This window comes from Saccopteryx leptura, chromosome 6 (assembly GCF_036850995.1).
Source record: "Saccopteryx leptura isolate mSacLep1 chromosome 6, mSacLep1_pri_phased_curated, whole genome shotgun sequence".
Lineage (NCBI taxonomy): Eukaryota > Metazoa > Chordata > Mammalia > Chiroptera > Emballonuridae > Saccopteryx > Saccopteryx leptura.
Window position 1 is genome coordinate 78,574,482 of NC_089508.1, and position 511,212 is coordinate 79,085,693.

At 44.6% G+C, this 511,212-nt stretch overlaps 9 protein-coding genes, 3 non-coding genes and 1 pseudogene across 38 annotated transcripts; 4 read left to right on the forward strand and 9 right to left on the reverse strand.

Moving 5' to 3' along the window:
- Window positions 1–810: 810 nt before the first annotated feature.
- On the reverse strand, window positions 811–12,645 carry PLA2G4B (phospholipase A2 group IVB). Its single transcript, XM_066341980.1, has 20 exons — window positions 12,589–12,645; window positions 11,074–11,146; window positions 10,688–10,824; window positions 10,418–10,549; window positions 9,838–9,878; window positions 9,606–9,648; window positions 9,018–9,072; window positions 8,598–8,725; window positions 8,243–8,326; window positions 7,936–7,970; window positions 6,942–7,077; window positions 5,167–5,303; window positions 4,691–4,913; window positions 4,416–4,533; window positions 3,979–4,116; window positions 3,692–3,796; window positions 3,356–3,535; window positions 2,905–3,071; window positions 2,208–2,394; window positions 811–2,050 (listed from the first exon to the last, which is right to left on the reverse strand). Exons 1-20 carry the CDS (start codon window positions 12,595–12,597, stop codon window positions 1,830–1,832), a joined length of 2,349 nt encoding a protein of 782 aa, XP_066198077.1. The 5' UTR covers window positions 12,598–12,645; the 3' UTR covers window positions 811–1,829.
- A 947-nt stretch (window positions 12,646–13,592) lies between these two features.
- Window positions 13,593–21,330, reverse strand: JMJD7 (jumonji domain containing 7). Of its 2 annotated transcripts, none has more exons than XM_066341982.1 (8): window positions 21,264–21,330; window positions 16,260–16,413; window positions 15,933–16,186; window positions 15,581–15,637; window positions 15,001–15,096; window positions 14,658–14,772; window positions 14,310–14,469; window positions 13,593–14,187 (listed from the first exon to the last, which is right to left on the reverse strand). In XM_066341982.1, the coding sequence occupies exons 1-8, from the start codon at window positions 21,325–21,327 to the stop codon at window positions 14,185–14,187; spliced, it is 903 nt and encodes a 300-aa protein (XP_066198079.1). In that variant the 5' UTR covers window positions 21,328–21,330; the 3' UTR covers window positions 13,593–14,184. The 2 variants fall into 2 exon arrangements, with proteins under 2 accessions (XP_066198079.1, XP_066198078.1); XM_066341981.1 differs by having other exon boundaries at window positions 13,597–14,187; window positions 14,696–14,772.
- Window positions 21,331–21,473: 143 nt separating this feature from the next.
- On the reverse strand, window positions 21,474–89,388 carry MAPKBP1 (mitogen-activated protein kinase binding protein 1). 5 transcript variants are annotated; one of them, XM_066387952.1, is made up of 32 exons: window positions 89,296–89,388; window positions 88,567–88,787; window positions 53,732–53,823; window positions 39,550–39,612; window positions 39,044–39,101; window positions 38,136–38,306; window positions 37,402–37,539; window positions 36,993–37,175; window positions 36,740–36,757; window positions 36,250–36,410; window positions 35,309–35,498; window positions 34,598–34,744; window positions 34,196–34,371; window positions 33,340–33,431; window positions 32,969–33,094; window positions 32,532–32,602; window positions 32,248–32,369; window positions 31,893–31,968; window positions 31,674–31,785; window positions 31,434–31,497; window positions 31,048–31,182; window positions 30,707–30,843; window positions 30,447–30,502; window positions 28,698–28,934; window positions 27,799–27,965; window positions 27,399–27,583; window positions 27,119–27,316; window positions 26,875–26,959; window positions 26,298–26,581; window positions 25,487–26,083; window positions 24,976–25,061; window positions 21,474–24,009 (listed from the first exon to the last, which is right to left on the reverse strand). In XM_066387952.1, the coding sequence occupies exons 2-32, from the start codon at window positions 88,678–88,680 to the stop codon at window positions 23,782–23,784; spliced, it is 4,569 nt and encodes a 1,522-aa protein (XP_066244049.1). In that variant the 5' UTR covers window positions 88,681–88,787; window positions 89,296–89,388; the 3' UTR covers window positions 21,474–23,781. The 5 variants fall into 5 exon arrangements, with proteins under 5 accessions (XP_066244049.1, XP_066244050.1, XP_066244052.1 ...); XM_066387955.1 differs by having other exon boundaries at window positions 21,475–24,009; window positions 27,438–27,583; XM_066387953.1 differs by having other exon boundaries at window positions 88,567–89,381.
- A 2,890-nt stretch (window positions 89,389–92,278) lies between these two features.
- On the reverse strand, window positions 92,279–287,792 carry MGA (MAX dimerization protein MGA). Of its 19 annotated transcripts, XM_066343735.1 has the most exons (25): window positions 287,720–287,792; window positions 225,175–225,222; window positions 202,855–203,982; window positions 175,679–176,627; window positions 174,205–174,283; window positions 173,991–174,086; window positions 166,836–166,967; window positions 166,511–166,615; window positions 163,330–163,988; window positions 161,816–162,164; window positions 134,834–135,057; window positions 133,279–133,455; window positions 132,175–132,247; window positions 124,272–124,786; window positions 121,684–121,981; window positions 119,254–119,880; window positions 114,944–115,234; window positions 112,907–114,402; window positions 109,035–109,165; window positions 105,868–105,919; window positions 102,248–102,454; window positions 101,113–101,224; window positions 100,598–100,831; window positions 99,347–99,520; window positions 92,279–97,538 (listed from the first exon to the last, which is right to left on the reverse strand). In XM_066343735.1, the coding sequence occupies exons 3-25, from the start codon at window positions 203,913–203,915 to the stop codon at window positions 96,262–96,264; spliced, it is 9,318 nt and encodes a 3,105-aa protein (XP_066199832.1). In that variant the 5' UTR covers window positions 203,916–203,982; window positions 225,175–225,222; window positions 287,720–287,792; the 3' UTR covers window positions 92,279–96,261. The 19 variants fall into 19 exon arrangements, with proteins under 19 accessions (XP_066199832.1, XP_066199838.1, XP_066199837.1 ...); XM_066343741.1 differs by lacking the exons at window positions 225,175–225,222; window positions 287,720–287,792 and adding an exon at window positions 218,377–218,462 and having other exon boundaries at window positions 121,684–121,834; window positions 124,602–124,786; XM_066343740.1 differs by lacking the exons at window positions 225,175–225,222; window positions 287,720–287,792 and adding an exon at window positions 218,377–218,462 and having other exon boundaries at window positions 124,602–124,786.
- On the forward strand, window positions 189,500–193,720 carry LOC136375921 (anaphase-promoting complex subunit 15 pseudogene; annotated as a pseudogene).
- On the forward strand, window positions 200,188–200,263 carry TRNAT-CGU (transfer RNA threonine (anticodon CGU)). The gene has a single exon. It is a non-coding gene; the product is annotated as a tRNA-Thr (tRNA).
- Window positions 287,793–343,588: 55,796 nt separating the features above from the next.
- On the reverse strand, window positions 343,589–361,716 carry TYRO3 (TYRO3 protein tyrosine kinase). The gene is made up of 19 exons (XM_066342147.1): window positions 361,466–361,716; window positions 359,552–359,735; window positions 359,246–359,346; window positions 358,341–358,511; window positions 356,794–356,880; window positions 355,900–356,015; window positions 353,440–353,617; window positions 352,295–352,440; window positions 351,666–351,810; window positions 351,186–351,315; window positions 351,002–351,102; window positions 350,612–350,707; window positions 350,206–350,286; window positions 349,656–349,748; window positions 349,147–349,268; window positions 348,664–348,773; window positions 348,325–348,484; window positions 347,971–348,107; window positions 343,589–345,061 (listed from the first exon to the last, which is right to left on the reverse strand). Exons 1-19 carry the CDS (start codon window positions 361,584–361,586, stop codon window positions 344,674–344,676), a joined length of 2,667 nt encoding a protein of 888 aa, XP_066198244.1. The 5' UTR covers window positions 361,587–361,716; the 3' UTR covers window positions 343,589–344,673.
- A 12,122-nt stretch (window positions 361,717–373,838) lies between these two features.
- Window positions 373,839–393,141, forward strand: RPAP1 (RNA polymerase II associated protein 1). Of its 4 annotated transcripts, none has more exons than XM_066341608.1 (25): window positions 373,839–373,909; window positions 375,054–375,309; window positions 375,603–375,751; window positions 376,764–376,853; window positions 377,262–377,376; window positions 377,905–378,126; window positions 379,966–380,184; window positions 381,161–381,276; window positions 381,560–381,658; window positions 382,862–382,963; window positions 383,190–383,357; window positions 383,598–383,780; window positions 385,623–385,757; window positions 385,851–386,018; window positions 386,470–386,627; window positions 387,033–387,191; window positions 387,343–387,544; window positions 387,976–388,085; window positions 388,326–388,521; window positions 388,727–388,879; window positions 389,100–389,242; window positions 389,872–390,628; window positions 392,134–392,310; window positions 392,457–392,516; window positions 392,607–393,141. In XM_066341608.1, exons 2-25 carry the CDS (start codon window positions 375,129–375,131, stop codon window positions 392,754–392,756), a joined length of 4,212 nt encoding a protein of 1,403 aa, XP_066197705.1. In that variant the 5' UTR covers window positions 373,839–373,909; window positions 375,054–375,128; the 3' UTR covers window positions 392,757–393,141. The 4 variants fall into 4 exon arrangements, with proteins under 4 accessions (XP_066197705.1, XP_066197701.1, XP_066197702.1 ...); XM_066341604.1 differs by having other exon boundaries at window positions 373,847–374,236; XM_066341605.1 differs by having other exon boundaries at window positions 373,847–374,178.
- A 5,621-nt stretch (window positions 393,142–398,762) lies between these two features.
- LTK (leukocyte receptor tyrosine kinase) lies at window positions 398,763–405,652 on the forward strand. The gene is given in 14 exon segments (XM_066343630.1): window positions 398,763–398,843; window positions 399,605–399,810; window positions 400,357–400,500; window positions 400,645–401,221; window positions 401,263–401,373; window positions 402,258–402,337; window positions 402,339–402,365; window positions 402,461–402,544; window positions 403,440–403,534; window positions 404,812–404,862; window positions 404,865–404,910; window positions 405,015–405,053; window positions 405,055–405,135; window positions 405,211–405,652. Coding segments are annotated over 14 exon segments (2,064 nt in total).
- A 446-nt stretch (window positions 405,653–406,098) lies between these two features.
- ITPKA (inositol-trisphosphate 3-kinase A) lies at window positions 406,099–415,642 on the reverse strand. Its single transcript, XM_066341497.1, has 7 exons — window positions 415,076–415,642; window positions 408,256–408,352; window positions 407,959–408,175; window positions 407,668–407,872; window positions 407,157–407,258; window positions 406,796–406,867; window positions 406,099–406,696 (listed from the first exon to the last, which is right to left on the reverse strand). The coding sequence occupies exons 1-7, from the start codon at window positions 415,568–415,570 to the stop codon at window positions 406,493–406,495; spliced, it is 1,392 nt and encodes a 463-aa protein (XP_066197594.1). The 5' UTR covers window positions 415,571–415,642; the 3' UTR covers window positions 406,099–406,492.
- An 8,914-nt stretch (window positions 415,643–424,556) lies between these two features.
- Window positions 424,557–486,815, reverse strand: RTF1 (RTF1 homolog, Paf1/RNA polymerase II complex component). Its single transcript, XM_066344253.1, has 18 exons — window positions 486,631–486,815; window positions 470,778–470,888; window positions 457,839–457,986; window positions 454,569–454,773; window positions 446,843–446,957; window positions 445,663–445,774; window positions 444,200–444,335; window positions 443,543–443,720; window positions 437,418–437,500; window positions 435,531–435,618; window positions 435,328–435,435; window positions 434,667–434,744; window positions 433,380–433,501; window positions 433,128–433,185; window positions 430,017–430,094; window positions 428,954–429,049; window positions 427,334–427,445; window positions 424,557–427,095 (listed from the first exon to the last, which is right to left on the reverse strand). The coding sequence occupies exons 1-18, from the start codon at window positions 486,706–486,708 to the stop codon at window positions 426,989–426,991; spliced, it is 2,013 nt and encodes a 670-aa protein (XP_066200350.1). The 5' UTR covers window positions 486,709–486,815; the 3' UTR covers window positions 424,557–426,988.
- On the reverse strand, window positions 469,995–470,101 carry LOC136377764 (U6 spliceosomal RNA). Its single transcript, XR_010746396.1, has one exon. It is a non-coding gene; the product is annotated as a U6 spliceosomal RNA (small nuclear RNA).
- An 18,954-nt stretch (window positions 486,816–505,769) lies between the features above and the next one.
- On the reverse strand, window positions 505,770–505,845 carry TRNAT-GGU (transfer RNA threonine (anticodon GGU)). Its single transcript has one exon. It is a non-coding gene; the product is annotated as a tRNA-Thr (tRNA).
- Window positions 505,846–511,212: the final 5,367 nt, after the last annotated feature.

Genomic DNA, 511,212 nt, shown 5'->3' on the forward strand with positions numbered 1-511,212 from the left:
GCCACAGCCCGGGGAGGCTACCCGCTAGTCCCTCCCCCAGGCCACAGCCCGGGGAGGCTACCCGCTAGTCCCTCCCCCAGGCCACAGCCCGGGGAGGCTACCCGCTAGTCCCTCCCCCAGGCCACAGCTCGGGGAGGTTATGCCACTAGTCTCTCTCCCAGGCCACAGCCCGGGGAGGCTATGCCACTAGTCTCTCTCCCAGAACACAGCCCGGGGAGGCTACCCGCTAGTCTCTCTCCCAGGCCACGGCCCGGGGAGGCTACCCGCTAGTCTCTCTCCCAGGCCACGGCCCGGGGAGGCTATCCGCTAGTCTCTCTCCCAGGCCACGGCCCGGGGAGGCTACCCGCTAGTCTCTCTCCCAGGCCACGGCCCGGGGAGGCTACCCGCTAGTCTCTCTCCCAGGCCACGGCCCGGGGAGGCTATGCCACTAGTCCCTCCCCCAGGCCACGGCCCGGGGAGGCTACCCGCTAGTCCCTCGCCCAGGCCACAGCCCGGGGAGGCTATGCCACTAGTCTCTCTCCCAGACCACAGCCCGGGGAGGCTACCCGCTACCCGCTAGTCCCTCCCCCAGGCCACAGCCCGGGGAGGCTACCCGCTAGTCCCTCTCCCAGGCCACAGCCCGGGGAGGCTACCCGCTAGTCTCTCTCCCAGGCCACGGCCCGGGGAGGCTACCCGCTAGTCTCTCTCCCAGGCCACGGCCCGGGGAGGCTATGCCACTAGTCTCTCTCCCAGGCCACGGCCCGGGGAGGCTATCCGCTAGTCTCTCTCCCAGGCCACGGCCCGGGGAGGCTATGCCACTAGTCTCTCTCCCAGGCCACAGCCCGGGGAGGCTACCCGCTAGTCTCTCTCCCAGGCCACGGCCCGGGGAGGCTACCCGCTAGTCTCTCCCCCAGGCCACGGCCCGGGGAGGCTACCCGCTAGTCTCTCTCCCAGGCCACGGCCCGGGGAGGCTACCCGCTAGTCTCTTTCTTCGGCTCATCTGGTCCCAGGTCTGGCCACCCCTGTTGTGGGAGAGGAAGCAGCCCTGACTGACTCCCTGGCCACACCCCAAGGTCCCTGACCAAGTAAGGACAGGTGCTGGCGGTCACTGCCTGCAAGTCTGCTCATCTGGGCAGAGCCAGGGCTGCAGCCTCCGTCCCTCTCTGTCCCTCCCTCCTGCCTAGAGAAGAGCTGGGAGCAGATGACCCACATTTCAGGGGAGGCCCCTGCTGACTCGCCAGTTCCATGGGGTGGCAGGGGAGACATTTTGTTTCTTACACCAGTCCTCGCCCTGGGTATCCAAGAGCCTGAACTAACATGTCCCTTCTTGGCAGCGATGACAGAATCTCAGACAATGCCCCACATTTGTACGAGCCTCTGTAAGATATAAAGCATTCTATTTTACGCCGTACAACTACTCCAGGTAGCAAAGAAGAACAGACACAGGTCACGGGGCTCTTAGCCCGTACACAGATATAGTCAGTGCTGCTCCTGGTACCCCATCTTTACCCCTGGCTTATACCCAATCTCTGAATCTTCTCTGTGCTCAAAAGGAAGCCATCTCCTGCCCACATCACGGGGACCAGGCTCCAGCCCATTTAGAAGGCTCGACCTACCCAGAGTTGTCTGTGGCAGGCTTACTGGTGGCTTCAGTGCCACATCTGGGGGGTGCTGGGTGCACACTGTGGTGGAGCCCCCAGTGGGGCCATCTGCACCCCCAGAGGTCCTGGAACCCCTGGTAATGACGGTTTCTGCCCCAACCCAACCAGAGCTGCCAGAGAGACAGGGAGTGAGCCTGAAAGAAAGTCAGGGGCAGCAGGCCAGATGGGAGCGCCCGGCGTGTGCCGCCATCACTGGGGCCGGTGCTGCCTGCGCCGTCTCCGCCGCCGCATGGCCTCACGCAGGGCCTCCAGCAGCTGCTGCCGGTTGTTGCAGATGTTGTAATGTGTCAGGTGCAGCAGCTTGTCCACGTCCTCCTGGCTGTAGGTCACCTTCGAGTAGTGGTAGGGGGAGCTGGATGAAGACAGGTTCACCTCTCCAGCCTCCTGCTCCTCAGCTGTCCGGCGGACCCCTAGTGGAGAGAGAGTGCAGCCCGGGCACCGGGGTGGGGGGTGGGGACACTGGAAGTGGAGGGAGCTGGGGGTCACCTTCAGAGACATAAAGGATAGAGAAGTGGGACGAGGGACAGGGGGCCTGGGGCGCCAGCAGGGTGAGGGGCGGCGGCTCACCAGGGGCCGAGTGCTCCCGGAAGGAGTCGTTGACCAGGGGGAAGTGCAGCACGGCAGGGGCTTCGGGGCAGTCGGCGTCCAGGAACAGGCGGCACTCCCGAGGCTGGCACTGCTCCTCGGGGCTGGGCGAGATGGGGGGGAACGGGATCCCTTGCTCCTGGCAGAACCGGCCGAGGAGCTGCAGCTGCTGCAGGGTGGGCAGGAGTGGCGTCAGAGGGACGGCCCACGGGCTCCCCAGGGTCCCCAACAGCAGGCTGCCTGAACGTGGAGGTCCACAACACACGTGGGAATTAGTGCCCAGAGGCCAACTCAGACTCGAGTGGGCCCAGCAGAGTGGGCCAGACTTGGGGAAGTGCTCAAACCTGAGAGCCCCCGCCGCAGCTCCACCGGGCTCAGCAGAGCGGGCTGCTCACAAGGCCCCAGTTCCACAACTGTGAGGTAAACCCTTCCCTGGACCAGCAGAGGCTCAAATCAGGGGGCCAGGACCAAAGGGGACCCAAGCATAAAATACATTTTGACACACGGTTCCCTGGTTGTGGCTTCTATGACTTCAGTTTCCCGTTCACACGGTGTCACTGTGACAGCCCTTAAGGAAAGGTGAGCCAGACACTGGACTCCAAAGCTGATCACCCTGGAGACATCAGCCAGGACGCCAGACCTGGGGCTGCCCGCTGCCTCCAGGCCTGCTGCAGCCCACCTGAAAGGCGCCATGGAGGTTGTAATCGAGTGACAGGATGAGGTCCACGTCCCGTGTGGGCTGCAGGAGGGGCGGGCAGCTGGTGTTGATGAGGTAGCCAACATCCAGCAGACACAGGTGGGGCTCTGAAGGTGTCAGCTGGTTGGGGAGCCCGTCCAGTTTGGTGGCTGGAAAGGTTGGGAGGATGGGGTGGAAAAGCAGCTGTCACAGGTGCTCAGTGCACCAGCCCTTGGGCCTAATGCCAGCTCCCTGCTGCTGTGGAAGGGACTCTGACCCTGCTCTCCAACACAGGAGAGAAAAAGGGCTCTCGCTCCAAGCAGCCCAAGGAACTGAACTCACAGGGCTTGGGGATGAGGGGTGACAGAGTGTGGGTGTCTAGACCAAGGATCCCAGGCTCAGGCGGTCATGGGAAGACTGGAGAGCTGAGATGAGGAGAAAAGCAGATAGATACCTTTCCAGGTGGAGAAGTGAGGATGTTGGAAATAGTCCTTGTGGAAATGGAGGCCATGAAGGAAATTGTGGGAGGCTTGGGCAAGTGGGCGCCGTGTCAGAAGGTCAGTGAAAAATTCAGCTATCCTGCCGGCCACTGTGGGAGGCTCTTCTGTCTTCAGAAGGGGGGCCTGCTCCTTGTCTGCAGTCAAGAGGGAAGTAGGATGTCTTCAGGAAATGGGTACCCCTGGGCCTTTATCCCAGCCTCTGTGGACTCTCAAAGGCCTGAGAGTCCACCTTCTCCCAAACACAGCCCCACTGGCCACCCTACATCCTTATAAGGAGTTGAGGCACCTACCCAGGCTGGCCTGATGCTGTGCCCAGCGGTCCCAGAACTGGCTGGGTTCTGAGGCCCAGTATAAGCTGTCCTGGAGGTTGGCTGCATACAGATTGCTCCAGATACCTGAGATAGGGGACACGCAGGGAAGAGCGCCCCTCACCCCATCACAACCTGACCCTTCCCCAAGGCCCATCCTAAACCAGGAGACAGCTCAGTGACTGAATGAGGAAGGTCAAGGCCCGCCATCTCTCCCAGGGCCGTTCTCCCTAATACCTCAGCTTCTCCAGCCTTCCCACCCCCCTCACCTTCCAGGAAGCAGATGCGAGACTCAGGAAGCCGCTTCGTCAGGCGCCCCATGAAGAACTCAGAGCCAAAGAGCTCGGAGGGGATGAAGGCCCCATACTTGGGAAAGCCGACCTCGTAGGGGGAGAATTCACACCACTCTGTAAGGAGGCCACACAGCCTTACCACGGAGCCCAGAACCTGAGGACCTTCGGCACCAATGCACCCACCACAGACTTTATGTCAGGGCAGCCTGGTGACCTAGAGGCTCAGCCTTATTGCTGGCCCTGTGGGCATAAGACCTAAGGCTCTTGCCCCTATCCCAAAGCCTGAATGGCAGTCTCTGGAAAGCCTGGGGCCTGGCCCAGAAGTGGGTATAACACCCGCCTCCTACACACAGGCCCACTGACCCCTTGCCCTGCTAGCCAGGAAGCATGGGTCTCAGCTCCAGGCTACTCACCTCCAAACTCAAAGGTGGTCAGGTTCTTCCCCTTGGTGTTGAGGGCACAGTAGATGGGCAGAGGATTCTGGCCACGACTCAGGGCCTCCCGCTGGTCTGAGAGTTTGTGGTCATGGGGCTGGGGCAGGGGGTAGAGATAATTTGAACCTAAAGCCATGGCTTCCTGGTACCTGGGGTCTTTCACACCCATTGCTACCCAGGGTTGCTCCCATCTCCGGACCATCCTGTGGCCTTGCCACCCACCTCCACTACCCAGGCTGCACCCCCCCACACACCTCACCATGCAGCAGCGCCTCGTTGATGAGGGCCCACAGGTTGGTGAAGCAGGTCGGGTGGCCCAGGTGGGCACGCTCGGCCAACTCCTGCCGATACCGCTGCAGCTGGCGGGGGGCCAGCGCACCCAGCTTGCTCTTGGTCACTTGGGTCTTCAGCAACTCGGTGGGCCCTGCCAGATCCTTCTGAGACCACTCTGGGTCCTCATAGAGGTTGGCCAATGCCCTGGAAAAAGCCAAAGCCAGGGGGACCACCACTCAAAGACCCTACCGCACGCCTTGGGCTCTGTTCTAGGACAGCAGCCTGGCAGGCACCTTCCAAGGGTCCCCTGAGCATATTTCTCTCTGGCACATGCATTCTCTCGGCCCATCCAATTTGGGTGGAGAGCCTTATGCCCAAAAGCCTTACCCACCCCAACCCCTGCCACAACCCAACCAGCCACCCCCAGGCGCCTACACACAACCTGTCACCAGCTCACCAGGTGGACCCTGAGGCCCCTGTTATATAGGAAATGCAATCCAAGAGGCCCAGCTCCCTCAGGCCAGCCAGCTGCCCATACAGTGAAGTCATCGCCCGGATCCCACCACCGGTGGCCATAACAGCTACCACTGGGATCTGAAAGAGAGCACAGCCAGGGTCAGAGAGGCCTCAGGACAGGGCGGACGAGCCACAGGAAGAGGAGATAGTAAGCCAAGCGGTCGCTCAGCTCACCCACAGCTAAGGCTGCTCAAAATCTACTTGGGGCTCTTGGGACCAGTTCTAGTCAGGCCTGCTGATTAGTCAGAAGTAGCCTCTTGGCTCTGGCTGGTTGGGGCACACAAGGAAGCAACCATTGGTTTCTCTCCCACAGCCAGTGGCTCAACTGGTTCGAGCATACACCCAGGGAGCTAAGGATAGTTTGGGTTGTCCAAGCACATCAGCCTCAGGTGCTAAAAACAGCTCAAGCACCGGCCAGAGACAGGGGTGCTTGATGGATCCAAGTCAGGGCACACGTGGAAGTCTGTCTATTTCCTCTCCTCTGACTTAAAAAAAAAGAAGATAGAAGGAGAAGAAAGAAGAAAGAAGAAAAAAGAAGGAAGAAGAAGAGGAAGAAGGAGAAGGAGGAGAAGAAGGAGAAAGAGAAGGAGGAAGAGGAGAAGAAGAAGGAAAAGGAGAAGGAGGAAGAGGATGAGAAGAAGGAGGAGGAGGAGGAGGAGGAGGAGGAAGAGGAGAAGAAGAAGGAGAAGGAGAAGAAGGAGAAGGAGAAGGAGGAGAAGAAGGAGAAGAAGGAGAAGAGAAGGAGGAAGAGGAGGAGGAGGAGGAGGAGGAGAAGAAGGAGGAGAAGGAGGAGAAGGAGGAGAAGGAAGAGAAGGAGAAGGAGAAGAAGAAGAAGAAGAGAAGGAGAAGGAGGAGAAGAAGAAGAGAAGGAGAAGCCTCTTGACGATCAGGCTTGTCTGGTTTTAAGAACTCCAAGGAAAATGGACCAGGCCAGTTCCAGGACTCGTCTCCTCACCTCTAACCTGAGTAGTCTGGTGATTGCTTTTTGAAAGCCACAGGGTCATCTCAAAAATCTCCCAGGTTGCCTGACCAGGCAGTGGTGCAGTGGATAGAGCATTGGCCTGGGACACAGAGGACCCAGGTTTGAAACCCTGAGGTCGCTGGCTTGAACAAGGGGTCACTGGCTCAGCTATAGACCCCTCATCCCCAGTCTAGGCACATATGAGAAAGCAATCAATGAACAACAAAGGTGCTGCAATGAAGAATTGATGCTTCTCATCTCTATCTGTCTGTCTTTCTCTCTCACTCGCTAAAAAAAACAACACAAACAAAATTCCCATAGTGCCACCCCTCTGCCTCTTGCAAAGACAGGTCATCTCCTGAGGAGATTCCCAGGCTAATCTGAACCTCCAGGGACTGCCCCAGGCCAGCAGGCAGCCCTCAGGCTGTATGTCTTACTGATTGGTCAGACTAGGTCTGGTCTCATAACCTGGACCAGGCCAAGGATCAAAAACCAACAAGAAGGAAAGCTAGTCCAGTGGGGCAGCTCGCAAGCTTCAAGTGTCTCATGCAGTGTTCTGAATTTAATGTGATCAAGCTCCTGATAACATCAGAGAAAGGGCAGTGAGCAGAGGCAGGAAGAGAGGAGGCAGGTCCAAGCCCAGCTTGGCACTAGCCCTGGTTTGGTTAGTGAACAAGCAGTTCCAGCATTCAGTAGCGGGCTCTGGACCCAAGCAGGGCTAAGGGCGCCTGTCCCCTGCAGCCCAGTCCCCAGACCTCATCGTCCTGCAGGTCTCCATCCAGCTGCAGGGCCTGCTTCAAGGCCTGGGCCACCACCTGCTTCCTCCTGCTCAGGAAGGCTTGTTCCTCAGCACAGGGCCCGCAGCCCAGCCGCACCGCCAGCTCCTTGGGTCTGGTGGGAAGGTAGGGCCCATCAGGCAGCTCCCAGGCCTCTTCAGAGAAGGGAAGCTGAGTCTGCCTCCCTGAAAAGCCCACTGCCATCTCTCCTCTCCTCTCCCCTCCCCAACCCTCAGCCCTCCTCCTGTGTCCTGGCAGAAGTGACACATGTGGCTGGGGCGGGGGGTGGGGGATGAATCTAGACCCATGAGGGAACACACTTGGGAAACGCCACAAAGCAAGTCATAGACCCAGGAACACTGGTGACTAAAGAGCCCCCTCTGGGGTCCCAGGTCCAGACATGCCTGGGTGGGACCCAACACCACAGATCTACTCCTACCCTCACCCACCCGACAGTGATGACAGGGACGGAACCAGCGCTCCTGCCCTCCCCAGAGAGCAGCCAGTCCTCCGGGCATGGGGCAGGCCGGGGCCAGCTACTGTTCATTTTGTGACGACCAGCTAAGTTCCCCCACAATAGACGCCACCCAAAGATGCACCATTCCTCTCCTCTCCTGGTTTCCTTGCCCTCGCTGGGCCTCAAACCACTCTCCTCACCTTCCACCTGTTTTTTTCCAGCCAAATGTTTATCAAGTGCCTTCCAAGAGCCAGGCACTGGGCTAGGCTAACACCCCTCCGAGTAAAGCAGAAATGCAAGTAAAATGTTAAAACGAGCCTCCATCTGCTAAGGCTCCCCATATACCATGCGCCACCCTGGGAGCAAAGCCCTGAGCAACTAAGAATAGATTCCAGGTGTCGTGCTGGGAGCCACGCAGCCCTGCCCTTCGCTCCTCCAGGCCGAGGGCCTGACCACCGGGCCCCGCCCCTGGCCGCTCTCCCCATGGCCTCCCCCAGGGCCCAGCCCAGCCCTTACCCTTCCTTTTTCAGCTCCACTTTCATCAGGGGCTCCTGAAAACCATGAATGCTCCAGTCACAAAGGTGGGCCACACAGCCCACACCATACCCCATGATGTCCCCATGCTCCCTTGGGCCCTTGGCCATCTCCACAGGGGCCAGGCCTGACACCTGAAGGCAGGGGTGCTCAGAGGACCCCTCCGCCGAGCCTGGTCCAGCACTTATCTGGCCCAAAGACAGAAGTTGCAACTGAAGCAGGCCCCCCCTTCAGGGCCTGGGGCCCAGCCTGACCTTGCGTCTGGCTTTCTTCCTCTGGAGACCAGTACCTGGGACGTAGGGAAGACGAGTCTCACCACTTGGCCAGGAGGCAGGGCCCTCAAGGGCACCTTCAGTTGCTCCTGTGGGGCGTCCTGCAGGAGGGATGAAAGAGCTAAGAATCTACCTTTCCTTTCCAGCAAGGACTTCCCCAACTGCCCAGGGAGTGACAGAGAAGCAGCAGGAAGGGGGTCATGAGGCCAGCGTCAGCCCCGCCCCACACTCTCCCCAGGGTGCTGACTCTGCCAGGGCGTGAGGGGGGTGCTGGGGGGCTCCAGGTGAGCAGAGGGACAGGCTGGGAGGAGGTGCTGAGGGAAGGAAGGGAAAGGCTCTGTAGGCCCCTCGTGGGAGCAAATGGTGCACTACCTGCAGACGGATACTCAGCTCTTGCTCCCAGCAGGCCAGGCAATGGAAGCAGGAGGCAGTCCCCACTAAGGCCTCCCGTGGGCCCTCACAGGACCCAGGAACCACAAGCTGAATTTTGCCCTCTGACCCTGAACACAGGAACCAGAGCAGAGAGCCTGAGAATAGGATCTTGGCCCACAGAGGCCCTCATCTTGCCTGAAGGGCCTGGGGGGCACGTCCCTCCCCGCACTGAGATGGCTGGCTGGCCCGGGACGAGGCTGGGGGATGGAGTGCCTCCTCCACAGCCCCTCTGAGGATGGAGAAGAGCCCCAGCATGAACTTGCCCCCCCCCACCACTGCTCCTGCCTGAGTGCTGAGGGTCCGCACACAAAGGGGAAGACAAGGGCTGAGGGCTCTCCCGGGGGTCAGTGAGGGACTCACCCTTCTGGCCCTCAGCCTCCTCCAGTCGAACATGCAAGCAGGAGAGCTCCCGGGCCTAGTCATTCAGAGAACCCCTCAGACACAGACCTTCCCCTGTAAGAGGCCCCACCCTCCCAGCACCCTGGTTCTTGCTCCTCAGCACTTTATTACCTTGGCCTGAGTCAGCAAACATTTGCTTGAGGTGGCATCCCTCCCCCCTTTTTAGCATGCACGCGCACGAGAGGGGGAGGGCAGGGACAGAGAGGGACAGAAGGATAGAAGGGACAGATGAGAAGCATCAATTCTTCGTTGCGACACCTTAGTTGTTCATTGATTGCTTTCTCATATGTGCCTTGACCCAGGGACTACAGCAGATCGAGTGACCCCATGCTCAAGCCAGCGACCACGGGGTTTCAAACCTGGGTCCTCTGAGTCCCAGGCTGGTGCTCTACGCACTGCGCCACCACTGGTCAGGCAAGGTTGCATCCCCTTGAGGAACTGAAAACCCAGGGTCCGCCAACTCACTGCTACTCCCCCAACCCCCATGGTGGACCTGAAGCTTGGGAAGGAGGACAAGCAGATGGCTTGAGGGAGGGGTCCTAGACTCACCACCAGGATGCCATTGCTGACGAGCTGCTCAGCACAGTCTGTCCTGAAAGAACCCCCAGTGACCCTAAGTGGGAGTCCAGGTTCTGAGGTGCTCATCCCCCAACAAAGCCTGGGCATTCCTCCTTTATCCCTGGCTGTCTCCCAGGGAAGGGTGTCGGCTCTGGGTGCGCTGGGCCCTGTCCTTCCCAGAAAGCACCTCCACCTGGGAACTGTCCCATGGCCCCTGACTCACACACTCTGCAGCCGAAATTCAACTTCCAGCTGCTTCTCACCCTGGAGAGAGAAAGAAGCAAGTTAGAAAGGGAGAGGGGACGGAGGGGAAAGGATGGTTTAAAAAAAGTGGAGAGGGTAGGGTAGGGGAGAGTAGGGAAGGGGAGGGGAGGGGAGGGGAGGAAAGGGGAGGGGAGGGGAGGAAAGGGGAGGGGAGGGGAGGGGAGGGGAGGGGAGGGGAGGGGAAGTGACCAGGACAGGGACGGGGCAGGAAAGAGAGAGATAGAGAAGGCATGCGCAGATTCCAACCCAGGTGCCAGCTGGGGCCCCAGTGGGGGGAGAGCCAGTGCCCATCAACAGGTTACCCCGTCCACCTTCTCTGAACTGCTTCGAGAAAGCTGCCCTTAGCTTAGGGGTCAAAAAGGAGGGTTGGGGACGGGATGGCTCCTCTGAGGACTGTCGCTACCGGCTGACAGAGGCCCCTGGGATGCCAGGAAAGCCTGGACCACTCACTGGAGAGAGGGCCCCATGTACTCAGCCGCCCACCCACGCGTCCCCCCTCCCCGGGAACAGGCCCCCCCCTGCCGGGGAAGCAGCCTTGCCTGAGGGCTCTGGGGGAAGCGCTCATGGCGGAACTCCCCCACCCGCAAAGTCCCCACGTCAAACAGCACCGACAGCACGGGGTCATCGCTGGTCAGAAGGTCCTGGTCAAAGACTTGCAGTTGTAGGACGTTCTGGAAGGGGAACAGAGTGAGAGGGCTGCAGGAAGGAGGGGTAGAAAGGGGAGGTGAGTGGGGCAGGACAGAAGGACTGGGAGCGGACAGCGGCAGGAACAGGGACAGTCAGCGCGGCTGGGCCGACTCCTGGCCCACCTTGAGCTGGCTGTGGATTCGGAAGCGGAAGCTCTGATTCCAGGTGGGGTTTCTGCTGTTCTTCACTGTGCGTGTCCGGAGCCTGTGGCTGGAGGCCGTAGGCAGCCACAGAGTCACGTAGCAATCAGAGGGGGTCACTGTGGGAAGGAGGAACAAGCACTTGGTGATTGTCAAGAGCCCTTCCCAGCCCGGTCACCCACGGAAGACCTAGAGACCCAGGGATGGGGATGGGTCAGGAGGCAGAAGAGCAGGGGCAGAGCGCTGACTGAGACTTTCCACCCAAGAGCCCCCTGCACACCCAGCCCTATTCATATCTCTTCCCACTGCCCCGGCCCCAATCTGAATGCAGCTGCAGAACTGTTGCCCACCCTGGACCCAGCACTTACCTAGGTCCTTGGAGGGCAGGCCACGGGCCTGCAGGACACGAATGGTGAGCAGGCAGGTCCCATGTACCTTTGCCTGCAGAGGAGAAAGGGACAGGTTTGTTCTTGGCAGAGAGACCCAAAGGAGTCAAAGGCCTAAAGGGAGGCTGCAGTGACCCATGGAGGCCTAATTCTGAACCAAAAGGTCCAGCCCTGCCTAGCCACAGGCCTGAATGGAAAGGAGGCTACAGCCTAACCAGGCGGTGGCACAGTGGATAGAGCTTCAGACTAGGTTGCAGAGGACCCAGGTTCAACCCCCAAGGTCACCGGCTTGAGCGTGAAATCATAGACATGACCCCATGGTCACTGGCTTGAAGCCTAAGGTCGCTGGCTTGAGCAAGGGGTCACTTCTCGGCTGGAGCCCCACAGTCAAGGCACATATGAGAAAGCAATCAATGAACAACTAAGGTGCCATAACGAAGAATTGATGCTTCTCATCTCTTTTCCTTTCTGTCTGTCCCTATCTGTACCTCTCTCTGTCTCTATCTCTCTTGCTAAAAAAGAAAAGAAAGGAGGCTACAATACCTGCTGATGATGCCTGCCAACACTCATACAATGCCCTGGGCCAGCTCTGGGTTGTCTTTTTGTACATTAACTAATTTAATCACACAACCACCCTATGCATGGACACCACTTATGACCAACTCCATCAGGAAACTGAGGCAGAAAGACGTCATTTGCCCATGGTCAGGGCCAGGATTGGGCCAGGCTAGCTCCAGACTTGGGCTCTCAGTCCCACATGAGCCTGCTTCCACTTCCTGGCAGTCTCCCTTCTCCCACATCCCCAGCTCACCCTTGATGAGTAGCCTTGAGGCTGGTCCGGGCAGCAGGGGCCCAGGGAAGAAGCCTGTCAGGGCTCCGCCTGGCTGTGGGCCCCTGGTTGAGCTGCTCCTGGCCCCTACACTCTCCACCCTTGGCTAGGGGACAATTCTGGAAATGGGCTCTCTACTAAGGTAGTGACAGCAATTACCAGGTCAGACCACTCACAGGTTGTCAAGTCCTTCAGGTTCTACAAGGTCAGGCTAACAATGGTCCTCCGGCAGCTCCAACCAAACCCAGAACCCTGGTCTGGGGATGTGGGCCCTGGCAGGTTGCCAAGGCAGGGAAGCTGTGCCAACCAGTTCTTTCTTTTGGCCTTCTGGCCCTGACTGATGGGATCCAGAGAACTGGGGAAGCTCCTCTCTCAGTGTCAGCCCTGGCTGCCCTTCCCCCAAACAACCGAGTCAGAAGGAGCAGGGGAGCAGCCACTTCCTTCTGGGGGCCCAGGGCAGCAGCTGGGAGCCTGAGTTATCTGGTCCACGGCTCTAGGGAGCTCTACCTGGGCCTATCCCTAGAGCAGGAGGAACTCAGGATGGTCCCTCATCCCAAGCTTCTGCTCAGCATCCTGGTCTAAGAAGCCCACAGTTCCTTTAAGAAACAGCATTAACCAGGCCCCGGGCGAACCAGGGGTCAGAGTGGAGGCCTAGTTCCCTGTCTTACCAGAGCCATGAGGCTGAGTCCTCAGGAACCAGGAATGACAGGCAGTGGCTGGAGAACCAAGGACTGTCAGCTTTTTAATCCAGAGCCAGGGATGTCCCAGCTGGCTCCAAGCTCCTCCCTGGCCCCTCCCAACTGCTTCCACTCCACCCAAGCCACTCATTCCTAGATCAGCTACTTATCCAGGAAATGAGGTACCTTAAACTTGTACAAAACCACTGACCATCCCTGTGGTGGGGGACCAACACCCCCAAAGACCCATTCTCTCCAGCCATCACCATCTGTGCCCACCCACCCAGACCTGCTCTCCCAGCTCTTAGGTCTCACCTAGAGGAGGGGGCCCCCAGGAGAGCTCGCTGTCAGAGGCTGAGCAGAGACTGGAAGGTGAGGCTTGGAGGAGCCACCTTCAGGAAGCAGGTGGTGGGCCCAGAACAGCAGCAACAGAAGAGCCATTTCCCCCATGGCAGGGCTTCCATAACTTCCCAATGCTAGTACGACAGGAATACCCAGTCTTGCTTGTGCTTGGCCAATGTGTGAGTGCCCCAGGCCACCACGACCCGCCAAGGGCGTGGCTGTTCTATGAAACAGCCCTTCAAAGCCGGCTGGGTGGAGCTGGGTGCTGGATGACAGGGGATGAGGCCTCTGGGTCGGCATGCGGGAAAGGGGGCTCTTCCATCCTCAGGGCCGGGCTGGTGGAGCAGGGAGGGTCTCAGTGCGGAGACCCACTCCTTCCACTGGGGAACAGTCTCTGGAGGGACAGGGGCTTCTGTACCCTCCTACTTGTGCTTGTAGGAGAAGCAGCAAGGGTGACCCTCAAGGAACCAGACTCACCAACTACCCTGGAGCCGAAGAACAAAGCTAGAAATTGCTTTGCAGGCCCCAAATCAATGGGATCTGTGCCAAAGGGCCATGGCGAGAACGAGGTCAGCCTGCTTGCCGATAGGGGCCGCCATGGCTGTCATGAGCAGAGGGGCAGCAGAGTGCTCCTCGAGCCCAGGCCTGGACCCAGAGGTCACCCCCAATCACAGTCACCCTGAAATTTTTAGCTGAACCTCCCAGCCCTCACCAGACCACAGAAGGCAATTTCGAGAGGAAATCTCAGCACACATGATTCACAGCCATCTTTTATTGAACAATCCCTCTGGCCAGCCCCATGCTGTCCTTATAGATATCATCTCCAAGCCTCACAACACCCTGTGAGGTAGGAACCATCATTATCTATTTTGCAGACAGGAAAATATCAATGCTCCAAGGCATTAACTCACCCAAGGTCATGGAGGTAAGAGGTGGTGCCACACCTGGAGACCCACTCCCCCTCCAGTACAGGCTGCTGCCTCACCTGTGTGAGCCCACACCCACACCTGCCTGGTCCCTCCTGGTCCTCCAGACAGCCTCCAGAGATCCTACAAAGCAGACTGCAAGCTGAGCTGTACCAGGAGCCAGCACATTCTGACTCCAAGTTGCCTCTTGAATTGACTGCGAGTTGTCCACGGCAATGTTCACCAGGGCTCCATCAGTCAAGGCCTGAGGCCTTAGTGAGGGAGTCGAGCAGCTGGAAGTAACTGTACTTGAGGTCATACTCCATGTCGTACCAGAAATTCACTGCAGGCAAAATGAGACCTAAGCATGAGGGTTCCCCTGCTAACCTACAGCTTCCCTGACCCATCCCCTCCCTGACCCATTCCCTGCTGGGCCTGCCTCTGGGTGACTGGGCAGCTCCTCACCAGCAATGCAGGCATGGGACTGCTGGACATGGTGGAACCACAGGGCTGGCAGGTAGAGCATCTCACCAGCCCGCACCGTACAACCAAGAGCCTGGGCCTGACTGTAACTGGGGTACCGAGCCAGATCTGGAGCCAGTGGGTCCAGCGGGATCCAGGGCACCTGGGGACACAGTGGCTGCCAGGGAACAGGCACGAAGCCTTAGGCCCTCCAACTCCATCTCCTCCAAAGGTAAACACCATGGGTCCTGCCCTGCTCAGCACTGGAAGGCGCAGGCTTAGGGATTTTTCAGAGCAAGGTGCCACTGCCCCAGCTCCTTTGTGCCTGCTGCTCAGAGCCCAAGTTCCTACCCTTTCCTCTCCCTGGGGCCCTGGAACCAGACAGACACCTTCTCCATGGCCTCCTCATCCACCATTGTAAAGGAGCCCTCTTCAGTTAGCTGGTAGGTTGCCGGTGTGTATATCTCTGAAACCAGAGGGAGAAAGGTGTGGGGACCCTCAAGAGGTCTGCCGCTTGCCAGCCACCCCGTTTATTCGTTCCCTGGGCACCAGGGCAAGGTCGGGAGCCCTGGGGCAGTGGAAACCCTGCGTCCACACCCCAGGCCGGGGGCACTAGCTTGCCCAGGGCCCTTGCTGCCCTCCCTCCACCTCGAGCTGCCTGCTCTCCAGAGTCCCTGCAGGCCAAGCCCCCTACCATAGGGGATGAAGGGCCGGTCACTGGGGGGATGGAGCAGGAAGTACTTCTCTCCCGAGACCACACAGTAGAGGTTCTCATAGTGGTCCTTATGCACTGCCAACACAAAGAAGGCCCGGTGGGCAGGGTGGTAAAGGGCAGGGCACAGGAGGAGGCAAACAATCATGTTGGGGCCCCTGCACCCCAAGACAGTTTATGGTATAAGAGCATGCAATGTCAGAGCAGATTTAAGGGAATACCAAGGTGTCTGGTGGGCTTCAGGCATTTCCAATCTTTGCCCTCCAGAGAACTGACAGTTGCCAGGCCCTGTGCTCATTTCCACAACAGGGGAATTCTAGCTGAGGGCTCTCCTGAGCTTACCCCCTGACCTAGCTTGCCTTTGGAAAGCTTTCTAAGGACTTAGAAGAAACAGTGCCCTCCACCCCCAATGCCATGGGCACTTTCCCCCACCTGAGCTGTCAGGGGAGGTCCTCTCTTATGTCCGAGCCCAGAATCCCAGAGAAATCTTAGAGAAGAGACAGTCTAACTTCTGTCCAGGCCCAGCCTTCCACTCTTGGTCTCCTCCCCACCTGACACCTACACGATGTCACTGCAGCCGCCTCCCCCAGCCAGAAGTTCACAGCATCAGGCATTTTTCCTGCAGGTCAGAGGAAAGAGGGTAAATTAGGAGAGGGCGTCCTGAAAGCCAGGCAGGGATTAAACACCTTACAGTGACGCTGGGCCAGAACATGGGTGGAAGCAGAGGGGTCACAGGGAGAAAGGCAGAGGTGGGTCATGGGTGAAGGGCAGCCAGTCTTCAGTAGTTCACTTCAGTCAAGGCCTGGGGACTTGAGCGATTAGTGCACAGCACCTGACCCTGTGGGGCCAAGAGCGTGGGCCAAGTCATCATGGAAGGGAGAGAAGAAGCAAGCAGGGCCCCCACCTCCACTCACCCAGCGCCTCCGAGGCCCAGGGCACATGGGGCTCCAGATCGGGCAGCAGCTGGGGCAGCTCAGTGGGCAGGTTGGAGCACTGCTTCTGCACATAGAGGACTCCTGGGTGTTGGGCTCGGCCCTCCAGCACGTCCAGCACGTGGCTCAGGGGCAGGCGGTGCTCAGCAGGCATCACAAAGCGGTCCCCTCTTACAACGTCCGCATAGCCATCTGGGGTTATGGCCACACTCACCTCCGTGGAGCCCACTGTGGTTCTGGAGGAATGGACATTCAGTCCACGCCCAGATGCCACCCGCACCGCCCACATCCTGCTGGGGCAGCCACCACCTGAGGTAGGGGAGAGACCACTTCTGGAGGGCTGGCCAGTGCTTCAGGGCGTTGCGGATGATGCAGGGCCTGTTGGGGCAGACCCAGTCCCGGTAGAAGTGCAGTGGAGTTGGGGGCTCGTCCAGGTAGGGCACAGAAAGAGGCACACTGAGCTCTGGAAAAGGGGTGTGGGGAGGTTGAAGCCAACAGCTCCCAGTGGCTGCCACACTGTCTGCATAAGAGATGCCCTCCCTGGGCAGGCCACACTGTGTCCCTAGACAACGCCCATTGGTGACTAAGAGATCATGGACAATCAGGAATTGAATGAGAAAGGAATTTAAAGGAGTAAGCTTGAGGTACACACAAACACACCACTATGGGCCTCAAGAGTCGACAGAGCTACGGGCTGCTTGCTCAGCCCATTATCCAAACCCTCCATGGGACCATGTCCAGCTGCACCATGGACCCCCAGCTTTCTCCCTTGAGAATGGCCAACCTCCTGGTATCCATCAGGAAAGGCAGCCACTGAGGCAGTGCTGGGAGCTCCAGAATGAGTACAGCTGAGGCCCCAAGGTTACAAGCGGGTGTGGGAGGATTGAGGTTATGGACAGCACCCTCTAACAGTGATATTTACTGAGCACCCAGCATGTGCTCAGTACTTGTTTGGCTAATGTGAAGTTATCAGGGGGTGATCCAATCATCACCTTAGGAAGCTTACAACCTAACTTGAGAGACAGACATGAGGAACAGTGAGGGCTGAACTGTGGGTTTGCTCTTACTGAACAGAATCACATCCTCAGACACCCAAGGCTGCCACATGCGCTTGGGCAGGTTGTGCAGTCGCTCGCTGCCTATGCAGGAGTCTATAGTGGCCCTGTGTCACCTGAATAAAAATCTCTCCTTTTTGACTCTTCTCTCACTTCTGTCATCCCATTAATTGTCTCTAGGTCCTATTGATTCAATCTCCTGTGACTGTCAAACCACCCTCCTTCTTTCCTCGGCTGGTACCCACATTCACCCACCTCCTTTGGGTTCTCAAATGTCATTTCAATAAGGCTTCCCCCCCAGGCCACCCTTTTAAAAACTGTAACCTTCTCCCAATAATCCTTATATCCCTTCCTTTATATTTCTGTTTTCCTATCATTTATTACCATCTAACACACTATATACAAACTGTTTATTGGTCTGTCTCTTGGTAGAATGTAAGCCTAATGGTAGGGATGCTTGTCTTGTTCACTGATACATCCCTGGGGTCTAGAATAATACTGAAGAAACAGTAGGCACTCAGTAAATATTTGCTTAATGATTGAATGAAAGTCTCCAACATCTCCTGGCTGGATGGTTGCTGCAGTGAACTAATTGGTTTCCTTGGCTTAATTCCCCACCCTCTCAAATCATCCCTCATCCTCACCCTCACCCTTGCCCCAGTCATCTTCCTAAATACAATTGCATCTTGTCACACCCCCAGTAAAAAAAGTCCTTTGATGACTTATTACTACTCCTTACAAAATACTGTCTGCTTGGTGTGCATTCAGGCCCAACCTACTTTTCCAGTCTGGTTTCCTCCTGTCTGGTACCTGCCCCTTCCCACACACTACTCAGGTAGTTCCACACTTTGTTCCTACTGCTCACTCCGACTGGAATGCCTTTCTCCTGGCTTTTATAAAGGATACAAGGCTTTACTTTGTTATGGTCATCCTTGAGTTCTAGCCTGAATGTCTTAACCCCCAATGGGTGGTGATTGCCTCCTACCCCAAATGGCCACTGCATTCATTTGCACCTCTGAGGACAAGCTTTCTCTCTCACTACTGTGTCTCACCGGGCATCTCTGCCTTGCAATCAGTCAGAAAGTAAATGTCATTAGATAAAGAATTGGAACTGAGTGGGAAGACAGACCCTGATGGGCCCAGAAAAACTGAAAAGTGCTGGTATGCATGCTTACTTCACAGGCAAGAGAATAAGATGGGACCTGCCAAGTAGATAAGGGAGCAACAGGAAGAAACTGGCAAAGGGCCTTCCAAGTCATACCAACCCATCAAAGCAGTCCCCTAGTGGTGGTGAGGGGTGTTGATGAATCTCAGTGAATCTCCCCATTAATAATTCTCACTAGGATTTTAAAGTACACTGAAACTGTCATTTTTTTTTACCCTTTGTACTTTCTGCAGCTACTTCAGTTTTACTTTCTCACCATTTAATCGTTTTCTTTTAGAAAAAAGATCCACTGTCTTCTCCTGTAGCTTCAAAGTGAGGAAGTTTCAAAAGGGATCCAACAAATTCCTCAGGCCCAACAATTTTTCTGCTAGAAATTTAGCCAACAAAAATACGCAGGCATGTGCACAGACTCTGCTCCAGGCACACTGGCCTCTTCACTGTTCCTTGAACACACCAGGCACACTCCCGTCCTTTACCCTAATGCTCTTCTCTCAGATGTCGGAACATCTCCCCCTCTCCTTACTTTGAGCCTGTGCTCAAATGTCGCCTTATCAAGGAAGCCTACCCTGACCACCTTATTTAAACTTATAACATGCACTCCACCCCAGCATCCTGAGGTCCATCATTCTGCTTTGTTTTTCTTTTCCCTCAGAGCACTTACCTTGTAACTCATTTCTTCTACTATATAATTTACTCACTTAGTGGGCCTATGGTTCATTGTCTGTCTCCTCAGAATTGTAAACTCTACCAGGGCAGAGATCTGTTTTGTTCAGTGATGTATCCCAAACAAAAGTATAGTCATAGGCCACATAAAATTGTTTTGGCCAACAGGTCACAAATACAACAGTGGTCCCATCAGGTTTGTGGTGATACTGGCAGTCACAAAAAGTATGTATAGCATATACAATTATAATAGTAGGCTATATTATCTAGGTTTGTGTAAATATACTGTGATGTTTGCATAAGGAAATTACCCAGCTTGACGTGCAGCACATGACAGTACTATTTGTTAAACAGATATTTTCGTTGCAGCATTACAGATTGGGAATAGATTGGGAATGATCTAAATGCCTAACAGTGGGCTGATTACAGCACTACTACCTGTTAAGCCAAATTCGGAGGGACCCAAAACATGGAAGACAGGAACAAGATCCGTTGGTTACACATCAAAGCTTTATTGTCTAGCTTGGCCAAGCGGCGGCTACTCCAACAGAATTCTGAAGGAAAAAGCGTGCCCCGGCCCTTTGTTCTACTTAGTTTTTATAGTTTTGTAAGTGGGAAGTACAGAAGCAAAAATTGCAATTAGGAGCCCCTTACCACTATTGGTTATAGTCATATGTCCTTTAACATGATAGGACCATGTTCAATTTGCAAGCCATACATCCTTTTGGGGAAAACAAAGTTTACAAGCCAACGCAATGGTAGAAAGATGTCTCTTTACATATTAAAAGGTATTCCTATATTATCTAGTGTTCATCTGCTATCTCTCTGTCCAGAGTCACACGTGTTAACCACACGCATTTACATAGGAGAGGTAGTTTCGATGGGGACAAATTCCCGCAAATGGCTCACTGCTATGAGAAAAGGTTTATTTTGGCTTTTCTCTCCCTGTACCTGGCTAGCCATTAACCCTTTTCCCCACAGGTGTGGTGCAATGTCTGGGGATCCATGTTTTCATCCCCTCTGCATTTGCAACACAATGCCAAGGGCCATCCTGACTATGCCAATCACACAGTACAGAGACTATTCTCACAATTTCTCTGCACACCTTAGCCCAAATTAATAAAATGTTCTCCAAGCCTCTTAAAGTATTAATATTAATTCTGTAGCCTTTGGTACTTTACAACACCTGCGGGTGAAATGGCTCAGTGGCTCCTCAGTACCCAAGTGGGAAAAAGACTGCAGCACAGATAGGAAATGGCCTGACCAGGCAGTGGCATAGTGGATAGAGCGTCACACTAGAATACAGAGGACCCAGGTTCAAAACCCTGAGGTCACCAGCTTAAGTGCAGGTCCCCTAGACTTGAGTCTAGGGGATCATAGACATGACTCCATGGTCACTGGCTTGAGCCCAAGGTCATTGGCTTGAGTAAGGGGTCACTTGCTCTGCTGTAGCCCCCACTCCCAGTCAAGGCACATATGAGAAAGCATCAATGAACAACTAAGGAGATGCAAAAAGAATTGATGCTTCTCATCTCTCTCCCTTCCTGTCTGTCTGTCCCTATCTGTCCCTCTCTCTGTCACCAAAAAAAAAAAAAAAAAAGATAGGAAATGATCTCCAAGATACATAAGGCAAAATAGTGTATTTAGCAGTTCTATCATTTTTATAAAAAAGGAGGTATATAATCTTGTGTGTGGCTACAAAGTGTTTCTGGAAGGATGCAAATTGGGCCTGGCAAGAGAGGAAAGCTTATTTTACATTATAAATCCTCTGTTATCAAAACCATATGCTCATGTTCTATTCACTTAAAATCATGATAAATCACTTAAAAATAAAAAGATAAAAGGAAGGAAGAGAAGAAGGAAAGGGAAGAGGAAGAAAAATAAAAACCAAGCAGCGGGGAACCTGCGATCATTTGTGCAGCTGCCCCTAACTCTCCCCAAGCTCTTGCAAGGCCCCCAGCTTGGAGGAGTCGGTTCTTGAATAAAGAGATCCAGCAGAGAGGGGTTCAGAGAGGGAGAATCCGACCACCTTAAAGACTTCAGGGCAGGAAAGGATGGGAAGGGCAACAACAGACCCCCGATTATTCAGTGCAGGGCTGGCTGTGGGAAACGCAGGACAGCACCGGAACAATCAGCCCAGGAAGCCACGAGGGCCTGCAAACACGGGAAGAGGGAAGCTGAAGAACCGACCCGCGGGACTGGAGGAGGGGGATCGACAGAAGTGTCAGAAAGGAGGCATCAACCAGTCCCGTGCACGAGGTTCTGCACTCGAGTTTAAGAACTATTGTGCTCCGTGGAAGCAGCGGCCCAGGAAGCACCAGGGCCACACAACTCCGGGACTGGGTCCCGGGTATGCCCACGGCACTCCCGCGTCCCAAGACTGAACTGCAATCAAAACCAGGACGTCACAGCCTGAGCGAACCCACTCACCCCTTACAGCCGCGGGGAATTCTCGTAACTCCCTCCGCACCGCGTCCAAAGCCACCTCCGCCATGACGCCGCCGCCCGTGGCCCACCCTCCCCTTTTAGCCCCGCCCTCCCCTTAGAACCCCGCCCAAGTGCCCCTCCCTCCCCTTAGGACGCGGTCCCGCGATCTTCTCCCGCCGCTTCGATGTCCCCTCCGCTCACGTTCGCAGCCTGGAGACAACTCTCCTCTCCCCGCCCCCAGCGGATTCCGCTACCCATGCGGCGAGCGAGAAGAGCCTTTTGATGCCTGCCCCATTTGCTGGCGTCCCAGAATTAACAAATGACTGTTTATTAACCAGTTCATACATCAATACAAACAGACGTTAAAAACAGCCCCTGCCCCGTGAGACCTGGGGGGTAGGAAAGCGCCAGGCCCTGGACAAAGTATAAAATTTATAAATAAGGGGGCTTTCAAAACTGGGTCAGGGAATATCTGGGCAGGGACGGCAGTTGAGTGGCCTCAGACATGCAGAAAGGAATGGGCACCAGCCCGGCCACAGGACCCCTTCCCCGACGCTGGGTTGAGGGTAGGGAAAGGGCGGCCACCTTCTCACAAACATCAGCCAGAGTATTGCTTCCTCCTTGTGAGGATCAAACTGGCTAAGGATTACGAGGAACCCAGCCCAGAGGGCCGGGCCGGAGCCCTGTTCGGGTGTGCTGTGGCTGGTGTTCGGATTGTGGATGAGGGGGGTCGAGTTGCAAGTATATTTTTAAACCGGACTAGGTTAGCTGCAGCCCTGCCAGGGAATCCACCCTCAGTTATGAGTTCTTGGGCCCCGGATTCTCTGTAGATCGGCCATACAGGTGGTGGTAGTAGAGAACAGTGGGGGTGAAATAGGCTCCATCTTTTCAGGTGCACTCGGGCTGATTCAAACAATACCATTTCTTTCTAAACCTGCCTGTACAGCCAGTAGAGCCCAAAGGTCTGTTGATGGAAGAATGGGCTTTTGTGGCCTGAAGCCATGGTCAAGTGCCTCACCTGAAACAGAGGGAAGCAGCTGGGCCCAGAGACACGTTCTTCACCCCAATTCTTCAGTAACTGCTTCGCTACTTGGTCCTACTCTACCTGCCCACTGTGCCCTATCTCCTTCTCCTCACCCTGAACTGTCCTTCTAATTCTAATCTGTCCCCCCACCTCTACCACTTACCTGTCCCTCCTACCACCTTTCCAGTGTCTCTTGGCCACTGCTGCAGTCCCATGTGCCTCCCTCCCCTCAACCTTCAGTATCCAGAGCACCCTAGGTGCCTAGCACTGCCTTTGATAGGGTACCGTATGGGCCATCTCATACCACCTAGACTGGAAACACCAAGAACCCAGAATTTGGGTTTAGTGTGTCCCCCCCCCCCCCCCCCCCCCCCCGTTTCATGCTTCTTAATAGGCATTCTACATGAGCCAGGGTGGTAAAGGTGGTGCAGCTGCGGCAGGACATGAGGAAACCAGGCACACACAACCAAGTACTTGGGTAATTGGCCAAGTACTCTAGCAATGTACCCTTACCCAACTGGCAAGTATGAGAGGGAGAGAGAGAGCATGAGAGAGACAGTGTGTGTGTGTGTGTGTGTGTGTGTGTGTCTGTGTCCAAGGTCTTCAGAAGGTGGGCCAGCGCCCTGTAAACCATGAGGAAAACTCCAACACAGGCTTCTCACTGAGAATCACTCAGGATGCAGGGAGATGGCCTCTGGGCTCCAGTAGCCTGCTGGGGACAAGGGTTGGAGGACTGGGAAGGCCAAGGTCCTAAGAAAAGGAGGTCAGGGCTTCATGTCTGCCTAGCAGAGGGCTTTACTGTCCTGCAGTAACATCCCACAGCTGGATCCACAAGTTCTGGCCAAGACAGAAAGGGAGATGGGAGTGGAATGTAGGAGCTCAGGCCTTGATACCAACTTGTTTCCTGATGGCTGGGAATGCCCTGGAGGGCCAGAGGGTCTGCCTTTCTGAACTGCCAGGAATTGGAGAAAAGCCATAACCCCTGCTCTGGCAGCCAGGGGAGTGCAGCTGGTATGCGAGGGGAAGTGGAGGTAGAGGAGAGGCTATACTGTTGGCTGAAGGGCACTGAATACCACATTACCTCTCAGCTCTACCCAGTGAATACCCTGTGTATGTGCTCCACCCCAGGGAGCTAATCCCTGCAGTAATTTCAAATGGCTTCTAAGAAGAGAGAGGGCCAGCACTTCCTGATCTCCCCCAGATGGGGCAGGGTTGCCCTCATACTCCTTACAGCACCAAGATGACAAAGACCCAAGACCTAACTCCTGCATGAGCCACTGGAGTGGCTGTGGAGGCAGAAGTTCCAAGAAAGTGAGGCAACAGTCAAGGAAATAAATTAATAAATACAGGGACCCCATGAGAAGCAGCTGAGAAAGCTGCTTCCCCTCCGAGCACGATTACTGCTGTCCACTCCAAGCACCCCCACAGGTTTGAGTGAGTGGAGGAGGGGCTAGTTTGGAATAGGGGGAGCATTCACTTGGGACAGGTTTCTGGAATTCAGAGTCTGCGTTCCATGCGCCGCTCCACAGCTCGAAGCAGCAGCTCTGAGTATTGCTCTAGCAGGGCCTGTGTTTGCTCAGCTCCTACAGCCCCAGGGCTCCCGCCAGGGCTGGACAGCACTGTCCCGGCCAGGGCCTCTAGCTCCTGCTGCACTGAAGAGAAGGTGTTTCTGAGGAGCTGGATGATGCTACTTTGCTCCGCTGAGGGCGTCTTGCAGCTAGCCACCTGCAACAGGACCCGGGAAGTGGGTTGGAGGAATAGTAAAGCGACCTGTCAATGCATGTCTAAAAAAAGAAGGGGCCCCACCTGGGTAGCCTGCCCCCAAAGAAAGGACTGCATGCCTGGCTGGGTGTGGCTGGGAGTTCCACACTCCAAGATCAGCAAGTATGACCAAAGGCTATGGATGGAGGCAGACGGTGGGGAAACCTCAAAGGAGGAGTCCCTCTACATTTTGGTAGTAACTCCTCTTTCAAGGCATGGCCCTGCTGGACTACCCCCATGTCCGGGCAGACAAATAACTTTTGAATATGAAAAGGGACACTATTAATAATCATACCAGGACAACAGGCATAAACTGGGATGGTCCTAAGCAAACTAGGACATGTGGGCTCTCTATCCCGCCCTCTTGTCTAAGAAAGTCTCCAGCTCTTAGAAATAACCAACAGCTGTTTGGTTCAAGTGGCCCAGCTTGGCCTCTCACCCCCTTGCTCAGTATGTTCTTTTTTTTTTTTTTTTGTATTTTTCTGAAGCTGGAAACGGGGAGAGACAGTCAGACAGACTCCCACATGCGCCTGACCGGGATCCACCCGGCATGCCCACCAGGGGCGATGCTCTGCCCACCAGGGGGCGATGCTCTGCCCCTCCGGGGCGTTGCTCTGCCGTGACCAGAGCCACTCTAGCGCCTGGGGCAGAGGCCAAGGAGCCATCCCCAGCGCCCGGGCCATCTTTGCTCCAATGGAGCCTTGGCTGCGGGAGGGGAAGAGAGAGACAGAGAGGAAGGAGGGGTGGGGGTGGAGAAGCAAATGGGCGCTTCTCCTGTGTGCCCTGGCCGGGAATCGAACCCGGGTCCCCCCGCAGTATGTTCTTGATTGCTCTACCCACCCATCAGTGGGAGAGCCTTTCATTGTTCTGGAGATTCAGCCAGCACTCCCGCCCTGCTGACTCCCCCACTGGTGAGTGCCCCACACGTACCAAGTGGTAGAGCTGCACAGCCCGGCGCACACCACCCCGGAGCTCTGCCACAAGCTGTTCGCACTGCTCCAGGCTTACTGTGGGTTCTAGAAGAGACAGGCATCGCTCAGGCCCAGCAAAGCTGCCCTTTCAGGCCTCCCACCCATGGCCCAGACAGCAGGACAGGTCTACCCACTAGCATTATACCCCCTCCAATTGCCCTCAGTCCCTTCCTCTTGCCTCTTCTTTCCCAACCCCTTCTTGGCACCATTCAGAAAATAAGGTCTAGAGGAAATGGCCGGCCCCAGCCCCAGGGACAGAGGGCACGGAGGGGCAAGTGGGTCACAGGGAGATAAGGACGGTTGCCAGGAGTGTCTCACCATCAGGGGTGTGACTTACAGACTGAGACAGGAACAGACAGGACAAAACCACCAGAAACTGGATGCAGAGAAATGGGATGGAGCCAGAGTGACCAACAAAAGTGGGAGAAAGAGGATGGGACAGGAGATGAAAGCTGGGGAGCCGTGCACACCTGAGGCCTGGCTTAGGGCTATTCCTCGCCTGGTGCACTCCATGGGGCTGGGAGTCTTCTCAGGGGGTGGGAGCTGCAAGTTCTCAGGGTCTTGGAGGAGGCTGCCAACCGGCAGGTGCTGGGCACAAAGGCTGTTGGGCCCAGGTTGAACCTGGCACTCTGTCCTAGGCCTGGGAGGGATACCCTCCCCTAAACAGGCCCGCCTCTCAGTTGTACTTTGAGCCTTTCCTACGCCCATTGAGGAACCAGGATGTTCTGCCTCACCAGGGGCCCGGCCCCTGGTAACAGGTGAGAATGTGGCCAGGGTAGGACGATCAGGCAGTGGCTTTGGAATGTCCAGGACCAGGTGAGCTCTGCTGGGCAGGGCCAGCTGCCTGAGTGGTGAGACCCGGATGGGGGCAGAAACTTGAGGTTCAGTTGGCAGGCCCAGGTTCTCCCCAACAGAAATGCTGCGAGATATCTTGGCCATGAAGCTGGTGGTGGGGTTCTGGTAGGAGTGGGGTTGAGACAGACAGCCATCAGCCTGGGACAGGGAACTTAGGCCCTCCTGGGCTTCCATCTCCCGTAAGAGTAATGGGCCTGGTGGAAGAGCCTCACCTACAGAGGAGACAGATATATGCAGGTTAGGTAGTGAGGAAGGCGTCCCAGGTGCTAAGGCTGAATTCCTGAGGAGCTCCTGTGCCCTGCACATACCACTAAAGGACACCCAAGGGCAGTAACACATAGGGCTACCTCAGGCCCTCCTTCCTCCAGCATGCTCACGTGCTCCACACTCCCCACACCCTGCAGCTGAGCCCACCAGACTCCTCACCCTGTGGCACCAGACTCTGCACGGAATGGGCTTTCTGGAGTCCACCTAAGGGACTGGCTGTGGCCACTCTCTTGGGGGTCCAGCTGCTGTCCCTGTTGAGACGGCATCGTGGCAAGAGCACAGGAGCTGCCTGCTGGGCGCCAGGGTTTCCAGGGGAGGACTCCACCTCTGGGGGTGCTCCTGGAGGGTTAGCACCATTGCCTCTCAGCTGCTCCCCAGAAGCTTGCGGCACCTGCACTGGCCTCAATGTCAGTGCCAGGCTTGAGGAAGATGGGGGCGGTTCCCTACAGGGAGGAAATGTGAAAGAAGGCCCAGAGGAGGCTCAGGTTCTTTCCTGCCAAGATGGGGAGAAGTTCCCACAGCTCTAGGGAGGCGCTAGGAGAGAAGGGCGGCATAAAGCCAGACAGGCTGGTTGTCCCAAAACTCGGAGAGTGCGAAATACCGTTGTGCATGGAAAGCCTTGGAGAGAGGAGGCTCCATGCTGCGTCAGGGGCAGGACTGGCCCCATCGGCAGCAGAGGGCGGTCAGGAAAGCCAGAGCTCCTCATGGCAAAGTGAGAGCTGCTTGGGGAGAGTACCTGAGTGGGGGCGTTAGCACTTGCAGAAGGAATCGTGAAGAGATGCTCTGAGATTCGGTCCTTTCTGGTACCCGAACTGGGCCCCCTGCCAGGGTGACAGAAATCAGGAAATGAACGAAACTCCCGCCCCAGATTCTACCCCCTAGAGAAGGCAAGTGCCAGGACATGGCCTCCCTTTGAACCTCCCTCTGAACCTCTGAGCCAGGCAGACTGCAGTGACCACATGCTGGCCTTCTGACCACACCTGGAGCAGCCCCACTGGCCAGAGTCTCAAAGTGCTGTTTTAGAAACTGCTCCTGGTCCGGGGTATGGGGGCTGCCTTCCTGCAGCTCGTAAGGGCCAGGGCCTCCATCCTCTTCCTCCTCTTCCTCATCACACTCAGCTGGCTCTTCAAGGTCTGAGGAAATGCCATCCACACTCAAGGGCTCTGTGCTCTCAGAGTCTGGATGTGGAGGAGGGGGAGAGAAGCATCATGCTGGGCCCATCTGTCACCAGGGCCTCCACTCCCACCTCTGTCCTCTGACCTGCGTGGTTCTGGCCCTCCCTCAGGGCTGCAGCCTCACCTTCATTGGGGTGCTCAGGGCTGGAAAGGCGGCTGCTGCTATAATCCACAGAGCAGGCACTGTCAGGGCTGTGCTTCTCTGAGCCCCTGCTGCCTGTGTACACTCTTCCCTGGGTCCCTCGAGCTGGTGCCTGCACCTGGAACTCACTGCCAGGAAGGCCAGCAGGGGCAAAAAGAGGCAGTGAGCAGGGATAAGCAGCAGCCCCACTAGACCCCTGACTTCCTCTCCTCCTGCTCTGAGCAGGACGGGAGATGAGGCAGTGCTGACATGAAGGGCAAGCCTGAGTACCCTGGGACCAGCCTTCTGCTCATGAAAGAACACTCAGAGGGAAGGGTAGACTGGAGGCTGCATGGACCCTTGCCTGGTATCCAAGATGGGGCTGTCACTCGGCTCTGGGTAGACAATACCATCTTCCATGGATGTTGGCTCCAGATCTTGGGGAAAGACCCCTTCCTCTTGGGACAACAATCGGATAACATGGGGGCAGGAACAGGGTTGGGAAGCCTGAGGCGGAGGGGGCTTTTCATTCTAGAAACACACAAAAGTATGATACTGGGGTAGCTGATGTCATAGTGAGTCTGGGAAAAGAGGAAGGGGTGTGCATCAATTCTGAGAAATACTGAATACTCCAACTCTGAGGACAGACACCAAGAACCAGGCTGGGCCCCAACCAGTGTTCTTGAGCCTCTAGAACAGGGGTCCCCAAACTATGGCCCCCTGAGGCCATTTATCCGGCCCCCGCCGCACTTCTGGAAGGGGCACCTCTTTCATTGGTGGTCAGTGAGAGGAGCATAGTTCCCATTGAAATACTGGTCAGTTTGTTGATTTAAATTTACTTGTTCTTTATTTTAAATATTGTATTTGTTCCCATTTTGTTTTTTTACTTTAAAATAAGATATGTGCAGTGTGCATAGGGATTTGTTCATAGTTTTTTTTTTATAGTCTGGCCCTCCAACAGTCTGAGGGACAGTGAACTGGGCCCCTGTGTAAAAAGTTTGGGGACCCCTGCTCTAGAAGAACTATATTAGCACTGTGGCTGCTAGCCTCCAGCCACTACATATTATCATCAGCCCTCCAAGGAACCCAGACCAAGACCATCACGACAGCATGCAGCCTGACTAGCCCCACCCTGAATTTGCAGTTCAGGTTACCCAGGTGCCATAGGGGCAGAGTGAGCACAGCTGGACCAGCGCTCAGGCTCTAGGTGTTGGCACAAGGCTGCTTGGAGATCTCTATGGAACTGGGAGAAAGCTGGCTCACCTGGATAGCCTGTAAGTTCTCAGGGGCCTGCTGACCATGCTTCCCAGAACCAGATGGGGTCACGGCCGGAGAGTCCCTGCTAGCGCCCCTAGGGCTTGGAGTCAGTGTCTCCAGCTGCCGCAGGTCCAGCATGGAACGAACACTCAGCTCCACGCCTGACTGAGACCAGCGCCCCCTTCTTCTGGGTCCTTGGCTGGCTGTAGGAGCTGGGTCTAGGAACTCCACTGTCTCTTTTGCCTGGTGTGGGGCAGGGGTGGGAGACATGTAACAGTTAACAATCACACAAAATTTTTAGCAAAAATTTATATATCACTTACTGTAGCCAGGCACTTCACACGTATTAGCTCACTGAAACCTTACAACCAGCTTATGAAGTAGGTACTAATATCCCCATATTTACAGATTGGGAAACTGAAGCAGAGCAGGCTTAAGTAACCTGTCCAAGTCCCAAAGACAGTAAGTGGCCTGCCTATAGGTTATTACTCAGGTAGTTTGGCTCCGGAGTTCATGCTCTTAGCTTCACTCTACATACTGTCTTAGACGACCTTCTGGTCTCAATGTTTACCTGGTGTCATGTACACCTTAGAGCTAGGAGTCTCCAGAAGTTCCCTACCCTGAAAACAGTCTCAGCAAGGACCCCAAGTCCATTCATAGCATCAAGAACAAACCAATAGCCCAGGCTTGAGACACCGGCCTCGTCAGAACACAGGAGAGGCACCACACCATTATCCCATGTAACTGCTGCTGACAATGAAAGGTGCTGGCACTTGATATCTTGACACAGGACAAGTGGGGACTGCACCGGGCCTTTGTGATTACTGTATAACTTGTGCTGAAGTCTCTGTTTGTTTATGTAATGTACTTTACTCCTTGCACAGGGACCATCACAGAAGATACCTGTTGCACAGATTGTGGGCGAGCAACCCTAAAGGGGTGGAATGTTGGGAAAACAGCTGTGTTAGGCTTGCTCGCTTGTACTTTGCATGACTAGTCGTAAGCACGCCACATGTGCATAGTCTATGTAAGGGTGGTCTGACTCGGGGCGGATGGAGGACTGCCTGCCCGGCACTGTGTTTTGCTGTTTGTTTGCCTGCTGCAATGGGAAAAGGTTTCTCCTGCCAGTTTGCTCATCTGCCATTGCAAGACTATTAAACAGGAATGGCCCAACCCTTTCCGGTTCCATAGTTCCTCTACCGTCTGTCCGAACCCAATGTGAACCTGCCTGGCCTTGGCCACTGGCATTACACTCTCCTTCTACTACTCTGAGTAGTCATTCAGTTACTGGCCCTCTTATGGCTTTTTCTCTCTAACCTAACTATTTGGGAGTTCTGAGCTTACCTCCTAACCTGGGGTCTTTAAAACTAGAGTTTCTCCATAGTTCTGCTCTGTGGACCTTTGATTTTCTTGAACTTTACTTCTAAACACCCCCTTACTACGCCCCACCTCAACCTGTTCTTTGTTCATATTTACTCCCAGGCCTACAGACAGCTGAACAAGTGCAGTACTTCCCCTAGCAGTGACTAATCCTTGCAGCCCCTCACCTGGCCCACAGGAAGGAAACATCTGGGCTTCATCATCTCTAACCTGGGACTGGCCCAGCTGCCTGAACTCCCCCATGGGGCCCTTCTTTGGATACAAAGGATGTGGGAAGAACCCATGCCCAAATGCCCCGCCAAGCCCAGAGAGCTCTCCTTTCACCTTCTTTCATTCCTGTAACCTTAGGAGGGCATTTTAATGATGGTGACTCACCCGACTCATCTCCCAGTGGGACTGGCTTCGGGGCAGCGCTGAGCTGGGCACCAAGGCTAGACAGACACAGGCAGTCAGAGAGTGTCTCCTGCCCACCCACCCCAGAGCCCTGGCCCCACACCAGCCCATACCCTATGTGGCCACAGTGATGCTCTGGCCTCCTCAGCTCACATACTCTTACCCCCACAGTCCCAGAAAGGACTTATCTAGCCACTAGACCAACTAGTGCCTGCCTAGCCCCATGACAGACTTCCACAGACCTGGCTCTTTCTTGGTACCCTTGGCAAGGGTAGGCAGAGCTGGAAGTTCTTCTTCTTCAGTGCCCTCATCTTCTCCCTCCTTGTCACTGTCTGATGAGAGAGCTGGTCCAGAAGACAGCATTGACGGGGCCTCGGGCCTGAGTCCAAGACAAGGAAGGTCACAGGGAGAAGAGACTCAATGGGGGAAGAGGACAACATGAGTCTTCGTGTGAGAAACAGGTGTTGGAGGATACAGAGTTGCTGAAAGGGAGGTTCAGAACAAGGAGCGGGAGCAGTAAGACGACAGTGAGCAATGTGGACACCCACCCACTGCCTGCCCATACCCCATTCTCTGTCCTCACCGAGTGGGTCCAGCAGCCCTTTGGGGAGAGGATGGTCCTGGCGGCTTGCCCCCACGCTGACGCTGGCGCAGCTCGGCCAGGCGCTGCCTCATGCTGATGGTCATCTCAGAGCTCAGGCGCCACACAAATATACAGCTGGGTAGAGCCACAGAGTAGGGTGAGGGAGGGGTAGCCCCTGGGGTTGGCAACACCATTAGTTCATCTCCTCCACAGGCTGGCAAGGAGACGAGAGCCACCCTCTAATGCCAGGGTAGGTCCAGCCAAGAAATATCCCTATTCAGCCCTACTTCCCAGAGACAGCACTGAGGTGAAGAGGGAGGATGGAGCAGGGTATGTCTGGGTTCAGAGGAAGAATCTGTGTCTCAGTGAAGATGGATTCTGCTCACCTGTCCCCTGACACAGAGATGAGATGTTTGCAGTCATTACTAAATTTCATGCCAGTGACAATCTCTGTGAAGAACAAAGAATATTGTCTATGAACCATCCTGAAGTTCTGCCAAGCTTCTGTTCCAACAGTGGAGGTCAGGCGTTGGTTGGAAGGAGGGACAGGCAGCTCTGATGGGTCCCAAAAAACTGAAGGGAGAAAGAGTCAAGTTCCAGGGGTAAAGTACTGGGGCTACACTCACCTGAGTGGCCAAACATGGTGGCCACACATTCGCCTGAGAAGAAGTCAAATATGGAGAGGTTCTTGTCAGAACAGCTGGTAGCAATGTAGATCCCTGAGGGGTCTGTCTGCACCTGAGGAGTGGGACACACAGCTGGAAGAAGGGAAGCACCAGTCTCTCTCCACCTACTACCCTCATCCTCCTGTCTCGGGCCCAGAGGCCATCCTACTGGCCCCTTACCTTAATCAGAGTGCCATCCTCACCCTGTGACCCTTTAAATAGTTTCTTTTGCTTCCCACTGCTGATGTTAAAGATCCTACAAAGAAACACACGCTCATTCACATGAAGAAGAGTTCACGATCAAGTACACCTAGGTGATAGAAATGCCAGAACTCGCTCCCAGCCCCGCTCTCTATGGGAGCCACTACCCAACACCAAAGGGACTACCACCTCTTGGGTGAGGCAAAGTACTCATTCCATAGGTTCAAGGGGGCATAAAGTTCTTGACAAAAAGACAGAGGGACTGAGGTACCTAGAGCTGAGCCCCTTGGGCATGAAGGAATGTAGTTAGATGGACAGAAAAAGGGATGCTCACCGAATATTTCGATCCTGGCAGCCAATAGCCGTGTACTTCCAGCTGGGCTCTACATCCATGTCATAGAGGGTTGTCTTCCGTACCACATGGTGTGTCCGTGTAAACTGTACTCCATCTCCAGACTGCGAGAGTGGAGCATGTGGAAAGACCCTGAGCTCAAATGTCTCACCAGGCCCAGAGAGCCTTGCTTGCTCCTCTCTTTATGTCCCATAACCTCAGGTACAAGAGTGGTAGGGACCCCCACCGCCACCTACTGCCCCATTCAGGAAAACCTCACCACTCACCTTCTGTGCAGTGCGGAAGTAGATGCTCTTGTCTGCTCCACAACTGATCATGCGGACTTGCCCATCGCTGGCTATGGAGGAGAGGGGCCTAGCTACTCCCACTGCTCTCAACGCACAAGGCCAGCCTTTCCTCTGCCTTCCCGCCATATACCCCGCCTGTTGAGCTACTACTCTACATGACTGGGACAACCAATTAAATCAGGATGCTTACCTCCACGCCAAGGCTTTCCTTTATCCCTATCCTCAGCCAACCTGGTTTGCTCAGGGTCCCCTGGACTGAGAATCTACATTCCACCTGTCTTCCCATCCAGCCTGAGGCCTCCCAGCAGCTGTCTAACACTCCCTCAAGACAGAGGCAGGAGGCAGATGGCAGTGCGAGAGGTAAGGGTGATGTTGGTGGTAAGTGGCAGAATGTGTTTCAATTGCCCTGCACCCACCTGCAAATTTGACAGCAGTGATGGAGGACGAGTGCTCATCCAGTGTCTGCTGTAGGCTATACTCCCGTCCAGCATCCAGCACGTGGATCAACCTGTCCCGGCTTGCTGACGCTAGCAGCTTCAGACCTGGGGTTGGAAGAATTCATCATCCCACAAGTGCCCAGAGCAGGCCCCTATCAACCTTGCAAAGAAGCCTACAGTAACTGAGCCCCATGGAGCAGGAATGGAGCTGTCCTCTAAACCTGCAGACACAATAAATGTTTCAAAACCTTTCAGTCCCACATACAAAAGCCAGGACAGAGGTAAGTGGCATGGGCAGGACTGGAGAAGCACTGTGCCATTCTGGGCTAGGGACCAGGTCTCCTTCTTACCTGTGTCTGGCTTCGAGTACTCCAGGCACAGAATTTCCGAGTCATGGGCTTCCACCTTCAGCATCTCACTTAAGGACTGTAGCTCGTGCACCCTGTAAAATTGAGACGATGAGTGTAGAGGTCATTGCTATGCTGCAGGAGGAGAGACTCACCTGCTTCCTCTGCTCTCCCCCAAACTTTATTCTTATTTATTTTTAAACTTTTAGGCTTAGAGAAAAGTTGCAATGATTATAGAAGTTTCCACATTTCCTTTACCCAGCTTTCCCTAATATTAACATCTTACATAACAATTGAATTACCAGAACCAGGAAAGTTACATTCATACAATACTATTAATGGGAGGCTTTATCTGAATTTCACCAGTTTTTCCACAATGTTCTTTTTCTGGATCCAGGCTCCTATCCAATTTGCATGTAGTTGTCATTTCTCTTTGGTCTCCTGCAGTCTTGAATAGTTCTTCAGTCTTTCCATATCTTTCAAGACCTTGACATTTTTTAAGAGTATTAATCCATATAGGTACTCCATCACATGTGCCTCAATTTGAGTTTGTCTGATGCTTTCCCATGATTGGACTGAGCTTATACATTTTTGGCAAGAATACCATAGAAACAATGCTATATCCTTATTTGTATATCATATTATGGGCTTCATGATGTTGATATGGAGATACAAAGCTTGATCACTTGGTTAAGATGGTTTCTGCTGTGTTTCTTCATTTAAATTATCTTTCCTTGTATATAAATATCTTCTCCAATCTTTTTGAGCCAAATTTTTCTAAAGCTCTGTCCTTGAGGACCTAATTCCCCCAGCTGGCACCATGGAGGGCAGCCAGTACCCACTCCAGGCCAGGTATTACCTGAGTGTGCCAATACGGTCCCCCGAAGCTAGATGCTGTCCATTGGGGCTGATACACACAGAACGGATGCCCACGCGGGGATCCATCAGGGACCCATCAGCTTTGTCTCCTCCGGGCAGCTCGCTGTCCAGCAGGGCCTGAGTATTCCCATCCACATAGATGATCTTAATGAGATCCTATAGTGGAACAGGTGTGGAGAAGTGGATAAGGCAGGCCTGACCCAGTACAGCTGCAAGGGGAGATGTTTGTTTTGCTGGACAAGATAAACCCTTGGCTTACAGAGCCCAGTCAGATAAGAGCTGGAAGATCAAGGTCTGGGGACCTAGTTCCTGAGAAGGTGTGAAGGCTGAGGGGATGGGGATACTAAGTATGGAGTAAGGGCCCTAAGGCCTGACGGCTCACATTGCTGAGGATATTCCGGTGCAGGGTAGAGCCATGCACCCCGGAGCTCTCTGTGTTCCACAGGCGGATGGTGTTGTCTGAGGAACAAGTGATGAAGGAACTGGGGGGAAGGCAGGCTTGGTTACTGTCCTTCACTTCTGGGTAAACCTGAAGGGGCAGAGGGAACAAAGTCAGATCTCCAGAGGGAGCAGTCCTTTGCCCAGAGAGAAAGGAATGAGATGAAAGAGATAATGCTGGCCAAGATTTAGCCCAATGTCTGTGACATAGTAAACAAGCCATAACTATTAGACATTCTTCATAATCCCTAAGGGAAAGCATATTAACCAAGCACCTACTATGTACCAACTCTTCTATGTTTCCCACTTAACATTATTTCATTTAATTCTTAGAAAAATTAGGTGAATCAGGTATATTACTTTATAGTTGAAAAAACTGAGGCTTGATCAAATTCATTAACTTGTACAATATCACTCAGCCTAGGACAAGGCAAAGAATGGACAAGAGTACATTGGAAAAAGCCCAAGATATATAAGCACTAAAATTCAAGCTCAATGCTTAGGACCTATCTGAGGATCGGCAATACACAGGGATGATGCTAGGGAAACAAGGAGGCAGCAGGAACATAACATCATACTTGGGGATCCCTACTTTCTGTCTTCACAATGGTATCCCAGCAAACCTGGTCAGTCTCAAGCCAACCCAGCCACATACCTCAACACTCCAGACGCAGGAGGAATGATACAGAGCCGAGTACACCTTGCCTACTTTCTTGGGGTCCCTCACATCCCAAACATAAATGCTGTGGTCGTTGTATACACAAGACAGCCACTGATTAGTGGGATCAAAGGTCAAGGCAATGGTGTCTGGATACTTGGCATTGGCCACTCCAGAGAAGAGGCGACTGTGGGAAAGAGGACAGGCAAACTGGTGAGTGAAGTAACTGATAAAATGGAAGACTGAAGGGAATGAAAACGGAAGCCAAACCATGAAGGAAGGAGCAGAGCCTGGGAACCCCCTCCAGACCCACAGGTTTGAAAACAGTTGCTTAAGAAAGACAAAAGCAGCCCCTGACAGCTGTCAGCTGTCAGCTGACCTGGCACTAGCTGCTGGGCCATGGTGTTCTACTGATAAACACCTACAATGTCACAGAACACCAACATCAGATAAGGTTACTCTATGGCCATGACAGAGCAAACCTAAAACAAGACAACTCTGTCATGGTGTTGGAGCAGAGATAAAAACAAGATCACTGTGCAAACCACAAAAATGACCAAACATCACCCTTCCCCATCTATCAGGATTAATTGTTGCTTCTTTATCAATTATAGCTTTGCCCAACCTTTTCGATAGAAATTATTAAGATGTCTAACTACAGAATTGTCCCCACTTCCTGACAGCATCCAATCAGAGCAAACTTTCAATCTCTTGAACCATTTCTAAAATCACAATATCCCAAATCTTACAATACCCCTCCCACACTTAAAATAGCCCCTGGTTCTCCTTGGTTGCAACGAGTACCAACAAACCCAAATTGTTTGTCTATAGAGGTATTCCTGGTTATCTCTGACGCACTGATCCACTCTTTACCTTGTTCCCTGAAGGCTGGGCATAGCAGAGTCTATGAATGAAGGCAGGGGGCTCACATAGCTCACCTGGCCTCTGTAATGCTGGCAATGTCTGTCCCCAAGGCATGAGGTCGGGGCAGGGTGCTGAGAAAGTGCAGGTTAGAGGGGTTGAAGAGGCGCACGGTGCCATCAGCACAGCCACAGAAGATGTAGTCTTGGCTCACAGAGATGCAATAGGCCACAGTGGTCTGCAGGCAGAGGGGCTCAGGTCAGCACAGGCCACCTGCCCAATCCCTCAATAGTCACCTGCCAAGAGGAGAGGCCAGCCAAGGCAGGGCCAAGGGAAAAGCAGCACAGCTGCTCTGGCCTGAGTCCATCAGCTCTCATCTAGAGATGCCTTTCTCTCTAGCAGCAGGTGGACAGAGGGCCCACAGTCATGTGCAGTTTGGGGGATGGGAGTCCCCTAGGGACCCTTCTAAGGTACGAGAGATTTTGGCAAAGAAAACAAAGTAGGAAAAAGCCCAGGGAAGAGAAAGAAACAGCATGAGGAAGTCAGGAGAGTCTAGGCATCACTTACTGTGAAGCTGTCTGTGTTCTGAGCAGAAGAGGAAAGCAAGGGAAAGAAAAACAGGAAGACAGCAAAGAGGAAGCAGTTATACAGATCTCCATGGGCTGGAACTAGGCCGAGCTCTGGCTCCCTCACAGTTCTTTCTCCTGGGGTCCCCTCCTGCATGCACGAGGGCCCAGCCCCTAGTATGGAGCCATAGGTATCAGTTTTCCCCTGAGCCAAGACACGCACAGCCCCAACCAAAGGGACCAGAGGTACTTACTCTCAGCTCCACCCACTTATCCAAAAGCCTCCGATCACTGAACTCGCACAGTAGCCCAGAGGATGTGATGCAGAAGGTGCTGTCTGCCTTTTTCCCTCGGCCACAGGCCACATCCGTGAACAAGTTGTTCCGCAGCTCCCCCAGCAGCCCTGAGCGGCCCAGCAGGGGCACAGTGGCATTCACCTGTGAAGACACACCACTGCTGCCCACCTGTCCCCCCAGAGCCTGCCCCTGGAAACTAGGACCTCCTTGTTCTTTGAGACTACTCTTCGGTTCGGAGAGCACCTGGCTCCTCCAGGACTTCTATATGGCTGCTGAGCAAGCAGAGCGAGGTCCGAGTGGAGCAGGTCCCTGGGGTGGGCTGAGCGGGGCCTGGCCCTGGTGGTTACTTCCTGCCTCAGCGTCTCACCTTTGAGGTCTTGCTATCATCAAGGTACCAGAATTTGATGTGTCGGTTGCCTGCAGTGACAAAGTAGCTGCAATCTTCAGAGAAGGACACTGCTGTCACACGACTAGACACCTTATTGGAGGCCACCACAATGTTTTTCTGGAGGGAAAGCCAAAGGGAGAATCAAGATTTTGCCTCTTGGAGCTAAGAAGTAAGAGGCACAGAGGATGGAGGAGGGTTAGACAGTATTTACACTTGAAAAAAAAAGTTTCTTTCCAGGATTTACTGCTCAAAAAAGGTGGGGAGGCTGGAATGCTGAGGTCACCAATTCAAAACCCTAGACTTGCCCGGTCAAGGCACATATGGGAGTTGATGCTTCCTGCTCCTCCCCCCCTTCTCTCTCTCTCTCTCTCTCTCTCTCTCTCTTTTCTCTAAAATGAATAAATAAAAATAATTTAAAAAAAAAAGAAAAAAAAAATTTTTTAAAGTGGGGAGGGCAGGGGAGAGAGGAGAATCCCTTTCCAGGGGAATTGATGAGATTCATGTCCTCTGGAGGTCCTCAAAGGCACAAAGCTAGCCCCTTTCCACCACCACACTTGGCTATACAGTTGCTCTTTCCTGCTCCAGAACATTTTCTAGAATGAGACTGAGATCAGCAGAACAGAGTGAAGGGGTTCAAGTCAGTATTTTCCTGGCTCCCAAACTGGCCCTCAGACGCTCATGAGGCTGCCAGGCCAGCCCAGCAGCCCACTCACCTTCCAGGCCCAGACGTTGACGATCATGTCATGCTGGTAGCCCACGGAGACAATGTACTTGGCGCTAGGGGAGAAGGCCACGCAAGCCACACCATACTTATGCTCCTGCAGCTCTGCCACCTGGCTACGCTCAGCCACATCCCAGACTCGCACTGCTGGCATATGCCCACTCTACAGGGAGGCAAGAACTGGAAGTGAGATCCAGAAGCATACAGACCCCACTAGCCTTTCAGAGTTGGGGCCCTAGCCTCCCAGCTACTGCATACAATCTCTCTAAGACCTGGCCACGAGTCAAGAGCAGAGTGCTATACAGGGCAAAGGTAGAGGGAAAATAATAAATATCTCAGGACAACAATGATTATCACTGATAAAATGGCCCCAGGTTTTGTTCAATATCTCTGGGTGAGGGCCTACACCTCTGTATTTGTTTAAAGCTTCTTGAGTGATTCTGATGGACAGCTAGGGCTGAGAACTATTACCACTCAGACCTATTTCTGCCCCCACTGCCTCCCTTTAAGACTGAGAAGAGGTATTCTTCATGTGCCCAGCAGGGGACCTCCGGGGATAAGGAATATTTTAAGGCAATGGTTTTCAAAGTGTGCTTCCTAAACCATCAGAATCAGCACAATGTGGGAACTTGTTAGATATGCAAATTTTGGAGCCCTATTCCAGACCTACAGAACCCAAAACTCTAGGGTTAGGCCCAGCACTGTGTACTTTACAATACTTTCAGATGATTCTGATGCACACTAAAGTTTAGGAGCCATAAGGTGTAGCAAACATCAGGATTTGGCTTCTGTTTAGAAAGCCAATGGGGCAGCAGCCCTAAACAGGCCTAGGATTGTAGCTCTCTGCTGAGGGCAGACCACACACTCTCTCCAGAGACCTACAGCCCCCTTTTCACTCACCTCTCCAGTGACCAAGTACTTGCCATCAGGGGAGAAGGCAAGGGCAGTGATGGTTTTTCTGCAAGAGAGGAGGCAGGTTCAGAGGGGCCCTGGCAGCCTGACCTAAGCCTGGCTCCCTCATAGTTCCCTCAAAAGGCAAGCCAGGGAGGGGCAGTGGAGGGTATGGAGGGATAAATGGTGATGGACAAAGACTTGACTTCAGGGGGGCAGTGAACACACAATAGTGTAAAGATGTGTTGTAGAATTGGGTACCTGAAACCTGTATAATTATGTTAACCAGTGTCACCTCAATAAAATTAATTTAATAAAATAAAATGACCTAAAAAAAAAAAAAAGAAAAGAAATGGCAAGACCAGCAGACACCAATGGCAAATGTGGCATTTTCCTCTCTGGCCCTGAGGCCCAACCAGGTCCCAGTCCCAAAAGCCACAAACACCCAGACAGACTGTGCCCTTGCCATAGTTCCCAGGAGAAGGAAATATTTCCTAAGGGCCCAGACCATTTACCTGGAACTGTTAAGGATATGGTGCTGTTTGTGCTTCCGGGGATTGAACAGCACGACCACACACCTGGGGAGATAAGTTAAACAATTCACTTAGCACCAAACCACAGCTTCCCCAGGGGCTCCCAGGCCACCTGGAATTCCAGTCACCCACTAGAGAGGCTCCACTTGCCACTGAGGGCAAATGACTACTTTCTCCTGCAATCAGTTCTTCCTTTCTTTGCTCACAAGGGCCTATCTGTACAGCCCCATGACAGTGAAAGGAAGCCTTCATTTTTTTAAGCGAGAGAGAGAGAGAGAGAGAGAGAGAAGCAGAGGGACAGACAGACAGGAAGGGAGAGAGATAAGAAGCATCAATTTTTCTTTGCAGCACCTTAATTGTCTATTGATTGCTTTCTCATATGTGAATTGACTGAGGGCACCAGCTGAGCCAGTGACCCCTTGCTCAAGCCAGCGACCTTGGGCTTCAAGGCAGCAATCATGGGGTCATGTTAATGATTCCATGCTCAAGCCAAATGAACCCGCGCTCACACTGGAGACCTCGGGGTTTCAAACCTGAGATCTCTGAGTCCCAGGCCAACGCTTTATCCATTGCGCCACCACCTGGTAAGGCAAGGAATCCTATTCCAACCAGATCCCTAAACACCAGCACCATCTCTGGTCATACCCACAAAGGGCAGCAACACAGGCCTTCCACAGTCCTCACACATAGCCCTGGAAGGGGTACAGGAGGGAAGAGTACGCATGATTTGGGCAATGCAGGACATGGGCATACAGCCAGTTCACAGGCTTAGACTCATACGTGTGTCAAGCATTTGTGCTCCAAGGTAAGGTGAGGCCTTTCACATGTGCACTCACGTGTGCACTTGGCAGGAGCGGGCCCTCCACAACCTCTACACATCAGATGAGGAAGGGGGTGGGAGGTAGGTGGTCAAAATTGCAAAAAAATCTCAGGAAGACTAAGGGGAGGGGCAGAGAAAGCCCGTCCAGTGTCTCCGAGCTCCCAGGCCCAGCCCTGAGAATTCCTGGCCCCGAGGAGCCTGAGAAGGAGCCTCTGGGTTGCCAGAAGGCAATCAGGGACTCCACCCACCTTGCAGAGAGAAGGACAGCAGTACCCTCTCTGTCAGGTGGCAAGGCTAGATGGGATCAGGTTCAGAGTGACTTTCCAGTTAACTCGGGAGAGGAGGCTAGATGGTAGGAGTCAGGGGCAAGAAGCCAGAAGCCATAGCTAGGCAGTTTTCTCCCTTAGGCTCCTCGGCTGTCAGCAGGCCTGACCCTGTTGTACCTTCTGCCTCTACTTTGTCAGCCCTATAACTAGCTGACAGGAGCAAGCATGGGGCCCAGACCTAGACTTGTTTAGTAGGAAAACCCCTATTGACCCCACACCTGAAATTCATACTTGTTAGAATCTTGAAGCAAAGGCAGGTACAACCTGCTAGTGAGTGTTTAGCACCTTAGATTCGATGACAATATATGCAATTTCCACAGGCAATCTCTGGGGACGCTGGGATCTCTGAGGTGTACCAGGTATGTCCAGAACTGCCAGACTGATTCAACAGCCTTTGAATTCCTGAGTCATCTAACCCCCTTCTTCTCCTCTAACACCCTCCTCCCTCAAATCCTTTCCCACTGCTTTCTTTCTCCCCATCTCCTAATCTTTGTTTTCCGTTCTCCTTTTTCTTTTTATACCAACTTGCAGTCTCCTGCTTCCTTTACAGAATGCTATGTAAGGAGAGTTTTTAAACATATAACAAAAATCAGATGGCTTTGGAAGCTCTGGGTCCTATCACTCTCCATCTCCTCTCCCAAAACACACACACACACACACACACACACACACACACACACACACACACACACACACACTTTCCCAGCTTCTAATTAGGGGCAATCCAAGATACAGGGAGCCTAATTCCTCCAAAACAGACTCATAGTAACTGTGGGGCAGCTGTGTTAGGCTTGCTTGCTGGTGTACCAGCTGCAAGCACTTTGCTTGATTAGTGCATAAGCACCTGGCAGAGGAGGCATGTGTGCATAGCCTATATAAGGCTATGGATGTTTGCGTTCAAGAGAGATGGGGGGGGCGGATTGTGGATGGTGAGTTGCCTGCCTGTCACTGTGAGGGGCCATTTTGCTGTTTGTGTGCTGGAGAAGAGTTTACCCCCCACCTGCGTGCTTGTCTGCCATTGTGAGACTTTATTAAACGGAATGGCCCTAATGCTTTCTGGCTGCACGGTTTCTTTACCGTCTGCCCGAATCCAATGTGAACCTGCCTGGCCTCAGCCACTGGCATTACAGTAACTTAGAGCTGAAGAAAGGATGAAAGAAATTAAATGTACTGTGTTAGGTGACTTTAAAGATCACCTGGTCCAGCCTTCCAAAACTGTGAGACAAGAAAACTTAGGCTCAGAAACATAGGTTCCTACAGAGCAGAACCAGGACTTGCCAGCACTCTTTACACCAAACAAGCACATACCTCTGAGCTTAAGATGTCACCCTTTGCTGATAACCCCTGGGACGTTTCTAAGACCAGACTCCTGAAAGTGCTCATGAAGGCCCCGGGAGGTGTGACCCCTGCCCATCCACCAGCCTCACCGGGGAACATGCTCCAACTACATTCTTTCACTCCCTTTAACTTGCTATGCTCCTTCCACTACAGGGCCTTTGAAGGAGCCACTTCCCTTGTCTACAACATTCTTCTCTCTCTTTTCCAACAAGTTTATCCTTAGTCCTCTTTCGGATCTCAGGTTATATAGCCTCATATATGATGCCATGGAACAGTGTATCAACCTTTTATGACATTTATCACAGCTGCAATTTTACATTTAGCCTCGATCATCTCTCCCATTAGAGTATGCATTCCCTGAGGGTGGAAACTGGGCCTGGTTTTGCTCACTGCTTTGTGTCCGGAGCCTACCCGAGTCTGGCCCATTGCAGTTGTTCAAGAAACATTTATTGAAAGGATGAGTGTCTCCCACAGTCCACTAGCTTGGTGCTGTGAGGCTCCCCTACTCCACACACCTATCATCTATGGAAGAAGGGACCAAGGACCCCTGGATCCTCAGACGCAGAGTGGGGCAAAAGGGACATTGTGGGTTCAGAGTCAGACACCAAGCTGAGTCCTTATTCTGCCATGTGCAACTTGTGACCCTGGGTAAGTCACAAGCCTGTTTCCTTATCTATATAAAAGGAGACACCTGGATCTAGCTCATAGGACTTCTGTGAAGATGAAAAGGCTTTCTGACACATAGTAGGAGCCATGAGACTACCCCTGGAACATGGAAATGACACTGCAGGGGCCCCTGGAAACCAGATGCCCCAGGACTGTCCGGTGAACTCTGTTAAGGTCTAAGTGATGATACAAACCTTAAAGAGACTTTATCTTTTGTTCTGGGAAGACAGCTAAAAAAGAAGACTTAGGTTAAGATTGGGTTAAGAAAATATCTGCATCGGCTTAGGAGATGATAAGCTTGCAAGGTAGCAAGGAAGGGATGGGGAAATACTGAAGGAGAAACTACCTTCATCTGGGAGAGCAGCACCGAAATGGAAAGATAACAGAAGTAACATATCCTGGCTAAGTTCAGAAGCATCACGCAATAGTTTCAATGAACTCTAAATATGAAGGCATCCACTTCCTTAAGTAACTCATCTTGTGCCCTTCACCCTGCCCAATAAGAATTCCCGTTTATCAAGCACTTTCTATGTAGCAGGGACACTGCTAAGCAACTCTGATGTCTTGTCTTAGCTAATCCTTACAACAACCTTAGAGTGCTGGTACAGTTAGCCCCACTTTATAGAGAAATGAGTTCAGAGCAGTGAGATAATCTGCTCAGGGCCACTCAGCTCAAGTGAAACAGAGTCAGAATCCCAGAAGCAGTGCTCAAAGAGAAGCAGGGAGAGTGAGTGGGGCAAAGAAGAGAACACTGCAGTTGAAACACAGGAAGCACAGTGACCTGAGGCAGGGTGCCGAGGGCAAGAGCCTCTGAGAAGGACAGAAGACTAGGGCACTCTGAGGAAGAGGGTTTTTTGTCTTTTGGGGGGAAAAGAGTATTTAACTGATAGAATTTTTGGAAATCAGACCAGGGCACAGTGAATATCACAGCAGTTACAATTCAAAGTTCATAGATTTAAATATTTAGATTTTAATACTTTATTCAGTCTGTGAAAAATGATGATACACCCCCAGGCTTGCCACCATCAGTAAGAGCCTAGCAAGCTTTTGGGCTCATCTTCCCAATGTTTGCTGAACCTTCTTGCTGTCTGTGCTCACCTGTTGAGGAGGTCCTCTGCAGGCTCCTCTCTCTCTCTAGCAATAGCTTCTAGTCTAAGTGGTTACAGGTTACTTCGCTTTCTGATTAGCTACAGATAAACTATGGCAGAAGGCTTCAGTTGAGAAGTGATCTAACTTCAACTGACTTGATGCATATTTCAGCCAGTAGCATTCCAAATCTAGAACAAGTAGGTGAGGAGGGTTCTATGATTAGCTTTTGAGTTTTCCTTTAAAGCCATCATCCCAAAGCAGCATCATGACCTTCAAGGGCAATGCATCACACTGCAGCAAAATATAGTAATAAGCTAGATAAATTTCCTTACAAGTAGAATGGGGAAACTGAGACAGATAGCTGAACAAACTGGCCAAGCAATTTATAGCCAGATACTGAAGTTCACTTCCTTAGAGGTAACATCTAGGCCTCAGTTGTATTTTAGCACCAAGCCCAGAAAAGCAGCAAAATCAGGTGGGCGATGCAAGGACCAGGGGCAGTGACTAAGGACCTCCTAGTGCTGACCAAACCAGCAGAGAAGACAACCCTGCAAAAGCACACCTGAAAAGCTGAATATTCTACTGAGATATCTCCTCAATTATCAGTCTTTAAAACCCCTCAAAATGAAGACCCCCCCCCCCCCCATGCACTCTCTCCCTCCCAGGAATACACCTGTCCCTTTCCCTTCCTCCTCCTCCTCTTCCCCCACAGGCCTTCATCTCCTAAACTCTAAGGGTCTCTGAGAAATCTGCAACTAGGGGAGTGTGGGGCAGCTGGGTTAGGCTTGTTCATGGGGTTACTAGTTGCAAGCACTTTGCCTGATTAGTGCGTGAGCACGTGGCAGAGGCACGTGTGCATAGCCTATGTAAGGCCATGGGTGCTTGCATTTGAGAGAGATGAAAGATGGGGATTGTGGATGGTAGGTTGCCTGCTCTCCACTGTGGCCACTTTGCTGTTTGTTTGCCTGAGTGGTGGTTTCCCCTGCCTGTGTGCTTGTCCACCATTGTGAGACTTTATTAAATGGAATGGCCCAACCCTTTCTGGCTCCGCAGTTTTTCTACCATCTGCCCAAATCCAATGTGAATCCGCCTGGCTATGACGGCGGCCACCAGCATTACATCTGTCTTAGTGGGCAGGATTTGGAGCAGATGGGTATGGAGCCGCAACCATCCTTGAGGGGTGGGTAGAGGGCTGGTTGTTGTTAAGGCTCCCCATGGCTGTCCTTTTGGGGACCGTGGGCTGGCCGATTTTTACAATCCTATGAGAAGAAACCAAGAGCTCTGTGCAAGCAGCTGAGCAAGGTCGAAAGCTCCAGAATGAGCTGCATACTGAGCGGCAGCAATGGCTTGAACTGGAGCGAGCGTTGGAGGAGGCCGAACAGGTTTGTGAGTTGCAGTCTACCTTAGAAGCTGAACGTTGGCAGCAGCAGTTGTTAGAGGAACAACTGTGGGTTCAGCTTCAGGCTGAGAGCCGGCAGCGGCAGGAGCCAAAGATGGAGCCGTGCTGTCGGAGTGGCTCTGAGTCGGTGGGAGCAAGCGTTTCCAGCTCCTCTTCCCAGGATGAGGAGGGTTGGGCTGAAGCTGCTGTCAGCACACTTGGAGCCTGGCCAGTGGTCATCCAGAAGGTAAAAACCCAGCATCAAAGAGTACCTCCCCTGGTAGGGTTGCTGTGATTGTGGGGCATAGAGGTGGATGGCATCATGCTCTCTGGAGCAGAGGTGGAGAAGATGACCACTGTTCCCACGTGCTCCTCCTTGGGGCAGTGTCTTCAGAGCTGCCATGATGGCAGGAATAAGGAGGGAGGCCTGAGGCCCTTTGTGAACCTAGTTGCCTGTAACGGACCTTTACCTTGGTGATTTGCACAGATAGCCGGGCTATCATGGACTGCAGCCAGAGGTGGGCACCGGCTCCCTTGTTGGATGAGCACGCCACCTTTGGACAGTATGAGAGACCCTGATGGGCGGGGGGCAGCTCTGGTGGATACCCTCCTGCACCGGGAAGCTGCTCTCACCCAGTTGGGCAGACGCACCAAAGACACTTTTTGCTCTCAATGGACATGGCCCAGGACTGTACAGGTCCCACCAACCTACAAGGGGTGGCCTTGTTGGCACCGTGGGGTGGGGAGTTGGGTCTCCAGTTTGCACCTTGGGCAAAGTGCTCAGGGAGACATTGTGAAGAACACCTTTGTAATTATTGTGTAACTTTTGCTGTTGCTGTCATCTCTATTTGATGCCATGTAGATTATGAAGCAAGCAACCCTTAAAGGAAAGGGTGGAATGTGGGGCAGTTGTGTTAGGCTTGCTCATGGGGTTACTATATGCAAGCACTTTGCCTGATTAGTGTGAGCACGTGGCAAAGGCAAGTGTGCATGGCCTATATAAGGCTATAGGTGCTTGTGCTCAGGGGGATTGCAGATGTGAGGATTTCCTGCCCGCCACTGTGAGGGGCTATTTTGCTGTTTGTTTGCCTGAGAGGCAGTTTCCCCTGCCTGTGTGCTTGTCCGCCACTGTGAGACTTTATTAAATGGAATGGCCCAACCCTTTCTGGCAACAGGCAGTGGCAGCAGCTTGTCCAGGGCTAACCTCTTGAACCGGTCTCCAAGGTCCCCTTTTCTCTGACTTCCTAGTGTAGACTCATTTCTTTCCCATAAGGTTTCTAGAGAGCTAAAGGAGCCCAGCCAAGACTCTTTCCTGTTGCTGCTGCTTTTCTAGGCCATTACTCGTTTAACTGTCCCCAGCTTTAATAAACTTACTCTCAAAATCACCTGGACTCATGTTGTGAAATCCTGCCTGCCTGAGTCAAGAACCCACACACTACCAGCCAGCCCTAGGCAGACCTGAAGGGCCAGGTCTTCTTTCCAGTAATAATACTGCTTAAAACACTTTCCAAGCAAGTACACACAAATTCTGAATCTTGCTGGACCCCAACATCTTCTGTTTCTTCCTTCCCCTAAGTGCAACTCAATAGTGGAAAGAGGAGGGCGAGCAACATGTGTGTGCGTGTGTGTAAAAATATATAGGTAGAAAGCTAACTGGCTATGAGACCACTCTTCCTTTTTCTAACATCTCCCCCCCCCCCCAACACACTACAACCTGAAAACATTCTCAGGTGTGGCATTGAAGAGTTAAGCAAAGGAGGGAAAAACAAAGTAGGCCCTTAAGCTGAAATTTTTACTCCTAATTATTCAAATTTGGAATGCTTCCAATACAGAAAAAGAAGAAAAAGACCAACCCATGGTCACATTTGCAGGGACAATAATGCAGATGTTGAAATGAGGGCAGAACTTGGCAAAGACATCCAAAGTTCCCTCTGGGCCCAGTTTGTTGAGGTCCTCTCAAGAGAACAGACCTCAAAAACACTGATGTGAGAGCCGCCTCAGTCAGCTGGAAAAGAGGGTGGGGCTCAGTTTGCATAATCAGTCTTTGACCCTTGGCCTCCAAGTCCCTGACCTAGCCCAGCACAGCAAGCAGTTATCTTCACGTGACCCTTGCAGTGCTGGCCAAAATCCTTAACACAGGGGTCCCCAAGCTTTTTATACAGGGGGCCAGTTCACTGTCCCTCAGACCGTTGGAGGGCCGGACTATTAAAAAAACTATGAACAAATCCCTATGCACACTGCACATATCTTATTTTAAAGTAAAAAAAACCCGGGAACAAATAAAATATTTAAAATAACAAGTAAATTTAAACCAACAAACTGACCAGTATTTCAATGGGAACTATGGGCCAGCTTTTGGCTAATGAGATGGTCAATGTTCGGTTCCATATTTGTCACTGCTAGCAGTAACAAGTGATATGACACACTTCCGGAGCCGTGACGCGTGCATCCCACATCACCGGAAGTAGTACTGTACGTGAGCGACGCTGCGCTTTGCGGTGCCGCCACATACAGTACTCTAGGAGCACAGGATGCATTCCACCGACCACCTCTCAGTGACCACCAACGAAAGAGGTGCCTCTTCTGGAAGTGTGGCAGGGGCTGCATAAATGGCCTCTGGGGGCCGCCTGCAGGCTGTAGTGTGGGGACCCCTGCCTTAACAAGGCTGGGCTGGCCCAACCAGCTGAGTCCTGTAATTCAGAACCCCATGGTGCAGGTGCAGGTGCAGGTGCAGGTGCAGGTGCAGGGAGACTGCTCACTCTCACAGGAAGACAGTGAGGCCTCAGTACCTTGGGCTTCAGACTGAAAGTCACGGAGCACCAGTACCAGGTGCTGGGCCCATGGACCAGGAACTTCTCGGAATCAGGAAACCCAGCCCCCGACAACTCCCTCCCCTGGACAGGTCCAAGCCTGCTGCCACCACCAAGAACCCAGTTTTCCCACATGAACGGCCTCCTATCACTCTCCATCTCTCAGAACACAGAAACAAACTGTGGGATGAGCAATGAATGCACCAGCACATAAAGATAGCAAAACACAGAAGGTTTGAGCAGAGACATTGTGTTTTAGAATTTCAGACCAGGTAAAATCAAGTGACTCACAGAAGAACACCAAAGGATTCTAAAACCCTGCTCAAATGTCACGCTCTAGTCCTATTTTACATTACAACTCCATATCCCGCGGTTTCCTATTCTTTCACTACTCTTGCTTATATATACTTTTTTCAAAGCACACATCAACTTATAACAGTATACTTTACTTTCTTGGATGGAGGGGATCTATCTTCATCAGTAGATTGCCTGCTCTGTGAAGGTGGTATTTTTGTCTGTTTTGTTTACTGTTACATCCCTAGGGCCTTGAGGATAGGTGCTCAATAAATATTTCTAAGTGAATAAATCTTTAAGTCTGTAGCTGTGAGAGCTCAAAGCCCAGCTGTCGAACCTTCTGAGCAGCAGGCCTGTGAACTAGGGACCTCGGGCAGGCCCGTGATCCCCCATCTCAGGCTGTTAGGACACACTGATACTCAAGGGCAGAGTGATGATGGAAACAAGAAAACTGTGGTCAGAAAGACTTGTCTGGTAACATACTGTGTGATCTTGGGCATATTCCTTAACTTCTCTAAACCTCAATTTCCTCAATGGTAAAATAGAAATATAGCATCTACCTCAAAGAATTGTTGTGAGACTGAAGATCATGGTCAAAGTAACCAGCATGGTGCTCCTAGCCATACTGGGGGTTTTTTTGGGTTTTTTTTTTTTACAGAGACAGACAGAGAGAGGGATAGATAGGGATAGATAGGAATGGAGAGAGATGAGAAGCATTAATCATCAGTTTTTCGTTGTGACACCTTAGTTGTTCATTGACTGCTTTCTCATATGTTCCTTGACCATGGGCCTTCAGCGACCTTGGGTCCAAGCTGGTGAGCTTTGTTCAAACCAGATGAACCCGTGCTCAAGCTGGTGACCTCGGGGTCTCAAACCTGGGTCCGTCCTCCGCATCCCAGTCTGATGCTCTATCCCAGCGGTTCTCAACCTGTGGGTCACGACCCCGGCGGGGGTCGAACGACCAAAACACGGGAAATTTCCGATGGCTTTAGGCGACCCCTGTGTTTTGGTCGTTCGACCCCCGCTGGGGTCGCGACCCACAGGTTGAGAACCTATCCACTGCACCACCGCCTGGTCAGGCCCTAGCCATATTCTTGAAGGGCACTCTGGTGTACCAAGAATAAGGATGACAGCAGGGGTATCCAGGGAGTCGGCTGTTGCAGCAGGCACCCAACTATGGCATCCCATCTAGGACTTGCTGGATACCAGTGACTCATTAGGGTCCTCATCCAGGTGTGCAGTTATAGACCGTCTATCCAGATTTACCCCAAAAGGGGAAATCTTACAACTTTAACTATTCTATGAAATAATAAGCCTAGGATGTTTCCTAGGGCATCCTTGGTTGTGGTCCTCTTTAGACACCTGGAACTCCAAAGCCTTCCAAATAAGTAACCCTCTTAAGCCAGGCCATGAGACCCACTGGGACATTTTATGAACCCCTATTCCTGCCGCCCCCCAGCACTAAGGCATGAGAAAAGACTTGGTAATAATCCAGTGAATAACATGGCCACCAGTGTAGAGCTACCAGTATGCTTCTTTTTTCTTGAGCCCGTGGTCAAGCTGGCGACCTTGGAGTCTCGAACCTGGGTCCTCCGCATCTCAGTCCGACACTCTGTCCACTGCGCCACCGCCTGGTCAGGCGACCTTGGGGTTTTGAACATGGGTTCTCTGTATCCCAGGCTGACATTCTATCCACTGCGCCACCGCCTGATCAGGTTAGACATATTTTCTTCCAGGACAAGAGTTGAATCTCTGTAAGGTATAAGACTTACAATCCAGGTCAAAGTGGCAGGTCTGAGTCTCCTTACTCTCAGTCATTATGGTCTAGCCACCATGGCTACTGTTTCATTCCTCAGGAAAGTGAGGGGATGGATGCCTTCTCTCCTTGGGACCTTTACACTTGAGGTTTTTTCTACCTATAACACTTCAGTGTCAAACTTCACATGTTGTTTCTTCCATCACCTAGTTTTATTTTCTTGAACATTTATCACTCTCTGATATTGCTCATTTTTTTGTTTACATGCATATTGTAAACCCCACAAAAGTAGTGTCCCTGCCTGTCTTATTCACAGATTCACATCCCTCAGGGCATCAAGTCAAGCATCCTCATTTCTCAAGTTCACACAGTCTCTCCACAACGCCCACAGAAGGCTTGCCACAGACAATAAGAAAGCAGCTCTGTGCACCTTCAGTTCAGATGTCACTAGAACACAGTTCAGGAGAAGATTCTGTGGCTTCACGCCTGGTCCAGTGCTTTGAAGCTGGGATTTCAGCATAAATTCCAACACGGGCTGAGTAAATGAAGGGCCTTCTCAGGAGAAATGAGTTTCCCCTCCTCCTCCCTAGTTAAAGCAACCAAAATGTCTCCTCTTGGCTGCCAGATAGGTACAGTCATCTTTCCAGGACACCTCCCACTCCAGTAGCTCTTCTGCCTATGGCATTCACCCAAGCCAGGCCCTGGCACTGGGGGCCAAGAGAAGTCCTTTCTCAGCACTGACTGGCTCCACAGTAGCAATAGGGGCTGCGCTGGACTCTAAAGCCCCTGAACCCTCTACCAAGCCAGTCAGGAAAGGGGCCCAAGTCAATTCTGAGTGTTAACTAAACTGAGTCCTTCAAAGAGGCTACCTGGGGAACAGCCTGGTCTCCTAGGGCAGGGGCTGAAAGGTGACAGGTGAGGGGTAGGCTTCCTGTGGGGAGAACCACAGCAAAGGGAGAACTCTGGTGAAGAGATGTCGGAGCCACTAAAACTGAAGGTTCTCTGCCCAGAGACTTCTGCCTGAGTCCAACCCTGCCCTCCCTGAGCTGTTTCATTTCCTTTCAGAAAACTTTGTTTTGGTTTGATATTTGCCTCTAGGCCTCTGAGAGAATGTTCTGAGCTTTGTTTCTTTTCTTGTTTCTAGGATACCTGAGCTGCTCCCAGACCAACATGCTCAGTAGGAACAGGAGAGTGGGGGTGGGGTGGGGGTGTGAGGATCACCAGATAGGAAGAAAAGGAAAAGAAGGAGGGAAGGAATGAGCTGCCTGGCTCACACAGACTCTGGTGGCCCCCAGGTACCCCAGAGGCACATCAGGCAGCTCTAGCACAGAGCAAAACTGAACAGCCAGAAAGGGGCCAGTTGCAAAAAGAGAACTTAAAGTTCTAGGAAATCAAAAGGTCAGGGAGTAGATCTGGGCACTATCCAGGGCCAGCCCAAGACAAGCACACTGAGGAAATCTACCTGAGGTCACAGCAGGGAATCTCCCACTTAACACCTGGAAGGATAATGACCGAAAGGCACATGAAGCAGATAGGACCTGTCCTTAAACACTCGCCCTTAAAGGAGCCAGGCCTGAGGTTCAGGGGTGTGTGGGGAAGAAACGGGCAGGGCTCCATGATTCAAAGGCAGGACACAGGGCTCAGCATGCACTGAGCAGAAGCCCAGGCTGTTCCTACCCAGCCCCATCCCCACCTCCAACAAGGAACCTAGCTTTCCCAGGCAGTGGCAGGCATGAAAGGAATTCCCCTGAGGCAGGCTGCACAGGGTATCCAGCAACAGAAGTCATTCGTGGACTTGCTTCTGCAGGGCAAAGCCAGTGCAGCTCCCACAGCATCTCTACCAGGTATCAAATGCCAGAAGGCCACTCAGAAGACACTGACCCCAGAACCCAAGGACAGAAGTCTCCCTAACATAGACTGAGATGCCCATAAATTGGGCTCTTCTCATTCAAATGTAAGTAGACATCTTAGGGAGAAAGTCACCTTTATTTATTTATTTATTTATTTGTTTGTTTGTTTGTTTGTTTTTAGAGAGAGGGACAGACAGGAAGAGAAAGAGATGAGAAGCATCAACTCATAGTTGTGGCACTTTAGTTGTTCATTGATTGCTTTCTTATATGTGCCTTGACGGGGGTGGGGGGCTCCAGCCAAGCCAGTGACCCCTTGCTCAAGCCAGCGACCTTTCGGTTCAAGCCAGTGACCAGCCTCAAGCTGATGAGCCTGAGCCCAAGCCGAAAGAGCCTGCACTCAAGCCGGCAACCTCAGGGTACCGAACCTGGGTTCTCAGCATCCCAGATCGACACTCTATCCACTGTGCCACTGCCTGGTCAGGCAAAAGTCACTTTTAAAAATGAGCAGAAAGTCTGATCTTCCCTCATTTTAAAATTAAGAGCTCTGCACTCAGACTACTTGAGTTGGAATCCCACTACAGACACTAGCTGTGTGACCTTGCACCAACAGCTTAAGCTCTTTGAATTTTAGTTTCTAAAATATAGAACAAGAACAGTACCAACCTCACATGGCTGCTTTGAGTATTAAATAATTCCTGTAAAATGCTTCACAGACTGCACAGCAGAGTTAAGTTCTTGATAAGGTAGCTTTTGTGATGGGATGATAAAACTAAGAAAATCATGTATCTGGCACAAAACCTACACAAACTCACGAACTCAGGTGGGGAAACTCGGCATTCCCAGGCTGAGAGGCAAGAGAGGGAGAGCAGTAGCTTTCTCATTTTTGTGTCTCTGTGCCCAGGAGCACGGAACAGAGGCTGACAGACAAGAAACAGGCATGGCCCTGAGCCTCCAAAAGAAACACTTCTGCAAAAGCCTTAACAAAACGATGGCTGAGATTTCTATCTGCAAGAGCAGAGGAGTGAGACAGCAGCAAGGGAGAGCAGAACACCAGCCCAGAGCCTGCTTTCCTTCCAGGGCACTGACATTTCTCAAGGTGATCAGAGCAGATAAATGTTCACAGCAGCTTTTCATAACAGCCAAAAAGTGGGAACAATACTCAAGTGCGATCAACTGATGACGCAAGAAAATGCTTATCTCGGATGTAAGGTTACTTGGCTATAAAAAGGAATTAAGTACTAATACCTGCTACAACATGTATGAATCATGAAAACATTACACTAAATGATAAAAGCAAGTCATAAAAAGACAAACAGTATATGACTCCATCTATATAAAATATCCAGAACAGGCAAGTCTACATAGAATATAAATTAGTTGTTACCCAAGGCTGGAGATCTTAGGGGGAAATGGAGAGTGATTACTAATGAGTACAGGATTTCTTTTAGGGTGATGAAAATGTTCTATAACTGACTGTAGTGATGGCTACACAATTCTGTGGATATACTAGAAACCACTGAATTGTGAATTTTAAATGGCCAAATTATGCATTATATGAATTCCATGTCAATAAACATGTTTTTTTAAATGATAAAGTAGATATTAAAGATGGTATTGGGAGCTGTGTGTAATATAAAATGCCAATCTGTATGTGTGGGTGGGGATGGTGGCCAAAAGCCAGCGCTTTTGTCTGGCCCTGCATCTCCTTTACAAAAATGACACCAAAACATTAACCTGGATATATCTCCCAGAAGATACCAGAAAACCCCTGGCCACTTCAACCGGTTTATCATAGCTATAAACTCACATGCAATGAGACCTCTTCCAAGGTACTTACCCAGCTGGGTAGGCAACTAAACCAGTTCGGGGGTCACAAGCAAGTCCTCTACCTCCAGACACTGTTATTCCAAGCACCTTCTCCAAGGTCACCTATTAGAGCAAGACAGAGAAGTGACATGTTATGGACAGAGTGGTTGGAAAAGAGGTACTGAAGGTACTTGGGATCATCCTGTAGTGCTGACTACTTTCCTGATGGCCCTGCTTCGGGAGAATGGGCTATTGACTTTTCCAGGTTCTTTTCTGGCCACAGGTCCCTTATTCACCTGGGGAAAAGCCAGTGTGCATCACTGGCTTTTAACAGGGCTCAATCCTCTGGTACCATGGGAATGAAAATGAAGAGGTTAAAACTCTGCTCCTGGCCAGAAAAGAAAAAGCACTCTCCCAATCCAGAAAGGCTCTATTACAAGAAGATAAAGCCCTTGATCCCCAGACTGACTCTTGGGTGGATGATATTCAAGGGAGGTCACTGATCTTTGTGCCTTGGCAGGCATGAAAGAAAGGCCACTCTGATTTACCAAGAACCAGAAAAATGTTAGGTATCATTTAAGTGACGAACAGTGTCCTTGATCTTTGCATTCTATCATGTTCTTCTCCATCAGAGGACCCCACCCCTACCCACATGTCTGCCAGTTCATATAGACTTTGAGCCTAGGAGGCAGAAACATAGCTTAATGGTGTGTTTTGCAAAGCACAAATGCTCAGAATATTCTAATTATTATTATTAAGCCACAATTCCCATAGAGATGAAAGGGAAACGTGGAAAGTGCTCAGATATTCTAAGAGGACATGACTACACAGGATATTCACCATCACTCCCATCATCACTATTGTTACCCCACACATCTGCAGTCTCCAGGGTGCACAGTGGACTAACCTCAAATTAGTTTACTGGTCTTTCAGTCACATGATGTCAAGTGAGAGTCAGACTGCCCATAACCTCTTGCTTGTCACTAAATCTTACCCCTGCTACAAAATATCTTGCTGTCACTCCAGGTCCAGTTTTCTCTAGTACTGTCTGGATTCCCTACACTGGGTCTCCTCAGAGATATCCTTGGTTTTCGTTGGCTCAAAGAAAGGGCCTTCTGAATTTGAATGGCCAAGTAAACACGCTAGACTGTACTCTGATAAGAGAGTCTCGGAGGCCCTAGGAGGGAGATGAGAACCAGAAACACTTCAGGGGTGTTCATATCTGTGGCAGAGTGATCTACTACTAGTCCAGGCCAGTTTCTAGGGAGGGGAAGCCCAGAATCAATTACAGTAGCTTTAGGGTCATTCTTTCTCTTACTGTCCCAGCTGGAGCATTCAAAGTACTCCTAGAGGGCCTGTTTAAATTCCCATCTCCAAGGACCATTTTAGTTTAAATTAGTTTGTAAAGAAATGCCCTGTGGCTGCCAAGGACCAAAATAAAGACATTATAATTAAAACCTATTTTCCAGAAGGGTCCCAAGAGTCTTCTGTGCTTCTTGGGGATATGGACCAAATTCTTAGTCTATTTACAGAGAGGCAGATTAGTTCTAGGGTACCAAGCCGACCCATAACCACCTGGCAAGCATCAAACTTACCAGTTACCCTTGGGCCTGTCTGAGGCACTAACACTAGTATGGGATAAACTAACTTTAGCCTATTCAATACATGTTTTTGTTAGTTGTTTATCAGGAAAAACTATTCCTTAGCTCAAATATTCATGTTTCATAGTTCAGAAACACAGGTCAATGACAAACTTCCAGGGACTCAACCCAAAGAATTCTTTACATTTGGAAATAACTTTGCATTCTGAAAGATACTAACTTCGCTCATCTCCTCAAAATCTTTCATGGACCTAACTGGTGGTGATGCAGTTGACAGAGCATCAACCTGGGATGCTAGAGTCCCAGGTTCAAAACCCCAAGATTGCTGACTTGAAGCCCAAGGTAGCTGGCTTGAACAAGGGGTCATTGGCTCAGGTGGAGCCCCCCCCCCCCCCCAGTCAAGGCACAAATGAGATGCAATCAATGAACATCTAATGTGATGTAACTACAAGTTGATGATTCTCATCTCTCTCCTGTCCAGAGTCTCTTTCACTAAAAAAATAAAAAATCTTTCATGGAATCATAATTTCTGTAGAAATCTCCATATACCTTCTTTCTTGGTTTAGCCACAGCAAACTTACACATTGATCACTCCAACAACATAATCGCTGACACTTGGCCAGGCCACACATCTGAGGTTTCATCCAAGCACTGGAAGGCATAGTAGTTATAGTCTCCTTAATACCAAAGTCCTTCCTGATGGAAAAATGGACCCTCAATACATTATTTTTAAGGGTGATACATTCTTGATAGTGTGTTCTAACATAGTCTCAGTTTAATGAGCCCCTGGCACCCAGTCACCTTTCTGACAGGCCGGGCACTGGCAGGAAAGCACAAAATAATCCTGGGGAAATGTGGAGGACACTCAGCTCAGGGCACCACTCCCTATGCTGGCATTGTGCCTCTGGCTATCCCAAAGGAGAATCCTCCCAGGATTCTCAGCAGAGCACAGACATCTGGGCTAGGAAACCCCACAGTCAGCAGTTTGCCAGGGCTCAAAACTTGGCTTATTTGCAAAGGTTTTGTGGTTTTTGGCTTTTTCTGGCTTTCTGAGAAACTATCTATCCAAGGGGGGAAAGGCAGTTTCCTTTGGCTCTGTGGAGGGGGAAGAGGAGGGGAAAAACAGTCAGGGGCATCAGCTGGCTTTTATTTTATGTTCTAACTCAAACCAGCTTCCTGTTTGCAGGGAGGTTTTGGGCTGAACTCTACTTTCAAAGTATCTGAGAGGTCAGAGAGCCTGCAAGGCCTCCAAGATCTAGGCTTATTTTACAAAGCTCCAGCACGATGGGCTTTATAAACTGACTCTTCTTCTCATAACTTTTTGCATATCTTTTCTTTCCAAAAACACGATATTGTTTCCATGTACCCTAGAAAATGGAGACAAACCTGGATCCTCCCTGCAAACACGCTAAAAACTAAAAGGGACCCAAGTTCCAGCAGTGCTGTGCTGCAGCCAGCCTGCACTGGCTGTGAGAGCTGGTCGTGCACTCTTTTCCCACCTCCACATTCAGCGACAGTGGGAGCACGGACACCATGGAAATCAGCAAACACTACATATCAGGGTCCCTTTTTCCTCTCAGAGAGCCTGCAAACATTTACCAACACAACAGTGAGTTTAAGCAACTATTATCTCTCACTTGGTCTGCAGCTGTAACTCCTACATGTTCTCTCCACTTCAGGCCTTGCCCCTGACAGTCTTTTTCCAACATGACAGGCCACAGTGATTATTTTAACATACACATGTCATTACTCTGCTCAAAACCTTCCTATCCTTAAGTTCAAATCCAATACTTTATCCTTGTTCACAAGGCCCTAAATCATCTGGCCACTGGCTACCTCCCTGACCTCATTTCTTACACTATCCCTCTCACTTGCCACCCCCACCATCCTGGCTGCAGTAAGCACCTCAAGCAGATTCTAGCCTAAGGTTCTTCGCATAGGCTATTCCATGGACTAAAATGCCCCTTCCAGTTATTCACAAAGCTAATTCTCTCAGGTCTTTGTTCAAAGGTCTCTGCCTCAGAAAAGGCTCTCCATACTAGCTTTTTCTGCCATCATTGTATAATTAACTTACCCTGTTTTATTTTTCTTCATTATACTTAGAGTCAGGCAGTGACCTGACATTAATTATATCTCTGTCAACCTAATTATTGTCTGTCTTCTCCACCAGAATATGAACTCCTTGAGGGCAAGGAGCTATCCCTTACTGATGAATCCATGGCACATAATTTATATCATGCTGGTACACAAGGGCACTTGATAAATATTTGATGAATAAATGAATGCATGGCAGAGGCTTCAGAAACAGCGAAAGACAAGACATGAAAACCCCAGGAACACTGGTATTTCAGGCCATGAGAGTTGCTCTCCACACAGTATCTAAAACTGTTGTGACAGAAAGACAACGTCCATATGAGGACAAGCTGACAGTGGGCACACAATTGTTCACTCTAATATTCCATATGTCTTTATCATATGTCTTACATATTGCATAGTAAATGTTAAAAATAGAAAAGATATGGTCCAGGATGGGGTATAGAGCTTAGTATCTCATGAGCAACATCCTTCGATAATATACATCCCTGAATTCTCTCCTTATCCTCAAGCCCTATCACTGATACTCACCCAGCAATTCACGAGGAAAGGGCACAAAATGCTCAAGAACATGTGTTTTTATTTAAGTCTCTCGCTTAGGTACTTAAAAGGCTGCACATTTTCATGATGCTCTGACATGACACTCCCAGTGGAAGCTTTCAAGAACCACAGTGTATACCCCTTCTTCTGACTTTTTAGTATGGCAGCAGTTTGGGTCCATGAGTAACTTTGACAAACATAAGCCCTGTGATGACCCACACTAAATATAAGCATGAACAAGAAATAACTACTTGTTAAGTGAGAGAGATTGTGAGGTGATGTGTTACCATAGTGTGACCTAGCCCAGCAATTTTCATGTTTTGGTCTCTTACATGCTTTAGTTTCTTCTTTTGGTACACGCTTAGAAATTATCAAGGACCCCAAAAAGCTTGTTTACACATTATTTTTTATCAATATTTACTACAGAAATGATAAGCCCTGGCCAGTGGCTCAGTGGATAGAGTGTTGACCTGGCATATAGATGTCCTGGGTTCGATTCTCCTCCCTTCCTCTCCCCCATCTCTCTCTCTTCCCCTCCTGCAGCCAGTGGCTCAATTGGTTCGAACGTGGCCTTGGGCACTAAGGACAGCTTGGTTGGTCTGAGTATATCAGCCTCAGGTGCTAAAAATAGCTCGGTACTCGAGCATCAGCCCCAGATGGGTTTGCCAGGCGGATCCCAGTTAGGGCATGTGCAGGACGCTGCCTCACTATCTCTCCTCTCACCTAATAACAACAAAAATTTATAATGTAAATATTTAAATATATTTGTTAATTCATTAAAAATATACCCATTATATGCTAACATAACACTTTTAATAAAAATAACCTTCCAAATAAAAAAAATTAATGAGTGGCACTGTTTTTTTTTTTGATATTTTTGCAAATCTCTTTAATATCTGGTTCAACAGAAAACAGCTGGATTTTCATATCTGCATCTGCATTCAATCTGTTGTAATGTTATTCCAGTTGAATATAAAGAAAATATGGCCTGATCTGGAAATGTAAATGCAAAAGGGGGATCTCATGGATCCCATAAAAGGGTTTTTGGGACACCAGGGGTCCTCAAACCCCACTTTGAGAATCAATCACCTAGCCTAGTGGTCCCCAACCTTTTTTGGGCCACGGACCGGTTTAATGTCAGAAAATATTTTCACGAGCCAGCCTTTAGGGTGGGATGGATAAATGTATCACGTGACCGAGACAGCGTCAAGAGTGAGTCTTAGATGGATGTAAAAGAAGGAACCTGGTCATTTTTAAAAAATAAAACATCGTTCAGACTTAAATATAAATAAAATGGAAATAATGTAAGCTATTTATTCTTTCTCTGCGGACCGGTACCAAATGGCCCATGGGCCGGTACCGGTCTGTGGCCCAGGGGATGGGGACCACTGACCTAGCCCCTCTTGAATACTATATCATCAAGCTCACAACTGTGAGATTCTGGCCTCAAGCATCATTTGAGGAAACTGGCACAGGGAAGAGACCCTAAGGGAAAATAGCTGAATTCACTGACTTCCAGTTAAGATGATGGTGTAGGTAAATGCAATACTCACATCCTCCCACAACCACATCAAAAATACACCTAAACTACAAAACAACCATAATTCAGAACTGCCTGAAATCTAGCTGAACATAGTCTGATAACTTAGCATATAAAGAAGCCACATAGAGACTGATATGAGGGACAGAGATGTGGAAAAAGGTGAATAAAATCACGATATCTGGGCTGCGGAGGTCCCCCCAAGGAGCAAGGGATCCCAGCCCCCACCAGGGTTCCCAGCTTAGTGTTCCGGTGCCAAGAAGAGAAGTCTCCATAACTTCTGGCTGTAACAACCAGAGGGAATTGTGGCTGAGTGAGATGGAGGTCTGCAGGAGTCCCAGGCAGTTCCTCTTAAAGGGCCCATACACAGACTTACTCAGACCCACTGCCTCTGAGTTCCAGTGCTGCAGCAGCAGATTGAAAGGTACCAAGGACACATGGGGAGGAAACGGATTGTCTGGCGTAAGAGCAAGGGCTGGAGAAGCAGCTTTCTTACAGACAGAAGGGCAGGCAGAGACCACTGTTCCTTTTGAGCCCTTCCTCCACGGAACTAGCAGGCGGGCACCATATCTGAGTCTCAGTCAACCTGGCTATCAGTGTTCACCCCGCCCTGGTGATTCCCTGAGACACCCTCACCATCTTGTGGACCCACATAAGCTGTTTCCAGTGGCTTTTCCATACAAATGATTTGTCTTGGCTCATGCTTCAGATTTCCTAAAAATCTCTCAAACAAGCAGTTTCTGGCCTCAGTGGGACCCGTATCTCTCATTAAGCGGCAGCTGGCTCTCAGTGGGCTCTCCTGGGCAACTCTAAGCTCAGTACAAGGAGCAACCATCTGCAGATTGCTCTGTAGCTCATGCTGAGTTGCCCCGAGCAGAACGAAGGTGGGAGCTGACCTTGTGCACCTCATGGGAGGCCCCAGAGCCAGCCCACCCAGTGGACAGCTTTAGACCACGTCAAAGCACCACCCAACCACCTCCATGAGCAACACACTCAAGGGGCAGACTTAGTGGGCACTAGAGCCCTGCTGAAGTAAGTCCTGCTCTGTGGGGTGAACGCAAGCAATCTATTAGATGCAGAGCTCAAAACACTGGTTACAGGATGCTCAGTGAGCTTAGGGGAAGAGTAGATGAACTCAAAACTTCAACAGCATAAAAAAAGACATGGAAACCATAAAAAAGAACCAGTCAGAAATGAAGGAGACACTAGCTGAAATGGAGAATAACTTACAGGAAATCAAGAGTAGCATAGATAAGGCTGAGAATCAAAACAGCAATTTGGAATATAAAGAAGCAAAAAAGCTTGACTGGTGGTAGCACAGTGGATATAGTGTCGATCTGGAACACTGAGGACCCAAGTTCAAAACCCCAAGTTCATCGGCTTGAGTGCAGGCTTGCCAGCTTGAGCGCGGGGTCATCAGATTGAGTGTGGGATCACCGACATGATCCCATGGTCGGTGGCTTGAACCCAAGGTCACTGGCTTGAACCCAGGGTCCCTGGCTTGAACAAGGGGTCACTGGCTCTGTTGGAGCCCCTACCCCAGTCAAGGCATGTATGAGAAGCACTCAATGAACAACAAAAGTGACGCAACTTCAGGTTGATGTTTTTCATCTCTCTCTCCCTCTCTCTCTCTCTCTCTCTCTCTCTCTCAAAAAAAAAAAAAAAAAAGCCTGACCTGTGGTGGTGCAGTGGATAAAGCATCAACCTGGAAATGCTGAGGTTGCTGGTTCAAAACCCTGGGCTTGCCTGGTCAAGGCACATATGGGAGTTGATGCTTCCTGCTCCTCCCCCCCTTTCTATAATGAATAAATAAAATCTTAAAAAAAAAAAAAAGAAAGAAAGCAAAAACACCCCTTCAGCCTTGGCCAGATAGCTCGGTTGGTTGGAACATCCTCCCAAAGCACAGAGATTGCTGGTTTGATCACTGGTCAGGGCACATACAGGAACAGATCTATGTTCCTGTCCTTGTCTCTCCCTCTTTCTCCCTCCCCACCCTGCCTCTCACCAAAATAAATAAAAAGACACACACACAGAGAAAACACCCAATCAGAACAGCAAAAAGAAAAAGAAATTTTAAAAAATGAGGCTACAGTAAGAAACCTCTGGAACTAGTTCAAGCATACCAACATTCAGATCATGGAGGTGCTGGAAGGAGAAGAGAGAGATCGAGAAACTGAAAACCTATTCAAAAAAATAATGATGGAAAACTTTCCTAACCTGGTGAAGGAAATAGAAATACAAGTCCAGGAATGCAGAGAGTCCAAAGCAGATGAACCCAAAAATGCCTGCACCAAGACACATCATAATTAAAATGTAAAATGTTAAAAACAATAAAAGAAGCTTAAAAACTTCAACAGAAAGGCAGTTACCTACAAGGGAGCTCCCATAAGACAGACTGTCAGCTGACTTCTCAGCAGAAACTGTGCAGGCTGGAAGGGAGTGGCAAGAAATATTCAAAGTAACGAAAAGTAAGGACCTACAACCAAAATTACTCTACCCAGCAAAGCTATCATTTAGAACCCAACGATATATAATGAGCTTCCCAGACAAGAAAAAGCTAAAGCTAAAGGAGTTCATCACCACCAAACCAGTATTACATGAAATGTTAAAGGGTCTTTAAGAAGAAGGAGAAAAATAAAGATTAAAATAGAAACAATAAAATAGCAGTAAATACATATCAACAATTGAATCTAAAAGACAAAATAAAAAGCAGAAGAGAAACAGACTCACAGATACAACATTTTGATAATTGCCAAATGGGAGGGGGCTGGAGGGATGGGTGGAAAAGGTGAAGGGATTAAGAAGTACAAACTGGTAGTTACAGAACAGTCCTGGGGATGTAAAGTACCACATAGGGACTATAGTTAGTAATAATCTAATAATTCTGTACGGTGTCAGATGGGTATGAGATTTATTGGGATGGTCAGTAAGTTATATAATCTGATCACTAGAATATACACCTGAAACTAACATAACATTGTATGTCAACTGTAATTAAAAAATAAAAAATGGCCCTTGCCGGTTGGCTCAGTGGTAGAGCATTGGCCTGGCATGCAGGAGTCCTGGGTTTGATTCCCGGCCAGGGCACACAGGAGAAGCGCCCATCTGCTTCTCCACCCCCTCCCCCTCTCCTTCCTCTTTGTCTCTCTCTTCCCCTCCCGCAGTCAAGGCTCCATTGGAGCAAAGTTGGCCCGGGTTCTGGGGATGGCTCCATGGAGTGGCTCTGGTTGCAACAGAGCAACGCCCCAGATGGGCAGAGCATCGCCCCCCGGTGGGCATGCCGGGTAAATCCCGGTCGGGCGCATGAAGGAGTCTGACTGCCTCCCTGTTTCCAACTTCAGAAAAATACAATAAATAAATAAATAAATAAAGGTTTAAAAATAAATAAAATAATATTCTATTGTCACTGAAAAGAAAACAGCTTCATTCAAAGTCTAGCATGAGGCCCAAAGTTCTGACGGGGACTTCAATTCTGAACCAACATTATCCAAATGCCAATGAAACATAGCCCAAAGACACATACGAATTTAGGTAACAGATTATGACCAGTGACTTGGGAGACAACTGCGACAGGCAGCTAGCACCCCACTATATATCCAATAGATCTAGGAACATCGCTTCATGTACAAGTAAAAACTCAGACCTAAGAAAAGAGCACTCACTTTGTACTCTATACCGATCTCCTCACATCCAAAACACGGCCTAAAAACAGGAAGAATAATTAAGTTGTGACCCAGCCTTTGCTTTGGCAGGTGGGGTGCTGAGATAAGAGGAAAGCCTATACCAGCCTGAAAAAGGGTGTCATCTTTCCCTGGAAACAAGGCTGCAGAAGGACAGAATTACTACAGGTATACTGTGAAGGAGGGCTTGAATATCCATCACTCCCAGCATGTACTAGACAGGGCAGTATTGTATCCTCTTGAGAGAAAAAAGGAAAGTAAAATCATCCCTCGCTATAATGAGATTAAAGGATAACTTCATAATAGCCTATTCCCAAAAGAGAAAATAGGAATAAAGCCAACTGTTTAAGTGCTATTCTGGCTCTAATTAAAGAAGACAGAAAAAACAGGTGACTTAGAGGCGACAGACTACTCATTCATACTAGAAAAACAGTATTTTCCAACATGCCTATTAATGGGACTTAAAATCAATTTAGTGGGTAATGAACAAATAGAATAAAATAAATCTCGCCTGACCAGGTGGTGGTACAGTGAATACAGTGTTAGACTGGAACACAGAGGACCCAGGTTCGAAACACTAAAGTCACCGGCTTGAGCGCGGGCTCACCAGCTTGAGCGCAGGGTCGCTGGCTTGAGCGTGGGATCATAGACATGACCCCATGGTTGCTGGCTTGAGCCCAAGGTCGCTGGATTGAGCAAGGGGTCACTCACTCTGCTGTAGGCCCCCAGTCAACACACATATGGGAAAGAAATCAATGAACAATTAAGGAGCCGCAACGAAGAACTGATGCTTCTCATCTCTCCCTATCTCTGTCTCTGTCACTATATATATCTATCTCATGGCATGTTCTAAGGGTATTTATCATGAAGCTTTTGTTTCAGGGTGTGTGTGCACATGTGTGTGTATGTGTACTGGGTCACAATGTATAATGTATTTCTTAATGCAGGCTGTTCTACAAAATGTTTGAGAGCCACTGGGAGGCTATGGGGAAATCCTAAGATAAAAAAATACACATACTCTACCCTCTACACTCAAAATCCATCAAGGAAGATGAATGATATACTACAAAGCAAGCCACTATGTGACAAGAGTCATGAGAAAGATACAGAGTGCTCAAAGAAGAGGAAGAGAAATGATTTCTGAACAGGATCAGGAAAGAAAAACAACAAAGCTTTCTTGGAGGGTAAGATGGTATTTGGATGTGGCCGTCAAGTGGGGATATGATTTTGATAGGTGGACACAGAGACAGCAGAAATTCTCAGTAGAAGAAACTGCATGACCAAAAGTTTGGCAGAAGGAAATAACTGAGCAGTTGAGCAATGAGGAAAGCAAAGATTGTATAGGATAGTAAGTCAGGAGAGGCAAACTGCAACCAGACCAGGAAGGGCTGGAACGCCAAACGGAGTGGGCTATGAGTAGGCATGGGAAGCCATTGAAGGGTTTCAAGCCAGGGACATAATCAAAGCTCTATTTTGGCGATAATGTATATTAAGACACACAACCCGGGCAGGAAGCTGTTAAAATAGTTCAGGTGAGAATGAGAATCTAAATCAGCATGAAGATAGTGGGAGTAGAAAAGAAATGATGGATTCAAAAGTGACAAAGCAAACAGAATTGCCAAGACTGGGCAGTGGAGAAGTCAGAGGAAAAAGAAAACTCAAATCTTGAACCTCAGAGATAGGGAATAGGGTGGTACCATGAAAAGAAATGGTACCATAATCAAAAAGAGGACCTGGGTCTGGATACAAAAGGAAGAATGGGAGCCAATGATGTCTATTTTAGATGTGTTGAATCTAAGGTGTTTCAGAGATATTTAGTAGGAAACATAGAATGTTCAACTTAGCAACTTGAACAAGGAATTAATGCTCGGAGAGAGGTCATGACTAGAAATCGATATCTGAGAATTATTCACATGGAGGTGAAAACCACCATTGAAAAGTACAATGAGACAGGAGAAGAAAAAAGGAAAGGGGAGAGAAAGGCTAGAACCATGAAAAATACCTATCTTTAGAGTATGAAGAAGATGAGGTGCCAGCCATTAGAAAGGGAGGAGAACCAGGAAGCCAGTGAAGGGGAGAATTCCCAGAAGAGACAGTTGGTTGATGTGCTAAAGAGAAGTAAAGGAGGCAAGAAAAGGACTCTCCAGAATCCAGTCATCTGTAACAGATGGCAACAGAGTCCCAAGCAGTCCCAGACCTCTAACACAAGATCAAAGAACAGGGCCTTCTAAGTTTTTCTGTTCTCTTTCTCTCCATCTCTCTCACCCCCCCCCCCCAACCTCCCAGAACTGTGCAGCTCACAAACTAGAAGAGAAACACCAGTCAATAAAAGATCCAGTTTGTGGAGCCAAGATAATGACGCTATTAGAGTAGGGCTTCTGGTTGAACCAGGGGTATTCCTTTCTTAGAATGATGGGCCACTACAAGGAGTCTGCAATAGTGGAACTAAGAGGCCAGAGTCACCAAAGGCCAGGGTCATCTAAGATTTAGCTGACCTCAAACTGGTAAAGGAAACCCCAGCAACTTGGAGAAAGCCTATCTCTGATGGTGTTGCCATATTTTATTGCCACCAGTTTCTTCCTTCTCCCTTTCTCCACTTCTCAATCCCACTGAATATAAGTTATAAATACCTGAGTTATATAAGTCATCCTAGCCAAACCACAGACTTGCTATTTCTATAAACAAACATGTCACAGACTTGTCCAGAGCACTCTCCGTCTTCCCCTCCCTTCCTGCAGGTTAAGAATAACTATGCTTTTCTCTGGCCCACACACAACACTCTAATCTCACAAAGCAGAATCTCCACCAGATTCTGAGAATTGCCACTTATGCAAGCCACAGAGGAAGCCCGAGGCCAGGCTTTGTGCAGAGATTTAGCCAGCTGGGCAGAGACCTAGTGACTGGCCCGAGGAGGGAAAGGGGGAGGCAGGTGTTATGCCAAAGCTCGTTCACTCCTGCTCCTTCAGAGTCCAAGGTGCCATCTGGTCAGAAGCAGGAAGGGTCATGATGGCCACTCCAAGACTGTAGAACAGACCTTGCCTCTCTACTCCGCTCTGGTCTCTACCCCATCTGGCTGATTTACAAGTTCTAAACCATAAAGGCTCCTAGAAACAAGTAACTTCCAATATGACAGAAAAACCACACACCCTTGCTTGAGTTCAGAATCAGCTGGAGTTGAGCCAATTCTCTGGGCTGAGATTAAAATAGCCTCAGCTTCTAAGGAAGGTAAATCTGCCACTGCCTGGGAGGAGGTAAGCTTAGAGATTCTCTAGTCCAATGGTGGGATTCAGCCGGTTTGCACTGGTTCGGCAGAACCAATACCTAAATTTTTTGTTGAGTTCAGAGAACTGGCTATTAAAATGGCACTTGTCATCAGGATTCTCTCTAAGCTGTGAGCCTGGGCAGCTGCCCAATGTGGAAATTACAAATTTACATTCCTTACTCTTTTTAAATGTTTATCTGTGCAACAGTGTATTCTAAGCGCCTGTTCATTCCATCCACAGGTGAAAAAAATTTGACAGAACTATGCTTGTAATATTTATTCATTTCATAAAACTCATTATATTTTTGATGAAACACTACATTTTTAATTCCCTTGCATTTGTTACTTCAGTAAACAAACATATAATGTAAAGAGAAAAAGCAGGGGCTGACAAGCTGTCACTTGTTTCAGCTTTGTGTTATGCCCAAAATTCCCGAAATACTATGAGTGTGCTGGTGTTCTCAGAACAGTGAAACCAACGGAAAGCTAGGACACAATGAACCAATAGAAATATAGATTTCAAGAGTTACTGCCCATTTCAGAAGCTGTGGAAGAATGCTCACAACCTACCCGTGACAAACAGGTTTGTCGTACACATTATTTGGTCATATTTAATCAGCATAACCTATGCCATTTATTAACTCAGCCTAGAAATTTTCGTTTAGTAGCAATAAAATGAAGAAAATGTATATTATATTTTCATTAGTATTTTAAAACTTTTTTTGTGACAAAGACAGAGAGAAGGACAGATAGGAACAGACAGGAAGGGAGAGAGATGAAAAGCATCAATTCTTTGTTGCAGCTCCTTATTTGTTCATTAATTGCTTTCTCATATGTGCCTTGACCAGGGGCTACAGCAGAGTGAGTGACCCCTTTCTCAAGCCAGCGACCCCACACTCAAACCAGATGAGCCCATGCTCAAGCCAGCAACCTCTGGGTTTCGAACGGGGATCCTCTGTGTACCAGTCCGATGCTCTATCCACTGCGCCACCGCCTGGTCAGGCTAAAACTCTTTCTTATAATATAGTTCCGTGTACTTTTATTGTTCTTATTTAAGTATTAAACGCATGAAATAATAAACTACCTTTCGGTATATTGTTTTTTTTATACTTAAAATGGTCATTAGGGCAGAGAACTAGTTGTTAAATTATTTGAATCCCACCACTGCTCTAGTCCTAAATCCCAGAAGACTAGAGAACAAAGGTTCCCAGTCCTGCCCTATCAACAGAATTACTCAGGAGGTTTAACAGATTTTTTTCAGATAGCAGTCCCATCTTATTATTCCCATCTCCTTTCTTGAAAGATTCTCAATCTACAGACAAGGAGTGGGGTTCAATAATCTGCATAATAAAGCTCTCCAGGTGGTTCTAATGATTAATTAGGTAGGGAACTATTAAATTAGTGCATTTTCCTTTTTGTTTCCAAATTACAGCCACTCCTAGGGCTAAAGAGAAAACAATGTTTCCAGTATTCTTACAAGAATACCCAGGCGCTCTCCCTCCCCTGAGCATGCCCCCACCTTTCCGGTCCTCCTCTTCTTCCCCCAGATGCATTACCTTTGCGCTTCTCGCTTCTAAGCTCCAAGGGCCCTTCTTTTGTTTCTGTAACTTGTTTCCTGAGTCTGCATAGCCCAGATGGCTCATTCTTACTACCTCTGTAACTTTCTAAATAAACTTTCTCTTATAATTTGAAAAAAATCGATATCCAGACCCATGGGGTACAAAGTATCTTGTATAGAGAGGACCTACAACTGTAACAGCTACCATTCACTACATGTGTGTGTACTCTGTGCCAAGAATTGTGCTAAGCACTTTACAGGATAATCTCATTTAACACTTGACAGCTTTATGAAGGAGAAGCATTATCTTCATTTACAGATGAAGGAGGCAGGTAAGCAGTGGGTGGAACAATCAGGATTTAGACCCAGGTCTGTCTAGTTACAGAAACCATGGTGACCTGAGGAGGGAGGTCAGGTTCTCCAAAACCACTAGAACGTTGCAGTTTCTGAAAGAGTGCATGGGGAAGTCACTGTGCCTTTGGGGAACCAACAGGGACAAGTCTGGGAACTAAGGTAGTAGGCAGAGGGCACGGGATAAAGTAGAGAGCCAATAGGGTCCTCCCCTGCTAGCTTTAATGTTTAAAAAATAAATTGCAGGCCTTACCAGTAGCTGAAATTGTCTTTAAAAAATGGGTTCTGGCCCTGGCCGGTTACCTCAGTGGTAGAGCATTGGCCTGGCGTACTGAAGTCCCGGGTTTGATTCCTGGCCAGGGCATACAGGAGAAGCGTCCATCTGCTTCTCCACCCCTCCCCCTCTCCTTCCTCTCTGTCTCTCTCTTCCCCTCCCGCAGCCGAGGCTCCATTGGAGCAAAGATGGCTCGGGCTCTGGGGATGGCTCCTTGGCCTCTGCCCCAGGTGCTAGAGTGGCTCTGGTCGTGGCAGAGCGACGCCCCGGAGGGGCAGAGCATCGCCCCCTGGTGGGCAGAGCGTTGCCCCCTGGTGGCGTGCCGGGTGGATCCTGGTCGGGCGCATGCGGGAGTCTGTCTGACTGTCTCTCCCCGTTTCTAGCTTCAGAAAAATACAAAAAATACAAAAAAAAAATGGGTTCTGACCTCTCCTCACTGAGATGATTACAGAGAAAGGCGAATGGAGGTTCTTCCAATGCCAGAGGACCCCACGTAGTCAGATCTTGCCCATGTCCAGCCGGTACTTGATCTACAGTCAACATGGACAGCTGACACCTATTTCCAAGGCAACTGACATTACAGTTTCAGAAGCAGAGAATCTCATTTCATGTGCAGAAAGAGAAAGAGGTTAAAAGAGCATAAGACCTCAGATAAGAGGGGAGGGAATAAGGGGCCTCTAGCTGAAGGACTCAATTATAATATAAACATCGGCATGCACTCAAGTCCAAAGACTAGTTTTAACAACACAGTGCCTGGTACAGACCAGGCACTTCTACCCTCCCTTTCTCATCCAGCTATCAGAAGGCAAGCACAAGAGATATCTTAATTTAAGCAACCAGAATAAGGTAAAAGCAAGACCAGAACCACAAAGCTTTAAGAGCTAAAGGTCTGATCATCAAGAAAAATCTAACTCCCCTTCACTCACCAACTCTACATGCCTGAGGTTTTTTTTTCTTTTTTAAAAACTCATAGATACAGAGAACTTTTTTTTTTTTTAAGAGACAGAGAGAGTCAGAGAGAGGGATAGATAGAGACAGACAGGAACGAAGAGAGACGAGAAGCATCAATTAATATTATAGTTTTTCGTTGAGACACCTTAGGTGTTCATTCATTGCTTTCTCATATGTGCCTTGACTGTGGGCCTTCAGCAGACCGAGTAACCCCTTGCTTGAGCCAGCGACCTTGGGTCCAAGCTGGTGAGCTTTTTCTCAAACCAGATGAGCCCGCGCTCAAGCTGGCGACCTCAGGGTCTCGAACCTGGGTCCTATGCATCCCAGTCCGACACGCTATCTACTGCACCACCGCCTGGTCAGGTCCCTGAGTTTTCCTAATCTCTTGGTTTCCCAACTTTGTACCAAGGAAAACACACTGACTGTTCCTTATCTGGATAAAATATGCAAAGAGAACATGTGTTGTGAGACAATGAGGGAGGTGGGGAGGACTCTTGGTGTCCTGCAATCATGCCAGCTTGTGCCATAGGACTCTCCTAGGAAAAGAAAGGTTTCTTCAACATATTATTCTCTGTAAAATGCTTGCATCTTTTCCATTCCTAATATCAACACTCTGGTTTAGGCCTTCAGCACCACATTCCTGGATGTAGTAACGGCTTTCTAACCAATCTCCTTACCGGATATAGTAATGGCTTTCTAATCAATATGCTTACCGTAGACCCTGTCCTCACATCCTGCAACCCATGAGAATAACCTTTCCAGGACATAGCTTTATGTGCCTCCTCGCTCAAAAATTTTCAATGGCTCCTTACTGCCAACTAAATAAATTATTGTCTTAGCATAGTATACAGAGTTCTCTTTCAATGGGCCCTATTTTATTATTCTATTTCCTACTACTCACCTGTATGAATAGTATGTTTGCAAATCTGGAATATTCATTATTCTAGAAAGGAGCTTTGGGGCTTTAGTTTACATTCTTCTTCTACCTGGAATACCCCTCCCTTCAACCACCCCATACTAAAATCCTACTCTTCATTCAAGGACCAGCTCAAATGTCACATCCCTAGGATTCTTTCTGTGATCACTCTGGACAGAAATGATTTCTCCCTCCTTGGTATTCCTACAGTAGCACTTAATTTGCATCATTCACATGGCATGTGCTACTTAGTACCTTGTAGAGAAGTTCTTTGTGGATCTGTCTTCTCTCTCCTATTAGTCTATAATCTCCTGGAAGGCCAAGGCCATGTCTCATCCAACTCTGTGCTTTTAGCACAGTAGTCCCCAACCTTTTTTGGGCCATGGACCGGTTTAATGTCAGAAAATATTTTCATGGACTGGCGTGGGACAGATAAATGTATCAGGTGACCAAGACAAGCGTCAAGAGTGAGTCTTAGATGGATGTAAAAGAGGGAATCTGGTCATTTTTTAAAAATAAAACATCGTTCAGACTTAAATATAAATAAAACGGAAATAATGTAAGTTATTTATTCTTTCTCTGTAGACTGGTACCAAATGGCCCACGGACCGGTACCGGTCTGCGGCCCGGGAGTTGGGGACCACTGCTTTAGCACAGGGCACAGTGTTTACCATATATTTATTGAATCTATTTTTAATACATTAAAGATATTTGTGAATATGCTTTGGTTCATCTTAATGAGAAAGTTATTTAACCTCCTAGAGAATTCTCCACTTTCACAACCAGACCTAGAAGATGGAACAGGAAACCAGTTTTTGATGTCTTTCCAGAAGAAGGGAAGGCCTGAATGGAATAATCCATGTGCCTTAAATGATTACAAACAAAACAGTTGTATCTGTTTTGTTTACTTTAGTAAACACATGCATGGCATGGCTCAATACACATCTTACTTAAATTATAATTAAACAATAAGTCCAAAAAGATAATACTTTTTTATAAAAGTAACAATTCTATTGTTTAAAAAGAGCCTTACCTGTCCTTTATAAGAAGAAATAAATATAGCTATGAGTAGTTATTCTGAATGGTGGAATTATGAGTGACTTGTTTTCTTCTTTATGTTTCTCTGTATTCGTTACATAAAACATCTTTTTAGAAAGCACATGTATTTCAGAAAGTATCAAAAAAAATTTTATTTACCAAAGCTAACCAAGGAAATGTTTTTGAAGATAGTAGAAATAAATTATCTTAAATTCAACAAGTTAATGATTAATTTGTGAGAAAGTATTTTGTTCTCTTATTACCAGAAAAGTTTATTGTACCAGATATATTTTTTCAGTAACAATTTTACATAACTGCTTTAATAAAATAATGATATAGATCCCCAAATTTAAATATTTTATATTAAAATATAAAATACACAATTTCAAATTGGAGAGACTTTTACCTTTATTATTTTTCTACTTAGAAAAATAATACAGACTAATTGTAAAATTCCCAACATTACAGAAATAGAGAAATGTAGATAGTGAATATCCAGTCATAATCTACTATCCTTCCCTGAGGTAACCAATATTAACAACAGTTTGGTATTTATAGCCTTACTTTTTTTCTATGCATATAATAACAGGTATGTTTTAACAAAAATATGCATAATCATTAACATAAAAACTATTATACAGTTTGCTTTTTGTTACTTAATATATCTTGTACATGTTTTAATATCGGTACCTATAGATTGACCTCACTCTATTTTAGCAAACACAAGATATTTCATTTTATAGATGCACACCCCAACCCCTTCTGATGGCTACTTGGATTACTTCAAAGATCTCATGACCGTGAATAACACCAAAAAATATAAAATCAGTTATATACACTTTTGTGTGGTGTGAATGTTTGCAGAGAGTAAGATCTCAGAATTATAACTGGTACATCAAAAGATATAAATATACAAATTTTTCTCCTAATGGATATTATCCAATGGTCCCTTAAGCAGGCTGCATCAGTGTGTATGTTTTCTTGCAGAGTAAGGTATGAGGGTGCTGTTTCCCCAAATCTTCACATATATTTTCTTGCAGCAAAAATTATTTAAATAGAATATTACACTCATTACAACATTAAAACTGAAAACAACGGGTGATAAAGTTAATGTGTTTTTACTCTGCCTTTAAATTCTTGGTCTGAAAGGAAGCTCTAGGACTAATTCACATTCCAAATTATTTCTCAATAGAAATAAATTAGCTTCTGAAGAAGTAAAAAGTTATATCTATTTCTAGAGAAGTGATCGTTATTCAAAAGCATGCTCATCATTCCAGTGATTTCAATAGTATCAAAAAGAATATTTGTTAAGCCTTCCTTCTGGTTAGCAGTTGGGAAGAAAATGGTACTGAAGATATACCGTATAACAATAAAACGTTGCACACGTTACATTGAGTGGGACACTTGAAACCATGTTAACACCATAAATTTAAGAAATTTTAAATAAAAAATTTTAAAACATTGCACAGGGAAAACAATTAAATGTTGGAATTGGGCCCTGACCAGTTGGCTTAGTGGTAGAGCGTCGGTCCAGCGTGTGGAAGTCCCAGGTTTGATTCCTGGCCAGGGCACACAGGAGAAGCGCCCATCTGCTTCTCCACCCCTCCCCCTCTCCTTTCTCTTTATTTCTCTCTTCACCTCCTGCAGCCAAGGCTCCATTGGAGCAAAGTTGGCCCAGGCGCTGAGGATGGTTCTGTGGCCTCCACCTCAGGCGCTAGAATGGCTCTGGTTGCAACGGAGCAACGGCCCAGACGGGCAGAGCATTGTCCCCTAGTGGGCATGTCAGGTAGATCCCTGTCGGGCGCATGCGGGAGTCTGTCTGCCACCCTTTGCTTCTTACTTCAGAAAAAAAAAATGTTAGAGTTGGAAGAGGGCAAACATACAGAAGAGGACTTCTCACTAATTGAAACTTGAAGGAATAAAACCTCACCAGCAAATCAGAAGAAAATTACTGGTTATTCTAGAAATCTATGGACCCTGATAATATTTAGCAGTTCCTTAACACCTGCAAACTTATTTATTTATTTTTAAAGACTATTTTTTTTATTACTGATTGATATTTAGAGAGATGGGGGGTATGGGGGGAGAACATGCACTTCTTGTTCCACTTTAGCTGTGCATTCATTGGTTGCTTCCCGCATGTGCTCTGACTAGCACTCAAATCTGCAACCTTGGCTGCTGTAAACTTATTTAGATGTTACAAAGTGCTTTCATGTTCATCTTATGTAATCCTCCCAACAGCTCTGGGAAAAGCCATCAGTATTCCAAGTTTACAAATGAGAGAGAAACCAGCTCCCCAGAAGTGAGGAATTTGTTTCATTATCCCCCACTACACACACACACACACACACACACACACACACACACACACCCCTAGCTACACAAAGTATGGCCCAGGAAAGAGCAGCACAGGCATCTTTTGAGAAATTGGTAGAGATGCAGAGTCCTGGGGTGGACCAGAATCTGAATCTGATCTGCAAGACCACTGCCTCTCACCTCCACCAACTGATCTGTATGTGCATTAACTCTTAGAAGCCCGGTTAACTAGCCAGTTCTGGGTTTGCTACAAGGGAAAGTACGACAGCTGCTATAGGGGCCTCACAAGAGAGACCATAGCAGCCTGAGGAATGAAGGGCATCATAAGAAGATAGGACATGTTTAGAAAAGTCAGCAGTAGGTTATAATGTCCTATGAAAACAATCATGGTCTACAAAGATACTGGGTTTCCCAAACAGAAGCTGACCAATGAGCATCAGGGTAATAGAGGTAGACTGTAGGCTGCCTGTTGCACATTTAGTCCTGATAAGCAGCTCTTACTTTTCTCCCAGGCAGAAGCTGAGAGGTAGCAAGGGTCAGGGTTCCTGAGCATGCTCTGAGCTCCTCCTCCCCCATGATAACAAACTGGGCTGCCCTCTACCCAATCCACCTGGCTTGGGGCTACCTCTCCGTAGGACTAACTGGGACACCTGTAGGAAAGTATACATTAAGATCCCATAATGAGTTCTTTTTTTTTTTTTTTTTTTTTTTTTTATGGCAGAGACAGACTGAGTCAGAGAGAGGGACAGATGACAGGAAGGGGGAGAGATGAGAAACATCAATTCTTCGTTGTGGCTCCTTAGTTGTTCAATGGTTGATTTTTCTTATGTGCCTTGACCGGCGTGGGGGGGGGGGGCTACAGCAGACCAAGTGACCCCTTGCTCGAGCCAGCGACCTTGGGCTCAAGCTGGTGAGCTTTGCTCAAACCAGATGAGCCCACGCTCAAGTTGGCGACCTCGGCATCTCAAACTTGGGTCCTCCGCATCCCAGTCCGACACTACCCACTTATGCCCAAGGTCACTGGCTCGAGCAAGGGATCACTCAGTCTAATGTAGCCCCCCGGTCAAGGCACATATGAGAAAGCAATCAATAAACAACTAAGGTTCTGCAACGAAAAATTGATGCTTCGCATCTCTCTCCCTTCCTGTCTGTCCCTATCTGTCCCAGAGTCTCTGACTCTGTCTCTGTCACACACACACACACAATTTTTCCATGTAAATTAATGGTAATTGCTTCTTTGCTTTATTCCATTTCAGCTTACAAAAGGTTTCATAGGAACACTCTACTTTCAGATAGTGTGGGGAACCCATAATACAAATTTGAGATCAAATGAGGAGGCAAATCACTTGTTCAAGGAACTTGGCAACCCCAGAGGCCACCCAGTCAAACAGTCAGTGAAATGACTTCATTTTGCTCATTTTCATGTCCACTGAACTTCAACTGCCACAATCCAGGACAGCCATGGCAAAGGACATTTTAAATCCAGTTTTTTCCACAGAAAATAGGTATTTTAACTCAGCAACTCTCTGTTGCTTCAAAAACAAGGTCTGTTGTGGGTGGGGACAGCTATAGAGATAAAATAATAAAGCACAGAAATGCTTTATCTTTTAAAAGGGAGAGATTTGGAATAGGCAGCACTAGCAAGCAGTCAGGAATGTGAGTACACAATCAATTGCCAATTGAAAGCAAAACAGCTGAAAGTCTCACGATACCTATATACAAAAACAACCAAGGCATCTGTTGGTCCCCACTCCCTCACATCACTCCAGACAGGAGCACCAACTGCTTGTGGCTTATGGACATCTGGAACCATGGAGCTGCACCCTATCAACTTGACATTCTTGTATCCACAGAACCACAGGGAGACAAGTGAAGATACCTGTTCAGAAAATCTGGAGTTGGGGTGAGAAAAGGAGCAAGTATGTAGCAAGACAAAGGTTACTGAATGATGGCTCTAAAATAATAATGAAATTTATTAAATTAACTCTTATAGGAATGTTGGGAGAAAAGTGTATTTTTTAAGGTACCACCATTTTCCAAGCTGAATGCAGATGTGACTCTTGGCTATAGCAATACTGGACATACTTCTATGCTTGGTGTCATGTTTTGAACATGAAGAGTCCCTGGGAGAAGAGAATAAAGTGTAGGCTTTAGAGTTCAGGTAGTCGAGGTTTGAATCCCACTTCAGCCACCTACAAGTTATGTAACCACCAGCTACTAATCTAACCTGTCTTAATATCAGTTTCCTGATATACAGAATGGGAATAGAAATACTTATAGTAGGGTGATGTAAAACTTGAGTGAGATAATATATATGAAATGCTTAGTACAGCATATGGCAAAAGCTCGATAAATGTTAGCCATTATTAACACTATAAATTTTATTATTTCTAGTATCAGTAGGCATACTGCCTGAAAATGCAGAATGGCACAAATCTAATAGGAAAAGAGGAAACTTGGAAAGTACAAGAACATAGAGCAAAGGAAACTATCAATAAAACAAAAAAACAACCTACTGAATGGAAGGTATTCGTAAATGATACATCAATAAGGAGTTAACATCCAAAATATATAAAGAACTCATATAACTAAACCCCCCAAAACCCCAAATGATCCAATTTAAAAAGGGCAGAGCCTGACCTGTGGCGGTGCAGTGGATAAAGCGTCGACCTTGAATGCTGAGGTTGCTGGTTCAAAACCCTGGGCTTGCCCGGTCAAGGCACAGATGGGAAGCAACTACTATGAGTTGATGCTTCCTGCTTCTCCCCACCCCCTTCTCTCTCTCTCTGCCCTCTATCTAAAAATCAATAAAAAATTTTAAAAAGGCAGAGTACCTGAATAGATACTTCTCCAAAGAAGACAAATGGCCAACAGGTATATGAAAAGATGTTCAACATCACTAATCATCTGAGAAATGCAAATTAAAGCCACAGTGTAATGTCATCTCATATCTGTCAAAAAACCATTACTAATAAATCAACAGTGTGGCCAGGATATGGAGAAAAGGGAACCTATTGTGCACTGTTGGTGGGAATGCAGATTGGTTCAGCCACTGTGGAAAGCAATGTGGAGTTACAACAAAAAACGATAAAAAATAAGACTGCCTTATGACCCAGAGATTCCACTTCTAGGTATATTTCTGAAGAATACCAAAACATTAATTCAAAAGATATATGCATCCCTATGTTCACTGCAGTGAACTGGCTATTTACAATAGCCAAGATATAAAAGCAACCCAACTGCACATCCATAGACAAGCTGTGGTACATATATACAATGGAATATTACTCAGCCATAAAAAAAATGAAATCTTATCATTTGCAACAGCATGGATGGACCTAGAGGAACGTTTTATAAAGTATATAATTATCTAACCACTATGCTGTACACCTGAAACTAATACAAAATAATATCGAATGTAAACTGTAATTGAAAAATAAAATTTAAATAAAAATAAAAATATAAGAATAGGATCGAGTCCTTGGGTAATCTTTAAAAATAAAATCACCTTAATTACACAGGAGAAAAACCTTATCTCCATCCTCACCCACCTTGATGACAGTATTAGCGTCACATCCTTCAGAAACTACCAAAGCTGTGGCAGTTTTCTATTTCTTTTCTTTTTTTTAAATTTTCCATTGATTTGAGAGAGAGAGAGAGAGAGAGAGAGAAGAAAGGGGGAAGGGAGGGAGAGATGGCAGAGAGATAAAGAGAAGCATCAACTCGTTTCACTTAATTGTTCCATTTTAGTTGTGTACTCACTGATTGCTTCTCGTATGGCGGCCAGGTCAACGCTTTATCCACTGAGTCACCTGGCCAGGGTGCAGTGTTCTATTTTTTGATTTGGGTGGTAGTAATATGGGCAATCATTTTATAATTATTCACAATACAATAATATATATTTCATAAACTTCTCTGTTTGTTTTTAAGCATCAACACCTTTAATGGGGTCAGCTACACTTATGGGACACAGAGTTCGGAGACTGATAAGATTTATGAAGGGAAGTTAGAAATTGAGCTCAGCAGAAATGAGAAGTAATGTTCAAATCCAGACGAACCTAAGAAACTCCGTTCTCAGTATTCCTCCACTAAAGAGAATTTGACAAAGTGATAGAAAATCAGCCACATAGTTTCACAAAGCATTGTTCCACGATCTTCAAAGAAAACTAAATCTCAACTATGAATGAAAGGGCAGGGAAGAGAAAACATCTTTAAAGTATATATATAAACTTAGAAATCTAGTCGTTTTTGCTTAATAGTTTTTTATTTTTCAATTACAGTGGACATACAATATTATCTTAGTTTCAGGTATACAACCCGGTGATTAGACATTTACATAGCTTACGGAGTGATCAACCCAATAAGTCTAGTACCCATCAAGCACCATACACAGTTATTATAATATTATTAACTATATTCCCTATGCTGTACTTTATTTCCCTGTGACTATTTTGTAACTACCAATTTATGCTTCTTAACCCCTTCGCCTTTTTCACCCAGCGTCCCCTCTGGCAACCACCAAAATGTTCTTTGTATCTATGAGTCTGTTTCTGTTTTGTTTGTTCATTTATTTTGTTTTTTAGATTCCACATGTAAATGAAATCATATTTGTCTTTCTCTAACTTACTTCATTCAACACAAGACCCTCTAGGTCCAACCATGTTGTCAAAAATGGTAAGATTTCATTCTTTTTTTCTTTCATTTTTTATGGAATTCATTTATTTATTACTATTATTGATTTTAGAGAGGAGAGAGAGGGGAGGGAAGGAGGGAAACAACAGGGAGCATCAACTCATAGTAGTTGCTTCTCGCATGTGCTTTGACTGGCAAGCCCAGAGTTCTGAACTGGAGACTTCAGCATTCCAGGTTGATGCTTTATCCACTACACCACCACAGGTCAGACCATTTTTCTTTTTAAGGTTCAGAAATATTCCATGGTATATACGTACCACATCTTCTTTATCCAATCACCTATTGATGGGTACTTAGGTTGCTTCCATATCTTGGCTATTGCAAATGATGTTGTAATGAGCATATGGATGAATATGTCTTTTGAACTAGTGTTTTGGGTTTCCCCAAATAAACAGCCATGGGGTAAATAAAAGACTGTTTTATATAAAAATAAAAACAATATTGTTTTATAGACTAGGGTAGCAAGAAAAAAGCATTACAAATATTTTCTGTGATAAAATAAAAGGTGTGGCATTTACTCCTAAAAGTCTAAGAGGAATTATCCATACTGTGAACTCATTCTTTTATTAAGCATCCTTCAAAACAAGAGGAAAAGGCTGTGGCCATTTAAGAAGCACTGCAGACTTGTTAGTACAATTGTTGGGAGGAAGGAAGCCAAGAATTGGAAAATCTGAACTCTCTAAAATACCAACCCTAAAGATCCACACTGCCCAATCTGTCTGTCATTCTTTATTTCTTGCCCTCCTCCCAATCTCTCTCTCTCTCTCTCTCTCTTTTTAATTTTAAGAGGTAACAGAAGTTAAAACCCACAATGTGGATTTAATTCAGTAAACTTCCAAGCAGGCGGTCAGCTCTCATTACATATCTCTACTGAGAATTGCTGCAAAAGGAAGCTGGCAGAACATCTGGCCTTGTTCTGCATTAAACAATGGAGCCCAGCCCTGAGTGGATAGTTCGGTTGGTTAGAGCCTTGTCTGAAAGCACAGAGGTTGCCAGTTCAATCCCTGGTCAGGGCACATACAGGAACAGATGGATGTTCCTGTTTCTCTCTGCTCTTTCACTTCCTCTCTCTAAAATCAATAAAATAAATATTAAATATTAATAAAAATAAATTAACTAAAATGGACTCCAGACAAGAGGGAATGTGATGTATAATATGATACAACAAATACTACTGAAAACACTGTAGTTTTTTTCTTTACCAACATTGCAGTCTGGACATAAAGTAAAACCAACAGATACTCTGGGAACTACAGTAGGACAGAGTGTGTTCTCAGAGAAGCTTAGTTTGAATAAACATAGTCCTAAATTTCAAGCCCTAAACTGTTTTCCAAACAAAAGGCCAAGTGATAAAAGCCCCAAGCTCCAACTTTAGACTCGGGATTGATGGAGAATTACAGTGGTCAAGCTCTCTTCTACCAGTTTTTTCATCAGCCAAGAAATGAAAACACACAAGTGATAAATGGAGGAGAGAAAGGAAATTAGAGAAATACCAATGGCCCCTAATAAGACAGTCACTCAAACGGATTCAACAGGGGAAACTTTCCTTAAACTACAAGCTGAAAGAAGGAAAAAGAAACTTGGAAAGCAGCAGTGCTATTTGATTCTGAAAATGAGTAAGGCCAAATAGATGAGGGAAAGCTTTGCAAGACAACTCAGAGCCTAAAGAGGATGGGATATTTTAGACAGCAAAGGAAGATATATGCAGCCCTGTATTCACTGCAGCATTATTTACAATAGCCAAGCTTGGGAAGCAACCTAAGTGTCTATTAAGAGATGACTGGATAAAGAAGATGACATACATACATAGAATAGAATATTACTCAGCCATAAAAAATAAATAAATAAAACCTCCCATCTGTAACAGCATGGATGGGCCTAAAGGATATTGTGCTAATTGAAATAAGATAGAGAAAGACAAATACAATGATTTCTCTTATATGTGTAATCTAAAAAACAAAATAAATGAAAAACAAAACAAAACAACCCCCCCACCCCCAGAACAAACTCATAGATAAAGAGAACAAACTGATGGCTGCCAGACGGGAGAAGTTTAGGGAAACAGATGAAAAAGGGGAAGGACTAAGATGTACAAATTACAAATTGCTAGTTATAAAAAGTCATGAGGATGTAAGGTACAGCACAGGGAATGTAACCAATAATATGGTAATAACTATGATGTCAGATGGGTACTACATTTTATCAAGATAATCATTTCATAAGTGATATAAACATCTAATCACCTGAAACTAAAATATGTATATTATATGTCAACGGCAATTTAAAAATTAAAAAGAATTTTTTTTTGAGAGACAGACAAACAGGGAGAAAAATGAGAAGCAGCAACTTGTAGTTGTGGCACTTTCGTTGTTCATTGATTGTTTTCTCATATGTGCCTTGATCCGGGGGCTCCAGCCTAGTCATTACCCCTTGTTCAAGCCAGCGACCTTGGGCTCAAGCTAGTGACCATGGGATCATGTTGATGGGATCAAGCTACATCCCATGCTCAAGCCAGCAACCTCAGAGTTTCAAACGTAGGACCTCAGTACCCCAGGTCGACTCTCAATCCACTGTACTACCACTGGTCAAGCAAAAAAAATTTTTTTTAACTACTCAAGAAGAGAACAGTTACTGGGCTAGCTTTACATAGTCTCAAGAAGCCTCAATGTGGGCTTGGGTATAAAGCCAACAGATATCAGGGTACTAGCACTATCACAACAAGTTTTGACACGTAAGCACATGTTTATTTGGCGCAAGTGTGCCTCTCTATTTTTATCACTTAATGTATACATACTGACATAGCAAATTAACTAAAACAAAGTTGATTCACGTTAGTCTTATGTGTGAAGCAATAGTGTACCCATGGCTACTGATAAAGTTCATTTACGCCACTGTAATTTTTACGAATTTCAACAAGGAAAAAATGCTACAGAAGCATGTCTGTTGCATCCACCATATTCCCCGGACTTAGCACCTTCTGACTATCACTTGTTTTTGTCCTTACAAAATTTTTTGAAGGGCAAAAAAATTCAAAAATGAAGAAGATATCAAACAAGCACTGGTTCAATTTTTTGCATCAAAAGATAAAACATTTTTCAAAAATGGGATATACAATTGCCCTCACACTAGCAAGAAATCATTAATAATAATGGTAATTATATTATTTAATAAAGTTTATTGACGGTAAGAAAAATTTGTATTTTGTTTTATTCCAAAAACGGACAGAACTTTCCGGTAGACCTTATAACTTAAGGCACGTATAACTACCATGAGAGCAGGTGGTAGCACAGGAGCATCGACCTGAGATGCTGAGAACCCAGGTTTGAAATCCCAAAGTTGCCGGCTTGAGCATGGGCTCATCTGGCTTGAGCATAGGCCCATCAACTTGAGCGCAGGGTCACCAGCTTGAGCGTGGGATCATCGACATGACCCCATGGTTGCTGGCTTGAGCAACGTGTTACTGGCTTGTCTGGAGCCCACCATGATCAAAGCACAAGTGAGAAAGCAATCAATAAACAACTAAGGTGCCACAATTATGAATTAATGCTTCTCATCTCTCTCCCTTCCCATCTGTCTGTCCTCTCTCTCTCTCTCTCACACACACACACAAAAAAAAAAAAAAAAAAAAAAGGATATATACAACTACCAAATGCCCCGGGAATGTGTATTTTTAAATGTTGCACAGGTATTCTGATGTCCCACTGCCCTCCTGACCCTTTTCCTAAGTAAAAGCCATTGAGCTAGAGCCAATGATCCATAAATGTTTTAAAAATAAATGTCTCCCCAGTAACAAATAGGTAGATTAAAGAGTTTCAATATTGGCCCTCACTGCATAACTCAGTTAGTTAAAATGTGTCCTGACATGCCAAGATTATGGGTTTGCTCCCCGGTCAGGGCACATATAAGAATCAAAGAAAAGAATCAAAGAATGATAGCATGGCCTGACCTGTGGTGGCGCAGTGGATAAAGTGTCAACCTGGAATCGCTGAGGTTGCCGGTTCAAAACCCTGGGCTTGCCTGGTCAAGGCACATATGGGAGTTGATGCTTTCTGCTCTTCCCCCCTTCTCTCTCTTTCTCTCTCTCCCCTCTCTATAATGAATAAATTAAATCTTTATAAAAAAAAAATTTAAAAAAAAGAATGACAGCATGAATAAGTGGAACAAGTCTGTTGTTTTTCTCTGTCTCTCTCTCTTCCTTTCTCTCTGAAAAGCAATTTAAAAAAAAAGAGTTTCAATACTAATACTTGGACACAAAAACACTGAGCAAAAATTGAAGTTAGATTTATTGCCAGTTTTTTTCTCCTCCACGAAGCTCATCTATACAAACTTCCTAGAGCCACATGTTAAAAGGCTCAAAGTACCACCATACAATCAAGAGAAATTTTTGGGGAAAAAAATGAGAGAAAGGAAATTGGGGAGAATATGAGAATTAATTAGACTTTTCTTCATAAAACTGAGAACTAGAAGCAAGCTGCAAGTCGCCTTGTCCATTGTTTCGAGAAGGGATAATATATAACCCAGACTGGATTAATGGGTATTAAGAAAGAAGAAGATCTGAAAACCTCCTTCACTTCCTTTTTCACAATTAACAGCACTCCAGCACAGGTGATGCTTTTGTGTCCCTAACTTAAATCTTGTTTGTTCAGCTTCAGTCCATTTCTGTCCTTTGTTAAAAGAGAAGAACAACCCCACTCCCTTCACATAAAAATCTTTCAGAAACTTTAATAGGGGGAGGGTTAGCTACCAAGAGCACACATTTGCCTAAAGATAACATAGCCTCAACTGAGATGAGAGATAGAGCTGACAATTAACTGTACAGGATTTCAGAGTTGAAGGGTATTTACAACTGATAACTGTAAGTTACACTTCATCATCTAGACTCAGCAGATATGGCATAAAACTGCAAATTACTTCCAGTACTATTATACTGCAGAGGCTTCCCTACCTTAGAGAATGTTTTTAAAAATCTCAGCTCTCATCAACTCTCTAATAATTTAAATTCCCATCTCTACCAACTCTCCAGCATTTAACCATACATTAACTGTATTCTTTTTTTTCTACATTTTTTTAAATTTTATTTATTCATTTTAGAGAGGCGAGAGAAAGGGAGAGAGAGAGACAGAGAGGGAGAGAGAGAGGAGAGAGAGACAGAGAGAGAAGATGGGGAGGAGCTGGAAGCATCAACTCCCATATGTGCCTTGACCAGGCAAGCCCAGGGTTTCCAACCAGCGACCTCAGCATTTCCAGGTCGATGCTTTATCCACTGCGCCACCACAGGTCAGGCATTAACCATATTCTTTTTTTTTTTTTCCTTTTGTATTTTTCTGAAGCTGGAAACGGGGAGACAGTCAGACAGACTCCCGCATGCGCCCGACCGGGATCCACCCGGCACGCCCACCAGGGGGCGATGTTCTGCCCATCCGGGGCATCGCTCTGCCTTGACCAGAGCCACTCTAGCGCCTGGGGCAGAGGCCAAGGAGCCATCCCCAGTGTCCGGGCTATCTTTTGCTCCAATGGAGCCTTGGCTGTGGGAGGGGAAGAGAGAGACAGAGAGGAAGGATCGGGGGAGGGGTGGAGAAGCAGATGGGCGCCTCTCCTGTGTGCCCTGGCCGGGAATCGAACCTGGGACTTCCGCAATTAACCATATTCTTAACTAGATCTCTCCTTAATTAAAAAGCCTTTAATGCCCTGGCCGGTTGGCTCAGTGGTAGAGCGTCGGCCTGGCGTGCAGGAGTCGCTCTACCTAAAGGCGTAAAGTAGTGCCTTTAATGAGCACTACTTTCTGCATATATGTACTTCCCTGTCCTTCTCATGTCCTTCACTCCTAACCAGGCTGCCTCACTACCTTTCTTTTTCCTTCTTCTTTTTCTGAAGTGAGAAGTGAGGAGGCAAAGAGACAAGACTCCCACATGTGCCCAACCCAGATCCACCTGGCAAGCCCACCAGGGGGCGATGCTGTGCCCATCTAGGGCATTGCTCCATTGCAACTGGAGTCATTCTAGAACCTGAGGCAGAGGCCATGGAACCATCCTCAGCACCCGGGCCAACTTTGCTCCAATGGAGCCTTGGCTGCAGAGGGGAAGAGAGAGACAGAGAGGAAGGCTGGGAATCGAACCCAGGACTTCCACACGCCAGGCCAATGCTCTACCACTGAGCTAGCTGGTCAGGGCCACTACTTCTTTTTCAATATTATACTATTCTTTTTAAATTGAATTTATTGGGGTGACATTAATTATACAGGTTTCAGGTGTACAATTCTGTAATATGTCATCTATATATTGTATTGTGTGTTCACCACCCCAAGTCAAGTCTCCTAACATTTTATTATTCTTAATTTTTTAAAATTATTTTTTATATTTTATTTATTCATTTTTAGAGAGAGAGGAGAGAGAAGGGGGAGGAGCAGGAAGCATCAACTCCCATATGTGCCTTGCAAGCCTAGGGTTTCGAATTGGCGACCTCAGCTTTCCAGGTCAACGCTTTACCTACTGTACCACCACAGGTCAGGCTATTATTCTTAATCTTGATTTGTCTTCTAAAGAGGCCACAGACTCCTCCTGATCATTTCCTGTTCTTCCAGAATTCCAAACTGATTCCTACTCTACTTCACATCTTTATATTGTTCTCATTAATTTACTAGTCACTTAGTATTTACTGTATACCTTACACTGTACTAAACAGTGCAATATAAAGAAAATAAAGAATGTGACTCCTGACCTTTGGAAATGAAGACATACATAAAATAACAATTGGTTCCAAGGTAGTGGGGCTAGTCAGAGAAGGCCCTGTGGTTCCAAAAAATACAGATTTGGGTCCAAAAATAAGTGAAGACGTTAGTGAAAAGGCTACTTTAGAAAGAAGGAACAATATGATTCAAAGCAGCAGGCCATCTGAGGTAAGAGTTGCATGAAAGGCCCTCTGTCACTTCCTTCTTTGTCCCTTGACCCTCAAAGGGCATATGTCTTTGGCCTTCAAATTTTATTTCAGAGTTTGCTGTCCATGAATCACAAGCTCTCTGTAACCATGATTACCCACTGCCATCACATATTAGAACAGCTGACAAAGCTTTATGTTTTACACAGCAAGTCCTATGTGGGTTACCACAAGGCAGGCTTTAAGAATTATGTTAGATAGACAGTTTTCAACAAGGGAATGTTGGGAGCCATGTACCTGTAGGACCCTAGGCACACAAAGACTACTACTTTTCAGTGCTAAAGATATGCACCAATACTCTTGCTCTGTCAGACCACTGAATGGTCTTTCAACTTCAGCTAAGTATTTTCTTCATTCACAGCTCTAGAACAAACAAAGCCATCTATGCCTGACAAGGTGCCGGTACAGTTGAGAGAGGGTCGGCCTGGAATGATGAGGACCTAGGTTCAAAACTCCAAAGTCGCTGGCTTGAGCGCAGGCTCTTCCAGCTTGAGCACAGTCACTCAATGGCTTGTGTGTGCGATTATAGACATCACCCCATGGTCGCTGTCTTGAGCCCATGGTTGCTGGCTTGAGCAAAGGGTTACTGGCTTGGCTGGAGCCCTCCTGTCAAGGCACATATGAGAAAGCAATCAATGAACTAAGGTGCTGCAACTATGAGTTTATGATCCTCATCTCTCCTCCTTCCTGACTGTCCCTCTCCCTCTCACTTAAAAAAAGAATAAAAAACGAGTCTGAAGCTGCCCTGGCCGATGGCTCAGCAGATAGAGTGACAGCCCAGTGTATAGATGTTCCGAGTTTAATTCTCAGGGCACACAGGAGAAGCGACCATATGTTTCTCCTCCTCTTCCTCTCCCTCTTCTCTCCTTCTTCCTCTCCTGCAGCTCAACTGGTTAGAGCAACTGTTCTCAACCTGTGGGTCGCGACCCCGGTGGGGGTCAAACAACCAAAACACAGGGGTCGCCTAAAGCCATCAGAAAATACATATTTATTATACAATACATTTTTAAATAAAATATGTATTTTCCGATGGCTTTAGGAGACCCCTGTGTTTTGGTCGTTTGACACCCACCGGGGTTGTGACCCACAGCTTGAGAACCACTGGGTTAGAGCATGGCCCCAGGCACTGAGGATAGCTCAGCTGGTCAAAGCACATCAACCTCAAGCACTAAAAATAGCTCTGGACTCGAGCATCTGCCCCAGACAGGGTTGCCTGGTGGATCCCTGTCAGGGCACATGCAGGATTCTGCCTCATATCTCCCCTCCTCTCACATAAATAAATAAATAAATAAATAAATAAATAAATAAATAAATAAATTATCTAAAGCACTGAATTCCTATTTGAAACTGGGTATTTAATGGTTATGCGAGGGATACTCTTTTTCGCTGTTTTCCTGGAGAGCTTCTTCTCTTCTCTTGCCTCAGGACTCACAGTTCAAGCACCCCTTCCTCTGTGAAGTCTTTCCTAATTCCCCTAAACTGATTTAGGTTCCTTCCCCTGTGCTGTCATTAACCTTTTGCATATTTATACTACTTAACACACCATGTTATAATTATCCTTCTACAAGTCTGACGAGCCACAAGTTCTTTGAATGGCAAAGATAATGTTTTATTCATCCCTGATTCCACACATAATAGGCATACAATAAACATGTTTAATGCATGAATGATGAATGACATGGGAAGTTTTAAAGAATGGTGACCATACCTCTGGATCCCGACCAAAATTACAATAAGTATTAACACTGACGACTACATTCCCATCATACATTTATACTACTTATATACCATTCTTGGTGAGAAAAAGAGGATAAAGATATGAGAAGACTGCTCTAATAGTGCTGGTCATTGCCAAGTTACTAGTCAAGAATATGAGTGTTTGCAGCAACAAATGACCCAACACAAAAAAATGACTGAATAGTCAAATCTAAGAAAGTTTAGAAGTTTCATCCTCATTCTACTGCATCTAGAGAAAATGAACAATGATTAATTAATAAGAGGACTTGGAAAAGTCACTATCTACACTGCCAGGAAACCTTGTGGCCAATTTTGATTTAATATGACCTCTGAGAAATATATAGAAAGGCCATTCACCTTCTGACCAAATTCAAGTAAAGTTCTGCTTAAGGGATAGGGATCTGAACTAAGTCCTCCCAGAATCCTGCCATGTTCTTCATTAATACTCTATCTAAATCATTCCTCAATAACTTTACTCATCTCTAAAAAGATACATGCAGGGCAATAAAACTATGCTGTCTCAAATGCCTCTCCCTATAACAACCCTGTACCACACAAGGCTACTACTGTGTTTACAGGCTGCTAATAAAATACAAAAGTCTAGTATGACCCTGTGGGAAAAAGCCCTAGCTAAATTCCCTCAGGAATTAAGTAAATTTAGTCGACTTTTGTATTCCTAAAGTTGTGGGGCTCAGCAAAGCTAAAGAAGAAAACATAAACACCAATACCCAGACAACTGAAGGGATGAAAAGGGACTTGGTCTCTGAGGAACCTGTGCAGCAGGGTGGGATGTGGCTCTTGGCATTTAGTGAATGAAATAAGCAATGTTCAAGGGCAAACCAGAACTGTTTTGATGTTATCATTCCTAAGAAGCCAAGAAGTTCCAGTTAAATTAATTTAGATCTCTTGAAGAGACAAATAAATGTTTTGACCCGAGGCAAGAGTATCTGCCAAGCTAATTCCTCAGACTAGCTGTTCTAGCACATTTCTTTACGCTACTACAGTCTTACATAACCCAGCTGTGACACTAACACTTGCAGCTACATTAGTCACAACTTAACCCTTCACAGAATATGTGATCCAAGAAGGGAAACCGAGTCATAGCACATCAACTGGCTTCCCCAAGCACAGACTTAGTTTGTACTGAACTGAATCCAGGTTGCCTTCTTCCTAATTATCTTTCCATGAATGAATCTCAGCATGCCACCCAGCCCTGCTGCTCTTTTTCCTTTAACCTAAAACTAAATCACTGCTTTCCTGAGGGGTAGAGATGGACACATTTGATCTTTCAGAGCCAACAGGAGCTTCTAGGTCTCCCCTTTACCAAGAAAGAGTAGGTGAAAGAGAAACAGAGCAGAGGAGGGGAGAGTTGCTAGGACTCACCTTGGAACTGAGGTCCTCTCGCCGGTTTCCTGCCTTACTCCTCCGTAATTTGATGGAAGGGGATCGCAGCAGGTTCTTGAGCCGGCTGGTAATGGTTGACCCTTCCACAGCCATCAGGATGAGGTGCTCCGGAACAGTTCCTGGCCCAATCTTGGTATCTGTCTCAACAGTAGCACTGCCTTTCCACTCCACAGGGTCTCCCAGTATGTCCTCTCACAGGCCTGAGATAGCAAAAGCGACCATACCTAGTCTGCCACCTTTCTGTCTGCCGCTCTTATCTCTAGATATAGCCCTTTCCCCTCTCCTCACCCCTGGCTTCAAGTCCTGCGCAGCCCCTTACAGTATCAGGACAGGCCCGTGCCTGCCAGAGGCGTTTAAACTGTAGGGATGGACAGGCCCTAATACGACTAGTAGCTAGTAGCTGGTCTAGTCCCCGTTAATTCCCAACAGTTTCCATTGCAAATGCAGGGTCCAAAGGAGGACGCCGCAGAGGCCACTGAGGACTCCCTTATGGGGCCTGAGCAGCTAGCTGCGCTGGCGGCGCGGGGACACTCGGCACAGCGGGGCTCGCTGTGGCCCGGCAACCCGTTCTGCCGCAGGAGCCTCCCACCGCAACCCCGACCCTCGGGAGCTCGCTCTAGGCCGTTCACGGGGCCCTGGACCTTTATCTTTCACCTCCCTTAGAAGCCCCTGCTACTCGCCAGCGCCCCCGCTCGGACCCAGCCTCACCAGCCCCGTGGCCCGGGGACTGCAACGTTCATAACGCCCTCAAGCATCGCGCTCGGCGATTTCAGCTCCGCTGCCGCGGCAGCAAGAGCAGCTATGGTGGCACCAGTGGCTCAAAACGCGAAGTATCGCCAAGCTACGAGCTGGGCAGGCGGAGCAGAAGCGAGAGGGTGCGGTCTGTATCCAGGAGGGCGTTCCGAAAGTGAACGAATGAGACTTGTGGGGGCGGAGCCAATGGGAAAGCCTAGGAAGCAGAGGACCTCGGACCTCAGAACCACCGATTCCGCACAGTGTGGTCGCGGATATCGCTTCTAGAAGGTCAACAGAATATGACTTCAGAATTGAAAGAACCAAGCCTTTTATGGTATCATGAGGTCTGGTCCCTCAGAGAAGCGCACTCCTCAGAGATCCAGCAAGACGGCAACTACGCCTCCAGGAAGCCAGGGTTGGCATTTGATAGGCCCGAGGGACCAGAGCTGAAACTAACTCCTAGCTCAAAATTACAAGATTGAGACACAGCCATAAGGTTCTGCTCCACATTGAACACCAGCGCTGAAACCCAAAGCGGTTAGAATAGCAGCTCACAGCCTGCCCAGCGCGTTGACATACGTGGAAGGACTCTCCGGAGTATAACTCTTTAGATTGCTAGGAAGTGTTACTATTAGGCAATTAGCTGGAAAACAGGGGTGAGAGCTTTAGGCGTGTGGGGGAGAGAAGAGACAAATGTATTTATGAAATGTACTTGTTTCATCTTTTGTTTAACCTCCCAGGTCCCACCGCACTCTCACGCTGAGCTTCGTTGATCTTTTTCTTGTTCCCATCAAAATTCACTCATGAGACCTTTTCCCTAGTACTACTCCATTGGCGAGGTCACTGTCAACCTTGCTTACACCAGTTTTAATAGTATTGTTTTAGCTTTAACACAAGGGGCTTGTGTGTGTGTGTGTGTGGGGGGGTACACAGAAATACCTTTACAGTATTTCACAAGTGTCTCAGCATAAAAGTTTATTTGTGCCTCCTTGGTACTTCAAGAAAGTGACTTATAAAGAGGTTATCCTAAGCCAGAGAAATAGTACCATGTATGTGTCTTAACCTATCCAGATCCTTGAAACACCTGGTGGATATGTTAACAAGGGGGGGGGGGGGGAAGAACCTCTAAACCCACTGCTGTGGGTGCGTCTTGTACAACCAAATGGCAAAACACGAATGTCCTCGTGTGTCTTTTTAATGGGAGTGGGGCACTGACAGGGACAAACAAGGGAGAGATGAAAAGCATCAACTCATAGTTGCAGCACTTTAGTTGTTCATTGACTTTCTCTTATGTGCCAGCCAGCTCAAGGTGGCAACCTTGCAGTTTGAAACCTGGGTCCTCAGCATCCCAGGTCCACATTCTATCCACTGCGCCACTGCCTGGTCAAGCACGTGTATTCTACATTATGAAAACAAGGCTGCTAGGTATGTGCTTGTATGTATTCTAACCAAGTATTAAAAACAAGATCTGTAAAACTCACAGCTCAAGAAATGGCCTCCTAGACCAACTAGCAATAGCTACCAGAGGCATGAGGCTTCCCTTTCCCTTCAACTATGCACTGCAGATGTAATGAAATTATAAAATGGAATTTTCACATTTATACTCCAAATCTGGAAGGAGGCAAAGTTGTTAACCACAATATGAAATGGGAGATTGGTTCCTTTTAATTCCTCATCTATCATTTTCTCTCTATGGTGGTTGAAAACAATATAACACTAATAAATGGTGCCACCTGGTGTCCATGTGCTGCATTCCCAGCAACTGCCACTTCCATCCTCAAGAGTTGTTCCTAATTCTCTCCTGACACTTTTGGGTCCAGTAATGATTTCCTCACTCACGGCCAGGTAAAATGGGTTTCTAGAGTGTCTTCGGTCATTTTCTGTCCTATATTGGTTTATTGCCTTAGAGAAAATGGCCCCCAAATTATTCTCATCTGAAGCTTAAGTTGCAGAGGCAAATTCAAGTTACAATTTTCAATGCCTAAGATGATCTAGGTCAGGGGTCGGGAACCTATGGCTTGCGAGCCAGATGTGGCTCTTTTGATGGCTGCATCTGGCTCACAGACAAATCTTTAATAAGAAAATAATAATGTTAAAGATATAAAACATTCTCATGTATTACAAGCCATTCATCTCCTACCACTCATGTTCATGGTTGCGGGTGACTGGGGCCAATCAGAACTGTCCTCCGGGACACCACCAAATTTTTATTGGATAATGCGTAAGGTACGTGGGTCGTTGTATGGCTCTCACAGAATTACATTTTAAAATATGTGGCGTTCATGGCTCTCTCAGTCAAAAAGGTTCCCGACCCCTGTGCTAGGCTGTCCCCAACCTTTATTAATTATTCCTCAAAAAATAATAGTCCTGGGTCCAGTGTCAATAGAAGCCTTGTTCCCTTTTCTCCAAATTATATATTCACCACTCCACCCTCCAAAATGCAATTGATCATCCATATTCTTTCGCTTTTTATTCTGCTTGTGTATGTCCTACACAGTATACATGGTTGTCACTCTAAAAGAGATATCTAGGAAAAGATGTATACACTTGTCTGATTTGCCCTGGCCTGGCCAGGTAGCTCACAAGTTGGTTAGAATCTTGTTCCCACATGCCAAAGTTGTGTGTTCAATCCCCCACAGGGTGCATACAAGAACCAACCAATGAATGCATGAATGAGTGGAGCAACAAACTGATGTCTCTTTCTCTCTAAAAATTCATAAATAGCCCTGGCCAGGTAGCTCACTAAGATTCTAGGTTCAATCCCAGTGAGGGCACACCAATGAGTGCATAAATAAGTGAAACAACAAAATCAATGTTTCTCTCTCCCTTTTCTCTAAAATTAAAAAAAAAATTTTTAATTATTTTTAAAAAGTACAAATAAATTCACCCTAGACTGAACATGCCAATAGGTGCAATTATAAGATCCTGGAAAACTAACAGGCTAAACATTTGCTCATCAATTCAAATATTTATTGAGCACCTTTACATGCAAGGCACTATAGGACAGCTGAGACCAATGCTTGCAGTTGGAAACAGGGTGGATCTCAAAACAATGCTTCCAAGACTGTATTCCTATTTAACAAAATCTCTTCTGACAGCAGAGTTTATCATAGAAATTCAGTAGAGCTTAGACTTGTCTCAAAATTCCCAACTCATCCCATGGTTTAGCCATCTCACATTCCACACACACCTTCATCACTGTTACTCAACACATATCTTTGTAGAGAAGTTCAAATTTAATGTACTACCTCAATTCAAAAGTTATATATATCAAATTTCTTATTTCAAAAATGCATTTTGGACTGATCTTTTTTTCTCCAAATGGCAATGAGTCTATAACCTCATCTTTTAATTTTCTCTGCATCTAGCCATTAATGTTCATGTAAAATTTCTGTAGATACATGAAGTATTGATGCTCTTACAAGTACTTTCTTCAAAGCCAACAATTTTGTGCAAGAAATGTATTGATTCTTGTTTATCAACTATTCTCTATAAAGAGTACCTGAAAATGTGCCTACTCTGTGCATTTTTTAAAAAATAATCTTCTGAGTGTGAGGGATAAGGGTTATTACCATTTTTTTAGACCCGTCTTCAAAGTGCATTTACCTCTCAATTCACCTGATACCATTCCACTAGAATATCTCAACCAATATAATTTAGCAGGAGAAATAAGTATACTTCTAAACTCTGACCAAATAATAGATGGCTTGTCTGACTTTTTTCTGTATTCAAAACATTTTCAAACTTGTTATTGAAAGACCTACAGTCAGGCATCAATTTTGGGGGGAAAGACCTGCATTTACTATGAAACTAAACAAAGCTATTTGTATGAATTTATATAATTGGACTTGATCTGTGACCTAGAGTAGTTCAATCTGAAAGACTTCAATATGTATATATATATATATATATTTTTTTTTTTTTGTAAGTCATGGTACTAGGTAACATATATCTTGATTTAAGATCATCTATCGTCCTTACCTGCTATGACTATGTTCATGTTCTTTTATTCCCCAGGGTAAGAGGCTCACTTGCCCTTTCCTTGCACACATTGGTACTATGAAGCTAGCCTTTCTTCACTGTAGAATGACTTCTTGAGACATATACTTGACATCAAGTTGTATAAAATCCTAAAGTCTTCATTTAAAACATACTTCAAGGATTAAAACACCAAAAACCTCCCCCAAATCGTATGTCAGAAAATTTGAAAACAGTAAGGAATTCTTATGATAAAACAACTTCAGTGGTACCTGTCTCAAACATGACTCGGTGCATTAAGACTCTACTCCAACTAAGCACAAACCTCCCAACACAAAGTCCTGCTTTAATTATTATAACTGATTTATTTACTTCAAGTTCACACATTCTGCCTTCCGCTCACCAAACTTCTTCTGTTCTTGGGTTTCTAAAAAAATAGTCATTTTTCAACAGCAAAAAAGGAAAGATATATATTTAATATATAAAAGAAAAAGCTAAATCTGACATAATTATATTCTTAAAAACATTCCATTTATTTACAGATGTATAAAAAAGGCGAATTATTGGTCTACTCATATCATGCTTCTTAGAGTTAGGATGAGAGCTCACTATTCTTCAGATTCCTCAACTTCTCTCGCTCAATTACATCTTTCACAATTACACATGTAATTTTCATAAATCAGTTTCTCCTGGGGTAAGGTGAAAGGTTAGGACTTTCTGGATATTCTGGATTTCTGTCAAACTGCAGGATTGTTCTGAAGACTGAGCCCTCCTCAGAATAGCCAATAACTTCCTAGTTCTAAGAGCTCTTAAAAACACACCGTATCTTGGGGGTTTGTAATGACATCTGCAGCCTTCCTTGATCACCAGGAACCATCTCTTATTTCCACCTTTGTACATCTCTCAGACAAATTATCTTTCCATCAAAAACTGATTTCTACCTGTTTGTCTATAAAAAAGTGAACAGTGTTCAGAAGCAGAATGGTCCTTCTTTTCCTGAGGAGTATTCGCTCACTTGCCTGTTCCTTTGCTAACTCTCAAAAGCCATAACAAGGGCTTTGGGAAGTCAGGAGGAAATGTGAGGACAAGCAAGGAAAGAATGGGAAACTGCTATACCTGGATTAAAGTACTAGCAACTCTCCAAGGACAATTATTAGCAGGGAAGACAGGTGCTGGACTCCTTGGCTAAGGCATGAATGAAATTTGCTGGGTATAGAGTGGAAAGGATAATGAGAAGCTAAGAGGCACTCATTACCTACTTCAAGCTTCTTCAATAATCTTAGAGGAGGGAAGGCTGAATGCTAGATGAGCAAGGTCTAGAAAGGCAAGTAGCACAAAACAAAGAATCTGCTCCCCCTGTGACTGGCAGAGGAAAATTTTCCACCCTTTTCAATCTGTTACTAGAAAGGGAACCAACCATGGAAGTAATAATTCACTGGCTAGAACCATTCCAAAGTTGGTCTCACAACCTAGGTCTGAAGATATGCTGATGGGAATTGGGATAAAGAAGGCAGGGGATGTAAAAGAAATAGCATCACCTAGGCACAGCCCAGGCACTGGAAGCTCTTGTGTTAGTGTTTAACAACACAAGCAACTCCTGTCAATGAAGACAGAACATGGGTTACATTCCAAAATATAATTATTTAAGAAAGGCAAATGCAGCAGCTAAATCCGTCTATACATTTTCAGAATAGTGATTCTTGCCCCCAAGAGTTTCCAAGAGACCCCTCAAGTGCACCATGATTATTTACAAACTAGATAGGAAACATCATTTCTATACTCAATACAAATCTCATCTTCTAGGTTGAAAACTTCAGCCTTTGAGAAATCTATGAAAACAACTATACAAAAATATAAATATATCTTTATCTTTACAGGCTGCCAGTCCTTCATACCCTGACAGCTAATGAGTGAAAAAGCTCTACAGATCATTGAATCCATGGTAGCAGATAATAAAAAATATATCTTGTGATTCAAATACTGCCGTATTTCCCTGGTAAAGAGTGCCTACTGTGACTTTTCTTTACTTAACATCCTGTGCAAGTAATAGTGAATGAAACCTTCAAGCACCAGGAGGCTGTTTGATTTGGGAAATATCCAGCCTCACAATTTTTCATTTTGGCCACTTTCTCTGTCTGGGAAGGGAATGCTTTTCATTTTAGCTGTCTCTCAAGTGACATGATTTGTGAAAGTGGGAGGGATCCCTCTATGCCTACCTGCAAAATATATATAAAATATATCCCTGGTACTATGAAATGCTCTTCTCAATGCCCAAAGACAGTAAGGGAGAACTAGTATTTTTTTTAACATCTCAAAAAATTATCTTAGTAATAAAAGTTAAAAGCATTCTTAATTTACCAGAAAGCTTGGACTGATAATTCTGATTGAAAAGATGAGGGAATGGAAGCTACTTGGGATATGAAAGAGAATTTTGCTGAATGACACAAAGTACTTCACTTTGGTATTCCACGGTACCCATCCCTCTCTCTATTCTTGAAACACCAACTAAAAACTATCTCTTCTGGATCCCTCTGCACAAGTACATCACATTCCTTGAATTTCGCACTTAAACAACAGCTATCAACTACAGTTCAGTCCACCGCAAGTCCAAAGTCTCAAGCAGCTTCTTCTCTGGGAGGGAAGAATTAGGAAACATCTATGGATCTACATAATCTTGTTACGAATTCCTTGGGTAAGAGGGGCACCTCATGTTCAGTAATGGATCACATCTTCTTAGAGAGGATGAGGAGACCCAGCACCACAAGTGAGGTAACACATTTTAACATGATCAGAATTTCAAAGCAGTAACTTCTTATACCGAGGTCAGCAACCTACCCCTTTCCCTACCATTATCCACTGCATCAAAGTCAAGGATGACAGTTCATGACACAAATAAACAGATGCCAGCAGAGAAAGGAGGTTTCTCCTCACAGCCTGGCTTCTGCCTGAAAATAAGTAAGTTCATTTCCCTGCAGAACTTGGTGAGGCCCCAGAGTTGCCCAATTTGGCCATAACAGGTGCCAATGTAGGCATCACCTTGCTCTCCCGGCATTCCTGGTCATTCCCTGTTAAATTTATTTTGTGTCCAACTGCCCCAACTTTGGCAGCTACAGGTGCCAAACAAGGCATCACCTTGAGACTCTGACCATCTGCATCACTGGAAGGATTAGCTACTTTTAATCCTAGAGGTGCCAATTTTGGCATAGGCCTCCACAAAGTATCTGTACTGCTGTTCTCTAGGCCAGCCTTCATGTGTAGAACGGGGGGTGAGGAAACATTTTCAGGTTCTGCAGGGACTCCAGAAGTACTCTTCCCTACATCACTGACTTTCCTGTGAAAAAGAAGGGAATCTTTTATCTCAGAGTCAATAACAATCTTAAGGACATCTGGCTCAGAAGCTGGTTCTGAAATTTGTTTTTCATTCTCAGAAAAATCATCATCCTCCAAGTGCAAGAGGAGGGGACTGGCAGAGTCACTCTCCCCTTGTACATCAGGCAATTCTTTCAAACCAGTTCCCAAATGGCCAACCTGAAAACTTTCTCGGTTCCCAGGAGGAAGCTTACTGATGAAAGCCTGTCGAGCATCCCTTGGGAACTCTGTATCCATAGAGCTGGGCAGTTCCGTCAGGCTAACAGAGTCATCATTTAGTTGCTGATTAAGAAAGGCAATCTCATTGAGCAGAGATGTCAGTGTCTCATCAGTATCATCCTCATCTTCCACATTAGTTAGCAGTTCGCTGGGATCCAGTGCTGCTTCCTCTATAGCTGATGCTGCCTTTCTTAGTTCCATCTCTATGCTTGAGTCTTTGAGATCTTTCATTTTTAATTTATGAAATGGAGACTCCTTTGGCTTCAGTCTCTCTCGTCTTGATTCATTCTCTTTCCATTTATACTGAATCCCTCTCATATCACCAGAAATCATTTTGGGTAAGAAGTCTTGTGCTTCTTGCATACTGGAAACATCAACTATTTGTGAAAAACCAGAATCTTTATTTGCCAGAAAAACCTGTGTTGGACCCAATGCCATTCTGCCATTTCTATGGTTGCCTCTAGAAGAGATTCTACCTGAATCTTCAAAGGAGTTATCTTCATTCCTGACAGTGTTTTTCAGGTGGTCGGGTAGCTTGCCATCAGGAACTTCGTGAGAATATTTGCTGCCACTCATATCTACCAAACCTCCTTCTGTGGCCAGTGATGTCACATTAACAATTCTTGGCATCATAAATAAGTCGTCATTTTCTGGGGGGGGAGAAAATTGCATTTAGATCCACAGTAGTAAGCATCTCTCATTCGTACCAATGACTATTTGGGGAACTGTACTTAAAATTCCAGTCTACTTTTATGAAAAAGATAGAAATATTAGTCCTTCAAATTATGGACCTAGCCTAAAAAGATAAATTCCAATCAAAAGACTATTTTAAAAAAAGTATTTGATATTCCATCATTAATAAAAGTTCTATTTAATTATTTTACAAAAATGCTCCCCAAGGTAATTTTTTTTTTTAGATGGAGGCCTTAAAGGTTCTCCAAATCCATTTTTTAAATGTTTATTTTATTGATTTTAGAGAGAGAGGAAGGGAGAGAGAGACAAGAGACAGAAACACTGATCTGTTCCTGTATGTGCCCTGACTAAGGATCAAACCAGCAACCCTGTGCTTTTGCATGATGCTTTAGCCAACTGAGCTATCCAGCCAGAGCCCCAAGGTAATTCTTTATCCTGATGCAGACACAGATCTTCATTCTGTTCACTCAATTAACTACTCTGAGGGGAAAGAGGAGCACTATAGGAAGAACTGTAAGAGAAAAAAATGATACCTCCAGACTGGGTTTAGCAGTATTAGTAAGGATACCCTTGTATGTTAATAGAAACTCAGGTGCCTAAAATCTATATCATGAAAAAAGGAACAGACTTCCTTCTCAACTCTACTCCTTATTCCCAAAAACAAGTGGCACTCAAACTGAATCAGGCTCATAATGTAGGAATACATCATCTCTGACTAAAATACAAAATTTACAAATATTAACAGTACCAAAAACTAAAACAATGACTTCTCGTCTTCCTTCTCTTACATCTTTTCAATTTTTTTCTTAGTTAGAAATAACTAGAGATCACAAAATAGTACCCAATCCCAGGTAAAAACAAACAAACAAACAAACAAAAAAACAAAAAACAATCAAGCCTGACCAGGTGGTGGCCTAGTGGATAGAGCATCGGCCTGGGACACTGAGGACCGAGGTTAGAAACCTGAGGTCGCCGGCCTGAGCACTGGCTCATCTGGCTTGAGCATGGGCTCACCAGCTTTAGCACAGGGTCATAGACATGACCCCAAGATCACTCACTGGCTTGAGCAAGGGGTGACTGGCTTATCTGGAGCCCCCCCGGTCAAGGCACATATAATAAAGTAATCAATGAACAATTAAGGTGCCGCAACAAAGAATTGATGCTTCTCATCTCTCTCCCCCCTTCCCATTTGTCCCTCTCTGTATCTCTCTCTCAAAAAAAAAAAAAAAAAAAAAAAAGGCCCTGGCCAGTTAGCTCAGTGGTAGAGCATTGGCCTGGCGTGCAGGAGTCCCAGGTTCGATTCCAGGCCAGGGCACACAGGAGAAGCGCCCACCTGCTTCTCCACCCCTCCCCCTTTCCTTCCTCTTTGTCTCTCTCTTCCCCTCCCGCAGCCAAGGCTCCACTGGAGCAAAGTTGGCCGGGGCGCTGAGGATGGCTCCATGGCCTCTGCCTCAGGTGCTAGAATGGCTCTGGTTGCAACAGAGCGATGCCCCGGATGGGCAGAGCATTGCCCCTGGTGGGCGTGCCAGGTGGATCCCGGTCGGGCACCTGCGGGAGTCTGTCTGACTGCTTCCCCGTTTCCAACTTCGGAAAAATACCAAAAAAAAAAAAAAAAAAATCAATACCAAATGTGTTCCAAAAGGGCACATGTGGATATAAGAGTTCTTCATCATTACAGAACACATTCAAAGGCTTTCTCTGTCACTATGATACATTAGGGGTAACTCCTTTTCACTATCCATATAGGACAACACCTATAACATACCTGATTGAGCCACAGAAACGCTGGCTTGAGGCTTCAAATCTGCTTCTAACAGAGCAGGAGAAACAGTTACCACTGGTCCTGAGTATAGGGGACCTTTTAAGGTGAGCAATTGTCCTTGTGGAGTCATCACGATGTTGGCAGAGGTGTGTGGAGTGTTAGAGGGTGAGGTATTTTCTGTAAGAAAGATCAGAGATTAGTTAAGGATAAAAAATCCTCAGCTAATGCAAGTGTAGCCTATGAGTCAAGGAGACATTTTTAAAACCACATACTGACTTAAAAGGCAAGAATTACTTTCTGAACTACTTTTCACTGAATAATGGTTACCTAAATATCAGAATTTGTTCCTGTTGAGGAATGAGCTATGGAACCACTTTTTCAATGGAATGCTTCTGATCACCTTGATGGTGAATCTGGATGAAAACATACCCAATTCTACCCTTAGGCTTGCTTTCCTATATATACCTCTAACAAATTATTTCAAGTTTCTAGACCTCAGTTTTTCCATCTGTAAAATAAGGTGACTGGACTAAATGGCAAATCCTTTCTCAGCAATAACGTCATTTGATTCTGCGATGTTAAAACTAACTCATATTTCAGTTTCCATCACTACTATCTTAATCTTAAAAACCGGACTTCCTGGTTTATACACTAGGCTACTGAAAGAGTTAAAGAGGATATACCATTCTCCAAGGCTATAAACAAATAATGTAAAATAAGTTTTGCCTCACTTCCAAAAATAAAGATAGGAGAGGGCAGTAAGTTAAAATCAATTTACTTTGTTCCTTAATATCAATTCACTGATAGGCAATCTGATGGAAAAAAAGAGCCTGGTTCAACAAAATTAAATTTAAAAATTCTCCAATTTATTTGTCTCAGCTAGACCCAAACTTCCTTACAACTGATGAGCAGAACCGCAAGGAAATCAAAAGTTCATATATAAAGTCTGAAAAGATGGCAGCCTAAAAAAATACTCAGTGAAACAGTAGAGGGAAATACATATGACTATAGGCTATATCATAAGTAGGTCTTATATGTTACCATGACTGGTAACTTCTTAGGATTTGCTTCAGCATGAAAGCTAGAAACTGAAATCTAATATAGTTAATGTTTTACTTTTTATACAACCCATATTTAATTCATTCAATTACAACTAAAATTATGGCCACAAGATGTTCAGTCCACTAAACTAAACTAAACTAATCTAAACTAATGCTTGTCTACATTGAGGAAAGCAAAGAATGTCCCTCCTACCTGTGGCCTGGTCTCTTTTCCTGGAAAGAATCAAAGGTTTCCCCTTCCTGTTATTAATAAACATCTGTCCGAGATCTACAGATGATGAAGAAGATCCTTCCTGCTGTTTGCTAGTTCTGGGAGACACATCAAACTCATCTGATCCCATCTTCTTTTTTCTTTTTTGTGCCTCTAGTGCTTGTTGTTTTGCATAAATATACTCTAGCTTCTTCAGGACCACTTCTTCTGTCTTACCTATAAGTTGACAGGGAATAAAGTGTCACTCTCTATGTGACCCCACATAATAATGAGAAATAGAGTCAACTGAAATCCAGTTGATTTAACTATATTCCCCAAAACTATGGAAGGCAAGAGTGATTATAATCCAAAAAAAAAGTCCCACCTAGTCAAAAGATAACTGTGCCATTCTCTATGGGAACCAAACCTTAAACTAAGTACTATCTGAAAGATCTACTAAGAATTTCTCCTTACTAAAGCTGTTATACTCTTTACCAGAGACCATTCACATGTCTCACCTGAAAGAGATGATACTTTCCGTATCAAAATATTCCGTTTTCGAGTCAGGAGATTTTTCTGTCCTATTAACTTGTCAGCCTGATCTGTTAGTCCCTGAATTTCGCTGAATGCCTAGAATAGAAATAATAGTATCATGTCAATCAATTGTCTCTATTGAAAAATTTAACCCACTATTTTAGAGAACTTTATAATGCCATTTAAAATAATTCATGTCTTAGAAATTATTTTTTTTGTTAAACTGCAGGTTTTCTGGCTTATAATTCTAGAGAACATAATTATTTCCAAAAAGCATCATTTTACTCTGCTTACTTAGATTTTAATAATCAACTTTAAAATCATCTCCTAGTCTAAGTGAAATCTGGTTGAAATAACACTGTTTAGAGGGATATGAAGGCTTGCCTTGTATTTCCCTCCATGCAAACTTAAAACTTATGCTCACCTGAATATTTCAGCTGTTCTTTTAAAAGGAATGTCAATTATTAAGTATGTTAAAATACCACTTATGTTGTGCTTTTCACTGAGATAAACTGTTCTAAGTGCAATGAAGAACACCAATGTAAAGCGATTGTGCTAAAGAGAGCTTACCAGGTTTTCTGACAATAGCTCTGCTGATTAAGAACCTGACTTTTAATGAAAAGCTTCTCTGACTCAACATTAAGACTTTTCCCTCTAAAGCAGGGGTCCCCAAACTGCGGCCCCGAGGCCATTTATCCGGCCCCCGTCGCACTTCCGGAAGGGGCACCTCTTTCATTGGTGGTCAGTGAGAGCATAGTTCCCATTGAAATACTGGTCAGTTTGTTGATTTAAACTTACTTGTTCTTTATTTTAAATATTGTATTGTTCTCGTTTTTTTTTTACTTTAAAATAAGGTATGTGCAGTGTGCATAGGGATTTGTACATAGTTTTTTTTATAGTCCAGCCCTCTAACAGTCTGAGGGACAGTGAACTGGCCCCTTGTGTAAAAAGTTTGGGGACCCCTGCTCTAAAGGATGTATTGGGCCTCATTAGTCCATATTCAGATGTTAAATACAACTATTATTTCAATTTCCCTCAAATGGCAATATTTTCTCTTCCAATATCCCTAGAAGATTCTCTTTGTCAAGCTCTTATTTGTCATTTACATAGAACACTTACCCTAGTCAGAATGAGACTTTTGGAAACCTTGGAAGAATGAAGTAAACCCAGTGTGATTTTCAATTTTTCAAAGAGATCCCTCATTTCACCACGCCGCCGCCGCTCATTGGCAGTGTGTGTCCGGCGATAGTAAGCAAAAGCTTCTGCTTCTTTCTGTAATTTTTCACTCCAGTAATCAGGCTTTAGTTTTACAGGCATTGGTGAAGCCTATACAAACAAAAGATTGCCACCTAAGTATCTTCCACATGTACTTTCCTTCTTCCTCTATCCCAAATAGAACTGCTCTATATCGGACACCCACAATCTTCTGTCTGGACTATCGAAACAGACTCTCAATTCGTCATCTTACTACCATTCTGTCCTTCTCCAAACCTGACTTTAACAGTGTAAATTCTTTTTTTAATTTTGAAAGTGCATTTATTAAAGCTGGGGACAGTGAAACAAGGAAGGGCTTAAAATAGAAGAAGCAATACGAGAAGAGCTTAGGTGGGCTGCTTTGGCTCACTGGCAAATCAGAAAAAAGGAGGAATTGGAGAGGTTCAGGGGTTAGGCCAGAACGAGCTGCTATTGCCTATTGCTCCCCTGGTTCCAAGTCTCATGGGGGTCCCCTAGAGTTTAGGATATGAATACCTGTGGGGAAAAAAGAGGAAGAAGGAAAGGGAAAGGAATAGGCATACTTCCAAGAGGGAGAGTAAGCAACAGTGTAAATTCTTAACATATAAAACTCAAACTGCACATTTTTTCAGAAAACTCTTTCTTAGCCCTCAGGATGTCTTAGGCTTCCTTTTTCTCTTATTCCATATTTCAGTTTTTAAACTTATTTATTATAAAGAAGTAATAAATGCACATAAGGTTTTAAGTATAACTATTTAAAAGGCTTAAATAAAAATCAACTGTGCCTGCACCTGTAAAGGGATCCACAGAAACATCCACTTGATGCTTTTAGGTGATTTTTCTGGTTCTTAAATCTATACCTAAATAATAAACAGTAACATAAACTTATGCTTTTCAATTTTCTTTGAGAAGGAGAAAGAGAAAGAGGAAGAGGAAGAGAAAGAGAAAGACAGAAAGGGAGAGAGATAAGAAACATCAACTCATAGTTGTAGCACCTTAGTTGTTCATCGATTGCTTTCTCATATGTAGCCTGACCATGGAGCTCCAGCCAAGCCAAGGACCTTGGTCTTCAAGCCAGCAACCTTTGGGCTCAAGCCAGCGACCCCACGCTCAAGCCGGCAACCTTGGTGTTTCGGACCTGGGTCCTCAGTGTCCTAGGCTGATGCTCAATCCATTGTACCGTCTGGTCAAGCTGCTTTTCAATTTTCAATGCTGTCTACTTACTTCCTGCTACACAGATGAGGATTTTGCTCATGACTGTCTTACTTCATTTCATCATTGCACCTTCCTAATATAGATATATCATTTATTTTAGGTCTTCTATTGATCCCTTTGCATCTTGAGTGTAATACTAATTTCAATCTCTCAATTCATCAACAACAGATAGTACCTCTTTGCAAAATGAGAATATTAGCACTCGTTATCCATCCCCTCCCCTTATTTTTTCTTTTAATCTCCCAATGTGTCATTTGTACTTAAACATTTTTCAAGACTAAAATTAAGTCTTCTATACTTTATTCACAGATTATACAAGTTTCAAAAAATCACTAACAGCAGCTAACCTATTATGACAACATGAATACTATTCATACAAATAATTACATTTCCTGTCTTCTACAGTTTAATTTTGTGTTTTTCCCTCTGATGTTTCTAGTTGTCTTCCATTGTCTGTCTTTATCATAACCCTGCTAGTACACTAAAACTCTATATAAAATCACTGTCTAGATTTCTGAAGGTAAACTCATTGAGCATTAGTATAGCATGAGAGAATAAAAGATACAAGATAGGAAGAAAATTAATATCAGGTATAAATATGGCAAAACACTACAAATTTGCATGTAAAAACCCATGGATTATACAAATAAGCTATCATGAAATTCTTATATCTGAAAAAAGTTTTAAAATAAATAAAAAATATAGTAATATATACAAAATAATTACAAGTAAATAAGAATCATGTGATCTCAAAAACCAGATCAAACTCAAACCAATCATACCAAGTGGTTTTTGAAAGGATCTGAATACCACCCTCCAACTCAACCCAATTCTCCATCACTGTCTCTCTTTTTTTGTTTTTTTTTTTTTAGGTGAGAGGAGGGGAGATAGTGAGGGAGATTCCCACATGCCCCCAACTGAGATCTATGTGGCAACCCCATCTGGGGTCAATGCTGGAGTACAGAGCTATTTTTTTAACGCCTGCAGCTGATGTGCTCCAACGAAGCTTCCTCAGTGCCCAGGGCCACACTCAAACCAATCAAACCAATGGCTACACAGAAAAAGAGAAAGAGAAGAAGCAGAGGGAGGGGTAGAAGCAGATGGTTGTTTTTCCTGTGTGCCCTGACCAGAAATTGAACCCAGGACGTCCATATGCTGGGCAGACACTCTATCCACTGAGCCACCAGCCAGGGCCTCTCCAGCACTGTCTCTGTCTCTTACATCCCTGGTCGGCAAACTGCAGCTCATGAGCCGCATGCAGCTGGTTCTTTGGCCCCTTGAGTGTGGCTCTTCTATAAAATACCATGTGCAGGCGCTACCTCGATAAGAAATGTACCTATCTATATAGTTTAAATTTAAAAATTTTGGCTCTCAAAAAAAATTTTAATCGTTGTACTATTGGTATTTGGCTCTGTTGACTAATGAGTTTGCTGACCACTGTCTTAAATTAGGAAGACAGAATAAATAGCCTGACCGCGTGGTGCACAGTGGGTAGAGTGTTGGACTGGGACATGGAGGACCCAAGTTCAAAACCCCGAGGTCGCCAGCTTGAGCACAGGCTCATCTGGTTTGAACAAGGCTCACCAGCTTAAACCCAAGGTCAATGGCTTGAGCAAGGATGTCACTCGGTCTGTTGTAGCCCCCTGGTCAAGGCACATATGAGAAAGCAATCAATGAGCAACTAAGGTGCCACAATGAAGAATTGATGCTTCTCATCTCCCTCTCTCTTTCTGTCTCTGTCTCTGTCACTCTCTCTCTCTCTCACACACACACACACAGAATAGCAACTGCAACTGGAAAATGATTTAAACAACCAAACTCTCTTCTATTCTTAGTGTTAGTAAGGAGAAAGAGAAAATCTTGCTTAAATATGGTATTATGATACATAGTAAATGCATTGATAAAATCAAAGACTTAGAGTTTCGTAGCTCCTTGACTTGCCAGCCATCATTATAGATAACAATTAATTTTTTAGGTCACTGAAAATCACTGAAGAATGCCAGCTTGTTTTATATTATATCATTACATTATAGGATTAAAATGGATATGGAATTTAAGAAAACTAGTGTGTTATATAAACTTCATATCCACTTTAATTCTTCTAAATTATTTTATCATCTGGGTATAATAAAGAATTAAGCAAATAAAAAGCATTAACAAACCTTATTATATTAACTCACTGGTAAGACTAACTAAATATCTCTAGCACAGGTTAACGTTGTTTTAACCCTAAGGACAAATCTTATCAATTTTATTAAATGAGTACCTATCGTTAAATATATTATAAATACCTTTCGACTCCTTTCAGCAGTTTTTTCATCTGCAGAGATATGGGTACGGCACCTAGATAAAGACAGTATTTTTCAATATCTTACTGAAATTCAATAATCTAAGACCTATTTTCACAGCTGTATTAAATTAAACCACCCCAAACTGTCTAAATTGTAACAGCTTTTCTTCAGGGTCAGTACGTGGCAACAGAATTTACTCTTTCCCTAAGAAAGTGTCCAGATAGCCCCTAAACCTAATTACTTATTTCAATCATGACATATTTCAGACATAATAACCAGCATAAACAAACATAATGAAAAGCCAGGTATTTACCCTCTAGCTTGAGAAATAAAACCTCTAAAAATGAAGAGATCCTATGTGCAACCTACTCAATCACATTCCCTTCCTTCCAAATCATAGGTAAACACTCCCAAACTGAGTTTACCATATACATACTTAGTTTTACTAGGTATGTAGGATATACCCCTAAATAGAAAATATTACACAATACTTTAAACATTATATATTCAGTACAGTGTATGTCTCAACTGATCTGTTTCACTCAACATCTCATCTGAGACAGGTGATATACATAGTTCTAATTAAATCATTATAACTGCTACATAGTATCCTAAAGTATAAATTTTCCAAGATTTATTTTTTCAGAATGTTAGTAGTTATTTAGGTTGTTTCCAATTTTCATGTTGCTACAATGGAAAATCCCATACATGATCCCTTGTACATGTGTGAGCTTTTTTAGGGCATACACTGAGGAGTAGAATAGATGGTTGGAGAAAGGCATGCACATCTTTAACTTTAGTAATTTCATACCTCTCTCCAAAGTGATTATAACAGGTCCTGGCCGGTTGGCTCAGTGGTAGAGCGTCGGCCTGGCGTGCAGGAGTCCCGGGTTCAATTCCCGGCCAGGGCACACAGGAGAAGTGCCCATCTGCTTCTCCACCTCTCCCCGTCTCCCACCTCTCTGTCTCTCTCTTCCCCTCCCGCAGCCAAAGCTCCATTGGAGCAAAGTTGGCCGGGGCGCTGAGGATGGCTCCATGGCCTCTGCCTCAGGTGCTAGAATGGCTCTGGTTGCGACAGAGCAATGCCCCAGATGGGCAGAGCATCGCCCCCTGGTGGGCATGCCGGGTGGATCCCAGTCGGGCACATGCGGGAGTCTGACTGCCTCCCCGTTTCCAACTTCAGAAAAATATTAAAAAAAAGAAAAAAAAGAACAAAGTGATTATAACAATTTATACTCCCCACCTGTATTATGTTCCCATTACTCTACAACTACATAGATAACAACAGTACTATTAGAAATTTCTATTTTGCCAATGTTATGGGTATGAATTAATAAAATCATTGTGTTTTAATTTGCATTTCCCTAATTACTTGTGAGGTTTAACTAATTTTCATTGTTTACTGGCCATTCAAGTTTCCTCTTGTGTGAATTGCCTGAAATATACATTACTTCCTTTTCTAACTGAATCACTTGTAACAGTTATTTTATATCATTGATAACAATACTTTGTCAAACACTACTGCAAATATTTTCCTTATAGTCTGAGTTTATCTTCTTACTGTTTAGTGGTATTGATTGACAAAATGTTTTAAATTCTTAACAATCTTTTCCTTTACAACAGTTTCTGCTCTGTGTTATTCTTGGTCCTGGTCCTTTATTATTTCAGTTCATTAACATGATATGCCTCCATTTAGTGAATTCTTTTTCAATGTGTTTGAATAACAATTTATACAAGTCTTGCACAACTTTTGTTGATACCAGTTTTTTTATTACTATTGTAAATGGTAGTTTTTAGATTACATTTTTTTTGTTGTTGTTGTTTATGAACTCAATTTTAGTATGCTGAACTTATATCCAGCCAATACTGCTGACTTTAAGTCGAATTAAGTTTTCAAGAGATTTACACTCTTTCACCCTTAAGCAGAAGGCAACTGAAGTAGCCTCCAAATGGCTCTGGAATGAAGCAAGCTACTAGGACTACTTACTTCCCCCCTCCTTAGACTTTCCCAACATCACTAGCGATAAAGAATTACTTTCTCTTTGCAACAGCATGGATGGACCTGAAGAGCATTATATTAAGTGAAATAAGTCTGTGAAAGACATGTAACATGATTTCACTCATATGTGGAATCTAATGAACAAAATGAACAAGCAAAACAGAGACAGACTCAGATAGAGAGAAGGCTGACAGCTGTCCGGAGTAGGAAGGATTAGGGGGCTGGGGGGCAGTGAAGGTACTGAGCAAAAATTCATGAACACGGACAACAATGTGGTGATTACTGGGGTGGGGAAGATGGGGGCAAGTAGAGGAGTGTATAGAGCGGATAAATGGTGAAAGAAGGAGATTTGACTTGGGGGGGTGAACAAAAAATACAATGTACAAATGTAGAATTGTGCACCTGAAACTTGTATAATTCTGTTAACCAATATCACCTCAATAAATTCAATTTTTTAAAAAGCATTCCTTTCTCAACTCATTGCTACTTTATATGGTGGTTAATGAGGTAATAACAGAAATAGCACAATGTCTGGCACAAAAATAAGAACTCATTATCATCTTGCCCTTTCTCCTATACCCTAATTCCTAATAAACACAAGGTTCACTAAAACAGAAAATGAAATAAATTTTCCTGAGCAAGTCATCACATCCTCTGTATTTTCATCTCATCTGTAGAACAAGTAGGAAAATTTTCCCAACTATATCTCATCTGTTTAGTAAAGTAACCACATTTAGAATTTAATGTCTTTTTCTTAACAGATAAAGGAACTAACCTTCACTGGAAAATCCACTGTATCAGTTATGCTAGTTGCATAAATTATCTCATTTAACACTTCAAATGGGGAAATTTTCCTCATTTCAATGTAAGGAATCGAAGATTCAGAGGGATTAAAGACTTCTCAAGCTTCAGTAACTACAAACTAGCAAAACCAGTATTTCAATATCAATGTGTAGATTCCAAAAGCATATGTTATTTATTCACATTTACACAATGTCTCCTAGCAATAACAAAGGCAAGTTAATTACCACTGAATTCCAGCTAATCTCTTCATCCTCTACTCAGAAAAAAGACAAATAAAGGAACCAGGTCAGTTACCCAGAGCTCCTAAACAGAATATTTTGTTTATGGTCAAAAACAAATAATTCAAAAAGAAATAAAAACTTACGTCTGTTTAAAAGTCTGTGTGTGGGCAGTTGGGGTCTTCATGTGGTCAACATTGACTTCCTCGGAGAGCTCTTCTACAGTCTCAATATCCACCTGCTCCTCATCCTCCTCAATGAATTCTACACAGTTATTCTGAAATACAGCATTCAAACAGTTAATAAAGTATTGGGAAGAAGCACACCTCAACTATTCAACCAAATGCTCCCCTTATAAAAACCAAATAGTACCAAGCACTGATCTTATACCATGAGTACTGATAATCCTAAATGTGTTAATTAATCATAAAAAGAAATTAACTCATAAAGCAACATATGGATGGAGCTAACAACCAAGAACTACAGTATAACTCAGATATATATTAAACAGACATCATTAGACTGAGCAGAGTCCCCCAAAAGGCTGTACTGATGCGAACAAAATTCTGGTACAGATATATTAAATCTGCATAAACCTTAAGATGAAATGGCAGTAAAATAAAATTTGGCAAGGAGAAAAATAGAAAAAAAATTCAGGTTCTATTTTAAGAGTGCTTCATAACAGACTCATAGATACAGAGAAAAAAGTAATGGTTGCAGGGGGGTTAATGATTTGAGGGGACTGGGTAAAAACGGTGACACAATTAAGAAGTACAAATTGGTAGGTACAAAAGTCACAGGGATGTAAAGTACAGCCTACGGAACATATCCAATAACATTGTGATGAATATGGATGGTGCCAGGTGAGAGCTGGAGGGACATTTTGTAAAATACATGATTGACTAACTCTATGCTATGTACCTAAAACTAATACAAAATAATATTGACTATAAACTGTAATTGAAAAACAATTTTTTTAAAGTGCTTCATAGCTAACCCCATACCAGACATCCACAAAAACAGACTTAAGGCAGATATGGAAATGAAAATATAGCTCAATCTTTTAAATCTTTCAAACCCACAGAACAAGAGCTTTTGAAGAATTTCTGGTATCAAATGCAGCCCAAGCTTGCACTACTTGCTAATTATACCAAAAAATGAGTCAATCTGTAAGCATTTATTGAGCACTGGTCACAGAAACTCCTATGCTATTATTTATTTATATATAGTATATATAATACATATTATATGCACTTTATATACTATACAGATTGAGAAATGCAGATTATTTTAGTCTACCTTTAAAAGTAGTGTTTACTATGCCAAAAACTAAACAGAGAAAATGCTATCTATAGTGTTCACAAAAATTAAGGGATATTTCAAAATGAATATAAAGCGATAAAATATCCCCTAGTATCTGTGAGCAGTGTATAATCATACTGTACCAGAGAGGCACAACTCAAAATAAAGCATCCCAATCTATATTTAAACTTGCTATAAAAATTACCCCCCCAAAAAAATTACCTCAAAATTATAGGCTTCATAAGGCTGACAGACACTAAATGCAAGCCATCATTTATGTCCCCCAATTTAAGCACAATTTAAATGAAGTATACTTAATTTAAACAATGTAAACAACATATATTAAAATTAACTCCAGGAAGCTAAATCAATGGAGACCCAACAGAATCTACAGTCTGGATAATAATGTAGGTAGATGCTTTATAATATTTAAATTGAAGAATGTCTGCCTACACTGCATGACTTTAACTTCAGGCTCTATAAATATCCAATAAACTTCATAATGGAAGGTTTAAATTAAAGAGGCTACTCACAACTTTCCTTACACTATCCAATATAATGCTAATCACAAGCATAAAGATACAGTGGGTGGACCCTGGCCAGTGGCTTAGTGGATAGTGTGGGCCCAGCATATAGATGTCCCAGGTTCGATTCCCAGTCAGGGAAAACAGAAGTGAACATCTGCTTCTCTCCCTCTCCCTCTTCTCTCCTGATTCCCTTCCCTCAGTCAGTGGTTCAACTGGTTCGAGCATAGCCTCAAGTCCTGAGGATAGCTCAGCTGGTCCGAGCGCATCAGACTCAGGCACTAAAAATAGCTCGGTACTCAAGCATTGGCCACAAAGGGGTTGCTGGGTGGATCCCGATCAGGGCACATGCAGGGAGTTTGCCTCACTATCTCTCCTCCTCTCACCAAAAAAAAAAAAAAAAAAAGAAAAAGATATCGTGGGTGTATACATGTGTATAAATACAATGTAGAACTCAGATTTTAGAGATCTTTTAATATAATGGCCCTTACTTCTAAAAAGGTCAGTGTATCTTATATGTCAGATTTCCTATTAGAAAATGCAAGCAATGCCACCCTGTATAATTAAGACATTCTAGCCTGTTCAGATAGCTTGGTTGGTTAGAGTATCGTCCCAATATGCCAAGATTGCGGGTTCCATCTCTGGGCTGGGCACATGCAAGAATTAACCAATGAATGCATAAATAAGTGGAATAACCAAACAATGTTGCCCTCTCTAACATCAATAAATTAAAAAAAAAATTTAAAGACACTCGAAATAGTCTATTAAATCAGTTTTACAACAGTAATAATTTTCACTGATTTTAAAGTTGGACTGTTTTTGGTCTGATGCTCACCCAGGCTAACAATGGGAGACTGCAAAAAGCTCAAGATCTGCAATCTCCCAAACGCAGTGAATTCAGATTCTTCAGTTACCTATATATATCTGCCCTCAGAAGGTATTAGGTTAGAGATAAATAAGGCAAATGCTATAGAATCATCCCACTGTAGAGCTAGATCCTTGTTTTATTAACAAGACAACTGAGGTTACAAAATTAACCAACATTAAATTATTTAAACATTTTAGAGTTTTAAAATACTAATCACTTTGTTGTTTTATCTGCATACGGCAATTAGTTATTAACATAGAAGGATCAAGTAACATAAAGACTGAGTGAACATCAAGGAAGTGAGATTCTAAAACAACCCATTACATGATAATCTGCAAAGGCCCATATTATCTACTACTGAAGAGAGGGACTCCATTTAGATTTCAAGGCATCCCACAGGCAGCTAGGTATAATCTCCTTATGATTTATAGCAGATACCATGTCAGGGGTCAGAAAACCACAGCCAACCCTGTTTTGGTAAATCAAGTTTTACTGGAACACAGCTATTACACTTATTTATTACTGTTCATGGCTGCTTTCATGCTACAACAGCAATTGAACAGTTGCAACAGCAAGCCATCAAACCTGGAAAGTTTGAAACATTTATAATTTGGCCCTTTACAGAAAAAGTTTGCCCCACTTCTGCCCTATATCATACCTAACACTCAGTTACTTAGTTCAGCAAATACAACCCTAAATAGAAACCCTACAAAAATGGCCCCAGAAAAATAAATTATAAAGGTCATATTAGGAATGACGACAACCAAAGTTCAGAATATAAATTCTAAAAACTATTTAATTTCAGGAGATAGTGACTGAAGGCACGGTCATATTAAAATATTAAATGGTATTTTCCATTTTTCTCCAAAAAGAATATCTCTCTAAATGCAGGGCAATAAGTTCTCCCCAAGTTCTAGTCACCTATTCCCTGTTTCTTATATATCCACCAGATAAGCTTCAATTGCTTTATATAGAAAATGTAAAAAACAAAACAAAACAAAAAAACAAAAAAAACCCACACCCTAATTTGGGTCAAATGAGAGTAGTGGTTTCAGGATTTTTTTTTTAAACCTAACTTGGTAGGAATTCTCAAGCATCTATCCAGCAAAGGCCAGCCTTTCCATATCAAACAAGTCTCAAAGAACAATGTAAGCTCAATAAATGTTATCTGACACAACCTAAAAACGACAGTCATTTAATCATGATCTAAATCTAAGCATCCAACTAAATGTATCAAGGTCTTAGTGATCTTCTGAAAAACTACCGTCTCAAACAATCATTTAAATTCTTGAGGTTTCAGTCACAACAAAAATAGGCTCACCACCTTTTCTACATCATCAACCTCCTCACTCTGGTAGTCTGAAACAACATCCACAATTTCATCAATAGAATCATCGGTTTTCTCATTCTCATCTTCCTCCAAATCCAAAACACTGAAGTCAGCACTGCTTCTCCCACACTTCTTCTCTTGCTTTGGTTGTATCTGTTCTCTTGATAGCAGTAAGTGACCTTGAAAACGTCCTTCCCTTCTGCTCCCTTTTGTAGCTCTCCTAGGAACAACGGAGAAGGCTGCAGGACTAGAAATCCTACTCCAAGAATCACATTCAGTTTTTAAAACTCTAATATTCTCAGTTCCACTTTTTCCAAGTAAGTTGGAGATGCATTGTTCTTGTTGAAACATATCTGAACTTTCCTGACAAGTCTTTATTTCTTTAATTAACTGCTCATCTGCCTCTTTCTTGCATTCTTGTGAAGTTCCAACACATTTCTGGGTCAAAGGGCCCCTTAGGTGTTTTCTCCATCTCTCCCTAAAACTGTCCATTAGAGAGTCTCCAAGGCCCTTCTTTTTGGCCTCCGGTTGTGAATTAGATCGATGTTGCTCCACAACTATGCTCTCTGGTAGGTCAAGTTTACAGTCTTCCTTAGAGATGATTGAAAACTTATTTGATTTTTCCTCTGAACCGTCTAATCCTTTCTGCTGTTCCACTTTCACATTACCAAGTTTTTTAAGCTGCACATTACTTATACTTTGGGCTGTCATATTACTGGCTCTTTCAGAAATGGTCTTAACTTCTAGAAGAGTAAGTCTTTCTTTGGAACTGTTATGATTCCTAATCCCATCTTCATCAACATTTTTATCCTCTTCAGGTGTGCGTGACCCAGTGATATAGGAGTGCTCAGAAGGTTTAACAGTTGAAAGACCTTCCTCTGTAAGGGATTCTTCATCCAAATGATCACCCCCATCTTCCAAGGAATCATTCAGGGTTTCTTCTGAGGCAGCAGCTCCTAAGTTTTTTTGCTTTATTACCTTAGCTTCAGAGTCTACAGCTTCTTCTGACTGCAGGGTCTTCTTAGTTTCCTGCTCTCTTTTTAAAAAGCTTGTTCCATCTTTCTGGTCTGCATTCTGGGATTCTCTCTTCATCTGAAGAGAAGCAACATGCTGAAGAATGGAGCTGGGAACAGGCTTTTGTCCTGGGAGTTGCAATAAGGCAAAATTACCAGACTGGAGAGGAATGAGGCTGGCTGTACCAACAGGTTGCCCTCCTGAGCTGTAGGTTATTTTGGTTTCAGAGCCTATTTTACTTGCAAAGTTTTGTGGTTCAGGAGGGGAAATCCTCAGGGTCAATGTACCAGACTGAGACACAAAACTAGGTCCAGAAGAAAGCACTGATGGTGCCTGAGTGATAACATTCACTGCTGGAGAAGACCCAACAGCCTGTATTACAGGACTCATAACAGAAAAAGTAGAGGATGAAGCAGTAGATGGTGGAGTCTCTAAAGGCTTGGAAGGAGTTGGTAACCGGATTCCCATCACAGACCCTGGTAAGAAAAAAAAGAACCTTTAAATCACCACTGCCCATATCAAGGCTTTCAAGATCCATTCTCCCCTCCCCTCCCCTCCCCTTTCTTTTTTGAGAGAGACCGAGAGAGGGACAGATAGGGATAGACAGACAGGAAGGGAGAGAGATGAGAAGCATCAATTCTTCATTGTAGCTCCTTAGTTGTTCACTGATTGCTTTCTCCTATGTGCCTTGACCAGGAGGCTACAGCAGAGTGAGTGACCCCTTGCTCAAGCCAGCGACCATGGGGTCATATCTATGATCTCATGCTTAAGCCAGCAACCCTGTGCTCAAGACCAATGAGTCTGCACTCAAGCCAGCAACCTCGGGGTTTCGAACCTGGGTCCTCTGTGCCACAGTCTGACATTCTAGCTAGCCATTGCGCCACCACCTGGTCAATTCAAGATATATTTTTCTTAATTGTACAGGTGATTCTAAGAGACCAATTCTGGTGTATTAACATACCACATGACCAAATAATTCAACAAAAGAAAAACTCATCAAAAAATCTCGTTTTATACCTGGGTTCCGGAACATGACAGGCTGCAAATTGGGCTGGGTATTAGAGCTTCGAAGCTGATGCAAAGGGAGGAGCTGTACAATCTGCCCATTAGGGTGCCTGAATAGGTTCATTCCACTTGGGCTCCTAATAGGCTGCAAGACCATCCGATGTCCAGGAAGTTGTGTGTTTGAGACAGGTCTAACAGTAGGAGAACCCTGCTGCACTGGAATCAACAACAATCGAGGTCCAGCACGTTTCACTGTGTTGGGAGAAACCTGTGGAGTAGCCACTGGAACATGAGAAGCGTTTTCTGAAAAACAGGAAATGAAAACATAATATCAGAATTTCCCTTTAACACAGGTAGGAAAACATATTATGACACAGGATCTGACCATGCTACAAATAACTTCTAATTTGAATTATAAAGTTGGTGAAATCCTGTACCTCTATGATACACTACTTAATAGTTCTATGGCTGAGAACAATTTATCTTAAACCTAAGCATTAACCAGACATCGCAGGGCCTTACATAGACTGGTAAAAAAAAAGAAGGCATCAATTGTTAAGAGGTGCATTTAAAGAGATAATACTGCTTAATAAAAAACATGGGCAGGCCTCTAAATCTGAATTATCATTAAAGCTCACGAGATTATTTATGACAAAATTATCTTCAACTTTAAAATTTAAGCTGTTAACACATATGGAAATGTGGAAGGGGAGAAAAAGAAGGTAAGTCAAGTGAAAAAGCACAGACATCTAAGTGACTGAGTTGGGACTCTCCATAAACCTAGAACAAAATTATATACACTTCCTTAGACTTATGACTTAGTTTCACAGATCATATTCAACTATGTAAGATTAAGTCAAAGAGTATACATAAAGTATAAATAAACTTCTTGGCTTTTAAAATTCACTGAGAAATAAGAAAAGTGTATATACTTGTGAAAATTATTTTTCAAAAAGAAAATAATACATACCCCTCCCCCTCAAAATGGAAGGAAATTAAGAAACATCAAAGAAACAGGGAAATAAAGCCTGGTTAGGAAGAGGCAAAAGACAGTTTTAAAACAAACAGAAAAAGCAAAAAGTTAATGCAGAAGATGTGAATTAAGAGATTTAAAACCACTGATAGTACCTAAAGATACACTTTAATGTTTGCAAAAGCATTTAGAAATACAAAAGACAGAAAAAATGAGTAATCTACAGACAGATTTCTGGCCTTGGGAATAAAGAGGCAGGAATAATGATAGTAAGCTAATGAAACTGGTCTAACATTGCCATTCAAATTAATAAAATTATCTAACATTAATAAATCTTTTCATTACTTTGTCACTAAATAGAAAAATCAATAAATAACAACACAAAGATTTAGTTTAACATATATCTTATCAGATAGGCACTCTGCACAAGAAACCTATCAAATTTCTAAAAGAAAGTCATATGCCTAACATTTAAATGATAAATTATACATGGAAGATGCAGTACTTCCCTTGAAAATGTGCAATTTAAACAGAAAGCATTCATCTGTTGTATATGAATTAAAAAACATGCTAAAGCTTTAATTTCCTGAACATTTCTTTATTATTTTTTTTAAAGTGAGAGGAGGGGAGACAGAGAGACAGATTAACGTGCACACTCTGACTGGAACCCACCCAGCAACCCGTCTGGGGCCGATGTTAGAATCAACCAAGCTATCCTCCACAACCAGAGCCAACGCTCAAACCAATCAAGCCAGGCTGAAAGAGGGGAAGAAAGAGAAAAGGGAGAGGGAGGAAAAGAGAAGCAGATGGTCATTCCTCCTGTGTGCCCTAACTGAGGATTGAACCGGGAATATCCACACACCGGACCGATGCTCTATCCACTGAGCCAACCGGCCAGGGCCTGAACAGTTCTATTAAATTGAATTTTAGAGTGATTAAAACTTAAATTACTCCAGTTGAGAGAATAAAAACAGCCTTTAATACACATGCTAACTATGGCAGTAGTTACGGAAATGTGGAAGGGGCAAGAGAAAAAGAAGGTAAGTCAAATGAAAAAGCACAGACATCTAAGTGACTGAGTTGGGACTCTCCATAAACCCAGAACAAAATTATATACACTTCCTTAGATGAAGCAAGTTATATGATTCAGCCCCATTTGTAAAACAGCAAATAAAAAAAAATCTGTTAACATTAGTATTTCCTCAAGTGGTATTAGGATAGGTAATAGGTTTTAGGGGTATATGAATATAGACTAACTTATATCACATTATCAGAAAGTAATTTCCTTTTCAATTTTAATCTTTTGATTTTTTATACAGAATAAAATCCCAGGTCTTTGATATTTTGTCTTTATATGCCAACACTTTCTAGCTTTCATCATTAACAGAGAGAGCAAGCTACATGCTAGGAATACATTATAGTAGTTAGCTAGAATATATACTTCATTATTGTTGCCAGTGCATTTACTTATAGGGTTAACCTCTATTCAGGCAAGTAATGTTGGCTTCTAATTACAGTAAGATTGCTCCTTTTAAAAATAAACTTAAGTAAACAAATCACTTGATTTAAATAAAAATATTAAGTCAATATAGTACAAATGGGAATGAGCGCAAAATACATTAATGTATAGTCTGAGTGACTAAAATCTAAAAAAATAAAGTGCAAAAACCTAAACAACTTTTAGTTTCATGACAGAACTAAGAAGATAAAGAGAGGTTAGAACCCATATGGTTTAGAAAGCATGATCAGTTAAAATATGACAAGGTATGAGCCTTGAGATTCAATAAGAAATCAAAGCAGCTTTATCAACAATGATCTCACTTCCAAAATAATATGTTAAACTAACCATTTTTATATGCTTATTAGGGGGAGAAGCAGAAGACTAACACATTTAATACTGTGATTCACTTTTCCTTTCAACAGAACTTCAAATTATAAACTAAATTCCAAGTCACTCCTTTCCTGAAATATCAACAGGGTTTTGGACCATGTCATTAAAGGCAAAAATATTTAGTAGTAAAAATATTCATAGCCTGACCAGGTGGTGGTGCATTGGATAGAGCATCGTACTGGGACGCAGAGGACCCAGGTTCAAAACCCCAAGGTCACCAGCTTTGAGCACAGGCTCATCTGGTTTGAGCAAGGCTCACCAGCTTGAGCAAGGGGTCACTGGCTCTGCTGTACCCCCCCCACCCCCCCACCCCCGTCAAGGCACATATGGGAAAGCAATCAATGAACAACTGTGCTGCAATGAAGAACTGATGCTTCTCATCTCTCTCCCTTTCTGTCGCTCTGCCCGTCCCTCTCTCTGACATAAAAAAATATGTATATTCATAACCGTAAGAGAATTGCTGTTGACTATATCCCCTTAGAGCCTGCAAAGTCTCTCACACTTTTCCACAGTAATTCTTCTCTGAGTATAATCAGAAAACTACTTATTTTAGTTGGGTGAATTAGGATAGGAAAATTAGGATAGGAAATTATCCCAAAGTGTGAAAATACTATTTCAAATTCACTTATCCTAAGGCAACAAGAATTTTTAATTTTAGCTTAAAAAGCTGATAAACAAAATATTTGAGTCCCAACCAAAGAAATATGCCTCCTTATTTTTATTTCAATCAATTCATGTATAATAACTAAGTAGGAGAATAATGTCAGCAGCATATGGGAGCCGGACTAATTCGCAAATGATTTTTACTAGGCAAGGGGACTCAGAATTTTAACCTTCAGCAAGGACAAATAAAAAGCTCTCAGCTTTGTTGCAGCATTGGCAGAATTCTGCCAATAATCTCTCTCTCTTTTTTTTTAATTAGAAAGATGGACTAACCCACCCCAGCCAAAAAAAGGAGCCCCTCCATTTGGGTGCTCTCATCAGAGATGTACACCCCTAGCTCTCAGTACACAACAGATTCAACTTTCTCCTGTGCCCACCTTAATGACCGCTCTACTGCCTCAGAGCTCCATTCCCATGTGCATTATTTCACTACCCTTGAGCCACCATTTCCATTCTAATGTTTTTGAGTAATTTTAATACTTTGAGGAAATCACCAGCCCCACTAAACCATCTGTCAAAGCTGTTCAATTTATCTCCACAGTACCATTTATGATTTTTATTAGTACTCTGGTAACAAGGTTGCATAGATTTTCAGTGATTTGTCCTAAACCTATATTAACCACAAGCTCTACTATTTTTAGTGTTCAGTCTTGCAGAATGCAAAGGTTCAAGAATACATGTATCATGTTATACAGAAACACCTACACTGTTACCCTGATATAGTTATAATCTTATCACAACCATACTTATATAAACAGCTGTAGAGTAAACCAGCTAGTAACATCTAGGCCTTACCTGGTCTCTGGCTCACTGGTGGACTCCCATCAATTCCTGAGAGTATAATAGGTACAGAGCCAAGAGATGAAGTTGGTGTGGTCACCATGGAGGAAGATGCAGCTGTGGTCACCACGACTATGGAGGTGGAGGCAGTGGAAGCAACAGGAAGAGTTATGGTTGGAGGAGATGCTACCAAAGACTTAGGAAAAGCAACTGAAGCCACAGGGGTAGTTATCCCAGTTGTTTTGATAAGGTTCACAGTGGCTGTAGACTGGGTAGATGTTACAGGGGTGCTGGCATTAGTTTCAGAGACCTCAACAACCCCTGCAGTGGTGACACCAGAAGGATAAGTAGTTTCTTTAGTTCCCACGTCAGAAATAGCAGTCATAGGTGTCACAGCAGTAACATTCTCTAATAACACTTGAGGGGTGGTAGGAGTGACAGCAGCAGTCACAGGGCTGCACACCTGAACTGCCTCGGAAGAAACCACAGGTGTGACGACCATTACTGGAGAAGGTCTGATACTGAACTTCTGTGGCCCTGTTAGGGGTTGGGGTGTGCTAACTCCAGGTATCTTCTGCTGCAGGGCTCCAACTTTACTCATCACAAACTGTGTGAACACACCACCAGGAGAGGGTCGAGCCGCTGCAAATAAAAATTTGCAGGTCAAAAATCTTCAGTTCTCATATCTTTTCCTCTTAGTGACTGTGTTTATCAACATTTATTGTGTGAACCACTGGGTCAACTTCTTACAGGTACTACCTACCTGCATTATATGTGTCAATTTCCATAAACTTCCTCAACCCATGCCAAACCTTTATATTCTAACAAGAAAAGGATTAAAATTGGGTGTTCCTACAAAAAATCTTTGTCTATACAATACAGCCAATTTGCCAGGACCCTAACAAGACCATACAGCAGCACACAACTTCAAACCGATAAAGTAAGTAAGAAGATCTTTTCCCCTAACTCTAATTTTAAAACTTATTTCCACCACTTCCTCCTGTACCAGCACCTCCACCTCTTTATTGAAGACTCATGAGACAGTTAAGTGTTACATAATTCTAAATTGTGTGATGACATTTTTCATGAGCAGGCAGAATATAACAATTTTTTTAATCACCACTATTTTTTAAAAAGAAAAAAAAAGGTTATTTGTAAGATATTCAATGATTATCCCTCTCTCTTCACACAACTCCAGCATTCAGCCAGAGATTTCAATTTCCTACTAGAGGAAAAATACAGTAACTGACAATTTTACTTAAGATTCTTAAATAGACTTGAAACAACAAAAAGAGAAATTCAATAAACCAACAGTATCATGACTAGTGGTGGTGCAGTGAATAGAGCATTGGGACAGAAGTCCCAGGTTCAAAACTCCCAGGTTCAAGCCTAGGTCGCTGGCTTGAGTGTGGGTTCATCCAGCTTGAGCACAGGCTCACCGGCTTGAATGTGGGATCACAGACATGATTCCAAGGTCACTGGCTTGAAGCCCAATGTTGCTGGCTTGAATAAGGGGTCACTGGCTCAGCTGGACTCCCTGGTCAAAACACATCTAAGAAGCAATCAATGAACAACTAAATGGTCGCAACTACGAGTTGATGCTTCTCACGTCTCTCCCTTTCTGTCTCTCAAAAAAAATTGAGTAAATAAATAAACCAGTTGTATACTCTCAATGCTAAAAAACAAATGCTTCAAAAAAGATTATTACAGATTCTAGCACTAGAATGTTAAGCAAAAAAGGTTTTCATTCACGAACAGGAATGAGTAAAATATTCCCAAAATTATGCTTTACAAGAGCCTTCCACACTTTTAAGCCTATACTAAACCCACTTTGATTTTGCTAGCTCTATGGTTTCTTAAGTTCAAGGAACATACATAATGACTGATATCAAAAAAATCAGTCTTCAGCCCTGGACAGTGGCTCAGTAGATAGGGTCGACCCAGCATATGGACATCCTAGGTTCAATTCCCAATCAGAGCACACAAGATGAGCGACAATCTGCTTCTCTTCCCCTCTCCTTACCCTCCTGCAGCCAGTGGCTCAACTGGTTGTAGAGCATCAGCCTCAGGCACTAAAATTAGCTCAGTTGATTTGAGTATCAGCCCCAGACGGGGTTTGCTGGGTAGATCCCAGTTGGGGTGCATGTGGGAGTCTGTCTCACCATCTCCCCTCTCCTCTCATTTAAAAAAAAATCAGTCTTCATAGGAGAAATATTAAATTAGGGAAAGTAAGAATGGTAATAACTGTAAAACTAACTCAAGTTAAATTCATTTAGTATTACAGGTCATCAGAAGAGTTCCCCCAAAATAAAAAAATTTAAGCAAAACAGACATTAAGAATAATGCCAAATTCTTTACTTCTCTAATTTTATAGCCTCCATACTGTATCCACTGGCCCACAACAAAGTCAAGGCCTTTCCAAAATACATATACAACCCAACTTACCAATTGGTCTTTTTGCTGGAACAAATGCCTTCAGATTCTTCCCAGGGCGATTTGTGGTAGTGCCGGAGGAGGATGCCATTTTGGAATTGGATGTTGAAGGCAACAGGGTACGTGGTTTCCTGGATGCAGCCACCTTGGCATTGGATGCTACCTTGGAGATGACAGTACTGAGGGTTGAGAGGTCCAGGACTGAGGGTCGCAACCTGCCTGTGATATAAGCAGCTAGCCTATTGGCTGGATGCAATGCCCCCATCTGTCCCAATAGCAACTTAGCCTGCGGGTAACTCTTACCATTAACCTGAAACAAGTGGCAAAGAGAAATTCTGTAAAGATAAAATTCTCTTGCTAACTCATCTCCCTTGACAGGGGTTTTATTTTTACAATGTTTTAAAAGTCTATTTTTCAGATTTAAAGGGAAAAGTAATGAACTCTTCCCATTTGGTATAATCTGAGTAATCTTTAGGAGGTGAAAAAAATGCTATCAATTGATATTCTGAACTTATTTCATCCTTCATTTTGGTAACTGGGAAATAGAGGGTCTTAGAAACTCATTGTATCTGCATCTTAGGAATGTGAAAGATACAATTATAGCTAAGGAATAATCCATTTGTTTTATCTGTCAAACAATTCTGCTTAAGTTATTAACAATCATCAGCAAAAATATGTTTTCCGGAATCTCTCTGACAAACACAGAGATGCATAATGAAACCCTCTCACAAGGGTCCTTTCATGTTATCCTTCACATTTGGGAAATATACAGTGAGTCTACTTTAACCTAAGTAACAAAGTTACCTCAGTTTTCTAAAAACTCAACTTTGAAGATACTGCCTTCATCTCTTGGACAAAAGTTGAGCTCAATATAAATGCTAGTAGAAACTCACTTTTAAAATTGTCACTAAATTGTCAGAAGAAAATAAATCAACGAATCAAGTAAAGACTTTTATCTACTGTCTGAGTTGACAGGTTCCCTATTTTGTGCAGCAGGGTAGTTTTTTTAAGTAAGAGAGAAAACAAAACCTCCCAAGTTTCTTACCCATGTTCTCTAAGTCATCGTGCTGGATGACTAAAGAAGACATCCTTCTTTCACCTCCTTTACAACAGTATTAAAAAGAGGAGGGGGTAGAGTGAGGTGGAGAAACTCAAACTCTCTAAATTAAAAGGGAATTGGTACAGATTGCTAAAGCAAGCCACTCTCTCTTCAAAGGCACAAAACATAATTACTCTTTGCTACTTAAGTAAAATTATGATTCCTCTGAGAGATCAGGAATATCTTTGCCTCAGTTTGGTACATGGAATGTGATCTTTCCATCCTGAAGCAAACTTCACCATACAGTTTTTCAGGCTCTGTGGAGTCTAGACCAATACCCCTAATCTGCTCCTTTGGGACTTGCTCTGAAGACTATCCAGCAGCTTCCTCAAAAGCCTACAGTGGCCACACTGCTTATACAAAGTCACATTTTATGGTGGCTTTCTGAGTTCTAGACAGGAGAAATATAAAACTTCCATGCCTGTATTTCAAAGAGACTAGTCTCAGATAAGTCTCTGTTCTCAAAGTATCAACCAATAAATTACATAAAAATAAAAATACTGTTCTTCTCATCATTCAAGAGATTAAGAAATTCCAATAAAAGCACTCATATAGGACCACCAAGAATAAACTGCAGCCAGTTTGAAACCCTAGACTTGCCAGGTCAAGGCACATATGAGAAGCAACTACTATGAACTGATGCTTCCCAATCCTCCCCCCTTCTCTCTCCTCTCCTCTCTCTAAAATCAATTTAAAAAATAAATAAACTGCAATAAAAAGTTTTTAACTAAGTAGATCATCTATGTTATTACTGGAATAGTCCTAACCCCCGAGAAGCAGTCAAGCTAATAAAGTCAGACACTTCCACACATTTGCTACACTGATATAAAAAGTGCATTTAATGTTTCTGAGCAAGAGGAGAAAAACCTTTTGACTATGATTATGTTTTAATTCAGAACTTCTCTTTGCAAAGGATTTTCCACATGCCCGGGTAATTTTACTAATATAACCTGCCTAAATTACTGAAGAATAGATATTTGTCCTACGATATGATTTATACTTTCAAAAATGCTATGATTCACATAAGGAAAAAATAAATTAAGCAAATTGTGCTTAAATTTTTAAAAAATTTATGTATTTGAATAATACCTTACTAAATCAAAAATTTCTCCTATGTTTCCAAACATATACTGCCTATTTTAAATTCAATTTCACCTTGTTTTATTTTTAAAGCTTTCTGGTAATAATAATCCTAAGAACTAGACTGAATTCCTTACTATCCCTGCTTGGTTGCCAAAGTATCATCAGAGCCCAGACAATGAAGTTTAAGAGGAGCAACTTTCTGAGAAGACTAGGCTCTACATTTGTTTATAAATGTGCTAAAAATTTGCTCTAGGTATATATCTAACCTAGGCCTATTACAAAAAGAGATAATGATTTTGTTACCCAATTTCCAGGAAATGTGAAGATAAATAATATAAGGTTTACAAAGGGCTCTGAAAAACAAAGATGTTACCTAAATACAAAAGAGTGCTGCACCCAGATTAAAGATAATTCTCACCTGGATAAGCCCAGATGTGCTTGAACTGAGTTTACGTTTATAGGCCACAAGCTTCCCTGCAGGAGAAAGCCCTGCATAAAAAGGCAGACCTTTGCCTCCATGTAATCTCTCCCTCACTGAATCCAGGTCATCTGTCTGCACAGGAGAGAGATCATCCATTTTCCCAGGGGATAATGGACCATCAGGAGTCTCTGATCCAGATTTCTCAGCCATATCATCTTGGTCTTGACATGATGGCATAGAGATTTTCACACGAGAAGAATAAACAGGGGGGTTCTTCTCACCCCGGCTCTTTCGCTGAGAAGCCAACTCAATGATGAAGCTGCCCACCTTAAGTGATTGTGGCATGTTGCTATTGATGTGCTGTGATAAGATGCTCAAAATCTTGTTCCGATCCTCCTCCCAGTTGCAGTCTGAGATGATTTCTATCAGTTTGGTGGGACCACCAGGTGACCTCTGATGCACATAGGAGGTAGAAGATTCCCCTTCATTACAGGAAGACTTCCAGCTCTTTTCTGATAAGAAATCAAAAGATATTTCTGCATCACAGTATTTTATATTCAACTCTGAAAGATTGTTACTTTTCCTAAGTTCTCAGAGAGATACCAAGGGTATAGAAAATCAACAGTTGCCTAGTGTCCCATTCCCATGTACTTTCAGTGGTAATTTAATACTCCTAATTTAGAAGTTTTCCAGGAAAAAGAAAGATTCCAGAGAATCAGACAATAATAGTCCTCGCTGCCCTGCTAACTAGGCTTGGTAATAAAGGGAGTCTCACTTAAGACTGCTCTTAAAAGCCATAACTATTTTATTACATGAGAAAGTATTATCTTGCTAACAAAGCATAATCTATAAATCAGATTACAGCTTATTCAGTATAGTTTGGTGTTCTGCTCTCCATATAGGTAAACCAAAGAACTTTTGCCAGATTCTTTCTAACACATGATAAGAAGTCAATCCTAAAAAACAAGACAGATAGTGTTAGGTTTAAAAAAAAGAAATGCACTCTACCTCTAGTTTCTACTGAAAATATTTATGAATCACTTTTTGGTTTTTACTTCTGAATTACTTTTACATCTAGTTATGATTGCTCTGCTTCTATATTGTATGCTGATCACTACTAAACTCTGCATGTTTTATATTCATGGCAACATGTTAACTAGAAGAGTATTTCACAAGACATGTAGATTTCTATAGCAGAGCCTCTCAACCAAAGTTCTCCAGTTCTCCAGTTACGGATATGTCAGGATACAGATCCTGTCTAAGGGTGGTCGTACTCCCAAGCAGGTGCTCTCTCCACTCCAGCAGAACCCTCCCTTTACCTAAGTGTGCTATAAAAACATTTTCACATTTTTTGTGTATCATGCCATTAGAAGAAAAAAAAAGCAGTTGAAAAGCACTAGTGCTTAAGTGTCTAAAGTCTTAGGAAGCAAAATTAAAACAAACTCCCTAGATATTACTTGCCATCAAATCTGGCAGTAGCCTCTGCTAGATAAATCAGTGATATTCCTTCCTTTCCTTCCTCTGCATTTCTCTAACAACAGCTATTAAGAACCTGAGGGAAAATTATTTTTCTTTTCTTTTTTTTTTTTTGACAGAGATAGAGAGAGTCAGAGAAAGGGACTGATAGGAACAAACAGACAGGAAGGGAAAGAGATGAGAAGCATCAATTTTTTGTTGTGGCACCTTACTTTTCATCGACTGCTTTCTCATATGTGCCTTGACCAGGGGTCGACAGCAAAGCAAGTGACCTTGGACTCAAGCGAGTGACCATGGGGTCATATCTAGGATCTCACGCTCAAGCCAGTGATCCCGTGGCTCAAGCCAGCAACCTCAGGGTTTCAAACCTGGGTCCTCCGCATCCCAGTCCAACGCTCTATCCAACTGCTCCACTGCCTTTTTAGGCATGAGGGAAAATTTCAATAACTAAGTATGCCAATGTGACTGAGGTTCAAAAAAAAGTTTAAGAAAAAAATATCACTAACAAGACAGGGATGTTCACTTTTACCAGTCTCTTCAACATAGTACTAGAAGTCCTAGCCACAGCAAACACACAAGAAGAAATAAATACATTCAAATTGGAAAGGAAGAAGTAAAACTATCATTATTTGCAATGAAATGACATTCTATATAGAGAACCCAAAAGATTTCACCAAAGAACTACTAGAACTAATAAATTCAGTAAAATGGCAGGTTACAAAAAAAAATTTCAGAAATCAGTTGTATTTTTATACACCAATAACAAACTATCAGTAAGGGAAACTAAGAAAACAACTCCATTTACATCTGTCTCAAAAATAAAATACCTGTACTCAGCAAATTATAACATAGTGAAAAAAGAAACTTAAGATACTTTTATTGGTTTTTGTTTTGTTTTTTTTTTTTTTTTTTTAGAGAGAGACAGAAAGGAGGAAGGTAGGAGAAGGAAGCATCAACTCATAGTGGTTGCTTCTCGTATGTGCCTTGATGGGGCCAAGACCAGGGATTTGAACTGGCGACCTCAGCATTCCAGGTTGACGCTTTATCTAAACAAAAGCATATACCATGCTTATGGATAGGATAAAAAAAATTATCATCATAAAGGCCCACACTACCCCATGCAATCTACAGATTCAAAACAATTCTTATCAAAATACCAATGGCGGCCCTGGCTGGTTGGCTCAGTGGATAAGAGCGCTGGCCCAATGTGTGGAGTCCCAGGTTCGATCCCTGGTCAGGGCACACATGAGAAGTGATCATCTGCTTCTCTTCCCCATCCTCTCCCCCTTTTCTCTCTCTTCCTCTATGGCAGCCAGGGCGTGACTGGTTTGAATATCAGCCTCAGGAGCTGAAAATAGCTCTGCTGGTCCGAGCATCAGCCTCAGAAGCCCCACACAGGGGCTGCTGCCAGGTGGATCCCAGATGAAGCACATGCGGGAGTCTATCTCCCTTCTTCTCACTTAAAAAAATATATATACATACACCAATGGCATTTTTCAAAGACCTAAAACAAATTATCCAAAAATTTATATAAAACCGTAGAAGATGACAAATAGCCACAGCAGTCTTGAGAAAAAAAGAACAAAGATGGCAGCATCATGTTACCTGATATCAAACTATAATACAAAAGCTACAGTAATCAAAACAGCATGATATTAGCATTAAAAAAAAAAAAGGCACATAGATCAGTGGAACACAACAGAAAGCCCAGAAATAAACCTATATCTATATGGACAATTAGTATTAGACAAAGAGGCAAGAACGTACAATAGGATCAAGACAGTCTATTCAATAAGTGATGTTGGGCCCTGGCCAGGTAGGCTCAGTTGGTTAGAGCCAAGGTTGTGAGTTCAATCCCTAGTCAGGTCAAATACAAAAAAAAATCAATAAATGCATAAATTAAGTGGAACAACAAAACTGATGTTTTTCTCTGTCTCTCCCCCTTCCTCTCTCTCTAAAATGAATGAATGAATGTTGGGAAAATTAGCAGATAAATGCAAAAATATGAAACTAGATTACCTTCTTACACACTATATGCAAAAATAAACTCAAAATGGATTAAAGACTTAAATGTAAGACTTGAAATAAAATGCCAGGAAGAAAACATTGGCAGTAAAATCTCTGGCATTTCTCGTTGCAACATTTTTCTGATATACCTCCTCCGGCAAGGGAAACAAAACAAAAATAAGACTACACCAAACTAAAATGTTTTTGCACAGCAAAGGAAACCATCAACAAAATGCAAAGACAGCCTACTGAATGAAAGAAGATCTTCAACAATGAATATCTGATAAAGGGTTAATGTCCAAAATACAGGACAAGCAGAAATATGTTTCCAGTTCTTTGTATGGAATACAATAATAAATAAATAATAATACAAGAATAAACTGTTTCACATACTCACACTGTAAACCTACTTTTGCCCCACCCTGTATATAAGGAAGTCATACAATCCAACACCAAAAAGAAAAAACAAACAAAAAAACCCCACAAAATATGAAAAGCCTGACCAAGCGGTGGCGCAGTGGATAGAGCGTCGGACTGGGATGCAGAAGACCCAGGTTCGAGACCACAAGGTCGCCAGCTTGAGCACAGGCTCATCTGGTTTGAGCAAAAGCTCACCAGCTTGGACCCAAGGTCGCTGGCTCGAGCAAGGGGTTACTCGGTCTGCTGAAGGCCGGCGGTCAAAACACATATGAGAAAGCAATCAATGAACAACTAAGGTCTCGCAACAAAAAACTGATGATTGATGCTCTCATCTCTCTCCGTTCCTGTCTGTCTGTCCCTATCTATCCCTCTCTCTGACTCTCTCTCTGTTCCTGTAAAAAAAAAAAAAAATGAGAAGACCTAACTAGAAACTTCTCCAAAGAGAATGTAGACTGGTGCGGCTCCGATGAAAAATAAAATAAAGATTCCTCAAAAAGTTAAAATTGGAACTACCTTATGACCCAGCACTTCCATTCTGAGTATATATTTTAAAAAAAACCCAAAACACAAATTTGAAAGAATACACGCACCCATATATTCACTGCAGTGTTATCTACAATAGCCAAGATATGAAAGTAGCCCAAGCGCCCATCCATAGACAAGTGGATAACAAAACTGTGGTATACACATAGCTAACAGTAGAATTATTATTAAGTCTTTTTTTGTTTTTGTTTTTTACAGAGACAGAGAGAGTGTCATAGAGAGGGACAGATAGGGATAGACAGACAGGAATGGAGAGAGATGAGAAGCATCAATCATCAGTTTTTGGCCCTGGCCATTTGGCTCAGTGGTAGAGCATTGGCCTGGCATGCAGGAGTCCCGGGTTCGATTCCCGACCAGGGCACACAGGAGAAGTGCCCATCTGCTTCTCCACCCCTCCCCCTCTCCTTCCTCTCTGTCTCTCTCTTTCCCTTCCAGTGCAGCCAGGGCTCCACTGGAGCAAAGTTGGCCCTGGCACTGGGGGTGGCTCTATGGCCTCTGCCTCAGGCGCTAGAATGGCTCTGGTTACAACAGAGTAACGCCCCAGATGGGCAGAGCATCGCCCCCTGGTGGGCATGCCGGGTGGATCCCGGTCGGGCGCATGCGGAAGTCTGACTGCCTAAAAAAAAAAAAAAATCAGTTTTTTGTTGCGAGACCTTAGTTGTTCATTGATTGCTTTCTCATATGTGCCTTGACCGTGGGCCTTCAACAGACTGAGTAACCCCTTGCTCAAGCCAATGACATTGGGTCCAAGCTGGTGAGCTTTGCTCAAACCAGATGAGCCTGCGCTCAAGCTGGCGACCTTGGGGTCTCGAATCTGGGTCCTCCGCATCCCAATCCGACACTCTATCCTCTGCGCCACCGCCTGGTCAGGTGGAATATTATTAAGTCTTAAAAAAATAAAATTTTACCATTTGCAGCTGCACGGAAGGACTGAGAAGGTAGTATGTTAAGTGAAATAAGTCAGATAGAGAAAGACCAATATATGATTTCACTTATATGTGGAATCTAAAGAACAAAATATATGAACAAAAAGACACTGAAACAGACTCATAGATACAGAGACCAAACTGATGGCAAAGAAGAAAAGGATTGAGGGACTGAGTTAAAAATGTGAAGGGATTAAAAGGTACAAATTAGTAGTTACAAAACAGTCACAGGAATGTCAGGTATTGCATAGGAAATATAGTTAATAATAAAGTAATAATTATGTATGATGCCAGATGGGTACTGGAAATACCAAAGAAAACACTCTATAAAGATTATGAGCCCTGGCTGGTTGGCTCAGCAGTACAGCATCAGCCCGGCATGTGGAAGTCCCAGGTTTGATTCCTGGTCAGGGCACACAGGAGAAGTGCCCATCTGCTTCTCCACCTTTCCCCCTCTCCTTCCTCTCTCTCTCTCTTCCCCTCCCACAGCCAAGGCTCCATTGGAGCAGAGTTGGCCCAGGTGCTGAGGACAGCTCCATGGCCTCCACCCTCAGGCGCTAGAATGGCTCCGGCCATAGCAGAGCAACACCCCTTGGTGGGCATGCCAGGTGGATCCCAGTCGGGCACATGAGGAGTCTGACTGACTCCTTGCTTCTAACTTTGGAAAAAATACAAAAAAAAAAAAAGATTATGATGGTGTAACTGACCAGGCAGTGACGCAATGGAGAGAGCATGGGACTGGGACACAGAGGAACCAGGTTCAAAACCCCGAAATCACCAGCTTGAGCACATGCTCACCAGTGTGAGCACAGGGTCACTGGCTTGAGCATGGGATCATAGACATGACCCCATGGTCGCTGCCTTGAGCCCAAAGGTCACTGGCTTGAGCAAGGGGTCACTCACTCTGCTGTAGCCCCCATCAAGGCACATATGAGAAAGCAATCAATGAACAACTACAGATTCTAAGGAGCCACAATGAAGAACTGATGCTTCTCATCTCTCTCCCTTTCTGTCTGTCTCTATCCCTTTCTGTCTCTGTCACACATATACAAAAAGATTATGACGGTCTAACCCAGGCATGGCCAACATATGGCCTGTGTAATGAGTTTATGCAGCCTGTGATTAAATTTTTAATATTCACCGCTACTTTAAAATCTCAGCTACTCAGAAGCAGAAGCATCTTTATTGGAAATCGAGATATTTAAGAAGATAGTGATACACGGAATCCGCATGTGACTAATCTCAGGTTAATTTCCAATAATTGGTCAAATGGATTCGCGATACTTTTTTATTTTTTAAAAAAATTCCATTATAAAAATTTACAACTTTTGTACTCATCTGTACTCAATACGAACTATTTGACGTTTAGCGGTGATGTGAAACCCACATTCTTTTAGGCGGAGTTTGCCAGTGCGCACCCAACGTCAAACAATTTGTTATTTTTGTGGTCAAGTGTGCTGAATCAAGTGGCATTGTAGCACAGACAATAGCTGCAGTTGATAACTGAAAACGTGTCCAGGCTGTCTGTAAAACGAAATAATTATTTTATTTGCGATATAACCCCTTCAAGCTCACTCTATTAATTATTGTTTCAATTGACTGCGATACAGTTTGGATATTTATACGGTATGTAATTATATTTTTATTAAAATATATTTTTATTAAAATATATTTTTATTAAAATATTGTATATTAAAAATTTTTTCACTCACATTCATAAGTTACATAATAAAATTGTTTACTTAAATGAATCATTTTTGTATTTAACATTTTTTAATTTTAATATTTCATCCAGCTCGTGAAAAAAGTTTTCTTTCTAATCTTGCCCAGGGATAAAAACTGTTGCCCACGCCTGGTCTAACCACTATGCAACACACCTGAAACATACAAAATAATAATAAATGTAAACTGTAAAGAAAAAAGAAAAAAAACAGTCATTGACCTCATCCTAAATGTCTCTTGTAACACCACAGCAATTAATGGAATTTATTTCTTAGAAGAGGAGTGATAAAGGGACCAAATAAAAAGAAAAAACTTGCCTGACCAGGCAGTGGCACAGTGGATAGAGCGTTGGACTGGGATGCAGAGGACCCAGGTTCGAGACCCTGAGGTCACCAGCTTGAGCGCGGGCTCATCTGGTTTGAGAAAAAAAAAAGCCCACCAGCTTGAACCCAAGGTTGCTGCCTCTAGCAAGGGGTTACTCAGTCTGCTGAAGGTCCACGGTCAAGGCACATATGAGAAAGCAATCAATGAACAACTAAGATGTTGCAACGCGCAATGAAAAACTAATGATTGATGCTTCTCATCTCTCTCCATTCCTGTCTGTCCCTGTCTATCCCTCTCTCTGACTCACTCTCTGTAAAAAAAAAAAAAAGAAGAAAAAAAGAAAGAAAAAACTTACCTATCATCTATTTTTAGCAGAAGCTAGAAACAGGATAGGTTGACATATTATGAATTGTTAGTTTTGGTCTCCCCTCATTCTTACTATAATCACTACCAAAATAATAAGATCTGGTTTTCATGCTGACCTTGTGATTTATCAGAATCATCCTCCAGGTCACAGGTAATTGTTTTCAAGGGCTGTTGTTCAGCATCAGGCTCCTGAGAAATGGAATAAGAAGAAATAGTTCAATTCAACAACATATATACTATCAATGATGACTAAGACATAAGAATTAAGTCTCTCAAAAAAGCCTGAAACAGTAGAAAGATTAAAATGGAAAAGCATCATATCAATATACATAGCTATATTACTATCATATTACATAGCTCTTTGCTAAAACAAGCAGACTTGTTCTGCAATATCCTTGATAGTGACTAAGTTACCAAGAAAAGAATTTGCATTGTTTTTTATAATGTATTAAAGTAAAGAAGAAAAAATATTTGCTGTTTAATGGGCCAAGATTTGGGTATTTAGAAATTTCATCAATGTGTAAAGATGTAAATTCTAATAATTACAGATAAATTATTTAAACTAGAAATGTTTAACCTTTTAAAAATTACTCTAACATTAAAAAAATACAGAACTTTTTTTAAACAATAAAAAAGTTGTATTTATTTATTTATTTATTTTAAATTTAAGTGAGAGGAGGGGAGATAGACAGACTTCCACATGCACCCAGACGGCAATCCACCCAGTGACCCCCATCTAGGCCGATGCTCTACCCATATGGGGCTGATGCTCACAACTGAGCTATTTTTAACACCTGAGGCAGAGGTTCCATAGAGACATCTTCAGCACCTGAGGCCTATGCACTCGAACCAATCAAGCCATGGCTATGGGACAGAAAAAGAGAGAAAGAGAAAGGGAGGGGGAGGGGTGAAGAAGCATAAGGTCACTTCTCCTGTGTGTCCTGACTAGGAATTGAACCCAGGACATCCACACACTGGGCTGATACTCTATCACTGAGCCAACTGGCCAGGACCAAAAAAAAGTAATACTTTTAATAACCCTGAGAAACTGTTCTCTAGAATAGGTATGGAGAGAAACAGATAAATTGATAGACGTATCAATTAAGCCTTCTCGGCCCCACAAGAATGACTACAAATTATTCAGAGAGTAATGCAAATTCTAATACCAGCAACAGAAAACTAGAAGTTAAAAAAGAGAAATTGTGCAATAAGTAATTCACCTTTGCACTACAGGTCTCTGGACTAGAAAGACATGAGCTGGGGTGCTGAAATGATGAGGATGGTGATGGTGATGGCTGTCTCTGTTCCTTTTTCTTTCGTTCGTATACTCGAACTCGGGCACAAGTCATCATACTTTCAAAGTACAAGTAGACTGGATCCTTGTCCTCTTCCCGAATCTGTAAGTTTCACACAACAAAACATTCCAAATGTTGGGAGAAAACAGTGTCCTAGACTTGAAAATGCAAAGGATGTTTAATTTTTCTATTACATGTGAAACTTTTAAAATGCAAACTTTAAAAAGTTAAATTAAAATTCAGTTTGTATGTGCAGAATCTTGGGGTAATCAGAAAAAATTGGATTCTCTATCAAGAAATTTCAGATCACACCAAAACAATGCTTCTCCAATGATCTGTGGTGAGAAACACATTTTTAAATTACCAGTCTAATACTGACTAATTACTTTTGTATTAGTAATGCAATACAAAATAGATTACTAAAAAAAACAAAAGACAAAATATAAGCCCAAGATATTTGGATTAGATTTAGTATATATAAAATGACTATCAATTTGCTATTAAAATTTCTAAATATTTACTCTTATTTTCTATACATACTTATTTCATCACAGACTGGTAACAGTTTTAAATCAGCACTTGTACAAAGACCTAGTGAACAGCATTGAACTCAAGAGGATCTTTTTTCAATTTAATGGACTAAGAAGATGGAAATGGATTTAATAATTATAATTGCTTACCATTCTTTTACCTATCAGTCTTCACATAGTCATTTCAACTGTTATTTTAAATCTTTAACTTTACTGTTACTACTGCATATAAGCAAGATGTTACTTTTTAAAGCTTTTTCTTAATGGTTTTTTCTACTAATCACATGTACTACATCTCAACTACTCAATATACTACACTACAGTAATGAATACTTTAAAAAGACTTTTGCAGGTCAGGTTTTTTAAAAGTCCATCTAATATGATCCTCCTGAAGAAAGATTTGGCTATATTTAAGAATTACTAGCCTGACCAGGCAGTGCTGCAGTGGACTGAGCATCAGCCTGGGATACTGGGGACCCAGACTGCAAAACCCCAAGGTCACCAGCTTAAGTGCGGCTCAACCGGCTTGAGTGAGGGATCATAGACATGACCCCATGGTTGCTGGCTTGAGCCCAAAGGTTGATGGCTTGAGCAAGTGGTCACTGGCTCAGCTGAAGTCTCCCGGTTAAGGCACGTATGAGAAAGCAATCAATAAACAGTTAAGATGCCACAACTATGAGCTGATACTTCTCATCTCTCTCCCTTCCTATCTTTTTCCATTTGTCCCCCTCTCTCACTTAAAAAAACAATTATTACTACTATCTTCTCCTTTTTTGACATTTTTTTAACTGCCAGCAACTAAACCGATCAAATAAAAAAGGAAATAGCTTACATACATATTACCCGAAAGCAAAATGATTCACAGAATATAAACCAAAATTTGGCTGAAACCCATAATCTTTACAAATGATTTTTGCAACTTGCAATAAAAGATGAAATTCCAGGCTTACCACAGGATTGGGTTTGGGAGTATAAGCTCGTACAGGTTTAATTCCAGTGAGTAGTTTGCCCTTCACAGTAGATGAAACTTCTGGCTGAGGCAACAACAATGGTTTCGTAGGCTCAATGACAGAAGGTGTTGGGATATAAACTGGCTCTGGATCTACTTCACCTTCTACTTTCACCCATAATGGATAATGTCGAACAGGCTGTTCAGGCTCTGTTTCGCATATAGCTTAACAAAAGGAAGTATAAGATTTTAGGTGCTTTTGGCAAGAGAAGCTCACTGACACATCACCAATACAAAAATATGCTTCCTCATAAACAGCAGTTAACTCATTAAAAAATCAATCAATCAGATATCCGCAAAAAACCTTTAGTTGCCCACATACACCTTAATTTAGTCATTAAGCAAGTATTTGTTGAATACTGTAAATCCGATACTGTGTTAAGCACTAAAGTGAACACAGCTATGAATAAAACAAAGTTTCTGCCCTCATATTTATAATTCACTAAGAGAAAACTAGTAAACATACAATATCAAATAATATGTGCAAGGTAGAAAAACTGTAGCATGGTGAGGAATGAAAAGTTAACAGGAGATGCTATTATATTTAGCAGAGTCAGAAAAGGCCTTCTTTATAATCTTAATAAGATAACCATTCTATACTATACTTTTTAATTTTACAAGTAACAACAAATATTTATTGAACCTTACTATATACCTACACTAAGCACTTAATATGTTTTACCTCATTTGACTGTCACAGCAGTCCCTGAGATATTATCATTTTGCAGAAGCAGAAACTAAGGATCAAACCCAGTTAATCTGTCTTCAAAGACTGAGCTGTTACTGTTGCCCTCTGATGACAAATTGTATTCAAAAAATAGCCTGAACTCAGCACTAGAGCGAAAATATGTCAAAAGAAAAGCAATGAAACCCAAATGAGATTAAATCATACCATCAAGAAGTTCTACACAAAAGAAAACAAATGGAAGATCTAGGTTAAGAGGATTTATTCTTGAAGCAAAATGCCCATCCCAGAAAGAAGACAGTTACAGAGAAGCAAACATTATATATTGCATTTTAATAGTTAATCTTCAAGATTTAGCTGGTTCTAAGCCAAAGATCCAAACTCTTTGCCTAAAATAACATGAAATATGACTGAGCAGCATTCACACTTAATTCAAATACTCTTTTACATCAAAGGAGAATTCAAACTGCTACTTAATATTTGCTCTGAATAGTAAGACCGCAACTATGTCTAAAGGGTTCCTACAGCTAACATTCAGAGAAGAACCACAAAATGTTGAATAAAGTCTTAAAAATTAAAATAGGAAGAAAAAAACTTTGAGTTAATTACTTCACTAGTTAGCAGTTCCTGCTATCCAACTTTTATAACCTAGCTCATTTGCCACATAATTCACAAAGGCTTCTTCTCTAAGACCCCAGTGTTCATTCATGTATAAATATTTGAATTTATTATATATCAGACTTTGAAGATATAGTAATGAACAAAATTAACAAAAATCCCCATCTTCGTGGAGCTTACATTTAAGTTAGGAGGAAGAGAGCAAAACAGACAATAAAAAAGACAATTTTTTAAAAAGTGTTAAAAAAAAGTTGGATTGTGGTGAGTGCATATGAGAAAAGGTAAAGCAGAAGAGAAGGGAAATAAGCAGTATGTAGGATGTGTATGCACAGATATGTATTTTGAGGGCAAGTGTTACAATTTTTAAAGACTGTATTTATTGATTTTAGAGAGGATATGGAAAGAAAGGTGGGGGAGAAGCAGGAAGCATCAACTCCTAGTATTCTCATGCCTTGACCAGGCAAGCCAGGGGTTTTGAACCCACAACCTCAGTGTTCCAGAGGTCAACGCTTTATCTACTGTGCCACCACAGGTCAGGCTAAGTGTTACGATTTTTAAATAGGTAACCAGGGATGCCTTCACAATAAAGATGGTATTTACTGAGGCTCTACCACTCATTTGGTAAAAGCTGTCTAATGTTGCTAATGATTTCATACTCATTAATTTTAATGCAAAAATAAAAGTGCCTCAGGGCAAGCACTATTGTTTTTTACCTCTTTCAATTATCTTTCAAGGATTTTTAAGTCTCTAAAAGCTACTGTACTAATTAAAGGTCCTTGTTTGTCTTTTTCTTTGGAAAATAGCTACAGAGTACACATTATAGTACTTCAGAAGAAAACCTCTTAAAATGTCTTAAAAAAGATTCTTCAAGTTTCAACTGTGGATCAATGGTGGTTCCAGTAAGTAGGAAAATTCAGAAAAGAAGCTGAAGTTAAGTTCTGTTAGGACTTACTTAGAACTTTTAAGACTGAAGTGACAGCAACATCATCAAATTGGGGAAGCAATAAAAATCAGACAGTCATTGGCAGAGACTACATATGAAACCATAAAAATGGACAGACTCCCCACCAGGGCAGAACCAATTCCTCACATTCCATTAGCCCCCTCCCTATCCACTTGATTCTTCATCACAGCCTGGGATCCAAGAGCACTTTTGGGCTCTCCTTCCCAATTTACTAAAGATCCTCCGACCACTTCACCTGAAATCCAGAAAAATGGAGCTAACCAAGGTAAGATTAAGGGGAGAACCTGAGTAGCATACAGTCACAGAAACCAAGAATAGAAAAACCTGTTTCAAGAAAGTGGTTTCCCCTTATTTCTATTCAAATGCCTCCCAATATATATTATCTTCCCAAGGTCTCCTGACATTATCACTGTCTCCCGAATTCCCAATAAACCTTTTGCTCATGACACTTAAAGCATTAAGACACCTATGTTATTGTAGCACTTAAAATTACAATAAACACACATCTATGTTTACCACATACCTGTTTCATCAAATTGGCAGTAACCTCTTAGAAATGGCCTTCATTTTAATTGTCTATATCTAAGCCTTTCACTTCTAGCAGTGTCAACAGTAGTTGTTCCATAAATGAATAGTGGTAGAAATAGAAGTCCCAGAAAACTGTCATGCTAATAATCAACATACCATATTCTCCCCTCCCATTTTTGTAGGTGTTTTGAATTTATTTATTTTCAAATATAATACACACAGGTATAGAAACAACATATATATGGCTTAATACATATTAACAAGTATACACTATACACGTCAAGCAATGCATTACCAACAACCCTAGAAGCTTTTGTATGCCCTTTCTCAATCACAATCCCTTCCCACACAAGAAAACAGCTAAAATGATAAACAAACTTCTTGCCTTCCCTTTTTAACACCAAAATACACAACTCTAAATTCTGCCTGCTTTTTCAATTCATTTAAATGTACTCGCAGAGCTATACTTTTTCCTACCTTTTTTCCACTTAATACTATATTTGTAAAATGCATCTCTGCTGTTTACCTATAATTCATTCATTTTAACTGTGATAGATTATTCCACTAATTTTTCATACTACTGTCTATTCATTCTTTTGTTTTAGATTTCTGGAGCTGTTTTCATGGTTTAGCTACTGTGAATCACGGTGCCATAAAACATTCCTGTACAATGCAGATCTGCTGGTTATTTTGAAGTCAAACTACTAGATCAAGGGCATGTAAATCATCAGCTTTAGTAGATAACGCCAATGATTTTTTTTCACTGAATATTGGGGTGACATTGCTTAATAAAATTATACAGGTTTCAGATGTACAATTCTAGAATACATCAACTGTATATTGTACTGTGTATTCACCACCCCAAGTCAGTCTCCTTCCATTACCATTTATTCCCGCTATACCCTCTCCTACCTGCCCCCATCCCTTTCCCTCTGGAATCATCACACTGTTCTTTGTTTCTGTGAAGTTTTTTTTCTCTTAATTCTTTCACTTTTTCACCCAACCCCAAAACCCATTTCCCCTCTAAGAGCTGTCGGTCTATTTTTAATGAGCCTGTTTCTATTTTGTTAGTTTAGTTTGTTCCCCAGATTCCACATATGAATGAAATCATGTGGCACTTGTCTTTCTGACTGGCTTATTTCACTTAACACAATGCTTTCCAGGTCCATCCATGCTGCCACAAAAGGTAAGATTTCCCTTTTTTACAGCACAGTAGTATTCCATTGTGTAAATGTACCACAGTTTTTTTTAAGTGAGAGGAGGGGAGACAGACACAGACTCCCGCATGCGCCCTGCCCAGGATCCAACAGGCAATGGAAGCGATGCTCTGTCCATCTAGGGCTGTTGCTCCGTTGCAACTGGAGCCATTTTAGAGCCTGAGGTGGAGGCCATGGAGCCATCCTCATCACCCAGGGCCAACTCACTCTAATCAAGCCTTGGCTGCAGGAAGGGAAGAGAAGAGAGAGAGAAAAGCGAGAAGGGAAAGGGTGAAGAAGCAGGCGCTTTTACTGTGTGCCCTGACCAGGAATTGAACCTGGGACATCCACACGCCAGGCCATCACTCTACCACTGAGCCAAACGGCCAGGGCCAACATACCACAGCTTTTTAATCCACTCATCTACTGGTGAGCACTTGGGCTGCTTCCAAATCTATTACAGATAACACTGGAGTGAACATAGGGGTGCATATATTCTTTTGAATCAGTGTTTCAGATTTCTTCAGATATATGCCCAGAGTGATATTGCTGGGTCATAAGGCTGTTTCATTTTTAAATTTTTGAGGTAACTTCATTCTACTTTCCCCAGTGGGTGCACCAATATGCATTTCCATCAACAGTGCACAAGGGTACCCTGCACCTTTTCTCCACATCCTCGCCAACAACTTGTTCTTAGTTGATTTGCTGATGATACATGATATCTCATTGTGACTTTAATTTGCATTTCCCTGGTGATTAGTGACAATTACAAACTATTTTCAAAAGTAGTTATACCAATTTACATTTCCATTAGCAGTATATGAGTTTCCATTTATCAATAATTGATATTATCCAGGATTTTAATTATACCCATTCTGGCAGGCATGTAATTGAATCCTTGCTATGAACTAGTTTGCATTTGCCTGATTATGAATGAGCTGTTCAACATCATCTTTACAAAGTGCCTCCAAAATTTTGCCCACTTTTTATGAAACCTTTTAAATTGTGATTAATTTGCAGACATCTCAACAACATTCTGGATATAAGTCCTTAGGTATTGCAAATATCTGTTCTCTCACTGTAGCTTATATTTTCACTCATTTAATGTCTTAAAAACTTGAATTTCTCATTTTTAACTAGTCAAAAGTATTACCTTTAAGAATTGAGGTTTTCTTCAGTAATGCTTATTTAATAAACCGTCCCTTTATTCTATATTATCTTTTTAAAGTTATATTGTTTATCTTTTCATAATTAGGTCTATAATCTGCCTAGAAATTATATTTTCATGCATGGTGTAAGGAATAGTTTAGCTCTTTACCATATGAATATTTAATGACTCCACCACCATTTATTTAAAAAGATCACTCTTATCTTTAATTCCTCTGTCATTTTTGTCAAATCAAGTGTCAACATACATTTGAATCTACTGTAGCCCCTCTATTCTGTTCTACTGATCTGTTCGCTTTATACTCAAGCCAGTCTCACCCTGTCTTAAAAAGTAATAGTTTTATAAGTTTTGACATTCAACAGAACAAGTCCTCCCTTCTTGTCACTGTCCAAGATTGTCCTCGCAATTTCTAGGTCCTCTGCATTTCCATATAAGTTTTAGAATCAACTTTTCGGGTTTCACATAAAAGGCTGTCAACATTTTGATTAGAAGTGCAATGAAATTACAGATGAAAATGAAAAGTGACACCAAAACAATATTCAGTTCTGATGGTAACAATTTTTTCTTTAAATCAAGAATGAACATTGCCCTGGCCGGTTAGCTCAGTTAGTTAAGAACATCTTCCCGAAACAGCAAGGTTGTAGATTTAATCCCTGGTCAGGGCACACACAGGAAGCAGCCAATCAGTACATGACTGAGTGGAACAACACATAACTACTTCCCTCCCCATCCCTTCCATCTCCCTTCCTCTGTCTCTCTGAAAATAAAAAAGAAATTTAGCCCTGGCCAGACAGCTCAGTTAGTAAGAGCATTATTCTGGAGCAGAGGTTGTTGGTTCAATTCCCTGGTCAGGGCACATGTTTCTGCCTCTCTCTCAATCTCTCAAAAACAAAAAAAAAAAAAAAAAAAAGAATGTAAACTGAGAAGGTCCTGGGAAGACAGAAGAGTAGGCAGCATCGGGAAATCCATCTACCCTTCCCAACAACAACTGCACTGGCAGAATCTTCCTATTATAACTATTTTGGAACTCTAGAGTCTGTTGAAAGCTTGCAACTTCCAGGGGAAGACTTGGACAATCAACTGTCATTAACTGTGATCAATATAAACTCTTAGCACAGTAGCCAACTGTTGTTTCCTCACACCCCAGCCACAAGCTTTGCATATGTTCCTGAGCAGCTTATACAAAGGTTATGAGAGCTAGGGTGGGCAAAATGGACCCTGTCCTCCAAACAGGAGGGATCCCTGCTATGAATGCTGCTTCTTATCACAGACGTACAAAGAGGCAGGCAGCATGTTGTACCTTTCTCCTACCCCCACTGTTGAAAGCCTTTCTCTTCTATCTTAAGTGACTTCCAAGGGACTAAAAGGCCAACATTCTCTCCCCTTTCATTTTCTACTTTTCCACTTTCAGGAGCCAAACATTAAAGACCAAAACATTCATAAAGAACCGTATACAGCCCGACCAGGCGGTAGCACAGTGGATAAGTGTTGGACTGGGATGCAGAGGACCCAGGTTTGAAACCCTGAGGTCAATGGCTTGAACACGGGCTCACCAGCTTGAGCATAGGGTTGCTGGTTTGAGCATGGGATCATAGACGGACCACATGGTCATTGGGTTGAGCCCAAAGGTCACTGGCTTGAAGACCAAGGTCACTAGTTTGAGCCCAAAGTCACCAGGTTGAGCAAGGGGTCACTGGCTCAGCTTAAGCTCCTGTCAAGGCACGTATGAGAAGCAATCATTGAACAACTATAGTGCCACAACTATGAGGTGATGCTTCCCATCTCTCTCCCTGTCTGTCTCTCACAAAAAACGAATGAATAAATAAAAATTTTAAAAATCTAAAAAAGATACTAACAACAGACAGAAAAGACAACCCACAGAATGAAAAAAAAATTACAAAACATATATCTGATAAGGGATTAACATTCAGAATACAAGAACAACAAATAACGCATTTCAAGGGACTCTGTCATTGTGAGCAATGCCCAAACATAGAGAGTATGTATGAGTTTATTTGAGCCAAACTGCTAACATATGCTGGGGAGCAAGATCACAAATACTCTAGAGAATGGCAGTTTGCAGCTTATTTTACACATTAGAATCTAAGGAGAATACATAAGGAAGGTATATGAAATCCATTCTGATAGATTAAGTAGGTGGGAGAAAGTCCAGTACAGAAATCTCCAGGACTGGATCAGAGGCAAAACATAGAAACACATACTTCTTTTGCATTGGTGGATAGTAACATTTACAGCACATAGAGACGGTAGGCAGAGAACAAAGTAACAATGAGGGATTCTGTGGTCCCATATCTGGTGGTTTGTACTCTGGTGCTGATGGTTGAGCCTTCTAGGGGGTAGGAAAATTACTCTGACATTTCAAAGACATGATATCCTAGGTGCATGAGAAAAATGGACAGAGCTCACTTAAAAACTGAATTTTGCTAAAGAAGTTATAGGCCTGGAACATGAGTACACAGTATAACCTACCCACTTAGAAATTTATGATCAGACCATCCTGTGTGGTTACTTTTGGTCACTGAGCTTGTCAGGCCTGCCATGTGGCCTCTCTGAACTTTTCAGGTATTTTGCATAGCCCCTTTGTTCACAACTTGAACAGACATTTCTCCAAAAAACTAAACAGCCATAGAACTTGAAAAGATACTAAACATCACTAATCATTAGAATACAAATCAGGCCCTGGCCGGTTGGCTCAGTGGTAGAGTGTCGGCCTGGAGTGCAGGAGTCCCGGGTGCGATTCCCGACCAGGGCACACAGGAGAAGCGCCCATCTGCTTCTCCACACCTCCCCCTCTCCTTTCTCTCTGTCTCTCTTCCCCTCCCGCAGCCAAGGCTCCACTGGAGCAGTTTGCCCGGGCGCTGAGGATGGCTCTGTGGCCTCTGCCTCAGGCGCTAGAATGGCTCTGATTGCGGCAGAGTGATGCCCCAAGATGGGCAGAGCATCACCCCCTGGTGGGCATGCCGGGTGGATCCCGGTCGGGCGCATGCGGGAGTCTGACTGCCTCCCCGTTTCCAGCTTCGGAAAAATACAAAAAAAAAAAAAAAAAAAAAAGAATACAAATCAGAACCACAATGAGATATCACCTCATACCCATTAGGATGGCTACTTTCAAAGTAGTGGTGAGGATTTGGAAAAATTAAAACCTTTGTGCACTGTTGGTAGAACAATAAAATGGTACAGATGCTCTATAAAACAGTATGGCAGGTCCTTAAGAAATTAAAAACAGAATTAGCATATGATCCAGAAATTCCACTTTGGGTATATACCCCAAAAAATTAAAAGCAGGGTCTCAAAGAGATATTGAACACCTATGTTCAATAACACAAAGAAGCAGCCCAAGGGTCCATCAACAGATGAATGGATAAGCAATATACGGTATATACATAAAGTGGAATATTATTCAGCCTTAAAAAAAAAAAGAAATTCTGCAATATGCTACAACATGGATAAATCCTGAGGAAATTCTATTAAGCAAAATAAACTAGTCACCAAATACTAATACTGTATGGTTCCACTTATATGAAAAATTTATAGTATAGTCAAAATCATAAAGACAGAAAGTAAAATGGTGGTTGCTAGGGGTGGGTTAGGATAGGGAATGGGGAATTATTGTTTAACAGGTACAGAGTTTCAGCTTTATAACATGAAGGAAAGTTATAGAGGCAGGTGGTGGTGGTGGTTATTGTAATACTATGTCAATGTATTTAATACCACTAAACTGTGCACTTAAAAATGGTTAAAATGGTAAACCTTATATTGTTGTTTTGTGTTTTTTTTCACAGGGACAGAGAGAGAGTCAGAGAGAGGGATAGACAGGGACAGACAGAAACGGAGAGAGATGAGAAGCATCAATCATCAGTTTTTCATTGCGAGACCTTAGTTGTTCATTGATTGCTTTCTCATATGTGCCTTGACCATCAGCCTTCAGCAGACTGAGTAACCCCTTGCTCGAGCCAGTGACCTTGGGTCCAAGCTGGTGAGCTTTGCTCAAACCAGATGAGCTTGCGCTCAAGCTGGCGACCTCGGGGTCTCAAACCTGGGTCCTCCGCATCCCAGTCTAACGCTCTATCCACTGCGCCACCACTGGTCAGGCTGGTAAACCTTATGTTAAGTGTATTTTATTTTACAATGAAAAAACTTTAAAAAATATTGAATTTTCTTCAACTTTACAGCATTTGCTGATATCAATTTTCTCTTCTTCAATCTGTTGGTGTGGAAAATTACATATTCATATCTAAACCAAACTTACAGCCCTACCACATATTATCCTTTATATGACACCTTTACTAATTATCAGTATAACATATATTATAGATGACTTAGAACATGAATTTTAGAAGTCATCCAAATCCTCAACATGCAGAGCTAATCACTATAAAAACTTAGCATTATTTCCTTTTTAAAAAATGTATATATGGTCTCACCAGGCGGTGGTGCAATGGATAAAGTGTTGGACTAGATGCAGAGGACCCAGGTTTGAAACCCCGAGGTCACCGCTTAAGCGCGGGGTTGCTGGCTTGAGCATCCGATCATAGACATGACCCCATAGTCACTGTCTTGAGCCCAAACGTCTCTGGCTTGAAGCCCAAAGTCGCTGGCTTGAGCAAGGGGTCAGTTGCTCTGCTGGAGCCGCCCACCCCCGTCAAAGCACATATGAGAAAGCAATCAATGAACAACGAAGAAGTCACAACCATGAGTTGATACTTCTCGTCTCTCTCCCTTCCTGTCTGTCCCTCTCTGTCTCTTGGCACATATACACACACGAATGTATATATGCACAAATATATTGTGATAATATGGTATTTTATGATCAACTACTATGGTGCAATGTTTCTCAGTATCTTTAAATATTTTACATCATTTTTAATGACCACATTGTATTCTTTTGTAGAAATATATAAAACTTTAACCTGGATTATACAGTATATTTTCTCCCACCTTTTCAGTATTAAACAATTTGCAATAAACAGTCCTATAAGTACACTTGTTTTTCCCTTTTTTAAAATAGTTTTATTGAGCTATAACTGTAATAGAATATCACATATATACAATTTGATGAGTTCTAACATACACATACCTGGTGAAACCATCACTACAATTAAGATAGTGAAGGTAGCCTGACCAGGCGGTGGCACAGTGGACAGAGTGTTGGACTGGGATGCCGAGGACCCAGGTTCGAGACCCCGAAGTCGCCAGCTTGAGCGCGGGCTCATCTGGCTTGAGCAAAAAGCTCACCAGCTTGGATCCAAGGTCCCTGGCTCAAGCGAGGGGTTACTGGGGCTGCTGAAGGCCCACGGTCAAGGTGCATATGAGAAAGCAATCAATGAACAACTAAGGTGTCACAATGTGCAATGAAAAACTACTGATTGATGCTTCTCATCTCTCCGTTCCTGTCTGTCTGTCCCTGTCTATCCCTCTCTCTGACTCTCTCTGTCTCTGTAAAAAAAAAAAAAAAAAAAAAAAAAAATATATATATATATATATATATATATAGTGAAGGTAACCATCACCTCCAAGATTTCTTATAATTTTAACTGGGTTACTTCTCCTCCCCCTGCCTACAGATTCTACCTCAACCCTTACTCAAATAACCATATATATATTTGCATTTGATTTCTTTACTGTAATTTTGCCTTTGATTTCTTTACTGTAATAGAATAAAAATGTTAACTTTGGGGGCAGGACCTGGGAGATCTGGCTGTTTTCATTCAGTATTATTGTCCTGAGATTACTGCTGAGTGTAGTTTGTTTTGTTGTATTGCTGAGTGGTATTCTTGTTTGTATTTATCCCAAATTTCTTAATCAATTCACCTGTTGATGGACACCTGGGTTGTTTCCAATTTTCTTGCTATTACAAATAAAGCTGTTATGAACACCAATGAACAAGGATTTATGATGATACAGACTTTCATTTCTGTTGAGTAAATACATAGAAATGAAATAACTAACTAGGTTGTATGGTAGATATATCTTTAACATTTTAAAAAGCTATCACACTGTTTTCCAAAGTGACTTACCCTTTTACATTCCTACCAGCTATGAGAGTTCAAGTTGTTCTATCTTCTCACCAGCATTTTGTAAAAGGCAAAAGATTTATATGATCTGAAGAGAAACTAGAGTATATTCACCAGCATTTGGTATGGTCAATCTTCTTAATTTTAGCCACCTGGTGGTAATACAGTATTTCTCTGTGGTATCCAAAAGCATTTCCCTCAGTGAGACTACTAATGCTAAGCATCTTTTCATGTATTTATCTGTTGTCTATCTATACAGTAGAGCAAAAGTAGGTTTATAGTTGTAAGCAGGCAAAACAGTTTATTCTTGTATTATTTTGTTTTCCATACAAACAACTGTCAACCTACTTTTGCCCCATGCTTTATCTAATGTGGTGTAGTGTTGTTTCACTTTTCTGTCTGTTTTTAAAAATGTTGACTGTCTTCATACTGAGTTTTAAGTATTCTTCCTAATGAGTATTAAGAATTCATTTCTTAGCCTGACCTGTGGTGGAACAGTTGGTAAAGCATTCAACCTGGAATGATGAGGTCACTGGTTCAAAACCCTGGGCATGCCGGGTCAAGGTACATATGGAAAGCAACTAGTCTGAGTTGATGCTTCCCACTCCTCTCCAACCTCTTTCCTCTCCCTAAAAATCAATAGTCTTTTAAAATTTTTCATTTTTTAAATTTAAATACAAGTCCTATGTTGGATGTATGTTATGTTTTATATTTTTCCTACTCTGTGGCTTGTCTTTTCATTCTATTTTAAAATATTTTTAACCACTGATTTTAGGAGGAGAGAGATGGAGTGGGGGAGGGGAGTGGGAAGCATCAACCAGTACTTGTTTCATTTATGTGCCCTGACCAGGCAAGCTTGAGGCCTGGAACCAGCGTCCTCAACGCCCAGGTCAACGCCCCATCTACTGTGCCACCAGCGGTCAGGCTATCTTTTCATTTTCTTAACAGGTCTTTTGAAGAGTAAGTTTTTAATTTTGAAAAACTCAATTTTCTTTCTTTGTTGCATTTATGAATACTGCTTTTGATGTCCTATTTTAAAAAATCTTATGAGCCACAAGTTCAGAAAAAACTATCTTATTATTTTGTCCTAGAAAATTTATACTTTAAGCACTTATGTTTAATCTATGATATCAACTCTTAGATACTGAGTTAATTTTTATAAACTGGTATGAAGTAATAGTCAAGGTTCACTTTTTGCTGGAGAAGGAAGTGTCTATGGCTATCCAATTGCTCCATAATCATTTGCTGAAAAGATGACTGTTCCCTCACTGAACTACCTTGGAACTGTATCAAAAATTAATTGGCCTTGCCTGACCAGGCGGTGGCGCAGTGGATAGAGCATCGGACTGGGATGCGGAGGACCCGGGTTCGAGACCCTGAGCTCGCTGGCTTGAGAGCGGGCTCATCTGGTTTGAGCAAAAAAGCCCGCCAGCTTGAACCCAAGGTCGCTGGCTCCAGGAAGGGGTCACTCGGTCTGCTGAAGGCCCACAGTCAAGGCGCATATGAGAAAGCAATCAATGAACAACTAAGGTGTTGCAATGCGCAATGAAAAACTAGTGATTAATGCTTCTCATCTCTCTCCATTCCTGTCTGTCTGTCCCTCTCTCTGACTCACTCTCTGTCTCTGTAAAAAAATAAATAAATCTTTAAAAAAAAAAAATTAATTGGCCTTGTATAAGTATTAACTTCTGAACTCCCTATTCTGTTCCATTGGCCTACATTGTCTTTATTTATCCCAATTATTTCAGCTTTATAGTAAATCTTAAAATTAGGTAGTATAAATCTACCAACCATGTTCTTTTTCTGTTTATTATTGATTTTAGAGAGACAGGAAGTAAGAGAGGAAGGAAGAAAGAGAGAGACATATCAACTTGTTGTTCTACCAATCTCTTACGCATCCACTGGTTGATGCTTGTATGTGCTCTGACCAGGGATCAAAACCTCAACCTTGGCATATTGGGACAACATTCTAACTATTTAAGCCATCCAGCCGGGGCCCACCTATGTTCTTCTTTGTAAAAGATACTTATCAAAGGACTATTCTAAGCCTTTGATTACCATATAAATTTTACAAACAACTGTCAATTTCTACCCAAAAAAAACCTGCTGGGATTTTTAATAAAATCAGAATCCACTTGTGGAAAATTATATCTTACCAAGAGAATCTTCTACTAAATGAGAAAAGTAGTACTGGCAGGCTGGCTCAGTGACAGTGTTGGTTTTGTGTGTGGATGTCCCAGGTTCGATTCCCAGTCAGGGCACACAGAAGAAGCACCCATCTGCTTCTTTACCCTTTCCCCTTCCCCTTCTCTCTTTTTCCCACTCTCTCTTTCTCCCCCTCCTGCAGCCAGGCTCAACTGGAGTGAGTTGGCCCCAGGTGCTGAGGATGGCTCCATGGCCTCTGCCTCAGGCACTAAGAAGGACTCGGTTGCTGAGCAACATGCCCCAGACGGGCAGAGCATGCCCCCTAGTGAGCTTGCCAGGTGGATCCCTGTCAGGGTAAATATGGGAGTCTGTCTCTCTGCCTCCCCTCCTCTCACTAAATTAAAAAAAAAAGTATATCCACTTAGATCTTATGCAACTTTTGTCAAGTTTATCTGTAACTGTCTCCTTTCTTTGAATGCTATTTGAAATGGTATTTTTTATTTCAATTTCCAATTGTTCAATAGCATACAAACATACTGTATACTGATATTGTATTCTATAACCTCACTCTAGTGCTAGCTGCTTTTCTGTAGATGTCTTAGAATTTGCCTATGAAAAAGCCAATTTTACTTCTTCCTTTCTATAATGAATGCATTTTCTTTTTCATGCTTTAGTGCATTGGCTAAGACCTCTATGATGATGTGAAACAGACATGGTGATAGAAGACATTCTTCCTCATTCCTAATCTTAGAAGGAAAGCACTCACGAGTCTCACCATTAACATGTTGGTTGTAGAGTTTTCCACAAATGCTCTTTATCAGGCTGAAAGATTCCTTCTATTCCTATTGTGCTAAACTTTTTACCAGAAATAAATTTTGTCAATTTTTTAAATTATGCTTTTTTTTTTTTTTTTTTTAAGAGAGAAGCAGATATTGAGATACAGATTCCCACATGTGCCCCGACTGGAATCCACCTGGCAACCTCCATCTGGGACTGATGCTTGAATCAACTAAACTATCCTCAGCACCAGAGGTGGACGCTCAGAAAAACTGAGCTATCCTCAGCACTGGAAGCTGACATCTGAACCAATCAAGCTACTGACTGTGAGATGAAAAGAGAGAAAAAAGGGGGAGCCGGAGGGGAAGAAAAGCAGATGGTCACTTTTCATGAGTGTCCTGAATAGGATTGAACCTGGGACATTTGCACACTGGGTTGTCCCCGAGCCAACTGGCCGGGGCCTAAAAAATGTCTTGAAATGATCATATGGCCTGACCTGTGGTGGCACAGTGGATACAGAGTTGACCTGCAGCATTGAGGTTGCCAGTCTGAAATCCTGGGCTTGCTTGGTCAAGGCACATATGGGAGTTGATGCTTCCTGCTCCCCCCCCCCCTTCTCTCTCAAAAATAAATAAAATCTAAAAAAACAAACATATCATCATATGGTATTTTCTTTTTAACCAAGAGAGAGACAGACAGAGATGAACAGACAGGAAGGGAGAGAGATGAGAAGCATCAACTCATAGTTGGGGCACCTTAGTTGTTCATTGATTGCTTTCTCCTATGTGCCTTGACCGGGGGGGGGGGGGGGGGGGGGGGTTCCAGCCAAGCCAGTAAGTACAGTAAGTAACACCTTGCTCAAGCCAGTGACCTTGGGCTCAAGCCAGCAACCTTTGGGCTCAAATCAGCAACCATGGGATATGGATATGATCCCGTGCTCAAGCCAGCAACCTCAGGGTTTCAAACCTGGGACCTCAGTGTCCCCGGCCGACACTCTATTCACTGCACCGCCGCCTGGTCAGGTATACAGTATTTCTTAAAATCTGTTATGATAATGGTGATCTAGACTATTTTCAAATGTGAATCAACCTTGCATTCCTGGGACAAACCCTACTTGTTCATATAAATATATTCTTGAATTTGATAAAATTTTATTTATAAATTTTACGTATGTTCATGAGGGATACTGCACTCCTGTTTTCTAGTATATTTTTTCCTGGTCTGAGTATCAGCGTAATGCTAGTCACACAGAATAAGACCATTTTATGGAAGAATTTCTGTGAACTGAGCCCTTATGTGTAATGTAGAATTCACTAGTGAAGCCATTTGAACTCGGAGTCATTACTGTGGGTTTTTCACTACAAGTTCAGAGCTAAGCAGCTATTTATTTCTTCTTGAGTTTGGTAGCTTTGTGGTTTTCAAAGAATTTGCTCACTTCATCTAAGTTGTTCAAGATATTGGCATAAAGCTGTATATGACATTCCCTTATTATCATTTGAATGTCTGCAATAATGTCACTTCTTATTCCTGATACGAGTAATTGTGTGTTTTCCTTTAATCCTAATTGGTTTGACTATACATATCAATTTTACTGATCTTCTCTTTACATAGTTAACTTGTAGGTATACATCTCTAAAAAAACTCTAACTAGCCTAAAAAAATAAAAGGAATGCTAGATTTTATCCTTTCTCTTGGTACCAGCAACAACAGCTAAGTACATCATCAGCAGTTTTTTTGTTTTTAAGTGAGAGAGAGACAGGGAGAGAGAGACGAGAAGTACCAACTTGTAGTTGCAGCACCTGAGTTGTTCATTGTTTCTTGTACATGCCTTGACGGGGGGTGGGGGACCCCCAGCCTAACCAGTGACCCCTTGCTCAAGCCAGCAACTTTAGGCTCAAGCGGCAACCTTGGGCTTCAAGCCAGAGACCTCTGGGTTCATGTCTGTGATCCCACACCCAAGCCAAAGACACCATGCTCAAGCTAGCAACCTTGGGGTTTGAAACCTGGGTCCTTCCCATCCTAGGTCAATGCTTCCACTGTGCAACCACCTAGTCAGGCAGCAGTCATTTCTAACAAACAAAAGGGTAAAATATAGGTGAGAAGAGTGAAGGCCAAATTTTAGAAGCCATATATTACACAGTAGAAAAGAACATGAACAACTGAAGTCAGAAAAGCTTGGGTTCAAATCCCTACCACTCAAACCAAGGTGACCTTGAGGAAAAAGTTACTTAAACTCTCCAAACACTCAATTAGTGCATATGTAAGATGAAGAAGCCTCCTTATAGGGTTGCAAAATTTAAATGCTATAACCCTCATACAGTGTTTAGCATAAAGAATGTCTAATAAAGTTAAGTTTCCTGTGCTCCCTTTGGCAGCATGTGTAATAATGTTACATATCCTCTGTTCACACAAATGGGCTATTAATGGCAGGAAAATGTTTAAGTCTATTGCATTGACAAAAAAAAGTGCATTATTAAATGCCTAGAGAAGATTAATTTTTAATTTATATATAGGTAATTATAGACTAAACTACACTAGCATGTAAAATTCAAACTGTACAAAAAGACATAAAATTTTTTTTAAAAAGTCTTAAGTCTTACACCATACCCAGTGTCACCGTTCCCACAAGTAATTATTTTTAACCATTTGTGTTTATTTAGTTTTAGTGGTTACCTCAATAATTCATAGTCAAACACTTCTCAGTTCCAAGATTCAGCAGTAGCTAAGGACTCGGGGTGATGAAAGGCAAGGAAATTAGCATCCTAAACTTGATCCACCTCTCAAATACCGTTTGCTATAGCACTACTTTCATATTTTCATGGTTTCTATTACTGATTTCTCTTCTAAAATTATATAGATCTTTAGCACTTTGTACACAAACCAATTCTAAAAACAAAAACCAATTTGTTTACAAAATTATGTTTATGTGATTAATCCTTGTAAAATCAGTTAGAAGGAAACTAAATCAGTATCATTAAATTTGTTCAAATTATCTTGATGAAACAGCTTCTCCCTTACATGCTCTAATTCATCAAAATTTTACCAAAAATTTTACCGATTCACAGTTGGACCATAATTTTCCTATATATATTTTTTCCCAACCAGTGCTAATTGCTTTTTTCCTTATTGATGAGGTGACATGTACCTTCACCTACATCATAAATCATCTAAGTTCTTAACCATGTTATTTCTTTTCTTTTCTTTTCTTTTTTTTTACAGAGACAGAGAGTCAGAGAGAGGGATAGACAGGGACGGAGAGAAATGAGAAGCATCAATCATCAGTTTTTCGTTGCAACACCTTAGTTGTTCATTGATTGCTTTCTCATATGTGCCTTGACCGTGGGCCTTTAGCAGACCGAATAACCCGTTGCTGAAGCCAGCAACCTTGGGTCTAAGCTGGTGAGCTTTGCTCAAACCAGATGAGTCCATGCTCAAGCTGGTGACCTCAGGGTCATGAACCTGGGTCCTCCACATCCCAGTCCTACACTCTATCCCCTGCGCCACCGCCTGGTCAGGCACCATGTTATTTCTTAAAATAAATATATATATTGTCTTCTTGAGGACAGTCTTCTCAGCATATTCTAATTTTCCACTTTAAATTAAACTGGTCAGGTTTTTTTTTTTTTTTTTTTTAATTCAGTGAGAGGAGGGGAGGCAGAGACAAAGAGACTCCCACATGCACCCCCACTGAGATCTACCTGGCAAGTCCACTAGGGGGTGATGTTCTACCCATCTGGGACATTACTCTGCTGCTCAGCAACCCAGCTTTTCTCAGCGCCTCAGGCAGAGGCCATGGAGCCATGCTCAGCACCCAAGGTCAACTCACTCCTATCAGCCATAACTGCAGGAGGGGAAGAGAAAGAAGCAAGAGGGGGAAAGGTGGAGAAGCAGATGGGCACTTTTCCTGTGTGCCCTGACAGGGAATCAAACCCAGGACATTCACATGCCAGGCTGACGCTCTATCACTAAGCCAACCAGCCAGGGCCTACTTCCTTTATGTTTTAAGTATATCTTTATTTTTGAACATATTTGATTTATAATGATTGGCTAAGAGTTTTAGGTTGAAAATTCATCCCATCCCCATCCAACTCTGATTTTAGAAACAAAGATTCTAAAACCCAATATTACTGATGATATCTTTGACAGAAAACTGATTCTAAAACCCTTCCTAGGCAAAGGGTTTCTCCTGAAGAGTTCAGGATATCTTTGTTTATTTATTTGGGGGGAGGGTGACAGAGAGAGACAGACAAACAGGCAGAAAGGGAGAGAGATGAGAAGCATCAATTCTTCATTGCGGCTCCTTAGTCGCCCTAGTTGTTCACTGCTTTCTCGTATAAGCTATGGGGGGGGGGGGCTAGAGCAGAGCAGAGTGACCCCTTGCTCAACCCAGCGACCTGAGCTCAAGCCAGCAACCATGGGGTAATGTCTATGATCCCACACTCAAGCCAGATGAATCTGCGCTCAGGCTGGTAACCTCGGGGTTTTGAACCTGGGTCCTCTGCTTCCCAGTTGGATAGCTCTATACACTGTGCCACCACCTGGTCAGGCTTCTTTATTCTTAATGATCTCAAATATTACAAGGATATGTGTCTAAATAGTGTAATCTTAAAATTATTACCAACTGATATTCAGTAGGCCCTTTTAATCTGAAATTTCTTATCAGTCAGCTCTGAGATCCTTTTTCTATCATTTGACTTTATTTTCTCCTTACTTTCTTTAATATTCTAAATCATCAATAATTTTTTTTCTCATTTGCCATCTATTCTTTTGCAAAACATACTAGAAGATTTCTTTAAGTTCTTCCAGTTTTTACATTTTTGTTTGTTTTTTTGGTCTCAGCAACATTTCTACCTCCCACTCTTACACAGCAATCATAACAAAAATCTTTCCTTTCCTCATCGTTCCCTAACAACATAAGAAAACTTATGGCTCCAACAGCATAGTAGGCAAGGGTTCTTTTTTATAATGGACTACACCAGTGAGAAAACTGAAAAGTAAAGCTGATTTCTGGGGCTTAACACTAGTCAAGGGTATGTGGTTTTTGCAACTTACTGTTGCTTTGAAATTGAAAAGAGTTGCTACAAAAAGCTCAACATGGCAGTAAACTCAGTAAAAGAAGGTTATGTACAAACCTAAATTAATGATTCTGTTATTTCATTTAAACCTTTTAAAAGTACAGTGGTCCCTAGTCTATCACCAAGGATAGGTTCTAGAACCCCCAGTGATAGGCGAAAATCTGTGAAGTAGCAACCTTATATTTATTTTATTATTTATATATATTTTAAGGCTTTATAAACCCTGCCCACACTCTTATAAAACCTTCCCACATTTATTTTGTTTTAAATTTTACTGCAAAAATAAAATAATAAATATATAAAAATACCAATATACTACAAAATCCCACAATATAGCGAAAAATCCGCAATACAAAATTAGATATGTACAATTTAAAAATCCATGATAGAGTGAGAATGCGAAAGTGAGCCATGATATAGCGAGGGATGACTGTAGCCATTTCAAGCCAGTAGGGAAAGTATCTGTTCTCAATAAATGATACAACTGGCTAGCCATTTGGGAAAAAAAATAATACTCCACAACAAATCAAATAAATTCCAATCATATTAACAAACTAATTTTTGAAGCCTACTTATTAATCCAATCAAAATTTATTTCTACCCTTGAGGCTAGAGAAAGACTTTTCAATCAGTACTCCAAAAACAGAAACCATAAATTTAATCAGACAAACTTAACCAGACCACCAAACTTAACCAGCTTGTCTTTTTCCAGTTTCAGGGGAAGGAGTGATAGGAGAGGGGGGAACTTTGAACTAAATTAAAATATAAATTACAAAATTAAACCTAAAAAATATAGTTACTGGAAATGTTGCAAAAAAAACCAAAACAAACAAACAAGAAACACCCAACCACTTCAATAAAATTAACAAAGAATTCAAAAAGGCAATTTATAGAACAACCTGGAAGAAATGGATCAATTCCTAGAAATATACACTCTTCCAAGAGTATATAGAGTTTTTTTTTAAAGTTAAAAAAAAATATCTGAACAGACCAATAACTACTAATGAAATAAAAGCAGTAATAATAAAAAAAACCCCTCCTAACAAACATAAGGCCTGGACCAGATGGCTTCACAGGTGAATTTTAAAAAAATTGTAAGACGAATTAATACCTAGCCTTCTCAAGCTATAAAAAATAACTAAGCCTGACCAGGTGGTGGCGCAGTGGATTGAGCATCAGACTGGAACGCAGAGGACCCAGGTTCGAGACCTCGAGGTCGCCAGCTTGAGCGCAGGCTCATCTGGTTTGGGCAAAGCTCACCAGCTTGGACCCAAGGTCGCTGGCTCAAGCAAGGGGTTACTCGGTCTGCTGAAGGCCAACGGTCAAGGCACATATGAGAAAGCAATCAATGAACAACTAAGGTGTTGCAACGCACCACGAAAAACTAATGATTGATGCTTCTCATCTCTTCGTTCCTGTCTGTCTGTCCCTTTCTCTGACTCTCTCTCTGTCTCTGTAAAAAAACAAACAAAAAAAAAACCCACAAAAAAACCCCTGAAAGGATGAAAGGCTCCTAAAGTCATTTACAAGGCTTACATCAACCTAATACCAAAAGCAAAGACAACTTTACAAAAAAAAATATTTAAGTCAATATCCCTGATGAACATAGAATGCAAAAATCATCAACAAAATACTAGCAAACCAAATTCAGCAATATATTAAAAAGATCATACACCATGATCAAGTGGGATTTTTTCCTGGAATACAAGATTGGTTCAATATGCACAAATCAATTAACATTGAAAACAAAATAAATAAAAATAACATGATCATATCAATAGATGCAGAAAAAGCATTTGACAAAACTCAAGAAATATTTATGATAAAAAATCTCAGCATAATTAGAAGAGATTAATAATAAATTACCTCAACATAGTAAATGCCATGTACGACAAACCCATAACTAACATCATACTCAACAGTAAAAGGCTGAAAGCTTCTTTTAAGAGTAAGGAATAAGACCAAGATCTCTGGTTTTAGCATTTTCATTCAACATAGTATTGAAAGACCTAAACATAGCAATCAGACAAGAAATACAAAGCATACATAATGGGAAGGAAGAAATAAAACTGTCAACTATTTGCAGATGACATGACATTACACAGGGTGGGGCAAAAGTAGGTTTATAGTTGTTCATATGGAAAATAATATAAGGTCTACCAGAAAGTTCTGTCCGTTTTTGGAATAAAACAAAATACAAATTTTTCTTACCGTCAATAAACTTTATTAAATAATATAATTGCCATTATTATTAATGATTTCTTGCCAGTGTGAGAGCAATTTGTATATCCAATTTTTGAAAAATGTTTTATCTTTTGATGCAAAAAATTGAAACAGTGCTTGATATCTTCTTCATTTTTGAATTTTTTTGCCCTTCAAAAAATTTTGTAAGGACAAAAACAAGTGATAGTCAGAGGGTGCTAAGTCCGGGGAATATGATGGATGTGACAGACATGCTTCTGTAGCATTTCTTCCTTGTTGAAATTCATAAAAATACAGTGGCGTAAATGAACTTTATCAGTAGCCAAGGGTACACTATCACTTCACACATATGACTAACATGAATCAACTTTGTTTTAGTTCATTTGCTACGTCAGTATGTATACATTAAGTGATAAAAATAGAGAGGCACACATGCGCCAAATAAACATGTGCTTACATGTCAAAACTTGTGATAGAAACGGACAGAACTTTCTGGTAGACCTTATACAATTAATAAATAATAATATAAGAATAAACTCTGTGTTTCATGTACTCACACAGTAAGCCTACCTTTGCCTCACCCTGTATATAGAGAATCCTAAGTGTTCATCAAAAAAACTACTAAGGCCCTGGCTGGTGGACTCAGCGGTAGAGCAACAGACAGCCCAGAGGTAGAGCATCAGCCCCAGCGTGTGGAAGCCCCGGGTTCGATTCCCACTTAGGGCACACAGGAGAAGAGTCCATCTGCTTCTCCACCCTTCCCCTTCTTCTTCCTCTCTCTCTCTTCCCCTCCCGCAGCCAAGGCTCCATTGGAGCAAGGTTGGCCAGGGCCCTAAGGACAGCTCCATGGCCTCCGCCTCAGGCGCTAGAATGGCTCCAGCCACAATGGAGCAACACCCCAGATGGGCAGAGCATCACCCCTGGTGGGCATGCTGGCTGGATCCCGGTCGGACACATGTGGAAATCTGTCTTGACTTCCTCCCCGCTTCTAACTTCAGAAAAATACAAAAACAAAAACAAACCAAAAAAAGAACTACTAAAACTAATAAGTGAATTCAGTAAAGTAGCAAATACAAAATTAATATTCAAAAGTCAGTTGTGTTTGTATATACCAATAATGATCTATCAGAAAGAGAAATAAAAAATACAACTGCCTCAAAAAGAAATACCAAGAAATGAATTTAACCAAGGATGTAAAAGACCTGTACTATAAGACAATGAAGAAAGAAACTGAAGAAGATACAAATAAGTGGAAGCATATACCATGTTCATGGATAGGAAAAATTAACATCATTAAAATGTCCATACTACCCAAAGTAATCTATTGACTCAATGCAATCCCTATAAAAATACCATTATTTTCACAGAATTAGGGCAAATAATCCTAAAATTTAGACAGAACCACTAAAGACTCTGAATAGCCAAAGCAATCTTAAGAAAGAACTACAAAGTTGAAGGTATCCCACTACCTGATATCAAACTATACCACAAGGCTATAGTAATCAAAACAGCATTGTACTGGCATAAAAACAGACACTTAGATCAGTGGACCAGAATAGTGTGTCCAGAAATAAACCAACACCTATATGGTGGTCAACTAGTCTGTGACAAAGGAAGCAAGACTATATAATGGGCTGAAGACCATCTCGTAAATGGTGGTAAGAAAACCAGATACAAACAAACAACTGAAATTAGATCCATGTTCTTACACCATATGCAAGATGAAAATCAAAATGGATTAAAGACTTAAATGTAAGGCCCAAAGCCATGAAACTTTTAGAAGAAAATTTAGGCAATAAATTCTTTGATATCACTTTAGAACTTTGTTTTTAGATATGTCTCCTCAGGTAAGAAAAGCAAAACAAAACAAAGGACATCAAACTTAAAGATTTTGCACAGTGAAGGAAACTATCAACAAAACAAAAAGACAACTTACTGAATGGAAGAAGCATTTGCAAATGATACATCTCATAAAGGATTAATATCCAAAATACATAAGAACCTCATACAAGTAAAAACAAAAAATACAAACAATGCAATGAAAAATGAACAGATGATCCAAATATACTGCTCACAAAAATTAGCAGATATTTTATAGCTTCACATGAAATGATAAAATAGCCTCTAATTATTTTAAGCAATAGAGTTCTCCAAAGAGAACATACAAATGGCCAACAGGCATGAAAAGATGTTCAACATCACTAATTACCAGGAAAATGCAAACTGAAACTACAATAAGACACCACCTCACACTGGTCAGAATGGATATCAACAAATGGGGAATACACAATATGGTGTACATAGAAGTGTTGCAGAATTGGTCACCTGAAACCTGTATAATTATATAACCAGTGTCACCCCAATAAAATCCATTTAAATCAATCAATCAGTATACCAACAAATTAGTGTTGGTGAGGATGTGAAGAAAAGGCAACCCTCATGCACTGCTGGTAGGACTGCAAACTGATGCAACCACTATGGAAAACAGTAGGTAAAAAATTTTAAATAGAACTTCCATATGACCCAGCAATCCCACTTCTGGGTATTTATCCAACAAAATCCAAAACTCCAATTTGAAAAGATGTATATATCCCTATGTTCACTGAAGCGTTATATACAATAGCCAAGCTATGGAAACAACTGTCCGTCATTTGATGACTTCATAAAGAGAAACTGGTACATAAATACAATGGCATATTACTGAGTCATAAAACAAAATAAAACCTCCCATTTGTAACAACATAGATGGACCTAGTTGCTAATTGAAATAAGTCATACAGATAAAGACAAATACTAGATTATGTCACTTATGTATGAATCTAAAAAGCAACCCAACAAAACAGAAACAAGCCTCATAAGTACAGAGGACAAACTGATGGTTGCCAGATGGGATGAGGTGCAGGGATGAATAAAAATGGGGCGGTATTAAGAAGTACAAATTGGCAGTTATAAAACAGGAATACAGTGAATAATACTGTAATAACTATACAGGGCATCAGGTGGGTACTAGACTTAACAGGGTAATCACTTTTTAGTTACATAAATAGCTAATCACTATGTTGCACACCTGAAATATGATATTGTATATCAACTGTAATTGAAAAATTAAAATAAGTGATTTTTAAAGGGCAATTTATAGAATATAAAATCAAAATATATCAATTTCTGCCTATCAATTTGAATACCCTGTGTTAAGAATACAGAATAAATGGCACCATCTAATTATTGGTAATTATGTGACTGGTACAACTCTAGCAACATCCACAAATGTTTAAAGAGCACTCATTGTCACAGAAATTCCACTTTTAATACCCTATCCTAAACATGGATGTTCATCACTGTACTATAATTTTTTAAAAGTCTAAAAAGGTTAGATGTCTAACCAAAAGGAGTTAAGTAACAAAGTTATTAAAACTAAAATTATAATATAGATTTGCACTTGTTAATATGCAAAGTAGAGTATTTTGATACTAAATTTCTAAAGGTTATGATAGCACATACCCAGTAGCACCTTTTCTATAAAAATATCATGGATAGATGCACACAAGTGAATTAACAGAAAATCTAGGGAAGAACATACACTGAAACATTCATCACCCACTCTGACTAAAATAAGTACAGGGTAAGATAGAGTGAATGTGACTATACACTGCCAAAAAGGAATATTAATTCTCTAATAAACTAACACACAAGGAACTCTTCTCAATTATATGATAAAATTCCTTTTTTATATTTAAACAAACTAAAATGACATATAGTAAAGAAAAATCAAGAATGAAGTAATATGTAAATTTGTTTACACAACATTTTATCAAAAAGGAATAATAAGTTTTTCAAGAAAGTCTAGTAACAGCCTGACCGGTGGTGCTGTAGTGGACAGAGCACCAACCTTGGATGCTGAGGACCCAGGTTTGAAACCCCAAGGTCACACACCAGCTCGAGCACAGGGTTGCTGGTTTGAAGGTGGGATCACTGACATGATCCCATGGTGGCTCGGCTGGAGCCCCCAGTCAAGGCCTGTATGAGAAGTAGTCAATGAACAATGAAAATGCCACAACTACAAGTTGATGCATCTCATCTCCCTCCCCACACTTCCTCTCTTGCAGGGAAAACAAAAAAGAGTATAATAATAATGCTCAACTCAGTTATGCCCCTAATCTGTCCCCAAATCGCTAACCCCCTGGTTAATGGCCCAAACCACAACCAGAAGGTCCTGTTTCAAGTTTCTTGTCTTAGAAATAAAATGTATTAGTTAACTTCAGGGGTACCCAAACTTTTTACACAGGGGGCCAGTTAACTGTCCCTCGGACCATTGGAGGGCCGGACTAAAAAAAAAACTATGAACAAATCACTATGCACACTGCATATATCTTATTTTAAAGTAAAAAAACAAAATGGGAATGAATACAATATTTAAAATAAAGAACAAGTAAATTTAAATCAACAAACTGACCAGTATTTCAATGGGAACTATGCTCCTCTCACTGACCACCAATGAAAGAGGTGCCCTTTCCGGAAGTGTGGCGGGGGCGGGATAAATGGCCTCAGGGGGCCGCATGTGGCCCGCGGGCCGTAGTTTGGGGACCCCTGGTTAACTTGATTGTGGTTATTTTACGTGTGTGTGTATGCCAAATTATCATGCTGTATATTTTAATTAATTACGTACAATCTTGTCAATTATACCTCAATACAGCTGATGGGAGAGAAGAAAATAATGAATTATATTGATCATCTGTATATTCAAAGAACATTGAGGGAGGAGAGAAATAAAGTTTCCACATGAAAGAAAGATTCAAATTCCAAATTTGGCGGGGAAGGGGGCAAAAAAAGACATCTTCGAAAGAAAATCTCCATTGAAAAAAGGTGTGTGTGTGTGTGTAGAAGATACGTCCTACAGAAAGAACATTTAAGGATAGTAGAAATTTCTCAAAATTCTTATTAGATCATAGGTTAGGATTAAAGAAAGAAATAGTAATACTATTTTGTTTGAAATAGGTATTTGTTTGTTTGTTTTTAGTGAGAGGAGGGGAGGCAAAGACAGACTCCCTCATCTGCCCCATTGGGATCCACCCAGCAAACCCACTAGTGAGCAATGCTCTACCCATCTGGGGCCCTTGCTCTGTTGCAACTAGAGCCAGTTTTTAGCACCTGAAGTGGAGGCCATGGTGCTATCCTCAGTACCCAGGGCCAACCTGCTCCAATAGAGCCATGGCTGCAGGAAAGGAGAAGAAAGAGAGAGAGAGAGAGAGAGAGAGAGAGAGAGAGAAGTGAGTTGGGAGGGGTGAAGAAGCAAATGGGCACCTCTCCTGCATGCCCTGGCCAGGAATCAAACCCAGGATTGCTTCTCATCTCTCTCCCCCACTCCTCCACCTCTCTCTTGCAGAAAAAATAAAAACAAAACAAAACAAAAAACACCACACCAATGTTCTACCACTGAGACAACTGGCCAGGGCCAAAACAGGTTTTCAAATAACTATACTTTTCTAAAAAATAAAACTGTACTCTGTTTTAAGTCTCAACTGATACTCACTGTATTCCAACTTTTTCCTCTTCTTTTTCTCTTTCAATTGTTCTTCTTCCTCCCTCACTCCCTCTTCTTCTTCTTCTCTTTGCCCATCTCCCAAAGAATCATAACACACTGCATCACGATGAGCAGCCTTCCTCTGGAAATGCTTAGTTTTGGATCCCCCTTTAACAAGTACAACTTTTCTTTTCAAACAAGTACAGCCAAACATGCAATCTGGTCGACGGCAGTGAGCAGGCTGGCGCTTCTCCAAAGCTAGACTGGAACATATGCAACCCAACCGACAGAAGTCATTGTTGCATGGAGGGGCTCGTTTCCTTATGATAGTGTGGATGGGTTTAGTTTTGAGAGATGCCTAAAGTGAAAGAAGAAAATTGTAAATTTACTAAATCATCCCCCAATACCACCAACAATCTACAGTCATTTTTTTTAACAACCTACAGTCAGTCATATGTTAGTCTGCCTCCTTCTCTGAGCACTCAGCACTAACAGCACAAGATTATGGCAGATTCAAATGACAGAATATGAATACAGCAAGGACTCTGAACAATCTCCCATTCTAATACATAGCATAGAGAAGCAAGAGAATATTTTAATTAATTATGAGCCAAAATATCAAGAAAGATGAACTTACTCTCAATGGAAATCACACATAATATTCTAGGGCCAAGATTGGCAATTTAAGTCACAAGGACCAAACCCAGTCAGTTTCATAAATAAAGTTTCATTAAAATACAAACAGGTTCATTCATTTAAATATTGTTTATGGCATTATAACAGCAGGGTTACGAAACTGCAACTGAGTGCATGGCCTACAAAACCTAAAATATTTACTATCTGTTTTATAGAAAGTTTGCCAACCCCTGCTCTACGATAATAAAAAGGGAGTAACAATATCCATGTGTAAATCATCTTTAGGAAAGATTAATCATAAAGCACACTTTTCTATTTAGTCCCAACATCTGATTATCTTTAGCTCTACAATTTAGACACAGAATTAAAAGTTGAAAGTACAGAAATTTCATGACAAAAAAATTATCCTCATTTTGTTGTATAACATCACTAGAGGCTACTAAGTTAGTTGAAGCAATAATACACAAAAATTTTTAATATAAAAATTTGAAAGACAAAAGCTTTATCTCTACACGCTTATAATTTTTTGGATTTGGGGGTCTTTAGTATCGTATAAGCAGAATTTTCAAAGCTGTTTTAACAAGATCAGCAGAAGTACTTGTCCACATACTGGAGAATAAAATTAGAGACTTTCAGAATGGCCAGATGCCTTTATATAGATGAGGAATATTATTCAAAAACACAAATGTACTGTTTCCCTCTACAGCAGGAGGGATCTATACTTGGGTATCTAGCTGATAAAGAACAAATGTAGAAGACCTCTTCTAAATTGTAACTAAGATAACTAAATGCTCAATCCTCCTTCCAATAAATCGCATTCCCATTTCCCCTAACCTAATTCTTTCTAGCCAAGAAAATATATGCTCTGGAAAACAACAGATACTTACTTGAGCTGTAAGTAGGGTTGTTAAAGATACATCTGCTCGCTCTTCAGTAATATAGGTCCTTGGTTTTCCTTCCCAAAGTGCACAGTCTTCGAGGTCCATTAGCTTCACTTGAGATTTAGACAAGCCTGGAGGGCGAGTGCCCTGTTGCTGCTGCTGCTGCTGGTGGTGTGCCTGCCGCAAACTAATTTGCTTTGGGAATGTATTCTCATCTAAAGTTGGTACAACAAAGTTAGTCACCTGATTTTCTGAGATGGTGTTTGAAGAATTCTTGGTACCCTTATCTCCTGCAACATGAGCGTGCTTCTGCTTTGGTGAAACAGGGTACGGTAAAATGGATTTATAAGATGATTTAGTTCGGCCACTGAAAGTTGCCTGTTTGTTTAGAGACTTTGCCTTTCGAGAGGCAGGGGATACAGAATGAGGCTTCAAAGAGTAAGAGGTAGAAGGGGAAATGGTAGATTGCTTCTTTAGTACACTATCAAGTGTACGCACATAGCTGGTACTCTTAGTGGGAAGCTGGTATACCACAGGAGATGTGGGAGCATTAGAAGAGAAACCCATACTTGTTTCCATCAGCTTGCCTTCATTTTCCAAGTACTCATCAAGCTTATCACTGCAGAAAGCAGAACGGTTTTTCAATGGACCTTCTGAATTTCCACCTAGAAATAAGAAGACACATACTTAAAAGAAGTTTAGGACAGATCTTTTGATCTCTAAAAAAATACACGGAAAAGGCCAGCATTCCCTCCTCAGAAGAAAAATATAAAATATAAAATAAACTAAATAGATTAAATGTCACCTGACTAGGCAGGGGAGCAGTAGATGAGCATCAGCCTGGGATGCTGAGGACCCGGGTTCAAAATCCCAAGGTCACCGGGCTTGAGCATGGAATCATTAGACATCAACCCCATGGTTGCTGGATTGAGCCCAAAAGGTTGCTGACTTCAGTAAGGGGTCACTGGCTTGGCTGGAGCCCCCTTGGTCAAAGCACATATGAGAAAGCAATCAATAAACAACTAAGATGCCTCAACTATGAGCTGATGTAATCTCTCTCCCTCCTTTCTGTCTGTCCCTTTCTCTCTCTCTCTCCTTAAAAAAAAAAAAAAAGATTAGGGCCTGACCAGTTGGCTCAGTGGTAGAGCGTCAGCCCAGCGTGTGGAAGTCCTGGGTTCAACTCCCGCCAGGGCACACAGGAGAAGTGCCCATCTGCTTTTCCACCTTTCCCTCTCTCCTTTCTCTCTATCTCTCTCTTCCCCTCCTGCAGCCAATGCTCCATTGGAGCAAAGTTGGCCCTGGCACTGAGGATGGCTTCATGGCCTCCGCCTCAGGCGCTAGAATGGCTCCGGTTGCAATGGAGCAATGCCCCAGATGGGCAGAGCATCGCCCCCTGGTGGGCATGCCAGATGGATCCCAGTCAGGGTGCATGTAGGAGTCTCTCTACCTCCCCACTTCTCATTTCAGAAAAATTAAAAAAAAAAAAGATTAAATGTCATACACTAATTATATTTAAGTGCATTCTCTAAAATTACCTCATTATATATATTTAGCATAAATTATTTAAAAGTACTAACATTAGTAATAATTAACACTGATAAGAGTCTATAAATTTTGACAATTTATGACTTCAGTATAGAGACCATACTTAAGTAAAAACTTAAGAGCAAAAAATATATACTTAAATCAGACACCAACAGAATGCCAAGAGATTAAAGAGACTGCAGTACCTGGACTATAATAGAAAATGTGGAGAGGTTAAGATTCAAAAAGAGAAGTATAAAATTTAGTTTTTAAAGAATAAAAAAGTTTAGTAGCAAGACACTATTATAATCCTGTACAAAGGTTTAAAGATGAGAAGAACTATTTTGAACAAACAACAAATTTATCTGGTTAGAGTACAAACTGCCAACAAATGCAACAGGAAAAGAAACACACTAAGAAAGTAAGACCAATAGGATACAGTAAATGTGCTTGCACTACAAGTTAACTTTAGGCGCTGGCAGGATGGCTCAGCAATAGAGCATCAGCCTGGCATGTGGAAGTCCCAGGTTCTATTTCTGGTCAGGGCACACAAGAGCAGAGACCATCCGCTTCTCCCCTGGCCCCCACACTTCCCCTCCCTAAGCCATGGCTCAAACTGTTCAAGCAAGTTGGCCCTGGGCGCTGAGGATGGCTCCATGGCCTCCACCTCAAGGTCCTAAAATAGCTCAGTTGCCGAGCAACAGAGCAGTGGCCCCAGATGGGCAGAGCATCGCCCTGTAGGGAGCTTAACAAGTGGATCCAGATCGGGGCACATGTGGGAGTCTGTCTGCTTCCCTGCCTCTCACTTAATTTAAAAAAATAAAGTTAACTCTGAAGTACTGTATAGTGCTCACTATGGCAGCACATATAAAACTTTGGAAGTATAATGCTGTCAGAAATCACTATACACTCTGAAGTATACAGTCCTGAAATAATGTTTGAGAATGATGCCTTTTATAACCATAGGAATAACAGAAAGAAAGAGCTGTTAAAAATTATGGCAGGGATTATTTAAGTTTGACACACATAGGGACTGAACCCCAGAATCAGAGCTATAGGAACACAGAGGATAAACAAGTATCAGCAATACAACTATTTTCAGTTTATTTTATTTACTTATTTTTATATATTTTTAAATTGATTTGAGAGAGAGAGAGAAACAATGGTTTGCTGTTCCACCTATTCATGTACTCATTGATTGGAAAGCGAGACAGACAAGAAGGGAAAGAAATGAGAAGCATCAAATTATAGTTGCAGCACTTTCGTTGTTCACTGATTACTTCTCATATGTGCCTTGATGGGGGCGGGGGTGCCTCCAGCAGAGCCAGTAACCCTTTGCTCAAGCCAGTGACCTTGGTCTCAAGTCAGCAACCATGGGATCACATTTATGATCCCATACTCAAGCCAGTGACGTTGGGGTTTTGAACCTGTGACCTCAGCATCCCAGGCTGATGCTCTATCAACTGCGCCACCGTCTGGTCAGGCCATTGGTTGATTCTTGTATGCACCTTTATGAGGGATCAAACCTGCAACCTGGACTTATCAGGACGATGCTATAAACAACTCACCTACTAGGATAGGACTCCAACACTTACTTTTAACAAAGGCTGTGGTCACATGTTACAAAACATATTTATAATTTTTTCAAAAGCTAATTGATTACCTTCATTCTTAGATGCAGAAGCACCATGAAATTTTCCCCTCCATCCCTTGATCTTAGTAAAGTCATTGGTCTTTCCTGTTCTAGAAACAAAAGGAAATCCAGCATCTGTAAAAGAAAAAGTAAAAGATATGACCAAAATCCCAGCAAGCCAATATTTAATATCCAATTAATTACTAAGCCTTTATCTGAAATATGTAAGTCATTAAGACTATACCACTAGATAAAAATCTACCCTAAACTATCCTAAATGTACTTTGTCTCTAACAAAGGTATATTTTTATTTATATCACAAATTCATTTGACTTCATAAATGCTATACACTCACCAGGAGAGGCAGGATTGGTTCCTGTAAGGTTCCAGAAAGGAAAGCTAGTGGCTGGAGCCAAAGGTAGTTGTACTCCCAAGTATTTAAGATCAATGCTCATTGTTGGATCCACTGAATTTAGTTTTAAGCCCACTACAAAAAAAAAAGGACCACAAATCATATTGGGGTTTTTTTAACCTTCAGTTGCAGGGAGGAAGGGGCAGGGGAGATAATAGAGCTAAAGGAGATAGTGGAGAGCAAAATGATGAAATAAAAAATTTATATGGCAAAAGTAACCCCCAGTATTACATATTTGTGTTATCCTCTTCCTTCCTTGAAAGTAGGAGAGGCCTATGATTTGTTTCTAAGCAACACAGTATGGCAAAAGGGGTGGAATATACACGATTATATGTATATAATAACAAAGAATAAATGCATCACCCATCTTGCTAGAGTTTCAAGGATACAAGTTCTGCCAACAACCTCAGGGAAACTAGAAACATACCTCCCCAGTCAAACCTCAAAATTAGAGAAACCAAGCCTAACATTTTGATTATTAATTTTGTGAGACCCTGTTAAGCCATGCCCAGACTTCTGACCCACTGAAACTGTGAGACAATAAATGTATTGTTTTAAGGTGCAAAGTTTGCAGTAAAGTGCTAAACAGCAACAGGTAACTACAGAATCCATAAACATAGCAGAATTCAGATCTTTTGTGCTTTTAACCTTTTGTGTTCCAGAGACTTTCTAGGACCTGAAATATAAACTTACCATAGACTGAGCTTATGCTCTGCTTATGGCTACTAATTCTCTAGTTATTATTAATGACATTTATAGTTAATTGAGCCTATAAATATTGACTTATTTATGTTAATAGACAATCTTTTGGGAAAGTATTTTACCCTTACTGTTTTTGCTTAACAATTTACATCTGAGATTTGTCTATGTTGACAGATGTATCTCTCAAGCATTTCTTTTCATTGCTATAGACTATTCCAGATTATAAATATACTCCATATTATTCACCGTTCTATTGATGAGAATTGTTTCCTATTTTTAACTATTATGAACAATGCTGCAGTACCATTGTACACCTTTTACCAGGATGTACATCACACATGTGACCATGTATGAGAACTTGCTATACTGTATTTAGCTTTTTCTTATGGTATTTACCCAGAAAAAGAATTACTACATAATAGCATTTATATTCATCTTTTTAACTGTATTGAATGTTGTTTGGCATATTTGTGGCTGCCCAAAATATTTTAAACACCCTTCCTATATAAGCTGTTATTTTTCCCCACTATAATGCCTACCTCTTTAAGGCAGGCGTTAGAAAACCTCACTTTCCAATTTCTCTTGCAGTTTATGTGCAGACACGAGACATAGGTTTTGCTAATCAGATGCATCCATGAAAAATTACAACTTAGGCCTGACCTGTGGTGGCGCAGTGGATAAAGCGTCAACCTGGAAATGCTGAGGTTGCCGGTTCAAAACCCTGGGCTTGCCTGGTCAAGGCACATATGGGAGTTGATGCTTTCTGCTCCTCCCCCTTCTCTCTCTCTCTCTCTCTCTCTCTCTCTCTCCCCTCCCCTATAATGAATAAATAAAATCTTAAAAAAAAAACTTAGAAAAAAATTTCAACTTAGAAGAGAGCACCATGAGAAAAGGAATACTTTGTAGAATTATGTGAATAAAGGTGACAGTTTTAGGCCAAAGTAAAAACTTTTATCATTTTTATTTTATCTAATGTCATGATGTGGTTAAAACTAACATCAATAAAATGAAACATTCTTTCCTTGTGTTTCTAATCAACTGGGGAGAAAATAAGATAATGAATCAAAACAACCGGTTTCTTATCTTGTCTTTGGGCTAACCTTCTATTAGCTTTAGCTTCCTCCTCAGTAAAATAAATATATTAATCCACCACAATGGGTTTTGTGTTTTAAGAATTTTACTACTTTTCTGTGAAATAAAAGTAGTAAATGAAAAATGATGAGAGAGATAAGACTTTTCCCAGACCTCAATGAGCATTTTTGTTTTCCCAACTGACTCATTAGTAGTTACAATAGGGGAAATAAGTCTTATGAGATGTCAACAAAAAGAAATGACACTTGAAAAGCCCAAGGGAATCTGGCAAAACATTTCAGAAGGTCTAATTCTTAAGTTAGAACAAGTAGAAATTAACTAGGAAAGTTGGGGATGGAGAGCAGAGGGGAATTAGAAAGCAAGGTCTACACAAATTCAAGTGAGAACTGAACGCTAAACAAAGAATAAAATGAAATACTGTAGTGCTTTCAGAAGAAAAAGTATCTATTGTTGTTGACAAAAACTATACCAGAACAGCTGACTACAGAAAAGGTAAAAAAAAAATAGGAATTAACTATTTGAGTAGTGAGATTTTTGTTAACCCTTTCAGTGAGGACGTACATAAACGTTTGTACTACTGAAATGGTTAAGTTGTTAAAAATGTACCAAATTGATAACCAAGTTGATAAACATGCAAAATCTAGACCCATATAATAAATTTAGAGACTGTTTTTATGTATTTTGTTTTCTGCATTTACTTGTATTTTGAACTGCCACCTTCCCCCAAAAGTGATACTAAGTCCTAAAAACAAGAGCACCAATTTTATTTTAAATATACATATTTTTTAAAAGCCTTAAATGGCACACAAACACTGTTCAAAGTAATTCCCAATTTAGCCTATCCTGAAGCTACCCTGAAATATGTGCCTGCATAATATTCCTTCCCAAAGTAACAGATACATGAAAAATCAAGACTTAGTTGGTTTCATATGAGTAACTTTAGCTTACAGAAAATGAAATAAAATAATTCATAGAAAGCATATTCCAGCCCCCCAAAATAAAATCCTTTCCACATATTAAACAAAATTATATTCCCAAATGCCTTTTGCCTTTTTGCCTATTAGGAGATCATTCTAAATGTTTTTTTTTTAATTGATTTTAAAGAGAAGAACAGAGTAAGAGAGAAACATCAATTTGTTTAATTTACTTAGGCATTCATTGGCTGATTCTTGTATATGCCCTGACCAGAGATCAAACCCACAACCATGGCATATCACGAGAGTGTTCTAACCAACAGAGCTACCTGACCAGGGCTGAGATACTTAAATACATATTACACCATTGCAAAAAAAAAGACCCATATAGCTAGAACTGGACCCTGACCTGTGGTGGTGCAATGGATGGAGTGTGGACCTGGAACGCTGAGATAACTGGTTCAAGACCCTGGGCTTGCCCAGTCAAAGCACATACATGTAAGAAGGAACTACTATGAGCTGATGCTTCCTGTTCCTCCTTCCGCCCCACTTTTCTCTCTCTCTCTGCTTTCTCTAAATTGTCAAGGTCACTAAAAACAATGTAAGTCTGAGAAACCATCTCAGCCAAGGATCCTAAGGAGACATGACTACTAAATATAATGTAATTTCCTACATGGGATCATGGAACAGAGAAAAATAACCAAAGAAATCTGAATAAAGTATGAACTTTAGATAATATTATATCAATACTGGTTCACTAACTGTAGCAAACACTACTATACTAGTGCTAGTTGTTAATAACAGGAAATTGTGCAGAGTACATGAAAACTCTCTGTAGCATGTTCCCAATTTTGCTGCAAATCTAAAATTTACCTAAAGTAAAAAGTTTATTTGAAAACTGACATAAAATTGACTTGGTAGCAATGAAGTAGGAATGTTTTTACAGAAATAGGACCAGTGGACTCAGTGGTAGAGTGTCAGCCCAGTGTGTGGAAGTCCTTGGTTCAATTCCCAGTCAGGGCACACAAGAGAAGTGACCATCTGCTTCTCCAACCCCACCTCCCTTCCCCTTCCACAGCTATGGCTCAAATGATTCAAGCAAGTTGGCCCCAGGCACTGAGGATGGATGGCTCCATGGCCTTGCCTCAGGCACTAAAATAGGCCAGTTGCTGAGCAACAGAGCAGTGGCCCCATATGGGCAAAGCTCTGCCCTGGTAGAGGGTTTGCCAGGTGGATTCTGGTCGGGGTACATGCGGGAGTCTGTCTGTCTTCCCTCCTGTCACTTTAATATTTAAAATAAAAAAAGAAAAGAAAAAAGAGCAAAAAAGAAAGGCAAAGAAATATGACATAGAATTGAAATTTAAAAAATTACTTCAAGTGTCAATTTTCAGAGAGATCTGGAAGAATACTTTGATTACCTTCATAGACCAGGGGGTGGGATCACTCAGTACAAATATTTAAAGTTATTCTTTTAAATTGTATGTCTTAAGAAAAAGGGGCCCTGGACGGCTGGCTCAGTGGATAGAGCATCAGTCTGGCGTGCGAAGTCCTGGGTTCCCCAATCAGGGCACATATGAGAAGCAACCATCTGCTTCTCTTCTCCTCCTTCTCCCCCTTCTCTCTCTCTTCCCATCTTGCAGCCAGTAGCTCAGTTGATTCGAGCATTGGCCCCAGATGGCGGTTGCTGGGTGGATTCCAGTCAGGGCACATATAGGAGTCTATCTCCCTTCCTCTCACTTAAAACAAACAAACAAACAAACAAAAAACAGAAGTAAAAGGGGGGGGGGGTTAGGAGGGAGAACATCTGCCTAAATAAGAGAAAAATAATCTAAAACAAAAAACTCTACCTCACACCTTATGAAAAGTTAAGTACCACATGGATTACAGATGTATTAAAAAAAAAAAAAGAAAATGCATAAAAGAATGCAGTTGAATTCATTTTAACTACTGAGGATTAAGCAAAAACTTGACATTGACACCAAATGCAGAATGTGTACAACAGGTGAAAACTGATGGCTCATACACATTTTGTTTGGCTCAGTGTTTTTAAAGCTTTGCCCAAAAAGCTAGTTATCAGCTGCTATCACTTAAAAATTGAGACATTACATAAAAATATTGATTTCAGCTTCTACTGAACATGAGAATTTCTGAACGTACTGAATCTACATTCCCATATGACAACTATCCAGGAATGGACGTAGCTGCCCCTTTAAAAGAGGTAGCTGTGCTCCAGCCCACCAAAGTCCAACCCCACCCACAAATTCAGGCTTTATTTCACTTTATTTATGTTTAATGCTTAGTTCCCATAGGCACCTGACTTTGAAGCTCCATTACACCAAGGAAAAATTACAGATTTGACTAAAACATCTATAAAGAAAGGAAAAAACTCAAACCTTACCCAACAGGAAATAATAGGAAAACCAGAGCAACAACTAGCAGGGATTACTGATATATTTAACTCTAAAACTAACACTAACTCATATGTGGGATTAGGTTGAAATAACACAATATAAATGTTGTATTTATACATTATCAGCATACATAAGGAAAAAATGGAAGTTGGAAGGAAAATAAAGAGTAAATTAACTGATGGGGGAAAAGAATATTATTTAAATAAAATAGCAAAAGTGAAAGCCGACAATAAACAATAGCAAATGTTAACACAGCAAGACAAATATGGTATGACTGTGATTGTCCATTATAATCCACAGTATCCAGTCCTTATTACTTGGATTGAGATTTGCACACTTCAAGATCATATGTGATTTCACATAAAATCAAAAGTTCTTTAATTACCATTTAATTTAGAATTATAAATGATCATTTTATAAATCAATCATTAGTACACCTAATGCTTAGACTATCATATAAATGATCTATATAATATAAATCAGCTAGACAGTCCCTTTGAAAAGAAAACTGACAACAGTCAAAAACTCAATAAACTACCCCAAGAACCACACTTGAAATCAAAGATATAAGAAGCTAAAAATTGGGACATGGCTTACAATCTTTTATATACAGTACAAATGAAAAAAGTCACTGGCTCTGGCTGGTTGGCTTAGTGGATAAGGTGTCGGCCTGGCATGCAAATATCCTGGGTTCGATCCCTGGTCAGGGCACGCATGAGAAGCAACCATCTGCTTCTCTTCCCCTCCCTCTTCTCCTTTTCTCTTTTCCCCGCTTGCAACCAGTGGCTCCACTGGTTTGAGCATTGGCCCCAGGCACTGAGGATAGCTCCGTTGATTCAAGCATCAGCCCCATATGGGGTTGTCAAGTTGATCCCTGTTGGAGTGCATGTGGGAGTCTACCTCCCCTCACCTCACTTAAAAAAAAATCAGGCCCTGGCCAGTTAGCTCAGTGGTACAGTGTTGGCCCAGCATGTGGATGTCCTGGGTTCAATTCCCAATCAAGGCACACAGGAGAAGCACCCATCTGCTTCTTCACCCCTCCCCCAGTCTTGCTTCTCTCCCCCCCACCCTCTCTCTCTTCCCCTCCTGTATCCATGGCTCAAATGGTTTGAGCAAGTTGACCCAGGTCACTGAGGATGGCTCCATGGCCTCTGCCTCAGGCACTAAAAGCTCAGTTGCTGAACCACAGAGCAACACCCCAGATGGGCAGAGCATCACTACTTACAGTGGGCTTGCCAGGTGGATCCCAATGGGGGTGCATGCAGGAGTCTGTCTCTCTGCTTCCCCTCCTCTCACAGAATAAAAAATAAAATAATATAAAATAAACCTAAAATATTTCAGTAGTTACTACAATAGCAGTTAAGTGTAACAGACTTCATCACTATTTTTTTAAAAAAATTAAGCAACGTAATCAGAGATAGTGAAAATTTTCAGCTCAGTCACAAGCCAATACATAAAATATATAAAATGTTTAGTCACAAAAGGAGAAAAATATTCTTCCATTTACACAACTAAATATATTACTAAGTACGTAAGAATAAATAGGACCCTCTCATCCTCCCAAAAAGCTACAGAAACAAAAGCAAACAAAATTTAAAAGGTAAGAAATAGGGAAGAAAATACTGTGTTTTAAGAAAGAGAAAACACCACTTCCTGATGATACATTTTTTTTAATGCATAAGATATTATGTTTCACAAGGATAAGATAATTATCTTCAGAATAGGGTTTCTCTTAGGGTAAAAAAACAAAACAAAACCTAGATATGTTTTTAAACTAAGGGGAGAAGAAGCATGGAGGGAGAAAAGAGAAAAATGTAAGCTTAGAGAGGCCCTCAAAGAAATGCAATCAAAGATAGGGGGAAAGGAGATAGAAAAGGAAAGAAAAACAGGAAGGGATATGAAAGAAAACAGTGGAAGGAGAGGAGAAAGAGAACAAAATTTAAACCTAAGTTTTATATATATTATTAAGAGAATATTACCTTCTTGAAGACCAGGATGTATCACTTGCTTGTGCCGTAAGGTCTTCAAATCTTCTATCAATTCCTTTTCCAACTGGAAAATTCTTGCTCTGCAACCTACTCACAAAACAAATAATGGAAGTAGACTAGTAATACACTCAGAAAAATAAACACCCCATCTTTCATTTCTAGAGCCAAATCCCAAAACGTCTCTCTTTATATCATTATATAATACCTGGGTCATTTGTGGCTGATGCCTGAAGACTAGAGGGTTCTTCTGTTGTCCCATCAACTGCATGAATATCTAGAGCTTCCTATATTTAAAACAAAAACATAACTCGTATCATTTCTAAAAGTTTCAACATAAACCAGAAGCATTCTTTCTTTTTGAAACTTTTTGATATTTTCTAAATTTTCCACATTAACATCACTTTAATAAGGAAAAAAAATCTGACTATATTCAGCTAATGATCGAAAACAATATTTATGCCAATCTGTATAAAGATTTTTTTAAGGGAGAGAGGGACAGGCTGACCAAAAGGGAGCGAGATGAGAAGCATCAACTTGTAGTTGTGGCACCTTAGTGATTCCTTGGCTCAAGAAATTGAACTTGGGCTCAAGCCAGGTACTTTGGGCATCAAGCCAGCAACCATGGGGTCATGACTATGATCCCATGCTCAAGCCAACAATCCTATGTTCAAGCCAGCAACCTTGCAGTTTTGAACCTGGGTCCTCAGCAACCCAGGTGGACACTCTCTCCACTGTGCCACAGCCTAGTCAGGCTGCATATAGATTTCTTAAAGCCTATGTAAAGAGAGCTTACTTAGCAATTAGCAAGGAAAGTGGATAAGACCCAGTAGGAAAAAATCAACTTCTATTTACAAATAGATTGGATTCTATAAAATAGAATTCTATAGATTGGATTCTATAAAAATCTAAATGAAAAATAATCTAGTTAAAGAGCTGGCACAGGCCCTGGCTGGGTGGTTCAATGGATAAAGCTTTGTCTTTGCGTGCCAAGGTGACGGGTCAACGCCTGGTCACGTATGAGATGCAATCAATGAATATACAACTGTATGGAACAAGTAGTTTATGTTCCTCTCTTTCACTCTCTAAAATCAATGGAAAAAATTTTTGAAAGAGAGGAGGGTAGGGGAAAAGGGGGAGAGGGAGGGAGGGAGGCATTAACTCATTCTACTTAGTTGTGCATCCACTGACTGTTTCTCATACATGTCCTAACTGCAGCTCAAAACAGCAAGCTAGGTGTTAAGCCGGTACCCTCAGGATAGAGCCCTAAGAGGGGCTTGAGCTGGCAATCCCAGAATCAAACCAGTGACTTCAGCACTCTGGGACAACGCTCTATCCATTAGGCAACCGACCAGGGCTACTTAAGCCTTTTTGAAGTCCATAATGGTGAAAATTTCAGTAAGATCTGAAGATTTGAAAAATTCCAGCTGTACAGTAGGAAAATCATAACCTGAGATCAAAGCAGATATAAATTTTTAACTTCATTCAAACAAAATATCTTAAGTGATGCCTATTATACTAAACCAAATATTTTGGAGACACTTGGTTCCCCATGCACACACTTTCACATAATGGATACATAAAAAAAAAAAAAAAACACCTAAATTTTAAGCTGGTTATCCAGCAGGTATACAATTCAGAATTACTTAGCCTTAGAAAGAATCCTGAAATGATAATCTTACCTTTGATTCAAAGGAAACAAAGAGAACACCATCCACGTCTTCCAGATCAGGCTTCACATCTGGAAAGGTATTCCCAGGGCCCATAGGAATGTTCTTTGCAGAAGTCAAAGATTTTCCTGTGTTTTTAGGTGGTCGCCCAGCCTTAGAAAGTTTCATTTTTCGTGGCCTTCCTCTTTTTCCAGTGATATTTGGAGGGACATTCTGATTAGCATTCATGGTCTTAGAAACTGATGAAATCTTAAACATGGCTGTTTTCTTTCTACCCAAGTCCTCTTTTCCTAGAAATGAATCCCCAGCTGTACTCTTTGAATTGTCAAGTGTTCTTTCTGCATTCATGCTGTCAGAAATATCAGGATATTTCCACTGAGGTTCTTTAAGTGAGGGATATTTCTGTACCACTTTGAGATCTGGTGAATGTTTTCTAAGACCATTTTCTGATTCTTGGCCTAAGCAAAAGCTAGTCTCACTGGAATTTTCAATGTACATAGGCAAATAGTCTAATTCTGTCAACACGGAAGACTTATCCTTCCGAGATGTAGAAAGCATGTTATCAGGGAGCTCAGAAATCTTCACTGTGGTTTTGGTGACAGCACAAGGCTCCAGATAGACTACTGGCATCTTTCCGGCATCTAATTTGAACATTTTAGCTTTAGCAACACCTGATGGGTTATTTGGTAGCCATTTAGAAGATGGATGGTTAGCTTCTAGATTATCAACTTTATTGTGCTTCTTTAGCTGTTTCTCTAGTATAGGATCATCATCACTGTTTGAGTATACATCTGTTTCTTCATCTGTCTCTTCCTGTTTCACAGTGACCCCTTCTGGAAACTCACCAAGTTCATAGTCATAATCTTCTAGAGGCTCCTCTTTAATGACAACATTGAAGTTTCCATTCGGGTCTAATGGTGATGCTACATGGGAATCGTCTTCAAAATTGTTGGCAACAAGTCTGGAGAGACAGGGAGGGAGGGTTGAAAAGAAGATACTTTTCCATAAATAAAGACTCAGGAGGAAAAAATAGGATTTTGGAAACCAAATGACATATTTTATGAGCCATTCCTCAAGAAACATTCTGCATAACATAACAAGGATCTCAAAAGCAGTCTACCAACATCACACTTTTAGGTTTTCTGTCAATTTCTCACACATATATATACATAAAATAAAGAGTAACATTTAAACAAGTAACCCTCTTATCACTAAATCAAAAAGATATGTATAACACTTATTTTCCTAACACTATTTTTCAAATAAACTCAATTTTGAAGTCAACTGGTACTGAACCAAAATCAAACTTAAGAAATATACAGTGATTATAAATTGCCACTAAAAGCAAACAAAGGGCCTGACCAGGTGGTGGCACAGTGGATAGAGCATAGGACTGGGATGCGGAAGGACCCAGGTTCAAGACCCTGAGGTTGCCAGCTTGAGCGCGGGCTCATCTGGTGTGAGCAAAGCTCACCAGCTAGGACCCAAAGTCACTGGTTACTCGGTCTGCTGAAGGCCCACGGTCAAGGCACATATGAGAAAGCAATCAATTAACAACTAAGGTGTCGCAACGAAAAAACAGATGATTGATGCTTCTCATCTCTCTCTGTTCCTGTCTGTCTATCCCTATCTATCCCTCTCTCTCACTCTCTCTCTGTAAAAAAACAAACAAAAAAAGCAAACAAAGGTCAATTATAATTAAAAATTGCAATAAGGGCCTTTCAAACTGCCTGCTTGATCTTTCCCTTTTTTAAAATTAAGAAAAAATTCATATAACACTTAACCATTTAAAAATGGTAGTTTTTTAGTTTATTTACAATGTTGTTGCCAGGTGATTTTTCAAATTTAAAACTGAGGCCCTGGTTAGTTGGCTCAGTGGTAGAGTGTCAGCCCAGTATGCAGATGTTCTGAGTTTGATTCCTGGTCAGGACACACAGGAGAAGTGATCATCTGCTTCTCCATCCCACTCCTCCTATCCCTTCTCATCCCTTTCTCTCCTCTCCTCTCCTCCTGCAACCATGGCAGACTGGTTGGAGCACATTGGCCCTGGGCACTAAGGATGACTCCATGGAGCCTCTGCCTCTGGCACTAAAATTAGCTCGGTTGCAAGCATGGCCCCAGATGGGCAGAGCATTGGCCCGAGATGGAGGTTGCTGAGTGTATCCCAGTCAGATACATGTGGAAATCTATCTCCCCTCTTTTCATTTGGAAAAGAAGAAGAAAAAAATTTAAAAACTCACTTTCAGTATAAAGACTCTAATATTAATTCTTCCAAGATAAAAAGGTAGGGTAGTTGAAGGCAAGTATATATGACTGGGGTAGATTCAGTGTTTTTGATTCTTCAAAAATCAATCTTTTTTTTTTTTTTGGTTTTTCCTCCTCCCAATTAACTATTAAAACCATATAAACTATACCAATGTAGCTTAAGGATGTGTTAGAACTATCTATCCACCAACCCAGTTAAAGTCTGTCTTTATAAAGTTTTCATTTACCTCAAATATGCACAAGCAACCATTACTCCACTATGCAGTTACTTGGTCCTGTACAACTTACTTGAAGATCTTGACCTTACTTGAAAATACTTAAATGCAGGGTTTTTACTCCCAGTTAAAATGTTGCAGATCACAAAGACCATCACTTCTGAGATAACAAAGAGAAAACACTAGATAAATTAAAAACCCAATTTTTCTTTAAAGCTATTGAAGACCTCTGGACACAGGTAAGTCTAAATGAACTGAATTTCAGAGAGGAATCAGCCAGCCTTCTCTAGATAACAGACTGCTACTGCTTTCAACCCTTAGTAGCATTTACATTGCTTGAAGCACAAGTGAACAGAGAAAAAAGCAGCTACAGGCAAAAGATGTTTGCTAGGACAGAGAGAAACTAGTTAAACTTTTTTTTTTAATTGAGTGAGAGGCAGGGAAGCATGGAGGCATGGAGGCAGGGAGACAGTATCCCACATGCGCCCAGTCCGGGATCCACCTGGCAAGCCCACTAGGGGGCAATGATCTGCCCATCTAGGGCCGCTGCTCCATTGCTCTGAACAGAGCTATTTCAGCACCCGAGGCAAGGCCATGGAGCCACCTTCAAAGCCCAGGGCCAAACTGCTCTAACCATTTGAGCCATGGCTGCAGGAGGGAGAGAGGAGGGGGAGGAGAAGAGACAGAAGGAGGAGTGGAGAATCAGATGGTTGCTTCTCTTGTGTGCTCTGATCAGGATTTGAACTCGGGACTTCCACACACCAGGCTGACGCTCTACAGCTGAGCCAAATGGCCAGCACCAAAACCAGTCAAACTTGTAATGACTGAGTATAAGCAGACTAGAGTCTGGTAGAACCAGAGGCAGATTAAGGTCGGTTGAGGCTCTGAGCACAGACGAAAATATTGGGCCCTTTAAAAAAAAGAGACAGGGAAAATAAAAATACGTAAAAATACATGTTAACCATATTTTTAAATAAATAAAAAATATTATGTACTATTCATGTTAAAACTGCACATATGAAACCAAACTTGGTGTCATTAGAAAAAACTGTAAAGTTGGGGTTTTGCAGGGCCCTTCAGAAGTCGGGGCCCAGGGTACATGTCTGGTGCTCCTGCCGTTAAATCCGACTCTGGATAGACCCCAAAGACAACTAGTCCTTACTTCCACCGAGTATCCTTCAGGGGACTTCTGCAAAATAAGCAGGAATGATACAGCAAGGCTAGCCTGAAAACAGAGAACTTGCACTTAAGATACCAAGTCCAATCACAACCTTAACATCTGAAATGTGGGGGAGCTGAAAGTAAATCCCCTAAACTGAAAAATAGAGGAAAACAAAGAAAGTGTGACAGAGACCTGTGGGACAACAACAAATGATCTAAGATACTAGTAACTACCCTTCCAAAACGGCAGGAGAAAGAAGAAACATTTAAGACAAAAATGAACCAAAATATTCCAAAAGTGGAAGGACTTTAACCTAACATACTAGTATCTACCCTACCAAAAAGGCAGGAGAAAGAAGAAACATTTGAAGACAAAAATGAACCAAAATATTCCAAAAGTGGAAAGACATTAACCTCTAGATTCAAAAAGTTTAACAAACACCAAGGAGAACAAATATATATAGAAAGGCATGCCTAGACACATCAAGGTCAGGCTGCTGAAAATTGAAGATCCAAAGAAAAAACCTTATAAACAGCAGAGGAAAAGAACACATTACACTAGAGGAACAACCAAGAGAACAACAGACTGACTACTCATTGGAAATAATAAAGACAGAAGACCGTTGAATGACACCTATCATAAAGTACTGAAAGAGTCAACTTAATGTTCTAAATCTAGCAAAAGAAACCTTTAAAGTTGAAGACATTTTTCGCCTGACCAAGGCGGTGACGCAGTGGAAAGAGCATTGGACTGGGATGCAGAGGACCCAAGTTTGAGACCCGGAGGTCGCCAGCTTGAGCGCGGGCTCATCTGGTTTGAGCAAAAGCTCACCAGCTTGGGGCCCTGGCCGGTTGGCTCAGTGGTAGAGCATCGGCCTGGCGTGCAGAAGTCCCGGGTTCGATTTCCGGCCAGGGCACACAGAAGAAGCGACCACCTGCTTCTCCACCCCTCCTCCTTCCCCTTCCCTCTCTCTCTTCTCCTCCCACAGCCATGGCTCAATTGTTTAGAGCACATCAGCCCTGAGCACTGAGGGTGGCTCCAAGGCGCCTCGGCCTCAGGTGCTAAAAATAGCTCAGTTGCAAGTATTGGCTCCAAACCGGTTACCAGGTGGATCCTGCTTGGGGCATATACACAGGAGTCTATCTCCCCTCCTCTCACTTTGAAAAGAAGAAAAATTAATAAAAATTAAAATTAAAATTAAAAAAAGAAATACTACCTCCTAAGATCAGAAACAAGACAAAGATGTTAGATCTCACCACTTCTACTCAATTGTACAAGAAGTTTATGAAGGTGATCAGCAAAGAAAAATAAATAAAAGACCTATAGATGAAAAAGGAAGAAAAATTCTCCACTCATAGACCACACAGTCTTGTATATAGAAAATTCTTAAAAATCCACTAAAAAACTATTGGTATAAATGAGTAGCAAGATTGCAGGATCCAGGATCAATACACACACAAAAAAACTGTATTTCTACACACTAGGAATATACGTCAAAAATGAAATCAAATAAACAATTCCATTTGCAACAGCATCAATAAGAATAAAATACTTAGGAACAAACTGAACCAAAGAAGTGTAAGACTTTTATACACACACACAGAGTCTACAAAACACTGTTGAAAGATATTAAAGACAATTTTAAAAAGGACAAATATCCCATATTTACATACTAGAAGACTTAGTATTGTTAAGACAGCCATACTCCCTGAAAGTCATCTGCAGACTCAACACAATCTCTCTCAAAACTCACCTGAAATTTTTGTGGAAAATGACAAACTGATCTTACAATTAATATGGAAATGCACGAGACCCAAAAACAGACCCCCAATTTTTTGAAAAAGTTCTGAGAACTCATACTTCCTAATTTCAAAACTTAATACAAAGCTACAGTAATCAAAACAGTGTTTTATTGGCATAAGGCTAAAAATACAGAGCAAATGAACAGAATTCTGAGTCCATTAATCAGTGCCCACATTTATATCAATTGATTTTCAATTGCCAAGAGTGCCAAGACAATTCAGTGTGGTAGAATGAGTTTAGCACCACCCAGAACTGTTCTCACATGAAAACTGGTACACAAATGTTCATGGCAACATTATTCACAAGTCCAAATGTAGAAACAACTTCAATGTCTACCAACTGATGAATGGATAAATAAAATGCAGTATTATCCACAAAGTAATATTATTCAGCAATAAAAAGAATTGAGGCACTGATACATGCTACAACATGTATAAACCTTAAAAACATTAAACTAAGTAAAAGAAACCAAGCACAAACACAAAAATATTCACATACAATTCCATTTGTACAAAATGTCTCGAGCAGACAAATCTAGACAAACAAAAAGGAGACTCATAGTTGTGTATGATTTGATGTAGGGTTGAGGAGTGGCTGAGAAGAATGGGAAATGACTAGGAGAGAGCACAAGATTTGGGGGGGGGGGGGGAATGTCCTGAAAATGACTGTAGTTATACCTGTATAATTCTGTAAATATACTAAAAAATCACTGAAATATACACTGCAAAGGATAAATTTTATGGCAGTAAACTATACCTCAATTTTTTAAAAGTTAAAAAAATACTAAAGGAAGTCTTTATAAATCGAGAAAGAAATGAAAAGACACAGGAGAAAATCAATATATGAGTAAATATAAAAGACTGTTTTTCTTATACTTCATTAAATGACTACTGACTATTGAAAATAAAATGTTTTGGGGGTTAATAACAAAGACATGAACTATTAAGGATATTAGCTGTTCATGAACTATTATAATATTAATTCAATTCTACTTGAGAAATTAAGGATACATATTATCTTTATAACTATTGCTATGGATTGAAATTGTGTCCCTCTCAAATTCATACATTGAAGCCCTACCCATTAATGTGACTATACAGTGAGATATGGTCTTGACAAAATTATGGTTAAATAAAGTCATAAAGGTGGGGAAATCTCTCCCCACTATGTGGTAGCTGTAAGAGCTCTCAACAAAAAAAAAAAAACACTGCCAAAATCATGATCTTGGACTTTCCAGCCTCCAGAACTGTGAGAAAAAGAAATTTTTGTGTTTGAGCCACTTAGCCTTAGAGTATTTTGTTATGTCAACCTGAACAAACTAATACTACAATTACAAAGAAGAAGAAAAAATAGAGGTATAGCTAAAAAACCAACAGGTAATGAAAACAAAATTTTAAAAACTCGATACAAATTCAAACAGAAGTATAATCAAAGAACAGATGAGAGAAAAAGAAAATATCATGATAAAATGCTTTAAACCCAGCAATATCAGTAATAATTTTAAATGAACAAACAGTCCAATTAAAAGTCAAGAAATCTGAACAGTGGACAAAGAACAAAGTCCTAACTATCAATATAAGCTGTTTAAAACACACACACACATACTTTAATTCCAAGACACAGAAAGTTAAAGGAAGGAAAAAGATAAAATCATACAAATAGAAAATCAGAAGATGGCCAATATGGCTCAATAATATCAAACAAAGTAGACTTTAAAAGAGTACCATCAGCCCAACCAGTGGTAGCACAGTAGATAGAGTGTCGACCTGGGATACTGGTGTCCCAGATTGGAAATCCCAAGGTAGCCAGCTTGAGCATGCGACCAATATGATCCATGGTTGCTGGTTTGAGCCCAAATGTCACTTGGCTTGAAGCGCAAGGTCACTGGCTCAGCTAAAGCCCTCCCCCCTTTTCCATCAAGGTACATATGAGAAGCAATCCATGAACAAGTAAAATGCTGCAACATCCAGTTGATGTTTCTCTTTTCTCTCCCTTCATCTCTCTCTCACAAAAAAAAATTTATTGAAAGTACCATTAGAAGTTTTTTTTTAAAAGGCCAGCCCTGGCCAGTTGGCTCAGTAGTAGAGCACTGGCCTGGCATGTGGAAATCCCAGATTAGATTCTGGCCAGGGCACACAGGAGAAGTGCCCATCTGCTTCTCCACCCTTCCCCCTCTCCTTTCTCTCTATCTCTCTTCCCCCTCCACAGCCAAGGCTCCATTGGAGCAAAGTTGGCCCAAGCGCTGAGGATGGCTCCATGGCCTCCACCTCAGGCGCTAGAATGGCTCTGGTTGCAACGGAGCAACAGCCCAGACAGGCAGAACATTGCCCCCTAGTGGGCATGCTGGGTGGATCCTGGTCAAGCCCATGTGGGAGTCTGTCTCTCTGCCTCCCTGCTTCTCACTTCAGAAAAATACATACATACACAATGTACATACATACATAAATAAAAAAGGGCATTATAAATATTTTCTGGCCTCAATACATGAAGAAGACATAACGGGCCCTGGCTGGCTGGCTCACTGGATAGAGCATCAGTTGTGTGTGTGCATGTCCTAGGTTCAATTTCCGGTAAGGGCACACAGGAGAAGCAACCATCAGCTTCACTTTCCCTCCCTCTCCCTTTTCTCTTCTCCTCTTGCAGCCAGTGGCTCAAATGGTCCGAGCATTGGCCTCAGGTGCTGAGGATAGCTCAGCTGATTTAAGCATCAACCCCAGACAGGAGTTGCCAGGTGGATCCTGCTTGCCTCTATTTTCCCTCCTCTCAAAAAAAAAAAAAAAAAAAGACATAACAATTCTAGCCTGACCCGTGGTGGCACAGTGGATAGAGCATCCACCTGTGATACTGAGAACCCAAGTTTGAAACCCTGAGATCAACTTGAGCACAGGTTCACCAGCTTGAGCACAGGGTTAACAGCTTGAGCATGGGATCATAGACATGATCCCATGGTCACTGGCTTGAGCAATGGGTCACTGGCTTGTCTGTAACCCCTAGTCAAGGCAAAAATGAGAACCAATCAGTAAACAACTAAAGTGCAGCAACTGTAAGTTGATGCTTCTTGTCTCTCTCTCTCTCTCTCCCTAAAAAAAAAAAAAAAAAAGTTCCTAAATGTATGCATACCTTTATCATATAGCTTCAAATTACTTAAATAAAAAACTTACAATACTAAAAAGAGAAACAAATCCATAATTATAGTGAGACTTTATAAAATACCTTTCTCAGTAACTGATAAAACATGCAAAAAAACACAAAAAAACCCTCAAGAAACAGAAGAATTGAACATCAATACTGCCAAACGTATCTGTAAGACTTTATATAATAATAACCACCATATTCAACAACTGTTCAATACATACATCATTTTTGATTGTGCATGAAGTATTCGTCAAAGCAGATCATATGCTAGGCAATAAAGTCACAATGAATTTCTATCTCAAAGGTTTTTAGTCACGTTTTTAACAATAGAATCAAACTATAAATCACTAACAAATATCAACACAATACATTAAAATTTATACAATGCACCTAAAGCAGTGCTCAAAGAAAAGTTTTTAACTTTAAAATAAAGGCCTAAAATCAATAATTCAGTCAGGGGCTAAGTTTTTTGTAAAAAGCTAGGTAGCAAATATTTTGGGCTTTGAGTTCCATAGTCTCTACTGCAACTACTCAGCTACTGTAACATAAAAGAAAGCACAGATAAGTGAGCATAACTATGTTCCAACAAATGGACACTGCAATTTGAATTTTATATCATTTTCACACATGAAAAAATATTCTTTTCTGTTCCACAACTATTTAAAAATATAAAAACCGTTCTTAGTGCGCAGGCAATATAAAAACAAACAGTGGTATAGTTATGGTCCATAGGTCTTAGTCTACCAACCCCTGATCTAAAATAGGCAAATTAAACCCAAAGGAAATAGAAAAAAATGCAGATGGGAATGTGGAGGAAATCAATGAAATAGAAAACAACAGAGAAATTGAATTTGTGATTTGAAACCTGCCAACAAATGGTTTCCCTGAAAGTCTATCAAACACATAATGAAAAATACCAATCTTACACAAATTCAGAAAATACACAAGAATAAAACAAATTATAACTTGTTTTATGAAGAAAGCATAACCCTGAAAACAATTTATCAGAAATAAAATTACCATCTGATCAGCCCAGTAAATAGTCTATGACACTGAGGACCCAGGTTTAAATTCCTGAGGTCACCAGCTTGAGCGTGGAATCATAGACATGACACCAAGGTTGCTGGCTTGAAGCCCAAGGTCACTGGCTTGAGCAAAGGGTCACTGGCACACTGGAGCCCCCTGGTCAAGGCACAATCTGAAGCAATCAATGAACAACTAAGGTGCTGCAACTACAAGTGAATGCTTCTCCTCTCTCTCCCTGTCTGTCTATTCCTGTCTCTCTGTCTCTGCCTCTCTCTCAAATAAATTAATTAAATAAAATTACCAATAAATATCCTTTACAAATTTAGATGCAAAAATCCTCAATAAAATACTGGCAAATTAAATCTAGCAATCTTAAAAAGAACATTATTATGACCAGGTTATACTTATCCAGGAATGCAAGACTGGTTGGTATAGCATTTCAAGTCCTTGCCCCATACTCCCTCAAAAGCAATGTAACCACATTAACAAAATAAAGAAAGTAAAATATATGACAGCTTAATGTAAACAACAAAATCATTTGATAAAATTCAACACTCATTTTTAACACTCAGGAAATCAGGACAAGAAAGGTTCTCAATGTGATACAAGGAATTACAAAAAACTTACACATCCAACTAGTTATAGTAAACATAAAAACAACGTAATATAAAATGTAAAAAGGAAACTAAGAGTGATTTAAGTGTAACCAGTTTACGTCCTTTTGAAATAACTCCATATGTTTTAACTGCATACCATGTGTGAAACAATGTGATTAACTATTTCTTATGTAAAAGCCCACTATGTAAAAGGCCCGATTACCAAGTCTTAATGGATTTACTCCCTTTTCTGACAACTTTATCTGTTAATCTTATCAAGACCATGTGTGGCTTATGGTTTTCTTTCTCTCTCTTTTTTTTTTTTTTTTTTTTTTGTATTTTTCTGAAGTTGGAAACGGGGAGGCAGACTCCCACATGCACCCGATGGGGATCCACCTGGCATGCCCACCAGGGAGGGGGCGATGCTCCACCCATCTGGGGCGTTCCTCCGTTGGGACCAGAGCCATTCTAGCGCCTGAGGCGGAGGCCATGGAGCCATCCTCAACGCCCAGGTCAACTTTGCTCCAATGGAGCCTCGGCTGCGGGAGGGGAAGAGAGAGACAGGAAAGAGAGGAAGAGGGGTGGAGAAGCAAATGGGCGCTTCTCCTCTGTGCCCTGGCCGGGAATCGAACCCGGGACTCCTGCACGCCAGGCCGACGCTCTACCACTGAGCCAACTAGCCAGGCCTTGACTTATGTTTTAAGTGAAATAATGTTACCTGATGACGTGATGAGTGGCCAAACCAGATATAAGTAGCTGGGTGAAGATCAAATCATTCGCCTGAGACTCCAACGCAGACTCCAGATCGCCCACCATGACCATTTGGCAACTGCTGCGAACCTCGTTGCCTCTCCAAGCAAGTTCGTTCAGGGCCCCACCAAAGCAAGGACCTAGACTTAACCGGCCACTCATCTTAACCAAGAGTGAATTAAAGTCTATGTTAGTTAGCTTGCTATGAGTGTCTTTGCCTATTCAATTGACTCCTAATTACGTTCATTTTACGCTATTAACTACCTAACCAACCCAGCTATAACTTAAGTATAACCGATTAAACAGTTTACCACAACAAACTAGAAATACTGATTTTCTATAAGATCAAGAGACATGAATGACCACTCACAAAATTTAATTTTAAGTTATTACTGAAAGTCCAATCAATACAATAAAGCAAGAGAGAGAATAGGCATAAAGAATGGAAAGGAAAAACCTAACTTTTGTCATAGGCAACACAATTGTATATGTAGAAAATCCAAAGGAATTAAAATTATTAAGTTAATTTAGCAAGGCCATCAAAGATGAACATACAAAACTCAACTGGATTTCTATTTACTATCAGAAGTTGAAGGCTTACAGTACCAGACTCCAAGACTTATACCTACTATCACCAAGACCTTATGGACTGGCAAAAGAATACACAAATGGAACTAAATTGAATCCAAAAAAAAAAAATAAACCCACCAATATATACAGTCACCTGATTTTCCAACCCACCAGGGCAATTTAATGGGGAAAGTAAGTCTTCCCAATAAATAATGCTAGATGGACAAATGATGTTTGACATAGGAGGTAAGAGCATACATTGGAGTAAAGACAGCCTCTTCAACAAATGGTGTTGGGAAAATTGGACAACTACCTGCAAAAAAATGAAACTAGACTACCAACTTATACCATTTACCAAAAATAAATTCAAAATGGATAAAAGACTTAAATGTAAGCCGTAAAACCATAAGCATCTCAGAAGAAAACATAGGCAGTAAGTTCTCTGACATCTCTCGCAGCAATATATTTGCTGATTTATCTCCGTGGACAAGTGAAATAAAAGACAGGATAAACAAATAGGACTATATCAAACTAAAAAGCTTTTGCACAGCTAAAGACAATAAGAACAGAATAAAAAGACAAACTACACAATGGGAGAATATATATATTTGACAATACATCTGATAAGAGGTTAATAACCAAAATTTATAAAGAACTTGTAAAACTCAATACCAGGAAGACAAACAATCCAATCAAAAAATGAGTGAAAGAAATGAATAGATACTTCTCCAAAGAGGACATACAAATGGCCAATAGGCATATGAAAAAATGCTCAACATCACTAATCATTAGAGAAATGCAAATTAAAACCACAATGAGATATCACCTCACACCAGTCAGAATGGCGCTCATCAACAAAACAACACAGAATAAGTGCTGGCAAGGATGTGGAGAAAGGGGAACCCTCCTGCACTGCTGGTGGGAATGCAGACTGGTGCAGCCTCTGTGGAAAACAGTATGGAGATTCCTCAAAATATTAAAAATTGAACTGCCTTTTGACCCAGCTATACCACTGTTAGGAATATACCCCAAGAACACCATAGCACTGTTTGAAAAGAAGAAATGCACCCCCATGTTTATGGCAGCATTGTTCACAATAGCGAAGATCTGGAAACAGCCCAAGTGTCCGTCAGTGGACGAGTGGATTAAAAAGCTTTGGTACAGCCCTGGCTGGTTGGCTCAGTGGTAGAGCGTCAGCCTGGCGTGCAGGAGTCCCGGGTTTGATTCCCGGCCAGGGCACACAGGAGAAGCGCCCATCTGCTTCTCCACCCCTCCCCCTCTCCTTCCTCTCTGTCTCTCTCTCTCTTCCCCTCCTGCAGCCGAGGCTCCATTGGAGCAAAGATGGCCCAGGCGCTGGGGATGGCTCCTTGGCCTCTGCCCCAGGCGCTAGAGTGGCTCTGGTCGCGGCAGAGCGATGCCCCGGAGGGGCAGAGCATCGCCCCTGGTGGGTGTGCCGGGTGGATCCCGGTCGGGCGCATGCGGGAGTCTGTCTGACTGTCTCTCCCCGTTTCCAGCTTCAGAAAATTAAAAAAAAAAAAAAAAAAAAAAAAAAGCTTTGGTACATATACACTATGGACTACTACTCAGCCATAAGAAATGATGACATTGGATCATTTACAACAATATGGATGGATCCTGATAACATTATACTGAGCGAAGTAAGTAAATCAGAAAAAACTAAGAACTGTATGATTTCACATATAGGTGCGACATGGACAAGAGTGTGGGGGTTACGGGGTGGGGGGGAGAAGAGGGAGGGGAGGGGCACAAAGAAAACCAGTTAGAAGGTGACGGAAGCCAGTTGGACTTTGGGTGATGGAAATGCAGCATAATCAAATGTCAAAATAACCTAGAGATGTTTTCTCTGAACATATGTACCCTGATTTATCAATGTCATCCCATTAAAATTAATTTAAATAAATAAATAAATAAATAATGCTAGAGCGTCAAGATATTTGCATGGAAAAATGGGAACTTCCAACTCCTCCCCTCACACCATACACAAAAACTAAGCCAAAATGGATCACAGCAGGGGTCGGGAACCTATGGCTTGCGAGCCAGATGTGGCTCTTTTGATAGCTGCACCTGGCTCACAGACAAATCTTTAATTAAAAAAATAACAACATTAAAAATATAAAACATTCTCATGTATTACAATCCATTTCCTACCATTCATGTTCATGGTTGCAGGTGGCTGGAGCCAATCACAGCTGTCCTCCGGGACAACACCAAATTTTTATTGGATAATGCATAATGTACACGGGTCGTTGTATGGCTCTCATGGAATTACATTTTAAAATATGTGGCGTTCATGGCTCTCTCAGCCAAAAAGGTTCCCAACCCCTGGATTACAGACTTAAATGTAAAAGCAAAAACTTCCCCCTTTCAAAAATCTGAATTTGTGAAAACAGCTATTTATTTTTTAAACAGCTTTATACTAAGTTACATAACATAAAATTCACCCATTTTAAAAATAGCAACTCAATGGTTTTTAATAAATTTATCATTTTACAATCATCACAGTCCAGTTTTCCTTTCTGTTTTTAAGGTTAAGCAAAACAAGTTCTTTCTTTTCCCTTTTCCTATTATGTTTTTATATGTATATTTTTATACATAAATGCCATTCTACATCAAGTAATCTAGAATTCACACTTAATACTTCTCATCTTTGTAACTTCCAAAATGTAGGGGAAAGCCTGTATCTTCTTTTCATTTAGCCTCACAACCTGAATTTTGTTTGCAGTAACTGAGAATCCCACTGAAATCACTGACTTCACATCTTTCTGAGAAATTAAACCGGTTCTAAGTTAGAAACATTCTCAGAAAAGATCTCTCCTTATCTTTCAATAAAAACTTTATGCATAATGCATGAAGTTTTGTCTTGGCAGGAGGATTTTGTGAACCCTGAAGTTTTGTACTTCTAAAAAGTCTCTATCCAAATAAACTAGATGAAAGATTATCTAAGCAAGAATATGGGAAAACCAATTACTGGTACACATCAATTAATTTAAAGCAAAAAGCTGCTTTTTTATTGGCTGTACATAATCAATGCAACAAATCAATATGACATATTGAGTCTACTCTGAAACCCCATTTAAAAGCTTAGAGTACTATGGATAAGCTCCTTCAGTCAATACTTACAGTCAGTCCTCTGTATCTGAGGGTTCGGCATCCAAGGATTTTACCAACCACAGATGGCAAATATTCAGGGAAAAAAGTTAGTTGTTGCTGATGTGTATGTACTACTATATAATTAGGCCTACTGATGCTTGTGTCTACACTAACAATACCATAGTAACTACTTACATAGCATTGACATTGCATTAGATACTAAAAAGCAATCTCTAAAGATGATGTAAAGAATACAGGAGAGCCTGATCATATGGCAGCACAGTGGATCAACCTGGGACGCTAAGGACCCCGGCTCAAAACCCAGGAGGTCGCTGGCTTGACAAAGGCTTACCAGCTTGAGTGTGGGGTCACCGGCTTGAGCACAGAATAGATATGATCCCATGGTCGCTGGCTTGAGCAAGGGGTCACTGGCTCAGCCAGAGCCCCCCCCAATCAAGATAAGTATAAGAAAGCAACTATGAACGACTAAAGTACCTCGCCTATGAATTGAGCTTCTCATCTCTCTCCCTTTCTGCATGTCTGTTCATCTGTCCCTCTCTCTCTCCCCCAGCCCCCTCACTAAAAAAAAAATAAACAAAATATAAAGTATACAGGAGAATTTTTGTACGTTATGCAAATACTGTGTTATTTTATATAAGAGGCTTGAGCATCTGTCAATTATGGTTTGGGGTGGGGGGGGGGTTCCTGGTGCCAATCCTCCTCAGATACTGAGAGAACTATTATGAGGGTCTGTAATGTACCAGACGAATTTTGTTGGGCCCAGGGATTACCAAAAAATCAGTCCCTACACACAAAGAATTTACAGACCAGTGCAGGAAACAAACAAGTTGACAGTAGAATGTTATTTAATAGAGACTAGGATAAAAGATATATATGTACAGGCCTGACCAGGTGGTGACGCAGTGGATAGAGCATCGGACTGGGATGCGGAGGACCCAGGTTTGAGACCCTGAGGTCGCCAGCTTGAGCGCAGGCTCATCTGGCTTGAGCAAAGCTCACCAGCTTGGACCCAAGGTCGCTGGCTTGAGCAAGGGGTTACTTGGTCTGCTGAAGACCCACAATCAAGGCACATATGAGAAAGCAATCAATGAACAACTAAGGTGTCGCAATGAAAAACTGATGATTGAGGCTTCTCATCTCTCTCCGTTCCTCCGTTCCTGTCTGTCCCTGTCTGTCCCTCTCTCTGACACTGTCTCTGTGGAAAAAAAAAAAAAAAGAAGATATGCACAGGTACTAAGGGTGTACATTAGAAGAACCTATAACATATCTTCCACCAAACTGGTGCTTATTAAATTAATAGGAAAAAAGAAATCTACTGGGAAAAGGGAATGTGGAGTGCAAAAGAAAACAGAAGAGTTCTTGAACATTGAAACTGATAGCTGCAATAAGATTTAGTTAAGTTAGAAGTAAATCAATGAAATCTCAACATAAAGTTGAGCAAACAGATAACAAAATAAAATGAAACATCCAACCATAAGAAGTTTCAAAAAAGAGATACAAAGAGAAAGAAAATGAAAGGAAAAAAAAAATTAGACAAATACTAAAAATGTTCTAAAACCAAAGAACACAAATTTCTTTTTTTTTTCTTTTTTGGTATTTTTCTGAAGCTGGAAACTGGGATAGACAGTCAGACTCCCGCATGCGCCCCACCGGGATCCACCCGGCACGCCCACCAGGGGGCGACGCTCTGCCCACCAGGGGGCGATGCTCTGCCCCTCTGGGGCATCGCTCTGCCGCGACCAGAGCCACTCCAGCGCCTGGGGCAGAGGCCAAGGAGCCATCCCCAGCGCCCGGGCCATCTTTGCTCCAATGGAGCCTCGCTGCGGGAGGGGAAGAGAGAGACAGAGAGGAAGGAGAGGGGAAGGGGTAGAGAAGCAGATGGGCGCCTCTCCTGTGTGCCCTGGCCGGGAATCGAACCCGGGACTTCTGCACACCAGGCCGATGCTCTATCACTGAGCCAACCGGCCAGGGCCTAAATTTCTTGATTGAAAAAACACATAGCATAATGATGAGAAAAACCAAACCACACCAAGACCCATCACTGTAAAATACTACAATAAGAGACTTCAAATGACTAGGAATCAAAATGCCATCAGATTCACTTGACCTGTACTGGCGCAGTGGATAAGTCAATGACCTAGAATGCCAAGGTCACTGGTTCGGAGGCCTGGGCCTGCCTGATCAAGGCACATACGAGAAGCAACTGTGAGCTGATGCTTCCCACTACTTCTCCCCGACCTCACCCCCACCCTTTGTCTCTCTCTCCTTTCTCTAAAATCAGTCAATAAAATTTTTTAAATAATAAAAAGTAAATTAAAATGGCATCAAATCTCCCTCCACAGAAAACTGGAACTCACAACACATTTTTAGCACAGAACCAAATAATTTATAAAAGTATGAGGGCATAATAAAGCTATTTTTCAACACATAAGAAAATTAGGGGCTGAGAGGGGTGAAGCAAAGGACTATTATTTTCATCAGAAGTTATTTTATTTAAACATACTAAAATTTTAGGTCCCATTCAAATATCTTTCTGTGGAAATTACTGAAAGATATTCTTGACCAAAAGAATGTACAGGGGAGACAGACACACACAAAGAAAGGCAGCTTAAGATACAGGAAATGAGAGCCTACTACATAAGAGAAAGGTAAATGTAGAAAAGAATGATACAAAGCTCAGTTGGTAAGAGCATCATCCCAAAGCACAGAGGTTGCCAGTTCAAGCCCCATCAGGACACATACAGGAACAGATCAATGTCCCTGTCTTTCTTGCTCTTTCCCTTCCTCTCTCTAAAATCAACAAACATCTTTTTAAAAAATGTAATAGAATGATAGCAAAGTGAAATCTGAAAAAGGCAGCTAGCTTTCTAAGGTCTTAAGAGAACGACCAGTTCAGATTGGCAAAGGAGAATAAAGAGCAATTATCCAGGAGACAAAAAAAATTTACTTTCCCTGGGTGCATCACAGATTCTGGTGGGTCCTTCCACCCAGGCGGAAAGAGGTGCTTCCAGCTGACCACTGGCTGCCACTTCCTGGTATGCCTAGGAGCTGTGTCCACCTATTTCCCTCTTCCCCCGTGTGACTGAGACTGTGGTTTAATCTAAATTGACCTTGTCTGAAAGAGCTGCAGCCGGAAGAACAGCAGCATCAAGCCTGGCTCCAGAGCATCACAGAGAAAGACAACAACCTGGTACCTATTGGCAAGCCAGCCTCAGAACAATATGATGAGGAGGAAAAGGAGGATGAAGACAACCAGAAGATAGTGAAGAGGACTCAGAGACATGTAGGGCATGGATCAGATGAGGCTATGATGGCTATGATGAGTCACCTGATGGAGAGGTCAATGAAGTGGACATGGAAGACAACGAACAGAAAGGATCAGGACCAGTGGATGATCTAGGTAGAAAAGGAAGGATGGCTTCAGAGACATTCCAGGTCAGCCCAATCTACCCTGTAACCTCTGCAGAACCAGTTCATCCCCCCAGTTACAAAAAACTCACCCTTAGGCACCTCCTCAGCTGCTGCCAGGACCTGTCTCCTGGGCCACGTCCATACCATCAGCCTAGCCTGCCCCTGCAAGTCCAGGTCTGGAGCCCACCTCACCTTTCAGGCCAGTACCTCACCCCTTGGTTGCCAGGTGTAGTCTCTTTCTAACTCTCTTTAATAAAAATACAAGGCTGATATTTTTTTTCAAAATTTAAAAAAAGAAAAACAATTTTACTTTCTTAAATTAGTGTGTGTTATCTGAGTGAATGAACCCAGGGATTTCAGGTTTAATTTAAGAATTTGAGAATTAGCACCAGGTACTTAGAAAAAAAAAGAAAAAGAAAAAAATGACAGTAATTAAGACAGTAATTAACTACTGAAAAGACAGTTATACAAGAAAACATGTTTATGATACACTACTTGTGTACCATAGCTCAGCAGTATTGAACATTTATACATTTTAACATTAAAAAAACTTGTTTTTGTGATAACTATACTGACAAAATGAGAGAGAATACAACAGCTAAAAGACTTGAATAACATGTCATACTGATAATTAGTTCACATTAAGTACATGATTTAGACAGAGGCAAATATCACAAGAAACAATTAGGTCCTGGCCGGTTGGCTCAGTGGTAGAGCATTAGCCTGGCATGTGGAAGTCAGAGATTTGATTCCCAGTCAGAGAACACGGGAGAGACACCATCTGCTTCTCCACCCCTTCACCTCCCACTTCTGTGTATCTCTGTCTCACCTCTCTTCCTCTCCTGCAGCCATGGCTCAACTAGAGCAAATTGGCCCCAGGCGCTGAGGATGTCTCCATGGCCTCCACCAAAGGCACTAAAAAATGGCTCCGGTTGCAATGGAGGCAGGGCTCCAAATGGGTAGGTTATCGCCCCCTAGTGGGCTTGATGGGTGGGTAATGGTCAGGGTGCATGCGGGAGTCTGTCTCTGCCTCCCCTACTCTCACTGAAGAGATGTGAAACAAAGAAGTACTACTTTTTCATCATGTGGTTTTAAACTTTTTGTACAATAAAGATTTTTCCTGGTCTATCTCTAAGGTTCCTGGCAGAGCTTCCAAAACCCTTGAAAATTCCTGAGTGATAGAAGTGTCTCTGTCATTCAGGAGCCCACTGGATCACACTTAAGATTATGCTATTGAGATGATTCATAGTCAGTCAGGAGACAGCTTCAAGATGGTTACCAGAAGAGCTATTTTTTTTAATGTAAGAGAAGCAGAGATAGAGAGACAGACTCCCGCATGCGTCCACTGGCAATGCCTGTCTGGGGCCAGGCTCAGAACCAAACTATTCTTAGCGCCTAAGGCGGAAGCTCCATGGAGACATCCTCAGCACCCAGGCCAACATTCTCAAATCAATCAGGACATGGCTACAGGAGGGGAAGAGAGAGAAAGAGAAGGCAGGGGGTGGGAGGGAGAAGCAGATAGTTGTTTCTCCTGTGTGTCCTGACTGGGAATCGAACCTGTGACTTCCATATGCCAGGCCAACACTCTACCACTAAGCCAACTGGCCAAGGCCTAGAAGACCAATTTGGACTTAAAACAGCATGACCACCAGAGAAGAGAGGGAGGCTGGAGATTGAGTTCAATAACCTGGCCAATGACTTGATTAACTGAACCTACTCAACAGAACCTCAACTAAAACTCTGGACACCAAAACTCACTGTAGTTTCCTGGTTGGTGACTACCTCAATATGCCAGGAAGGCAACATGCTTTGTGTTTCTCTTGGGGAGAGGGCATGAAAACTTCATAGTTCAGACCCTCCTGACCTTGCCCTATATGTCTCTTAATTTGGCTGGTCCTAATCTGTATTCTTTATAATAAAACTGTTCAATATAAGGTGCTTTCCTGAGTTCTGTGATTTTAGTGAATTAGCAAACCTGAGGGAATTCACAGGCACCCCTATATTTGTAGCCAATTAGTCAGAAGTCTAGGTAGCTTAGGGACCCCACTTGTGACTGGCTTCTGAATTAGGGGCAGTATTCTTATGGATTTTGCCTTCAAATCTATGGAGTCTGACACTAATTAAGTTGGGGCAAAAATATACTATTTTTACTTAAAATGTTATTTACATTTAAGGCAATAGGTAGACCTGAAAGAATTAAACAGTAGTAACAGTAACCAATTTCTGTTTAAAAAGTTAAAAGCTTAACAAGGGCAAAATAGAAGGAAAGGACATGTAATAAACCAGACGCAACCAAGAAACATTTATTAAATACGTCAAAGTAGGTAAGAACCAACAATTAATTTTAGAAAAAGGTGGAGTGAATGACCACGTAAGTAGAATCTGCAAGTGAGGTAGTTATATTACAAAGCTATACTAATTAAAATAATGTGGTTTTGGCCATTGGGTAAACGAACTGATCTGGTGGAAAAAACAGTGTCCAAAAACAGATCCTCACATATATGATCACCTGAGCAGTTCCAATGGTCAACAAGTACGTAAATTTAAAAGTGCTCAACTGCCTGACCAGTGGTAGAGCAGTGGATAGAGCCCAAGACCTGGGACACTGAGGTCCAGGTTTGAAATGATCCCATGGTCGCTGGCTCGAGCCCAAAAGTTACTGGCTTGAACAAGAGGTCACTGGCTTGACTAGAGGGCCCCCCTACCCAGGTCAAGGCACGTATGAAAAGCAATAAATGAACAACTAAAGTGCCATAACTACGAACTGATGCTTCTCATCTCTCTCCATTCCTGTCTCTCTCTCACACAAATAAAAATAAAATATTTTTAAAATAAAAGTAGTACTTAACTTTGGCACTGGCTGGCTGGCTCAGTGGTACAGTGTCGGCCTGACGTGTGGAAGTCCCAGGTTTGATTCCCAGTCAGGGCACACAGGAGAAGCGTCCATCTGCTTCTCAACCCTTCCTCCTCTCCTTTCTCTCTCTCTCTCTCTTCCCCTCCCGCACCCAAGGCTCCACTGGAGCAAAGTTGGCCTGGGCACTGCAGGTGGCTCCACGGCCTCCACCTCAGGTGCTAGAATGGCTCCAGTTGTAACAGAGCAACACTTCAGATGGGCAGAGCATTGCCCCCTAGTGGGCTTGCCAGGTGGATCCCGGTTGGGCATATGCAAGAGTCTTGTCTCTCTGCCTTCCTGCTTCTCACCTCAGAAAAATACAAAAAAAAAAAAAAAAAAAAAAAAGAATCAGGAATTTGGGCCAGACCAGGAGGTAGCACAGTGGCTAGGGCTTCGGACTGGGATGCAGAGGACCCAGCTTGGAAACCCCAATGTTACCAGCTTGAACATGGGGTTACTGGCTTGAGCCCAAAGGTCACTAGCTTGAAGTTAAAGTTGCTGGCTTAAGCCCAAGGTCACTGGCTTGAGCAATGGGTCACTCGTTCTGCTGTAGCCCCCCAACACCCATCAAGGCAACTATGAGAAAGCAATCAACGAACAACTAATGTGCCGCAACAAAGAACTGATGCTTCTCATCTCCCTTCCTATCTGTTCCTATCAGTCTCTGTCTCTCTCTCTCTCTCTCTCTCTCACACACACACACACACACACACACACACAAAAGAATCAGCTATTTGCGTTACGGGCCCACAATGCAACATATAGTCCCAAGTGCTACAGAGAAGTTTACCTGAAACCTATGTGGACCATTGTCACCCCATTAAATTTAATTTCTAAATGAAAAATAAGGTGGTTTTTTTTTAAAGATCAGCTATATTTTATACATTCAGTAATAAGCAGTATAAAACAGCAATTCCCTTTTCAAAATGGAATTTAAGAATACCATTCAACTTACAAGAGCATCAAAATGAATACTGCCTGGCCCTGGCCAGTTGGCTCAGTGGTAGAGTGTCAGCCTGGCGTGCAGGAGTCCCGGGTTCAATTCACGGCCAGGGCACACAGGAGAAGCACCCATCTGCTTCTCCACCCCTCCCCCTCTCCTTCCTCTCTGTCTCTCTCTTCCCCTCCTGCAGCCAAGGCTCCACTGGAGCAGGATTTGCCCGGGCACTGAGGATGGCTCTGTGGCCTCTGCCTCAGGCGCTAGAATGGCTCTGATTGCAGCAGAGCGACGCCCCAAGATGGGCAGAGCATCGCCCTCTGGTGGGCATGCCAGGTGGATCCCGGTCGGGCGTATGCGAGAGTCTGTCTGACTGCCTCCGTTTCCAGCTTTGGAAAAATACAAAAAAAAAAAAAAAAAAAAATACTGCCTGACTGGTGGTGGTGCTGTAGACTGAGTGTCCTCTCGGGACAATGAGGGCCTCAGTTCCAAACCATGAGGTCACCAGCTAAGGTGAGGGGTCACTGACATGATCCCAAGGTCACTGACTTGAGTGCAAAGATTGCTGGCTTGAGCAAGGGGTCACTGGCTCCATTTGAGGCACTCCCAACAATTGAGGCACATATGAAAAGCAATCAATAAACAACTAAAGTGAAGCATCAATGAGTCGGTGTTTCTCATCTCTCACCTCTTCAAATCTCTCTCCCTTCCTCTCTCTCTGGAAAAAATAAATAAAATAAAATAATAGGCCCTTGCCAGGTGGCTCACTAGAAGAGGCATTGTCCCGGTGTACAAAGGTCGCCCCCAGTCAGGCTATATATAAGAAGCTATCAATGAGTACACAACTAAATGGAACCGAGTGGAATGGCAAGTTGATGCTTCTCTCTCTCTTTCTCTCCCCCCTTTCCTCCTCCATTCCTTCCTAACTCTCTTTCTCTCAAATCAAAGAAAATTTTTAAAAAATAAGAATAAAAGACATAGAAATCAATTTTGCCAAGGAATCAAAACAAAACTTTTAGATTAAAAACTATACAGCCTGACCTGTAGTGGCGCAATGGACAAAGAATCAACATGGAACACTGAGGTCGCTGGTTCAAAACCCTGGGCTTGCCTAGTCAAGGCACATATAAGACTTGATGCTTCCTGCTCCTCCTACCCTTCTCTCTTTCTCTCTCCTCTCTAACAATGAATAAATAAAATCTAAAATTAAATAAAATTTAAAAAACTGTACAGTATTACTGAAAAAAATTAAAAGATCTAAATAAATGGAAAGATATCCCATGTTCATGGATTGGAAAAATAATGTTGTGAAGGTAACACTAGCCAAAGCAATATACAGATTCAGTGTAATCCTTATAAAAATCTCAACTGTGCTTTTTGTAGAAGAAAAAAACACAGATACTAAAATTCATATGGAATTTCAAGGGATCCCAGGTAACCAAAACAAACTTGAAAAATCAGGAGAGATTGGCAGACTCACATCACAATTTCAAAACTTACTATAAACCTACAGTAATCAAAACACTGTGTACCAGATTAAGAGCAGACAGACAGACCAAATAGAATCGAGAGCCCAGAAATAAACTTTCCAATATATGGGCATCTGATTTTTGACAAGAATACCAAGACCATTTAATCAGAAAAGGACAGTCTTTTTGACAAATGGTGCTAGGAAAACATCTTGATATACACATGAAATAGAATAAAACTGAACCCTTACAACATAATTAAAAATATACAAAATGGATCAAAAGCCTAAACTTAAAGAGTGAATATAAAAGCCTTAGTAAAAAACATAGGGAGAAATCTTTATAACCTTGGTTTGACAATGGTTCCTTAAGTAGGACACCAAAAACACAAGCAGAAGAAAAAATATTTTTACATTATACTTCATCAAAATTTAAAACTTTTGTTTTTATGCAACAAAGGACACTATCACAGTCAACTCACAAAATGGGAGAAAGTAAGGTCCTGGCTAGTTGTCTCAGTAGTAAAGTGTCGGCCTGGTGTGTGGATGTCCCAGGTTCAATTCCCGGTCAAGGCACAAAGGAGAAGCGCCCATCTGCTTCTCCACCCCTTCCCCCTCTCCCTTCTATATTTCTCTCTCTCTTCTCCTCCTGCAGCCATGGCTCCACTGGAGTAAGTTGGCCCCAGTGCTGAGAATGGCACTATGGCCTCACCTCATGCTAAAATGGCTCCAGTTGCAACAGAGCATCACCCCCTAGTGGGCTTGCTAGGTAGATCCCAGTTGGGTACATGCAGGAGTCTGTCTCTCTGCCTCCCAGCTTCTCATTTAAAAAAGATTTTTTTTAAAGTCTGACCAGGCGGTGGTGCAGTGGATAGAGCATTGGACTGGGATGTGGAGGACCCAGGTTCAAGACCCCGAGGTTGCCAGCTTGAGCATGGGCTCATTTGGTTTGAGCAGGGCTCACCAGCTTGAGCCCAGGGTCGCTGGCTTGAACAACGAGTCACTTGGTCTGCTGTGCTCCCCCAGTCAGGGCACATGTGAGAGAGCAATCAATGAACAACTAGGGTGCCGCAACAAAGAATTGATGCTTCTCATCTGTCTCCCCCTTCCTATCTGTCTGTCCCTCTGTCTCTGTCTCATAAAAAAGAAATAAAAGGGGCCCTGGCCGATTGGCTCAGTGGTAAAGCGTCAGCCTCGTGTGCAGGAGTCCCGGGTTCGATTCCCGGCCAGGGCACAGAGAGAAGCGCCCATCTGCTTCTCCACCCCTCCCCCTCTCCTTCCTCTCTGTCTCTCTCTTCCCCTCCCACAGCCAAGGCTCCATTGGAGCAAAGTTGGCCCGGGCACTGAGGATGGCTCTGTGGCCTCTGCCTCAGGCGCTAGAATGGCTCTTGTCGCAACAGAGCGAAGCCCTAGATGGGCAGAGCATCGCCCCCTGGTGGGCGTGCCAGGTGGATCCCGGTCGGGTGCATGCGGGAGTCTGCCTGCCTCCCCATTTCCAACTTCAGAAAAAAAGGGGGGGGGAGGGGAGGAAGTATTTTCAAATCATGTTTAACAATGCATTAATATAGAGAACATATGAAGAACTCCCTTAGTTCAGCAACAAAAAAAGAATTTTTAAGTGGCAAAGAATGAGTGAACATATTTTTAAAGAAAATATACACATGACCAATACACACATGAAAGATGCTCAACATCACTATCATTAGGGAAATAGAAATCAAAACCAGTGATACCACTTTTTACATACTAGATGGCTATTATAGACCCAAATGAACTAAAGAAAACTTGGACAAGGATATTTATAAAAACTTTATTCATACTTGCCAAAACCTGAAAGTAACTAAAATGTCCTTGAGTAGATAAACAGATAAATAAGCTGGTACACTGAGACAATGCAATATCATTACATTAAAAAGAAATGTACTATCAAGCCACAAAAAGACATGAAAGAACCTTAAATATATATTACTAAGTGAAAGAAACCAATCTGAAAAACCTACACATTGTACGATTTCAAGTGTATGACAACTGGACAAGGAAAGCTATGGAAACAATAAAAAGGTGAGAGGTTGCCAGAGGTTGGGGTAGGGAGGAGGAAAGAATTACCGTATCTCCCCATGTATAAGACGTTCCCATGTGTAAGATGCACCTTAATTTTGGGACCTAAAATTTGAAAAAAGACAAGCGCAAAAAAGCAGGAAATGCAAGTAAAAAAAGCTACAACCACTGTATAAGAGGCACCCAGTTTTTAGACCACAAATTTTTCGGGAAAGGGTGCATCTTATACATGAGGAAATACAGTCACAGGCGAAGCACAGAGGATTTTTAGGGCAATGGAAATACTCTGTATAGTATGTACATATGTACATATGTTGGATACGTGTCATTATACATTTGTCCAAACCAAAAGAATATGTAACACAAACAGTAAAACCCTAATGTAATCTATAGACTTTGGGTGATTATGATATGTAAATGTTGATTCATCAATTATAACAAATGTATCAATCACTCTGATGGGAGTTTTTAAGAATGGAAGAGGCTATGCATGGGTTGGGGTAGGTCGTCTATGAAAAAACTCTACACTTTTCAATTTTACAAATGTTGTTGTGAACCTAAAACTGCTCTGAGAAAAGTCCTTGATTAAAAAAAATAATAATTCAAGTTCAAATAAAAAAGACAACAGTATATCATCCTTTGAGTAGCAAGTGTTTTTCATGCTCGCTACCCCGGGAGTGAATTTTTTTTCAAAAAATGAGATTAGTTCTAGTTACAGTTTTATTAACTTAAAATCAGGTTTGTTTACCAATTTACGGAAACAAGAACATACATTTGCCTTTTGTTAATGTTGCCTTACACATGTTTAGAATAAAAATTTTTATCTCATGCAATTCTCATGTACTTCCCATCTGTAAAGAAAGATGTACATGTACGATCTACTCTAGTAAGGAGGCATAAGGACGTACATGAACCTTTGTACTACTAAAAGGGTTAATATGTAATTACCTTCAGCTTGTTTTTTAGTCAGGCAATTTATAAATTAGGATGTCCATAAGGCAATAAATTCTTAACTATTAGATATAAGTAAGTTTACTTTGAATCCTTTCTGTGCTTCATCTAGATAAGTTTTGTGTCAGTTATGGACATTTCTGGTGGTCATTTCTTTTCCCTTCCTCAATTAATAGAGTTTTCTATATATAACCAAGGAACTCCTATGCATGACTAACAAAATTCTAAACAAATGAAAAAACACCCTTCTGATAAATCATCTAATTTGCCTACACCACTTTGAATCCTGAACCCAACTCTTTTTTTTTTTTTTTTTTTTTTTTTTTTTTACAGAGGCAGAGATAGACAGGGACAGACAGACAGGAACAGAGAGAGATGAGAAGCATCAATCATCAGTTTCTCGTTGCGCGTTGCGACTTCTTAGTTGTTCATGGATTGCTTTCTCACATGTGCCTTGACCGCGGGCCTTCAGCAGACCGAGTAACCCCCTGCTGGAGCCAGCGACCTTGGGTCTAAGCTGGTGAGCTCTTTGCTCAAGCCAGATGAGCCCGCGTTCAAGCTGGCGACCTCGGGGGTCTCGAACCTGGGTCCTTCCGCATCCCAGTCCGACGCTCTATCCACTGCGCCACCACCTGGTCAGGCCTGAACCCAACTCTTATTGCAGAAAAATGAAGTCAATGCACAAAATGTGAAAGTAGTTGTGGTGTATTTTTAGTAGCTTAAATTTATGAATGTCTATAATCAGCAGTCTACATAACCAACAAGTTAAATCCAAAATAAATCTTTTATCTCTAAAAATAAAAAATTGTTACCTACCTTTCAGAAACCTCTTGCTTAAACTGAGTGGCTTCACCAAGTGATGAATCAATATCCATGAAACCAAGAAACTCTCGATTTATATTACGGAAAGTCTTTTCCACACCCTTGCCTGATGTTTCATAAATGCTAGATAAAGGATCCGAATCCTTTATCTGTATCTCTGACCCTTCACCTTCTGTGAGACGGGCCCGCTGACCAGAACTGGGAACACCAGTCCCTTCTTGGTCAGAGCTGTTCTTTTGCTTTCCATCTCTCTGGGGCTTACTATTCAGCCCATCATCCCGGAAGCCTTTAGCAAATGGATTGTAATCTATTTTCAGCTGGGTAATCTGTATGTTCTGATAAGCTGTTACTGCAAAGAATTCAGTCTGTGGGAAGGTAAACGTGTGGACACCGGGACCATTTAATTGTATCACTTCAGTAGCCTTTTCTGCAGGTACCAAATGAAGCCTTGGCAGGTACCGATGCATAGAATGCAAGATGATATGCCCTTCTTGGTCCAGTGTATTGTTGGTAAGTTTGAGTTTATAGAAAGATACTGGTTGATGCATCCAATAATGACCTGTGGAAGGAGATTCTGGATGAATAAAAACCCTCCCCAAAACATGAGGCTCTGCCTTCCCACTGGGTTCCCACCAGCGACCATTCCACTTGTAACGATGGTTATCCACAGGAGATATATCCATGACGAGGATATACTTCATATTTGAATCTAAACCTGTTATCCAATAACGACAGTAAGGGAACATACGTCTTCCCTGCTTGGTCAGAACCATCTCTGTGCTTCGATGATAGAACTCATTCCACATACTATTGTTATCCAAGGTGACAGTGATTCCGCCCACAGTACAATCAGCTGGAAGGCAAATCTTCCCCTTAGATTTTCCTGGTGATGACACACTGGTAGCCAAAGCACAGGCATCCCGATTAGTAACCAATATTCCTTGATCTGTTTTGCCATTTCCTGCCTGTTTTAGGATGACAAAGAAGGTAGGTGCTGTTCCTGCCACTGTCCCACCATCTTGATTAGCCAATATAATCTGCTGTTTCTCCTCCATGATTCCAGTGGAAAACTCAGTAGTAAGATACCTGTAGTCACAACATAGTCACAATGGCCTTCCCAGCCTAAAGAATAAGCAGAAAAACAGAAGCCCTTTAATTAAGCAAATATTTTGTTAACCAAAGTACAAAAATGATTATTACCCCCAAATATATTCCTAAATTCTTCTAAGATGTTGCTTCTGCCTTTCTCTCAATCACTTTAAAGGAAATTCATCCTGGATTATTTAATCATCTTTTTTAAAGTTCATTATAGTCTAATTAAATGACTATATCCAAGCCCTCCTATAACTCATTACAGATACTATAACCTCACATAAAAATAAATAAAAGTATATATTCACTTTATAAAAAACTATACAGAAATATATCAACTCAATGAGACTAAATTGGAAGGTTGTACATTTTAAAAGTATTTCAACACTTTATGGATTAATCTGCCACAAGATTCTGTTACATAGCAAGTTCTTCTGGGATGAGTAAAAATAAATTTCCACAGTACCATTATACAGAATTCACTCTTTATTATGGTACTAGCATGGGTCATTAAAAATAAAATGTTACCTTAATACACATTTAAAGAAACCATGACAAATCATTGGAACTTAATGGAGAAGAAACATTTACTCCATATTTCACACTTTACACTGAACAAAATTCCAGAAGGATCAAACATTTAAATTACTCCTCTATTCCTGAGTGCATTTTTTTTTTAATTCTTAATTAACCCTCTGATTAGTGAGTTTTTTTCATGCTTGCTGACCACCAAGAGTAAGTTTTTGTTTTGTTTTGTTTTTCAAAAAATGAAATTTAAAAAAAATATTAGTTCGTTACAGCTTTATTAACTTAAAATCATGTTTGTTTGATAACCAATTTATGAAAACAAGAGGAATATACATTTGCCTTTTTTTGTTTTATTTTGTTTGTTTTTTTACAGAGACAGAGAGTCAGTCAGAGAGAGGGATAGACAGGGACAGACAGACAGGAATAGAGAGAGATGAGAAGCACCAATCGTTTTTCATTGTGCGATGCAACACCTTAGCTGTTCATTGATTGCTTTCTCATATGTGACTTGACCGCAGGCCTTCAGCAGACCGAGTAACCCCTTGCTGGAGCCAGCAACCTTGGGTTCAAGCTGGTGGGCTTTTTGCTCAAACCAGATGAGCCCGCGCTCAAACTGGTAACCTCGGGGTCTCGAACCTGGGTCCTCTGCATCCCAGTCCGACGCTCTATCCACTGCATCACCGCCTGGTCAGGCCATTTGCCTTTTTTTAATGTTGCCTTACATATTTTTAAAATAAAAATTTTTGTATAATCGTACTCTGGATGGTCAGGAGGCACAAGGACATACATGAACGTTCTTACTACTCAAAGGATTAAGTCTTCAGAAAAGCTTTTTGGTAATAAATAGGATACGAGACCTTTGATAAATTCAACATCATGCACATTTTCTTCTTTTTTTTTTTTTTAAGAGAGTAGAGGAGATACAGAGACAAGCTTCCACATGCGCCCCAACTGGGATCCACCCCCTGGCAACTGAGCTATTTTTAGCACTTCAGGTAGAGACTCCATGGAGCCATCCTCAGCACCCTATGCACTGGAATCAATCTAGCCATGGCTGCAGGAGATAAATAAGGGAGTAGAAGGGGGAGGAAGCAGATGGTCACTTCTGTGTGCCCTGACTGAGAATCGAACCTGGGACTTCTACATGCTAGGTTGACACTCTACCACACTGTGCCAACCAGCCAGGGTGTAAATTTTTATATCTAGTAATATAATCCAAGCAAAATCAAAAAACAGATGACTAAATGGAAAGAGGTATTTATAACTTAAAGCATAAATAACTCATTTACCTATATAAAAAGGATTCCTACAAATCAACACCAAAAACCTAATAGAAATATGGGCGAAGAATAGAAAGAGCAAATGGCTATAAAAATGCACATAGTCTCAGTATAGGAGAAATGCTAATGGAAATCATCCTGAGATACTGTTTTGAACCTTATCCAACTGGTAAAAATCAAAGTTTGATAGAGGTATTGAAAAGAATGGGCAACATAAAAATATCAAGAGTACATCTTGACCAGGCAGTGGCACAGTGGATATAGCATCAGGCTGGGATGCATAGGACCCAGGTTCAAAACCCCATGGTCACTGGCTCAAAGCCCAAGGTCGCTGGCTTGAGCAAGGGGTCACTCAATGTGTCGGAGCCTCTGGTCAAGGGACGTACGAAAAAGCAATCAATGAACAACTAAGAAGCCGCAACAAAAAAGTGATGCTTCTCATCTCTCTCCCTTCCTGTTTGTCCCTATTTGTCCCTCTCAGTGTGTGTGTGTGTGTGTGTGTGTGTGTCTCTCTTTCTCTCTCTCACACACACACAAAAAATATATATATCAAGAGTACAGATGTACATATCCCATGGAACAGCAGTTCTTCTAGAACTTTATCTTAAATCCATGTGCATGCACAAACATCTGTGATAAATGTGTATAGATTATTCCCTGCATTTCCATTTAGAACAGTAAAAGCCTGGAGAAAACTCAGTAGTAAGATAACTGTAGTCACCACATAGTTACAATGGCCGCCTCAGACATTGTGGCCTCTATCAATAGAGGCTGGTTAAATAAATGGTGGCGTATCCACAGAGTGGAATATTCTGCAGTTACAGAAGAAAATTTATAAACTTCACAGACTCATACAAAATTATCTATAAGGGTAAGATGTTCAAAAGACTTGTTATAGCCTGACTAGGTGATGGCACAGTGGACAAAGTATCAACCTGGAATGCTGAGGCCCCAGTTTCAAAACCCCAAATCACTGGCTTAAGTGCAGGCTCATCCGACTTGACTGTGGGATCAAAGCCATGACCCCCATGGTCACTAGTTTGAAACTCAAGGTCACTGGCTTGAGCCCTAGGTCACTGGCTTGATCAAGGGGTCACTGGCTCAGCTGGAGCCCCCAGTCAAGGAACATATGAGAAAGCAATCAATGAACAAATGAAGTGCCGCAACTACGAGCTCATACTTCTCATCTCTTTATCTGTTCCTGACACTCCCTCTCTCTTCTCTTCTCTCTCTCTCAAAAAAAAATAAAGGCTTATTATAGATTATGTTATTCTTTCTAAAGTAAAAAAAAAAAAAAAAAAGCCAAAGAAAGAAGAGAGTATGTATCTATTTGCTTGACATAGATAGACTATAAAGACAGAAAATGAATTGGTTGTATTGGCTGTACTGAGGGAAAACTGGGTGGCTGGGAAAAAACATTCTGACACTTCTTAAATTTTATATCTTTTTTTTTTTTTTTTGTATTTTTCTGAAGCTGGAAACGGGGAGAGACAGTCAGACAGACTCCCACATGTGCCCGACCGGGATCCACCTGGCATGCCCACCAGGGGGCGACGCTCTGCCCACCAGGGGGTGATGCTCTGCCCCTCGGGGCGTCGCTCTGCCGAGACTAGAGCCACTCTAGCGCCTGGGGCAGAGGCCAAGGAGCCATCCCCAGCGCCCAGGCCATCTCTGCTCCAATGGAGCCTCGGCTGCGGGAGGGGACGAGAGAGACAGAGAGGAAGGAGGGGGGAGGGGGGAGAAGCAAATGGGCGCCTCTCCTATGTGCCCTGGCCGGGAATCGAACCCGGGTGCCCCACACGCCAGGCCGACGCTCTACCGCTGAGCCAACCGGCCAGGGCCAAATTTTATATCTTTTGAACACATAGCATTCAAAAAATAGTGGTACCTTGAGATACGAGCAGACCAACATACGAATTTTTAAGATATGAGCTGCAACTTGGTCCGTATTTTTGTTCAAGATCCGAGCAAAATTACAAGATATGAGTTGTGATTCGGGAAGCTGCAGCTAGTTGACACATTGGTGCACGGGTCCAGTATTGGCAGCACAACACCAGCATCTCGTTCTTTCTCATGTGTTACCCGCAGAATCAAGTCAAATCTCGTGCACTGTACTCGTTCTCGCATCATTTTTGCACTTTTTACTAACTGTGTGTGTGCTATCATGGGGCCGAAGAAAGTGAAAGTAAAGGACAGTGGTGAGAAGAGAATGATGTTGATAGAAGTAAAGCAAGAAATAACAGAAAAACATGAGCATGGTGTACGAGTGATTGAACTGGCAAGGCTGTACGACTGCAATACATCTACAATTTGTACCATCCTTAAACAAAAAGATGCCATCAAAAGCGCAAATCCAGTAAAAGGAACTACAATACTTTCCCAGTTAAGGACAAATATCCATGAAGAAATGGAGAAGCGTCTGCTGGTGTGGGTGAAAGAGCTGGCAGGAGATATAGTGACAGAGACTGTAATATGCGAAAAGGCGCGTATTATTTACAGCGACTTGAAGAAGAAAGAACCATCAACCTCAAAAGAGTCAGCAGAAGACACGTTTAAGGCAAGTCACGGCTGATTTGAAAATTTCAAGAAGAGATCTGGCATCCACTTGATGATGAGGCATGAAGCTGCGAGTGCTGACGTTAAGGCAACTGAGGAGTACATCACACATTTTGCTACGCTTATCGCAAAGGAAGACTACATCCCCCAACAAGTGTTCAACTGTGATGAAACAGGACTGATTTGGAAAAAATGCCCCAGAGGACTTCCATCACCGTAGAAGAGAAGCTGCCAGACCATAAACCCATGAAGGACCATCTGACCCTTGCATTGTGTGCAAATGCTAGCGGTGACTGTAAAGTAAAGCCACTGCTAGTGTATCATTCCAAAAATCCTCGAGCCTTTAAGACTCAGAAGATTCTTAAAGAAAAACTGCAGGTTATGTGGCGCGCCAATGCTAGGGCATGGGTCACATGGCAGTTTTTTATTGAATGGGTAAATCTCATCTTTGGTCCTGCAGTGAAAAAATATCTTCAAGAAAATAAACTCCCAATGAAAGCGTTACTAATCCTTGAAAATGCTCCAGCCCACCTACCTGGTCTTGAAGATGACATTCTCGATGAGTTCAAATTTGTGAGTCCTCTACCTCCCACCCAACACGACTTCAATCTTGCAACCTATGGATCAGCAGGTCATTTCCAACTTTAAAAAACTTTACACAAAGCACTTGTTCTGCCGCTGCTTGGAGGTGACTGAGAATACAAATCTAACCCTTCGAGAGTTTTGGAAAGATCACTACAACATCGTGATATGTTTATGCATTATTGACTGGCATGGCAAGATGTTACAAGAAGTACTTGAACTCGGCATGGAAAAAGTTATGGCCTGATGTTGTTGCAGACAGGGACTTTGAAGGATTCGAACCAGAGACCGAGACTGAGGTAGAAGCGTTGGAGGAGATTGTGTCCCTCGGAAAGTCAATGGGTCTGGAGGTAGATGAGGGTGACATAAACGAGCTTGTCAAGGAACATGAGATGGAACTCTCAATTGAGGAGTTGAAGGAGCTACAGGTGATGCAACGTACTAAGCTTCTGCAAAAGATTAGTAGTGAAGAGGAGGTAAAGGTGGAGGAAGTGATTTCTGCAAGTGAAATTAAAGACATGCTGGCAATGTGGGAGAAGCTTTCAAGTTTCATTGAAAAGAAACACCCAGATAAAGTTTCAACTGGTCATGCTTCAGCACTTTTTAATGACACTTGTTTGTCACATTTCTGTAACATTTTAAAAGGCAGGCAAAAGCAAACCTCTTTGGATAGATTTTTATTCAAAAGTCCTACAAGTGAAAGTGCCAAGAGTGCAGTCATAAAAGGCAAAAACAGGTGATGATTAAATGAAAAATATGTTATGTTAAGTTTAAAGTTAATTTAAGAAAGTGCATTTTTTTACAATTAAGTTTTTGTGGTTTCATTTTAAGTAAAGAAAGTACAGCCTGACCAGGTGGTGGCGCAGTGGATACAGTGTCAGACTGGGATGCAGAGGACCCAGGTTCAAGACCCCGACCGAGGTCGCCAGCTTGAGCGCGGACTCATCTGGTTTGAGCAAAGCTCACCAGCTTGGACCCAAGGTTGCTGCTTGAGCAAGGGGTTACTCGGTCTGCTGAAGGCCCACAGTCAAGGCACATATGAGAAAGCAATCAATGAACAACTAAGGTGTCACAACGAAAAACTAATGATTGATGCTTCTCATCTCTCTCCGTTCCTGTCTGTCCCTATCTATCCCTCTCTCTGACTCTCTGTCTCTGAAAAAAAAATAGTGCAGTTTTAGTTTTGTTTAAAGAAAATGCAGTTTTAGTTTACATTTAGTGTTAAGAAAGTGCACTTTTAGTTTGTGTCTACAGTGCCTGCGTCCCTTCCTCCCTTCCTCCCTTCCTCCTGGCCATTCACCTCCATTAGCCGCACTTGTCTGTCTCCAAGGCAAGAATACAGTACTAAATAACACTTTTTTCTTTTATTTCATATATTTTGTTATGCATTGATAAAGTATACATGTGTGTTTCTTAATTAAAAACATGTCTTTTTTCATAATTTAGGATGGTTTGGGGATGTTTCACAGGGCTGTAATGGATTAAATCTATTTCAGTTATTTTAAATGGGAGAAATTTGTTTGATATACGAGTTGGCTAACTTACGGCCTCTGTTACAGAACAAATTAAACTCGTATCTCAAGGTACCAGTGTATTTAAAAAGTAATTCAGGCCTGACCAGGTGGTGGCACAGTGGACAAAGCATCAGACTGGGACACAAGAGGACCCAGGTTAGAAACCTCGAGGTCACCAGCTTGAGCCCGGGCTCATCTGGTTTGAGTAGGGCTCACCGGCTTGAGCCCAGGGTAGTGGCTCAAGCAAGGGTTCTTTGGCTTAGCTGGAGTCCCCCCAATCAAGGCATGTATGAGACACAATCATGAACTACTAAAGTGGCACAACTATTAGTTAATGCTTCTAATCTCTCTCCCTCCCTGTGTATGTGTATATGTTTGTGTGTGTGTGTCTCTGAAAATAAAAAAAGAGAGTTCTAAATAAAAAAAGGTAAATCAGTTAATTCTTAAGTTATAACCAAAAACACAACATGTATTGTATTATTCCACTTACATAAAATGTCCAGAATAAGCAACTCCATAGACAGAAAGTAAACTCGTGATTGCCAGTGAGAAAGAGGGATAATTGGAATCATTGCTAATAGAAGAGGGCAGGTAATAATGTTCAGGAAATAAAAACCACTCAAGTGTCTCTGTTAAAATGGTGTATTTTATGCTATGTAAACTATATCTCAATAAAAAGTTAAGAAATCTGAGATTGTTAAATCCAAATTAACTGATGTGCTAAATTACCTAGATTATCACTTCCAATTAGCCTTTACACAAAAAAAGGAAGATGCTACATTATTACTACCAATGTAAATGGGTAATTCTGAATAATCAAATTCAGCACTTATCAGAGCTCCTCATTTTAATTAAAAAGTCTAATTTTACCTTTCATCAGAGCTACTGGACAGCATCTGAATTTTATCTCTTCTTACAGGTCTGGCCACATCAACACAAACAGCCACAGACAAGGAAGGAAAGAAAGGAGGGGGGGAAGAACTCCAAAACTTAAAATATTCTCTAGCCTAAGGATAACAGATACAAGTATTTTAAAAATCAAGACCTCACTAAGGCTAGCTATTGCTTCCTATTATGACTAAATATAGAAGTAGAAAACCACTTCCTAACACTAAAAGCACTAATACCCAAGAAAAGTGAAAAAAGAAGCACTCCTCTGATATGAAGTCTATTTTTAAGAAATAAGGGAGATGGCCTTGGTTGGTTAGCTCAGTAGGTTAAGAGCATCATCCTGAAACAATAAGGTTTCACGTTCGATGCCAGGTCAGGGCACACACAGGAAGCAATAATGAATGTATGACTGAAAGGAACAATAAACGAATGCTTCCTTTCCCCTCCCCTCTCTCTCCCTTCCTCTCTCTGTCTCTTAAAAAAAAAAAAAAAAAAAAAAAATTAAGCCATAGCCAGATAGCTCAGCTGCTTGAAGCATTGTCCCGAGCGCAAAGGTTACTACTAGCTTGATGCCCCAGTCAGGGCACATACAGGAGGAGCTTAATGTTCCCGTCTCTCTCAAAAAATAAAAATAATAAAAATAAATAAATAAGGGAGATGATGTTCACAAACAGCTCTAATAAGGGGTTAATATCCAAAATATATAAAGAACTCACTAAGTTCTGCAACAAACGAGCACAAAAATTCAATTATAAAATGGGGAGGAGGCCTAACCTGTGGTGGCGCAATGGATAAAGCATCAACCTGGAAACGCTGAGGTCGCAGGTTCAAAACCCTGGGCTTGCCTGATCAAGGCACATATGGGAGTTGATGCTTCCTGCTCCTCCCTCCCCCTTCTCTCTCTCTCTCACTCTCTCTCCTTTCTAAAAAAAATTTTAAAAAAAATTTTTTTTAAATGGGGAGGAGACCTGAACAGACACTTCTCCTAAGAAGATAAATGACCAACAGATATATTAAAAGATGCTCATCTTCACTAACTATTAGAGTAGGGGTCCCCAAACTTTTTACACAGGGGGCCAGTTCACTGTCCCTCAGACCGTTGGAGGGCCGGACTATAAAAAAAACTATGAACAAATCCCTATGCACACTGCACATATCTTATTTTAAAGTAAAAAAAACAAAACGGGAACAAATACAATATTTAAAATAAAGAACAAGTAAATTTAAATCAACAAACTGACCAGTATTCCAATGGGAACTATGCTCCTCTCACTGACCACCAATGAAAGAGATGCCCTTCCAGAAGTGTGGCGGGGGCTGGATAAATGGCCTCAGGGGGCCGCATGTGGCCCGCAGGCCGTAGTTTGGAGACCCTTGTATTAGAGAAATGCAAATCAAATCTACAGTGAGATACCACCTCACACCTGTTATACTGGCTGTTATCAACAAGACAGGTGATAACAAGTGTTGGAAATACTGTGGAGGGAAAGGAACCCTCAATTCACTGCTGGAGGACATATACTGGTATAGTCATTATGGAAGAAAGTATGGTGGTACCTCAAAAAATTAAGAATAGAATTACCATATGACCCAGCAATCCCTTTACTAGGTATCTACCCCAAAACTTGAAAACACTGGTACACAAAGGCACATGCAGCCCATGTTCATCAAAGCATTGTTCATGGTGGCCAAGACATAGAAACATCATGGCCAAGATATGTTGTTCCTCCACAGAGGACTAAATAAAGATGTGGTACATAGATACAATATAATACTACTCAGCAATAAGAAATGATAGACTGCCGTTTACAACAACATGGATGGACCTTGAAAACATTATACTAAGTAAAATAAGTAAATCAGAAAAAGCTAAGAACTATATGATTTCACACATAAGTGGGATATAAAACTGAGACTCATGGACACAGATAAAGCTGAAGAGTTAACAGAACAGGCCAACAATATATGGTGACAATGAGTTGACAAAAAAAGAAAGTTTAGGGTGATTCTTTACAAAAGCTGCCTCAGGTTTAAAACAATTTGGTTCTTTAGATTACTAAAACAAGTTTTAGCAACACCTATGAGATATTCATAAAACAAAATTTAAACACTTAGAAGTCACAGGTAAGGTGACTTTGTCAAAAGAGGAGAGCTTAGAGAACTCACAAAAACTAATATCTCTACCATGGTATAGAACTCAAAACAATTCAAAGTCCTAATGCTGTATTGAGTCCATACTGTTCAAAGTTTTGTTACATATCACCAATTATTTTTGTGAGCAATTATGCAAAACACTTTTATGTACACGTAAATGATTAACAAAGACCTACTCCCCCCAAAATTTTAGCTATTCCAAACCTATCAGTACATTAAAAGGTTCAGAATTTCTTAAAAATTATCTTCTACAATACAAAAGCTTGGTTTTCAGACCATAACAGGTAGAACCAGGGCAAAAAGTTTTACTCAATGCTTTAAAAATCACTATCTTTTAAAATTTAACCTATAAAATGTCAAAATTCAACTGACAGAAATCAAGTTTAGTGTTACAGACTATACTGAAGTAAATTTTATGCTAACTTTGCAAAAACACATTTCAAATTTTCTTTTCACCTAAAAAAATTAAGTGCAGAAAGTCAACCTGCCTTATTTGAACTCTGTAAACAAGAATCTAATTCAACATAAAAATATATACTAAACAGTAAAATTAGAACTTTCAGATTATGATGTGTACAGACCTTTTAAGAATCCTCTCTCAAGTTATTCCATGAGTTGATCAAAACATATAAAACTAAAGATCTAATATATGACCAAAACAATCTCTACCTTAAGCCATACCTCCCCTACTGGTTTAGGAACAAGAAATCAAATTCTTATTTCACATCAATCTTGAGGTACAGATTTTATTTCACTGTAAGAATATGGCTATGCTTTTGAGACACAACACTGGATTATCTAATCAAGTAATAGTCAACTGGCCTGACCAGGCGGTGGCGCAGTGAATAGAGCGTCGAACTGGGATGCCGAGGACCCAGGTTCGAGACCCCGAGGTGCCAGCTTGAACGTGGGCTCATCTGGTTTGAGCAAAAGCTCACCAACTTGGACCCAAGGTTACTGGCTCGAGCAAGGGGTTACTGGATCTGCTGAAGGCCCACGGTCAAGGCACATATGAGAAAGCAAACAATGAACAACTATGTGTCGCAATGTGCAACGAAAAACTAATGATTGATGCTTCTCATCTCTCCATTCCTGTCTGTCCCTGTCTATCCCTCTCTCTGACTCTCTGTTAAAAAAAAAAAAAAAGTCAACTGACCATATTCAGGTGTTTCAGACACACAATAAATACCACTCTAAAAGCTAAGACCACTCTAATTGGAAAAACCCATTGTACTTTAGGAAGAGGTAAAGAAATATTCCTAATAAGTGTCTAAAAATACTCTGTATTTGACTCTCTAAAAGCTTTAAAAGACCAGTCTTGGTACATATATAATTCAACATTTAAAAAATCCTGCCTGACTTGTGGGGTGGCACAGTGGATCAAGTGTTGACCTGGAACTGGTTGACCTGAGGTAGCCAGTTCAAAAACCTGGCTTCCCTCCTTCCTCTGTCTCTCCCCCGCAACCTAAAATGAATAAATAAAATCTTTAAAAAAAAACAACTCAGTTCAGCTTTTCAAGAGCAACCTTTTATCTGCATAAAATAACTATAATAATGAGCTAAGGAAATGTTTAGTTGCAAGGCTTTCACAAAGACTGTTTTGAGGTAAGTAATGTGGCCAGTTTCATAAATAAACTGTTACAATTTCAGAGTTCCTATTCTAAATGTATTTTCACCAATGACCTCTTTGGTAAGTGTTTATTTACTAAAGTGGGTGACCCTCATCCAACTTACAAAACACACTATTTAGTTTACTCAGAAGTTACCTAATTGAATGACTCAGATACTGTACCAAAAAATAATAATAAAAGCAAAATTCGAAACCAGTATCACTGCTTTGAAAACACAAAATATGCCTGACCAGGCAGTGGCGCAGATAGAGCGTCGGACTGGGATGCGGAGGACCCAGGTTCGAGACCCCGAGGTTGCCAGCCTGAGCATGGGCTCATCTGGTTTGAGCAAAAGATCACCAGCTTGGACCCAAGGTCGCTGGCTCGAGCAAGGGGTTACTCGGTCTGCTGAAGGCCTGCGGTCAGGACACATATGAGAAAGCAATCAATGAACAACAAACATTTCATAATGAAAAACTGGCCCTGGCTGGTTGGCTCAGTGGTAGAGCGTCAGCCTGGCGAGCGGGAGTCCCGGGTTCGATTCCCGGCCAGGGCACACAGGAGAAGCGCCCATCTGCTTCTCCAACCCTACCCCTCTCCTTCCTCTCTGTCTCTCTCTTCCCTTCCCGCAGCCAAGGCTCCATTGGAGCAGAGATAGACCGGACACTGAGGATGGCTCTGTGGCCTCTGCCTCAGGCGCTAGAATGGCTCTGGTTGCAACAGAGCGACATCCCAGATGGGCAGAGCATCGCCCCCTGGTGGGCATGCCGGGTGGATCCCGGTGAGGCGCATGCAGGAGTCTGTCTGACTGACTCCTGGTTTCCAGCTTCAGAAAAATAAATAAATAAATAAAAAGAAAAACTGATGATTGATGCTTCTCATCTCTCTCCATTCCTGTCTGTCTATCCCTCTCTGACTCACTCTCTGTCCCTGTTAAAAAAAAAACAAAACCAAAAAACAGGAATTTGCAAAAAATAATAAAAAAGCATTAAAAAACCCACAAATACCCATTTTGAATATTTTCAAAGTTGCTAAAAATAACCATAACTTTTCATAACAACAAATTCATTATTGCATTGTAGGTACCAAGATGTTAGTTCCTTACTAAGATCATTCACTTCAAGAGTACAGTTAAGTTAAATTATATTTCTCAAACTGTAAGAGAATAGGTTCACTCGAATTTCAGCACTCAACAATATACACTAGAACCAGAAATTTTAAGTCTTAATACAGATTGAGAATAAACAATCAGAAAAATGTGATAGCAAATGGTGGAAAAATCAGTGAAATAGTCCATTACCAGTTCTTGTCATTAAGTTAATATTAATAATTAAATAAAAGGTACTTATCTATTAGTAAGCACTTAATTCAGACCAGACAATATTCTGGGCATTTTATCAACACATTCCTAATAATGTGAATTCCAAAAGACTACCTCTAGCACTTTAGATTTTACGGTCCAAAGTCACATTTGTTTAAGATCTCTCTCACCATATACCATTCGTTAATGCTGGCTTCAAGGACATTTCTTTAATCCTAGAAATGGTCCCTAACTACAAGTCGGGGTTAGCCTATTCTCAGGTCCCTAGCCATTGCATAAGAATTTGGAGAACTTTTATGGCAGAAATGGACAGTAATCAAACAGCCACCCTGCCTTGGAGCAAGTATAGCAAGGTACCCAGGGCACTGAACTTCCTCAACTTCTAAGCATGTGTTTTCTGTTAAGCGAACCTAACCCAATTAACCGCTGGAAAACAACTCGATGGCGTCTAGAAACACTAACGCCGATCCCATACCCGTGGAAACGGAACAGCCTCCTGCCAGCCCCAGGGAAGAACAGTCGCCGTCGATTATAAAGGGCCCACAATCACCGCTTTTCGACTGCCGAGGCCCGCTGGCCAAAAACCACGTGAGAAGATGCCGCAAAGAAAGCTCTTCCGGGGAACAGCAGTTCCGACAGATCACGTGCAGCCGGCCGGAACCCGCGGATCAATCCGAGGAACTCAGTCGCATTCAGTTACCGTGGAGACTAGAGAACAAGCACCCGTCCCTCCCACGCCAGCCCCCTTCCCACCAGCCGTTATGCCGCCTCTAACCACTTTCCCTGCAGCCTAGCCGCGGCGTCGTGCCCAAAAGGTAAAGGCAGGGCAGGCTGCGTTTGCCAGGAACTTCGCCGCAGACGCCTGTGGAGCTTTACAACACGCACGGGCAGCGCGCAGGTGGGCTGGAGAGTTCCCTCCATCCACGTGTCTGCTCCCGCGACGTGAACCCTGGGGGAGTGGTCTTCCCTTACAAGATTACTTTGGTTACTCACTGTGTTCTGCCATCAATAATCCCTCCTTTCAGACCTTCAGTCCTCCCTGCTTCCACCCTAGCTAGATGGAGGCATCCCCGAGGTTCCAAAAGGAAAGCAAAAATCTTCAAAGAAGGACGTTATTCTCCGCTCGTTTTGAAAGATCCCTAACTTCTCCATAATCTTAGCACACAGATTCCTCAACTTTGATTACTGGTGCTCAGAGAGGTTTACTCACGCCCCTGAAGCACCTACCACTGGGAACAAAGACCTATTTGACAATTTAATAGAAATGGTCCAAGGCTGCCCCACCGAGAGAAAAAGAAAATAGCACCTGCTCTTCCCACCTGTTTCCCCCGACCTCATTTCCGCACTTGCGAACCACTGGTCCTTTGTTTACCAAGTTCCCACTCCTACACAGCTCACTTCCTCACCCCTGTTTATTAAACTCGCGGTCTTTCCTCAATTCACTCGAAAGTTACATGCTAGAAGAGATACACTGCAGATAGCTCCCTAGAAAAGCGACGTCAGCACCGTTTACCTCGGAGTTTTGGAACCCTGAAACGTGGGCTCTTATCTGCAAAGCGCACAAGCAAGTATATCAAGTTAAGGCCCCGCTCCGGAGGGAAATTATCAGGCGGATCGTACCATGCGGTGCGACACCCCACGCACGCGAGCGCAGGACCGCGCCAAGGGCGCTTCTCACCCCGCCCGCCTCGTGGCCGCTCTCTCTGGCGTCGATGTTCCCAGTTAATTCGCTGCGTGACGCGGAAGTAAGGCCGGGGACGCGCGCGAGGTGACATGCGCAGCCTCGCTCGGGGAAGAGGGGGGAGACCGAAGGCGCGCGCCAAAGACGGCCCCGCGCAAGGCCGGGCCGGGCCTGGCCCCAGCGTGCGAAGATCGCTCAGCCGAACGCTCCTCACGCCGTTCAAAAACACAAGAGCGTCAAACTCTCAAAATAACTCCAATAGGGCTAGTACTAATGCAACACCTCCCAATCCGGGCCCGAGAGTTACCGTGCGGGGCGTGGCCGGCCTCACCCGGAGTCCTTCACATCCCGCTGGGGGCGGGTTATTCTGTTCGGTTCACACACCGTGTGTCCGCTCCAGCTGAAGAGCCTGCGCGCGCACGGAACGTCCACGTCACCGCGCACGCGCTCCTGCCCGCTCGGACCCCGCCGCGCATGCGCAAACTGGGGCACGAGCAGCACCTCCCTCACCCCTCCCCCAACAACAGGAGGCCAAACGGCCCCATAGCAGCGACAAGACCCTTGGGACCCGCCCCTGGAGCTGAAACCGCTGCCTTTCCGGGTCCCAGCAACGGAAGTAAGATTCCTGAAACTTCCAGAATCAAGAAAGACGAGGAAGGAGAGAGGTTCCCCAACTCCCTCAGCCTCGCACACGAAGCCTTCGAGAAAACCGTGAAACCTTCGCCCGCGGGCTTCCTCAACTGTGCCTTCACCGGCTCCCTAAGGCTCCTGCCGGCCCCGCCCCTACCGCGCCCAGCCCCACCCACGGGGGATCCGCAGCCCCCAGGGATTCTCAAGCCCTTCAAATGATTTCGAGGTCTTCCTCTCAATGCGCTGTGGGCTTGGATCAGCCAGAACGTCGGGAAACTTTGAAGAAAAAATCTTGAAAAAAACGAATGGTCCAGCATGCAATAACCATGAACCAAAAACACTAGGACAGTAGGAGAACGAAAACCTCACTGCCGAATGGGAAGGGATGAAGACTTGTTAATAACTTGCCTGATTAAGAGAAAGATGTCCTGGTAAAAGTTAATACTTGGAGAATGAGATTTTTGCACTGTATTGAGTTTTAATACCTTGATTCTATGTTTTCAATTGTTTGTTCAAGCTATTTAAGCTATTAGGTGCAAAGAAAAATTACCGAATATCTGTGTCAGGCAGTTGCTGAACTAAATGAACACAGTATTTCTCCCAAACATCAGAAATTATCTTTCTCTTCTTCCCTATTCCGAACCAGCTGATTTTCCTCTGTGCTAACATAACACTCCAGTAAAAAGGGAGAGCTATCTAAAGTGAGAAAAGAGGCAAAATAGAACTAGTAAGAGAGCAGATGTTGTGGTCAATGTTAAACTTTTCTTTCACTCTCTTAATTAAACGAATTAGTAGGTACAGTACTGAGAAACTACGTGCTAGATGACTAAATATAAAGTTCTATGAAGGAGAATGAGGGAGGTTGAAAGAAAGGAGCCAAGAGGAGGAAGCTTATCCAACAGAACTGATCTGAGTTAAGACTCCAGGCATATTAGGAAGGGTCTTCTCTTTCTTCATTCTGCTTTCCTCAGAAGATATGCCATGGGAAGAAATTGCTGGAATCAGTATACTAGAAAATGTGCAAGCTAAAGTTTGCAGACTTCTGAGGCTGACCTGAACACCCCCATTCAGGCGCTGTCAACAAGAACACTAGGAGGCCCTGGCCGGTTGACTCAGCGGTAGAGCGTCGGCCTAGCGTGTGGAGGACCCGGGTTCGATTCCCGGCCAGGGCACACAGGAGAAGCGCCCATTTGCTTCTCCACCCCTCCGCCGCGCTTTCCTCTCTGTCTCTCTCTTCCCCTCCCGCAGCCAAGGCTCCATTGGAGCAAAAATGGCCCGGGCGCTGGGGATGGCTCTGTGGCCTCTGCCTCAGGCGCTAGAGTGGCTCTGGTGGCAACATGGCGACGCCCAGGATGAGCAGAGCATCGCCCCCCGGTGGGCAGAGCATCGCCCCTGGTGGGCGTGCCGGGTGGATCCCGGTCGGGCGCATGCGGGAGTCTGTCTGACTGTCTCTCCCTGTTTCCAGCTTCAGATAAATACAAAAAAAAAAAAAAAAAAAAAAGAACACTAGGAGTGCAACAAATCCTAGGCAAAATTGAAAAGTGACTTGACACCTTCCTCCTCTTCCCTGACCCCAAAATCCTCTTTCCTACAAGCTGCCCAGTCAGAATTTCCCACCTCACCTCATCCAAGAATGTGTTCCTTTCAAGAGTCTAAGGTTTTGTCATACGAAATTTCCACTTTGAGTCAAAAATGAAATTTGTGTTGACTTAGCATAAAACACCTGATGCTAAAGTATAAATGACTGATGAATGCTTAACAATCATGCCTAGTGGTAGCTGGATCCTGAAAGACAAGTTAACACAAATAATATCCCTAATTGAAGAATCTATGAGGACAGCTTAGTGGGGAGGGAGAGGGGAGTTTGTCTTTTGCTACACTTTCCCTATACCACGCAAACATAGTATGAAATACCAGATACTTTAAAAAAACAAATTTTCAAGATTAGGCACTGGATCTCTTGGTGGGAGAGGTAAACTTTATTTCAAATTGGGGTCTGCCTAATTTCTAAATATCTAGAGATGTACTATCAGGACTCTTGAGAGTTGATAACTGTTTTTATGTAGCTGATCTAAAAATAATTATATGCCACACCACATCAGTGGCCCAGTTTTGGTTTAACATCCAGCTAGTACCAAGTAACCCCTTCTTGTTTGCTTTCTTTTTTTTTTTTTTTTTTTAGTTGATTTTAGAGAAACATAGGGGAGGAACAGGAAGCATCAATTCATAGTAGTTGCTTCTCCCATGTGCCTTGACCAGGCAAGCTTGCGGTCTCAAACCAGCAACCTCAGTACTCCAGGTTGAGGCTCCATTCACTGCCCCACCACAGGTCAGGCTTGTTTGCTTTTTCAAGTAACCTCTTAAATGGTTACATTTAACTTTTATTGCAGCATTTCTCAAACTGGGGTCCTTGGTTGTATTTTCTTTTTAATTTGGCTATATCAAAATGTCTTCCTTTAAAATACATCCTTATATACAAGTTTTAAAAATACTAAGCTGCTACAATTGACACTTCTCAGGTTTACCTTGCTACCAGAATTCCCTTAAATTATCACAGCTTACCTTGTTCATCCAGCTTAAGACAAAAATCATTCCTTTGGTTTTTCTTGAATTTTCAAAGAGATTTAACTTTAGTTAAATTAGGTGGATAGAAACAGAGAATGCCTGGAATATAAACAGTCTGGCCTAGAAAGTACACAGTTTTGATTCAAGATTGTTCAATTGTTCTATAAATATATATGCCCCATCCTATTTACATGTACATTTTTACTATTTAACAAATATTTAAGTGCCTTGTATATGCTGAGGATAGAGGAAAGGCTGGCACCTCATGCACTGTTCAGATGTCTACACTATAACTCAAAAGAACTGGCACACCTTAACATAATCCACTAACAAGACAAACTATATTCCTTATCCAATCTTTTCATATCCCACCTTCTCAGTTCAGATTTCTACTAAAACATACCTCTTTCAAATAACTAAAAGAGAAATGACCTCACTCTTCAGATGAAACCATTACCACCCCTCAAAATCCCTAGGTTGTGGTCTTGTTTACAATATCTTAATTCAAACAATAAGACCACTCTTAGAATAAGAGCTACAAATATAGACTGGGTTACAAAAAAAGCTTGTTTTTTACACAAAGTCCTTCATTGGCCATAAAAACTTGTGTGCTAGGCAGAGGGCAAAAAAGAGGGAGTCATACTCCATTCTTGCCTACCATTTAGTCCTTGCTCCTAAAACCAACTCATGTTGAGGAACAAAGTATCATTAACTCCAATATCCAAAAAATTGGACTAAGGAATTTAAAATTACAAGAGTCCTGACCTCAAAGAACTAATCCACCCAATGAAGAGCGTCAAAGTTTCTAAATCAGATAGTAGGCTATTAAAAACATGTTTTTGAAAATGTCTGCTAAGAAGGATGAAAAAGAGGATAGATGTGATGGAATGTTATCAATATCCATTAAGAAATATCATTCCCTCTTGCTGCCCCATAGCTCAAGCCTGAACAATCATGTTCCTTACATTTTGCCTAAGATCTTCCTAGATGCCTCAAACTTAACTCTTCATGCCTAAGCTTACATGTAACTACAAGAAACTTTCCTTAAGCCCCAACATCAGTTAAGGTCTCCCTGTTATATGCTCTCATAGTACCCTGTATTTCTTTACAGCACCTACCACAACTGTAATTATTTTTTTGTTTTTTTGTTTGTTTTTTTGTGACAGGGACAGAAACAGAGAGAGGGACAGACAGGAAGGGAGAGAGATGAGAAGCATCAATTCTTTGTTGCAGCACATTAGTTGTTCATTGATTGCTTTCTCATATGTTCCTTGACCGGGGGCTACAGCAGACTGAGTAACCCCTTGCTCAAGCCAGCAACCTTGGGCTCAAGCTGGTAAGCTTGCTCAAACCAGATGAGCCCGTGCTCAAAATGGCAACCTCGGGGTCTCGAACCTGGGTCCTCCACGTCTCAGTCCAACACTATCCATTGCACCACCACCTGATCAGGCCACAACAGTAATTATTTTTAAACCTATGTATTAATGAACATTTTGCCCACTAGACTGTTAGTTCCACTCTATTTCAGTGCCTAGAAGAAAGCAGACACATAATATTTGTTAAATGACTATGAAACCACAAGTTCCAGTTTTCCAGGCAAATCCAAATGTCAACAATGATTTAATGTCCAACAATATGGGATTTGGAAAACAGGATCATAATACATTTAACTATCCTCATATTATATAAGCAAGTAAGTATCTAGCTTTGGCCAACATTCCCCACAGGGGTGCAGTCATAATTAGGAAAAACTAGTACCACTGACTCTTATCCCACATTATTTCTCCTTGGAGAAATGGATAAATATTACTGACAGGGCAGATGCTTTCAAAGATAAGAATTTTAATTTTCTAGGAAAATCTAATTACTTATTGACAGCTGTCATTTACCTAGAAAAATCAAAAAAGGGAAATAGATTCTCAATGTTGAAAGAAATGTTATGATTCTATAATTTACCATCTGGTAATAAAAGCAACAAGTTTATAATGGAGACTGCTACTTGCATATACTCATCTATAATAAAAAAATTAGTAAATACTATCTTCAAAGACATTTTAGTTAACAGTGAGTTTGTTTTACTAAGATCTACAGGGAAAACGTCGAATCAGTAAGATAAATGAAGTTCAGAAAGTTAAGTTTCAGCAGGATTACAAAATAAAAAATAATAAGTCTCGGCTCTGGCTGGTTGGCTCAGCGGTAGAGCACAGGTCTGGAGTGTGGAAGTCCTGGGTTCGATTCCTGGCCAGGGCACACAGGAGAAGCGCCCATCTGCTTCTCCACCCCTCCCCCTCTCCTTCCTCTCTGTCTCTCTCTTCCCCTCCTGCAGCCGAGGCTCCATTGGAGCAAAGTTGGCCCAGGCACTGAGGACGGCTCCATGGCCTCTGCTCAGGCACTTGAATGGCTCCAGCTGCAACGCTGCAACGCCCCAGATGGGCAGAGCATCGCACTGCCAGGTAGATCCCGGTTGGGCGCATGCGGAAGTCTGACTGCCTCCTTGCTTCTAACTTCAGAAAAATACCAAAAAAATAAAATAAAAATATAAAAAAATAATAGGTCTAAAATATAAATAAATAAAAGTTTTCAATGTACTACTAAGCCCTTAGGAGAAATGTCTCATCTAAGAAAGCATACAAGGAAGAACAGGAATGTTTCCCTAACTAAGCTTAGAGATGCAGAGAAATTTAAAACACACATGAGAACATATAAAAACAGAAACTAGACATTGGCCAAAGAAGACGACTAGGAGACAGTAAGTAAAGTGCAAGACTGGAATCAGGCAAAGAAAAAAAAAATCAAGAAGCCTATGACAGAAAAATACACTGAAAATGTATCTGCTAATACATATTAAAGAAGCCATGCTTGCTTTACATGAAGGGCATCACTGTACCATGGAAATGAACTACGATGGTCAACACAGCAGTTCCTAGATAACTGGGACATCACAGACCAATAAAACTTCCCCCCAAAAAAATTCAGATGAACATCATAAATAGACCAAATTTTTATCTTGCACAGTATATACCACACCTACTATTACCATTCTTTCTTAAAATAATGGGTATTTTGAGACCAGAAATCTAGAGAAAACATATCTCATAATAACATTCTTTTATTTTGAATACATTTAGATAAATAAAAAATTTATGACATTGTTCTTATTTTGTGCTATACCATGAAATTTTAGCAGCCGGTATTTAGAAATGACTGCTAGCCATATTGCAGGCTCCTGCATAGCTAAGATTTGGTCTTCTGAGAAAAAATAACATACAACAAGCCTGGGATGGGGTTAAGTCACCTTGCCAAAAAGTCAAGAGTCAGCCTCTTCTCATCAGTGGAGAAGAGGATGTTAGTCAAGAGACAATTCAATCCAGACTAAAGGACAGCAACATGACTAGCAAGCTACTTTGAATGTCCATGCTTAGGGGGCAGGGGGACGTACTGAGAGCAAGATGATAGCTTTTGCACTGTGGCAAGATCCTAGAACCTTGGAAAAGCTACATGAGAATATAGTGAAACCAAGAACTAAGGTCAGACTCAGCGAACCACCTAACCAATCACAGCAGGCTTAAAAACACTGTGGAATACATAGTGGCTCAAGGCAACAAAGGAAGAGGCAGATCAAGCTACATTTAGTTTAAGCTAGGCTTTCAGCACATCAGACAAGGAGAAACTTGAGGAGTGGGGTACTTGTTTTATCTGAAAAGTAGACCTAATGGTATTTTTCCCCCAAAAAAAACCTTTATTGATTTTTAGAGCAAACGGGGGGGGGGGGGAGAGTGAAAGAGTGAAACATCAATTTGTTATTTCATTTATTTATGCATTCATTGGTTGACTCTTGCATGTTCCCTGACCAGGGCTTGGATTTTAAATATAACTGAAAAACACTGTAAAAGGATCTTATAACTTTTACCTTTAGAAAATGTTAGCTGTGATCTAACCACTGGAGGGCAGGGAACACCTGTTAAAGAAATAAAGAATGTAAAGATTATTCAAGCAACATGAATGTTGTGCCTTATTCAATTTATTTATATAGAGATTATAAATTGTAAAGAGTATAAGACAGGGCCAATATTTTTTGTCCCAGGATTAATTCCATCCAACATATTCTGGGTTATCTAAGCACAAGTAAAATAAATAAGGATATGATTAGTTTAATATTTAAGCATCAACTATGTGTTAGGCACTGAACCAGGGATAAAAGAATGACTTTTTTAAGTCCCCTCATGAATCTTAAGTTCTAGATTAAGAGAAAGGATAATCATGTTGCACAACTATTACTGGAAGTTTGGAAAAAGCCTCCTAGGAACACTTAGGAATGCACTACAAAGAAGAGGGGACTTTCAAGTTGGGTCTGGTCTGGAAGGAGAAATAAAATTGAGAGAAAAGGAGGGCACTGCAAGCAGCAGTTATATAGTCAGTAAACAACTAAAATAAATTACCCAGAATTTGGAAATACGGCTGCCTTTAGAAGAGTAAAACAGGTAAAGATCAATGCAAAAGGTAAGCTTAGTACCATGTAGAAGTAGAAGTAACCTACCCTTTGAAATGCGGTTGGACACTTGGGAAATATTTACTCATCTACAATTCCATGGTGTTCATGATATATACACATTCACTCATTCAAACATTTAGATGCCTACTCAATTTAAAACATTTTTTATTGAGTTGAGAGAAACATCAACCTGTTGTTCCACCTATCTATGCATTCATTGGTTGATTCTTTTATGTGCCCTGACCGAGGAACATACCCACAACCTTGGTGTATTAGTACAACACTCTAACCAAGAGAGCTACCCAGCCAGTCCCTCAACTTAAAACATGTTAAACCCATATACATTTAATTCTACCTCCACTGCTTCCAACCAACCTAGACCTAAACACAACAAACAGTTCTTACCTGGACTATTACAAGAGACCTCTTCCCCCCTTTTTTTGCAAATGATTCTTTATTATTATTATTTCACAACTACCTTTATTTAACAATGTGTTTTTAATTTAAATTTTATTTTTTAATTAGTTTACATTCAATATTATTATGTATTAGTTTCAGGTGTACAATATAGTAGTTAGATAATCATATACTTTACAAAGTGATCCCCCTGATATTTCCACTCCCCACCCAGCAACATACATACTTACTACAATACTACTGACTACACTCATTAGTTTGTACTTTACATCACCATGCTTATTTTGTAACTACCAATTTGTACTTCTTAATCCCTTCACTTTTTTAATCCAGTCCTCTAACCCTCCTCCCCTCTATAAACCATCAGTCTATTCTCTGTATCTATGAGTCTGCTTTAGATTCCACATTTAAGTGAAATCATACAGTATTTGTTTTTCTTTGACTGATTTATTTCACCTAGCCTAATATCCTCTAGGTCCATCCATGCTGTTGCAAATACTAAGATTCCATTCTTTCTTATGGCCAACTAATATTCCATTGTATATATGTACCACAGCATTTTTATCCACGCATCTGTTGATGGGCACTTGGGTTGCTTCTATATCTTGACTATTGTAAATAACACTGCAATGAACATAGGGATGCATATATTCTTTTTAATTAGTGTTTTAGCTATCGTTGAATATACACGAGAAGTGAATTACTGAACCATAAAGCAGTTATATTTTTAATTTTTTGAGGAATCTCCATACAGTTTTCCATAGTGGCTGCACCAATCTGCACTCCCACCAACAATGCATAAGAGTTGCAATAGAGTTTAATTTTTCCATTGATTTGAGGGAGAGAGGGAGGGAGGGAGGGAGGGAGGGAGGGAGGGAGGGAGGGAGGGAGGGAGGGGAGAGAGAAGGGAGAAAAAGAGAGGGAGATTGAGGGGGAGAGGGAGATTGAGGGGAAGAGAGAGAGAAAGACATTAACTCACTATTCTATTTAGTTGTTCCATTTAGTTGTATACTCACTGATTGCTTCTCATACGTGCTCTGACCAGGGATCGAACCCACAACCTCACAACCTCGGCACACTGAGATGATGCTTTACTCACTGAACCACCCAGCCAGGGCTGCAATAGATTTTTATTTTTATTTATTATTTTTTTGGTAACAGACAGAGAGAAGGACAGATAGGGACAGACAGAAAGGAAGAGAGATGAAAAGCATCAATTCTTCACTGGGGCATATTAGTTGTTCGTTGATTGCTTTCTCATATGTGCCTTGACTGGGGGGTTAGAGCAGAGTGAGTGACCCCTTGCTCAAACCAGTGACCTTGGGCTCAAGCCAGAGACATTGGGCTTCAAGCCAGCAATTTTGGGGCTCAAGTCAGAGACCTTGGGGTTTCAAACCTGGGTCCTCTGTGTCCCAGTCTGATACTCTATCCACTGCGCCACTGCCTGGTCAAGCTGCAATAGATTCTTAACTTGATCTCTAGGCATTCATTCTAGCTCCTCTCTAATCCATTCCCTACATAGCATCAAATAAACCTTTCTAAACAAATCAGTCCATACCATCTCTGCCATTTATAATCTTCCATTAGCTTCTCGTTTAATACAGAATAAAATCCAAACTCAGTATGGCCTAAGATCTCTGCATTTACATCATTCTCCACATAACCTACCATACTCCAGGTACAATAACCTTTTAGTCAAATTCTCCAAACCGTTTCCTACCTCAGGGTCCTTTTACCAGCTTTTCTTTTTGCCTGAACTGCTTCCAGTCCTCATAAATATTTACCTAGTTAGCATCTATTTTTTTAATCCACTTCCTCAGCAATGCTATCCCTACCTGCTAATCTAAACTCTCTGATAGTACCCTGTTCTGTTATTTCATAACACTTGTCAATATGTATAATTATTTATTCACAACCATTTCATATCTATTCATCACAAATAATAAAAGCTAACACTTAACTGAGCATTTTACACATATTAATTCATTTCATCCTAATAACCAGAGAAGCAGGCACAATTTATTTCACCGATGAAACTGAGTTAGAGAGAAGTAATTTGCTCTAAGTCATAAAGCAGTAAGAATCAAAATTTGAATCCAAAGTTCACATTTTTAATCACTATGCTTTAGGGTAAACTTTGAGAGGGCAGAGTATGTCTATTCTGTATATCACTATATATGTAAGCCTGCTACTAGAAAGAAATAAAGCAGGCATTCACATATTTGCAAAGTGAATAAATTAATAAATAATTAATATGAAAATGAATAGATTTATAGGCATGAGAAGGATAAGAATAAAAAGAGATTAGAAACAATGATAGCGATGCTGCTTTTGGACATGCTGAATTAGAGGCATTCAAGAATGTCTTAGTTGCCTGACCAGGCGGTGGCACAGTGGATAGAGCGTCGGACTGGGATACGGAGGACCCAGGTTCGAGACTCCGAGGTCACCAGCTTGAGCCCAAGGTTGCTGGCTCGAGCAAGGGATTACTCAGTCTGCTGAAGGCCCACGGTCAAGGCACATATGAGAAAGCAATCAATGAACAACTAAGGTGTCGCAACGAAAAACTGATGATTGATGCTTTTCATCTCTCTCCGTTCCTGTCTGTCTGTACCTATCTATCCCTCTCCCTGACTCTCTCTGTCTCTGTAAAAAAAAAAAGAATGTCTTAGGTCACAACTTCTTAGAAGATCACATACTTCAAAGGAGTCCATGGAGAGGCCTCTAGAACAGTGTTTTTCAACCAGTGTGCCGTGAGACATGGTCAGGTGTGCCGTGGGGAAATTAAACATGGGTCCCCAAACTACGGCCTACGTGCCGGATACGGCCCGCGGAGGCTATTTATGGCTATTTATCCGGCCCACCGCCAGCCGCCTCCATCTGAACATAAACATTCCCCTCACAATCCCTCCAGCTATCAGCGACAGGAAGAGTGGAGGCACAGAGAATGCTCACTGACCAATCACTTTCTAGGATTCATCCCGAACAAGAAGGTCCCGGCTCGGGTTGCCGCACACTTGTCATTGTGTGGCCACGGGGAGTAGTTGAAGCTGCTACTCCTCCCCATGGTCCCAATTTCTAATCCTGGTCAGGACTGGAGGTAAATGTTGCCACCACTAGATGACGCCTCAGCCTCAGCTGGTTATGTCTATCCTGATGGTGTATATAGTATTTGACCTTTTTCTTTTTTTTCTTTTTTTCTTTTTTTTAGGAAAAAACACATAACTTTATTTTTTGATTTTTTGTTGTTGTCTTTTTTTATATTTCTCTGAAGTTAGAAGCAGGTAGGCAGAGAGACAGACTACCACACGCGTCCAACAGGAATCCACCCAGCATGCCCACCAGGGGGCGACGCTCTGCCCATCCGGGGCACCGCTCCGCCGCGGCCGGAGCCACTCCAGCACCCGAGGCAGAGGCCATGGAGCCGTCCCCAGCACTCAGGCCAACCCTGCTCCAATGGAGCCCTAGCTGCGGGAGGGGAAGAGAGAGACAGAGAGGAAGGAGAGGGGGAAGGGTGGAGAAGCAGATGGGCACCTCCCCCGTGTGCTCTGGCCGGGAATCGAACCCGGGAATTCCACATGCTGGGCTGACGCTCTACCACTGAGCCAACCGGCCAGGGCTCGTAACTTTATTTTTTAAAAATGATCTATACTTAAAATTGCTTTGAAAAGTCTAACGACACCATTGAAAACACCTGAAAGACAGATTCTAATCCCTCAGCAGCTCCTGCCCTACAACCTGCAAAGGCACACGACGGCAGGGAAGAGCAGCAGGTTTACATACCCCGCCCAGCTGCTGGATGATCCTGTTAAAAACTGGAGATTCTTGCCAGCAGGCAGATCCAAGTAAAAGGACTTTCCAGGAAAGGGCTGTCTCCTCCCAGCATCTGGTGAGCTCTTCCGGCATTTTCTCAGATAACTGGAAACTCCTAGTTGAGCTCCTAGTTGAGCCCCTACGTCCGAAACCCGGAGCCTGCTCTCAGCCATTGAACTCTCCAGCTCAAGGCAATCGTCGCCCTTTCCTAGCTCCCCCAAACTCTCAGCTTTTTCTCGGCCTCTGTACTCCTTCAAGGCCTCCGTATTACATTCACGGACTCCATGAGCTCTTTCAGTCTCCCAAGTACGGACTGTTGCTCTGCAACTACAGCATCATTCTCCTTGACCTTTTTCTTTTTAAAAGAGGCCTCCACAGAGGGTGATATACAATGCATCACAATGTTATCTATATTGTATATGGCCTCCTGAAGGGTCATCTTCTTAAAGAGCTCAAATCTCTATATACACCATGTAAAGCCAGTATACAAGGCCAGGGCCACTATCACAGCAGCCTTCTGGCCCATGCAGGTTCGTCTTGGATTCAGACAGTCGGTAAAGAAACAATGGAGCCACAAACTGGTGGGCCATAGTCTTTCATTCTAGCTTGCACCCGGCGGGCAAGTAAAAACACACACTGGGCTTCAAAACCCACTCACATTCTGTGCTCACAAAGCCACTGACTTATCCGAGTTTCCTAGAATCAAAGGTTTCTAGCTCACCAGCCTTATTCCCTTCAGTTCCCCATCTCCTTCCTTCTCCAGCGTCAAACACTACACAAACTGGCATCTCACTCAGCACTCCACCATCTTGGCTGCTTCTCCTGGCCACATGGCCTCTTTCTGCTCTCTGCTCTGCTCCCTCTGCTCTCTCATGCTAATCATCCCAGGAACCAAGAGCCAAGTCCCATTCTGCCCTCATTTTATAGTGTAGCTTCACAACCTTTAATCCAATATACAAAATAGGGAAGTCTCTAATACAAAGTCACTTCTCTGAGGCATGATTGGATTGTACTGCCCCACATCAAAAAGGGTGGGAAAGGCTTAATCCCAAAACCAAGCCCCAGGCTACAACAATCCTGCCTGCCCCCAACACACATTAATATCACCTGGGCAACGGCCTCCACGTGGGCAGCGGCGCCATCTTTAACAAAGTGAGCATAATACATTTTATCTGCCCAACACACCACCATAACAGACAGAACCAAGGCCCCTGCACCCAGCTGACCATAGGATTTGAACCCACAACCTCAGGGAGAACTCTAGTATTTATCAGAATCCTTACCTAGAAAGCAAACTTCTCAATCTGACAGTAGAGATGCTCTGAGGACTTACGATGTTACACAAGTACCCAACATTTTCTAAAATTGATTTTGTCCAGTCTCTATATATAGAGTATTTGCCAAATTGATTTGAACCTACAACCTTGATGAAAGCTCCAGTATCTATTAGCGGGACTGTATATATGAAGGATGTTACATGGGGATAACTTCAATGAGGGGGTTATCCTTTTTTATTTAACTTTTTTTAATAAATGTAATTTATTTAAACTTTAAATAAATTCTAACAGTTAGAGTGTCATTTTGTGTCATTTTGGTAGGTGGTGTGCCCCAGGATTTTGTAAATGTAAAAAATGTGCCTCGGCTCAAAAAAGGTTGAAAATCACTGCTCTAGAAGACCCAGAAACACCTTAAAACAAAGATGCAGAGTTTCATGTACGTATGTACTTTCCTGGGGAGAGAGGTATACCTTTTTCCAGATTCTTAATGGAGTATATAATCCACCAAGTATTTAGGCATCAATAGTCTAAATGGAAATGTCTAACAGGCAGTTGGAGATCAAAGTGTGAACTTTAGCTAAATACAAAGATTTGAGAAGTAACTAAAGCCAGGAATTTGAAAAAGATTGCCCCAAATGGTGTAGAGAATAAAAGATCTCAGAGAGTTATGGTCAGAATTCTGGGGAAGCAAACATTTAAAGGACAAGTGGTAAAAGAAGAATCTAGGAAGGAGGAAGAGAAGTGTCACAAAGGTAAGAGAAAAATAGGTGAGAGTAACATTACACAGGCTAAAGAGGGAGAATATCTCAAAGAATAAGGAATTAGTCAGCAGGACCTAATTACCAAGGAATTAGGATTGAAGAACAGATAAATGTGTTCCAGGAACTACACACAGTTTTATAAATTTGAAATACAAAGTATAGCAGTGCAATAGGACATCCAGATGGCCAGGAAGTAACTGGATATAAAGGTCTAGATCAGCGGTTCTCAACCTGTGGGTCGTGACCCCGGCGGGGGTCACGACCCACAGGTTGAGAACCGCTGGTCTAGATCCTCTCAGGAGAGAGAATCACATTGAACATGTAGACTGGGCAATCACCAATGTATTTGGAAGAATTAAAATGAATGAAATTGGCCCTGGCCGGTTGGCTCAGCGGTGGAGCGTCGGCCTGGCGTGTGGGGGACCCGGGTTCGGTTCCCGGCCAGGGCACATAGGAGAGGCGCCCATTTGCTTCTCCACCCCCCCTCCTTCCTTTCTGTCTCTCTCTTCCCCTCCCGCAGGCCAGGGCTCCATTGGAGCGGAGATGGCCCGGGCACTGGGGATGGCTCCTTGGCCTCTGCCCCAGGCGCTGGAGTGGCTCTGGTCGCGTTGGAGCGACACCCCGGAGGGGCAGAGCATCACCCCCTGGTGGGCAGAGCGTTGCCCCTGGTGGGTGTGCCGGGTGGATCCCTGTCGGGCGCATGCAGGAGTCTGTCTGGCTGTCTCTCCCAGTTTCCAGCTTCGGAAAGATACAAAAAAGAAAGGAAAAAAGAAAAAAAAAAAAGAAAAAAAAATGAATGAAATTGTTTGGGGAGGGACACGTAGAGGGTGAAGCTCTAATCTGGAATCAACCTGGGGGAGAATGTCCTACGAAACACCTAAAATTGTAAGCAGAAGTTTTTGCAATGTACAGTTTTTTAGGGAGAGTCCATAGTTATATCAGATTTTCAAAGGAGTCTATGACCCAAAAAAGAGGGTTAAGAACCACAGAAGCTGAATAAGAAAAGAAGAGGGTCAGACTAGAAAGTAACTCTGGAGAATACCAAAATATAAAAGAAATTTATCAAGTGGGATTAACAAATCTAAAGAACTGATGTGTACACAGGAGAAAAGCAGTCTTCATGAAACTCAGAAAATAAAAATAAAATATATTTGGTATCATATATGCTGTATTAAATAGTTCTCAAACTTTTCTGAGTCACAGTGAGAAAAATACATTGCTAACCAATATCCACATACAAGCACCTGAAGTAATTTTCCAATAACCTAGAATCAAACAACATGGTCCTGATTCTCTAAAATGTTCATCTCTAAATACAGGGGTAAGGGAGGAAACTAGAGTTTATACATAGTAGGTTATTTAAGGTCTTGAGATTTTGTTTCTGCTTTTTAATTGTTTTGCAATGTCTTTAATATTGTGATATTACTCTTTAACTTACTTTTTTCAGTCTATACACAAAAAATTTTAACTAAGTTTTTTTCTTTCAAGAACCAAAATTAAAACATCACCCGGTGGCCCTGGCCAGCTGGCTCAGTGATAAGAGTGTCGGCCCAGCGTGTGGAAGTCCTGGGTTTGATTCCCATTCAGGGCACACAGGAGAAGTGACCATCTGCTTCTCCACTCCTCTCCCTCCCTTTTCTTTTCTCCCTCTTCTCCCGCAGCCATGGCTCAATTGGTTGGAGCACATTGGCCCCGGACACCAAGGATACCTCCATGGAGCCTTCGCCTCATGTGCTAAAAGGAGCTCAGTTGTGAGCATGGCCCCAGATGAGCAGAGCATCGCCCAAGATGGGCAGAGCAGCCCCAGATGGGGGTTGCCAGGTGGATCTGGGTCAGGGCACATGCAGGAAGTCTGTCTATCTCCGCTCCTCCCACTTGGAAAAGAAAAAAAAAAATCACCTAGCTTCCCTATTTTACCAGTTTTATTAACCTTTGATCTATATGTCTCACTATAAGACAAGTGGGAAAAGAGATGGGATGGTAGGCAGATAAGGTTCAACAAGAATAGAAGAAACACCAAGGCCCCAAAGAGAAATGGTTCCTCTAAGAGTAGCATTTCTGAAGTGCAGGCACTAAAAATGCATGATTTAAGGGATTCACACTTGAGAAAGATGGATGACAGCATACAGTTTCAGAAAGTGGTTAAGAACAAAGATTGTGGAGTCACAATGAATCTAAACTCTACCATTTCCTGACTGTGACTGGGCAAATTACTTAATTTCTTGGTGTCTTCATTTCCTCATCTATGAAACAGTAATATTATAACAGTTTCTACTTCAAAGATCTATTAAGAACACTAAATTAGATATAAAGAACAGAGAATGGTACATGTGCCACAGAGAATAACACACATATAATTACTCAGTAATTGGTAGCCATTATTAAATTCTTAATAAATTGCTTATAACTTTAAAAATAAAATATTAGGCCTAAAAAAATAAAAAATAAATAAAATAAAAAATAAAAATAAAAATATTAGGCCTAACCAGGCAGTGGCGCAGTAAATAGAGCATCGAACTGGGATGCAAAGGACCCAGGTTCAAAACCTCGAGATTGCTGGCTTGAGTGTGGGCTCATCAGAATTGAGTGCAAGCCTGACCTGTGGTGGCGCAGTGTATAAAGCGTCGACCTGGAAATGCTGAGGTTGCCAGTTTGAAACCCTGGGCTTGCCTGGTTAAGGCACATATGGGAGTTGATGCTTCCAGCTCCTCCCCACCTTCTCACTCTGTCTCTCTCTCCTCTCTCTCTCCCTCCCTTTCTCTCTCCTCTCTAAAATGAATAAATAAAATTTAAAAAAAAAAAAAAAGAATTGAGTGCAAGCCTGACCAGGCGGTGGCACAGTGGATAGAGCGTTGGACTGGGATGCCAAGGACCCAGGTTTGAGACCTCGAGGTTGCCAGCTTGAGCGCGGGCTCATCTGGCTTGAGCAAAATAAAAAATGCTCACCAGCTTAGACCCAAGGTCGCTGGCTCAAGCAAGGGGTTACTCGGTCTGCTAAAGGCTCGCGGTCAAGGCACATATGAGAAACCAATCAATGAACTAAGGTGTCGCAATGAAAAACTGATGATTGATGCTTCTCATCTCTCTCCGTTCCTGTCTGTCTGTCCCTATCTATCCCTCTCTCTGTCCCTGTAAAGAAAAAAATAAAAATAATAAACTTACTTTAAAAAAAAAATTTTTTTTTTTTAAAGAATTGAGTGCGAGCTCACCAGCTTGAGCACAGGATCATAAACATAACCCCATGGTTGCTGGCTTGAGCCCAAGGTCCCTGGCTTGAGCAAGGGGTCACTTGCTCTGCTGCAGCCCCCCCTCTTCCCCAGTCAAGGCACATGTGAGAAAGCAATCAATGAACAACTAAGGAGCCGCAATGAAGAACTGATGCTTCTCATCTCTCTCCCTTCCTGTCTGCCTGTCCCTCTCCCTCTCTCTCTTTCTCTCTTAGAAACAAACAAAAAAACAATAAAGGATGAACAATCACAACACACAAAAAACAAGAAGGAACAAAGGATTATGTGCTTTTCACTCAATCCTAATAAAGGATTTTGTACCACTGCTATAGTAAGAGCACACCTAGCTTCCCTGAGTTATCTCTGGGGATAAACTACACCTATTTACAATTTCATAGAATTCTGTCAAAGCTTCCTACAACTTCATAATTGCTGAGAATTGTGAAACAGAAAGTTAGAAAAATAAAAACTTTCTGGGTATTTCCTATCCTATGCAAAATCTGCCACAATTAAAATTTCAAACTATGGCCCTGGCCGGTTGGCTCAGCGGTAGAGCGTCGGCCTGGTGTGCGGGTGACTCGGGTTTGATTCCCGGCCGGGGCACATGGGAGAGGTGCCCATTTGCTTCTCCACACCCCCTCCTTCCTCTCTGTCTCTCTCTTCCCCTCCCGCAGCTGAGGCTCCATTGGAGCAAGGATGGCCCGGGCGCTGGGGATGGCTCCTTGGCCTCTGCCCCAGGCGCTGGAGTGGCTCTGGTCGCGGCGGAGCGTCGCCCCCTGGTGGGCAGAGCGTTGCCCCTGGTGGGCGTGCCGGGTGGATCCCTGTCGGGCGCATGCGGGAGTCTGTCTGGCTGTCTCTCCCCATTTCCAGCTTCAGAAAAATGCAAAAAAAAAAAAAAAATTTTTCAAACTAAACTAAGAGCAGTATATTTCATGTTTTTTAAATTATTTTATTTATTTTTTTGTATTTTTATTTATTTTTTTTCTGGTTTTTTTTTTTTGTATTTTTCTGAAGCTGGAAACAGGGAGGCAGTCAGACAGACTCCCGCATGTGCCCGACCAGGATCCACCCGGCACGCCCACCAGGGGCGATGCTCTGCCCCTCCGGGGCGTCGCTCTGCCGCGACCAAAGCCACTCTAGCGCCTGGGACAGAGGCCAAGGAGCCATCCCCAGCACCCGGGCCATCTTTGCTCCAATGGAGCCTCGCTGCGGGAGGGGAAGAGAGAGACAGAGAGGAAGGAGGGCGGGGTGGAGAAGCAAATGGGCACTTCTCCTATGTGCCCTGGCCGGGAGTCGAACCCAGGTCCCCCGCACGCCAAGCCGACGCTCTACCGCTGAGCCAACCGGCCAGGGCCTTAAATTATTTTAAATTTACTAATTACTAGGTCAAAAATATTAATAAACACACTCTTCTTATGGGGACAGAAAATTCATATTCTTTTTTTTTTTTTTTCACATAAAAGACCTAAGATTAGGTCCTGGCCAGAGGTTCAGTAGACAAAGTGTCAGCCCAGTGTATGGACATCCCAGGTTCAATTCCCAGTCGGCACACAGGAGAAGCAACCATCTGTTTCTCTCCTCCCCCCCTGGCCCTCCTCCTTCTCTCTTTCTTCCCCTCTCACAGCCAGTGGCTCAACTGGTTTGAGCTTCAGCCTTGAACTCTGAGGACTGTTTGGTTGATTCAAAAAAAATACCTAAGATTAGAAACTCAGAAGGCTAAGAGCTCTTCAGACAGTACACAAAACCCACAAATTATACAAGTCTTTTTTTTAAAAGAGAGAGAGAATGAGAAAGACAAGAAGGGAGAGAGAAGGTGCAAAGCATGAACTTGTACTTGCTTTCACTTTAGTTGTACATTGAGCTTCTCATACGTGCCTTGACCAAAGCATGCACTGTCTCATTGCTCAAGCCAGTAACCTTACACTTTTCATGCAAGCGACCTTTGGGCTCAAGCTGGTGAGCTTTTGGGATCCTGAAGATGATTTCCCTGCTCAAGCCAGCGACCGCACACTGATGAGCCCATGCTCAAAGCCAGCGACCTCAGGGTTCTGATTGGATGTTTTATCCACTGCAACATCACTGGTTAGGTTATACAAGTTTTTTTCTTAAATAAGTAACTAAAAAACAAACCACATAAACTCTTAATCTCTGTCTCAACCTTTTTCTTCTTCTACGATGGTATCAATCCTGACATAAACCAGTCTAAATAGTATGAGTTAAGGGATGTTAAAAATGTTATCCAGAATGATTTTTCTCACAGACTTGCTTCCATCAAGAAATATTTTCCTCCCAGTAGACTTATTCTTCAGGGTTAAGGGAGAAGTTGGCAAATTATTACAGCATACAAACAAACTAGGACCGTCTGCCTGTTTTTGTACACCCCACTTTATACATTTTTAAATGCTTTAAAAAGAGAGAACTATTTCATGTTTTTACAATGGCAGAATTTAGTATTTACAAGAGACCAAAACACTCTGGGGGTTTTACATTGCCACTCAGAGCACTTCAAAATACAGTGATATAGTTATAACCTGACAGCTTTTCAAGCTTTTCAAGAATATAATATACATCAACCAGACTAAGCACTCATTTCCAACTCACAGAAAAACAATTAGAAAAATTAGAAAGTTTAAGCCCTGGCCAGTTGGCTCAGTAGACAGGGCATCAGCCTAACATATGGACATCCTGGATTCAATTCCTGGTTAAGGCACACAAGAGAAGTGACCATCTGCTTCTATCTCCCTTCCTCTCCCCCATCTCCCTCTCTTCTCCTCCCACAGCCAGTGGCACAGTTGGTTCAGCAATAGCAATAGCACTGTTGGTCCCAGCATCAGTCTCAGGTGCTAAAAATAGCTCGGCTGATTTGAGCATCAGCCCATGACAAGGGTTGCCAGGTGGATTCCAATCTGGACAAATGCAGGAATCTCACTATCTCCCCTCCTCTCACTTACAAAAAAATCAGAATATTTAAATAGATCTCATCAAACCTGAATTTCTTCACAAAAATAAAAATAAGGATGCAACTAAAGTAAGCTTCTGAATTGCTCTTTTGTTAGCCAAGCAACAAAGGCCCTTAAAATGGTGAGTTACTTAAATCACTGGTTTCCAACCTTTTTGCACTTGGGGACCAGTGAAAATAGGAGAATTATTTTGGGGACCGCTAAGGCAGAAATCACCCTGAGCATAAACAAATTCAATTAAGGTTACTGGGTCTATAATCTTCATACAACATCAGAGTAGTTAAATCTTTCATGAACCAGCATGAAATTTCTAGTATACCAGTCTGCAGACGAGATTGAAAAATACTGAATTAGGCCCTGGCCAGTTTGCTCAGTGGTAGAGCGTCGGCCCAGTATATGGAAGTCCCGGATTCAACTCCCAATTCAGGGCACACAGGAGAAGCGACCATCTGCTTCTCCTCCTCTCCCCACCCCATCTCTCTCTTGCTTCTCCTCCCGCAGCCATGGCTCAAACGGTTAGAGCAAAGTTGGCCCCGAATGATGAGGATGGCTCCATGGCCTTGCCTCAGGCACTAAAATAACTCAGTTGGTGAGCAACAGGAGCAGAGGCCCAGAAGGGCAGAGCATCACCTAGTAGGGGTCTTGCTGATGGATCCCAGTCAGGGTGCATGCCTAGAGTCTGTCTCTAACTCCCCGCCTCTCAATTAAAAAAAAATACTGAATTAAATCATGTTTGACTGTAGCAGATAGATAAAGAAATGTGTCTAGCCTGACCAGGCAGTAGTACAGTGGATAAAGTGTCAATCTGGGATGCTGAGGACCCAGGTTCAAAATCCTGAGGTCTCCACCTTGACATGGGATCACAGACATGACCCCAAGGTTGCTGGCTTGAGCAAAAGGTCACTGGCTCAGCTGGAACGCACCCCCCCCTCCCACCAACTTGTCAAACCCAAGTCTCTGTTGCGATACCTTAGTGGTTCGTTGATTGCTTTCTCATATGTGCCTTGATGGGGTGGGAGAGGGGTGCCTACAGCAGAGCAAGTGACCCCTTGCTCAAGCCAGCATCCTTGGGCTCAAGCCAGAGACCCTGGGCTTCAAGCCAGTGGCCTTTGGACTCAATCCAGCAACCATGGGGTCATGTCTATGATCCAACGCTCAAGCCAGCAACCATGGGGTCATGTCTATGATCCAACACTCAAGCCAGCGACCCTGCACTCAAGCTGGTGAGTGAACACTCAAGCCAGTGACCTCGGGGTTTCAAACCTGGGTCCTCTGCATCCCAGTCCAACGCTCTATCCACTGTCGAGAGCCACTGCATTTGAATGCTTCTGGCCTATGTGCAGCTGAGAGCAGAGGAAGGGCCCTCTGCTCAGCCTTGAGTGACCTGGCAAGGTAAGGTCACTAAAACAACTTGAAGGCTGTTAATGGTATTGATGCCAGAAGCAGGGCAACAAGCACAGTGCCACCACAGGTTCAGGATGTCCTGATATGCTTGTAGGATAGAGCATTACATAGTTATCACCTCCATCCTCCAGCACAGTACCCTCTTGTTTAAGCATATAAAATAAATGGGTTTTCCAGGCTCAGAGTCATTGTGTCTCCATCAGAGCACAATGTCCCACCTGGCCCAAACTCTATATCTTTGTGTTTTCTCTAGTCTTCCATCACCCCTACTCAGGTCTCCACTTCCCTGCACTAGTGGCAATCCACTGCACCACCACCTAGTCAGGCATGGTAAGAATATTTCCAAAGAAGCAGAGAAAAAACTAATTTAGTGGAATCTGCTAAGATGCATTACAATTGAGTGGTTAAAATACCTGTTGGCAGAAAAAAGCTTAACTGAACAAATTTACAAAGCTTGTGAAAATGAAGGGTGTTTAAAGCCTGTTCTTCATTGTATTATTCATCAGAAAATACTTTGTAGAAAATACCTGAATCTATCATACGTTATTCAACCAGTAGTGCCAATGGTTGACTTCACTCTTATGAACTTCACCATCTGTTGGGCAGATAAAATGTATTATGCTCACTTTGTTAAAGTTGGTGCTGCCCACGAGGAGGCCGTTGCCCAGGTGATATTAATGTGTGTTGAGAATCCTTGTAGCCTGGGGCTTGGTTTTGAGATTGAGCCTTTCCCACCCTTTTTGATGTGGGGTGGTACAATCCAATCATGCCTCAAAGAAGTGACTTTGTATTGGAGACTTCCCTGTTGTATAGATTGGAATACAGGTTTTGAATCTACACTATAAAATGGGGGCAGAACGAGAGCTTGCTCTCTTGGTTCCTGGGATGATTAGCATGAGAGAGCAGAGGGAGCAGAGCAGAGAGCAGAAAGAGGCCATGTGGCCAGGAGAAGCAGCCAAGATGGCGGAGTGCTGAGTGAGATGCCAGTTTGTACAGAGTTTGTATCTGGGATAAGGAAGGAGATGGGGAACTGAGGAGAATAAGGCTGGTGAGCTAGAAACCTTTGATTCTAGGAAACTCGGATAAGTCAGTGGCTTTGTGAGCACTGAATGTGAGTGGGTTTTGGAGCCCAGTGTATGTTTTTACTTGCCCGCCGGGTGCAAGCTAGGATTAAAGACTATGGCCCACCAGTTTGTGGCTCCATTGTTTCTTTACCGACTGTCCGAATCCAATGCGAACCTGCATGGGCCAGGCTGCTTTGATGGTGGCCCTGGCCACAGCTACAGCCTTTACACCATCTTTGATTGCATTAATTGAATATCCTGATTTACCTGACCATTAAAAAGTTTGCAGGCCTAGCAGTGGTAAAGACTGCAATTTTTTTCAAGTTGAAATTTTTTCCAGATGAGAACCACCCTAACCACTATTATTGAACTTGAAAAACTTTGAGAATTAGATTTTTCTACAGACTTGATTGATAATATTTCTCAATGAATTTAACACAAAATCAAAAGGCAAAATAGTAACTATATGTAAAACTTATATTGCAACAAAGTAATTTCTGTGAAAACACAGTTTAAATTACAAGTAACATCAAACTGCATACACATCCAATACCACCAAGACTTAAAATAAGAAAAGATGTCCATTCCCAGAGATAAGAGAGATAACAAATGCTGGCAAGGATATGGAGAAAAGGGAACCTTTGTGCACTACTGGTGAGACTGTAAATTGGTGCAGCCACAATGGAAAAAGTATGGAGGTTCCTCAAAAAAACTGAAAATAGAACTACCATATGATCCAACAATTCTACTTCTGAGTACAGTGGGGCCACAAATAACATGGTTTCTTTCAACACCATTTCACTATAATGTTGATGAGATGCCATAAAAACTTAACTCCTGGCCTGACCTGTGGTGGCGCAGTGGATAAAGCCTCGACCTGGAAACGCTGAGGTCGCTGGTTCAAAACCCTGGGCTTGCCTGGTCAAGGCACATATGGGAGTTGATGCTTCCTGCTCCTCCCTCCCCCTTCTCTCTCTCTCTCTCTCTCACTCTCTCTCCTCTCTAAAAATTAATAAAAAAAAAAAATTAAATTAAAAAAAAATAATAATAATTAAAAACTTAACTCCTGTTTATGTCAATTAGCCTATAGTAAAATTGGTGGGGTTTTTTGTTTGTTTTGTTTTTTGAGAGAGGTATAAAAGAGAAAGGAACACTGAGCTGCTCCTGTATGTGCCCTGACCAGGGAATCCAGCCGGCAATCTTCATGCTCCAAGGATGACGCTCCAACCAACCAAACTATCTAGCCAGGGCTTAATTTTTATTGACTTTTTAGAAAGAGAGAGGAAGGGAGAGAGAGGGGAGGGAGAAGGAAAGCATTTGTGTTCCACTAAGTCGTGAATTTTTTGGTTGTCTGTGTGTGCCCTGACCAGGGATCAAACCTGAAACCTTGTTGTTTCAGGACAAACACTCAACTGACTGAGCTAACCCACCAGGGCCTAAAATTGGTTTCTTTAAACATCAGTTTGCTTTAAGTCACAGAAACTATTGATGGCATTAAGTGAGGACTTACTGTACCTACATAATACCCTATTTTCCCTCTTGGCCCACAAAACCTAAAATATGATCTGGCCCTCTATAGAAACGTTTGCCAACCCCTAGGTTAAAGCATTATCTCTAAGATTAGCTATACAACCTTGGACATTAATTAACTTCTCTAGGACTTGGTTTCTATGTTTATAAAATGAATGAGACTAAAGAAAATTTCTACAGTACCTTCCAACTCTAATATTCCAATAATAATAGTACCTTTTATATTTACTTCATATGATGGGTTTCATTTATTGATTTTTAGAGAGAGGAGAGAGAGAGAAGGGGGGGGTGTAGAGTAGGAAGCGTAGTCATTGCTTCTCATATGTGCCTTGACGAAGCAAGCCCGGGATTTTGAATCAATGATCTCAGCATTCCAGGTCGACGCCTTATCCACTGCACCACCATAGGTCAGGCAATATATGATAAAGTTTTGAATGGAACTTTAGGCTAGGCCAGTTTATAAAATATGTAATGTCCTATTATTCAAAATATGAGGAAATACTTTATATTAAAAGATCAACAAATGACACTGGCACAAGTGGACATACACAGGCAAAAGAATAATGTTGGACCCTTATAACATATGCAAAAATTAACTCAAAAGAGATCGATGATCTAAATGTAAGCATTAAAATTATAAAACTTTTAGAAGAAAACATTAGAAAAAAATCTTCACAATTTTGAATTTGGTCAATGTAGGCAACAAAAGAAAAATTCTGTATTTCATCAAAATTAAAAACTTTTTGTACAGCAAAAGACCCTATTAATACAGTGAAAAACAACCCACAGAATGGGAGACAAATCTTCAAATTACAGACCTTATAGTAGACTAATATCCAGAATCTATAAAGAAATCTTACAGCTGAACAACAACAAAAGTCAATTCAAAAATGGGCAAAGAACTTAAACAGACATTTCACCAAAGTAAATACACAAAAAGCCCATAAAAACACATGGAAAGATGCTCAAAGTCAATGTCTTGGAGAAAGCAAATCAAAATCACAATAGATGTCATTTCACTCACACTAAGATGGCTATATTCAAAAAGACAGATAATAACAACTGCTATATCAAGGATGTGGGGGAAAAAAAGGATGTGGAAAAACTGAAACTCTCATACTCTGTTGGCAGGAATAAACCATGGTATAGGTGCTTTGGAAAACAGTTTGGCAGTTTCTCATAAAGTTAAATAGAGTTGCCATATAACCCAGTAATTCCACTACTAGGTATATACTCCCCCAAAATGAAAAGATATGTTCACCAAAAAAATGTACATAATGTTTATACCAGCATTATTCATAGTAGTCAACAAGAGAAAACAACCCAAATATATCCATCAACTAAAGAAGAATACAAAAAAGATAGTATATATCCATACAAAGGAATATTATTCAGCCATAAAAGGGAATGAAGTACTGCCTGACCAGGCAGTGGCACAGTGAATAGAGTGTCAGACTGGGATGCAGAGGACTCAGGTTCGAAACCATGAGGTCACCAGCTTGAGCACAGGCTCATCTGGTTTGAGCAAGGCTCACCAGCTTGAGCCCAAGGTCGCTGGCTTGAGCAAGGGGTCACTCTGTCTACTGTAGCCCCTGGTCAAGGCACATATAGAAAGCAATCAATGAACAACTAACATGCCACAACAAAGAATTGATGCTTCTCATCTTTCTCCCTTCTTGTCTGTCTGTCCCTATATGTCTCTCTGTCTTTCTCTGTCCCTGTCACACACACACACACACACACACATACACACACACACACACACACACAAAAGAGATGAAGTACTAATACATACTACAATATGGATGAACCTTAAAAACATTGTAAGTGACCCTGACCAGGCAGTGGCGCAGTGGATAGAGCGTCGAACTGGGACGCGGAAGACCCAGGTTCGAGACCCTGAGGTCGCCAGCTTGAGCGCGGGCTCATCTGGTTTGAGCAAGGCTCACCAGTTTGAGCCCAAGGTCGCTGGCTCGAGCAAGGAGACACTCCGTCAGCTGTAGCCCCCTGGTCAAGGCACATATGAGAAAGCAATCAATGAACAACTAAGGTGCAATGAAGAATTGATGCTTCTCATCTCTCCCTTCCTGGCTGTCTGTCCCTACTGTCTCTCTGTCTATATCATAAATAAATAAATAAATAAATAAATAAATAAATAAATAAATAAATGTATGAAAAAAACATTGTAAGTGAAAGAAGTCAGTAACAAAAGACCTCATATTCTATGAATCCATAAAGATACAAAGTAGACTGATAGTTGCCTAACACTGGAAGAGATTGGGCTAAATGAGGAGTGATTGCTAATAGGTATAAGATTTCTTTTTAAGATGAAATCTTCTACAAATAATTCTGGTGATGTGTGCACAACTGTAAATATACTAAAACCACTGAATTGTATACTTTAAATAGGTGAACACTATAGTATATGAATTATATCTCAAAACTTATTTTTAGCCTGACCTGTGGTGGCGCAGTGGATAAAGCGTCAACCTGGAACGCTGAGGTCGTCGGTTCAAAACCCTGGGCTTGCCTGGTCAAGGCATGTACAGGAAGCAACTACTACAAGTTGATACTTCCTGTTTCTCTCCCTACTTTCTCTCTCTCTCTCTCTCTCTCTCTCCTCTCTCTAAAAATCAATAAATGAAATCTAAAAAAAAAACTTATTTTTAAATCACAAAGGCAAGTTTTACAAATTAATGTTGAACAATAGAGTACTAATGTCAAAAAATTAAGATTTAAAGGACTTGCAATTTTATCTCAATTACAAAAAAATTTATATCACTTCTCTGGACTAAACTTGACTTATTTGTAATTCTCATAGTGATTTTAAAGAGAGAATTTCAGGACAAACAATGAACATCAAGTTGCAATTAAACGCCTTAGCTTAGCATAAAAATACCTCAATACTCTGGATTCAGCTCTTTCTCACTACTATTATGTGTTGTACTTAAGTATGCTCCCCAATATTTCTTATCTGGACTGTTTGCATTTACAATTACTATTGTTTAGCGCATTCTCTCTGCCTTCATAGTTCATAAATTTGTCAACATCATTCCCCTAATGTCTTCCCATTGAAATTCTCATTTTCAAAAGTCGAGTGCTATCAGAACCTGTCTTGATGTCCTTGCTGGGTAAACACTGCCCTTCTTCGCTTAAATGCCAAAAAATCTATGTGTAATTTTCTTTTGGTGCAGAGCAATCTTGTTCTCACTGCACTGGACAGGATAGTCAATACACTCACAATTCCCCCTCAAGGTTAAAGCTCTACCAACAGCCCCTCACATATTAAGGAGCAGTGTGATGGCCTCTTATTTCATATTATCTTCTAATCTCCATGTAAGTACCAAATAGTCCTGGCCCTAGAGCCTAACTAATTAGCTATGGGGAGGCACCTGACCCAAAAGTCACCAGTCCTACAGACTAGCCATCAGCCTATGAGCAAAAAGCTTGCTAAAGAGCTTAGCCCAACAAGAATGACAGATTTTCGCCTGACCAAGCGGTGGCACAGTGGATAGAGCGTCGGACTGGGATGCAGAGGACCCGGGTTCAATACCCCGAGGTCGCCAGCTTGAGTGTGGGCTCATCTGGTTTGAGGAAAAGCCCACCAGCTTGAACCCAAGGTTGCTGGCTCCAGCAAGGGGTTACTCGGTCTGCTGAAGGCCTGCGGTCAAGGCACATATGAGAAAGCAATCAATGAACAACTAAGGTGTTGCAACGCGCAATGAAAAACTAATGATTGATGCTTCTCATCTCTCTCCATTCCTGTCTGTCTGTCCCTGTCTATCCCTCTCTCTGACTCACTCTCTGTCTCTGTAAAAAATAAATAAATAAATAAAAATTTAAAAAAAAGTTTAAAAAAAAAGAATGACAGATTTTTCTCTCTTAGATATACAAATGCACGCTCTCTCTTTCTCCCTCTCTCTCTCTAACTGAATGAAAAGTGGGAAAGCAAGAACAGAAATATTGCCAGAGAACAGGTCACAAGATAGCATGAACCATACATGACATAAAAACCATAAGGTAAGAGAAGCATATACAAAGAAAAGGGTGATGTGAGTGGTTTAGTAAGACAGGAATAATATAACCAGAGACCACAAAAGACATTAATAAACCCCAATGCAGCCTAACCAGGTGGTGGCACTGTGGATAGTATCAACCTGGGACACTAAGGACCCAGGTTCAAAACACTGAAGTCGCCAGCTGGAGCATGGGCTCATCCAGTTTGAGCATGGGGTCGCCAGATTGAGCACAGGGTCGCCAGCAAGAGCGTGGTATCAGAGACATGACCTCATGGTCGCTGGCTTGAGCCCAAAGGTTGCTGGCTTGAGCAAGAGGTCACTGGCTTGGCTGGAGCACCCCAGTCAAGGTACATATGAGAAAGCAATCAATGAACAACTAAAGTGCCACAAGCAATCAGTCAACAACTAAAGTGCCACAAGAATGAGTTGGAGGGAGGGAGGAAAAGAAAGAAGAAAAAGAGAGAGATAGAAAAATAAAGAAGAGAAGGGAAGGGATGGGACCCCCAATACAGGCCCTGGCCAGGTAGCTCAGTTGGTTAGAGCATCCTCCTGACATGACGAGGTTACAAGTTTGATACCTGATCAGGGCACATACAAGAATCGACCGATAAAAGCATGAATGGATGAAACAACAAATCGATGTTTCTCTCTTCTCTCTCCCTTCCTCCCTTCTCTCAAAAATCAATTTTTTAAAAATATTTTTTAAAAGTTTAGAAACCCCAATGTAGGGGGAGAATGATAAATTTTCATGCTAAAATGAATATAAGAAAACACAGTCTCACCTGACTGGTGGTGGTGCAGTGGGTAAAGTGTTGGCCTAGAATACAGTGGCTGCTGGCTCAAAACCCCAGGCTTGCCTGGTCAAGGCATAAACGAGAAGCAACAACTATAAGCTTCCTCTTACTCCCCCCACCACCTTTCTCTCTCTCCTCTCTCTCTAAAATTAATAAATAAAATCTTAAAAAATATAAAAACAAAAGAGAGACACCCTGGGCAGGTGGCTCAGCAGTAGAGTGTTGGCCTGGCATGTAGAAGTCCCAGGTTCGATTCCCGGTCAGGACACACAGGAGAAGCAACCATCTGCTTCTCGTCCCCTTCCCCTTCTCTCTCTTTTCTCCTCCCTCAGCCATGGCTTGAATGATTCAAGCAACTTGGCTAAGGATGGCAATATGGCCTTGCCAGGCACTGAAATGGCTTGGTTCTGAGCAACAAAGCAGCAACCCCGATGGGCAGAGCATCACCCCTTAGTGGGCTTGCCAAGTGGATCCTGGTTAGGGCACATGTGGGAGTCTGTCTCTCTGCCTCCCTGCCTCCCTCTTAATGAAAAATAAAATAAAAATTTTTTTGAAAGAGAGGGAGAGAAGGATTGCCAAAAGCACCTGGAACTGTGGCATTCACAAAACTCAGCACTGATTTAATTTGTTGTAGAAATACTAAATGAACAAAATCTCAAATATCCAGATTGTTCTAAGACAGGGGTTGGGAACCTATGGCTCGCGAGCCAGATGTGGCTCTTTTGATGGCTGCATCTGGCTCGCAGACAAATCTTAAATTAAAAAAAAATGTTAAAAATATAAAACATTCTCATGTATTACAATCCATTCATTTCCTATTGCTCATTTTCATGGTTGCAGGTGGCTGGAGCCAATCACAGCTGTCCTCAGGGACAACACCAAATTTTTATTAGATAATGCATAATGTACATGGGTCGTTGTGAGGTCAGGAAGTAAACTTCCCACCTTTTAATCAAGTAGTCAGCTAGCTAATTGCAGAAACTCTTCTGACAAAGAAGATGGCTAAAAGAAAAAAAGATGAGAAGTATCATACTTTTCAGCAGGAATGGACAGAGGAATTCGCCTTTGTGGAGAGAGCGAGTTCTGCAGTGTGTCTAGTATGCAATGATAAAATTGCATCGATGAAACAGTCAAATATAAAGCGGCACTTCGACAGGCCATACTACATTTGTATTGAAATATCCAGCGGGGGACAGCAGGAAGAAAGCATGTAAAGAGCTACTGTGCAGAGTGCAAGCTAGTCAGCAGCAACTCCATGTTTGGACCCAACAAGGTGACTAGAATTCGGCTAGCTTTGCTGGTGCTTTAAAAATTGTGAGAAACGGAAAGCCATTCACGGATGGAGAGTATGCCAAAACATTCATGCTTGATGTTGCCAATGAAGTTTTTGACGACTTTTCAGATAAAGACAAGATAATCAAATGAATAAAAGACATGCCTCTGTCGGCAAGAACTGTTCACGATCGTACCATCATGATGGCAAATCAAACTGAGGCAACACAAGTGAAGGAAATAAATGCAGCACCACTCTTTTCTCTCGCTTTGTATGAGTCAACAGACATAAGCCATTTATCCCAATTCAGCGTGATTCCAAGGTATGCTGTCCGTGACACACTATGTGAGGAAAGTCTTGCTGTTTTGCTTATGAAAGAGACAAGAGGGGAGGATTTATTCAAGTCTTTCATTGAGTTCACTAAAGAAAAAATCTACCGATGGATAAACTTATTTCAGTGTGTGTACTACTGATGGTGCTCCGTGCATGGTGGGGAAAAACAAAGGATTCGTAGCGCTTCTTCATGAACATGAAAAGAGACACATCCTAAGTTTTCACTGCATCCTACATCAGGAGGTACTTTGTGCTCAGATGTGTGGCGAGCAGCTTGGTGAGGTGATGTCACTGGTCATTCGGGTGATCAACATTATTGTTACCCGAGCTTTAATGATCGCCAGTTTAAAACACTGCTGGATGAAGTTGAGGATAATTATCCTGGTCTGCTTCTGCACAGCAATGTGTGTTGGTTGTCAAGAGGGAAGGTGCTCAGCCGTTTCGTGGCTTGTCTGAGCAAAATCCGGACTTCTCTTAAAATGAAAAACATCGAGCATCCTGAGTTAGCTAACAATGAGTGGCTCCTGAAGTTCTATCTCGTGGACATGACTGAACATCTGAACCAGCTCAATGTGAAAATGCAAGGCATTGGAAATACAGTCTTATCCCTTCAACAAGCAGTGTTTGCATTTGAAAACAAGCTGGAACTCTTCACTGCAGACATTGAAACAGGTCGTTTACTACACTTTTAAAAACTGGGAGAGTATAAAGATGCACGCACAGCAAGTGACCCTGCTCAACATCTTGATCTCCAGCAGCTAGCAGGCTTCACATCTAATCTCCTGCAGTCATTCAAAGCGCACTTTGGAGAATTTCGTGAGCGCACTCATCTTTTTAAGTTCATCACCCATCCACACGAGTGTGCAGTGGACAGCGCTGACCTGAGTTACATCCCCGGTGTCTGTCAGAGATTTAGAGCTACAAGCTGCTGACCCGAAGGCCTCAGACATGTGGGTGAACAAGTTCAAGTCACTGAATGAAGATTTGGAAAGACTTGCATGACAGCAAGCAGAGTTGGCGAGCAAACACAAGTGGGGAGAAATGAAAAAACTTCAACCCGCGGACCAGCTGATTGTCAAAACTTGGAACACGCTTGCCGTCACATACCACACACTGCAGCGTGAGAGTATTGCTGTACTGATAATGTTTGGCTCTATGTATGCACGTGAGCAGTCTTTCTCACATCTAGAGAACATTAAGACCAACCTACAATCACGTTTAACAGATGGAAGTCTCAACGCCTGCATGAAGCTTAACCTCACCACATATCAACCAGACTACAAAGCCATCAGCAAAACCATGCAGCACCAGAAGTCGCATTAATGGTAAGCAGTACTTTATTCATCATTGGTTAGCAACAGCATAACAACATATTAAAAATAATTCAGAGACTTATTGTACTTTAGAAGTGTTGGTCTTACATAAAATGCACACATTAACTTGTATTTAGTGTTAAACATATTGTATGGCTCTCACAGAATTACATTTTAAAATATGTGGCGTTCATCGCTCTCTCAGCCAAAAAGGTTCCCGACCTTGCTGTTCTAAGACAAAAGCAATCTAGACACAGGAAAATTCAGAGACATAAGACTATTTCTCTGAAAATAAAGAAATTCAAAGCAGTGAGAAAGATACTGATCCTAACCCATAACTACTAGTAACTTAGACATATGTCAATCAAGGCATTACATTCCCTTGGCTGTAACTGAATCAAAGATAAACACATGGGCCTGGCCAGATAGCTAGGTTGGTTAGAGCAGTGGTCCCCAAACCCCAGGCCATGGACCAAGTCCGGTCCGCAGAGAAAGAATAAATAACTTACATTATTTCCGTTTTATTTATATTTAAGTCTGAACGATATTTTTGTTTTGTTTTGTTTTGGGGTTTTTTTTGGTTTTTTTGAACGATGTTTTATTTTTTTTAAATGACCGGATTCCCTCTGTTACATCCGTCTAAGACTCACTCTTGACTCTTGTCTCGGTCACATAACACATTTATCCGTCCCACCCTAAAGGCCGGTCCGTGAAAATATTTTCTGACAATAAACCGGTCCATGGCCCAAAAAAGGTTGGGGACCACTGGGTTAGAGTATTATCCGGAAGCTCAGAGGTTGCCAGTTCGATCCCTAGTTAGGACATACACAGAACAGATCTACGTTCCTGTGTGTGTGTCTCTCTCTTCTGTCCTCTCTTGCTAAAATTAGTAAATTAAAAAAAAAATTTTTTGGCCCTGGCCAGTTGGCTCAGCGGTAGAGCATCAGCCTGGCGTGCGGGGGACCCGGGTTCGATTCCCGGCCAGGGCACATAGGAGAAGCGCCCATTTGCTTCTCCACCCCCACCCCCTCCTTCCTCTCTGTCTCTCTCTTCCCCTCCCGCAGCCAAGGCTCCATTGGAGCAAAGATGGCCCGGGCGCTGGGGATGGCTCCTTGGCCTCTGCCCCAGGCGCTAGAGTGGCTCTGGTCGAGGCAGAGCAACGCCCCGGAGGGGCAGAGCATCGCCCCTGGTGGGCGTGCCGGGTGGATCCCGGTCGGGCGCATGCGGGAGTCTGTCTGACTGTCTCTCCCCGTTTCCAGCTTCAGAAAAAATACAAAAAAAAAAAAAAAATTTTTTTAAATGAACACATTATTCATCTGTTCAATAACAATCAGACTGAGAACTTTTCTTTGAGTTGCTGGATGAAGAGTTACTCCTACTGCATTTGAGCCGGAAGGATAGCAACTGTAGCTATTTCAGCCAGCTTGTTGCCACATGAAACCTAAAGATGAAATCAACACACAGTGGAAAGGAGATCTGAGTTCCGAGAAGGCGAGAGACTCCATCCAAGTAACACATCTAAACCAGTGGTTTTGAACCACCGCTGGTACAGGGCCCAGAGCAGTTCTGCCAGAAATTTCATGCTGGTCCATCAAGAGTTTACCACCCTGATGTTTACCATCCTGGTTCAACCTGATGTTGAACAAAGATTAACCGGCACCGGTCTGCAACCAACAAGAGTCTGAAGACAGGTGGTTGAAAACCACTGATCTAGACTACAAAAAGCCATGCCTAAAGCCAGTGTTTTCCCAGGACTTTCCAGTAACATAAGACAAAATATTATATTTTTAAGCCAATTTGGGTTGTATTTTCTGTCACTTGCAACCAAGACTTTTTTTTTTTTTGGTGGGGGGACAGACAGGAAGGGAGAGAGATGAGAAGCACCAACTCATAGTTGCGGCACCTTAGTTGTTCACTGATTGCTTTCTCATTTGTGCCTTGACCGGAGGGCTCCAGCCAAGCCAGTGACCCCTTGCTCAAGCCAGCAACCTTGGGCTCAAGCCAGTGACCTTGGGCTTCAAGCCAGTGACCTCTAGCTTCAAGCCAGCAACCATGAGGTCATGTCTATGATCCCATGCTCAAGCCAGTAACCCCACACTCAAGCTGGTGAGCCCACACTCCAACTGGCAACCTTGGGGTTTCGAATCCGGGTCCTCAGCATCTCAGGCTGACATTCTATCCACTGTACCATCACCTGGTCAGGTGCAAGATTCTTAATTCATATAGAAACTCTCCAAAAAATATATTTTAAGCCTGACCAGGCGGTGGCGCAATGGATAGAGCGTTGGACTGGGATGCCGAGGACCCAGGTTCAAGACCCCGAGGTCACCAGCTGAGCATGGGCTCATCTGGTTTGAGCAAAGCACACCAGCTTGGACCCAAGGTCACTGGCTCGAGCAAGGGGTTACTCGGTCTGCTGAAGGCCCGTGATCAAGGCACATATGAGAAGGCAATCAATGAACAACAAAGGTGTCGCAACAAAAAACTAATGATTGATGCTTCTCATCTCTCCATTCCTGTCTGTCTGTCCCTGTCTATCCCTCTCTCTGACTTTCTCTTTGCCTCTGTTAAAAAAATATTTTTTTTAAATAAAACATCAACCTGTATCCCAACATCCTAACAAAACAGTTATTTCTGTTTGCCTCTAGTTCATATACACAAGCCATTCAATTTTAAACTGATAATCACTCTATTCCAAAATGATCCTTGTCACCATATCCCCCCCAACCTGGGCTTAGAGTCCTTCTATATAAGCATCCTGGACACAACCAGCCCTTGACCACATTCCTCCTGAGAGCCTTTACCTGACAAGGAACTTAACTCTGCTGAGAACATCAATCTCTCAACCTAGAATATGGCCTTTAACTTTATAAAAAGCCTTTACTACCCCTATGAGACCAAGTTACATACTATCTGGGACTTTAAACCAGTTTTGGTACCAAAATAACCTGTTTCAAAGTTCAGACAATTGAGCCCATCAATAACCTCTAGCAAAGACAGTAATATCCCCACCATGTCCACCTTCCTTGTCTAAATGTCCTCAGCTCTAGTTTCTTCCATAGCATCACTGCCCAAATCTTTTTCATTATGCCAAAGAGAATAATGATTCTCTTGTTACCAAATCTCAGGCTTCCTCAATCTTTTTGATCAATGTTCTTTCTACATGTTTACCTTGAGTTAAAACCTGGCTCGGCCCTGGCCAGTTGGCTCAGCTGTAGAGCATCAGCCTGGCGTGTGGAGGTCCCAGGTTCAATTCCTGGTCAGGGTACACAGGAGAAGCGCCCATCTGCTTCTCCACCCTTCCCCTTCTCTTTTCTCTCTCTCTCTCCCCCTCCCGCAGCCAAGGCTCCACTGGAGCAGAGTTGGCCGGGGCACTGAGGACGGCTCCATGGCCTTTACCTCAGGCACTAGAATGACTCCATTTGCAGTGGAGCAACGCCACAGAGGGGCCAAGCGTCCGTCCCCTGGTGGGCATGCCGCCGGGTGGATCCCAGTCTGGCGCCTGTGGGAGTTTGTCTGTCTGACACCCCCCTTCTCACTTCGGGGGGGAAAAAAAACAACCTGGCTCTCCCCTTACACATTTTCTCACAGTTTTCTCTCTTTACTGCAATCCATACTCCCCCAAAGCAGAAATGATTGGCATTCCCTTGCCTTTCTATTGCAGCTTCCAGATCATAATCAACCTCCTTTATGGCCCACCTTCAAGATGTATCTTCTCATCACCCGCATCTTCTGTTCCCTTACCTGTACCTCCTCATTCACTGAAGACCTAGGAGCCTACTTCAGTCTTCTCTACTAAATCTCCTCTCACAATCCTGGAAAATTTCACTGTTCATGAAGATAACCCATCCAATTACTGTACATTAGAATTCATAGTTCCAAAGACTTTTAGCTCAACACTATTTCAGGCACGTATTCTTCAGTTCTTTATTCTGGATCTTGTCATGATTTGAAATTGCTCCCCCTTGATTAATAGTTCACAGAAATCTTACTCTGATTGTACTTACTCTATGATTTTATAGAAACCTGTCCCTCAAATCCTCTGATTCCTTCCAACCCAGATCCTGGACAACAAAATCACTCAGCAGCAACTTCAGATTTGCACACCTTTCTCTGAACCTGACCCCAAAACAATAGCTCCAGGTCCATACTGTTTCTGAGAAATGAGCTACTCTAGAGAAAAACCACACTAGATACACTGATATGACTATAAAGTCTCCAACCTTAGTCCTTTCAAATAAATTTGATAAATTCCCTCTTTTATTCCCCTTAACAAATCTTTCAATCATTTTCTCAACTCAAGCTCCCCTGACATCCCCAGGCCCTTCACTCTCAACCAACAGCCTTGCTTCTGATCTTAGAGAGATATGTTATCAGGCACGGTCTCCCTCATAACCCTACCTAAAACCTTGCCCATATTCATACCTCTGCTTACCTATTTTTAGTTCACTCCTAGAAAATGAGGTGTCCTTCCTCCTGTTCAAAGCCAGGCCATCCACCTGTACCCTTGACCCACACAGAGACTCCCACCGCCTTCCTACCTCCTTCAACACCTTGTTGTATCAAGCCATAGCTATCCTCTTCTTTCCTGTTAACAGTACCTCTTCCCTTAGCACATATACAAGGTCAGGTCTTATGCTAAAAAGAAAGTCCTTCCTGGCTCCCAACCATTCTCTTCTTTTCTCTTTTTTTTTTTTTTTTTTTTTAATTTGTTCATTTTTAGAGAGGAGAGAGAGAGGGAGGGAGGAGGAGGAGGAGGAGGAGGAGGAGGAGGAGGAGGAGGAGAGAGAGAGAGAGAGGAGAGAGAGACAGGGGGGAGGAGCTAGAAGCATCAACTCCCATGTGGGCCTTAACCAGGCAAGCCCAGGGTTTCTAACCGGCGACCTCAGCATTTCCAGGTCGACGCTTTATCCACTGCACCACCACAGGTCAGGCCGTCTCTTCTTTCTCTTCTCAACAAACCTTCTCAAAGAGAAGTTATTCTCTTTTTCTCTCCTGTCCAATCCCTCTTTCCTATTTATTTCCCCCTTTCCCCAACTTTCCCTCTTCCTTTCCTCTTTTCCTTTCTCACTCTCCTTTTGTATTTCTTCTCTCATTTCCTCATTCCCCCCCCCCTTTTCTCCTCTCTATCCTCTTCTTTCACCCCTTTATCACTTGGTATTTTCTTTTTCATCAGCTATAAGGAGGATTCCACCCTTAACCTCCTATAAAAACTGCTCTTGCCTGACCAGGCGGTGGCACAGTGGATAGAGCTTCGGACTGGGATGCAGAGGACCCAGGTTCGAGACCCTGACTGAGGTCGCCAGCTTGAGCGCAGGCTCATCTGGTTCAAGCAAAAGCCCATTAACTTGAACCCAAGGTCGCTGGCTCCAGCAAGGGGCTACTCAGTCTACTGAAGGCCCCCGGTCAAGGCACATATGAGAAAGCAATCAATGAACAACTAAGGTGTTGCAACGCGCAATGAAAAACTAATGATTGATGCTTCTCATCTCTCTCCATTCCTGTCTGTCTGTCCCTGTCTATCCCTCTCTCTGACTCACTCTCTGTCTCTGTAAAAAAAAACTGCTGTTAAAGTCTGACTTTTTTACTTTTTTTTTTTTTGTATTTTTCTGAAGCTGGAAACGGGGAGAGACAGTCAGACAGACTCCCGCATGCGCCCGACCGGGATCCACCTGGCACACCCACCAGGGGCGACGCTCTGCCCACCAGGGGGCGATGCTCTGCCCCTCCAGGGCATCGCTCTGCCGTGACCAGAGCCACTCCAGCGCCTGGGACAGAGACCAAGGAGCCATCCCCAGTGCCCGGGCCATCTATGGAGCCTTGGCTGCGGGAGGGGAAGAGAGAGACAGAGAGGAAGGAGGCGGGGGGGTGGGGGGTGGAGAAGCAAATGGGCGCTTCTCCTATGTGCCCTGGCCGGGAATCAAACCCGGGTCCCCTGCATGCCAGGCCAACGCTCTACCGCTGAGCCAACCGGCCAGGGCTCTGACTTTTTTACTTTTTAAGATTTATATTATTGATTTTAGAAAGAGAGGAAGAGAGGGGAAATGAGAAGTAGTTGCTTCACTCTAGCTGTTCATTGGTTACTTGTCATCTGTGCCTTGACTAGGCAAGCCCAGGGTTTCGAAAGGGCAACCTCAGAATTACAGATTAGTACTCTCTCCACTGCACCTCCACAAGCCAGACACCATGACTTTTTTTTTTCTTTTTTTTTTTTCTTTTCTTTTTTCTTTTTTTTTTTTTTTTTTTTTTTTAAGGAAATTTTTTATTTTTTTTATTATTCTTTTGTTCTGTATTCATTTTTAGAGAGGAGAGAGAGAGGGAGAGAGAGAGACAGAGAAAGAGAAGGGGGGAGGAGCTGGAAGCATCAACTCCCATATGTGCCTTGACCAGGCAAGCCCAGGGTTTCGAACCAGCGACCTCAGGATTTCCAGGTCGACGCGTTATCCACTGCACCACCACAGGTCAGGCCGACTTTTTTTTTTCTAATTGAGAGCAGGGAAGGCAGAGAAACAGACTCCCCACATGCACCCTGACAGGGATCCACCTGGGAAGCCCCCTGTGAAGTGATGCTCTACCCATCTGGGGTGTTGGTCAGTTGCAACCAAGCTATTTTAGCACCTGAGACTGATGACACAAAGAAATCCTCAGCACCCAAGGCCAAACTCACTTGAATCAATCAAGCCATGCTATGGGAAGGGGGAAGAGAGAGGGAAAGGGGGAAGAGAGAGCAAAAGGGGGAGAGGGGGAAAGAGAGGGAGAAGGGAAGAGAGAGGGAGAGGGGGAGAAGAGAGAGAAGCAGATGGTTGCTTCTCCTGTGTGCCCTCATTGGGAACTGAAGCCAGGCCACCACACGCCGGGCTGATGCTCTACCACTGAACCGACCAGCCAGGGCCACCATGATGACTTCTGAATCACGAAACCAAATGAACATTTTCCCTGTCTTTATTTTCCTATACCAAGGTGCACTGTATTTCATACTGTTACTGTTTTTAACAGTTACCATTTCCCTCTGAAATTTTTCTACTCATTAGCATACTGGCCAGCACACAGTACACTCAAATATACAGTGTGGGGCAAAGTAGATTTACAGTTGTTCATATAGAAAATAATATAATAAATTAATAAATAATACAGGAATAAACTGTTTCGTGTACTCACACTGTAAATCTACTTTTGCTCCATTCTGCATTTGAATAAATGAAAAAGGGTACAAAATGAATCAACAGTTCAAATGCTGTAAAGATGTTCACCTGAAACCTATGTACTCTTATTGATCAATGTCACCCCATTGAATTTAATTTCTAAATTAAAAAAAAATCAAGCATTTTTATGCCTGAAGAAGGAGAAAGAATCATATCCAATGAAATGTTCATAGATAACTACAACATCATGAGCCAAATTACACTAACTACGTATCCGTACTAGAACAATCAGCTCAATTACATTATTTTCTTCAGTCATCCTCAGCACCCAGAAATCATACACAGAAACCCAGGACTTATGATAAAGGCAAAGTAATGGAAATGTTAAAAAAAAAAAAAAGGCACAATGCAAACCTTTTTTATTTTATTTTTTTACTAAATACCATGGGATAGATTCCCTACACATGAAAAAACTCTGTGTCATGAGGACAAATATAAAGTGGAGAAGAGCCCTGGCTGCTTGTCTCAGTGGTAGAGTGTCGGCCTGGCATGCAGGAGTCCCAGGTTCGATTCCCAGCCAGGGCACATAGGAGAAATGCTCATCTGCTTCTCCACCCCTCCCCTTCTCCTTCCTCTCTGTCTCTCTCTTCCCCTCCCACAGCCAAGGATCCATTAGAGCAAATTTGGCCCGGGCGCTGAGGATGGCTCTGTGGCCTCTGCCTCAGGTGCTAGAATGACTCTGGTTGTGGCAGAGCAACGCCCCATATGGGCAGAGCATCGCCCCCTGGTGGGCATGCCCGGTGGATCCCGGTCGGGCACATGCAGGAGTCTGTCTGACTGCCTCCCCGATTCCAACTTCAGAAAAATACAAAAATAAATAAATAAATAAATAAATAAATAAATAAAGTGGAGAAGAGCCAAGCATAAATCACTCTAATGCACCAAATACTGTACTAAAGAGTTCATAAATAAAATTGAAGTTCAGTTTTTCAAAAGTTAAGAGAAGCCTGACGGAGTGGTGGCGCCGTGGATAGAGCATCAGACTGGGATGCGGAGGACCCAGATTCGAGACCCCGAGGTCACCAGCTTGAGCGCAGGCTCATCCGGTTTGAGCAAAGCTCACCAGCTTGGACCCAGGGTCTCTGGCTTGAGCAAGGGGTAACTTGGTCTGCTGTAGCCCCATGGTCAAGGCACATATGAGAGGGCAATTGATAAACAGCTAAAGTGCCACAACGAAAAACTGATGATTGATGCTTCTCATCTCTCTCCGTTACTGTCTGTCTGTCCCTATCTATCCCTCTCTCTCTCTCTGTAAAAAAAAAAAAAAAAAAGTTAAGAGAAGTGAACTAGCAGAAGACACACATCTTGTGCCAAATTTAAACCACTGAAAATTACTTTGTTTCTTCAAAGTAAAGTGAATTTTTCCCACACACTACACCTTAATTATTCCCACCATCAACGTTTTAAATGATTTCAGGTGCTAATGTCAGCAGCAGTACTTATTAAAACATTCCTGAATTTTAAAGAAACCTTTCTAGAAACAAGATAAAGACTCAGAGACCTAAGAGTACCACCTTATAGTCCTAAAATGCCAAAAAGCCTCTGCAGCTTCTTTCTGTTTGGAAGATTTTGACTTGGTAAGCTTTATATACTCTATACAAAAAAAAATTTCTCTAATATTGACTACAAACAATAGGCTATAGATACATATAGCATTTCACATTTGGGGGTGGAGAGAGAGAGACAGACAGGAAGGGAGAGATAAGAAACATCAACTCGTAACTGCAACACTTTAATTGTTCACTGATTGCTTTCTCCTATGTGCCTTGACTGGGGGCTCCAGCTCAGCCAGTGACCCCTTGCTCAATCCAGCGACCTTGGGTTCAAGCCATCAACCTTGGGCTTCAAGCCAACAACCATGGGTCATTTCTATGATCCCACGCTAGAGCCAGAGATCCTACACTCAAGCGGCAACCTTGGGGTTTTTTTGTTGTTTTTTTTTAATTCATTTTTAGAGATAAGAGAGAGAGGGAGAGAAAGAGAGAGACAGAGGAGAGACAGAGAGAGAAGGAGGAAGGAGCTGGAAGCATCAACTCCCATATGTGCCTTAACCAGGCAAGCCCAGGGTTTTGAACCAGTGACCTCAGTGTTTCCAGGTTGACGCTTTATCCACTGCACCACCACAGGTCAGGCAACTTTGGGGTTTTGAACCTGGGTCCTCAGTGTCCTAGGTCAATGCTCTATCCACTGTGCCACTACCTGGTCAGGTGCAGTTTACATGTCTAAAGCATTTTAACATATACTTGTTTCATATTTAATTCACATTAAGTCCATGAAACAAGCAAGATAAGCATTAATACAGTGTGTCCGTAAAGTCATGGTGCACTTTTGACCGGTCACAGGAAAGCAACAAAAGATGACAGAAATGTGAAATCTGCACCAAATAAAAGGAAAACTCTCCCAGTTTCATACCTATTCAGTGTGGTTTGATGTGGGCTCACGCACAGATTTTTTAGGGCTCCTTAGGTAGCTATCCCGTATAGCCTCTACAAACTCGTCACTGACTGATGGCCTACCAGAACAGGGTTTCTCCACCAAACTGCCGGTTTCCTTCAACTGCTTATCCCACCGAGTAATGTTATTCCTATGTGGTGGCGCTTCGTTATAAACGTGCCAATATTCACGTTGCACTTTGGTCATGGATTCAAATTTAGCGAGCCACAGAACACACTGAACTTTCCTCTGTACCGTCCACATCTCGACTGGCATGGCCGTGGGCTGCTCTGCTGTATACACGGTGTTACATCATCATCTGTGCATGTGCACATGCTGCCACATCATCCTGCAGAAACTGGGAGGGTTTTCCTTTTATTTGGTGCAGATTTCACATTTCTATTGTCTTTTGTTGCTTTCCTGTGACTGGTCAAAAGTGCACCATGACTTACGGACCGGACACACTGTATTCTTTCACAGAGAAAAAAATAAAGCCTAAGTTGTCCACTGATTATAAATCACATAGCTAGTCCCTGGCTGGTTACCTTAGTCAGTAAAGAATGTCGTGCCAAAACAACCAGGTTGCGGGTTCAATTCCCAGTCAAGATGCACATGAGTAGCAACCAAAAAATGCACGACTAAATGGAACAACAAATGAATGCTTCCCTTCCCCCTCCCCTCTCTCTCCCTTGCTCAGTCTCTCTCTCTAAAAATCAATAAAAATTAAGTCCTGGCGGGATTGCTCAGTTGGAGCATCATCCCAAAGCGCAGAGGTTGCCAGTTTGATTCCCAGTTCAGGACACATACAGGAGCAGCTCGATGTTCCTGTCTTTCTCCACTCTTTCCCTTCCTCTAAAATTAAAAAAATTTACATTTAAGAAAAAAAAATCCTCCAGTCTTTGTGGAAAAAAAAACCCCAAAAGCAAAAACTATCTTTAAAATAAATTAAATTAGCCTGACCAGGCGGTGGCTCACTGGATAGAGCATCAGACTGGGACGCAGAGGACCCAGGTTTGAGACCCCAAGGTCGCCAGCTTGAGCACGGGTTCATCTGGTTTGAGCAAAACAAAAGCTCACCAGCTTGAGCCCAAGTTCGCTGGCTCAAGCAAGGGGTTACTTGGTCAGCTGTAGCCCCACAGTCAAGGCACATATAATAAAGTAATCAATGAACAATTAAGGTGCCGCAACAAAGAATTGATGCTTCTCATCTCTCTCCGTTCCTGTCTGTCTGTCCCTATCTATTCCTCTCTCTGACTCTCTGTCTCTGTAAAAAAAAAAAAAAAAAAAAAATTAAATTAACAAAAAAATAATTTTTTTTTATTTTATTTTTTTTAGAATATATAGTTTTTTAGATTTTATTTATTCATTTTGGAAAGAGGAGAGAAAGAGACAGAGAGAGAGAGAAAGGGGGAGGAGCAGGAAGCATCAACTCCCATATGTGCCTTGACCAGGCAAGTCCAGGATTTCGAACCGGCGACCTCAGCATTTCCAGGTCGACACTTTATCCACTGCGCCACCACAGGTCAGGCCAAAAAAATAATTTAAATACCGTTGTCCCTCAATCACAAAGGTTCTCAGAAAGAAGATAATAAAACAACAAAGTGCTGCAAAAAAAAAAAAAAAATCGAACAAGCCTAACCAGGCAGTGGCACAGTAGATAGAGCATCGACACTGAGGGCATCGTACTGGGACACTGAGGACCAAAACCCTAAGGTTGCCGGCTTGAGCATGGGATAATAGACATGACCCCATGGTCACCAGCTTAAGACCGAAGGTTACTGGCTTGAAACCCAAGGTCGCTGGCTTGAGCAAGGTGCGACTGGCTCAGCTGGAGCCCCCTGGTCAAAGCACATATGAGAAAGCAAACAATGAACAACTATGGTGCTGCAACAATACGTTGATACTTCTCATCTCTCACCCTTCCTGTCTCTCTCTCACTCGTGCACGCTCTCTCTCTCTCTCTCTTAAAAAAAATCAAACAATAACAAGGATAGCATTGGGAAATGTGTAAAATTAAGTACTATTATGCTCATATTTCCTGAATCAACATGGCTGATGAGGACCTTTCAAAAAACTAAAGTGAATGTGAAAATTTCTTAAAAGTATAGTTAAAAGTGGTTAAAAACAACATTCACTAAACTTAACACAGAGGGCATTTGCTCCTCCCTGGTTATATTTATTTGTAGCTACCTTTTGTAGTACGTAAGTCTCTCCACGACCCAGTGGAAAGTGTTATACAAAACAGAATTTCAGCTTCAGGTACATACGTAGCTTTTTAATCTTCAATTGAACTGGGCAACCTTCCAACCCACTTGCTCGGACTCATACTATGCTTTCAAGTCATACAGGAAAACAAAGTCAATGCCATATATTTCTTAATTATATAAGCCAACCTGATACTAAATATAAAGGTTGCCCAAAGAAAATCAGCTACCACATAAGACTCATCTATACACACATACATATGAATAAGATTAAAATACTTTGAAATAAAAATATATCCGCTCTACCCGTTAGTTCAGTTGGTTAGAGCACTGTTCCAATACACCCAAGGTTGTGGGTTCAATTCCTGGTCAGGACACATTTCAGAATCAACCAATGGCCATGGCCGGCTAGTCCAGTTGGTTAGAGCATTACCCCAATATGCCAAGGTTTCAAGTTGATCCTAGGTCAGGACACACACAAGAACCAATCAATGAATGCATAAATAAGTAGAACAACAAATCAGTTTCTCTCTCTCTCTCTCTGTCTCGATCTCTCTCTCCCCTTTCTCCCCTTTCCTCTCTAAATTTTTTTTTTTAATTACCCTGGCCAGATAGCTCAGTTAATTAGAGCATCATCCTGAAACACAGAGGTTGCCAGTTTGATTCCTTGTCAGGGTACATATAGAAACAGATCAGTGTTCCTGTCTCCCTCCCCCTTCCTCTCTAAAATCAATAAAATAAACATTTTTAAAAAAGAACCAATGAACAAACAAATGGAACAAATTGATGTTTCTCTCTCCCCCCCTCCTTCCTCTCTCTATAAAATCAATAATATTAGAAACTTTTAAACTTTTTTTTATTTAGAGACAGACAGAGTCAGACAGGAAGGGAGCATCAACTCGTCATTGCAGCACTTTAGTTATTCACTGATTGCTTTCTCATATGTGCCCTGAGGAGGGGAGCTCACTCAGTGACCCCTTGCTCAAGCCAGCAATCTTGGGTTTCAAGCCAGCAAGCTTTGGGCTCAAGCCAACAACAATGGGGTCATGTCTATGATCCCATGCTTAAGCCAGCAACCCCACACTCAAGCTGGTGAGCCCATACTCAAGCCAGAGGAGCCCGCACTCAAGCCAGTGACCTCAGGGTTTCAAACCTGGGTCCTCAGTGTCCCAGGTTGTTCTATCCACTGTGCCACCACCTGGTCAGCAAAATTTAAAACCTTTTTTTTTTTTTTTACAGAGACAGTGAGTGAGTCAGAGAGAGGGACAGATAGGAACGGAGAGAGATGAGAAGCATCAATCATTAGTTTTTCATTGCACATTGCAACACCTTAGTTATTCATTGATTGCTCTCTCATATGCGCCTTGACCACGGGCCTTCAGCAGACAGAGTAACCCCTTGCTCGAGCCAGCGACCTTGGGTCCAAGCTGGTGAGTTTTGCTAAACCAGATGAGCCCATGCTCATGCTGGTGACCTCGGGGTCTCAAACCTGGGTCCTCTGCATCCCAGTCTGACACTCTATCCACTGCGCCACCGTCTGGTCAGGCAATTGCTGCAGGACCTAAAACTTTTAAAATAATAAAATTTATTATTTTTTTACAGATTTTGTTTATTTATTTGGGGAGGGGAGAAATGAGGGGAGGAACAGGAAGCATCAACTCCCACATGTGCCTTGACCAGGCAAGCCCAGGGTTTCGAACCAGTGACTTCAGCATTCCAGGTCAACGCTTTATCTATTATTACACCACCACAGACCAGGCAAATAAAATTTATTTTAAAAAATAAATTAAATCAAATTAAAATATATCATGAAAAACTGGAAAGTTCCCCTTACATTTAATAATGCTTGATAACTACCTATGAAGATATGATAAATGTGGAAATGTTATAATATATTAATTCAAGCCGGTCATTCCTTAACAGTAATGTAATCCAAAGGTGAGGAGGGGGAGAGGGAGGAAGAAAGAGACAGAGAGAGAAAGAGCACAAGAAAGTGGCATCAACTCATCGTTCCATTTAGTTGTTCCAATTGTGCACTCATTGGTTGCTTCTCATATACGCCCTGACCCAGGGATCAAACCTATGATCTCAGTACACGAGAATGGTGCTCTATTCACTGAGCTACCCAGCCAGGGACAGCTCTCTGCTATTTTACAAGGTGTTCAGCAGTAATTAAAATGTTACTTAAGGAAGATCTCAGGTATTCAAATATTTTTAGTTAGGATTTAGTCTTTAAAATAGGGTAACACAGCCCTGGCCAGTTGGCTCAGTGGATAAAGCATCATCCCAGTGAGCGGACGTCCCAGGTTCAATCCCCAGTCAGAGCACACATGAGAAACAACCATCTGCTTCTTTTCCCCAAACCCTCCCCTTTTCTCTTCCCTTCTTGTAGCCAATGGCTCTACTGGTTTGAGCGTCAGCCCCAGATGCTGAGGATAGCTTGGTTGATTAGAGCATCTACCCTAGATAGGGGTTGCTGGGTGGATCCCAGTCAGGGCGCATGCAGAAGTCTGTCTCTGTATCTCCCCTTTTCTCACTTAAAAATATATATATAAAATATGCCTGACCAGGCAATGGCACAGTGGATAGAGTGTTGGCCTGAGATGCTGAGGACCCAGGTTTGAAACCCCAAGGTCACCGGCTTGTGTGCGGGCTCACCAACTTGAGCACGGGGTCACCAGCTTGAGTGTGGGATCATAGACATAACCCCACGGTTGTTGGCTTGAACCCAAAGGTTGCTGGCTTGAGCAAGAAGTCACTGGCTTGACTGGAGCCCCTCACCCCGGTCAAGCACATATGAGAAAGCAATCAATGAACTATGAATTGATGTTTGTCATTTCTCTCTAAACCTCAAGGAACTTACTTTCTAAGAAGAGATATAAACTGAACACAGGAAAAAATAAAAGAACAAAAGATAACATAAATGAAGTATTAAATCAAGTAGAACAGACTGATGCTATAGGAGTTCAGAGACAAGGAAAACAAACAAAGATCACCAGAAAGTCCTGCAGAGTATAATCCTAGAGAAAAATGCTTTCCTCATCCAGGGTTGACTTTTAATGAAAATATAGTAATACTGCTCTAAGCAATCATCAACAAAAATAACTTTGTTAGTTTGATAAGTTAAACAGGTATGGCCCTTACCTCAAAGTATGCATAATCAAAGGAAATACAGAACAAATACCAAATAAAACATGATTGCTCATCACCAGGGGGGCCTCATGAGGCTGGTAATAACTCTTTCTTGATCCAGGTGCTAAATCCAGGATATACCCATTTTGTAAAAATGCATCAAGCTGTACATTTAAGATATGTCCAGTGTTCTTTATGTATGTTACACTATAGTAAAATATAAAAGTAAAAAGAGATTATAGCTTCAGTCTTAACCATCCTTGCAAGTTGCAGTTAAGCAGACCACTGCCTACTGGACATCACCACCTGGATGTCCTGCCCCCACCTCAGACTCCACCTTCCCTTCAAAAACCAAAATCTGGCCCTGACCGGCTAGCTTAGTGGATAGAGCATCCGCCAGTGTATGGACGTCCCGGGTTTGATTCCCAGGTTAGGGCACACAAGAGAAGCGACCATCTGCTTCTCTCCTCCTCCCTTTCCCCCTTCTGTCCCTGTACCCCTCCCACAGCCAGTGGTTCAACTGGTTCTAGCATTGGCCTCCCAGCACTGAAGATGGCTCAGTTGGTCAGACTGCATCAGCCTCGGGCACTAAAGATAGCTCAGTTGATTCGAGCATCAGCCTCCAGACGGGGGTTGCCAGTTGGACCCTGTTTGGGGCACAAGCAGGAGTCTGTGTCACTATCTCCCCTCCTCTCGCTTTGAAAAAAAAAATCCCTCCTGACTTTTCTATTTCAATCAATGGTACAGATATCCAAGCTAATAACTTTGGACTCAGAGAACTCCTCCACTCAGGTGATTTATCAAATCCCATTTCAAATCCAGTAAGTACACCAGGTACCTTTCTAGGTACAAGAATATAGCAGTGAGCCCTGGCCAGACAGTTTGGTTGGCTAGAGCATTGTCCTGAAGCACAGAGGCTGCCGGTTCGGTCCCCGGTCAAGGCACATACAGAACAGTTCAATGATCCTGTCTCTCTCTTTCCCCCTCTTCCTCTCTTGCTAAAATCAATAAACAAATAAAAATTAAAAAAAAAAAAAGAATATAGCAGACCCTGTCAGGTTGGCTCAGCAGTAGAGTGTCAGTGCAGCATGTGGAAGTCCCAGTTCGATTCCCAGTCAGGGCACACAAGAAAGGCAACCATCTCCTTCTCTACCTCTCCCTCCTCCTCTGTTTCTCACTCTTTCTCTCTCTCTCTCTCTCTCTCTCTTCTCCTCCCGCAGCCATGGCTCAAATGAGCAAGTTGGCCCTAAGTACTGAGGATGGCTCCATGGCCTCACCTCTGGCACTAAAAGAGCTTGGTTGCTAAGCATTGGCCCCAGAGACTGGGGTTGCCCAGTGGATCCAGGTCAGGGCACATGTGGGAGTCTGTCTCTCTACCTCCCTGCCTCCCACTTGATAAATAAATAAATAAAATTTAAAAAGAATATAGCAGGGCCCTGGCCGGTTGGCTCAGTGGTAGAGCATCGGCCTGGCGTGCAGAAATCCCAGGTTTGATTCCCGGCCAGGGCACACAGGAGAGGCGTCCATCTGCTTCTCCACCCCTCCCCCTCTCCTTCCTCTCTGTCTCTCTCTTCCCCTCCTGCAGCTGAGGCTCCATTGGAGCAAGGATGGCCCGGGCGCTGGGGATGGCTCCTTGGCCTCTGCCCCAGGCACTAGAGTGGCTCTGGTCGCAGCAGAGCGACGCCCTGGAGGGGCAGAGCATCGCCCCCTGGTGGGCGTGCCGGGTGGATCCCGGTCGGGCGCATGCGGGAGTCTGACTGTCTCTCCCCGTTTCCAGCTTCAGGAAAAAAAAAAAAAGAATATAGCAGTAAAAATGACAAAGTTCTTTCTCTCATAGAATTAACATTTTTTAATTGATTTTAGAGAGAAAGAGAGGAAGAGAGAGAGAAACATCAATTTATTGTTCAACTTATTTATGTATTCACTGGTTGGTTCTTGTATGTGCCTGACCAGGGATCAAACCTACACCCTTGGTATACTGGGTCAATGTTCTAACCAACTGGGCTACCTGGCCAGGGCTGGAATTGACATTCTAAGGGAGAGTGACAGGCAAATACACATTTTAAAACCAGGTAGTGATTATATACTATGATAATTAAAAAAAAAAAAAAGAATGAAGCAATAAGGGAGGATGCTTAAAACTTGTGGATCAGGAAAGAGCTGAGAGGTGATTTAAACTGAGAATTGACAGGAAGGAACAAGACTTGAACATTCCATGCAAAGAAAAGGAATAGCCAGTGTGGCTAGAGCACACAGAATAAGAGGAAAGGTAGCAGGAGATAAGGTTGTAGAGGTAAGCAAAGGTCAGATCACACAGGCCACAGTAAGAAGTCTGGATTTTATGTCATATTTAAGTATCTCATGTCTATGCTTTAATTTCCACTCTCACTTCTCAACTTTAGTCCTTACTGCCTCCCTTCAAGACTATATTATTGTACTAATCTAAGTGTTCTTCCTCATTTGAGCCTCTTAGCACTCCATTCTTAACACCACAATACTATCAAATATTTTTTAAAGTAGTGTTATACAGGCCCTGGACAGTTGGCTCAGTGGACAGAGCGTCGGCCCAGAGTATGAACATCCCGGGTTCGATACCTGGTCAGGGTACACATGAGAAATGACCTTCTGCTTCTCTTCCCTTCCCTCTCCTACTTCTATTTCTCTTCCCCACTCTCAGCCAATGGCTCAACTGGTCCGAGCATTGGCCTCAGGTGCTAGGAACAGCTCGGCTGATTCAAGCATAGGCCCCAAACGAAGGTTGCCAAGTGGGTCTAGGTTGGGGTGCATGCGGGAGTGTGCCTCTCTATCTCCCCTCCTCTCAATAAATAAATAAATAAGTAAATATAAAAATAAAGTAGTGTTATACATTATCGCTCTTCTGCTCAAAAATCTTCAAGGGGCAACAAGATAAAACCACCAGCCCCTTAGTCTGAAGCTCAAAACTCACAATAATAGGGCCATAACCCTTTCCCTCTCCAACTTTATCATCATACCCCTAAACAAAACCTCAATCCAGCCAAACCTGCTTCTTGAACATACATGCATGTCCTACCATATGACCTTTTCTTACAATATTCATCCCTCTACCTCCCCAACAAACTTCAAACCTTTGATTCTTCTCTAAATCACCATTTCTTATGCAAATAAATTTTTACCTCAATAGTGGGCAGGAAAGGAGAAAAACACTCCCAAAAAGAAAACAATACAAGTGAAGGCACAAAAACTTGAATATCTGTAAGATATTCACACACAAAAAAATGTTCTATAACTAAGCACAGAAGGCACTGATGGTGAGATATAATAGGAAACAAAGCCATTCAGCAGGATGGCTAAGAGCTATGTGATTTTATACAAGTTATTTAACCTGTCTGGACTTTATAGTTTCTTCATCTGCAGAATAAAAGTAATAACAATGCCCATGTTATAATATTGTAGCAATTTACTCATTCACTCAGCAAACATTTCCTCAGTACTTTGTGCATTAGCACTGTTCCAAGTGATATGGAGGCAGCAGTGAACAAGACAGAAAAAAAAAAAAAAAAACCTGCCCTGTGGTATTTAAATTTTAGTACAGGAAATATCAAACAAGCAAAATAAATATGTAAATATATGACCAAAAAAAATTGATGACATGTTACCTAGTGATAGAAACTAAAGAAAAAAAACCCAAAAAAGCAGAGAAGAGAGAGAGGGAAAAAGCAAGTTCTGAATCAAGACATGAAAGAATTGAGGAAACAAGCCAGGCAGTTTTCCAGACATAGAAAATCAGTATTGAAAGGGTATAATCAAAGAAAAACAGGGATTCTAAGGAGCTGGAGCTGAGAGCTGGCAGTACGTATAAAAGCAAGAGGCTTTAGATAATTTAGAACCAGATAGACCACTGTACAGATTTTAGCTTTTACTAAATAAGGAAATAGGAAGCCATTGGAACGTTTTGAGCATGATATGACCTGACCTTAACAGCATTTTACCAGCATTTCTGATTTAACAGCATCTCTCTGGCTACTATATTAAGAATATACTAGCCCTTGCTGCGTAGCTCAGCTGGTTAGAGCAGTGTCCTTCAACCACCAGTCCATTAACTGGTCCACTAGAAATTTCATGCTGGTCAGTGAAAGAGTTAACCACCCTAATGTTGTATGAAGATTACAGACCCAATGATCTTAGTCAAATTCGCTTATGATCAGGGTGATTTCTGCCTTAGCAGTCCCCAAAATAATTCTATTTTCACCACTCCTCAAGGTAAAACGGTTGAAACCACTGAGTTAGAGCATTATCCCAATATGCCAAGATTGTAGGTTCAATCCCCAGTCAGGGCAGGGCACATACAAAAATCAACTAATAATGCCCTAGCCAGACAGCTCAGTTGGTTAGGGCGCTGTCCCAATACACCAAGGTTATAGGTTCTGATCCTTAGAGCACATACAAAAATCAACCAGTGAATACATAAATAAGTTGAACAACAAATTGATGTTTTTCTCTCTCTTTTTCTCTCAAATCAAAAAGAAAAGGAATAGGCCTGGCCAGGTTGCTCAATGGCTAGAACACTGAACCACACAACAAGGTCACGGGTTCAATCCTTGGTCAGGGCATATACAAGAAAAAACCAATGAGTATACAACTAAATGGAATGTGTTGATGCTTTTCTCTCTCTCTCCCTTTCTCTCTTCTCCTCCCCTGCCCCTCTCTCAAATCAATGCAAAAATAAAAAAGAAAGAATATACTATAAGAGAATGAGGTCAGAAGAAGAAATTTTTAGGAGATAAAATAAATAAGTACTTAACACAATGCCTGGCATAAGTGTCCCTTAAAAGGTAGCTATTTTTGCCTGACCAGTGGTGGCACAGTGCTTAGAGCATCGACCTGGAATGCTGAGGTCCCAGGTTCGAAACCCCAAGGTCAAGGTCTCCAGCTTGAGCACAGGGTCGCTGGCTTGAGTGTGGGATCATAGACATGATCCTATGGCTGAGGCTTGAATCCTAAGGTCACTGGCTTGAGCAAGTTGTCACTGGCTTGGCTGGAGCATTCCTACTCCCACACCCCCTTCATCAAGGCATGTATGAGAAGCAATCCATGAACTAAAGTGCCATAACTATGAATTGATGCTTCCCATCTTTCTCCCTTCCTGTCTGTCTGTCTGTCTCTCTCCCACTAAAAGATAAAAAATAAATTAAAAATATAAAAAAGTATCTATTTTTCCAGGATTGGGAATGAATTTCCCATCCTGTTAGACCAAACACTAGTAGTAAAATAACCAGCTGAAGTTTCAGGGCAAGGCAAATATATGTCATATATTTAGGCTTAACAAAAATAAAAACATCTAAATAAATAATTGATGGCTTTTATAATGATTCCTCATTTTCCATAAAGACGATGCAGGTCCATTCCTAACCACATCTTTCCTAGCATGCAACTCAGAAGGCAAAGACCTCAAAAAATAGGGTGGGGGGGAATGCCTGACCAGGCAGTAGTGCAATGGATAAACCATCTACCTGGGATGCTGTTGACCCAGGTTCAAAACCCTGAAGTCACTGGCGTCAGTGCGGGCTCCTCTGGCTTGAATGTGGGATCATAGACATGACCCCATGGTCACTGGCTTGAAGCCCAAGGTTGCTGTCTTGAACGAGGGGTCACTGTCTCAGTTGGAGCCCCCCAGTCAGGGCACATATGAGAAAGCAATCAATAAACAACTAAGGTACCGCAACTATGAGTTGATGCTTCTCACCTCTTTCCCTTCCTATCTGTCCCTCTGCCCCCTCACACACACACAGAAAAAAATTGAATAAATTATACATGAAAATATCTCAATCTGGAAAAAAAATGGCTCTTTTCAAATCTACTATTTCAAATGGCACCAATATTGATGACCTATATCGATCCAATTATCTTAAATTCTTAGTGATAATATAAAATGCTGGCTGCAAAAACTAACACTATTTAAAATAAAATGGCAGGCATAGCACTTTAAAAGAACAGAAAAGTAACCTGAAATGCTAAAAAGCTTTCATTTAGAAAATATAACCAGCTTGGAAAACACTCTGACTGACACTAACATGCATAGTCCTGGTAAAACTGATGTCTGTTTTCATAAATAGTTTTATTGGAACACAGCCATGACCACTCATTTATGTAATATCTGTGTGGCTGTTTTTCTTTCTTTCTTTTTTTTTTTTTTTTGACAGCGACAGAGAGAGGGACAAACAGGAAGGGAGAGAGATGAGAAGCATCAATTCCTCATTGCAGCACCTTAGTTATTCATTGATTGCATTCTCATATGTGCCTTGACCGGGGGGCTACAGCAGAGCAAGTGACCCCTTGCTCAAGCCAGTAACCTTGGGCTCAAGCCAGCAAACTTGGGCTTCAAGCCAGCGACCATGGGGTCATGTCTATGATCCCACGCTCAAACCAGCGACCCCACACTCAAGCTGGTGAGCCTGCACTCAAGCCAGATGAGTCCATGCTCAAGCAGACAACCTTGGGGTTTTAAACCTGGGTCCTCCGTGTCCCAGTCTGATACTCTATCCACTGCACCACTGCCTGGTCAGGCTGTGGCTGTTTTTCTGATACAACAAAACAGTTGTTATTCAGGAAGAGACATTCTACACCACAAAGCCTAAAATATGTACTACCTGGTTCTTTACAAAAAAATTTTGCCAATCCCTGGTCAATGACTGTAAGAGCCAATAACAGCCATAAAATATGGAGGGCTGATGGCTGATAAGAGTTTGGACAGAATTTTGGATAATAAGGGTTAAGACTGCCTGACCAGGCGGTGGCGCAGTGGATAGAGCGTCAGACTGGGATACAGGCGACCCAGGTTCGAAACCCCGAGGTCTCCAGCTTGAGTGCAGACTCATCTGGTTTGAGCAAAGCTCACCAGCTTGGACCCAAGGTCGCTGGCTCAAGCAAGGGGTTACTCGGTCTGCTGAAGGCCCGCGGTCAAGGCACATATGAGAAAGCAATCAATGAACAACTAAGGTGTCGCAATGAAAAACTGATGATTGATGCTTCTCATTTCTCTCCGTTCCTGTTTGTCCCTATCTATCCCTCTCTGGGGATAGAAAAAAGAAAGAAAAAGAAAATAAGGGTAAGACTACAGCAGCATATTTTCTGCAAGGTGGGGGTAGGCAGGGAGAACAGGCTTCAATATTATTTGAAGAGCGAGCCAAGAGATCAGTTTCTAATTATTATCAAGTACTTAACTTCTGCAATTTCAGAAATTCTAAAGAAAGCACCTAGAAAATGTATAGTCATCATTAAATTATTTGAAGAATAATTATAAAATCCAGATTTTGCTTCTGTATTCTCTGACTGGCCAACTTTTGGATATTCTACTACTTACTAGCTCTTCCAATGAAGGTGGACAGGTAAAACCAAAACTATATGAAAGATCAGCTGGCCAGTTTTTTTTGTTTTTTTGTTGTTGTTTTTTTTGTATTTTTCTGAAGCTGGAAACGGGGAGAGACAGTCAGACAGACTCCCGCATGCGCCCGACCGGGATCCACCCGGCACGCCCACCAGGGGCGATGCTCTGCCCACCAGGGGGCGATGCTCTGCCCCTCCGGGGCATGGCTTTGCCGCGACCACAGCCAAGGAGCCATCCCCAGCGCCCGGGCCATCTTTGCTCCAATGGAGCCTTGGCTGTGGGAGGGGAAGAGAGAGACAGAGAGGAAGGAGAGGAAGTGGAGAAGCAAATGGGCGCTTCTCCTATGTGCCCTGGCCGGGAATCGAACCCGGGTCCCCCGCACGCCAGGCCGACGCTCTACCGCTGAGCCAACCGGCCAGGGCCTGGCCAGTTCTTTTATGTCAGCATGTAAACACTCACTGGGAAAAGAGCTAAAAATTGTTATAATCTGTTAGCAAAACTAAAGTTTTAAATACCAATAAAGCCTGACCTATGGTGGCGCAGTGGATAAAGCGTCGACCTGGAAATGCTGAGATCGCTGGTTCAAATCCTAGGCTTGCCTGGTCAAGGCACATATGGGAGTTGATGCTTCCAGCTCCTTCCCCCCCCCCCCGTCTCTCCTCTCTCTCTCTCTCTCTCTCTCTCTGTCTCTCCTTCTCCTCTCTAAAATGATAAATAAATAAATAATTAAAAAAATACCAATAAAGTCCAATATAAGCCAACAATGGGACACATCTGCAAAAAAAACTCTAAAATGTAGGTATGGTATCCAGCTCCTAAGAGGAAATAATTCCTCTATATGCTGGGCTGGCTTGCGTAAATCTGGACTTTATTATATCTTATTTTGGGCACCATCTCTGAAGAGTACTAAAGGCCAATAAGGGTGGGAAGAGTATACAAAAACTATTTATGATGTATTTGAGAAAGGTTGAGCCTGACCAGTGGTGATGCAATGGATAGACTGTCAACCTGGGACACTGAGGTTCCAGGTTCAAGACCCCAGGGTTGCCAGCTTGAGTACAGGCTTCATCAGGCTTAAGCACAAGCTTGCCAGCTTGAGAGTAGGGTCGTTGGCTTGAACATGGAATTGTTGACATGAGCCCAAGGTCTCTGGCTTGAGCAAGGGGTCACTGGCTCAGCTTGAGACACCAGTCATGACACATACAAAAAGTAATCAACGAACAACTACAAGTTGACAATTCTTATCTCTCTGCCTTCCTGTCTCTTTCTCTCTATAAAAAAAGAAAGGTTGAAATAATTGGGAATTTTTGTTTGTAAAGGTATCTGAGCTATTTATTTTGTTTAATAAAACAAAACTTACCACTAAAAAAGACTAGTGGTCGTCCCCTGCCATATCGCAGTTCACTTTTCACAGTCTCACAGTATCATGGATTTTTAAATTGCATATATCTAATTTTGTATCGCAGATTTTTCGCTATATCACGGGATTTTGCGGTATATAAGTATTTTTATATATTTGTTTTAATTATTTTTGCAGTAAAATAAGCACTTTCTAGCCTAAAAAATTAAAAACAATATAAAAATGTTAATTAAAACATATTAAAATATTAAATCGAAATGAAATACATAGCATAGAACTTTATATGTTGTTAAAATTATGTAGGTTTGCCTGACCTGTGGTGGCGCAGTGGATAAAGCGTCGACCTGGAAATGCTGAGGTCGCCGGTTCGAAACCCTGGGCTTGCCTGGTCAAGGCACATATGGGAGTTGATGCTTCGAGCTCCTCCCCCTCCTCTCTCTCTGTCTCTCTCTCCTCTCTCTCCCTCTCTCTCCCTCTCTGTCTCTCTTTCTCCCTCTCTCTCCTCTCTAAAAATGAATAAATAAAATTTAAAAAAGAATTATGTAGGTTTAAGAGTATAGTGTTTATAAGAGTGTGGGAAAGGTTAGTAACAGTGTAGAAAATGTTTATAAGAGTGTGAGGAGGGCCTGACTGGGCGGTGGCGCAGTGGATAGAGCGTCGGACTGGGATACAGAAGAACCCAGGTTTGCAGACCCCGACGTCGCCAGCTTGAGCACGGGCTCATCTGGCTTGAGCAAAAAGCTCATCAGCTTGGACCCAAGGTCACTGGCTCAAACAAGGGGTTACTCGGTCTGCTGAAGCCCCACAGTCAAGGCACATATGAGAAAGCAATCAATGAACAACTAAGGTGTCACAATGAAAAACTGATGATTGATGCTTCTCATCTCTCTCCGTTCCTGTCTGTCTGTCCCTATCTATCTCTCTGTCTCTGTAAAAAAAAAAAAAAAGAGTGTGAGGAGGGTTTATAAAACCTTAAAATAGATATAAATAATGAAGTAAATATAAGGTACTTAATTTGCAGATTTTTGCCTATCATGGGGGGTTCTGGAACCTAACCCCCCCCCCCATGATAGACAAGGGACCACTGAGGTCAACAGTGGTGGATAGCATAATAGAAAACTTTTCATTTCCTTCTTTGTGTTTTTCATATCCTCTCAAATGAGAAGAAAACTGCATTTATAATCCAAATAAAATGATAAGTACAGCCTTTGCTGGATAGCTGGGTTGGTTAGAACATTGTCCCAAAGCATAGAGGTTGTATGTTCAATCCCAGGTCAAAACACATACAGGAACAGATCAATGTTCCTGTCTCTCTCTCCCTGTCGTTCTTCCTCTCTTTCTAAAAATCAATAAAATAGACATTAAAAAATAAATTAAGCCCTGGCTGGTTGGCTCAGCGGTAGAGCGTCGGCCTAGCGTGCGGAGGACCAGGGTTCGATTCCCGGCCAGGGCACACAGGAGAAGTGTCCATTTGCTTCTCCACCCCTCCGCCGTGCTTTCCTCTCTGTCTCTCTCTTCCCCTCCCGCAGCCAAGGCTCCATTGGAGCAAAGATGGCCCGGGGGCTGGGGATGGCTCTGTGGCCTCTGCCCCAGGCGCTAGAGTGGCTCTGGTCGCAACATGGCGACACCCAGGATGGGCAGAGCATCGCCCCCTGGTGGGCAGAGCGTCGCCCCATAGTGGGCGTGCCTGGTGGATCCCGGTCGGGCGCATGCGGGAGTCTGTCTGACTGTCTCTCCCCATTTCCAGCTTCAGAAAAATGAAAAAAAAAAAAAATTAAGTACAGGCCCTGGCCAGTTGGCTCAGTACTAGAGTGTCAGCCTGGCGTATGGATGTCCCAGGTTAAGATTCCCAGTCAGGGAATATAGGAGAAGCAACCATCTGCTTCTCCACCTCTCCTCCTCCTTCTTCTCTCTCTCTCTCTTTCTCTTTCTCTTTCTCTCCCGCCTCTCACATCTATGGCTCAACTGGCTCTTGGCTGGAGCGAGTTGGCCCAGGGTACTGCAGTGGCCTTCTACCTTAGGCATTAGAAATAGCTCAGTTGACAAGCAACAAAGCAACCCTCAGACAGGCAGAGTATTGCCCGATAGAGGGCTTGCCAGGTGGATTCCAGCTGGGACACATGTGGGAGTCTGTCTCTCTGCTCCCCTACTCTCACTTAATTAAAAAAATCAAAGTAAGTACAGTTGACCCTTTAAACCACATGTGTTTGAACTGTATGGGTCCACATGGTTTAAATAGGGGGGTTTTTTGTTTGTTTTTTGTTTTGCATTTTTCTGAAGCTGGAAACAGGGAGAGACAGTCAGACAGACTCCCGCATGCACCCGACCGGGATCCACCCGGCACGCCCACCAGGGGGCGACGCTCTGCCCACCAGGGGGCGATGCTCTGCCCATCCTGGGCGTCGCCATGTTGCGACCAGAGCCACTCTAGCGCCTGAGGCAGAGGCCACAGAGCCATCCCCAGCGCCCGGGCCATCTTTGCTCCAATGGAGCCTTGGCTGCGGGAAGGGAAGAGAGAGACAGAGAGGAAGGCGCGGCGGAGGGGTGGAGAAGCAAATGGGTGCGCTTCTCCTGTGTGCCCTGGCCGGGAATCGAACCCGGGTCCTCCGCACGCTAGGCCAACGCTCTACCGCTGAGCCAACCGGCCAGGACCAAATAGGGTTGTTTTTTTAATGAGTATGTATGGTACTGTAAATGTATTTTCCTTACTATTTCCTAATAACATTTTATTTTTTCAATTTTTATTTATTGATTTTAGAGAGAAAGGAAGGAGGACAGAGAAACATAGATTTGTTGTTCCACTTATTAATGCACTCATTGGTTGATTCTTACATGGGCCTGACCAGGAATCAAACCTGCAACCTTGCTTTACTGGATGATATTCTAACCAACTAAGCTTATTCAGCCTGGGCTTCCTAATAGTAACATTTTTCTCTAGCTACTTCATTGTAAGGATACAGTACATAATACATATACATAATACATGTTAATCAACTGGTTTTTATTACATTTTTTAATCTATTTATTCATTTTAGAGGGGGTTGGGGGGAAGAGCAGGAAGCATCAATTCCTATATGTGCCTTGACCAGGCAAGCCCAGGATTTTGAACCAGCGACTTCAGTGTTTCAGGTCAGCGCTTTATCCACTGCACCACCATAGGTCAGGCTAATCGACTGTTTATGTTATCAGTAAGGCTTCCAGTCAACAATAGGCTAGTAGTTAAGTTTTGAGAGAATCAAAAGCTATATGTAGATATATGTGCAGGGGAGGCACCCCAACCATCACGTTGCTCAAGAGACAATTGTATATTAAAACTCATAATCATACACACACACAGAATTTGTTCTCTAGGTTCTGTATTCTTCTCCCCCTTTCCTTAGGTAGGAGAAAATATGTCTAGGAAAACCTATACATAACAAAACTATGAAAGTATGCCTCTGTCATACTTATAAGAGATAAATAACATTCTACCTATGTATCTGCTTTATTGATATGAAAGAATAAAATACTTGAATGCAATGTACTGGCAGGACACTCTTTATACAGGGCTTTCATCACATCAAACAAAAAGCCAAAGCAGTATCTTATGAATCTAGAAATGTTAAAGGATAGCAGAAATCACGAGCTTTCAGGTCAAGTCAAAATGTTAAAAACTGATGCAAGATAAGAACGCAGATAACTTGGAGAACAAAATTATGGGCTTAAGAAATGCAAAGCCCTAAAAAAAAATAAGACAAAGTCCTGCTTTATACTACAGTACTTTTTCACTTACTGATACATTCCTTGTTAAGATTAAATTCCCTTCTAATGTTATGTTTCAGTTCCTCAACTAAACTATCAGGGATTCATGTGTAGAGAACCATGTCTTTTACTTTTCTGTGTCCCCCATAGCACCTCATACAATGCCCATATATGGCAGATGCTCACTATATATTATGCTTATAATTGAATGACAAAATAACCTCACTTTGAGCTCACAGACTGAAACTCTCACACCTATAATTCACACGATTAAACCTCCCTTTGTGCAACAGTTTAATGGACATTCTTTGGGAGAGTACTGCTGATTCTACTGAACTTAATTACAGTAGGCTTTTTCTACAGCAGAAAGCTTAAAGTACACGTGTAATGTTAAAATAGAATTCCTGACTACTGAGAAGGTGGGTGGGAAAGTGGGCAAGTGAAGGAAGAATATTATAATAGCTTGCCTCCAAAGAAAAAGCCTTATTCAGTCCTAGAGATTAAAACATTCCTAAAATGTCTCTGAACTAAGACTCCTGACACCACTTCATTAAACTTTGTACCAGCTAAATTCCACCATAATGAGTATCATTAAAACCAAAAATTCACCATAAAAAAAAAACCTAAAAATCTCTGCTAATGGTCCCTATGGTTGTATATTGTAAGATCTAGTTTTTACTATTTACTCTCTTTTGCCAAAACAAAACTTCTAGGTCCTGGCCAGCTAGCTCAGTGGATAGAGTGTATGGATGTCCTGGGTTCAATTCCTGGTCAGGGCACACAAGAGAAGCAACCAGTCCCTCTCTCCCCTTCCCTCTCCCCCCCCCCCTTCTCAACCTCCTCCCACCTGCAGCCAGTGTCTCAATTCATTCCAGCCTTGGCCAGGGTGCTAAGGCTAGTTTAGTTGGTCTGAGCGCATCAGCCTCAGATGCTAAAAATAGCTTAGTTCTTGAGCATCAGCCCCAGAAGGAGTTACAAGGTAGATACTGGTCTGGGCACATATGGGGGAATCTGTCTCACTTAAAAAAAATAAAACTTCTAAATTTTTTATAGCAATACAATTGAGCATCTACCACAGGCCAAGCAATGGCAAAACGAATAAAAAAAGCCAGTGAAAATATCAACTGATTTTTTTTTATTGCTTTAACTTAAAGTATAAAACAACAGAGCTGAGCATGACTAAGTGGTAGCGCAGTGGATAGAGCATGGGCCTGGGATGCTGAGGACCCAGGTTCAAAACCCCAAGGTCGCCGGCTTGAGCGTGGGCTCCTCCAGATTAAGCACAAGGTAGCTGACCTAAGCATGGGATCATACACGTGACTCCATGGTTGCTGGCTTGAGCCCAAAGGTCATTGGCCTGAAGCCCAAGGTCACTGGCTTGAGCGAGGGGTCACTGGCTTGGCTGGAGCTCCCCAGTCAAGGTACAAATGAGAAAGCAATCAATGAACTAAAGTGCTGCAACAGGTTGATGCTTCTCATCTCTCTCCCTTCCTGTCTGTCCCTGTTTGTCCCTCTCTCTCTGTTTCTGTCTCTCTCATGCACTAAAAAAAAAAGAGCTGAGAAAGTACCATGAAGTGAGAAGCCAACTTCTATCTTTGGAAATCTAGGGAAATGATACAGCAAACTTAAGCTGACATGGAAGACTCAGTAGGGGTTTGAAGTAAAGAACAGGAAGAAGGGGAGAAAGAGTATTCCAGGCAAACAAAGGGCTATTGGTCAGAGCACACGGGGCATGACAGGAGTGTTAAAAAGGAGAGAGGATAGGAGAGTCAAGTATGATGGGGTCAAACAATGATAAGTCTGGTATGCTAGGCTATGAAATTTAGTTTATGCCCCTGGGTAATGGAGAGAAACTGGAAATCTTCAAGTAATAGAGTGACAAAAACCTGAAGAATCAGGTCCCATAACAGGAGGATCCTAGGTTACATCGTAATAATCTCAAAGGCATTATTTAAAAATACTGTAATACAGCACAGTAAATTCTATGCTGATGCAAACACAAAAAAAATCTAAGTGTAAACCTAGATTTCTCTGCTCTTGCTCTTAACTGAGTCTCAGGGCTTCAGTCATTGGCTCTCTTTTCCACTCCCTGGCTGAACTCACCCAACTCATGTTTTAAACACCATCTATGTACTGATGACATCCCAAATGTATATTTTACAGCCGTGACTTTGACTCTGGGCTCCAGACTTGAACAGTCAACTCCCTACTCAATGGCTATTTCTGGATATCCAGTGAGCATCTCAAACACAACATATCCAACTAAACTCTTCATTTTAAACCCCAGACTAACTTCTTCCATTTCTGTTTACATGGCCCCAGTTGTTCTAGCTAAAAACCTTGGAATCAGCCTAACCAGGCGGTGGCGCAGTGGATAGAGCGTCAGACTGGGATGCGGAAGGACCCAGGTTCGAGACCCCCGAGGTCGCCAGCTTGAGCACAGGCTCATCTGGTGTGAGCAAAAAGCTCACCAGCTTGGATCCAAGGTCGCTGACTCCAGCAAGGGGTTACTCAGTCTGCTGAAGGCCCACGGTCAAGGCACATATGAGAAAGCAATCAATGTACAACTAAGGTGTCGCAACGAAAAACTGATGATTGATGCTTCTCATCTCTCTCCGTTCCTGTCTGTCTGTCCCTATCCCTCTCTCTGATTCTCGCTCTGTCTCTGAAATAAATAAATAAATATTAAAAAAAACAAACAACCTTGGAATCATCTTTGATTCTTCTCTTTCTGTTACCTCCCACAACTAATCCGCAAATTCTCCCTTCACAATATATCCTGAATCTCACTGTTTCTTTCATCTTTGCTCCCCTGATCTAAGCCACAATATTTCATCATATCATTCCAACAACTTCCTAAATAGTCTCCTGCTTTTCCCTCTTGCCTACACAACAATCAGTGACTTTTTAAAACAAATTAGATTATTTCATTTGTCTTCATAAAACTGTTCAATGGATCCCATTACACTTAGAATAAAATTCAAAGCCTTCTGGTCCACAAGGATCTACATATCTGAGACCCAGCAACTTCCCAGTATCATGTCCCCACCACCAACACCAATTAATACCCCAGCAATCTCCAAACTCTAGAATATTAGCCTTCTTGCAATTCCTTGAAAATCCCAAACTAATTTTCACCCTAAATTCTCTGCATTAGTATTCCCACTGTTTGAAGTGCTCCACATTAGTATGGCTCAGAGAGTCAGAGAGAGGGATAGACAGGGACAGACAGAAAGGTAGAGAGAGATGAGAAGCATCAATCATTAGTTTTTCGTTGCGCATTGCAACACCTTAATTGTTCATTGATTGCTTTCTCATACGTGCCTTGACCGTGGGCCTTCAGCAGACTGAGTAACCCCTTGCTGGAGCCAGCGACTTTGGGCTCAAGCTGGTAAGCTTTTGCTCAAACCAGATGAGCCCATGCTCAAGCTGGCGACCTCAGGGTCTCAGACCTGGGTCCTCGGCATCCCAGTCCGACGCTCTATCCACTGCACCACCGCCCGGTCACGCCCTGACAACCTATCTTAAAGAACCACCAAATCCACCACCACCACCACACTCTATCCTCTTGTTTTATTTTCTTCACCACTTTGACAATATCTGAAGTCATATTATTAGCTTATCGTCTATCTGTTAGAATATAAATTCCATAATAGTAGAGTTTGTCTTATTCACTGCTCAATCCCTAGATCTGGTATAATACTTGGCATATAGTAGAGTTCATTAATTAGTTGTTGAATGAACTAACCTAATTAGTCTAACCTCTCTTATTTATCTTCTCATCTTGTTATAGCATAATTGAATAATTCCTTCCCCACCTTTAAATTTAGATCTAATTCATGATTACCAAGCCATTTTTGCTAGAATAGAGTTCTAAAACACTTTAAAGACTGTTAAAAACAAGCTATACTGTACTAATGCCTTGAATTCCTTTCTAAGATTAGCCCTCCCAGCAACTTGGCCAGTTATTTTTCTGTGACTATAACTCCCATATCCACTTTCTATATTATCAGGCTTGTCAATGTACAGCTTATTATAAATGCTACTGATAAAGATGAACAGACATGCCCAGTATATTATAATACTTCTGATACTGTAAGTAACACCAATTATTTTAAAAAGTAAAAACTTTAGAAAAGCAAATATTTAAAAATCAAATTCACAGGCAGGTGATCAAGGTCAACATCAAGTGTCACAAGTCATGTTGATAGTATGTACTCTAGCCCCAATCTAATCACAAGAAAAACATCAAATCCTAACTGAGAGAAAGAAAAAAACAATCCTAACTGAGGAACAGTTTACAAAATAACTGATCAATATTCCTCAAAACTATCAAAGTCATCAAAAACAAGGAAAGTCTAAGAAACTATCATAGCCAAGAGGATCCCAACGAGACATGATTAACTAAAAGTTACTAAGGCTGTATAATGATGAGAGACAGTAGCTTCATATGCACTCTCTGGAGACACCTTGGAAGATAAGCAACAAATTTTAATGCAGCGAAGCTACGGCTATCTTGGTACCACATCTTTTATTTGTTTTCACTTTCTCCCACCCACCACCACTAACTTCCTCCCTGAATTCCACCCATCAATAAAGCATTAGTATACTTAAAAAAAAAAAAAAAGCCCTGGCCAGTTGGCTCAGTGGTAGAGCATCGGCCTGGCGTGCAGGAGTTCCCCGGTTCGATTCCCGACCAGGGCACACAGGAGAGGCGCCCATCTGCTTCTCCACCCCTCCCCCTCTCCTTCCTCTCTGTCTCTCTCTTTCCCTCCCACAGCCAAGGCTCCATTGGAGCAAAGTTGGCCCGGGTGCTGAGGATGGCACTGTGGCCTCTGCCTCAGGTGCTAGAATGGCTCTGGTTGCAACAGAGCGACACCCCAGATAGGCAGAGCATCGCCCCCTGGTGGGTGTGCCGGGTGGAACCCGGTCAGGCGCATGCAGGAGTCTGTCTGACTGCCTCCCCATTTCCAACTTCAGAAAAACACAAAAAAAAAAACAAAAAAAATATTGTGGTATCCTAGATGGGATCCTGGAATAGAAAAAAGACATTAGATAAAAACTAAAAAAACTCTGATTATACTGCAAACTCTAGTTAATAATAATGTATCAGTACTTATAGGTTCAATAATTATAACATATATACCATGCTAACATAACATGTTATTAATAGGGACACTTGGGTGTTGGGTATATGGAAACTATAACATTTTTATTTTTATTTTTATTTATTTATTTATTTTTTACAGAGACAGAGAGTGAGTCAGAGAGAGGGATAGACAGGGACAGACAGACAGGAATGGAGAGAGATGAGAAGCATCAATCATTAGTTTTTCATTGCGCGTTGCAACACCTTAGTTGTTCATTGATTGCTTTCTCATATGTGCCTTGACCGTGGGCCTTCAGCAGACCGAGTAACCCCTTTCTGGAGCCAGCGACCTTGGGTTCAAGTTGATGGGCTTTTGCTCAAACCAGATGAGCCCGCGCTCAAGCTGGTGACCTCGGGGTCTCGAACCTGAGTCCTCTGCATCCCAGTCCGACGCTCTATCCACTGCGCCACCACCTGGTCAGGCGGAAACTATAACATTTTTATAATTTTTCTATAAATCTAAAACGGTCCTAAAAAATAAAGTTTATTTTCTTTAATTAAAGTCATTCAAAATTTTTTAATTTTTTTCATCCAAAAATCCTACCACTCAAATAAAATCACTAGTAGTTCACATTTGATGTATACCATTCTTGACTTCACTGTTAATTTACTTTTGATATATACATTTCAAAATGTTTTTTGTTGTTCCTTTTTCCCCATTGATGGGGGGGGCAGATATAAGCATCAACTCATTGTTCTACTTAGCTGTTCCATATTTTAGTTGTGTACTCATTGATTGCTTCTCATACATGCCCTGACCAGGGACCAAACCGAAGACCTCAGTGCACTGTGATGATGCTTTATCCACTGAGCAACCCAGCCAGGACATTTTAGACTTCTATGTAAATGAACACGTATGGGTATATTCCTACACAAATGTGATCATGTTACACATAACTCTGTAATTTACTTTTTACATGTAAAAAATGTATGTAAGACCCCGTCTGGGTAGCTCAGTTGGTAGAGCATTATGCCTGCATGCCAAGGTTGCGGGTTTGACCCTCGGTTAGGGCACATACAAGAATCAACCAATAACAGCATGAATCAGTGGAACAACAAAATCGGTGTTTGTTTCTCTTCTTTCCTCTCTAAAAATCAATCAATAAATAAAAATTTAAGTAAAAAAAAAAGATAATATGCTTTCCAAGTCATTAGTAGATAGATACCTACCTATATGATGTCTATCAGCTACAAAGTATTACCCTCTATAAAGGCACTATAGTTATTTAAACCAATCCCCTATTATACAACACGTTTTTCCAGTTTTTGCTATTATAAAAAATACCACAAAGATAACTCAAATGAAAATCTTTGCAAGTCTACCAATTAGTGCCTTAACACAAGCAAGAAGCTGCTGAGTAACAGGACATACAGGTTCTTAATTCTTTCAATCAGTATAGTCAAAATGCCCTCCGATAAGGATGTTCAATATGTAAATACCCAACAGCAGTGTATGAATGTACCAATGTTCCCACTTCTATGTCAATACCAGATATTAACATATTATTATATAAATGCCAATCTGCTAGACTGTGATGAGGGGTTATTTTGCATTGTTTATAGTTGAAAAATAATGTATTTTTATCTTTATTGGTTATTTTTATGTCTCTGTGTGCGACCTATCCATACTTTTTGCCAAACCATTAGCTATTAAGGTCATTAACCTAGATCCAACACATGAAGCAAGATATTTTTCCCACACTTTGCCTAGCTTTGCTCATATCACTGGGTGCCCTATACCTGAAAAACTTTCTGGCTCATAGTAAGCACTCAGTAAATATGTTAAATGAACATTAAATGAATAAATGTCTTTTTACTTAATGGTGTTTTTGCCAAATAGAGATTGTTTTATGCAATAATTCTGTCAATCTTTGCCTTTATGGATTCTGCCTTTGCAGCCATGCTTAGAACACTCATCCTCATCTAAGACTGTAAAACTGTTTATGATTTTTCTGATTTCACATTTTATATCTAAATATTTATTTCACCTGGCCTGACCAGGCGGTAGCACAGTGAGTAGAGCATCGGACCAGGATACGGAAGGACCCAGGTTCGAGACCCCGAAGTTGCCAGCTTGAGCGCAGGCTCATCTGGCTTGAGCAAAAAGCTCACCAGCTTGGACCCAAGGTCGCTGGCTCGAGCAAGGGGTTACTCGGTCTGCTGAAGGCTCACGGTCAAGGCACATATGAGAAAGCAATCAATGAACTAAGGTGTCGCAACAAAAAACTGATGATTGATGCTTCTCATCTCTTTCCGTTCCTGTCCTGTCCCTATCTATCCCTCTCTCTGATTCTCTCTGTCCCTCTAAAAAAAAAAAATATTTAATTCACCTGGATTTTATTTTATTTACATTTTAAGGTATGATTCCTTTTTTCACATGATTAGCCAATTGTTCCATAAAAATTCAAAATAAATTGAATAAATAAGAAAAAAACTGTCAAATTTCCCTCACAAGTCAGTAGAAATGAAGATTTTTACATTAAAAAAAAGGTTCCAAGCCCTGGCCGGTTGGCTCAGCGGTAGAGCATCGGCCTGGAGTGCAGGGGACCCGGTTCAATTCCTGGCTAGGGCACATAGGAGAAGCGCCCATTTGCTTCTCCACCCCCCCCCCTCCTTCCTCTCTGTCTCTCTCTTCCCCTCCCACAGCCCAGGCTCATTGGAGCAGAGATGGCCCAGGCGCTGGGGATGGCTCCTTGGCCTCTGCCCCAGGCGCTAGAGTGGCTCTGGTCGCGGCAGAGCGACGCCCCGGAGGAGCAGAGCATCGCCCCCTGGTGGGCAGAGCATCGCCCCTGGTGGGCATGCAGGGTGGATCCCGGTCGGGCGCATGCAGGAGTCTGTCTGTCTCTCCCCATTTCCAGCTTCAGAAAAATACAAAAAAAAAAAAGGTTCCAGTATAATTTTGAAATTCTTTCTCAACTACTAAGAAATGCCACCTTTATAGTACTAAGTAGCCTCACATATTTCTAAATTTATTATTCTGTTCCACTGCTCTATTCCAGAGTTACTACTTAATATCACGGATTTATTTGTATATTCACTAGTGTAATTTCCCCCCTCACTTTTCTCTTTCAAAAAATTTCCTACTTTACAGGTTCATTCCTCCAAATGAATTTTACAATCATTCTGTCAAGTTTTCAAAAGGAATTCTGGTTGGAATTCTGCATGACCTTATGTAAATTACTTAATCTCTGTTAATATTTCCTTCATTGGTAAATGGAGATAATAGTACTTACCTCATAGATTTGTTATAAGAACTAAATGAATTAAGACATATAAAGTACTATGCTAATATGATGTTAACTATTATTATAATTGCTCAAAAATGAAAACAATTATTATAATAATTGTTCGATAAATGCTACCCAGATTGTGTTCCCACAAAGTTCAAAGGCTCTTTAAGATACCATCAAAGGGTAGCATAGTCTGACCTGTGGTGGCACAATGGATAAAGGCATCGACCTGGAACACTGAGGTCGCTGGTTCAAAACCCTGCACTTGTCTGGTCAAGGCACATATGGGAGTTGAAGCTTCCTGCTCCTCCCCCGTTTCTCTCTCTCTCTCTCTCTCTCTCTCTCTCTCCTCTCTAAAATGCATAAATAAATTTTTTTTTTAAAAGGGTAGCATAAAGCCTAAAGACTGATACGAAAAATACTTAATGTATGCCTGCTTAATTTCACTAAAGGCCTTGACTGTTAAATAAAATGAAGAGCGGGAACTGGGAGCAGAGAACCAAAAGCTATTGGCCGGAAGCCTCAATTTTTTTACAGAGTGGCTCAATAAGTGGAAAAGCCTTGCAGGGCATTAGCAAGTCCCTAACTACTTATGTTTCCTATCTCCACAGTTATGTAACACTAATTTCTCTTTCTTTTCAGGAAACACACAAGAAGAACTAGATGTCTAAAAGAATAGTTTTCAAACAAGAAAGCAGGCAGATACAGAGTATAAATGTCATTGATAAATATGCACAGACATGCTAGAATATTGTAACAAATCACCTCCACCAGTTTTCCCACATCAGTGTAATGTGGGGGGGGGGGGGGGAGGCAGTTTATGGGTTTTTTCTTGTGGGGAGATATTGTCTCATAACTGTTATTAATTTGCTGTTAATTCCTTCGTTATCTGCGTGACATTGGGATTCAGCAGAGGTCACATACTAAAAGAAGTACCTTTAAAACAAGTCTACACAGAGCTAAAATATAAATGAGAATAGAGACCAAGAGTGGCAACATGACTTGCTAATTACAAAAGTACACAAGGCTTAGACCCCAGGTCTCTAATTCCCAGACCTCGGCTCATTCTTCCGCACCATACAAGTTCTCGGCGAGGCTTGCCACGTTTCGAGAAGGGAGGAGTAAATCAGACAATCTGTCCGCAGCAAAGGCAATGAAAACCCACAGCACCGCGCAGTCGACGGCACGTGACTGGCTACGCCTCTCCCCTCTCCCAACCTCCCCCTTCCCCGCGCCAGCAGCACGCGCTGCCAACCTCATCATGTGACCTCCACGCGGCCCCAACGCTCCCCCTGCTTGGGACTCTTTCCAGCAGCCATTTTGCTGAGAACTTGTCGTCCGTGCTCACAGCGGTGCTGGATGCCGCGAAAACCCGTGGCCATATTTTACAAGCCGCACATGCGCTTCGAAAGAAAGCCCCGGCCGTCAGGGCTGTGCCGAACCTCACCGAACACATCGCACCCCTGGGGCGCCAAGGAAAGCTGTGGCTGCGCCTCGGCCTGCGATTGGCTGTGGCGTCCACATGACGCCATCCTCCCCCCACCCCAGCCGTTGACTTCCCCCTACCCACAATAACACCCAGACTGACTCTTAACACCTCGCGCCAAGTACACGCCACTGGGCGCGTGGGGACAGACGAAGCGCGTGGCAACCAAGGCGCCTGCGCGTACCTGCCGGGCCGACCGGAGCGGGCCCACGCGCCACTCCGCTCACGGGTCCGGGAATCCTCGCGCTGCTGGACCACCCGGCTAGTCATTGGCTGCCAGCTCTGGTCACGTGCTCAGCTCAGGCCTGCCCCTAACCGCTAATCACCTGGCACAGTGCTCGAAGCGGCACCTAAAGTCGTTCGCACGCGGAAAGGGAGGCCAGTTAGAGGACCTCCTTTTCTACCGTGAGGGGGTTGTATTTACATAGGTAAAAGGAGAAAGCAGGGTCCCAAAACTAAGGAAGCTCACACCTACCGGTTTAACCTCGCGTGCCCCTCCAGGAGCCGGGAACCATCGCCCTTGGGCGCTCCCCGATGCACGCCGGGATACGTCTGGCGCCCCTCGGAGTGCTGCAGAGCATGCCGGGAAAGGCACCTCTCCCGATTTCCAGGCTCTCACCTCTCGGGCATTCCTTTAATGCGCTACTGAAAGCCGGTCCTTGGGTTTGGCGTAAGGCGGTTTGAGTAATCGTGGAAGTGTAACTGGATATAACAGGCACTTTGAGTCCCCCTCCGCCCCCCCTTCTTCTATCTGTGTGGTCTTGAAGAAACTGTTTAACCTTTCTTCACGAAGCATGCATGTAGTAAGTGCCTGCTGAGTGCCTTTCTGAATTGCAAAAAAAACCAGCAAGGGTATTTGCCTACACGTAAACCGCCAAACTTTCATGGTCAGTGAAAAACTGTTTTAGTTTACATACAACTTCAAACCCCACTTGGGAGAGGAAATAATACCTAAAATTTCTTGGGTCAGAAGAACGTACCTTTCTTGGTAAACTTACTACTCGAAAAAGCATTTGAGAGGTTGCTCCTGGGCGCTTGTAGTCAGTTTGGATTAAATGAGCTTCTCATTCTCTTAAGAAAAAAAACCCAAAAAACTTACTACTCCTGTTGAGGAAGGAGGGGGTGGGTTGGGGAGAGAAGCAGGAAGCATTTTAAAGGGACCACAAATGTGTCCCTATTATCTTTTCTGCTTCAAACTAATACTAGCTATGGTATATTGGAACCGAGAAAAACACCATCTGCTAAGCCTGAGAAAAGGTGGTCTTACATCAGAGTTAATTTTGCAACCTCTTCACAAATCGACCTCCAGGTCAAAACTTAATGTTCTACCCCCACAAAGCTCCCAATTAAAACAATTTATACCTCTTCTGCTTTGCACATCATTCCTCAAGTTTGCTGATTTCAAACTTTGTTTTTTCAGTTTGTAAAGGGCTGATCAAGTTTGGGAAATCTGACTGCTAGTGGTCAGGCTCACAAAAGCAATAATTTATAAACAAGAAATTAAATGAATTAATTTATGACACGGTTACCAAGCTGAAAAATATAATTTTGGGTTACGTATTCAGCTCTCAGGTTCTTGATGAGCCTAATTAATTATTAGAAAATTATTTCCTGACTAGAAAATAAAAAAAGGGGGGGAATTAAACTTCTGGATATTTATCCAAAGAATATGAAAACACTAATTTGAGAAATATATGCACCCCAGTATTCAATGCAGCATTGTTTACAATAGCCAAGATATGGAAGTGTCTATAGAGGGGTGATTGGATAAAGAATATGTATGTGGACACACACACATGTGCGTGCGCATGCACACACACAGAAAATGCAATATTACTCAGCCATAAAAAAATGAAATAACCTGACCTGTGTTAGTGTAGTGGATAGAATGTCAACCTGGAACACTGAGGTCACCAGTTCTAAACCCTGAGCTTGCCTTTTATGGTCAAGGCACATAAAAATGCTTTTTGCTCCCTCTCTCGCTCTTTCTTCACCCCCCACCTAAAATCAGTAAAATAAAATCTAAAAACAAAGAAATAGTGCCGTTTACAACAACATGGGTTGACGTTGAGGGTATTATGCTAAGTGAAATAAATCAAATGAAAAAAGATAAAAAACATGATTTAACTGATATGAAAAATATAAAACAAAAAAGAAACAAATGAACAAACTCATAGCTAAAGATAACCAATTGGTATGTTACCAGAGAAGAGGTGGAGTGGCAGGTACAGGGTGAAATACGAATTTAGTTATTGATTTATTGATTTTTAGAGAGAGGAGAGAGAGAGAGGGAGAGAGGGAAAGAAGAGGGAGAAGTGGGAAACATCAACTCTTAGTAGTTGCTTCCTTTTTGTGCTTTTACCAGGAAAGCCCAGGACTTTGAATTGGCGAACTCAGCATTCCAGGTCAATGTTTTATCCACTGCACCACCACAGGTCAGGCCGAAATGTGTAAAAGGGAGTCAAATGTATTGCAACAAAATAAATCTAGTTGTGTACATGCTATAGTGTATTCATATATTGAATTATAACATACACCTGAAAATTATGTAATGTTACTAACTAATGTTACCTTAATTAAAATATAATAATTAAAAATAATATAAAAGTAAAAGTAAGGAAATTAGATAATCACATAATAAAACCATTAAACTACAGGTATACTTATGTTTAGCTTGAAGTTTATGAAACATTCAATATACTTTTTTTTTCTTTTTAGTGAGAGAGAGACAGACAAACAGGCAGGGAGAGATGAGAAGTATCAACTCATAGCTATAGCACCTTAGTTGTTCATTAATTGCTTTCTCATACGTGCCTTGACCAGGGGACTCCAGCTGAGCCAGAGACCCCTTGCTCAAGCCAGCGACTTTCGGCTCAAGCAAGCAACCTTGGGGTCATGGCTATGATCCCTGCTCAAGCCAGTGACCTCACACTCAAGCTGGTGAGCCCACACTCAACCCAGCAACTCTGAGATTTTGAACCTGGGTCCTCAGCATCCCAGGTTGACACTCTATCCAGTGTGCCACTGCCTGGTCAAGTTCAATATACTTTATTGTTTGAAATCATAACAGCCCTGAGATAAAGTGCTATACTAATATTACCATCTTCTGAGAATCTTGAGTGGGAAGCTGGAAAATATTTTTAAACATATTCTCCAGGCAACTGATGCACAACTAGGTTTGGTGGTCTATTGGCTGCAATGGAAAGAGCCCAAACCTTAAAGTCAGACCCATCTTGGTGACTTGCAGTTCTTTCACTTTCTGTACAGGTTTTGAACTTTTTGAGGTCCAGTTCTTAAACTATATATTGAGAACAATCATACCTAGTCTAGAGTATCATGCTAATTCTGAGATAAAAAATATTTAGAATACCTGTCACAATTCTGGGTGAATAGGAGGCTCTCTATAAATATGAGTATAACTTAATGGCAAAGATTGTGTTCTAATTAGCATCCTGTTCTCTGTAGAATATAGCAGTATTTTTTGTTTTTGTTTTTTTTTTTAGCGAGAGAGAGACAGACAGGAAGGAAGAGAGATGAGAAGTGTCAACTCATGGTTGTGGCACATTAGTTGTTCATTGATTGCTTTCTCCTATGTGCTTTGACCAGGGGACTCTAGCTAAGCCAGTGACCCCTTGCTTAAGCCAGCAACCTTGGGCTTCAAGCCAGAGACCATGAAACCATGTCTATGATCGCACACTCAACCTGGCAACATGGGTCCTCAGTATCCCAGGTCAAAGATCTATCTACTGCCACTACCTGGTCAGGCTTCTTTTTTTATTTTTTTTTTTAAGAGAGAAAGAAAGAGAGAGAAGCATCAACTTGTAGTAGTTACTTCCTGTATGTGCCTTGACCAGGCAAGCCCAAGGTTTTGAACCGCTGAAACCTCAGCATTCTAGGTCAAAACTTTATCTACTACACCACCACAGGTCAGGCGAATATTGCAGTTTTGTTGTGGGGTTTTTTGACAGAGACAGTCAGAGAGAAGTACAGACAGGAAGGGAGAGAGATAAGAAACATCAATTCTTATGACTCCTTAGTTATTCATTGATTGCTTTCTCATATGTGTCTTGACGGGGGGGGGGGGGGGGGGGGGGGGCTACAGCAGACCGAGTGATCCCTTGCTCGAGCCAGCGACCTTGGGCTCAAGCTGGTGAGCCTTGCTCAAACCAGATGAGCCCGCACTCAAGCTGGAGACCTCGGGGTCTCAAACCTGGGTCCTCTGCATCCCAGTCCGATATCTATCCACTGCGTCACCACCTGGTCAGGCTGCAGATTCTTGAATCCCCTTTTTCTCCACTATTCTCTTTCTCCCCTAGACAGTGCTAGAGGCACACTATCAGTTTCTTACATCTCTTTTAGACTCCTTGGTGACTGTTGCCCATCTGTTGGTACAAACTGTTACATTATTTCCTGCCTTCAAGTTTCTTTTTTCTCTTGACATATTAAAATGCTGAATGGTAGACATAATTGAAGTAAAATAATAATATAGAGATACTTAGAGGCTGGAGGAGGCACCTGTACCTACACTTCAAGGTGGTTAAAACTGTATTTATCTATATACCTCAGAATGAAGATACCCTGAAAACTCACTCTTCCCTTTACTAAAACACAATGTTTTAGATCTCCCTTTCCAGTCTTCTTCTAGTGATTCCTTTTCTTCTTCTAGCTTCAGCATTAACTCCTAACAAAGGGAAGGTTTAGATAAGGCAGTTTCCTATATATATCTGAAATTCAGTATTTCCAAAGTCAAACTAGTTATCTGTTCCTTCACCTCACACACTGGCTACTACTGTATTCCCTTAAATAGGCAATAACAACACCATTCCAATAAGTCAGTCTAGGACTTTTATTGCTTCTTCACATCTATTTTCCACATTCAATTGGTTACAAAGTTCTGTTGCTTCTAACATTTAAATACCTTTTAATTCCAACCCCTACATTCCATTTCTTCCATCACTGCACTAGTTTAACCTTTAGAAGACCCTGAAATTATAAGTTTCTCATTATAATAATAATAGCGTGTTAAAGTTGATTTCAGAATAGAAAACTTGTCATCTATAATGTTTTTACAATAGACTACACAAGTTTGTAATGTCCTACACTGTGACCATTAGTAAAAATGATTGAAATAATTCTCATAATATAAACAAATATATATAAATATATATCATAGAAAGTTATAAAGTCTGGGAGTTTTGGACAGATACTTTACTGAGTGCTAAAGAATATTAGTAATGATCTCGGAAGTGGTGGGAGATATTTATGCTAATCTCAAATATTTTTGGTTCTCCCAACTTCCAGGAACATGATATAATTGCTTTTCCTTGCTTCCTTGAAATTAGTAGTGACAGCGTAACCTGTGGTGGCACAGTGGGTAAAGCATTAACCTGAAATGCTGAGTTTGCCGGTTCAAAACCCTGGGATTGCCTGGTCAAGGCACATATGGGAGTTGGTGCTTCCTGCTCCCCCCTTTTATCTCTCTTTCTCTCTCTCTCTCTCTCTGTCCTCTCTAAAATCAATAAATAAAATCAGGAAGGAAGGAAGGAAGGAAGGAAGGAAGGAAGGAAGGAAGGAAGGAAGGAAGGAAGGAAGGAAGGAAGGAAGGAAGGAAGGAAGGACTTAGTTGTGACAGCTTGACCTGTGGTGGCACAGGGGATAAAAGCATCAACCTAGAGTGCTGAGGTTGCCGGTTTTCTAATCCTCAGGCTTGCCCTATCAAGGAACATACAGGAAGCAACTACTATAATGCTTCTCGCTCCACCTCTCCCCCCTTTCTCTCTTTCCCTTCTCTCTCTAAAAATCAATCAATAAAAAATTATTATTATTATTAACTGAAAGGCAGGAGGCAGAGAGACAGACTCCCACATGCATCTCGACTGGGATCCACCTGGCCAGCCCCTACTAGGTGATGCTTTGCCCCTCAGGGGCATTGCTTTGTTGTTTGGCAACCAAGCTATTTTAGCATCTGAGGCAACGCCATGGAGCCATCCTCAGTGTCTGGGGCCAACTTGCTAGAACCAATCAAGCCATGGCTGCAGGAGGAGAAGAGAGACAGAGAGAGAGAGAGAGAGAGAGAGAGAGAGAGGAGGGAGGGAAGAGGAGTGGAAAAGCAGATGGTCATTTATCCTGTGCCTTGACCGGGAATTGAACCCAGGACTTTCATACACTGGGCCAACACTCTGCCACTGAGCCAGCTGGCCAGGGCCAATAAATAGTCTTAAAGAGAAAAAAAGAAATTTGGAGTGAACATATTACTTGCTTTGGCAATGAAATGTGAGTGAAAGTGACATGTATCACTTATTGGAAGAGAAGTTTTTATGCCAGTGCACAATTCAGCCATTTTCTCTTTCCTTCTGCCACAGCTACAAGCAATGCTCCAATTGGTAGTTATGCCATCAGCCTTGGCCCCATAATGTGGATGAAGCAAAGAGATACCCCAAGTAGCAGTGAATATGTATCATGAGCAAGAAATAACTTAGGCTGTTTTAAGACACTGAGATTGGGATTGTCAGTTATCACACAGAACCTAGCACTCACTAAATGATACAGAAATGGAAGAACTTGCTAGAGGTGACCAAAATCCATTCTGTTAAGGGACACCTTAATGCCAATGTCCATGATGTGATACAAATTTAGAAAAATAGGAGAGTAGGCGTGACCAAACAGTGGCACAGTGGATAGAGCCTCGGACTGAGACACAGAGGACTCAGGTTTGAAACCCCAAGGTTGCTGTCTTGAGCACAGGCTCATCTGGCTTGAACACAGGGTCACTGGCTTGAGCGTGGGATCATAGACATGACCCCATGGTCACTGGATTGAGGCCAAGAGGTCACTGACTTGAGAAAGGAGTCACTCACTCTGCTGTAGCCCTCCAGTCAAAGCACATTTGAGAAAGTAGTCAATGAATAACTAAGGTGCCACAATGAAGAATTGATGCTTCTCATTTCTCTCCCTTCCTGTCTGTTCCTTCCTGTCTGTTCCTTTCTGTCCCTCTCTCTGTCTCTGTCACACACAAAAAAGAAAAAGAAAAGAAAAGAAAGAAAAATAGGAAAGTAGGAAATTCTAGCAGCATGAAGAGAAAACTACCTGAGGATGCTATAAAAGAATATTAATTAGAACTCTGAAAAAAAGAACATTCATTGGAACCTTGTTTTTCATGTCCCCCAACTACATAATCTATTCTTCACAAATCAGCCAAAGTGTGATCTTTTAAAAATATTAGTAAGTCTGACTGGTGGTGACCCAGTGGATAGAGCTTTACCTGGGATGCTGAGGTCTCAGGCTGGAGATCCAAGGTCGCCAGCTTGAGCATGGGATCCTAAGGTTGCTGGTTTGGGCCCTAAGGTTGCTGGCTTGAAGCCCAAGGTCGCTGGCCTGAGCAAGGGGTCACTATCCCAGCTCATGCCCCACCCCAACCCCTATAGTCAAGGCACATATGAGAAGTAATCAATGAACAACTAAAGTGACACACTATGAGTTGATGTTTCTCATCTCTTTCCCTTCTTGTCTCTCTCTCTCTCTCTGTCTCTCTCTCAAAAAAAAGAAAAGAAAAAGAAAAAAGAAAATGAAAGTGTTATACAGTATCTTACCTATGGTATTTGCCCTAAGAAGATGTCAGACTCTCTGTCTCTGTCTCTCTCTGTCTCTATGTGTGTTGCTGTGTGTGTGTGTGTGTGTGTGTGTGTCCCTCCTTCTCTTCTCTCATATTTTCTTTTTTGACTCAGCATTTTACTCAATTCTTACATTAGATTGCTAACTGGCTTTCCTGTCTCCAGTTTCTCATTCTATCCACACTGCTCCCAAATGTATCTTATTATACACAGATCATATTGTATAATGCCTCCATATAAAACCATTGACAAAGTTCAACTTATCAGTCTCCTCTTTCTGGTTAGTACTTATCTGAGAAATATTTGCCCATCCCAAAGTTGTAAAGATTTTCTTCTGTGCTTTTGCTGAAGTTTTAGAGTTTTAGCTTTTATGTCTAGGTCTAATATATACCTCAAATTAATATCAGTGTATAGTGTCACACCACTGTGATATAGGGGGTTGAGTTTCATTTTTTTTCCATAAGGATATCAAGTTGATCCAACACTATCTGTGGAAACTATTTTTCCCCCTTTGAATTACCTTGGTACCTGTATTAGTTATCTATCACTCTGAAACAAATTACCCCAAAACTTAGAAGCTTAAAACAGCAAATATTTATCACCTTATAGTTTCTATGGTTAAGGAATCTGGGTACAGTTTAGCTAGATGATCTTGAAGGTTTCTTATGAGGTTGAGTCAAGCTGTTGGCCAGGGATGTAGTTTCATCTGAAGACTTAATTCAAGGGATTGAACCTGCAACCTTGGCATTTCAGGAGGATGCTCTCAATTTTTTGTTTGTTTGTTTTAGTGAGAGAGACAGAGAGACAGGAAAGGAGAGATGAGAAGCATCAACTCATAGTTGCGACACCTTAGTTGTTCATTGATTGCTTCCTCATACGTGCCTTGACCAGCTGAGCCAGTGACTCCTTGCTCAAGCCAGCAACCTTAGGCTTCAAGCCAGTGACCTTTGGGCTCAAGCCAGCGACCATGGGGTCATGTCTCTGATGCCACACTAAAGCCGGCAACCCGGTGCTCAAGCTGGTGAGCCTGCGTTCAAGCCAATCGAGCCTGCGCTCAAGCCTACGACCTTGGGGTTTTGAACCTGGGTCCTCTGCATCCCAGTCTGATGCTCTATTCACTGCACCACCATCTGGTCAGGCCTACAGGTCTATTTTTAAATAACTAATATTCTTTTGTTAATTATTTATTTTAATGAGAAAGGAAGGGAGAGAGAGAAAGAGAGAGACGGGAACATCAATCTGTTCTTGTATGTGCCCTGTCCGGGGATTAAACTGGCAACCTCTGTGCTTCAGTACAACATTCTAACCAACCAAGCTAGCCCACCAGGGCTAACTAATATCTTAATAATATTGTCTTTCAATCCATTAGCATGTAGTCATGATACATATATCTGACAAAGGACAAATACCCAGAATATATAAAGAATTCTTATTATATATTAATAAGACAGCAACCCAATATCTTTTAAGTAGGCAAGATTTGAACTGACACAACAAAAGAAATCTGCAAATATCTAATAAGCATATAAGAAAAGCTCAATACTACCTGACCTGTGGTAGTGCAGTGGATAGAGAGTCAACCTGGAATGATGAGATCACTGATTCAAAACCCCGGGCTTGCCCAGTCAAGGCACATACGAGAAGCAACTACTACAAGTTGAAGCTTCCACCCCACCCCCAACATTTCTAATTCTCTCTTCTCTTTCTAAAATCAATAAATAAAATCATTTTTTTAAGTAAAAGATGTACCATACTATTAATTTTTAGAAAATACAAATTGAAACCATAATGAGATATCACATACCCTCCAGAATGTCTAAAATTAGAAAAACTGCCTGACCAGGTGGTGGCGCAGTGGGTAGAGCGTCGGACTGGGATGTGGAAGGACCCAGGTTTGAGACCCCGAGGTTGCCAGCTTGAGTGCGGGCTCATCTGGCTTGAACAAAAAAAAAAAAAGCTCACCCAAGGTCGCTGGCTCGAGCAATGGGTTACTCAGTCTGTTGAAGGCCCGTGGTCAAGGCACATATGAGAAAGCAATCAATGAACAACTAAGGTGTCGCAATGAAAAACTGATGATTGATGCTTCTCATCTCTCTCTGTTCCTGTCTGTCTGTCCCTATCTATCCCTCTCTCTGACTCTCTCTTTGTCCCTGTAAAAATAAATAAATAATAAAAAATTTAAAATTTAAAATTAGAAAGACTGACAAGAAGAAGTGTCGGCTAGATTTGGAGCAACTGTAATTCTCATACCTGGCTGCTGGGAATGTAAAATAGTACAATCCTTTGGATAGCAATTTGACCTTTTTTTTTTTTTTTTTTTTTTTTTTTTTTTTTGTATTTTTCCGAAGCTGGAAACAGGAAGGCAGTCAGACAGACTCCCGCATGCGCCCGACCGGGATCCACCCGGCATGCCCACCAGGGGGCGATGCTCTGCCCATCTGGGGCTTTGCTCTGCTGCAACCAGAGCCATTCTAGCGCCTGAGGCAGAGGCCACAGTGCCATCCTCAGCGCCCGGGCCAACTTTGCTCCAATGGAGCTTTGGCTGCGGGAGGGGAAGAGAGAGACAGAGAGGAAGGGGGGGGGAGGGGTGGAGAAGCAGATGGGCGCCTCTCCTGTGTGCCCTGGCTGGGAATCGAACCTGGGACTCCTGCATGCCAGGCCAACGCTCTACCACTGAGCCAGCCGGCCAGGGCCCAGTTTGACCATTTTTATAAATTTTAACATATACCTATCCTGTGACCCAGAAATACAATTTCCAGGTATTTACTCAAGAGAAATGAAAAATATCTACAAAAAAGTGTCATGTAAGAATTTTTTTTATTCATTTTAGAGAGGAGAGAGAAAGGGAGAGAGAGAGACAGAGAGGAAGAGAGAGAGGAGAGGAGAGAGAGAGAGAGAGAGAGAAGGTGGGGAGGAGCTGGAAGCATCAACTCCCATATGTGCCTTGACCAGGCAAGCCCAGGGTTTCAAACTGGCGACCTCAGCATTTCCAGGTCGACGCTTTATCCACTGCACCACCACAGGTCAGGCGTAAGAATTTTTATAACAGCTTTATTCCTAATAACCAAAAAATAGAAACAACCTAAATGTCTATCAACAGATAAATATACATAAACAAATTGATTATCAATGGACTATTACTCAACAATAAAAAGGAAAGAACCACTAATAGATGTAGCAACATGGATAAATCTCTAAACACATGTTGAGCAAAAGAAGCCAGACAATACAATAAAACATTCTATATGATTCTATTTATATGACATTCGAGAACCAACAAAATTAATCTATGATGTGATGGAATAAAGATGGTCCAGATTCTTTGTCACTATTCTCACTGAAGGTTGGGGTTTATTTCTCCACCTCTTTGAATTTGGGCTGGAGTTGTGATTGCTTTGTGCTACAAAATACAGCAGAAGTAATGCTGTACCACTTTTGGATCTAGTATTTAAAGGACTGAAAGCTTCCACCTTCTCCTTCTTGGAATTGGTGCTGTGAGGAACCCCAAATAGCTGTGTGAAGGAAAAATTAGTACCCAATTATCAGTCCTAGCTGAGCTCCCAGCCAAGAGCCATTGCAACTTGCCAGCCATATAAGTGAGTCATCTCAGAAGTGGATTCGCCAGCCTCAGTCAAGCCATCTCAGCTAATGCCACAAAAAACAGAAACAAATTGATTTCACTAAACCCTGACCAAGTTGCATATCATGAGCAAATGAATGATTTTGTTATTTGAAGCCACTAGGTTTGGGGATGGTTTTAAATAACAGTAGATAATCAAAACATATGGCAATAAAAATAATATCACGTGGGTGGGCTTGGGGAGGGAAGAGGTGAAAAAGAAAAAAAAAAAAATATCAGTAGTCCCCTTGGGGACTACTGTCTCCCAGGTGATGATATATGGCCTTGATTATGTTAATATGTGCTGGGGGAGGGCTTTCGCGCCAAAAGGTTTTAAAAGGAAGAGAGATCACGTTGTTCCCAGAGAAGACTGATTATGTTCTAGAAGGAGCCCATGCTGTAGGAGAGCAGATAAAGGCCATGTGGAGGAAAGGAGAAGCAGCCAAGATGGCAGAATGGTGAAGGAGAAGCCAGTTTGTGCAGAGAGAAGGAGATGGGGAACAGAGGTGAATAAGGCTAGTGAGCTAGAAACCTTTAATTCTAGGAAACTCGGATAACTCAGTAGCTTTGTGAGCACTGAATGAGTGGGTTTTGGAACCCAGTGTGTGTTTTTACTTGTCTGCCAAGTGCAAGCTAGGATTAAAGCTAATGGCCCACCAGTTCTTGGCTCTGTTGTTTCATTACCGTCTGTCCGAATCCAATGCAAACCTGCATGGGCCAGGCTGCTGTGATGGTGGCCATAGCTACTGGCTTTACACCTTGGTCATCTATTTGCAGGAAAGAATTGGTGAGATTGAATTTCTCACATACTCCTCCTTCTGCTGCTAACAGATAGTCTAGTGCCAACCTGTTTTGGTAGATGGTATTTCTCATCTGAGTCTGTTGATGTTCAAGGAGGGTTAGGGCTCTCCCAGTCTTATTGATAATGATTTCTAAGACTGCCTCTGTAGTCAGATAATCCAGTTTAACATGTAAATAGGGGTACCGTATCCCCGAGAGCCATCCTCTGCCCAGGTGGCAGGTCCATAGTATTGGATTATCCATTCTGGAGGCCACTCATTTTCTTTTTAGTCTCTTATCTGGAGTTCTCTTTTCACCCATTTTTTTTCTCCTCTGAACAAACCTTCTACAACCTGCACAAATTTTTTTTTTTTTAAAGCTTAGTTTTTTTATTTATTCATTTTAGAGAGGAGAGGGAGAGAGAGAGAGAGAGAGAGAGAGAGAGAGAGAGAGAGAGAGAGAGGAGAGACAGATAGAGAGAAAGGGGGAGGAGCTGGAAGCATCAACTCCCATATGTGCCTTGACCAGGCAAGCCCAGGGTTTCGAACCGGCAACCTCAGCCATTTCTAGGTCGACGCTTCATCCACTGCGCCACCACAGGTCAGGCAACCTGCACAAATTTTATGCAACTTACACAAACCTCCAATTTTCATAAACTTTCTTATCTATTCAGAAATAACCAGCCTGACCTGTGTTGGCGCAGTGGATAAAGTATCAACCTGGAAACACTGAGGTTGCTGGTTCAAAACCCTAGCTTGCCTGGTCAAGGCACATATGAGAGTTGATGCTTCCTGCTCCTCCTCCCTTCTCTCTCTCTCTCTCTCTCTCTCTCTCTCTCTCCCCTCTATAATAAATAAATAAAATCTTTTAAAAAAAAGAAATAATCAGCTTTCACAACTTACATTTTCCTTTCGAAAGAACTGCTATACGTTATACCTTTTATCATTAAAACCATACAATTCCTTTCTAATTAATTAGAATTCTTAATTTCCAAAAACTTTAACCTTCAGTGACAACTAAGTTAGTAATAAGTAATCCTCTTTTAAAATATATTTCTTTTTGGAGGTGTCCTTTTTCCAAGTAGCCTATTGGACACATGACCAATATTCACAGGTTATTCTATAGGGGTAGCTATGAGCCATACTGTATATACTTTTTATTTACCTGTAACTGCTCTCCCAGCCAAAGGACCTACACCCCCCCCCCTTTCTATATGACTCATAGCACTACATGCATCAAACCTTAAGATGATTTGTTCTGGCTTTCCCTTGACTCATTTCCCTCCTTCCTTAGATTCCAATTATTATCATTATTATTTTTTTGTATTTTTCCGAAGCTGGAAACGGGGAGGCAGGCAGACAGACTCCCACATGTGCCCGACCGGGATCCACCCGGCATGCCCACCAGGGGGCGATGCTCTGCCCATCTTGGGGCGACGCTCTGCCGCAATCAGAGCCATTCTAGCGCCTGAGGCAGAGGCCACAGAGCCATCCTCAGCGCCCAGGCAAACTTTGTTCCAGTGGAGCCTTGGCTGTGGGAGGGGAAGAGAGAGGCAGAGAGGAAGGAGAGAGGGAGGGGTGGAGAAGCAGATGGGTACTTCTCCTGTGTGCCCTGGCTGGGAATTGAACCCAGGCCTCCTGCACACCAGGCCGACACTCTACCACTGAGCCAACTGGCCAGGGCTTAGATTCCAATTATAAGGAGCCCCACTACGATGTTCCTCAAACTTCAGCTGTGTGTGGACCAGCCAGCTTCTGGTTTGTGGCTGGAGCAGGGTATGTTGTTCTTCTCAGGGTCAATTTACAGGGGTTAGTGGGATCCATCTACACTGACTATGAGGGGGTCTCTACAGGAGCCGCCAGCTTCAATGAATTGTGATGATCCCAGGTAAGTATTCCTTCTACTTTGGCAGCCATTGGAGTGGTCAGGATCACAGTTTAGGGTCCTCTCCACATGGGATGGAGGGGTGCTGGATTCCATTCTTTGACCTACACCTGGTTACACATGACTCTGACGTGCCTTCGTTTCTTCATTCCTTCGTTGTCTGGTCCTTGCTGAGACTGGCAAAGAGGATCTGCCCCTCCATGCACACAGGAAAATCCCCTGTGTACACTCAGCAGGCACGTCTTCAGGGTGTCTAGGGGGCTCCCCACGGGGTGCCTGAAGTCCACCAATTGCGAGCATCTTTCCTCCTTGCTTTCCAGCCAATACATCATATATTGCCTAAAATAAAATGTTTTAAAAAGACTGACAAGCCATGGCTGGTTAGCTTAATTATTAGAGCATTGTCCCCATATGCCAAGGTTACAGGTTCAATAAAATTTTAAAAGGTTGACAATACCAAGTGCCAGCAAAGATGCTGAGCAACTGGGACTCTCTTACATTGCTGGTGGGAATACATAAAAAAACAACAACAACAAAAACACAGGACTTGAGGATTTGAAGAGTACTGTATATTGAAGACAAAGGAAGACAGGAGTCAAATATCTGATTTGATTCTGAGCCTGTGCACCCTAGAGAAAATAAGGAAGCATCAAAAGAGTTTTTGAGATTTTGCTTCCTGGCATATGTCAATCAGTTTGGCTCAAATAAACTTTTATATATATTCTCAAAAAAAAAGAGCCTGGCCTGTGGTGATACAGTGGATAAAGCACCATTCTAGAATGCTGAGGTTGTCCATTCAAAATTCTAAGCTTGCCCTGGCCGGTTGGCTCAGCGGTAGAGCGTCGGCCTAGCGTGCGGAGGACCCGGGTTCGATTCCCGGCCAGGGCACACAGGAGAAGCGCCCATTTGCTTCTCCACCCCTCCGCCGCGCCTTCCTCTCTGTCTCTCTCTTCCCCTCCCGCAGCCAAGGCTCCATTGGAGCAAAGATGGCCCGGGCGCTGGGGATGGCTCCTTGGCCTCTGCCTCAGGCGCTAGAGTGGCTCTGGTCGCAACATGGCGACGCCCCGGAGGGGCAGAGCATCGCCCCCTGGTGGGCAGAGCGTCGCCCCTGGTGGGCGTGCCGGGTGGATCCCGGTCGGGCGCATGCGGGAGTCTGTCTGACTGTCTCTCCCTGTTTCCAGCTTCAGAAAAATGAAAACAAACAAACAAACAAACAAAATTCTAAGCTTATTTGATCAAGGCATAAACAAAAAGTAAACAATCAATGAACAACTAAAGTGAAGCAGCTATAAGTTGATACTTCTTTCTCCACCCCCCTAAAGTCAATAATAAAATATATTTATTTATTTATTTTATTTATTTTTTTACAGGGGCAGAGAGTCAGAGAGAGGGATAGATAGGGACAGACAGATAGGAACAGAGAGAGATGAGAAGCATCAATCATCAGTTTTCTGTTGCGACACCTTAGTTGTTCATTGATTGCTTTCTCATATGTGCCTTGACCATGGGCCTTCAGCAGACCGAGTCCCCTTGCTTGAGCCAGCAACCTTGAGCTCAAGCTGGTGAGCTTTTTGCTCAAGCCAGATGAGTCCGTGCTCAAGCTGGCGACCTCGGGGTCTTGAACCTGGGTCTTCCGCATCCCAGTCCGATGCTCTATCCACTGCACCACTGCCTGGTCAAGCAATGTATTTATTTATTTTATTTATTTTTTTTTTTACAGAGACAGAGAGTCAGAGAGAGGGATAGACAGGGACAGACAGACAGGAACGGAGAGATGAGAAGCATCAATCATTAGTTTTTCGTTACGTGTTGCGACACCTTAGTTGTTCATTGATTGCTTTCTCATATGTACCTTGACCGTGGGGCTACAGCAGACCAAGTGACCCCTTGCTCAAGCCAGCGACCTTGGGTCCAAGCTGATGAGCTTTGCTCAAACCAGATGAGCCGGTGCTCAAGCTGGCGACCTCGGGGTCTCGAACCTGGGTCCTCTGCATCCCAGTCGGATGCTCTATCCACTGCGCCACCGCCTAGTCAGGCTGCAAAGACCCTCTTTTTAAATAAAGTCACACTCATGGATACTTCAACACATCTTTTTTGGAGGACCCACAAGTGTTCATCCACATTGTATTATGTATCACATCTTCATTCCTTTTTATTGCCAATATCACATTGTATGACTCTATCACATTTTATTCATCTATTATCAGTTGATGAGCATTTAGGTTGTTTTCACTTTCTGCTTATTATGATGAATAATGCAGCTATGCAGATTCACGTACAAGTTTTTGTTAACATGTGTTTTCATTTCTCTTCGATGTATACCTAAGAGTTGGATCAATGGGTCATAGGGCAGCTTTATGTTTCACTGTTTGAAGAACTGCCAGACTGGTTTTGAAACTGGCTACACTATTCTACAGTTTCACCAGCAGTGTTTGTGCAGTGTATTTCTCCGTGTCCTGGTCAACATGTCTTTTTTTTATATATATAATATGTCTTTTTTATTATAGTCATCCCAGTGGATCATTGTGATTTTAATTTGCATTGTCCTGATAGCTAATGGTGTTGAACATCTTTTTTTGTGTGTGTGTGACGGAGACAGAGAGAGACAGAGAGAGGAACAGACAGACTGGAAGTGAGAGAGATGAGTAGTATCAATTCTTTGTTTTGACACCTTAGTTTCTCAGTGACTGCTTTCTCATATGTTCCTTGGCGGGGGGCTACAGCAGAGCAAGTGACCCCTCGCTCAAGCCAGTGATCTTGAGTTCAAGCTGGTGAGCCTTGCTCAAACCAGATGAGCCTGCGCTCAAACTGGCGACCTTGGGGTTTCGTACCTGGGTCCTCTGCGTCCCAGTCTGACGCTCTATCCACTGTACCACCGCTGAACATCTTTTCATATGCTTATTAGTCATTTATAAATTTTCATTGGGGAAATATCTTTTCAAATCTTTTGTCCATTTTCTAATTGGATTGTCTTATTAAGTCTAATAATTCTTTATATATTTTATTACAAGTCCTCTATCAGTTATATGATTTATAAAAATTTTCTTCCATTCTGTGTTGTCTTTTTACCTTCTTGATGGTGTCCTTTGAAGCACAAAAATTTTTAATTTTGATGATGTCCAGTTTATTTTTGTTGTTGCTGTTACTTATGTTTTTGGTTTTATATCTAAGATACTATTGACAAATCCAAAGATTATGTGCATTTTTTTTTTGTATTTTTCTGAAGTGAGATGCAGGGAGGCAGAGACACACATATGCCCAACAGGGATCTACCCAGCATGTCCACTAGGGGGCGGTGCTCCATTGCAACAGGAGCCATTCTAGTGCCTGAGATGGATGCCATGGAATCATCCTCAGCCCAGGCCAACTTTGCTCCAATGGAGCTTTGGCTGCAGGAGGGGAAGAGAGAGATAGAGAGAAAGGAGAGGGGGAGGGGTGGAGAAGCAGATGGATGCTTCTCCTGTGTGCCCTGACCAGGAATCGAACCCAGGACTTGCACACGCTGGGCCAATGCTCTACTGCTGAACCAACCAGCCAGGGTGCATATTTTCTTATAATAGTTGTTTTTTTAGTTTCTGTACTTAGGTTTTTTATTTATTTTGAATTAAGTTTTGTATATAGTGAGAGTTAGGAGTCACATTTTACTCTTTTACATGTGGCTATCCCATTATCCCAGGACAATTTTTTTTTTTTTTTTTTTGTGGCAGCAGTGGGATACGAACCCCTTTTTTTTTTTTTTTTTTTTTTTACAGGGACAGAGAGCGAGTCAGAGAGAGGGATAGATAGGGACAGACAGGAACGGAGAGAGATGAGAAGCATCAATCATCAATTTTTTGTTGCGACACCTTAGTTGTTCATTGATTGCTTTCTCATATGTGCCTTGACCGTGGGCCTTCAGCAGACTGAGTAACCCTTGCTCAAGCCAGAGACCCTGGGTCCAAGCTGGTGAGCTTTTTGCTCAAGCCAGATGAGCCCGCGCTCAAGCTGGCGACCTCGGGGTCTCGAACGTGGGTCCTTCCACATTCAAGTCCAACGCTCTATCCACTGTGCCACCTCCTGGTCAGGCAATGTATTTATTTTTAAATCCTAATGTGGCCCTGGCCAGTGGCCCAGTGAATAGAGCGTCAGCCTGGATATGGACTTGCTGGGTTTGATTTCTAGTCAGGGTAAACAGGAGAAGTGACCATCTGCTTCTTTCCCCCCTGCTCCCTCTTCTTTCCCTCTTACCCTCCCTGCAGCCAGGTGCTTGATAGGTTAGAACCTGGGCCCTAACACTGAGGATAGCTTAGTTGGTCTGAGCATGTTAGCCTCAGGCACTAAAAATAGCTCGGTACTTGAGCATTAGCCCCAGATGGGTTTGTTGGGTGGATTCTGGTCGGGGCACATGCGGGAGTCTACCTCACTATCTCCGTTCCTCTCACCTAAAAAAAAAACATAAAAGGGCCCTGGCTGGTTGGCTCAGTGGTAGAGCGTCGGCCTGGCGTGCAGAAGTCCCGGGTTTGATTCCCGGCCAAGGCACACAGGAGAAGCGCCCGTCTGCTTCTCCACCCCTCCCCCTCTCCTTCCTCTCTGTCTCTCTCTTCCCCTCCCGCAGCCCAGGCTCCATTGGAGCAAAGATGGCCCGGGCGCTGGGGATGGCTCCTTGGCCTCTGCCCCAGGTGCTGGAGTGGCTCTTGTCGCAACAGAGCGACGCCCCGGAGGGGCAGAGCATCGCCCCCTGGTGGGCATGCCGGGTGGATCCCGGTTGGGCACATGCGGGAGTCTTTCTGACTGTCTCTCCCCATTTCCAGCTTCAGAAAAATAAAAAAATAAAAAAACAAAAAAAAACATAAAAGTAATAAATAAATAAATAAATAAATAAATAAATAAATAAATAAATAAATAAAAATCTGGATACTAAGGAATAAAAATACCAATGACCAATACATTATTTTGAAAAGCACTCAAAGAAAAACTTTTTTAAAAAAGAGAGAGAGAAAAGAAGGAAGCATCATTAAATGGGGAAGTATGAAGGAGGAATTAGTTCTAAGAGAAAAAATAATTAATTTTGTCTTTGCCATGCTGGGTGTTACACTATTACATTCAAGTGAAACTGTTATAGATGGAGATACAGAATTTTATTCATTTCTGAATGCTCCCTCCCAAAAAATACATATATATGTAAGTATATAAGACAGAAATCAAAGAATTTAATAAATAAATATAAAAATGAAGCTTATAATAAATTCTCAAAGAAAACCTATAATAAGAGAAATTGACCTGCTCAAGGAATTTGGCACTAGTCACTGAAGGAAGATTGAAGTTGACTAGAGAATGGGAGGTATTCGGTTCTAGGCAAAAAGAACAGTATGTGCAAAAGTCTATAGCATAGATAGAGACAGAAAGCAGATTAGCTATTGCCAAGGGTTAATGGAGGGCAAAGGAGAAAGGAAGGACCTGTTAATGGTACAGTTTCTTTCTGAGGTAATGAAATGTTTTAGAATGAGATATAAAATCCACTGAATTGTATACTTTAAAAGGGTGTATTTTGTGGTATGTGAATTATATCTCTTTTTTTTTTTTAAGTAAGAAGAAGGAAGATAGTGAGACAGACTTCCATATGAGCCCCAACTGGGATCTACCGAGCAACCCCTGTCTGGGGCCTATGCTCAAATCAACCAAACTATTTTTAGCGCCTAAAGCTAATGATGCTCAAACCAATTGAGCCACTGGCTGTGGGAGGAGAAAAGGGAGAGAATGGGGACAGAAGCAGATGGTCACTTTTCCTGTGTGCTGTGACCAGGAATCAAACCCAGGACATCTATATTCCAAGCTGATGCTCTATCCACTAAAGCAAGCTGGCCAGGGCCTCCATTTTTTAAATAGAAAAAATTACAATAAAGATGAATATGGGCCCTGGCCGGTTGGCTCAGTGGTAAAGCATCAGCCTCATGTGCAGGAGTCTTGGGTTCGATTCCTGGCCAGGGCACACAGGAGAAGCGCCCATCTGCTTCTCCACCCCTCCCCTCTCCTTCCTCTCTGCCTCTCTCTTCCCCTCCCACAGCCAAAGCTCCATTGGAGCAGTTTGCCCGGGTGCTGAGGATGGCTCTGTGGCCTCTGCCTCAGGCGCTAGAATGGCTCTGATTGCGGCAGAGCGATGCCCCAGATGGGCAGAGCATCGCCCCCTGGTGGGCGTGCCGGGTGGATCCTGGTCAGGCACATGCGGGAGTCTAACTGTCTCCCCATTTCCAACTTCAGAAAAAAAGGAAAAATGCAAAAAAAAAAAAAAAAAAAGATGAATATGAATGCCAGTTAAACAATACCAATAACAAAAAGCTGGTGTCAGAGAGGACACAGCACCTTCAAGAAACTAGAACTGCCTGACCTGTGGTGGCGCAGTGGATAAAGCATCGACCTGGAATGCTGAGGTTGCTGGTTCAAAATCCTGGGCTTGCCCGGTCAAGGCACATATGGGAGTTGAAGCTTCCTGCTCCTCCCCCCCTCCTCTCTCTCTCTCTCTCTCTCTCTCTCTCCTCTAAAATGAATAAATAAATAAAAATAATTTTTAAAAAGTTTAAAAGAAACTAGAAGTCATCAAGCATGATGCATGATTAGGCTTAAGAGGTGACTGCCTGACCAGGCTGTGGCGCAGTGGATAGAGCGTCAGACTGAGATGTGGAGGACCCAGGTTTGAGACCCTGAGGTTGCCAGCTTGAGAGCGAGCTCATCTGCTTTGAGCAAGGCTCACCAGCTTGAGCCCAAAGTTGCTGGCTCGAGCAAGGGGTCACTCGGTCTGCTGTAGCCACCCTGTCAAGGCTATAGCAGAAATCAATCAACGTGAGAAATCAATCAATGAACAACTAAGGAACCGCAGCAAAGAATTCATCTCTCTCCCTTCCTGTCTGTCTGTCCCTAGCTGTCCCTCTCTCTGATTCTCTCTGTCTCTGCCACAAAAAAATAAAAATAAAAGAGGTGAGTACAAGACATGATAAAGAAACTGTACTTAGTGAAATAATGGTAGGGCATGAGACACAAAGAAGATCAAAGGGTAAGAATACAGAGACAAATCAAGAGATTGCACAGTGAACCTCTCTCCATGCCCATAGCTGAGGAGTGGAAAGAAAAGAAATGGAAGCTGCAAAGAGTTCCAGTCTAGACAAAGAGGCCACAGGGCAGGAGAAGAAGCAGCGAAACAGACTTGCACATAGGTGAAGGGAGGAGAGGATTCCTCAGGCAGATAATGGTCAGCAATACTGACCACTGCCAAGAGGCATAAGAGGACAGAAATTAAGAAAAGTCTTTGAGGGCCCTAGCCCGTTAGCTCCATCTGTTATAGCGCTGCCCTGAAACACCAAGGTTGTGGGTTCGATCCCTAGTCAGAGCACATACAGGAAGTGACCAATAAATGCACAACTAAGTGGGGAAAAAAACGAATGCTTCCCACCTGACCTGTGGTGGCACAGTGGATAGAGCATTGACCTGGAATGCTGAAGTCGCTGATTCGCTTGCCCAGTCAAGGCACATATGAGAAGCAACTATGAATTGATGCTTCCTGCTCCTCTCCCCTGCCTTTCTCTCTCTCTCTCTCTCTCTCTCTCTCTCTCTCAAATCAATAAATAAAATCTTTTAAAAAACCCAAAAGAAAACAAATGAATGCTTCTCTCACTGTCTCTCTCCCTTTCTCTCTCTCTGTCTCTCTAAAATCAATCATTTCTTAAAAAAATTTAAAAAAAAGAAACGTTGGCCCTGGTCAGTTTGCTCAGTGGTAGTTCGTCAGCCCAGCGTGTGGAAGTCCTGGGTTTGATTCCTGGTCAGGGCATACAGGAGAGACGACCATCTGCTTCTCCACCCCTCCCTCCTCTCTCTCTCTCTCTCTCTCTCTCTCTCTCTCTCTCTCTCTTTCCCTCCTGCAGCAATGGCTCAAATGGTTCAAGCAAAGTTGGCCCCAGGTGATGAGGATGGCTCCATGGCCTCATTTCAGGCACTAGAATAGCTCAGTTGCTGAGCAACTGAATGGCAGCCAAGACAGGCAGAGCACTGCCTGGTAAGGAGCTTACTAGGTGGATCTCAGCAGGGGCGCATGCAGGAATCTGTCTCTGCCTCCCCACCTCTTACTTAATTTAAAAAAAAAAAAGTCTTTTAATTGGGAGATAGATGACCATAGGCACAGTCATGGGGGGGGGAGCCAGATGGCAGAGAAATAATGAGAGAATGAGTCATGAAGATATGGAGGCACACAGCATTTGGCAATGAAAGGAGGAGGAAAAATGGGACAGTAGCTTGAAGAGAGTGGAGTCATATGGAGGCTTTTTCAAAATAGGAGAGACCTGAGTGACAGAAAATCGGAAAAGGAATCAAGAAAAAATAAATCAATTTAAAATGTGAAAGAGAAAATAATTCTTATAGTAAGTTCCCTTGAAGACATAGGAGAGGATGGAATTAAGACAGATGGAAAGCATAAAACAGCCTTTTACTCTAAAGTAGAGAGAGAGGCAGGAATGGATAGTGCAGCGATAGAGATTATTTTTAGATGGAGAGGAGTTTGGATAATGGAGTTTCTGTCATTGGCCTGTCTTCTCAGTAAAATTAAGATAATAAATTTAACAAGCATTCACCATGGTAATGGCCTAAATAATTTTTATATATTATCTCATTTATTTATTATTTTATATATATTAACTCATTTAATCCCACCAACCATAGGTAGGTACAGGCTTACCTCATTTTTTTTTCTTTTAATTTATTGATTTTAACTAGAGAGGAAGGGAGAGAAAGACAGGAACATCAATCTGCTCCTGTATGTGCCCTGACAGGGGATCGAACCAGCAACCCTAGCGCTTCAGGCCGATGCTCTCACCAGTGGAGCTATCCAGCCAGGGAGGTTTACCTCATTTTATTGCACTTCATAGATGTTGCACTTTTTAGAAATTGAAGATAAGACCCTCCACCAGCAAAAAGATTACAACTCACTTTAATGCAGCAGTCTAGACCTGAACCCGCAATGTCTCTGAGGTGTGCCTGTACCTTTGTTATGCCTATTTTACATTTAAGAAAACAGATCAGCCCTGGCCGGTTGGCTCAGCGGTAGAGCATCGGCCTAGCGTGCGGAGGACCCGGGTTCGATTCCCGGCCAGGGCACACAGGAGAAGCGCCCATTTGCTTCTCCACCCCTCCGCCGCGCTTTCCTCTCTGTCTCTCTCTTCCCCTCCCGCAGCCAAGGCTCCATTGGAGCAAAGATGGCCCGGGCGCTGGGGATGGCTCTGTGGCCTCTGCCTCAGGCGCTAGAGTGGCTCTGGTCGCAACAGAGCGACACCCAGGATAGGCAGAGCATCGCCCCCTGGTGGGCATGCGGGAATCTGTCTGACTGTCTCTCCCTGTTTCCAGCTTCAGAAAAATGAAAAGAAAAAAAAAAAAAAGAAAACAGATCACTGAGATGTGAAATAACTTAAACAAGGTCACACAGCTAATAAATGGTGGAGCTAATATATATTTCCACCTGTGAGATAGGAAGGAAGTGAAGTGATTTACCAAGAATAAAAGAAGTGCCTGACCAGGTGGTGGCGCAGTGGATAGAGTGTCGGACTAGGATGCGGAAGGACCCAGGTCCGAGACCCCAAGGTCGCCAGCTTGAGCGCGGGCTCATCTGGCTTGAGCAAAGAGCTCACCAGCTTGGACCCAAGGTTGCTGGCTCCAGCAGGGGGTTACTCGGTCTGCTGAAGGCCCACGGTCAAGGCACATGTGAGAAAGCAATCAATGAACAACTAAGAAGTCGCAACGCGCAACGAGAAACTGATGATTGATGCTTCTCATCTCTCTCCGTTCCTGTCTGTCTGTCCCTGTCTATCTCTGCCTCTGTAAAAAAAAAAAAAAAAGAATAAAAGAAGTGGCCCGACCAGGTGGTGGCGCAGTGGATAGAGTGTCAGACTGGGATGTGGAGGACCCAGGTTCGAGACCCCGAGGTCGCCAGCTTGAGCGCGGGCTCATCTGGCTTGAGCAAAAAGCTCACCAGCGTGGACCCAAGGTCGCTGGCTCGAGCAAGGGGTTACTCGGTCTGCTGAAGGCCCACAGTCAAGTCACATATGAGAAAGCAATCAATGAACAACTAAGGTGTCGCAATGAAAAACTGATGATTGATGCTTCTCATCTCTCTCCATTCCTGTCTGTCTGTCCCTGTCTATCCTTCTCTCTGAAGAAAAAAAAGTGGTGGGAAAAGAAGGAAAAGGGAAATTAAAGACTTTAAGAATATGAGAAAGTTTAGAATGGCCAAAGTGAAAAACTAAGCTATCGCAATTGAAATGAGACTTTTTTTTTAAGGTTGGGCTTGGGAGGACCTTTTTTTTTTTTTAAGATTTTATTTATTCATTATAGAGAGGAGAGAGAGAGAGAGAGAGAAGGGGGGGGGAGGAGCAGGAAGCATCAACTCCCAAATGTGCCTTGACCAGGTAAGCCCAGGGTTTTGAACCGGCAACCTCAGCGTTTCCAGGTTGACGCTTTATCCACTGCACCACCACAGGTCAGGCCAAAATGAGACTTCTTTTAGAGCAGCAATTCCATGTTTTTCTTTCTTTCTCATGAACCCCTGATCTCCTGAACCCCATGATTGAGAACTGCATAATTCCTCATTCAGTTTTAAGTGATTCAACCCTTCTTTGTGAGTTCCTGAACTCTAGTTATGCCCCGCTAGACAGGATTCTCCTAGTAAAACTGAAGAAGGCAGAGAATTATTCTAGCTCTCAGAGATGAGGCCTGAAGTCAACCGCCACCTGGGCAGCTTTCCTGAATCTTATAAAATGCATGTTTTATATTGTCATTAGAATAGAAGCCTCAGTAGGAGATTTTCAGAGAAGATTTTCTAATTTAAAGTGAATTAAAGAGGAACAGAGATGGCCCTGGCCGATTGGCTCAGTGGTAGAGTATCGGCCCAGCATATGGAAGTCCCAGGTTCAATTCCTGGCCACGGCACACAGGAGAAGTAACCATCTGCTTCTCCATTCCTCCCCCTTCCCCTTCTTTCTCTTTCTTTCTTACTCTTCTCTCTCCCTTTCTTACTCTCTCTCCCTCTTCCTTCCCGTCCCGAAGCCTTGGCTCCATTGATTTGAGCAAGTTGGCCCAGGGCACAGAGGATGGCTCCATGGCCTGCCTCAGGAGCTAAAAAAGCTCAGTTGCTGAGGAACGGAGCTATACCCCAGATGGGCAGAGCAACCCCCAATAGGGGGCTTGCCGAGGTGGATCCCAGGGCACATGTGGGAGTCTGTCTTTCTGCCTCCCCACTTCTCACTTAATGAAAAAAAAAAAGAGGAACAGAGAATTTCTTGCTGAGATTATTCCTGGTAGCCTTTATCACAGGTAACAAACTTGTTTTTTCAAAACTAAATTTGAATTTGCTAAAAACTTATTATATGTTTCATAATTATTTACATCACCAAGGAAACAGAAAATTTTACAAGAAACCAAACTGTCTCTATTCTTTTCTTCAAATGTCAGCAGTATGTTGGCAAAGATTCTGAGAGGAGTAAGAACAGAAAAGCAGCAACACTAAAAAGCCAAAGACCTCCTTATATAGAAACATCAATCAGAAAAATGTCACAACCCAAATTATATTTCACAGAAAGGCAAACTGGATTCAGGATGGATTCCAAGCAAATTTGTATCATTGATATCACTTCCTCCAGCAATATGTATTAGTATTATTTTCACATCAAAACATTGTGAATAGGGGAGCATTTAAGATCTTGCTCCCTGGCATATGTTGTCAGTTCAGCTCAAATAAACTCCCATAAAAATTCAAAATTAAAAAAAAATTGCGAAAAACACCCAACTTTTTAATAATAATTCTCTTAAGGAATGAACAGTCAGACGATTCAGTAGTCCAATTCACATGTGCATGTAGAACTGGGTTGATGAAGTTTAATGACTCAAAGGACAAATACGGCCACAAATACATTAGATGTGGGATAGCCTGGATATTCAGCTAGACAACCAATTGGGAATCAAACTCAGACACAAAGATGTAGAGATTCATTGTTACTGAGAGTGAACAAGGAGCAAACACAGCACAGAATGGAACTGGTTTAAGGATGTGTCATGCCTGACCAGGAGGTGGCGCAGTGGATAGAGCGTTGGACTGGGATGCGGAGGACCCAGGTTTGAGACCCTGAGGTCACCAACTTGAGCACTGGCTCATGTGGTTTGAACAAAGCTCACCAGCTTGGACCCAAGGTCACTGGCTCGAACAAGAGGTTACTTGCTCTGCTGAAGGCCCGCGGTCGGGGCACATATGAGAAAGCAATCAGTGAACAACTAAGGTGTCACAACGAAAAACTAATGATTTTTTTTTTTTTTTTTTTTGTATTTTTCTGAAGCTGGAAACAGGGAGAGACAGTCAGACAGACTCCCGCATGCGCCCGACCAGGATTCACCCGGCACGCCCACCAGGGGGCAACGCTCTGCCCACCAGGGAGCGATGCTCTGCCCCTCCGGGGTGTGGCTCTGTTGCGACCAGAGCCACTCTAGCGCCTGGGGCAGAGGCCAAGGAGCCATCCCCAGCGCCCCCGGGCCATCTTTGCTCCAATGAAGCCTCACTGCGGGAGGGGAAGAGAGAGACAGAGAGGTAGGAGAGGGGGAGGGGTGGAGAAGCAGATGCGCGCTTCTCCTATGTGCCCTGGCCAGGAATCAAACCGGGGACTTCTGCACGCCAGGCCGATGCTCTCCCACTGAGCCAACTGGCCAGGGCCGAAAAACTAATGATTGATGCTTCTCATCCCTCTCCGTTCCTGTCTGTCTGTCCCTCTCTCTGACTCTCTCTCTATCTCTGTAAATACAAAAAAAAAAAAAAAGGATGTGTCATGTGAATCCACCTACAGACAAGTCTGGGAACTGTTCCTGAAATGAGAGGAGGCTGTTTTTCTCACCTCTCCCTGGGAAGCACAATGAGCCACAGAAATCATTTTCGTTTTGGAAGTGCATTTTGACATGCTGTCTTCTTTCCTTCATATCCCTCCTCCCCACTCCGGGCAACAAACTTGATATCCTAACCTCTGCATTTGCTGTCAGAGGAATGAAGCGGAGTGGAGTGGAGAGGTGGGAGGAGTTTTTTTATAAACCCCTATTGAGCTAAAAGCTGCCCCTGGCATCACTTAGGCCACGTGCTGCTCTCTGACTCCTCCTGGTGGCTGTAGAGGGAAGACTAATTCTTTACAGCTAAGTGGAAAGAAAGCTAAACTGTGGCAATAGAGAAGCAGATGGTCACTTCTCATGTGTGCCCTGACTGGCGATCAAACCCTGGACTTCCGCACTTCAGGCCAACGCTTTATCCACTGGTCAAACTGGCCAGGTCAGGTTTGATCCGTGATATGCCATGGTTGTGGGTTCAATCCCCAGTCAGGGCACAAACAAGAATCAACCAATAAATGCATAAATAAGTGGAACAACAAATCAATGTTTCTTTCCCTCTCCCTTTCTCTCTCTCTAAAATCAATAAATAAAAAATAAAATAAAGTAATTGTGATGGCTGTGATATACAATGAAATAAATTGCTTTCGTCTTTCAGTGTGATTGTCAGAGAGGGTACTATCAGTACTTTTTCTGAATTTCACTATCTCCTAGGCAGCAGGAAACATTTATGAGAACTTGGAAAACAACTGCTGGGTCACTAGGATTAACATGGAGTCTATATTCTCGTGTTTTCTGTTCTATGGACAGTGATCCACCTCACATATTCACAACTCATGGCCTTCCCTTTATTCCCAACTTGCCTTCCCTTCATTCAGTTAAGCAAGTATTTTAGGGCTAAACTCCCCAAGAGCTATGGATTCAGGCTTTGCATATCTATTTAGAATGAGTTTATATGGGCCCAGGACATCTGGACCCTATGTAAATACTCTGTGTGTGTGTGTAATGTAGTGTGTCTGTGTATGTGTGTGTGTGTGTGTGTGTGTGTGTGTGTGTGTAGGAGGTAACCTTGAAAGTGCTATAGAAATACATGATAGAATAGCAAGGAGGGCCTTCTGTGTGACTATGGTGAGATAACTCTAAACCAATAAGAGAATAACAGAGGTGACTAAGAGAAAAGAAGAGCTAGCCCTGGCCGGTTGGCTCAGCGGTAGAGCGTCGGCCTAGCGTGCGGAGGACCCGGGTTCGATTCCCGGCCAGGGCACACAGGAGAAGCGCCCATTTGCTTCTCCACCCCTCCGCCGCGCTTTCCTCTCTGTCTCTCTCGTCCCCTCCCGCAGCCAAGGCTCCATTGGAGCAAAGATGGCCCGGGTGCTGGGGATGGCTCTGTGGCCTCTGCCCCAGGCGCTAGAGTGGCTCTGGTCGCAACATGGCGACGCCCAGGATGGGCAGAGCATCGCCCCCTGGTGGGCAGAGCGTCGCCCGCCCCTGGTGGGCGTGCCGGGTGGATCCCGGTCGGGCGCATGCGGGAGTCTGTCTGACTGTCTCTCCCTGTTTCCAGCTTCAGAAAAATGAGAAAAGAAGAGCTAATCTCTGGTTGAAATATAAGGACCAAAAGCTACATATTGACAAAAAGGGAATGAAATATGATGCAAAAATTCATGAAGAGAGTTTGAGCCTATGCAAGAAGCAAAAGTGATGGGGGAAACAGATTTTTTAGAATCTATAGATACCTTCTTGTTCTGTTATGAGAGACAGAAGCTAGGTGGAACTTTGGGACTATATAGAACTTCGTTTTTGTTTTTGTTTTTTTAAAGATTTTATTTATTGACCTTGGCCAGTTTGCTCAATGAATAGAGTGTTGGCCCAATGTGCAGACATCCTGGGTTCAATCCCCGGTCAGGGCACACATGAGAAGGGACCATCTGCTGTCTCTCTTCCCTTCCCTCTCCCCTTTCTCTCTCTCTTACCCTCTCAACAGCCAGTGGTGCAATTGGTTGGAGAGTTGGCCCCTGATGTTGAGGATAACTCAACTGATTCGAGCATTGGCCCCAACTGGGGTTGCCGGGTGGATCCCGGTCAGGGAGCATGCAGGAGTCTGTCTCCCTATCTCCCCTACTCTCACGTAAATAAATAAAAAAATAAATAAATAGTCATTGCTTTAACCAACTGAGCTACCCAGCCAAGGCCAGCTATGACAATTAATACTTGTGTTATAATTTAAAACATATATAAGACTTTTATAGTAAATGAGAGTTCATTTGATCTTTGCTGCTTTCTGGTGAAAATACCAAAAAAAAGTGTTCTTATTTCCATTTTATAGATGCAGAAGATTTAGAAAGAATTAGTGACTTATCCAGAATCAAGTAGGTTTAAAAGGGAATGAACAGAGGGAAAATCCAAGGAAGAAAGAGATAATGTGAATTATCTTCAGAGAGCTGTTGGCATCTCAATCACTACAATGTAGTCAGGGGATCTACTATCAATACAGGGGCAAAGGGAGTGCAACAGTCACTCAGTGTCCCTGGCCAGTTGGCTCAGTGGTAGAGTGTCAACCCAGCATGTGGATGTGCCAGGTTTAATTTCTAGCCAGGGCACACAGGAGAAGTGACCATGTGGTTATCCACCCCTCCCCCTCCCACTTCGTGCACTCTCTCTCTCTCTCTCTTCCACTCCCACAGCCATGGCTGGATTGGTTTGAGCCCATTGGCCTGGCACTGAGGGTAGTTCTGTGGAGCCTCTGCCTCAAGCACTAAAAGTAGCTCAGTTATGAGCATGGCTCCAGATTTGCAGAGCATCAGCCCCAGAGGGGGGTGGCCGGGTGGATCCCCGTTGGGCTGTATTCGGGAGTCTGTCTATTTCCTTTCCTCTCACTTGGAAAAGAAGAAAAAAAAAGCCACTAAATTCTACTAATCTCCCCAACTCTGAACCCTGAGACCCAGTTGCACAGGAAACCTGGGGGGAGGGGGATCAGTCCAAAGCTCTACCCAAAGGGGACTGTGCAAACATTGGGCTTTATCATCAATTCAAACTGCAAGCTTCCTTCCTTCCTTTCTTATGCATATTTGACAGGTCCCTGTAAACCGTTAACCAGGAACTCCAGTTAATACTGTTGTAAGTAGGACCGTGTATTTCTGCCTTTCCCTCACACCCGCACACTCCTGACTTTTCCTGCCGCTGCCGCTGCTGCTGCTGCTCACCTTTTTCTCCTCCCTCAGCATCACTCACTTCCTCTTTTTTTTTTTTTTTGTATGAGTCTTTCTCTCCCCAATATTCCTCTTCCTCACTGTTTTCCTTCTATACTGTTGGAAAAAACTGAACAGCTCCACTGTAAGGACTCTGTAAAAGACAGGAACAAGCTGCAGTAAACTGACCTGGTGAGTGGAAGACATCACAGAAAACCACACCGATATCCAAGGGCTGGTCTACCTGGGCTGGGCTGGAGTTTCCCTTCTGTTCTATTGGCAGCAACTCTAAGGAGTCCCGACGGTCCTAGAAAAAATCTCTGGCTGAAGGATATAAAGACAGAGTTGACTTTAAACCTCTAAAAGTGTTGAATTACTGTTCATGGATTTGGGGATCAGGTTGAATCTAAGAACCCTGATATCTGGAATGTGACGTAGACTTAACAGGGAATGCAATATGGCCTCATCCCAGAGTCACGAAACCCTGAACATACTCAGGCACTCCCTGGGATAGTGCTGGTGGGGTGAACATCAGTGCTGGGAGAGACATAGGCCACTCCTGGGATCTGGGAAGAAGATAACCCAGGAACTTCCTGCCCAAAAGGAATATGGTTCAAGGGGAGCTCCTCTATTCCCCAGTACTTCAGGAAGGGACAGCACTAGGCTGAGCCCATCATCCACACGTTTTTACTCTTGCATGGTACCAAAATGCCGTCCGGAGTTCAGCATCACGGAGTGAGCACATGCACACATTTCCTCCTTGTGAAGAAAGATGCCCTTCCAGTGTTGGGAGCTGAAATCTGGTTTGACATTTGTTTTAAAATATTATAATACCTGACTTGTGGTGGCACAGTGGATAAAGCATCAACCTGAAATGCTGAAGTTGCCAGTTTGAAATCCTGGGTTTGCCTGGTCAAGGCACATACGAGAAGCAGCTACTATGAGTTGATGCTTCTCGCTCCTCCCCTCCTGCCTTTCTCTCTCTCTCTAAAAAGAAATTATTAGAAAAGGTAGCAGTGTGGACTCATGAGTCTATGTTCCCCTTCCTCATCCTAATCTGAGCAGACATTTGCTGCTAAGAAGAAGGGTTACAGCAGTGAATGGGCAGGATGAGGGGCCATGAACCAGACCTGAGTCATTGAGCCAGACTTGGGTTGGAGCAGAGAAACTGCCAGGGCGGCTAAGAGGAAGAGAATCTAAAAGTTATACAGGAAGAAAAGTTTTTTCACCCAACTGATAATGAGATTAGGAGAATCTAGGATCCCTAATGGCAAACATGGTCAGGGCATGGGCAAAATGTCAATCATCCTGACAGCAGGAACTTCTAGAGAAAATAAACTGCAGATTGAGTTAGAACAAACTAGTAGAGAAATCTGACTTCTTCATCCAAGAAATCACCCCAAGAATTTGGCTGAATTTGGCCGGAGAGCACAGTGGAAGCAGAACAATCCTAGAATCACAGAACTAAGAAGGAACATAGAGATTATCTTGAGTCTTTTTTCCCCCAGTGGTTTGAGAGAGAGAGAGAGAGAGAAGGTGTGGGTGGGGAGAGAGAGAGAAGCAGCAACTCATTCCACTTAGTTGTCCTATTTAGTTGTGTACTCATTGGTTGCTTCTCTTATGTGCCCTGACAGAGGATGAAACGCACAATCTTTGTGTGTGGGGATGATGCTCTATCCACTGAGCTCCTTGGACAAGGCCTAGAATTTTTTTTTCCTTTTTTTTTTTTTTTTTTCAGAGCTAGGATCTACTGGGGTAAAGAGGCTGCAGACAAGGTATATCAAACCAGAGAGATGATAGAGTTCAGTAAAGGAAGCTCCTGGTAACTCTAGCAGAGGATAAAGGAGGCATCTGACTTCCACAGGATCAGGATCCTCAAGCCAAGAAAATTCATTTACTGATGTTTCAGATAAGACATAGCAAACACAGTTTCTAATTCTGGAACACGGAAGCCTGTCCAAAGCAAAATAGGAATGGCTAGGTCCCAAAAAGGACAGGAAGGTTGTTTAGCATCCAGGAGGAAAGATAACTAATAGAACCTGTTCTACCCAGGACTGAAGGTGACACAGAAAGGAACAGAAGGGAAGAAACTCACAGCTGAGCTCACTCTTCCTGGAGCTTTTGCATCCTCTGGGAAAGCTCAGTCCACAGAAAAAGGTCAACATCTTGGACATAGTCATAGGATAAGAGTTTGAACAAGCTTTAAATAAGAATGCAATCTCTTGCCTGACCAGGCGGTGGCGCAGTGGATAGAGCGTTGGACTGGGATGCAGAGGACCCAGGTTCAAGACCCCGAGGTCGCCAGCTTGAGCCCGAGCTCATCTGGTTTGAGCAAAAGCCCCCCAGCTTGAACCCAAGGTCACTGGCTCCAGCAGGGGGTTGCTCAGTCTGCTGAAGGCCCGCGGTCAAGGCACATATGAGAAGGCAATCAATGAACAACTAAGGTGTTGCAACACGCAATGAAAAACTAATGATTGATGCTTCTCATCTCTCTCCGTTGCTGTCTGTCTGTCCCTATCTATCCCTCTCTCTGACTCACTCTCTGTCTCTGTAAAAAATAAAAAATAAAAAAAAAAGAATGCAATCTCTTCGAGTTCCCTTTGTGTATCTGCATGTGTATACTTCTCCCTTCTGCTCATACAGTATTTGCTTTAAAACAGTGGTTCTCCAGGGTATGGGAGGTAGGGAAAAGGCATATCAGATTCCCTGGGTAGGCAAGAAAGAAGGGGACAGTGATCATTTAGTTTGTAAGATTACCCAGCTGACTCTGATGTGTTCCTCTTTTGCTTCTTTGAGAACCATGGCTCAAGAAGTCCCCCAGACCTGACCAGGTGGTGATGCAGTGAATATAGATAGCATCAGCCTGAGACACTGAGGTCACTAGCTTGAACGTGAGCTCACCAGCTTGAGTGAGGGGTCGCTGGCTTGAGCGTGGGATCATAGATATGACCCCATGGTTGCTGGCTTGAACCCAAGGTCACTGGCTTGGGCAAGAAGTCACTGGCTCAGCTGGAAGCCCCTGGTCAAGGCACATATGAAAAAGCAATCAATGAACAACTAAGGTGCTGCAATGAAAAATTTTGTTTGTTTGTTTGTTTTTTGTTTTGTTTTGTTTTCTAGTGTTTTGCTATTATGAAGAATCCTGCCTTAAACATCCTTCTACATGCCTTCTGGTGAAGACATTCAGCATTTCTGTCGAGTATATACCCAGGACTGGAATTGCTGGGTTTTTTGAGCTTTAACAGGTACTTTTTGTATTGTCCATAGTGATAGAACCACTTTTCACTAAAAGCAGCAGTGTATGAATGAGCATTTCAGTTTCTCCTTGTTTTTCCCAGTGGTCAGTATATATAGGACCCAATCATACTGTGATTTTCACTTATATTTCCCTAATGATCAGGGAAGCTGATCACCTTTCTGTGTTTATTGGCAATTTGGAAATCTTCTTTTGGGAAATCTTTGTTCAAGTCTTTTTTTATTTTTTTAAAAATTGGGATATATGGCCTGACCAGGCGGTGGCACAGTGGATAGAGCGTCAGACTGGGACGCAGATGACCCAGGTTCAAGACCCCGAGGTCGCCAGCTTGAGTGCGAGCTCATCTGGTTTGAGCAAAAGCTCACCAGCTTGGACCCAAGGTTGCTGGCTTGAGCAAGGGGTTACTCCGTCTGCTAAAGGCCCATGGTCAAGGCCCATATGAGAAAGCAATCAATAAACAACTAAGATGTCAAAACGAATAACTGATAATTGATGCTTCTCATCTCTCTCCGTTCCTGTCTGTCTGTCTCTATTTATCCCTCTCTCTGACTCTCTGTCTCTGTAAAAAATAATAAATAAATAAATAAATAAATAAATGAAAATTGGGATATATGATCTTTTTATTGATTTGTGAATTATTTATATTTGTTAGATATAGCCCTCTTGCAATATGTATTACAAATGTCTTCTCTTTGTAGCTTGCCTTTCCACTCTCACAGGTATCTTTTTTTTTTTTTAGTTTTTGCTACTGCTTCAGATGTTTTATTTTTTTTAAATTAATTTTAATGGGGTGACATTGATAAATCAGAGTACATATGTTCAGAGAAAACATCTCTAGGTTATTTTGACATTTGATTATGCTGCATTCCGATCACCCAAAGTCCAATTGTCTTCCATCACCTTCTAACTGGTTTTCTTTGTGCCCCTCCCCTCCCCCATGCAATGAAAAATGGATGCTTCTCCTCTATCTCCCTTCCTGTCTGTCTCTGTCTCTCTCTTGTTAAAATAAAAATAAATAAATAAATAAATAAATAAATAAATAAATAAAAGTCACCCAGGCCCTGATCAAGTTAGCTCAGTAAGTTAGAGCATTGTCTCAAAACACCAAGGATGCAAGTTGATCCCCAGACAGGTCACATATGGAAAGCAACCAATGAATGCACAACTGAGTGGAACAACAAATAAATGTGTACTTCTCTCTTCCTCTCTCCCTTCCTCTCTCTCTCTCTCTCTGAAAAGCAACCAAATAAATAAATAAATAAATAAATAAATAAATGAATAAATAAATAAGAGAAGTTACCCAGAGGGGAGAAGAAAGGCTGCTGGCTGCTTGGTGGGGGTTAGTGTGCCTACTGTTGGCCCACCTAGAGATAGTCATAGCAAATGGAATATGATTTTAAAATATTTTCAATTTTAATTTTTTCCCATCACCATTTACCATCCCTATACTCTCCTTAACCACCTAACCCCCCCCCACACACACACACACAGCAAAGGGAATGATTTAAATCATTATTCTGTCAATGGTGTATCAAACCTGGAATTACTCGAATCTCTTTGTTTTAATCCACTCAGGCTATTGTAACAGAATATCTTAGACTGGGTGGTTTGTAAACAACAGAAATTTATTTCTTATGGTCTGGAGGCTGAGAACCCAAGATCAAGGTGCCAGCAGATTTAATATCTGATGAGGGCTCACTACCTGATTCAGAGACAACCATCTTCTCGCTTTGGCCTCTTCATATGGTGAAAGGACTGGAGGAGCTTTGTGGAGTCTCCTTCTCTCTTTTAATTTAATTTTTTATGGTATAGGAAAGGAGAGTGGCAGTGGCAGGTATTATGCTGACCTGAGGTGTCAGATCCTATGCCTACAGCCAGCCATAACCCTTGGAAACATGCTGTGGAGTTATTTTTGTAAAGGAACTCATTGATAAGCATTCAAAACTAATCATTAAATCACTTCCCAAAGTCCTCACTTCCAAATACCATCACACGGGATCAGGTTTCAATATACAAATCTGGGGGGATACAAGCATTCAGCCCACAGCATTTTTTTTCTTGAAGTGAGAAGCAGAGAGACAGACTCCCACATGCGCCCGACCAGGATCCATCCAGCATGCCCACCAGGGGGCGATGCTCTGCCCATCTGGGCCGCTGCTCTGTTGCAACCGGAGTGATTCTAGTGCCTGAGGTGGAGGTGATGGAGCCATCCTCAAGACCCGGGCCAACTTTGCTCCAATAGAGCCTTGGCTGTGGGAGGGGAAGAGAGAGAGAGAGGAGGAGAGGGGGAAGGGTGGAGAAGCAGATGGGTGCTTCTCCTGTGTGCCCTGACCAGGAATCAAACCCCGGACTTCCACACGCTGGGACTCAGAAGTAGAGAGGGGCGAGGCCTATTTTTATGGCTATGGCCAGGGTTATAATGATTGATGCTGTTGGGTTCCTAAGTTTTGTGAATGTTCATTGGCCCGAGTATAATAAGTTAATAATGATGGCTAGCATGAGGAGTATAGAGGCGGTGGCTTGTGTTAGAAAATATTTAGTAGCCGCTTCTATTGATCGGGGGTTGTATTGTTTTATTAACAGGGGGATAACCGCTAGTATATTTATTTCGAATCCTATTCAGATTATTAATCAGTGGGAGCTCGTTATTACGATTATTGTGCCTAAAATAACTGTTAGTATAATTATAGTTAGGATGAGGGGATTTATTAGTACGGGAAGGATATAAACCAACGTTTTCGGGGTATGGGCCCGATAGCTTATTTAGCTGACCTTACTTAGAATTTGGTGTAGTGTGGTAGCACGGAGATTTTTGAAGTCTTAGGGGTAGGTTCAAGTCCTATAGTTCTAGAAATAAGGGGGTTTGCACCCCTATTATTTACTCTATCAAAGTAACTCTTTTATCAGACATATTTCTTATGTTTGGGGTGGGATACCCGCTGTAAGGATTGGCATGGCAACATGCCACATACATAGGGCTAGCGTGAGGGGTAGGAAATTTTTTCATAATAGGTGTATTAGTTGGTCGTATCAGAATCGAGGGTATGATGCGCGTACTCATAGGAATGTGATGGTGAGGAGTAATGTTTTGAGGGTGAAGTTGATTGTGTATAGTTCTGGTATTAGAGGGCTATGGTATGCTCCTAGGAAAAGAGTAGTTGTGAGGACATTTATTATGATAATATTGGCGTATTTGGCTAGGAAAAATAGTGCAAAGGGGCCTGCTGCGTATTCAACGTTGAAACCGGATACAAGCTCTGATTCTCCTTCAGTGAGATCAAAGGGTGCTCGGTTGGTTTCGGCTAGGGTTGAGATAAATCATATTATGGCTAGGGGTCATGCAGGGATAATTAATCATAGGTGTTCTTGAGTTGTAATTAGGGTAGACAGTGTGAAGGAGCCGCTTATTAATAATACGGATAGGAGAATAATGGCTAGGGTTACTTCGTAAGAAATGGTTTGTGCCACGGCTCGTAGGGCTCCAATTAGGGCGTATTTTGAGTTTGAGGCTCAGCCTGACCATAGGATGGCATATACAGCTAGGCTGGATATAGCTAGTATAAATAGGATACCTAGATTTATATTAATAAGGGGATATGGTATGGGAAGAGGGATTCATATGGTTAAGGCTAGTGTTAGGGCTAAGATGGGGGCGATGATGAATATTGAGATTGATGATGTTAGGGGCCGGAGGGGTTCTTTGATGAATAGTTTTACTGCATCTGCGATTGGTTGTAGTAGGCTCCCCACGAGCCCCCCTCCTCTTATTCTAACCCCCAAACCCCTATCTGGGACCTGTGAACATGGCATTTAGGTTTTTTTTTTGTTTGTTTTTTGTGGGTTTTTTTTTACAGAGACATAGAGTGAGAGAGAGGAATAGACAGGGACAGACAGACAGGAACGGAGAGAGATGAGAAGCATCAATCATTAGTTTTTCATTGTGCGTTGCAACATCTTAGTTGTTCATTGATTGCTTTCTCATATGTGCCTTGACCGCGGGCCGTCAGCAGACCGAGTAATCTTGGGTCCAAGCTGGTGAGCTTTTGCTCAAACCAGATGAGCCCACGCTCAAGCTGGTGACCTCGGGGTCTCGAACCTGGGTCTTCTGCATCCCAGTCCGATGCTCTATCCACTGCGCCACTGCCTGGTCAGGCGGCATTTAAAGTTTTATTTTTTTTAAAAACTTTTTTTTAAATTATTTTTATTTATTCATTTTAGAGGGGGGGAGAGAGAGAGAGAGAAAGAGAGAGAGAGAAGGGGGAAGGAGCGGGAAGCTTCAACTCCCATATGTGCCTTGACCGGGCAAGCCCAGGGTTTTGAACCGGCGACCTCAGTATTCCAGGTCAACGCTTTTATACACTGCGCCACCACAGGTCAGGCTATTTAAAGTTTTAAATGGTCATGGCTAGTAGGAACAGGCCAAGGCTGTTAGCCAGGCCCACATGCAGCAGAAGGTAACACTCCAAACCCAGACTCTTTTTTTTTTTTTTTTTTTTTTTAATTTTATTTATTAATTTTTTTTAGAGAGGAGAGAGAGAGGGAGAAAGAGAAAGGGGGAGGAGCTGGAAGCATCAACTCCCATATGTGCCTTGACCAGGCAAGCCAGGGGTTTCGAACTGGCGACCTCAGCATTTCCAGGTCGATGCTCTATCCACTGCGCCACCACAGGTCAGGCAAAACCCAGACTCTTGTGGCAGCCCTGAGGCCGGCAGAGCAACAGGGGCAAGGCACAGGAAGTGCTCCACCCAAGTCCAAGCCACAAAGAGGAATCCCACCAGCAGCTTGCTTTAAGTGTGGCAAGCAAGGTCACTGGTCCCCGCAGGGCCCCTGCCTGCGGCTGCCCACTGAGCCCTGCCCTAACTGCAAGCAGCCCGATCACTGGCGGAGCGATTGCCCTCTTTGGGTAACAGGCTCATTCTCAACATCTCTACATGGAGAACAAGCCACCCAAATGAGAGGCCAATCCAGCCAGATGGGCCCATCACTTGAACTCCTAGACATCATGGACGGCTGACACGGCCTGGACTCAGAGACCCCCCACTAATCCTCACCAAACCAAGGGTAATGCTGCAAAAACCGGGTAAGTCCATTTCATTTCTTGTGGACACAGGAGCTGCCTTCTCTGTTTTGCCATCACACTCTGGACCTCTAGTTCCCTCACAGGTCTCGGTTATGGGAATGGATAGGGCCCCTTTTTTTTCCCTTCTTACACCACTCCTGACATGCAGTTTTGCCTCAAGCTTGCCTCCATACAGACCACTGGCAGTTGGAACCACTGGACCCTACCCATCTCCAGCTCACCAAAAGGCTGGACCCTGCAGATCCTCCTATTACTCTTCTTTTTTTTTTTTTTAAATGCTTACAGGACTGCATCCGCGAAGTTTCTCAACTCACGGCCAAACAGATGTTCCTTCTGACACCCTTCAAAGCCACCACCTGCTAATCTCCCCCTCCCCACCATGCCCCTAATCAGCAGGAAGTAGCCAAACGAATAAGCAGCACCCCTAATTAACACAAAAAGATCGGAATGTAAGGTGGTCAGCAATGGGGGAAGGTCACGTGAGGAACCCAGACCCGGGAACTTAGCTAGAACTGCCCACAGCCAAGCACACAAAAAGAAACTTCCCAGGGCCCTTTGGAAAAAAGCAACTGTCTGCCAGCCAGTGAGATTTCACCAGTCATATTAGCTCGACCACCCTAGAGACCCTTTAAATATCTCTCACATGGGTCACCCCATGCAACTTCCCTGGCCTCTGTGTCCCCAGGACCAGGGAACATCGCTGGGCGGGATGCGCTCTGTACTCAATAAAGCCTTTTATTATTCCACACTTCGTGGCTCTGGCCCCTTTCTTCTTCCTCGACGGGGAAAAATACCTTACAAAAGGTAGTAGTTAGTCAACAAGCATTTATTCAAGACTGTAGTTCTCATTGCCTGACCAAGTGGTGGCACAGTGGATAGAGCATTGACCTGGGGCGCTGTGGACCCAGGTTCAAAACCCTGAGGTTGCCGGCTTGAGTGTGGGATCATATACCTGATTCCATGGTCGCTGGCTTGAAGCTCAAGGTCACTGGCTTGAGCAAGGGGTCACTGGCTCAGCTGGAGTGCCCTGGTCCAGACACATATGAAAAAGCAATCAATGAACAACTAAGGTGCTGCAGCTATGAGTTGATACTTTTCATCTCTCCCTTCCTGTCTGTCTGGTCCTGTCTGTCTGTCTGTCTCTCTTTAAAAAAAAAAAAATGTAGTTCTCAGCCCTTGAAAAGCCAGTAGCCACGGCCACCATCACAGCCACCTGGCCCATGCAGGTTCACATTAGATTCGGACAAACGGTAATGAAACAATGGAGCCAGGAACAGGTGGGCCATTACCTTTAATCCTAGCTTCCACTCGGCGGGCAAGTAAAAACACACACTGGGCTTCAAAACCCACTCATTCAGTGCTCACAAAGCTACTGACTTATCCGTTTCCTAGAATCAAAGGTTTCTAACCTCATTGGTTTCTAACTAGTCTCATTCACCTCTGTTCCCCATCTCCTTCTCTCTGCACAAACTCTGCACAAACTGGCTTCTTCAGCATTCCTCCATCTTGGCTGCCTCTCCTCTCCTCCACGTGGCCTTACTCTGCTCTCCTTTCTCTGCTCTCTCCTCTAATGCTAATCTCAGGAACCGGTCTGCCCCACTTTATAGTGTGGAAACCAAAACCTTTAATCCAATATACAAATAAGGAAGTCTCTGATACAAAGTCACTTATCTGAGACATAATGGGATTCCTCATGAGAGTGCACTGCCCCACATCAAAAAGGGTGGGAAAGGCTTAGTCCCAAAACCAAGCTCCAGGCTACAAGGATCCTGCCTGCCCATAGCCCGCCCCCAACACACATTACTATAATTATGCCCATCCCAAGCAAGAAGGATAACCAATACCATTACCTGGCTGACGGGCTTCCACGTGAGCAACGCCATCTTTGCAATTTTTTTTTTAACTATTTTTTTAATTTTATTTATTCATTTTTAGAGAGGAGAGAGAGAGACAGAGAGGGAGAGAGAGGGAGAGAGAGAGAGAAGGGGGAAGGAGCTGGAAGCATCAACTCCCATATGTGCCTTGACCAGGCAAGCCCAGGGTTTCGAACCAACGACCTCAGCATTTCCAGGTCGACGCTTTATCCACTGCACCACCACAGGTCAGGCAGCAACGCCATTTTTAACAAAGTAAGCATAATATATTTTATCTGCCCAACAGCCCTGGTAAAGTATTCAGTTGGTTAGAACATTGTCCCAACACGCTGAGGTTGAGGGGTTGTTTTTTTTTTTCTGAAGCTGGAAATGGGGAGAGACAGTCAGACAGACTCCCGCATGCACCTGACGGGGATCCACCCGGCACGCCCACCAGGAGCGATGCTCTGCCGCGACCAGAGCCACTCTAGCGCCTGGGGCAGAGGCCAAGGAGCCATCCCCAGCGCCCGGGCCATCTTTGCTCCAATGGAGCCTTGGCTGCGCGGGAGGGGAAGAGAGAGACAGAGAGGAAGGGGGGGTGGAGAAGCAAATGGGCGCTTCTCCTATGTGCCCTGGCCGGGAATCGAACCCGGGTCCCCCGCATGCCAGGCCGACGCTCTACCGCTGAGCCAAGCAGCCAGGGCCGAGGTTGAGGGTTTGATCCCCAGTCAGGGCATGTACAAGACCCAGCAAATGATGGCATGAATAATTGGAACAACAAATCAACATTTCGCTTTCTTCCTTCCACTATCTCTATAAATCAATAAATAAATAAAAAAAATTTTTTTAAGACTGTAGTTTTTGCCTGTCCTGTGGTGGTGCAGTAGATGAAGCATCGACCTGGAATACTGAAGTTGCTGGTTCAAAACCCTGGGCTTACCCGGTCAAGGCACATACGAGAAGCAACTATGAGTTGATGCTTCCTGCTCCCCCCCCCTTCTGTCTCTCTCCTCTCTCTAAAATTCAATAAAAAAAAATAAATAAAAGACTGTAGTTTGGCCTGACCTGTGGTGGCGCAGTGGGATAAAGCGTCGACCTAGAACACTGAGGTCACTGGTTCGAAACCCTGAGCTTGCCTGGTCAAGGCACATATTGGAGTTGATGCTTCCAGCTCCTCCCCCTTCTCTCTCTCTCTGTCTCTCTCTCTCACTCTTCTCTCTCTAAAAAATCAATAAATAAAATATTTAAAAAAAAAAAAAAAAGACTAGTTTGCCTGACCAGGTGGTGGTGCAGTGGATAGAGCATCAGACTGGGACGTGGAGGACCCAGGTTCAAAAACCTGAGGTCACTGGCTTGAGCCCAAGAGTCGCTGGCTTGAAGCCCAAGTCACTGGCCTGAGTCCAGGGTTGCTGGTTTGAGCAAGGGGTCACTCGCTTTGCTGTAGCCCCTCAGTCAAGGCACATATGAGAAAGCAGTGAATGAACAGCTAAGGTGCCACAATGAAGAACTGATGCTTCTCATCTCTCTTCCTTCCTGTCTGTCAGTCCCTCTGTCTCTCTCTGTCACACACACACACACACACACACACACACACACACACACACACAGACTGTAGTTTGTCCCTGGCCATTTGGCTTAGTGGTAGAGCATTGGCCCAGCATGTGGATGTCCCAGGTTCAATTTGCAGTCAGGGCACACAGGAGAGGCATCCATCTGCTTCTCCAGCACTCCCCCCTCATCTCTTTCTCTCTCTCTCTCTCTCTCTCTCTCTCTCTCTCTCTCTCTCTCTCTCTCTCTCTCCCACTCCTGCAGCCATAGCTTTATTGGAGTGAGTTGGCTCCGGGTGCTGGGGATGGCTCTATGGCCTCCGCCTCAGGTGCTAAGAAGGACTAAGCTGCTGAGCAAAGGAGTAACAGCCCCAGATGGGCAGAGCATTGCCCCCTAGTGGGCTTGCCAGATGAATCCCAGTCAGGGTACACACGGGAGTCTATCTCTGCCTCCTCTTCTCTCACTGAATAAAAAAGTAATAATAAAAAAAATTTTAAAGAAAAGATTGTAGTTTGCCTGACCTGTGGTGGTACAATGGATAGAGCATTGACCTGGAATGCTGAGGTCGCTGGTTGTAATTCCTGGGCTTGCCCAGTCAAAGCACATAGGATAAGCAATCAATGAACAACTACAGTAAAGTAACTATGAGTTGATACTTCTTACCCTCCCTCCTGCCCTGTAAAATCAATCAATAATAAAATTAAAAAAAGAAGGCCCTGCTGGTTAGCTAAGTCATTTGGAGAGTTGTCCTGAAACAACAACAAGGTTGCAGTTCGATCCCCAGTCAGGGCACACAATGGAAGCAACAACAAAAAAAAGCACAACTGAGTGGAACAAATGCTTCCTTTCCCCTCCTCTCTCCCTTTTTCTCTTTGTCTCTCTAAAAATCAATAAAAATTAAGCCCTGGCCAGATAGCTTGGTTGGGGGTAGCACTGTCCTGGAGCACAGAGGTTGCCGGAACAAGGGGTCACATATAAGAAAGCAATCAATGGCCCTGGCCGGTTGGCTCAGCGGTAGAGCGTCGGCCTAGCGTGCGGAGGACCCGGGTTCGATTCCCGGCCAGGGCACACAGGAGAAGCGCCCATTTGCTTCTCCACCCCTCCGCCGCGCTTTCCTCTCTGTCTCTCTCTTCCCCTCCCGCAGCCAAGGCTCCATCGGAGCAAAGATGGCCCGGGCGCTGGGGATGGCTCTGTGGCCTCTGCCCCAGGCGCTAGAGTGGCTCTGGTCGCAACATGGCGACGCCCAGGATGGGCAGAGCATCGCCCCCTGGTGGGCAGAGCGTCGCCCCATGGTGGGCATGCCGGGTGGATCCCGGTCGGGTGCATGCGGGAGTCTGTCTGACTGTCTCTCCCCGTTTCCAGCTTCAGAAAAATGCAAAAAAGAGGCTTTCTTTTCTCCATTGTGTGTTGTTGGCCCCTTTATCAAAGATTATTTGACCATATATATGTGGTTTTATTTCTGGGCTTTCTATTCTGTTCCATTGGTCTGAGTGTCTATTTTTCTGCCAATACCATGCTGTTTTGACCCAGCAATCCCTCTACTGGGTATATACCCCAAAACCTCAGAAACATTGATACGTGAAGACACATGTAGCCCCATGTTCATTGCAGCACTGTTCACAGTGGCCAAGACATGGAAACAACCAAAAAGCCCTTCAATAGAAGACTGGATAAAGAAGATGTGGCACATATACACTATGGAACACTACTCAGCCATAAGAAATGATGACATCAGATCATTTACAGCAAAATGGTGGGATCTTGATAACATTATAAGGAGTGAAATAAGTAAATCAGAAAAAAACAAGAACTACATGATTCCATACATTGGTGGAACATAAAAATGAGACTAAGAGACATAGACAAGTGTGTGGTGGTTACCAGGGGTGGGGGGAGGGAGGACAGGGGGAGAGTTAGGGGGAGGGGGAGGGGCACAGAGAACTAGATAGAGGGTGGCGAAGGACAATCTGACTTTGGGCGAGGGGTATGCAACATAATTTAATGACAAGGTAACCTAGACATGTTTTCTTTGAATATATGTACCCTGATTTATTAATGTCATCCCATTACCATGAATAAAAATTTATTTAAAAAAAAAAAAAAAAAAAAAGCAATCAATGGACAACATCAGGGCACATGCAGGAGGAGCTCGGTGATCCTGTCTCTCTCTCTCTTCCTACCTCTCTCTCTCTCAAAAAAAAATCAAAAACTAGTTCTCTCTTGACCTGTGGTGGCACAGTGGATAGGACATCAACCTAGAATGCTGAGATCTCTGGTTCAAAACTCTGGGCTTGTCTGGTCAAGGTACATACGAGAAACAGTCAACACACAACTAAAGTGAAGGAACTACTAGTTAACACTTATCTCTCTCTCTCCCTCCCCCTAAAAATCAATAGCTATATGCCTGACCTGTGGTGGCGCAGTGGGTAAAACGTCGACCTGGAAATGCTGAGGTTGCCGGTTCAAAACCCTGGGCTTGCCTGGTCAAGGTACATATGGGAGTTGGTGCTTCCAGCTCGTCCCCCCTTCTCTGTCTCTCCCTCTCCTCTCTAAAATGAATGAATAAATAAAAAAAAATTTTTTTTTAATCAATAGATAAATCATTATTTTTATTTTATTATTTTTTTATTGAGAGAGAGAAAGAAGGGAGAGGGATGAGAAGCATCAACTCCTAGTTGCAGTTCTTCAGTTGTTCTTGATTACTTCTCACATGTTCCTTGATGGGAGGGTGCTCCACCCAAGCCAATGACCCATTACTTACGCCAGCCACCATGATCCCACACTCAAGCTGGCAACCCCACGCTCAAGCTGGTGAACCTGTGCTCAGGCTGATGAGCCCACACTCATGCTAGTGACTGCAGGGTTTCAAACCTGGGACTTCAATGTCTCAGGTTGATGCCCTAACTGCTGTACCACCACCAGTCAGGCAATAAATAAAATCTTAAAAAAAAAAAAGACTGAAGTTCTCTATTTCTGCTATAACAAACCACCATAAATTTAGTGGTTTAAAACAACACACTTTTGCCTGACCAGGCAGTGGCGCAGTGGATAGAGCGTTGGACTGGAATGCGGAGGACCCAGGTTCGAGATCCTAAGGTCTCCAGTTTGAGCATGGGGTTGTCTGGTTTGAGCAAAGCTCACCAGCTTGGACCCAAGGTCACTGGCTTGAGCAAGGGGTTACTCGGTCCGCTGAAGGCCCACGGTCAAGGCATATATGAGAAAGCAATCAATGAACAACTAAGGTGTCGCAATGAAAAACTGATGATTGATGCTTCTCATCTTTCTCCGTTCCTATCTATCCCTCTCTCTGTCTCTGTAAAAAAACAAAAACAAAAATAAAAAAAAAAACCACAGACTTTTATTACTATACCGTTCTAGAGATCCCAAGTTCAAAGTGGGTCTGACTGGGCTAAAATGAAGGTGTTGATGTTCAGTTACCAAAGGAGAGATGCACAAGGCCTGATGACTTTTATGAGAAATTTATTTATGCATCTGTGAGTAGAGGGGCTGAAACCCTAGTGGTGTCAGCCCCAGGAAGATGAAAAGCCTCAGCCTGTATAGGATTGAGTTTGGCTACATTTTTTGCCCCAGGGAAAATATTCTGTTACCTGTGGCAGTTCAACAATGAAGGGGTAGTGATTAATCACCAAGCAACAGAATGACCAGATAAGTGAGGGGGGATGACTAGCTGGCAGGATGTCTGAGGGTCAGGCAGAGGTAAGATAGCAATCAGGATTGCTCAGGTGGAGAGTTACGGGAACTACCCTGGCTACAGGTCACCTAAGTTCAACCTGGCTAGTTAAGGCTTTTAGCAAGGGGCCCTGGAGTCGAACCTAAAAGTTGGCAGGGTTGCTTTTCTGGAGGCTCTAGGTCAGGGGTCCCCAAACTTTTTATACAGGGGGCCAGTTCACTGTCTCTCAGACCGTTGGAGGGCCGGACTATAAAAAAAACTATGAACAAATTCCTATGCACACTGCACATATGTAATTTTAAAGTAAAAAAAACAAAACGGGAACAAATACAATATTTAAAATAAAGAACAAGTAAATTTAAATCAACAAACTGACCAATATTTCAATGGGAACTATGCTCCTCTCACTGACCACCAATGAAAGAGGTACCCTTCCAGAAGTGCGGCGGGGGCCGGATAAATGGCCTCAGGGGGCCACATGTGGCCCGCAGGCCGTAGTTTGGGGACCCCTGCTCTAGGTTCTAGTTCCTGTCATTTTCCAATTTCTGGAAGCTGCTCACATTTCTTGGGTCATGGCCCCTCCATCTTCAAAGCCAAGTCCAGCAATGTCAAGGAATCCTTCTCACATTATCTCTGATTCCCCCTCTTCTGCCTTCCTCTTTACTAATAGGACTCTTGATTATCCTGTGTCTATCCCCATATCCGTTTCAGTTGATTAGCAAACTTAAGTCCATCTGCAACTTTAACTTCCCTTTGCCATGTAACCTAACATTTAAAAAGTAGACATCTGCTTAACCAGGCGGTGGCGCAGTGGATAGAGCATCAGACTGGGATGACCCAGGTTCGAGACCCCAAGGTCGCCAGCTTGAGCGCGGGCTCATTGGGTTTGAGCGAGGCTCACCAGCTTGAGCCCAAGGTCGCTATCTTGAGCAAAGGGTTACTCGGTCTGCTATACCCCCCCCCCCAATCAAGGCACATATGAGAAATCAATCAATGAACAACTAAGGAACCACAACACAGAATTGATGTTTCTCATCTCTCTCCCTTCCTGTCTGTCTGTCCCTATCTGCCCCTCTCTCTGACTCTCTCTGCCACAAAGTAGACATCTATTTTTTCTTTTTAAATGGACATCTTTAGGAGCCATTACTCTGACTACTACAAATACTATCAGTCTAGGTAATATTTCAGAGGCTGCTCCACAGAGCAGAAGTAGGATCAGTGAGTGGCAGTCAAAAGTGGTTAGTTCTGCCTGGCCTGTGGTGGCGCAGTAGATAAACCTTCGGCCTGGAATGCCAAGGTTGCCGGTTCGAAACCCTGGGCTGCCCTGGCCAAGGCACATACAACAAGCGAGCAATGAACAACTAACATAAAGCACCTATGAGTTGATACTTCCCAATCCATGCTCCCCTTTCTCTCCTGTCTCTGTAAAATCAATAAATAAAGTATTTTAACAACAAAAAAAGTGGTTAGTTCTGCCTGACCAGGTGGTGGCACAGTGGATAGAGCATCAGATTGAGATGTGGAGGACCCAGGTTTGAGACCCCAAGGTCACCAGCTTGAGCACGGGCTCATCTGGTTTGAGCAAAGTTCACCAGCTTGGACCCAAGGTCGCTGGCTCAAGCAAGGGGTTACTCGGTCTGCTGAAGGCCCGCGGTCAAGGTACGTATGAGAACTCAATCAATGAACAACTAAGGTGTCGCAACAAAAAACTAATGATTGATGCTTCTCATCTCTCTTCGTTCCTGTCTGTCTGTTCCTATCTATCCCTCTCTCTGACTCTCTCTCTGTCTCTGTAAAAAAAAAAAAAAAAAAAAGAAAAGGGCCTGGCCAGGCAGTGGCGCAGTGGATAGAGCGTCAGACTGGGATGCGGAGGACCCAGGTTCGAAATCCCCAAGTCGCCAACTTAAGCGTAGGCTTATCTGGTTTGAGCAAAGCTCACCAGCAGCTTGGACCCAAGGTCGCTGGCTCGAGCAAGGGGTCACTGAGCCTGCTGAAGGCCCATGGTCAAGGCACATATGAGAAAGCAATCAATGAACAACTAAGGTGTCGCAACGAAAAACTGATGATTGATGCTTCTCATCTCTCTCCATTCCTGTCTGTCCTTATCTATCCCTCTTTCTCTCTGTAAAAAAAAAAGAAAAAAGAACTGCATAACCTGCCCAGGCAGTATTGCAGTGTATATAGAGGGTTGACCTGGGATGTTGTGGAGCTAGGTTCAAAACCCAAAAGTCATCAGCTTGAGTAAGGTTGCCAGCTTAAGCATGGGTTTATTCAGCTTGAGTGCAGGCTCACTAGCTTGAGCCCAAGGTCACTGGCTTAAGCAAGAGGTCAATGGCTCAGCTGTTGCCCCTGGTCAAGGTACATATGAGAAAGCAATCAATAAACAACTAGGGCGCAATGAAGAATTGATGCTTCTCATCTCTCTCCCTTCCTGTCTGTCTCTGTGTCTGTATATATCTGTCTCACACATAAAAAAGAAAAGAAAAAGAAACTGCATAACTGTCACTCTCCGGAGGATTTGATTTTTTATTTTATTTTATTTTTTTAGAGTACATTTATTAAAGCTGGGGACAGTGAAACAAGGAAGGATAAGAAGCAACCAGAGAGAGTAGGCGGGCCTGCTATGGCTCACTGGGAAGTCAAAGAAAGGGAGCCTTGGAGATAGGTTCAGTGGGTTAGCCCTGGTTGAGCTGCTGTTGCCCATTGCTCCCCTGGTTTCAGGTCTCATGGGGTCCCTTAGAGCTTAGAAAATGCATGATTGAGAAGGAAGAAAGTGTGGGTGTGCTCCTGGGAGTGAGAGCTCACCCTCTGGATCCTTTGAGATCCTGCTTCCTAGCATTGTCACCAGTTCGGCTCAAACAAACTCGTAAAAATTCTCTACAGCAGGGGTCGGGAACCTTTTTGGCAGAGAAAGTCATGAATGCCACATATTTAAAAATGTAATTCCGTAAGAGCCATACAATAACCGTGTACGTTACGCATTATCCAATAAAAGTTTGGTGTTGTCCCGGAGGACAGCTGTGATTGGCTCCAGCCACCCACAACCATGAACATGAGCGGTAGGAAATGAATGGATTGTAATACATGAGAATGTTTTATATTTTTAACGTTATTATTTTTTTATTAAAGATTTGTCTGCGAGCCAGATGCAGCCATCAAAAGAGCCACATCTGGCTCGTGAGCCATAGGTTCCCGACCCCTGCTCTACAGGTTTGGACATTTCTTTCTTTTTTTTAATTTATTGACTTCAGAGAGAAAGAGAAAAAAACTTTGGTTTGTTGCTCCACTTACATATGCACTCATTGGTTGATTCTTTTTTTTTTTTTTTTTTTTTTTACAGAGACAGAGAGAGAGTCAGAGAGAGGGATAGACAGGAACGGAGAGATGAGAAGCATCAATCATTAGTTTACCGTTTGAGTGTTGCAACACCTTAGTTGTTCATTGATTGCTTTCTCACATGTGCCCTGACCACGGGCCTTCAGCAGACCGAGCAACCCCTTGCTTGAGCCAGCGACCTTGGGCCCAAGCTGGTGAGCTTTTTGCTCAAGCCAGATGAGCCCACGCTCAAGCTGGCGACCTCGGGTCTCGAACCTGGGTCCTCTGCATCCCAGTCCGACGCTCTATCCACTGCACCACCACCTGGTCAGGCTCATTGTTTGATTCTTAAAGTGCCCTGACCAGGCTCAAACTCTCAACCTTGGGTATCCGGAGGACACTAACCAACAGAACCACCCGCCAGGGCAGGTTTGGATGTTTCTTACGTGAACGAAAGTATTTCCTAACAACGAAGATTGAAATGTTTTGAGGTTCTAATATATTATATCCAACCATGTACATATTGACATTATATATTTTATTTGAATAAAAGACTACTGCTAAAGCCTGTAAATAACATATTGAAAATTTGTTTGTTGAACTGGATTATGGTCTTTGGCTTTAGCAATTTCTTCCTACTCTTCATTTACGTTTTTGCCCAGTAAGCATTGCAGACCTCTTTTCCATGTGGCATCTCCACAGTTCCAGACCCTGGGTGGGATATCTCCAGGCCTCCACTCTGCATAGATGGCTCCCACCCACGTAGCTCTCTCCCTCTCTGTCCTCCTTGGCACCTATTGTACTGTCTATACCGCCCCTTAGCTCTTTCAGGACAAACTGGGGACACTTTGTTTCCATAAGTGTGAGCTCCCTGGGTGTAAAAACTGGAGCTCACGGTTCTTTTTCTTCCTCTTGGCCCAGTCAACCCTTGGTGAATTAAATTTTACCTCCAGAAGAAGCAAATTTAGACAGCTGTAACAAAAGCAGCGCCAGTGTTAGGTGACAGTGGAATGTTTTCTGGGCTATGGGAGGGCCCAATGGGAAGACCCACCCAGCTGACCTCTCGAGGTCACCACCCCACCCGGGCAGGCGAGGAAACGTCCCCTCCCGCTTCAGCAGCCAGCCGGGTGCCAGCGACTCCACTCTCCAGCCTTGCAATTGCGGCGCCTCCACGCCGAGGACAAAGGGGCTTCTATCCTGCCGGGATCTGATCCTTTCCCTGCCCGCTGCGGCTGCTGAGAGGCCTCTGAAGAGGATGGAGAGCAGGGCACCAGCCTGTGACCCTGCCTGTGGCCTCCGCATGAAACCAGGCTCCCTGCTGGGCTTGCTGAGCCTCCTCGAGCCCCAGCCTCCCCAAACCCCAGTCCCAACATCTGTGGAGCCTCCCTTGGGCCACCCCATTGGTTGAAAATCTCTGGCAGCAACGGCCATGTCCCACCCAGGTTTTTTGAGCACGTTAGATCAATGTTCAGGCACAGCCATTTGAATGGGAAGGTAAAATTGTTTTCACCCTTTTCATAATCCAGGGGCTTCCTCCACCTCTTTGTGTCTTAAAGAGGCCCAAACACCTTCTCTTCTTTGCTTCCTCCCCCAGGTATTAATAAAAATTTAGGGAGGAGAGGAGGCATAACCAACATTTACAGAACTTGCCTACTACTAGGCATTCTTCTTAGTTTTAGTTAATCCTCCAAAAGGACTTGTGAAGTAAATATTATTTTCCCATTCTATCTTTTCACTCTTAGAAAACTGAGGTTAGAATTTTCCCCCTCTGTGCCCCAGGTAATGGTTAATAACTTCTTCATCCACCAAATCCTCCAGTTACAAATTTTACTAGAATCTTTCTTTCCCTTTGCTCCCATGTTTATTTAATGGCTATTTATTAAGAGGCTACTATGTGCTAAGGTGCTGAGGATACTGTAATGAATAAAGCAGACAAGACACCTGTGCTCACACAACTGACATGGGGGAAGGGAATGATAACCACAATTAGTTATTGTAATTACAAAAGGGGAATAAGAGCCATCTAGACCAATTCCCCAAGTGCTGAGCAAGGAAAAATGTGTCTAGGAAAACCCAAATGAATCTAGAGTAACCCAAATACATCTATAGATAAAGTATATGACAAAGGAAATAATATATAGGAATACATAGAGATTATTCCATAAATGTCTGGAAAATATAGATTATTCAATATTTGGTGAAGAGCCATTTTGAAAAAATAATTTGGATTCATATCTCACAAGATACACTTGAGCCTGACCTGTGGTGGCACAGTGGATAAAGTGTCGACCTGGAAATGCTGAGGTCGCCGGTTCGAAATCCTGGGCTTGCCTGGTCAAGGCACATATGGGAGTTGATGCTTCCAGCTCCTCCCCCCATTCTCTCTCTGTCTCTCTGTCCTCTCTCTCTCCCTCTCTGTCCTCTCTCTCCCTTTCTCTCTCCTCTCCAAAATGAATTAAAAAAATTTAAAAAAAGAAATCTTTAAAAAAAAAGATACACTTGAGATGACTCAAAATGAACCACTAAAAAATAAGCTTCAGAAGCACTAGAAGAAAATATAGGTTGTTTAAAATAATCTTGAAGTGGGAAGTCCTAAGTATGATGCAAAACCCAGAAGCCACACACAAATACATGCTCACAGAGAAAGAAACAACCACCATAACAAACAAACAAACAAACAAACAAAAACCACCGGCCCTGGCCGGTTGGCTCAGTGGTAGAGCGTCAGCCTGGCGTGCAGGAGTCCCGGGTTCAATTCCCGGCCAGGGCACACAGGAGAAATGCCCATCTGCTTCTCCACCCCTCCCCCTCTCCTTCCTCTCTGTCTCTCTCTTCCCCTCCCGCAGCCAAGGCTCCATTGGAGCAAAGTTGGCCCCTGGCACTGAGGATGGCTCCATGGCCTCTGCCTCAGGCGCTAGAATGGCTCTGGTTGCAACAGAGCAATGCCCCCTGGTGGGTGTGCCAGGTGGATCCCGATCGGGCACATGCAGGAGTCTGTCTGGCTGCCTCCCCGTTTCCAACTTAAGAAAAATACAAAAAAAAAAAAAAAAAAAAGCCCACCATATACACCACATATTACAGACAAAGGAATAATTATCTTAATAAAAAATGAGTGCTTACGAATTAGTAACAGGAGACCAACAACTTAGTAGAAAATATATGACAAACAGTTCACAACAAAGAAAACCAAAATGGCTCTTAAACATATGAAAAGATGCTTCACTCATAATAAGAGAAATGCAAACTGAAATTATAATGAAATACCAGTCTCATCAGATAGGCAAAACTCACCAATGGAAGGCAACTTGGCAGCATCAACCAAAATTAAAATTCGCATTCCTTTGACTCAGCGATTTCTCTTTTAGGAATTTTCCTATAGATATACTCCCACAAGAATGAGATAATAGCCTGACCTGTGGTGGCGCAGTGGATAGAGACAACCTGGAATGCTGAGGTGGCTGGGCTTGCCTGGTCAAGGCACATATGAGAAGCATCTACTACTAGTGATGCTTCCTGCTCTTCCCCACACCCCTTTCTCTCTCTCTCCTCTCTTTCTGAAAATCAATAAGTAAAATCTAAAAATTAAAAAAAAAATAAGATAATATGCCTAGAAAATTCATTGCAACACTATTTGTAATAACAGATTATTCCTAACAACCTAAATGCCTATCAATAGGGAACTTGTTAAATAAACTGACATCATACAAAGGTGTGGAGATGTATATATACAGCTAGGGGGAAATCTTCACAATGTAGAGGCTCTATAGGGTATATTAGATTTGAATTGCATATATAAAATGGAAACAATAATTGTACCTAATGGTTGTTTGAAGATTAAATAAGTTAAATACTGAAAGTACTTAGAACAATATCCAGAATATATACCATTAGTTATTTACTTATACATGTTGTTTATAAAAAGAACAAGGGGAGAAACAGCATGTTCAGTAAATTATTCTTTTAATTTTTAAAAATCTCTTGCCCAGCTCACTTCCACGTGCCACACCCCTTGATGCTCAGAAGATGTTGGTTTGGTTGTCAGTTCCGCCCAAAAATAATTTTTATAAAAGAAAAATAAGGCCCTGGCCAGTTGGCTCAGTGGATAGAGCGTCAGCCCAGCATATGGATCTCCTAGGTATGATTCCCCATCACAACACACAGAAGAAGTAAACCATTTACTCTCTCCCCTTTCCTCTGCCCCTTCTCTCCTTCTTTCCCTCCCAAAGCCAGTGGCTTGATTAGTTCCAGTTTGCCCCAGCACTGAGGATAGCTCCTGTTGGTCTGAGTGGGACAGCCTCAGACACTAAAAATAGTTCAGTTGATTCAAGCATCAGCCCAAGACAGGGGTTTTCAGATGAATCCCAGCGGGGGTACATGCAAAAGTCTGTCTCACTATATCCCCTCCTCTTACTTAAAATAAAATAAAATAAAATAAAATAAAATAAAATAAAATAAAATAAAAGCCTGACCAGGCAGTGGCACCAGTCCCAGTCAGGGCACATACAAGAATCAACTAATGAATGCATAAATAAGTGGAACACCAAATTGATGTTTCTCTCTCTTTAAAATCAATTGAAAAGAAAAGTAGTCTAGATAGAAGTTACCTTTGGAGAGGAGGGAGTTGGTAGAATTGGGGCAGGGCCCAAGGGTTGCTTATGGAGAGCTGGTAATGTTACTGGTTATTTACATATGTTTGTGAAAATTCTTAAGGACTATACATTTCTTTTTCTTTTTTTTTAAATTTTTTTATTCTTTTTCAAGTTGAGAGGAGAGGAGAGGAGATAGAGAGACAGACACCTGCATGCACCCCAACTGGGATCCACCCAGCAACCCTGTCTGGGGCTAATGCTCTGCCCATCTGGAGCTGCTGGCAACCTAGCTATTTTTAGCAACTGAGGTGGAAGCTCCAAGGAGCCATCCTCAGTGCCTGGGGCCAGTGTGCTTGAACCAATCTAGCCATGGCTGCAGGATCAGAAGAGAAAGAGAGAGAGAGAGAGAGAAAGAGAAAGAGAGAGAGAGAGAAGGGGAGGGGAGGGGTGGAAAACAAATGGTTGCTTCTTCTGTGTGTCCTCATGCAGGGCAGACGCTCTACCGCTGAGCCAATTGGCCAGGGCCAGACTTTACATTTCTGATTGTTGCACTTTTTGTGCATCTTATTTATTTATTTATTTATTTATTTAGTATTTTTCTGAAGTTGGAAACGGGGAGGCAATCAGACAGAGTCCCGCATGCGCCCGACCGGGATCCACCTTGCACGCCCACCAGGGGGCGATGCTCTGCCCATCTGGGGCGTTGCTCTGCTGCAACCAGAGCCATTCTAGAGCCTGAGGCAGAGGCCATAGAGCCATCCTCAGTGCCTGGGCCAACTTTGCTCCAATGGAGCCTTGGCTGTGGGAGGGGAAGAGAGAGACAGAGAGGAAGGAGAGGGGGAGGGATGGAGAAGCAGATGGGTGCTTCTCCTGTGTGCCCTGGCCGGGAGTCGAACTCGGGACTCCTGCACGCCAGGCTGACGCTCTACCACTGAGCCAACCGGCCAGGGTCTTTTTTGTGTATCTTATACTTCAATAAAAATGTTTTTTTATTTTTTTTATTTATTCATTTTAGAGAGGAGAGGGAGACAGAGAGAGGGGGTGGGGGGAGGAACTGGAAGCATCAACTCCCATATATGCCTTGACCAGGCAAGCCCAGGGTTTCCAACCGGCGACCTCAGCACTTCTGGGTCGACGTTTTATCCACTGCGCCACCACAGGTCAGGCTAAAAAAATGTTTTTTTTTATAATGATTGATGCTTCTCATCTCTCTCTGTTCCTGTCTGTCTGTCCCTGTCTATCCCTCTCTCTGACTCACTCTGTCTCTAAAAAATAAATAAATAATTTTTTTAAAATAAAGTTTTTAACCTTTTTTTTTTTTTTAGATTTTATTTATTCATTATAGAGAGGAGAGAGAGAGAGAGAGAGAGAGAGAGAGAGAGAGGGAAGGGGGGAGGAGCAGGAAGCATCAACTCCCATATGTGCCTTGACCAGGCAAGCCCAGGGTTTCGAACCGGCAACCTCAGTGTTTCCAGGTTAATGTTTTATCCACTGCGCCACCACAGGTCAGGCCTAAATAAAGTTTTTTTAAAAAATTCCACTACTATCACCTACCTCAAACCCCTTGAACATGCCTAGATGGAGGTGCCAAGGTACTTGAGGAAATGATATTAAGCTGATAAAATTATTTGTACTGACTTAAATACTGATAGATTACTCCCACACACTCGTTTCAGAATTTCTGCATTTTTTAAAAGGTGCCTACTACTGACTGCATTTACCCAAAGATGGCATGATCACAATAGAGCTTCAGGGTACTCTCTGGAGTGGTGGGAGAAGAGAAAGCACAGATTCTGCTCTCTGACTTAGTGGGCTTTTACCACTCATTAGCTATATAATCTTGGATAAGTTCCTCTGCATTTCTGTCCTAGAAGAGGATGTTAATTATATGTCCACTTTATAGGAATGCTCTGTGTATTAAATGAGATAATATATATGAAGTGCTAGGCACAGTTCCTGGCATGTAATAGACACATTAATGGACAATTATTTGAATACAAGTCTTCTAGCCTGACCTGTGGTGGTGCAGTGGATAAAGCCTGGACCTGGAATGCTGAGGTCGCCTGTTCGAAACCCCAGGCTTGCCTGGTCAAGGCACATACAAGAAGCAACTACTGAGTTGACGCTTCCTGCTCCTGTCCTCTTTTCTTCTCTCTAAAATCAATAAATAAAATCTTTTTTTAAAAATGTGTACAGATCTTCTCAATCATTAACTCCCACCTCATAGATATAACTTGCAGTTAAGGATAATCACAGCAGAAAACATTCTGAAAGCCACTTCCCTGAAGTCAATTCAGGTGTCATGATCCATGTGGGAACCAGAATCCGGAGTGTTAGCAACAGGTTTTTCAGGATATTTGTTTTCAGAAGCACCTGTCTCATTCCATTACCCTTAGTCAGCAGTGTAATACCCGTGTCCCGCCCAGTTTCCCCACAACTCTCAGCACAACCCTGGGCCTGTTTCTCACGCCACCAGCTGCAGGTTCCCGTGAGCTGACGCTAAAAGCTTCTAAACTAAAATTTTCAGGTGGAAGTACTGGAAAGCACAAACTTCATCGCTCTTATTTCTAATCAAGAGGCTCACCATTCTCTTTGCCCAATTCTCCCCAGTTTCCCCTGGCTCCAGGCAACGGTGTGAAAGTGAGAACAAAAGTCTCCACAACCAATGATAGAAGGAGAAGTCTGAGAGAGGCGTAGGAGACAGCCAAAGCAGTTTGCATTTGTTCAAGGTGAAGAACTCTTTCAAAACATTTGCATTTTCCAAAAGGTAGTTATTTCTAGGTGATAGGATATAGGTAGTTAGCAGTTTTTAAATTATTTTCTGCATTTTCCCAACTGTCTACAATGACTATGTGTTATGTTTAATATAAGATTCTTTGAGGTCTTCTCTAATTACAAAAGCAGTTTGTGCTCAATGCAAAAACCTTGAAAAGCCTCCTTAATCACATCATGTGAAGTTAACAGCTGTTAACATTTTGGCATATGTCTTTCCAGACCTTTCTCTATGTAGAGATGCTTCATTTTTGTGATCTGGAAAAGTAAACACTTAAGAGACAAAGCCATGGGTATTTAGTCTTCAACTTTATTTCTGCTTTTAAACAGCATCTAACAGTTTGGAGATGCCCCTAACAGCAAGGAAATGTCCCTAACAACAAGGGCCCACCCCATGCACTTCCCCAACCAGGACTGGGGTCCAGGCTCCAGTAACTCCCCCTCACCCACACCAACCATCAGGCCTGTTTTCTTTCTGTCTCTGAAGACCTGGGACAGAAGACGATCTGTTAGAGGGGAAGCTGGGACTAAGGGATGCTGTGTGGAAGGACTGGGACAAGACACAGCTGCCTTTGTTAGTCTTGGGATATTTCGGGATTTGGTAGCATGCTTAGACACACTATGAAAGGGCATGAAGAGGGGCTCCTGGTTTCCTCTCTGGCCTCACTAATTCCTGAACAATCCCTCAGCACCCCTTCTTGCCAGGCTCAGGGCATTGCCTTTAGAAATTGGGCAAATGGTAGCCTGTGGTAACCCAGCATGCCTCACTGTGACCTGGCCTAAGCAGGATTGGTAATCAGGAAGGTGACAATGATTCAGACCTGAGAATGTCCCACTGCCTCCTACCACTGGCTTAGGTTCTGACTGTACCAAGCCCTTCCCAACTCTCACCTAAAGGGAAATAATACAAGGGCATCTCTATGTGAGGAGGAGCAAACCTGGGCATTTAAACCGCAAGCATGGGCACAGCTGGGTCCCCAAGCCAGAAACACCTCAATGCATGCACTGAAGCGGCAGAGGCAGCTCAGCCAGGAAAGTAGGAGCCCACAGGGCTAGATGTACTCTCCCCCAACTCCTTTCTACACCCATGGTAACCATGGAAACATAACCACCCACTCCTGCCAGCTGTCTGGGTTTAGACAACTAGGCCTGGCCCCACCTCTACACAGCCAAGGCCTAAATTGAGGGGACCAGGCTGGCCACAGAGTGGCTGCAGGAAGAACTGGGATTGGGCGATTTGGTCAGTCCAGGCTTCCAGCACAGCTTGGGAAGACTACCACAGGAGCCTCCATGCCTTGCTGCCTGGGCTGGGGTCAGATGGGGCTAGGGCAGCCAGCAGAGCCAGCCGCATGGCCCCAGATGCCCTCTGCCTGTGGGCTAACAGCTACTGTGGGGCAGTAGCCCTTGCTGCAGCAGCAGTAGCCTCTGGGACTCGAGGGGGCTTTCTGGCTGCTGCTCCTCCTGCCTGGGCTGCTCAGCTAGCCCTCCAGGGCTGAGGATGTACCGGTAGTCACTGGGGGTACCCTCCATTGCGCCCATGCCACTGCCATCCTCAGCTCTGCCACTGGCCTGGTCCCCACCAGGCAGCTCCAGGCTGCCACCCTCAACTGGCTCTTCAGCTCTCTCAAGGTTGATGTACAAGGGGTCCTGGCTGGTGGACAGCACAGACAGGTGGCCCAGAATGTTTTCCAGCTCCATTCGCAGGCATGTGAAGCTTGGGCGCTGCTTGGGGTCGGCGTTCCAGCACTGGTACATGAGCTCATACCTGGGGCAGACAGAAGGGTGAGGGAAAGTCGTGAGGAGCCAGAAGAACGGGGAAGGATGGCCCCTCCCTCAAAAACAGAGGCTCCTTAATCATACAAAACCAGGACTTAAAAAAATTTTAATTTGCCTGACCAGGCGGTGGCGCAGTAAATAGAGCGTCGGACTGGGATGTGGAGGACCCAGGTTCAAGACCCCGAGGTTGCCAGCTTGAGTGCAGGCTCATCTGGCTTGAGCAAAAAAAAAAGGAAAAAAAAAAAAAAGAAAAAAAGCTCACCAGCTTGGACCCAAGGTCGCTGGCTCAAGCAAGGGGTTACTCAGTCTACTGTAGTCCCACGGTCAAGGCACATGTGAGAAAGCAACCAATGAACAACTAAGGTGTCGCAACGAAAAACTGATGATGCTTCTCATCTCTCTCCATTCCTGTCTGTCTGTCCCTGCCTATCCCTCTCTCTGACTCTCTCAATGTCTCTAAAAAAATAAATAAATATAAAAAAAATTTAATTTAACACAGGAACTGTTCTAAGCATTTTACGTTTATTATTTAATTCTCACAACAACCCTATGAAGTAAGTGATCCCCACTCTATCAATGTGGAAACTGAGGCACAGAGAGGTTAAGAACCTTGACCAAGGTCACACAGGCAGAAAGTCATAAAGAAGCAATTGGAAGCCAGGTGGGTTGGCTCTAGAGTCCCTCCTATTCTATCTTGGGAGGAAGTACCAGCAGTGTTTTTATCTTGCAGAACACAGCCTGGAATGTGGATTTCAGCACCTACCCTTTGTCTTAACTCCTCCCCCATTCAGGCAGTCTTAAACCCTCTTTGTTCACGGTTACCTTTGAGAATCTAAGAAAAGCTTCCAGCCCTCTTCCCCTGGCAGAAACACTTTTGACATAGAATTTCAAGAACCTTACAGATTCTCTGAGGTCTTACCCTGTTCCTAGCACATGCCTCAAGCTAAGGAGAGAGAAAAAGAACTAATGGGAAGGGGCTGAAATCAGATTAGTCAGAAACAGCAAATGCCCGACTCTCTTGCCTGTGCCCAAAATAAAAGCTCCAAACACTCCCTACACAGCAGCCTTCCTGACAGGGGCCTCCAGTGATGGGAGGAAATCATGCCAGACACGGAGTAGGCCGTGGGAATGGTCTGGGGCCATCAGTCCATGGCCAGGCTGGGATACATTGTCAAGGCTGCACTAGGAGCCAACTGGCACCTGTCCACCAGGCTGCCTGGTGCAAGGCCAGCAACTGCCAACTCTCTATTGACAACACTAGCTCCTGCCCGGGAGACTAAGCCAGGGACTGGTCCCCACTGCCCAGCAGACTCTCTGCAGCTCCAGAGTCCGAGGCAGGCTGCAGCCAAAGGATGAACCAAGCTTCCTCTCTGCCATGCCCTGAGCTCTGCTGAATGAATAGGAGGGGTAGGGTCTGGTTCATGACTCAGATTTCTTTCTTACCCACAGTACAGGCTCAGGGCACTTTGAACCCACTGCCCTAGAAAAAGAGGACCCCATCATTCAGGCTGAGCCTTCCTCGACCTGTCCACATTCTCGGACCACTGGAGGTCTAATTCCACAAGAAACAGAGGTAATCCTCCTCTAATCCTATGAGGAAAAGACTATTATTAACCCCCATACTGTAGATGAGGAACGGGGATTAAAGAGGTTAAGTAATATGACCAATGTCACACAGTTATTAAGTTGATAAGCTGGGGTTTGAACCTAGATCCCTATCATTTTAGAAAACGTGTCTCTTGGCCCTGGCTGGTTGCTCAGTGGATAGAGTGTCAGCCCAGCGTATGGACGCCCCGGGTTCAATTCCCAGTCAGGGCACACAGGAGAAGTGACCATCTACTTCTCTCCCCCTCTTCCCCTCCTGCAGCCAGTGTCTTGATTGGTTTAAGCATGGCCCTGGGCACTGAGGATAGCTCAGGCTGGTCTGAGTGCATTAACGTCAGATGCTAAGAATAGCTCCAGGCGTCCCCAAACTACACCGGCAATGCGGCCCCCTGAGGCCATTTATCCAGCCCCCACTGCACTTCTGGATGGGGCACCTCTTTCATTGGTGGTCAATGAGAGGACCACTGTATTTGGCAGCCCTCCAATGGTCTGAGGGACAGTGAACTGGCCCCCTGTGTAAAAAGTTTGGAGACCCGTGGATTGGCCATAGTCGGGGTTGCCGGGTGGATCCCAGTCAGGGCACATGCGCGACTGCCTCACTATCTCCCTTCCTCTCTCTTGGGGGGAAAAAAAGTGCCTCTTAACCATGCTAACTGTGATTTGTTCTAGTATTATTCCCTTACCCCATGCAAGCCAGAGACTACCTGGGCCCCCAGAGGGCCTTTTCTCTAGTACCAATGGGAGGGAATCCCTCCACTCCCAAGAGGCTAAGACAAGAAAGGAACCCAACTCCCGTCCCCAACGCCCCCTCCTTGTCAAGCAAGGAATGTGATGGAGCAGCAGTTCTTGCCCTGTGCAGCCCTCTCTGAGAGGGAGGGAAGGCTCCCAGGCAGGGAAAGCTCCCCAGGCAGGGAAAGCTGCGCTGCAAGGTCTTCTTAGACTAGCTGGAAACTGAGCAGGAGTGGGGGTGGGGAGACGGGGACAGCACTGACTGCTGCCCACCCCTGTAACTTGTCTTCAGGGCTCCTGGTTCTCCCTGGAAACTGGAGAAAATAGAGCGACAGGAAAAGTCTGGAGCAAGAAATATGAGATGGGAAAGGAGGAAAGAAAGAAAATAGGGAGGTGGTAGATAAAGAGGTTTGGGGTGGAGGTCAGTCTTCCCCCTAATGAATGACAAAAACATTTCCAAAAAAAAAAAAAAAAAAGTCTAACAAGGTTATGAGCAGCACATAGCCATTAGCTGAAACTTTAAATTCCTCTTTCCTCCCAGAATCCCCTTCTCGGGATACTTACACGTCCTCTATACAGTCCAGAGGCTGTTTCAGGCGGTTCCCGCCAATGAGGTAGTTGTAAATCTCAGCATTCTCGATGCCAGCATAGGGTGTCTGCCCACGAGTCATGATCTCCCACATGGTCACCCCGAAGGCCCACTGGGACAGAATCGAGGTGGGAGGAAAGGTGTCACTAGGCTACCTCAGCTAGGCAGAGCCCCGAAGCAAGCACATCTTGGGGCTCAGGGGCTTCATACAAGCTTCCACAGCTCAGAGCACTGACCTGGCTGAGCCCTTGAAAATCCTCCAGGTCCACCCACACACTAGTCCATACAACTTTCATTACCACCAAGCCTCACGGTGCCACCATACTCACCACATCACTCTGCACAGTATACAGGTTGTCAGCCAGGCTCTCCAGGGCCAGCCACTTGACAGGCAGTTTGGAGGCACAGCCCTGACGATAGTAGTCCCCGCTATAGATCTTCCGGGAGAGTCCAAAGTCGGCCACACATACAGTCATGTCTTCTGCCAGCCTGTGAGGCGTATTAAAGGATGGGGTCATGCTGGCAGCCCTAATAAAGTCAAGCATCTTCTCATTCCTAAGCTGTCCCCTCGCACAGAACATACTGCCCCAGGCAAGAGCTGACCATTAGCCAGCTCCTCCTAGCACTCGCCACTCCCTCCCACCTCGAAGACCCCAAAATTCACATACATGCAATTCCGAGCAGCCAGGTCTCGGTGGATAAAGTTCCGGGAGCTCAGGTACTCCATGCCGCAGGCAATGTCCACCATGAACTGAATCAGAGTCTGCAGGGGCAGGTTCTAGAGGGTAGACAGAGCAAGCTCAGGCTGGATCTGCCAACCCAGTCAGAGTGTGATAAACGGGGTTCCCTGGCCAGAAAGCCTGACAACTGTCCTTGGAATCACTGAAAGGAAGAGGATAGAGGGGCTTCCCAAAGCAAGGAAGCTTTGGCAAATCTTCCAAAGTGCCCAGGAGTCAAGACTTCCCCAATTTGGGGCTCCAGAGGTCTTTTCTCCCAGAAAGGGTCCTTGCCTGGCCCATAGTTCCCATTAAGCATAAAAAGTCAAACTCAGAGCCCAACCAGTTCAACTGGCCCTCCCTACCCAGACAGCCTCATTCCCAGGGTCTTTGTCCCTTTCCAGCTCCTGGCCACTCCCACCCCAAGTCACTCACAAAGGGGTTTTCCCCAATCCGGGAGGCAAGCAGGAAGGCGTGCAAGTCCCCGTGCTTCATGAAGGGCAGGATGACCATGGGGATGGGGAGACGGCCTTTGGCCCTGCTCCGGAGGCTGACCCCTGGGAACAAGCAAGAGTCAGGAGCAGGGCACATAATGGTCAAAGGATGGTTCAAGTGTCTGCATAAGCCTCTACTTGCCAGGTCCTACCCTCTAGCCCTGGCTCTGCTACCTCTTTCCCCACAAGTTTCACATTGGCCTGGTAACTACCCATATCTTGGGAGCATCTTCTGAGTCTCCTCCTCTTCCTTCATGTGCAGACCTTTGGTACAAGGTCTACAAACTAAACTCCTTACCTGGAGTCTGCTCAGATTTCAGCCAGGACATCCTAGCTATTTTACGATCTGCTTACTCACCAGGTAAGTCTGAACTTCTCTTCCACAGGCTACCTTTAGGGAGCACAGTTTTAGCCTTATTTTGTATCTGCCTCCCCTAAGAAGGAGCTCACCAACAAGCTTGGCCACATGTGGGTGGTCAAATTCCTTCATGCAAGCCGCTTCTCTGAGGAACTCTTCAATGTCGCTTGAGGCAATGATGTCAGCTGGGAGAAAAGAATGGGAGGGAGGAAATGAGGAAGATATGTCCCCAGTTCTGACCCAAGACTCCAAGACCTAGTCCTTCAGATGTCCTTGGCTTCCCGGGGAGCCCAGGAAACAGTCTGGTCCTGAACAGGAGAACCTGCTATAGGAGTGGCGCTATTTAACAACTTCTCCACTTGCTAATGCCTTCCCTTGGTACAACCGAGCAGCTCATCCAACCACAGCTTTCATCACTCTGAGTGAGTTCAGAGGCCAGTCACTGCTGATGGCAAAGAGCAAAGCCTGGGGCACGGATGTATGTGGGTTCAGGCCTGTGAATTATTCACGTGGCATCTCAGTTAGTGCTGACTAACTCTTTTTGGGAAGTCTGGGGGCCCAGCAGAGCCTGCTTCAGGACCAGTCACCACTTTCATCCTCTCAAGTGATGCCCTCACTCTACATCTGCTATTCTTCACTCACCTTTGAGCATCTTTACTGCCACTTTCACAAAGGAGCCATCCTCCTGCTTCAGCTGGGCCTCCCGCACTGAACCAAACTCTCCTACAAACCAATCGAAATTATGGTTGGTCCCCTCACCCTCCCGTCCTCCACCCCTATACCTCCCAGGTGATCCTCCATAGGGACACAAACTCACTAAACTCTGGGGCCATTGGCGGAGGCTCCCTCATCCACAGACAAAGCAAAGTATGCTGGGAGTGACTCCTCTTCAGCACTTCTCGTTTCCAGCTACCATTCCCCCATGCATACCAAACTCAGGCGTTTATAACCATATCCCAAATCCATACCCTCAAAGTGATCGGAGCAACCAAACACACTCAGACATGGCAAACTCCACTCATGTCCATCTCTGCACAGGTCTGGGTACCTTTGCCCAACATCCGGCCCAGGGTGAACTGCTGCTCTGGGATGAGCACATCCTCTAGCTTGTCCTTCAGTTCATCGCTAATGCCCAAGCTGTCCACTGTTGGAGAGAGGATGGTGAAAGGAGAGGGACCCCTTTGGTTCCTGATCCAAACTCCAATCTGCCTCCTACACCCCAGACTCCATCCACAGAGCAGAGATGGGATTAGTTTAGCTCTCCCACAGCTAGAATGGTGACCTCCACAAGAGTAAGGTCTGAGTGTCTTTTCCATACGGTATGCTTGGGACTCATCAAGGTTCAGATGTATTGGTCAAATTAATGAATTAGTAAAAGGAATACAGATAGGGGCACAAGATAGCTCATTCTTCCCTTGTACGATTCCCCATAACTCACATGTGGCCTCAATGCGTTCAGGCCTTTCCCGATTGAAGGATCGGGCTGCCCGGAAGTGAACGGCCGGCTCCCCTCGGGCCATGACACTGTCAAAAGCTTGCCTAAAAGGGAAACCCAGGACTTCGGGTCAGCTCCAAATTCTTCAGTCATCACCTGCCGCTCCCTCCGTGTCCCTACCGCTTACCCGAACCGCGTCTCCTTCCGCCTCTTTCGAAGAAGGATGAGGGCCAGGGCAGCAGCGGTCACCAGCGCTGTCAGCACACCCAGGACCACAGGCACCCAGGATGCGCGGCTATGGGGAGGGCCCTGCTGCCCTGTGGGAGACAGGGGTATGAGGTAGGCTGACACCTAGGAGTCCCTTTAAAACTTTCCAGTGATGGCCCTCTGACCTGGTCAAGAGACTCCCTAAGCCATGTCAGGTCCCAAGTGGAAAGAGGCTCCAAAGGAAGCCCTGAGAGCCCCTACCCTGTCAGTGACTGGCCCTGGCTCCTGAGGCCGACGCACAACCAGACAATGAGATGTAGTGTAAGTATCAACCCAAGCCTCAACTGCTTGACTCTGAGTTTTTGGGCCTATTGGGAGGTAAAGTGCTGTCAGCCTCCTACCACCAGTCTAGGGTGCCCTTGACATGCCTCATCCTGTCCCCTCCCTCTACAGGCCTCACCTGCGTGGTCATGAGAAGAGACCACCAGTGGCTGACTCCAAGGCCCACAGCCAACTGCATTGGAGACGCACACGCGCACAATCAGGTCCTTCTGGGGATCCCAAACTGTCAAGTTGGCCCAGGTCCCCTCCACTATCAGTTCACCCTGCAGCCAAGAAAAGCCCCCATCCACACTGGGTCTGAGGAAAAGGCCTCTAGCTGGGGCCTGAAGGCAGAAAAAGGCCCAGCTAGGAACATACCAGCTTGAACTTATCACATTCCTGCTCCAGGCTACAGATGCCTTTCCTGAACACAAATAAGGCTCAGTCCCGGGAACACAGAGGTGGGGGATGGGAGGAAACTGGGCTCTGGATAAGGTCCTTTCTGTGCCCTCCCCCAGTTTGTGCAGAAATGTGCTTCCTGCGTTATAAACAAAGTAGCCAATGGATGCAATCCTAACAGGAAACCTAATCCAATAAAAAGTACAACCTGCAGGGGAAGGCAGGCAGGAGGAGTGAACTTCCTGGGGTGGTAGGAGGCCCACCAGGGCCCCAGGCCTACCAAGGGCAGCTATTCTTAAGCCAAAGGCCTTAGAGCCCTTGAGAGGTTACTGGTAAACCTAGAGGGTAGAGGCTTCTGTCTTCTCTTACCTGGGTTCCGTTGTCTTGAACCCAAGATAGTTTGTAGGATCCCAGGGGGCTTTCAAACGGGCCCTCAGGGATCACTTCTTCCCACTCCAGGATGAGGCCTGAGTCTGTGCGGATGGCATGGAGGTTCTGGGGAGCGCTGGCTGGGGCTGTACCCAAAGAGAGGAGGATGCTAAAAGCCTTACCCTTCCCACCATCACTATCCCATGCTGGCCTTTGGAGCCAACTCCCAAGAACTAAACAGCTCAGCGAGCAACAGGTAGGGGAAGAGCTTGCCTACTAGTTCTGACTACTCTCACTCATGTCCTGAGGAAGAGGGCTTAGCAATGGCAGCACCCCTGCTAGACAGTGTTGCTCTTAATCATCTTGGTGACGGCCTCAGCCACATCCTGCCAGTCTCCTTGGAGTTGCTAGAGAATGCCAAATAAGTTCCTGCCATGCAGGTCTTTGCACTCACTGTGCCCTCTTCTTATTTATTTATTTATTTATTTATTTAGAGAGAGAGAGAGACAGACAAGACAGACAGGAAGGCATAGAGATGAGAAGCATCAACTTATAGTTGCAGCACTTTAGTTGTTCATTGATTGCTTCTCATATGTGCTTTGACAGGGTGCTCCAGCTGAGCCAGTGATCCCTTGCTCAAGCCAACGACCATGAGGTCATGTCTATGATCTCACACTCAAGCTGGCAACCCCACACCCAAGCTGGTGAGCCGGCACTCAAGCTGGTGACCTTGGTGTTTTGAACCTGGGACCTCAGCGTTCCAGGTCGACACTCTATCTCCTGTGCCACCACCAGTCAGCTTCACTGTCCCCTCTTCCTGCAGTGATTTTCCCCCCAAACAAGGCTTCTTCCTTAATCACACCGCAGATCTCTTTATGAAAGTTTTCCTGAACCACCCTGAGGAACTCTCTTTATCTGTTCTATCTAGTTTATCTATTCCATTCACTAAAACTAGAGCTGCTTGGGAGAAGGGTAGGATTTATCTAGTTCACAAGTATGCTGCAGGCACTCAGTGTTTGCCAAATCATGCGTAAAGCTCCCTCTGGTAGCTCCTCTCCCAATCAACTCCATTCAGAACAGGAACCAACATGGCCCCTCCCCCACTCCAGCCTTGCCCAGCCACTCCGCTCTGCAAGTCCTTTTACCTAGACCCTTTGTCTGAAAGGGCACCCAATCAGCATATGGAGAAGGCCCCAAGGCATTGGCACAGCGCACCCTGAGGCTGTAATTGGTGGCAGGTGCCAGGTCCCGGAGAAGGCAGGTAAAAGGTGGCACAGGGACCACGACAGCCAGGACCTCCCAGCCTCCTGGGGCCTGCGTCACCTACAGAAAAGCAGAAAATTAATGATGTAGAGGGAGACAGAAGATGTGGAATGGGTTTGGGTTTGGGTTTGGGTGGGAGCTAATGCCTCTTCTGCGTCTATCAGAAAACACAACCCACCCCTTTCCACCACCACCACCCCGCCAATAATACACCAGTTTCCATACCTCTGTGCCTTTGCAAATGCTGTTCCCTTTGCTTAGAATGACCTGCTCTTCTTAGCAAAGTGCAACTCATCCTTTAACACTCAACACAAATACCACTTTCTCTGTGAAAGCCTTTCTCAACTACTGCAGAAAGTTCATGTCCCTTTGTGCTTGGTGCATAACTTGATTAGAGTAGTTACCACTTATTGTAACTGTCTGTATGCCAGCCAGCTCAGAGTCTCAGAGCTTCTCAAGGGAGCCTTGGGCATCGTGAGCCAGGCCTTCACCTCCCAATTTGGGAGCCCGAGGCAACAGTACAAATGGAGATTGTGTACCATATGGCTAAATACTTATGTTATAAATCAGCTAACATTTTTTTTTAAGCGAGCAAGCAAGAGAGAGAGAAAGAGAGAGGGGCAGGGACAGACAGGGAGGGAGAGAGATGAGAAGCATCAACTCGTAGTTGCGACACTTTAGTTGTTCCTTGATTGCTTTCTCATATGTGCCTAGATGGGCAGGGAGTGAGGGGAGAACTCCAGCTGAGCCAGTGGCCCCTTGCTTAAGCCAATGGCCTTGGGCTTCAAGCCAGCGACCTTTGGGCTCAAGCCAGTGACTATGGAGTCATGTCTATGATCTCACACTCAAGCTGGTGACCCTGTACTCAAGTTGGATGAACCCATGGGTAACCTTGGGGTTTCAAACCTGGGTCTTTACCGTCCTAGGTCAATGCTCTATCCATTGCACCACCACCTGGTCAGGCACAAATTATTAAATAAAATATTTTCTATCTTAATATATTGACAAACAAGCTTCAAAACAACCTGGAAGATCAGGCTTGTATTTATAATCTCCAAATCCTTGGACTCTCAAGCCAGAATGTGGTGACATAAGGATCTATACCTCAAGAGATGTCATGTGCAGGAGTGTAAAAATACTATTGCATACCCACCTCCCCCAACACAAATGGGTGTCCTTTGGGTATAGAAGTGTACATATCATACCCTCCCAAGGATAGACCATGGAAGAGGCCCATATAGTCCTGGGCAGACTCGCCATGTACAAGAAATCTTGACTATCTAGACCAGGGGTCTCAAACTCAACTCAGCATGTGGGCCGCAGAGCAAGATCACAGCCGTTCGGCAGGCCGCACTAGGTCTACAAAAGGCAACTGTTACGCAACACTTTTCTCACTGCAGTTGAAAACAAAAAAAAATCAGTACAACAAGCACAATCGTACATGCAGTTTACTCAGTGTCACAAAACGACCAGAAACTGTAGTTCGCATCACAACTGCTGTTAACTAAGCTAATATCTAGCTAGGATGCTAGAGAAATGAAAAATATAAGTAGGCCCCTAGGCTTACTTAATTTTATCCAAAATATTTTGAACTTCGTGGATTAGTCTGCAGGCCGCACAAAATTGTTCAGCGGGCCACGAGTTTGAGACCCCTGCTCTAGACTATGATGTTGTATGGTCGTTGGGAAGCCGGGGAGTTGTCCCCATGATCTAGATAGGCATGTCCCACTTGCCCAGGGGCAAGGGCTAAAGGGAGTCAAAGAGGGTCAGAGTAGTGTCCTCTAAATGGTAAAGCCCAGAGCAAGGGCCTTTACTGCCTGGGGGAACCGCCTAGAACAGTTTCCACAGCACTCACTAAATAATACCCTTTGGGCAAATGTCTGAGAACAAATAAGCTTGTATTATTTCTTGCTTTTAGTGTTGCCTTACTCAGATTTTTCACTCCGGGGCTTAGAAGCCCTCCTAGTCCCCTTGTTCTGTTTGACATGAGTTAGGGGGTGGGGCATGAAAGAGTCGATATTAGATAAATCAAAGGTTTGAGTTTCGTCAACATAAAAAAAACCTTCTAGACACCCCAAATCTGCTTTAGTGATTTGCTTCCCAGCCTGAAGAATGCATGGGTTTCAGCCACTCTGCAGCGTCACTTGGTTGCCAGAGCCGCCTATAAAAAGAGGCAGTGAACTGCACTGTTCCTGGTAAGAGAACAACACCTAAACAGAGCTGGGGACCAAGCTCCATGGGAAAGTCTAGTGGTAGTTAGTGTGATACCACTGTCCACAAAGTGCCACGGAGGCAGCCAGAATTAACAAGGCCAAGAGTGCCTATCCGCCTTCTTAGATTACCTGGACTGTACAGGATTGGAGCACAGCTCGGCCATCAGCACCTGGCACCCAGGCCACGCTAGCATTGTTGCTGGAGAGCTTAGTCACGGTGATGTTGAAGGGGGCTGCGGGCAGTGCTGTGGATGGGAACTCAGAGTCAGTGTCCTAGAGTTCAGTGCCCAGGAAGGATATGAGAGGAGAGAACAGATGACGACGACGTGGGAATCAAATCTGGAGTCCCTCCCTCCCTAGGGTCCGTCCCCTTTAAACTAAAGATGACTACTCGTCACTCCCAGGACCACAGCAATATCCACAAGCCAAGCAAACAGTAGGACACAGATGCTCATGCCCAGGAGAGCGCCTAGGCTGTGGAGAGAGGTTGCTGCTCCCTGAATCAGGGGCCCTGTCTGACCAAGGAAAAGAATAAGATAGCGGGTGGAGGCAGTACCTCGGCCTTGGGAGAGGAAGGCCCTGCAGACACAGCCCATTCCTCCACAAGCTGGCTCTCCTCCGCCCTCCTCCCCTCCCTCTGTGAACACCAGTCCTTTGGGTCTCCTCCATCATCCTGCCAGGCTGTTTTCCCCTCCTCCAGGCCCTCCACAAGGGCTGGCAGAAGCAAGGTTGGGCATGAACCTTGACCACCTCCGGCTGGTTCCCTCTCCCTCCCTCCCTCCCAAGGGCTCTGCTCCATGATGGGAAATCTGCTCTGACGTCAGGTTTCTATTCTCATCTCAGCCTCAGCAGGGTCTCAGGTGCTCCCACTAGGAATGGAGCTATGCCAGTTAACCCCTCATCAGATCCCAGCAGGGCTGAAAAGAGCTGGAACACCAGATGATTCTGCCTTTACCCACTGCTGCACAGCTTGCCGAGAACGCCCCTGGCTCACCTACCCTCTCTCCTCACCAGTCCTCCTACCTTGGAGCCGAATCGTGGCTGGGCGAGAAGAGGCCAGGCCTTTCAGGTTGTGAGCTTCACAGGAGAACACAGTGCTCTGGGTCACCCCTGGCGCCAGAAAACCACAGTCAGCCCCCCTACCAAGCAGCAACTCCCACTCAGACTGAGATTGGGGAAGGTAGATACTTAGGCTCCAGATCTTAAATATCCTAAAATTCCCTACAGCCAAAAGAAGAGGCTAGTGGGGTTACAGCCGAACAAACAGGGGCTTTGGAGTCTAACGGGCCTGGGTATAAATCCAAAGACTGGACTTCCGTCTTCTCATCTCCCAAATGGGAGAACTGTGAGAACCAAACGATGTAAAGTGCATGGCACACAGTAAGCACTTGAGAAGTGCTATCCCATCCTCCCACCTCAATCCCATCTCCAAAACACAACACAAGACTGCCTCCCCTTTCTGGTCACTCCATTATTGCACATTCCAGAGCCCTTCTGTGTTTGCTCTGTGCCACATCATTGCTGTATCTGCAGATTCTTTGTCTTGCAATAGCTCTTGGCTCCTTATGCATGTGTCTTGTCTAATTCCTTGGGGGCTGGACAGATGGCTTCTATTTCTTTTGTATTCCCTCCATCCCCTGTGGTGCCTAGCACAGTGTGGCGTGTGGAGGAGTTCAGTGAGTGCTTATTACCAGGCTGGCTGCCTGAGGGTCCAACCACGCACATCTAGAGAGAAGGAAACCCAACCCCCCTTCCAATCTGCAACCCAGCACCTCCCAAACAGGACCTGTCCTCGTTTCCAACAGGTCCTGCAGTCCACCTCTTTTCAAGATTCATACTGCTAGGACACTTGGCAGATCAGAGCCTGTCCCTCCCACCTGCCCGTTCATGAGACCAACCTCAGAAAAACAATCTTTTCTGGCCAATTCAAGCCTCTACCAGAAACATTAACTTTGTTTCGCAGATAAGTGAGCCTCACAAGCATGTGAGGCATGTGTCTGAGGACCCTGGGGTGCAGGTGGGTATGCAGGTATGGCAGCTCTGAGTCTCACTGTGTGGAGGTATGCACAGATACAGTTGTTTAGGAAAACAATGCAAGGGCTATTAGGAGAGGATGCCCTGTATTTTTGTGCTGGCCTCCCCTCCCTGATTTTCTTCCCCCGGCCATTCCCCACTCTGCAACCTGAGACTGTCTTCTAGGCAAATCTGCCAGACACTCCTCCTAGCTCTGCGTGGGCTGGTTCCTGGCTCCTTCCCTTGGGAAGAGTGGGGGATGGAAGGGAAATGGGTGCCCCTGGTCCCACCCAATTCATCTCCCAGGGCCAGCTGTACACAGCCTACACTCTCATGAACCAGGGAACGAGGCTCCAGCATCCGCCTTAAGCTCGTACAGCAGGATCGCCACCCAGCAGACCTAGCACGCCTGAGTAATGAGCTTAGCTATGGTGCAGCTCTCGTACTCAGGCACCAGAGTCTGCTCTGGACAATCACAAAAGCAAATAGTCATTTAAGCAGATTTGAGCTCTGACAACCTTACCACCCCTGTCAAAGCCCCTCCTGAGGCTACTTACCTGTTACATTTAAAACAGAAGGAGAGGGAGCAGGTCCCCCAACTTTTGTGCCTCCTCTCCACCAGATAATGGTAACTGGTTCGGGGGGACCCACGGCCTCACAAGACAGTTGGAAAGGGGCATTGGGTGGTACTGCCAGATCTTTTGGCTCCACAGTGAAAAATGGCACACCTAGGGAGAAAAGAGACATGGGGAGTGAGCCTTGCTCCCTCTCAGCTTCCAGCTCCCCAACCACAAATTTGCTACCATTTTAAACCCTCTCTGCATAAGGTCCCACAGGCCCTTCTGATTGGGTCACCTGCAGAACAGGCACCTAGCATGACAGGACTGCTCTTCTGTGCCTCCCTTAGGAATACCCTTTATGCTGTCCCCTGGGGCACAGCAAATTCCCACTTCCCAGACCTGCTCTGATAGCAAGAGAGAGGGCAGAGGATGTGGAGCTGGAGGAAGGGCAAAAAGAGAGGAAAAGTGGGCAGAAGCTTGAGCCGAGTTCTGCTGGCAGGACCCAGCTCCAGTTCAGAGCCCTTTGTTACTTTCTTAGTCACTTGTTTTCCTGGGCTGAACAGCTCTGAGCTCCCACAGCTGTGAATCCTTCCTCCCCTCCCCCCTCTCTCCCCCTCCTAGCCTGGCCACTTGGCAGAACAGGGTCCAGCCCCAGATGGGTGCTTGAGGTTTGTTGTTCAGACAACTGAAACTGACTTGATCCCTTAGGTTGTGAGACCTAGTTGCCCCTTGGTTCTCAAATACCCAGACTCCAGCGGATATGGTCTTTCAATGTTGGGGTGGGCCTGGAGCCTGGTACAGTCAGGCTCCAGAGGGCAGTGAGGCAGCTTTCTTCCACTGAGCTTTTGTTTCCAGTGGTGTGGTCACCAGCACACGGCCAACATGCCCACATGCCTCCTCACCTTCTACTGTGAGCCACACTGGCGGGGAGGTCTCAGTTTCGCCCCCATCCTCCACCTGGCACCAGTACTGGCCCGCATCAGAACGATCCACTGACTTCAGGCTGTGGAAACAGGATAGGAGGCTCAACTCCCAGAGTCAAGGGGAGCAGCTCTGCTGGGCAGAGTCAATGGTTTCAGCCTGCCCCAACTTCTGGAAGTTTTCACAGGTTGCCAAATAAAGAAACCACAGACCTCCAGGCATCAGCATTGCCCCAGCTCCCAACATCCCCAGGCTGGCATCCCACACCTTCCCCCACAGTCCTGCACCTGAGGAAGCCGATCCAGTGCTGCTCGCTGACTGAGATGTACATCTGATCCAGGCCCCGGACCATAGCCCCGTCCTTCATCCACTGTATCTCAGGATCTTCCATCCCTTCCACACTGCAGTTGAGACTAACCGGCTGCCCTTGAGACACTGTCAGCTTCACTGGGGCTCCCATGAGTTTCAGGCCTGTGAGGTGGGAAGAAGAATGTGTCAGCCAGCTTAAGAGGTCCCCTGTCTCTAGAAATATCCCCCATCCTCTTCTAGAATCTACCTTCTGTGTCAGAGGGCTCATTCTCAGCCAATGGCCACGGAAGCAGAGGCAGGACAGTGTACAAGGGACTTAGACCTGAGCTGTGGAAAGGGGCATAACAGGCTCTCTAGGCACCATTTCCGCCACTGCCAAGCTCCCCCCAGAGCTGAGGAAACAACCTCTTCCCCATACCTCCCTGCTGGGCAACGTTAAGTTCAGGCCCAAAAACTAAAAAGAAAACAAGCTAGGCTGAAACAGTGGGGCATTCTCACACACATGGGGCAGGTTCTGCCCTGGGAATGCCATACCCAGCCAGTGCAACAGGCAGCCAGTTCTCCACCCAGGGTGTCAGCCCAGACCTGCACTCCTGCTGGCAGCCCCCTGCAGCCCACCCCGGCAAGGAGGCTGAGGAAGGGAGGGAGGGGGTGCTCCCCTGAAGTGGAGAACATATGGCTGCAAAACCACGTCAGATCAAACACATGGCAGCCTTCCTGGCAGCCGCCTGCTCTATTAATACCTGAATGTGTGCAGGGGCGGGTGCTAGGAAGGTAGGAGGTAGAAGGGAGGGGAGGGGCCCTGAATGGGGAGCCCAAGACCCCTGAGCTACTGTCACATCAACAGAAGCCACCCTCTGAACACTATCCTCTGCATGTGTGCACACACAGACACCCTCTTAGTCTCCTGGCATGTTTTTAAGCAAAGAAGGGCAGGTGAACTATCCACATATCTGAAACCCAGTCCTGCTTCTTCCTGCCCTATGCTGTGTGACTCTATCCTGGGCTCTCTCTGATCCTGAGACACACACCTTTCAGCTTGTAAATACTTCTCACTCTTTCCTTTCCCTTCCCTGAGAGGCTGGTATGACAGGGAGTGCTGTCTCCAGAGAAGGTGCCAGCTCCCTGCCTGCTGCTCTGGCATGTGTTTCTTCCCTACTCCCTTCATCCTGGCAGGATCAGTCACAGGGCAAGGAGAGACCGTCTCATGCCCCATACACACTCAGCAGTCCCAGGGGTGTGTAGTGTAAACTTGAGGATCCAGTATGCTGCAAGGAGCACTCCTGTGACTGGCAAATGCTTCTGTGGCTCTGTGGGAACATAAGGCTAACCCCCACAAAGACTAGCAACCTTGCCCCAGCCCACCCTCTCCAACGTCCCAGAAGGAAGCTTAGTGAGCCAGGAACTGGAGTATGCCAGCTGCTTTCTGTAACCCCGCACCATCACAGCCCCTGTACCTAAATGGTGCCCCTTGGGTGCTTAGCCCCAGTCCCTGTGGTTTCAGCGAGAGCTTGGTGTGTGCAGTGGGCAGAATGGGGGTCCCGGGGCTGAGAAGGGAGAGCCAACAACTAGGAACATAGAGATGGGAAAATCCGGTCCCAAACAACCCCGCTGACCACTCAGCCCACAGCCCCACTCCTTTCCTTTCCATTCCCCACGAAGAGCCCCGGACAAGAGAAAGTTGGGGGTGGGGGCCCCGAGATCCCACAGCGAACACACCGCTACGCCCCCTCTGCCAGTCCCCAAGGCTCGGCCATCCAGCTTTGGTCCCCTCACCCAAATCTCTGGCCCGCCCAGGCCCGGGGCTCACTCGGCTGCGGTCCCGGGGCTCCGACCCCGGCCGCGCCCCTCCGCAGCCCCTGCTTCCCGCCGCCTCCAGGGCCAGCCCCTACCTTCGGCCACGGGCTCGCGGAGCAGCAGGGCGGCCAGACCCGCCAGCAGCAGCAGCGGCGGCGGCGGCGGCGGCGGCAGCGGCGGGAGCCCCGACCGCCCCATGCTCCGCCTCAGCGCCATCGGCGTCGGCGCCGCACCATGCCGGGCCCGGCCCGCGAGCGACCAGGGCGGAGGAAGGAGGAGAGGAGGAGGAGGAAGGGGAGAGGAGGAGGAGGAAGGGGAGAGGAGGAGGAGGAAGGGGAGAGGAGGAGGAGGAAGGGGAGAGGAGGAGGAGGAAGGGGAGAGGAGGGCCGCGGGAGGGGCGGGGGCCGGCCGGGGGTGGGGCGGCGCTGCGGCCGGTGCCTCCGAGACCCGCGCCCGCTGAGTGTCGCGGTGGCCGCTGTCAGCAGCGCGGGGCCCGCGGGGCCGCTCCTGGGCCACTGCGCTCCTTCCACAGCCGTCGCCGCCGTCGCCGCTGCCGCCGCCGCTGATTCATGTTCTTCTCGGAGCCGCCGCCTCCTCCCTGGTCCTCCCGCCCGCAGCCGGAGCTCGTACCGCCCCCCCGCGGAGCCTCCAGCCGCTTGATCCCAGCGCCAATCTGGCGGTTGCCAGCCAGGTCTCCGGCCGATCCCCACCTACATATCTCCCCAGTCCTGGCCAGCACTCCCTGTCCCAGCTACCCTAATGTCGATCCCGAGGATCTGGGTGGGTCCCCTGGATGGGCACTCCAGCCACGCCCCTTCTTTTCCGAAATACTCTTGAATCTTTTCAAACCCAATACTCCAGATCCTTCACTCAAAACGTCGCTGGAAGCCTCTACCACACCCCAACTTTTGTCCAGACCCATCACCTGCCTCTCAGTGTACAAAGCATCCCAAGACACTTAGGATCATCAGCCCTCCCCCGAATTGTCGTGCCTCAGGGCTCCCCCACAGGATCTACTAGCATCCCTTCGTGCCTCTATTAGCTTTTCACCCAGATCACCCAATTCGTGCCTCATTTCCCACCCCTTTATTTTCAAGATCTTGGGCCTTGAGTCTCGAGTTTTCCAAGCTCTTTCTTGGTAATACTCAGGTTTTATCTGCTAGGCCAAAGCTCAGTGGCCCATATGTTTGGGGGGTTGTCATTCTTCTTAGTTGCTTCCTCAGCTTCTACCCCAACATTCCCCAGGATATGATATGAAAGTTGGCTGTATTATTACAATACCCAATAAAACTTTAGTTGCTGTTAGTAGAGCACTTTGCACACAGTAGGCACTCCAAATAAATAGACAGGTGCCTATTAAATTGCATCAGAGGTTGGCCTGTCCCAGAATTAGTAATCACTGTGGTGGCTGATCCTGTCAGGCATATGTAGAGCTGGTTCCAAATCCAGCCTGTGTTCCCCTCCCCTTGCTTTTGCCTCTACCTGGGCCATAGAGCTTACTCCAGAAGGCCCTTCCCAGAACTCCTGGGTGGGGAGGAGGGACACACCACTCAGTCCCATGTTTCCCGCAGCCTCACTGGATCTTTCCAGGGATTCACCTTCTGAGGAGTGGGAGCCTGGCTCTTCCTCCGCTTGGCCCGATCAGTGCTTGTTTATTAATTACACTAATGATAACAACAGCAGTGATGGCGGCAGCCTCAGACCCAGCTAGGGGCGCCCCCAGGCGACAACACGGGGAGAGGTTCTGGAACCTCTGTCAGTTGGATCGCATGGGCCCAAGTCTTCGATTTAGCTGAGCACTCTACCAATTTTCTTGGGCACTGTGGGTTGGCTCCAGGACCCTTCCCTAAAGAAAAAAACTTGCCCCGCTCCAGAACCCACAGCTTCTGAGCTTGGGCTGAGTCGGATCAAGGCAGGCAGGGACAGTCTGGTGCTGAAACCAGATTCGCAAGGGCCGCTACTGTGGCAGTGTGGCTGCAGCAGCCCTGCCCTTGAGCCCTTGTCACTTCTCAAGGCTCTCTCCTTCACCTCACCGCTCTAAAGGGGACTTCAGGTTTACAGTGGAGGGAAGCCTCTTCTTTTTTTTTTTTTTTAAGATTTTATTTATTCATTATAGAGGGGGGGGAGCAGGAAGCATCAACTCCCATATGTGCCTTGACCAGGCAAGCCCAGGGTTTTGAACCGGCAACCTCAGCGTTTCCAGATTGATGCTTTATCCACTGCACCACCACAGGTCAGGCGGGAGGCCTCTTCTTATTGACTCTGGCTGACACTGGAAAGACCCTCCTACATAATGTTAAACCCAGAGCCCAAACCCAGCCTTCCCTTTCCTCTACTCCCCTCATTCCCTTCTCCTCATTTACTGAACTCCCACAAGAAATTCCAGTCCAAGGACTATTCAAAGCTACCTATTAAAATGCGCCCCTCATACATGTCATGGATGTCACTGCATTCTCTAGTCAGAGTTTCTACTACTTCGTATCTCAGCTCTGCTGAAGCAAATCACTGTCACCCTCCAGCAGCACAATTTCCATGTGGGGCCAGGAGTCTTGAGTTTCTGCTTCTGAATCCCTCTCAATTCTTAGTATATCTCTCTTATTTTTTAAATGTTTCCATTGACTTGAGAGAGAGGGGAAGGGAGGGGAAAAGGGGGAGAGAGAGAAAAGCATTGACTCGTTCCACTTAGTTGTTCCATTTTGTTGCGTACTCAGTGATTATTTCTTGTATGTGCCTTGACCGGAGATGGAACCCACAACCTCAGTGCACCTGGAGGACACTCTATCCACTAAACTACCCACCCAGGGCCTCAATTCTTAGTATTTCTATTTGCAGGGTATGTGGGTGGGGTGGGGGAGCTGTGGTATCTGGATCTTCTGAATTTCCAGCTCCTACATAGGATGCTTGCCTTCCTGAGCCCTCACAACCCATTCTTCTTACCTATCTCCTCCCTCCCCCCCCTCTCTCTGTCAGCATGGTATAAGAACATACTTTAAAGTTATCCAAGCAGGTGTGATTTTGTGGGAGACGTGTGTAGGTGGGTGAGAGGGTGTGCATTGTGATATATGAGGGAAGGTATGCATTTGTGCAAACTCTAAATGTGACTGACGCTTTGTGGGTGGATAGGGAGAAAGTGTATTGGGGTGTGTGTGTGTGTGTGTGTGTATGCATGTGCGCGTGCACTGGAGGCGGTTGGCTGCCTATGCAAATAGACGCCTGTAAAAATCTCCCTTCCTCTCATAAATTCATTGCTTGGAAGCAAAGTAATCAAATCAACAGGAAATATATTTGACCTAATGCAGGAGCAGCTGTTCCAGGAATTCCTGTCCTCAGAACAGAACTGGAGCCAGCTATAATCTATCCCTGGGGAGAGGAACAGCCACCAGCAGTCCCTTATGGATGGAACAAGGTTGAGCCCTGGCATTTCCCTGTTCAGATCAATTAAATGTCATCCCATTCTCTGCCTTTTATGACCTAGGACTCCACAAGGAGGCCAAGGATCCAGAGAAGGGAAAGACAAACCTCGAAATAAAAAACATCTGCCCAAAGTAGCAGAACTCCCTGGTGGCAACTTCCAGCAGTCTTAGGAAGCAACTGCTTTATTATTTTCAGAGTTTGGACCTCCTCTTCCTGTCTGCCCTCCCTCACTGTGGGTAGGGGAGTGAAGGGTGAAGGTGAACCAAGAGGGAATCAATGTGAGCCGTGGATTCCTGACAGTCCCCAGCCCTGTAACCAAGAACATATTATTTCCTGACTACTGGTAAAGAGGTAAGAATTGGGAAGTTTCACTGAAGGAATGGGGCAGGCCACAGACTGTGTTCCTTATCACCTTAGAGAAGGCTTGTGGGGCTTGGAGTTAAACCACCTGCAGGCGCGATTCCAGGGGCGCTGAGAACTGGAACTGACCCTGCCAAAAATCCACTGCCTGAAATTCCTAAACTAAAAACAATGCCACTCCTTGCCCAGCCAAAGATGAAGCAGAAAGGTCATATTTCTAGGAAAAACTACACTTTAATTTATAGTCACAGGGGACTTTCAAATGATCAGATTACCCCCCAAAAGCAGATTTAGGAAGGAGGAAGAGAGCAAGAAGTTTGAGGTTTCTGAACTGTCAGATGGATCCAAATGTATGGAAGAAAAAAATTTGTCTTCTTCAAACTTTAATTTAGGGGCCCTGGCCGGTTTGCTCAGCGGTAGAGCGTCGGCCTGGCGTGCAGGGGACCCGGGTTCTATTCCCGGCCAGGGCACATAGGAGAAGCGCCCATTTGCTTCTCCACCCCCGCCCCTTCTTCCACTCTGTCTCTCTCTTCCCCTCCCACAGCCAAGGCTCCATTGGAGCAAAGATGGCCGGGGCGCTGGGGATGGCTCCTTGGTCTCTGCCCCAGGCGCTGGAGTGGCTCTGGTCACGGCAGAGCGACGCCCCGGAGGGGCAGAGCATCGCCCCCTGCTGGGCAGAGCATCGCCCCTGGTGGGCAGAGCATCGCCCGTGGTGGGCGTGCCGGGTGGATCCCGGTGGGGCGCATGCGGGAGTCTGTCTGACTGTCTCTCCCTGTTTCCAGCTTCAGAAAAATCCAAAAAAAAAAAAAAAAATTTAATTTAGGGATGGCAGAGTTTCACCCAGAGAGGAAGTTTCATGTGTGAGTGTGTGTGTCAGAACACCCTTATCTGGCTGTCTGCATTTTTCTTTTTCTTTTATTTTTAAATTTTTATTTATTGATTCTAGAGAGAGAGAGAGAGGAAAGGAGAGATAGACAGACAGAAACATTGATCTGTTTCTGTATGTGCCCTGACTGGGGATGGAACCCAAAACCTTTGCTTTATTTAGGACGATGCTCTAACCAACCAACCAAGCTAGCCAGGGCTGTGTTTCTCTTTTTGAGTTGATCCTCTTTAACTGAAGCCTGGAAATTGAGGCTTTTCTGGCTCTGTTTTTATTTAAAAATTTTTATTATGGAATATTTTAAACATATACACAAGTAGAGAGAATAGTGTGATGACTCCTCAATATAACCATCATAGCTTTAATGATTGTCTTAGCCAACTGTCTTGTTTTTTGTTGTTGTTTTGCTGGAGTCTTTAAAAGTAAATCTTAGCTATATAATTAAATTTTTTTTCCATTAATTTGAGTGGGAGTGGAGGGAGGGGAGAGAAAAAGAGGCATCAACTCATGGCTCCACTTAGTTGTTCCATTTAGATGTGCACTCATAGGTTGCTTCTCATATGTACACTGACCATGAATTGAACCTGACCCATCAAAGGCACGGGACAACACTCTATCCACTGAGCCACCTGGCCTAGGCCGCTATATATTTTTTTTCTTGTGTGAGAGACAGAGAGAGTCAGAGAGAGGGACAGACAGACAGGAAGGGAGAGAGATGAGAACCATCAATTCTTCGTTGTGGTTCTTTAGTTGTTCATTGATTGATTTCTCATATGTGCCTTGGCCAGGGAGCTACAGCAGACTGAGCGACCCCTTGCTCGAGCCAGCAACCTTGGGCTTAAGCTGGTGAGCCTTGCTCAAACCAGATGAGCTCACACTCAAGCTGGTGACCTTGGGGTCTCGAACCTCGGTCCTCCACACATCCCAGTCCGACGCTCTATCCACTGCACCACCGCCTGTCAGGCTATAATTTTTTAAATAGACTTTTTTAGAGAGACAGAGAAAAGAGAGAGAGAGGGAGAGAAAGAGAGAGAAACACAGATCCTATTTGTTATTCCACTTAGTTGTGCATTCATTGGCTGCTTCTTGTGTGTGCCCTGACTGGGGATCAAACCACAATCTTGGCTTATCAGGAGGACACTCTAACCAACTGAGGTATCCGGCCAGAGCTTAGCTATATAATTAATTTCAGATGTATTATATACTGTGTATCTGTAACAGAGTTTAAAAAAAAATTCATCCATGTATAGACTCAGATGGTTATATATGGAAATATTTATATGTGAATATATAATAGTATACACATACATTTCCTTTGTCAGCTGAGAAGAACCAACAAAGTCCCAGGTTGATGCTCTATCCACTGTGCCACCACTGGTCGGGCTCTAATATAATTATTTACTTATTTTTCTTTAGTGGGGGGGAGAGAGATCAACTTGTTTTTCCACTTATTTAGGCACTCATTGGTTGGTTCTTTTTTTTTTTTTTTTACAGAGACAGAGAGAGAGAGTCAGACAGAGGGATAGAAAGGGACAGAGAGACAGGAACGGAGAAAGATGAGAAGCATCAACCATCAGTTTTTCATTGCGATACCTTAGTTGTTCATTGATTGCTCTCTCATAGGTGCCTTGACCGTGGGCCTTCAGCAGACCAAGTAATCCCTTGCTCGAGCCAGCGACCTTGGGTCCAAGCTGGCGAGCTTTGCTCAAACCAGATGAGCTCGCGCTCAAGCTGGCGACCTCGGGGTCTCGAACCTGGGTCTTCCGCATCCCAGTCCGATGCTCTATCCACTGCGCCACCTCCCGGTCAGGCCCACTTCCTTCCTTTTAGTATATGTGCTGCCGAAGCGAGCACCCCACTTCCTTTCTTTTTAAAAATTTTTTTTGACATTCATTTATTAACTTTAGTGAGAGAGAAAGGGAGAGAGAGAGAGATAGAAGCAGGAACATCAATCTGTTCCTGTATGTGCCCTGACTGGGGATCAAACCAGCAACCTCTGTGCTTTAGGATAATGCTTTAACAAGCCAAGCTATCCAGCCAGAGCACAATTTTCCTTTCTTTTTTTTTCTTTAAGATTTTTTTTTTTTTTTTTTAGATTTTTAAATTCATTTTAGAGAGGGGAGGAAAGAGAGAGAAAGAGAAAGGGGAGGAGCAGGAAGCATCAATTCCCATATATGCCTTGACCATGCAAGCCCAGGGTTTCGAACCGGCAACCTTAGCGTTCCAGGTTGATACTTTATCCACTGCACCACCACATGCCAGGCAACCATTTGGAACCAAGAATGGAAAAAGTGTTGCTTCTAAGATTGGGGCAGGAAATATACAAGATGAGCCTGGAATATTTTGTAGTCCCAGAAAGTAGGGAAGTGCCCACTGGAACACAGTGGGGAAAAAGTAACTTTAGAGTAGGAACATCTGACAAACATTACCTCAGCCAGACGATTAAAGCTAACACCAAAAATGATTAGTCACATTGATAATAGCTACCCTTGTAAAACTGGCATTTTAGCTCTGTGATCTTCCTCCCCAAAACCCATAAGCCCAGTCTAACTATGAAACATCAAACAAACCCCAATTGAGTGACATTCTCCAAAATACTCTACCGGTACTATTCTAAACTGTCCAAGTCATCATAGTCTACAAAACTGTTACAGCCAAGAGGAGCCTAAGGAGATATGACAACTAAATGTAATTTAGTTGATAGAACGGAAAAAAGACATTAGGGAAAAGTTAAGGATGTCTAAATAATGTATAAACTTTAATTAGTAATAATGTGTCAAATTGGTTCATTAATTCTAAAAAAATGGCCTGACCAGGTGGTGGCGCAGTGGATAGAACGTTGGACTGGAATGCTGAGGACCTAGGTTCGAGAACCCGAGGTCGCCAGCTTGAGCGCAGGCTCATCTGGTTTGAGCAAAGCTCACCAGCTTGGACCCAAGGTTGCTGGCTTGAACAAAGGGTTACTCGGTCTGCTGAAGCCCCACGGTGAAGGCACATATGAGAAAGCAATCAATGAACAACTAAGGTGTTGCAACAAAAAACTGATGATTGATGCTTCTCATCTTTCTCCATTCCTGTCTGTCTGTCCCTATCTATCCCTCTGACTCTCTCTCTCTAAAAAAAAAAAAAAAAAATCTAAAAATATGACCACATAATTATTAGATGTTAATAACAGGGGAAACTATGTTTGTAATAAGTGGAAACTCTTTATTTACAATTTTTCTGTAAATCTAAAACTATTCTAAAATAAAGTTTAGTTCAAAAATACACATCCATACTCAGTAAAGTTTTTAAAAATATCATATTGCATGCAGTTTGGTTTTAGTTTTCCCCAACAGTCTCAAAAAAAATGTCTTTTTACAGTAGGTTTTTTTCTTTTTTAGGTGAGAGGAAGAGAGATAGTGAGGCAGGCTACCACAAGTGCCCTGACTGGAATTCACCTGGCAACCCCATATAGGGTCAATGCTCGAGTTCCAAGCTATTTTTAGTGCCTGAGGCTGACATGCTGGTACTAACCCAAGATATCCTCAGTGCCCAGGCCCACACTCTAACCAATTGAGCCATTGCAGGAGGGGAAGAGGGAGAGAAGGGAGAGAGGGGAGAAGCAGATGGTTGCTACTTCTGTGTGTCCTGACTGGGAAATGAACCTGGGACATCCAAACACTGGCCAACACTCTATCCACTGAGATAGGACCACATATTTAATAGATAATCTCATTCTCTTTGGGGCATGATATTTATAGAATAAATTTGAAGAACTTCCAACAATCTGGATTTGGTTAATTGTATCCTTGTATTATCATTTAACATGTTCCTCTTCTACTCGTACTTCCTGAAGATTGGCAGTTAGATTCAGATGCTTGGCTAGTTTCAGGTTCAATTTTTGGGCATAAAGCCTTCTGAGGAAGTGTTTTGTACTTCCAATTGTATCACATCAGGAGGCACATTATGTCCAGTGGTCTCACTTTTAGTGATGTTTTGTTTGTTTGTTTTTTTGTGGCCAGAGATAGAGAGCATCAGAGAGAGGGACAGATAAGGACAGACAGACAGGAAGGGAGAGAGATGAGAAACATCAATTCTTTGTTGCGGCTCCTTAGTTGTTCATTGATTGCTTTCTCATATGTGCCTTGACCGGGAGGCTACAGCAGAACAAGTGACCCCTTGCTCGAGCCAGTGACCTTGGGCTCAAGTTGGTGAGCCTCGAGCCCGTGCTCAAGCTGGCAACCTCAGGGTCTCGAACCTGGATCCTCCACATCTCAGTCCAATGCTCTATTCATTGCACCTGGTCAGGCTCACTTTTAGTGATGTTAAGATTCATCAGTGGCCCTGGCCGGTTGGCTCAGCGGTAGAGCGTCGGCCTGGCTTGTGGGGGACCCGGGTTCGATTCCCGGCCAGGGCACATAGAAGAAGCGCCCATTTGCTTCTCCACCCCCCCCCTTCCTCTCTGTCTCTCTCTTCCCCTCCTGCAGCCAAGGCTCCATTGGAGCAAAGATGGCCCGGGCGCTGGGGATAGCTCCTTGGCCTCTGCCCCAGGCGCTAGAGTGGCTCTGGTCGCGGCAGAGCGATGCCCCAGAGGGCCAGAGCATCGCCCCCTGGTGGGCAGAGCGTCGCCCCTGGTGGGCGTGCCGGGGAGATCCTGGTCAGGCGCATGCGGGAGTCTGTCTGACTGTCTCTTCCCGTTTCCAGCTTCAGAAAATTAAATTAAAAAAATAAAATAAAAATAAAAAAATAAAAAAAAATTCATCAGTAGCCCTGACTGGGTAGCTCAGTTGGTTAGAGCATGGTCCCAATATGCCAGGGTTGTGGGTTCAATCGCCAGTCAGGGAACATAAAGAATCAATTAATGAATACATGGATAAGTGAAACAACAATTCAATTTCTCTCTCTCTCAAATCAATCAATATAATTTTAAAAGATTCATCAGTAGATAGAGTGTCCGCCCAGCGTGTGGAAGTCCTGGGTTCAATTGCCTGTCAGGGCACGCAGGAGAAGTGACTATCTGCTTCTCCACCCCCGCCCTTCTCCTCCCCTCCCACAGCTATAGCTTGAATGGTTCAAGCAATTTGTCCCAGAGCACTGAGGATGGCTCCATGGCCTCACCTCAGGAGCTGAAATAACTCAGTCACCAAGCAACAAGCAATGGAGCAGCTGCCCTAGATGGGCAGAGCATTGCCCTGTAGGGGGCTTCTCAGGTGGATCCTGGCCTGGGTGCATGCGGGAATCTGTCTCTGCCTCCCTGCCTCCTGTCTCTCACTTAATAAAAAATTTAAAAAAAAAAAGATTCATTAGTAGCCTGACCAGGCGATGGCGCAGTGGATAGAGCATCGGACTGGGATGCGGAGGACCCAGGTTCAAGACCCCGAGGTTGCCAGTTTGAGCACAGGCTCATCTGGTTTGAGCACAGGCCCATCTGGATTGAGCAAAGCTCACCAGCTTGGACCCAAGGTCGCTGGCTCAAGCAAGGGGTTACTCTGTCTGCTGTAGCCCCATGGTCAAGGCACATATGAGAAAGCAATCAATGAACAACTAAAATGTCGCAACATAAAATTGATGATTGATGCTTCTCATCTCTCTCCATTCCTGTCTGTCTGTCCCTATCTATCCCTCTCTCTGGCTTTCTCTCTGTCTCTGTAAAAAAAAAAAAAAAAAAGATTCATTAGTAAATTCATAAGTTGGCAACTTAATCCATCAATATAAAGTCCTAACCAATCTTTCACTTAATAGTTTTTTATAACTTTTTTTAAGGACTTTATTAATTTTTCAGAGAGAGAGAGGGAAAGAGGAAGAGAGAGCGAGAAAGAGAAGGGGAGGAGCAGGAAGCATCAACTCCCATATGTGCCTTGACCAGGCAAGCCCAGGGTTTCGAACCAGCAACCTCAGTGTTCCAGGTTGACGCTTTATCCACTGCGCCACCACAGCTCAGGCTCACTTAATAGATTTTTTTTATGTTGTTTTGTTTGTTTGTTTGTATTTTTCTTAAGTTGGAAACGGGGAGGCAGTCAGACAGACTCCCGCATGCGCCTGACCGGGATCCACCCGGCACGCCCAACAGGGGGCGATGCTCTGCCCATCTGGGACCATTACTCTGTTGCAACCAGAGCCATTCTAGTGCCTGAGGCAGAGGCTACAGAGCCATCCTCAGCGCCCGGGCTAACTTTACTCCAATGGAGCCTTGGCTGTGGGAGGGGAAGAGAGAGACAGAGAGGAAGGAGAGGGGGAGGGGTGGAGAAGCAGATGGGCGCTTCTCCTGTGTGCCCTGGCCGGGAATCAAACCCCGGGACTCCTGCATGCCAGGCCAACGCTCTACCACTGAGCCAACCAGCCAGGGCCTCACTTAATAGTTTTTATCAGTCATTGATGATCATTGCCTGGAGTGATTATATCATTAGTAGCTGCAAACAAAGATTTTTTACTATCATTATTCTTGCATTTTAGGCTCCAGTTTTCCTCACCTCATTTCCCAGGTCCAGTACTATTTTGGATTCCAAGGGTTGGCTAAATCCTAGTAGCTGAAATTTACTGCTGTGGTTAAGATCAGAAGTAAAGAAGGGTTCTATAGAATACCTGGAAACTTGTTGGAAATGCAAAATCTTGGGTCCAATTCCAGACGTACTGAATCAGAAACTCTGAAGATGAGGCCCAGCAATCTGTTCTTCTTTTCTTCCCCCACCCCCACCCCAGCAATCCATATGATTGGTGCCTGCTAAAATTTGAGAACCACTAGACTAATAATTGGCAATCCTAAGACAACCTTCAACCAAGCAATGATTTCCTAAGGTCCTATGTGCATGGCAATATGCTGGTGCTAAGTATTATGGATGAAAATGTGAAGGCCTACTGCCCTCAAGGAACACACAGTTTATTCAAAGACACAAGACATATGCTTATGAAAAGGTAACTAGTGATGCTGATAGTCAGTAGTGCGTTCCCAACATGCCACACAGGTGGTTCAGATGGAAGGTTCCCTGGAAAGTTCAGTGAGTAGCCAGGTTAGCCAAGGTTTTAGAGTTGATTCCAACTAGGCCTTAAAAGAAGAGAAAGGGCCCTAGCGGGGTAATGCCTTTGGTTGGAGTGAGGTTCAGATGCACCAAGGTTGCTGCTCTATCCCTGGTAGGGGCACATGCAAGGATCAACCAGTAAATATATAAGTGGGTGGAGCAGCAGGCTGATGTTTCTCTCTCTTTCTCCCCCTTCCTCTCTCTCTAAAAATCAATCAATCAGTTAAAAAATAATAATAAGGAAAGAAAGACCTTGAGGATATGGTGGAAGAGAAAATAGGGGACTGCAAAGGCCAACGTCGGTACTGGTAAAAAAAAAATGAGCTGGAGATTGGACAACAGAAGGAGTAAAGATTCTTCAGCGACTGTGGTGATTACGCAGATTTCTCATGAGAGGATTAATAAAACTGAGAACTTTTCTGTGTCTAAAAAAAAAAAAGGATTTCCATTAAAGGGCACTGAAACGAACTAAGGCAGAATGCTCGCGAAGGGGATCGCCTTGACGGCAATGAGGCTGCCTTCTCTCTTTTCACCACCGCCATTCCTGCAGCTTGGATACTAGAATGTAGGTTTGTAGGATGTGGTCATCTGCGATGGTGAGGAACCCTTTGCGTTTGTCGCGGTGTTGTATGTGGAGAAGGGCCTGTGTCTGATGTACATCCTAAGGATGTGTTCTGTCAGCAAAGAACGCGTGTGCTGGGTACCCGGCAAACGGAGTACCTACGCGCTCGCTGGTCCCAAAGGCCAAGCCGGTAAACACCAAAATGGGCGGAGCTAGGCCCGGAGAGGCGGAGCCTGCTGCGAGGCTGAATCTCAAATCTGGCGGCGGCGGAAGCAAGGTCCCTGCGGGGCAAGATGGCGGCGCCCAGGCAGTCTAAGAGCGAGTAGGTGGGGGGCTGGAGAGACGGCTTTCAGGGGATGAAGGCGGAGCCTTGTGTTGTGGTATATTCAGTTCCGTTGTCAGAGGCTGCCGGAGTGTTTGGACTGCATGGGAGCAGTCGCGGCCACTTGGGTGCAGAGATCCCGGCACGGCCCTCTGTCCGCCTGCAGCACAACCTGAGACTCGGTGATTCCTCTTTGCTGACTCGGGTGGTCCAAGAATACGCGCGACCGCAGAGCCCTGCGGGGTGTGGAGGGGTCCGGCAGTCTACAGGTCTTCTACTTCTTTGGTGAAATCTATTCTTCAGTATTTTATTCTTTTTGATGCTATTGTAAGTGGGATTGTTTCTTAATTTCATTTTCTGATCGGTCTTTGCTAGTATATAAAAATACATGTGATTTTTATACATCGATCTACAGCCCAAGGTGTTTTACTTATTCAATACTTTTAGGCCAGGTGTGTTCTCTCCAGCTTGATACAGAATCACCACGCCCTGATATGACACATTTATCTGCCTGGCTCCTGGTGGCATTTTCTTTATTTCCCCTAGGGTTGTTACTAAGACTATCTGTTAGGTTCGTGGAGAGGAATCGCAGGAGGCCAAGGGAGATAAAACATTGGACTTTATTAAGGCATCTGGGTGCAGATGAGCTGAGGCTGAAAAAGGCGGCAGTCCCTATAAGAGGGAGTCAGGGCTTTTTAGGGTTTGAAAGTTCTTGCTGACTTGTGTGTTGCTAGGGAACTGGTAAAACTCTGGTCCTTGGAGTTCAGGTGGGTCAGTCTGCCTAGTGGGTTCCAGGAACACCAGAAAAGTGTTTACAGCCTTTAAGTCTTTCAACCATGTCTGTTTCTCTTGGGTTAGACTGTGGTCATTGTGAGTTGCAAAGTCCTAATGAAGATGGGAGTTAAGAGGGGCAAAATGGAGCTGCCTTTCCTAACATTATCATCCACAGGTTGTAAACAACTTAAGTTGGCAGTAAATATTGTTGGCTGATGACATCAGGGAGGGCAAAATAGGAAGGGAATGGCAATAAGGCATGAATGAGGGGGAACGAGTTAACATGAACCTAAGGAAAAAGTATCTTCTTTGATGCATAATAAACAGAACCAGGGATCAGTTAAAGAGCCCCCAGTTTTATTGCTTTTAGGGGTGAATGAGACAGAGTCCTCACACCAAAGCAGTGCTGGAAAGAGTGCACTGGGGAGGCAGCTGAAGCACCAAGATGCTGTCAAGACCAAAGCCAGGGGAGTCCGAGGTGGACTTGCTGCGTTTCCAGAGTCAGTTTCTTGCAGCTGGTGCAGCCCCAGCAGTACAATTGGTGAAGAAAGGAAGTAGGAGAGGTGCCAGTGCTAGCTTGGACCAGCCTCCTCTGCAGGATCATCGGGATGTGGTGATGCTGGACAGTGAGTACCTGTGGGTGTGAGACTGAGATGGAGAGGGTAGAGCCTGAGAGACTCCTTTCTCTTCCTGATGTGGCTAGATTCTACCCATTATTTCATACACTAGCTAGCTTCTGTTGCTGCAACCCCATTTTATGTAGGAAGAAACTAAGGCTCAGAATGGTTAAAGATCTTGCCCAAGGTGACACAGCTTGAGCCAGAGTCCCTCAGCAGCTTGCTTTGGCTTTCCCCTAGCCCTCAGATTCTTCCTGGGAAGGTATGAGTATCCTCACATCTGGGTTGTTTTTATTCCTCAGCTCTCCCAGATTTGCCCCCAGCTTTGGTTCCTGCTTCCCCCAAAAGAGCCAAACTCAGCACTGGCCATCCCCTGGTTGACCATGAGGACCCTGAAGAGAGGCTGAACAGGAATGATCAGCACATCACTGCTGTCTTGACTAAGATTATTGTACGTCTCAACCTGGCTGAGTGGGGTGGGACAAGGCATTCTAGGGCAGCAAGGATATTGGGTGGAGGTGGTAAGCCTTATGAGTAAAGAGTGATTTAGAAAAGTGGAACTTTGCCTGGCCAGGCGGTGGTGCAGTGGATAGAGCATCGGACTAGGATGCGGAGGACCCAGGTTCGAGACCCCAAGGTTGCCAGCTTGAGCGCAGGCTCATCTGGTTTGAGCAAAGCTCACCAGCTTGGGCCCAAGGTCGCCGGCTCCAGCAAGGGGTTACTTGGTCTGCTGAAGGCCCGCGGTCAAGGCACATATGAGAAAGCCATCAATGAACGACTAAGGTGTCGCAACGAAAAACTGATAATTGATGCTTCTCATATCTCTCCCTTCCTGTCTGTCTGTCCCTGTCTATCCCTTTCTCTGACTCTCTCTGTCTCTGTAAAAAAAAAAAAGAAAGAAAGAAAGAAAGAAAAGTGGGACTTTGGCCCTGGCTGGTTGGCTCTGTGGTAGAGCATTGGCCTGGCCTGTGGATGTCGGGTTTGATTCCCGGTCAGGGCACACAGGAGAAGTGACCATCTGCTTCTCCATCCCTCCCTTTTCCCTTCCCTCTTCTCTCTCTCTTCCTTTCCCACAGCCACGGCTCCATTGATTTGAGCACATTGGCTCAGGGCACTGAGGAAGAGTCTATGGAGCCTCCACCTCAGGCAATAAAAATAGCTCAGTTGTAAGCATGGCCCAAATGGAGCATTGGGCCCAGATAGAGGTTGCGGGGTGGATCCTGGTTTGGGCACATGTGGGAGTCTGTTTCTCTATCCCTTCCTCTCACTTGGACAAGAAGAAAAAAAAATTGGGACTTTATTCCTCTGTGGTCAGGGCTGGTTTAAAATCACTGTGCCCTAAAAGGCAAGTGGGTTTATCACTTCCTAATGAGGTTCTAGTTATACAGAACTGGGGCTACTGGGATAGGCTCCAGCTTGGGGAAACCTCTATGTCATCATTCCTTTATCCTCTGTTGCTACAGGAACGAGATACAAGTTCAGTGGCTGTGAATCTGCCCGTGCCCAGTGGTGTTGCATTTCCCCCTGTATTCCATCGTTCACAGGAGAGACAGGTAGGCAGGGGTAAACTTAGATGGTGCTCAGGGTACAGGCAAATGAGCCTAGTAGTGCCTCTTCCACGAGTAAATAATCTTAGTGTTAAGCAATTCCGTTGTTAAAGCAGCACCATACTAAGCACTTTATTTGCATCGCTTTATTTAATCCTCATAATAATCATGTAAGGTAGGTAACATCCCCATTTTTTCAGATGAGGAAACTGAGACCCCCTCCAAAAGATAAATGATTTGTCTGTCAGGCTTCAAGAACTGAGCTCCTTTAGTGCCCTGCTTTTTCTGAGGACTAGGGTTGTGAACCTTGGAGATTAAGCAATTCCCTTTTATTCCAGTGACCTTGGTATAAAGAGGTGAGAAGAGAATGGAGTAATAAATATCAGTCACCTGGGTTTTCTTTTTGCCCCATAGAGGAAGCCTGCAACATCTGGTAAGAGAAGCATATTTGCCCAGGAAATTGCAGCAAGGAGAGTGTCTGAAGCCAGGTTCCTACCAGGAGTTGTATCTACCCTGGACCCACCAGAGGGTGAGCAGGAGTTGAAAAGCATGGGCTTGGCTTATTTGTGATGCATAGTCGTAGAGTCATCTTTGGATATACATGTTCCTTGCCTCAAATATGAATTACATTTGAACCATCAAGGGGAAAGCTGACCCATATCCTCACTTAAATATTGGGTATGGGCGGCTTGAGTCCACATCTGGGTCTTAGATGCAGGGAAAGGGCAGGCCAAGGAAGAGGATAGAAGTGTCTGGCAGAGACTGTAAAATAAAGATAGGAGCCAAGATTCCTTTAATGATGCAAATTATTAGCAGAATTGCCGGGTGCATGCCCTGGAGGCAGACAACAGCATGGTCATAAAGGATGTTTCTAAGAGAAACCTACTCATACAAGTTCAATGGGAAAAATGAGTGGGAGTTGGAGGTGGGGGTCTCCACTCTGTGCCTGGGAAAGCTTTGGGGCCTCCCATCTGTCTCAAGGGCTAATGGGACTGGAGAAGAGGACCAAAACCCCATTTGGTATGAGGCAATAAAACTGATCGTACAATTCTTCCAGGCGCTGTGACCTGTGAGTCACTCACACCTGGGGAGCAGGATCACCAGCCTCCAAGGGGCAACCAGAACTTCCAGGGACCCCATCTGGTCACAGGGAAGGGGCTCAGGGACCAGGAGGCTGAGCAGGAAACCCAAAGCATCCATGAAGAGAATACAGCAAGACTGCAAGCCATGACTACTGAGGAGATCCTGCAGGAACAGCAGAGGTTGCTGGCTCAGCTGGGTACGGGTTCCTGGCCTTCCTGCTGAGACTGGGCTGGGAAGGACTTCCACTTATCGAGGGAAGTGTACTGTGATTGCCAGGCACTGTGCTGAGTTCTTTAATGCATTACCATATTTCCCCATGTATAAGACACTCCCATGGATAAGATGCACCTTAATCTTAGGGCTCGAAATTTGGAAAAAAAAAGTATTACATAAAGTTATTGAACTCAAATTTTATTCCTCATAAAATTCATACAACTAACTCCTCATCACTGTAAAAACTCCCATCTGTTAGCTTGTCCTCATCTGTGTCTGATGACAAATCACTGACTTCATCAATGAGTGCAAAAATAAGTGCGAAAAAGTGGGAAATGCAAGTTAAAAAATCTACAACCACTGTATAAGACATACCCAGTTTTTAGACCCCCAGTTTTTTTTTGGGGGGGTGCATCTTATACATGGGGAAATATGGTATATCATTCTGTCCTCAAACTGTTCAGGTGAGGTAGGTGGTACTAACCTTACTTATATATAAAAAAAACTGCAGCTCAAAATTTTTCTTTTTTTTTTTAAAAAGACTTTATTTTTATTTCTTTTAGAAAAGGGAGAGAGCCTGACCTGTGGTGGCGCAGTGGATAAAGCATCGACCTGGAAATGCTGAGGTCGCCGGTTCGAAACCCTGGGCTTGCCTGGTCAAGGCACATATGGGAGTTGATGCTTCCAGCTCCTCCCCCCCTTCTGTCTCTCCTCTGTCTCTCCCTCTCCTCTCTAAAATGAATAAATTAAAAGACAACAACAACAAAAAAACTGATATAGAAAAGGGAGAGAGAGAGAAGGGGGAAGGAGCAGGAAGCATCAACTCCCATATGTGCCTTGATCAGGCAAGCCTGGGGTTTTGAACCAGCGACCTCAGCATTCCAGGTTGATGCTTTATCCACTGCGCCACCACAGGTCACACTGACGCTCAGAATTTTAAATTCTCCCCCAGGTCACACAGCTAATAAGGAACAAGGATGAGATGTAAACCAAGGTCCATGTGGTCTCACAGGCCCTTCTCTTTTTTAATTTTTTTATTTTATTTATTCATTTTAGAGAGGAGAGATAAGGGGAGAGAGAGAGAGACAGAGAGGGAGAGAGAGAGAGAGAAGGTGGGGAGGAGCTGGAAGCATCAACTTCCATATGTGCCTTGACCAGGCAAGCCCAGGGTTTCAAACCGGCGACCTCAGCATTTCCAGGTTGACACTTTATCCACTGCGCCACCACAGGTCAGGCAACAGGCCCTTCTCTTAACCACTCTGCTGTGTGTGCTATACTACCCTAGTGTAATAGGCAGTGTTGTAGCTGTTCTCCAGTGTGGCTGCAGTATACTCTGCTATGTGATGCTCTACTATACTATACCTCCCAGTTTCTGTGCACCAAGTCAGTTTTGTTCCAAACCGCTTATTTAGCACCTATGCAGAGCTAATGCATGTTAGCTTTTTAGTGAATATGGTGCATAAATAAATAAATTAGCTAAAAGTAAGAGAAGTTGTTCCTTCTCTCACCCTAGTCAACATTCACTCATTTATTCCATAGCCACTTACTTTGGGCCTATGACCTGGAGCAAAGCACAAGGATGGGTATAAACCTGGGCCAGGGGACTGTGAGGAGTGGAGACAAGGGTGGGCAGGCAGGTCCCAGCAACACGTATGGGTCACTGAGGCCCCACAAGAGCTCAGGGGGCTCAGGCTAGGGCTGGGAAATGGCTTGTTCTCAGTTTTGGCACCGATAGGCAGGCAGTATTTACCTTAGGTTTCCAGTCTAGAGGAGGTTAGGGAGGCTCTGCTCTTACCCACTCTCCCCGCCCCCTCTTTTTTAGATCCCAGCTTGGTTGCTTTCTTAAAATCTCGCAGCCATGAGCAAGCAGAGAAAAAGGCCAGAGAGGAGCAGAGGTCAGGAGCACCCTCTGTTGGGGACACTGGAGAGGAGTCCGGCATGCCACCTCCTGCCAGCGAGCCCAGGCAGGAAGAGGAGCCCGTCATGCCACCTTCTGCCAGCGATCCCAGGCAGGAAGCGGAGCTGGAGCCAGGAGCCCCAGGTTTGAAGGGGGGGACATCTTTTTGGGAATAAATGTAGAGAAAAGTATTCCTTCTGGCATATGAGAAAAGAGAATATTTTCTGTCCTTGATTTCTGACATGAATCCTCATTATTGCCTTGAAATCAGTCTTCATTTGTTGATGTGTGTATTCTTCCTGCACTTGCTTCCTGTTTTCTTGTCCTGTTCCTTCTCCTTCTCCCCTTCCCTGGTCAGAGGCAGCAGAGTGTGGTGGCTGAAAGGCTCCCTCCCGCAGCCCAGCCGACCAGCTTCTCCCTGCCTTTGCATAGCTGCCTCTGCTCTCTGTGTTGGGGGAAGGTGGCAGGGTCAGGGTGAGGGGAGGAGAGTGACGCAGGTCTTCTGAACATGCCAGGCCTGAAGCGGAGAGGCCAGTGGGAGCACTCATTTCCCAGGAACTTGATTATTTTATTAGTGATTAACAAAAAAGAAATTGAATTATGAGAGCCAGGAACCTCCTGCCCCTGGATCAGCTGAGCAGGTTGGGTGGGGTTGGGGTGAGAAAGGAAGAGGGTGCTGTGGGGGGTGTTTCTGTATCTTGCCTCCCTGAAGCAGTGTAGCTGCCCCTCTGCATTGTCCCACTCCTCTCCTCCTTTGGGAGGTTGGTACTAGGCAGTGGAGAACTGTCTCCCCTGATATTTGTGGTCCTCCTTGCCTTCTCTGTTCCCTCTCTCTTCCTTACCTCCTCCTTTTCCTCTTTCCCTTCTTAACAAATCCTTGGGGTCAGGTAGGGGCTAGAGCCCAGGGACTGGGTGTGTTCTGCCATATCTGAGACACTCGCCCAGTTCCCAGGAGTGCCAGCTCCTGGGCCATGCCATTTAGCCATAGCTGAAGGCAGAGGCGGCTAGGCCTTTGGGGCAGAGGTGGATGGATGTAGCAGCTTCTGGGTGATGGCTGGGACCCCAGTAGATCAGTGAGCTGAGACCCTTAGGGACTACTACTCTCCTTCCATCTCCTCAGCTCTGGCACTGCCTGTGGCCCCCCACAAGGAATGGCTGCACATGGACACTGTTGAGCTAGATAAGCTCCAGTGGACCCAGGACCTACCCCCTTTGCGGCGGCAGCAGACACAGGAGGTGAGGAGGGCCAGCTGGCCTTCAAGGGGCCTACCCTGGAGCAGGGTGAGAGTGGGGCTACGGCTCTTGCACCTAGAACTCGGGCCCTTTTCTTCTCCTGAGCTTGAGAACCATCTCTTTTCTGTGCTCACCCTCCTGGCACCATAGGCCAGAGGAACCTGTTTTCTAATCAGAAGTAGAGTCAGGACCTAAGTCCTAAGAGGCCTGGAATTAAAGGTGAGGAGTAGATGTAGGGAAGTTGTTGCCGCCTCCAGCCCAGAGTCCTCTTTCTTCTTCCCATTAGAGGATGCAGGCCCGATTCAGTCTTCAGGGAGAACTACTGGCTCCCAATGTGGACCTACCCACCCATCTGGGACTGCACCACCATGGAGAGGAGGCAGAGGTGAGGCATGGGGCCCAGGGAGGACTGGGCAGCTTTTAACAACCATGTGCAAAAGGTGCTCGATCAGATGCTTTGGACCTCCTATGTGTCCAATTCCAGATCATGGCCTTGTTATCCATTCAGTTTCCTAGCTCAAAACCTTTCTCCTCCTGGCCTTGCCTGGCTCAGTGGTAGAGCGTCGGCCCGGCATGTGGATGTCCCGGGTTTGAATACCAGTCAGAGCACACAGGAGAAGTGCCCATCTGCTTTTCCACCCTTCCTCCTTCTCTCTCTCTCTTTTCCTCTCCCACAGCCATGGCTCTATTGGTTCAAGCACATCAAGTCTGGGCACGCTGAGGATGGCTCTGTGGAGCCTCCACCTCAGGTGCTAAAAATAGCTTTGCTGTGAGCATGGCTCCAGATGGAGAGAGCATCGGCCCCAGACAGGGGTTGCTGGGTGGATCCCAGTGGGGGCGCATGCCAGAGTCTGTCTCTGTATCTCTCTCATTTGGAAAAGAAGAAAACAAAAACCTTTCTTCTTGTTCCCTCACTTTCTAGTCAGTGGCCAGAACTTGCCAGTTCTCTTACTTCCCCTTGATGCCTCCTTCCTAGATCAGAGACTTGCTCCCTCTTGTCTGCTCAATCACCAAGTCTTCACTCTCTCTGCCATGCCCTTCCATCCCATCCCTTCTGGGGCTGCCACACTGATTCCGTCTGGCCCAGCCTGAGTCATGCCTTGCCTCAGAAAGTTTCCTGGCACCCTTCTGGTCAAAGAGTCAAGTCTTGGCTCCTTGGCCCCACAGGCAATCCTTCCACAGTTTGTCCCTGCCTCCCTTACCATTTCTCCTGCCTTTTCCCCACATAGATCCTGTGCATACCGACCTCTAGGGCTCAGCTCCTAAAGCCTGCTCCAGGGAATTCCTTTACCCCGTGCTCCAGGCCAGACTATCAAAGCTTAAGACCACATCACTTTTCCAGTACCCCCCTCTGGGTGCAAATTAAACACTGATTACTATCTGCTTCCTCAGTCTCCCTTAGATCATGGTTACTTGTATGCAGATCTCTTCTTTACCAGTTTGAGGATCTGTGGAGAGCAGCAGCAAGAGATATACCACTTCTCTTTGACTCCTAACTCAGTGACTGGCATATAGGGGTTGCCTTGTTTTTGTTGGGGGGGTGCTTCCCTGTATCTTGGCTCTGTCTGACTTCTTGTTCCTGCCCCAGAGAGCAGGGTACTCCCTACAGGAGCTGTTCCACCTGACACGCAGCCAGGTGTCCCAGCAGAGAGCACTGGCACTGCATGTGTTGGCCCAGGTCATCAGCAGGGTAAGTGGGCTGCCGTCTTGGTCCTGCCCATCCCCACACCTCACCTCTCAGCCTTAGACTTTCCCACCTCCTGCCCTTTTCACTCTGGCTCACTGATCCATACACCCGCTGTCTGTGGGTCAGACTGGGAATGGGACAAAGCCAAGGTCATGGGTGGGCAAGTGTAGGGTTTAGGACAAAGACTCTATAACTCCCTCCTGTAAGGTTTTGTCCTCCTACCTCTCAGGCCCGCGCTGGTGAGTTTGGGGACCAGCTGGTGGGCAGTATCTTGCACCTCCTTCTGGATGCTGGTTTCCTTTTCCTGCTGCGCTTCTCCCTGGATGATAGAGTGGATGGGGTCATCGCAGCTGCTGTTCGGGCTCTTCGGGCTCTGCTGGTGGCTCCTGGAGATGAGGTACAACAGGGATAGGAATGGGGCTTTGAGGTATCAGGGCCCTAGTCCTCCTGCTGGGCATGCCCGCATTGTGAAGGCTTTGCCAGGCAGAGCAGTGAGTGGGCCGGCAACATCACCCTTTTCTCCTCGAGGCCCTAAGGCGTTGCCTTTCTCTTCTTTGTGGATGGTTCCACTCTCTACTCCTGGACCTGTTTCCTGGCTCGACTGCTTCTCCCTTCCTCATTCTCTTTCTTTGGACAGGAGCTCCTTGACAACACGTTCTCCTGGTACCATGGAGCTATGGTGTTCCCTCTGATGCCCAGCCAGGAGGATAAGGAGGACGAGGATGAAGATGAAGAGCCCTCAGGAGAAAAGGCAAAAAGGAAGAGCCCTGAGGAAGGAAACTGGCCTCCATCTGAACTGGCCCGACATGATGTCATCAAGGTAAAAAAGATGCTGGGACAGCTGCCTCTGTCCTGACACCGAGGACCTGTACATGTTAGGCAAGAGAGGTCATCAAGGTCCTGGACGGTTAGTGTCGTGATAAACTATTTAGTTGGTTACACTATAATTAAGTTATAGCTGGGTTTGTTAGGTAGTTCACAATGTAAAATGAAAGTAATTAGGAGTCAGTTGAATAGGCAAAGACTCTCTTAGCAAGCTAGATAACATAGACTTTAATTCACCCTCGGTTAAGACGAGTGGCCGGTTAAGTCTAGGTCCTTGCTTTGGTGGGGCCCTGAACGAACTTGCTTGGAGAGGCAACGAGGTTCGCAGCAGTTGCCAAATGGTCATGGTGGGCGATCTGGAGTCTGCGTTGGAGTCTCAGGCAACTGACTTGATCTTCACCCAGCTACTTATATCTGGTTTGGCCACTTGTCACATCATAGAGTAACATTATCACACTTCAAGCATAAGTCACAAGTGGGCTTGATAAGGTTGATAGATGGAGTGATCAGAAAAGGGAGTAAACCCGATACTCCTGGTGGTTGGCCCTTACATAGTGGGCTTTTACATAAGATTTAGTTAATCACATTACTTCACACATGGTATTGGTATGCAGTTAAAACATGGAGTTATCGCAAAAGGATGTAAACTGGTTACACCTAAATCACTCTTAGTTTCCTTTTTACATTTTATATTAATTTGATTTTATGTTTGCTATAACAGCTTAGTCAGTTAGAGCATCATCTCAAAACACCAAGGTTGAGGGTTCGGTCCCCAGTCAGGAAACATACGGAAAGCAGCCAACTAACTAGAAAAAGAAATAAATACTTCCTTCCTTCCCCTCTTCCTCCCTGTCTCTCTAAAAGCTCTCAGTTTAAAAAATATGGGAGGGAGGCCCTGGCCGGTTGGCTCAGTAGTAGAGCGTCGGCCTGGCATGCAGGAGTCCCGGGTTCGATTCCCGGCCAGGGCACACAGGAGAAGCGCCCATCGCTTCTCCACCCCTCTCCCTCTCCTTCCTCTCTGTCTCTCTCTTCCCCTCCCGCAGCCAAGGCTCCATTGGAGCAAAGATGGCCCCGGGTGCTGAGGGCGGCTCCACGGCCTCTGCTTCAGGTGATAGAATGGCTCTGGTCGCAACAGAGCAACGCCCCAGATGGGCAGAGCATCACCCCCTGGTGGACATGCCGGGTGGATCCCGGTCGGGCGCATGTGGGAGTCTGTCTGACTACCTCCCCGTTTCCAACTTCAGAAAAATACAAAAAAAAAAAAAAAAAGTTTTAAAAAGAGAAAAAAGAGCCCTGGCCGGTTGGCTCAGCGGTAGAGTGTCGGCCTAGCGTGCGGAGGACCCGGGTTCGATTCCCGGCCAGGGCACACAGGAGAAGCGCCCATTTGCTTCTCCACCCCTCCGCCGCGCTTTCCTCTCTGTCTCTCTCTTCCCCTCCCGCAGCCGAGGCTCGATTGGAGCAAAGATGGCCCGGGCACTGGGGATGGCTCTGTGGCCTCTGCCTCAGGCGCTAGAGTGGCTCTGGTCGCAACATGGCAACGCCCAGGATGGGCAGAGCATCGCCCCTGGTGGGCAGAGCGTCGCCCCCTGGTGGGCGTGCCGGGTGGATCCCGGTCGGGCGCATGCAGGAGTCTGTCTGACTGTCTCTCCGTTTCCAGCTTCAGAAAAATGAAAAAAAAAAAAAGAGAGAGAAAAAAGAAAACAAATATTAAATGCATGAAATAATAAACTAAAAAAAAAAATATATATATATATATATATATATATATATGGGGGGAGGTCACCAAGCCCAGGGCCCAGCTGCATTTGGCAGTGGGTTTATCTTCTCTAATCCCCAGGGGCTTCTAGCCACCAACCTGCTTCCTCGGCTGCGCTACGTGCTAGAGGTGGCCTGCCCAGGACCTCCTGTGGTCCTTGACATCCTGGCTGTGCTCATCCGCCTGGCCCGGCATTCCCTGGAGTCAGCCACAAGGGTGAGAAAGAGGAAACGGAATGGGCAAAAAGCCTCGCTGGGCCTGATCTTGGCCTTCAGCCTCCCTACTTCCCTTTTCTCCTGCCCCCCACAGGTCTTAGAGTGCCCTCGGCTAATAGAGACCATCGTTCGAGAGTTCCTGCCCACCAGCTGGTCCCCCATTGTGGGGCCTACCCCCAGTCTACACAAAGTACCCTGTGCTGCTGCTATGAAACTGCTTCGTGTCCTGGCCTCAGCTGGTAGAAATATCGCTGCCCGGCTGGTGAGCAGGACTCGTGGGGGTGGAGGTGAGGGTTCTTGAGACGGTGCTGGCCTAGGAGCTAAGCATGGCCCCTGGACCATTTTCATCTCTGATGAAACGAAACAAAACCACTGGTCAGGAACCTAGTCACCTGACGCCTTGTTATCCTGTAGGCCTACTCTGCTCTTATTATGTGAAGGGAGGGATCCCAGACCGGAAGAGCCACATACAGATGGGCACACATCACCCATAGCCAAGTAGCCCTAGAAAAGGTGCCCAGGAAGTGCTTAGTAAGAAGAATAGTGGGGAGAGAGAGGCAGATGAGGTAGTTTCACCCTGTCCCAGAACTAGGACCCTATGGCGCCAGAGAGGCCCGGAACAGGGCTGAGTTGAGCTGATCTCCATAGTGAAAGAACCTGAGGCTACTTGGGACTCCCAGCTGACCCTGACCCCAGACTCTGTTCACCCTCAGTTGAGAAGCTTTGATCTCCGGAGCTGCCTGTGCCGCTTTATAGTTGAGGCTCCCCAGGAACTGGCCTTGCCCCCAGAGGAAGCCGAGATGCTGAACACTGAGGCCTTCCGTCTGTGGGCTGTAGCAGCCTCCTACGGCCAAGGCTGTGACCTTTACAGGTGAAGGGGTAGGCTCCCTGGGAGACCCCTCCAGTTCTGCACTCTTGCCCAACCTGATGACTCAGCCTTGCTCAGGTTTGAAACTTGGAGCGAGGCTGGAATGAGGAAGAGGGAATTCTGGGAGTAATGACCGGTCAGGGGAGAGTGGAACAAATTCAGTGCTGTTGTGCACAGCAGCGTTGATATAAATCAGATTCAGATTCCCTGTTGGGGGGAAGCCTTGAAGGGCTACTTCCTTCCCTTCAGCTCTTAACCTTCCTTGTCTCTGAAGCCTACTACAGTACCCAGCCCCGGGGCCTCTGCCTCTGGTCTCCCTTAACTAGACTGCAGAGCCCTGGGGAAGGCCTTGCCCTGTATCTTACATCTGTCTCTTCTACACTGAAAGGCGGTCATTGTTCTCCCCAGAGAGCTGTACCCAGCTCTGATTCGGGCCCTACAAGCCATGCCGAAGGAGCTCAGCACCTTCCCCCTTCAGCCCCTGTCCATGCAGCGGATAGCCTCATTGCTCACTGTCCTCACCCAGCTGACCTTGGCAGCCAGCAGCACTGCCCCAGAACCCAGCAGGTAAGTTATATCCCTGAGCTGCCAGCGGGGACCTCCCACCAGGAGCTCTGGACAAGCAGGAGAGCTCCTCCTCAGGGAAGGGGTGGCTAGAGCTTAGAGGGGAATTGAGGCAGCCACATCCTCACTGTGGCCCCTTTCGGCATCCCTTTAGTGACTCCACTGAGGTCAGTCTGTCGGCCACCCCTTCCTCGATCACTTGGACACAGGTGTCTGGGCTTCAGTTTCTTGTGAAGCAGTGTCTAAGACAGACCTTGAAGTTGCTTCCCAGACCTGAGATGTGGAATGCTCTGGGCCCGGTGCCCACTGCCTGCTTGCTCTTCCTAGATGCTTACTATGAGGCCTGGAGCCAGCAGGTGAGTGTCGCTTGCCTACCTTCCACCCTGCCCTGGGTACCCTGCCTGCATCTTAACACTCCACCCTCTTTCTCTCTCTCTGTCTTCACCTCTCCACTCCTGCCTCCGTAACCACTTTTTCCTTCCTACTTCTTGTCCTCTTTCCACCTCCACACTCAGTGGAGTTTCCAAAGAGCCATATTGGTAGGAACCAGAGAACCCCAAGAAGCAGCTCAACCTCCATGGAGCCTTTATGCTCCCTCTGGACCTCTAAACAGCAGGTACCAGAGTGACCTCAGGGTCTTCTCTCCCTGCACAAGGGTCAGAAGGCAGAAGCCTCCAAACACTGACTTTTTGGGGGCTCCTGGAATTATGGACTTGGCCTGTGTATACAGGATCTAGGAGAATGGGTGTCCTGGGCTGTCAGCTCAGTGAGCCCTTTGGTTCTCCAGCCAGACTTGTGCCCAGGGGATTGGCTTCAGGACATGGAGCACCTGTCAGAGGAGCTGCTGCTGCCCCTGCTGAGCCAGCCCATGCTGGGCAGCCTGTGGGATTCCCTTGGGTATGTACTGGGTGTAGTTGTAGGGGGAGACAATTTCTCTGCTTGTGGGATTCTGGTATCTACCTGCCTGGTCCATCCCAGGTGAAAGCCCTCAGCCCGAGGGAAACCTGACTCCCCAGCAGGCATCAGCTGGGGGCTCTGAGGAAGGTGGGCACTGGTCTGTGCAGCCATGCCCCTGCCTGTTCCAACCTGGTGCACATCAGGCTACAAACCCCCTCAACTTCCCCATTCTGCCTCCAGGCGCTGTTCTCCTCTCTGCAACCCACAGTCCTGTGCTGCAGCCCCGGAAGCTGTGCCCAGCCTTGTGTCACTTGGCTGTGCCGGAGGCTGCCCCCCTCTCAGTCTGGCTGGTGCAGCTTCACCCTTCCCGGTCCTCACTGCCCTTCTCTCTCTTTTCAACACCCTGTCCCGGATCCACAAGGGGCTGTGTGGCCAGGTGAGCCCTAGGAACCTGGTTAGCCTCCAGTCGGGGCCAGGATGGCAGGAATCAGAAAGAAAATGGGGAGGGCGCCGCTTGGAAAAGGAGGCCTCTTCTGCCAACTCCCACTTTTCTGAGTTTGCTGGGGAGGGAGCAGCCACCTGGGGGCCCCCAGAAGGCATCAGAGTCACCTTCTGATCTGAACACGCTTTCTTTTCCTCAGCTGGCTGCTGTATTGGCTGCCCCAGGACTCCAGAACTACTTCCTGCAATGTGTGGCTCCTATGGCTGCCCCGCTCCTCACACCCTTCTCTGTGTGGGCCCTCCGCCATGAGTACCACTTGCAGTACCTGGCACTCGCCCTGGCTCAGAAAGCAGTGAGTATCCCCCAACCCTCCATTCCTCTCTCCACTACCCCCACCACACATTGTGCCCGTCCTGCTTCTCTGGCACCTGCGCTGCTCCTTGCAGGCAGTGAAGCTCCTGCCTTCCTCCAGACATGCCCTCCAGCACACATCCTCTTTGCTTGTGTCCTTATCCTCACTTCGGTCCATTTTGTCCCCTCCAACCCCCCGGATCCCCGCCTTCTGCCCACAGGCAACACACCAGCCAACGCTGGCCACCAGTGCTGCCCTCCATCATGGCGTGGCCTTGGCCCTGCTGAGCCGGCTGCTGCCGGGGAGCGAGCACCTTGTCCATGAGCTGCTGCTGAGCTGTATATTCCGGCTGGAGTTTCTCCCGTAAGTCCAGGATTTGTAGCATCAACTCAGCCCTTTTAGAGGGTGCTCTGGTTGTTGACAGAGCAGCCCCAAATTTGGAGCCAGGAGACCTGAGCTTAATTTTCTTTCTTCCATGGATTACACTTAACCTGCCTGAGCTTCTGTTTCCTGATTAGTAAAAAGAGGTTTGAAACAAACACACTAGAGAATTAGTATGTGACTTCGGTGTGACTGTGTGGTATATAAACTAGCTATACACATATAATAGCCAACAGTTACTCAGTGCTTACTCTGTGCCTGGTATTCCCTTAAGCATTTGACAGTATTTTAAGTAATTTACCTGTACCATGAGATAAGTATTACTGTTTTTTAAAGTTTATTTTTCCACTACAGTTGAAATACAGTATTATATTAATTTCAGATGTACAACAGTGATTAGACATTTACATACCTTACAAAGTGGTCACCCCGATGAGTAGACTAGTATTACTATTATCACTATTTTACTATGAGGAAACTGAGGTCCAAAGAAGTTCCATGAAACTGCTCCTAGAGAGCTGGCTCTGGTCCTCCGGGAAGCCCTGGAAAGCTGGCATGGCCTGGGTGCTGTGGTTCCAACCCTAATTTTTGGCTTTTGGTGTCTATTACAGGGAAAGAGCATCAGGGGGTCCAGAGGCAGCTGACTTCTCTGACCGGCTGTCCTTAGGGAGCAGCAGAGACCCGGGGTGTGGGCGAGGAGCTCTGCTGGCTCAGGCCTGCCAGGACCTCCCCAGCATTCGCAGCTGCTACCTGACCCACTGCTCACTGGCCCGAGACAGCCTGCTAGCTTCACAGGCCCTGTACCGAGGGGAGCTACAGCGAGTCCCAGCTCTGCTGCTGCCTTTGCCTAAGGAGCCTCTGCTGCCCACCGACTGGCCGTTCCTGCCGTTGATTCACCTCTACCACTCGGCCTCAGACACCCCCCCAGGGCTTCCTCCCGCTGACACTGTGGGCACAGCCATGCGGGCCCTGCAGTGGGTGCTAGTCCTGGAGAGCTGGCGCTCCCAGGCCCTCTGGGCTGTGTCTCCTGCTGCCCGCCTGGCACGGCTCATGTGTTTGTTCCTGGTGGACAGTGAATTGTTCCGGGAGACCGCAATACAACGTCTGGTGGCAGCTCTCCTGGCCCAGCTCTGCCAGCCTGAAGTCCTACCAAACCTCAACCTAGATTGCCCACTTCCTGGCCTGACGTCTTTCTCTGACCTCTATTCCAACTTCCTGGAGCATTTTGAGGCTGTCTCTTTTGGGGACCACCTCTTTGGGGCTCTGGTACTCCTTCCCCTACAGCGTCGATTCAGTGTCACCTTGCGCCTCAGCCTCTTCGGGGAGCATGTGGGAGCCTTGCGAGCTCTGGGCCTGCCTCTGACCCAGGTACTTTCTCAGCCCAGCAGAGCCTGCCGTGGCGTCCTGCAGTGGGTCTGGAGCAGTCCTGAACCGTGGGGAGCTTTTATGGGCCTCCAGTTCTTTATCTTAACTCTTACAGGCTCTGAGGAAATTAAAAGACTCCATGAAAAGGGTTTAACGTGTTCTCTGGCATATATAGTAGTAGATAGATGTGTTGTCAAAGCACAGCTTCTTGCTCAGAATGTGCTGTGATCTGGATAAGAGATGTCCCAAATGCCAAGAGAGTTCGAAATTTTTCAGATTTTAGGTGTTAAATCAGGATTTAGAGAAGGGACAGTTGGCTTCCCATAAGAAGAAGGCTTTGTGGAAGAAGTGGGACTTGACCTGGCACTGACCAGGAATATACCTAGTAGAACAGCATAAGCAGAAGCTCAGAGGCAGAGAGGAATATGACGGCCTGGGTACAGGAAGGAATATAGAACAGATTTCATTTTGGCAACTTGTTGGAAACAAGGCTAGTAAATAATAAAGTCTTAGAGGACCTCAAATATCAGGCTAAGGCCTTTATTTATTTATTTTTAGCGAGGTGAGGGACAGACAGGAAGGGAAGAGATGAGAAGCATCAACTTGTAGTTGTGGCACTTTAGTTCATTGATTGCTTTCTCATGGAATTATATTTATAAGCTATAAAGAGCTACTATTTTTTAATATATTTAAAAAATTTTTATTATAACTTGCTAGTAAACTTATGTATATAAAATGTAAATGTATTTTAGATAAAAACACAAAAAATATTTTTGAGAATTTAAAATCCCACTGGTAACCATTTTGGTTTTGATTTATCTTTTTCTAGTCCTTTTTATATGCATATATATTTTTATAAAATTGGGATCACTGCTTAATGTTTTCTTCATTTAATGATTACATACTAATCATTTTCTACATTATTAAATATTCTAAGAAATCAACATTTTTTATTATTATATAACAGTTCATTGTGTAAGTGTACCCCAGTTTATTCTATCAGAACCCATTAATGGGCATTAAAGTTGTTTCTGATTTTTTTATATTTTAAGTAACTTTATGATAAACATTGGCAGCTTTATCTCTATTTCTCTCATAATCATTTCTCCATGGAATTAATACTTTTTTAGAAAGAGAATTACTGGTCCAAAGAAGATGAACTTTTGAAAGGTTTGGTAATATAATTGAGCAGTTAAACATAACATTTTGAAAGTTTTAATTTTAAGTAGATTAAACAAGTAGTGTTGGGCAGTAGAAATGCACAACTGCTTCTCAGTTTTCAAGTTCCCCTGCTTCCAGCTTTTCAGTGTTTACCTTTGAGCCTTGTGATATAGAGAAAGGATGAAACAAAAAACAAAAAAAAAAAGAGAGGAGGAAGGATGTCTTTCTAGGGCCTGACCTCTGCCCTCATGATTCAATTCATGTGATTATCAACCATCTATCTACCCTGTTGTGCGGGGACACATATTTCCACCCTCACCCTCAGTGTATTTCGTCTCCCCTGTCAGTTGCCTGTGTCCCTGGAATGCTACATGATGCCTCCTGAAGACAACCTGGCTCTCCTTCAGCTCTACTTCCGGGCCCTGGTTACTAGTGCGCTCCGTCCACACTGGTGCCCAGTGCTCTATGCCGTGACTGTAGCTCATATCAACAGCTTCATCTTCTCCCAGGATCCAAAGAGCTCAGTAAGTTATAGCCCTATCTCCAGAGGGAGGAAGGGAGCCTGTGACTGTTGCCTTTGGGCCAGCTGGAGAGGAGGTGAGGGCCAGTCAGGGCCAGTGATGGGTACCGACCCATGGCCCAGAGCCACCTCTCCCTGTTCTGCCTCTAGGACGAGGTAAAGGCTGCCCGCAGGAGCATGCTGCAGAAAACTTGGCTGATGGCAGATGAGGTAGGGTTAAACACATCCTGGAGGGTAGGAGAATAGGGGGTCTTGGGGATCTCATTACCCACTTCATAAAGTTCCTTCCTTTTTTTGCAGAGTCTCCGGCAGCACCTCCTCCACTATAAGCTTCCTAATTCTACGCTACCAGAGGGCTTTGAACTATATCCCCAGTTGCCCCCTCTGCGTCAACAGTACCTTCAGGGACTGACCGCAGGGATGTCCCAAAATGGGGTATCAGAGACCTAGTAATAGCTGCTATGGTTGAAGAGATGGATACATTCTCCTGGAGTTCACCGACAGATGCCTGGCCAGACAGAAGGGTTTTGTGTCCTAAGGGAAGGCAGGAGACAAAGGAGCAGAAGGCTGGCCTTCCTGGGAACTGGTTGTTTGAATTTTTGGAGCAGGGTGAGCCCTACCATAATACCCTGCTATCTAGGGCTCAGGATCTGGGGTTTCTGAGGATCAGTGGTGGGAGTGAAGGGCGTCTTAGCTATTTACCCCCTTCTGGGAGCAAGACAAACTAAGTACACCTCTCCTTCCTCCTGCTGTCCCAGGTAGTGTATATGAACATTATAGCTGAGCACTGAAATAAAACAATTTTTTTTCTCCTGGGAATCTGATTTGGGCTGATTTCAGATGGGTTAGTTCAGAATTGATACCAAGGGTTGGGTTATCCCAGGAGAGAAGTGTGAGAAAGACAGGGGAGGAATCATGAGTGGAAGGTGCAAACTGAGACCACTTGTGAACACAACAAAAATGTGGGGTCCCAGTTCTGGAGTGGAGCCAGGCCAAGGCAATGTTCTTGGGATTGTGGGCACTTCTGGAAGGACTCTCTCAACAGTCCCCTTAAAGTGTAGGTATCCTAATAAAGTAAGTCAGCATCTTTTTTTGAGAGAGAGAGAGAGAGAGAGAGACAGAAAGGGAGAGATGAGAAGCATCAACTCATAATTGCAGCATTTTTAGTTGCTCATTGATCGCTCATAGGTGTCTTGACCACGGGTCTCCCCCTGAGTCAGTGACCCCTTGCTGAAGCCTTGGGCTCAAGCCAGTGACCATGGGATCATGATGATCTCACACTCAAGTCGGTGACCCCGCGCTCAAACTGGTGAGCCTGCGCTCAAGCCGGCTGAGCCCACTCAAACCAGTGAGGTTTTGAACCTGGGACTTCAGTGCTCTATCCACTGCACCACCACCAGTCAGGCACAGCTTGTCTTATGGTCCTCCATTTCCATCAACTGTTACCTTGAGACATGAAGAGGCCAAAAATTACTGTTGCAGTAGCTGTTTGTCTTATCTGTTTGGGCTGCTATTAATACCACAACTGTGTGGCTTATAAACAAATATATTTCTCACAGTTCTGGAAGCTGGAAATTCCAAATCAAGGTATTGACAGATTTAGTGTCTGATGACAACCTGTTTTCTGGTTTATAGGCAGGTCTCATGTCAGAAGGGACAAAGGAGCTCTCTGGGGTCTTTATATAAGGGCACTAATCCTATTCCACCCACAAGGGTGGACCCCTCACGACTAATCATGTCCCAAAGGTCCCACCTCCAAATACCCTCACATTGAGGATATTATTTCAACATATAAATTTGGGGGTGGGAGGACATAGTCATTCAATCTTTAGCATTGTCCTACAAATACCCCTTCCATTGTGAACTTTATTGGTGGTAGGCAAAGACTAGGGAGAAGCAGATGGTCACTTCTGTGTGCCCTGACCAGGAATTGAACCCGGAACATGCACATACCAGGCTGATGATGCTCTGCCACTGAGCCAAACTTCCAGACCCCATCTCTTTATTTTGATAAGCACTTCTAACACTTAAGCTGTGTTATAAGGTCATTTGTTATATGGAATTACTTATAATCATTGTGTTTACAAGACATCAGAATGAGTGTGGTGTGCCTTGTCAGTAGGTAGAAAGAACCCACTCCCCATAAGTGGAGCTGCTGAACATAGTATTATATGATAGGGGTTTTGTTTTGTTTTGTTTTTTTAATTCAGTGAGAGGAGAGGAGGCAGAGACACTACTGCCTGCACCCCCAATGGGGATCCACCTGGCAAGCCCACTAGGGAGTGATGTTCTGCCCATCTGGGGCATTGCTCTGTTGCTCAGCAACTGAGCTCTTCTCACTTTGGAGCCATCCTCAGCACCTGGGGCCAACTCGCTCCAATTGAGCCATGGCTGCAGGAGGGAAGAGATAGAAGCAAGAAGAGGAGGGGTGGAAAAGCAAATGGTCACTGTGTGCCCTGATCAGGAATTGAACCTGAGACATCCACATGCAAGCCCAACACTACCACTGCACAAAGTGGCCAGGGCTACAATAAGTTTTATTAAGCAACTACTGCCTGCCTGACCTGTGCTGGCGCAGTGGATAGTGTCTACCTGGAACATTGAGGTCGCCAGTTCAAAACCCTGCACTTGTCTGGTCAAGGCACATATAGGAGTTGATGCTTCCTGCCCCCCCCTTCTCTCTCTCACTCTCTCTCCTCTCTAAAAAAATGAATAGGCCTGACCTGTGGTGGCACAGTGGATAAAAGCATCGACCTGGAAATGCTGAGGTCGCCATTTCGAAACCCTGGGCTTGCCTGGTCAAGGCACATATGGGAGTTGATGCTTCCAGCTCCTCCCCCCTTCTCCCTCTCTGTCTCTCTCTCCTTGCTGTCTCTCTCTCTCCTCTCTAAAAATGAATAAATAAATTTTTAAAATGAATAAAATTAAAATTTTTTTAAAAAGCAACTACTGGCCCTGGCCTGTTGGCTCAGTGGTAGGGCGTCGGCCTGGCGTGAAGGAGTCCCGGGTTCGATTCCCGGCCAGGGCACACAGGAGAAGTGCCCATCTGCTTCTTCACCCCTACCCCTCTCCTTTCTCTCTGTCTTCCCCTCCCGCAGCCAAGGCTACATTGGAGCAAAGTTGGCCCAGGCCCTGAGGATGGCTCTATGGCCTCTGCCTCAGGCTCTAGAATGGCTCTGGTTGCAACAGAGTGACGCCCCAGATGGGCAGAGCATCGCCCCCTGGTGGGCATGCCAGTGGATCCCGGTCGGGCGCATGTGGGAGTCTGTCTGACTGCCTCCTCCCCATTTTCAACTTCAGAAAAATACAAAAAAAAAAAAAAAAGCAACTACTGCCTGACCTGTGGTGGCTCATTGAGGTCACTGGTTTGAAACCCTGGGCTTGCTGGGTCAAAGCACATACAACAAGCAAGCAATGAACAGCTAGAGTGAAGCAAGTATGAGTTGATACTTCATGCTCCCCTTCCTCTCTCTCTCCTTTCTGTAAAATCAATAAATGAATCATTTAAGCAACTACTGTATCTGCAACAGCAATAGTTCTCAAACTTATATGACAAAAATCACGTGGAAAATGTGTTAAAACAGATTTCTGGGCCCTACAACAGTGTTTCTGATTCAGTAGGTCTAGCACAAAACCCAAAAAATCTGCATTTTTTTTTTCTTTTTAGCAAGAGAGAATCAGGGACAGACAGGAAGGGAGAGAGATGAGAAGCATCAACTCATAATTGTGGCACCTTAGTTATTCATTGATTGCTTTCTCATACGTGCCTTGACCGGGGGCTCCAGCTGAGCCAGTGACCCCTTGCTCAAGCCAGCGACCGTGGGGTTGAAGCCAGTGAACTTTGGCCTCAAGCCAGCAACCATGGAGTCATGTCTATGATCCTATGCTCAAGCTGGTGAGCCCATGCTCAAGCCAGCAACCTCAGGGTTTCAAACCTCGGTCCTCAATGTTCCAGGCTGATGCTCTAACCACTGCACACCACCTGGTCAGGCCAAAAATCTGCGTGGTTTTTTTTGTTTGTTTGTTTGTTTTTTACAGAGACAGAGATTCAGAGAGAGGGATAGATAGGGACAGACAGACAGGAATGGAGAGAGATGAGAAGCATCAATCATCAGTTTTTCATTGCGACACCCTAGCTGTTCATTGATTGCTTTCTCACATGTGCCTTGACCGCGGCCCTTCAGTAGATGGAGTAACCCCTTGCTCGAGCCAGCGACCTTGGGTCCAAGCTGGTGAGCTTTGCTCAAACCAGTTGAGCCCGCGCTCAAGCTGGCGACTTCGGGGTCTCGAACCTGGGTCCTTCCACATCCCAGTCTGACGCTCTATCCACTGCGCCACCACGAGGTCAGGCAAAAAAATCTGCATTTCTAACAAGCTCACAGGTGATGCTGATGCTGCTGTCCTGGCTCAATCTCACTTTGAGAACCATTGGCTTATAGAGACCTTGCAAAGTAAATTCTATGATCTCATAGTGGAATATCTACAGAGTTAAATAGGGCATGAGTACGAGTTTTTACAAAATCACTATTGTATCTACATCTAGCAGTATATACTCAGAGACTTTACCAAGCACTTAACTACTATAGCTTCTTTTTTCCAGTTTTTATATTAAACACTATTAACTAAAGATTATTAATTTTATAGGCTGATGCAAAACAGTGAGGAAGACACTAACTCTCTGAAGGCTGAATGGCCCCTACAGTTGTAGGATGTCTTGTGATTTACAGAGCAATTTCCTTTCCTATGGTTTTATTTTTTTTTTAATTTTTATTATTATTATTTTTTCAGAGACAGAGTCAGAGAGAGGGACAGATAGGGACAGAGAGACGGGAACGGAGAAAGATGAGAAGTATCAATCATCAGTTTTTCGTTGCGACACCTTAGTTGTTCATTGATTGCTTTCTCATATGTGCTTTAACCGTGGGCCTTCAGCAGACCGAGTAACCCCTTGCTCGAGCCAGTGACCTTGGGTCCAAGCTGGTGAGCTTTGCTCAAACCAGATGAACCTGCGCTCAAGCTGGCGACCTCGGGGTCTCGAACCTGGATCTTCCTCATCCCAGTCTGACACTCTATCCACTGTGCCACCGCCTGGTCAGGCCCCTATGGTTTTTATAGGTGGTGAGGAAACTGTCTCAAAACAGTGATGAGCCTGACCTGTGATGGTGCAGTGGATAAGGGCATCGACCTGGAACGCTGAGTTCACCAGTTCGAAACCCTGGGCTTGCCTGGTCCAGGCACATGTGGGAGTTGGTGCTCTCTGCTCCTCCTCCCTTCTCTCTTTCTCTCTCTGTCTCCTCTCTCTCTAAAAATGAATAAATAAAATCTTTTAAAAAAGAAAAAAAAACAAAACCCAGTGGTGAATATGCCATCACCCACTGACCAGAGATGCTAGCATTCATATCTGGCATCAGGATTCAGGCTTTCACACCATCGCACGAATGTGCACAGTTAACACAGGCAATGGAACTATATGAGGTGAACCTGGAAAATCATGTTTCTGAGGGTGCTGGGAGGTGCAGCCTTGCACTCACAAAGTCACTGAAAGACACAAGCAATGATAAGTGATGATGCCTTACTTGGGGCAGTTTAAATAGCACTTCCCATGTGTTATCACAGTGGCCACTACCAATGACATGTGCACACACCCCACTGCTTCTCATATGAGACTTAGAAGCCCCATATGGGGTGTCTGGGGTGTGGCTCTCCACTTTTTCATGATCCGGCTTCAAAAGGGTGGAGACACTTCATCTCCTACCCGGTACCCACCCCATTTTCTGGAATAGCTGGTGGCAGATCCAATGACAAGACTGAGAAGAGCTTTTGTGTGTGGGGCTTTGCAAGTCTCTTCTAGAAGAAAGAGTGGAGACCTCTCTGACCACAATCCCGCCCTTCTCCCAGTCGAAACCCCAGGATCTGAGATGAGAGTGGCCAGGCAATCTTTAGGACCTGGTGATGTCTAGCAAGAGTTTGGACACACATAAAAGCGGCAGTCCTGGGCCCTGGCCGGTTGGCTCAGTGGTAGAGCGTCGGCCTGGCGTGCAGGAGTCCCGGGTTCGATTCCCGGCCAGGGCACACAGGAGAAGCGCTCATCTGCTTCTCCACCCCTCCCCCTCTCCTTCCTCTCTGTCTCTCTCTTCCCCTCCCGCAGCGAGGCTCCATTGGAGCAAAGTTGGCCCGGGCACTGAGGATGGCTCCATGGCCTCTGCCTTAGGCGCTAGAGTGAGTGGCTCTGGTCGCAACAGAGCAACGCCCCAGATAGGCTGAGCATCGCCCCCTGGTGGGCATGCCGGGTGGATCCCGGTGGGGCGCATGCGGGAGTCTGTCTGACTGCCTCCCTGTTTCCAACTTCAGAAAAATACCCCCCCAAAAATAAATAAATAAAAATAAATAAATAAATAAATAAAATAAAAAGCGGCAGTCCTGGCCGTTGAGGCTGGTTTGAGCCCCAAACTCTAGATGCGGCAGCTGAAACTGGTGATGGGCGGCCACTGCCTGCTGCTGCTGTGGCTCAAACCTGCAGGGGAGTGCTTTCTGGCAGTCTGGCAACTGTCCACCCAGAGGCACTTTCCTAGGACCGGGGACCGCGGTCGCCAGTCTGGCTCTCAGTGGCTCCTTCAAAAGCCTCGAACCCTTGCAGCCTACTCTCCAACTGGATGCTTAGAAAATGTGGGCCGAGAAGAGCGGTGCACGTCTGAATTCTAGGATTTCGATCACGCAGCTTGGGAAGAAGGGACAGGCCCTGGGGTTTTAGCATCGCCTGGGGGCGGGACCACACGCGAAGTCGAGGAAAGGGTCGAGGAGCTGCAAGACCGAGCTCAGCGGGACTCCCAAGTTATTCACTGAGAGGGGCTCTCCTGGAGAGAAACGTGCAAAGGCATCAGCGGCACCCCGCGGGGGCTTTGGCGACCTAAGCGGGTTGAGGTTGGCTTACCCGCGCTTCCGTGCTGGGTAGGGTTGGGGCGTGGCGGCGAGAGGTCAGGCTCGCCATTGCGAGGTTCCCTCTTCTAGGCCTTTCCCAGTTAACATCCTGCCCCTTCTCCCAACCCCGCTGTCTCGTCTCCCAGTCTTCTTTCAGGAGCCATTCTCTGCTCCAGCTTGGAAAATTCCAGGCTCCTTTTTAACCTGGGACTTCTAGCTCCAAACCCCCAGGACCCTAAGGTCACGGCATAGCCAGAGGCTTGGAGCCATCCTCTCCGCTAATTCCCTGAGGTGAGCTCCAGAATTCTTCTTCCGTTTCTACCTACTATTTCAGGCCCTGGCTGGTGGTCTACGATTCTTCCTTTTCTCCCTGCTCCCAGACCCCAAGGGGCCTTGGCAGTGCTCGCCTGCAGGGCCAGCGGGCGGCACGAAGCCCACACAAACACTGCGATGGAGCAGACGCCGGCAGCAGGGTGGTGACAGTGGGGGCCGCCGAGCCTCTGAGAAGCATGCAGCTGTGGCGGGTGCCAGGCCCGGGCTGTCCCTGTAAGTGCGGAGCACAGACAGAGATGGATGGTTACCTGTGGTAACCTGTGGTAGGTTACCTCCTACCAGGGGGAGGAGGGGCACCTGCGCGCTACATTGCGTCTCAGGGTATTCCACAGTGACGTGCGGCCCGGACGACCTTGACTGTCCCTTCTTCCAGTGAAACTCAGGGGAGGGTGGCAACAGTTCCCACAGTGAGCCGACACCTAGGAGCCTGTTCCCGCCAAGCAGAGGACTCGTAACCTGCGGGGGAGCCCAGGGGTGGTTTGAATCTCCTCCCAACCCGTCTCCATTAAGCATCCTAAAATACGTGTAAAATCTAATTTTATGGTGTGCAAACCTAGTCTCCCACCTCTTCAAAATCGACTATGGCTTCTAAGTGCCTCGGATAAGAAAGACTGGAGCCGCCTCTCTCAGCAACCGCCGCAGGCAGGCGGCCCAGGACCCAAGGTCGCGGCTGGGCACTCAGCACCCGCTGTCCGCAGGGTCTCAACTTACGAAGCCGCGGGCGGCAAAGGTGACAAGAACCACGTGCCACACAGGCGCATGGCGTGTTCCTCTCTGCCGTCTCCTCCCTCGGTCGCAGGGAGCCACGTTACGTCCTCGTGGGGCAGCAGGGAGCCACGTTACGTCCTCGTGGGGCAGCAGGGAGCCACGTTACGTCCTCGTGGGGCAGCAGGGAGCCACGTTACGTCCTCGTGGGGCAGCAGGGAGCCACGCCCACTTCGCGGTGAGCGGAGCCGGTGGGAAGGGGCGCCTGCAGCGCCCGGCGCGAGGGCTGGGGGGAGGCAGAGAGCGCTCCTTGGTGTTGACTTCGGCACTGCGAGGGGAGTACCAGGGGCCCTACCGATCGGCGCCTCCCCCGTACCCGCAGGGGAGCTCGGAGAACCAGCTCGTCTGCCTCGGAGTTTCGGGCGGCTAAGAAGCACGCGGCAGCAGATGGGACAGAAGAGGTCCCGGGGCCGCGGCGCTGGGCGGTGGTGGCAGCAGGGCCCGCTAGCCTCCCCGCGGGGCGCCTCCGCCCCACTGCTCAGCCCTGGGATCCACAGCCTTTTCTCGCGGGCGCACACACAGCAGCTCTCCGTACGGGCCTCGGGGTCCCCGAGTCCCTGGGTCTGACTGGGAGCCCCTTTCCTTACTGCAGCCGCAGGGCTGGCAGCCCTAGCCCACCGCCCAGGTCCTCACCTGACGGCTGGAGGGCGCGCCTTGGCGGGGTAGCGGCGCGCAGGCAGCTGGAGCAGCAGCTGGCGGCGGCTGGAGGAAGTGGTCCGGCCTACCTGGGGAGGCAGGACCGAGGCCGGACTCAGGCCGCCCGGGAGAAACTGGAGGCCCACTCCACCGCGTCGGGGAGTGGCAGGAGAGGCGGGACGCCAAGTGAGGGCGTTGTGCCTCAAGGAGAGGGGGACGTGCTCCCCATCCCCGCTGTCAGCCATGCTCCTGTAGCTTTTCAGGTAGAGGGGGCGGCTGGAAGCTGCTGGCCTCCTCTCCGCAGGCTGGCCGCTCACTGCGGGTGAGGGCGGAGGGCTGCCAGTGCCGGCAGTGGGCTACCCTCGGCTGGGCTGCAGCGGGCGGCTTCGGAGGTAGTGGCACGGAGACTACCGGGGTAGGTGTGTCCTTGGGGAGGGCAGCTGGGCAGTCCTCAGGGTGAGCTGGGTTTTCTCATGGAGGCGGTCATTCTCAAGTGTACCTGGGGCCAGGGGCCAGGGTAGAAGTTGTGGGGAAGGCATGGAGAACTGCCTGCAGGAACAGCCTCTCTACACCCTGGGGCTGAGAGGTCAAGTCTAGATCCACTCCAGTTTTGGAAACTCTAGTTTCTCTCACTGCTGGTGATGGGGTATGTGTACCACCTGCCCAGGAAGTTCAACTATCAAAACATTGTGTGCTGCCCTGGCCGGTTGGCTCAGCGGTAGAGCGTCGGCCTGGCATGCAGGAGTCCCAGGTTCGATTCCCAGCCAGGGCACACAGGAGAGGCGCCCATTTGCCTCTCCACCCCTCCCCCTCTCCTTCCTCTCTGTCTCTCTCTTCCCCTCCTGCAGCCAAGGCTCCATTGGAGCAAAGATGGCCCCGGCGCTGGGATGGCACTGTGGCCTCTGCCCCAGGCGCTAGAATGGCTCTGGAGGCAACAGAGCGACGCCCCAGAGGGGCAGAGCATCGCCCCCTGGTGGGCGTGCCGGGTAGATCCCGGTGGGGCGCATGCAGGAGTCTGTCTGTCTCCCTGTTTCCAGCTTCGGAAAAATGAAAGAAAAAAACCCAAAAAAACATTGTGTACTGTGCCTGACCTGTGGTGGCGCAGTGGATAAAGCCTCGCTCGACCTGGAAATGCTGAGGTTGCCAGTTCAAAACCCTGGGCTTGCCTGGTCAAGGCACATATGGGAGTTGAAGCTTCCTGCTCCTCCCCCTTCTCTCCCTCTCTCTCTCTCTCTCTCCTCTAAAATGAATAAATAAATAAAAATAATTTTTAAAATAATTAAAAAAAACCCACAAAACATTGTGTGCTGTGTGGGGCTCAGCCTCTGACCTGCCCCATGCCTAATTCTGCTAGAGTTGATGTCTAGAGGGGACATGAAGTTTCTTGAGGCAGAGTCGGCAGCACCTGATAAGACCTTATCCCCAGCCCTCCAGGCCCTTCTAAAGATCCTGCCCATGTATGCCTAAACCTCCATGAACTAATGTACCACCTGCCCAAACCAGGGCCAGCCATCACCTCTGACTATGCATGGTCTGCTCCAGCTGGCCCAGGACATAGCCCTAGAGGGAAATAATTTAATTCACAGGTCGGGAGTGATCCTGGCTCAAGGGACCTCCCTAGCCCAACTCCCTTCCCAAGAAAGAGCCCTTCCACATGAGTTTTATGAAAGTAGATAGGAGCCAGAGATTGAGTTCTGGCAGGAATCAGTTCTCAGCCTTTTGACTAAGATCAAGTGTAAGTTCTGGCAGGGTTTTTGTTTGTGTTTGTTCGTTTATGTGTCAGTCACAGCAGAACTTTACTTTTTTAGGGGGGGATCAAAGCATTTTATTGAGGGCCTCCGGGAGAGGGTGGAAAGGTTGGAAAGACCACAACATCCGACGTCCTCGACCCGGCCGTGATCACAACCATGGCCTCATTTCCACATCCTCCCAGCCGCCGAAATTTTTTTTTTTTTTAATCCATTGATTCTTTTTTTTTTTTTTCTTAGATGGAGACAGAGAAACAGGAAGGAAGAGAGATGAGAAGCATCAACTCATAGTTGTGGCACTTAGTTGTTCATTGATTGCTTCTCATATGTGCCTTGATGGAAGGGGGGCAGGGCAGCTCCAGCTGAGTCAGTGACCCCTTGCTCAAGCCAGCAACCTGTGGCCCTCGGCTCAATCTGGTGAGCCTGCGCTCAAACCAGTGCCTTGACCTCGGGGTTTCAAACCTTTGAACCTGGGACCTCAGCATCCCAAGTTGAAGCTCTGTCCACTGCACCACCACCAGTCAGGACATTAATTGATTTTTTAGAGAGAAAGGGAGAGGGAGAGAGAGATAGAAAAACATCTATCTGTTCCTGTATGTGTACCAACAGAGGATCAAACTGGCAACCCCTGTGTATGGGGACAGTACTCCAACCAACTGAGCCACTGAGCCATCCAACTAGGGCAGGGTTTCTTGTTCTTTTGTTGTTGTTGTTTTTCTGCCTGACTCTTCAGGGACATTGCTGCTAGGAACTGTCTGCTGAGCTGCACTGGACTCAGACTACTGAACACAATCGGGGACTTTGGGATGGCTAGAAATATCTACAGATGTGAGCAGAGGCGGATTTAACGGCGGGCACACCAGGTACGCGTCCTGGGGCCCTGACTTCTGAAGGGCTCCGCGAACCCTAACTTTACACTTTTTTCTAATGACACCAAGTTTGATTTTATATGTGCAATTTTAATATTAATAGTACATAATATTTTTATTTATTTATTATTTTTTTTTTAGATTTTTTATTTATTCATTATAGAGAGGAGAGAGAGAGAGAGAGAGAAGGGGGGAGGAGCAGGAAGCATCAACTCCCATATGCGCCTTGACCAGGCAAGCCCAGGGTTTCGAACCGGCAACCTCAGTGTTTCCAGGTTGACACTTTATCCACTGCGCCACCACAGGTCAGGCTTTTATTTATTTTAAAATATGGTTAACGTGTATTTTTATTTTCCCTGTCTTTTTATTTTTGACAGAGACAGACAGGTCAGAAAGAGGGATAGATAGGGAAAGACAGACAGGAAGAGAGATGAGAAGCATCAATTCTTCATTGTGGCACCTTACTTGTTCATTGATTGCTTTCTCATATGTGCCTTGACCAGGGGGCTCCAGCAGAGTGAGTGACCTCTTGCTCAAGCCAACCACCTTGGTCTCAAACTGGTGAGCCTTGCTCAAACCAGATGAACCTGCACTCAAGCTGGTGACCTCGGGGGTTTCGAACCTGGGTCCTCTGAGTCCCAGTCCAAAGCTCTATCCACTGCACCACTGCACCACCGCCTGGTCAGGCCCTTGACTTTTTTTTTTAAGGGGCCTAATATTTTCTTCTGCACCTGACGCCTCAACCAACCTTTTTTTTTTTTTTTTTTTAAATTTATTATTTTATTTTATTTTATTTTTACAGGGACAGAGAGAGTCAGAGAGAGGGATAGACAGGGACAGACAGACAGGAACGGAGAGAGATGAGAAGCATCAATTCTTCCTTGCGACACCTTAGTTGTTCATTGATTGCTTTCTCATATGTGCCCTGACCTTCAGCAGACCAAAGTAACCCCTTGCTCGAGCCAGCAACCTTGGGTCCAAGCTGGTGAGCTTTTGCTCAAACCAGATGAACCCGCGCTCAAGCTGGCAACCTCGGGGTCTCGAACCTGGGTCCTCTGCATCCCAGTCCAACGCTCTATCCACTGCGCCACCGCCTGGTCAGGCGCCTCAACCAACCTTAATCCGCCTCTGGATGTGAGTCCTGGAGACGTGGGGAAGGCTGCTGCTTCAAGGGGGTTTCCCAGCAGCCCCATTACATTTGAATCACTCATCACACCCCTCCTCCCTCTTGTAGAGCCAGTCATTACCACAGAGGGGTCTAGGCTCTGCTGCTGGTCAAGTGGATGCCCTAGAGGCCTTCCTAGAGGGCATCTTCACACCCAAGACAGGCTCCTGGTAATACCAAGCCCTCCTGCTTCCCTGTCTCGGGCCACCTCATGAGAGGGAAGGGGAGGCTATCCCTGATGGGCTTTATTCAGTTACCCCCTCTCATGATGCAGGTCTTTTGGGGTACTGCTCCGGAAGATCTTCTCACTGGGCTGTGTCCTACCCTAGATGCACCAACCAGGAGGTACTGGACTTTATAGTCGAAGGGGGCAGATGGACCCTCCCAGGGCCTGTGTGAGTATGGAATGCTGCCCAGGGAAAAGGGTTCTTCACAGCAATGGTTGAATACAAACTTCTGCCTTTCCCCAGGTATATTGTGACCCAGTATTGGCAGCACCAGACTGAACTCTGCCCTACTTTTGCCAGCATCTCAGAGCATCTTTAATACTGCACTCAGGGGTGTCATACTGGTCAGGAGGGAGGCCATAAAACAACATTGGTCCTCTTCTTCCTTAACCTTCCATTACAGGACCCTGATGTGCTGAATTCACCTCTGCCAATGAAGCTAGGGCTCACACTGGAGGAAGAAAGGGCTTCCACATTGGAGGGGAGCCGGCTTTTGAAGGGCCTAAGATCCCCCCAGGCCCAGAAGCTGAGTCTGGAGATCTTGAAGAGCTGGGAAGGGAGCCTCTTTGACCCCAGGCTGCCCTCTGGCCTCAAGCTCCCCAAATCCAGGGGACTCCAACCTCATAACATTTGGAATCCCACCTATGGCTGCTGTGCCTTAGGAGCCCTGAGGGTGAGGCATTGATGCTAGCAACAGTTCCTTCCTGCACTCCTCCCCAGGCTTCTAGCGGCTTGTCATTCCAGTTGCCCCACACCCCCCACCCAGTTTGTGCTGCATGCCAGGGCCTGTCTCAGGGCTGGCCTGCACCCCTGGACTTTCCATCCTGGAAACCAGACCCAGGCCTCCCAAGGAAGAGCCAGGTGACTCCCAAACTTTGAACTCTGAGGTCAGAGGCTAAGCCCCTACCACAAGGTGAGGGTGGTGAGTTGAAACTACCTCCTACAGGAAGCTTTTACTGGATTGCTCCTCCCTTATGAGCATCCTTCATCTGGGCAGTCCCCACCCCTACAGCTGTCTCAAATAAAGAGCTCTTCTCATATCCTCCAGTGATCTGAGTAGGCATGAGGGATGACTAGGAATTGATAAAGAGGGGACCTGAGTAGGGAGGAGATGAAGCCTGAGTCACCAAAGCTGGTGTCTTTGAGTTTTATTGGGAAGGGGAGTCCATTGTAGTGTGGGAGTTTAGATCAACAGATCTAGTGCGTGCGAAATAAAATTAATTATCTGGCCTCTCTGGGGAAGTACAGAGCCTCCTCAGAAGAGCTGGGCTGAGGAAGAAGCCCATTGTCACAGTTTACCTCTCCCACCCAGGAAAAATTGGTGTCATTGGCTCTAGGACCACTTGGGTTTGTATGGAACAGTCTTGGTGCATGCAGTGCATTCCAGTGGTTGGCATCTGGTCCTATAGGACCCTGTGAACCGCTCCAACCTCTGGGTTTGTCTCTCCCTGACATGCACAGCAGGGACAAAGCCTCAGGTCCATCTGTCAGACCAACCGGTCTGCATGGGAAGAGGGGCCTAGCCTCATCTCTGGGCCATGCTGGCCAGGATGCCAATGAGATTGTCCAGTCCCAGCAAATAACCGTCCTCGCGGTTGCCCTCCTCCCAGGGCCTCCGATGGTCCAGAGTCTGGCCGTCTGGGAGGGGCGTGGTCTTGCCGAAGTCGATGAGCCACACACCAGCACGATGGCAGTGATCATGCACGAAGAGCAGCGAGCTGCCAATCACCTGCGAGTTCCACGTGGTCAGGCCATGGCCCTTTTGCTGAGAAGCCCCCCGCCCTATTCTCGTGTAGTTCTCACAGACCACAGACCCTACCCATCTTACCTCGTGCCTCCTAAAGAACTCTGAGACCTCCAGGGTGTCTCGGATCTGCTGCAGGCGATTCAGATACCTCCTCTGGACAGGGTAGGATAGAAGAGGAGGGCAAATTAACTAAACACTTACTGAACCTCTGCTAATATTTGGGGCCATGATGCATGCCCGGCTAGGTAAATACCATTGAGAAAAACACAGGCCCTCATGTGGTGCGCAGAACAGAAGGGAAGGAATGTAAAAACAATTACATCACAATGATAAAATGCTACGATGGGGGTCACATAGGCGAGGGCACTAGACATGATGACCTGGGGGCACCACTGGCCCTCAGGCTTCCCAACAGCTCAGGGTTCTAGAATCCGGCGCTCACCAGTACTTCTGCATCCCCTTGCACAAACTCCTCGAAGACACGCGTCACTTGCTCCCGGCTTCGAGTGGTCTTGAAGTCTGTGCTGCAGGATCCATCGGCTTTCTTTTTTAAAAAATTGTTTTAAAATTTATTTTTATTGATTTTTAGAGAGAAAGGAAGGGGGTCTCTGCTTGTTTCACTTATTTATGCATTCATTGGTTGATTCTTGCATGTGCCCTGCGCAACTTTGGCGTTTTGGGGTGATGCTCTAACCAACTGAGCTAGCCGGCCAGGGCAGGATCTGTCACTTTTCTTGAGGTGGGACAGAAGTGTCAGGGGACCCATACCCGCCCAAAGGGAGAGGATCAGTTACAGCAGTGGTACTTTCCTGGACATTAGAGGCCAGAATCAGGGAGAAGCCAGAGGGTGCTTATTCAGGGAGGTGAGGAACTGACTTGGAGGTTAGACACCACTGCGTGGGGCTGGGGTGGGGAGGGGCGAGGCTGTGCAAGGTGAACCGAGCCTGGCTCACCTTGATACCCTCGATGCGGAAGCCGAGCGTGGTACTGGAGCTGATGCCTTCTCGCCACTGCATGTAGCGCGGCTTGGTGACCGCGCGCTGAGCGTGCTCTTCCTCGGTGGGCGCCGCAGGGTCCACCGCCAGCATCTTTTTGTACATATCCTTCCGCAATTTGGGCCGTTCACGGGCTTTGGTCAACTCTTCTTCCAGGTAAGTCCTACGAAGGCGCAGGCAGAGGCGGGCTATGAGTGGACTCACACGGGGATCTGGCAGAGCACCACCCTGGGCCCCGGACACACGTACCTGATGCCCATCTTGCAGTCAAGTACGCAGGGCCCATCGAAACCGTGGAGCAGGTCCTGCAACTGCAGGTAGCTCTCCCCGTCGCGCTCCACCACGCCATGGAAGGCAGGTACACAGCTGCGCAGCGCGTCGGCCATCAGCTGCGCCAGGCAGTAACGCTCCGGGTCGGAGCTTCGCTTCAAGATCAGCCCGCTGGTGCTTGCAGCCTTGAAACTTCCTGCAGACCGGAAACGGCGCTACCTAGTCCCTCCCTACCCCAGGTACCCACCCACACCGCCCACACCTGCCCGTGCTCACCCGTGTGCCCAGCCAGCTGCACCCAGGAGTAGCGCTTCTTGAAAGGGCTCATGACGGGCAGGTTCACCATTGTTCGGATCTTCTGCCAGTGACTTTTCTGAAAACAATACGGTCTGGGTCCGCAAGACAAGCGGCGTCTCGGCATTAGAAAAGCCCTCCCTCTTCTGGAACAGGTATTTGGCCCGCCCTGCCCCACCGCAAGCAGCTAGAGCCCGGTGATTCATTCATTTGTTCACTCAGGAAAGTTTATTGTGCGCCTCTATGTGGACACTGAGACGCACTCACTGGTTGCTGACAGATATCCATTTTCCCGAATGTGCTGAAAACAGTCCCAGACTTAGCTACTAAACTGCTCTGTCGGGGTTTTAGAACTTTTGTGAGCGTGAGAATCACCTGTTTAAAAATGCAGATTCTTGGGTTTACCACAGGGAAATTCTGTGTAGGTCTAGGGTGGGACCAAAAATTTGCATTTCTACCAATGCCTCAGGATGTTTTGAGGCCTGAGAAACAAGCCTCTGACCATAAGTTTCTTCATCAGTAAAATGGGGAAATAACTGCCCTCACTGGGTTGTTGTCGGTAGTGAGGTTTGAATGTGACAGGCTCTCTCTCTCCAACCTCATTTCTTTTTTTTTTTGTATTTTTCTGAAGCTGGAAACAGGGAGGCAGTCAGACAGACTCCCGCATGCGCCCGACCGGGATCCACCCGGCAAGGCCACCAGGGGGCCACGCTCTGCCCCTCAGGGGCGTAGCTCTGTCACCACCAGAGCCACTCTAGCGCCTGGGGCAGATACCATAGAGCCATCCTCAGCGCCCGGGCAATCTTTTGCTCCAATGGAGCCTCGGCTGCGGGAGGGGAAGAGAGAAACAGAGAGGAAGGAGGGGGGAGGGGTGGAGAAGCAGATGGGCGCTTCTCCTGTGTGCCCTGGCCAGGAATCGAACCCGGGACTTCCGCACGCCAGGCCGACGCTCTACCACCGAGCCAACTGGCCAGGGCCCAACCTCATTTCTTGGCATGAAGCAGACGCTGGGCAAATCTGGGTTGTTGATTCATTCACTTAGGGGCCATAGGTTCCTCTCATTTAGGGAGATGGACAATCACAGAGACAAACGTTTGCAAAGGCCCAGGGCAGAGAGGCCAACCTGGCAGGGTCTGAAGGAAGAATGGCCTGGGGTTTCCCCACATCCTCTGCTATCCTTCGATGCAATATCATTCCTCACCAGTTGACAAGACCCAGAGCACCTTTGGCTCTAATCTGGTCCTAGAAACCTGAGCTTTGAAAATGGGATGCAGAGCTGAGAGCCTGTCATCAAGGATGAAACTGGGAGGGAAATGTAGATTTTGGTATACCTCTCGCCTCATAACCACTGCTGCTGGCCTCCACCCAATCCTGAGAACATCTCATTCTCTGAACTTTTACTCTTCCCACCCCAAACCCATCATTCCTATGTCTACAGGTTTGTAGTACACAGGTTTGCTCATCCAAACTGTGTGTCTCCTGCCTCCTCCCAGGGTGTCTGCTTTTAGAGAAGTTACACAGGGCTGGACCCCAGGAATCCAGCCTCCCTGATGGGGGGGGGTCAAAGAGGGAGAGGGGAACTCAGGTAGTGGCCTAAGTAGGGAAAGGCAGCTGACCATTAGCCCTTTCCCATGTGGAGGAGATGGGGGTTAGTGACAGAGCACTGGGTGGGGAGTCAAGATTTGGTCCCAAAAAAAATAAAAGAACTGGTTCCAGTTCTGTTCTGTCACTTGAGTCCAAGAAGAATTTTATCTGTGTGAGTCTGTTTCCTCTGGGAAGACATAGTGGCTGTCATAACATAAGCCACCATTTACTGACCGCCTACTGCATGCCAGGCACTTCTCAACCTCCACAAGCCAGCGTTGCTCCTGCTTCCCTACTGCAGTCCCTACATGGCGCACTGGGGTGTGATCACGTGGCCAATCCCCAAGGATCTAGGGGTGTAGCCAGAAGCAGCCCACTAGAAGTATGACATCTCTTTCAAAACTCCCTTTTTTTCTCTTTAAATACATATAAGGCTTGTATTATGCTGCATAATAACCCAAGTTTTATTATAAAACTCTCCCACCTCCAAATCCTCAAATAAAATTCTTGGAAGATGTACGTGCCATGTGTATTCAGCAGCACCACCCTGTACTCTCTTATCCCACTCAGTTTGAGAATCATGATAATAATACACATACACGGACAGCAAGTGCATGGAGTGGTGGCATGATTGCCATTATACAAAAAGAAATCAAGGCTCAGAGGAGTTAGCATGCCCTCACTTCCTGCCTCCAGCCTTCCAATCCCTGGTTAAAGCTATTTACCAGCCCAGCCCATTCTCTGTGTTCCAACTGCCCCTGCAGGCTCCAAAGTCTATGCTACCACCCCGATTCCCTTTGTGGGTCAAATGAGAACCCCACAAGAGAAGGAGCTTTGTACTAGGTGAAGCAATTTGCAGCCACAAAGTGGTATGCTTTGATCACTGGGGAAACACTGAGACTGCCTGGGGACCCCTCTCTGTTGGCTGGACACCTTTACTGTCATCCAAAGGACTAGGTTTAGGCTGCTTTAGGGGCCTACTGGCAGACTGTGGCGGACATTTGGACCAGAATGGAATTATTCAGAGGATACATATATTTCTGTAGCCACCTTCCTGGAGGAGGAAATCAGCTTTAGGTCAACGAAATGGGAGAACTGCATCATCCTTTCTTCTAGGATCATGTGGGAACAGTGAATGGGGCTGGAAAGTAGAAGGTGGGCCTGGTAGAAGAGTTTTTAGCACCCACAGTCCTGGACTACTGCCACTTGATTGATGTGTGTTAACAGCATCAACTTGCTCCCAAGATGATGTAAAATGGGGTCATCACCTACCCTCCCCACCCCAGTTTTGAGCAGATCATGTCAGCTGAAAGCAGAAAAGACAAAGGCTGGTTCCAGCCACGCAGGTTATAAAGGGCTTGAATAGCCATTATGTCATATAAGCCCTCCTGGTAACTCCCTGAGATTGGTATGACAGGATTTAGCTCCCCTGCCATTAATGGATATGGTCAAACATGGAAGGAGTTGATACGAGTGTCATGGAACTCATTGCCATCTTCCATCTTAGGGAGCTACCTGCCCTATGGGACATAACACATATAAAGATGCACATGCCCAAAAAGGCTCCTGGAGAAACATTCTTTGGTGGGTGGGGTGATGATTTAGGCACAAGAACAACAGCAGGAAAGATATTTTTGATCAGGTAAGGCTTTTATTGTATGGATATTAGAAAGCAGGTTTATTAAGTTACAAAGTGAAATCTACCTGAAAAGAGGGCCAAAGCCCAGCCTACTTCCCACAGAAATCTGGGAAACCAGCTCACAGCCAGACACTACTAGAGCATCTTGGGCAAAAAGCCCAGGAGTGCTGACCTGTGTGTCTTTACTGAAGTCACAAGAGGACCCTCTGGTAATTCCTCACAGCTGGGGCTGGACAAAGAGCATCTCTTTGGCTGGGTTGGGCTGGACACTTGCTTCTGACTCTCCTTTATCTAAACTCCATTTGGAAGCCCTGCTTCTTATATCACACCAGATACTCAGTGTATCTTCTGCCAGAATGGATTCTTTGCTCTGCATTTGATATTCATCCCCATACTTCCTTTTTTTCTTTTTTAATTGACTTTAGAGAGAGGGGAAGAGAGAGGAAAAATATATCCAGCAATTTGTTGTTATAGTTATTTATGCATTCATTGGTTGATTCTTTCTTTTTTATTTATTTTTTTAGGTGAGAGGAGGGGAGATAGTGAGGCAGACTCCCACATGCACCCTGACAGGGATCCACCTGGCAACCCCAGCTGGGGGCTGATGTGCTCCAATGGAGCTATCCTCAGTGCCCAGGGCAATGCTTGAACCAATCAAGTCACTGGCTGCAAGAGAGGAAGAAGGAGAGAAGGAGGAGAGGGAGAGGGAGAGAAGCAGAGATGGTCGCTTCTCCTGTGTGCCTTGACGGGAATTGAATTCTGGACTTGCAGATGTCCATAAGCCGGGTCAATGCTCTATCCACTGAGCCATCATCAGCTAGGGCCTATTTGTTGATTCTTGTATGTGTCCTGACCAGGATCAACCAGTAACCTTGGTGTACCTACTGGAATAATGCTCTAAACAACTGAGCTACTGGCCGGGGCTCCATACTTCCTGACTCCCACTCTCTACCTTCATCCTTCCATTCACTGGCTGAAAGTTTCTAACAGTCCGGCCCCTCCCCATTGCCCTATCAAACTAGCACTCCCTGTGGTGGTGGTGGTGGTAGTAATGGTGGTGGTGGTGAAAGCAATCAGTTTAAATTTATAAAATCATTTGCACTAAGGTATGACTGACCCACGACTTCACTCTCCCAGGGGCATTTACTTTTTAAAAAGGAAGTCAGTTAACCTAAATTCTGCTCTATAATTAGTGAAAAGTGAAGTGTAGGAGTTCTGGGTCCAGGACAGGATGGCATCCAGGTCTCCTTATCCTGGAGCCCTGAGTGAAGAGAACCAAATGAACAGGAGCCAAACACCCTCTCTTTCGCTAGAGCAACACCCCAAAATTGTTTTAAAATTTGTTTTAAATTCTTAGGCTGGAAAGGCCTAAGAATACAGTCATGCCAGCTGCTTTTAGGGATAGGCCCCCAACTCACCCCCTCCTCCAGCCTGTATGGGTTTCCCTATCACTTTTCCCTGTACTAGAGGAAAGTCAGAGAGGGAGGCAATCTGTCCCGTCCCAACTGCCCTGTGGGGAGCCCAACTCCAGGCTCTGGGCAGGCTGTCCTGGGCTCCCAGGAGGAGAAGGGGAAGGACATATGTGCCAGGCAGAGGCAAGGTAGAGCCTTCCCACACCTCCTTCTGCTTTGGCTATTCCCTTATCTGCCCAGGCCCTAGCACTGCTGCAGTAACTTCTCCTAGGTGCATCCTTTACAGTCAGCCAGCCCATGGGCTCTGCTTCCTGACTGGAGAAGCCCTAAAGGCAGCCTGGGCGGGCGCACTATGCGGCTCCCCGACCAGCGGCAAGGCAAAGTCCGAGCCAGGCCCTTCCACTGGGACGCAGGAGGCCTCTGTCAACAGCCCCCAGCTTATCTGCAGCCGCCGTGGCTGTTTGCCTTCGGGGAGGCCCTGGCGGGCTGGGGGTTGGGAAGGCTTGAGAGACTCCGCCTTGGAACTGGAAGGACCTTCAAGCAGCCATCTGCTCCAGCTCCTGGCTGTCCCCGGGACGGAGAGGCCCAGGGTGGGAGAGGCCGGTCAAAGACGCCCAGGGCACAGCTGCGACTGGTCCCTGGAGTGTTGACCCCAGCCGGGCTGCCTACGTTGCACACGGGCTTGGGCCGCGGGACCTCCTCCGCCCACGGACACTAGAGGGAAACGGGGTCTGCCATCGTGACGCCCTTCCTCCTGCGCCTGACTCTCAGCTGTCAGAGATTTGAGCGGGGGAGCCTTGGACCCAGAACTACTGTTCCGGATCTTCCCAGGAGTCAAGGAGGGTGGAGTCCTTTCACTGCTCCACATTCCACCTCCTTGGAAACCCCTAGGCGGCACCGCCTCCCTACACTGGCCAGGATTGCATTAGGAATGGTCATGGGTCAGGAGCACCCTTACTCCCGGTAGAGGAGAGAGGGACGCCCCGTACCCTACACCTGGCAGCGGGGTGTGTTTCTATCCTATGAGACTTTTTCCCCCCTCTTGTGTCACAAACCATGCCGCCCTCTGGGTAATTAAGTCGCAGGGGATAACTGAGTCACGGATCCACTGCAAGTCGTTACAGTGTCTCCCACGCCTTGTCCAATCCGAGCGTGCGGCGGAGTCTAGGTTCAGCAAGCCGGGGCCGCGCCTAGTGCTTCCCCACAGCTCCCAGGCAACACCAGCATGCGTCCGTGGTTCTCACTGCCCTTCTTGGGAAGACCAGGAGCCACCAGAGCCTGTGGAGCGCCCTGCGCCTCTCCCTCAGCTCCAGGGACACTTGCATAATGTGGATCTAGAGCAACTTCTTCGCATTGGCCATGAAGAGTTATTTAAAGTATTTGGCCTTCGTTTAAACAAGGGGCACAGGACGGCTATCCTGGGTGCGGCACACCCCTCAGGGACAGGCACTGGGAATGACTTCACCGCACCCTGGCCTGGATTATTTGAGGGTCAAACCAGGCCTCTGACACCAGAGGAGGAGATTAACAGGCTGATCACGCCCTTTCAGCCTCAGTTTACCCTTCCCTGCCATAATTAGGAGCAGTAAACCAGGAAGGGGGCGGCATCCTGTTCCCTGCCAGAGCTCCCAGCCCCGCGCTCCTCTCCTCTTTGCGTCCACGCCTAGTGCGGGCGCCGGGAGCAGACGGCGGCGGTTCCCGAGCAGAGCCTGGAGTGCCACTCCACTCCCACTCAGGAGAGGGAAACCGTGGCAACGGCGGGGGTGGGGCTGCGGCGCGGGAAAGGGGGCGGTGAGATTAGGAGACTCGTTCGCCCCTTTCTTTCACAGAGTTTGAGGGGCAAGGCCAACCCCTCTGATCCCTCAAGCCCATCATTCAGCCGGCAGATCACTGCTCACTACCCCACCCAGTCCCCGTGGCTGGTCGCAGACTCCTTCTCACTCGCCTTCTTAGACTCGCCAAGGACCCTCCTGTGAAACCCTGGTGAGAATTGTCAAGGCGACAGGACCACCTGGCTCCTCCCTCCAAACTCGATGCCCCCTGAGTAGTAGGAAAGGGCCCTTGGCGGAGGGAACTTAGGGTAGGAGTGGGACCCCAGAGAGCTCGGAGCTGGGTGCCCCGCGCGGGCCCCCGCGCCGGGCGCTGGCCCCGCCCCCGCGGCCCCTACCTGACCCACGTCCACGCTGGCTTCCAGCTGCACGTTTCCGCGGCTTCGACTCTCGCTGTCGCTCAATAAGTCGTCCTCCGAGTCCTCGGGCAGCGACGAGGAGCCAGTGGAAGAGAGCGACGAGGTGGAGAGGCGGCGCGGCTGCTGCAGGTGCGACGAGCCCACGGCTGGAAGCCAACCACCCTCCGGCTCGGGCGGCCCGGGGCTGGCTGGGGGTACGTCCGGCTCCGGCTCCTCGGCTGTCACAGTCAGCTGAGGGATCACCGGGGCAGGAGGAGCCCGCGGAAGCCCATTAGGGACCTTTCCCCCACGCCGCTTGGCCCCACGGGCCCGGGGCTGCGCGGCGGCGGCGGCGGCAGCGACCGCGGCGCAGCGCGCCTCGAAGAGCAGGCGTAGCTCCCCGACACTCCGGCGCGGGGCCCGCTCCAGCCCGGGGCTGCAGGGCTCCGCGCCTCCCGGCCGTGCCATGCCCGTCGGGCCCCCGGGCAGGGTCATTTCACGGCACAGGAGCCGCAGCGGATCCCAACAGCCCGCGGCACCGCGGGGACTGGAGACGCTCGGCGCCCCCGGCTGGAGACGGCCTCGAGGCGGAGCCTGCGCTCTAGCCCGCCTGGGCCCCGCCTCGGCCGCGCCCCCCGCCCACTTCTTTCACTTTCACAGAAAGCGCGGGACTCCAAGGGCCCTTGGCAGGTGGGGAAGGCTCCCTGTGCTGCTCCGGGTATCCAGGAAACCCAGACGTCGTGGACAAAAAAATCAGGGCCTGGCTGTTGCGGCCTCTCTGTGCCCGCCCTCGGGTCCTACTGCTTTCTCTGACATGGGGAGGAGAAAGATTCCTCCCGGTGGCTCAAAGGGCCCTGACCCCGCAGGGGTAGAGCTAGTCCTCCTCTTGCTCTTCCAGCCAGCCCCTCAGGCTCCTTTTTTTTTTTTTTTTGTATTTTTCTGAAGATGGAAACGGGGAGGCAGTCAGACTCCCGCATGCGCCCGACCGGGATCCACCCGGCACGCCCACCAGGGGGCGATGCTCTGCCCCTCCGGGGCGTCGCTCTGTTATGACCAGAGCCATTCTAGCGCCTGGGGCAGAGGCCAAGGAGCCATCCCCAGCGCCCAGGCCATCTTTGCTCCAATGGAGCCTTGGCTGCGGGAGGGGAAGAGAGAGACAGAGAGGAAGGAGGGGGGGAGGAGGGAGAAGCAGATGGGCGCTTCTCCTGTGTGCCCTGGCTGGGAATCGAACCCGGGACTTCCGCACGCCCGGCCGACGCTCTCCCACTGAGCCAACTGGCCAGGGCTTCCCTCAGGCTCCTTTCTGCGTTCCATCCATCCTAGTCTCCGGGGCTTCTCTCCGCTCGGTGCCCCTTCAGCACAGAGTTCAAGGCCATCATCTTTCCAAAGAAGCCTCACCCCAGGGCTTGCGCCCAGGTGGGTACACTGTCCAGAAACAGCTGAGACTTCTCCCCACAAACTCCCCACTTCCCGGTGGGCTGTAAACAAGGCAAGGGGGCGGGCCTGGATCTCTCTACGAGTCCAGGCGGAGTCCTGGGCAGCATACCAGGCTGCTGGCTGGGGAGGCTGAGCCCGTCTTCCCCCTTTCCTTCTGTAGTTTAGGGACTGGAGTCTGCTGTGAAGTTGTAAGCTAGTCATTTCATCTTAACTTGTGATTCTCCTCTGCAAGGTCCTTGTCCACCTCACAGGATTGTTGTGAGAATAAAATAAAAGATGTGAAATCTCTAAGAAGTTAGAATAGTTTACTTTTAGTGTGGGTAGTAGAAATAGCCTGTCTCAGGTTCACCACACTAGAGATGATTAGGAAAACCTCACCTGGCCCACAGACTTGGGGCTGGGAAGGAACTGCTGGTGTGTGTGAAATGTTTCATACACTGCAATGTGCTCATCAGTGGCATCGTTGTGGTCAGTCTTTGACCCCCCTCACATGTTTGTGATCAGCAGAACTACAAGGCTACTTTGAGTAGAATTCAGTGTTCACACCAGTCTTCCCACAAATGCCACAAGTGAGGCTCCCTTATCAGGTGCCCAGGGCCTAGGGATTGTTGGGGGCCTTGTAGGGAGAATATCCCAGAAGGAGTGCCTCTGATGCTGATGGCCCAAAAAATTGTGGGACAAGATCAAGGGGTTTTCATGTCTTCTTTTTAAAGTTTTTTTTTTTAATTAATTTATTTTAGAGAAAGAGAGGAAGGGGGAGGGGAAGAGAGAGAGAAAGATCATTTTGTTGTCCCACTTATTTATGTATTCATTGGTTGATTCTTGTATGTGCCCTGACAAGGGGGTGGTGGGGGCAGGGATTAAACATGCAACCTTGGTGTCTGGGAAGGATATTCTTTAACTAACTGAGCAACCTGGCTAGGGAGCCCTTGTCTTTTTTTTTTTTTTTAACAGTGACAGAGAGAGAGTCAGAGAGAGGGATAGATAGGGACAGACAGACAGGAACGGAGAGATGAGAAGCATCAATCATTAGTTTTTCGTTGTGAAACCTTAGTTGTTCATTGATTGCTTTCTCATATGTGCCTTGACCGTGGGCCTTCAGCAGACCAAGTAACTCCTTGCTCGAGCCAGCGACCTGGGTCCAAGCTGATGAGCTTTGCTCATACCAGATGAGCCTATGCTCAAGCTGGTGACCTTGGGGTCTCAAACCTGGGTCCTCCATATCCCAGTCCGATGCTCTATCCACTGCGCCACTGCCCAGTCAGGCTCTTGTCTTCTTCTTCTTTTTTTTTTTTTGTTCTTATAAAACTTTGGTGTTTTTTTTTTGTTCTTATAAAACTTTGGGTTTTTTTAAAATTTATTAATTAAATTTAATGCAGTGACATTGATAAATCAGGGTACATATGTTGAGAGAAAACATCTCTAGATTATTTTGACATTTGATTGTGATGTATACCCCTCCCCCAAAGTTAAATTGTCTTCTGTCACCTTCTATCTGGTTTTCTTTGTGCCCCTCCCCTCCCCCAACCCCTCTCTCCTTCTTCACCCCATCCCCCCTCCCCCCACCCCCCACCCCTGTTGCCATCACATTCTTGTTCATGTCTCTGAGTCTCATTTTTATGTCCCTTCTATGTATGGATTCATGTAGTTCTTAGTTTTTTTTTCTGATTTACTTATTTCACTCCGTATAATGTTATCAAGGTCCATCCATGTTATTGTAAAGGATCCGATGTCATCATTTCTTATTCTTCTCTTCTTAGTTGAGCCAAGAATGACTTTTCAAATCCTGGAATCTTGTTCTTTGTGTCTCAGTTTTCCCAGTCCTTGAGGTCATGAGTAGATGGATATGAGTAAAAAGATGTAGAGAAAATGAGATTGACCACTTTGAAGGTGGAGGAATGGCCTCTGTGCTGAAAAGAAAAAAAAAAGTAAATGGAGGCATAGAAGAATGTTTCAAGGTTTTGATGGTCATTAAATGGCTGATTTGAGATAGGCCACAAGAATCCTCCTGCCTTGCCTGATCAGGCGGTTGTGCAGTGGATAGAGTGTCAGACTGGGATGTGGAGGACCCAAGTTTGAGACCCAGGTTCGAGACCCCGAGGTCTCCAGCTTGAGTGTGTGCTCATCTGGTTTGAGCAAGGCTCACCAGCTTGAGCCCAAGGTCGCTGGCTCGAGCAAGGGGTCACTGGCTCTGCTGTAGCCCCCCTCCCCCAGTCAAGGCACATATGAGAAATCAATCAATGAACAACTGAGGAGCCACAACGAAGAAGTGATGTTTCTCATTTCTCTCCCTTCCTGTCTGTCTGTCCCTCTCTCTGACTCTGTCTCTGCCAAAAAAAAAAAAATCCTTCTGCCTTAACCACAAGGCATGTCTGAGGGAAGAACTAACCTTTCTTTTTCTTGCAGCGCCTGAGTTCAGGGATCCTTTTGTACCCTCTTCATGCCTCCCCATGGCCTTCAGGATTTATTAGATTTAAAGGTTATACCCTCCTAGGGGGGAACAACCGTAGGGCACGAAAGGAGGGAAACCTGGAAAATGAGTATGTGAGGTGAAGGGCTCCTGGGGTCTTGGTGTTATTTCCCAGCCTGCCTTATTTAGCACTCCCTCTCCGCTACCTTCCCCATGGGCTGTACCAGGGCTCCAGGGACAGAAGCAAAGTCACTTCTCTCTTGTCATCCCTAGCCAGACACAGTGCCAGTTTCAGCTTCCCAACACTCATAGGCAAGGCCTCTCAACTGGTGGGGAAAGGATGGAGCACAGCCTTTGACCTGACCAGTGCTCCTGATTGAGCCATCTGCTGCTTTGAGGAGACTTGAAGGCCTCTCTAGAGAGATCGAAGACTCTATGGGTGTGTGTGTGTGTGTGTGTGTGTGTTAGGAGGGGGCAGTGGGGGTAGGGATGGCAGGAAATGATCCTCTAGACCAGGTGGTACAGGGTCTCATTCTAGTGAACATCTCCCAGACCTGCTCTATGGGGGTTAGTATCCTTCAAGAGACTTTCTAACTCCAAGATTCCAATATTATGTTCAATACCTGTGATTCTTTCAGTCACTCACAGAGCAAACAAACTTCCATTGAGCAGCTGCTATGAGCCAGGCACTGTGTTAGGTGAAAGGGATACAGGAATGAGTAGCTCCTATAAGGACCCCCTCCTTACTGGAAGTGGTAGTGTATCATTTTACATTGTCTTCTGGAGGAAGAAAACCAGAAAGGACACAACCAGAAAACAGCCCCAAGATACCAAATGGCTATATTTATTGTTTCCAAGGGGTTGTCAATGAGATCTTGATCATTCAGCTGCTTCATGCAAACCGTTTCCCACCCCTGGTCAGTCAGATGTCCTTCTCTGCTGAAAGCATACTGGAGAGGGTGTTGGAGGGCTGGCCAGAGCCAGCGCCCAAGGGAAACTTGAGAATGAGGAAGAATTGGAGGTCTTCCTAGGAAGAGGTCGTTAAGGGCTGCCTTCACCTGACAACCCCACACCCTTTTCTTTGCTTCTAGGTTTCTCCTTCTCCCCATGCCATCTATCTCTAGTCTCATAATTGATTGACTTCGTGGGGATATTCTGGAATTAGGTGCTAGGATAGTTTAGCAAGGCTAAAGATCTAACAGGCTTCACTGACCCTCCACCATCTGAATCACTCTCCTCTAAAACGAACAAAGTATGTCATCACACCTGTGTATGCGCTATAAGAACATTTTCTCTCCTGACACATTTCAGAAACAAGGCTTCCCATCCCTCCCAGGAGCCTGTGTTCCTGTGGTTCTCCCTCTTCTCTCCCTTCTGTCCCCATGGCCAAGTGGAGGGAGCATCTGAGGTCAGGGAAATGGTTGCTGGTAACTGCTCTAAGATGCGGGGTGCTGTCGGCCTCTGTCTCCAATGCTCCCCAATCTTGTAACCACGGAAGATGGGCGCAGTCCCTAAGTCCATTTGTGATGTCTCTGCCCCTGGGATCGCAGCGACCCAGTCCATAGAGTTCTGGTTGCGCCAGTTAGCGCGCCTGAAAGCTGAGAGGCCTTTGCTCCCAACTCTGGGATGCCGCCAGCACGCGCGCCCAGCCAGGTCCACGAGAGCGCGCACACGTGCAGGCACTGGGGTGTTGGGCCTCGAGGGGAAGAACACAGGCAGAGGCTGTTGACTGGTCCGGGCCTGTTGTTGCCGCGGCACACCAGCCCAGGTAGCGGCCTGCTTATATCTACAGCAGCCGCGTTCGTTTCTCGAGGTTTAGTGTGGAACCCAAAGGACTTTTACTGCGGGCGATGAAGGCGCGGCCCGGTCTGATTCCCGCGTGCGCTGCATATGGGGAAAAGGTGGGAGGGGAGAGGTAGGGTCGAATGCTTCAGAACGCGGCGCTTGCGGCTGGATGCAGGTCAGCATTCCCCCCATCTCCTCCCCCTTCCCCTTTATTGGGCGTTAACTAAGTGCAGGCAGCACTGGGTGCTGGGGCTACAGAGATTAATGCGACAAGTAGCTTCCAGGCTGGGAGTGGAGATTCTATAAGAGTACAGCGCGGTGAGCGCCGCAGAAGGGTAAACCGGAGGGAGGTGCTTCTAAACCCGAGTAGGGGGAGTTCAGGGAAGGCTTCCCGGAGGAGGTGACCTTTCGGCTGAGCGCTGAGGAGTAGTTTTCCAGGGAAAATCGATAGATACACCAGTGCATTCCAGGCAAGGTGACTCTATGTGTGGCACAAGATGCAGTCTCAGCACGAAATTAGCACAGCAGAGCCATGGACAGCTAAAAAGGGGAAATTTTATAGAAAGAATCTGGTATAGGAGCATTTGAGATCGTGCTTCCCAGCAATTGTCGTCAGTTTTGGCTCAAATAAACTCATTAAAAAAAGAAGAATCTGGCATTTTGAAGAAAGTATTGAAGTCCTCACGGGAAGGATCAGAACTTTGTTAGACTTTTTTTTTTTTTCTTTTCTTTTTTTCATTTTTTTTTTTTTTTTTCTTTCTGAAGCTGGAAACGGGGAGGCAGTCAGACAGACTCCCGCATGCGCCCGACCGGGATCCACCCGGCACGCCCACCAGGGGGCGATGCTCTGCCCCTCTGGGGCGTCGCTCTGTTGCATCCAGAGCCATTCTAGCGCCTGAGGCAGAGGCCACAGAGCCATCCTCAGCGCCCGGGCCATCTTTGCTCCAATGGAGCCTCGGCTGCGGGAGGGGAAGAGAGAGACAGAGAGGAAGGAGAGGGGGAGGGGTGGAGAAGCAGATGGGCGCTTCTCCTGTGTGCCCTGGCCGGGAATCGAACCCAGTACTCCTGCACGCCAGGCCGACGCTCTACCGCTGAGCCAACCGGCCAGGGCCTGTTGGACTTCTTGACACTTATTTTCTGGTTTTGTACTGTTTTTATCTTTTTTATTATTCTTGGTGGTGGGGAGGAGGTCGGGCCTTCTGAGCCTGCTGGGTCGCTGGCGAGGTGGCAGCCTGCAGAGCCACTGAAGGCTGAAAGCAGGACAACGCTTTAAGACCCTGTAAAGAGGGTATGTGTTGAGGGCTGGAGGGCAGCTCTGCTTCTCTGGACTGTTCTCCAGGTCAGCCCCAGCGCCCACAGGTTGGAAACCTCAACCTGGGGCAGTTTCTTGCTTCCCTCCCCCCTACCCCAGGTGGGGGCTGCCAGGAGTCTCTGGGTCAAGCGCTCCGCCCACCTTCCACTCGGAGCAGGGGCTGTTCTGCCGGCTCAGTACCTCCATCGCCCCGTAGGTTTCCATCCATCCCGAGGCCCGCCTGTCTCCTTTTGAGACCCAGCAGGCTCTTTCGCTCTAACAACAGTATTTAATGAACCTCTACCGGGAAAAGGAACATTTAATCTTTAACACGATTCTGACAGATCTTTTACTAAAGACAGGAACACTTGTAGCCTAGAGGAGTTAACTACATAGCTCAGCCTTAGGCAGTAAATGGCAGACCTGGGATATGAATCCTGCGCCCACGTGCCAGGCGGCTTTTGGCTCTCCGTTAGGCCCACCCAGACCACTGGCCTAACGTGCCTTAGACGTGCCTAAGCAATGGCTAAACCTCTCGGCAGGGCCAAGAAACTCCACCTCCAGGTTCTGCTCAGTCCACCCTGGGGCTGGCCGGGGGGGGGGGGGGGGGGGGGGGGGGAACTTTGCACAGTAGGCAGGTTGCCGCTGGGGAAGTCATTCATGCAAGGAATATGAGCCAGGGTGGGTGGTTGGGTGGTCAGTAGCTTCCCTGCTCCGGAAAGCTGCTAGACACTGCCATTAAGAATTACCCAAGGAAAGCCAATCCCTGCCGCCAACTCAGATGAAGTTGACCAACCCTGCATCCTTCCATCTATGGCAATGGTCGACCACCCTGTGCCCCCTCCACCACCACCCCCGCCCCCAGAGTGAGCTAGGTAGCATGTGGCTCTTACACAGCACAAGATAAACTAGACTATCCTCTGCTCAAATCACAGCTCTTTAGGACCCAGGAAGCCCCCTGCTCCCCGGTCAGGGAGCTGGAGTGATAGGGAGTTGCAGAAAACCTCACTGGATGCAGTTGCTGGGTGAACCCAAGACCAACCTCCCGTAACCTAGAGGTAGGCTTGGACTGGGCTCCTACCACTGCGATTGTCATCCTCCACCTTTCCATCTCTAAAGGGTAGGATCCTGCTTCCTAGCTAAAACAAGGGTCAGGAACGTCTGAGACAGTCTAAGGCAGTGTGGGTGTGAGGAACCCTTGCATATCACCCAGCTTGAGGACATGAGGGAGTTTTCAAGTATATTCTCTGGAGCTATAGATGCTCTGGGTTTCTCCTTCACCAGAAAACAGGATAGCAAAGGAACCTCTCCTAGGCCAACAGAAAACTGGAAGGACCAGATGCTCACTGGTTAGGCAGTGTACCTAGTTCTCTAAAAGCTTGGCAGTAGCTTCCAAGGTAGGAAGTAAATCAGGCCAACTGAGTTCCCTGGCTCTAGAAAACTGTCATACCAGGAAGGCTTCTGGGGAATAAGGTTGCTGAAGAGCTGAAAACGGCCACCTTTGGGGCACGCAGGGTTAAGAAAAAGGAGACAAACCAAAAGAAAGGCTCTCTTGGATTTTCAAAATGACAGAGTTGCCACTCAGGATGCAATCTTTGGACTAAATCCAAATCTCTTGTTAAAACAGGGCATAAAATTTATTTACAAATATCTGTACAGTTTGAGTGACAGGTCAAGATTTCACAATAGAAACAAAGAAAACAAAAGCATTCTTTTTCAAGGAAAGTTGCAGACACAATCTTTCCCCGCACCTGTCAGAGCAAGACCAACAAACAGACTTACACATCATGATCTAGGCATATGGACACTGGCCTTTCTGCTTCTTGGAAAGAAGTGAAAAAATGTATAAACAGCCTTATGTATTGCACCCTTCAACACTGAAACCACACTGTGAGGGGTGGGGGTGTGTGGAGCAGGGGCCCCTGCAGCAACTTCCCAGCACAAGAAATATTGTCAACCACCAAGAAGCCCAGCTGGTTCTATAATTTCATGTCTTATGCCTGGTCAAGATCTCAGTTCAGAGGTCCTGCCTCACTGAGGACTGGAGCCACGTCCTCAGTCTTTTTTCTTTTTTTACAGGGACAGAGAGAGAGTCAGAGGGAAGGATAGATAGGGACAGACAGACAGGAACGGAGAGATGAGAAGCATCAATCATCAGTTTTTTGTTGCGAAACCTTAGTTGTTCATTGATTGCTTTCTCATATGTGCCTTGACCGCGGGCCTTCAGCAGACCAAGTAACCCCTTGCTCAAGCCAGCGACCTTGGGGTTCAAGCTGGTAAGCTTTTGCTCAAACCAGATGTGCCTGCGCTCAAGCTGGTAACCTCGAGGGTCTTGAACCTGGGTCCTCTGCATCCCAGTCTGACGCTCTATCCACTGCACCACCGCCTGATCAGGCTATGTCCTCAGTCTTGACTTCAATTACCAAGAAGGCTACCCAGGTGATGAGTTAACTTTCGGTCTTCTTTGGTTGGCTTTTCTCCTTGCTACTTTGGTGTCTCAAAATGAAAGTCTCAGCAGCTGCATGTGGGGAGGTAGTGGTGAAGTGGCTACAGTGGGATGCAGTTTTAATAAAAATTTTATTACACAGCCATAATGTAATCAACACTTCTCCAAATCCAAATGATATTAAATACAGATCTACATGGTAAATCAGAATGACTCCAGCAAATTATATGGATTCTATAATTTCATGTCTTTTAAACCAGAAAGAGATAGAAGTCCAAGTTCGTCATGATCGGAGAGGTCCCAGCAGCCTCCAGGACTCTGCCAGAGTCCAGGCAATGTTTAACAGTCCGTGATTCCACATTTACATAATAGTCTATAAAGGGTTCGGTCAATGGACTATTCAAGTATATATGATTTTAATGTGTCCATCACCACTCCTTTGCCTAACTGAACTGTGTCACAGCTACTACATAGCTGTGTTACAGTCGTATTTATCAAATTTACAGTCACAATACTTTTTAAAAACCACCCATTACTGCTTTTTTTTTAAAATAAAAAAGTGTATACTAAGTTAAAGCAATGCTGAGGCTCTACTAAACCCAGAAGAGTTAGCAAGTTCACTTTTATGTTGAAATACAACTTAACTTCATGACTTCAATCACCCCACTCCTTACAAAAAAATAAGAAGTACAAAGCAGAGCTTCTCGATTCCTCTCTCTCTTGTGGGAATCAGTAGCTCTCAGCTGTTTCTTTAGCTTAGTTCTTGGTATATATAGTCAGCTGTACTTTGTTCTGAAAAGATTTGTTAAATGCCACTTTTATTTACACTTGGAGCTTTACACCTGAGAATGATTATCAAGCAGTAAGCTTATCTCTTTTCAAACATTTTATAAAGACATACATACTTCTTTGCTGGCTTCACTCTAACTGCACAATATATATGCTTACCATATATATAGGTACACACACACACACACACACACACACACACACACACACACACACAAACTGCACATGCTTATAACATTTGCAACCTAAATCTTTTTGTGTTCATTCTCTCCATATCATGTCGAGTACTTTCTCTTAAAAACAAAATATATTGGCCCTGGCCGGTTGGCTCAGCGGTAGAGCATCGGCCTGGCGTGCAGGGGTCCCGGGTTCGATTCCTGGCCAGGGCACACAGGAGAGGCGCCCATTTGCTTCTCCACTCCCCCCCCCCCCTTCCTCTCTTTCTCTTCCCCTCCCGCAGCGAGGCTCCATTGGAGCAAGGATGGCCCGGGCGCTGGGGATGGCTCTGTGGCCTCTGCCTCAGGCGCTAGAATGGCTCTGGTCGCAACAGAGCGACACCCCAGATGGGCAGAGCATCGCCCCCTGGTGGGCATGCCAGGTGGATCCTGGTCCGGTGCATGCGGGAGTCTGTCTGGCTGCCTCCCCGATTCCAGCTTTGGAAAAATGAAAAAAATAATAATAATAATATATATATATTTTTTTTTACTGAAACAGCTAAACAGAATCACTAGAAAGAGACAAGTACATGGGGTGGGGAAAACATTCACTCTACATTCAGCCAAGAAGCTGTGGGCTATACCCATGGGATGAGCAAGACACCTACATTGCCCTCCCCTGTACCTGGCCATGGGCTTCCCTCCCACCTGCCAGGACACAGCCTATAGGGAAGGGGCCAAACTTGGGAGTTTCCTCTGAGGCGGGGAGGTGATGAGGAAGAGGAGGTGGGGAAGGGAAAGTTACACAGCTACAGCAGTCAGGCCTGTTTAGTAAGAAGAATCACATTTAATGAGTTTCTTTCTTGCAGTTTCAGATGCTCAAGTACAGCTGAAAAAAATCTGAAACAGCTATAGACCCATGACAGACTGTTACAAAGAGTACTGCAGTTTTTAAAAAATGATTAAAAAAAATACACACACACATACACACACACACACACACACTCTCTCTCTCTCTCTCTCTCTCTCAAATAGATCCCCCCACCCAAATATACACTTTTTGGAAACTAAATTGGTTTTGAAAACCCCTCTTTGCAGAGATGGGAAGAGAAAGATGAGAGAGGAAGGAGGGCTGTAGGTGCCCAGAACCCACTCTCTCCACAAGGGCAGGTGCCAAATGTTCAATGTTTGGGGACAAGGCAGTCCAGAGAGGTGACTGCCCAGTGCTGCTGCTATCACCACCAGGGGGTCCAGCAAGAATCCCACCTCCACGGTAATACTGAATGTGTGCAGAGTAGCCAATGAGCTGTGCTGGTTAAAAAAAAAAAAAGGCAAACACAAATCTAAAGGCATGGAGAAGCCCAAGAGAGCCCAGGTCCACACTGAGTAAGGCCTGGGGGTGGGGGGTGGGGAGATGGGAGATGGTGCAGACAAAGGAAGTCTATACAGTAAATGGTTTATATTACAGATGACTGGCAGTTTAGAGTCTCTTCCCAGTTTCTACTGCTGCTCCAGCCCAAAGAGGGCAAATCAAATGAAGAGGAAAAGTGGGACACTGTGATGGGACATGCAGGGTCAGAAGCAGCAGGGCTGGATGCGCTCAAATAAGTCCCCGTCGTTTTTTGTAGTCTTCTAAGTTCAGAGATCTCCTTGGAGCCCCATCCTTGGCTGGCGGAGCCTTGGAGGTGATGGCCAAAGCCTTTGACTCTATGGGAAAGAAGAGCAAATTGGCAGCTGAGGTACCTACAAAGTCCTTTTAGTCTTGTGCTTCACTCCTTCAGGTAGCTTTTCTGATTGTCTCTATTCCCGTTCAGAATACACTTGCAGCCTCTACAAATACTGAGCAGAAACCTGAATTTCTTCCCTGAAACAGGCCACCTTGCAGGCCAAGAAAGCTATGGAGCTCTCTGGTCCTTGGCCATTACCACTCCCCACCCTCACCTACCTGAGCTGGGAACTTGTAAATCAATCTTCACATCAAAATCATGTACTTTGAACAAGTCTTCTGAGAGGTCACTGGCTGACTTAGAATTTAAATCTTTATCCTTTCCCTGACCCTGCAATATGAAGAAACAACATAATTATAAAAGCATAAATATAAGTGAACTTCAAGCAGCAGCAGCCATTAATGGTAAAAGCTCTTTTTTAAGATCATTCTATCTTCCTATTAAGGCCTGATTTTCCTTTTCTCCGAGGACAAAAGGCAACTAAGAGGTTTATTTCCTGAAGCTTGAAAGCAAAGACATAAGCCTGAGAGGGCAGTGTTATGTCTGTGGTGTGAGGATAGAAATGGAAAGGCTTAAGACAAGCCAACCTTTTTTTCTTCGTTTTTAGCGAGACAGAAAGAGGGACAGACAGGAAGAGAGAGATGATAAGCATCAACTTGTTTTCGTGGCACTTTAGTTCATTTTTTTTTTAAATTCGGTGTGAGGAGAGGAGGCAGAGACAGAGTCCTACGTGTGTCCTGACCAGGATCCACACGGCAAGCTCACAAGGGGGTGATGCTCTGCCCATATGGGGCATTGCTCCGTTGCTCAGCAACCAAGCTCTTCTTAGTGCCTGAGACAGAGGCCAGGGAGCCACCCTCAGCGTCTGGGGCCAACTCACTCCAATCAAGCCATGGCTGCAGGAGGAGAAAAGGAGAGAGAGGGAGAGGAGGGGGGGGAGAGAGAGAGAGAAAGAGAGAGAGAAGCGAGAGGGGGAGGGGTAGAGAAGCAGGTGGTTGCTTCTCCTGTGTGCCCTGACCAGAATCGAATCTGGGACATCCACATGCTGGGCTGACACTCTACCACTGAGCCAACTGGCCAGAGCCTTAGTTGTTCATCAATTGCTTTCTCATATGTGCCTTGACCAGGGGGCTCCAGCTGAGCCAATAACCCTTTACTCAAGCCAGCAACCTTGGGCTTCAAGCCAGCAATTATGGGATCATGTCTATGGTCCCATGCTTAAGCCGGTGATCCCACACTCAAGCTGGTGACCTCAGGGTTTCGAACCTGGGTCTTCAGCATCCCCGGTTGACACTCTGCCCACTGCACCACAGCCTGGTCAGGCACGCCAACCTTCTGACCCAAGATTTCAGGAATTCCTGGGACAGTATGGGCTCCACAGGAAAAGACCTAACTTAGGCAGAAAGAAAAATACTTCTAAATGGGTAGTTCCTCTTGGTTTAACATTTTAGTTTTCAGAGAGCTTTCACTTTTATAATCATCTGATCCTTATATGTTATCTGTACCTCCTAATTATCTGGTGAGGTAGGTAGAGTACAGAGTATTATACCCATTTTACATAAGAGAAAACGTGTATCAGAAGACTAGATGTCAGTTGCCTAAAGCTGCAGTGAAGCCCTTAGTTAAGTAAAGGTGTTGGATTTAGAATATAGGTCATCTGATCAAAATTTGCTAAATTTTTACTACAGTTGTAGATAACTAAAATGGAGAAAGGATGGCCAAGGGGACTGTATGTTCCTCCAGGTGGGAAATCAAGTCCAGACTAGGCCAGGTGCTTGCTCTGGTGTCCAAGACTAACCTAGCTCCACAGGTCACAGGTAAGGGAGTGCTGCACTCACCTTGCTCATTTCCTTTGGAGCATCTGGTAGCACTCCAGAACCGTATTTTGCATTCAGCTGGGCCAAGATGGCAGCTTGAACAGCTGGGTCTCTAGACTAAAAGAGAAAATAAGTTATTTTATAGTGACTGTTCAACACTCGCACAGTCCTATTATGAGTCTATTTTTTTTAGAAAAGATTTTATTGCCTGACCAGGTGGTGGCACAGTGGATAAGAGTGTCAACCTGGGGTGCTGAGGACCCAGGTTCAAAACCCTGAGGTCACCAGCTTGAGCGCAGGCTCACCCTACTTGAGCATGGTGTCACCGCTTGAGCAAGGGGTCACTGGCTCAGCTGGAGCCCCCTGGTCAAGGCACATTTGAAAAAGCAATCAATGAATAACTGAAGTATCACAACAAGTTGATGCTTCTCATCTCTCTCCCTTCCTGTCTGTCTGCCCCTCTCTCTCTGTCTCCAAAAAAAATTAAAAGATTTATTGATTTTAGAGAGGAGGGGAGAGAGAAAGAAAGGTGGGAGGGTGGAGGGGAACAGGAAGCATCAACTTGTGTAGAAGTTGCTTCTTGCACGTGCCTTGACCAGATAAGCCTGGGGTTTCAAACTTCAGGATCCCAGGTCAATGCTTTATCCTCTGCACCACCACAGGTCAGGCCCTACACTTTGATCCTTTCCCACCTACCACCACTAACATCACAAGCACCACAGTGGCCCCATTAGCAGGTCATTGGAGTTTTCCTCAAGGCAGCAAAAAGAGGCAATTAAAAGCAATGAAGTCAAGCCCAGCCTCACCAGGCCCAGGTAGGTGACCCAGTCTACACATTTCTAGCGTGTGTGGCATGAGGCACAGGGAGTTTAGTCCACAGATTTCTGTAAATCCATGCCAGGTTTTTATTATCTAGACGTCCTATAGCAAGATAAAAAAGGAAGTATCCAGACCCAAGAGTTTGAGGCAAGCAAATCCCACTAAGACAACATTATTTTTAACTTCTTTATTATTCTCCTAATGGAATTCATTTTATGTCCCAGAATCTAGGTCCTGACTAAAAACGTCCTCTTTAGGCACTCACATTAGAAACGATGGTAGGTTTGCACTGCCTCCTAGTAAAAGGATCCATCTGTTGGTTTTTCATGTTGTGACTTTCAGCCTGAAACAGAGAACATGCATTAAAGAACCATATTTCCTTTCCCCCTCCTCTCATCATAAGCTTACATATAAATAAGTCTTTGCAAAGGCCTGAAAAAAGCCAAACTATCATTCTTTTTCCCTTTAAGAACACCAGAGTAGATATAGGGGTAACAACCTAAGGAACAAAACTGGAAATAAATAAGAAAAAATACCTGCATAGTAGAATCTAAGAATGAAGAGGGATAAGACAGAGCAGAAGATGGCTGCTTTACATTATAAATTAATAAATTATGAGTGTATGTATAACTTATAGAGAGAGTATGTATGTTTTAAGTAAACATGTTATTTCAATAAACTTCAACAAGGGTCCTGGCTGGTTGGCTCAGTGGTAGAACATTGGCACAGCATGTGGATATCCTGGGTTCAATTCCCAGTCAAAGCACACAGAAGTGCTCAACTGTTTCTCCACCCCTCCCCCTCTCGCTTCTCTCTCTCTCTCTCTCTCTCTCTCTCTTCTCCTCCTTTCCTGCATCCCTGGCTCCATTGGAATGAGTTCGCCCCAGGCACCAAGGATGGTTCCATGGCCTTGGCCTCAGGTGCTAAAAATCAGCTATGGTTCCAATGGAGCAAGGGCCCCAGCTAGGCAGAGCATCGCCCCCTAGTGGGCTTGCCGGGTGGATCCTGGTTGGGGCCCATGTGGGAGTCTGCTTCTCCATTCTCTCACTAAAAAAATAAAATAAACTCAAACAAGATGTAGAGAGGATTTCCTAACACTCCCCCCTTTTTTTAATTGAATTTATTGGGATGATATTAATAAAATTATATAGGTTTCAGTTATTTAATTTTTTAAATGTTTATTTTGGCCCTGGCTGGTAAGCTCAGTGGATAGCGTCAGTCTGATGTGCAGAAGTCCTGGGTTCAAACCCTGGTTAGAAGTGACCATCTGCTTCTCCCCCCCCCTTCTTTTTCTTCCTAGCTAACAACCAGTGGCTGGACTGGTTTTAGCACTGAGGATAGCTTGGTTGGTCCCAATGCATCAGCTATAGGTACTAAAAATAGCTCAGTTGATTTGAGCATCAGCCCAAGGCACGGGTTGCTATGTGGATCCCAGTTGGGGTGCATGCGGTAATCTAACTATCTCCCTTCCTTTCACTAAAAAAAAAAATCTTATTGATTTTTAGAGAGAGGGAGGGGTGGAGAGAGAGACAGGAACGCTGATCTGCTCCTGTATGTGCCCTGATCAAGGATCAAATCAGCAACATCTGTGCTGTAGGACAATGCTCTAACTAACTGAGCTTCTGTCCAGGACAGTTATTTTATTTTTATTTTATTTTATTTTTTTTTCATTTTTCCGAAGCTGGAAATGGGGAGGCAGTCAGACAGACTCCCGCATGCGCCCGACCGGGATCCACCCGGCACGCCCACCAGGGGGCGATGTTCTGCCCCTCTGGGGCGTCGCTCTGTTGTGTCCAGAGCCATTCTAGCGCCTGAGGCAGAGGCCACAGAGCCATCCCCAGCGCCCGGGCCATTTTTGCTCCAATGGAGCCTCGGCTGCGGGAGGGGAAGAGAGAGACAGAGAGGAAGGAGAGGGGGAGGGGTAGAGAAGCAGATGGGTGCTTCTCCTGTGTGCCCTGGCCGGGAATCGAACCCGGGACCCCTGCACGCCAGGCCGACGCTCTACCGCTGAGCCAACCGGCCAGGGCCCAGCTATTTTATTTTTAAAAAATGTTATTTTGGCCTGACCAGGTGGTGGCGCAGTGGATAGAGTGTCAGACTAAAACTCAGAGGACCCGGGTTCAAAACCCCGAGGTCGCCAGCCTCAGCACAGGCTAATCTAGTTTGAGCAAGGCTCCCCAGCTTGAGCCCAAGGTCACGGGCTTGAGCAAGGGGTCACTCGGTCTGCTGTAGCCCCCCAGTCAAGGCACATATGAGAAAGCAATCAATGAACAACTAAGGTGCTACAACGAATAACTGATGCTTCTCATCTCTCTCCCTTCCTGTCTGTCTGTCCCTCTCTGTCTCAAACAACAACAAAAAAGTTATTCTGGCCCTGTGCGGTGGCTCAGTGGCTCAGTGGCTAAAGCATCAGCCCAGCATATGGATGTCCTGGATTCATTTCCCGGTCAAGGCACAAAGGAGAAGTAAGCATCTGCTTTTCTACCCCATCCCTCTCCTCCTTCTCTCCTTCCCCTTCAGCAGCCAGGGGCTCGATTATTTAGAGTCTAGAGCATAGCCCTGGGAGCTGAAGATAGCTCCTGGGTGCTATTTTCTGCCTCAAGTGCTAAAAATAGCTTGGTACTCAAGCATCGGCCCCAGATGGGGTTGCCAGGTATATTCCAGTTGGGGCACATGCAGGAATCTGCCTCACTATCTCCCCTCCTCTCAAATATTTTTTTAATATTTAAAAAAAAAAATTGAGGCCCTGGCCAGTTGGCTCAGCGGTAGAGCATCGGCCTGGCATGTAGGGGACCCGGGTTCGATTCCCGGCCAGGGCACATAGGAGGGGCGCCCATTTGCTTCTCCACCCCCACCCCCTCCTTCCTCTCTGTCTCTCTCTTCCCCTCCCGCAGCTGGGGCTCCATTGGAGCGGAGATGGCCTGGGCGCTGGGGATGGCTCCTTGGCCTCTGCCCCAGGCGCTAGAGTGGCTCTGGGCGGTGGAGCGACCCCCCGGAGGGGCAGAGCGTCGCCCCCTGGTGGGCAGAGCGTCGCCCCTGGTGGGCGGGCCGGGTGGATCCCGGTCGGGCGCATGCGGGAGTCTGTCTGACTGTCTCTCCCCGTTTCCAGCTTCAGAAAAATACAAAAAAAAAATTTAAAAAAATTGATTTTTGTGAGATGGAGGGAGAGCAAGTGAGAGAAAGAAACATTAATTTGTTGTTTCTCTTATATATGCATTCATTAGTTGACTCTTATTTGTGCCCCAGCTGGGGATCAAACCCACAACTGTGGTGTATCATGATGACACTCTAACCAACTGAGCTACCCAGCCAGGGCTTACATTATTTTATTAATTGAAATTATTTCCAGTGATCCAAATAAAGTTGTTTTACATACCACAAGGGCCTTCTCAGACTCCACAATGTTCCATTCCCGGTTCCGCTGGTTGATGTAACTAGGGGTTGAATAAAAGGAATGAATCAGTGGGCTATGAAAGGAGGGAGAGAACCACTGAGTTCTGAGCTCAGAGATATGTGGAATCAGCGCAACACAACAAGTACAAGGCCACAGGCTCGCCTGATAACTGTGGCAAGGTCTGTGGGCCAAGAGTAGGAGCCCAATCAAAATAGACTCTGTAACACACCACACCTGATAGCAGATATGTTCTTGGTCCGCTGGCGGTCCAGGGCCTCTGCCCGCTCCTCCAGCTCATTCAGCTGGTCTTGGATTTGTTTGGCTTTGTCCTGATCCCCCAGGTCCTCAGCCATGGCCTGCACAGAGAAAAGCGTGTGTTTTTTTGTTATGATCTATATATATCAAATGTCCCCTGAATTCCTGCACAAGCAAGCTATTTCATTTGATGAACAAATGATGAGATGTAAAAGAATACTAAAAACAAACTTTTCAAATGCAAGGGTTTTTTTGTTTTGTTTTGGTTTTTTTGGTGACAGAGACAGAGAGAGACAGAGAGAGTCAGAGAGAGGGACAGATAGGAACAGACAGGAAGGGAGAGAGATGAGAAGCATCAACTCTTCGTTGTGGCACCTTAGTTGTTCATCGATTGCTTTCTCATATGTGCCTTGACTGCGGGCCTTCAGCAGACTGAGTAACCCCTTGCTTGAGCCAGCAACCTTGGGCTCAAGCTGGTGAGCTTTGCTCAAACCAGACGAGCTCACGCTCAAGCAGGCGACCTTGGGGTCTCGAACCTGGGTCCTCTGTGTCCCAGTCCAACCCTCTATCCACTGCGCCACCGCCTGGTCAGGGAGGAATTAATTTTTATTACAGTAATAACATCTTCTCATATAGCTACCCGGCTCTGGGCCCCTGGTAGCTGTGATGTGTAACATAAATCTGAGCACCCAAGCCCTATATGGCTAAGTCTCTCCAGGAAAGCTCACCTAACCCGAGGTGAAGAACAGAACACCACCTACTGCAGCAGGGCTTGGCAGTATCCTTCATTTGTTCAGACCCAGTGCTGAAACTACCCTGGGGTCTGATTATACAGGAAACTGAAGTGATTAGAAAGTAAAAAAAATGGAACAAGCAGGATCCATTTCAATTTATAGAAAGAAAAATTTAGCCACCACTAACTTGATAGAAAGTGAGTAAGTTTGATTTCCATATAGCCTTTTATAGGACAGGGAAAGAGATTATTTTTTTTTAATTTTAATTTCATTTATGTATGTACGTAATGATGCGCTTGGACCAATCGAGCTATCTTCAGCACCCGGAGCCACGCTCAAACCAATCGAGCTGACTGCAGGAGGAAAAGAGGGAGAGAAGAGTGGAAAGATAGGGGGAGAGAAGCAGATGGTTGCTTCCCCTGTGTGCCTGACGGGGAATCTAACCTAGAACATCCATATACGCGGAGCCAATGCTTTATCCAGTGAGCCACTGGCCAGGGACTGGGAAAGAGATTTGAATGCAAATCCTTACCTTTTCCTTTAGCAGCTGAGTCTTCTTCATAGCATAGTTGGGTGGAGCTTTCCTGAATCTTTCTTTCTCTTTTACAATCTGTACCAGAGAGGAGATACCAGCAGTGAGGTATTCCTAAACTATTTTTGTAGACAGGCATAAGTAAGCCCATTTTGGAGGCAAGTAGCTGGCAGCTGGTTATAAGGGGGCTGCTCTTCCTACAGCATTGTCATGTCCCATAGGGAGAGTGAGTTCGTTCCAAGGGGCACTATACTGCTTCCGGGTCATGGAGATTCTTCTGGGACAGTCTGAAGGAACATGCACCAATAAACAGCAGCAACCCAAAGGCCTGGTATTGTAAGAATAGCCACTGTTCAAGAGAACAGAGACCAAAGAACTTTAACAAAATATTTTAGAGAAAAAAAACTCTCGAAGGGCCAAGCCTAGCAGAATACAGATCCCTGAAGCCTGACTACATCTCTACAGTCTATGACTTCAAATGAGAAAAAAATCTTGATAAACGATAAGTAGTAAAATAGTAACAACAGCATTCTCTTATCCTCATGCAATAGTACCATAGCATAGCTAAAATTATCAAGATATAGGAAAAAAAAGAAAGTCATGCTCTTCTCTAAAACTGGTTCTTGATGAACTTACAGCTCTGGGGTACCAGTTTTCTTACCTCTTCAATGTCTTGATCATTGAATTTATAATTAAGAGCTTCTTTAATAGATAACTCCTTCTTATTGATTTCGTCTAGAGTGGGTAACTGCATGCCAGCAGAGAACATCTGGATCAAAAGTGATAAAAGGTTATATTAAGGGATTTTGGAAAGAGAAACTGTTACTGTTTTCAGGAGCAACAGGTAGGTGTCTATCCACTTACCGCTTCTTTCCACTTCATGAATTCGCTTTCTGTGAATTCTTGGTTTGAGACAAACTCTAGGCGGAATACCCGTTGGTCATTGCCATGCCTACATAAAAAAGACAGCATCTCCAAGAATAGGTATTTTGATTGACGTACCAGCAAAGCAACCCTACCAGACTGTCTCTGTGGTTCTCAATCCTGGCTACCTTTTAGCATCATCAAGATTTATAAAACTTCCAGTGCCAAAGCCTGGAAGTTCCAGCCTTAATTTTAGATTAACTGAATCAGAATCTCTGAGAATAGGAACCAGGCACTGGAATTAACAAACAAAACCAGGCTGTTCTAATGGGCAGCCAGGATTAAGAATCAAAGCTAGCTCTGGAAAGAAATGGACTTGGCCAGTACCTCAAAAGTCCATTTATAATAAAATCCATCACAACTGGCATCCAGAATATGATATATATATATATACACACACACACACACACATATTATATATAGACATACATACAAATGAATGACAAAAAAACCATTTCCTAGAGAACAAGAACACAGTCTTTCTATTGACCTATGTGCTAACAAAGTGAGTCAGTGCCATTCTCCTAGAGATGCTTGTTGCACATCATGACCACTGCCTTCCCCAACTGGTTCTTTTCAAATAGACAAAGACAGATAATGGGGACGGGAAAGAGAATGGGGAGGGCCATTAAAGACCAAATTAGGCCATGGTAGAGCTATGTCTATTACCTGCTATTTGCAGTGGTCATGGCAAACTGCTTCTAGTCCTTCCTATATGGGACTTTAGAATTTTTAGGTTCTAAGAGGGAGGGATTTGTGTGTGTCTGTTTTTTTGTTTTTTTTTAACAGAGACAGAGAGAGAGTCAGAGAGAGGGACAGATAGGAACAGAGAGAGATGAGAAGCATCAATCATCAGTTTTTTGTTGCGACACCTTAGTTGTTCATTGATTGCTTTCTCATATGTGCCTTGACCGTGGGCCTTCAGCAGACCGAGTAACCCCTTGCTCAAACCAGATGAGCCCACCCTCAAGCTGGTGACCTTGGGGTCTCGAACCTGGGTCTTCCGCATCCCAGTCCCACGCTCTATCCACTGCACCACCGCCTGGTCAGACTCTGGGTTTTTTTTTTGTTTTTTTTTTTTGTTTTTTTTCAGAGACAGAGAGAGGGAGAGGGAGAGGGATAGAAAGGGACCGATAGGAACAAAGAGAGATGAGAAGCATCAATCGTTAGTTTTTCGTTGTGACACCTTAGTTGTTCATTGATTGCTTTCTCATATGTGCCTTGACTGCGGGCCTTCAGCAGATCGAGTAGCCCCTTGCTGGAGCCAGCAACCTTGGGTTCAAGCTGGTGGGCTTTTGCTCAAGCCAGATGAGCCCGTGCTCAAGCTGGAGACTTCGGGTACTCGAACCTGGGTCCTCTGCATCCCAGTCCCACGCTCTATCCACTGCGCCACCGCCTGGTCAGGCCAGACTCTGTTTTGTTCTTGTCTCTATCCTGATGTCTAGAACAGTGGCATGTAGCAGGCATTCAGTAAATATGTTTCCAAAGAAGAAACTAAATCCAGAAAGATGGCCTAACTTGTCAAAGATCAGGTTAAGTGACAGAGCCAGAACCAGAAGCAAGTCTCCTGATCAATCAGGCAATGCCTGCAGGGCTATGACAGAAGGGGGTTTCACAACCTGACTTGTTTTTTCTGTATGTCCTCCTATACTTCATATCCCTGATGTGACCTAAGAGATATATCCCACTTTCCCTCTAGGCAACAGCAGAATAAAAGTTTCCCTCCAATTCCCAGAAAAAAATCACATTGGGAGAGAATGACAGCCCACACAGGCAATGCCTGCTTGCAATGGGAAAAAAGCTGCCACACAGAAACACCTTTCCTACCGTAGTTGTAGCCCTTTGTTTGTTCTGGTGCCACCAAGCTGGTAAACCTTGGCGGTTTCCACAACACCCGTGATCTCAGCAACCTAAATGAAAGAACAGAGAAAATATTAAAAAAAAAAAAAAAAAGACTCTTTCAGAGCTCTCCACACCACTCTCTTTGGCTCCATCTACCTGAATGCAGACGAGTGGTCCTGCACTGAGAGGAGCACACAGCTGAGGTCTGTTCTGGGCACCTTTCTTAGGTTTAGAACAGATGGTCAGATGAGAAACAAGCAATGAACAACTAAAGTGCCACAACTAAAAGTGATGCTTCTCATCTTTCCGTTCCTGTCATTCTCTCTTAAATGAATGAATGAAGGAATGAATGAATGAATGAACGAATAAATAAATAAATAAATAAATAAATAAATAAATAAAGCCCATGGCCAGCTATTAAGCCCCGTGCCCAGGGAGAGGAGGCAGTGAGCCTGGTTGGGTCTTATTAGAAGCTTCCCCTCCAACTTAATTCTCCTTTACTAGGGGATGTACTTGGAATTTCTGAGGCCAGTTTTATCAACCAAATATGAAGACCACAGAAGTCAGCTTCTGTTGCCAAGCTTCCTATGGTATTATATGTTATGTTAAAACCATACAACCCAGGAAAAAGAAAAATGGAAAAAGAAAAACAGTTATGTTCCAGCCATACAGACCACAGAAGCAGTGCTGGAACCCACTAAATAACCTCTATTAGGTTGGAAGGCTTTTCTTTCTTTCATAACAACCACAGTATTAATTCCCTGTTCCAGAAGCCACTTAGTTTGTAACATGAAAAAAGAAAAAAAAAGTTTGTAACATGAAAAATTTTCATTTATAGCAATTACTCAAATAATGTCATTTTGTTGTAACATTGATAAATAAAAAATTGATTTTTTTTTTTTTTTTTTACAGAGACAGAGAGAGGGAGAGGGAGAGGGATAGACAGACAAGAACGGAAAGATGAGAAGCATCAATCATTAGTTTTTCGTTACGCATTGTGACACCTTAGTTGTTCATTGATTGCTTTCTCATATGTGCCTTGACCGTGGGCCTTCAGCAGACCGAGTAACCCCTTGCCGGAGCCAGCGACCTTGGGTCCAAGCTGGTGAGCTTTGCTCAAACCAGATGAGCCCGTGCTCAAGCTGGTGACCTCGGGGTCTCGAACCTGGGTCTTCCGCATCCCAGTCCAACACTCTATCCACTGCGCCACCGCCTGGTCAGGCCAAAATTGATTCTTGGACAGGGCTATTGGATGTGTGGTTAGCAGATTCTTTCCAGTCAGTGTGGTTTTTCTCTAGGGACTCCAGTTTCTTCCCACATTTCAAAGATGTGCACACATAAGGTGAACTGGCATGTCTACAATGTCCCGGTCTCAGTGTATATGAGTGCGTCCTGTGATAGAAGAACACTGTGTGTGTGTGGGGGGGTGAGGGCCATGTTCCTGCCTTGTGCCCTGCTACCCATGACTCTGACCCAGAAGTGGGTTAAAAAAAAGTTATTATTGCCCTGGCCAGTTGGCTCAGTGGTAGAGAGAGTGTTGGCCAGGTGTGTGGAAGTCCAGGGTTCATTTCCCGGTCAGGTCACACAGAAGAAGTGGCCATCTGCTTTTCCACCCATCCCCCTCTCCCTTCTCTCTCCCTCTCTCTCTCTCTTCTCCTCCCGCAGCCATGACTGGTTGGAGCAAGTTGGCCCCGGGTGCTGAGGATGGCTCCATGGCCTCACCTCAGGCACTAAAATAGCTCAATTGCCAAGCAAGGGAACAAAGGCCCCAGATGGGCCGAGCATCACCCCATAGGGGTCTTGCTGGGTAGAACCCAGTCAGGGTACATGCCAGGGAGTCTGTCTCTCTGCCTCCCTGCTTCTCACTTAAGAAAAATTTTTTTAAAAACTATCTTGTTTTTATTATGTTTATTTGTACTAACTTCCTGTTTTTATAAATCATTTATTTTTCAATTACAGTTGACATACATTAATTTCAGGTGTACAACCCGGTGATTAGACATTGTATAACTTACTAAGTGATCATCCAAACCTCATATCCATCTGACACCATATATAGTTATTAATTATTGACTATATTCCCTACCCTACTCTGTACATCTCCATGACTATTCTCTTAGTACCAATAGTACTTCTAATACTGTCCCTTTTTTCACCCAGCTCCCCTCCCATCTGACAACCATTAAAACATTCTCTATATCTACAAATCTGTTTCTGTCCTGCTTATTTTTTTAGATTCAATTGTTGATAGATATGTATTTATTGACACTTTACTGTTCATTTTTTCTTTGTGTGTATGAAGAGACATAGAGACAGAGAGAAGGATAGATAAGGACAGACAGACAGGAAGATAGAGATGAGAAGCATAAATTTTTCATTGCAGCTCCTTAGTTGTTCATTGATTTCTTTCTCATATGTGCCTTAAAGGGGGGGGGGTACAGCAGAGCAAGTGACCTCCTGCTCAAGCCAGCGACCTTGGCCTTCAAGCCAGTGACCTTTGGGTCTCGAACCTGGGTCCTCTGCATCCCAGTCCGACGCTCTATCCACTGCACGGCCGCCTGGTTAGGCTCTTGCTGCTTTTAAGATGCTCTCTTTGTGGCCCTGGCCAGGGTGTGTGGCTCAGTGGATAAAGCATTGTCCTGGTAAACCAAGGTCATGGGTTCAATACCTGCTTAGGGCACACACGAAAAGCAATCAATGAGAGAGCAACTAAATGGAACGGTGAATTGATGCTTCTCTCTCTAAGTCAATGAAAAAAATTAAAAGATTCTGTCTTTGTCTTTAATCTTTTACATTTCAATTATGATGAACCTTGAATGAGCCTCTTGTGTTCATTTTGTTTGAGACTCTGTGCTTCCTGGACTTGGATGTCTATTTCCTTTACCAAGTTAGGGAAGTTTTGTCATTATTTTTTCAAACAGGTTTTTGATTTCTTTCTCTTTTCTCTTCTCCTTCCAGCAAACCCCTGCAGCAAATCATAGTACATTGGAAGTTGTCCCAGACTCCTTACACTACTTCATTTACCTTATTTCTTTGGATTCTTTTTTTTTTTTCTTTGTTCTGACTGGGTATTTCTTGCTTCCTTTGATTCCAAATCACTGTTGTGATTCTGTTTCATCTACTCTACTGTTGATTTCCTATAAATTATTCTTTTTTTTTTTAAAGTTTTTTTAATTTTATTTATTCATTTTAGAGAGGAGAGAGAGAGAGAGAGAGGAGAGAGAGACAGGGGGGAGGAGCTGGAAACATCAACTCCCATATGTGCCTTGACCAGGCAAGCCCAGGGTTTCGAACCAGCGACCTCAGCATTTCCAGGTCGATGCTTTATCCACTGCGCCACCACAGGTCAGACCTAAATTATTTTTTGTGTATGTGTGTGTCAAAGACAGAGAGAGACAGAGAGAAGGACAGAAAGGGACAGACAGACAGGAAGGGAGAGAGATGAGAAGCATCACGTCTTTGTTGCGGCACTTTAGTTGTTCATTGACTGCTTTCTGATATGTGCCTTGACTGGGGGCTACAGCAGAGTGAGTAACCCCTTGCTCGAGCCAGCGACCTTGGGCTGAAGCTGGTGAGCCTTGGGGTCTCGAACCTGGGTCCTCTGTGTCCCAAGTTCCATGCTCTATCCACTGTGCCACCGGCTGGTCAGGCTCTTATAAATTATTCTTCACTCAAGTTAAGTGTATCCTTCATTTCTGGCTAGTTCCTTCTTACGGTTTCCATGTCCTTTTTATGCTGTTGAAGTTCTTAGTTCATGTACTCTTCCCCTAAGTTCATTAAGCATCCCTATAACCAGTGTTTTGAATTCTGTATCAAATAGATTGCTTGTCTCCATTTTGTTTAGCTCTTTTTCTTGAGTTTTATTCTGTCCTTTCATTTGGGACATGTTTGTTTTCTCATTTTGGCAATCTCCATGTGTTTGTTTCTACATATTAGGTGGAACTGCTATGTCTCCCAGAGTTGGTAGAATGGCCTAATGTAGTAGGTGTCCTGTAGGGCCCAGTGGCATAGTCTCTTCATCAATCTGGACACTCCAGGTGTGCTCACCGTGTGGGCTGTGTATATACTTCTTTTGTAGTTGAGCCTTGATTACTATTGGCACATCAATGGGAAAGACTTATCCTCAGATCCATCATGCAAGGATTGGCTGCAACCACTGTGGAGAACAACTGTGCAGGTGCCAGCCCCATAGAACAGGACTTACTTCAGTGGGGCTCTGGTGCCCACTGAGGCTGCACCTTGAACGTGTTGCTTTGGAGGTGGCTAAATGTGGTCTGAAGCTGTCTATCGGGTGTGCTGGCTCTGGGGCCTCCCAGGAAGTGCAGGCCAAGGTTAGCCACCGCCTATGTTCTGCGTGGGGCCACCTGGCATGAGCTACAAAACAACCTTTATTTTTTTTAAATCTTTTTAAAAAAGATTTTATTTATCCATTTTAGAGAGGGTGGAGAGAGAGAGAGAGAGAGAAGGAGGGAGGGAGGGAGGGAGAGAGAAAGAGAGAGAGAGAGAGAGAAAGGAGAAGGAGCAGGAAGCATCAACTCCCATATGTGCCTTGACCAGACATGCCCAGGATTTTGAACTGGCGACCTCTGCATTCCAGGTCGATGCTTTATCCTCTGCGCCACCACAGGTCATGCACAAAGCAATCTTTAGATAGCTGCTAACTGTGTTTGGTTTAGAGGTGCCAAGGAGAGGCCAAATTGTGAACCAAGGCAGGTTACCACTAGTGCTAGGCCTGGGGCCACTTAGCAAGAAGTATAGGGCACATCAAGGCCAGATGCTGCTTATTTGAGAGATTTTAAGAAAGTCTGAAGCATGAGGGAAGACAGGTCATTCATATGGAAAAGCTACTGGAAAAAACTTTGGTGAGGCATCCAGTTGGTCGGGCTGGATCTCAGGAAATCACCACCACAGTGGGGTGAACAGTGGAAAGCGGAGTTGATGGAGACGCAGGTATGGCACCTGCCTGCCAGCTCTGTGGGGGAAGGGCTCAGAAAAAGAACAATGGCCTCTGCTAGCCCTTCTGTCTGGGAGAAAGCCGTCCTTTTAGCTGTCGCCCTGATGCCAGACACTTTGGTTCATTCCTGTAGGTCCCTGGTGCCTTTTGAGCTGCTGCCTCAACACTGAAACTCAGAGGGAGTGAGTCTGAGTAAGTCCATGTGCAGGCCCCATGTCTGGGGCTCCAGAAGTCCTCTGTCTCACTCAGCGTCAATCCCTACTGGTTTTTACAGCCAAAAGTTATGGGAACTTCTCTTCCTAACACTGGAGCCCTGGGCTGGAGGGCCTGGGACCACTGTTCCTCAGAGGGGACCTCTGCAGCAGAGATATCCCTCTAATTATTATCTGCTAAATTTGGATGTGGGTCCAGCCTGTTTCATGTCTCCGCCCCTCCTACCAGTCTCCCTGTGGCTTCTCATTTATGTCCTTACCCCTCCCGCAGCCGAGGCTCCACTGGAGCAAAGTTTGCCGCGCGCTGAGGATGGCTCTGTGGCCTCTGCCTCAGGCACTAGAATGGCTCTGATTGCAGCAGAGCAACGCCCCAGATGGGTAGAGCATCGCCCCCTGGTGGGCGTGCTGGGTGGATCCCGGTTGGGCGCATGCGGGAGTCGTTCTGGGTCTCTATTTAGACATTTGGTGATGTTTTTGTGACCAGACATATGTCATAGAAACTTATTTACATCAATTAACCTATGATAAAACTGGTTACACTGTATTTATTCTGTTTGACTTGAAGTTAATTTTCAAGAACCTATCAAAGACTTTTAGTTAGGACTTACTGTATTATTTTTCAAATGAACAAAACTTCCAGGTTATGTAACAACAAACACTTCATAAGTGTCTCTCTTCTTGCTCTGATATGTAGGAAAGCAGAGAAAGGTATTTTAAATTCAAACCAACGAGGCCCTTCATCTCTCAATTTTCTTCCTGGCATCAGTTCATGCATGATCCCCAGTTATTTCAGATCATCAGTATTCTGCAGGAATCTCGATTGGAGTTTATTTTCCCATCAAATGGGAATAGAAGAGAGACAGATTTACGTAGTACCTCTTACTCCCAACTGTGAATCATTACGTTTAAAACATAAATAATTGTCCAATGAAAGAAACACCAACCCGGTAAACTGGTTTGCTGTTGTGGTTTCCAATGCCAATCCTTACGAAACATCCTGTGACAGTTTTAGCAAAGAAGGGCATATGACACCAACGCTCTAGCTTATGCCGTGATAACCGAATCCGATTCAATTCTTCGGGTAAGGAGACTGGCTGTGATTTTGGAGGAATGTCTTCTTTCCTGTGAGGAACAAAGAAAAATGGAAAAAAGTGTTTATCACAAACAGATCAAGATAATTAAATTACTATACCAATTTTTTAAAACTTCACACAAAGTATATGTGATTAAGGCAGCAGGAGAAAAAAAATGAGCCAACAAAAAAGAGTGGTAACAGAATCCTGTTCCTAACAGTACTTAACTGTGTTTCTGCCAGCCCAGAAACAGATCGGAGTAAGAGCACAAATGGAAGCTCCTGGACAATGTGAGGGCGACATGAAGTTAGTTCCTACTTACTGGGACCAAATGAAATGTCAAGGGCTACAGGCCAACAGCCAAGGCAGGAACATGTCTGGGCAAATATACTGGAACCTTGACTCAGTAATTCAGAGTACTGAACCAAACAAGATTCACAGCCCAAACAGGGAGAATTCAGAAACCACACTAAGCTTCTTTTCAAAGAACCAACCTAGACTACCTGACCAAAATGGACACAAGCTTACTCTTCTTCTTCATCAGATGATGATGTTCGGGACGAGCGGTCTGACTTCTCACTGGACTTGTCATCCTCTTCCTCCTCCTCATCGTCAGAGTACACCTCACTGGTTTTTAATGGCTGCTTTTTGGCAAGGAGCTCAGCTGAAAAAAAATGGAAAATGTTTACCTCGGTTCTCTCAATAAACTTGAAGATTCTTCACCTTTGAAAAAGAACTGACACATGGAAAATGACTTCATAGCTCTATTCTCTCTGGACTGGATTGTGATTACTTGAGCTATATACCAAAGTGAGTTAAATCAAGAGTTAAAATCATTTAGGCACCAAACATCAAGCCTCAGCTGACAAAAAAACAAGGCTGGAATATTGTTGCTAAATGGGCCGAAAGGGTTACCAATGCTACTGACAGTTGTATTTTTTCTTTTTATGACAGTTATCTGTTACTGCACTCAATACACTTGGTGATGGGCAGAAAAAATGGGGGAAATTTAAGATGTCTTCAGAGAATTTTTGAATAAAACTATATGGTAACTGTCTGAACTACTCTACTTTGTTGCTGTAGTTAGAAAGCAGCTATAGACAATCAAGAGACAAATGGGCATCCCTGTACGTATTCCAATAAAATTTTATTTACAAAATGTAGTTTATCAACTACTGCTTGACATAAAAACTAAGGAGTGATTTCTAGGATAAACAAGTGAAAAAAGCAAGGTAGATAAAAGTGTGTATAGTGTGCTACCATTAATCTAAAATAGTAGGTGAGTCTGTGTCCTTTTGTATAGGAAGAAAAGGAAAAATATAAAAAGAAATTAAGAGGTTACCAGTTATGGGAAGAAAGCAAGTTGTGAAATAGAAAGGTATATAAATATTTTTTACTATACTGTGTTTAGCATATTTACTTTTGGAACCTTGTATTTATGTAATCATAAAATAAAATATGCCTGACCAGGTGGTGGTGCAGTGAACAGAGCCTTGGCCTGGGACAGAGGACCCAGGTTCGAAACCCCAAAGTTGCTGGCTTGAGTACGAGGTCATAGGCATGACCCATTGGTCACTGGCTTGAAGCCCAAGATTGCTGGCTTCGGCAAGGGGTCACTGGCTTGGTTGGAGCATCCCATCCCACTTCTCCCCTCCCCTAGTCAAGGCACATATGAGAAGCAATCAATGAGCAACTAAGGTGCCACAACTATGAGTTGATGCTTCTCATCTCTCTCCCTTCCTGTCTGTCCCTCCATCTCTCTCTCTCTCGCTCTAAAAAGAAAAAAAAAATTTTATTGTAATTCCAGAGCAAAAAACCCAAAATCCGATTGGCTACTAGAAGATGATAGGTGCATGGAGATTCGCTATACAATACTCTGTGTTCGAAATTTCCCATTAAAAACAGACACAGAAAGGAAAAAATAAAAATAGGCACCAGGAAATCAGATCATACGATCAAAGACACAAAGTAGCATTACATTTTCCCCTTACCTGTTCTGTTCTTCCGTTTTTCTCTCTCTGCTTTTAGCTCCTCCATGGCTTGAGATTTCTTATCTAGTTTCTCATCCCGTTTGGAACGCCGTTCCTTGTTGTGGGATGTTACCTGGGAAGGGAAAGATATGTAGGATGGCTCTTTTTACCAACTGCTGATAAGATTTTCTATGCCCCACAATTAATCATTCAGTTCTTCACTGTGAATCTACATTGGCTGCAGAAACTGAAATTTGTTTAAAGAGAGAGAGCTTCCTCTTGTGGACAAAGGATAGAGCAGTAAAGTCAGCCCTGTTTTATGCACCTAATAAAGGCCTAAGAATTACAGAAATAAGCAATTTCAAGGACACCTTAGATCAGTGGTAATCAACCTGGTCCCTACCGCCCACTAGTGGGCGTTCCAGCTTTCATGGTGGGCGGTAGCGGAGCAACCAAAGTATAAATAAAAAGATCAATTTAACTATAGTAAGTTGTTTTATAAAGATTTATTCTGCCAAACTTAGCGAAAATCCGACAGAAAGTACTCGGTAAGTAATTATTATTATATGCTTTAACTTGCTGTAACTCTGCTTTATAAATTTTATAAAGTAAAGTTACTTCCCTACTTTATAAATCACCATTACTGTGGAACTGGTGGGCGGTTAGAAAATTTTACTACTAACAGAGATACAAAAGTGGGCGGTAGGTATAAAAAGGTTGACTACCCCTGCCTTAGATCATAGCTAATATTTGTTGATACTGTCAACAAAGCTTTCTGTGATGAATGCAGAGATGACTAATTTCCCCAGCTACTTTAACAACCAAGTACAGGATGACATACACCTGAGTAAACGTCATAACCAATCCGGCTACCCTGGACAAGGATGTTTACTGATTTTCCCTTAGGGGCTGCTCACTTATCAGTGAGTTGCCTTTTATTTATTTATTTTTCTCTCTCGCTCTCTTTTTTTTTTGGTGTCAGGAGTGGGATTTGAACCTACTGTGAGCTGCTTTTTAAATGCAGACTTGAGTGAATGATGCCTAAGGAATTAAACAGTGTGGCTAATGGTGAAATGATATGTTCAGAGATTAATAAAGACAGCACCTAATCACCTTGCACTAACTGACCTAGGCTGATTAATATAAACCTATCTTTTATATAAACACACTCAAAACAGATTTTATCCACTGAATCTCCTACCTGAGATTCTTGAATCTGTGTCAGCTTTTTCTTTTCCTGCTCCTCCTCTTGCTTTTTCTTTTTTTCTTTCTTTTCTTTCTTTTTGGCTGTTTTTAGTTTTTTCTTGATTTCAAATCTGGTTAAAAGATATTTGTTCGGTTTTTAAGTGGCAATAAAATATTTGTAAAGACTAATTTCTATTAGATAGGAGAAAGAAACTAAGTAGGGGGAAGGAGTTAATAAACGTTTTGGCTTCCTGCAAGAAACTCCAATGTACGTGTAAGAACCAAAAGTACTTAAAAGTATTAAGTTGGAATAGACTTAAAATGAGAGAAAATACTCAGGATACTATTGTAATCTGTTGGTAACACAGCTCTTCCTTGACTTTCACATAATAGAAGAAAATAATTGATTTTTAAATAAACTCCAATAGTGTTCCATTAGAAATAGAAAGAATCCACAGAGAGCCATTGTCATATTTTTAAGTGGTCAACACAACGGCTGCATATTTTTTTTCTTTTTTTACTAAGGGAGAGGTGGGGAGGCGGAGAGGCAGAGAGACAGAGAGACAGACTCCCACATGCAAACTACAGGGCGATGCTCTGCCCATCTGGGGCTGCTTTTGCTCTGTTGCTTGGCAACCAAGCTATTTCAGTGCCTGAGGCAAGGCAAAGGAGCCATCCTCAGCACCCAGGGCCAACTTACTCAAACCAATTGAGCCATGGCTGCAGGAGAGGAAGGGGGGGGAGGGGAGAGAAACAGATGGTCACTTGTGATCAAACCTGGGGCTTCCACAGGCTGGGCCAATGATCTAGCACAGAGCCAACCGGCCAGGGCACAAACGCTGCATCTGAATAAGACTGCTTTCCCTCTTTCATTAGGAAAAATGCCCACCCACCTCCACCCAAGCAAATATATGAATAAATATACTATTCTCTCTATCCTTCTCTCTTTTTCTTTCTTCTTTTCCAAGTGAAAGAGACAGATTCCCGCTTGTGCCCTAACCAGGATCCACCTGGCACCCCATCTGGGGCCGATGCTCTGCCCATTGGGGCTATGCTCTCAACTGAGCTATTTTTAGTGCCTGAAGCAGAGGCTCCATGAAGACATCCTCAGTGCCCACACTTAAACCAATGGAACCATGGCTGCAGGAGAAAGAGAGATGGGGGAAGGGGGAAGGGAGGGGGTGGAGAAGCAGATGGCCCCTTCTCCTCTGTGTCCTGACTGTGAATCGAACCCAGGATATATCCACATGCTGGGCCGATGCTCTAGTACTGAGCCAACCAGCCAGGGCCAATATACTATTCTCTTAAATCCAATCTAGGCTCCCTCCCTCCAACAAAAATCAGGCTTTTATGAAATAAAACTATTCTTTTTTGTGAATTTAAGAAATATAATGGATGGGATAAAAGAATATAGCCTGACCGGTGGCTGTGCAGTGCATACAGTGTCTATCTGAGATGCTGAGGTGTCAGGTTGGAAAGCTAGGGCTTGCCCTGTCAAGGCACATCTGAGAAGTAACTACTATGAGCTGATGCTTCCCACTCCTCCCCCTCCCCATTTCTCTCTCTCTCTCTCCTCTCTATAAAATCAATAAAAATAAAATTGTTAGGAAAAAAAGAGCAGAACAAAACACAACACGGATTAGAGCAGAAATTAATGAAACAGAAAACAGAAAAACAATATAGGTAATAAAACCAGAGTTCATTCTTTGAAAAGATTAACAATTTTATTAGACTCATATTACAAATATCAGGTATGCAAGAGGAGACATTACCGTTGACTTTACAGAAATAAAAAAGATCAGAGGGAACACTATGAACAATTGTATGGCAACAAGTTAAGTAATTTAGATGGAATGAAAAATTCTCTAGAAAGTCACAAACCACAAAACTTGACTCAAGGAAAAGTAGAAAAGTATGAATAAGACCTATCATAAGAGATTGAATTAATTTTTAAAATTCCTATATAAAAAAAAAGCCACCCACAGATGACTACCAAACATTTAAAAAATACCAATTTCTTTTTTAAAAAAATTTATTGGGATGACATTGGTTTGCAATAACACCAATTCTTTACAGACTCTTCCAAAAAACAGAAGAGAAGGAAACACTTCTCAATTCATTCTGTGAGGCCAGTATTAGTCTGGTAACAAAAACAAACAATGACATCAGAAGAACAAAAAGTATAGAGTAATACCTCTTTTTTTTTTTTTGGTGACAGAGAAAGAGAGACAGAGTCAGAGAGAAGGACAGAGACAGACAGGAAGCAGGAAGGGAGAGGGATGAGAAGCATCAATTCTTCTTTGTGGCACCTTAGTTGTTCATTGATTACTTTCTCATACGTGCCTTGGCGGCGGGGGGGGGGGGGGCACATCAGACCGAGTGACCCCCTGCTCGAGCCAGCAAACTTGGGCTCAAGCTGGCGACCTCGGGGTCTCGAACCAGGGTCTTCCGTATCCCAGTCTGATGCTCTATCCACTGCGCCACCACCTGGTCAGACTAGAGCAATACCTCTTAAGAATACTGATTAGTGTGACCAGGAGGTGGTGCAGAGGACAGTGTCTGGGATGTAGAGGACCCAGGTTTGAAACCCCGAGGTCACCAGCTTGAGCATGAGCTCAGCAGTTTGAGTGTGGTGTCACTGGCTTGAGTGTGGGATCATAGACATGACCCTATGGTTGCTGGCTAGAGACCAGGGTCACTGGTTTGAGCAAGGGGTCACTGGCTCATCTGTAACCCCCCAAGTCAAGGCACATATGAGAAAGCAATCATGAACAACTAAGGTGCCACAACGAAAAATTGATGCTTCTTATCTCTCTCCTTCCTGTCTATCTGTCTCTATCCCTCTCTCCGACTCTCACTCTGTCTCTCAAAAAAATAAAAAGGATACTGATTAAAAATCAACAAAATAGCAAACTGAACCCATAAACTTATAAAAAGGACAATATACCATGACCAAGTAGGATTTATCCCAGATATACAAGGTTGGTTCAACATAAAAATATCATTCACTGTAATATACCATATTACTATAATATAAAAGTCACGATTATCTCGGCACACACAAGTATTTAAGAAAAACCAATACTCTGGTCTTGATAAAAATTCTCAACTAGGAATAGAAGGAAACTTCCTCAAACTGATAGAAGGCACCTATGAAAAAACCACAGCTAACATAATATTTAATTGTGAAAGACTAAACACTTTCCCCTAAAGATCAGAAAGGAGACAAGGATGTATGCTCTTGCCATTTCTTTTTTTTTTTTTTTGTACCTTTCTGAAACTAGAAACTGGGGAGAGACAGTCAGACAGATTCCCGCATGCGCCCGACAGGGATCCACCCGGCACGCCCACCAGGGGCGGTGCTCTGCCCACCAGGGGGCGATGCTCTGCCCCTCCAGGGGGTCGCTCTGCCGCGACCAGAGCCATTCTAGCGCCTGGGGCAGAGGCCAAGGAGCCATCCCCACCGCCCGGGCCATCTTTGCTCCAATGGAGCCTTGGCTGCGGGAGGGGAAGAGAGAGACAGAGAGGAAGGAGGGGGTGGGGGTGGAGAAGCAAATGGGCGCTTCTCCTAAGTGCCCTGGCCGGGAATCGAACCCGGGTCCCCCGCACGCCAGGCCGACGCTCTACCGCTGAGCCAACCGGCCAGGGCCTACAATTGATTTTTGACAACAGTGCCAAGACTGGGGAAAGACTAGTCTCTTCAACAAGTGGAACTGGGACAACTAAATATCAACATGTTAAGAAAGATGATGGACCCCTACTTCACACAACTTACAAAAATGATCTCAAAATGGATCAATCACCTAAATATGAGAACTACAAAACTCTTACAAGAAAACACAGAGGTATATCTTCATAACCCTGGGTTTGGCAATAGATTCTTGGATATAATATAAAAGGCTTGGCCAAGAAAAAAAAATAAATTGTATTTCATTAAAATTATAAGTTTTTGTGCATCAAACATTAACAAAAGAGTGAAAAAAACAATGTACAGAATGCAAGAAAATATTTGCGAATCATGTATCTGATACGTCTAATAACCAGACTGTACAAAGAACTCTTATACCTTAACAACAAAAAGACAAGTATTCCAGTTAAAAAATGGGCAAATAATTTGAGCAGACATTTCTCCAAAGATAGCCAACAAGGACATGAAAATTTGCTTAATTAACATCATTAGTCAACAGGAAAATCAAAATCAAAATCATAGTAAGATATACTTCAAATCCACCAGGTTATCTAATATATATATAAAAAAAGGGTGCCCTGGCTGGGTAGCTCAGTTGGTTAGAGCATCATCCTGAAGTAATCAGGTTTCTGGTTCGAACCCTAGTCAGGGCACTTAGAGGAACAGACTGATGTTCCTGTCTCCCTTCTCTCCCTAGCTTGCTAAAATCAATAATAAAAATTTTTAAAAAGAAAGAAAATAAGTGTTGGCAAGGATGTGAATTAATTGGAACCCTTATACATTGCTGAAATGGTACAGGCGATGCAGAAAACAGTTTGATGGTTTCTCAAAATGAAACATAAAGTTACTATATGACCCGGCAATTCCACTCTTAGGTATACACCCAAAAGAACTGAAAACAGGTACTTAAGCCATCAATCTTTCTTTCCTTTTTTTTTTTTTTTACAGAGACAGAGAGTCAGACAGAGGGATAGATAGGGACAGACAGGAACGGAGAGAGATGAGAAGCATCAATCATATTAGTTTTCTGTTGTGACACCTTAGTTGTTCATTGATTGCTTTCTCATATATGCCTTGACCATGGGCCTTCAGCAGACTGAGTAACCCCTTGCTCAAGCCAGCGACCTTGGGCTCAAGCTGGCGACCTCAGGGTCTCGAACCTGGGTCCTCCGCATCCCAGTCCAACGCTCTATCCACTGTGCCACCACCTGGTCAGGCTGAACCATCAATCTTCATATTAGCACTATTCACAATAGCAAAAAGGTGAAAACAACCCAAATGTCAATCAATAGATGAATGGATAAACAAAATGTGGTGTGTCTGCAACAATGGAATTTATTATTCAGCTATAAAAAGGAATGAAGTGCTATTATGTGCTATCTGGATAAATTTCAAAAATATGCTAAGAAACAAGTAGCAAAAGGACTATATGATTCCACTTATGTAAAATGTCCAAAAGTAAGCAAATCTATAGAAACTACAAATTCATTATTGGTTACGCAGGGCTGGGAGCCTTGGGAGGAAATAGAGAAAAGATTACCAATGAGTAGGTTTCATTCCGGGGTGATGAAAATGTTCTGATATTAATTGTGGTGATGGTTACACAACTTTGTGACTATATAAAACCATTCAATTGTATCCTTTAAATGGGAGGATTCTATGGTGTGTAAAACATATCTCAATAAAATTACTTTAAAAATAATAGTTTTTACATAATGTTCTTAATATTTATCATTTCACTCAAACCTACAACAATCTCCAAGGAGGAAGCTGACTAATTCACATTACCTGGACAGTTAGTCTGAATTAGCCTACACCTCTGACTGGAAATATCAGTGCTCTTTCTACAACTAAGCTACCTTTTCTTTTCCTTAAGTGATAAGTGGGGAGGCAGAGACAGACTCCCACATGTGCCCCAACAGGGATCCACCCAGCAAACCCCCTATGGGGGGGATGCTCTGCCCTTCTGGGGCCAGTTGCTCTGTTGCTTGGCAACTGAGCTATTTTAGTGCCTGAGGCAAGGCCAAGGAGCCATCCTCAGCACCTGGGACCAACTTGCTCCAACAGAGCTATGGCTATGGGAAGAGAAGAGAAAGACAGAGAAAGGGAAAGGAGAGGGGTAGGGGTGGAGAAGCAGATGGTCACTTTTGTGTGCCCTGATCAGGAATCAAACCCAGGACATCCACACGCCAGGCCAACACTACCACTAAGCCCACTGGCCAGGGCCCAAGCTACCTTTTATAGCTGCCTGAACTTACTTTAAAAAAAATTGAGAGAGAAAATAAAGAAACAGCCTTAGAATAGGTGTAGAATCTAACAAAGAAAATAACATCTTGCCCTGGCCGGTTGGCTCAGTGGTAGAGCATCGCCTGGTGTGCAGGAGTCCTGGGTTCAATTCCCGGCCAGGGCACACAGGAGAAGCGCCCATCTGCTTCTCCACCCCTCCCTCTCTCTCTCTTTCTCTCTCTTCCCCTCCCGCAGCCAAAGCTCCATTGGAGCAAAGTTGGCCCGGGCGCTGAGGATGGCTCTGTGGCCTCTGCCTCAGGTGCTAGAAGCGCTCTGATTGCAACAGAGCGATGCCCCAGATGGGCAGAGCATCGCCCCCTGGTGGGCATGCCGGGTGGATCCCGGTCGGGCACATGCAGGACTCTGTCTGACTGCCTCCCCGTTTCCAACTTCAGAAAAGTTAAACATAAAAGAAAATTAAAAAAATAAAATAACATATCACCACTGGTGCTGCTGGCTATACAATGGGATGTTAATGGTGTTTACATAAAAATTACATTTCAATGAGATTATTACAATTCAATGAGATCTACACAAAGACTTTTATCTTATAAGATGGAGGATGTTTCTGAGTTACTCTATTGCCCTGCCTTGCAGCTAAACAAATGAGCTATAAAAAAATCTCAATTATCTGTGAATGGTTAAAAATTTGTCTTAATTATCATCACTGTAAATATTCTACCAGTCACTCAAAAAAGTCACTGAATCAGTCAACTGCCTCATTCACATAAGGTAAAAAATATAAAAACCAAAACCTTGAGATAAGCCACACATTACTCTTGAGCTACTTTGTGATTTTCTCATAGGACCCTATTGGTTTTATACAAGAATTTCGTTATGCTTTCCACAGTTCAGAACTATAAAATTTAAAAGTTATCCCAAACCATTTGCCACTCTGACACAATTGAAGTCCTGTTTGTTCCAATACAGGTAACCTCGGAAGCATCAATGCTCAAACTAAATGTCTATTAGTTATTGCTGACTAAAAGCCAAACATTCTTGTCTAGGATAACTCACTATACTTAATATGGTCTTTAGAAGGGACAGACAGGCTCCCACATGAAAACTGAACTAACTGCTGCCAAAGAAGATTCTTCTATTTTTCTTTTATGATATTAGGTAGGTAGGGAAGAATCCTAGTTCTGAGGAATATTTTATTGCCTGAGACAAAACTAAGTTTATTTTTACCTTGAACTTCTCTTAGGAGATAAAGAAAAACTTTTGTCATTTTAAACATGGCCTCTGAATACTAAACAGTAATTTAACATCTGAATTTTTTTTTTTTACAGAGACAGAAAGTCAGAGAGAGGGATAGATAGGGACAGACAGACAGGAACGGAGAGAGATGAGAAGCATCAATCATCAGTTTTTCATTGCGACACCTTAGTTGTTCATTGATTGCTTTCTTATAGGTGCCTTGACCGTGGGCCTTCAGCAGACCGAGTAACCCCTTGCTCGAGCCAGCGACCTTGGGTCCAAGCTGGTGAGTTTTTGCTCAAACCAGATGAGCCCGCGCTCTAGCTGGCGACCTCGGGGTCTCGAACCTGGGTCCTCCGTATCCCTGTCCGACGCTCCATCCACTCAGGCCAGGCTGAATTTTTTTAAAAAATACAAAAACTATACTGGAAGGATAGTGAGATACTTAATTCATAAATAATGATGGTAAATCCCAAGTCAAGCTTTAATTAAATCCTGTGGAGACAGGGCTCCAACTGTGAATTCTGGAAAATTATTATTTTATTTAATCATTAAGGAACTACAACCTTACCTCCTTTTCAATACCTCCCTCTTCTCGATGCGGTTGAACAGTTCTTGCTCTCTTTCCTTCTCTGTCATCTGCTCTAGACGAGCCCTGTCTTCCTCATCTCCCATGAGGTCTTCTCCATAGCCATCATGGAACTCTTCATCTTCTGAAGAAGAGTCTGAATCTGAACTGGAGGAGGAGCTGTTGCTGTCAGAATCAGACACTTCACCTGCAACAAAGGCCCAATCAAGATTAGGCTCTGCTAGAGAAGACAGGCCACAGGTGACTCCACAGTATTGATAATCTTTACTCCTTGGCTGTCCTAGGTAAAGTGGCATATGGCCATCTCAGTTCCCTTGGGAACAGTCTTTGGCCTGCCTTTGGCAAATGCAAACATAGGTTAGGGAAATTCAGATTGGACTATAAACCAGTATGTTCTTTTTTTTAAAATTTTTATTAAGTGAGAGGCAGGGAGACAGATTCCTGCATGTGCCGCGACCAGGATCCACCTGACAAGCCCACTAGGGGTGATGCTCTGCTCATCTGGAGCCACTGCTCCGTTGCTCCAAACTGAGCTATTTCTGCACCTGAGGCAAGGCCATGGAGCCATCCTCAGCACCTGGGGCCAAACTGCTCAAACCATTCAAGCCATGGATGCAGGAGATGAGGGGAAGGAAGGGGCTAGGAAAGAGAGAGAGAGAGAAAAAGAGAGCGAGAGGAGGGGGAGGGGTGGAGAAGCAGATGGTCGCTTTTCCAGTGTGCCCAAACCGGGCATCAAACCTAGGACTTTCATACGCCAGGCCAACGTTCTATTGCTGAGCCAACAGGCCAGGGCCAGCCCGTTCTTTTTAATTTTGAAAAAAATCGCAGATCTAAAGAAAAATGTTGCAGAATGGGTGACTCCCATATATTTTTTAACTTAGGTTCACTCATTGTTAACATTGCCAATTTACTTTCTGTGTCTAGATATATAAATAATGTATACATTTTTATTATTCATTTTGCTTAACTGAAAGTAAGTTGCAGAGATTGTAACCTTTCACCCCTAAACACTTTTTGAAAAAGTCTTCTATATAACCAATTATGCCACTATCAAATTCAGGAAATTTAAAAGATGTAATACCCTTCTCTAACTTACTCCACATTAAAATTTTGCCATTGTTCTAACATAGTCCTTTATTAGCCACTTTTCAGGCAAAAAAAGGACTCAATCTAGAATCACACATTGCATTTGGTTGCCATCTCTCTACTAGCCTTTAATCTGCAGCCTTTTTTTTTGTCTTTCATGCCACTGAATTTTTGAAGAATACAAGCCACCAGATTATCTTTTTTTTCTTTCTTCTTCCCCAAAAGTATCTAATAGAATTTTAAGAGGTGATGAAAACATTCCTTTTTTTTTTTTTTTTGTATTTTTCTGAAGTTGGAAACGGGGAGGCAGTCAGACAGACTCCCGCATGCGCCCGACCCGGATCCACCCAGCACGCCCACCAGGGGGCGATGCTTTGCCCATCTGGGGCATTGCTCTGTTGCAACCAGAGCGCTTCTAGCACCTGAGGCAGAGGCCACAGAGCCATCCTCATCGCCCGGGCCAACTTTTGCTCCAATGGAGCCTTGGCTGCGGGAGGGGAAGAGAGAGACAGACAGGAAGGAGAGGGGGAGGGGTGGAGAAGCAGATGGACACTTCTCCTGTGTGTCCTGGCCGGGAATCGAACCCGGGACTCCTGCACGCCAGGCCGATGTTCTACCACTGAGCCAACATTCTTTATCTGAGTAGTAGCGACCCATGTGGTTACTGAGCAACTGAAATGCGGCTAGTACAACTGAGACACTCAAATTTTAAGTTTTTACTAATTGAAATTTAAATAGCCACAATTATCAAATGTCCCCAGTTTGGGTTGGTTGGTTTCATGAAGCACTTTCCAGGTTATAACATTTTGGCAAGAATGTTCCCTAAGTGATTATGTCCTTTTCAAAGTAACACATCAGGAAGCACCTGGCATCTATTTATTCTATTACTGGTGATATTTGAATTTTTGCTTAAGGTGGTGTCCCTAGATTTCTCCTTTATAAAGGCACATTTTTTCTCCTTTGTAGTAAGTATAATAAAGAGATGCTTTGAGACGGTAAACCTTTTGCTTCCCAACAAACCCTCACCCAATGGTTTTAATATTTGTTGCTACTTCTTGAGTAAATCAATTATACAGTGATGTTTGAAAAATGGTGATTTAAAAAAAATTTTTTTATAGATTTTAGAGAGAAAGAGGATGGAGGAGAGAAACTTTGATTTGTTGTTCCATTTATTTACATATTCACTGATTAATTCTTGTACATACCCTAACCAGGAATCAAACCTGCAACCTTGGCATAGTAGGATGATGTTCTAACCAACTGAGCTACCCGGACAGAGCGAAAAATGGTGATTTTTCTATCATTTCTTCTACATTTATTAGTGGACATTAAAAAAAAAATCAATGTTTTAATGAGTCATTAAATTGATTAGTGAATTCCTAATAAGAATATATTTTTACTATGTATTGTATCTGGTTCAAGGATTTTTCTTCTCAGTCAGACATACATAAGAAAGAAGGGGCCTGACTGGTGGTGGTGGAGTGCACAGAGCACTGACCCCAGATGCTGACGACCCAGTATGAAATCCCAAGGTTGCCATCTAGAGCCCTGGCTCAGTGGCTTGAGCGTGGGATCATCAACATGATTCTATGGTTGCTGACTTGAGCAAGGGGGTCACTGGCTTGTCTTGAGCTCCAGGACATATGAGAAGCAATCAATAAACAACTAAAGTAAGCAACTACAAGTTGATGCTTTTCATCTCTCTCCTTCCCCTCTCACTCCCATCACCCTCTCTTCTCTCCTTTCCTCCCTCTAAAAAAAGAAGGGAAGGCACTCAGGGTAAAGCGAGTTGAGACTAATACAGAAAGATTCCTCATGGGTTTCCTGAATGGGTTTCACAGACCTCATTAACCTTCAGAATTGCATGTATTTTCTTGCTTCATTCAGATTCTCTTTGCGATACCTTAGTTGTTCATTGATTGCTTTCGCATATGTGCCTTGACCGTGGACCTTCAGCAGACCGAGTAACCCCTTGCTGGAACCAGCAACCTGGGGTCCAAGCTGGTGAGCTTTGCTCAAACCCATTCAGATTCTCAAAGAATCCATGACCACTGAAAATGTGATGAATTGCTGTAATGCATGCACTTTCCCCTGCATTTCTCACTCTGCATCTTCAACCTGACAGGAGTGGGAGTTCACTCCCAGAGTCTGGGCTATTTCGCTCACCTTCCTCAGGGGCTGAGCTCTCAGCTGAACTGTCTTTGTCCGAACTGCCCGAGGAAGCAGTTTTATTGGCCTGTTTCTTCATGGTTCCTTTCTTCTCTATTTTTCTGGCCTTTCCTTTCTTCTTATTTTTATTGCTCCCGAAAGTCCACTACAAGGAGAAAAGAAAAAGGAAAACTGAAACAGATTTTATTGAAAACAAGCGAGAAAATTTGAGTTAAGATCTCTGATGTTTGTCAAAATGATTACAATAGTCCCTATTGCTTTGGACCCATACTTTATATGAAAAAAGATACAGATTTTTGAAATCTTGGTTTAAATTCCATAACTTACAGCTTGTAATTTCTTAGAGATAGTAGATAATATAATAAAATTTAACCAATGCACTTTTTATCACAACAGAAAAACAGAGATATCAACTTTATGTCAAGTCAACTGAGTTAACTACAACTCAGTTGTTACAGAAATCAGATTCAAATGTTTCCACTGGCAGAGAAAGCAGTAATTGCTAAGGGTTGGTATGTCTCTGTTTCAGTACACTGAGAATTGGTTTAGTTTTACAGTGGGTTTCATGAAGGCAGGGAATAAGGCTTGTCAGCAGAAGAAAACTGCAGAAAGCACAGGGGGAAGGGATGAGGGCCATGCTCTGGCATGGATGGTAGCACTGGTACCAACTCCAAGTAAACAGAAAGTAAAGTAGATCTTTTTTTTTTTTTTAAGTAGATCATTTTATACTGTGTGTATCTTTTGAAAAATCTGCATATACTATACAAGATATGTTTAAACTGAATCATAGGAGATCCCATACGTCTAAACATAAAGAACCTGCAATCTGCATTATAAAAATAACAGGCCAAGTGGAAAATACTTTAGCAAGACATGCTGCAATGTCTCCCAGTCTTGGTAGAGTGGCCTTATGTAGTAGGTGTCCTGTAGGGCCCAGTGGCACAGCCTCCCCAGTCACTAAAGCTGGGGACTCCAGGTACTCCCTCAACCTCGGGTCAGCTGTGTGTACCCCCTATTTTGTTGAGCCTTGAATCCTGTTGGCACATCAATGGGAGTGATATACCTCTAAGTGCTCTGGCTCTGGGGACTCCTGGGAGGTCACGCCAAGAGCAGCTGTGGCCTGTGCCCTACCTAGGGCCACTCAGCATGAGCTACAGAGCAATCTGCAGATGGTTGCTCCTTGTGCTGGGCTTAGAGGTGCCCAAGAGATTTTAGAAAATTTTCCAGCATGAGCCAAGACAAGCAATTTGTATGAAGAAGCCACTGGAAGCATCTTAGGTGGACACACAAGATGGGCAGGATCTCAGGGAGTCACTAGGTGGGGCAAACAGTCTTAGGCAGTTTGATGGAGACTCAAATATGGCACTTAACCATTTCAAATTGTCATCATTCAAGGAAGATAATTTTATGTGAGCTTGAAAGAATCTAGAAGAGGCTAAAAGATATAAATTCTCAGTTAAAGAAGCTTAAATATATCAACTTCCTATCCTGACAGAATAGATATACAGTGTGTCCGTAAAGTCATGGTGCACTTTTGACTGGTCACAGGAAAGCAATAAAAGATGATAGAAATGTGAAATCTGCACCAAATAAAAGGAAAACCCTCCCAGTTTCTGCAGGATGATGTGGCAGTATGTGCGCATGCACAGATGATGACATAACACCGTGTATACAGTGGAGCAGCCCACGGCCATGCCAGTCGAGATGTGGACAGTACAGAGGAAAGTTTAGTGTGTTCTGTGGCTCGCTAAATTCGAATCTGTGACCAAAGTGCAATGTGAATATCAGCGCATTTATAATGAAGTGCCACCACATAGGAATAACATTACTCGGTGGGATAAGCAGTTGAAGGAAACTGGCAGTCTGGTGGAGGAACCCCGTTCTGGTAGGCCATCAGTCAGTGATGAGTCTGTAGAGGCTATACGGGATAGCTACCTGAGGAGCCCTAAAAAATCTGTGCGTCGAACTGCACTGAACAGGTATGAAACTGGGAGAGTTTTCCTTTTATTTGGTGCAGATTTCACATTTCTATTGTCTTTTGTTGCTTTCCTGTGACCAGTCAAAAGTGCACCATGACTTTACAGACACACTGTATTACTGGAGGCAATAATATATATAAAACATCTTTTGCATTGACTCATCTGGTTACAACAGATAACTACACACATATTAGTCACTATTTACTGACTGATTGTAGAAGTGGGTATCACCTACCTCTTCCAAACAGAGTATCTTGCCCCTTTGTATTTCTACCAATAGAAATATGAGGTCAAGAGTGTAAATATTGAGCTACCGGGGTCACATGTGTTAGAGTCACTAGGTCTATTTTTGTCTACAGATTTGAGTTTCTCATGTACAACAGAACCAATTTCTGGACTCCCTAGGGGAAAGTGTTTATGAAAGCAATAAGATCTAAATGTGAAGTCACACAGTTGAATCCAATTCAGGTGGTACTAGGAAGCTAGTTGACTTCCTCATCCTTCCACCCTCTGTCTGCTGCTATTTGTCACACTACATGAGTTTAGCAACTGTCACTCACTGCTAGTCTGTGATAGTTATCCCTTGAAGAAGAGGAAGATAAGAGTAAAAAGGGCTTTCTTGGCTAAACCTGAGTGTGGGAAGTGAACCTCGTTTCCAACAATTTTCAAAAGAAGTAAGATGACAAAGATACCTTACCTCCCATGAAGCTAATTCAATAGGGTCTGTCATGTCAACAGCAAACCACCAAACTCACTATATGTGACAGGATTTTAGAGAGTTATAATAATGTAGGTAACTTTACGTTAAAAAATAAAATTTCTTGCCTGACCTGTGGTGGCGCCGTGGATAAAGTGTTGACTTGGAAATGCTGAGGTCGCTGGTTCGAAACCCTGGGCTTGCCTGGTCAAGGCACATATGGGAGTTGATGCTTCCTGCTCCTCCCCCCTTCTCTCTCTCTCTCTGTCTCTCTCCCTCTCTCTCTCCTCTCTAAAAAATGAATAAATAAAATTAAAAAATAAAATAAAATAAAATTTCTTACGAATACATCTTTCAGTACTGAGAAGGTGGATTAAGCTACTTGCATATATACTTTCTTAAAATATCTTTTTTTTTTTTTTGGTGACAGAGATAGAGAGAGGGACAGACAGGAAGGAGAGAGATGAGAAGCATCAATTGTTCATTGTGATACCTTAGTTGTTCATTGATTGCTTTCTCATCTGTGCCTTGACTGGGGGTCTGCAGCAGAGACAGTGACCCCTTGCTCAAGCCAGCGACCTTGGGCTCGTGTAAGCGACCATGGGGTCATGGCTATGATCCCACACTCAAGCCAGCGACCCTGCACATAAGATGGTGAGCCCACGCTCAAGCTGGCAACCTTGGGGTTTCAAACCTAGGTCTTCTGCATCCCAGCCCAAAGTTCTCTCCACTGTGCCACACTGCCTGGTCAGGCAAAACATATCTTACTTTTAAGAAACCTTTAAAATCTAATTTTAAGAAAAATATATGGGCCCTGGCTGGTTTGCTCAGTGGATACAGTGTCGGCCCGGCATATGAATCTCCCAGGTTTGATTCCCATTCAGGACACAAAAGAGAAGCGCCCATCTGCTTCTCACCACCTCTCTCTCCCCCTTCTTTATCTCTTCCCCCCCAGCAGACAGTGACTCAATTGGTTCAAGAACTGGCCCTGGGCACTGAGGATAGCTTGGTTGGTCCAAGCATGTCAACTGCAGGTGCTAAATATAGGTTAATTGATCCGAGCATCAGTCCCAGACAGGGGTTATTGGGTGGATCCCAGTCGGAGCACATGCAGGAATCTGTCTATCTTCCCTCCTCTTACTTAAATATAAAAGTATATAAATAAATAAAAAGAAATTTTAAAAAAGAAAAGAAAATCATCCAAAGATAAATAATCACTTAAAGTTTGGAGGCCAGTCTCATTCCTATTTATTCTTATTATATACAGAGAAAGATACTCAAATGTGTTCTGATAATCTCCCAAAGATTTTTTTTCTTGGAGAACACATCACATTGTTGTATGTTACATTTACTCCTATAAACCAGAGGTTCCCAAATGTTTTTTGTTCTAAGCACATATTTTAAATTTGCCCAGTAACTCTTCTCCTGATCACAGAATCTAATAAACCATAAAGAAGATGGGCAAGGCTTGTAGCAGGCAAAGTCAACATAGAAATATCTTAACACAGTCGTTAGCCTAATGATTGCTCACCTATCACTGAAAAAGCCTTATTCTGTGGACTCTGAAACTAAAAGAAAATGAATTCTTTCATTGCCAGCGTATGGTAGTAAATAATCTCAGAAATGAAGGGTAGGATTGAAGGGATGCTCTTAGGCCTTCCCCGTCCAGCACAGAGGAGAGGAAATGACCTGGCATTTCTTAATTTGTTTTGGGAACTATGGCTCTACTAAAAGGCCAGCTGTTGTGACCTTAAAAGTGCACTAAAGTAAACTACACAGAAGGCAAGAATGAGAAAATGAGTACCTGCTGATCTGCATCAGAGTACAGAAGCCAGAGCCATCCCCAGTGAGAGGTGCTCAGCAACAATAACAATAAGAATCTGGAAAGCCAAAGGGTCCTCTGTTAGCCATGACTCTCATACACACTGAAATCCTGCTTTCCCAAGCAGTCTTACTTTTCAGACCCGCATAGAACAAAGGAACCATGTATATACAGGGTGGGGCAAAAGTAGGTTTACAGTTGTGAGTATATGCAACAGTTTATTCTCCTATTATTATTTATTATATTGTTCTCCATACTAACAACTGTAAACCTTCTTTTGCCCCACTCTATATGTAGTGAAGAAAACCCAAACCAAAGACTGGAGGGAAGATGTTTTTTTAATAAATAGAAGAGATAGTAGTTTGACTCTCACTGATGTAACAGATATGCTAATGGGCATCAATAACCTAATGATACAAGGAGGGTTAATACTACAAAACCCTGTACTAGCCTGAGTGTGTTTGGGGGCGTTAAGCACTCAGCCAAAAGACAGGAAGAAACAAGGGGGGGGAGTAGCTGCTTTGGATTTAGCTAACATTGAAATGCTGAGTACTTTGAGCTTCCTGAAGACACAAAAGGAAAGGGAAGGAGAAAGAAGGAGAGGTGAAGGAAGGGGAAGGAAGAAGAGGTAAAACTACTTTTACCCCACCCTGTATACAATATCTATTAAAAAATGCAGTCAGCTTTATATTCTAAAATCTCAAGTTTAGTTTCAGTATTAGGATAATTCATCTATGTGGAATATCATGTTCCCGAGATAATATATGTATGAAAACTTTACTAAATCAATATACACATGGAAAATACTAGCTTAGCAGTAAAGGCCTTTATTTGAACCATGTGCTAATTATGTATTGTCTGCATGGTAAAGCAATAATAAAATACTCTTGGATATCTAGGCCAACTTCATGGAAAAGTTGTTACTAAAAAAATTGATAAGTAAAAATTACTTTTTTTCAAAATGTTTTATTAATATCAATATTGGAGCCTAACCTGTGGTGGTGCAATGAATAAGTGTCAACCTGGAACGCTGAGATCTCTCATTTGAAACCCCAGGCTTGCCCAGTCAAGGCACATATGAGAAGCAACTATGAGTTAATGCTTCCCACTCCTCCAAATTCCCTGCCTTTCTCTCTCTTCTCTATAAAATCAAAAAATAAAACCTTAAAAAAAAATATTGGCCCTGGCAGGTTGGCTCAGTGGTAGAGCGTCGGCCTGGCGTGCAGGAGTCCCGGGTTCAATTCCTGGCCAGGGCACACAGGAGAAGTGCCCATCTGCTTCTCCACCCCTCCCCCTCTCCTTCCTCTCTGTCTCTCTCTTCCCCTCCCGCAGCTGAGGCTCCAATGGAGCAGGGTTTGCCTGGGGCGCTGAGGATGGCTCTGGATGCAACAGAGCGATGCCCCAGAGGGGCAGAGCATCGCCCTCTGGTGGCATGCCGGGTGGATCCCGGTCGGGCGCATGCGGGAGTCTGTCTGACTGCCTCCCCCTTTCCAGCTTCGGAAAAATGCAAAAAAAAAATATTGGAGCCAACAAGAGATAACAGAGTGGAAATTTAGGAGTGTAACTAGCTCAAAGTGAGAGGACCGGAAAGATAAGATGAAATTAAAAAAAAAAGTGAAGAAAGAAGCTTTAGAAAGAAATAGAAAAAAACAGAATGAGGGAAAAGTAAGAAGAGACCAGAGTCTTTGGAGAGGCAAGTGAGGGCAAAAACGCAACCAGGAAGGCTGACAAATGTCTTGAGAAAAAAAAAGTATGATGCCCTGGCCAGATAGCTTGGTTGGTTAGAGCAATGGTCCCCAACCCCCGGGCCGCGGACCGATATCGGTCCGCAGAGAAAGAATAAATAACTTACATTATTTCCGTTTTATTTATATTTAAGTCTGAATGATGTTTTATTTTTTAAAAATGACCAGATTCCTTCTGTTTCATCCATCTAAGACTCACTCTTGATGCTTGTCTCGTAAGTTCGACAATTATATTTAAAAAGACCACAGTTTTTACGCCAGTCGCATAATTTTATTTTGTGCATTTATCCGTCCCACCCTAAAGGCCAGTCCGTGAAAATATTTTCTGACATTAAACCAGTCCGTGGCCCAAAAAACATTGGCTACCACTGGGTTAGACCATTGTTCCATAGTACAGAGGCTGCCAGTTCAATGCCCAATCAGGACATATAAAGGAACAGATGGATGTTCCTGTTTCTCTCTCTCCCTTCCCTTCTCTCTAAAAAATTAATTTAAAAAAAAGAAGAAAAAAAAAAAGAGGTAAGACATGCTGAACTATAGGGCTGGGCCAAATTCTTTTATGTCTCAAAAATATTGAAAATAAGCCTATACATAAAGCTTTAACAAATAAAAATTCTCATTTAGGTAGAGGGTACTAAAACATAATCCAGCTGTTCCTTACTATGTCTAATGTAATTACACTCAATTTTGAACAACAAAAAAGGGATTTTCTTGGTAGCCAATGTGATTTTTACTGGTAACAAGTGAAAAATCTAGACTTTCTTCTTATTTAGCTACAGCTATCTGTTTCTATATGATCCACCATATTTCTTTTCTATTTTATTTTTCCTTCTTTTCCAAGTGAGAGGAGGAGAGACAGAGAGACACACTCCTACATGCGCCTCCCACCCCCAGGATCCATCCAGCAACCCCCTTTGGGACCAATGCACTTGAACCAATAGAGCTATGGCTGCTGGAGAAGAGGTGGAGGGGTGGAGAAGCAGATGGTCGCTTTTCCTGTGCGCCCTGACCAGGATCAAAACCAGGATATCCATGCCTGACCAGGCAGTGTGGCGCAGTGGATAGTGTCGGACTAGGATGCGGAGGACTCAGGTTCAAGACTACGAGATCCCCAACATGAGCGCGGGCTCATCTGGCTTGAGCAAAGCTCACCAGCTTGGACTCAAGGTCGCTGGCTTGAGCAAGGGGGTTACTCGGTCTGCTGAAGGCTCATGGTCAAGGCACATATGAAAAAGCAATCAATACACAACTAAGGTGTTGCAACGAAAAACTGATGACTGATGCTTCTCATCTCTCTCCGTTCTTGTCTGTCTGCCCTATCTATCCCTCTCTCTGACTCTCTCTCTGTCTCTGTAAAAAACAAAAACAAAACAAAAAAACGGGATATTGACATGCCAGGCTGACATTCTACCACTGAGCCAATCTGCCAAGGACCCACTAGGACTCTGAACTATTTAATTTAGAACTCAATTATTCCTAACAAATGGACTTCTTTATTTCAGCATTTTTAATCCCATCTCGTGAATATGCTGCTGCTAGCTCTTTTCCTCCTAACCTTGTTATTTTTCTTCCCTGCCACTCCTATTTGCACCCCTGGTGGTGGTGGTTCTATCAAATTCTTTCAGGGACAGGAAGTGACAACACTAAAGTGCTATAGCACGCCATTATGGCTTACCACCAACGTGTGCTTTCCAATTTCCCAGGCATGGTCAAAGTAAACCTTACAGAAAGAGTACTATTTCTTACTTTTACATTGCTTCAAATTATCATTGAGAATAATACAGTCACTATAAATATGCTGCTCACTAAAATTAGGGGATATTTCAAAATGAATATGAAGATATAAAATATCCCTTAATTTCTGTGAGCAGTATAATACATTAAGTATGATATATTCACTTTCATTAAACTTAGGTTTTACCCCATGCAAAGACACTATAATAAAATATCTACTGGCCCTAGCCGGTTGGCTCAGAGGTAGAGCGTCGGCCTGGCGTGCGGGGGACCCAGGTTCGATTCCCGGCCAGGGCACATAGGAGAGGCGCCCATTTGCTTCTCCACCCCCCCCCCTTCCTCTCTGTCTCTCTCTTCCCCTCCCGCAGCCAAGGCTCCATTGGAGCAAAGATGGCCCGGGTGCTGGGGATGGCTCCTTGGCCTCTGCCCCGGGCGCTAGAGTGGCTCTGGTCACGGCAGAGCGACGCCCCGGAGGGGCAGAGCATCGCCCCCTGGTGGGCGTGCCGGGTGGATCCCGGTCGGGCGCATGCGGGAGTCTGTCTCTCCCCGTTTCCAGCTTCAGAAAAATACAAAAAAATACAAAAAAAAAAAAAAAATCTACTATTTCCTCCCTAATTAAACCTTATTGGCTATTAAGTATTTAATATCCAATGTACCCACTTTTTCTAGATAGCACACTTTCAAAACTTTTAGCTAGATATCTTCTTGCTCTAAAATCAGTGCATGTCTTTCCTTATAGCAAACCATCCATTAACCTTCTCAATTGTTCTTGACCAGTTTTTTGCCCTGGCAAATCTTAAGAGACCAACATAGTTTTCCACCTGTATTCATTGTTCACTAACAATGAGTAATAAGAGGTGAGAGAAGAGAAGGGTTGGGAAGTATATTTGGAAATTTTAGAGTAGCCAGTGGTATAAGTAGGTTCCATCTGACTGAGAATTGCTTTAACAACCAAATTTCTATTTTTTTAATTTTAATATATATTTTTAAGACTTTTTTATTTTATTGAGGAGAAAGGGAGGGAGAGAAAAGGAGGGAGAGAAAAGGAGGGAGGGAGGGAGGGAGGGAGAGAGAGAGAGAGAGAGAGAGAAGGGGAGGAGCAGGAGCATCAATTTCCATATGTGCCTTGACTGGGTAAGCCCAGGGTTTCAAACTGGTGACCTCAGTGTTCCAGGTCAACGCTTTATCCACTGCACCACCACAGGTTAGGCTATAACCAAATTTCTAAAAGGTTAGTTTGTAAGTAATAAGGATATAAAAGTCATAGCAGAAATGAGAAGACACAGTAAATTACCTCAGTACATAATTTGTTACTTAGAAACAGGTATAAATATCATTATGAGACAAAAGCAAAGCCCCTTATATTCCAAGGACTTCTCAGAAGCATCACACCCAATACAAAATATCTCTACAGTAGCCATAAATCTAAGTTCACAGTAATACCACTGAGTTCTCCGGTGGTTTGGAGGAGCAGAAGCAGAAGCTAAGAACCTTAGGGAAAATTACTCAAAGTCTCATTACCCACCAGGCAGAGTGCAACTTGCCTGTCAGCTTTTTCTCCAATAAGTAGATAAGCAGTTGGGTAGCATTCTAAGGTGAGGACTTTTAGACATGGTTAAGTAACCGCAAGATACCTAAGCTGTAAAGGTTTTTATGGACTCCTAATGTACTCTAGCACAAGTTTTGGATTCTTCTAATGTGTAGAGGTGACACACACACTGCCCTCCAGACAGAAGTATCTAAAAAGGATGCAGGGTATCCCTACAGTAATTGTTCTGAGAAATGTGTCATTAAGGTGATTTCATCATTCTATGAACATCATAGAGTGTTCTTACACAAACCTAGGTAGTATAGTCTACTACACACCTAGGCTATATGGTCTCTAGGCTACAAACCCATTACAGCATGTTACTATACTGAATACTGTAGGCAACTGTAACACAATGGTAAACATTTGTATATCTAAGCATATCTAGACATAGAAAGTACAGTAAAAATATGGAATAAAAGACCTGCCTTGGTAGCTCAGTTGGTTAGAGCATTATCCCAGTACACCAAGGTTGCAGGTTGGATCCCTGGTCAGGGCACATATAAGAATCAACCAATGAATGCATAAATAAGTGGAGCAACATATCAATGTTGCTCTCTAACAATCATTTAAAAAAACTTTTTTTAATTTATTGATTTTAAAGAAAGAGGGAGGGAGTGAAAGAAAGGAATATCACTCTGTCCCTACATGTGCCTTGACTGGGGATAGAACCGGCAAGCTCTGAGCTTGGGAGGATACTCCAACTAACTGAGTTATCCAGCCAGGGCTAAAAAGATTTTTTTTTAAAAATATGGCATAGGCCCTGGCCGGTTGGCTCAGCGGTAGAGCATCGGCCTGGCGTGCGGGGGACCCGGGTTCAATTCTCGGCCAGGGCACATAGGAGAGGCGCCCATTTGCTTCTAAACCCCCCCTCCTTCCTCTCTGTCTCTCTCTTCCCCTCCCGCAACCAAGGCTCCATTGGAGCAGGGATGGCCCGGGCACTGGGGATGGCTCCTTGGCCTCTGCCCCAGGCACTGGAGTGGCTCTGGTCACGGCAGAGCGACGCCCCGGAAGGGCAGAGCATCGCCCCCTGGTGGGCAGAGCGTGGCCCCTGGTGGGCGTGCCGGGTGGATCCCGGTCGGGCGCATGCAGGAGTCTGTCTGACTGTCTCTCCCCGTTTCCAGCTTCAGAATAAAAGAAAAAAAAAAATATATATATATATATATGGCATAAAACATGGTATATCTGTATAGGGCACTTACCATGAATGAGGCTTGCAGGATTGCTCTGAGTGAGTCAGTGAGAGTAGTGAGTGAATGTATAAGATGTTACTGTACACTCCTGTACACTTTGTAGACACTGTTCCACAAGCCCTACCCCTGGCCCCTGGCTGCTTCTGACAAGGTCAGATATAGAACACCAAAGCTGTCAATGCTACTCCATAAACACGGAGGTGTGCTGGACTGACTGGAAATATTGAGAAGAAACTGGCTGGTTAAAGTGACTGTCAAGGAGTGAAAGGTGGCCTAAGGATCAGAATGAATAAGAAATCAAAATGGAGACATAAGGAACGTAGGGGATTGTCATGGCAATGTGGTTTTAATTATTGCAGACTGGAGCCGTGGTCGGATGAAGAAACTCTGTGACATTTATTTTAAAGAGGGTATTTAACATGGAGGGTGTAGAACCGAGGACTCAATATTTGACTTTGGAATTCTGTTTTGGTTCCTTTGACCCAATCTGGCACAAATGGTTCTCTCTGGCAATGAATTGATGGAAGAAATAAAACTTGTACTTCATAGCATCACAACCTGAACAGCCTGGCTCTATATTATCACAGAAAACTTTGACTAAAGTGGCAGTGGCAATTAATACTTGCTGAGATAGTTCCTGTGGACTTGTGTCTTTATACAGGATCCTTATACTTTGAAGACCATTAAACTAGATCTGTGAGAGCTACAGCACCCTCTGAATATGTAGTGCTAGGGGTGAAGGGACAGAGTCCTCTGTGCTAAAACAGGTCAATAGCTGACTGACTGAAATCTGCACTCAAAATTGAGGTGCTGTGAGTGAGGGATTTACTGCCAAGTCCCATAGATATTGCACTAGCTAAAGAAAAAAAAATTCCTCCCGAACCACATATATGTCCATTTCTTATAAGAAAGCTTCTCGTAACTGACCTGTGGTGGCGTAGTGCATAAAGCATCAACCTGTAATGCTGAGATCGCTGGTTCAAATCCCCAGGCTTACCCAGTCAAGGCACATATGAAAAGCAACTACTACTATGAGTTTATGCTTCCGGCTCTTCCCCTCCCCCCTCCTCACTCTAAAAATCAATAAATAAAATCTTTAAAAAACAGAAAAGAAAAAAAAAGGCTTCTCATGTGCCTGAACTCTGGTGGTGCAGTGGATAAAGCGTCGACCTGGAGTGCAGCAGTCGCCGGTTCAAAACCCCAGGATTGCCCTTCAAGGCACATACGAGAACCAACTACTATGAATTGATGCTTCCTCTTCCCCACCCTGCCCCTTTTTCTATCTAAAAATCAATAAATAAAATCTTAAAAAATAAAACAAAGCTTCTTGTCTTGCTAAAATATTTCCCACTAAAATATCATATCCTCAATAGATTTTCTTTTCTTTTTTTTTTTTTAAATATGGAACACTTCACGAATTTGCGTGTCATCCTTGCGCAGGGGCCATGCTAATCTTCTCTGTATCGTTCCAATATTAGTATATGTGCTGCCGAAGCGAGCACAATAGATTTTCTTTTCTAACATGAAAGTGGGACTAAAAAGTTGAGAAAAAAAATAATAAACGACATGACGACTCACAAGTTGTGCCCTTTGTTCTGTAGTAGGGCCAAAAGACTAAAAATGTCCCCAAACGCCCTGCGAAGACTAGCAGTATAGCGAAGATGACAATATGAGAGTTTTCCTTACAGTTCTCTTTCCTTAAGAAGTTCTTGTAGATTTTAGGTTGTAGGTCTCAATTTAAGAGAAAGAGGCTACCAGTCCAGGCAGTGGAATAGTGGATAGAGCATTGGACTCGGATGCAGAGGACCCAGGTTTGAAACTCTGAGGTCATTACCAGCTTGAGCGTGTGCTCACCAGCTTGAGCACAGGGCTTCTGGCTTGAGCGTAGGATCATAGACATGACCCCATAGACACTGGCTTAAGCTCAAGGTCACTGGCTTGGGCAAAGGGTCACTCGGTCTGCTGTAGCCCCCCCACTCTGTTAAAGCACATATGAGAAAGCTATCAGGTGTCACAACGAAGAGTTGATGCTTCTCATCTATCCTTCCTGCCTGTCTGTCACTGTCTCTTAAAAAAAAAGAGAGAGAGAGAAAGAGACAGAAAGAGGCCATCAGGAGTCACCAACACAGGGACTCTCAAATACCGGTCAGTCCCGTGGCCTAGCCCCTCCACACCCACCTCATCATCACTGTCGGACGTCTCTGAGTCTGAGGAGGCTGCAGGCTGACTCACAGGTGGCTCCTTCTCCTCAGAGTCACTGCGCTTCCGCTTTGCCAGGGACAAGAGCTCCTAATAGGGTAGAAGTAATCATATGAGTTTTGTTTAACAGAAAAGAAATATCTAAGAATAATAAAACGCCCATCCTCCCTCTCTTCTATTTCTTTGTGCTTTCAATTGAAGGACATCATCATAGGAATTTTTATCACATGAATAGACCAACTGCCAGTATTCCTAAGTGCTAAAATAAATGTTTTCAAAACTTGTCTCCTCCCTCTTAATGGCAAACAATATATTTGAAAAGGAAAAGTGAATATAAAACTGACCTGAAGGCTACTTCCAAATTGTCACCATTTTCTCTATAAGCTACAGAAGTACTGATTCTCAGGAATTTATATGTTAAGGGTAATTTGCTCAATGTTCTTACTGATATATCTAACCAATACTCATACTGTAATTCATAGTAAAATTGGCATTTGTGGGCTGATTTGAGTAACCTGACAAACTAAAGGTTTCTGGGGCCTTTTTTTTTTTTTTTTTTGAGTGCTTAAACTGGAAAAAAAAAAAAGTATATTCCCAGTGGTTAATACTGAGTCTGAAAACAATTAGCAAATGTGCTGGCCACTACATAAGAATCCTAAATGACAACCCCAATATTCCTATTCATGCCTCTGCATTATCCTAGTGATTTAAGAGAAAATAGTGGTTGAAGGATATGTCATTAAGTAAGTCCTAGCTATAACCAGGATCTGCTGTCTAACAGGGTTCCCCTCTCCTGTTACTTCTCCCCAATTCAGCCCAGTCATTTAAAAATGCAACAAAAGGATACTTGCTCTAGTTCCTGCTCTCTAATATCAATACCAGTCCACAATTATACTGTACTTACTAGATTCCAGGTACTTTTCTAAGCATCTAACATTTAATCTTCATAACAACTGTAAGGTAATTATCACTATCTTCCATCTTTTTCTTGCCAACTTATTTATCTGTTTATTAATTTATAATGTAATCACCCCCCCTTAAAGATAAAGAAACTTAAGAGCAGGAGAGGTTAAGTAACTTACCCAAGGTAACACAGCTAGTACATGATAGAGTCGGGATTCAAACCAGGGCAGATAGAATCCTAGCTTCTAATTCAGGCACGGTTTACTAGTCTAAAACATTTTTCCCTTCTGCCAAAAAGAGAAAAATACAACTAATAAATAGTAGTAGTATCATTCCTTGATGATGGTGGTGCTATAATTATAGGTCAAGTGCCAAGATAGATTTTAAAATAATAGATTGCTACAAAGTATCTGTTTCCTCCTTCCAGTTTCTTTCTATTTTAGGAGTATACTCTCCTTGGCCAGAATGAGAAAATGACCTTCTCAGATTAGCAGCTGACACACTCTCTTTCATAAGTAGTCATGAAATGTTACTCTTATTTCATTAGAGGGAGCTAGCACACCAACTTCCTGAAAAGGCTGAAGATCATAAGAACACTATTTTTTCATATCAAAATAGTTAACTCCTATTGACCAAATGCAGATTACAGCAATATTTGTGTTTATGGTATTTTAAAAACTTGAGGTATAACTGACATACAGTACATTTTATCCTTTCTTATGTACGGTTCTGAGTTTGACAAAGAGTTTAACCACTCCCAGAATTAAGATATATGGCAGCACCATCATCACCCAAAATATTACTTTAATTTACATTTGGTCAATAGGAGTTACTGTTTTGGTGTGAAAAAGTGAATATTCTTATGATTTAAGCCAGTGGTCCCCAACCCCCGGGCCGCGGACCAGTACCGGTCCATGGGCCATTTGGTACCGGTCTGCAGAGAAAGAATAACTTACATTATTTTCGTTTTATTTATATTTAAGTCTGAACGATGTTTTTCAAGGTTTTTTTTTTGTATTTTTCTGAAGCTGGAAACGGGGAGAGACAGTCAGACAGACTCCCGCATGCGCCCGACCGGGATCCACCCGGCACGCCCACCAGGGGGCGACGCTCTGCCCCTCCGGGGCATCGCTCTGTTGCGACCAGAGCCACTCCAGCGCCTGGGGCAGAGGCCAAGGAGCCATCCCCAGCGCCCTGGCCATCTTTGCTCCAATGGAGCCTCGCTACAGGAGGGGAAGAGAGAGACAGAGAGGAAGGAGAGGGGGAGGGGTGGAGAAACAGATGGGCGCTTCTCCTGTGTGACCTGGCTGGGAATCAAACCCAGGACTTCTGCACGCCAGGCCGACGCTCTACCACTGAGCCAACCGGCCAGGGCCACGATGTTTTATTTTTTTAAAATGACCAGATTGGCCCTAGCCGGTTGGCTCAGTGGTAGAGCGTCGGCCTGGCATGCGGGGGACCCGGGTTCGATTCCCGGCCAGGGCACATAGGGGAGGCGCCCATTTGCTTCTCCACCCCTCCCCCTCTCCTTCCTCTCTGTCTCTCTCTTCCCCTCCCGCAGCCAAGGCTCCATTGGAGCAAGGATCACCCGGGCACTGGGGATGGCTCCTTGGCCTCTGCCCCAGGCGCTAGAGTGGCTCTGGTCACGACAGAGCGACGCCCCGGGGAGGGAGGGGGGGGGCAGAGCGTCGCCCCTGGTGGGCGTGCCGGGTGGATCCCGGTGGGGTGCATGCGGGAGTCTGTCTGACTGTCTCTCCCCGTTTCCAGCTTCAGAAAAATACAAAAAAAAAAAAAAAAAAAATGACCAGATTCCCTCTGTTACATCCAAGACTCACTCTTGACGCCTGTCTTGGTCACGTGATACATTTAACCGTCCTACCCTAAAGGTCAGTCCGTGAAAATATTTCCTGACATTAAATTGGTCCGTGGCCCAAAAAAGGTTGGCAACCACTGATTTAAGCCTTTCCGGAAAGTTGGTGCTTTTCATATCCTTTCCCCCATTCCCTAGCAACCACAGACATATTGTCTGTCCCTATAGATCTGCCTATCATAGATTATCACATAAATGAAATCATACAATATGTAGCCTTTTATATTCTTTTTTTCCCAAGTGAGAGGAGGGGAGATGGCGAGACAGACTCCCGCATGGTCCCAGACTGGGATCCACCACCAATCCCTGTCTGGGGCCTATACTCTGCCCATCTGCGGCCATGCTCACAATGGAGCTATTTTTAGCACCTGAGGCGGAGACTCTATGGAGCCATCCTCAGTGCCCAGGTCCAATGTGTTCAAACCAATTGATTCATGGCTGCGGGAGTGAAAGAGAGAAAGAGAGAGAAAAGAGACAGAGAGAGAAGGGGAGGGAAAGGGGTAAAGAAGCAGATGGTTGCTTCTCCTTTGTGCCCTGACCAGAAATCGAACCCAGGATATCCACATGCCAGGCAGATGCTCTACCTCTGAGCCAACCAGCCGGAACAAATATGTAGCCTTTTGAGCCTGGCTTCCTAGCATATTGCATTTGAGATTCATTCATGTTGCAGCATGTATCAGTAGTTTACTCCTTTTTATTGTTTAGTAGTATTCTATTAAATGGATGTAGCACACTCTGTTTATCCATTAAGCAGTTGAAAAACATTTGGGTTGTTTCCATTTTAGAGCAATTATATGTTCATGTACAGGTTTTTGTGTAAATATTAAGTTTTTATTTCACTTGGGTAAATACTTATGAGTGGGATTATTGAGTTATACAGTATTTGTGTATGGTCTTAACTATTATCTGTTTTCCCATATTACCTAATGCAAATTTATAAACTCTACAGAGATTTCTGTTATCTCTTTCATGACCTTTGAGTTCATGAATGCATCAGAATTCTATATAATGAGTTGATACCAAGGGAATTGAATATGCTATCAAATTCTTTTCTGAAACATTAACTATTACATGCAGTAGACATCCATTAAGAGTTACTGTAACTAAAGTGTTGATGTTAGTACTACCTTTCTGTTAAAGAGGTTCTATTCTATACTAAAAACCTAACAAATGGCTCTCCTTCATCAACAAACAATTGTACCCGATAGGTACAGTCCCTCTTCTCATACAACATTAAATAACATATTAACAATAATACAGAGAAAAACCTTCCTAACATTGTGAAAGATAACCTTTCCACAAGTTGAGGATTTTATAGGACAGGGGTGGGGAACCTTTTTGGCTGAGAGAGCCATGAACGCCACATATTTTAAAATGTAATTCCGTGAAAGCCATACAACAACCCATGTACTTTACGCATTATCCAATAAAAATTTGGTGTTGTCCCAGAGGACAGCTGTGATTGGCTCCAGCCACTCGCAACCATGAACATGAGCAGTAGAAAATGAATGGACTGTAATACGTGAGAATGTTTTATATTTTTAACATATTTTTTATTAAAGATTTGTCTGTGAGCCAGATGCAGCCATCAAAAGAGCCACATCTGGCTCCCAAGCCAAAGGTTCTCAACCCCTGCATTAGATCCTCAGAACTTATTCATGTTAAACTGAAAGGTTCCCGAACCCTGGTATAGGAGGTTACAGGAGGAGCTCATGGCAAGGCTACTCTTTATAGTTAAGTCCTTTATATTCTGCTGAGGGCTCATAAGTACAGTTGAACAGACCAATGTGCAATGAAAAGGTCTTTCTAATAAAGCACACATGAAGAAAACCATTAGATGTGTTAACTGTAGGGGCTGATTTATCCAATGCCTTTGCTCAATAAAGCCAATCTAAAACTAATTCATGCACAGGAATAGGTCCATCTGCAGTTCTCTCCTCCTGCATGCTTCACTGTCCTACACTGGTTGAGACAGTGTTTCTGTGTGTCCACTGTTTCTTGCTCACCATAATCCCTGTATTTCATCTCACCCAGTGAAAACCGTACTTAGTTATCTCAACATTCCTCTAGGGTAGGGGTAGTCAACCTTTTTATACCTACTGCCCACTTTTGTATCTCTGTTAGTAGTAAAATTTTCCAACCACCCACCGGTTCCACAGTAATAGTGATTTATAAAGTAGGGAAGTAACTTTACTTTATAAAATTTATAAAGCAGAGTTACAGCAAGTTAAAGCATATAATAATAATTACTTACCAAGTACTTTATGTCAGATTTTTGCTAGGTTTGGCAGAATAAATCTTTATAAAACAACTTACTATAGTTAAATCTATCTTTTTATTTATACTTTGGTTGCTCCGCTACCGCTCACCATGAAAGCTGAAACGTCCACTAGTGGGTGGTAGGGACCAGGTTGACTACCACTGCTCTAGGGGAATGGCAGTGTGAAGTGCCAGCATGGTATAACAAATTTAAGCTGGACTAATGCCAATGCCCAACATACCACTGGTATGGCTATGTAGGATGACATATCTAGCTTCTACAGTAGTTTCATAACATTGTGCTTAAAAGCCATATTTAACATTAAACTAGACTGCTAAAACTGAGACCCTATAATAAAGCAAATTTAACTGAATTAAGGTCATGTTTATTAAAGTATAATTATGGTAAAGATTAGAATTATAATCCATCAGTATGTGAAGACTCCCACTCATCATTCACAAATAGAGTGCTTTTTGTGATGTCATGTCAGGAGAAACCTATAGTAGAAAAACTTAGCTCCCTCTTACTTAAAGAAAATTATAGCCTGACCTGTGGTGGCCCAGTGGATAAAGCGTCGACCTGGAAATGCTGAGGTCGCCGGTTTGAAACCCTGGGCTTGCCTGGTCAAGGCACATATGGGAGTTGATGCTTCCAGCTCCTCCCCCCTTCTCTCTCTGTGTCTTTCCATCTCTCCTCTCTCTCTCTCTCCCTCTCCTCTCTAAAAAATTGAATAAATAAAAAATAAATAAAAATTAAAAAAAAAAAAAAAAAAAGAAAATTATATTTCATCTCTTCAATCAAACATCCCATGACCACGTGTAAACAGGATACATATTCTGTACCCCAGAAAAAAAAGTGTAAAATGGACAAAACTGTTTTTATAGCCAATTAGTACACGGAGCTCTTTTTCACTTACTCATTTCACAAATATAACTAATGCAAGTAATTATTAGCACCTAGAGTGACCAACTATCCTGGTGTGCTCAGAACAGTCCTGGTTTTAACACTGAAAGTCATGCATTCTGGCAAACTCCTCAGGTCCAGTAAAACTACAACTGGTCACCCTACTACCAGTATCCACTACCTACCAAGCCCTGGATAGACAGTCATGAAGAAAAGATACATAGGCCCTGGCTGGTTGGCTCAGTGGATAGAGCATCAGCCCGACATATGGATGTCCCTGGTTTGTTTTAGGGCACACAGGAGAAGCAACCATCTGCTTCTCTCCCCCTTCTCTCCCTCTTCCCCTCCTGCAGCCAGTGGCTCCCTTTGTTCAAGTGTTGTCCCTGGTGCTGAGGATAGCTTAGTTGATCTGAGCACGTCAGCTTCAGGTGTTAAAAACAACTCAGCTGATTCGAGCACTGGCCCCAGACAGGTTGCTGGGTGGATCCCAGTTGGGGTGTATGCAGGAGTCTCTCTCACTATCCTCTCCTCTCACCTAAAACAAGAAAAAAAAAGGATACATAGTCCTTGCCTGACTGGTAATGGCCCTGACCAGTGAGTGGATAGAGCATCAACCTAGGACACTGAGGACCCAGGTTCAGAACCCTGAGGTCACTGGCTTGAGTGTGGGCTCGTCCGGCTTGAACGAAAGCTCACCAGCTTGAGTACGGGGGTCACCGGCTTGAGCGTGGGATCATCAACATGGATCCCATGTTCCCTGGCTTGAGCCCAAAAGTCTCTGGCTTGAAGCCCTAGGTCACTGGCTTGAGCAAGGGGTAACTGACCTAGCTGGAGCTCCTCAGTCAAGACACATATGAGAAGCAATCAATAAACAACTGAAGTGCCCCAACTACAAATTGATGCTTCTCCTCTCCCTTCCTGCCTCTCTCTCTCTCTCTCTCTCTCTCTAAATAAATAAATAAATAAATAAATAAATAAATGCTACATCTTCCTTTATCTCATAGAAGTTAAAATCAAGTGGTGGGGACATACAATAAACAAGTAAAGAAGCAATTATATCTAGTGCTAAGAAGGAAGTGAATCAAGCAAATGGGGAATCTATCTGTGTTAAAGGTGATTTATCTGTGATAGGCTTCTCTGAGTCATTGGCATTTAAGTTGAGACTAGAAACTTTGGGAGAGAGAAATGGGGTGCAGTTTTTTTGACAGATGTCTCTAGATAGAATAGCTAAGGCCCTAAAGTTGACAATAGCTTGGTCAAATAACTGAAAGAGAACCAATGTGAATGGAGCTCAGCAGGCAAGGGGGAGAATGGAAAAGGTAGGTGAGAGGTAAGAAGAAATCAGATCATCCTGAGGTATAAAAAACAGGCCCAGGAATAACCTGGCATTTATTTGAAGGCAGTAGGAAGCCATCATATAGTTTTGTTTTGTTGTATTTTTTTTTTTTTTTTTTACAGAAACAGAGAGTCAGAGAGAGGGATAGATAGAGACAGACAGACAGGAACATAGAAAGATGAGACGCATCAATCATCAGTTTTTCGTTGTGGCACTTTAGTTGTTCATTAATTGCTTTCTCATATGTGCCTTGACCGTGGGGCTACAGCAGATCAAGAAACCCCTTGCTCAAGCCAGCGACCTTGGGTCCAAGCTTGTGAGCTTTGCTCAAACTAGATGAGCCCGTGCTCAAGCTGGCGACTTCAGGGTCTTGAACCTGGGTCCTCTGCATCCTAGTCCAACACTCTATCCACTGTGCCACCGCCCGGTCAGGCGCCATCACAAAGTTTTAAGCAGGGGAGTAACCATCTTCTGGGGATTTTTTAAAAAAGTAGTGACAGAGGAGCAGACTAGATGGACCAACGTGGAAGTGTAGAGAGGTGTCAGAAGGGAACCACAGCAGTGTTATCACAGTGGTTGGTGGCCTGGACAAAGTAAGTAACCACAAGGACAGAGAGAAATGGGAAGACTCAGGGATGCTGAAGAAAATGTAATAACATGCAGGGGTTTAAATTTGATATGTTAATACCTATTTTTTCATATCAAAATGTTTGGTAAAGGAACATGATTCCAACAGTAGACATTGGTTACTTTTCAGGAGTAAGAAACAGAATGATTTTGTAAGTATGTTTTTGGGACAGAGGAATATTTGTTTTGCTGGAACTTTTTCAACAGGAACGTAATATTTTTATAATAAGAAACAAAATATAAATAAAAACAACATACAAATAACCAAAAACCCTTCTAAAGGAATAATTCCAAAGTGGCAGTATAACAATCCTTTATATTTCACACAATTGGAACTAAGACTGGGAACTTTCCCTTCAAATTTCTAGCAAAGTATTTATCCTCCCCCCCCCCCCCCAGAGACAGAGAGAGTCAGAGAGAGGGATAGATAGGGACAGACAGGCAGGAACGGAGAGAGATGAGAAGCATCAATCATTAGTTTTTCGTTGCGACACCTTAGTTGTTCACTGATTGCCCTCTCATATGTGCCTTGACCATGGGGCTATAGCAGACCGAGTAAACCCTTGCTCAAGCTAGTGACCTTGGTTCCAAGTTGGTGAGCTTTGCTCAAACCAGATGAGCCCGTGCTCAAGCTGGCGACCTCAGATTCCCTAACCTGGGTCCAACGCTCTACCCACTGCGCCACTGCCTGGTCAGGCAAAGTATTTATCATTGTAGATAAAATACTGAGTTATATAAAAATGCGCAAAACTGATAAAATCAGTTTTCAACCCATTTAAAATGAAAAGTACATAAAAGTTTAAAATTCTATTCTCACTTGTTCTTACTTAGTTCCCTCCCCTAACACACTTTTAAACTAATACATATTTCTAACTCTTAAAGGACGGTTATTATTATTATAGCAGAGAGGCTAGAGCAGGGGTCTCAAATTCAACTCAGCATGTGGGCCGCAGAGCAAGATCACAGCCGTTCAGCGGGCCGCACTAGGTCTACAAAAGGCGACTGTTACGCAACACTTTTCAGTGTCACAAAACGACCAGAAACTGTAGTTCGCATCACAACTGCTGTTAACTAAGCTAATATCTAGCTAGGATGCTAGAGAAATGAAAAATACAAGTAGGCCCCTAGGCTTACTTAATTTTATCCAAAATATTTTGAACTTCGTGGATTAGTCTGCAGGCTGCACAAAATTGTTCGGCGGGTCGCATGCGGCCCACAGGCCACGAGTTTGAGACCCCTGGGCTAGAGCAAGAACCTCCAAACTGACAATGTCCCTCATCTCTACAAGTGATCCTACTATAACCAGGTTAGAAAACTTGGTAAGTAGCATTTGCCAAGTAGTAGCATGTGCTTATTCAACAAAGATTTATTAAGTGCCTATTTTGTGTAAGGCAGGCACTATAGTATCTCACAGACAACTTTAAACTACAAATATAAGACAGAACTCAAAGATCTTCACCTTTAAACCTGATCTTCCTCCAGGTTTCCCTGTCTCATATCAGAGCCTCCTCGTCTTCACCCCAACATTCATTCAGTCAAGTCCTCTCAGTTTTATATCCTGAATATTATATCCAATCAAATCTATTTTCTGTTGTCTCTAACTACCATACCAAACCAAGTCAGGCATTGATTCAACAAAAACTGACCAGGTGTCTGCTGCATACCAGGCATTGTTCTAGATGTAGGGATACTACAATGAACAGTTCTGCCCTCCTGAAGCTTCCACTCTAATAAAGCTTCTCTCAACTGGACCCTGCCATCTAACTGGTGACCCCTTTCCAAATTACTATCTACATAGCAGCCTAGGCAAACTTTTGAAAAGTCAAATCTTAACACCTCTTTCAGCTTAAAAGCTTTCAATGGATTCTCATTATCTCAGAACAAAGTCCAAAGTTCTTAACATTGCCAACACTGCCAGTGGCTTTCAAGTTGTTTTTCTTTTTTATTTATTTTTACAGGGACAGAGAGAGAGTCAGAGAGAGGGATAGATAGGGACAGACAGACAGGAACGGAGAGGGATGAGAAGCATCAATCATTAGTTTTTCATTGCGCGTTGCAACACCTTAGTTGTTCATTGACTGCTTTCTCATATGTGCCTTGACCACGGGCCTTCAGCAGACAGAGTAACCCCTTGCTCGAGCCAGCGACCTGGGTCCAAGCTGGTGAGCTTTTTGCTCAAGCCAGATGAGCCAGCGCTCAAGCTGGTGACCTCGGAGTCTCGAACCTGGGTCCTCCGCATCCCAGTCCGATGCTCTATTCACTATGCCACCTCTGGTCAGGCAGCTTTAAAGTTTTTAATGCCAGCACACAGTAAGATAAATTATACCTCATGACCCACAATATATGTACATATATTACATGAAATACAGTTTCATAAAACAATACTTATTACTACTAGGTCTGACACACTTGATGTTTTCTATTCAACTCCAATTCATTTCTATTTTTAATGCTGGTTGTGATCCACTAAACTGGGTTTTCCATCCTCAAAGGATCTAAACTAGGGCTAGTCAACCTTTTTATACCTACCGCCCACTTTTGTATCTCTGTTAGTAGTAAAACTTTCTAACCACCCACTGGTTCCACAGTAATAGTGATTTATAAAGTAAGGAAGTAACTTTACTTTATATAAAATTTATAAAGCAGAGTTACAGCAAGTTAGAGCATATAATAATAATTACTTACCAAGTACTTAATGTCAGATTTTCGCTAAGTTTGGCAGAATAAATCTTTATAAAACAACTTACTATAGTTAAATCTATCTTTTTATTTATACTTTGGTTGCTCCGCTACCACCCACCATGAAAGCTGGAACGTCCACTAGTGGGCGGTAGGGACCAGGTTGACTACCACTGGTCTAAACAAACTCTTTCTGCATTTCTCATTTACCACTCTCTCTCTAATTCCAGCAACTGTGCTTCTTTCAGTTTCATGAGGGTGCTAGGTCCTTCCTGCCTCAATGTTTTTGTACATGCTCATTGCTCAACCATGAACACTCAACACATTTCCTCTCATTTATCAGTCTCCTTATTTCCTTTTTCCTTAACACATAGTACTCCATGTCTGTTTAAATGTCACTCCCACCAGGCTAGAATAAGATCCCTGCTCACACTCTCACACTATCCTTGCTGTTCCTTCATACATAGTCTATAGTGAAATGATTCTCTGAGCAATGCCTGCCCTTGCCCCAACCTCCCACCGTCTTTCACTCACCTTTTATCTCTAAGCTTCTTGAAGATAGAAACTCTTATATTTTGTTCACTCAATAGCCTTAGTGCCTAGCACTGTCCAACACAGTTGTTGAAAAATAAACAATCTCCATCCTTGGGGAACTTATACTCTAGGAAGAAAGCAATTAAGTACACCACCAACAGAACTGGTGTCAAAATATGGATTTTGAATTTTTCTTAAGAGCCTCTCTGTTTCAGCTCCCATAGGATTCAACCTTCCCAGCACTATTTCTAAAGAAAAGTCGAGTGGAATTATGAAATTAGTTACATGCAACATTAGATACAACAAATTAAAAACTTCACAAAGCAACACTGACATTTCTCACAAGTTCATCCTAGACTTTAAACTCTGCTCTAACGGAAAAAGAAGACTATATTAATGAGAGGCACAACTTTAAATTTTCCAACTTTAATGGAGAAGGTTTATGGAAGAATACTTTATGACATCAACAATTTTTACGTATAATGTCTAAATATAATTGCTAGAAAATACTTAGGTGGCCTATTCTGTCAAAGACAAATTTAATTATTGCTACTTTAAGTAAGGTGAGCAGAGAGAAACAGGGCATGACAACTTAATCACTCTTTTAAATAAGAAATTACAGCCTGACCAGGCGGTGGCGCAGTGGATAGAGCGTTGGACTGGGATGCGAAGGACCCAGGTTCAAGACTCCGAGGTCACCAACATGAGCGCGGGCTCATCTGCTTTGAGCAAAGCTCACCAGCTTGGACCCAAGGTCGCTGCCTTGAGCAAGGGGTTACTCAGTCTGCTGAAGGCCCACGGTCAAGGCACATATGAGAAAGCAATCAATGAACAACTAAGGTGTCTCTACGAAAAACTGATGATTGATGCTTCTCATCTCTCTCCGTTCCTGTCTGTCTCTCCCTATCTATCCCTCTCTCTGACTCTGTCTCTGTTAAAAAAAAAAAAAAAAAACTCACAAAGAAATTACAAAATAAAGCATGCTAATATGCATGTAGCTCAATTTTTGTCCTTGAGAAATGCACAGTTTTCATAAATGTTGTATTAATATGAATGGAAAACTATTATCTTTATTACATTGGACACTTTTCACTTTCTAGAACCCACTGCATAAATTATTATTCTATAAAAAGTGACGCACATTATCTTTATGATAGGGTAAAAGACCTAGATTTACCTCAAATTCTGTTTTGTTTTGTTTTTTCCAAGAGGCACCAGAGGCAAGTATATTCAAGATTTGCAATTTTTAAATGTTGAAGAAAGAGTGTGGCCAACATAAAAAGTAAGGTCACACTATCAGGTCAGATGTTAAAAAGAAATGCTTCAAATTCTCTTAAGTTTTGAGTTTTAAAAAGCACTGAAATTAACATATTTAAACAATCTGATTCATATCTCTTGCCATCAAGAAGGCAAAAAACAGGCCTCAATAAAAAGCATTCCAACAATTCAAAAAGCTTCACAGAGCTACAAGAATCAGCAGCTCTAATCTATCACCTTAAACAACTGTTAAGTTCCTTCAGTTATACCTGCACACACACTGACCAACACAAGTTATCTCTTTCCCAAACTACTTACTGCATCTTACTAAAAAGATTAACTTGCATACAGACAGTGGTCTCAATCAGTAACATAAATAAGTACCTGGGCTGTACCTGGTAAATATGCAGAGTCCAGGGCTCTATCCCCTGAAGGTCTGATTCAGTAGGTCTGGGATGGGAGCCCCTGCAAAGTATATTTTAAATAAGCAACCCAGGCAGCTTCTGACACAGGTGGTTCTTCTCCTGCCACCAGAAAAAAAAAACAGCGAGAAGGCTCACCTGCCTCACCTTTGGCAAGGACTAAGTTGGAGATAATATTTCTGACATAACGGCTTAGATTCCTTTATGGAAAACCCAGGACAAAGGACCTCCTTAATAACTGTGCTCCACTATCACACTAGACACTCAGAGATTTGTCATGGTTTGCTCTTTTCCACACAGCCAATGCACAAGACAGCAAATATGAAGTTATACCCCCAATAAAGACCCAGAACTAGCTGGAGTAGCCCAAGGCATCTCGATTAGGAGAAGCATAGAATGCACTAGCTTTGTTCTGAGAATTCTTAAAGAAGCCCAAACCAGGCTGACTTGGAACCTCTACTACAGTCTCTGGTGAAAACTTAGAGAAAGCCTGATTCCTCTATCAGCCTGGCACAGTGCTGGACAGATAGACTGAAGGCATTGGTGCCTCTGTTAGGATGTGCAGGGAAAGGGAATTATCTGGTTCCCATCTGATAAAATAATGTCAATGAGTGGTTGAAGAGGGGTAAGTTGAAATTGCTGTTACACTGCATTAGGTATTACTTACATATTTCATGCTAATTTCATCTTACAAATAGATAGTTGGGTTTAAAACTACAATCCCCTCAAAAACAAAACAAAACAAAACTGCCATCCCTTCCAATTTCTACTTCAGAAAAGTTCTGTGTAGATCTACCATGAATGGAAACTCTCAAGTCATTTAATGTCAGATTCTGTGGAAAATCACTAAGGACAGAATAATTTGCTTAGTTCATTCATTATTAGAACACACATCTTGAAAGTGCTTTCCTGAGGAAGCCCCCCAAATAATATTCGTAACTGATGTACTGTTTTTCTCTAAACTATTCAATGTACTTTACAAACATGAATTATAGCAACATGGAAAATGGCCACGAAACATTCTTGTTTTGCTATATGAAAACTTAAAAAGACTAACAGATTAAGTTGGTATAGTGGAAAGACTATCTGAACCTTGTCATCGTTCATATTTGGGTTTAAATTCCAACTCCACCACTTACAAATTGTGTAAATCTCGGTAAGTTACTTCTTCAATCTCCATTTTCCTCATACATTAAAATGGGGAAAATGATACCAACTTCACCATAATTTGAAAACTTGGCCTGACCTGTGGTGGCACAGTGGATAAAGCGTCGACCTGGAACACTGAGGTCACCAGTTCGAACACCCTGGGCTTGTCAGGTCAAGGCACATATGGGAATTGATGCTTCCTGCTCCTCCCCCTCTTCTTTTCTTTTCTCTCTCTCTCTCTCTCTCTCTCTCTCACACTCTCTCCTCTCTTTCTCTCGCTGTCTCTCTCTCTCAAATGGATAAAGTCTTAAAAAAAAAACACACTTTGACAATGTAAATAAAACAATTAAGTTCACCCTCGGCACTATGCAAATGGTAGCTGATGTTATTAGCAGAAATATCTACAGTTCTAGGTTGGAAAATAGTAAAAAGAAAATTAAAAAGGATTCTAATTCTTCTAAATGTTACTCTAAAATAATTAACAAAACTTTTACAGTCAAGAATATACATATTTTTAATATTTTGTAAATTTGAGGTGTCTTCCAGTGAGAACATTTTCAACTTACCTTTCAATTCCTATCCCAAAACAACTCTGATAGTTCTCCACAGGCCCCATTACTTCCCCGCTCCATTCCACCTTTTTCAAAACAGCCCTCTTTTCAACACAGCTCCAGCCCCTCTTCAAGTCCTTCCATTTCATGCCCTAATATTTTAGTCTTGAGACCTCTGGCCTAACACAATGGATGTGCACAAAACCAATTTTACAAAAGCTTTATGTGCAAGTGCTTGTAACATTCTTACGAGTATTTGATCCTTATACTACCCAATTAGACACACAAGGCTGAAGTTATACCCACATTTTACAGTTACAACCAAAGATAAATAACTAGAAACAGCATAGTCCAGACTGAAACTCACATTTTTAGATTCCAAATTCAGGCCTTTTCCCTACTCAAGTTATAAAGCTACTATCACTTACATATTCTTTCTTTATATTATTTGTTCACAAAACATGGGATGGGGGAGACCCTCTTTGTATCTCCTGGTATCACTACAGCACTGCTAAAAGGACAGCTTTCTCCCAGCGGTATTTTCTAGAATAAACAATTCAAGCAACCCCAAGATACTAAGACCAAAAGTTACTTTCAATAGTTCCTGCACAATCTTCAAGTAAGAAAGAATTCTGGGATGCTACATGAAAACTTCGGCCACAGTCCCTCCAAGCCGCTCCGTATTTCTCCACTTCCGCCCTCTTCCCTCCTCCTAAGAGTTTTCTTCAATCTGACATCTCATTAGGGATCCTTCTCAATCACGAACGACCCTAGCTGCAATAAATTTGTGCGCGCAGCTAAATCTTCCTTGCCAAACACCGCAGAGATTCTCTGGAATATTTAGGAATGTCCCTCCTCTTCGTCCACACCACTTGTCTGAACAACTTCATCTCCCAGAGCCCTCACCTTCACCCAGTCCCAAAGCCCCACGCTCACTACCCCTTGCACCTCCTCCAAAACCTCCCAGCCTCCCGGGTTCGCGGGCGATACTTCCTATCTGTCCTGGCCCGGATCGCCTGGCCTGCAGCTCGCCGCCCCGATCTGACCCCAGTAGATCTCGAAACCGTCCGGTCCCCCGAGCCCGAGGCCCACCAGCCTGGTCCCTGCCCCGCCTCCCCGCCCAAGGCGCCAAGTCCTCGGGGCTCCGTCTCCAGGCCCCGGCCAAACTCCGAAGGCCCCAGGAGCTGCAGGGAGGATAAGAAGGAGGCGGCAGCGGCGGTCAGGACACAGGGCGGGCCAGGCGCTGGGGACAGGAGGCCAGGGCCCGGCAGGATCTGGCTCCCGTGGCCCGGACTAAGCCCTCCCGCTCCGCCGGCCCGCGCCTTCGCGGCCTGCCCTCACCTGATCCAGGTTCTCATCGCTGCCGCTGTCCTCCGTGTCCGAGTCAATCACCACGCGACCTTTCCGCTTCTTTACCATGGTAGTCCCCCGGCTTCCACGCCGGACGCCGCCCGGACTACCCTATAGCTCCTCTGCCAGTGGGACCGCCACTGCCACTACCGTCGCCGTCGCCGCCGTTCGACCCACACAAAGGCGACCGCGCATGCGCGCTCCGCTCCGCCCCTGGCTCCGCCCCCTCCTTGCTCACGCCGTTTGCCAGAGCTCAGCGCCCCTCCCTGTCCCGCCCCCGACGTAGCGTGGGAGGTGGGCCCAGCACCGGGTTGGGTTCCCGGCAGTGAACTACTTTCTCTTTTTGCTCGGGGGATCTGGAATTCTTGGGTGTACTTTTGCAGCACGCCCGGAAACACTGTAGTCTGACTGCCTGTTTTGGAGTGTAGCTGCCTCAAGCATCTGAGTCCGCTCTCAGGAGCTTTTCACCCGTCTGACACTGATGAATTGTTGAGGGCGACGTCAGGGGCTCAGATGCTTGCGGCTTTTGGACCTCGCCTGGACCACGCCGAGGCAGCACCCGTTGAAGAATGAAGCTTTTCTACCTAGGCTGTGCAAGTGACGACTGAGCTGGGGACCTGGAGGTTGCATCTGAGTTACCCAAAAGAAAACTAGAAGAAAGGGTGTTCCTAGCAGAGAACTGCGTGGGCAAAAGCTGCGATAATAGAAAAAGTTGGGTTCAGGGAACTGAAAGTTCAGTATGGCCGAACAGACGGCTTGGAGTGTGGGGATGAGCCTGCAGAGGGACCCAGCGGCCACATCATTCAGAGCCTAATAAGCTATATGATGAAGTATTGAAAGATTTAAATTGAAGAACGGCATTATTGGATTTGTGTTTTAAAAAGATCACTCCGCCTGCAAGGTGATGAGTGCATTAGAAGGGAGGGATATTAAGGGCAGGGAGACCACTTAGGCTATTGGTGTCATTTTATCAAGAGATGATGTCCTGAACTAAGGAAAAAGCAGTGGAAATAGACGGATAATTTGGAAGATAGAATTATGGGACTTGGAGATTTGTTGGGAAAGGGGGTAATGTGAGGTCCCAGACATAAATGATGCTCAGATTCTGGCAGGGGAAGCTGGTGGTGAGTGAGCCCTTCATCAAGATAAGGTACAAATGTGGGAGGAGATTTGGGAAACCGGTATATGTGGGAAGTAAGTTCGGTTTTATGCCTGTTGAATTTGAGGTTAGTTGATTAAAAGGGCAGTTCCAGAAGTGATTTTTTTTGTGGGATTGAGTATATAGGGTATGCAGCATAAGCAATAACAACTTGAAACTGTTCTAAAAAATTTTTTTTTATTTTTTTTATTTATTCATTTTAGAGAGGAGAGGGAGAGACAGAGAGAGAGAGAGAAGGGGGGGAGGAGCTGGAAGCATCAACTCCCATATGTGCCTTGACCAGGCAAGCCCAGGGTTTCGAACCAGCGACCTCAGCATTTCCAGGTCGACGCTTTATACACTGCGCCACCACAGGTCAGGCGAAACTGTTCTAAAAATTTTTGAGAGTCCATTAATTCATTATTCTTAAGGTGGCGAACTTTTTTACAATGAAAAGGACAAAAATAAATTGAAAACAATATCGTAAATAAAACATTTTATTCATTGTAACAATACACTGTAATATGATAAATGCATAATAAAAACATTTGTCATATTTTATATTGTGATTATGCTTACATGCCTATTAATTTTTTATTTTTAAAATTTTTAATTTAATTTATTGTGTTTACATAGATTCTAGTGTTGCCCCGATTGCATCCCCCCTCCCCCGTATTCCCCTCAACAGATCCCTTGCTCCACTCCCAAACCCCCCCTCCTTCCCTTCAAGTTTAATTCCGTTCCTCAGTTCACATTGTTCCTTGGGTTCCTCAAATGAGTGAGGTGTCATTTGATATTTTTCTTTCTCTGCCTGGCTTATTTCACTTAATAGTTTCCAGGTCCATCCATGTTGTTGCAAAAGGTAATATTTCCTTCTTTTTCATGGCCCCATAGTATTCCATTGTATATGTGTACCACAGCTTTTTAATCCACTCGTCCACTGACGGACACTTGGGCTGTTTCCAGATCTTCGCTATTGTGAACAATGCTGCCCTAAACATGGGGGTGCATTTCTTTTTTTGAGTCAGTGATATGGTGTTCTTGGGATATATTCCTAAAAGTGGGATGGCTAGGTCAAAAGGCAGTTCCATTTTTAATATTTTGAGGAATCTCCATACTGTTTTCCACAGTGGCTGCACCTGTCTGCTTTCCTACCAGCAGTGCAGGGGGGTTCCCCTTTCTCCACATCCTCGCCAGCACTTATTCTGTGTTGATGAGCACCATTCTGACTGGTGTGAGATGATATCTCATTGTGGTTTTAATTTGCATTTCTCTAATGATTAGTGATGTTGAACATTTTTTCATCTGTCTATTGACCAGGCTTCCCCAAACTACGGCCCGCGGGCCTCATGTGGCCCCCTGAGGCCATTTATCCGGCCCCCCACACTTCCAGAAGGGGCACCTCTTTCATTGGTGGTCAGTGAGAGGAGCACTGTATGTGGCGGCCCTCCAACGGTCTGAGGGACAGTGAACTGGCCCCTTGTGTAAAAAGTTTGGGGACCCCTGCTATTGACCATCTGTATGTCCTCTTTGGAGAAGTGTCTATTCATTTCTTTTGCCCATTTTTTGATTGGATTGTCTTCCTGATGTTGAGTTTTACAAGTTCTTTATAAATTTTGGTTATTAACCTCTTATCAGTTGTATTGTCAAATATGTTCTCCCATTGTGTGGTTTGTCTTTTATTCTGTTCATGTTGTCTTTAGCTGTACAAAACCTTTTTAGTTTGATATAGTCCCATTTGTTTATCCTGTCTTTTATTTCACTTGCTCGTGGAGATAAATCAGCAAATATATTGCTGCGAGAGATGTCAGAGAGCTTACTGCCTATGTTTTCTTCTAAGATGCTTATGGTTTCACGGCTTACATTTAAGTCTTTTATCCATTTTGAGTTTATTTTTGTGACTGGTGTAAGTTGGTGGTCTAGGTTCATTTTTTTGCAGGTAGCTGTCCAATTTTCCCAACATCATTTGTTAAAGAGACTATCTTTACTCCATTGTATGCTCTTACCTCCTTTGTCAATTGTCCATAAAGGTGTGGGTTTATTCTGGGTTCTCTGTTCTGTTCCATTGATCTATATGCCTGTTCCTATGCCAGTACCAGGCTGTTTTGAGTACAATGGCCTTGTAGTATAACTTGATATCAGGAAGTGTGATACCTCCCACTCTATTCTTCTTTTTCAAGATTGCTGAGGCTATTCGTGTTCTTTTTTGGTTCCATATAAATTTTTGGAATATGTGTTCTATATCTTTGAAGTATGTCATTGGTATTTTAAGTGGTATTGCACTGAATTTATAAATTGCTTTGGGCAGTATAGATATTTTGATGATGTTTATTCTTCCTAACCATGAGCACGTTATATGCTTCCATTTGTATCTTCCTTGATTTCTTTTATCAATGTTTTGTAATTTTCCGAATACAAGTCTTGAACCTCCTTGATTACATTTACTCCTAGGTACTTTATTTTTTTGTTGTGCCTATTAATTTTTAATAATAATTGTAAGGAAAAAGTACTCATTTAGTAAAATTAAATATCAAACAAAAGCACTAATTTGGAGTGATATTTGGGTGTATTGATCATTTTCATTTTCTAATGAAAAAACATCTGTTTTAGTCCTGACCTGCGGTGGCGCAGTGGGTAAAGCATCAACCTGGAATGCTAAGGTTGCCGGTTTAAAACCCCAGGCTTGCCTGGTCAAGGCACATATGGGAGTTGATGCTTTCTGCTCCTCCCTATGTCTTTATCTCTCTTTTTCTCCCCTCTCTCTAAAAATGAATAAATAAAATCTAAAAAAAAAAATTTTTAAAAACACAAAAAAAGTCTGTTTTATGCAACTATTTAATCAAAATGTGTTATTAATAGATATGGTTTGAGGTTAGATTTCCACTTTAAAATTTGAATTTCAGGAAAATACTTGTAAAAAATTATACATATTTGAAAATTATTAAATAGATAATGAATTAATAAACCGTGAATCGTGCTTACTTGACTATGATTGAATATTCACTAAGAAATAACTGTGAGCCTGGCCAGGCGGTGGCACGGTGGATAGAGCATCGGACTGGGATGCAGAGGACCCAGGTTCGAGACCCCGAGGTCGCCAGCTTGAGTGCGGGCTCATCTGGTTTGAGCAAAAGCCTACCGGCTTGGACCCAAGGTCGCTGGCTCCAGCAGGGGGCTACTTGGTCTGCTGGAGGCTCGTGGTCAAGGCACATATGAGAAAGCAATCAATGAACAATTAAGGTGTTGCAACGCGCAATGAAAAACTAGTGATTGATGCTTCTCATCTCTCTCCATTCCTGTCTGTCCTTGTCTATCTCTCTCTCTGATTCACTCTCTGTCTCTGTAAAAAATAAAAAAAGAGAAATAACTGTGAGTCTACAATGTCTATGTTCCATGTAGTGTTTCAGTAAGAAGTACACAAAGCCATTTGCGGGCTCTTTCAAGGTCTCCCATGCAAAGCACATGCGTTTCATAATTGCATCTCGCTGCACTGTACTGATCCTTGACAAATCGTCATGTCAAATACAAATACATCACATCACACAATGGATCAACTCTGCATCGATCAAATATGGACATTTACAGATTAGTCTTCCAATATCAAAAAGGAGGACATGTAGGAGGATACTTTTCAAGGGAGGACGGAACTTACCAAAGAAGGACTATCCTCCCTAAAGGAGGACGATTGCTCACATTATTCTGGCAGTGAACCTGAAAGTTAGACCCCAGACTTCCCAGGCATTACTGGGCAGAGGCAAGCTGATGAGTTCTTGGTCTCTGGCTCCATTTTTCTGTCTAAATTTTATTTTCTCCAGCAGGTTTACAATACGTATCACAAATGTGCATGCCTTAGAATAGTAAAGAAAATACACATAGAGACATCCCTGGATCTAAACACATACCCAGATGCCCAGTTTGCTGCCTGTTAGCTTGAAAAGTTGTTAAGGATTCAGGTAGAGAACACAAAATAAGGCCCAGTTAATGCTTTACTCAAAAGGAGTTTTTCTAAAGTATAACTCATAGACTTCTCTCCCCCAACATACACTAGGAACTGAGACCTTGGTCAAGAAGATCCTGCCTGACCTATGGTGGTGCAGTGGATGGAGTGTCAACCTGGACTGCAGAGGTCTCTGGTCAAATCCCAGGCTTACCTGGTCAAGGCACATATGAGAAGCAACTACTATGAGTTGATGCTTCCTGCTCTTTCCCCCATCTTTCTATCCTCTCTCTAAAATCAGTAAGTAAAATTAAAAAAACAAAAACAAAACCTCCTGACCAGGTGGTGGTGCAGTGGATAGAACATTGAGCTGTGATTCAGAGGACCCAGGTTTAAAACTGCAAGGTTGCCAGTTTGAGCATGGGATCATAGACATGACCCCAGGGATGCTGGCTTGAAGCCCAAAGTCCCTGGCTTGAGCAAGGGGTCACTGGCTCGGCTGGAGGCCCCTGGTCAAGGCATATCTGAGAAAGCAATCAATGAACAATGAGCAACTAAAGTGTTGCAACGAATTGATGCTTCTCATCTCTCTACCGTCCTGTCTTCCTATCTGTCCCTCTGTCTCTCACTAAAAAAATTAAGACCCAAAATGACCAGGCCAACTTCCCCATTTCTAGACACCCTGAACTCTGGTGCCCTTCTGTGAGGTGGGGGTCCTTCTTTTGGTGTCCTGACAAACTTTTTTTTTTTTTTAAGTCAGAGACAGACAGGAAGGGAGAGAGATGAGAAGCATCAATTCATAGTCATAGCATTTTAGTTGTTCATTGATTGCTTTCTCATGCGTACCTTGACAGGGGGGCCCCAGCTGAACCAGTGACCCTTTGCTGAAGCCAGTGACCTTTGGGTCATGTCTATGATCCCACGCTCAAGCTGGTGAGCCCATACTCAAGCTGACCACTTCAGGGCTTCGAGCCTGGGTCCTCAGCATCCCAGGTGGTCGCTCAATCCACTGTGCCACAGCCTGGTCAGCTCTGACCAACTCTTAATTAATGGGCTCAGGGTCTAAAAACTGGCGCAGATTTGAAAGTGAGCAAAGGATGGTCACTATTTTATTTTTTTTAGTGTTTAATTTTTGTTTTGGGGGATGGTCACTTTTTTTTTCTTTAAGATTTTCCATTTATTCATTTTTTTTGTAGAGAGGGGGAACAGGAAACATCAACTGCCATATACGCCTTGACCAAGCAAGCCCAGGGTTTCAAATGAGTGACTTCAGCTTTCCAGTCACTTTTTTTTGTAAGATTTTATTTATTCATTTTTAGAGAGTGAAAAGAGAAAGAGAAAGTGTCAGGGTGGGGGGAGGGTGAGAAGCATCAACTCGTAGTTGATTCCATATGTGCCTTGACAGGGCAAGCCCAGTGTAATGCCTGTGGCCAAAGCCAGGCAGGTCCACATAGGAATCGGGCAGATTGTGGAGAAACAGCGGAGCCAGAAAGCATTGGGCCATTCCTGTTTAATAGAGTCTCGCAGTGGCAGACGAGCAAGCAGGCAGGGGAAAACTGCTTCTCAGGGAAATGAACAGCAGGATGGCCCCTCACAGTGGCGGGTAGGCAGTCTGCAATTCGCCATCCACCCTGAGCTCAAGCACCCACAGCCTTACATAGACTATACACATGTGGCGCTGCCACGTGCTCATACACTAATCATGCAAAGTACTTGCAGCCAGTAAACCAGTGAGCAAGCCTAACACAGCTGTTTTTCCCATACCCAGGGTTTCGAACTGCTGGCCTCAGCATTCCAGGTCGACTCTTTATCCACTGTGCCATCACAGGTTAGGCATTTTTTTTTCTTTTAAGATTTTATTTATTAATTTTACAGAGAGAGGAGGGGTCAGGGAGTAAGAAGTATCAACTCATAGTTGCTTCACTTTAGTTATTCATTGCTTACTTGTATCTGCCTTGACGCAGCTAGCCCAAGGTGTTGAACCGGTGGCCTCAGCATTCCAGGTCACCGCTCTGTCCACTGTGCCACCACAGACCAGGCTAAGGAGATGGTCACTTTTTGTTGGGGTAACTACCCTCAGACCTCTCATCACCCAACCTTGATTTCTTCTGATTGAAAGTTGAGGAGTACTCTTGTTGTCTGTCCGACTATTTTGCACTTGGGGATGCTGTGTTCTGTTAGCCATTTCCATCATTCTCTGAGGGTCAGGCCTCCTTGGCTGTAGCTCTGACATTTCTACTCACGATAATTGCATCTGCCTGGCTTCTGGCAGTTAAGAGCTGCCACCTGGCCTCTTGTTTCAAGATCCTATCACCCCATTGCTGTAACTGAGTTCTGTAACAGCCTCCTACTCTTGCATTGGTACTTCACCTATGCTGCTGCTGCACCTCTTACCATCACATTCCTTACGGCCTTGGTAAAAGGAGTATTCTGGTTATTCTGGTCTTCCCATGAAACGTAACCATTTGGTGGAATTTCTGACCTTATATAGTATATCTTTTCTTTTCTTTTTTTTTTTTTTTTTGAGTGAGAGAGGCAGGGAGGGAGACAGGAACATTGAGCTGCTCCTGTATGTAGCCTGACCAGGGAATTGAACCAGCAACCTCTGCACTCCAGGACAATGTTCCAACCAACTGAGCTATCCAGCCAGGGCTTAATTTTTATTGATATTTTTAGAGAGACAGAGAGAGATAGGGGAGGGGAAAGGGAAGCATTACTTTGTTGTTCCAGGCCTGACCTGTGGTGGCGCAGTGGGATAAAGCGTTGACCTGGAACACTGAGGTCGCTGGTTCGAAACCTTGGGCTTGCCTGGTCAAGGCACATATCGGAGTTGATGCTTCCTGCTCCTCCCCCTTCTCTCTCTCTCTGTCTCTCTCTCTCTCTCACTCCTCTCTCTCTAAAAAATCAATAAATAAAATATTTTTAAAAAAAATTTGTTGTTCCACCCAGTTGTGCATTGGTTGCTTCCTGTGTGTGCCCTGACCGGGGATCAAACCTGCAACCTTGTCGTTTCAGGATGATGTTCTTTTTTTTATTTTTTATTTTTTTATTTATTCATTTTAAAGAGGAGAGAGAGAGAGAGAGAGAGGAGGGGGGAGGAGTAGGAAGCATCAACTCCCACATGTGCCTTGACCAGGCAAGCCCAGGGATTCGAACCGGAGACCTCTGTGTTTCCAGGATGATGCCCTATCCACTGTGCCACCACAGGTCAGGCAGGATGATGTTCTTAACCAACTGAGATAACAGACTAGGGCCAGTATATTCATTTTATTGTGCTCATTTCTCAGCTTTCTTTTTTTTTTTTTCTGAAGCTAGAAACGGGGAGGCAGTCAGACAGACTCCCACATGCCCCCGACCGGGATCCACCCAGCATGCCCACCAGGGGGTGATGCTCTGCCCATCTGGGGCATTGCTCTGCCACAATCAGAGCCATTCTAGCGCCTGAGGCAGAGGCCACAGAGCCATCCCCAGCGCCCGGGCCATCTTTGCTCCAATGGAGCCTTGGCTGCGGGAGGGGAAGAGAGAGACAGAGAGGAAGGAGAGGGGGAGGGGTGGAGAAGCAGATGGGCGCCTCTCCTGTGTGCCCTGGCTGGAAATCGAACCCGGGTGGGACTTCTGCACACCAGGCCGACGCTCTACCACTGTGCCAACCGGCCAGGGCCTTCATTTCTCAGCTTTTTAATCCCTTCCTGCACTGTGTGTTTTTTGTTTGCATTTTTTTCTTTTTAATTATTATAACTTCAGAAAGAGAAAGGGAGAAAGAGAGAGACAGGAACATCAATCTGTTCCTGTATGTGCCCTGACCAGGGATTGAACCAGCAACCTCTGTGCTTTGGGACAAAACTCCAACCAACCAACTAAGTAATTTATCTGGCCAGGGCTTGCTTTTCTTTTTCTCTTTCTTTCTTTCTTTCTTTCTTTCTTTCTTTCTTTCTTTCTTTCTTTCTTTCTTTCTTTCTTTCTCTTTTTCTTTCTTTCTTTCTTTCTTTCTTTCTTTCTTTCTTTCTTTCTTTCTTTCTTTTCTTTCTTTCTCTTTCTCTTTCTTCCTTCCTTTCTTTCTTTCTCTTTCCTTCTTTCTTTCTCTTTCTTTTCTTTCTTTCTTCCTTTCTTTCTTTCTTTCTTTTTCTTTTTTCTTTTTTAGAGAGACAGACAGACAGACAGATAGACACAGGAAGTGAGAGAGATGAGGAGCATCAACTCATAGTTGTGGCACTTTAGTTCATTGATTGCTTTCTCATATATGTCTTGACTTGGGGGCTCCAGCCGAGCCAGTGACCCTTTGCTCAAGCCAGCGACCTTGGGCTCAAGCTGGCAAACATGGGGTCATGTCTATAATCCCATGCTCAAGCCGGTGACCTTGGGGTTTCAAACCTGGGTCCTCATCGTCCCAAGTTGATGCTCTATCCACTGCATCACCACCTGGTCAGGCAAGGCTACTTTTGCATTTTTTTTAAACTCTTGTGGGCTATAGAGTTTTCCATGCTTCTCAAAGCCATTCTAGTAGTCAGTTTGCACCATTTCCTCAGGTTCTTGGGCAGAGTGATGAATTCTGTATCTGTGCTCCCAAATCAATAAACTCTTTCTAATCCAATTTTATAATTTGCTCCCCTCTACCAAGCATCCTCAGAATCCAGTGTCTTGCTGCTCTCAGAGCATTTGCCATTACATGCAAAGCTAGTTCTTGCAGTTCCTTTGGGGTATAGTCCCTTTACTTTCTTAATAGGTCCCACTGGACTATTGAGCGTGTTAAACCTAATTATTGGCCTAGTGTCCAGGAGGGAGGTAAGGGCAGATGTTGAGGGGGGTACACAAGGTCTTAATGGGTACAAGCATCCTCACATAATAGCAAGAGGGGATTTCTGGAAGGTGAGACATTTCTTCAGGTTTAGAGAATTCAAGAGAGTCTGAAAATTCAAGCTATTTAGTGGCATCAATCAATCTCATCCCAAATGTCATGGCTCCATTACTAAGGCCTTGACTTTGGCTCAATCAACCTGCCTGACTTGGGAGTATAACCTTATTAGAGTTCAGACTACTCTGATGATTATCCTGGGCCTCAGCTTTTCCTGTCTTCCCTCTGCACTTCCTATTTATATGGAATTAAGGAGGCCCTCTGGCTTCCACACTTGACTTTCAGTAACAGTAACCCAATTCCATATTACAGTTATTATGTCCCCTCATATTTTTTTAAACACTTTTTTAAAATTTATTTATTCATTTTTTTAGAGAGGAGAGAGAGAGACAAAGAGAGAGAGAGCAAGGAGAGAGAGTAGGGGGGAGGAGCTGGAAGCATCAACTCCCATATGTGCCTTGACCAGGCAAGCCCAGGGTTTCGAACCGGCAACCTCAGCATTTCCAGGTCGACGCTTTATCCACTGCGCCACCACAGGTCAGGCCCCCTCATATTTTTTAAATGCAGACACACCCCACCAGCTAGTACATTCTCTTCCACCAGCATAATATCCCTATTCACTAGTGATGAAATATTTAACAATTGGACCACTAGATCTTCATTGCCAGCTATGTGGTGAGTAACCAGCTTCTAAACATTATTTTATTGCCAGCTTTCTTTGACCATTCCTAGCACCAACTGTTGCCTGTTGAGTTCTCCAGGAAGCAGACTCTGAAATGGAGTTTAGTGTACAGGATGCTATGGGGAAAACGGGTGTATTAGGCTTTCTCACTGCTTTATCGGCTACAAGCATTTTGCCAGATTAGTGAATGAGCACATGGTAGCGTGACACATGTATAGTCTATGTAAGGCTGCGAGTGCTTTCCCTCAACTGCGATTCTCCCAGATTGCTCTCCTGCCACCGTGAGGTGCAGTTTTCCCAGCTCCCTTGCCCTTCACTGCGAAAAGCACATTTTCCTTTGTTTATTAGCTCTTTTCCTTTGGTTGTTTATTCGCTCACCGGTCTTTGAGAGCCTCCAATGAACCGGTATGGCCTGATGCTTTCCGGCTCTGCAGTTCTTCTACCATCTGCTCGAATTCAATGAGAATCTGCTTGGCCTTAACCACCAGCATTACAGTGCTTATCAAGGAGTGTCCCTGGGATTGACAACTATGGAAGGAAAGAAAAGTGGGAGAAGTTGAACTGCATTATGTACCTGACTGCACTGTCAACTGACCATATGGGCACTCTGAAGCCAAAATATATGCTCAGAGTTGTCCCACTTTGGGCCAAAATGGCTAAACATTTATAGCCCTGCCTCATTTAGTCATTAGGTATAGGCATCTGGGAAGGCTGTGACCCTTGTCAAGGGGTCTCTCTGCAGCTTAGCCAGAGGCTGAAGTATCTGAGAGCTAAAGACGATCAGCTGGGCCAGCAAACCCTTCCTTCCTGGGTGATACATCTCTGTGTCCATCCAGAAACTGAAGTACAGAATGGTTCCCAAGGTCACACATTTGGTAAGTAATGGAGCCAGTCTGGTTTCAGAGTGGTGTTCTTAAATACTGACAACAATTTGGTACTTCTGCCTTATCTAGTAGGCATGCAACTACAGCCTGCTTATCCAAGCCCAGTCTGGGGCCTGCCCACTGGAAATAACTTTAGTGTAAAATGGAGGGACAAGTTTGTAAAGGTGGTCTAGACAAGAGAGGGAGGTAGAAACACAATAACCAGAAAGGGGACTAAGGAAGGGCCTTTTTTTTTTTTGTATTTTTCTGAAGCTGGAAACGGGGAGAGACAGTCAGACAGACTCCCGCATGCGCCCGACCGGGATCCACCCGGCACGCCCACCAGGGGGCGATGCTCTGCCCACCAGGGGGCGATGCTCTGCCCCTCCGGGGCGTCGCTCTGCCGCGACCAGAGCCACTCTAGCGCCTGGGGCAGAGGCCAAGGAGCCATCCCCAGCGCCCGGGCCATCTTTGCTCCAATGGAGCCTTGGCTGCGGGAGGGGAAGAGAGAGACAGAGAGGAAGGAGAGGGGGAGGGGTGGAGAAGCAGATGGGCGCTTCTCCTGTGTGCCCTGGCCGGGAATCGAACCCTGGACTTCTGCACGCCAGGCCGACGCGGAAGGAAAGTTTTCTAATGGCTCTCCAGTGCTGCAGGAGAAGGCCTGGAGCAGCTGGTATGCCCTGTTATCACCCTGGTCACAGCTCCTGGGAGCCTCGGAATGGGTGATCTGCCACCTCTGCAATTTGGAGGGAATATCACTTCATAGCGTCGAAATCCATCTGCTCTGAAGCTCCAGTTCTCGAATCAGTCCCCAAATCCAAGAAGGCTTTCCCTCCTGAAAAGAGACTGTATTGCTTTGCTGACACAAATATTCCTTTTTTTTTTTTTTTTTCTTTCCATTTTTCTGAAGCTGGAAACAGGGAGAGACAGTCAGACAGACTCCCGCATGCGCCCGACCGGGATCCACCTGGCACGCCCACCAGGGGGCGACGCTCTACCCATCCTGGGCGTCGCCATGTTGCGACCAGAGCCACTCTATCGCCTGAGGCAGAGGCCACAGAGCCATCCCCAGCGCCCGGGCCATCTTTGCTCCAATGGAGACTTGGCTGCGGGAGGGGAAGAGAGAGACAGAGAGGAAGGAGGGGTAGGGGGTGGAGAAGCAAATGGGCGCTTCTCCTGTGTGCCCTGGCCAGGAATCGAACCCCGGGTCCTCCGCACGCTAGGCCGACGCTCTACCGCTGAGCCAACCGGCCAAGGCGACACAAATATTCTTGGCAAACATCCTTTAATGGTAAATTGTTAGTCAATCCTATAAATCAATCCCTCTGTCTTTAGTTAGCAGGAACTGGTTTGCTAGAGCCTGATTACTTTTCAGTAATAAACTGAGCAGCCAGACTTTAAAGAGAGAGAAGAACTAGCAGCCTGGGAACCAGTGGTGGGATGCAAATAATTTAACAACTGGTTCTCTGCCCTAATGACTGTTTTAAGTATTAAAAAAATATACCGAAAGGTAGTTTATTATTTCATGCATTTAATAGTTAAATAAAAATTGCCTGGCCAGATGGTGGTGCAGTGGATAGAGTGTTGTACTGGGAGTAGGCATACAACTACAGCCTGTTAATCCTCAAGTTTGAAACCCTGAGGTTGCTGGCTTGAGCGCAGGCTCACCAGCTTGAACTCAAGGTCGCTGGCTTCAGCATGGGGTCACTTGCTCTGCTGTAGGCCTCAGTCAAGGCATATATCAGAAAGCAACCAATGAACTAACAACTAAAGTGCCGCAATGAAGAATTGATGCTTTTCATCCCTCCTTTCCTTACTTGTCTATCCCAATCTGTCCCTCTCCCTCTCTCTTTCTGTCACACTGTGGGGTGGCTCAGTGGTGGAGCATTGGCCTGGCGTGCAGGAGTCCCGGGGTTCCATTCCCAGCCAGGGCACACAGGAGAAGTGCCCATCTGCTTCTCCACCCCTCCCCCTCTCCTTCCTCTCTGTCTCTCTCTTCCCCTTCTGCAGCCAAGGCTCCATTGGAGCAAAGTTGGGCTGGGCGCTGAGGATGGCTCCATGGCCTCCGCCTCAGGTGCTAGAATGGCTCTGGTCACAACAGAGCAATGCCCCAGATGGGCAGAGCATCACCCCCTGGTGGGCATGCCGGGTGGATCCGGTCAGGCGCATGCTGGAGTCTGTCTGACTGCCTCCCCGTTTCCAACTTCAAAAAAAAAAAATGCAGAGTTGGATTCAGTAGGTGAGGAATTTGTAGTTTTACCATATATCCATAGTAATTCCTAAAGTGTGTGAGACGGTCTCATTTGAAAAACACTGGTCTGGACACACAGAGAGAAGCTCAAAAATCATGTAAGGGGTTAAGGACCAGGGACTTTTTTCTATGCCTGATGTTTTCTGAAATAAGAGGTACACATACATGCTTGATAACAAGATCCTTCAAAAGCTGACGGCAGGGTTACCCACTGGGAATGACTTGGGTAGATTCCTTTTTAAAAAAAGGTTTTATTTATTCATTTTAGAGAGTAGAGAGACAGAGACAGAGAGAAGGAGGGGAGGAGCAGGAAGCATCAACTCCCATATGTTCTTTGACCAGGCAAGTCCAGGGTTTGAACCGGCACCCTCAGCATTCCAGGTTGATGCTTTATCCACTGCACCACCACAGGTCAGACTGACTTGGGTAGATTAAAAATGCAGAAGAATGTAGCCTTCTATAAAAAAGTTGTCAATATGTAGCCATCCTCAAAAGATTCCAAATCATTAATCTAATCACTCAGCAAATATTCCAGTGCCTAGTTTGTCCCAGGTACTGGTGGGGCATTTACTTCTATCTAAAACTACTCTTATGTCCTATATTCTGTTACTTCTCAGAAGCATTACTCTGTTGATTATTGCTTTTCTTTTTCTTGTCTTCAATCTCTTTTTCTTCTGGCTTCTTCCTTTTAAAACATCTCCTTAATCTGAAAAGTAAAAATGTGTCTCCTCTTGCTATTATCATGTTCTATTCTCTTCTTCACAACACTTTCAGTTAGAATGCTTTTGGTTGCAAGTAGCAGAATACTCAACACACATTGGCTTAAAAAAAAAGCATCTATTGACTCGCATGACTGAAAAGTTCAGAAGCAATTCTGGCTTTCGTCAAGGCTTGATTTAGCAGCTCAAAGGATGTCAGAAGTAGCCTACTTTCTTTCTGTTCTTGACTCTGCCTTAATCTTTGGCGTTCCACCCCACTCACACCCAGACAGCTGCAGGTTCATTCCTCATGGTTGTAAGCTAGCTTGTATTCTCTCACCGCATTACCAAGGAAAAGATAGAGGATCTCTCTCAGGAGTCTCCAAAAAAGAAGGAGGAAGCTGCTTCTCCCTAGACGACCCCAGTAACTCCTTGGTACTAACTGGGTGAGTTGTCAGTATAGTTGAGTTCTTGGGAATGTTTTCCTCCAGGTACTTCTACAGAGGTATTTGCATGCAGAAAATCACTTTTTACATATAATTGGGAGACAGTTGAAGCTAAAACAGGTGGCTTCGTTTCAAAATGGAAGTATGAAGCCTGTGTGGAAATGTAAAGCAGACTGAACACTGAATTAGGTTACAGGGAAGTAGTATAAATGGGTGAAACCTCCAAGGAGGACAAAGGCTTAAGGACTAAATTTTGAGAAACCCCACATTTAGGGAATGAGGGAGACAAAATGCTGAATAGTGCCCTACTGGTTAAAACCATCCGAGTCTTGCCAGGTAGCTCATTTGGTTAGAGTGTCATCCTGACATGCCGAGGTTGCAAGTTTGATCCCTGGTTAGGGCACATACAAGAATCATCTAAGAAGCCTGACCAGTGGTGGCGTACTGGATAAAGCATTGACCTGAAACACTGAGGTTGCCTGTTTGAAACCCTGGGCTTGCCTGGTCAAGGCACATATGGGATTTGATGCTTCCTGCTCCTCCCCCCATTTTCTTTCTCTCTCCTCTATAAAATGAATAAATAATAATAATAAATATTTTTTAAAAAGAACCAACCAAAAAATTCATAAATAAGTGGAACAACTAATTGATGTTTTTTTCTCTCTTCTTCCTCTTTCTCAAAAGTAATAATAATAATTAATTTAAAAACCCAAAAACTATCCAAGTCAATATTACCTGAATCTTCTTAAGGCTTAATCTGTGTCAAAAATATATGCTTTTCGGCCCTGGCCGGTTGGCTCAGCAGTAGAGCGTCGGCCTGGCGTGCGGGGGACCCGGGTTCGATTCCCTGCCAGGGCACATAGGAGAAGCGCCCATTTGCTTCTCCACCCCCCCTCCTTCCTCTCTGTCTCTCTCTTCCCCTCCCGCAGCCAAGGCTCCATTGGAGCAAAAGATGGCCCGGGCGCTGGGGATGGCTCCTTGGCCTCTGCCCCAGGCGCTAGAGTGGCTCTGGTCTCAGCAGAGCGATGCCCCGGAGGGGCAGAGCATCGCCCCCTGGTGGGCAGAGCATCGCCCCTGGTGGGCGTACCGGGTGGATCCCGGTCGGGCGCATGCGGGAGTCTGTCTGACTGTCTCTCCCCGTTTCCAGCTTCAGAAAAATACAAAAAAAGAAAAAATATATATACTTTTCTGAACTTTTATTTATTTATTTTTCTTCTTTTCCAAGTAAGAGGAGGATGATTAGACTCTCTCATGCATCCCAACTGGAATTCCCCCCACCCCATGTCTGGGGCCAATGCTCTGCCCATCTGGGGCCATGCTCACAACACTGATTTATTTTCAGCACCTGAGGCAAAGGCTCCATGGAGCCATCCTCAGTGCCTGGGATCAATGTGCTTGAATCAATGAAGCCATGGCTGCAAGAGAGGAAGAGAGGGTGGGAGAGAAAGAGTGAAAGAGAAGGGGGAGAGGGAAGGGTGGAGAAGCAGATGGTCACTTCTCCAGTGTGTCCTGACTAGGAATCGAACCTGGGACTCCACATGCTGAGCTGACGCTCTACCACTGAGGCAATGGGCCAAGGCCAAAAATATATACTTTCCATGTATCATGTTTATTAATCTCTGGCTTTCACATGCTGACCAATTCAGGAATAATTCAAAGTTCTCTCTCCATTATCTAGGACTACACTGTCCAATATTATAGCCACTAGCCATGTTCTAACCAAAAAACTCAAACACAGCCTGGGCTGCCAGCAACAAAAGTCAAAATTGCAAAATAAGTGCTGGTGTAAAAGGAAAGAGGCTTATTTAGGTGCTGTGACTCAGGAAAAGGGCGACTCCCATCTCAAAAACCATCTCCCCTTTCTGCTCACTACTGCTGTTGTTATAGGGCAGGGGTCGGGAACCTATGGCTTGTGAGCCAGATGTGGCTCTGTTGATGGCTGCATCTGGCTTGCAGACAAATCTTTAATAAAAAAAATAATGTTAAAAATATAAAACATTCTCGCCTGACCAGGCGGTGGCGCAGTGGATAGAGTGTCGGACTGGAATGCCGAGGACCAAGGTTCGAGACCCCGAGGTCTCCAGCTTGAACGCGGACTCATCTGGTTTGAGCAAAAGCTCACCAACTTGGACCCAAGGTTGCTGGCTCGAGCAAGGGGTTACTCAGTCTGCTGAAGGCCCATGGTCAAGGCACATATGAGATAGCAATCAATGAACAACTAAGGTGTCGCAATGCGCAATGAAAAACTGATGATTGATACTTTTCATCTCTCTCTGTTCCTGTCTGTCTGTCCCTGTCTATCCCTCTCTCTGACTCTCTGTCTCTGTTAAAAAAAATTTTTTTTAAATATATAAAACATTCTCATGTATTACAATCCATTCATTTCCTACCGCTCATGTTCATGGTTGTGGGTGGCTGGAGCCAATCACAGCTGTCCTCTGGGACAACACCAAATTTTTATTAGCTAATGCATAATGTATACGGGTCGTTGTATGGCTCTCATGGAATTACATTTTAAAATATGTGGCATTCATGGCTCTCTCAGCCAAAAAGGTTCCTGACCCCTGTTATAGGGATAGGGAGGGGCAGGCCCCCCCCTGCCCAATTATGCTTTAGCTTTTGATGTACTGGGGCTCTGTTCATTCATGTTTCTAGCTTTTGGCATGCTCGGTGTAAGAACCTGCCCCTGCACCCAACTTGGTTAGTGGGGAGACTCTATGAGGGTGCTATCTGACTGTGGGTAACAGTGTAGCTATTTAAACTTTAATTAGTTAAAAAAATATTTTTGAATAGTTGATTGTGTTGTGTGCCCATCAACCAAAGGCAAATCATTTTCCATCAACCCAAGGCAAATCATATTTGTCCCTATTTACTCCCCCTGCCCTCAACTCCCACTCCCAACACCTTAAATTAGTTAAAATTAAATAAAATGAAAAATTCAATTCCTCAATGACACTAGCCACATTCCTTTCTTTCCTTCCTTATTTTCTCTTTTCTTTCTTTCTTTCTTTCTTTCTTTCTTTCTTTCTTTCTTTCTTTCTTTCTTTCTTTCTTTCTTTCGTTTCTTTCATTTCTTTTCTTTCTCTCTTTCTTTCTTCTTTCTTTCTCTCTCTCTTTCTTTCTTTCTTTCTTTCTTTCTTTCTTTCTTTCTTTCTTTCTTTTTCTCTTTTTTTTCTTTAATTTTTAGTGAGAGGAGGGGAGGCAGAAACAGACTCCCCCATGCACCTGGACCAGGATCCACCTGGAAAGCCTACTAGAGGGCAATGCTCTAGCCATCTGGGGCTGTTGCTCCATTGCTCTGCAATGGAGCCATTATTTTAGCGCCTGAGGAAGAGGCCATGGAGCTATCCTCAGAGACAGAGGACAACTCTCTAGAAGAAATTGAGTCATCACTGTGGGAGGGGAGAGAGAAAGAGAGAGAGAGAGAGAGAGAGAGAGAGAGAAGGAGGAGGAGGGGTAGGGGTGGAAAGCAGATGGTCGCTTCTCCTGTGTGTCTGACCAGGTATCTAACCTGGGACATCCGCATGCTGGGGCCACCATGCTCTACCACTGAGCAAAGCCACCAGGGCCTACACTAGCCACATTCCAAATGCTCAATAGCCACATGTGGTTCGAGGCTACCATATAGAATACTGTTATGAGGGAATGATAGAGAACATTTCCATTATCATAGAAAGCTCTTCAGGCTTAGAAGATTGCTGCATATTTGCCTGTACTTCCCATTGAGTCTACCTGGGTATGCTGTTTCTATTAAAATAGAAACGTGGCCTGACCTGTGGTGGTGCAGTGGATAAAGCGTCGACCTGGAACACTGAGGTCGCTGGTTCAAAACCCTGGGCTTACCTGGTCAAGGCACGTATGGGAGCTGATGCTTCCTGCTCCTCCCTCCTTCTCTCTCTCTCTCCCTCTTTCCCTTTCTCTCTCTCTCTATCTATCTATCTCCTCTGAAAATTGAATAAAATCTTTTTTTTTTTTTTTGTATTTTTCTGAAGCTGGAAACGGGGAGGCAGTCAGACAGACTCCCGCATGTGCCCGACCGGGATCCACCCGGCACGCCCACCAGGGGGCGATGTTCTGCCCATCTGGGGCATCACTCTGTCGCGACCAGAGCCACTCTAGCGCCTGGGGCAGAGGCTAAGGAGCCATCCCCACCGCCCAGGCCATCTTTTGCTCCAATGGAGCCTCGGCTGCAGGAGGGGAAGAGAGAGACAGAGAGGAAAGAGAGGGAGAGGGGTGGAGAAGCAGATGGGCGCCTCTCCTGTGTGCCCTGGCCGGGAATTGAACCCGGGACTTCCGCACACCAGGCCGACGCTCTACCACTGAGCCAACCGGCCAGGGCTAAATCTTAAAAAAATAAAATTAAATTAAATAGAAACGTGACCCAAAGTTGGTCAAGCTGTATACTTAAAGATAGTGGCCCAAACTGGGATATATTATTTAGGATTAGGGACACTGAGGGTGATAAACCTGCATGAACAATGACTTAAGTAGGAAAAAGAGTTTATTTTTCATGGTAAAGTCCAGATGTAGGCAATCCAGGGCTGTTTTAGTCGCTCTAACTCACAAAGTCCTGAATGTCCCAGGCTCCTTCCTGTTTTCTGCAGGAGGTTGCCCTCAACCTTATGGTTCAGATGGAGTTTTAACTGTCATTTCCAAGTTCTAGGCAGTAATGTGAAAACAAAGGGGAAGGAGAGGGAAGACAAGTGCCAGACGTCTTTTAAGGAATCATAATATTTTCACTCCCATTGGTAGCTGCAAAAGAAGCTGGAAATGTAAACTTATTCACATGTCCAGATAAATATTGTATTACAATGAAATAAATGATAAACATATACCAGGAAACAATGAGTAGTTTTCCCCAAAGGGCTCAACTGCTGAATATGAGGACTAGGTAAGGAAATGCCAATCAGGAACTGAAGCTATTAAGTCTGTCCAATATTTAAACCCTGGCCAGCCTGACCAGGCAGTGGTGCAGTGGATACAGCGTCGGACTGGGATGCAGAAGACCCAGGTTCGAGACCCCGAGGTCACCAGCTTGAGCGCGGACTCATCTGGTTTGAGCAAAAGCTCACCAGCTTGAGCCCAAGGTCTCTGGCTTGAGCAAGGGGTTACTCGGTCTGCTGAAGGCTCGCGGTCAAGGCACATATGAGAAAGCAATCAATGAACAACTAAGGTGTCGCAACGCGCAACGAAAAACTAATGATTGATGCTTCTCATCTCTCCGTTCCTGTCTGTCTGTCCCTGTCTATCCCTCTCTCTGTCTCTGAAAATTAAAAAACCCAATACTAAACCCTGGCCAGTGAGGTTTAGCCCAAAGCAGTTCAGGTTGAGAATATTTGTCACGGTGTGGCAGGTGTAGCAGGTCTTTCCCAAATCCAAGTCAGGAGGGTGCTGTAATTTTAGTTGTAGAGGATAAAGTTGCCTCATTCTCAAATGATATTGGTGTAGGACAGATTGGGGTTTTACCTACCAGGATCAGACTAAGATCTGAGCCACAGAAAAAGAACATGTCTGTATCCATATATTTATTAAAGTAATATCACAAAGTGCTTGGCTTTAGAGATGCTGATAGAAATAACCCCCCAAAAAGATTAGACAATTCATTTTGTTTAATGCAAAATCCCCTTGAACACTGCCAGTTCTTTCTAATTAGGTGAACTTCCTCATCTGCTAGACTGTCTGGACTGAAAGGTGGGCTTCCCCATCAGGAGGGACTGTCTTGGATAGATGGCCTTGAGTTTCAAATCAGGCCCACTTTCTGTGTTAGATGAATAAATGGTCATTCTGGTTTTTTATTTATCCTCCTGTGAAGTTGCTTGGCCTGAAGCAATCCTCTGAGTAAATAGATAAAATCAAGCTTCTGGATCAGCAGAACAGAGAACAAACCCTGTAGTGACACCACCACACCCAAAATTCCCACAAGGTAATTTCCCATTCTAAAATCATTTCTTTCCTTTGCCTGGATCATACCATGATCATCCTTAAACTCTAAAGGGACTTCATCAAGATATAAAATTGCTGAATTCTATTGCCTATTGCCTGAACTATTGCAATAGTTTTTTGCAGGCCTGTGTCACTACAGCCCTTCCTAAAGGTTTTCATGACATTTGTCCTTTGACCTCTTGAGACAGTACCCAACCTGTGTCTAAATTTGTACAGGTTACTGTAGAACAGTGGTCCCCAGCCTTTTTGGGGCCACAGACTGGTTTAATGTCAGAAAATATTTTCACGGACCAGCCTTTAGGTTGGGACGGATCACTTGTATCACGTGATCGAGACAAGTGTCAAGAGTGAGTCTTAGACAGATGTAACAGAGGGAATCTGGTCATTTTTTAAAAATAAAACATCGTTCAGACTTAAATATAAATTCAATGGAAATAATGTAAGTTATTTATTCTTTCTCTGCAGACCAGTACCAAATGGCCCACTGACCGGTACCAGTGCGTGGCCCGGGGGTTGGGGACCACTGCTGTAGAAGACTTATTTAAACTTATATGACAAAATTACTATTTTAAAGGTTTTTACCCTCCTATTGAAAAGGTTTGTACATAAAAAAATGAATAAGCATTTTACTCATTTATTTTTTTAATGTTTGTTGATTTAAGCGAGAGAGGAGGGGGGGGAGAGAGAGAGAGGACATCAATCTGTTCCTGTATGTGCCCTAACCAGGGATTGAACTGGCAACCTCTGCGCTTTGGGACGATGCCCCAACCCACTGAGCTATGTGGCAGGGCCAGTTTAGTTGTTTATAACCTATTTTTTATTTGAACATAATTATGTGTCAATATGTATAGCATAAAGAATAAATATTATAGGATGTCAGAAGGAGAGCAATCATGATGAGATAAATACATTAGGGAAAATTTTTAAGGAGAACATGGGATTAAAGCTGTGTTCTGAATAGGCACAATGTATTAATTAGGACAAACAGGTGCAATGTATCATTAGAATGTATTGGTTGGAAGTGATAGAAATCCAACTCAGATTAACTTAGGTAAAAGGAAAATATTGGTGCTTGGAAGTCAAGTAAAGACTCAACAGCCAAGCCATGCCAAAACAGTTGATGCAGCTGGACCTCAGGAACAACTAGAACTGGCAAATACAGGCTTTGAACCTTCTTTATCATCCCATTCGTATCTCTCTCAGTACCTTTATTTTATCTTCCTGCAAACCAATTTTCTTCACAATATTAGTAGTTAACTCAGGAGCTCCACAAGATTCACCAGGGATAAAAGGGCACTTTTCTCATTTTAGTTTAGAATATTCCTGGAAATAACTAGACCAGGTTCTTACCCCTGGACCAATCAGCAGAAGTGGGGGGAATCATGTAAACACATGAGACCAAACTTATGGGATGAGAAGAAGGAGGAATGCTCAGAAGAGAAAATATGAATTCTATTATGGGGAGGAATAGTGTGGTTTAGGCAAATACCAGCTTTGATGAGAAATTGAGGATAAATATGGGTATTATAGATGGAATAGGATATTATGGAGGGTTTGGGATTTATGCAGTGGCCCATCTGGAGGCCAAAGGAAAATGGTGTGTAGCTCTGGGTACCACATTTTACAATGGAAATAGACAAACAGTTGTGGCCAGAGTAGGGCAGTTAGTTGTATAAAAGAGTAACTATCCAGGTTTCACTGGATTTGGGAAAGAAAGCAAATGATCTCCTGGCTGGTTGGTTCAGTGGTAGAGTGTTGTCCTGTGTGTAGACATTTGGGTTCAATGCCTGGTCGGGGCACACAGGAGAAGCACAGATCTTCTCCATCCCTCTTCCTCCACCCCTCCCCCTCTCACTATTCTCTCTCTCTTCCCTTCCTGCAGCCATGGCTCAATTGGAGCGTGTTGGCCCTGAGTGCTGAGGATGGCTCTATGGCCTCCATCTCAGGCACTAAAAAGAGCTCAGCTGCTGAGCAACAGAGCAATTCCCCAGATGGGCAGAGCATTGCCCCCTAGTGGGCTTGCTGGGTGTATTCCAGTGGGGGAGCATACAGGAGTCTGTCTCTCTGTCTCTCCTACTCTCACTGAATTTTTTTTTTTTTGCATTTTTCCGAAGCTGGAAACAGGGAGGCAGTCAGACAGACTCCCGCATGCGCCCGACGGGGATCCACTCAGCATGCCCACCAGGGGGTGATGCTCTGCCCATCTGGGGTGTCGCTTTGCGGCAACCAGAGCCATTCTAGCGCCTGAGGTAGAGGCCATGGAACCATCCTCAGCGCCCGGGCCATCTTTGCTCCAATGGAGCCTTGGCTGCGGGAGGGGAAGAGAGAGACAGAGAGGAAGGAGAGAGGGAGGGGTGGAGAAGCAGATGGGTGCTTCTCCTGTGTGCCCTGGCCAGGAATCGAACCTGGGACTCCTGCACGCCAGGCCGATGCTCTATCACTGAGCCAATTGGCCAGGGCTGAATTTTTTTTTAAAAGAAGAAAGAACACAGCTAAAAAAAAAAAAGCAAATGATCATATAGCAAAGAGAGCTCAATATGATTTAAGGTCGGTAAGAAGTCTAAAGGAATGAAGCCAAGGACAGCCAAAGATTTCCAGCTTAGAAGGATGCAGACATTTACAGAAATAGGGAAGATAGTAGGAGTTAGTATTGGTAAATATGATAGCTCACTTTTAGACATACCAAATTTGAGATGCTAGTGGTATATCCCATGGCTGGAACTGCTATGGAGAGGCTGGAAATGTTTACTAGGGTGCAGGGGAAGAGATTATCACATTGTCTTTAGATAACTCATATCTGAAAGCAGAAAAGAAGAAGGTGTAGTCTAAGTTTTGGAGACAACCCCATGTAAGGCTATGGGAATAGAAAGAAGTCAGTGAAGGAGACAGAAAAGGTTGGAGGAGGTAGGAAAGCTAGGCAAGTGTAGAGACTAGGGAAGTCAAAGCAGAATTTCAAGAAGGAAGAGGTGGTAGTGTAGAGACAAGTGATGGTGGAAACTTGGAAAAGGCACTTATATTTGATGTGGTCTATTATTATTATTATTATTATTAATTGGTTTCCGAGAGAAAGAGAGAGAGAGAGAGAGAGAGAGAGAGAGAGAGAGAAAGACTTGTTGTTCCAGTTAGTTGTGCATTCATTGGTTGCTTCTCGAATGAAGTCCTGACCAGGGATGGAACCACAACCTTGGCGTTTTGGGGATGACTCTAACCCACAGAGCTAAGTGGTCAGAGCATTGATGAGGGGTGAGGTCTTTTCCTAACCCTGGACAGGAATATGTCGATTGCTAAGGGTTACAATTCAAGCTGAGCGAACCCTTTATCCCTGCTAGCACTATACTAGGTGCTGGGCACAGGAAGAACAGCACAGTCTGGACCCAAGAAGATCACAGTGTGATGGAAGAAGTGAGAAGTAAATGAACAATTAAGATACAATGTTGAAAGTGCTTCAACAGAGGTGTGCACAAGATACAGAAGCCCTGCGGTGTGGCGACACCAAGGGGCGGGAGCGAGAAATGGCGGGTAGGACGGTTTGCTGTCCAGGTGCGTGCTGGATCTTCAAAGATTCTGCGGAGGAAAACCAGTTCTTTGAGGCCATTGCTTTAGGGCGGCTGTGGGGCGATGGGGCGTGAGGGGACCCTGGCGCCAACGAGCTAAGGGACTTGAGCAATATCAGCGTGTTATGTGAAAGATGCGGGATGGAGTTACGAGATGCAGGAAGAGGCAAATAGCTTGTCTTATTTCTCCCCTTTTTCTCACATAGGGC

What these genes read in the sequence shown, in the direction of transcription:
- RTF1 (XM_066344253.1), bottom strand. Translation starts at nt 486,708, where the DNA reads ATGGTAAAGAAGCGGAAAGGTCGCGTGGTGATTGACTCGGACACGGAG. An exon ending in GAGCTCAGCCCCTGAGGAAG is followed by an intron (nt 454,774 to 457,838) that starts GTGAGCGAAATA and finishes CCTTTGTTGCAG; the next exon opens with GTGAAGTGTCTGATTCTGAC. An exon ending in TCATCTGATGAAGAAGAAGA is followed by an intron (nt 443,721 to 444,199) that starts GTAAGCTTGTGT and finishes TGTTCCTCACAG; the next exon opens with GAAAGAAGACATTCCTCCAA.
- JMJD7 (XM_066341981.1), bottom strand. Translation starts at nt 21,327, where the DNA reads ATGGCGGAGGTGGCTTTGGACGCGGTGCGGAGGGAGTTACGAGAATTC. An exon ending in TGGTCTCTCCCCTACCTCAG is followed by an intron (nt 16,187 to 16,259) that starts GTGGTGGCTGCC and finishes CCATTCCTCCAG; the next exon opens with AACCACAGTGGGCTCCACGG. An exon ending in CCGGCCCTTCATCCCCTATG is followed by an intron (nt 14,773 to 15,000) that starts GTAGGGGGCTTG and finishes CTCTGGTTTCAG; the next exon opens with AGATATACACACCGGCAACC.
- MAPKBP1 (XM_066387952.1), bottom strand. Translation starts at nt 88,680, where the DNA reads ATGGCTGTGGAAGGGTCAACCATTACCAGCCGGCTCAAGAACCTGCTG. An exon ending in ACCGGAATATCCTCAGCAAT is followed by an intron (nt 34,372 to 34,597) that starts GTGAGCCGTCAG and finishes GTTCCACTATAG; the next exon opens with GATCTCATTAAGATCATCTA. An exon ending in GTACTCGAAGCCAGACACAG is followed by an intron (nt 33,095 to 33,339) that starts GTAAGAAGGAGA and finishes TTCCAACCCCAG; the next exon opens with GTCTGAAGCTGCTAGCGTCA.
- RPAP1 (XM_066341608.1), top strand. Translation starts at nt 375,129, where the DNA reads ATGCTGTCAAGACCAAAGCCAGGGGAGTCCGAGGTGGACTTGCTGCGT. An exon ending in CTGTCTTGACTAAGATTATT is followed by an intron (nt 375,752 to 376,763) that starts GTACGTCTCAAC and finishes CTGTTGCTACAG; the next exon opens with GAACGAGATACAAGTTCAGT. An exon ending in ACAAGGGGCTGTGTGGCCAG is followed by an intron (nt 388,522 to 388,726) that starts GTGAGCCCTAGG and finishes TCTTTTCCTCAG; the next exon opens with CTGGCTGCTGTATTGGCTGC.
- MGA (XM_066343735.1), bottom strand. Translation starts at nt 203,915, where the DNA reads ATGGAGGAGAAACAGCAGATTATATTGGCTAATCAAGATGGTGGGACA. An exon ending in TGTCATGTTCCGGAACCCAG is followed by an intron (nt 114,403 to 114,943) that starts GTATAAAACGAG and finishes TTTTCTTACCAG; the next exon opens with GGTCTGTGATGGGAATCCGG. An exon ending in ACACAGACTTTTAAACAGAC is followed by an intron (nt 105,920 to 109,034) that starts GTAAGTTTTTAT and finishes GTCTTTATCTAG; the next exon opens with GTGCCGTACCCATATCTCTG.
- TYRO3 (XM_066342147.1), bottom strand. Translation starts at nt 361,586, where the DNA reads ATGGCGCTGAGGCGGAGCATGGGGCGGTCGGGGCTCCCGCCGCTGCCG. An exon ending in CCGCGAGCCCGTGGCCGAAG is followed by an intron (nt 359,736 to 361,465) that starts GTAGGGGCTGGC and finishes CCCACCTCACAG; the next exon opens with GCCTGAAACTCATGGGAGCC. An exon ending in CACTGGATCGGCTTCCTCAG is followed by an intron (nt 359,347 to 359,551) that starts GTGCAGGACTGT and finishes CTGTTTCCACAG; the next exon opens with CCTGAAGTCAGTGGATCGTT.
- PLA2G4B (XM_066341980.1), bottom strand. An exon ending in CCTGCCCTCCAAGGACCTAG is followed by an intron (nt 10,825 to 11,073) that starts GTAAGTGCTGGG and finishes TCCTTCCCACAG; the next exon opens with TGACCCCCTCTGATTGCTAC. An exon ending in TCAGCAATGGCATCCTGGTG is followed by an intron (nt 9,073 to 9,605) that starts GTGAGTCTAGGA and finishes CTGAATGACTAG; the next exon opens with GCCCGGGAGCTCTCCTGCTT.
- ITPKA (XM_066341497.1), bottom strand. Translation starts at nt 415,570, where the DNA reads ATGACCCTGCCCGGGGGCCCGACGGGCATGGCACGGCCGGGAGGCGCG. An exon ending in CCAGCGTGGACGTGGGTCAG is followed by an intron (nt 408,353 to 415,075) that starts GTAGGGGCCGCG and finishes TATTGTTTTCAG; the next exon opens with AAAAGTCACTGGCAGAAGAT. An exon ending in GCAGCTGGCTGGGCACACGG is followed by an intron (nt 408,176 to 408,255) that starts GTGAGCACGGGC and finishes TCCGGTCTGCAG; the next exon opens with GAAGTTTCAAGGCTGCAAGC.